The 519,453-nt window shown below is 40.7% G+C and overlaps 23 protein-coding genes, 1 long non-coding RNA gene, 1 other non-coding gene and 1 pseudogene across 59 annotated transcripts; 15 read left to right on the top strand and 11 right to left on the bottom strand.

Annotated features, from left to right (window-relative positions):
• The first annotated feature begins 2,726 nt into the window (after positions 1-2,726).
• Positions 2,727-17,097, top strand: LOC107079202 (butyrophilin subfamily 1 member A1-like). 3 transcript variants are annotated; one of them, XM_069197591.1, is made up of 11 exons: positions 2,727-2,799; positions 3,018-3,128; positions 3,812-3,886; positions 4,273-4,620; positions 6,336-6,605; positions 7,920-8,027; positions 8,189-8,215; positions 11,501-11,527; positions 13,538-13,570; positions 13,696-13,722; positions 15,598-17,097. In XM_069197591.1, exons 3-11 carry the CDS (start codon positions 3,814-3,816, stop codon positions 16,089-16,091), a joined length of 1,407 nt encoding a protein of 468 aa, XP_069053692.1. In that variant the 5' UTR covers positions 2,727-2,799; positions 3,018-3,128; positions 3,812-3,813; the 3' UTR covers positions 16,092-17,097. The 3 variants fall into 3 exon arrangements, with proteins under 3 accessions (XP_069053692.1, XP_069053691.1, XP_069053693.1); XM_069197590.1 differs by lacking the exon at positions 2,727-2,799 and having other exon boundaries at positions 3,012-3,128; XM_069197592.1 differs by lacking the exons at positions 2,727-2,799; positions 3,018-3,128 and adding an exon at positions 3,133-3,213.
• A 14,300-nt stretch (positions 17,098-31,397) lies between these two features.
• Positions 31,398-33,387, top strand: LOC102683060 (uncharacterized; annotated as a pseudogene).
• Positions 33,388-43,616: 10,229 nt separating this feature from the next.
• On the top strand, positions 43,617-49,374 carry LOC107075374 (uncharacterized). Its single transcript, XR_011191413.1, has 2 exons — positions 43,617-43,888; positions 47,927-49,374. It is a non-coding gene; the product is annotated as an uncharacterized lncRNA (long non-coding RNA).
• Positions 49,375-64,717: 15,343 nt separating this feature from the next.
• LOC107079203 (aminopyrimidine aminohydrolase-like) lies at positions 64,718-68,878 on the bottom strand. The gene is made up of 5 exons (XM_015361630.2): positions 68,773-68,878; positions 67,571-67,677; positions 67,129-67,178; positions 66,199-66,491; positions 64,718-65,295 (listed from the first exon to the last, which is right to left on the bottom strand). The coding sequence occupies exons 2-5, from the start codon at positions 67,606-67,608 to the stop codon at positions 64,978-64,980; spliced, it is 699 nt and encodes a 232-aa protein (XP_015217116.1). The 5' UTR covers positions 67,609-67,677; positions 68,773-68,878; the 3' UTR covers positions 64,718-64,977.
• A 9,248-nt stretch (positions 68,879-78,126) lies between these two features.
• LOC102682860 (tripartite motif-containing protein 16-like) lies at positions 78,127-89,078 on the bottom strand. The gene is made up of 6 exons (XM_006637992.3): positions 88,414-89,078; positions 85,729-85,824; positions 85,240-85,473; positions 84,929-85,088; positions 81,639-81,698; positions 78,127-79,729 (listed from the first exon to the last, which is right to left on the bottom strand). Exons 1-6 carry the CDS (start codon positions 89,002-89,004, stop codon positions 79,179-79,181), a joined length of 1,692 nt encoding a protein of 563 aa, XP_006638055.2. The 5' UTR covers positions 89,005-89,078; the 3' UTR covers positions 78,127-79,178.
• Positions 89,079-93,013: 3,935 nt separating this feature from the next.
• Positions 93,014-93,084, bottom strand: trnag-gcc (transfer RNA glycine (anticodon GCC)). The gene has a single exon. It is a non-coding gene; the product is annotated as a tRNA-Gly (tRNA).
• A 363-nt stretch (positions 93,085-93,447) lies between these two features.
• Positions 93,448-100,034, top strand: rnf168 (ring finger protein 168). 4 transcript variants are annotated; one of them, XM_015361467.2, is made up of 7 exons: positions 93,448-93,682; positions 94,545-94,888; positions 95,569-95,639; positions 96,127-96,297; positions 97,030-97,136; positions 97,385-97,469; positions 98,224-100,034. In XM_015361467.2, exons 2-7 carry the CDS (start codon positions 94,579-94,581, stop codon positions 99,142-99,144), a joined length of 1,665 nt encoding a protein of 554 aa, XP_015216953.2. In that variant the 5' UTR covers positions 93,448-93,682; positions 94,545-94,578; the 3' UTR covers positions 99,145-100,034. The 4 variants fall into 4 exon arrangements, with proteins under 4 accessions (XP_015216953.2, XP_015216954.2, XP_015216955.2 ...); XM_015361468.2 differs by having other exon boundaries at positions 94,288-94,888; XM_015361469.2 differs by having other exon boundaries at positions 93,448-93,809.
• Positions 100,035-100,720: 686 nt separating this feature from the next.
• On the bottom strand, positions 100,721-102,446 carry LOC138242252 (dynein heavy chain-like). The gene is made up of 2 exons (XM_069197739.1): positions 102,441-102,446; positions 100,721-101,848 (listed from the first exon to the last, which is right to left on the bottom strand). The coding sequence occupies exons 1-2, from the start codon at positions 102,444-102,446 to the stop codon at positions 100,721-100,723; spliced, it is 1,134 nt and encodes a 377-aa protein (XP_069053840.1).
• A 121-nt stretch (positions 102,447-102,567) lies between these two features.
• On the top strand, positions 102,568-117,267 carry ubxn7 (UBX domain protein 7). Its single transcript, XM_006637898.3, has 11 exons — positions 102,568-102,674; positions 106,071-106,227; positions 107,276-107,343; positions 108,034-108,099; positions 109,129-109,241; positions 110,290-110,436; positions 110,859-110,949; positions 111,160-111,287; positions 112,992-113,475; positions 114,456-114,535; positions 115,603-117,267. Exons 1-11 carry the CDS (start codon positions 102,569-102,571, stop codon positions 115,762-115,764), a joined length of 1,602 nt encoding a protein of 533 aa, XP_006637961.2. The 5' UTR covers position 102,568; the 3' UTR covers positions 115,765-117,267.
• Positions 117,268-125,965: 8,698 nt separating this feature from the next.
• Positions 125,966-132,718, top strand: LOC102682454 (transmembrane 4 L6 family member 1). The gene is made up of 6 exons (XM_006637990.3): positions 125,966-126,050; positions 126,763-126,972; positions 127,395-127,463; positions 128,168-128,337; positions 129,945-130,116; positions 130,854-132,718. The coding sequence occupies exons 2-6, from the start codon at positions 126,796-126,798 to the stop codon at positions 130,866-130,868; spliced, it is 603 nt and encodes a 200-aa protein (XP_006638053.2). The 5' UTR covers positions 125,966-126,050; positions 126,763-126,795; the 3' UTR covers positions 130,869-132,718.
• neu4 (sialidase 4) lies at positions 132,619-138,033 on the bottom strand. 2 transcript variants are annotated; one of them, XM_015361500.2, is made up of 4 exons: positions 137,805-138,033; positions 137,439-137,659; positions 135,488-135,743; positions 132,619-134,507 (listed from the first exon to the last, which is right to left on the bottom strand). In XM_015361500.2, exons 2-4 carry the CDS (start codon positions 137,637-137,639, stop codon positions 133,552-133,554), a joined length of 1,413 nt encoding a protein of 470 aa, XP_015216986.2. In that variant the 5' UTR covers positions 137,640-137,659; positions 137,805-138,033; the 3' UTR covers positions 132,619-133,551. The 2 variants fall into 2 exon arrangements, with proteins under 2 accessions (XP_015216986.2, XP_069053715.1); XM_069197614.1 differs by having other exon boundaries at positions 137,439-137,545.
• Positions 138,034-140,865: 2,832 nt separating this feature from the next.
• Positions 140,866-151,982, top strand: wdr53 (WD repeat domain 53). The gene is made up of 3 exons (XM_006637988.3): positions 140,866-140,932; positions 141,938-142,436; positions 147,705-151,982. The coding sequence occupies exons 2-3, from the start codon at positions 141,954-141,956 to the stop codon at positions 148,287-148,289; spliced, it is 1,068 nt and encodes a 355-aa protein (XP_006638051.2). The 5' UTR covers positions 140,866-140,932; positions 141,938-141,953; the 3' UTR covers positions 148,290-151,982.
• Positions 151,983-156,329: 4,347 nt separating this feature from the next.
• Positions 156,330-171,985, top strand: tfa (transferrin-a). The gene is made up of 17 exons (XM_015361587.2): positions 156,330-156,438; positions 156,959-157,110; positions 157,596-157,698; positions 158,558-158,749; positions 159,990-160,125; positions 160,780-160,835; positions 161,068-161,231; positions 163,168-163,321; positions 164,737-164,903; positions 165,479-165,575; positions 166,323-166,349; positions 167,439-167,594; positions 168,683-168,833; positions 169,334-169,401; positions 169,571-169,758; positions 170,192-170,375; positions 171,827-171,985. The coding sequence occupies exons 1-17, from the start codon at positions 156,399-156,401 to the stop codon at positions 171,868-171,870; spliced, it is 2,079 nt and encodes a 692-aa protein (XP_015217073.2). The 5' UTR covers positions 156,330-156,398; the 3' UTR covers positions 171,871-171,985.
• Positions 171,986-174,452: 2,467 nt separating this feature from the next.
• srprb (SRP receptor subunit beta) lies at positions 174,453-178,536 on the bottom strand. The gene is made up of 7 exons (XM_006637896.3): positions 178,179-178,536; positions 177,874-177,968; positions 177,516-177,593; positions 177,011-177,093; positions 176,756-176,892; positions 176,382-176,436; positions 174,453-175,254 (listed from the first exon to the last, which is right to left on the bottom strand). Exons 1-7 carry the CDS (start codon positions 178,291-178,293, stop codon positions 175,038-175,040), a joined length of 780 nt encoding a protein of 259 aa, XP_006637959.1. The 5' UTR covers positions 178,294-178,536; the 3' UTR covers positions 174,453-175,037.
• A 587-nt stretch (positions 178,537-179,123) lies between these two features.
• Positions 179,124-203,266, top strand: amer3 (APC membrane recruitment protein 3). Its single transcript, XM_015361585.2, has 4 exons — positions 179,124-180,733; positions 181,193-181,363; positions 183,746-186,670; positions 199,313-203,266. The coding sequence occupies exon 3, from the start codon at positions 183,768-183,770 to the stop codon at positions 186,657-186,659; it is 2,892 nt and encodes a 963-aa protein (XP_015217071.2). The 5' UTR covers positions 179,124-180,733; positions 181,193-181,363; positions 183,746-183,767; the 3' UTR covers positions 186,660-186,670; positions 199,313-203,266.
• A 106-nt stretch (positions 203,267-203,372) lies between these two features.
• On the top strand, positions 203,373-346,525 carry arhgef4 (Rho guanine nucleotide exchange factor (GEF) 4). Of its 16 annotated transcripts, none has more exons than XM_069197331.1 (17): positions 203,373-203,450; positions 216,524-216,553; positions 240,678-240,767; positions 276,736-281,115; positions 282,547-282,864; positions 283,448-283,577; positions 321,775-321,917; positions 328,577-328,756; positions 329,564-329,758; positions 330,209-330,388; positions 330,684-330,916; positions 332,369-332,498; positions 333,066-333,197; positions 336,017-336,260; positions 338,927-339,004; positions 339,412-339,668; positions 342,173-342,262. In XM_069197331.1, the coding sequence occupies exons 4-16, from the start codon at positions 279,553-279,555 to the stop codon at positions 339,660-339,662; spliced, it is 3,777 nt and encodes a 1,258-aa protein (XP_069053432.1). In that variant the 5' UTR covers positions 203,373-203,450; positions 216,524-216,553; positions 240,678-240,767; positions 276,736-279,552; the 3' UTR covers positions 339,663-339,668; positions 342,173-342,262. The 16 variants fall into 16 exon arrangements, with proteins under 16 accessions (XP_069053432.1, XP_069053431.1, XP_069053422.1 ...); XM_069197321.1 differs by lacking the exon at positions 203,373-203,450 and adding an exon at positions 205,810-206,344 and having other exon boundaries at positions 321,778-321,917; XM_069197320.1 differs by lacking the exon at positions 203,373-203,450 and adding an exon at positions 205,811-206,344.
• Positions 346,526-348,473: 1,948 nt separating this feature from the next.
• fam168b (family with sequence similarity 168 member B) lies at positions 348,474-373,378 on the bottom strand. Of its 2 annotated transcripts, none has more exons than XM_015361703.2 (7): positions 373,225-373,378; positions 362,345-362,427; positions 361,049-361,132; positions 360,110-360,246; positions 357,515-357,695; positions 356,974-357,099; positions 348,474-354,819 (listed from the first exon to the last, which is right to left on the bottom strand). In XM_015361703.2, exons 2-6 carry the CDS (start codon positions 362,412-362,414, stop codon positions 356,987-356,989), a joined length of 585 nt encoding a protein of 194 aa, XP_015217189.1. In that variant the 5' UTR covers positions 362,415-362,427; positions 373,225-373,378; the 3' UTR covers positions 348,474-354,819; positions 356,974-356,986. The 2 variants fall into 2 exon arrangements, with proteins under 2 accessions (XP_015217189.1, XP_006637957.1); XM_006637894.3 differs by having other exon boundaries at positions 357,515-357,692; positions 373,225-373,377.
• Positions 373,379-375,077: 1,699 nt separating this feature from the next.
• On the top strand, positions 375,078-383,636 carry fbxo45 (F-box protein 45). The gene is made up of 3 exons (XM_006637985.3): positions 375,078-375,660; positions 378,444-378,800; positions 381,284-383,636. Exons 1-3 carry the CDS (start codon positions 375,364-375,366, stop codon positions 381,467-381,469), a joined length of 840 nt encoding a protein of 279 aa, XP_006638048.1. The 5' UTR covers positions 375,078-375,363; the 3' UTR covers positions 381,470-383,636.
• Positions 383,637-390,882: 7,246 nt separating this feature from the next.
• On the top strand, positions 390,883-405,370 carry nrros (negative regulator of reactive oxygen species). Its single transcript, XM_006637984.3, has 3 exons — positions 390,883-391,142; positions 398,819-398,939; positions 403,355-405,370. The coding sequence occupies exons 2-3, from the start codon at positions 398,832-398,834 to the stop codon at positions 405,308-405,310; spliced, it is 2,064 nt and encodes a 687-aa protein (XP_006638047.2). The 5' UTR covers positions 390,883-391,142; positions 398,819-398,831; the 3' UTR covers positions 405,311-405,370.
• Positions 405,371-419,249: 13,879 nt separating this feature from the next.
• LOC102697963 (zinc finger protein 211-like) lies at positions 419,250-429,425 on the bottom strand. Of its 2 annotated transcripts, none has more exons than XR_011191418.1 (5): positions 429,287-429,384; positions 427,377-427,813; positions 425,166-425,381; positions 422,998-423,109; positions 419,250-421,169 (listed from the first exon to the last, which is right to left on the bottom strand). XR_011191418.1 is itself a non-coding variant. In XM_015361761.2 (5 exons), exons 1-5 carry the CDS (start codon positions 429,355-429,357, stop codon positions 420,688-420,690), a joined length of 1,266 nt encoding a protein of 421 aa, XP_015217247.2. In that variant the 5' UTR covers positions 429,358-429,425; the 3' UTR covers positions 419,250-420,687. The 2 variants fall into 2 exon arrangements, 1 of the variants encoding a protein (XP_015217247.2); XM_015361761.2 differs by having other exon boundaries at positions 425,166-425,329; positions 429,287-429,425.
• Positions 429,426-429,432: 7 nt separating this feature from the next.
• Positions 429,433-436,705, top strand: leng9 (leukocyte receptor cluster (LRC) member 9). Of its 3 annotated transcripts, none has more exons than XR_001480169.2 (5): positions 429,433-430,271; positions 431,070-431,210; positions 432,872-432,986; positions 435,045-435,642; positions 435,928-436,705. XR_001480169.2 is itself a non-coding variant. In XM_015361762.2 (5 exons), the coding sequence occupies exons 2-5, from the start codon at positions 431,072-431,074 to the stop codon at positions 436,128-436,130; spliced, it is 912 nt and encodes a 303-aa protein (XP_015217248.1). In that variant the 5' UTR covers positions 429,433-430,271; positions 431,070-431,071; the 3' UTR covers positions 436,131-436,705. The 3 variants fall into 3 exon arrangements, 2 of the variants coding, with proteins under 2 accessions (XP_015217248.1, XP_015217249.1); XM_015361762.2 differs by having other exon boundaries at positions 435,188-435,642; XM_015361763.2 differs by having other exon boundaries at positions 429,433-430,280; positions 435,188-435,642.
• Positions 436,706-439,324: 2,619 nt separating this feature from the next.
• On the top strand, positions 439,325-443,847 carry slc19a3a (solute carrier family 19 member 3a). The gene is made up of 5 exons (XM_006637982.3): positions 439,325-439,543; positions 440,308-441,109; positions 441,530-441,722; positions 442,550-442,691; positions 443,133-443,847. Exons 1-5 carry the CDS (start codon positions 439,397-439,399, stop codon positions 443,304-443,306), a joined length of 1,458 nt encoding a protein of 485 aa, XP_006638045.2. The 5' UTR covers positions 439,325-439,396; the 3' UTR covers positions 443,307-443,847.
• A 530-nt stretch (positions 443,848-444,377) lies between these two features.
• agfg1a (ArfGAP with FG repeats 1a) lies at positions 444,378-488,872 on the bottom strand. 10 transcript variants are annotated; one of them, XM_015361677.2, is made up of 15 exons: positions 488,473-488,872; positions 466,800-466,893; positions 459,889-460,004; positions 459,614-459,776; positions 458,142-458,310; positions 456,801-456,920; positions 454,596-454,667; positions 452,518-452,730; positions 449,744-449,909; positions 449,539-449,618; positions 449,059-449,163; positions 448,077-448,124; positions 445,773-445,928; positions 445,573-445,661; positions 444,378-445,129 (listed from the first exon to the last, which is right to left on the bottom strand). In XM_015361677.2, the coding sequence occupies exons 1-15, from the start codon at positions 488,637-488,639 to the stop codon at positions 445,070-445,072; spliced, it is 1,818 nt and encodes a 605-aa protein (XP_015217163.1). In that variant the 5' UTR covers positions 488,640-488,872; the 3' UTR covers positions 444,378-445,069. The 10 variants fall into 10 exon arrangements, with proteins under 10 accessions (XP_015217163.1, XP_015217162.1, XP_015217165.1 ...); XM_015361676.2 differs by having other exon boundaries at positions 445,573-445,667; positions 488,473-488,869; XM_015361679.2 differs by lacking the exon at positions 454,596-454,667 and having other exon boundaries at positions 445,573-445,667; positions 488,473-488,869.
• Positions 488,873-491,974: 3,102 nt separating this feature from the next.
• Positions 491,975-497,230, top strand: LOC102697570 (transmembrane 4 L6 family member 20). Its single transcript, XM_006637981.3, has 5 exons — positions 491,975-492,121; positions 492,394-492,679; positions 495,581-495,646; positions 495,898-496,049; positions 496,475-497,230. Exons 2-5 carry the CDS (start codon positions 492,497-492,499, stop codon positions 496,749-496,751), a joined length of 678 nt encoding a protein of 225 aa, XP_006638044.2. The 5' UTR covers positions 491,975-492,121; positions 492,394-492,496; the 3' UTR covers positions 496,752-497,230.
• mrpl44 (mitochondrial ribosomal protein L44) lies at positions 497,156-502,637 on the bottom strand. The gene is made up of 4 exons (XM_006637889.3): positions 502,421-502,637; positions 500,915-501,383; positions 498,588-498,766; positions 497,156-497,672 (listed from the first exon to the last, which is right to left on the bottom strand). Exons 1-4 carry the CDS (start codon positions 502,591-502,593, stop codon positions 497,501-497,503), a joined length of 993 nt encoding a protein of 330 aa, XP_006637952.2. The 5' UTR covers positions 502,594-502,637; the 3' UTR covers positions 497,156-497,500.
• Positions 502,638-504,177: 1,540 nt separating this feature from the next.
• mffa (mitochondrial fission factor a) lies at positions 504,178-514,886 on the bottom strand. Its single transcript, XM_069197535.1, has 7 exons — positions 514,657-514,886; positions 513,380-513,597; positions 511,715-511,887; positions 510,903-510,991; positions 509,514-509,678; positions 506,000-506,084; positions 504,178-505,141 (listed from the first exon to the last, which is right to left on the bottom strand). The coding sequence occupies exons 2-7, from the start codon at positions 513,591-513,593 to the stop codon at positions 505,010-505,012; spliced, it is 858 nt and encodes a 285-aa protein (XP_069053636.1). The 5' UTR covers positions 513,594-513,597; positions 514,657-514,886; the 3' UTR covers positions 504,178-505,009.
• Positions 514,887-519,453: the final 4,567 nt, after the last annotated feature.

Raw genomic sequence — 519,453 nt, 5'->3', positions numbered from 1 at the left:
GCGAGGGTCTTTGTGAACTTTGTACATACAGTACTTTTTCTGCTGCAGTATTCAATAAGGTGGACATACAGAACTGAACTGGTTTGAACTGGAATGGAAGAATGCTGGACACAAAGGCTACTATGTAATTCTATACGTTGTTATATAGGAACACCTTCTATGAAACTACATAACCAATTGTATTAAAATAAGTTATCTTTGGCAATTAGGGAACAGGAAGATGAGCATGATCCTGAAATTCTGCCAATCTGATAAGCACAGAGAAGTGTGATAAATATCAGAAAATATTCAGGAATGTTCTAATTTAATTGCTTTGAGAAAAATAAACCAAGCATCTCCGTGTGTTTTGTTCCCATGCACATGAAATAAATACTTATTTTAATTTCTGAGATGGTTTTGCTAATAAATGAAACTTACTTGCTAATTCTGCATGCCAATCACATTGGAAACTTTCTGCGGTGAAAGGTCTGTACTTCTTCGCCTGTACCTTACATTAGTCATTACATTAACTAGTGAGTAAGAAGGGCTGCATAACGTCACAATTCTCGTGAATTCGTGCTCTAATCTGTTGCAAGACCAGGGGTCTGCGACAACATAGACACTTGCGGTACTTTCACGAAGTTCACAATTCTGTGCATAATTTGGAATTTGTAAACATTTTCTACGCCCTCAAATAATTTATTTTTTTACCGATATTTAATAACCAGTCTGAGAAACATTTCTGAAATGTTAGTAAGGGGTTCCCATTAACAAAGAAATGTAGGCCAAGTTTGTCAATAAAAATGTACATGTTCCTCTCTTCTCCAATTTTATGTCTCTCGGCAATTAAAGCAGACCAAATATCCACAATCTCTCTGCCATTCAGATCACTCCTTATTGTTACTGTCCACATCACTCACTTAGAATGCATCTCTCCTCACTCTGTACAATTTAGATCAATCCACTATTTTAATTTCCACCTCAACCACAGAGCATCTCTCCTCACTCTTTCTCCTTTCCAGTTCACTCCCTCTTGCATCTTAGATCTGTCCACATCACTCAAATAGCATCTTCCCTCAGATTACTCAAGTGACTGTCCATATCTCTCACAGAGCATCTCTCCTCTGTCATAGAGTGACAAAAGTAATTGTAGAGCAGCAGGAAAAGAGGAAGGGACAATGGACCTTGTCAATTGCATGTAGTCAGTTCATTACTGTAATTATCCCCCACGTATCAGGTCTGCCTACCCCCTTGGCCAGAGGAGCTAAGGGCACCAAGGATTTGTGACACAGATTGCACTACTGGACACAGGAGAGGACTTATGGACCAGGGAGGGATTCTACAGAGCACAGCAGAGGAAGATATTGTCTTCCATTCTCTACCCTGTATTCGTTGTGGAGACATAGGGGAGAAGCATAATGGGGCACATTGCTTGGGACTGTCGGATCTGGAGTGAATGCTTCTGACCATGGAGGGACCACACAGAGTTTAACCTATTTCTTAAAGAACCAATTGCCTCCTTTTCTCACAATAAGTCACCTGGAACCGATGGGTATACAGCTGAGTTCTACCAGATACTGTACAGGTATTCTTCTTAAACTTCAGGCGGATGCTGTTTTTCCCAAGGTATTGTATAACCATACATATAGCCTGTAGACTCTCTGACACATAATTGTTGGGGTGGTAAAATCTTCCTGTGTAATTGTACAAGACTTTGTATCAGTTTTGAAAGACAACAAAAGTTTGTGAAGCACAAAAACAAAAAGGGGCATTTCTATGTTTTGCCAAGAGAGCCTTCCTGAATCAAAACCAGTCTTTATGTACAGCATATATCCAGAATGGTTTTTAATAACAAATTCTATGTATCTTGAAACAAAATGATGTATTAATTAAACAATGAGTAAGGTACAAGGTGATATGAAAAAGTACACAAATTCCTAGTTTCATGAGCTCAGTTAAGGGGAATATTTAGAATCAGCTGGATTTGGAAGGCTCCATCCTATAAGGATCGGAAACGTGAGTTTTGTGTTCATCATACAGCTGTGTGAAAAAAAAATCATACCACAATCTAAGGAAATCTCTGAGGATCTCAAAAAAGGTTATTCATGCTCACCAGTCTGAAAAATGTTGCAAAACCATTTGTTTTATCAGGTTAACATTCAAATATGTGAACATCCTAAGGGGTTAACAAACGTTTACTTGGTACTGTGTGAAAAATGATCAACTTACTTTACCACAGTAGTTTTTCATCGCATCTTTTTTTGGGCAGTAATTTAGTACTTTCCCTTTAACTTATTGTAGTAGTGAGAGACGTCAGGAGTGAATTTTGGGAAAGTGGGTGGTAACTAAAATGGTGTTTAGTGATCATGTGAATCAAGCACTGCTTAGTTACTGTTTTGAGAGACGGGGTATAGATTTTTAAGGAGTGAAAACGGCTTAAAGTTAATCCTAACCACTGAGTTGAAAGCTTAAAAAATTAAAGCACTACATCACAAAATGACTATATTAAGAATGAAATGCTTTCTAGATTTGTTTTTAATTTATTTTAAGATGGGGTGTTAGGAAATCGTATCAGAATGAAATAATTTTCTTCAGATCTCTCCATCTTACTGTTACTGGTCCCCACATACCCACTTCCTTATTAATAACTTATGCCCAGAGATTTGATTGTGATCTCTTTCTCATTACCTGGAATGAATAAAGGTGTCTTCATACTGTATGTAGTTTTAATGAGGACACAGACAATTCAAAAACAGTCATATTTCTTTCAGAGCAACAGTGAGTGGAGCTCAAACCAATAACACCTACATTATCCAGTCTGTAAGTATCCTGTCATTTTCTGACCAGTTCACAGCACAGGGTAATGCAGGGTTAGGGGCTGTATTATAGAGTCAGACAGAACGGTTATTCCACCTGTATTACCTTTTAATATGTATCTGAAGGGTCTGACATCAGAGTTATGTTTTTTTTTTTCAGCAGGCAAACAGTGAAATTACTAACTCCTCCTTCTTTCACTTTGTGTTTCCTGAATTTTAAAGGCGTTTCTCCTTCTCTCTGAACAACATCTCCAAATACAGGAAAGAAAAACATTTTTTTCTACAGTCTGGACTACATTTAATACTGTGAACATCCTGTCAGTATAAAACCAGGTAGTGTGACTCCGCTGTCAGTGTTATTTCATGGATATACTGTACAAGGAGACAGGAGACACTGTATACAGTACGTCTTAAACTTGTGGGTGTAATTCATTGTTACATACAGTACAGTATAGCGATGCTTCTTTCTTGTAGTATAGGGTTTACAGTCAGAGTAGTAATTGTTTTTACCTGCTATGTACTGGTGTGACAGTGAGATCAGGACATATACAGCAGCATGTGAGTAAACAGACTGATCACAACTGAAGCTGCTCTGTGTGGACTGTCAGTGAGATTAGGTCTGATACAGTAGTGTGTGAGACAACAGCCATTGCAGAATTGAAGCTGCTGTGTACTGGACTGACAGTGAAATCAGGTATGATAAAGCAGTGTGTGAGAGAACAGTCATGTTAGGACTGAAGCTGCAGTGTGCTGAAGAGACAGTGAGATCAGGTCAGAACCAGCCATGTAAGAGTGAAGAGCTCAGGTCAATATACCTGAGGCACTTTGGAACTGACAGCCTGTCTACAGAACAATGGCTCAGCAGGGGAGACAACCAAAGCATCTTGTTGCTTTGTCTTTGTATTGCATGGGTCTCTGTTGTGAGCCAATAGGCAATTTAAGACATTGTACTCAAGAAAATTCAAATGCAAAGAAGTATTCCTGGAATAATGACCAAGTGTGAATTTCTGTTTCAGAGATGAAGTCTGACCAATCAGACTGGCTCTCCACGATGCTTATATTTCTTCTCCAGTTGTCTGTCTCCAGATCAGGTACAGTGAGGATAGACTCCTAAATGTAATTAATAATTGAATCTGGTAATCTGGATGATAATCCCTGCATGGATATTGAACTTTTTCTTTGCATTCCATATATTGTCTGTATCTGTATCCATCTCAGAGTTGAGCTTTGAGCTTTGTCACTTTACAAATCATATATATTGGATGTACTGTAGGAATGACTACTCAAGTCTTTTGACCTAAAGAATTGTGCAACATTGTTCTATTTTCTTACCAAATAATTATAAAGAACAACGTTTTCTTTCGTTTAGTTACTGTCTGATGGACTTCTTTCCTTCTGCCTTACGGTTCAGCTTCTTTACTGCCTCTTTATACTCTCTGTGAAAACTCATGTCAGATGTATGTTCTTTCTCTTTTAGAGAAATTTAATGTTGTTGGTCCAACTGCTCCTGTTGTTGTATCTCCTGGTGAAGACACTGTTCTGCCCTGTTACCTCTCACCAAACATCAGTGCGGAGCTCCTTGAGATCAGGTGGTTTAGAGAGAATTATGATGCTCCTGTGTGTTTTTACCAAAACCACACATACAACCATGATGGACAGAGCCCACCCTACAAGGGCAGGGCTGAGCTGTTCCTGGATGAGCTCCCCAAAGGTAACGTGTCTCTAAAGCTGAGAGACGTGAGGCTCTCTGACAATGGGCAGTATAATTGTTTGGTGGAGTCCAAACAACATTATGAAGATGCTCTAATTGATCTGGCCATTAGAGGTAAGTGTTTTGTCACAAAGCAATTTCTTTATTTATACTGCTTTTCATAATTTTAGACAACATGCTAAGTGTGTTAATATCGATTTTCAGGTATTATGTATTGAAATGTTCTAAATGAAATTTATTGACCAAGATTGTGAATACACAGTTTTTAACTTTGGTTGTATATTGTTATATAGTTCATCAGGAGTTCCAAACTGGCCATGAGATTGCTAGCCAATAAAATACTGTGGCAAGCTGGTAGAAAAAGGGACTGCTAATTACAAAAGGCTTCTAATTACTGTAAATACCCACACTGTGTGTAATAATTGTGATTGTGATTAGTGATGAAGGCTGATTGGGCAAAACATTGGGGTTCAGTTAAGGTTTGTGTGGTATACAAAGAGTGGATGGGATTTTAAAAGCTTTTCTTTTGTAGTGAGATTCTAAAAAAAGATCTGAAATAAAACCTCCTTCTCTGCCCTGACCTTGACAGCCATTGTGTGTTTTTGTGTTCAGTGTCAGATGTGCCAGAAATATCTCTCCTGGGTTTATAAAGCACAGATGTCAGTTTAAACCTGTGTGCAATGTATACGGTATAATGATTGGTCGAATCAGAACTCAGTTTGTGACCAAGGAGCTGGAGCTCTGGGGCAATTACAAAAGCAGCAGAATCACAAATTTCACAAATTATATTGACATGTTTCTTTATCTTATATACATACAGTATAATCAACAGTTGTTTAACCTTAGACCAGTATTGTAAGAATGAGGACATCTGCATGCACTCCTTTAGCATGCCCATGTGTTAGAGAAAATGTAGATAGCTCCAGTCCTCAAGTGCTAGGTCCCTGCAGATATTTAAAAAAATTCAATCATCACTTGATTAAGACCATGTACAAGGCTCTGGTCCCTTGTTAGGGAATCTAGTCTGTGTCGATAGTTGAGTGTAGTCTATATCTCTTCCATGGAAGATGGAAGGTCAGCCTAGGGAAACTTTTTAAAAAGTAGAGTGTTTCTGAAGAAAAGCTGAAAAAAATATATTTTTTAAGACGTAATACTGAGCCTTAGTGTGAAGGAGAGATCCGGCAATAGTTTTAGTCGGCTCTTTTAGGGAGCGCAAAAAAAGAAAGTTCAGGTACTGTAGGCTGCAAAGGAACAGGAAATGTTTATTCCATGTTGAAAGGAAAAGAAACAATGAGACACAATGTTTCGGCTGTGGATCCTTCTTCTTTTCTTTTCCTTTCAGCATGGAAGAAACCTTTTCCAGTTTCTTTGTTGGTAATTGTATTGGGGGCAACATTCCCAGTAGGCTGTCAGAAGAATTACAGTAGGACAGAACATTATTTCTGGTCTTTGGGAGCCCCCAAGTGGCACTTTCTGGGAGGAAAAGAAGTCTGTTGTTCCACAACCAGGAACATGTCTGACTTATTTTCCACCTATTCAGTTAAGGAATTAATGTCTATGAAGTAATGAAATTCATGAACTAAAAATGAGGACATGGGATTGTTTACCTTCTGGTAGAAACCTTTATTTTCTTAACTCTGTGCGTCTCCAGTACCTAACCTAAAGATATAAGATAATAACTAAAGAGCTGTACAACTCTTATTGAAAGCCTTATAAAAATCATTGTTGCATAGTAGTTGTTTCTTTCTCTGTTTCAAACCCTCTGGATGAATGACAAGACTTTGTAACAAAATTGTAGAATTGTATCAATTTTTTATAATTATTGGCAGCGGTTTCAGTGTCCCTGTACCACACTGGAGGAGATCAGACCTGGTTGCTGTGCACATCAGAGGGGTGGTTTTCTGAACCTGCAGTGATCTGGATAGACAGGAATGGAAAAGAGACAACATCACTGTCCAACACCACAGTGGAGAGAAACAGTCAGGGGCTCTTCAATGTGAGCAGCTACATCCCAGTCAGTCAGGATTCCCAAATCCTCTCCTGTCTGGTTAGAAGTGTTTCACCTGAATTAGACTGGGGATCTCAGCTTCACATACCTAGTAAGTACTGACTATGCACTGGACAGTTTTCAAGGTTGAGTTCGTGTTAGCCGTTAATACCACCTGTTTTTATCATCTATACTGAGCAGCAAAAGAAATGTATCACTTCTAAAGGCAAATTCACAAAGATATCACAAAAATGTCTTTTTTTGCATCAGGTTTTTCTTTATATTAAATAGATATGACATAGTAAAATGCATTTATGCTGATGCACATTTGTGATCAACTACAGTAGGAGTGAAAGTCACAGGGTTACTACAGTATGTTTGCGGCTTCCATTGGAAGCAATACAGCCTATGCATCAGCAGCTTATGTTGCAGCTCAAGATGTTTCATATTGGTTCAGTTAAGGTTTGTTTTGTAAACAGAGTGGATGGGATTCAAATATAGTCTACCTGCCAAGCATGTACCTGTTCCCTGGTCTCCGATTCTATTCTATTGCTAAACATCATTCCAGACCCTTCCAAAATTTAGTGACATGTTGGAAGTACAGTATGTGGCTCAGAGATCAGGCGATGTCTGGGATGAGACCTATGCCATCAGGCATCCAGAAGCCTGGTGATAGGCAGGCCTCGTGACAACCAAAGCCTAATACTGAGCCCTGAGCACTGGAGGAACTGGGAATAAATAGAGGGAGGCAAAATGAGGCACACCTGGAGAACATAATCAGCAAAGACAGACCTAATGACAGGAGTAGTGGAGCGCCCTCTAGGGGAGGGATGTTGACCGTGACACCTAACCCAGTAACATAACTTGGAGAGTCTTTGCATTTTACCCCCCTTATTTAATGTGAGGAAACGCAGAATTGGGCTGCACTATCCTCTTTTATAAAGTTCTAGACAATTGCATCTTAATCAGATGTTAAACATTTAATCAGATGTACTAATGAGGAAATGATACAGCGTACTTCAAGTGGTTAAAAAAATACAACTGTGAAAACACTTGCCACTTTTGCCGGCATCAAAATAATTATTCTTCATTGTCTAACTTTACATGGGAATATATAGGGTGTTTGGAAACTTCTAGTAAATCTTTGTAGATGGTCAGTGGCTTTATCTGTGATAGTGATTGTTTTTGTGGCAAATGACAAAATCACCTCAGTTCGAATACAGTGGTACCTTAAGGGTAGGTGACACAATATATACTAATATGACAGTGTTCTCGCAAGTCTGTCCTGACTGTAGGGTGTTGAATCGGGGTACCCAAACAATAAAACTGTATGTATATTATGTTATAATTTGAACAGAAATTATATTTTACATTTAAAAGTAGTCTTTTAACCTCTGCATGTTACTATTCCCTGTCTGTTTTCCAGGAGACTTTTTACCTGAACCCTCTGGATGGATGGTGACTCTCTTCTTAACAGCAACTGTTATTGCAGCAGCATCAGCACTTTTGGTCTTCCAGTGGAGACGAATGGACAGTATGTAAAGCATCATTGTATACGTGTTAGAGCAGGAGCCTGTATTAGTGTTATTGAATCTATTGTCTGTTTCATATTGACACTGGAAATCTGAATACTATTATATTAGTGTGACTAAGCTGTATGAGTGTTACTGACTCAACTGTCTGTCTTTTTTACAGAGGAAGAGACACTGTGTATAATGAAAGGTAAGTAACTCAATAAAGATGGTGTTGAGAATTGTTTCTCTGGAGTAGTATCTCAGCTCATTTATATTACTTTAAACTTTTTTCACATGATATTAATGATTTTTTGTCTCTGAAAGATGCAGATATTTTTTTTTATGTTTTACAGCACTTAAGTAAATATATAAGGGATATGAGTTTATCTTTATATTAACAATTTTATAAAATATATTGTACTTTTTTAGGTAAATCACCCTTTTAATGTACTATGTTCCTAAAATGGTACAGTTTAACTATTAATCCAGTACTAATTATTAGAACTTATTATAACTTTAAAGTAGCAAATGATTCACTGAATCTGTAAGTAATGAATTGTTATTTAAGTGCCAAGCTCCAGATAAATAAAGAGTCAAACACACCATCAGCAAGCCAAAAACAATGACATTGTGAAGTTTGTGTGCCTGGATATATTGAGGGAACAATAATAAGAAATAAAGGTAATATAAAAGGAATGCAAAGCAAAACAAGAATTAACTCACCGGTAATAAGGACAAGCCTATACAAGTGCTAAAGAGCACAAATCTAAAAAAAAGTGAATGGTCTATTGCAACCATTTACTGTAACTGGGTGTGTCTATAATACTACAAAAGGAATTTGAGAACCTCTTCAAGAATGATAAGATGTTTTTTTCTTGTCTTTAACATGGCAAACAACAGTTTGTGCTAGAAAAGACAGACCAATCTTTTTGCGGTGTTATTATTAAAATATTTCCCAGATCAGCTCATGGTCCACAGCGGCAAAATTAAACCATGTTGTACCAAGCAGCACCAGTGTTTCAAGATGAATTTAAAAGCCAGGGACACATTAAGGGGAATAATATACTGTACTTTCAGAGACCCTTACTAAGGTGACAGCAATGATGCTGAACACCTCCAGAACATTTTACAGAGGCTTCAACAATGTGGGCTCAAGCTTCTTGGACCTGCACAGATATCACAATAAGATTCAAGCTGTCATGAAGACCCTCAGCCCATCTGATGCATCTCAGTTGGGATCTTTCCTGCAATATGTGAATTAGTACAACAGATTGTTTACAGATCTCATGACAAAACTTTTTTTATCTATGACATCTACTTCTGTTAAGGCTGAACGCCGTAGAATAAGCAGGACCCTATGTGGCGCGTGTTGTTTTTCTGGAAGGCAGACAAATCGGAAAAGTTCAGTCCAAAAGAGTGAAATCCAAAGGTCAAAGAACTTGGTCAAAAATCCGGAAGAGTTGTTCAGGAGAAATGCGTGGAAGGAGTTTGCCGACAGGCAACGAGCTCACAAGAGCAGCAGCCATATTACCAGCAGCCATATAACCCTGCAACTCACAACTGGCAACCCATTGAAGCTAAGCAGGTGTCAGCCTGCTCAGTACCTGGATGGGAGACCTCCTGGGAAAAAATAAGGTTGCTCCTGGAAGAGGTGTTAGTGGGGCCAGCAGGGGGCGCTCACCCTGCAGTCCATGTGGGTCCTAATGCCCCAGTATAGTGACGGGGACTCTATACTGTAAACAGGCGCCGTCCTTCAGATGAGATGTAAAACCGAGGTCCTGACTCTCTGTGGTCATCAAAAATCCCCCAGTGTCCTGGTCAAATTTCCCATTGGCCCTTGCCCATCATGGCCTCCTAATAATCCTCATGTATAAATTGGCTTCATTACTCTGCTCTCCTCCCCACTGAAAGCTGGTGTGTGGTGAGCGTTCTGGCGCACTATGGCTGCCGTCGCATCTTCCAGGTGGATGCTGCACATTGGTGGTGGTGGAGGGGAGTAAATCCCTTTGAGTGGAGTGTCCAGAAAAGCACTATATAATTATTATTAAGAGAGAGGGACTGCAATACCGAGTGTGGAAACATGGGACATGAGGGTTTAAATAGTGAAAGAGACAGGTGTGATAGTTTGACAAGGTGATGAGGTTAGTGGCAGGTGCATCGTAACAACTTCTACAAGATCCATCCATACTGGTCAAATTTGACTGTGATACCTAATCGAAGAACCTAAAATAAAAATTATGCTACACGCCGATAAGAATTGATAATGTGAGAAGGGTTTGAGCATTCACAATACAGCTCAAGAATGTTTCTGGTTGTTCTTTACTGAGCTGGTCACATGTGAGCTTTCTTGACTCATGAAATGGAGGATGGCATTGAAAAGCTTTTACATTTTTCATTGTTATCTCTCTCAGCAAAAAAAAAAGTCCAGAAGGAGAAGTCTTAAAATTAGTTTAGGGTGTAAAAATCTGTAATCAGAAGCGAATGAGTGTATTCAAAACAAGACCAGTAGGAGGCTACAGCTATGATATTAGTGCAAGCAAACTTTCAGGTATGTGAATGTAGATAGATTGTCTATCTAGACAGAGCCTTTTATTTAAATTGCTGTGGATGTTGATCTCTTTGACACCTTTTCACTCACCAAATGAAAATTCCTCCTGTAAGTGCTGGGATTATGCAAAAAATTAAATTCAGAGAGATATCAGCTCAACTGTATAGTGCCTCTCATTATTAGTACCAAAATCAACTTGCATAGAGGGCTGAGGTTTATTGTAGTTGCTAAACTATAATCAAAAGTGCTGGAAGAAATTCATATTGGACATCCAAATGAAGGCCTGTTAGATTATTTGGCACAGGATCCATGTCAGGTTTTTCATTCCTTCCAAAGGGACAACATTTTTGGTGATGCTTGATGCTTTTTCCAAATGTTTGAAGTGTTTGTCATGCATTTCACCAGCTCCCTCATACAGTACAATAAAAGTGCTACATGTTCCTTTTGCTTGTACTAGAGATTTGGAGATTCTGAACAGCCTATTACAGTATATTAAAGGACCACATTTTTCTCATCTGGCATGTTCACAACGCTTTGGCAGAAAAATAGCATTTGACACATAATATTTATACTACAGTATATTATCCTTCTACAAAGGAATTGTCTTAGTGGTTTGATAAACTCTTAAACATTCACTTCAGGTCTGGAATAATAGGGACTAATAGGTAATAATATGTGAGTAAATTAGTGAATCAGATGCTTTATAACTTTGCTTGCTTATTGCAATGCAAAATCATATACAACAAATTAGGCTCCTATAATTTTATGCCTTAGTCATATTTTATTATCCCAATTAGATTAGTTAATAAATCTTTGTTAGACATGGGACAGACTATCAGGAAACCTCTCAGAAGTGTAATTAGAAGTGGATTTATTAATATTGTTATACAGTATAAGAACTGGATTGCCTAAGACATGTTGTTATGATATAATCTTTAATTACAGCCATTTCTGTACTTCGGGGAGAATTGGGTAAGTGTCCTATTTTATTATGATGTCCTTCATTATAATGACTTACCTGTAGGAACTTCATTATGATGTTATTTCTTAGACTGAAGTTTAGTGAGTAACTATATTTACTATATTGGAATAGGTGGTGCTGTAGTATACTTTATTATATAACGGTGACCTGTACTAAACTGTCCTGTGTAAATTTCACTGTAATCAATCAAGTCATTAAACTACTGTATACCCTACTGTACTCTAGTCATAGTCCTGAACTGACATTATTTGCGTTGCTTTACTGCAATGCAATGCATTATTGTAACTTGAATGTCCTTCAGTGGACATTACTGTAGTATAATGTAATCCAGTGCTGTGTAAGTGTACTGTTAAGATAATCAACAGGCACAGCTGTAACAAATGTAGTACACAAGACACATATGAATATGCAGCATAATCATCTTTTATCATTCTACCACAGTGCAAACTCCAATGTATTATTAATTAATTAAGGTTAAGTCTAGTCTGTACTAGGATGGGAGATCTGTGAGGAACAGCACGTTACTGCTGAAAGTGTTGTTGATTGACCAGTTGCCATTACTGTTCTGGACAAGAATTTAAAAATCAATGCCATAGTATTTTGACTAGGAACATTGAATGTGCTTTAGGAGGTGCACCACTTAAGATCCTGACTACTTGATTATTAAAGATCCACTGGGACTCTCCTTCAGAGCAGGGCTGTTAAAACAAGCTTACCTGGATAACTTCTACTTTGGGCTTGTTCAATTTGGGCTTCCTAAATTTCCTGCTTAATTAAATGATGACTCAATCCCTCAACTGTGTATCTCTCTTTGGCCCCTATCTGTATGGGTATGTTCTTTCCTCCTGAATTCCCATAAAGTCACAATTGGTATTTGTAGTCTAAATCCATGTGTTTCAATTCATAATGCCATTTGATGTTTTCAGTTTTATAACGGGCACAGTCACAATAAGAAATACATAAATAATCACATCTGGAGTGACTGACTTAGTTATTGGTTAATTGGTGAAGGGCTGAGTGATTCACATTCTTATGTGCATATCATTTGACTTCTGTTTAGCATTTAAAGGGCTAATGGTACTTTCAGTTTGTTAATACAGTTGTAAGAACATGAAAAGGTCTGTAATAAACCCTTCTGGAATCATTTCTTCTTTTCACATTTTTCTATTTTGAGTTTTTGTGCATACACAGAAACCTCCCCAATTGAGGGTAGGATTTTTTCACAAATTGGTACTGAAAACTGGGAGCATCTTAGTTCTGAAAAATGCAAAACTGCTACTTTAATTTTTTTATTTTCTATAATTTTTAACTACATGATGGCCTTATCCTGATACTACATCTGATTTCAGTAGACCTGAGCTATCTCTATAAAAGATGTGGTGAGGTCCAAGCTTCTGAAATGGGCAGTAGGCCAAGAAGGACTGGCAGTGTCTCCAAAGTATAGGCTGGACAAAAAATGATTGCTACCCTTTACGTGATTAATTTTCTGCCTTTCTTAGGTCTCAAAGGGACAGGTTAACTTGGATATGTATAAAAAAGAAACAAAAGAAATTGTTTATCTGGTGTATTTGATACCTGCCCTTCATGTCATACGTTCTTTGAATATTTGCTTTGTTTGTTGGTTAATTTTTTTCTCAGTGGAGTTTGGATCAGGCTGCCATTCACTAAAAGCCTTGCACTTATGATCCCAAGTAAGGCGTAGTGAGGAGATGACATTCAAATAGAAACTTCTTCCTGGCAATGGGCTAATTCCAGAGTCTACCATCTCTTTCAAATCTGTTGTAATCTTTAAGAGAATTAATCTGTCTCCCCTCAATATTCCCCAAAAAATGTAGGCAAAATTAGCTTAGCAATGTTTCTTAGTATCAGTGAGAATAGGCTCTTATGTGGTAATCGCATAAGTATCATTGTTCCCTGATAATATGACAAAAGAGCTATATAGGGTATGTATAGTAACTTAATGCTTAAATTCCATCTAATGTCACATTTAATTTTTACAGATACTGTGATGTGTGCTCCTATCCCTAAATCAGGTACTGTATGTAAACTCTGTACCATATCTGAAGTCTTGTACTACAATTGTTACTAGACATTCTATGCCCATTGTGGAGTCCATTGTGTGGCTGTAATTAACAGTATCCGTATCTCTGTGTTCCAGAATGGGAGTACCTGCGCAGTGCTGCAGGTATGACTGTTTCATGATGAAGATAAAGACCCACTTAATACTGTTATTGTTTTGCACAGGAGCTGCTTTAAACCCATTTTCTGAGGTTAAAGATAAGAGTGAGAGTCTCTCTAGTATATGATTAAAATCAGTTTGTTACTCCTGGTGTGAAAAGTGCTCTAGCTGTAGGTCACTCCCATGATGCCCTAAAATCCCACACTGAAACTCCCTGGGAAGATCAATCATGGCTTTGAAGTTTCTGATTTCTGTGTTTTTTAATGGTTAGTAGGGAGTTCCCACCCAGAAGTGCAGACAGTTTTAACCAAAGAACATGTGCTATGACCTAACACCTTATTCAGGAACTATAGGCTGAATGTGACAGACTTAGGGTACCCGGATTTGGAAATAACTCTCAACTAACAGTAGGAATCAGGAGTGGAGCGTTTTTACCTGATGAGGTCTAAAGAGAGACTGAGGTGGGATAGACAGAATATTGTCTTAAAACTGGTTAAGACTTTTTACTTAATACTTTTTTTTTAATACACATTTATGGACATGCTGTACCAATGCTACCCAGTAGTGGAGAGTAAAAATATACACTGTATTTAAACAGATGTGTTTTTGACTTAATCACAACAGCAGTTTAGTAGAAATGCTTTTATTATAAAGCTAGATACTAATATTAACAAGAACAATAAACAGAATAAGACTTCTGCAAACTTCTGGGTAAACAATACTGTTTATTATTGTATAATAAGATTTGAACTATTGTATTTTAATTAGCCTATTGTAAACACAAGGAATGTGAAACAACAGAACACTATTTGAAGCCAAATAAACAACTGACCATAACAAAGTGCCAAAATTCCCAACTCATTGAACCAGTGGTTGAAGTCAAACCCATATACTATATATATACAGTACAATGACTAGTCTAATTATACAGTATAAAACAGAATGAAGGCTCCACAGCTGAAACCTTGTGTTTTCTTTCTTCTCTTTTCAGCATGGAATAAGCCTATTACGTGTTCCATATCTAGCATAAATTTATATGATTTAAAATCTTAAATAAACTTTCTCTTATAATAAAATTCTTATTAAGTATACTAGTGGCAATCTGTTACATATTCACTTTACGTTCACAATCTCTTAAACTCATAGCTAGTCAGTTATATCAATGATATCAATTATAGTTAAAATCAGACCATTGTTAATACTATGAAGTCAGTCAGTGTCTCAGTGGTTTGTTTTAATTTGAACAACTCAGATATGTCAAGGTCAGTTCCTCTTCATGGGGCAGGGGTAATAACTTTGGGGCCTTTGGGGTAACAACTCTGGCATCAGTCTCTTCAGCCCAATTAGTGTTCTCAAATGGTCCTGGACGTTAAGTGACACACGGGCGTGTTTAATTAAGAATGACATTGGCGTGTAAATATTATTTCATTCTTACTGCATGGTGAGTGTGACATAGGAGTTCTCTTTCTAGGACAATATACTGTATAGGGTATTTTGTGTTTCCACACTACTGATAATAACTAGAATAACTATAACAATAATAGATCCCTCTGTGGAATAAGTCAATGATTGATACAGTGTCCAGTTCTACAATGGACATGTGAGAAATATCAGTGGTTGTTAGCTTCAGGGAGTGTCCCTGATGACCCTGATGTCCCTAACTCAATAACTCAATAAATGTCCTCTGCTTCACCGACACCTTTACTTTTATATTACGCTAATAATTGAATTGGACTATATATTTATAGGTCTTATAGAAAAAAATAAGCATATTACAAAGGCAAAATTTGACTATTCTTTTCATATAATAAAATAATCCAGTTTGTTTTCAAGAAAGAGTGTTTCTCTGTCCTCCTGATATTTCTTGTTTTATTCCCACAGCTGATGTGACTCTGGACCCTGACACAGCTCACTATGAGCTCACCCTGTCTGAGGATAGGAAGAGAGTGAGATGGGAAGAGAAACAGGATGTCCCTGACAAAGCGAAGAGATTAGGTTCTGGACCATGTGTCCTGAGCAGGGAGGGCTTCACTTCAGGGAGACACTACTGGGAAGTGGAGGTGACTGACCTGTGGAGAATAGGGGTGACCAGAGAGTCTGCAGAGAGAAAAGGGAGATTCAGCTTCTCTCCCCAGTGTGGTTACTGGGTGCTGGAATGTAACTCTTCACATCTGAGAAATCAGCCAAGGATGGTGGGTGTGTGTGTGGATATTGATGAACGAAATGTCTCCTTTTACACAGTAGAGTCTAGGACACATATCTACAAATTCACTGACATGGTATTCAATCAGGGGGAGAAGATCTACCCAGTCTTCTGGACCTGGGATGAGAATAAAGAACTTGTGCTTCTGCCTCTTGTTAGCTGTGGATATTGAAAATTTGATCAGTTCATGAAGTTTTCTCATGACACTTTCAGTCTTAATATTAATGTTTTTTATTACTAACACAGTTTTTTATTGTTTCATTTAGTGTCTGTGTGGAGGAGACAGGATGGTCTCCAGACAGGATGGTGTCTTTCTTGTTTTAAAAACTATATTTCTCTGACTGCTCACTGTGGATTACTTATAATTTAATGTCTGGCTGTGACATGAGGTCATGTACTGCACATTTGGATCTGTTGTGTTTCCTTAACACTACACCAGCATGAGTGAATTGTTTTTCTGATGCTGGCAAGATGTGGTAATTTTGAGATTTGATTGGTCATTTTATAGAAGGATATTTGTTTAATCTCTAATCTTTACAACTTTGTTTCTATTGCTGCTTCTTCCTGCCAGCAGTGGGAGCATAGTTCTCTCTGGCCAGCTAGATCTGCCTTTGTTGTCCTTTTCCTGTGGATGGGCACTGTCTTCTCTGAGCAGCCAGGTCTGCCTGTTTCAGACATTGTCTTTTGCTGGGATGTTGTCATTGTACCCCTGTCCCCTTTTTTCAGCCAGATCTGCCTGTGTTAGCCAGTGTCTGTGGCCAGGCTGTGATCACCCTGTCCTTTCTGGCAACTAGTTCTGTCTGTGTTGCCCACTGTTTAAGGCCAAGTGATGGACATTGAACCTATCCTTTCTGGCCAGCCAGGTCCACCTGTCTTGCTCAGTGTCTTTGGACAGACTATAGTCAGACTGTAGTCACTGAGCTTCTACTGCTTTAAGGTCTGTTTATTCTTGTTGCTTTTCATGTTTGGCTTGTGTTGTGATTTGATTGATGCTAGATCTGCTGCTGGTCTGCAACTTTAAAGAACAGGATGAAAACCACCCAATCCTGAAACAAACCAACTGTTACATACTACATGAAGCCATGCTGTATCAAAGAGTAAGAAACCCCAACAATCGGTCCTGCTGAGCAAACCCAATGCTGTGTGTATTGAGCTCAATAAAGACTGAATTTGCACAATGGTTTTTCATGCTTTTCCTTTGAAGAATTTCCCACAACAATTTGGCATTACGAGCAGGGTATGTACATTTTTTCATGTTATAACCCAATTAAGGAGCAACAGAGGAAAGACCAGAGTCATAGGAAAAATAAAATAACTTCTTAAGCGAAAAAAGTGGAGACCAACACAAAATTCAATTCCTCTGAGCTTTGGTTTTGAACCAAGGACAACACAAGATTCTCTGAACTGGGGCAGATAATTAACCCAGGGTGCTTTTCCCCTGGGGTGAGTCAAAGTCCCTAAACAGAACAAGGCTAAGCAAGGGTAAAGTCCTAGTGAGATGCCCTGTGTATTAACAGTTTGAGAACCCGTGAATTCTGACCTGTTTATTAAGGGGGGGAATTGACGAATAAGTGTCACAAAAGTGATTGTCTGTTTCCTGCCTGTGATATTTATAATCTGTCTGCTACTTTACTGGCAGCATTGATAGATTGGGACACTGCATCTAGTCTGGATAAATCAGGGTCCACCAGCTGGACCGCATCATGGTGAAATATTGAAAGACAAAAGAAAAATGACGGAGGGAAAGTGGAAGCCAAAATCTTGTATTTGAAGACAATAAAGTAAAAAAGAAAAATAATTTTAATAAACTGTTTTGAGAAAATGGAAAAGGAAATTAAAAAAAAAACATAAAGAAGGAACAATGCCTAGGTGTGCAGGCGGTATTGAGCCTGGAACAATGAAAAAATAAATTGGATGCTTTAAAGCACAAAATATGAAGAAATATATATATATATATTGCATCACACTGCACATAAACAACTCTGGTTTATTCCCACGGTCCAAAGACTGTGTCACAATGACTGTTCGAAATGAAGCATTTAGAAAATGGATGGTTGATTGTAAAGCTGTGGTGGAATTGAGAGAAATGGTGTTTCAAACAGACACATGCTGAAATGGAAATGGAATGGAGATCTTGGAAGCAGGTCTTGAAGTGAAAAATAAAAAAATGTAGTGACATTATCCACTTGAGCTGTCTTAAAACCTTAATGTTGGAACTTGAGAGAAGGGCTCAAGGTCCTCTTTGGAACTTGAAATACAAATGTTATAGGAAACAGACTTAATTAAGGGTTATAAAAATAAAAATAGCAAATAGAGGAATAATGAGTACTGAGTAGGATAATCAATAATTAAAATAAATAATCATAACCTCCAAAATTGCTTTTTTCAAAATACACCTGAGCAGTTTCAGTCTCAGTCTACAGTTTCAGTAAGCGGCACTTGAGATCTTTATTCTCTGGCACAGCTACTGAAAAAAAAATGAGAGGCAAACTGAGATCAACAAATATTTAAATATTTTTTTAACGATGACAATCAAACTAAAGAACACACAACACAACATACACTACATACCATTCCAGCCTCACAGTGATGGAGTCCTGGATTTATTTCCATAGATGGGATGCTTTCTGTGTGAAGTTTGTATGTTTTCCCAGTGTTCCTTTTACAGTCCAAAAACACACCGGTAGATTATTTGGCTTCTAGGAAAATTAACCCTGGTGTGTGAGAGAGTAAGGTGTCGCAGCTATTTGGGTATCACAGATATAAGTTACAACTACAATATGCAGAAACCAGCCAACTATGCCATCTGGAGATTTTAAGGGTGCACGGGCCCTTCTCACCACAAAGTACCTTTCAGAGTCACAAATGCACTCTGCACAAGACAATAGTACAACATAATTTTATTAGTCTAGCAATTGCATGAAATCACTTCCTGATTCACTACTTCAATATCTACCTCATACACTGTAAAAAGTATCCATACTTGCAAGGCCACACATGCAAAAGCAAACATGAAATTCATGGTCCCAAATCAAAAGTCCCAAACAAATAAAATGTCCAACAGCACCACTGTGCAAAATAGGCCCTATCTAGTATCCTGGTGTGCCACCACACTTGCCGCAACAGCTCCCCCACAGCACGTCTTGTCTCCTCCCTGCGCTTGGCCCCCGCACTCCCGCCAGCGCCCACCCCGCCAACTGCCCCGAGACTCGTGGCCCTGGTCGGCCCCAGCGATGCCAGCTGCTGTCCCCTCCGCTTCCCACTCCAGTCAGCCCACGCGCCCCGGACACCCCCTACCCCACCCCACCCTCCACGAGACAAATCCCCACCAACTCCCGCTGGCCCAAGTCTAGGCAGCCACCCACCTGCTGCAACCAGTCCAACCCCAGGATACAGTCCTCATGGACTGGGGTGAGGTAAAAGGGGTGTTTCACCCTCTCGGCCCCAAACTGCATGGTCAGCGCCCGCTTGCCGAGGACCTGAGCGCACTCTCCCGTCACCATTCTCAGGCTCAGGCTGGTGGTCTCCCATCCTGGGGGCTGGGCTGTCGCAGGGTGATGGTTGAGCTGGTGTCAACCAGGGCCTGGCAGTGCCGCCCCTCGATGGGGCAGGGGAGGAAAAAACACCGGTCACGCTCAATCCTTCCCATGGTGGCAGGCAAGGTGTAGCATTCCTCTGGCCTCTCCAGAGCGGGAATAGTGTCATTCAAGACCACCCCACTCCCATTTCCCAGTGGCTTCTGGCGGCTTTGGGGCTCCGGCGCCCAGCACTCCCAGGCAAAGTGCCCCCTCTCCCCACATAGGTAGCAGGTGACCGGCCATTGCTGGTCTGCTGATGTCGCCGCACTGGTCATCTCCTGCTCCCCACCCGATTCCTCCGATGCGGCCTCTGCCTCCCAGCAGGGAGCGCCCTTCCGGCTGTGCCCGCTGGTCTCCTCAAACATGGCATAGGCCTGCTCAGCCAGAGTCAAAGCCCAGTCCAAGGAGACCAGTGCAGCGAGCATCATGTGGTGCTGCAGCTCCGTCGGTGCCAGGGGCCTGAGGAATGCCTATGTCCCGGTGGACCACCTCTGGGAGGGTGGGGCAGCCCTGGCAGGCTATGTAGGTCACATCTGCAGCAACCAGCCCCAGGGGCTCTCCCAGTAGGCGCCGGCGTTGGGCCAGCTTCACCCACAGCAATCCGGGCTCCTTCCCTCTTCTGCTGAAATGCCTCCAGAGGGCCGATGCCAATGCTGTGTAGCTGTAGCACTGGTCTCCGGGGACATCCAGGAAAGCGTGGCAAGCCTTTCCTTCCTAAGCTGCGGTGAAGTGGCCTGCCATCTCCATCTGGGACCAGCCATTTGCCCAGGCAGCCATCTGGAACTGGGCCTCATACTGTTGCCACGATACCTCCTCGTCAAAGTAGCTCGGCTGCACCTGCTGGTGCATGAATGGCCGTCCGGTCCCCACTGCTACGACGTCCCCCTCCCACCACTTCAGCTCAGGTGGTGCAGGAGACAGTCCCTCCTCCACCAGGCAGGCCACCACTGGGTAGCCCTGAGAAGGGCTGCAGCCACAAGTGGTGCCCAAGTGCCGATCTGGCTCTTGATAGCTGCTGCTTGCCCCCAGGAGGCGCTTAAGGGTTCGCTCATCTGCTGGGGGAACTGGCACTTCTCTGAATCTCATGGGAGTCCAGCTCAGCAGCAACCACACAAGAAATAAGACCCCACAAAACAGAGTACAACACACAAGGGTCATTTCGGGTACAGGTACGTGGGTATAGGGTGGTAAGTGGCACAGGTATAAAAGGGGTGCAAAGCTGGGGGTTAACTATTTACACTATCCGGGCAACCTCTCACCGTGTACAGCCGTTCCAGAGGCTCCCTAGTCCCCGCCTTGGCTGTCATTCCCATCCTGCCCTTCACCGCGCTCTCCAGCCACAACGCCAGGCGAGGGCGCCACAACATCAATGACTAATTTTTGTAACACATCCAATTTCTGGAGTTTTTCAGAAATTGAGGCAACTTTTTCAAGAAGAAAGTGCACATCATGTTCAGACACCATTTTGACTTCCTCAGCTTCACTTGAGTTAAGAATCTCTCGATATGATCGTTTATTTTCACGCTCAGATTTATTCATATTTGAATACTGTAACTCATACGGCCGACATCACAGGTTGTGCAAGCCGGCTTGCCAGCGCAGTGATGTCGCCGCCCTTCCCTGTGAATAACTTAAAACTTAAAACTTACCGAAGAAGGGTGATTTGCTATGGGCTGAGCATCTGAACATTGTACGTTTTAACATTGCACGTTTCACCACTTTTGATGGTGCAAAAAATAGGTTTTTGTCCCTGCTTAGAGTTAAAAAATTGATTGTATTATTATGTATTGAAGGATTTGATTTGATTACAAATATTATATACAGCCCCTTTAAAAGCTTGCATCGCAAAACGTTTTTCATTGAATAGAAAAAACAATCTAAGAAAAAATTATGGGAATAACAATTGACAACAGTATAAATGGAAGAAACGTACTGCAAAATTAATGAACATTTTGATTTACAATTCAAAAAAGTACCCTAAAAAATAGGCAGATTGTTCAAGGAATTACAAGTAACCATGAAGAAATAACAAAGCAGGTGTTTTATCTGCTTGTCACTTCGCTTAATGTTGCTATACCCCTCATATGCTACTGTAGTGATTGAAGGACTTTATTTTGATTAAAATTTGGCTATTTGCATACACTTCCTGATCATTCGCGTTGTTTAATGTCGCTAGCTAGACGCTCCTTTTTTACCTCTGGGAAATACCTGTAACGCTCTCGGGTTCACGTGTGCGCCCTCGCAGCTGCCTCCTCAGGTCGGCCCCCCACCATCAGGGACTCGAACCCAGACCTCCACCGTCACTCAACAGGGACCCAGCCACTTGAGCCAAAGGGAAATCTCCCGTCAGCCCGGCAGCTGCGGTCCCTGCTATTCACAGAGAAGGGTGGTGACGTCACCGCGCTGGTAAGCCAGCTCTCACAAGCAATGGAGGCCGTATGCATTACACTCTCCCCCGCTTAACTCGCCGTTCTCGGTGGAGGGCTATCCCATCCCGCTTCTGACACCAATGTAACGTTTTGAGGTTCACATGGGCACCCTTGCCACTGCCGCATCAGGTCGGACCCCCACCATCGGGGACTCAAACCCGGATCTCCGGCGTCACTAAGCAGGGAACCAGCCACTTGAGCCAAAGGGAAATCTCCCGTCAACCTGGTGGCTGCAGTCCTTGCTATTCACAGGGAAGGGTGGTGACGTATGCTGTATCTCCAGCGGAACTGTAGCTCAACACGGGTCGGTGAGCACAAGGCTGAAGTTGGCTTCTTAGTCACCAGTTTCTTATTCACAGTTTTCATTCCACCTTAAAAGAGAATATTATCATTTCTTCATTTATAAACACAGAATTTGCCTGTTCATATACCTCAGTGTTTGTACTATTTGCATTCATTAGAGTTGTAGATAACAGAATCAGTCCTGCATCCCCAAAGTTATTCTACTGTATCTGATATCCAGCACACTCAGACTACAGTTTTGACCAAAGACAAGAGGCCAGATCTTCACATCTAACATCTCTCTGTTAGTTCAGAGTACCTCACCCTGTTAATTACAGAAGATAATAAAGATATGGTCAACATGTTAATGAATATCTATCACAGGTTTCCACAATAGAAAGTGTCAGTAGCATGTGGTTAAAACTTAGTCAGTATTGGGTATTTGTATTGTGGCTAAACACCAATTAAATGGTATTTTTCCAATCTTAAATGACGAAATTAGGTACTTTAATTCCTAGCTACTAAAATACAGCTCTTACTTCAAATGGGTACAGTACAAGCAGTCTGGAGAATTGCTAGTGAAACACTTGTTCCTAAAAGGAGTCTACTGCTATTGGTAAAAATATAGAAAGTGAGCTGAATTAGGAAATACCTGTTTTAAAAGACAGCCAAATAGAACTACCTTGCTAGAATTCTAGCAAACTATACATAACTCAACAGATTAGCAATGACCAACAAATATACTTCTAGTGCCAGCTTCTTTCTGTCTTGCTAAATCAGCTGTGCTAGAGCCTGCCTCCCTTCTGAGGATAAGATGTTGTTTAAATGTTATTTACCCTGATGGTACGAATTTCATCTCTCACTGATACCAGCGATACCACTGATACTGATGCCATTGAGGTAACTCATGTTTTAAAACTTTCAGTTTTATGATGGTCTTGAAACACTTTTTAAACTTGCAGCTTATCTTTCACTCTGCTGACACACTTGTTCAATCTCTTTTAAGACTGCTGAAATCTCAGCAGTGTTGAAGTCTGTCCTTGTCTGTCTCTTTTCGAAGGGAATGATTACTTAGACACTGACTGCTACAGACTTACTGTAAATCCATTTGTTGTGTTCTTTGAAAAATCATGGAAAAAATTAACAAGACTGTTTTAGAAAACAGCTGTATAATGCAGTACTGCTTGCCAGAGCACAAGGGGGAGAACAGTTTGTGGCCGGGATGGTTGGGATCCTTAATGATGGATTGGGCTTTATTGTGACCGCAGATTATATAAATTTCACGGATTTATGGTAAATCACATCCTATAATCCTCTGTAGTGTGTCTTTGTCATGCATGGTAGTATTGCTGTACCACACAGTGATACCACTAGTGAGGACACTTCTACAGTATGTTGCTGCGGTAAAAGTTAATGAGTAGCTTCTTCCCCATACTGCATTTCTTTAAGCACTGCAGAAGGTGCAGAAAGTGGAGAGTCCCAGGGGCTGGTCAGGACATAAGACAGGCAGAGTGGCTGACAGGCTGAAGCTGAGTCCAGTGGGGGATGCCTGGGCAGAGAGCAGGCTGGCTGGACACAGTGCAGACTGGAGAGCAAGGGAAGGACCACCAGAGCTGGCAGCTGTGCAGTGCTCCCAGAGTGTGGGGCTGAGCTGCCAGGTACCTGTCCGGCCACAGCACCACATGAGGACTGTCAGCCCTCACAGTTTTTCTTTTAAAAAAAAAACATGGTGATGCTCATTTGGATGTAATTCAATTTCCTCGCTTAGAGTTCAACTGTTTTTTTAAGCAAGCATGTACTTAATATTTTAAATTAGGAAATAAAGAGGAATGAAGTTTATTAATTGGTCTTATGTGTTTTTTCCAGGCTTTTTACATTATTATTGATTACTGAAATGCAGTCTATTGGCATTACAGCACATAGTGTAGCAATCCAGGCATCAGATATACTGCAGTATTCACTCACAAACTGTACAACTGTACAAACTCCGAGCTTGTAGCAACCCAGGTCTGGAAGAGGCAGCTATGCTAACCATTGTCCCACCATACCCAACAGTTAATATAATAATTATAATATACAATTAATATATTTTTAACATCTAAAAAGTTTAGCGAAGCTGTTTCTAAAACAACATTGAATTAAACTCTCACAGGTTGCTTCCTGATTGGAGATGCTGTGCACACACATCATGAGTTATCTTAGCCATGAGACACTTCTGCATATGTGCAGAAGAAACAGATTTCTATTGGACACAGAATTGGACACAACCCTGCTTCTATGTTGTGAGTCTCTATAAAAGCACTGTCACGGACGTCCAAAGGGACTAACCGTGGGGAACAGGAGAGCGGAAAAAGACCCATATGCGTAGCGGCGAGACGGGAAAAAGGCCCGGGCTCATTAATGCAAAGAGTTCAGGAATGCCGTATAGAAACCTATGCCCTCAGGGAGCGGACGTGGGGCGCCCTGGTGCTAGGCGGGTCTCAGGACATCCGAACGTCAATGCTGAGCCAGGACAGAGTGCAAGACCCGGAAATATATAACCCAAGGGAAAGAGAGGGACAGGAAGGACAGAAGACCGGAAACTAGGGACAGGACAGAGAAGGAGTGCCCTCTGGCTGCAGAGGGAGTGACAAGCACGTCTTAACCTTGCTGGAATCAATCCTCTAGGTCGTCTGACTGTGGTATTCCATTTCAAAAGGTATGTTATTTTACTGTACTTCCTTTGCATGACAAAACGGACAAAAATAATTTTATGTGTTTAATAAAATTAATTGAAATGTTTTTAAATGACAACATTTTAAAATGTAAAGTAATTCTTAGATTTTTGGGTGTAATTATTTTACTTTCAGAAATGTTGTAAGGCTCTGTTTAAATCTTTATCAATATTAAATTAAAAAGGAAACAGGAGCTCATGCTTACTGTTTCTGGAGCAAGAATTTAAATTCTGCACTATTCATTGCTTATAAAATTCACTGCATCAGTATGATTTATATGCGCCAGTTCACATCTGTACAGTAAAATTATATTTCATGCTTTATCAGCAGAAATATCAAGCAGTAACTATTGTAATAACCTGCTCTCTGTAATTGTTTTATGGAACATGAAAGATGTGTCTTTGGAGAAATTTGTGCAAATAATCTCTTAAATACTGTACAGATTATTTGTACAGTAAATCAGTAATGACAGTTGAACTGGAACTCTGTGGAACATGAGAATAGTATATTCTTATGTTAAGTTTTGTGCCTTTAACTTTAAGGATTACTCTACTCTCATATCACAACTTTCTGACCTCTGATTTTCTCACACTGCTGACATTTAATCTCGTCCTCTGCTGATCACACACAGAAGTTCTCCTGACACAGTTTGCTTCCTGTCCCTCTCAGTCTCTGTCTCCTGGTATCTAAAAAAGTACATGTAAGCATGTACATGTAAGCAAAAGTATAAGATATCAAAGACACACCCAGATGTTACGGTATTTGTGTGTTTTGAACATGATCATATTACTAAATACTCTATAGTGTTTTTCACTATTATTATAACTTTAAACAGTTTCTGTAAAGCTTTGTTTCAGTGAAGATAAGACAAGCCTGTCAAGTAGCAATCTTTAATTGACAGTGATCCAGATCTTCAAATACATACAGTACAGTGCTTTGCCCCTAAATGGAATGCTCTCTAAACTGTGCTACAAGCAAAACTTTGAAAGAAACTGATTTAACTTTTCAAACTCTTGCAATGGACAATGAATGCACAGGCATATTAACAAATAAAGACACAATTTCATAGCTGTTTCTGACACTTACTGTAGGCCACTTTACCTGAACCCATACTCGTTCAGCACTCCATTCAACACAAAATTTGAAAGAATACCTGACAAAAAATAATTTTACCATTCATGATACATTCTCTTGGTTTTGGAATGGTTGTTTTGTATGTTCAGAATAATGTTTTGATTCAGAGACGCAAATTTTCCAATCAAATGAGTGGAAGATTGTGAGAAGGCATTGACAAATATCTAAACGCTAACCCTAACCTACCCCAACCCCTTGCTAGGGTTAAGGTAAGGATTCCCTTATAATGTTGTCTGTTTTTCATGGCATGGCTGTGTTTTAGGGCAGAAATGATACTTAAATAAAATAGTTATTTCAATGTTTTCTAGACATTTTTTTCTGACATATACAGTATGGCTATATGCAGTGCTTTTCCCCAAAATAGAATGGTATCTAAACTTGAAAATAACTGACTTAACTTTTCAAACTCTTGCAATGGGCAATGGATGCACAGGCATATTAACAAATAAAGACACAATTTCTTAGTTGTTTCTGACTCAGGCCACTTAAGCCTGAATTCATACTCATTCAGCACTACATTCAACACAAAATTTCCAATGATAGAATACCTGACAAAAATAAATTTTAACATTTATGATACTGTACATTCTCTTGGTTTTGGCAAGCTTGTTTTGTCTTTTCAGACTAAAGATTTGATTCAGAGAAGCACATTTCCCAATCAAATAAATTGCCAGAAATGTAGTTTATTATGAGGAACCAATTGGACAAAATGAAAAGAAATGGCTGCACATAAATATAAAAATATACAATATACAATTTTATTGTTCCAACAAAAAAAACAAGATTAATAATATACTGTTTTGGAATCAATATATATTAATCAATCTGTCTTGACACAAATAGTTCGTCATTCACTCTGGGATTACAATGATATGAAGAGCAGCAGGGTTGAAATACTTTGATAATAACTGTTTTATATCTATTCTCTTAAGTTAAATCAGTCTTTTTTAATTAAAAAAACATCCATATTCTCCAAGTCAAGTCTACTTAATTGCTATCCTGAATTAAATATTATTTACATAGACTGATTTGGATCCAATCGAGTAAAGGATGGGTTGAAATTTGGTTTGTTCCGGTGTATAACAGCTAATCCTGAATGGATTATTCAGATTGAAAGACATTCTACTATATCAAACTTCATTGATCAGGCAAAATTATCATTGACTTGCAAGTTACAGGGTTTTTCTTTGGTTGAAGTCCTTCTTACATACAGACTGGTTCTATCCCACCAGAATGGGATCCTTCCTGCATGATCCTTCATGGATTCCTTCCTGATCACCCATGGGGTCACTTCTGAGTGGTTTGTGTAAGGAAAACGTGTAAATGAAATCCCTTTGGGAATCTTTAGTCCAGTTTCCTGAAATTAGTAAGTTAGCTTCTCTTGATGCCGAGAAATATCAGCTCTACTCCAAGGCTGCAGGATCACTGAGCTCTTTATCCTGTCCTGTGAGGACATGTTGCCTGGAATCTAGCTCTCCTCATAGGGTGCACCCTGGAAAATAGGTCACCAGCAACAGGGATACCAGGACCAACCTTAGAGGAGTGGGTGGATGAAGTTGGTGGTAGCCAGTGGTCATCTGGTGGTTTACAAACATGAACTCTGCTATTGGGACTGTCCTTTTCTTTCAGGAAACAAGTACATTTTTGTCATGTATCTGCTTTGTTATACAAGATTCAGTATAACAAGGTAAGTTAAAATCTTATGATAAATAGTTATACAAGTAACTCCAATTGTATAGTATTCTGTCCGCATTGCCATCATGAACGATATTTGGTTATTAACATCTTTAAAAGTAATTGTTCTAGGACAGAATGAGACACACTTGACATGCTTTGTAGAAAACTAATGAATATTTATTCTGTACAAAGTTCTGCATCATTAAAAACAAAGCAGAATGCCACACCTATCCCATTTGTTTTATAATCAGAAAAACGTGGGGTTACCCTGCCCTACCAGTTCCTGATTGGCTGATCGAGGTGGAGGATGAGTAACAATGCTCTCTGACATTAGGGTTGTAAACAACCTAGGATGAGACTCTCCCAAGGAATCTCCCAGACAGTAAGGCGCCAGAGATGACCATTTATTAGGGTGGCTGGAGAATCTCAGCCTTGGGAGTTGTTCCTTATCAGGAAACTCTATCAGCTAGAAAAACACCTGAAAAGTGAACCAAATGGAATGGCCTCTCTGTATCCAGCACCACTGAGATGAGGGAGAGAGGGACTGGCAAGGGAGCAGCAAACGTAATTCCTGTATTTTTAATAAGCCTTGCCGCTACATGGTGCTGTCCCATACCATTCCTTTTTAATGTAATTTCAGCTAGAATATAATCTTTTTATATTAACCCCTATTGTATCTGTGTCAGTTTGGCATTAGGTATAGCAGATAGGGTTGGCAAATCAAAAACTTAAAAAACATTGGACACTAAGACTTACAAAGGAATTTGAATTTGCTGTGTGAAATGAAGGTGGTTGTGTATCTTACTCAGACTAGTTGACATACTGTTCATGTGATCGTGTTTTACATTGAGATGATGCAACCATTCAGAATGTTTGCTTGAGGTGTAATGCAGCACACATTCCATGGTACATTGAAAGATAACACCTAACACCTTTATATTATTTCAAATAATCTGATGCAGGACAACACTACTCTGTAAAACCACCAGGTGACACAGTAAATCCTTAATAAACCATTGTGTCTCACATATACTGTAGTTAATCTTATTTTAACAATTACATGTAAATCTGTAATCCATTAGTGCTTTCCTGTGCTAGTCACAGTACTGTGCAGTAACACTAAAATATTTTTATTAAATACAATCTATAGAATTCTTAGTAATTGTGTATAAACAGTAATTAGAAAACATGATTATTTTTGATCAAATATATTATACATAGTGGTTTTAAAACATATAATAGTCAGAAGCAAATAAACAAAAAAAAAACAGTTTAGTAGTTTTCAGTGACCGAAGGAATGACTTATGATTGTGTACCATAACCTCGTCACTGTGAGGTATTGGTGGTTTAGTACAAGAATTCTGGTCTTCCATCCCTGTGTTTGATTCCCAGCCAAGGCCAAGCAATTTGGGACTAATTTTTCTCCAATTACAACATTTTATTTTGTATACCATATTATTATTTAAATTTTTTATTTTAGTTTATTATGTTAATAATATGTTGATATTATTATGTTAAGTTTAGTATGTTAAACATACTGTGACGTATAAAATTAATATTAAAAATAAAAGTAGGGCTGTTTCACAAAGCAGAATTACTCAGTTGGATGTACTATATATAAACAGTTTATCATAGTCTGCTTGTTTTTTTTTTTCAGGTTTACATAGGCATTCAAATAATCTAATTCGTCTTAATACTAATTTAAGTAACCAGTAACTAGGAAAATTAGTTAGATTATAAGAAATACATTCAATACATACTGTATGGGCTTTAAAAACATACAATATAATACTGTATACACTGTATAGTATACAGTATAAAATATACTGTTTTTAAATTCACTGTTTTTTCTATCTAAGGAAAAAGCAAAAGAACAAAAAACTGCAATTTTCCTCACGGGATCAATAAAGTATCTATCTAAATACAGAATATATTTGTACAGTATATCATTAATTTATTTGTACTGTATGGTGCTGTTTGGTTATGTTAGGAACTGTTTCGATTCACATGGCTGCTGCTTTGAAACTACAGTATATGCTGTGAAGGAAATACCTCCTGTTCTGTTTAAAACAGACCATACCAAACATAAAAGGAGTTGGCCACCTTTAATCACACAAACAGTGTGCTGTAGAAAGTAGCACTTGGGCTGCTTTCATTCTTAATATAAAACTGTTATTCTGTGGTCCCTGAAGTTTCAGGACCATGGTGAATGGAAAATCATGCTCCAAGTGCAGTTTTACAGAGGAGTTTTGGAAGTCTTCAAAAAACCTGGTGGGAGGGAGGTTTTATTGAGAGGTGATGAAGTAATAATGCAGGCTGATTGAAAGTGGATCTGTATGATTAATATGAGCTGAAAATAAGGCAGCAGAGTGGCTGGAGTGAATGCAGATGTTAAAATAGGAAAGGCTGGTTGGTATAATTTGAATATAATTATAATATATGTTATATATATTGAATAAGTGTGGGGAAAGCCTTCAAAAGTCTGCTTTATTGACTGATTGAGATTGGGAGGGTCACCTGACTAAAAAATTAATTGCCTTTAAGAGATGAGTCCTGAGTGAGTTGCTTGGGTTGTGCTGGCAACATCAGGATGTGAGCTGCTCTCAGCCCGGGTGTAAAATAATGCCATTATTTCAGGCACATTCAGGCCCTTCCATGTGCCCGGCAGCAAGCCCCTATGAGCTTAAGAGACTCTGAAGGTATTTCTATGAGTTGCCAGCAGTGGGTTGCATCTTTCTTATGGTTCCCCACCTCCTCTCACCTATTATTAATGCAGAAAAATGAAATTACCTATAGATGCATCTCAAGTGTATTCAAAATGCATCAGGAGATGTTTAAGCTGCAGCTGTGGACTGCAGTCAGTTGTGTACCCACCTGGATGTGATGACCAATTCAGAGATGAATTCCAGGAGCTACTGTAGTTGCTTAACTGAATACAATCTGATCTTGCCTTATGAAACAAAAAATCCAGACCTTTACGATTTATATACTAAAGTTATCTGGCTGAGTTATCTGACTTTGTGAAACAGACTCCTGGTGCTCATTGAAAACCCTCAGTAATCTAAACGCAACACAAATGTGGTGAGAACAAGCCCGTCAAAATATTAACAAAATAACCACAAGTGACCAAGTTAAAGATTTTGGTGCAGATGTTTATGAAAAAAGTGGAATACCCTACCACAGCCAGCTAAATAAATATATTATATGTATACTAATAAATTAATATAATTTATGACATTCAGAAACTATTTATTTTCAGCTACAAAAATTTCCCTTTATTTACATGATTCCATATTAATATTCCATATTACATGGATTTAACAAAGTATAGTAGTGAAACAGATTGAATGAAAAAATTGTTTCACTAACATGTAATTACCCACAAGTGCCACCTATCAATTGTTTTGGCCAGTGAATCACACAGCCAAATCACACCACAGGACGGCACAGCACGGCGAAGCCAGTTTATCACAACAGTGAGGTTTTGCCGCACATCATGACTGGCTGAGTCTATAAAACATCCATTGGTGTCTAACACCTGGCAGCTTTGGCACCACTGCTGCCTTCTACCACTCTCATAGCTCTCATAGAGGTCAACTCACACACAGGTGCAGATGTGATTGTTATTGATGTTTTTTCTGTCTTCCTTTAAGAAAGAAGAACAATGGCACTATCCAAAACTATCAAGACAATCACCAGAGCACAAGATGTAAGAAATGACGCCAAGATGATAATGAAACCTTATGCCAACTGGGAAGAGTTTCTGATGCCAGTTCCAATTTCAATAGCCATTTTAGGAGAGCCAGTCTTTATCTCTTCCAAAACTGACTTCTCCATCAATAAAAACCCTCCAAAGGGTTTCAAGCCTGTCTCATGCAAGTGTGAAATGCTGGGTGGGGTGCATTCAATGAGGCCCACAAGAACATGGACCAGATTCATCTCCTCTCTGGCAACGTGCCAGAGTATGTGAAGATGGCCGTCAGACTGATTCTCCAAGATGACGACAAGCTCATCCAGCTCATGATTACTGACCAGCTGCAAAACATCAGCTCTATAGCCGAGGAGTGTAAAACACGGCCAGAGCTCACAGAGAAGAAGTTCATCTCTGTCACTTAGCTGATCCAAGAGCAGATGGAGGCCTGTGTGAATGCAAAAGCAGCCTGTGGTGAAGAAGCAGAACGAGTGAGAAGAAAAATAGAGGAATTCAATCTGAGGAAAATGGCTACAGAAGAAGGTAAACAGCAAGCCAAGGAGGTCTATGACAATATGGGGAGGCAGCTAAAAGAAGCTCAGCAAGAATTTAAAAATGCCATGTATTCTCTGCCTAATGGTTGGAATGTTATTGGTATGAATTTTGTGCAGGGTCTTACTAATGCAATTAATATGCGCCTTGGTTTGGGGAGTGTTCCTCTTATTTTGGATTTTTTTAAAAGCCACCAAGAAGAGAAGATAAATCTCACAAATCCCATTGCACTGGGCAATGTTTTTGCCGTATCAGAGATTCTCTTGAGCCATGTTGACCAAATTGCTGCTTTTTGCAACAGTGATGAAATAGATTGGGGCAGTCTTTATGATCAAAAGAAAGAATATGCAGTGTCTGAATGGGTGGTTAAAAGAGTTCAAGGCTTTATAAACAAACAGGAGGAATGCAGACCCAAATCACTAGCACTAGAAATATGAACAAAGGCACTTGAAAGCTGCTCTGATCTAACATGTATAGCACCACTAGGAAAGTGTGATGAAGACCAAAAACAAAAGCTCATTAATGATATCAAGAATCTTAGAAGACTGGCTTTGAAGTTTGATTCACAGAGCAAAGCTTGCACAGGTGCCTCTCCATTTACTGTAACCCCTCCACAGCTGGCTAAACATCAAGAGGAAAATGACACTGTTAAAAGTGCAGAAAAAATCGCAGTTGAAAATGTCAGATTCCGCATAGAGCAAAACTGTGCCCAGCTGGATCAAGCACAAAACATGTTCCAGAAAATCTTGGACAATCTGGGCAATTACCACAAGGATCTGAGTGAAATCCTCACCACAGACAGCAGCTTTGAGATGAAGGAGATTGACCTCAAGACCATGATTAAGATGCTGATGAAGGGACTGGATGCAATGGGTAAAGTGAAGGAGCAGTGGGAAAAATGGTGCACTTATTTCAAATGATTTCCAATATAATCAAGATATGCCTGAGCACCTGTCTGATGGATTTAATCAAAACAGCTGGAAAAGCAAGTTCTTCTGAGCTTAACTACTCATCCAGGTTGTTTCTCAAAGACATGCTGTACAACTATGCATTCCAAGCCTCAAACATTGCCAGTCTGGTCAACGTGATCTCTGGGTCCTACACAGAGATTTCCAACACATACCTGATGGATAGCATCAGCAGCCTGGGGAAACTCATGGTTTTAGATCGCAGTAATCCAGATTTTGACTCGGAACGGACAAATTTACAGAAAGGTTGTGAAGAAGCAGGAAAGGGCATAAAAATTCTTGTGCTGAAAAGTAAAGATGATTTTGACAAAATTGCAAAATCAAGAATGGAGAAAATTGAAAGTGCATTCAAAACAGTGCTGCCTCCCACCTCCGAGGAAGATATACAGGTAATTAGAAAGATCGTCGAATTGGATATAATGAATCCAATCCAATATGCTTAAGCATGTGTTCATTGTGTTCAGCTGTGTGTTCGGCATTTTAAAATATCTTTATGGCTCTTTCCCTGTTCATTAAGATGAAACCTCTTTATTTTATTTCTATTAATATGCATTTTTCTAATGCAGTCAAACAAAATTGTTCATGAACTTCCAACCTTTTGAAGATGACAGTTTATGTGGTTGAGAAAATCCAGCAGTGATTCAGCAGAACTGAAGGTATGCCTAAACAATAACAAGATGCTCCAGGCCTGGTAGGGGATGGATATCCAGGGTCGTACAATAAGCTGTTTCACAAATGTTCTTGCTTAATGCACAAATATGTTAATTGCTCCCTTGGGGGAGGGTGGTGGTGCTGCTTATCAGCAATCTCTTCATCTTCTGTATTTACTCTTGCATGAGGCTACTCTGTGGCTGTCATTCCTGTACACATACATAATAGACTCACTGAATCTTACTCACAGCGAATCTAATTAAGAGTGTTCATTTTCTACACTGGTGATGGAAGGGATGAGCTACCAAGCACAGAGCTGTGCAAAGTCCAGTGGACTTCCCAGGGTGGTAGGGTCTGGCATTTCAAGGCCAGGCAGGAAACAAAATGGGGAGGTCCGGTCAGATGGCTCCAAGAGACAGGCTGATTCAACGCACAAACCCTTAAGGAGAGTCTACTCTTAAGACCAGGCCAGACGTGCTCTTTTGGGGGGGCCTCCTAGCAAGAAGTCCTCTGGGGAAGAGCCTGTTTCCAGGGCTGAAATCAGTGAAATGTGAGAATTGACTGGAAGAAGCCCTTTTTCATCGTCATACAATATATTTAAGAGGTGATCTCACTGAGGTCTTTAAACAAATAAAAGGAGAGGGGAGCCCAGCCTGCAGTGTCACTTACCAACCAGAGTGCTGTACAGATGGACTTCAAGTTGCAGAATTTCATGGGATGACAGCAGTGGGTGTGAGGCAATCCCTTGGGGGCTGTGTTTTCTTTAATTTTGCAGATAATAGCCAGAGTTATTTTTAGGGATTTAATCTGTTTTGTGTGTCTGTTTCAATCTAGATTCCAAGACTTCCTAGAGCAAACAGTATGGCAGAAAATTTCCACTGATTGAATCATACTTCTACTGCTTAGATTTCCAAAACCCATCAATAACCAGACACAGGTGACACATTAAATACAGTATGTGGGGTTCCAAGGGGAATGAGACCAGACCTGGAACACACCCAGTGGGCAAAAGACGTATAATATACGTCTATTAAATGCATACTTTAGATGTCTAAATGTGGTCCACAATTCGTCTAGAATGAAATTCTAATATATGTCTATTGTTGTACGTCAATTATACGTCTATGATTAGATGTTCATTATACGTAAATGGTTGGAGTTCTATTATACGGATACATTTAGTGGACTATTATGCATATATGGTTGTAGTTCCGGATAACTTTAGAGGACTATTATACGTATATGGTTAGAGGTCTATTATACGGATAACTTTAGAGGTCTATTATATGTATATGGTTAGAGGTCTATTATATGGATAACTTTAGAGGACTATTATAAGTATATGAGTAGAGGTCTATTATACATCAAAGATAGGTTTTACAGGTGTAGAAACCAGTAAATCAAGCCAGTGATTTGGTTTAGAAATTTATTCTGAAAATACACATTCACACATGAAAAATATGTATTTCAAATTATACATTGTATACAATCAATCAACAATCAACATACAGATGCAGCCATTCAAAGTGCGCGGTACAGACACGTACCGGAGGTAATTGGCTATGGCGTCGCGCATCGTGACGCGCGATGACGCAAAATACTGCGGTACGTGATTGGTTGACCGACAGGGGCACTCGTGGTCTGTTGGTCGGTCGTAGAAAGATTTAAATGTCTTTACTGTGCCCATTTTAGCATTGAATATTTATATGGAATTTTACCACTGAAGGGAAATCTTAGCAGCTGAGCATAAAAAGAATAGGAGCATACTGTAACGCGTGTGAAGGCCATAAACGATATTAATTTTGGAACATAAACATACAGTATATGGCTGGTCTCGGTACTTTAAAGAAAAAATACACACCAGTATTCCATTTCTCCCTAAGCATTTTAAGCTTTGAAGTCTTTAACTAACGTTTAATTTTTTCCTTGGGTCAAATATTAAATAAAACCTCACTCGCACCAAACAAATTTATATTTCTAAATATCACAACATGATCAAATTTAAGTCATTTTAATAACAATGAATAGTCACCTAGGCGTTACACTATAAACATTTATATTGATTTAAATCATGTTTAAATCGCCTTTATTTAAAACCCATAAAGCTGATACTGTTTAGACTTTAAATTATTTAAAACTGTATTACAGCAGCACAATGCACAATGCAACGTAAATCGCTATCTTTGTCTTCTGCGTAATAATGTTCACCTCTCTGTCCAGCAAATTAACAATAGTAATAAAAATTAACTTTATTGTATATGGCGCCTTTAAAGCTGGCTCCTCAAAGCGCTTTACAGGATAAAAACAATAACAACAATACTGTTAGGCTGGGCAAACGATTTTTTTTAAAGAAATACAAAATGAGATCTAATGATGTGTTCCAGCTTAGACATTAACGAAGAGCATAACACGTGGGCGGCCAGCAGGAGTGCTGGCTGTGACGAATTAAACCGGTTTCACAGGTATTTTCAAAGTAGAAGGGGGAGAGATTTCCAGCGAAAGACACCCCCCCCCTCCAAAACCAAGGAAGTACAGTACTTACTAGTTAAGAAAGCTAGGCTCCTCAATGAAATCGCTTTAACATGCTAATGCGTTGGTGTAACAGTCCGGGCATGGGAAGCTTCTAATGTCAACTCGACTACGGCGAAAGGAACCCTTCTTTCATTGGAAGACAATGAACATATTCTAGCCCTAAATGAATTAATAGCAAACATGGTTTACATAAAAGACATTTTTCCAAGAAAGTTAAGCCTTTGTCACTAATGAAACCAATAAATAAAGACATAAATAAAGAAATCTTAAGATTTTTAAAATACATGACTTTGCTAAAATTTATTTAAAAATAAAAAAGATTACAAATGCCAGCGGAGAGAGAGAACGGGGGAGGGATGTTTGCATAAGAGGCAGGGCTATGGAAATTAGGTCTATTTGGGAATGTGGAGTTACATGTTCTGGCTGTTTGTGAATTATCGTTGTTGAGTATGGAGTGTTGAGGCAAAATGCAATTTAGCGCTTTCTGGCAAGAGGAGACCCCCAAATTAATAATGTAACATGCTATTGATTGTGCATGAACATAGTTACTGTATACTGTTATTTCTTTAGATATGCGATTCCATTTTATTTTTAAATCCTTGGCGGGAGTGGGAGTCCATAAGAATCGAGTAATAGGTTTCATCGCGCTTTGACAGATCGTCTTTAAATCAATTGTTGATTTAAAGGTTGACAGTAAATGTTTATATTGTAACGCATACTGTACAGCCTCTTTTTCTCTATAAAAATCTAAAAGATATTAGATATTAAGAGAGAGCGTCTGCATTTATAACTTAGTTTTTAAAATTAGTCAAGCAGTATGAAGCATCTTCTTTTACTTTTAAGTCCCTTAATTATCATTGAGCACAGCTTTCTCACCACTTAGATTAGAGCCATATATTGTAAGTTTAAGTTCCAAAATTAATATCGTTTATGGCCTTCACACACGTTACAGTATGCTCCTATTCTTTTTATGCTCAGGTACTAAGATTTCCCTTCAGTGGTAAAATTCCATATAAATATTCAATACTTAAATGGGCACAGTTAAGAAATTAAATATACATATACATACTGTATACAGTACAGTTTGCATACAGTAATATGTTTATTTCCTAAATCAATCTCTTTTATGAGCATGTGAAAGGCATGGTGAATCGATTCTCAAAAATTACTGTACTTTGCATGATTGGAAACAAATGCGTGATTGTGGAATGCTGTGGTGATACTTTTACAAAGACGGTCGATGAAAAAAAGAATGTGAACCAGGGCAATACTTTAAGTTTACAGCTTGTCCAAGGTCATTCATTATTAATACTATTAGTAATATCTTCGTTTAAGACTTTGATGGCGACAGCTCAAACATGAGAGGTTGAGCTTTATTAGCTCCACCTTGCGGAAATTCCGGATACTATTATTTTACTTGTGGTATTATAGGAGAATTGACAGTAACTCGTGGTAGACTGCGTAAAGCGCACCGCAAAATAATGCGGTATATAATTGGCTGCATCTGTATGGGCAATAATCATAAAAAACAGAACTAGTCTTAAGCTTCAGCTACAAATTCTGGTAACATGGCAATATACAGTATAGTAATGACAAACACAAACTAATTACATTAACACACTAACTCAAAACCACATTTTGATTCAAATATAAATTTTAAAATGTACAACTTCTATATTTCCAAGAAAAAAAATATTACAATGGAAGTTAAGACGATTTTTGTCCACTATTTCCAAACCCTGTCTAATTGTCCTAACAGTTAGAACCAGAAACCTATTATTTTCAGTGTCCAGATCTCCTGGCCCCCTGCCTTGCATATGCATTCTTCAAGTAACGCATTGCGTGCTCCTTTATTTCTTTTTCTGTTGATGTAGGGTGGGACTTCCGCAGCTAGGAGAAAATTATATAAAATTACTTCCCAAATAAATGATGATTAATATCTTCTTTAGTATAATCTAAAAAATGAACGGTTTACTAAGCTCAAAGCTGAAATAAATGTATAAAATTTGGCTTGCATCATAGCAGTTGAGCAATAAAGTCTGTCCTAATTAAAGAGTACCCAAAGTTTGAAAGTACAACATAGAATAAGAATAGAGAAACAGCAAAACGATCTTCCCCATTTACACTATTTTTTGTGCCATTTTTTGCTTATTCACGTACTATTTTAATCAAAATAATACTAAGAAAGATATGTATGTATTCAGATAGTATTATTATTATTCATACTTACTCATCAAAACAGGATTGCTGAGATATTTGCGGATAAATACTTCAATCTTCTGAAAAATGTGTCCAAAATGGTGACCAACGAATACTAGCAATGCATTGTGGTATATAACCGGAAAATATGCTGGGTTAGATAATTTCTCAACGTATTCGTTTATTAATGTTGTCGATATTATGGTTGAAATTTAACATTGATAATACATCGCGGCTATGTGCCCCCTGCTATGTGCTGATGTGCAATTTTAACGCATGCAGTTAGTAAGGATCGGTCACTGTTGTATGGTATTATATATAATGACATTATGGAATAGGATGGGGACAGGCCTGGCATCACGGGGGGAGGGAGGAGTGTCGCCCCTTCAGTTTTGGGCAAAAAGATTTACCTAACTTAATTTGCGCCCTATAAAAATAGTTGTACTTTGTCAATGGTAAGACAACACTAAATGACACTAACAGTCACTCGGACTGTTTGATGTGCAGGAGGGCTATCCGTCCAGGAACAGCACATATCAGTGTCGTTATTGAGTGTCAACATTACAATCCTATTTGCTCAGGTGGACCGATTCCTTGCAGTAGTTTATCATTATACTTAAAATCGTTATATAACTAGGACAAGTTATGGCAGTCTGTGCTTTCTGTTGGTTTTACAACAATTTTTTCTTAACGATTCAGAACCTCCATCGATGTAGCTGCAAAAATGAACGCTTGTGGTACTTTTTGCTCCAGGCAATACAAACCATGAGAGTGACTAAAAATGTGAAACTGAACTTCATCGCAAATACCAGATTGCTAGTCGTTATCTTCTATCATCAAGCACTAATCAATGGCATAGCTGCGAGATTTCATTTGGGTAGCTGCACCGTACAGCTCCGTTTCAACCGAAATATCACCCCCCCACCTCAGAATTTCAGACACCCCCCTACAGATTTTTCCCCAGGCACCGCGCACTGATGGGGGACGGGGTGTCCAGGAAATGGTATCAACTTTTCTCAAGAAAATACAAATAGAAACTCTATAGGCACTCAAACATTTTACTGTTTTTTTTCAGGCAGGTGGCAAGACCCCCTCCACAAAACCCTTGTATGCCAAGCTGTGGGCAGTGATTCGTCAAATATCCGTATATTCACAGCGAAGTAAATTATTCTCGCAGTAATTAATTTATTTATTATATTTATTACTATATTTATTATACACGTGTAAATAAATTAATTACTGTGAAAATAATTTACTTCGTACACTGTGCAGAGTGCCGTATACTCGTAGTTGCGGCACACACGATACATACAGTAAAAAGCCTCAGGCACTGTGTTAGATGTGTTTTCGACGTTATATATGCGTTTATTAATGTCATCGATTTTACGGTTGCAATTCGACGTTGATTATACGTCGCGGCGACGTATATATACGTATAGCCGTATTTTCGCCGTGAATATACGTATATTCGACGAATCACTGCCCACTGGGCAGAGGAAAGTCAAAACACAAAGGAACAAAAGACAGTGCATATTGATAGTCCAACTCAACTAACCTTTTAGGCTGAGGAGCAGCTTATATCAATTGTAAGCCCCTCCCCGTGGAATAAACCATTATCCTAATTATTTTTAATTTTCCACACAAAATGTTTCACAATTCATTCAGTCTGGTCATAATAATTTCCAAAACAAAAGAAGAAAGAAAAAAACAGATGTATCCAAAAATAACATTTACATCTTCATATTTTACCCTTTACCCAAGTAAAAGTAAAAATGGAATCATTCCATTGAAACCTGCATGAGGTTTTTCCTTTACACGCTATATATATGCCTTTAGAAGTAGGGGTTAGTTTTGGACCATTGTCGTCACCATAGGCTGACAACATGACAGGACCAGGAAGTCTCGAACAACAAACAAACAATAAGTACCACACAAATGGAGAGCGCTGTCCATTCACACGATCGCAACATAAAAAATGGTCTATACAATATGCATGCTTATATGGGTATGTATCTGGATGCCATTATGCCTCAAATTAACAACTGAAGTCTCCAGCCAAGCCCTGAGTGTGCCCCCTCAGGAGTTAGCTAGCAACTGGCCGGTGGAATGTATGTATTTATCACTCTGCAGCAGCCATATCACTCTGCAACTCACCACTGGCAACCCACTGAAGCTAAGCAGGTGTGACCCTGGTCAGATGGGAGACCTCCTGGGAAAAACTAAGGTTGCTGCTGGAAGAGGTGTTAGTGAGATCAGCAGGGGGCGCTCACCCTGCAGTCCATGTCGGTCCTAATGCCCCAGTATAGTGACGGGGACACTATACTGTAAACAGGCGCCGTCCTTCGGATGAGATGTAAAACCGAGGTCCTGACTCTCTGTGGTCATTAAAAATCCCAGGGCGTTTCTCGAAAAGAGTAGGGGTGTAACCCCGGCGTCCTAGCCAAATGTCCCATTGGCCCTTACCAATCATGGCCTCCTAATAATCCCCATCTATAAATTGGCTTCATTACTCTGCTCTCCTCCCCATAGCTGATGTGTGGTGAGTGTTCTGGCGCACTATGGCTGCTGTCGCATCATCCAGGTGGATGCTGCACATTGGCGGTGGTGGAGGGGAGTCCCCATTACCTGTAAAAGCGCTTTGAGTGGAGTGTCCAGAAAAGCGCTATATAAGTGTAAGCAATTATTATTATTATTTGTGTGATTTTCCTGTGCTACCCATGCCTAGTGACATCCCTCTGTCACACTTAGAGAATCCCTGAGAATCAGACTAACTAGCTTTAACAGAAAGCAAAGGGTTTTAACAAAAACCTCCTTGCTCTCCAAAATAAAAGAAATACAGTTTAAACTATCAGAATAAAATAAAGAATGGGACTGGGATACAATTTCACATTTACCATTATGATACAATGAGTCACTGATAGAAAAACAGAATTTGCATGAAATAAAGCATAGTTAATCTCCTGTCAAGCACTCCTGGAGTGGATGCACCTTTAAATAACTACAGTACAGACCTGTACAGGCAGCTAGATATAAAATATGCTTCAGGCACAAAGGAAACTCAATGTCAAAAGACTCCTAGAACAGATGTACCATTAAATAAGTATAATGCAGGCCTGTACAAGCAGCCAAAATAAAAGCAAAATGCTTCAAGCACAACATTTAACACTGTCCCCAGAGGAAACTGAAGGGCAACCCATGTAACCCTAACCTTCAGATTTTTTATGTGTCTTACTCAGTACAGACATTAGAAACAAATATCCAGGACAATGTGACTTCTACATTGGATAAATATTTGAGTAATTGAACAGATATAAACAATTCTGCATCATTTTTCATGAAGGCTGGACCTGGAACGATTTTCTCCGCATTCCAAGAAATGTCAAATAAATAACAGAAAATAATGAAAAGTATACATTATTCATTGTTTATTTCTATTGCTTATTGAGTCATCAATTATTTCTTCATTTATAATACCTAAGATCTGCAAGATATCTTGATCCTTTGATGCCTCATTGTCTTTAAATCAATCACTTTTTAGACTACCAAGATTAAGTATACAGTCTAAGCCAATCAACGGGCCAGTATGGTTTCAGGGAGGTGTTAGTAAGATGGAACACATAAGTGATAATCAAACATCTCTCCCAAGGAAAGAATTTTATAACTATGCGGTACTAATATCTTACAAAAACATTTTCTCAGCAATTCGATGATTACAGGAACAAATTATGACAGACAATTATTATATACAAGTGAAGGCTCTGACTTTTTACAATTTGCTCAATGCAAACTCAGACAGGTATTTAACAGTAGTGTGTCTCGCTGGGTTAGCTGATCTCTTTGTGGTGTCTGGCACAGTGCCAGTTATACAACAGAGTCATACACAATAAACTGCTTTTATATAAAAATTTGAATAGACTTTATTATACTCCCCAAAACCTGGCAAAAGGCACAGGAATATATGCAAAATTTAATGTTCATAAAGGATCATTGCTGCATTTACTGTAGATCTGTCAGAACATACAATCTTTCTGAACATTCACTGTGGAGAAAGACTTCAATCTCATTTATTCCTTTTATTTGCATCCTAGAACTATCAAAAGTACCAGTTCATAGAGATAAATTTCACAGCCTTTATATCATTGCTAAAACATAATCTTGGAAAAACAGGTGGATAGTACAGAACATTTTTACAAAACATCATTTAACAAGGTTGTAAGACAGATAAAAGAAAATATATCATATAGTCTACAGTGAAAAAAAATAATGAATGTAAGCATGTATGGAGCCCATTAGAAGTATTTTTGAAAAGTGCAGAATATTGATAATAATGTAGGAATTGTTTTGGTTTTTTTTGTCTTCCTCTCCTGATTTTTCTACACCTTGCATTTTCCCATTGGTAAGATATACAGTATTTTACACTATATAGAAAATGAACACTTTTAGTCAGGTTCTCTGTGAATAAGGTACAGTGAGTTTATTATGTATGTATAAAGGATTGGTGTAGCCACAAAGTAGCGGTGAAATTCAAAGTATGAGTCAGAGTGTGCTAATTTGTAAAATGGAAGTTTCTTATTTTGTATGGTTTGCTTGATGTTTTTTGGTTCTGTAATATTCTATGATTTTACTTATATTTTATTGTTTATGGTGTAGTGGTATGTCTTTTGTTTGCTTATGGTGTAGTGGTATGGCCATTTTATTATTTTTTCAGTAAAAAATGAGTCAGGGTGTCCCCGTTCATATATACACAAACTGTAAGACTAAGCACAGAAGATGAAGAGATTCCTGATAATTGGCACCACCACCCATCCCCTAAGGGAGCAATCAACATATCTGTGTATTAAGCAAGAACATTTGTGAAACAGACAGCTTATTTACAATCCACATGTCCACCCCCACCAGCCCTGGAGCATCTTGTTATTGTTAAGGTTTGGCATACTTTAGTTCCAGTTTTGCTGGATCACTGCCAGAGGGTGTACTCAACTAGGTTTACAACATCTCTTGTTTCTTACGCAGCCTATCCTGCCCAGCAACAATTAGGGGCTCCAAGAAGCTCTTAACCCTTTCCTTCAGCACCAATCATCTTACCAAATAATGAAAATAAATGAAAAGAAGGAAGGAAATATTGAGAAGTTGAAATGAATGTAAGAATTGTGGAAAGTTATTTGAGAAAGAGAAACTGGAGGGTGCTGGTAAGGGAAAAAAACACCCAGGGGGGGAAATTAAGACTTGCTGGAGCGTCTACTGTGTATCTGTCAGCTGGCAATTTATTGATAGAGACCCAGGGGGAAAATTAAGGCATTTATTGATAAGAGCCCAGGAGGAACTGGAACCTGGTGCTGGGAAACAATGTATGGCCTGGGAGGGATATGGGAAGCTCTGACACACCTCTCAGTGAACATTGTCTCCGGTCATTAAGTGCTCATTGGCTGGTACCACTTCTAGCAGGTGGGGATATTATTTCCCTTTACTGTATATATAGTGATGCCCCATTTTACATCAGCAACTACTTATAGGAGGAGAAGAAAATCAGAACTTCACTCTCTATCTTGCAGCACAATAACTGTAAGTAACTTTTTGTATTTTTTATTTCTGTCCTGTCTTGCATAACTGTATCTGCATGATACAATTCTGTTTAATCTGCATTTCACTTGACCTTTTGAAAGCATCTATCTGCATTAGTATTCAAGGATCTTATTCAAGTAATAATTATTTTTGTTTTAAAATAATGATTATTTGACAGAACTAGCTGTAAAGTGCAGGAAAATGTATACACTTTTATATATGTAATGTTAAATGTTTTATAAAATGTCACTACATTATGTTCTGCTCAGATGTAAGCATTTCTGAGCCCCAGTGTTATAAAAAGAACTTTAAATAAACTCAATGTCATAAAAAAGAGTAAGACTCCCGGATGAAATCAGTAAAGTCCCTTGAGTTTACAATTAAATTAAGTGATATACATTTTCAGGTGATATGTTACTCACATTTATGGGAAAACAAAACTTAAGCATACAAAAAAATATATAAACTACTAGTATTTTAATGCAAATGAATGAAGTCAATAGAAGATTTATAATATTGTCCATCCATGCATTTTCTAACCACTTTATTTAGAATGGGGCTAAAGGTGATGCCAGAGACTAATCCAGCAAGCAATGGACACAAGGCACACTCAACCACAACATACCAGAGACCAATTGTTTTTCCCCAGAAGTCCATTAACCCACTAGTATGTCTCTGGAGTCTGAGAGGAAAGCACAGCATCAGATCAGATAAATAACACAAATAGCATCCTGGATCCAAACTCAAACCTAGGGCCCCAGAGCTGCTAACCAATGCACCACAGTGCTGCCTTAATAAAATGTCTCCACTTACACTAATCTCAATTATAATTATCAGCTTTTAAGTATTCATGTTTTATTAGCTCATTTAATTATTATACTAAATTAAAATATTAAATGTATTAAAGTGTTCATCTTACACAAGTTCACTTGTCTTATAATTCACAGGAACAAAAAACTACCTTCATAAAAATATGTTTTAAGACAGTAGTTTAAAGTCACTTTTTCCAGTAAATAATACCCCAAATTTTCACTGTTTTAAAGTCCAAAGTGTTCACTCATTCTTTCTCTAATATGAAAACTGTTATTTATATTATTAAAAGTCACAAAATGCAAGATATTTTTGCTCTTAAGGACTGGATATGTATTTTTTTTCCATGAATACTAAACTATTTAAGATTTAAGAAGTGTGGCTTTACCTTACGTGTCAATAAAACATGGATACTGGTTCATTATCCTTTATTAACTGAACTTTTAACATAGAAGAATTGTTTTTTTCTCTTCTAGGTTAACTGTAATGAAATATATAGTACCCAATGATAAACAAAACATTATATAAGGAAAGATATGGGGCCTCCCTATTAACAGATATTTTTAAATTATTACTTGGTTTACAGAAATATTACCATTGGAGCTAAATTTCACATGATACAACAAGGAAAAATATTTCTTACACAATAACATTCTTTAATTAGGATCAACAAACTGAGTAACAACAACAATTGCTGAAATGCTATACTCTAAACTTGCAGCGAGTTGAGAACTCTTTGATGTTTTATCAAATAAAATGGACATGATAATTAAAAGAATAGACAAAGTGGAATGGAAATTAAAGAAGCTAGCTCACAGCTTAATAATGTATTGACATAAAAGCTGAAAATGATGTTTTATATACTATAATTATACCAGCTTATGGTGGTACAGTATACTGTGTATATTCTACCTATATTAAACCATTAGGACCAACCTAATATTAAACTATTCCACTGGAACCTCAAGGGCATCACATACCTTAGGATTCAGGTGATCAAGTAATCTTGCATCTGTACTCTGTAAATTCTTATTTTTTTGTTCCTCTCTTTATACAGAATATTATCTTCACTAGTAGGCAATGCTGACCTACCCTGAAATACCACCTAAAAAGGTGACAGATTACCACCTTACATTCAAATAGAAATTTACACTTTAAATTCAAATAGAATTTCTGACCTATTTGGAAGAGGGGAATTATTTGAGTGTCTCCAAGTACAATAAAATATAATAACAAGACACTAACAAGAGTACGATATACTGACAAGTATCTCCAGGTCACACATTATGTGGTCATCAAGAACAATGGTGTTGTTTTTTTCAATGGTGTTGAGTGGGAACTCAAAAAAGTTTTTATCCAGGTTTTACACTCTCTTGTGTAACTTGGATGAGGCAGTTTCCCTAAAATGCTTACATACAACTTGGATCTGACAACTGGGGTGCTGTATACTGATACTTGGAAAGCTATTCTTCTGTTGCCTTCAACAATCTCTGTCAGTAAACAATATAAAAAAATAGTTCAGGTGGGTAGCTGCGTCAGCATGCGTAGGCTGCAAAGGAACAAGTAATAGGTTTATTCCATGCTGAAAAAAAGAAGAAAGAGAACACAACGTTTCGGCCGTGGAGCCTTCTTCAGGTGTGAGAGAGACAGGGCAGTAGGCAAAGGTAAAGTAGCGGGAGAACAAAGGTTGAGAGGGAGGAGGAGTGAGAGGCGGGAGCAGGGGACAGAAAGAGAGGCCAATCAAGAGGTGTGAAGTCAGAATGGGTGCAGAGAGGTGTGAAATGAAACTTCCAATGAATGGAGAAAATTTAAAAGAACAGTAATCTGTCGTTAAGGGAAGGGAGAATGTGTGATCCTAGCTGCAGAATAATTTTAGTTTCGGTGGTCTTTCTGATGTATGAGTTCGGAAAACCGTCTTTGAGAACACAGACGGAGAGATTAGAGTGGTCGTGGCCGTCAGAGGTGAAATGAGAAACAATGGGCTTGGAGAGATCTTTAATCTTCACAGCCCTGACGTGTTCTCTGAAGCGGTCTCCGAGTCTCCTTCCTGTTTCCCCAATGTAGATGGCTGGGCATTTACTGCAAGAGATACAGTAAATAAGGTTGCTGGAGGTACAAGATGCTGTCTGGGTGATCCGGAATTGTCCTGAGGGGCCTTGAATGAGTGTGGTGGTGGCTGTGTACTTGCAGGTGATACAGCGAGCTCTTTTGCAAGGGAAAGTGCCTGGTGTGGATGGTTGCTGAGGGCGGTCAAGGGAGCTGTGGACAAGGAGGTTACGCAGATTAGGTGGTCGGCGATATGAGATGATAGGGCGATCAGAAAAGAGGGCCCCAATGGAGGGATCATCCTGTAGGATGGAAAAGTTGTGGTTAATGGTCCTGGGGATAGGAAGTGTGTTAGGGTGGTAAGGAAGCACCAAAGGAATGCGGTTGTTACGGCGGGAGTTCCTGATCGGGTTGATGGTCCGGGGGGTGTTTTTGGCTCGGGCAAGGGCCCTGTCAATCACACTGCTGGGGTATCCTCTGTTGATAAAAAATGAGTACATTTCGAGGGCTTGGTTTTCGAAGTCGATGTCGTCGCTGCATAATCGTCGTAACCTAAGGAACTGTGAAAAAGGAAGAGAGTTTTTAGTGTGGTTGGGGTGAAATGAGCTGTACAGGAGGTAGCTGTGTGAATCCGTGGGTTTGTAATAAACTGAAGTGGACAGTCGGGGGTAGTTGATAGACAAGTGGATGTCTAGAAACGGAAGAGTGGTGGAAGAAATGTTAACCGTATATTTGAGGGACAGGTGGAAGTTGGTGAAATGGTGCAGGAAGAATTCAAGCTGATCGTTGGAGCATGTGGCGGCACACTTGTGTAAAAGTATGAAAGGCAAAATGTCAGGACCTCGTGTCAATGAATTGATACTTGGAATAGTGAATGTTCAATCACTATCATGCCCATCATCCTATGGGCTATGATCCTGTGGGCTATGATTTAATGTTTTTGCAGATTTTCTTTTATAAACCCAAATGAAAAAACACTTGGTTTGGATATTCTGTGTTAATGATAGAATGATAATACTTAGGATAATTAGACAGCTCTGCATAAAGTGCTCTTTACGCTGTTGCAATAAAGAGTGACTAGACTTGACTTAACACTGTAAAAATGTAGCAAATGCTAACACAACCATGAAAATCCTGATGTTGTTTTAGGTGACTTAATCTTTCTGTTCATTCAATTTTCAGAAAAGAAGATGGAAGGCATCATTCCAAAGAGCAAAGCCAAAGGTGTTGATTTCTGTGGTGTGGATTCAAATTATTATATAGTACGCTCTGATCTTGGCTGTTACATGTGGTCAACAAATTTCCATCGGGGTAGCGACCTTAAAGTTTACAGCTTGCACCCCTCCTGTCAGGGTGGAGACCACTACCTTGCCTATGACGACAACACATTTTACATCATCAAGGGCAACGTTTATCGCCGTGTGTCCAATATGAGTGCTGACACTGATGCTGTGGTGTATGACCTCCACCCAAACTGTCGTGGAGGTGACCACTATCTGTCTGCTTATGGAAATTTCTATATTATCTTTAAGAGCAGAGGCGTGTACCGCCGAACTTCCAATATGAACAAAGATAGTGATGCAGTAGAATACACCCTGCATCCCAATTGCAAGGATGGCCTGTATTACTGGGGCACAAAGAGCTACACTTACTTTGTCAAGCCAAAAGATCAGTGGGGAATCCAGTACCACAAAACCGATAACCTTCACGAAGATACTAAGGCAGAGACATTCTCAATTCATCCTGATGTAGTCGACTTCCTGCCTGGAGGGCTGGGTGAGACTTATGGCCCAGCATTTGGGAAATGGGAGCTCATTAAGACCATTGCCAATGATTCTGAAACTCCCATAACCTGGGAAAAAAAGATAACCCGGAAAGTGGGCTACGTCAAGTCCAAGATGTCAAGTATAGAGCACAACTGGAAAGTGTCAATGAGCGCTACGTATCAGTCAGGGACTCTGACTGAAAGCATTGCCAAATTCCAATTCTCGTTGTCAGCAGAATATGGCGGGAAAAGTGTCAACACAGAAGGCGAAAACTGGGAAGAGGCAACTGAGGTAGCAGAGAGTGTGAACCTGACTCTGAAGCCCCACCAAAAAATATATGTGTGGCAGTACAAGCTTGGCTTTGGCAAGGAAGATGTCCTGTTTTGCCGTGACATGAGATTTGATGATGATCCTACACCACCTACTGACATTCCTCTCCCACCAGCCAGAAAGTAACATCTTGCTGATTCTCTGGATGTGTGAGGTGTTATCTTTCAGGGTTCTTCAGGGTTAGTCATACTGTAGCTTGCATTAGGGATGAGGCTTGAATCAATACCGGAAGTGGTTTATTAATAAGAAAGCTTTTTTTGTAAATTACTTGCTGAGAAATAGAATGATAGAAGTAATGTTTATCATTATCTAAGTTTTAGGAAGGAGAATAATACAAAGCAATATACTGTAGGATAAAGTGCTGGTGTGACAAGAATTATCTTAACCTACGTAACCAAAAGTACTAATCATTAAATCTGTTTACCATTGATTACATTTACATCTATAGATTCTTACATTTAAAAAAACAACTGTTTATAAAATTGTTATTCTGTGATTTCATTTATTTCTTAATAAATTGTGACATTGCATTGACCTTGTTAACACTCTGTTTAATCTTTTTTTTATATTAAATAACATTAAGATAACTTAATAAGTTAAAAAGTATGTAAAGGCTTCAGCTCCCCACTGCAGTCGTTAGAAATGAGATAGATAAATAATAATAATAATAATAATAATAATAATAATAATAATAATAATAATAATAATAATAATAATAATGTATTATTTAGGCCTCACTCAGAAACCTTCAGGGTATCATTTGAGGTAGTTGCCATAGGTAGGCTAAGAGGGAGGAAACACAGAACAGGCTAGATTTTGGTGTTTATTATTAATTCTGTTAATTAACTTCATAGTCAATAATTTAAACATTAAACTTTTAAATTGCAGTCACATCCGCCATCCTCAATCAATTACTTTTGAGAGGATAAAAACTGGTGAAAGGTGTCTTACATATTTTTTATGTTTCTTTAAGAGTTTTTACTTAGCTAACTTTTAAAAGTTTCCTCCTTATGAAGACTGCATCTTTTGGAATGTACCCAGACCACCCACACAACTAAATTGGATTTCCTTCTATAGTGTGTAGTAATAGCCTAAGAGCCTAATAGAGAGAGTGAATCTCCAGAGCCATATCAGATTCAGTGCCACAGGGCAATCCCTACATCCAGACCAGCAGCAGAGACAGACTCAAACCGGGAGAAAAACAGCATTACCTGAGCCTCATCTGCACACGGCTCATGAAACAAACCACTATCACGAATTAACATAATAATAAACCATTTTCTAAATATGAATATAATTTGCCTCATTCCAGAAAACATAAAATACAGTAATTGTATTACAGAATAAACCTGTTATAAGCATTAGCTTTAGGGCTAAAGTGCACAGATCCTGAGTTCAAAAATATAAAGGAGACAGACAACATAATACTTTAAGAGACATGGTATCAGGGAGACATGTCCGTCCAGTGTCCCCCAGGCTACAAGGAGATCATAGTGCCCTCTGTTAAAAACCCTCAATCCCTCAGGCAGAGATTGTGATGGAAATATTGGATGGAACAGAGCAGAGCTCAGTGTCTCCATATACCCTATAAAGAGAGGACAGTGTGGTGAATGCTGACCCTCAGGCCACTGACTATGGCCCTGAGCCAATCTGTCATCTGATTTTACATGTGTGGTTGGGTGGTCTGTCACTGGCATGCAAAACCCCTCTAGACTCCTATGATGTACTGGTGGTCACCTTTCAGAGAAACCTGCTCTCTTTGTAACTACGAAAATCAGATTGTCTCATAGAAGTATTAATTAGAAAAATCTCTTTGGTTCCTCTTCATTTTCTGTTCATCAGCTCTTCAAAAATCTAATTCAAAAAAGAATTAGACTAGATTAATTACAGTTGAAGACACCATTTCCTTTCTTTGTCTAAAAAAGTATAAATTCTTTTAGATTCTCTTTATATTCCAAACATTTGTAATAATTTCCATGTGAGAAGTGAATTTTTACCCTTCACCAATTAGTCAATTATAACTTAGCAGCAGTTAGATTCCTTTAGCAGCCTCTAGTGGAGTTTCACAACTTTTGAGGAAAATTATTGTCACGATTATAGTCCCCCCTCCTTAAGGGTGCTCCAGCCCTTTCACTAAAGACTTTATTCTGCGCACCTGTTTCCCATTCCCAGCCCACCTTAAAAGACAGGCGCTGATGCTCATCCGGGCTCTGCTCTGATTTCCATATCGTGCGAGTCCGGGACCAGGAAGCGCCTGGTCCCGTTAAGGTTTTAACCTCTGTTCCCGTTCCTGTTCCCCGTCCGCCGGTTCTGACCCGGTCTTCGTGGTTTTTAATTCTTTGTTCTGATGGATCTCCTGGTTTTGGGCTTACCCTTGTGTTTTGGATATTCCTAGGACTACTCTTTGGATTGTTCGCCTCGGCCACACCTCCCCCGTGCACCAGCGCACCTTGGACACGCCCCCTTGTCTTCAGCCCCGTTTTCCTGCATGACGTTTCGCTAGTGTTTCCCCACTCCGTCGGACTGTGTCGTCCGCATAGGGTCCGGAAAGAATTGTTCGTTACAATTATGCGATGCGATTGATGATTAAACCTCAAGATGTTTGAGAAGGTTGCATCTCACAGTTGCATCAGCATGCGTAGGCTGCAAAAGGAATCGGTTAAGGCTCAATCTGTTATAGGATTTGATTTAAATATAGAATTTGCTATAACATTTCATTTTGGAGTGACATTTGATCCAGGCTTGACGTTTCAGAATAGTGCAAATTATTGACAGAAATTCTTCAATCTCAGATATATTGAATGCGTCTCTGACTTGCTGATGTGAGGTTTAGGGGAAATGCAGGTGTGTCTGCCTGCCGCTCCTCTCGTCAGTTTTCAATTTTCTTGTTTTTATTTATTTAATACCGTAACGCTACGGGGTTCACGTGGGCACCCTCGCCTGCTGCTGCATCAGGTCAGCCCCGCACCGTTGGGGACTCAAACCCAGGCCTCTGGCGTCACTCAACAGGGACCCAGCCTGTTGAGCTAAAGAGAGATCTCCCCCCAGCCCAGCGGCTGCGGGCCCTGCTATTCACAGGGAAGGGCCGTGACGTCACCATTCTGGTAATCCGGCTCTCACAATCAATGGTGACCGTATGCGTTACATTGGTGTCAGGAGTGGGATTTAAACCCACGCCTCCAGGGAGACTGCGAGTTAAGTGGTGGAGAGCCAACGGTGGGGGCCGACCTGATGTGGCGGTGGAGAGGGCGCCCACGTGAACCCCATAGCATTACAATACGTTTTTTCCTCCTTTCCCATTGCTTTTACTACTTTAATAGGATTATGTTCCCCACCTACTGTAGCCATTTCTTTTTGCACATTTTATACTATTTGGAGTTCCAACATGATTCTGATCTATTGCCAGCTTTCCACATCTGTGCTGTTGAACTGAGTACTCTTCAAAACCACTTTATACTCTCCGGATCCAGGATTTCCTTCCTGGTTTTTGTGTCGTCATCCAAGATTCCACCAAAACGCTCATAAGATACTCCCCTATTTAATAGAATGATTTTCTGGTAAATCTACATATGAGTATTGTGTTATCAAGATCCTGCATCCAATGAGATATATCCATCGCAGCAGTAGTGGTTGCCTTTTTCTTCCTTCTCCACTTGTGGAGGTACTGTGTCTGCTTTCTGCACAAGGCTATTAGATTGTCCCACAGTGGTGCTGACCTCAGCAATCTAATCTCCCTTCAGTCCCTGGAATGCACTACTTTTTCCAACAGACCCCCTTGGTCTACTGAAACCAGCTAGATCAGCATTACTCAACACCTGATCCATGAACAACAGACTGTTCTGTTATGACTTCATCAAAGAGACAAATTCAATTTCCCATGTTTGACTTCAACCTGGCACAAACATAATGATGGGCTCTTGTTTAACAAGAGTGTTCTTCTGGGTTACAGTTTATTTCAACAGTCTTGACCTTCTGGCAGTGATGGGGACATCATTGATATTTACAGTATAATCCCCTTTTTCTGTTTAAGTCCTATCACTGTACCTCTATCTAACCTACTCTTTCTTTGGAACATGCTGTTACAATTAAGTTACTTGCAAGTAACATATCTGAACCCCAACTACACTGCACTGCAAATGTTTAGAGTAACTAACAATCTTATTATAGCTTCTGATTTTAATTCTCTTCCTGTTTTTTATTTTTCTTGACCTCAGTGATTTTTTTAACACTGTTAACCACAATCTCTTACTTTTTCATCTTCAGACTGTTTGGAGTTTCTGATATTGCTCTTAAATGGTACAAGTCTTACCTCACTGATTGACATCGCTTTGCCTATCTTGGTAATTTGAGTTCTGAAATTGGACTCACTGGGCCCCCAAGTCTTCAGCACTTACATGTTCCCACTTGATCAGTTATAAAGATCACATGGCCTAGATTATCATTTCTATGCTGATGACACTCAGTACTAAACCTTACACTAAACTGGCTGCCTCTGTTCTCACTAATTGCATCTCTGACATAAAACATGGATGACTCAAAACTTCCCTCATGTAAATCCAATCCAGTAACCCTATCTGTACTGTACAGAAGGTAATACTTGATCCAGGCTTGATTTTTGACCCTCATGTGCAACATATTACAAAAACATCTTTCTTTTGAAAAATAATCAGAAAATTCAGACTGTCCTATGTTGTTACTAACTGTTGATGAAAAGCTAGTCAACATTTTCTTTTTTTTCTCTCTCATTAATTACTGTAATGCCCTTCTCACCGGGGTATCTAAATACACATTAAACATACTAATGTACAGGTATGTCCAGAATTCGGCACCCAGAATCCTGACCAGGTCTTGTGTAATCTTCTGTGATCACATTACACCTATCCTGGAGTCCTTGCATTGGCTTTCTATCAGGTTTTGTGTCAAATTCAAAATTCTCACCTAGAAAGCTTTACATGACTGGGCACCTCAGTACCTGCCTGAGTTATTATCATTTTACTCCCCACCTCAAATCTTTCGTTCGTCTAATTCTGTCTCTACCCCAAGCCCTTTTACACTCTATGGCTGACAGGGCCTTCTCCTACTATGCTCCAAAGCTCTGAAATCTCCTTATGGGTATCAGAGAGTCACCTTCCCTGAGTTCCTTCAAATCTAGATGCAAAACCTTTTTCTTTACTTTAGAAGGGCTTTTATTTAACTGGTTCTCCATCTGCCCCTTTGTAATGCTGCTATCAGAGATAGTCATTTCGTTTGAGCTGAATAGTTTGAGTAAACTCTGTACACTCCAGGCAGATTGAATGAATATGTGCATTCCTACTACAGCTGCATATATGGAAAATCCAACATGAGGAATTCTTGTACTGGATTAATTTAAAGTCATTGCAGACATATTGATCTCCAGCAAAGATGATGGTGCAGCTTATGACATGACATGACCACATAAACAGGAGATAGTAGAGTTTAGGGTCTTTTGAGTTGCAAATACACTATAGCTTAAGATAAGAGAATGACAAAATATACTGCAACAACAGTCACAGTTATGGGCGGAGTGGTGGTGCTGTGGCTAAGGATCTGCGCTTGTAACTGGAAGGTTGCCGGTTCAAATTGCATGGCTGGCAGAGGAATCCTACTCCGTTGGGCCCCTGAGCAAGGTCCTTCACCCTAACTGCTCCAGGGGTGCTGTACAATGGCAGACCCTGTGCTCTGACCCCAAGCTTCTCTCTGTGTCTGTGTCTCCATGGAGAAAAGCTGGGGTATGTGAAAAGATGAATTCCTAATGCAAGAAATTATATAGGGCTGATAAAGAAACATTACATTACACATTTGGACTCATGCTTGGCATCAGCAACTTCCTGACCTCTGCTGATTTGGGCCCTGTGACACCTAGTGGCCTTGGGTTGCTATTGCAGGTAGTGACAGAACATTCATTATGCATCCTGTGCCCCAGAGGGGGTGTGGAGACGATTAAGAGTTAAAGTATATACATATTTTCCTTATGGTTGTTGGTTGTTTGTGGTGGTTGTTATATGGTTGTTTTTCCCCTGTGTAGTTGATCTCCCTATACAGACTTTTAACCTGCTCTTAACCTGCAGTGAAACCACCAGCCCGCAGTAGACTGGACTCCTTTGGTATATTGGGCAGGTCTGACAGTGAGTATCTGTGTGACGGAAAAAGTTGGGGGTGGGTCCTTTTGTTGCTGAGCCGTTGAGCAAAACATTATGTTTAAATATTAAAACTCTTTCAGGTTTTAAAAGGTCTTTTTGACCTATGAGATATATACTGTATGTTCGAGGCACAAACATATATAAGTATGTATATAATGAATATGGTATATATAAATAAGATATAATATATATTATATATAATATATTAAATATAATATACAGTATATAGTAAAACAAATGTATTGTATAAGCAAATACATGGCTGATTATGGTAAATGTACTGTATATTACATATTATAATATTTATGCATTATGTCTAAATATATTATGATACACTGAAAAGACCCCAAAAAGAGACTATAGAAATACACTAAAATACTTCTGTATACAAAAACGTATAAATTCACTTTCGTTTCCTACTCTGTTTCGCATCCTGTCATCATTTTGTGTTTGGTGAAGGACTGTGACCAAACTAGTTAGGCACTTTGATTTTCCTCTTTTTGCTTTTCAGCGTGGACTGAGACAGAGCTGTAATTACACCTAAAGTCACCAGAGGGCCTCAAAGCCCTCTTTAATAGTCAACAAGGGAAGGGCTCTCCAGGAATCATGAATTGGAAAAAGAGGACTTTCAATAACACACAGGTCTTCAGATGTACAAGACATCTTTTAGAACCAGTATCAGGAAGGAGAGTTTAGTCTGAATGCAGACTCAGAAAGAGTAGATAGTACCTACCAAAAAATTAAAAAGAATGAACCATAGTTTAGAAAGCAGAACTATGCAAAGTTCTCCCTTTCTCATGGAAAAAAATGTAAATGGCAACAAATTAATAGATTAAATAATTTATTTAAATAAATAACATCCTCCCATTTTCTTAACCTAATAATACTGTTTTACCTAGTTTAAACTCTTAATTCCCATATTATCGGTTAATTTCCTTTCTTTCTCATTGAGTCACAAACAAGCTAGTACCAATACTACAGAAACACAAACAGACAACATTGAGTGGCATATACATCTAGTTCTATGTAAGGAACACACCCCTACCACTCATAAATTAAAGCAGTACATACACAAGGTTCATTATTCTGCAAGTGCAGAGTATGACGTTACCTGTCTTGACAAACTCAACTGGAAACACATTTTGTGAAAATACAAAGTTAGGCATATACATTTTTTCATACTTAATTTATTAAAAACCTGAAGGCTCAGAATGAAGACTTCTAAGGATAACATAAAAGGCAGAACATATTAGTAAAAACCTAAAGAGAAAAACCTGAAATATGCTGATTACATAAGTATTCAGGCCCATCAGTATTTATGTAGGCACTTTTGTCAGACTCAGATCCCTGCTCAGTTTGAAGGACAGGCTGAATTACCCAGTTTGTGTGTACCTTATACTTCTTAATGATCTACTTCAAGCTAAGAGAGATAGTAAAGAGTCTCTGAAATATTCCCAGATCCTTTTTCTGATCTGTGTTTTTACAAAACTTTATCCTTAATTTGCTTTGAATCCAAGCTCCTTGAAAATCATGTCAGAATCTTTATTTCAATTTCACCACCTTTACAGAGGGGCTTTACAGAGATGTGTGTTTTTATTATGAAATCATGTGAACTGTTAGATAGGGCTGCTAGGGCAATAGGATCCCGTGCAGGACTCAAGACAAGAGAAAGACAAAGCAGATACGCTAGGCAAAAACGAAAACCAGGAGGCAGGTGAGTAGGTCGGAACACGGAGAGACAAGGAAGAAGCAACAATCCAAAAACACTAGGCGAAATCGAATCCAGGAAGCAGGCGAGTAGTTCAGAACACGGAAGAAAAAACGAGGAAGCAGCAATCCAAATCACAAGGCGAAACCGAAAACCAGAGAGAAGCAAGAGGTAAACGCGCACTAGGGAGCTCGAAGAGAATCCGCAGTAGTAAGCGGGGAAGTGAGGAAAAAGGAGAACTAAAATAGAGACGGGAGAGAAAGGTGATTGGCGTTTACTTGCGGCGTGAGCTTGTTTTACAGGGTGTGCGCGTGGGAATGCAAGAAGGAAGAGCGGCGCGAGTGGAATGCGTAACAGTGAACAACTAGTATTGAACACATTGAGAGGCAACTCAAAGATTTTGGATATTTATGCAGTCATGACATTTCCATTTTTTTTCTTACTAATGATCTATTTACTTCTTTATTTTTGTTTTTGCTTTGAATATGTGAAGCATATAATAAGTACTAATTCCTATTATGGTATAATACAAAGTGTCACGACTGGAAGCTTTAAAGGAACAAATGCAAAATAAAGCGATGCAAAGGTCTAAATACCGATGCCAGGCACTGTAGGGCACAACTGGGCAGCATGGTGGCACAGTAGTTGGCATTGCTGCCTCACAGGGCTGGGGCTCTGGGTTCAATTCCTAGGGTGCTGTCTGCATGCATTTTTACGTTCTCCTTGCATTCATGTGGGTTTCCTCTCGGTGCTTCACTTTCCTCCAGCAGTGCAAGGACATACAGTACTGATAGGTCAATTGGCATCTTGAAAATTGGCCCTGGTGTGAGTGTTTGTCTCTGCGTTTGTCCTGTGATGGACTGATGTCCCATCCAGGGTATGTCCTGCCTACCCCGTGTAGCTTGTCTGGATAGGCTTTGGCTCCCCTGAGACCCAGAATGCTTTAAGATGGTTAATAATTGCTAAGGAAAGCCTAATCACATTAATGTAGGTCTAGAAACTCAAATTGAAAACCTAACATATACAGTATGCTGCAGGCTCAAACAAAATTTAAAATCATTAATGATGCCTCAAAAAAGCACAGAAAGTATGGCTGCCAAATGACTAGCTACAATGGAGTTAGAGGAGCATATTGTTGCTACTTTGCTAAAGAATTATCACCACTTTGAAAAGCACGTATTGTGCCTAATGTTGACAGTTTGCTCAAGTTCAAAGGAATTGCACCATGAGTATTGACGAAAAGTGGTTCCTTTTCCTGATCAATCTGTGACATCTGAGCTTGCAGAAAGATGAAGCAACAGATTTACAGGATATTGACAGAGCAGATGGATTTTTGCTACAGTATGTCTGAACTTTCCAGACTTACATCAGAGATAAGTGTCCCCGTGACAATTCACATAACACAACTGTAAACTGTGAACCATATACACATAACACAATTCACATAACACAACATTCCACTTTTACAGTGTTAAGCAGTGGCATTGACTCACAATACAGTAATTGTGTCATGAAAACTTTGAAGACCCATTCTGGCACTTAGTGATAGATTATCACTGGGTATCCTAATTAATAACCGGCAGGAATCCAACAGTATTCCATGCTGATAATCTGTCCTGTTTTTAGTAAAGCACTTATCCAGACAAGGGTCATGGAAACCAGCTTTCTACAGCCCTGAACTGAGCTTCTGCTTGTTAATTCTTTCATAATATTATAAATGTAATCTGGACAAATGTTTAGTAAGCAGATAAAAATCACATAAAAATGCCAGTAGTTTTGACTGAGAAGACATGTAAGGTGATTTTTTTAAGTGCAAACTCAGTGACAAAGTTAAAAAGTTTCATGAAAAAACTACTGAAGTTACTTGTTGCCCACAGTTGGCTGTTTACACTAAAGAATAAGCACATTGCCCTGTTCAATACATGGCCTATAATATAAAACAAGGGAGTCACATATTACTCTGTTAAAGCTGAGACAAAAGGCCAGTTTCAATAGCACACAGAACTGGGGCTGCTGAATTTGTGGAGGAACTGAAAGGCTGTGAAAGTAAAATCAGGTGCACAGAATTTCTCCTGTGAAACTAGTTTTGGGATTCTAGGCTCTTGAAAATATGAAATTCACATCTTCAGTAATACAGTAACTTTCATCAAGTCATTTCCTTAAACTTTTATTATAAATGTACTTACTGCCTCATGGATCCAAAAACAAAACATTTTTTCATCCCTGTGATAGACAGGAAGAAAGGATTCCTAGAATTCCTTCATCGACTGCTTAAGTCAGCAAAAATTTCCTGTCAGCTGGTATCCGCTTTCATACGTCAGCTTGTATGAAACAGCGCATGTACACATATCCTCTTGCTGACTGAGGAACTACTCTTTACCTCATCAGGCTCCCAGTCTACAGCACAAAGCTCACAATACATTGTGTTTCAGTAGCTGTCCTACTGCAGACTGCACTTTCTAGTGTCAGATCCTAGGTCCCGTTTGCTTTCCATTCAGGTTTTATCACTTGTTTTTCCTCCAACACTCTTAAAAATGGGGTTATGGAGAAGGTAGAGTGTTAAACTATGTGGTATAAACCTACGACACCCCAGAAAAAGGAAGAAGGAGGACTGCGGGACCCAGACAAACAGCAAAACAGCAAAAAATAATTTCTAGGTGTCAAAATATTACTCAGAGTCAGTCAGAGGTTAGGTCAGACAAGCTGGAGGTTTACCCAAGGACCTAAATGAAGCAAGCACTGCATTTACAACACTTTTACAGTACATGCTGCATTGAAGAAATGTGTGAAATTACACAGAACAGCAGAAACAAAAAATTTGTGAAACACTACCCATGTGTGGGTGGCATGGTGGCACAGTGAATAGCTTGGCTTCCTCTCAGCACTGGGGTCCAAGGTTCAGGTCTGGGCTTGAGGTGCTATATGCATGGAGTTCGTTTGTTCTCCTTGTGTTTGTGTAGGTTTTCCTCCAAGTGCTCTGATTTCCTCCAACAGTCCAAAAACATGTGTGAGAGTCTGTGTTTGTGTCTGTGTCTGCCCAGTAATGGACTGGTGTCCTCTCTGTGGTGTACCCCCTGCCTTGTGCCTGCTGTTTGCTGAGATAGGCATCAGCTCTGAACTGGACCCTGAATTAGAAGAAGCAGCCCGACAATTATTAAAAAATGGATGGAATACCTTCTTGTGATATTCTACTTTTGTTTGACTGACAGACCCAGAAAAAAGACATTTCCCCAATAAGGCTACAGACCGACAGTGAGATAATTAAGACTGAGAATAGAATTCTGAGAGTCTGGAAGAAGCCTTCAGAATTTCAGGCAGCTTAATGACTCTGGAACTGTATCTAGAGGTTTATTGGACCATATCATGGATGGGGAATTGCATTTGTAATTTTGTTATTTTAAGCAAAGTAATTAATTTACTGTATATTTCTCCAGTAAATGTCCTGCTGTATTAATGCATCCTCTCCATATCATCCATGTATTTCAGAATTTGTGATAATTTATCTGTCCTGGTTAGGTAAAGGTTTATTAGCATATTGCAGGCAAAGGCAACTGACTATGCCTGATTGGAATATACTACAAAGATTTGTAATACCTGATTACATCTAAGAATTGGCACCCAACATCCATAAAATTATGTATATTTTGGATTCTGTCTTTGGTTCCTTGTCAAATGGTTAATTTTATTGAGATGGAAGAAAGCTGTTCAGGCCTTACCAGTATGATGTATTCAGGATGTTATGCAATTCAAGTTCAAGTTCAAGTTTCAAGTTCAAGTTTATTGTCATTATACTCATATACATGGTACAGTATATGGTAAAACAAAATGCTATTTAGCTAGCTCTCGGACATAAGTAGTACAAAGAAAAAAACAAAAACAACAATACAATTGTGTAACAAAAGAAAGACAGAGACAACAGGCAGTGTGCAAAAAACAACAACAGACGATGTGCAAAACAACAAAAAGGTAGCAGGTTATGTGCAAAAATATGCATCAACAGAATTAAATAAAGGGATAGAAATTATGGGGAGTGAGCCTTTGACATGTATGGTAGAAGTAGATTTTCAATGTGTGTTTGGGTTTTTGGTAAGAAAGAAAGAAAGAAGGCACTGTGAGGTTCAGATCATAGGTGAGAGGTGAGGTGAGAGTGAGAGAGGCTGGGAGTTTAACAGTTTAACAGTGCGGGGGTAAAAACTGTCTCTGAATCTGGTAGTCCGGGCCCGAATGCTCCGGTACCGTTTTCCAGATGGTAGCAGATCATAAAGTCTGTAGCTGGGGTGTGTGGGGTCTTTGATGATGCTTAGAGCTTTCCTCAAGCACCGTCTGTCATAAATTTCCTGGATAGATGGGAGGGTAACCCCAGTGATGGACTGGGCAGTTTTCACCACCCACTGTAGGGCTTTGCGGTCAGCAGCACTGTAGTTGCCATACCACACTGTGATGCAGCCTGTCAGTGTGCTCTCTGTAGTGCATCTGTAAAAGTTAGTGAGGATCTGGGGACATATCTTAGCCTTCTTCAACCGTCTTAGGAAGTACAGGCGCTGTTGCGCTTTCTTGATCAGACAGGTGGTGTTGAGAGACCATGTGAGGTCCTCGGTGATATGGACGCCAAGGAATTTAAAGTTTTATTTCTTTGCTAATTTCTGAAACTTAAAAATACATCTGGAACTTCAGGATAGACAGATACATAATCTTCAAGGTAGCAGTCATTTTTTACTTTTATGAAAATCTACAGTTCCCTTTGGGCCCTATTTTACTACAAGGCTCATCCCAAAGTCATAGCCTGCTTTTCTCCTTTGATGCTCTGTTGTAAACAGTCATTTTGTTATGGTTAATGATGGTTTTATTTTTGTCCTTTTTATTTCTTTGCTACTGATTGGTGGATCCACTACATAATTGTGTGAGACAGGTTCCCCATACACATTCCACGGTCAGGTGGTGAAGTCATGAATTGCCTAGGTACCAAGTGCAGAAACGGAATTGTCACTGAATTTATCTCACTTGGGGTGACACACTCGTTAGTATTGCGGGGTCCCTGGGTTGAGTTCTTGGGATGCTATCTGCATAGTGTTTGTATGTTTGCCCTGTATATACAGTACATGGGTTTCTTCCCACAGTCCAAAGAGGTTAAGTGGGTTCTTGGACAACTGGCCTAGGTGTGAGTGTGTCTGTGTTTACCTTACAATGTACTGGTATCCTGTCCAGGGTGTATCCCACTTTGCACCAGTTGCTTGCTAGGACAGACTCTGGATCACCCACAATACTCTATTAGATAAAGCAGTCAGAAAATGGATGGATGGATTTATCACACTTTACTTGAAGCAACCCAAGGAACTTGGGAAAGCTTGAGCAAATCCACCAAAAAGAAGAAGCAAAAGCTGCACCAAACCATTTTACAAATCTGGTAGAGACTTGCCCCAAAATACTGAGGCTGTTATTACCATAACACAAGCAATCAACATTCTGTACTTCAGTTCTTTCTCTTGACATTTACTGTTGCTTATCTTACCTTTTAAAGTCTTCATTTAGGTTTTGAATAAAATGTAATCATTTTTAAAATGTGTATGGTTCATTTTGTAATTTCACAAAATTATCACACTTCTGTCATGTTTTACTAATAAATGTCACACAGTTGTATGCTTTTTTACAGATTAAAGATTTAAAAGCAACTGCAGTGTAATAGAAATTATGACAGTTAGGTTCATTAACAAACTCGCTCTCATATTGAGGTGGAAAGCCTCCAGACTCACTGCTGGGTGCAAGGCCACTCCATGACACAAAAGACACTCTGCCCCCTGCTGATTCATCTTATTTCATCAGATTAAAGCAAGTAAGTTTCACTGTGCTGTGTAGTAAATGCAATTTACTAAATTATTATTAATTTATAACCTTATTAATATTTTATGGTAGCTGTTTTCTGTTTTCTGGTCTATATAGGATAAAGTGAGTTCTACAGTGTACAGGTAGCAACATTCTGGTGTCCCAGAGGCGTCTTCTACAATTATTCAAGCAAGGTAACCTTAATATAATATATACATCAATACAACTATACCGGTACTTCTTACGTAAGGAGTGAGAGTACTCACTAAACTAAAACAATGCTTCTAACTTTACTTGGTCTATTCAGCACAGCTACGAATTTTCACAATTAAGTGTTTCTGAATGTAGTAGTGGAGTTTCATAACACTTCCTTCTGTTCCTTCTGCAATTTTGAAAACAATATTGTGCCAGATGAATGGTAAGGTTTAGGGAGTGGTTAGCATTGCTGCCTTGAAGCACTGGAGTCCTGGGTTCCAATTCTGATCAGTGTTATGTGCATGGAGTAGGCTCTCCCTGTGTTTGTGTGGGTTTCCTTCAGGTGCTCCGGTTTCCCGGTTTTCCGCAGTCCAAAAACATCCTAGTAAATTAATTTACTTCTTGGAAAATAAGCTGTGATGTGTTTGTGTCTGTGTGTCTGCCCTGTGATGGACTGGAGCCCTGTCCAGGGTGTGTCAAGTTTAGAGTGACACATTTCCTGTGTACTCTCTGAAATCTTGGAAATTACAAATACACATCGACCCGATAATTTCAATTTTGTGGATGAGGTCATGCATAAAACTCCAGAAAAAAGCAGACTAAGTAGACACCATCTCTGTAGTAAAAAAAACTAGGGATACTTCTGAGTTTTGTGTGAGATAATAAAAATAATAGTAATTGTTTTGTGTTTAGCCTTAACAGCTTCAGGTATTTCTTTAATTGCTAAAGAGGGCTTGAATATATTGTTTTTATGAAAAATAAAAAATGCCTCAACTGACACAACATCTATAAATTCTCTTACTGCTTATTGAAGTTCAGAGACATGGGAGAGCCAGAGCATATACCAGCAAACAATAGGCTCAAAGCCTGACACATCCTGAATGGAATGCCCTCTTCTCATGTTTTAAAGTATAAATAACATTTTCTATGGACCAAGTTAGCTATTAGTATAAAACTTAAAATGTAGCACTGTAATGGTGCATCATGTATTTTACATGGCAGAAGCTTTTCTTATGGACAGAAGCACAGCTAGATAACATTTTGCTAGTGTAAAGGCTTTGATCCTATGAAAGTGTGGTTAGATACTTGTTTCATTGTTTTAATTAGGCCCTTCTTTCTCTTCCCATTTGTTTACTGTATCTTCATATTTTGTTTCATAATCAAAAAAACGTTTAATTAAAACATTTCTGTGTAAAAAGCATGTTGAAAAAGTTTGTAAAGTCAGTGGAAAAACACAATCTGTTTTACTTTAACCCATATTTAAATGTTACAATCATAATGAACGTAACTGTGCATAACAGTTTTTTAAACATATTACCAACAATAGATGCAGTTTTGGTTGTAGAAATACAAATATATCATAAATACACTTTTATTTGATTATTTATTAGGTACTAAAGGTTTCTGATCTGGGCTAAGGCTCATAGCTAACACTATCTTAGACCATGGATTATGCATGGTAGCCATTGGTAAGATGTGATAGGCTGTGGTGTATGTTTAGTCAGCATAATAACTATAGACATCTTTGACAGACCAATGATCTTGTAGATATGCAGTACACCATCATTATAATAGTATTTAATACAGTAACGCACTGTATGTTAATTTATGGTAACCTTAAGACTTTCACTTAGGGTAATAATGTTAAGCAATCCAAGATGAAACCATGGCATTATGGATATAAATTGGTGGTTTTTATAATAATCAAGACATTAATCATGTAGACTAAATTCAAACCATTGTTAATCATGTGATGCAGTAAACACAGGATTGTTTCATAAGGGAATCTGTAATATTATTGTTGCATAGTGCCTCTACATTCTAATAAAACTTTATATCTTTTATTCTTTTTATTGTATCTTAATTACCCCAAGTCAGAGTGGGAAATTATGATCCTGGTGGGCCAGTGTGTCTACATGTTTTATAGGCATCTCCAAAGCATTGGCTTTAATACTACAGTATTAGAATAAGGTAAAGCATAATCCAAACAGCATTTATTGATAGAAATCAGGGTTTTATTCATTAAAGGTTTTAACATAACATTTCAAGGTAAGAGATGTGGTATTTATTTCAATGATATGATAATCACCTTAAACATGTACTGTATCTAACACCTGGATTTTCTAATACAGAGAATGGCTCAAAGTCGGATAGAGTCAAAACGCATCTTGCAAAGTAGATTAATTTAACCCTGGCAGTCTCTAGGCAGTCAGGAATCAGGAATTAGATCATCTCAGAACAAAGTGACAGCTGTCATGATGTGCTGAAGAACTCTCTCTCGTGTGCCATTTGCAGTCGAAAGAGAGATTGAGCCTTTGACTCATCAATATTGCAACGATATTTCTCTAGGAGGTTCTCATAATGCTTCTTTGAATTATCTTCCACGTTATTCTTCTTGAAGGGGTAATATGGACTCTTTTTTGAGATCTTGAGGTTTTGGGCCACATAAGGCCAAAGTTTTGAACAGGGCAGAAGAGCAATCGCAAAGTACACATGGTCGTCCTCTGATATGGCCTTGTAAGATTGAATGTAGTTTGCAATTGTAGGAGAGGGAATAATGGCACTGGTATTCTATAGGCAAGACAAAAAGAAACATTTATTAGAACAAAAACAAACATGTGGCAAATGACATGATATAGACAATTGCAGAGTGTTACATGCAGGTAGGAAAAATAGATCCTATAAATAAACAACTGGATAAACAAATGAATAAACAACAACAACACTACACTTGAAGAAAGTATCTATGAGAAAGAATGAGGTGTTTAAATTGACACACCATTTAAATCTTCTGGACACTGTCAAGAGGTGTGCAAAATATAGGTAATGTTAGAATATATCATTTCTGGATAAAATTGAGGTTAGTTAAAATCACACGCCTTGACAAATCAAGGCACATCTCTAGAATCAACAATGAAACGTATACTTGAGATCAGAAAAGGGCTCCATTAGACAAACCCTGTTGTGAATGCTGACACCTTGACTTCTTGTAAGATGAAGATGGACTCCTTGTGTATAAGCTTGGCTACAGTATAAGCTCATCCTGCTTGTTTGCCACTTTAGTAATTAAATGAAAATGAAATTTCTTCCAGTCGTTTCATTATAGTGTTCAGTCTGGGACCAGGAAGCCTGTTCTAGTTCCTGAGTACTGTATATTTTCTAGATGAACGGAAGATCTATTCTCTGTCCCAAATTAAGCCTCATTTAGTTTCCAATTGTAATGTAATGTCCTTATTTCACTACTGAGTGTGAAAGAGTTTCGTATTGCTCTGTCTGCCTGAGGATCTCATACACTGTACTTGAGCCAAATCTCTTTAGGCTCCTTGTTCGCGGCTGAAACGATTTTGTTCTCATAATGTCTCATGAGAATCCATGAGACCAGAAATCGTTCTGGTTGCTGTCCTTTGAAGTCTTTTCTAGAAAATTAGAAAGAAAATAAAAGGACTGAGTAACGAAAAAGGAATCCAGTCTTACCTTCAGCTGGTACATTTGTAATGAATATTTTTCAAAGCTACTGTAACTGTTGTATCTGCCCATTATGAAAGATTTCAGATCTTCTCTCAGCTCATCTTCTTTGCTCAGTTTCTGTAGTAATTTTGTCACTTCCTCTAAGTAGTAGATGTCTTGCAGAGTGAAATTAATGTATCGTTCTGCTTCAAGCGTCCCAGCTTCCATCCTTTTCAAGAAGTCAGTTTTCATTGTATCTCTGGCAATGTCCATATTATTTTTCCAGAGCTTCTCATATAGGCTTACACCATGCCTATCACCTGTAGAAATGTTTTTATTTCATGTCATATGTTATTCACATACTGTATATTCTTTTTGTGAATAAAATGTAATCTACTGAAATTACTGAGAATGTTTGCCTTGTGACTTGAATCATGCCTTGAAAGCATGATTAGTAAAGAAAGACACCTGGTTCATGGTTTACTGGGTTTCGCAAGCAGCCGATAAGAACCACAATATTTAAACTGCCTGGTGAGAATCTCTATATTGCCTAAAGATCTTTACAAGCAACATTGCTAGCGGTCCCTGTGAGCATTTACAGTGTGGGGGTGCTGGACTTCACATCACAGCCCCAATCTGACAGTCGACTTGTTACCTAAACAGGCCTGGAGACTACGGCAGTGTTGAGTACCAAGACTTCACTGCCTGTTATACTGCCAGGAACAAAACATGCATTACTATTGGGCTATTTTGTCACCTTTCTTAAGGAAACATTCTCTGTAACAAGTTATAGTGTTACAAGAACAACTGCTCATTGGGTATTTGGATTATTTTATTTAACATAACAGCAAGCTAACATTTCCTGACAAAATATCGAGCACGATAATGTACAGTATACAATACAAATTTAGCTGAATATATCTTATGTTTAATCAGTATGCCCTATAAAATACTTACAATGTTTTGTATTCACCACATTTTCTTTTGGGTCTAAAGCAAAAACTGACCTTCAATGAAAAAGAAAAGAAAAAAATTAAAAAATGAAACATTACTTCCAAGAAATCTAAAGGACCTGACCTCATAACATAGCATAAAATAGTTTTTAATCAAAAGAGCTCCTTTGACCCAGCTGTGCCAATAAAATAACAAGATTGGCTTTTTGATCATACTCTAATGGAACCTCCTTGCACTATCGGACCAAAGTACGGTTTGATAAAACATAATTCCTACATACAAGAACTCATATTAAACAGCAAGTAGTAGGAAACCTGTTTTTCACACTTTAGTATTTAAATATGAAGTGCTTAGAGCATAAGATTCATGAATCTATTTCTAATACTGGTGATTTTTACTTTAATGTCCCTGGCTAGATTCTAATTAACCAACAGAAGTTACTTACCATGCACAGAAATAGCTAAGAACCATGAAAGATTTCATCTTTATGAATCAAGTTCTTCTACGTTTCTTCTTGGCTGTTCTCGCTGTATCTTTATTTCAGTTTTACACCTGTGTCAAAATAAAAAAAATGTTTTCTTTTGAGCGTTATTTACTGTACAGTATATAATATCAGTACCGATACAACACACTAAGGTTTCTAGTATGTTTTATTACCGCCTGCTTGTTTATTGTTTCATTTAATAACAAGTCTTATTTTCCATGTGTCTAATAAATTCACTGCTCTTCTTTCTCTATCTACAGTGTTATATAGAGTTTTGTCTATGGAGTTGTCATCAAACGTTTACAAACAGTAGTTGAAATTTAAAGTTCCTAAAATTCCTTAAAAACAGGCAAAAATCAAAAAAAAATTGAGGGACATTGAGAAAAAAGATCAGCACACTGCTTGTGGTGCAACTAAGCGTCACATTAGAAGATTCAGAGTAACAGAGGTTTTTTATGAAAGGCTAAGAGATCTTTCCAAGGGCTCCTTCAGAAGTATCCTAATTGTTTCAGACATTATTCATCATAATCATTAAATTGTCTTTTCCTGGTGAAGTTCTTAGTAACTGTGAAACCTGTCCTTGGGGCTTGTGGAGCAGGACAGAGTGATACTCTGGATGAGACATTAGGTCACTGCAGATGCCACACACACAAGCACACTGTTTCTTTGTTGGAGACACAAATTTAAACCAGCATAATTTTGGAAGGCAGGAGGAAACTGGGTCATCTACTGGACATGGAGAAAAATGCTAATTCCACACAGAACCGAGAATCTAAGAGCTGAGCCACCATAAATCATCGTCAGCAAGTTAATCATTTTGCCAAGCAATAGGGAATATTTTGGATTTTTTGGTGTAAATTGTCTTCGCTAAAGAAACTGCATCACAGACATTCATAGACTCCTTATTGTGTGTTCTGATGATGTATGGATCACAGCTGGCATTACCAATGTTTTGCCATCTAAAAGAGTGTCTACAAGAAAGAGTGTCTTCAGAAACATGTACTGTACAACATTGACAATGCAGCAGTATGCAATGCAGTACTGCTTTATGACAGTATTTGTGTGGTTTAGTGTCCAAATTGTTCAGAAAAGAGTCTAAAATTGTATCACACACAACATTCAGTTGTAATACCAAAAGAAGAATATTAATCAAGAATACTTACAAGAAAACAGAGAGTGGCAAGGGGAACCTTTCTTCACAAGACAGGTTCTTCCTCCAGATTGATGGACTCATGGAAAAATTACTGTCTTTATATACAGTAAAGCTATAGATGGGGCGGGGGGGGAGAAGGTTTGCCAAAACCAATTGGCATTTATTTTATTTGTTTCCAGTAGGTGATGTCTGGGGCTTACCCTGTGGTGTGAAGAAATTAAGCATCAAGGAAAAACTGTTGACATGATGTTACAACAAGGGTGAAAGACTTTTACTGAAAATCAATGAGAAATCAGTGCGGCAATCTGTTTGATTAAGAAACAATTAGGATAAAGCAGAAAGACACAAGTGAAGAAATACAGGCCAGAATTAACTCAAATGTTTCCAGCAATACAGGATCTCTTATTATCTCAACTTATATTGCACTGTTTTAGACCAATATTGCATTGATAGATGCTCTATTACATTGCAACCTTTTTTGTACGTGTGTTAAGTACAAACAACACATACGTTACATAGCATGCAATACTTACAATACATACCGTGTTAAGCTGCTGTTGCACTGCAATTTCCCTCACGGGATCAATAAAGTATCTATCTATCTATACTGTACAAACTCCATGAAGACTGCACACCAGGAATTGGGCTCAGCACACCAGCACTGAAAGGCAGCAGTCCTAACCACTGCGCCACCCTGCCATTCAATTCCTGCGCTCCTACCTGGTGTGGAGTTTGTACATTCTCCCTGTGTTCCTCAGGGCACTATGGTACCCACTATCCAAAGTGTTAGGTTATTTGACTTCTGGGAGGTGGCCCTAGTGTGAGTTTGTATGTGCGTCTGTTTGTGTCTGTGTGTCCCCTGGAATGGACAGCCAAAGTGTATTCTGCCTTTGGCCCGTTGTTTGCTGGCACAGGCTTCAGCTCCTCCATGATCCTGTACTGGATAAAGGGATTAGAAGACGGATGGATTATTATTGTTGTTATTATTTGCATTTATACAGCAGTTTTCACCAAGATAGATCATAGGCAGCCACTGTTAAAGTGCCAGTAGCGCACCAAACGGCGCAAAGGATGAGGTGGAGATGTGACAAAATCATCAAACTGAGATTGAAATTCGGGTAGAATTTGACCGGGACAATTCAGGATCTTAAATGACCACAGTTAAGCCAAGCCCTTGGTTTAATGCTGTACTGAGTGAGGCTAAAATTATTTTAAAGAGATATTAGAGTATAGGTTCTTTATCTAGGAAATCTTAAGCAAACATGAAGGAGGCTTAATTTAATTGTGGGTAGTAGTGGAAAACCCAATCAACGGGAATTTTGCTGTTAGCTTTGTGAAAGATTGCAATTATTTCTATGGAAGGCTTCACTCTGTTAATTTGAGAGATACATGTAATGGGATAATTGAGGAGATCATCTATACCACTGACCAAGACAGAGGTTGTTAAATGTCTCTTCCAGATCAAGCCAAGGGACCTGACCCAGGTGGTTTGTGGGAAAAGTTGCTAAACGTGTGTGGTAATCAATTTAGAGGAGTTCGCTCAGTTATTTCTCGCACTAATTTATTCTTATGTGGAAATATGTGGAATATGTGGGAAGTTTCAACTATTATACATGTACCTAAAATTATTAAGGTCAAAGCACTCATCCCAAATGCCACTCATTGAGGGGGTTATTTATGAACATGAAGATGTTATGAATATACCATTTCCCAGGGCTGTGTTTTCTTACCTTTACTATTTACTACCTTTACTGGTTTATGAACTAAATGGAAATGGAGGTGGTCGTCTGTCATTCTGTTAAAGTAAGCAGATGATATGGCCCATGTAGGATTGTTTACTGGGGGTGATAGAGAAGGGGGGGGGGAGAGACAAAAGATAAAGATATCTCTGAAAAAATAAAAAAACTGGAAAGGTGGTATCAATCAAGCATGCTTCATATTAATATTGATCAAACTAAAGAACTGGCTACTTGTGACATAATTACTTTTGATTTTCATCCTCTCTCTTATATTAATTGCAGTAGCTGGTGCAAGTTGCTCAGTGTTTTAAATACTTGTGAACATTAAGAGATGAACATCTAAACTTTACAGAAAATTCCAATTGCATTTTGAAGAAGGCTAGTCGGCATATATTTTTGATCAGGAAGCTGAAAGGGTTTGGAGTGAGTCAGATGTTTTAAAGAGGGTTTATAGAATGTTAGTAGAGAGCATCCTTACTTTTGCCATTAAGGTATGGTGTGATAGCCTGAGTATTACGGGAATTACGGGGAGTATAAGGGAAATTGGCCAAAAATGTTAATACTGCTAGTAAAATAATTGGCAGACCACAGAAACAGCTTAAAGAGCTGTATTATACCACAGTTCCAAAGAAAGCTGAGATTATTATTGGTGACTCCCCCTTCATTCCCATTTCCATCTGCTTCCTTCAGTGAGGTGATTTAGAATGTCTGTGGCCAAAAAATATACAGGGTCAGTCAAAATGTTGTCGACAAGTATAAACGTCAATTATCTTACTTAATGTTTGTTTTCTCTTCCACAGATGGTGCCACAGTCGCACAGCATCCACAATGGCGTCGCCTGTGGAGAAATCATTTTGCGTTCTCTGTTATCATGCAACCCATGTAATTAATTTGTAATGAACTGTCAAAGATGTCGACAGCATTTTTGACTAACCTGTCAATCAATATATTAATTAGTAATGCTAATGGAATATGTCCAAAGAGACACATTTGTATATTTCCTGTTGTATATCTATGAGTATTGTTTGTTTTTAATGTGAATTTATTTTATGCTGAGTTTATGCTGAGTTTTTTTGTCATTTTTTATGGCAAAGAGAAATTTCCACCCTTTTGGATGGACATCCAAAAACAATAAAGTTATATCTTATGGACTACATGCCTCCTGCACTCTGGCATCCTCTGTCTACACACTGATACACAGTGCCATCTGCTGGTCAATCAACACTTCTCATCTCTATCCTCAGGTTTCTTACCGTGTCAGGTTTCTTTTAGATCATACAGTGCCTTTGATTTGCTAAACTCAAATTTTGAAATGGATTGCAACACATTTTGCTTCCGATATTAGTGATTGAATGAAATTAGAATTTACAGATTAAATTATTTTTCTTTTCTTATTATCTTATATATTGTGCTTACTAGAAGGGAGAAGAGTGATTATGATCTCTTTTTTTATAGAAGACAGCTCTCTAAGAAAGAAAATAATAATAAGAGTTAAAAGGAAAGAAAAAGAAGAAAGTAAATAACTCACAATTGGGTCTTCTGGGGGGTTAAGTATTTGCCCTCCAGTTCAGGGAAAGAGGGGGAACTGACGTCTTGTCCTCACAGAAGTGTGAAACACACAGCGGACTGCACTACAGAGGTGCAGAGGTATGGAGAGTCACTTCAGACGAAACAAGGAAGAGATTTCTCTCTGGGAGAGAGGGATCCAGACCAAGTACAAGAATTTTTATTTATAGTGTAGGACAAAATAACCAAAACCTTCAAAAAACCTGTCAAAACTCGAACAAAAGTCAAGATTCGTTCTCTCTTGGTCTGTGATTGTTTTTTGCACATCATCTGTTGTTGTTTTTTGCACACTGCCTGTTGTCTCTGTCTTTCTTTTGCTACACAATTGTATTGTTATTGTTGTTGTTGTTTTTCTCTTTGTACTACTTTTGTCCGAGAGCTAGCTAAATAGCATTTCGTTAATCCATATGAGTGTAATGACAATAAACTTGAAACTTGAATAAGTTTTTTAAATGTTTCAAAAAGTATTATTTCACCTTTCACCTCAATGATTTGAGAGCTGGCTGTCAGTCACTTATTCCAGGAAAATCACTGCAAATATCAACTTGCATGGGTGCAAAATATTTTTTTTTAAATCCAAGTCAACAAGTCAGGTGGAATATGTGTCAGAACATTAAAGCATTGTGCTGAAGAACTGAGTGGAGTGTTTAAACACATATTACAGCTTTCTTTAGACACTGGCATTGTTCCAGATGCTTGGAAGAACTCTACAGTTCCTAATAATAATTGCTTACACTTATATAGCGCTTTTCTGGACACTCCACTCAAAGCACTTTTCAGGTAATGGACATCCACCTGGATGATGCGACAGCAACCATAGTGCGCCAGAACGCTCAGCACACACCGGCTATCAGTGGGGAGGAGAGCAGAGTAATGAAGCCAATTCATAAATGGGGATTATTAGGAGGCAATGATTGGTAAGGGCCAATGGCAAATTTGGCCAGGATGCCAGGGTTACACCCCTACTCTTTTAAACAGAGACCCTGGGATTTCTAATGACCACAGAGAGTCAGGACCTCAGTTTTTACATCTCATCCAAAGGACGGTGCCTGTTTACAGTATAGTGTTCCCGTCACTTTGCTGGGGCATTAGGACCCACATGGACCACAGGATGAGCACCCCCTGCTGGCCCCACTAACACCTCTTCCAGCAGGAACCTTAGTTTTTCCTGGGAGGTCTCCCATCCAGGTACTGACCAGGCTCACACCTGCTTAGCTTCAGTGGGTTGCCAGTTGTGAGTTGCAGGGTGATATGGCTGCTGGCTAAAGGTAACATCTCTATTACCAGATATAAGGAAATGTCCTACATATTGCTACATTGACTGCTAGCCATATCTAAGGAGAACATACCTAAAATGTTCATCTTATCTTACACTTCAAAGTCTTCAGTTTGAGGATTCAGGTTTTTCAATAAAATGTCAATTTAAGAGAATGTGTTTCCATCATTTTTGATTTTCACAAAATAAAATAAGATGGCAGGTGCTCTAAGTGATCTTTGATTATTTTGGGTTGTCTGTATGGGATAGTGTGAATTTTGTGAAGTTTCTAAGGGGGTCTCTGTGATATGGATTCTGTTACTACAGCTGCAGCCATCTAATCTAATAGTTTTGCCACCATAGACACCAAGGTGTACAGTGGTGACTTGCAACACTTCATTCTTATTTTTCCCTATTTGTCAAATGCAGGACTGCACTTCTCTGCCAGGTGGAACAGTAAAGACTTAATTTTCTCAATTCATGAATATACAGCACTTCATATTTTTATTTTAAGTTTGTTTTTATCTGAAGAGAAACATAATTAACATCAATCAGAGCTTCCCACAAAATTTAAAACTTCACCCCTTTGAAAACATCCCCCCTCTGAAACCACACCTCCTGCAAAACCCCACCCCCTGCAGCTCTGGGCTGCTTGAGGAGATACAGAGATTAGTTTCATTTCTGCTGAAACAGCTCTTCTTCCTGTTTGTCATGTATTTAAGACCAGTTCATCTGCTTTCATTGACAGGGCCATGGATATTCAATATAAGTTTTTTTTTCTGTTACCATTAACGTGCTTAAGACATGAACTGGTCTTTAAGGCCATGTTGTCATTGAGTAAATATCTTACAAACAGGAAGAAGAGCTGTTTCAGCAGAAATGAAACTTATCTCTCTTTGTAGCCTCCTGGAGCAGCCCAGAGCTGCAGGGGGTGGGGTTTTGCAGGAGGTGTGGTTTTGGAGGGGGGGGGGTGTTTTTAAAGGGGTGTACTACAAACAAACTGATCTTACTCTGTTAGTATCCCTACACATAACAAAGGACACCCCCTAGATTTAATCACTGCAAATGACTCCCACTGTTCTTCCCTTGATCTAGGCCTCTCTGACCACTTAGCTATTCTATTCAATCTATACTTACCTGTTTCATTTCCTACCTCCTCCCTCCTTATCCAACTTTTCTGGTTCCCTTCTGTCCAGCTTCTCTCTTCTTGACTCAGCATCCTTCAATAAACTAGTTACACACACAAAACCCACCACATCTATTTTAGATCCCATTCCCACCGCTTTATTTCAGTCCTGTTTCTCTTCTCTCTGTCCCATTGTCCTCAATATTATACATGAATCCACGAGCACTGGCATTGTACCAACGGTCCTCAAAACTGCTGCCATTACCCCCGTGCCAAAAAAGCCTAACATGGCTCTCGACAATCTTAATAATTTTCGCCCCATCTCCAACTTACCCTTTCTTGCTAAAATTCTAGAACGTGCTGTCACATTTCAGTTACATAACCACCTCATGACAAACAACCTTTTTGAACCCCTCCAATCTGGCGTCCGTCAACTTCACAGCACAGAAACTGCCCTGGTCAAAGTCACTAACGATCTTCTAATAGCTTCTGATTCTGGTTCTATTTCTATACTCATCCTTCTTGATCTTAGTGCTGCTTTTGACACTGTTAACCATGACATCTTACTTTCTCGTCTTGAGACTGTGTTTGGAGTTTCTGACACTGCTCTCAAATGGTTCAAGCCTTACCGCATTGATCACTGTCATTTTGTCTCTCTTAATGGGTATAGGTTTGAAATTGGTCTTGTTAAGTCTGGTGTTCCTCCGGGCTCAATACTGGGCCCGTTGCTCTTCAGCATTTACATGTTTCATCACATGGGCTCAGCTGTCATTTCTATGCTGATGGTACTCAAATAAACATCCATACCAAACCTGACACTGATGTGGCTGTCTCTATTCTATCTAATTGCATTTCTGACATAAAAACTTGGATGACTCAAAATTTTCTTCATCTTAACTGTGACAAGACTGAAGTCATGCTTATTGGCACCCCCATATTAAGTGGATTTAAAGAAGTAGGCTTCCAGTACATTAATGTTAAGTACTGTACTTTGAAGTACCATGCATAGTGGTCTAATGCAAAAGCTTTCAATCCGATGGATCCAGGCTCCATTAATTACATTAATTATTTTTAATTATTAATTAACAACAGAATTATTATACCAAGAAAAAAAAAGATTAAATGAAGCTACCATTTCATTTGTAGTCTCATGCAACACAAGTGCCACCTATCCATCTGTTTTGTGCAGTAAAGGGCTGAAAGTTGCACATGTTTTGATGGACGCGTCTGTTGGTTTCACATTCATATAGAATTCATATGGAATAACCAGTAGGTCAGAATAGAACTTTCTGTCTATAAAAATGTTCTAAAGAATTTCCAATTGATTTAGGAACAGACAGTGGGCAGAGGATAAAATAAAAAATAATACCTCAAAGAGATTTTTGCAGCCCAATTGTAGCAGTTACCTTTTGTTGAAATTACATGGACATTTAAAAATATTCTGAATATTAAAATTATAAACAGAATGCATGTTACAGTCGATCTAAAATGTAAGGAAATAAATTAGTTCAGGCCCATCCTACTAAATTAATTTAATCATTATTACTTTATTCATTAAATGTTTTCTCAATAGAATTAATTAGAGCTCAGATTTTTCCTCAAATATGAGTTGAGCAGCTTTTCTGTCTCCTGCAGCCCCTTTTTGCCAAAAGTGGGAAGAGACCACAGTAGAAATGTCCTGAGTGTCTGTATTTCTCAGCAGAATCAGCTGGAGGTCATACAGTCACACACTCAGACGAGACTCCAGGAGAGAGAGTTTATGGAGTCACTCAGAGTGGGTTTTGAGCAGAGGAGTGGGTAACACTTAGACCCATATGAACAGCTGGGCACTGGACAGGCCAATACACCTAGGAAATACAAAACATAGCACAATAGTATTAGAAACTATCAGTGTCAGGGTAATACCTAGGTAAAATCTGAAGCACGAGAAATGACAAGAGAGTTCTTTATGTTGTTACATGTGTCATTTGCTGGTCACATTTTGAAAGTTCACATCTCAGAAAACCGAAATCCTTTTGTTTTAATCAGAGTAAATCATTTGAAACCATTGTTTCAATCAATCATCAGGAACCCATTTGCGCATCTGTGTTTATTTGCCTCTCAGTTGTTCTGCAGCTTGACAAAATACACCAAATGTTTTAAGTTTTCTGAGTTAAAATAACAGTGCAAACAAGATGTGTACTGCAAACAACACACCCCTGGCTCATATCAATTTATTCTTATCTGTGATGCATTATACCAAGATACCAAGTTTTTTCTGGTATTAAAGTGACCAATAGACCAGTAAGAAAGCCCATCAGTTTCAATCTCTGCGATAATTCACTGTATGTCTCCTCACTCAGAGCTCTGCAAAGTCAGCAGTACAGGACACTGGCAGTATCTTTACTGAGCTGATCCACTCCTTTGTGCCAAGTCACTGCTGAACTCTTTATATTTTATCTCTAAGAAATCACTGCATTGGGGTTCACGGTTTCAGATGTCACTGTCTTCACTCACAGATTTGTACCTCAGAAAAAGACATAATGGGTGTGTTGAGCCTTCTGAAGATGCTCCCAAGCCATGGCTGAGTACTGCTCCTGGCACATGCTCAGCTACAGTCAATGACTGAAAGATTTACAGACTTATTTGGTTCTTCCCAGGTCTCCTGAAGCACATCTGCCTGTCCTGTCAGAGTCCTCCCATACAACAGCTTTAAGGGTCGAAGTCCTTTTATGAGGGCGTTTATTGAGATGCGTTCTGGGATCACACTGCAGCCAGCTGTCCCATTCATTGCCAGTATCCAACAGTATCCAACTTACTAAGCATCATCTTGAGGGCCTGATTGAGCTGCTCAACCAAGCTGTCTCTTTGAGGGTGGTAGGAGCTATACCACAGAGCCTTTACTTTCAATAACCAAAGAGGTAATTTATCTGAACACTTGAAGGGAAAGTGTCTTGACGGGTGATACATGAACTAAACTTTTTTGCCATGTCTCTGTAAATTCCTGACCAAGACACCTAGCAGCTATACATCACTTTTTCACTTGACCTACTGTATATGCTCTGGTAAAGGTATAGACTAATATAAAGTGTTTGTCTTGTCCCAGGAGTAACACATTCCTTCTTTCAGCTTGGTACTGGAGGATGCTTACAATACTCTCTAATTCTAAACAATAAATCCTCATCTATAATGAATTTGCATCCATTTATTTATGCTTTTCCTTTCTGTCTTATAAAATGGGAAATAAGCATATTGTATATCTAAACCAAAATGTAGGACTCTTTGAGCAACCTTCTCTATGTGGCCTAGATTGACGTGACTTAATGTTTAGTTTCTGTTCTTCTAGAGCAGTTTCATTTGCATGGATAGGTTGCCATTCTTCTAGTTGATTTGTGCACACACAAATCAGTTAGATTGACAAGAGTAGTTCAAGTAGGGAGCTGTGTCAGCATGTGTAGGCTGCAAAGGAGCAAGTAAAAGTTTATTCCATGCTGAAAAGAGAAGAAAAACACAATTTCTCAGCTGTAAAGCCTTCAGAGCTCCACACCCGAAGAAGGCCCCACAGCCGAAACGTGTTTCTTTTCTTCTCTTTTCAGCACGGAATAAGCCTTTACTTTTTAGATTGACAAGATGCAAATATTATACAGATGTAAACACATGTTTTGTAATCAAATTAGTCCCAAGAACTACATCATAGGGTTGATTCTGCACTGCTGCTATCTTTATTGAACACTGCTGGTTTAATACAGGTAAAATAACATCAACACAGAAATATTTACTTCTGTCACCAAGGATAGAGCAAATACTAGGATTTCCAAGTTTCAAATAGGCTCACTGTTATTTTCCAGGCAGTAGACATGGCAAAAAGTAGATTTGCTTTTGTCATAAGAAAACAAAAGCACCCCTGGAATTCTTCTTAGAATTCTCTTTAGAATAGTCTCTCCCCTACTCCAGGCTCTCTGTTGCCTGTTTTTACCTGGAGGAACTTCAGCTCGTTCATTGGCTGAAAGTTCCATGGGCATCAGAGACCCACATGGGTTACTCGGCCCTACCAGTCCCTGATTGGTTGATCAAGGTGAGATATGAGTCACTTACTCCTGACACTTAGGAATGCAGTTCAGATGTCCATCTGGCACTCCCTAGACAGATAGGCGCCAATGGATGACCATTGATCATGATAGCCAGGCTTAGCTTAGTGCCATTTGGGAGCTGTCCCTTATCTAAAGAAAACATCTTTAAATCAGCCTGCGTGAATAGCTTCTCTGTGGCTGCACCACAGAGATGAAAAGGGAGATGGGGCCTCATTTGGGAAAGAACAGTAACACTTAATTCTGTCTTATTAACAAGCATTGCCACTATAAGAGTATAGTACATGATACAGTAAAGTAATACAGATATAAATTAAACACTATCTCCTGTGTAATCAGAGTTCTAGAGTGTCCAATAGAGTAGAGGAATACAGATGTGATCAGAGCTACAGAGTATCCAGTACAGAAGAGGAGTACAACTGTAAATTATAAACTCTCTCCTATGTGATCAGAGTACCAGAGTGCCCAGTACAGTAGTGGAATACAGGTATAAATTAACCACTGTTGTACAGTATCTTTCTTCAATGATCCTCCAAATAGAAAGACCCTGTTCAACTACTGGTGTACATGAGTATGGTTTAAAGACATCCAATTTAATCTTTATTTGTATTTTCTTTCTATGTTTATATTTTATTTTGCTTCTTTTCCTCTCACTCTGGCTTTCTACTCCAACTGGCACAGAGCCACACTGGAGCTAATAAAGATAAGCCCATACCCAACCCCAAATCCAGGATACAGGGGCTCGCTGAATGAGGTCTGGACTCTATGCAGGAGGGCTACCGTGTCTCCAGAGACATTATAAAATGACAGAGTCCCAGCCACATGATCCACATACACTCCTATTCTGGAAGATGGAGGGACAGTAACTGCAGTGTTTTCTTTACTATGAAGAAAACAGCAACTGGAACCAGAGCAGAACAAACTCCAGGACTTGTCATTGTGTCCAAGTCGACAGTCGTCATCACCGTCTCCTTTCCTGCTGATTCCTTTATATGTGACACTTATATAAACCCCTATTCCACTCCACTGCACCTCCCAGTAAAAGCACATCCCAGACAGCCCCTCTCTGCAGAGCAATTGTCTCCAGCTGTCAAATCTCTCAGGGGAATCAGGATAATTCTGTTCCTCTTCACTCCAGCACACCTTCCTGTTCCCCTCAGATAGGCAGAGGTCTCTATGGGCTGTGTTGAGTTCCAGTGTGAGATGACAGAAATCTGAATGGAGAGAAGAGGGCAGTTAGAACACAGACAGGCGGAACAGACTTAGTGGTCCCAAAGCCCATTTGAAAATGTCGATTCCTCCTGTCAGTACCAAGGCTGATTATGGATCGTATTTCAGAATTTTTCCCACAGACCAACAGGAACATCTCTGGCTCACATGTCAGCTAGCCTGTTTCAGAGGTTCCTTTTGCACCCCGGTTCTCTCCCAATGACACATCCTGGTCTTTCTGTCTGTGGATCCATCAGTCTGTTTCTCATACATTGTATGTCATTGTACCGCACTGAGTGTCTGATGGCAGAATAGATCTGCAAGGCCTGATTCTCATGTGAAAATGCAGATTCTCTGAATGCTGACCGTTAGGGGTCTGTCGCCTCTCATTACCAGTGTGAGCACTCTGATAATCTTTACACTGCTCCCTTACACTACTCATGACTCATGGTTTCCCAAGTAATTGTGAAATTTTTGCTGAACCGGGTCTCGGGTTCATCCTCTGGTCCTGTTGTTTCACTGATGTGGAGATTCTACCCTGAAGTGTGCAAACTACAACCCAGAACGTGCTTACTCCGGGTCCCGAAACCCCACCTTTGGTGACACCCTGAGCTTCTCAGGATCCTAAAAGAAGTTGCCGTAACCATACTTATAACCCTATCCTGTAACATTATAATAATTACCCAACAACCAGATGTTAATCATACCATAATCCTTGCTGTGACCATGTGGTGTGAGCCATACAGATATATCTACATCAGAGCATGTTCTGTAAACCACCAGGGATTTCTCTATTTATTGAGCAGGGGCTTATGTTTAAAAAATAACCCACTCCAGGATTTTTGAGAAGTTCCTGTTGACAATGTTGTCACTAGGGATGTGTGAGAATAACTGGTTGGACCTTATGCGGTGCTGAGAGAGTAGTTTGAATGAGTTTGGCGTCCAAATCCCAGGAGCGAAAGGCAGAATATGAGGTCGAGGTAGGAAGGCTTGGTCTGGTTTCCGGAGTGTTAGGTAGAGAGTATCAAAATCGAAAAGACGCTAGACAGAGACAAAGTCGAGGCCAGAGACAGGACAGGGTCAGGTACCCAGAAGTCAGGTCAGAAAGGTACGCGCACTAGAGAAAGTCAAAAGTTGATCTCAACAGTGAGAGGAGTGAGAGGGTATACATAGGAAAAAGGTGTGAGAAGTGCTAATAGCTTAACTAGTGCGCAGGTGTTGACGGAGAGTGGTGCATGCGGGAATATGGTTCATGACACCTGTCCCCCCCATGTGTCCGGGATTATTAAGAACTACAGTATGTGAGAGTCACTCTCAGCAACCGGCCGAGGCCTGCACTCTTTTCTACATGTGACTGAGATCTCATCGCGGCCCCCTCAATGCATCCCAAGAGAACTAACCTCCTGCAGGATTCCCCTACACCCAAACCCCATGTGCAGACTCACGGAAAACCCTCGCAGCAGCCTCTTCACAAACAGTGGAATTAACGGTCTACCTTCCACAGACACCTCAGGGTCTGGATACCCCAAAAACTCGAATCCCTGCTAGGAATTTAAACCACAGCCTTTTAACCCTTTCACGGAACTGAAACAACAAACCCCCATGTCAGCTTGACCAATTTTATTCCTTCCTTCCTTCACCCCCTAGTTCTCCCCCTATGTCAAATCCTAGAATTTCTGTCTCTGTGTCGTCAAGGTGTGTTAATGTGTGTTGCATCCTTCTAGGGTGTTTGTATGTTATTGTACTGCTCTCTGTTGATTTTCAGAATTAAACTGTATCTCATCCTGTTGAATTTGTGTGTGTGTCAGTGTGTGAGTTTCAGGGTGTGTATCAGAATGTTTATTAGCGTGTCTCTGTTATGGGGTTGAGCTCCAGGTATCTTTCAGTGGAGAGTTTGGGTGGAAACAGACTCACAGTTTAAAAGCTCTGCTCTGGTCCTGGGCTCTGGGGCCTGCAAACTGTAAACATGACTCACTGGGAAAACACAGAAAGAAATGTCTGATTATTTATTTATTGTAGTGTTGATTCGATATTTATCAGCAAGAAATATAATAAATATTGTTACAAACAGGGGGTTACAAAATTGTGGATATCAGGAAATGACCAAGCATATTCATCAATAAGTCAATTAAATAATCATAAAATAACCCCCAGACTATAAAGAGTAATTTGCCAGAAATATACCAGAGCGGTTGGTATAATTAGAGGCACCTGAGTTCTTTGTTCTTTGATTCTTTGGTGAATTCAGTCACACTGGGTAAACAAACATTTATTAATAATGTTTCTATTTAGAACCTTACAAACAAGACATTCCTGAGGCCTACACCATAACCACTCAGAAAAACCCCAGACTGTTCTTATATAATGCCTATGAAGACCAAAATAAGAAAATGCTGTCTTCTAAACTAAGCAGAATACAACCTAAAGTTAAATCTGTCTCTTTTAAACAAAATGCACTCACTAACCAGGAGAGACTGTTTTTAACTGAAGGATTCCTTCTACAGGAAATCTGTTTCCTAAAACAACTGAATGGCAAGCTCTCTTAATTGGGTTTAAATACTAAACTCAAATCTGGTCTTTATGGATGATCTTAACCAGGCACACACTTTATTTTCTCCTGTCTCCTACTGCATGTGTGTTTCTGTCTTTCTGACTCTTACGTGCTTGTTTTTATGCCGAGTTCCTAGACTGTTGATGACACTCTTAATGATTTAAAAATAATTTAATTAACTAAGGTAAACCAAAGTAAATGTTAAGATTGCCTTGATCACTGAATCTTGTACTCCTACATCTTGGCGAACATGCCCTTGCTTTGTCCCTTATATCTGGACACTTCAATAGTCACAATAGCTGTAACAATATGTCTTTACTATATACTCTAATATGATGTGTATATACAGTGCCTTGCGAAAGTATTCGGCCCCCTTGAACTTTTCAACCTTTTGCCACATTTCAGGCTTCAAACATAAAGATATAAATTTTTTATTTTATGTGAAGAATCACCAACAAGTGGGACACAATTGTGAAGTGGAACGAAATCTATTGGATTTTTGAAACTTTTTTAACTAATAAAAAATGAAAAGTGGGGCGTGCAAAATTATTCGGCCCCTTTACTTTCAGTGCAGCAAACTCACTCCAGAAGTTCAGCGAGGATCTCTGAATGATCCAATGTTGTCCTAAATGACTGATGGTGATAAATAGAATCCACCTGTGTGTAATCAAGTCTCTGTATAAATGCACCTGCTCTGTGATAGTCTCAAGGTTCTGTTGAAAGCGCAGAGAGCATCATGAAGACCAAGGAACACACCAGGCAGGTCCGTAATACTGTTGTGGAGAAGTTTAAAGCCGGATTTGGATACAAAAAGATTTCCCAAGCTTCAAACATCCCAAGGAGCACTGTGCAAGCGATCATCTTGAAATGGAAGGAGTATCAGACCACTGCAAATCTACCAAGACCTGGCCGTCCCTCTAAACTTTCAGCTCAGACAAGGAGAAGACTGATCAGAGATGCAGCCAAGAGGCCCATGATCACTCTGGATGAACTACAGCTGAGGTGGGAGAGTCTGTCCATAGGACAACAATCAGTCTTACACTGCACAAATCTGGCCTTTATGGAAGAGTGGCAAGAAGAAAGCCATTTCTCAAAGATATCCATAAAAAGTCTCGTCTAAAGTTTGCCACAAGCCACCTGGGAGACACCCCAAACATGTGGAAGAAGGTGCTCTGGTCAGATGAAACCAAAATCGAACTTTTTGGCCACAATGCAAAACGATATGTTTGGCGTAAAAGCAACACAGCTCATCACCCTCAACACACCATCCCCACTGTCAAACATGGTGGTGGCAGCATCATGGTTTGGGCCTGCTTTTCTTCAGCAGGGACAGGGAAGATGGTTAAAATTGAGGGGAAGATGGATGCAGCCAAATACAGGACCATTCTTGATGAAAACCTGTTGGAGTCTGCAAAAGACCTGAAACTGGGACGGAGATTTATCTTCCAACAAGACAATGATCCCAAACATACAGCAAAATCTACAAAGGAATGGTTCACAAATAAACGTATCCAGGTGTTTGAATGGCCAAGTCAAAGTCCAGACCTGAATCCAATCGAGAATCTGTGGAAAGAGCTGAAAACTGCTGTTCACAAACGCTCTCCATCCAACCTCACTGAGCTCGAGCTGTTTTGCAAGGAAGAATGGGCAAGAATTTCAGTCTCTCGATGTGCAAAACTGATAGAGACATACCCCAAGCGACTTGCAGCTGTAATCGCAGCAAAAGGTGGCTCTACAAAGTATTAACGCAAGGGGGCCGAATAATTTTGCACGCCCCACTTTTCATTTTTTTATTAGTTAAAGTTTCAAAAATCCAATAGATTTCGTTCCACTTCACAATTGTGTCCCACTTGTTGGTGATTCTTCACATAAAATAAAAAAATTATATTTTTATGTTTGAAGCCTGAAATGTGGCAAAAGGTTGAAAAGTTCAAGGGGGCCGAATACTTTTGCAAGGCACTGTATATTACTCTAAGTTAATTGTACTGCACATACTGTAACAGGACTGTGGTTAGCATGGCTGCCTTGCAAATCTAGGGCCCCAGGTTCAAGTCCGGAGCTGCGTGTTTGTATATTCTCCCTGTGTTCACCTGGCTTCCCTCCAGTTCTCTGGTTAATTCACATAGTCCAAAAACATACTGGTAGGTTAATTGGGTTCTGGGACTTTGTCCCTGGTGTGAGTGTGTGCATGTCTGTGCCTGTGTGACTGGTGTGCTGTCCTCGGTGTGCCTTGTGCCTGTTGCTTGGGTAGGCTCTAGCTCCCCTATGACCCTGAATGGATGAAGCGGTTAGAAAATAGATGGATGTTGTACTGTACTTTGACTGTAGCTGTAGGGCTGTTATACTGTAGTGGTATACATTATCCTCCATTGTAACAAGACTGTTTTCATGCACTGGGACTGTGGCACCTATTTTAGCAGGACAACTCTACTGTACTGTGACTTAATTCTTATTTTAACAGAACTATAAAACCTTACTGTGACTGTAGCCCCTATTATAGCAGGACGGACTGTAGCCTCTGTTGTAATGAGATGACATGTATACTATTCTCCTGTTACTTTAGCTCCTGTTTTGTACAGAAAATCTAGTTACAAGGAAAACAGAAAATTCATTAGCATTTTAGAATGACTTCAGATTACGTTTCTCCACTAACCTGTCCTGGAGATCTTGTCAAATCCCCCTTTGCAGATGTCCTCCAGTTGCTCTTTCAGTCCTGACAAAGCTTCCTTCACAATCTCAGGAGAGAAGTATGGATTGACAGTTATGTGTGGTGAGTCTTCAGCTCCAGGAAAGACACAGAGAGACTGGACATTCTACAGCAAGGACGAGAGAGAGAGGTTTTCAGTCAAACACAATGGGCTCCAAAACACATTGCTGCATGGAGGCCAGGAACAGCTCCATTGGAGAGCTCTGTGTTGGAGACACCCTTCAGTACTGCAGATTGTCTTGGAGCAGTGATGTTACCTGGAGGAAATGGATGTGATCTTCTGTGTGTGAAAGCTGGTTCAGTTCATCATTTCTCCTCTTCAACTCAGTGATCTCCTGCTCCAGTTGCACTAAGAGTCCTTCAGCCTGATTCACTGCTTCCCTCTCTTGAGCTCTGATCAGGTGTCGAATGTCAGAACATTTTCCATCAATGAAGCGGATCAGAGCATGAAGGATCCTGACAGGGTCCTTTATGTTTGCCTGTGCAGAGCTCTGATTGAGGAGACACACAGCAGATTATTACAGAGGAAAACACTCACATTTAAACTGATGGGCTTTTCTTGGGCAAACTAGTGGTGAAGGCCTGCTCTTAAAACTAGAGAAAAAAGTCAGAGTTATTGTTAAACTATTCTTGGTATAATGTACTAAAAATATATTGCACATATTGTGTTTTCTAAGGATAGTAGTCTGTCCAGTGTCCAGGTATTAGAAATGTCAGTGTTATCCACTCCTTGGTGCTATACCCACACTGAGCGAATTCACAGCCTGTCTCAGCTCCTTCTTCTTCTTCATTTTATTCTGGAGTCTCTGCTGAGTTTGTGTCTGTGTCACCCCCAGCTGCTTCTGTGAAGAAATACAGACACTCAGGTTTCTCCCCACACTCCTGGAGTTTCTGCGTTTTAGAGTATCTGAAGGGAAGAATTTTTTTTTTTCATTGCTGAGGCAAGCTGGCCCAAGGAAGACCTGTAATAGTGACACTTAGAGGCCGCTGAAATTACCATTTCAAAGACTTACAGGATATTTTAGTCAGTTGCACACTCTTCACAGATTATTCATAAAAGGTAATGACTTTTATTCATGTAAATTCTCACATAAATTTTAGCAGTGGCTTGTCTCACGGTGATAGTGGTGGTAGGAGTCAGGGTATGAGTAGCCTGGTGCAGAGATAGTGATCCTTGAAATTGTTTTGTACTACTATTAGTTATTAAATTCTGGTTGTAGCCCATATGGAAAACAGTACAAAAGGCAAACAGAAAATGAGGATATATACTTAAAGTGTAGAATTTAAATTGAGAGATGTTCTTTTAAACTGAATGACCTAGGTTTAGAATACTGTATACTATTTTGGTCACCACATTATTGAAAAGATGTTGTTGCTCTGGACTGACAACAGATGTATTCCCAGGCTAAAAGTAGTGTCCTACACTCACAGGCTAAAAGAACCGCTTCTTTACCCTAGGTCATTTCGCTAACCATTTGCACTCAGAATTCCTCAAAGGGCTGGATGATTCAGCCAGGGCTCTCAGCAACACAGGGACCTTGCAACGTGCTGAACTTGAAGGTATGCACTGCATTTCTGAAGGGATTTGATGTCTTCAAAGACTGAGATTTCAGAGGTAGGCATTCCAGAGGAGGCTGTCTGGCCTAGATTTTCTCATACTCCTCTGTGTGTAGGAATCTCAGTTGCAAGCCCAGATTTGAAAAACACAGATCTGGTGATTCTATATTAGATGAGAATAATGTTTGCTGATTGAATAACTAATAATAGCTGATGATTCTAACATTGAGACGAAATAAATTAAAGGACTGAATTTGTCAGCCTTAAAAAGCAAAGATGACAAGATTATCCAATATAAAAATGCATATCTCTCAAAGGGAATTTTAATGTCAACTTATTGTATTTCTTCAGGACAAACAATGAAAGCATGAACTGGAGGACAGAATGAGAACCACATGACAGTCCATTTAACATCATTTCATGCAGAAGTTTTTGAATGCTGGAAGAGACTACCCATAATTGATTATGACTGGGATATTTAAATAGCCTCCATCCAGTTACAGTCCGATTGTTCTTGTTATATTCACTGTGGTAACATGTTAGTTTAGAAGAACCCACAATCTTTTCCCTTTGAACACATACTAGTTCCTCATGTTGGATTCCCAAGTGTCTGCTCTGAGCTAGTCAGCAGGGTCAGTCTGCAGATCTCAGCCCAGTGAGATACTAGCTGCCTGTGCTTCCAATGGTCCTTCTCAGTCTGGAAGAGTTATGACTAAAAGAGGCTCTGCCACTGGGTCAATAAAACCCATTTCCACCCATTTCCACCTCTTCTCATCCATCTCCTGAGAAGGAGAGGATGGGGACTTGGATTAACCTGGAAACTGGGAGCAGAAACTTGGCTCCCTCTTCAACAGCACTGACTGGCTTGCAACATCTGCAAAGCTGCTGCAGCCTCACTGATCCACAGGCTATCAAGACACAAAAGTGATCAAACTGCTCAATTTCACATATATGCACTTTAGAAATACAACTTGCTTTGAGCTGAAATATATTCCTCAAGAAAACAACTGTGTAGGAGGCATCTGCATTTGGAGCTGAGGGAATTAGAAGATCTGCAAATGTCGTGACAAAGACAAACAGCTGCAGTGGCACAGGGTTCAAGGCAGGACTGTGAGCTCACACGTCCCAGACAGGGATAAAAAGGAAAATTTAGAAAAGGCACTCAAGCCTTTCAGAGAAGGGAGGAAATATAGGTAGCCAGAAAACCTAATCAATTAAACACTTTCCCCAAAGCCTGCGGCCTGGAGCCAGGTTACAACCAAGGACTCTGCACTCCGCCACCATTCTTGAAATGTATTATTCTTGATCACTCTGTTGGTGAAGTGTACAGACATGTCAGTGTGTGATGAAATGAGTCCATGAATCAGTTGACTCAGCTCAGAGTTGGATTTTCATCATTACTAATGAATTAACATGAGTGAGGGGTGAGGACAAACCTTTCAATCCGGTCATGACAATGGCTATGAAAGGAGTTTTCTTTTAAGATATAATCATCCATTTCACTGCTCAAACTATACCTGTACTACGCTATTGAGCCCAGATAAGGATGTATGAACTGTCTGTAGCTATATGAATACATAGAGACAAAAAACTGAGTTATAAGCCTGTTTTGAAAGTTCTCCTTCCAGCCCAGTAGGAATTATTTTGATAATAGACAAATTCAACATTAAATATTCAGATATTCAGCCTTTTGGAAGCTTGAGAAAATCAGTCTCACTTCCGGCTGATGCTAATGTATACATTTTCAAAGGAAATAAAATATAAATGTGTAAGACAAAACCATCAATAAATTCACAGAACCTTGCGTACACTCTAACTAGCCCCTGTATCAGACAGATTAGATGTCACCTGATTTACAAACTCAAAGTCCTCACCTGTTTCTCAGTCCTCTCTTCTGCAGCTGAGACTGTATCATGGCCTCTGTGTTCATACATTTTGCACAAATAACAAATACATTTCTGATCAGTACGGCAATAAATCTCCAAGGGTTTCTCATGACTGGAACAGATCCTCTCCTGCAAAGGTCCTATAGTATCGACCAGCTTGTGTCTGTTTCCTGGGTTGAGCTCATAGTGAAGATCGAGGTGAGTGTGACAGTAAGAGGCCAGACACACCAGACAGGATTTCACAGCTCTCATCTGTCTCTCATTGCAGACATCACACGGCACATCTCCAGGACCAGCAGGGTTATCAGCTGGATAAGGACGCTTATCCCCCCTCCTCTTCAGTTTCTCCACCACTGCAGCCAGAGTGGTGTTTCTTCTTAGATCAGGTCTTGGGGTGAAGGTCTGTCTGCACTGGGGGCACTTGTAGACACGAGTATCTTCATTCCTATCCCAGTAGGTCTTAATACACTCCATACAGTAATTGTGTCCACAATGAAGCGTCACTGGACCCTTTAGCAAATCCAGACACACTGAACAGATGAACTCATCCTGTGAAACTGGAATCTTGCCTTCTGCCATTTTTCCTGGTTAGTAAAAACTGCAGAATGAGGAGTCGTAGAGACAGTGGTACTGTGAGGCTATTTCTAGTAAAATGAAACTAACTTTCTGAGTGAGACTTCCTGGTTCTCCACAGAGCTATACAGAGGTGCAGGGGGTGTGGTTTTCGGAAAAATGGGTGTGGTTTTCGATACTGACAGAGAGCAGAGAGAAGTTTTAATTCATGAAGTGTGTTTGATATCAGTGGTGACTCCTGTACAGGGATCATTTGACCCCAATGGGGGTAGGCCAGCAGTAATGATATTAGTTTTACTCATTTAAACTAGTTTTGCTGCCACAAGAGTCACACTCTCACTTGGGTTTCATTTAGCCTAGGTTTGGTTTTAAACCCTGGGAGGAGCCTGCTCCAGTCAAACTGTCGTGTGGGGCCACTTTTAACTGGGCCACTTATAACAGGGATTATAACCCATAATCGAACACCTGCAAAGCATAGGCCAAACGCCAGAGAACCAATAAACCATTAATGGTCATTTTAACTATAAACCATACATCTTTTAATTGTCATCTGTACTCATGATATAGTCATTAGCCCAAACTGTATAACCCAACATACATAACAACAACACCAGTCTCTGAAGCCCACTGGCACCAACCAACTTCAGGGCACAGGACACAACTAAAAAAAATTAATGAAAGTCAAACACAGAACAAGACAAATAACACTACCCTACCCACTGGGACACACACAAACACAACACATACTGGAATGCTGCACTACCCTAAACAGACAAGACACACTAGCTGAGTACATGACTACAGTAAGTAAATTAAATGCAGGTAATAACACTGTGGGATATTAACTCTTTTCTCGAGAACTAACTCACACCGGTTTGTGCACTCCTTACTCTGCACAACCTCCTCGCTTCTCTAGACCCAGCTATTAACCGTACTCTACTGCCCTCTAGTGGCACCAACAGTAAATCCAATCTTCTTCTTACCTTCCCCTTTAAGTCTGTTTTTTTTTTAAGTTGGCAAACATTTGGTTAGTTCAGGTGGGTAGCTGCGTCAGCATGCGTAGGCTGCAAAGGAACAAGTAATAGGTTTATTCCATGCTGAAAAAAAGAAGAAAGAGAACACAACGTTTCGGCCGTGGAGCCTTCTTCAGGTGTGAGCCTTCTTCACACCTGAAGAAGGCTCCACGGCCGAAACGTTGTGTTCTCTTTCTTCTTTTTTTCAGCATGGAATAAACCTATTACTTGTAAACATTTGGTTATACTCCTTTACACAACTACAGCTCAACTGAACTTTTAAACTTCCCAGAAAACAATGATTATATGTTTTTACAGTTCACAATCTTCAAAACTAACTTTGAAGTTTGTTAATTCTCCATGAGCGATGCAGCTTGTTGTCCACTCCTGAATTGTGGGGTTTCTCTGGGCAGGTTTTCTCCACTTGCTGTCCAGCTTCTATCACCTCCCTGTTTTCTTCCAGTGTTGCACCTGCATGGTGGTTTATGCTGCTATGGGCTCGTGAGAGAAAACACATTTCAGCTGTGAAGCCTTCTTTGAAGGCTTTTGTCTTTGAAGAAGGCTTCACAGCCGAAATGTTGTGTTTTCTCTCTTCTCTTTCCAGCATGGAATAAACCTATTACTTGTTCCTTTGCAGACTACGCATGCTGACGCAGCTACAGTACCCACCTGAACTGATGAAATTAGTTTAGAACTGCCTTCCACCCTCGTGGTGGGATAATTATTTGCGCCCCTCACAGAAAGCATCCGTCCTCACACCCAACTGAATTTGTCTAAATCTGTACAGTACAAAGCCACATTTTTGGGGTTGTTGTTTTCAAACTTTAAATACACAGTCTCTAAATAGGATAGGGTCTGTACCTGTCCTTGATCTGACTTGGCTGTCTTCCACCAGGCCAGTGTCTGCACTCTCAAAGAGCAACACTGGGCTCTGTGACGTCTCTGGAAGTGGAAGAAGACTAAAAGCATCAGCATTCCCCTCCTCCCCCCTGCCTTGTACACTGTGGAATATTCATAGACTTGTAGTGTCTCTGTCCATCTTTGGACTGGGTGACATTACTTGTGGCACACCTTTCACCTTGTTAAAATGTGATAGGAGAGGTTTGTGATCTGTTTAGATAGCAAACTTCCATCCATACAAATATTTATTAAAACCATGTATGCCGAACACCACGGCTAAACCCTTTTTGTCTCGTGAGAATAATTATTTTCAGAGAATGTCAAAATATGGGGCATACATCCAGTCTGCTTCATCCAGCAAGTTATGTGACAGTACAGTCCCCATTCCATGTGGAGATGCGTCACAAGAAAGTACACCTTTGCCACAAAAATAGTTTAGCACTTCACAGTACTCTTTGTTTTTAAGACTTATTTTAGTCCCTTAATAAATCTGTTACAGATTGTGAATCATGTAAGCAGGTTGTTTATGCATAGGTGATGCCCAGGTTGTGATGCTGTGCCAGACAGCATAGCCAGCTGTCCAAAGAGCTCAGGCTCAGTCACCACAGCCTGGACCTAGACACTGGACACAAGCAGACCTGGCTGTCCAGACAGGACAGACTCGGTGACCACAAAGACCACAAACTGGGTGACACAGAGAGACCATACTGCCAAGAGAGAATAAAAATGTGATTCTTATTGCATTGTGAGAAATACTTTGGGATTAGATAAACATTCTCTCTAAAATAACAAATCTAATCCCACAATTTCCACACCTGCTAGAATTAGAATGGCTCGTAAAGAGTAGGGGTGTAACCCCGGTGTCCTGGCCAAATTTCCCATTGGCCCTTACCAATCATGGCCTCCTAATAATCCCCATCTATGATTTGGCTACATTACTCTGCTCTCCTGCCCACTGATATCTGATGTGTGGTGAGCGTTCTGGCGCACTATGGCTGCCGTCACATCATCCAGGTAGATGCTGCACATTGGTGGTGGTGGAGGGGAGTCCCCATTACCTGTAAAGCGCTTTGAGTGGAGTGTCCAGAAAAGCGCTATATAAGTGTAAGCAATTAATATTATTATTATTATTATTATTATTATTATTATTATTATTATTATTATTATTACCTACAGGCTAAGGAGGGAGGAACTTAGCTGAGGTGCAGCCTAATACAGTATGTGATCTCCTGTCAGCCAGAGGAACACTGAGTGAGCCTGTCTCACAATAAGGTTTTATGTTTATATGTTTATGTAAATGTCCAATAATAAGTCTGTGAAGCAATTGTCCATAAATGTTATGTGTATTGCATCTGCATTGGCAGCACTGTAATTCATAGATCATTCCAATAAAGACTGAATTTGAAGGTGATTTTTTAAAAAACATTTTATTTGAACAACAAAAAAGATACAATATAAACAAGAGAACATTTAACATATCAATTACATCGTCAGGGGTACATATTACAATACAAATACACTTCATGAAAAAAGTTTAAACAGAGTAAATAAAGATAAATATTCTTGTTTTTACATTGTGAAATAGTCTGCAAATACGCCTTTACATCTATTTTGACTACATCAAGCACAGGACTCTTCCCAGACCATTTCACTTTATGTATATAGTAACGTGCAAGTATAATATTTAACTCAATTATGAAATATATTTCCATATTATTTTCAATGGGATTAAAGTTTAACATTACTTCTGTTTCTTTAAAAGTTATATCAACATTAGCCTGTTTTTGTGCAAATCAGTCCAGAAAGCTTTTGCAATAGGACCTAACCAAAATATATGTTGTATGGTTCCAGAGCTACTTTCACAAAAGACACAGTTATCATCTATAGTAATTTTTAATCTCTGCACAACATAACATCACTTTATTAGCCCTATACAATTTCTTGCATTAGGAAATCACCTTTTCACATACGCCAGCTTGCTCTCGGGGGCCCAATGGAGTTGGATTCCTCTGCCAGCCGCGGGATTTGAACCGACAACCGTCCAGCCACAGGTGCCGATCCGTAGCCACAGAACCACTGCTCCGCTCCAAAATGAATTACGATGCATTGGCCGGGAATCGAACCCGGGCCTCCCGCGTGGCAGGCGAGAATTCTACCACTGAACCACCAATGCGCTACGATACGATATGAACTTGACATCATGTTGTTTTCCCAAACAATCAATCAGTTTCCAGATAAAGGTATTCCAAAATACTTTAACTGACAGGATATTGTCAGCTTGCAATAGAAATCTTACAAATTTGTTATTACATCCATAACTTCCTTGTGGGATAATAATAACAATAATAATAATAATAATAATATAAGCTGTACAATCTTTCATAGTTTCTGATGAGATACTATTGCAATTCCTTGATTTGAAAGTGATTTCAGTTTGGAACTGAACGCTACAACTGAAAAAAAAAATGTTTGCAGCGCGTCTGCGTGAAATGAGCATGCGCGTTTCTCCAGGAGCGCTACAATGTGCGCAGGCGCAGTATCACTCCTCCAGCTCAGATTCCCGGGTTGGTTGATTTACATAGGGTGAAAAAAGCATTTATTTTTTACGTTGTGAATTAGGAAACGGGTTTGTTTTCTTTAGAATGTTATAATCTAACAGAATTATTTTTGTTGTGTTAATGTACTTTATGTGTGCGTTTTAAACATTTCTGACCTCCGCGGTCGTTGCCGCAGGCGCGGGCAGTGTAGGTTCCCATCTGAAGCGCCACAAGGTAAACATTTCGAAATCTTTGATCATTTTACCGCACTTCTCGGGGTCTCATGATGACTTTTCTGTATCAGAAGACAGGCCCCAATGTTCTTCCGGATCTCTTGGTTTCTCGGCATTGTCTCCTAAAGGTTATTAATATATAAAAATGTAGTTTTCCGGTGTTTGTGTCCCTGAATCACTTTCTTGTTAGTCCACCTATAGACAGAAAATAAAGGTCTGTGTATGAAAGGGCATATATTAATAAAATATTTACGCGTAGGGATATTAATTTCACTTATAAAACCATCGGACGTATCAGCGGACAACGGAATAAATAATTTGGGTTTAAATTGTTTCGGTAGTATTTTGTAATTTTTTAGATTTGTTAATGCAAGATCTGCAGCTTATTGCTTTCTAGGTTATATTGGGCTAAACGTAGTTTCGCGGGAAATGTTTACCTTATTTTTACCTTTTTTCTTCAGATCTACAGTCAGCTTTATTAGAGTTTATGAGACCGTATAACCGTATATAGTGTCTTTTTGTATATGGTCTCCGTACTTGTGCTCTGCTGTAGAAAGTTTTCAGAAACTTTTTCCTTTTAACCTTTTTCCTTACTGTGTTTTTCAGAGACCAAACAGGTGACACGGTTTTTAAATAGATTCCTGGTTTTACGGAGTTGTATCCGTCATTTGGTCAGGGACTTGGGATTGGGAGCTAAAATCCCAATAAAAAATAAAAAATGATACAGCAGAGGAGATATCACAATCTGTAGAAGAAAATAAGGATTTCTGTTACATGCTTTAAAGACAGGGATAGCTTTAAGTGACACTAAGAGATTCCTCTTGCAGCAGTCTCTGGACCTCACTCTTTTCCCCTTCCTCCAGTGGGATTCGGGAGAGGGGGGTGGGACAGGTAGAGATGCCCGAGGTGCCGAAGGAAGAGGAGCAGCTGTCCCACGCGGACTGTATCTGCTCCGTTTGCCTGGAGATCTTCCTGGAGCCGGTCACCCTACCCTGCGGCCACACCTTCTGCAAGACGTGTTTCCAGCAGACGGTTTACAAGGCCAGCATGTGCTGCCCGCTGTGCCGCAAGAGGGTGTCCACGTGGTGCCGTCTGCACAGCCGCAACAAGACGCTGGTGAACGCGGAGCTGTGGAGGAAAGTGCAGGCCGCCTTCCCCCTGCAGTGCCAGCGCAAGCTCAGCGGGCAGGACGCCGACGACAGCTGCAGTGAGTCTCGCCCCTTTGCCGCTCTTGCCCAGTCACCTGGGGACCTGGGGTGTTCTGGAGGAAAGAAGAGGGTTTAATAATAATAATAATAATAATTGCTTTCACTTATATAGCGCTTTTCTGGACACTCCACTCAAAGCGCTTTACAGGTAATGGGGACTCCCCTCCACCACCACCAATGTGCAGCATCCACCTGGATGATGCAAAGGCAGCCATAGTGCGCCAGAACGCTGCCCACACACCAGCAATCAGTGGGGAGGAGAGCAGAGTAATGAAGTCAATTCATAGAGGGGGATTATTAGGAGGCCATGATTGGTAAGGGCCAATGGGAAATTTGGCCAGGACGCCGGGGTTACACATCCGAAGGACGGTTTATCGCTGTCTTCAGTGATACAGGGTTGATGCCAAATAAAAATACCGTTGAATTGTTTAAGACCTTAAATTTGTACCCTGAAAAGAAGATTGAAGTTCACGATCCAGACCTCAGCTGTAACGAAAACCAGATCTGTGGTACAGGATCAGTGCTGGGTACCACCACTGTGTATAAACAGGGTTCCGAATGCAATGAAAATACCCTGTGTCCTTTTGGTACTACACTTCATAGCAGATCATCATATAATATTGAAATCTTTCATTTTGGTCTGGTATTGGTAAGGTACTGTTTTTTATGCCTTTGACAGCTCTGGTTCCCCTACGAACAATCAGCAAACCTGGTGAACTGCGGGAGGAATATGAGGCCCAGTTAAGTAAGGTAAATGCTCATCATTTACTGTTCTAAACAGAACCCTAGAAAATAATATAAAGATCTAAGCTTGCACACTAGATCTGCCGGTTAGATCTGAAAAGAAATGCAGTTGACACAAAACTGTTGAGTTGGTCATAGCAGACGGCGAAACATCGGAGGTGTGACGTTTTTGCTGAAATGGGACTTGATTGTATTGTGAATTACAAATTAACAAGTGGCGCATTTCCAACAGTGCATTCTTTAAATCCTTTGAGGAACCTCCTGAAACGTATTTTTATGCAGAAACCGTGTGGCAGACTAGTGCCGGAAATGACCCCATGTTCAGCATTTTTACATCCAAAATAAAAAGGGATTTGGTCAGCTTTTATGCATGCTTTGTACCAGTTTCCCTCTCTGATAATAGACTTGATTGTGTCACTGAGTGGATCTGTCTGTACTTCTGCCCATGGCCGTGTCCTCTCCTGCTCCCTTGCCTCCTCGCCTGCCCGCGCAGCTGGCGGAGGAGAAGAGGGCCCTGGAAGAGGCCGAGAGGCAGGCAAGCGAGGAGTACATCCGCAGGCTGCTGGCCGAGGAGGAGGAGCGGCAGGCAGAGGAGAGGAGGAGGGAGGAAGAGCAGCAGCTGGAGCACGACGAGATGCTGGCGCGCCTGCTGAGCCAGGAGCTGGTGAGTCCCAGGGAGCAGGGTGGGGACACAGTGAAAGTTTCCGGTTATCACATGTAGAATATCGATCAATCACTAATTTATTCTTCACGAGCACGGAAATCGCTTATAAAATAATCCGGGGCCAGGTATTTGTAGTTTTTTTCACGTATGGAAAATCTTTAGCATACTTTTTTTTGGGGTCTACAGTATGTAACGGGTAACTTGGAACTTTGTAAACAACTTTTATTAATATAATGCTTCAAAAACACCTGAATGAAAGTCACTAGTTTTGCTCTAACCTTGCTGCAAATATAACTGCAGAAGATAAGTGTAAAACTCCATGCAAACTGTATAGTAAAAATATGGGATTAATTTAGCAAAAGATGAGATGTTTGTAGCAATGGTTTTTGATAGAAAGTTTGCTGAAATGCTACTATTAAATGTTGAATATTTACTGAATAGTGTACCCTGCTTTGCTTTTTGTTGTAGTACTTTTGGAATGGAAATTGTTAAATTGAGACCTATTATATTGAGGTCAAGAACACAAAGTGATTCTTTACTCAGAGTGTTGTGGAACAGTTTGCCCAGGCTTGTTGCTAAAGTTCACTCCAACAGATCTTCAAGGAAAGATCTGAAAAAGATCCTCAGTTCCATTACCTAGAAGTGAGCAAGAATACCCTCCTCTCCTTTGGAACCTTTCTTAAGTCACTGATTTTTTTTTTAAAGCTAGAACATTTGTGTTTGCTTCTTCAGAACTCCAGCCAGGTTTTCCAACCCCAGGGAAACCGCACGCAGGTTGCATCACAAGTGCAGCACCCTTTGGTAAAAAAGAAGAGGAAAAGTGGTGGAGACATTGAGAAGTAAGAATAATTTATCATCGTCCAAAGGTTTTGTTACGGACCTGAAGTGAGTGTAAGAGAAAAGTACTAGTTTTCAGAACATAACTTTCTCATAAAACGGAAGTACTGTAGTTTTCAAGTCATACCTCTTTCATATAAGAGGATAATTTCACTCCAGAAAAGACGATAACAAAATTGAATAAAAAAGAATGCGCAGTAAACTGACAAATATGTGTTTTTTTGTTGTTGTGAAAACCTTTTGTTTTCAGGTACCTGTCTCCTATATCGCACCGATCTTCAACCTGTCATGTGCATCCTGAAACAGGCCAGAGCGCAGGCTTGTCTGCCAATAAGGTATGGGAATCACAGTGCACTTTACAAGACTCGCACTACTGAGCATTTTATAGTTTAGAACACTGAGAACACTTAAAACACATCTATATTGTGGAGAAGGTCTGATTTGTACTTAATACAATAATTAACTATTTAAATACATAGGAATCTCTGTGTTATTTAACTCCAGTAACCTGTTGAATGTTTTTTTTTTAATTTCCCATTTCTTTGTGGGAAAGTGGGAGTGAAGGGGCAAAAGAAACCTCTTTAGAGTAAGAGAGCAGACATGTGCTTGTTCAGTGGTCTTCACTATATGAACACCGGAGCTAGGTTCTGAGTGATACTAGCTCAATCAATTCAACTACTTGATTGGAAATAGAAAATTGATGTTTAGTATCAGCAGATTGATAGTGTTTCTTTTGTTCAAAGTTGATCAAGATAGGTCTATGACCTCCTCTGACCTACACCCAGTATGTGCCTTCTCATATTTCCAAGTGTACTTTCTCATTATGAAGGAAGAACCAACTGCACCGTATGGGAAACCATCCCTGCAAAGCTTATTGTCCAGGTTATAAGTGAACTGGTCTCCTATTTCATACTGCAGTGGTATAATGGACTGCATATCTGTTTTGTGTGGGAATGTAGAATTCTTTACTCAAGTTTTTGTAGTTGAAAAATATTAAAAGTATTGGTAATTTATAATGACATTTCATGAACATGTGTTTCATCATGGCACGGCAACATAAATGAACGTATCTGTATTTTTCCCCATAAGGAAAACATCAGTTTCAGTGGACCAGTTTTTAATGAACAAGGAATTCCAAAATTGAGCCCTCAAGCCAAATCCCGGTTCTCTGAGAGGACGTGTGGGGAACTGGTAGAAGAACCTTCCATGCCAGAACTGACTTTCTGTGGCAAGATGGACTGCTGCAGGGATCTTTCAGAGACACCGATAAAGTCCGAAGACATGCAGTGCAGAGACACAGAATGGGGCCCTGAGCAGAGTACATATGTCTTTAATAATGGTGGGTGCAGCACGGATTTGAGGAGCTCCTTCGAGAGCATGGGGACTGCAGAGAGAGATGGTGAATTGAGCGCTGACACCCGTCAGGGTCCCCACACCAAGACAGATGTCCGGAAGAGGAAAAGCAAGGAGTGCAGGCAAGAAATAGACAGTGAGTTGGCAAGTAAAAGGTTGAAAGCAGTGGCCATTGACTTCGAGTCTGGGGGGGTATCCGATTTCCCAGTCGATGTTTCGGGCATCCAGGAGCAGATGAAATTGGAGGAGCAGATGTTGAAGAGGCAGCAGCAGGAGGAGGAGGACCGACTGCTTGCCCTAAAGCTGCAGAAACAGCTCGACCAAGAGAGTAAAGCTGTGAACAGAAAGAAGGGATCTCCAGATGAGTACCCCTTCCGTGAGAAGTTGCGGCAGCCCCACGGTAGCGGCTCAGGTGACTCGGCCGCTGGGAGCAGTCAGGGGTTGAGCTCAGGGACTCGGAGGTCACGGTCTTGTCCCTCTGCACAACAGAAAGAAGCAGATACTGTAATGGAGAAGTCAAGGCATTCTGATTGTGATTCCTTGAGAGATGCAGCAGGCAAGACGAATTCGGCTATGACTGCTACACCGACGACTAGCTCAAAATATACCAGGAGGCAGATGACCCTCTTGAACATGTTCCAGAGCCAATCAAGATAACGCCTCTTCAGGAAGGGATATCAAAGAAAAGTGCTCCTTCACTAGAATGTCATTCCACTTGTCCCTTTGTCGTTCCAGTTTTATCAGTTTCCAAAATAAGATGATCGTCTTTCTTTCTGTTGGTATTTGAAGCATGTAAAACAGGATCAAGACACTGTTTGCTGTTTAAAATGAAACTTCATATCTTCTTCCAGAAGTTTGAGAAATCAAACTATAAAATTAATTGTAAAAAGTACTTCTCTGTTTTTTTTGCTGTCTTGAATAATTTTGTTAATAAAAGACTACATTTCAGGAAAGTGAAAGGAAATATTAGTTGCTTATTGAGATATTTAAATATCTTAATATTCATTCATAAGATTAATATGATAACTGTAGAGCAGATTCTAAATTTAGGGAAGGAACTTGTCTTTGGGGAAAGAAAGTTTAGAGAATCACTCTCTGTATCCTTTTCAATATTACAGGTTTTCCAATGACAAGTTCCTGAATTGCAAGGTGTTACATTTATGAGGTAATTATTGGGCTGCATTCAGGTTATCAATTTAAAAAAGACAGTGACTTCTGACAGTGGGTTAGTATTGTTAAGTATTTGCTTAAATGGGTTGAAAGCTGAACTAGTTTTGTTTTCCAGGGTTTAAGTAAACTCTAACCCTTTGTTATACAGTTACTACTGTTATAATATGCCACATTGAAATTATCTTGCCATCGAGAAAAAATTGTATAGTGCCATGTATTTTATTTCACATTTTTTTACTGTGTACATCCTTTGTACGCTGTTGATCAGTTTTACTCCGTGTTAACCAGTTATTGCTGAAAAATAGAACTATGAAAAATATATTCTTTTTTTTCCATATTCCAAAGATGTTTAGCAATAAAGGATGTAGTTTGAGAAACTTTCATTGTATTTCTTATATTTTATATTTTACATGGATATGAAGATAGACTTGGGTTTTAGATGGGGAAAATATAGCATTACATTAGAGAAGAATTGCCTCCAGGCAATAAGACTGCTATATAGCCAACCTGCAGTTCCCTAAGCAAATCACCCGTAATGGCTACATAGGTATACAGTTTTCACTGTATTCTGCAAAGTGCACTACTTGGACATAATATATTGCATACACCCTGGATACATAGCAGCTCTAAATTTATTTTTTGTCTGAGTTTTTTATTAAATTTCTATTACATTATTATCTATTATTATGTTATCTTATTTTGTAACCTTAATTTTGTGATTTTTATCATTGCCAGCAACTACTGCTGCATGCTGTATTGTGTATTTGATAAACGCTGAAGAAGTAGGTTTAAGACTGACATAGTAATGCCAAGTAATATGTTGTTGAATTTTGGGCATTTTTCTAAAACATTAGCTGCAGGGCATTCCAAAGTTACAGTTTCAGAATACTGTAATTGCTAACTAGTACAGAGATACTGTACTGTAAGACTACAAAAGAGAAGAGGGCATTTTGATCAATTGTACACCAGAACATATAATACAGCACCGCACAGGCAAAATAAAAATGGGAAAGCTCAGCAAAGGCACTTATTAAAATCATGAATTAAACTAAATGTAAGATTTTTAGTAAAAACTAAGGTATTGAGTTCCAAAGGTTTGGTGCTTTATGTGACAACGGCTCTGGTCCAGCCTGTGGAGCCTGGTCTTCAACACAGGGAGAAGGCTCTGGTCCAGCCTGTGGAGCCTGGTCTTCAACACAGGGAGAAGGCTCTGGTCCAGCCTGTGGAGCCTGGTCTTCAACACAGGGAGAAGGCTCTGGTCCACTGTGTGGAGCCTGGTCTTCAGCACAGACTGAAGGCTCTGGTCCGCAGTGTGGGTCTTCAGCACAGAGAAAAGGCTCTGGTCCACCGTGTGGAGCCTGGTCTTCAGCACAGGGAGAAGGCTCTGGTCCAGCCTGTGGAGCCTGGTCTTCAGCACAGAGAGAAGGGTCTGGTCCACCGTGTGGAGCCTGGTCTTCAGCACAGACTGAAGGCTCTGGTCCGCAGTGTGGGTCTTCAGCACAGAGAGAAGGCTCTGGTCCGCTGTGTGGAGCCTGGTCTTCAGCACAGGGAGAAGGCTCTGGTCCGCAGTGTGGAGCCTGGTCTGCAGCACAGATAGAAGGCTCTGGTCCACCGTGTGGAGCCTGGTCTTCAGCACAGACTGAAGGCTCTGGTCCGCAGTGTGGGTCTTCAGCACAGAGAGAAGGCTCTGGTCCGCTGTGTGGGTCTTCAGCACAGACTGAAGGCTCTGGTCCGCAGTGTGGGTCTTCAGCACAGAGAGAAGGCTCTGGTCCGCTGTGTGGAGCCTGGTCTTCGGCACAGAGAGAAGGGTCTTGTCCGCAGTGTGGAGCCTGGTCTTCGGCACAGAGAGAAGGGTCTTGTCCGCAGTGTGGAGCCTAGTCTTCAGCACAGAGAGAAGGCTCTGGTCCACAGCGTGGAGCCTAGTCTTCAGCACAGAGAGAAGGCTCTGGTCCGCTGTGTGGAGCCTGGTCTTCAGCACAGAGAGAAGGGTCTTGTCCGCAGTGTGGAGCCTGGTCTTCAGCACAGAGAGAAGGCTCTGGTCCACAGCGTGGAGCCTAGTCTTCAGCACAGAGAGAAGGCTCTGGTGCGCTGTGTGGAGCCTGGTCTTCAGCACAGAGAGAAGGCTCTGGTCCGCTGTGTGGAGCCTGGTCTTCAGCACAGAGAGAAGGCTCTGGTCCGCAGCGTGGAGCACCTAGTCTTCAGCACAGAGAGAAGGGTCTTGTCCGCAGTGTGGAGCCTGGTCTTCAGCACAGAGAGAAGGCTCTGGTCCGCAGCGTGGAGCGCCTAGTCTTCAGCACAGAGAGAAGGGTCTTGTCTGCAGTGTGGAGCCTAGTCTTCAGCACAGAGAGAAGGCTCTGGTCCGCTGTGTGGAGCCTGGTCTTCAGCACAGAGAGAAGTGGCAGTGGTGTTGGTGGTGTGTTAAGTAACCCCATTTATTTAACTCTGTTGCTTCGTGCTTCCTTAATGCCTTTGCAGTGGAGCATACGTGCAAATAAGGATTTCATTACACTTGAGCGTAAGACAAATAAACTGAACAGTATACCCTGGACCAGACGCTAGTCTTTCGCACAGTGCACACAAGCCAAACCGGAATCAAACCAAATCCAAACGCTCTGAAACCACACCTGTATGGCATAGTTCAGCTTGATGTTGAACTGGTTTCAAGATTTTTTCATTACGATGTATTTTGTTAGGCTTTTTATTATGTTCACTTAATGTATGAAATCCTACACAAATGGTGATTAACTTCTCATGCAGTACTGTTTCCCCAGGGTGCTTAGTACTGGCATATACGAGTATAAAAATTATCCACACCTTTGCTGCTTGTAAAGAACTCTACTACCCAGAATGCATTGGTAGATGTCACGTGTACAAGCGGCGGCAGAGGTCGCGTTCATAGCCCTTAGTGCGCATGTGTGACAGTGGTGTTGTTATCAGCGGCGGTAAGATGGCGGCGCTCGGGGATGCATCAACTCCGGGGCTGAATGGGTTAATACAACAATTTACAGCCATTACTGGTAAATATGATATATTTCAAAGGATTATATTGTGTTTTATTAACGGAATCAATAAAAAACAACAGGAGTGTGCAGCACGGTATATATGTAAAAAAAGTAAAGGGGCAATAGAAAGTACTGCCCCCTTGACATGCAGTGAAAATAGACCTGCTTATCTTAAAAAGAGGAGAGAGGTGAAAAATGGAAATTAATAGTGATTAGGTTAAAACACTTCATCACGCAACATAACGAGTCAAAGTTGAGAGTCCAGGTCTCAGCACGCATGCCCATGATTTCGGTTGTATCGTTTTTGTGATTAAAGAATGCTCGCTGTGTGGGCACGGTAACACAATTTTTAATGTAGAGGCTCCTCCTAACTGTAATGGTGGTTCAACGTGCAAGCTCACGTCAGATCCCTTAAGTGTTGTTTTAAAACTTAAGAGATCTGGGTCCTTTTGCAACTGGTCTCTTAAATGTTTGGATATGCTGATCAGCTAAACATCTGCAGGACTTTGCATGTGAAGTGAACATCGGCGACAGTGATAAAGTTTGGTGGCATTAGAGTTTGTTGATCAAGATGCTTTGTTATAACAACCTACAGAAAAAAAAGAAGTCTGGTGGGCTGACCGTTAGCAATACTTCTTTCATTTCTCAGACGGAGAGTCTCCTCTCTGCTGCTGTCCTGCGCGCCAGTTTCTGTGCCTAGACTAGCACAGTGACATGGATTCGCCTGCAACACCCTTAGAGCTCGTACAAGTGCACGCACAGAAAAGCAACAAATGTTCCCCCGAGAAGTCGCACTTGTTTTCTAAAGTGCTCGGCCGCCGTGCCATAAACCTGTCACGTGGAAAACAAAGAAGCAGAGTGAACTACAGTAGTGAAGGCAGCAGACCCCCACTCTGGGCTCAGGTCTGATCTCATTTCCTTTCAGACTTCACAAGGGAGCGTGAGATTCGGTTAACTGTTTAACTTTGGACACGGAAAAGGTCCTGTCGAAGGACTTTCTGTCTTGAGGTTGTTTTTGGAGCAGCAGCACTGCAGGTGATTTAGTCATATCTAGTATCTATAGTAATAATTACGGTATTTTCTAATAATATATAATAATAATTGCTTACACTTATATAGCGCTTTTCTGGACACTCCACTCAAAGCGCTTTACAGGTAATGGGGACTCCACCACCAATGTGCAGCATCCACTTGGATGATGCGACAGCAGCCATAGTGCGCCAGAACGCTCACCACACATCAGCTATCAGTGGGGAGGAGAGCAGAGTAATGAAGTCAATTCATATGTGGGGATCATTAGGAGGCCATGATTGGTGAGGGCCAATGGGAAATTTGTCCAGGAAACCGGGGTTACACCCCTACTCTTTTCGAGAAACACCCTGGGAGTTTTAATGACCACAGAGAGTGAGGACCCCGGTTTTACGTCTCATCTGAAGGACGGTGCCTGTTTACAGTATAGTGTCCCCGTTACTTTACTGGGGCATTAGGACTCACATGGACCACAGGGTGAGCGCCCCCTGCTGGCCCCACTAACACCACTTTCAGCAGCAACCTTAGTTTTTCCCAGGAGGTCTCTCATCCAGGTACTGACCAGGCTCACACCTGCTGAGCTTCAGTGGGCTTCCAGTTGTGAGTTGCAGAGTGATATGGCTTCTAGCTTATATATATATATTATATAAGTCATCCATATATTACTGTCGCTTTTGCTAAAAAAATTGGTTTTATGCACAGTTGAGAAAAGTCTGAAGTTGGATATTATATGTGGCATCCTCTGAATTCCTTATTTTTTCCCCCCAACCTCCCCAGATTGCCACAACTGCCCTCTTTTTGCATGTGAGAGAGAGAGAGGTTGTGTGTGTGTGTCTGTTCATCCATTTTTTAACTGCTTTATCCAGTTCAGGGTTGCGGGGAAACCAGGCCTATCCCTGCAAGCAGTGGGTACAAGGCAGGATATACTCTGGACAGGATGCCAGTCCATCATATTTGTGTGTAGGACACATAGGCACACACACCCTCACCAGAGGCAGTCTTCCCAAAAGCCAATTAACCTGCCAGTATGATTTGAGCTGTGGGAGGAAACCAGAGTACCCAGCAAAAGGCCAAGCGAACACGAAAAGCACATCCAAACTCCACGCAGATAGCACCCCAGCTCAGGGCCCCAGCGCTGTGAGGCAACAATGCTGACCACTCCACCACCATGCCACCCCCACACTCATCGCTAAAGTTGAGTTGTAGCTTGGTTGTTATGACATTGCTTACAGTGCAGGTAAATAGTGCAAGATAGCACCCCATGAATCAAGCCCAAGGCCCCAGCATGCTAACCATTGCACCACCGTGCTGTCCAGTTGTGCATGTGTCCTCCTGAAGTGGGGTTTTGTCAGGCTCTTGTGCTGCTGTCATGCAGCCTACAGAGACCTACTCAAGCCTTCTCCATCACCGCGCAGCACAGGCGATTCTGTGCAGCCACTGGGGTCATAGCTGTCTGACTAGGGTTCAGCAGGCATATCCTGTATCCATCCATCCATCCATCCATCCATCCATCCACCAGTTTCTCACCACTTCTTCCAATTCTGGGTCGCGGGGGGTGGGGGGGAGCCAGAGCCTGTCCTGGCAAGCAACGGGGGCAAGGCAGGATACACCCTGGATAGGACGCCAGTCCATCAGAGGGCACACAAAGACACGCACACACCAGTGCCAGTTTGCTCAAAATCCAATTAAACTACCAATATGTTTTTTGACCATGGAAGGAAAATGGATCACCCAGCAATTGGCCGAGCGAACACGAGGAGAACATCCAAACTCCACGCAGATAGCACCCCAGCTCAGGGCCCCAGTGCTGTGAGGCAGCAATGCTGACCACTGCACCACCATGCCACCCCCACACTGCATTCATCACTCAAGTTGAGCTGTAGCTTGGTTGATATTACGTGGCTCACACTGAAGGTAAATAGTGCTTAAATCCTGAGAAGCCCTGCAGTTATAGATAGTAAAATGATTGTAAGAAAAGAGGTATTGTGAAAGAAGTATATGTTTTTTTAAAGGAACAAGTAATAGGTTTATTCCATGCTGAAAAGAGAAGAAAGAAAACAGGTGTGAGGAACCTGAAGAAGGCTCCTTGGCTGTTTTCTTTCTTCTCGTTTCAGCATGGAATAAACCTATTGTTCCTTTGCAGCCTACGCATGCTGACGCAGCTCCCCACCTGAACTGCTTCATTTCTTTAGACCTTTTCTGTTATTGCTTCAGGTAGACATTAGCCTTTGATCACCATTATGCTCAGCGAAGTTCCAGGAAAGGCCCGATCCCCTCTCTGTCGAATGTCTAAAACCTGTGTGTCTTGTCTTGTGTGGAAATGAATAAGGGGACAGTGCAGTGGTGTTCAAATCGCTAATCAGGCAGCACATGTTTTCCCAGGTGCTACCGAGAGTGTTGGGAAGCACATGCTGGAGGCCTGTAACAATAACCTAGAGATGGCAGTGACCATGTTCCTGGATGGAGGGGGGATCGCGGAGGAGCCCAGCACCAGTTCCAGTGCCGCAGTGGCATCCAGCAGCAGAGCCCCCCCTGCAGAGTGAGTGCATGTGATGCCCTTAAAAAAGGGGGGGGTGGACGGTGTGTGCCAAGGGCTGTCACGCCAGCAGAGGGAGCCACTCCCTTCCTCAGAAAGCTGGCCTGCAGGCTCTGCTGGTTTGTTTTTGTTCCTGCTTATCCCCGAACTGAACTCATTTGCTTCACCAGACCAGTTGGACATCGTGTGTTTAGGTCAGTTGTAGGTAACAGAAATTGACTGATGAAACACGTGGGTCCTGAGAGTCCCATTTCTGCAAAGCTTGCTGAAAAGACTATGCAGCACAGCCACCACTGAATCTCCTGGTTAAATCACTGAGCACTGGAATTAGTGGTGCAGTAATTCACAGTGCTAAAGACGCCGAGGAGATGATTCACATGACAGAAATGGAAAAAAAACACTGGTCCAAAGGTTCAGCTGGCAGCTGAAGACAGGGAATAGATTAGGCAAACATAATTATCCTGTTGTGTCTACTGTACTTCTGTTTTTTGCTGACAGATTGTGCATGTTAATGCAGTGCATCCATCACAACCTACCAAGCTGCTGGTAGGCAAATGCCGGTGACTTTTGCAGCTCTGGACCAAATGAAATCACTTGCTTTTGTCCTATACAGTACTTGTACATGTGATTTTACAGGTATTGTATGGTAACTCTTAAATTATGGAATTAATGTCTGTACAGGATACTGTGGTTTGAGCTTTGTTTGTAAGCGCATGCCAGAGAGGAGATTACAAAGTGCTTTTATACAAGATGAGGGTACACACCCTTATAAGGAATGCTGACATCTTCTACCTCAGTACTGTCTCCACACCAAACCCATACGTGTCACCCTGCAAAACACACAGCAATGTGAAAATAATGTCAGTTTCAACAGTGTGCCGTGTATGAAGTGCCTTGTGGGGGGAAAAAAAATGATTAATTTGGCAGATTCTGTGTGATCAAGTAGGTTGTGGATGTGATATGTAGTTCCTTCGGACAGCAGCAACAAAATGTCAAAATTAACAGCAGTGTAAACTGGAGATAAACTGAGGTCATTTGGTCATCTTTGTAGGGATGAAGTGCGGGCACCAATTCCTCAGAAGCAGGAAATTTTGGTGGAACCTGAGCCACTGTTTGGAGGTAGGTAACAATTTGAGTATTTGAAACATGTAATAGGTTTATTCCATGCCGAAAAGAGAAGAAAGAAAACGCAACGTTTCGGCCATGGAGCCTTCTTCAGGTGTGAGCAGATTAGTATTTGAGTATTATGCATAGTTGTATTCTAATATCATACCTTCTTTGCAGACAGTGGGCTTTCTTCCTTCAGAGGGATGGGCAATAGCATTTTCCTATTGCTCTGTCTGCAGAAAAAATATAACTAATCTAATTTTCTGAAGGAAATTTGCTGTGAAGGAGCTGCCAGTTTCATATTCAGGACAAATAGATACTGACATGTCTAGAATCACTAGGAAATATTTTATTCATTCTGTGTAGGAGAACACCAACGTGATGTTATCACTGTAACACAAAACTAGTGTTTTAAGTATGGTGGTAATACCAAGGTGGTGTTCACAATGTGGATGATATCAGTTAATTTGTATTGCAAGGCTACGTGGCAGGAGACTTGTGATGTAGTGTTAGGCGTTTAGTATTAACATTTTAAAATAACAGGCTTTAGTTCTCTTTTTCTATTTTATTTAACTAAATATCATATTTTTATTATTTTAAAAAACATTGCAGAGTTAGGACTCTTCCTTTCTTCATTGACAGGATGGGATCTGATTGGATTATTCAATGATTCATTGATTATTGATTATTATTGATTTTTAGTTCCTAAAAGACGAAGACCTACAAGATCCATATTTGATGGCTTTCGGGATTTTCAGACAGAAACAAGTAAGGGGTTCGTTTTCTTCTGAAAAAGTTGAAAAACATCATCACTGAGCAGGAGCAGTTGAGGGCTCCTAGCACAGTCACACCACTCATATCAGGAAGCAGATTAGTCACCCAGAAGCACCTAATTGCAGGGCATCCCTGTGGCATGTGTGGTTAGGTACCAGGTACACCCTGAGTGTGGCTGTAACAGAGGGGATCAGATCCCTTGACATTTCCTTCTGCAAGACTGAAATGGATATCCAGAATTTTTGGAAAAAGAGAAACTGTTGTCCCAGACTGCAGGAAGACGTTGATAGGAAATGGATTATTGGTGATGTGAATTGTGTTATCCATAATCCAGAAGCATTTGCCACCTTGTAGCCTGATTTCTTAAGCTCTTGGAAGCTAAGCAGGTTTTTTGCTTACTTTCATGTATTTCATTAACTTTAATTTCCTTAAAGGTGAGCTCAGGAACGATGCTGGGCAAACACCATTGTAAATGATGGAAAAAATGTAGCAGCTATTTTATAATTTGGGAGAAGAAAAGGGATAAACCACGACACACAATCTGAAAACGGCGATATAAATCCTTGTTCTGCCAAATGTGTGAGAATAAGCACAAATCTTTTAGATGGCACGACCCTTGTTCTGTGGCCCCTCTGCAATGTGAAAATAAAATTAGTTGCTCCTAAGGGTCTGTTTGGCTTAGTGTCCATCTGTCCTGCACAAGTGCTCAAAGAAAGAAAAAAGAAAAAAACAACCCATGTTTTTTTTATATTCTGAGTGGAGAAATGGAGTGCCATTGTATAGCACCACAGAGCCCCTAGAACATGCAGTACAAAAAACCTGATGCACTTTGTATATACATACTGCCCATCGTGGTTTTAAAATATAATAAATACGTGATTGATTCCTTGTCTTAGTGTGCACTTTGCAAGTTTATTCTGCAGCTGACGACCAGTGTCTTAGGTTGCGTGTGTACGGAAAGGGCTCTGCAGATTTCACTTCAGCTGTGGCACGGTGTGGTTCATTCAACTCTTTTTTTTCTAGTCCGGCAGGAGCAGGAGCTACGGAATGGCAGTGCTGTTGACAAGAAGCTGAGCACGTTAGCAGACCTCTTCAGACCTCCAATAGACCTCATGCACAAAGGCAGTTTTGAAACGGTAAACCGGACTGAATGGGGATGATGCATTCAAACTTATTGGGCCTCACCTTTGGGCGTGCACCTTTTTTCTGAATTTTTACACAGGAGTTCCAAAAAGAAGCTATTTTACTTTTGTAGTTGAACTTTCTTTTTTTCCCTACTGTCAGGATTTATACTTGTAAATGTTCCGACTATAAGCAAACCATTTGGTACCAGCACGTTTAGGGATGCAAGAATTCAGATTGCAGTGCAGCGTAGTTTGGAATAATTTTATTGCAAAATGGCTTCTGGAGAATCGAGCAGAAAGACACCTACATTCTTGCAGTTCTAAAGTTTCCTATAAGAAAGAAAGGTTAGCAACAGCACGAGGCCAAACCTTAGACATGGCGATAAACTGCCTCCTGTGCAATCAGAATCAGGAAACTGACATGCTTGGTATGAATATATTTCAACCTTACCAGAATACGCAGATTTTACAAAATGAAAGTTAAGATGTCAAACATTCCTTTTAAAAATGAAGAACATGGGTCTAATTGAATGCAAAACACATATTTTAGGAGAATGTTATATTTTCTTTTAGGTATCACTGGTTTTTTTCTTTAGTCTTTTACACAACTTGCTATTTCAATTCACTCTGCACACTCTTCCTCATGTTCCAGCTGTTTCAGCTCACTCTCTCTGCATACTCTTCCTCACGTTCCTGTAGCACATTTCACCATTTTCTGCTCCACCTGTTCCCCTTTCTGTTGTTAAGACTACAAATGCCGTGGTCTCTCGAAAAGTTCCTCAACATAGGCATTGCTTTGCAATCAGTTTGTGTACAGTCTTAGTTTTCTGTTGGTCAAGAAATCTGTGCATGTGCATTATGCTATACAGGGAATCCTAGTCTCAGTCAGTTAGCGACATTTTCCAGGCTCAAACCGACAATGTCTGGATAATATATGTGGGATGTGCTCCATTTCCAGTTGAAACATTCGGGACATGAGCCTTTTTTACAGTGCTACTGTATCTAGTTTAACAGTTTTGTGGCTTTTTTCATCACTTCTACATCTTTTATTTTGAGCAAGGCAAAAGAATGTGGACAGCTGGAAAACAAGTGGCTTATGATAAACATCCAGAACGTGCAGGACTTCGCATGCCAGTGTCTAAACAGGGATGTATGGAGCAATGAAGCTGTCAAAACCATCATCCGTGAGCACTTCATCTTCTGGCAGGTATAGCACGTAGAACACACAGAACACTGTTCGCACAAGATCACCTTCACACACATGCATGTGTTCTCACGCATCAGAATATTTTATTTCCTGTGTTGTACGCTTAACAACTCGTTTTCGGCACTCACTAGGGCTATACTGGAACATTTGACAATCTGCGTGTTGCATCTAGCAGGTTGTGTGCTTTATAGATTGTAGGTGCTAACGTGCTGAACTAAAAGATAAAGCTTAATCTGGTGGGTCTGGTAGTGTGGTCAGTGATGCTGAGGTGGAAGGCACTGTGGATTACCCTGGGTGCTCATGTATATGCTCTGTCATTGACAAACACTCATGTGTCTGTCTGGTGTCTGTCTCAGCAGATGTGAGCATGGCAGTGGTGTACCTGTCCAACTCTGATTAACTGTTTCTTTGTATTCTTGCAGGTATATCATGACAGTGAGGAGGGACAGAGATATATTCAGTTCTACAAGCTAAATGATTTCCCATACATCTCTATTTTGGACCCCAGAACAGGTGCAACTTTGCAACTCTTATATTCTCACCCATGAATTATTACATTTTGTAATACTGTGCTCTAGGTATGTATCCTGTCCCGTGAGTTTAAAGTCTTCTAGACTGTTTTATCAGCTCTCCAGTCAAGAGAGAGACTCATAAACTTGCTTGTGCAGAAACCTTCCAGTCTGTGTGTGATCTTCCTGACCTTGATCCCTTACAACTCCTCAGGTCAGAAGCTGGTGGAATGGCACCAGCTGGATGTGACCTCCTTCCTGGAGCAAGTGACCAGCTTCCTGTCAGAGCATGGCCAGCTTGATGGCCTTTCCAGCCAGCCGCCCAAGAAACGTGTGCGCTCTGTAAGTGTTTTTACCTCTTGCAGCTCTCTGGCTCTTCGTCTTGTTGAATGCTACATGTACGCCCCAGTGTGTGGTGCATGTGTGTTTTGTTACTATGTTCCACACTTCCTGACCTTGATTGTTCTCCCTCCCCCATTGGTCCATCATTACATCATTGTTTCTGTGTGACGTCATCATCAATCAGCTTCTTAGTCAATCAGAGTGCAGCTTATTTAGTATATTAGTTGGAGGTTTTCTGAATGAAGGGGCCTTTCGTTTGACTTCGGTCCCGCTCGGCTCAGCTACGGTTTCACTTCGCTTTTGGTTTTTGCTTCGGCTTCGCTTCGTTCGTGTGTGTTTTCATATAGCTTTAGTTTTTGTTGGTTTGTGTTTGCCTCGTACTTTTGTTCGAGTGTTTATCCTTATTTAGCCATTACGTTGCCCTAATGTATTATATCGACCTTTGTGTTCTTTTGTACCCGGTTCTTGTTGTCTACTCTCGTTACCCCTTATTTGTATTCCTAGTTCACTTGTGTATTTGTGTGAACTTTTGTGTATAGGGTTAGTTTAAGTTGTCGGGTACGTTCTTCACACATAGTTGATCTCTGTATTAGTAACACTAGTTAGTACAGGTGAGTGCCGTTTGTCTTGTATGGTTTTGGGTAGTCAGGGGAGGTTAGCTAGGGTGTTTGAAGACACCGAAGACCATGTGTTTTGGGTTTTCTTTTTGTAGACAGATTAGGTTTCCCTCACTTTCTTAACCAGCTCCATTTTGTTTGTTATTTTCTTTTCTTTGTCACCACTCTAGTTCCCTTTCCCTGTGTGTTATTGTGTCCTGTTACATGCCAATCACTTATTCACCTTAAAATAATCACTTTTGCACCAACACTTGTTATCATGCTTCCTAAGTCCCTCACCAGAACCCACCTGCATCCAAAAACTATCCTAAAGGTTACACCCCTTTACCCCTAGACACTTGGGGTTGAACATTGACTCTACTATAAATCTCTATGTCTCTTAGACTGCTTGACTCGAAAAACTGACTGTGCCCAAGATTGTGGTGACACCAGTGCACAATTGCACATTTGTTGTTAGCTGTCTGGATCTCTTTTGTCTAGTTATCTTTTTTTACAATCCCAGTCAAAGTTTTGACAGTGCAAAAAACATGCTTTCAGTTTCACTTTACGTTGGCAATATCAATCAGCTGTTCGTTCAGTCTGAACCGCATCCTAGAAATTAACTTTGCTGCTGTGATTAAGAAATTTGCCTTTTAATGTGGACTTCTGTACTTAAAAAACTGAATAATGATAATTATTCCACAAAGCCAAACTAGAGCTGTACATCTCATGTTAAGAGTTTGAGCTTGAGCCGTTTTTACGTAAAAAGTTGTTTAACTTTAATTTGAAACTACCAGCTAGAATGTTGTAACAGCCTTCTTGGAGATCAACAGGCCACGCATCAATTCCAGCCTCATGCTGATTTTAATCCCGTGCTTTGTTGTATAAATACTTGGGCTTTGTGTTGTTGCTGCTCTGGGAAAGGCTGGACTGTAAAGGTAGGAATGGTTCTGCAAGTCACTTTTTTACATTTGCAATGGGAAACCTTTTGGATGCTGAGTTTATGTAAGAGTGTCCTTAAGTCAAGGCAAGCGCAGGTTCGGAGTGGTATAGTATTTGTCGAGCTGTATGTCTCTTATGTGTGATTCTCTCTCTGTCTCTTGCCCAGGAAAGCCTGATCGACGCCAGCGAGGACAGCCAGCTGGAAGCGGCCATTCGGGCTTCCCTTCGAGAGACTCACTACGAGTCCTGCCAGCCCCGGGCCGACTCGCGCTCCGAGGACGAGTCGGAGGCCGAGCCTTTCTCCGACAGCGAGGGGCTCATCTCCGTGGACGGCTCTGACGAAGAGGACGGCGGGACAGGGGGAACCGCGGACCAACCCGTGCCCCAGAGCCACCCCCGCTCCCCTGCCCAGTCCCAGCAGCCTTGTCCCAGTCCCCCCAGGGTCAGGAAGTCCCCCCACAAGGAGTCCAGCCACCGAAAGGAGGAGAGCAAAAAGAACCACCTGGAGCCCCCGGCCAAGTCAGAACCAGCTGCAGGAGAACCCGACATAGGGACGAACCACCGGACCGAGTCACCGCAGAGCTCGGGTTCGAGAGGAGTGGAAATGCACACGGGGGAGACAAGCTGCCCAGAGGTGCTGAATGATAACGGTAAGGCAATTGAGTCTTTCTCTCCATATTGACAGCAGGGACAGCATGGGGATGTAGCTGCACTTTTTCTAAAAAAATAAAGGCCAGACCTGTGTTGTTTTTACCAGTCTTGTACAATAATGTCAAATAATGTGTTCAGCTCAAAGGGGTTTTACAGCTCCCTACAAAAAGTGACAAACAGGTCATGAAAAATCCTGAGCATCAGAGACAGGTGTGTCAAACATATTTGCTATACCCAGACAGATTTTGACTTACATGTACTTCAAGCTGGCCTTGCATACCTGAAATTGGCAGCTGGGCACAACCACTACATAGTGTTATTTATTTGTAGTGTTTGGTGATTTGGTGTCAACAAAAGTCCTTCCTTTTATTTTAATTTTATTTTAAAGGCCATTAGCAGTCATTGTGTCTTCACTACCTCCTCATTAACCTCTGAGTATGGGGTGTTTTTTAGCATGATTAACTGTAATTAGTAAAACTCTTAATTGTGATTATTGTGCACTACATAAATATCTTCTGTTGAAAGAAAGATTGTCGGGATATCATGTGCAATAACTGGCAAAAATAAATGAACAGCTATACCATGGCTTCCTGTTCTAAAGCTCAAATTGTACAAAGTATTTGAATACAGCAAAGGTGCTTCACTCTTGGTAACATTTTAAAATTGATAAAGAAGGTTGAGAAAAACGTAAATAGTGATGGTGACTGCTGTCTTTGCCCCCTCTGGTCATTTTGGTAGAAGTCCTTCCATGTCTTGCTGTTGAAAGATGATACACCTCTGAGGGAAAAGGAAATACATTATTTTTCCAGATTAGTCTTACTCTACTGTGTCATCTGCATCATTTAACTTATCAGTGTTAATACCCATCTAAAGGTTAAAGGTTTGCCCACAAAACAGTTATATCCTTATCCAAGCTTTTTTATTTTAATGTAAATAAAAATATTCCATTTGAATGAAAATCACTTTTTGTCTTTTCCAGGGCCAAAGGCAAGGTTGATGCTGCGTTATCCAGATGGACAGAGAGAACAGATATCACTGCCTACTCAAGCCACACTTATGGTAAATGCCCATGTAGAAGAAGCAGAATTCTACTTATTCTTGTCGATATAGTAGAAGATCTAGTCAAGATACCTGCCCTGGGTTACAGACATTAGTTCACATAAGCTTGAGAAAAGGTAGTTAAGTCTAGGAATACCGAACAGTTTCAACATAGCAATTCTGCTGCAGCTAAGTTTTGACACTTGATTATTTGATTCTTGATTCGGTTAAAGAAAATGGTTTTAGGAAAGAATTTTAGATATAGTTAAGTGCTTTGTGAGGGCTGGTATTTGTCTGCCTCTGAGTCCTGTGGAAAGTCTTTTCACTTGGTTTTATGTAGCTGTATTACAAATGCAGATTAAAATGACTGAAACAACAGAAATAAAACAAAGTCTAATTAATAGTTAATATTATATATACCTGTGATATATGAGATTATTCATCTTTTACATTTTTCATTAACAGCTACAACATAAACATAATTTAGTATCTTTAAGTTTTCATTGCAGCAGTAAGAGAAGGTAAATACTGTGTACCCCCAATAAAATAAATAACAAAAATACTGCAGAAAACAGATCAGCGTGAAGGATTTATGTAAAAAAACATAAAAATGGCTTGTTCCATTTTTGTGAACTAATTTTGCATTGTTCTGGAATGTCATTTAGACAACTACTTCAAGAACGGCGATCGTGTTGCCCACTTCAGTGCAGACATTGATACTGAAAGTGAAAAATCAAACTGAAGTCAGCAGTGCCACAGAACGTGCTGGGGCACCGCCCCCTGATGTCATTCCGCAGTGTTGCAGAGTCGCTGTAAGAGAATGCTCTCCTCTGAGGTCAAACTACGGTGCCAGAATGACTCAAAGACATTGCAGTTTCCGTTTCCTTGAAGTAGTGACAGAATATGCAGTTGAGGTCGTGTAACAGGGATGGTGGAAATTTCACAAAGTCACTTTATTTACCTGTGTGAGCAAAAACGACTTTTTACAAGTTCTCGGTGCTCGTTGATGATTGCCAAAGAATGTTTCCTTCTCCTGGTGACTCGTTTTTTTTCCGTCTGTTGACTCTGTTTAACATCTGTCTTCGCAGGCGCTCGTGAGGCACGTACAGTCCAAGGGGTATCCAAACGAACGCTTTGAGCTTGTAACCAATTTTCCCAGACGGAAACTCTCTCACTTGGACTATGACATCACTCTGCAGGACGCAGGCCTTTGCCCCCAAGAAACTGTGTTTGTGCAGGAAAGGAATTAACAATGGACCTGTTTGAACCAGTGCAACTGCCCTCCCTGCCCGACTCTTCTGCCCAAACGTTCTGAAAGGCCACAGGATCCAGGGGGAGCATGGAGGAAGCACTCGTGTGCAGGAAGACGTTCCACTGCCCACAGCAGCCCAACATTCTCCTCCTTCCACACGCAGCTTTGTCGTTCTGGAAGAACAATAAAGAGAGCCCAAGGTTTGCAGCCCTGTTGCTAACTTGCATTCTTATCAGTGTGCAAGCATATGTTTTCTATTTTCTTTCCCCCAATATTTGTCCCCTCCTCACAGTGCTTTGAATTTCCGAGATTGACCGGCTAAATGTGTTGTTCTGCGCAACAGAAATGTGCACAGTGCAAATTTTGAATAGGCTGCTTAGAGGAAGGTTGGGGGTAAGCATTTTGTTCTTTTTGAACCCGTGTTTACAAAAATAAGCCTGGCAAGTAGAAATGTCAAATCAAAGGGAATTTTTATTACTGTATTAACTACCTATCGGAAATCTGTAGAATGAACTGTCGTTTATCTTGGTTGTATTGTATACTGTGCAGTATTACTTTGCATACAGAACCATTTACTTGTAACTTGTCCCATTGGAAATCATGGTAGTCCTATTATATTTAAAGTGTCAAAGCGATCTGATGAATAGGAGAATCAAGTAAAAGGTTGGTGCCTGCAACAGTCACTTGTTTTGATTGCATTGGAATTAATCAACTTCGACTTTATGATAATACCATAGCTTATTGCTATCAAGCAGAAACATCAGCTTGAATTTGACACAGAAACTGTTGAAATATGACTGAAAAAAAAATTGTTCAGACCAAAATCACGCATAACCCTGCTGATGACATCTGTGGCAGCCTATCTGCTGGTCCTCAATGTCCAGTTCCCTAAGTCAGTCTGTGTTGTCCTAGAATAATTTGTTTTCTGGAACATTTGTGGCATTTGTTTATATCTCAACCTCAGAGTACTTTTTAAATGAGTCAAGAGAGCAAAAGGAAGTGATAACATGAACAATTGTGTTGCCTGAATGAGCTGCGATTATGTTTGCTTGTTGAGGAAAGATTTTTTCAATTTGGTTATTTTTTGGTACTCTACCCAAGGATTATAACTCTAGCACTAGATTCTGCAAAGATACACAACACACTCCCTTCCAGTTTCTTACAGTAAGTACTGCCATGATACAATACAGACACATTTAAATGAAATGGTCTGCTGTCTACCAACATCAAGGAGTTTAAATAAACTCACAGTCCTGGTCTTTTCAAGCACTTTTTAAGAGCTTGGATTGATACAGCATTTTAATAGAGGGTGGTTCATGGAAATGTCTTGGAAATCTGTAATACAGCACAGCTCATGATTTCAAAATAATAAAAACAGCGCATTAAAAATTGGAATTAATTGATTTTCCGAGTCCTATACAACCTTGTCTAGGACTAAATAACCCCGAACTGTCACTGTTACAAGCCTTTTTTAATAAAAACATGTTCTTTCTTGACATTACTTCTAAATGAAAGAAATGTCTCTTTTTTTTTTTTTTTTTAGTTGTCATGTCGTATGTTTGAGATGAACAAGGACAGCTGCAGTCTATGTAAAATACACATTTCACTTGTAATGTTTTGCCAGAGACCCTAAGCTCCATATACAATCTCTGGTGTCAGTGGTAAAGCTTTGTGGTTCACCAATCTTTAAGTTTGCTGCTGGGGATGAGGTATGAGCTCCTGTGTATAACACACTCTTGATCACCAGATCTTTCCCACTTCCCCTTCAGTGTTGGACAGGAAGAATGATTCCTTATAAGGTCAGCCTTGGAGTCCAGCCACCCTGTTCCTGTCAGTCACAGTTGAGTCAGTGCAACAGTTCGCTCACTTGCCACACTCTCCACCTCAAACTCCTCCATTTCCAGTCCTGGGTGTGCTTGGTAAAATGCGAACACCTCGTCATTTTCCATACCAGTGAGGAGGCCCTAGCGAGCTGTAGCATCCTTTTCCCTCTCTTGAGCAGAACCGTAATCGGCACTTCATCAGATTTGAAGTTTAGGATTTTTGAGAGGTCTAAAAAAAGGGGCGTTAGGATTGTAGGCTAATAAGTCATTTTTGTTGCATGTAGCACAAGTCCTGGTTGTGACTGAGACAGTTTACTGCTTTGTTGACAAGTTAACCCTTTTCTGTGTTCTGTCTTTCCTCAAGGTGCTAATTAGTGAATACAATGCTGCAAATACTTTTGAGGCTGAAGTGCCACATTACCAGCCTGCACCAGCCACAGCTCCTGGTACTCTACACTTAGCTCTGTATCACACAGACTGGTACAGTGAGACCAAGTATAGCAATAAGGGCATATTTTACTGCTATAGCACTGCATGAACTGTATACCAAACCAGCAACGGCACTTAAAAGCCTTTTATGACAGGCATAGCACGGTGCCTGCACATTTGACTTTGGATTTATCTGCTCCGTGCCTCCAAAGCCAATGACATGTTCTGTGTCCTGTAGGGGTGCTCACCTGTATGAATGCCCACGAGGTATACCTGAGCTGCCGCACAATATAAAATGGAAGTACCTTTTTTTCATATCGAGCCAGTTTGCACTTATGTAATGGAAAACTCCCACTGCACATCACTGTGTCCACACCTGACGACTCCGTGGCGAATTGCTGTGTGGTCTGTTACTTGAGGGCTGGGATGCAGAGGTTAACAAAAAACATTGATGTTTTAAGTTTCCAATAAGGCTCCTTCAGCCTTCAGCATGATGTTCATGAGATCATGACACCAGTAAGGGCAAGGATGTAAGAACAAATATAACTATATTCTTTATATTATTTGTAATAATATGAGCTCTCTTGTGTATGTCTATATAGGCGTAAAACACATACACTGAAATGCACTATTCTTTGTGTGAGTGAGTGCAGAGACTAGAGACAAGCAACGTGACACCCAGGACCGAAAAAGCAGTAGTGGATCCTTGAACAGTGAATAGCACTGGTGAAATAAGCATGTGGTTCTTAGCATAGACAGAAGGCAGCAACAAGCCTACACACTGTGTTTGTGAGATCAGCAGTTATAGACCATAGCTTCAGTGCAGAAATTTCTTTCTAATAACGGAAGAGAGTAGGTGAAGTATATTTTCGGAATATCAAGTGATCGTTTCTTTGCCATTCTACATAAATCTCCTTGCAAAATGTATGTAGTCTGGTTTTCAATTTGACTCCAGTTGGTAATAATGAAATCACCAACAGAACCATACATATGGGGGCCTAAAGATTTTACTTGCATTTTTTTTATTTGGGGATTAGTTGCTTTTGAGATTACAGGGTATAAATAATTCATGTTAAACATGTACCAGTGCTTTTTCTTTTTTGTATAAATATTTTGAACTGTAATTATTGGCAAATGAAACAAGTGAAGACTCTGGTAAATGATTAACGGAACTTGTGTGGCCATTTTCTTACAGAAGGGAATACTACATTCTGTTGACAGTTTTCTTGCAATGTCATAATGTAATAGGAAGGTTATTTTAGAATCAAGGCGGCTGTTTGTGCCCTGTAATTTTTTTTATTCTTCTCCTTTTAATTTTTCCCTAGATGAATTAAGCCCAATTCTTACCTGTTACGGTGTTCTACCAAGGAAGAAAGCAGTGCTTACTGAAATGTCCTCTGGTAATTTCTGCCGGCTGCTTGTAGTAATGGCTTTTTTTGTACATAGCAAGACAATAGGGTTTTGAAGAGACCTGCCCGTGTGTTTGCGCGCATATGTGTGCATCTAGGGACCAAACGTAAATGGGCGTTCTCATCTGTACAACAGTTTTTATACAACTTGTCTTAATATTGTAATACTTTACCTAAAAAAATAAAAATAAAAGTGTTTTTCCAGCGCCTGTGTTTCATTCCATGTCTAGGGTATTGTGTAGTTGCTAATCAGCTTTATATGTAACACAGTGGTTGACACTGTTCTGTGCTGCAGGGACCGGATAGGGTTAAAAAAGCCATCTTACTGCCTCTTTAATCTTCCAAACCAGGCAGTCACTCGAGGATGGAGGCCAAAAAAAGAGTTTCAAAGATACAGCAACATCGACTTAAACTCCTGGGAGTTGAAGAACCAGCTGGAGTAAGAATATTTTGGAACAAAGAAGTAAAGAAGGTTGACGAGAGCTCCCAGTGTCCAGAATACACAGTCCACAGTCCGATATTTGATATCAACCTGATACGTTTTGGGTTCAGGGAAGACACTCACAGCATTGTGCTGAGGCGCTGGGTTCAACTCCCTGAGGTGCTATCTGGGTGGAGTTTGTATGGTCTCCCTACAATTGCATGGGTTTCCTCCAGGTGCTCCAGTTTCCTCCCTCCATCCTAAGACATGCTGATAGGTATATTGCCTACTGGGAAAATCAGCCCTAATATGAGTGTGTGTGTTTGTGTCTGTTGTGTGATGGACTGGCATCCCATCCAGAGCCTATCCACTGTGCCCAGTTCATCCTGGGATAGCCTCCAGGCCACCGTGACCCAGTTAAGTGGTTATGGAAAGTGATGATGTTTGACATTCAGTAAAGAAAATGGCAACAAGATGCCTGTCACATTTTTACAATCACTTAGCAAGACCGTGACATTTGAGTGCATGGCAGTCAGAATTACTTGGCTCACTCACCTTCCTGTACGTCTGTGGTGGGCAGCAGAGTCAAATGTTTCCATTCAAACAAAACCAACATTTATTGATTTCTTCATTAAACCAACTATTTGCTTAAATGCTTATGTCATGTGGATCATTGCTTCCAGGCCTTTGAAACTTGTAGCATAATCTACAATATGATAAGCACTTGATTTCACTTTAGGAATGCTGTTAAAGATGCTTGCCTACCTTGTCAAAATTCAGGTGTTTTGTTTACACGGCAGTAACTCTATCTTGACGATGAGAACTATTGGAATTCTGCTACTCCTATTCAATGACAATTAAAAGTGCATACCAATGACTAACACAGAAATTGGGTAATAAAAGTGCGGTTACAGAAAACAATTTTTGTTTTTTTTTGCACAAACATTCCTTTTATCACAGTGCCAGAATACTTACCACAAACTGGGGCATCATTTGTTTTAACAGAACTTTTTTTTCCTAACAATATACACTGATGGAAAAAAGAGACACAAACATTTTTTGGAATGAGAATACTATAGTTATAGCCTATGTACTTTCACAAAAAGTTGTCAGTTTTAAGCGCTCTGAACAGCTTTACAGCTTGTGCAGTGAGGCATTGCAACTTGCCAATAACACGAAAGTTTGTTAGGTGCACTTTTACCGATCAAGGTCCAGGTGACAGATCAGGTCACCTTTAAAAAGGCCTTAATTCAAAGCTTAGGTCACTGTAAGAAAAAGGCCACACTTAGTTTTCTGTGCATTCTATAATGCTGAAAATGTCACCAGAAGCAAAGGAGAGGGCATTGGCATGCTGTAGGCAGAAATGTCATGTTTCAGCATTGCCAGACACTATGGAGTAAGTTGTTCCACTGTGTCCCAACTGCAGAGGTTTCAGCAGACCGGCAGGACAGATGACCATCCAAGATCCGGTCTCCCTCGAGTGACCACACCAGAGCAGGACCGACACATCAGACAGGTCCATCTGAGAGATTTCGTTTCAGATCTGCCACCCGTACTGCTGCTGAAACTGCCTGCAGAAACAATGCCCGCAACAGTGACAAGACAGTGAGGCTCCATGCTGCTGGCCTTAGAGCAAGGCGACCTGTCACAGGCCCTCTGCTCACACCTCCTAGACGTCACACACAACTGGCTTGGGCCAGACAGAGGCTGTGATGGACTTGTCAGCAGTGGCATCAGGTCCTCTTCACGGATGAGTCACTCTTCAGCCTGTTCCACGCAGACGGAGTGTGGAGGAGGAGGTGTTGTGTTTCTTTTTTCCATCAGTATACAATGTTTTGGAAAATGAAATACACCCCCTTACAATTTTTTTTTAAATTTGATTTTGTAATTTAACATTTAGGTATATTTGACCTATATTTGACCTTCACCTAATGGCTAAAGCTGAACCAAAAGTGGAATACACAAAAGTGGAATACCTCATCAAGTCCTAAAAGTAACCTCATTCAACAAATAACACTAAAGAGTTAATCCGTCTCTCACATCACCTGGGAGGAATTTTGGCCCACTCTTCCTTAAAGAAGTGCCTTGACTGTGATGTTTGAGAGCTGTCTTGTTCTTGCACTGCCACAACACCTTTATGGGATAAATGTCTGGACTTTGACGTGGCCATTCCAAAATCCTAATTGTCTTCTTTTTGAGCCATTCTGTAGCAGATGTATGGTCTGTATCACTGTCCTGTTGTGTATTCCACTTTTGGTTCAGCTTTAGCCACTGGACAGATCCAGCTAGACATCCAGGTCCTGAGGCAGCAAAGCAAGCATAAAGCATCACCCCCACCACCACCGTGCTTGATGTATATTTACTTTTTCACCACACTGTAGAACTTCAGGAAAACAACAAAATATAACAGAATGTAGTTCTTCTGTGACATAGAAATGAAAAGTTTTTTTGTTTTTGTTTGTTGATTTTGTATAAGCTCTTTGAATTTGCTTAGAAAAGTGCAGGGCAGCATAGTGACTCCATGGTTAGCATTGCAGGCTTGAAGAGCATTGGATTCAATTTCTGGGATGCCATCTGCCACATCGGAGTTTGTGTTTTTTCCCTGTGTTCGTATGTTTCTTTGGAGTGCTCTGGTTTCCTTTCACAGTCCAAAGACATGCTGATCATTCATGGTATTATTATTATTTTTATTACAATTTTTATTATTATTATTATAAGCAACAGGTGCAAGATGGGGTACACCCTGTACAAACAGTAGTCTATTGCAGGGTAGACACACAGACATACACACTAGCACCAGCCAATATACCTACCAGTATGTCTTTGAACTGCGGGAGGAAACTGGAGAACCCCATGGGAACACGGGGAACATGTAAAAACTCCAAATCCCACCCCAGGTCCTTCATTTGAACCCAGGGCCCCAGAGCTGCAAGACCAGTGCTAACTATCATACCACCATGCTGCCCGTTCCTGATTATGGAAGTACCAAAAGTCTTTTTCTTTTTGTAGAATTTGGTTTTGTTATAACAAACTACCAAAACTTCCTGAAACAGAACCACAATCCAGGTTTCAAGCTAAATATAGCATAGTAAATAGCAGTACGTAGTACTGTAAGTCTATACACTTTAATTATGACTTGATTTGCTTGTTTGTGAAGACATTTTGGATGAGCAAGTTCGATATTGACAAATTGTGTGGATTGCACATTGCATTCAACCAAGGCATCCCTGCATAAATGGTCAATGCCCACTGTGTTTACCTTTGGTTCAAACCTGGGACATTTAATTATTCAATCTGCAAAGTCACTGCTTGACTGTTGCAAAGAACGGAAGTGTGCAGTGAGCTATCAATGCAATCCAGCCAATTAAATTTGGTAGAAATGCTTCCAAAAGGATGTCTTGTGCTAACACAGACCAGAGTGTGACCCACATGGTTTCTCCAGTGAACATGTGCTCTGGGATGGGACAGATGACCCAGTCCACTCTGTACTATTGTCCAAGTGACTCTTGTCCAACATGATGTGCAAAATTCAGGTTGAACTGGCTGAAGGAACTGGGAAGCAAACTGCAAGATACAGTTCAGTTTCCTCATCACATACTTCTATTTTGAGTTTGTCATTTACACTCAAAATGTATTTTAGTCAGATTTAAAAAAGGAGAAATGGAGGATAGAGCTAGCCCTTTCTGCTTAAATGCATTGAAGCTAATTTTGGAACACTACAAATGTTCATGCTGAGAGAGGGAGTTATTCAGATCAAATGTTTTCAGGTTTTTTTGTTGAGTCACTGTGCTTTTCCAGATCTTTTAAATTGGTCAAATTAATTTCGCAATTCTCTACTATTACAAGCAATAAATATATGTTTTTTTATTCTCTAGTAAACCAGGTTTACTAGTATGTTTTTGTAGGGATACATTCTCTCCCAGGATTCGAACCCATGTTCAGAACCCTTAACACTATTGCATGATGCTGACACAGAAATAATTGAATTCATTCCACAGTGATTAATCAGTGATGAGTTAATAAAGAACAATTGAAAAGTTGTAACAGCACAAATGCTTTCTATTAGCTTTGTAACAGCATGGCATTTATAACAAGGGCTCTAAATCATTTCAGTACAATTGATCAGCTAAACATGGTGAGCTGAACCATTTGTAGCTTTTCGTGCGTTCACGGATATTCATATTGCTGAACGTACAGTATAAACACGTTAAGCCGTGGAAAAAACAGTTTTCGTGGAAAGCACAGCTGAAGGGTTAATGGGGAGCTTGTGTTTCGGAATGTAATTCTATGCTATTTCGGTTTTCGGAAACGCGAAGTTCAGACTCACTGTGGTGAGAATGATTCATTACCGTGATAACCAGAACTTGTGAGAAGTGGTGCGTGGTATCAAATCTCTGTGAAATACATGCTGTACATGATTTCTGTAACGTGATTTTGTAACAACTATTTTATACGTATATTTTGAAAGAGACGGGTATATCTGTGTCAGGTGGCGCCCTTTGAGTTTGCATAAGAACTAAGTGGTTTTTACAAATGTTGCCTCCATTCTCCAACATAAAAGTGCAAATCAAGCACTGCTCTCAGAGTCGGATTCTTCTAAGAGAAAGGAAGATGTCCTAACATGGGCATTGTCTGTACTACAGTATCATCTCCAGGTTGAAGCTTGTGCATACCTGAGAGTGACACCTTTATGTGCTTAGATATCTACAACAATGTTGAGTGGAGGTACAAAGGACAAAGCATATAATAACAGATGAAGAAGGTGGAATGCAAATAATTAGGTTTAAACTTGCCTTTTTCTGTATTACCTTTTAACAAAATAGAGCAGCATAAAATGTATTGCCACACAGAAATATCTGGTGGAATTTGCTTTAGGTGCAGTGAGAGAACACTGATGAAGCAGAAATACAACACATACAATATTTTTAAAATATTGTATATAAATTGTAATAAATATTGAATACAAATTGAGAAAATGAACAAAAATACAGTGATGTAAACTTGAACCTTACACTTGGCAAACAGATATCTGTCCAATTATTATTATTATTTCTTACACTAGACTTTCCACTCAAAGTGCTTTACAGGTAATGGGAACTCTCCTGCACCACCACCAATGTGTAGCCCACACCTGGATGATGCAAGAGCACCAGTATATTCACCACACACCAATTACGAGTGGTGAGGAGTCCCTTCTGCCTCCCTCCTCAGTTTAATCAAAGTCCTGCATTGGGTAAGAAGAAGACAATGCCAGAACCTTCCTCCACTGCTCAATGTACAGTCCATGGTGACACAGTCCTCTGCTGGGTCCAATACTGCCTCCTGCATTCCCCCCAGTTTTTCTCTCAGATCCTCTGCTGGGTGCTCCTGGCTGGGGTTTATGTCTGGGGTGTTGGCAGAGCTAACAGTTGGGGTCTAATTAACAAACTGCATAAATGCAAAAGGCCAGGTGTAAGGATACATTGTCTGCAGTGGTTCAAGTGGGTAGCCGCGTTAGCATGCGTAGGCTGCAAAGGAACAAGTAAAGGTTTATTCTATGTTGAGAAAAAAACACAACACTTCGGCGGTGGAGCCTTTTTTGCATGTGACACCCGAAGAAGGCCCCACAGCCGAAACATTGTGTCTCTTTTCTTCTCTTTTCAGAAGAGAAGGCATGGTTAAAACGTGTCATTCGATTCATCCTCTCAACTCTGAGCTGTGTGTTGCCAGGTGACCTTTGACATGAGGTAAAGCTCAAAGAACAGGGTCAGAAACAGGACAGCCCTTACTGGAACATTGGCCATTTTTTGGAACATTGCAGTCAATATAGTCCCTGACACCAGCTGTCTCACACCAATTTTTTTCACTCTGTGACACACCTTTTGTATATTTTAAAGTAATGTGGGACCTTGTGCGCCTACAAAATTCGGATGTCAAAAGGGAGGCAGAGCGAGAAAAGAAACCGAGGACTTTGCCCAGCTCAAGCTTGCAAAGGCAGTTGGTCGTATAACCAGGAGCTGGATGAGTGATGCGGTAGTGAAGTGATAGAGGAAGTGCAGACTGTATTTAACTCGTGAAAAAGACGAGGGTTCCTCAGATCTCTCAACACACCACTGAGCTGTCCCAGCCCTCCCGGGTTTTGCGAAATCTGCTCACTCTAGATAACAGACACCAAAAGTTAGCTGGCATCGAACCCAAGTCAAGCATCTTTTTCTTCACTGAGGTGAGTCCAGACCCGATACGCGTTTACATTCTCACCCCTATTGATTTTGGATATCTCCCTGTCAAAACTATATTTGTAGCGTCACTTCAATGTTTAATTTCAGCGCAGGTGAGATTTGATTAAATCACCATTTAACAGAACAAGATTGCAAATCTTGATCTTTTAATGTTAGTTTTTAAGATTTTAAAAAGTTTTTTTTTGTTTTCAGGGTATAAATATTGCCTATACTGGTTTCCGAGAGCTGATGTTGTTACTGTGTATAAGCTGCTTTCATTCAAATGTCCAAAATCCTTGTTTGTTTAGAAATGTTATGAACGCTAATTGCAAATTATACTAAAAGGACACGAACTGCTGTAACGTTGCTCTGTTAGAGTGAACAGTAGAATAGTGCTGCGCTTTTGCTTGTTGGGCCAGAAATAATTGATTTGAGAGACTTCGTTGTCCAGAGAACACAAGCGAGAAGCACGTTGGAGCCCTTTACCTCCGGCGACTTAAAAGGCTTTGCAATAGTTAGCAGCAGGTTGCTCATGTTTGCCAGTTCATTCCTTTTCAATGTCTTCATACTTTTAAAAAGTAGGTTTTGAATATGTATTCTTTCTCCCGGTGAACGTTTTGCGTGCTGGGGAAAAGCGCTGCTGGTTTATGTGTGAAGTAATGTGCCTCTGTGCTTGTGCCTGTGTGCTCTAACTCGCCCGTGGTGTGTGTGTGGCAGTGCGGCGCAACAGATCGAGCAGTGGACTCGAAGATGTGTATTGCTCGCTGTGGCAAAGCTCTGGGGATTCTCCTCATCCCCCTGGCGCTGGTCTCCATGCTTGCCAACACGCTGCTGCTGTTCCCAAACCTGCAATCCCGTTACCTGAGGGAGGGGCACATTACCAAATACGCTACCTTGGGAACAGGACTGTGGGCGTCAGGACTGTTGGTGAGGGTCTGCAGACTGATGTTTATTAATTAACAACGTGAACGTATGAACTAAAAAAAGACGCTGGTGAATATTGTTAATACTATCGTCACTGTCATGATAACTTAAAGTTATGATTAAGCACAAAATAACAAATATAATCTACTATTGCTTATTTCGAGGTCTTAATTTGTTTTAAAGTTCCAGTTAATTACCTCTAAGAGAACGCCTTTTTTATTGTAGTGTTTTCTATACAAATTAAAGCCATTGCAAATACTGTTTCATCTCAGATTTGCCGATTATGATCAAATCTCAGTTCAGAGAACTGTGTCGGATCTTTCGGCGTGGGTCTGTGGTTTCTGCAGATCTCAAACCAGGACAGGTTCACAAGTCACGTCTCTACAGTAGGTTAGGTTAGTTACCTTTTCTTTCCATCTTTCCAGGTTCTCCCAGCTGCGAGGGTGTTCATAACAAGCAGTCACAAGAAAGGGAGGTGCGGCTTTAGGAGTGAAGTAAGGACTCGTTTGTGTTCATGACCGAAATTAGCATTCTGACACAAAAATAGTCCAATATAAACATCAGTAAACATATTTCAATTGTATTCCTGCTTCTGTGCGCGGCACAGCGATCCAGTGATTAGCAGTGCTACCTCGTAGCGCCAGGGCCCTGGAGTGATATCTGTGTGGAGTTTGTATGTGGGTTAGCGTGGGTTTACTCCACACAGTACATAGACAATACTTAATTAATTGGTTTCCGGGAAAATTCGCCCTGGTCTTAGTGTGTAAGTCTTAACGGATAGGCGTCCCGTCCAAGGTATAATTGTATCCGTTGATTGTCGGGATAGGCTCCGGTTCCCTCGAGACTCTGAACTGGATAAAGGGGTTAGAAAATGTATGGACTTTGCCATTGCAGCATACCTCACTGTAGGAAGTTAGATGAACATTTTTTTTTGTACAAGTTACTGTAATTTCTATAGCAGGCTGCGAAAGGCGAGTTTAATGCACTTTACTATGAAATCATCCGTGGTGGAAAGAAATACATTTTCTATTAAAGTGGAGTATGTTATTCAATTTAGACATCCGGAAAAGTAGCTTTTACCTTCATTCAAAATAATGTCATATACTACTGGCTCGTGTGATTGTGCGAAATGAAAACTGGGTGGGCGACTTGCTTCATCAGCACCCTGTGTCAGTGCCCGTTTGTTTGTGCCACGCAGATGCTGTGCTCGATTTTATATGCTGTTATAGCGATGGCAGGAGCTACGCTGTGTTTCGTAACGAGTGGGACTGCACTGGTTGAGGGACCCCTCTGCAAGTACAATGAGACCTATAGCAACGGCACACAGGAGCAGGTGTGGGGCACCCCGCTGGAGCACAAGACGCCCAGGTAAGGGTGGCTGTCACCGCGTCAATACAGCGCTAACAGAAAATCGACAGCTAGTTTTGAAATCTGTGCTTCTTTAAAGAAAAGTGTTGCAGCAACAACAACAACAACAACAAACACAGATTCTTAAATTAACTTAACCAGAACTTGCGAACAATCGTTTAGTGGAACAGAAATTTACACTTCACTTCCACACTTCACTCCAGGGAAAACATTGAAGTGGAAACACAAATGTGAAATTTTATCTACCAATTCACAAACACAAAACAATGAAACTAATAGATTTACTTTTCATTGAGTTGCTGATCAACAGTCAGAGTATGCACAGAATAACTGTTACTGTAATATACTGTACTGTACGCCCAGCTGTTCTTTAATTATTCCTGTTGGGTTTTGTTTTTCTGTTACTCCAACACTCTTTATAAACAACTTTACATTCTGCTGAGGACCTCTAGTTTTATATAATCGTCTGTAAGTATACACAAGTACACGCTGTAATTTGTCGGTAAAGAGCTTGTAAAATTAATACACATAAGCAAATACATAAAATACATATAACAACATGTACAATATATCCTGTAATATTTTAAATATCACAGTTTCTGTAAAATACATTTGTATTCATACATTAAATGTTATCCCTTGTGTATAAATGGCAAAGAAATAAATTACTTTTATGAAAATAAATGATTCGATTATAAGAACGTTAACATATGGAAACTTGTCAATTACTGTCTTGTTAAAGAAACCGCTTATACAGTGAATACGATATACAGCTTAAGATCATCTGTTCATAATGAGAACAACATCAGAGCCCTGGAGGACATTAGTAAAGGGAAGAAATATCTTGGTCAAAACTGAGTTTATTTTGATTGAGTGGGGGTTTCGATTTTCTAATAAAGATACTCTCAAGTTGGTGCACTTGCTTCATGATTCCTTAATGTCCCTGAATGATCTTGCATCTACCTCACAGAACAATTAAATGTCATTACTGATGCCTCTGTTACAGTATGGGCTGGTGTTGCTGTGGCTTTCTCAATCCTGGTCCTGGAGGTCCACATACTGTACTGTACCTGCTGGTTTTCTTTCTAGCTGAGCTTATTTACTTAAATCAAGTCTTAATTGAATTGATAAGCTGATTAAAAGTCTGAAAAGACTGAAAAGTCCCTTTTTGACTCAAGAGTTCGGGATTTGATTTTAATTAGGAAATGCAGTAGTTAAAAGGCTACCTCCAATAAGTTTAAAATCTGAAAACAGTCACACAGTTCAAATTGAGTCAATTACAAATTAAATGGTGTAGCTGACAACTTGGCTGGAACAGACACCAACTGCTGTGTGGGACTGCAGACTGGAAAACAATGATTTAGACATACAGTATGTGAATATTGTGGCTCACCACCACACTGTTCTGGTTGTCCAGGAAGTGGATTCACAGCCCACTGTATCATATCTCTTCTTCACTTTGTGCAGTTTCAAGGACATGGTACTGTGTGCTGGAAGGGGTTTTGGGATGCTTTATATGGCTGGATGAGCAAGGTGGGACACACAGATTCAAGAAAGAGATCTCAACTCCATTGACGCTTGTGCTGTTCTGTGTCCTGATTTCCCAGTCCCAGCAGCTGGGAGGAGGTGTGTTTGGAGCCGCAAGGCGTGGTACTCTGGAACGTGGTCCTGTTCTCCACCCTCCTGGCCAGCAGCGGGACACAGGCGCTGCTCTGCATCATCCAGGTCCTCAACGCCATCCTGGGCTTCTTGTGTGGGCCAGACATCAAGCACAACAAGGTAGGGAAAGGACTGGCAGAATTCCATTCTGTCAGGTCGCAAACACTGCTGGGCACCGTAGGTTAGAAACAAAACAGGAGAGACCACCCTCAGCTCATGTGATCTGTCTAACATCCTGACAGGCATAAACATAAGTGGCTGTCCTAGCTTGATAGTGCTTTAACAAATATCCTATTACTCATCAGCCTTCTACAATTTGAAGTTCTATAGAATGTTAAAACATCCTCAGATATTCAGCATCAAGGAGCCTACAGTAGGTTGGGGTTAGGTTAATTGTAGAGTTAGTGTGCATCTATAAATGCTTTACTATAATAACATACTACAAAACCTCAGCTGCAGGTACATTCATCATTAACAGAATATCTATTAACCCCTTCTTTATTCATCTTCAACCAATGTGTCACTTCTCACCACCTCTGTTGCGGGGTCTCTTGCATCTCCTGTTCAATGCCTTCAAAGCTGGCAAACATCTGCACACACACAATGCCACAGAGCCACTTTCACGAGCTTAGGCTTATCTGAATTTAAAAAAAATTACTAACTTGCTTATTGAGGAGTCAAATTAATTTGACTGCGGGATGTCGCCTGCTTGATTTTATTCTGAGACTTTGGCTTGAAAATTGCAAGGATACTTTGACTGATTGTCCACTGCAATGACAATTGTTGCTCATAATCTTATGGCCTAATGTCTGTATTAAGTACTGTATATGACGAATTGCAAACATTCTGTGTTGTAGGTCAGCCCAGTGTGAAGAAACAATCCATTCACAGAAGAGGAGGAAAAAGGCACTTTAAACCTTTGGAACAGTAGGAACTGACTGTCAGGTCTTTCTCTCAGTTTATTCAGTGAAACTGATTTTTTTCATAGGAGACTCGTTGAAAACTGCTGAAGAGAAAAGTATGGAAAACTGGTGCGGGTGCTGTTTGATTTTCGTTTCCCATGCTGTCGTCTGGCAATAGCATAGGACTCTGCACGGGGACAACATGCTTTCAGAACAGGATGAGGCCTGTGTCCAACACCACCTTTTCCTTAAGACTGTCCACAGAGAGCCTGCTCCACCACATCTCTGTGCCTGCTTAGTCATTCTGAAAAGATTTTGCTGGGGCTCACGTTCCACCATCAGTCTCTAAAAATAGTTCTGATTCTTGTTCTGTTTTTTTTTTTGCCTTGTGGTGGCTCTGTCAGTAAAGATGCATACTTAGAGTGTAGTGTGGCCTCAAGGGCTCATCCAGCTATTAAACAGGCTGGGGCGGGGGGCAACTGGCCCCTTCTTGTTTGAAAGTGCTCTTTCATTTTTATCAATGGTAAAACTCTGGCTAAAGTTATTATCCCACTATGACTGGGACTCTGCAGTCATAGTTTCACATCACCTTCAGTGTGGTGTTGAGCAAGGTATCCTTAACTTATCACTGTTTGCAGTGATGAATGTGCCAAATTGTTAGTAATAATTGTTAAATTTCTTCAGTTATCCATTAGTCTCCCTTAGGCACTATTCTGGAGTGTATGAAGCCAAATGGCTGGACATCAGGGATACTGGGCAAGAGCACAGACAGTTCTCATCCTTCCTTTGTCAGTGCAAGGAGCTGTAGCAGCTGGAAATGGGAGAGTATATATGAATGTGAAGTTCATGAGTATCTATCAAGGTGATTCAGAATGTCAAATACAAAACCTTTGAAAATGGTGCCTATATGTTACCATGCTTTACATGCAAGGGACTCCACAAAAGCTCAGGACAAACCAACTTTCCTGGTAAAAGTATGACTAGGAACCCTTCAAGTGTGAAATGAATGCATTTAAATTTACCAGCAGCATAATTTGTTCAATGTAAATCTTCCTCAATACCAGTAGACAGGAAACTGTAAAATTACTGATATGTGCATTTTTGGAAAGACCTATATGGAGTATTTATTAATGCTCACAATCTTTTTATGTATTAATTAATTTCATTATTAAAATATTATCATGAGTGATTTCAATATTTTAGCACCAGTTAAGTATTTGGATACTGGACGTCATGTAATATGCAGCGTTAAATTTGACAAATACATTAGGAAGAGCTGAATATACTGAGAGGCAATGGAAAAGCACTTCCATTAGTGAAATGTCTTAATGGCTCCAAGGAGCTTCATATGGACAATTCTTGCTTCAGCAGACTGAGGATCACAGCGATTATATCACACCATTAAAATGCCACACAGAAAACATGCTTGCATTCATCACTGCGTGTTACAAGTGAAGATTCCTCTTTGCGATCAGTAATCACAGCACCTTGCAGATGACTGGCGGAAGTCATTATAAGGTAGGGCCGGGTACTATACCCATGCATTATGATATCAACAGACTGAATGGCATTTTAGAAAATTACTGCACTGTTACATTCATTGCACACTTGTCAGCAATTCAATGGTAACAGCTGTTTCATCAGAAGTAATGCTGAAGAAACACTTATTTTACACCCACCAAAAAATCCCTAAGCATTTACTTTCAAACAGATTGACAACGATGGTGATATTACTGTATAATTTCCCAAAAATGGATAAATATTTCTTTTCGTTTCTGGTGTACATTGTTTGAATAAATGAGAATGTACTGTACCGATGATTTATTGATTGTTACAAAGTATTTTTTCTCAAATGCATGTCCTCTGTAATGGCCTCACACAGTAGTGCGCTGACATGAATGGAGCTGGAGTGAGATACCCTGCTCAGTGCAGAATCTCTGCTCTTAGGTTTCACAGTGAGATCTGGATTGATCTCACTCTCACCACAGACTTACAACAGGATGGGTTATGAAATAAGGCTATTGTGCAAAAGACAGGCCAATACTGGATGTGCTGGATGTTTACCAAGGGGCCAGCCTACGTCAGCAGACAGCCCTGGAGTGGAAAAACATTACAGACAGCATCATTAACCACACATCAGTGGATTATTCTTTATAGTTTGAAAAAGCGGTTCCTGCTTAAACCCAGACATTTTAAACCTTATTCTATCATGTAAATAGATTATCCAGCCCAATTATCCACCCCTTTAAGGGCCAACCTAAACAGTCGGCCTTTGCTTCTTTTTCACATCACAGCAATGGCAGAACTGAAGCATTAAAAGGAGCTCAAAGTTACCTGGGAAGACATAAACCCATTGCCTCATTGCAAGCTGAGGACACCTTTCCCAGCTGTGGACCCAACAGCCTGGGGCACTGTTTAACAAACCAGTTTTGGAGAAATCCCAGTCATATTTGACTAATGTCACAGCCCAGCTTGAACCAAAACTCCATGGACGACAGGACCAGATCTATTTACTGGAAGGGCGGTTTTAATGGGTGGGTTTTCCGAGTCTATAACCATGCTCTAAGATTCTGCAGCACAAGTGAACACATAGAGAATGGTGAAAAAGTGAAATCAGCCTCAGTTTTGGTGCAGGATGGAGGTGAGGACATCTCTAGGCAACACTGCAGTGATTCCATTTCCTGCTGCGCCTCATCTCAGGTTTCCCCCTGAAGCAACCTTCTCCCCTGGGGATGTTACGAATGAGATCATAGAATGTGAAGATGCTGAAGGAAATCTCTTCGTATGGGGTTTGGGTACCGTTCTCAAACAGGCATGCGAACGCTATGCCTGGGGGGCTGTCGAAGGAGTCCAGGGAAGGCAGCTCCAGGTAAGCCAGGTCTGAGTAGGCACTTGGACCCTCGTAGATGACCCAGGGCTCGGTCCAGCTGTCAGGGTCTCTGGGGAACAGGCTGAGGTAGATCCCCAGATCAAGACGGCTCGAAGGGAATGTGGGGTGGGAGTAGATCACCCAGGTAGGAGGAAGGAACTTTGCACTTTGACCTTTGTGGAGCTGACTCTTTTTGCCACAGTGTGAACTGGTGGGAAGAGCAACAGGGTTTCTGTCCAGCATGGTGCTGCGGGATCTTAGGAGTGTTTGGGATGCCTGCTCCTGCCATCCGGTGAGAGCTTTGTGGGTGGCGGACAAAGTCTGAGACTGGAAGTCAAAGGGTGCTGGGAAACCCACTGTACTTCCGTGACACCCATGAGGCGGCTCCACCAGCTTCTGGACCAGCTGCCCCTCCTGGAACACCGCCCCATCATCGAGACTCAGTGCCTGCACCCGGTATCCCAGCGGGGTGCGGGCATTGCAGTACAGGACATTTGTGCCGCTCTCTTCATCCACCGACACCATCTGGCACTCCACGGTCTTCAGGTTCGGTACGAACTCCCCAAAGCGCCAGGTGCGGCCGTGAGTGTCGCTGTGGAAGCAGAAGGAGTGCGGTGTGGTGAGGCACACCTTGCCGAAACACTCCCGGCAGTGGATGTAGTAGGCATATGCTGGGACGAGGAGTCGTCCAGATTTCAGCTGAATGCCATGGCCCGGCCCCAGAGCAAAGGTGGCCCAATCTACCAAGAGAAAAAATAAACACCAACGCACATATGAAGCAGGGAGCATGTGAGGTGTGTGTGCATGTATGTCCATCCCTCCATTTTCTTAGTCAGGGACTTCTAAGCCAATTCATCTAATACAGGGTCATGGGGCAGCCAAGGTGGGGTACACTCTGGACAGGAAGCCAGTCCACTACAGGGTAGACAGACACACACTGACAGAACCAGAACCAGTTCTCCCAGAAGCCAATTAACCTACCAGTATGCCTGTGGACTGTGAGAGGAAACCAGAGCACCCAGGCGACACCCACTCAAACACGAAGAGAAAGTGCAAAGTCCAAGCAGGTAGCACCCCAGGAAGTGAACTCAGGGACGCAGCACTGTAAGGCAGCAGTACTAACTACTGTGCCATCATGGCATCCTATGCATGTACGGGATTTTCTTTTTATTTGTACCCAACCCTGTTTCTGGTACTTGCACAGATGTCTTTAAAAATAATAATAATAATAATAATAATGAATGATAATGTGAGAATTTCACTGCCACACAATGGCTTCATTCACCATTCCGCTGAGGATCACAGGAGTGACACAGCAGGCACGAAATCATACAGGCTTGATTGGAAAACAAAACTATGTCTCTGCCCCTTCTCTCTCTCACATTCATCCTGTGCATCCCTCCTCCATCTGTACAGCTGCCCCTTGGTCACTCTTCACTCTGCAGGGGGTTTCAGCTTCATCTTCTTACTGGCAGGGAGCTGCCCCTCAGCCGAGCGGGTCGAGTCAAATTTACCGTGACTAAAACAATTAAGCATTTTCAGTGCACTGAACACCTGGGTGATGTTATTCCTGGCGAACAGTGTAGCAGAAGAAGAAGAGGGGGGTTACTCTCTGGAGAGAAAATAAGATTGAATAACAGGAAACAGTGTGGCAACACACTGTGCACCGGTGTGTTTAAGCGCTTGCAGGAGCCGAAGCCGAGGCGGGAAGACGACCCACCCTCGATGGTGTCTCCGATAGTGCACTGAGTGAGATCCGTGACCGAGCTCCAGCTCCGCCCTTGGTCCCCGCTGGAGACGTAGCACAGCCGCGTGACGTTCTTGCCGGTGATGAGCTGCTGGGACTCGGAGGTGTGTCCCAGCACGGCGATGAAGAACAGGAAGACGGTGCCGGTGAACTCATCGTAGACTGGGCAGGGATTCATCGACCGGTAGCCTCTCAGCTGCGCGGATTCCAGTGCTGTCATGTCCTCCCACTGCAGAGTGGACATTTTTAGTCAACTTTTTTTCTGGTGTTTTTAAATTCACAAATCATCCGCTGCTAGTGGAAGAATTGGATTCCACCCCCTCCAAAGTGATCAGCTAAATGGGCTTCACGGCTCCAGGCTCTTGGCTCTTGCATCTCTCCCAGTTAAAACTCGAGAAAGAAAGTGAAATGACTCGTTATATTGGACTGTATGCTGATTGCCTGCAATTTGCATACAAGGATGTAGGGGAGCAGAAGTTGATGAAATAGTCGCATTGTTAAACGTGGTCTATTAGTGTTATGTTCAAGCAAAATTGTTTGTTAGAATTCAGTTAAAAGAATTTCAAATGGAATGGCAACATGAATTAGTCAGGTTTTAGAATTTTTAACGAACAGCTCTCAACGTGAAAAGTAGTGGAATAGTTATCTGATGTTCGTTGCAGTTCTACCAAATTACCACTAGGTGGTGTCTTGTCCCTTTTATTGTACCCTACCGATCGTAAGAGCAAACAGATCCATATCATTAAGTCTGCTGAAGACAGCCCTGTGATCAAGTGCCCATCCTAAATTATATTATTGAATGGTGAGTTCTTTTTGGAGTTAAATTTTTTTTGGGGGGAAAAACGAACCCCTCATTGATTTTAGGAGCACTGCAATCTCACTCCAGCCGATTTAATAAATGGTCAGACTGCAGAATTCTTTGATGATTATATGTAACTGGAACAGGTCATAGATAAAAAAATTAAGAAGGTACAAATGCTGTGAGGCTATTTACATAAATGGTCAATGGAAACGTTTTCTAAGAATACAGCATTTTTAAGGTATACAAATGTACAATATATTAACACTCCTCTACAAAATGTTTATTGAAAGTCTCTTAATATACTGTTTTGCTTGTTGGGTTATTAACATCAGTGCTGTAAATTGTAATAAATTGTGAAAAATAATGAAGACAAGCAGCAAAATCGTTAGGACAAATCAGATCAACATACATCCCTTCTACAAACACACCTCAACCCTCCACTCTCAATCTATACTAATTAATTTTCCTATCTGGGGGACACTTCAATACTTCAATAGGTGTAACAGTAAGAGGCTTAGGAAACTGGTGTTCTCCCCTGCAGTTTTACTCTTATTGTAACATATTTGCTATCTCCTGAAAGTATGTTAAATACTGTATTGGAAAATGTTGTTTTTGTTGTACTGTTGTGCTGCAAAACAAATTGCCCTTAAGAAAAAATAAAGCTTGAATTGATTTGAATTGAAAGGGAGAGACCCCTGAGATTACCAGTTACCCCCACAATGTTTAGCAAAAGCTGCATCAAAAAGCACACAGTTCATCAAATCAATTATATTTCGTATTTAATAAGAGTCTGTTTTATTCTAATTTGGTTGAATATAGTGACCTCATTCACATAAAAAGCTTAAAAACAAAAGCTATAATTTAAATTGACCCTTTGGTATTGTTTTCTAGTGAGAAAACAACATGCTGAAATGTTGTTTTGTTGTTTTTTTTTCCGAGACAAACACAAAAAGAAGTTAGGTTTGTCCAGTTGGTTTCACAACACCGTGGGTTCGTGCAATACAAATCTTTCATCTCCTTTGGCAGAAATGTCTTCTGTTAGTAGGCAGCCCTTTTATGCCTGTGCTCATCCATCGGCCTGTGGGGTCTCGCGCTGTGCAGATGGGGGCAGGAGCGCCTCACCTCTACGTAGTTACGGTAGAAGACTCCTCTGCGCAAGGCCAGCAGGTTGGCCTGGGCGTCGTCGGGGCTGAACCGCTCTTCACAGAAAGCCAAGAAAGTCGTCGAGCCTGGCAGGTAGAGCAGGGCAGGGATTCTGTAAGTCACGCCACTGGCTTCCTTCCGAAACAGCACGGTCCGGGCTGGGAAATATGGCGAGCCCATTGCTGCCGAACACAGAGACACTAACACAGAGAACAAGGCATTTTTTGACACACGTGACCATTTTTGTAAGAACCTTCCTGTTATCAAACACTCGCACCTTAAAAAAAGCTTGTGTCGACAACATCAGAAGAATAAAAAAAAACACTGTTAAAGTGGAAAACTTACAGTTTGATCCCGGTCAGAGCACAGAAGAGCTCTGCTGAAGAGTCTGATGTGAGCGTGCAGATAGGAGTGAGGGCGAACAGCTATAGTCCTCCCTCTGCTGTCCAGTGTCAGTGCCCAGCACTGAGCCCCATTCACAGAGTGTGGGCAGGGTGCCTGCTGACCCAGAAATCAGCTCAGCTCATCATTACTACAGCTCCGCATGCATCAGCACACCAGGGCATTGTTGTGTGGCAAATATACTGGCTCCCCAAATGAAAGGAAGAAAAGAAGCTCATTAGGCTGGTCCAGTTAAAGAAAACGTACTCTATGTCTTTTGTTATTACATTGAAAAGGACCTCCAGCTGTAGCACAATTTGAATGCATTTCTTTTTCTGCTTTCTGTTTGGTCTCTCAAGCATTCTTTTAATGGCATTATCATTCCATCTTGTTTACTGACTGTGTGTTGCGTTAAACTTCGCAACATAGGAAGCCACTCGAGACTCTTGGAAAACCAGCAGATGTTAAAACAGCAGCTAATCTGCTTGCTGTTTTCTGACACAAGTCCAGACATGCTGTGTTGTCACAAGAGGCTCGGTTATCTGCTTTGACTGCGGGGCCGGGAAAGATGGTTGCCTCTTGTTTCTTTTCTAATGACAATGGAATTATGTGTTCAGGTACATAAATATGTTCTAGTGCAGTTCTCTCACAGAGGAACAGGACCCTCGGCTGTAAGTAGCTGAAGTTCTTACACTTGTTGTCTTAGCTGTTGTAAACACATCTTAAATACATAAATCTTGTACCCAGCTCACCCGGGTGAAAACTAAGATTGGTATCAGAGTGGGGGTCCAGGTGCCTTCACCTGTTGTATGTTTGGAGCCAATTTGTTTGTCTGGAGGGCGCCATGGTGGTACAATGGTTAGAACTGCTGTCTCAGACTGCTGGGGCACTGGGTTCAATTCTGCACCAGTGGTGCTGTCTGCGTGGAGATGTATGTTCTCCTCATGTTCACGGGAGTTTCCTCTGGATGCTCTGGTTTCCTCCCACAGTTCAAAGACATGCTAGTAAGATGATTGGCTTCTAGGAATAACTGGCCCTGATGTGAGTTTCTGGGTTTGTGTCTTGTGCACTGCAATGGACCGCTGTCCCAGCCAGGGTGTATCCTGTCTTGCACCCATGGCTTGTAGGACAGGCTGTGGCTCCCTCATGACCTTGTAGGATAAAGTGGTTAGAAAATAGGTGGGCAGATGTTTGGTTGGATGTCTTGCAGCTGTTATGGACTACTTGTAAGAGAGAGGTGATACTACAAGCAGTGTAATGACAAGCAGAGTGTCACTTGTTTCTGGAACCCTGAACAGCATGTACATGGTGACAGAGTGACTGGGTAAAATAACGAGGCTTGAAATTAACTAAAACAAAGACATGCTGTTTGACCAGCCAAACATCCGACTCCTCTGTTTCTCATACTGCATTAGTGCTAACTGTTGTGCATCCTACAGTGCTGCTCTTCAATGCAATGTAGTGCAAGACTTTAGCAAAAGCTGCAAATGACCTATATTTGGGAGAATTTCTCTTTTGAGAAGATGGTTCGTGAACAACCTCTCCAGAAAGATAAGTAAGCAATCAGTAGAGGGAGGCTGAGGCCTTGACTGCAGTTCAAACACTAGGTTATTGAACCTGAGGTCTCAGTTCTACAGTAGAACCGCAGGGTAGAGAACTGCCAAATGTAAGGCTGAGACGTAATGTGTTAATCCGCTTGTGCTGGGCTCAGAAAAAAATGAACCAACACACATTCTTAATTAAATAAATACAGTATATGCAACATCTCATAAACATCTCATGAGTAATGGCCATGCCCCAAAACACTCCTTGATATATTTGTATACATGCATATGCAGTAGAGTGAAAAAGAGAACTGAAGGACTATTGAAACATCCATAGACCAAGTAATTAAGCGCTTATTATTCCTAATATCAGGAGTATGAGGAACCAAAAACAAGTGATGGAAACTACTCTAGTAGCAGCAGATCATCATGTAACTGAAATCAGAGAAGCCATCAGGGGCATCAACAGCCAAAAGTGCAGAGATGGCAGTTTCTTATACAGCTTGACAGGATACCTACCACAGGGAGCACCTGTATTGATCCAATCTTTTCTGAGAAACCGTGACAGTGAAAGGAAAACAGGTGAGTGAACTGCTTGGGAACTAAGAGTGTAACATGGCGTGCTATGAAATTATGCTTTTAAAACTATAGGTAGAGTCCAAGATACGGGCTTGTAATTGTGAGAAAATGGAGTATAAAGGAATGCAACATTTTAAAGAGAAGTAAAATTGAGTAGGGCCGTAGGGGACATTCTACAGGGATTAAGAAAGGGAAGATCTTGGTTAGCAAACGTATTGTAGCTGTCCGGAAGTGGGCTGGCCCGGGATTCTGAGCACAGGACCTTGGACAGTCTATTTTGCAGACTCATTTCCCCTTTTCCCCTCCTCTGTAAATAGGGGTCCCCTTTGCCAAACCCCACTCTGAGCAGTTACCACTATTACACTTTCTCTCCACTTTGGTATCTTTCTCCCCTTTCCCTGAGTGACTAGCACATCCATGTACCTATAAAGGGCACTAAACTAGTGAGATGCAGTTCCAGTCTTCTGCCTCTCTTGTTACACCGCCGCCTGGGCAGAGGGAAATTAAGGGCTACAATATTAAGAGGTTTTTGAAAAATCCGCAGCAGGAATGGACAGAAACAGTATTTATAGTATACTGATTATAGATAAAGGGTGAATTCTCACTCTGGGAGATCAATCTAGGTTATGTAATTAGTGTTTCACGAAGAAGATAGATGAGATCCTCGGATCAATTAGTTACGACTCGGTAGTATGTTTTTCCATCTGGTGACATGGATAAAACCCAGTCATTGCACCTGTAACACAGTACTATTTCCGTTAAGCAAATATATAAAAACGCGATGTTTAAGTGATTCATCATGATAAATATTTAAGAAATAACCGGTGAAGTAGCTTTCAAGTGCGTTATTATTTAGGACTACATATACAATGATGATTTGCTGCAAATTGACATTCATGACCTTCGACGTCTGACGTCATTACAATGCGCCAGTGGCCCGGTTCTAAGGCAGAGCTGCACGTGATAAAGGTAAGTAACAACGTTAACAGTAAAGAAGTTTCTATTAACTTTTGATTAAAAATGGAATTATTCACGGATATCAAAAATCATGCTTAACTAATAGTGTTTACCAAGCAGTGAATAATGGCAGATTAGTTACACCTTTTTTTACTTTAGGCCACTAAAAATAAAAGCTTTTTCAGTAGTGACAATTTATTGGGTACGGCTAAACGCTGTCAGATAATTGCGTAGCTCTGTACTGTCTGGTAGAATTAAATCACTTTAACAAACTGCTTATTCTGCATTTTTCTGTACATTAAGAAGTGCATAATATTTAAACTTCTCAATACGTGAACAACGTATTGTTTTAGTGCATGTACTAACCGTACTTGTAGTACGGCACATTTTGTTATATAAACCTGAGAGTGCCTGTAATCCACTTAGTCCTCTTATGTCAGGAATGCAGTTATTGTTGAAGAAAGTGAAGCATAAGGGGATAAGCGAATTAGAGAGTAGTTTTATTTAACTGGAGCAAATAAGGAAACATTAACGAACTCATTCCCTGATAAATTCAGTCTGGCTGATTGTTAATATGTAATGGACAGAACGATTCTTGTATTTCTGTATGTGACGCATATTTCAATAGAAAGTTAAAGACTGGTCTCACAGTGGAATTGTATGCATGAGTTCACAGTCAGTAGTGTTTTCTTTCCGGGTTATAGGAATTTGGGTGGATTTCGTTAAACTGATCATTTTGTTTTTTTTCTATGTATATATATATGCTGAGATGTATTAAAACTATTTGAATTTGTTGCATTTTAATGCCTCTCTGTATAATATGAACAAGTAATTGTACAAAAGTGGCATCGATCCCTTTTTTTGGAGGGATGGATTGGCAATTCTGGAGGTTCTGGTCTGTGGTGTGATTTTTTTTTTCCCAGAGAAAAATATACTGACTCTTGATTAAGAAACCATTCACCCTGGCACTTGTTCTGTCATGGTTGTCTCAGGCGTTGCTCCTACTGTTGCTCGCAGGTGTACTCCTACGGGCATGGCGTGCAGATGGAGCGACGGGCACTCCTCACCGGTGCTGTGTGTGGCGGCGGCAGGCGATGAGGGGCTGGTGGTTTCAGGCGCCGAGGGTGGCGAGGTGACCCTTTGGAGCGAGGAAGGTGCCCCCCTGGCCCAGACCACACTGGAGGGGGGTGGCGACGTGACATGCGCCGTGTTTTCTCCGGCCTCGCCCAGGAAGCTGTTTGTGTCTCATGGGGAGGCCATCAGCATCCTGGACCCCAGGGCCCTGAAGCGGCCGACCGACGTGCTGCGCGTCGGGGATGACGAGATCAACGGCCTGTCGGTGAACGAGTCGGGCAGCCTGCTGGCCGCGGCCGACGACTCGGGGGCCGTGCGCATATTGGAGCTCGCGAGCGGGAAGGTGGTGCAGTCCCTGCGCAGACACACCAATATCTGCTCCTCTGTGGCTTTCCGGCCCCAGCGGCCCCAGAGTCTGGTTTCCTGTGGGCTGGACATGCAGGTAAAGTAGGAGCTTGAGTGAGACACGTCTGCAGCCTTTTCATTTCTGGGACAGGCTGTGAGCTGTTGTGTCTCAAGACTTGCCTAATGAAAGGCTGTGATAGCAGTATTTTCAGGAAGACGTATTAAATTTCCAGTCTATCACCATTCTACAATTTCTGATTCCTGCTGTATCTTCTTCCTCTAGACCAGGGGTTCTCAAACGTTTAGGACCAAGTACCATCCCTGATCAAACCAAAGCGTCCAAGTACCACCCACAAGTCATCTTCTCATAGGAACCACAGAAAATCTCAATGATCAACATGAGTGCGCGCACACAAGCACACACACATATATATTAAAAACAGCACTGAGCACTTAGATAATTTGGATTGTACCGCCTTGTAGCCGTTTTCCGACGCTTGCTAACACTAGCAGCGCTGTCTGTGTCAGGTTTAGCAGAAGAACTAGTGTCGGTGGTCAATAGGGTTACCATACATCTGGATTTTCCCGGACATGTTCTCTATTTTGATCCTTACATCTCCCTCCAGGGGAAATTTTCAAATATCCAAAAATGTCCAGGATTTCGACCACTTTATTTTCACCATGAGGAATAATTAACAAAAGTTTTAAAGATGGTAGATGAGGAGGTTAAAAGGAGCGAGATCATTTATTAACTTCTCTAGTTCGCTTTGCGACTTACTTTGTCGTTCAGTTTTTGCCTGTACGTGTATGATTATGTCACGAGAGAGCGAAATCAGGGATAAATATCAGTGTCTTTACTCAGTCTGTGCAGAGCAGAAGCATTCCCTCGAAAGGCTCTCTATTTTGTTTCTCGTTTTCCTACCCTCAAAACACAATGCCAAAGCGAAAGTGTAAATTCACAGTAAAATGAAAAAATAAATCTCTGTTTTTTTATTTTTTATTTTTCCGTGTGCCAGGTACACGTCTTAGGAACCTGAATGTTTGGTGTGTAAGCCTGTTACTTTTGTCTCTGTGGCAAATAAAGGTGTACTTGACTTGCAAGCTCATGTTGACTCAGACAAACACAAAAAGACAATTCGAGGAGAGAGTTCGTCAACCAAGTAAACAGATTCTTTTGTAAAATTTGGCAGCAAAACAGAGGATACTGTTATTGCAGCAGAGGGGGCTTATGCATTTCACACAATTCAACATCATTTCAGTTACTTTGCCAACATAAAAGGTGGGCTATTATGAAAATCCTCTCCATCCCGACCCCCTTCCCAGACAAGGCAATATGAAAGTTTCTCAGGGTGTCCTCTTTTTTTGATGTTCAAATATGGTAACTCTAGTGGCCAATCTATAATGCTCCTCGTTCTCAACGGGAGTGCATGATTTATCGGAGCTGGCGTCAGTGCTCTTGGTGTCTATTCCTTTCAGCCATGACGTAATTCTTGATTTTTGCGCGGTATTCATTTTCGATCACTTGTGATGTTGGCGAATGTAGCGCTAAGCTGTGTCTCCGAAAGCTCGAGAGTAGTATGAACTCTCAAATATTAGCTCGCGCTGTATCGACGTAGCTAGGAACATAGGCTGCATATTTGACACAAACACATTTTATTAAAATAGAAAATATGAAAACCCGTCTCAAGCTTTCTGAAACCGATTAAGTAAACCACAGATGAAAAATGTACATAATTTTTAATTATTCAGTTTTTAATTCCCAATTTTTCAGTGAACACAACAAATTTCCAGGGTCATCTGGCGTACCACCTGGGGGCCTTCCGCGTACCACAGTTTGAGAGCCACTGCTCTAGACGCATTGAAGTCTGTAATCAGTCGCCGTGAGATATGGTGTAGTCTTGCCCCCTGCTGGTGTTACCAGTTAACACAGGAAGGCACTTTCTTGAGAAAAACTACTAAATGAGTAAAATAAAGTGTTTCCCCAATGCAGTTAAGGTTGTGCTTACAAGCAGTTCAAAAATTTCTTATTACAATATGAAATCTAAACTGAGAAGCTAACAAGTCTAATTTAAAACCAGTCCCCAACAAGAGAAGGAGAACTAGACTGAGGAACTGCACTTCCTCTGTTCTTGTGTTATGTTCTAATTAGAATGGAATCTTCCCTTTGAAGAAATTAATTGGATAATAATTTAGTATAGTTTAACTGAAACCAATAAGGAGAAAACATATTTTTCTTTATATAGGCTACTTCACCATCTTTCATGGAATGCAGTTTAATGTTCGAATGTAAAGTGAATAAGCTCAAGTGAAATACAATACCTTAATATTTTTAAGGTCATGGGCAATGGCCAGTTCATATTTTTTATTTTAAATGATTGTTTTTGTTGAACTAATGTAGCACTGGAACCCTGGGTTTAATTCCTGGGATGCTATGTGTATGGAGCTTGCATGTTCTCCCCATGTTCATGTGGGTTTTCTACAGGTGCTCTGGTCTCCTCCCACCATCCAAAGGCATATTGGTAGGTTAATTGGCTTCTGGGAAAAGTGGCCCTGGTGTGAGTGTGTGCCCTGCGATGGACTGACTTCCTGTCCAGGATGTATCCTGCCATGCACCTGTTGCTCGCTGGGATAAGCTCCAGTCCATAAAACAGTTAGAAAATGGATGGTTGATGTTTGCATTTTGTTAAATTGTACTTTGAGAAACCTTAGAAATCATGGCATAATCAAGATATTATCGGCTCTCAGAAAACTACACCTTTGTCCATATAAAGCCATTTTCAAAGTGAGATGTTCACATTACATTGTACATATACTATGATAAAGCAATTTTGTACTGGGAGGGTTGTGTAGTTGTGGTTTAGTATAGTGCTGTGATCTTTGCACCTCTGCAAAGCACACAGTGCATGTACTTGTCATCCTTGTTTAAAGAATTGAAAGAACGTGAGTTGACTGAACTTTACTCTGCAAACAAGTTACACCTGCCCTTGGCAAAGAGGAGGTAAATTGGCCAGATCAGGCATTTTGTCTTTGTAGTCCAGTTTTTGTGCGTTTTAGATGTCCCAAAAGGTAGCAATTGTGAGAAAACTGTCTTGTTAGTCATAAGCAACCTGTTATATTTATAATAACGTCACTTTATCTTTTCGCATACCCAAGCTTGCTCTCCATGAGACACACAGACAGGGAGAGAGCCTGGGGTCAGAGCGCAGGGTCTGCCATTGTACGGCGCCCCTGGAGCAGTTGGGGTTAAGAGCCTTGCTCAGGAGCCCAACAGAGTAGGATTCCTCTGCCAGCTGCGGGATTTGAACCGGCAACCTTACAGCCACAGGTGCAGATCCTTAGCCACAGAGCCACTGCTCCGCCCCGAATATATTAATATATTGCAAATCCAAGAAGGTACAGAGATCAGAGGCCGATTTGTTAAATTAGGTTGATGAGGTAGAGGAGAGAAAGCTTAAAGCAAACAGAACATAGAAGTCCAGGGTTCTTTAAAGGAGCCTTTACTTGTTTGCTTTCATCTCCTGCATTGTCTGACTTCACATTTTGCCACAGGGTGTGAAATTAGTACTCCATTTCCCGTAATGGACAGTGTGTGTTTTTGCCAGGAGCTGAAATAAACACACAGCCCATCCATTACTTTTTAACACAGTTTGATTTCACAATTCTTTTTGTAATGTCTTTATCAGAAAAAAAGAACTGCACACAGTTGTAATAACGATCAAGTAAGTTATTATTTGTTTGCACATTTTAGTAATTGTTTGCTTTTAACAAATATTTTTCACCTATTATTTTATTAATTTATACTTTTATTAAAGGGGAAGGCTTCAGTTTGCAAAGGTATCTGCTGCTTGCTGTGCTGCATCAAGGCCCCTTTGACTTGACTGGCACCCGTGTTTTACAGCATTGCCATGGAGAGTTGTATCACCTCTTTAGTGGATCTTGTCTCTGCTGTAGGGCATTGTGGAGTGTTGGAGGAGACCACGCGTGGTCCTCACCTCTGCACTGTGCTGGCTCTGGGATCATTTTGTAGATCTGAATGAATGGGATATAAAAATGAGATTTATTGATTCTGAATTTTAAAAAGATAAAATTTAATCTGTGCATTAATTAATGTTTAAAAGCACATTGTTCTCTAAATGAAGGTAAGACAAGTAGGTTTAGGTAAAGCAATCCATTGGTTCTTTAAGGGAGCTGCTAAGGAACATTTCTACTGTGATTCAGGAATATTACTTGTTACAGAACATCAGAATCGTGACTGTGTCTTTTTTATTTCCTCTCCTTGTGGTGTGGGGAGGAGGAGTCCTGTGTTCTGAACCAGGGAGTGCATTTGTTCCTCTCCTATCTACAGTATATTGTGTAGATAAAGTCCACACTAGAGCCACTCAGTGGCATATCAGGCCAGAGCTCATCCTAGTTTCTGTAGTGTTAAGAGGATAGAGAGCACATGACTCCCTTCCAGGATGAGATGCTGGTCTATATATTATATCAGAATGTAAATCTGACACACCACTGCTTACATGTGCTCAGTGCCCAGTGCCCAGTTAAAATGACTTCTTCCTGTTCTCAACTTGTGCATACATTACATTGGATTCCTTTGGCTTTTACTTTGATTTCCGGAAACCAGAATTGATCTTAAAGGGGAGGTCTTAACTATTCTAGCATGTTAGTTAAGAGACCCCCTTTCAAAATCCAATATTATTCTGGTTTATTTGTATCGTTTCTGTAACTTAACTTAGTAACAGGACAGATTGGTTTATAGAAGCCAGGTTAAATTTTGTAACTTCAATTCATAAAAATGGGAAGATCTGCAATTATTAAATCTCTGGGTTCATCCTTAATGAGAGTTCATATATCATCTAGTTAAGTTAAGTCTAGTTAAGATTGTGAATCACGAATGATATCATAGCCCTATATCACGGGCCTGCATCCTTGGAGCTGCGGAGCCACAGTCCTATAGGTTTATTAAGCAGCCTTAATGGCCATTGAAGCTGTTCTGTGGTTAAGGAGCAGGGCTCAAATGAAACTGGAAAAATACCATCAAGCCCTTGTAAGCTATTCCAACATTAAACAGCTTTATCAGTGCATTTTTTTGTACTTTAGTGCTATACACTTCTGTTCATACAAATAAAAAACCCCAATAAATCCATTCAGGTTTTTAAGTTGTTTGACACAGTGTTACACAGGAAATGGGAAATGTAAGACTGGAATCAGCTGGGATCTTGAGCAGGTCAAGTGGAATTGAGGTTAGAGTCTTGACTAAAAATGGGTTCAAGCTGCTGGTTCTTCTGGTTTTCATTTCATTAGAGCTCCAGTAAATGTGTCTTTGTCCCTGAAGATTTTAAGCTAAGCATAAAGTCTTTCTGTGCAGGTGATGCTGTGGAACCTGCAGAAGTCCCGCCCTGTCTGGGTTCTCAACCTCCAGGAGCTGACGGAGGAAGAGGAGGACCAGCAGCAGCCTGCTGGACAGCTCTTTAACCCGCCCCTGGTGCACTGCGTTGCGGTGGCCGACTGTGGTAACAGATTTGCCTGTGCAGCTGAAGATGGCAGGGTGCACTTGCTCAGGGTGGGGGGCTCCAGGTTTGAGCGGCTGAAGGCCCTGAAAGCTCACAGCCAAGGGGTGTCACAGGTCCACTTCCTAAACTTCCTGCCCCACCCTGACTGGCTGGTGTCAGGGGGGAATGATGGGAAGGTCTTGCTGTGGGACATCAGCAAAGTGGGATCGATTTCTGAGGACAAAGGCAAGGCTAAATTCCCAAGGAAAAAGGCAAAGAACATGCACTCCCCCAAAAAGGACGAGGTCAGTGCCAAGCACGGCAGGGACATCCAACCAACACTCAGCATCAACCACGGAGAGAAGGTTAACTGGGTTTGTCCTGCTCGGCTGAAGGGAGAGGGCAGGATCATAGTGGCAGATCAGAGCAGCTCTTTATCGGTGTACCCTTTAGAGCTGTAGAGAAGATGTACAACTTTGTCTGCTTTCCCAGTTAGATCTTCAACACACTCGAGTCCAAGTACAAGGTGTAATTTGTATCTTCAGGAAAAAAATAATAAAACTATCTGAAGCAAGCCATTGGAGGCCTACATCTCATGACGCCACGTTATACCGTAAGAATTAGAAGAGTTAGAAGTGACAAATCACTAATGGCGTAAATGTAGAATGTGTTTTGCTACTGCAGCCTGGAAGCAAATTTGTTACATGCAAAAAAGAACAGTGCAGCCAGACTCCTCACAACAAAAAAAGGTGAAAGGTTTTTAGGTTTTTTTTTTCCCCTCCCAGGCTACCAAGTGAAATTGCTAAAGGAGAGACAAAGTGCAAACATAGTACAGAGTCAGCAGATAATTTTTACCACGACCTGTTTTTTTTATCAGTGAGATATTGGACAGTGTATTTTAAAAGATGGAATTCTTGCAACATAAGAAGAGGATTTTGCTTAACTGCTTCTGGGCCGCTGCAAAGAGGCTTTGGAGATCATAGCTTAGGCCATCCAGTCCATAGCAACAGTACCCCAAAATTAGGAATGCACTCGGCAAAAGAGAAACCTTCATTATGGTAGAGTGGAAGCCCAACAGGGCTTGTTTTATTAATGCATGATCTATGATTTATATTTGTTCTAATGGAAGTGACAGCATTAATGGCATTGTGTGTTGTGCATTTATGAAAGTACTTCACAACTAAAGCATTAACTTCTTTAAATGTTAACCTATCCTGTGAAATTTTGCTAAACACTAAATAGCAACAATGGACAACAGCAATGTTGAGGAAATGATGTATTATGTGTAAAGAAGATCATTTGACAAACTGAAAATTTGGGAATCCAAATTTGAATGAGTGTATAAGGATTGCAGGCTGGATAATGGCGTTTACAATGAAGATTCAGGAAGGATGACAGCAGTAAAGTTCACTCACATCTCGGTTGTTCTAGCTCATGATCTTTTACTGGTGCCATTTCCTAAATCTTAAAAAATCCTGTACAACAACCTTTTTTACTTTGCATTAGTCTTTTGCATCTTCCTCCACCCCATTTCTACCTGTGCTGCTGCTGCTTGGCCATTCCTGACTAAGCAAGGGGGTTCCAGCCTCCTCCTCCTGCTTCAAGGGAGCTGCCATCAGCCAAGCAGGTGGAGGCACATTTACTGTGACAAAACCAAACCAACTTTTCCAATTCACTTAATTCTTTGGTGTCCATCCTCAGTAATATGGAGAAAGCAGATTACAATCAGAGTGTCAAAGGATCTGTTTGGTCTCAATGCAAAGTGTGCTGGTTTCCTAATGAAAAGTTACATTTGCTTACAAATATATGTAAGCAAAAACACATCTAAAAACAACTTTAGAAAAAGTAAAAGTCATGTAAAAGACAAATGCACTGTTGAAGACTGGGCAGACACTTGTCAAATACAGTGTGATCAGCCCAAGGTGAAAGCATGGCCTGGAGGTACCAGTAATGTATAGTTGTCAGTGAGTGGCACTTCCTGCCTAAAGAAGCAATGGGTGCACATAATCCATTGATCTTTATTGTGTTTGTCAAAGGATTAAAAAGGGCCTGTGGAATTCTAGGACATGTATCAGGGTGGTGAAGAATTTTGAAACAGGGCTGGTAATATGATTAAACCAATTTAACCAACCAATGAGACCTTACTTAGCATGATGTTTACAGTTCTGGTTATCGTGTTTCAAAATAGGCATGGTTAAGTGGGAGGGAGTTCAGAAAAGAATCATTCCTGGTTTGAAATAAATGGTCTACCCAGTAAGATTAAAAGAATGAAGATGATTAAGTGAAAGCGGGTTCCATTTCCAACAACAGAGCAAGGTCTGAAGACACCAGTGGGAGTCAAGAGGAAGTACATACTGGATTGAAAATAGGATATGTGTCATCGTGCATTATGGAAATCTCATATACAGACTCCCACCCTGTAGTCTGATCTCATCACATCTCGTGAAGCTCAGCATAGACTCAGGCTTGGACAGTTCTGGGATGGTTGATCTCAATGGAAAACCACAGTGCAGCTGCATTTTGTGAGTGAACCAGAATTTCCAGAAACTAGGTTTTTGCATGTTGACCAGGGACATTATGCTGTAGGAGGTGCCATCCTTAGATGAGACATTAAACCGAAGTCCCGACTTCTTCGTCATTAAATTAGGGGTACTTGTAAGTGTTAATCTTGGTGTTCTGGCTAAATTCCACTCTGGGTTTGCACACTTTGGCCTCCCCAAATCCTCCCTTATTTCACCTGGCTATGTAATTTGTTAATCCACCTGATCTGTTATGTAGTGGGGCTGCTGACAAATAATGCCAGCTGTTTGTTACACAAGTGGGTGCTGCATTTCAGTGGTGAATGTGTGAATATGTGCGTATCCTTTGTAATGAAAAGCACATTAGAAAGGCATTTTATCATTGTAACCTAGAAATAGCTGAGTTACTTGGGCAATAAAATTAAGAACAAGAGACAAAGCTGAGCTGAATGACCTCCCCTTGTGTGTAACACATTGCTCTCTGGATAATATTAAGCTTTGTAGCTCTCCTAGGGCAGCAAGAGTTGTCTGAGACAGTTGCAGTTCCCAGAGAATTAGTTTTTTTTCCATTGTTCAGGCTGGCTGTATCTCATAGAACAGCAGGATACAAGCTGGGGACTCCTAGAGTTGATCTGTAAGGAAGAGATTTCACTCCAGTATTGGATCAGGACACTTACACGCCAGCTGAACTGTTATTTACGTAGTTAAACTCTTCATTGGTGTAAAAATAGCACTAATATGAACTCCTTGGGCAGCACAGTGGTTAGTATTGCTGCCTTGCACTATTGCCTTTCTTGGGGCCTGGGTTCAATTCATTGCGGTTATATCATTTATATGTTTTGTCCGTGTTCTCATGGGTTTCCTTGGGGTGCTCCAGTTGCCTCCCACAGTCCAAAGATACTGGCTTCTGGGGAAATTGGCCCTGGTCTGATAGTGTCTCTTATGATGGACCAGTGTCCTTTCCAGGGTGTATTTTGCCTCTGGTGAAGCCGAGTTGGATGAAGAAGAAGAATTTCAACAGGGGGGGACTCACTCCTTTCAACAAGGGCCTGAGTATGCATGTGAGGGTGTATAAAACAATGCTAACATAGTATAACTTCACCCAAAATAAAGGTCATTTCCAGTGGTAAAGGTAAGAGTTGTGATCACGGGAAAATAAGCATTAGACAATGAGATGTCATCAGACAGCCTTCAGTGCAGTCTGCTTTCATTCCAATCCATGCTAAAGTCTATGATGATTTCAAGACTTATTTTCAAAGTATGAGACAGTGACTGTTTACTTTTTAGGGAACAAAAGACAGTGCAATCACTAGCTAAGTGTAATCTCATCATCGAGCCGGTGATGGTGATGAGATTACACTCGTCACTCTGCTGATGAGATAGCTAGTGCCAACTGAGCAGCTAAGAATGGAATCTCTCTCCTTTCCTCTATCTCTGTGCAAACAGGCACTGGTGTTTGTCCAAAATCTGTAACTTGACAATGAAGAGGCAGTTTCTGACATCATTTGAATGTTTATCGTAAGCCACTGAAAAATGTGTCATGTCTTTAAAACGGGAACCAAATACTGTATTTACAGAAAACAAATTTCTCATCTGGGTCAATAAAGGAAGTAAGCAATGAGTTGAATGAGCCAATGGCCTCCTCTCTTTATAGTCTTCCTCATCTTATTTGTCTGATCTCAAATCTCCTCATTTTCATAGCAAGTCACCAGCCCCCACACACCATGAAACTCAGCTCTACTTGTAATCTCTGCAATGTTGAAAACAAATTTCCCTAGCTCTGTTGATCAATGAGGCAATGCTGGGAATATCAGGTGCTTTAATCAGGAGGTTGGACAGTGGTTGAGAAAGGTGCTCTTTGTTCAAGTGTGCTCTAAGTAGAACCCCCCCTTCAGTCTTTTGTTTGGGGGGAGTGGGGAATTTCCACAGCTGCCTTCTCGGAAGAACTTGGCTTGACTTCAATAGCTTGTTGTCCAACACATTAATTGAAAATTCCTGAATTTCTTTGGAGTTCATTCCAATACAGTCTGATATTTCTGGAGGTATTCAATTCCACCTCCTATTTTACTTTGAAGGCTTTGGTTTTACACTTTCATACACACACAAAAGTGTCATATTAAAATGACCACTCTCAAATATAATTGAATCAATTTGCATCCTGAATGAATATTATCCTATGTATGAAGCAGAATGCCTTTTTTATTGTTTACCTTATCACAGAACAGGACATTTCTGCATGATAACACTTAAATGGAATAGCTCTATTAATGCTAAAACTTGAAGTTCCTGGTGCAGGAAAAAAGCTATATGTGCATTTTGGAAATAGAATAGTTGAACATGCAACCTGCTTCTCACTGAGATTTTTACTGACTTCAGACTGGAAGGGTCCCAGTGCTAAAACAGAAACAGACGAACCAACTTTATTATACATTTAAAATGCTTCACATTTTTTCCCAAGAATGTTATGACATTTGGGAAGATAAACCTTTTGATGGAACATTGTATAGCCTTAGTTATCATTTTTTTCTCAGCATGAGCGAGTACAACATTACAACATGATTACCTTTAACAAGAACAATCTTTACACATATAAATACAATTTTTATTTTTATATCTGGGATTATGGCCTCAGCCAACACACTTACTATGTTCTAATAAGCAAGCCTTGCAGATCTCACTTAAACAAGCAAGGGATGTCTTGGAAGTAGTTGTGTTACTTGTTTATACTATTTTAAAACACTGATCTGTTTTAAAACGGATAGTTTTTAGAAGTCTTAAAGGCTGAAAGAAAAAGCAGGATTGTAATGGAATATAAAAAAAACATTTTTTTTTGTAAAATGAGTAAAAAACTGCCTGTGTAATGATAGAACGTGATCTTAGGATAGATTGTTTTTCGTGACTCTTCTCTATTTTGTTTACACTTTCCACAGGTAGACAAGCTAATTTCACAGGTCGCTAGACATCTCCTCCCCAACACAAATAGATCAACAGATCTGATAGCTCGCAGTGTGCTTTACTGGACACATCTAATTTGGCTGTGAGCTGGGCAGCCTTCCTGACTCCTTGTGTAAAGGGACAAAGACTCGCTGCACTGAGGACAGCAAATACATGTAGCTATTGCTAAGCAGGTGTGAGCCTGGTCAGTACCTGGATAGGAGACCTCCTGGAAAAAACCTAAGGTTGCTGCTGGAAGAGGTGTTAGTGGGGCCAGCAGGGGGCGCTCACCCTGCGGTCCATGTGGGTCCTAATGCCCCAGTATAGTGACGGGGACACTATACTGTAAACGGGTGCCGTCTTTCGGATGAGACTTAAAACGGAACTCCTGACTCTCTGTGGTCATTAAAAATCCCAGGGCGCTTCTTGAAAAGAGTAGGGATGTAACCCTATGTAGGGATGTAAAAGATGGCACCTGTTTACAATATTGTGTCCCCGTCACTATACTGGACACTAGGATTGACACAGACCACAGGGTGAGCGCCCCCTGCTGGCCCCTTTTCTTCCAATAGGAACCTTAGTTTTTCCCCACTATGGCTGCCGTCGCATCATCCAGGTGGGGCTGCACATTGGTGGTGGTGGAGGGGAGTCCCCATTACCTGTAAAGCGCTTTGAGTGGAGTGTCCAGAAAAGCGCTATATAAGTGTAAGCAATTATTATTATTATAATTATTGCATTTTCATTGTCAGTTGAGAAATACTCATTGCACACAAACTTGTGTGAGTCCTCCCCTTTTTGTAAGCCCAGTGTGTCTTGGGCCCAGTAACTCACAGGAGCAGGTGACAGAGATGAGGATTCCTCATCCCAAACTAGAAGCCTGGCTGCATTGCAATTTAATAGAAAAAACATTAAGCTACAAATATCAGTGTTCCAGAAAAAAATGTACTTCTTACATTTAAATTTATCATCTCTATTTCATTATAGCAGTTTCAGTCACTGCTTATCCAATTCATAGATGCCCATTTTTAATTTCTAATTTAAATAAGGAAGAGCTACAGTCTTAATGTTGACCCCCCTTAATTCCAGTAATTGAATCAAGCCAGCTTGAGTATTCACTCCTTATGTGTACTCTCTCTGATTTCCAGCCATTAACCAATTCTCAAGTCAATCCATTAATGCCTTCAAGCTTCAATTTCAGAAGATGATTAATTTAAATGGGGTGACACAGTGGCACAGTGGTTAGCATTGCTGCCTCGCAGTGCTGGGGCCTTAGGTTCAGTTTCTGGGGTGCTATCTGTCTCTGTGTGCCCTGTGATGGACTGGCATCCCATTCAAGGTGTATCCTGCCTTGTGCCTGTTGCTTGCTGGGATAGGGTCTGACTCCCCCACCACCCTGAATTGGGTAAAGGGGTTAGAAAATGAATGGATGTTATGTTAAAATTGAAGAATGCACTAGTAAGACATTTCTGGAATTGTGTGCTAAAATAGTGAACTTTGGTCACTGTGTTATAGAAAAGACATTGCTACTCTAGATTTTCAGAAAAGAACTCCAGTCCTGAGACGAGCAACTGGATACATATATACATACATATATATCTGTACATTCCCAGATATAAGGAAATGTCCTAGATTGACAGGTTAGAGGAACTGAATTTGATATTGGAAGGGTTGTGGGAGTCTGGAATAAGCTACCCAGCCATGTTATTGAACTTGATACCATGTTTTTTTTTTCAAGAAACATCTGGATGAGTTCCTGGAAACAATAACTGTCAAAAGAATTTGGTGGGTCTCCTCTCGTTTGTAACCTTTCTTAGGTTCTTTGTCATCTCACCACTCAAGACAGAATGACACTTCATTTAAATCCAGTTTATGCAGTGTGTGTGTGTGTGTGTGGGGGGGGTGGATAGAAAATTGGCAGGAATTAGTCTGCACTTTAGATTCAGTGTTGTGAAATATTGACCCTGCAAACACCAGTATTTTGTTCCCTGGTTAACCATTTGGTTGAATGACTGGGTAATCTGGTTTAACTCTTGTTCATAGTTAGGACAGAATTGGAACAGCAAGGGAAAACCAGAGGGGTTGGCTGGACCTAAAAATAGTTTGCCATATAATAGAATCAAGGTAACATCATTCTGTTCTTTTTTGCTGAACCAACAGCTAATGACACACAAAAAAGTATCAACATGTTTGCATTGCGTCAGCTAAACGACAAAGTGTACAAAAGAAAAAATAAACGGCATGGAAGCCATTTAGAAAACAGTTCTTATGCCCTCTCGACTTCTTCGACTAAAACTATGGCACCTTACTTTCCTGACACTGGTATGTCTTAAAGATAGGAAACCGTGCTGTAATTCTCTTCAGGTGCGGTCCTCCATTAACTCCCTCTTCAAATATTTTCCCATTAATTTGTATCCACTTCTGTCATAATATTGATAATCTTATCATTTAAACGATGATGTGACGCAAAAACAACTTTTTAAAAAGTGTCGGTTTGTGTTTAAAATCAAATTTGACACACACACACACACTATAAAATTAAACGTATTTTTTGTGTTCCGATTTTGCTAGCTTTGATGCTACTTTACCTTGGCATTTCTCGTGTATTTTACACAAAATAAAAGCACGTTGTTAGAATAGTGCATAATAATTAAACATGAATTCTAAAAAGCAGTAGCAGTATCACCGAATAATACAATAATTCGCCTCAATAAGTTTGTGTATAAATGTATTGAGTAATAAACGTTTGGTTTTGGTGGCGTTAGTTTTAGAGACGAGGAGTAACTGCGAGTCTCGTCCGACAATACAATTATATAAACCCAAGCAAAATCTGTATATGAGATTGTTCAAAAAAAATATTTGGTTGGTGCACATTACCCTGCTCTTGGTTAAGCGCACGGTAAAAATCATCGCGTTTTTTGAACAGCCATGAAAATATCACATGGGAATTTCCCCCGAAGGGGAAAGGGTTGTCTGCTTCACCCCCCTCTGTAGACACACAATGACCCCCTGAATGGCCATCCCACCGCCCGTGTGCATAAAAGCGCCCTGCAGCGCGAGCCTCTGCCTGCTCCAGCTGGACGCGCGAGGTTGCTGTATCCGTCGCCCTTGACCGTCACCATGAAACTTGTCCTCTGCTCCCTGGTGCTGGGGTGTCTCGGTAAAGCGCTCATTAACTTCATGAAATGATAATAAAAAAGGCTATTATCATAATATATATATATAATTAGGTGTTATATCGATTCTAATAAATTTAAGGTCTGAGCTCACCCAATTACCAATTGCCAATAATAGTAAATATTATTACTGCTGGGATATGCATTTTAAGACACAAATCAACTTTAAGTGTCAGTTCGGCAGATTGACTCATGTATTTTTGTATTTTACCGTTTCGTCTATTTCAAAAACTTTGGATTCTGCAATTAAGAAGAAGTCAGTATTGTATTTTAGCTTTCGGAAACAATGACATCCGAATTGGGGTGTATTAATACATGAATCAATAATTGTTTATTAATAAATAATTGCATTCTGAATTGGTTCACATTCCAGTGTTCCGCAGGCTGTTGTTCTCTACAGATTTGTTTTAGATTATGCAACATTTCGACCATTATGACATGTCCCTTTTTAATATTTATGCAAGATTTTTGTGAGTTTTATTCCTGAGTATTTTCGTGTTTTAGCTTCTGCGCTAGCGGCTCCTCAGTCCCAGCCAGTCCGCTGGTGTCTCAAGTCTGCGGCAGAGAAGAAGAAATGCGACGCACTTGTCAAGGCGTCCCCCCGCTTCTCCTGTGTGCAGAAGAGCTCCACGTTGGACTGCATTAAAGCAATTAAGGTATTTAAGCCCTTGGTGTCAATATCTTCGAGTGTGAGACATGACTCGTTTTTCTATTTTATTTTTTGTACATTGTTTCTCCATGGTTTCGTTGCGATACATTATGTAATTGGTTCTGTGGTATAACTGTTAATGGATGGATCAGTGTTTTTTAACATGAGTATGTTTGTCTTTCTATGTATTTTTCGTTGTAAAATGTTAAAACGGTCTAGCTGGATTCGTTGGGAACTAATTGAAACGGGGATCTCAACCACACGTTTCTTGAAAGAAGCCGGGGCAGCCGGTTAAATAACACTCCCACTCCTCTTTGTGTACTGTAAATAATCTGTTGAATATTGAAGATGTTATTTTTTATTCTTTGAAATTAAAGATGAGGAGTGTTTTGATTAATTTTACAGAAGGCGAGAAAATAGTGGTGAAATTTCTCTAAACCACAGAAATAGACCAAGTCCTGAGAGAACAGTACTGTTTTAATCTCTGTACAGGAAGCACACGCTGATGCTATTACCCTGGATGGTGGGGACGTTTATGAAGCTGGTCTCAAAAACTACAACCTTCATCCAGTCGTAGCAGAGGACCACGGTCCAGGTAGGTGAAGTGACATCAAGCCAGTTTCAGTTAAATATTGTTTTTTGCCAATTTCATTAAATGATGAACAAAACATATACCGTATGAAAGTATTAGTAAATAGTGAATTATTATTAGATCATAATAGTAAAAGCCCTTCAAAATCTCAGTGAATACGAGAAAGAAAAGGTAGAGAAAACTCAAAGAAATCTGAATGTGCTAAGCGAAAGCGCGATGGCGTATAGTTTGATATGATCAAAAAGTAATTCAGCTTGTAAAGAGCGGCTTCTGTAGCCGAATACCGTAAAGAGCGATTTAAGCGAATCCCCGCCTCTCTCCAGATGAACTAATAATTTAGGAATCGTGTTAGACTTTAATAACACCAGTAACTGTTATTTTTAAACCTTATTGTTGTAGTGTTTATATTGCAATAATTCGGTAATTATTCGAATGTCCCTTTTTTGTTCTTCAGCGTTAGTACTGCTTATGGTGTTTTGTTGGGTTAACTGGTGTGCAAAGGCTTTAGAGAGCAAGACAGTAGTTCTCCCACATGGAGGTAACCAGGTGAAGACCTAAATCTGCATCACAACCAGACTGTGCATGCAGTTTAGTTCCAGCTAATCACAGGGTGAGAGCCTAGTTAAGAAAGGTGTGTCATCAGCTCGAAAACGCATTTATTCTGATTGATATATAAGCAGTTGATTTGCATTTCAACCAGATTAGCAAAATCAGATGCATATAATATAATGCAAGCACAATCACCAGAGTGCTTGGAGTTTTCCAGGTCTGGATCTAGCAGATTCTGTCGGGATTTGTCTGGGAATGTTTTCTGTTAACTGCTTCCAGCGACTCTCTTCCCACAATCCATTGCTTCTCCCAGGTTCAGACACCTGTTACTATGCTGTTGCCGTGGTGAAGAAGGGCAGCGGGTTCGGCTTCAGTGACCTGAAAGGGAAGAAGTCATGTCACACAGGTCTGGGCAAGTCGGCGGGCTGGAACATCCCCATCGGTACCCTGGTGTCCATGGGCCTCACGGACTGGAAGGGAGCAGAGGATGAGCCCATTGAGAAGGGTAAGAGCCAGCTGACACAGCTACGTGTCAGGAGAGGGAGAAGTCCAGGCAGGTAGGGCAACAGAGCAGGAGCAAGTGTTAGGCCTCTGGACTCTGGACTGGAGGCTCATGGGAGCAGGTCCTGCCTGGGGCTCTGCTACCCTTGAGCAAAATATTTCACTCAGATATGTATACAGCAATGTGCAGCCCCACATGGATGATGTGACAGCAGCCATAGTGCGCCAGTATGCTCACCACACGTCAGCTATTAGTGGGGAGGAGAACAGAGTAATGAAGCCAATTCATAGATGGTGGATTCTTAGGAGGCCATGATTGGTAAGGGCCAATGGGAAATTTGGCCAGGACGCCGGGGTTACACCCCTACTCTTTTCGAGAAGCGCCCTGGGATTTTTAATGACCACAGAGAGTCAGGACTTCGGTTTTAAGTCTCATCCGAAAGATGGCACCTGTTTACAGTATAGTGTCCCCGTCACTATACTGGACACTAGGATTGACACAGACCACAGGGTGAGCGCCCCTTACTGGCCCCTCTTCTTCCAGTAGGAACTTTAGTTTTTCCCAGGAGGTCTCCCATTCAGGTACTGACCTGGCTCACACCCGCTGAGCTTCAGTAGGGTTGCCAGTTGTTAGTTGCAGGGTGATATGGCCGCTGGCTTTTTAAGCCACATTTACAAAGACAACAGAGGTTATTCAGTCAATATATCTACATAACCACATTAGAATGCTGCGAGTGCTTTTTTTAAATCTCATTCGTAACTGTCTAGCAAACAATAAGAGTCAATAAACAAATGAGCCTGAGTCCAGTGATGTAAATGTCCTGTAGAAGTGCGCTGTGGTAACCTCTTACACAGGGAGGCAAAGGATTCCACATCTCCCCATTTAAGAACTTACAGTACTCCAGTGAATATAAAGAAGAATCTCTAGATGGAAAAGTTCTTTTCTTCTTTATGACTACTTTTCAGTGTAGAATTAAGCTGTGCTTGTGCTTAATTTCAAGTTCCCTATTCAACATATAATGTTAGTGGCAGCTATATTGAGTGTAATTTATATGCCAGTAAAACTTGCCATCATATCATCTGGAACACTTTCAGCGTATACTAATGAGGCAAAAATACTTACCACAGTAAACCCCATGTCTCAGAAATAGCATGAGAAACTCGACAGGCAGTATGAATAGCTCCCAGTGTGTGTAGTTGTCTGCTTCAAGCCCAGTCTCACTCTGTTTTTGTGTCTTTTCCAGCTGTCTCCAGGTTCTTTTCGGGAAGCTGCGTCCCTGGAGCAGATAAATCTCTTTACCCTGGGTTATGCAGCCAGTGCAAAGGTGACTGCAGCCGCTCTCAGAAGGAGCCGTACTACGACTATAGTGGAGCTTTCCAGTAAGTCTCGCAGCACGTGTGATCTTTAGCCATTTTTATCATTATTGAATTGTTATACAATGGTTTAGATTGCAAAAGCAGAATCTTGTATGAAATCATATTTTATGATCTGATCTGTTTTATGATTTCTTTATCTTGTGTGTTCTCCCCAATATGATCTTATTATTACTTTTTTATGTGGTCGCACTTAATCACAGTAGGACTGGCGATTTTCAACTTTCGTGTTATTTCTTTTCACACTTGTGGTGTTTTGTGTCCGCTGTGGTGCCAACCCACTGGGGTGCTATCCACACGGAGTTTGGACAGTGGGTTCTCCCCTTGTTTGTGTGGGTGCCTTCCAGTTTCCTCTCACAGCCCACAGATATACTTGTTAGGTTAATGGGCTTCTGGGAAAACTGCCCCTGGTGTGAGTTAGTGCGATTTGACTGGTGTCCCATACAGAGTGTGTGTGGGTCTGTGTGAATGCTGTGATAAACTGGCATCCTGTCTAAGGTGTATCCTGACTTGCGCATGTTGCTTGCTGGGATAGGCTCCTTCTCCCCCGCGACTCTGAATTGGATGAAGCGGTTAGAAAATGGATGGATGAAAGTATTGTTGTGTCTTTAAGCGGTTTTTAATACTTAAGCTATTATCTCTTTTACTCTCTCTTTTTAGATGCCTGAAGGATGGAAAAGGAGATGTGGCATTCGTGAAGCACCTCACAGTCCCAGGTAATCACGCACTGCCTGACACACCTACCTTTTTGTGAAATTAAGTCATTTCAGACATAATCCACTATTGGAACAAGTAATAGGTTTATTCCATGCTGAAAAAAAGAAGAAAGAAAACACCACGTTTTGGCCGTGGAGCCTTCCTCAGGTGTCAGGTGTGAATAATAATCCATCATTGTTTTACACAACAATGTATTATTGCAATTAATCCATGGCCTTTCAATCATGTCAGATTCTGAAAAGCCCAATTATGAGCTGCTGTGCAAAGATGGCACCAGGAAGGCCATCAGTGAGTATGCGTCCTGCCACCTGGCACAAGTCCCAGCACATGCTGTTGTCAGCCGAAAGAGTCCAGCCTTGGCCAAAAGAATCTGGGAGAGTCTTGAGGATGCCAAGGTAAAGTACAGCTCATTTATACTATGTCACACGATGGATGAATGCTTTCTTACATGTTGAGACACTCAGTGACCATGATAGAGAACATGCAAACTCCACACAATATGAGCTCCAGTTCAGAATTTAACTCAGAATACAAGATTACCATTACGGATTACCAAACCGAATGTCACCAAGCTACCTGATATGAAAACAATCTAACTTTTAAATATATTAACTTGATTTTCACCAGACAAAAAAACTGTCTTTTGATAGTGTTGCAACTATTTTTTTTTTGTTCTCGGTTCTTGGAAAAAGTGAAGTTGAAGTGAAGTGTGTTTTATACTTAGGACTGCAGAAACAAATTAACAAATTAACCTGAAAGTCAAAATAAGCAAGCAGATTAATGTTCTCAATTAGCAATGAGTGAAAGTATTTTGAATTGAATTGAATTAAGATGCAGGTCTCATCTCAGCTCAGATCAGGACTGGGAACCATTGCATTAAAGTTACTTAATATTTTCTAAGTAATAGGCTCCTAAATGGAGATGAATGTAAATTCAGTTTGCACAACGCAAGGACACAGGTGGAAAGTTGTTTAGAAACTCATTTCACTCCATTACAAGACAACAGAATTTGGAGCTGGAGCTGCAGGAACCTTGAAAAGTCTGTTAACATGGGTGAGAGGTCACTGGCTGTCTAAGGAGTGAGGTGGAGAGAGGAGGAATATGGACCTCTCTGTCCATAGGGTGGGAAGGAGGAGAGGGAGGAGAAACAGAAGTACACGTTGGAAAAGTTAAAAGGCAGGTGAGGGAGAGGAAATGGGAATAAGATAGAGAGGGGAAAAAGCAATGGAGTCCCATTCAAAATTCAAGATTTCTTTATGTGCCAACAACAAGTGTACAGGAATGCTTACTCGTTCAGCTGTACCCAGTAACATTAGTTTAAAAAATAGGCACAAATGACAAACAGACATGGACAATAAATTTAGACAATAGACATTATAATACAGCCAAGACAGGACATAGTGCAAACAGTGCAGTACCTTAAAGTGCAGGAGCTAATTTGAGCTGATTAAGATGCGGACTGCTTGGGGGAAGAAACTGTTTTTGAATCTATTTGTCAGTGTTCTGATACTGCGATACCACATCGTGGCCAGGCTGAATTGGGTCACGAAGTATAGCTCGAGCCCAGTTGTGGCAGCGGTCGAGATATATCCGGTCGATGGAGGGTAGCTCGGTCCCAGTGATTTTCTGCGCGGAGCTTGCAACCCTCTGTTTGGCTTTTCTCCACCATCGCAGTGGAAGGGAGATGAAGCGGGGAGGTGGCATGGCGGTACAGTGGTTAAGATCGCAGCTTCACAGTGCTTTGAGTTCCGTGGGGTCCCTGGGTTCAATTCCTGGGTTGCCATCTGTGTGAAGTTTGTATGTTCTCTCCGTGTTTGTCTGGGTTTCCTCTCACAGTCCGAAAACATAGTGGTAGGTTGATTGGCTTCTGGAAGAAATGAACCTGGGTACCCTGCAGTGGACTGGTGTCCCATTCAGAGTGGATTCTGCTTTGCTCATGCTGCTTACTGGGATAGGATATGAGTCCCCTGCGACCCTGAATAGGAAATGTTTTTTTTTCTTGATTCATCATACACATGTTTAGTATTATTTTTTTCCTTGTGGTCAAACATTAGTTGTTACAATTATCCTGAGTGTCCTATTAGCGGCCTTGATTCCCTCGTAATTGTTAGATTATTACAAAATCTGTTCTTATAATAATTACAATTACATACCTATTATAATTCTAATTAGTGGTTAACTGCTGTTCGGAGTATCAGGTGTGATACTGATCTGCCATGCCATTAATTTGAATTGTGAACTGTGACGTTGTAGAGGAAAATGGTAGTCTGAATGGCAAGTCCTCAATCTGAAGTTTTCCAAAGTTCGTGTTATATTATTGTGTCCACACAGAGCAAATTTAGTCTCTTCAGGTCTGATGCATATGGAGGAAAAGACCTGGTGTTCAAAGACTCCACACAGAAGCTGGTTCACCTGCCTGAGACCATGGACTCCTTCTTGTACCTTGGAGCGGAATACATGAGTGTCATCCGGTCCCTGAAGGGAGGTAAGCAAGACCCCATAGAAACTCTGCGCATGGAGTTCTGTTGAAACATCCTCCGTGTGCAGAGAAAAACCCCTAACAGCATGTGCAGGGCCAAATTTGGCCAATACCCATTACTAACAAACACACAGAAGAGAATAGTAAAGTATTGGCTACACCTTAAAAGCAGCGACTGAAACGCCTAGCACCACAAGGCCCTGCTGAGCCAAGAGCTGAGCCAAACAAAAAGCCCTCTGAGCCAGCTGGTCCTGATGCCACACTGCTGCTACAGCACCACAAATCAGAATCAACCACTTCACAGCAAAGAAGACAAACATTCTTCCCCAAATTTACAAATCTAATCCCAGAATTCTCACACCTGCCAGAATCACAACAACTCCCAATCCTACTGGGAGAAGGGGGAGGGAACTCAGTTGAACTGGCAGTCCAGTATGTGATCTCCTGTCACAGTGAACAGTGAACGTGTCTCTCAATAATGCTCCATATGTTTGTATGTAAATGTATTACGATGTGTCTATATTGGAAATGTCTATAGATTTTATAGACATTTCCAATTGTATATATAGACATATATATATTTATATTATAGACATTTCTAATTGTATATACTTTGGCAACACTGATTTATTCATTGGTCATGCCAATAAACCTCTATGAATTGAATTGAGAGACAGAAGGAATTCCCTTTCCCTGAATCTTGTCTTTGTGTTATGAATCAGTCATACACCAGGTGGCAGCAGTCAAACACACAGCGTCACGGTACAGGAAGGCACAATATACTTAAACACACAAACTGTAATCCAGTACTTAATCCAGAATAGGACAGAATAAAATGATTCCGAAGTAATCAGGGTGCTTTCAGAAGGTTTGAGATATCTCTGTCTCATCTGTGTAAAATGGAATGTATGCTGGTGCTACAAACGAAAGGAAACCATTGAACCTATCCAGCCCGTTTGGTAACTAGTAGCTAACTGATCCATGGATCCGACTCAGCTGTTGGAAGAGACACGTTTTTAAAACATGCACCAGTGTCCTGATTGCAAGACACGCTGCCACTTTGTCTCAATATAACATTTGTTATGGTCAATTTTGTCCGCAACAAAATTTGCAGAGCTTAGAGGTCAGAGGTTAAGCACATCAGCATGGGAGGAGGGGTGATTAATTTATAAAGACAAGCAAATTGAATTCATTAAAATGAATAATTATTTCACTGATGCATTCACAAGTACAAAGAATACAACTGTGCCAGCTGTTGTGGAGGACATCCAAGTTCAAAGGCTTTCACTACATACAAAGCTCTCGGTGATCGCTGGTAGCTACTGTGTCTCTCAGAGCTGCACTGTATCGCCTGATGAGTTCTGATTGCTTCGTTTTTACTGTACGGAGGAGCAAACTGACACGCTGCTCTCGCCCTGTAGAGACAATCGGCAAGTCCCGCTCGGGGGCCGTGCAGTGGTGCACCACGGGTCACTTCGAGATGAACAAGTGTGACGACTGGGCCATCAACAGCGTGGCGGCCAAGAGCCGCACGAGAGTGGAGTGTGCGAGGGAGGCGACGGTGGAGGACTGCGTGAAGAAGATCATGGTGAGCTTCCTCCAGGGGGCGCTAGAGGGCCAGGTGTCTCTGGATTCCCGTGTCCTGTGCTAGAAGCCCTTGAAATTAGAAAGGAAACTTTTTTTTTCTCTCCATAATTTTGTGTAACAGAAAACCATCAAATAGATCCAGAGATAAAGATGATTTAATCTTGATGTGAATCATACCTACACAGACCAATTCATTCAGGCACCCTGTTCCTTGTTTTATGGGGAAGAGTAGTTGCTAAAAACACAGAACAAGTTGGGAGCTGCGTCAGCATGCGTAGGCTGCAAAGGAACAGGTAAAGGTTTTTTCCACAGTGAAAAGAAAAGAGACACAACATTTTGGCTGAAGAAGGCTGCACAGCCGAAATGTTGTGTTTTTCAGTGTGGAATAAACCTTTACCTGTTCCCAAAAATACCAAACTACTGGCAATCTCATCGGAGCCTTGGCCATCAACCTCTTCTTGGCCTTTTGCTGTATGGAAATACAGTAGTTTGTTTAAAAAAAATCTTAATTAAAAAAAATCTTAATTGTCACCTGCACTCCCTGTCTCACTAAATGACTTCCTGTTTCCTTCTCAGCGTGGAGATGCAGATGCCATTTCTTTGGATGGAGGGGAGATCTATTCTGCAGGGAAGTGTGGCCTGATACCCGCCATGGTAGAACAGTACGATGCAGGTAAGATGTGGGCATCCAGTTCATTGCATCTGTGTAGTTTCTCCGTATCATCTTTACAGCATGGGTTGTCATGGAGCATTCAGTGTAAATCAGGAACAACAATTCATGCTTTACAATGCAGGATATTAGCATTAAAACAGTGATCACTGTCAAACAACAAGAGGGTTGAAATGATCCAGGCTGTTAGCACATAATTAGCTAAGAGTGTTGAAAAAAATCATTCAGTAGTTCATGAGTTGAAACACATACAGTAGATAAGGCTTCATACATTACAGTCATGCATCAGATCCGAGTTCAGAATTTGTAGGCAGTGAAGGAGTTGATTAGAAAGGTAACTAAGGAAGTTAGGGGTTGCTATTTGTGTATTTAGATTTGTGCATGCAGGCTCCAGTCAGGGAAGAGATAAGTATGTGTAGTACTTGTGCTGTTTGATTGCTGGAGTTTTGTTGAAATTAATTGCTTGTGACATGCTTTTGGTTTTTCGGCTTTGGTTGCTAGCAACAGCTTTGCTATTAAAATTGTGGCGTACAGAAACCCTGCTGGAAGGAGAAAACTTTTAGTGCCAAAATAAACAAAATAAACAAAAGAATAACTACTATTTTGTGCTAATAGTTAATATTGTCCTATGAACAGTCTGAGAATCTTGAACACTTCAGGTTAAGTCAGCTTCAAGAGAGGATTATATTAAGTGTAGAATTTTCTTGGTACTCTTTCGAATACTGACTCCTTTTCTGTTTCTCTTTACAGATCAATGCAAAGTATCAGGAGCGACAGGTAACACTGTCAGTTTTCAAGTGATTGATTAAAATATGCAGTTTAAAAATGCAAATGATTAATTGATAACTGTGAACAACAGAGCACAAAGAATGTTTGCCTCAGTATAATTGAAAGCATTATGGTCAATTGAGCATTGAAGAATACTTCCCATCTTGTGCAGAGTGTGAATTTAAAACTTTAGAACTTTCAGGGCATGAGAGCTTTACATTGCAAAGAATCCAATTTACAGGGGCACTTCAATAGAGAAAGAAACAAAACTTCTCATGGCCAGGGGGACCTTTAAGGGGCCACAACCAAAAAAGACCCTCTCCTGAACACAGGCTGAGCTCTGTGATAACATGTTCGAACCTGGGTCATGTCACTAGCCAATCCTTACCATGTGACACACCAGGCAGTGGGATTAGTCTCCCAGGCCTTTCTTGGCTCTCAGGAACACAACGACTCCTATGGCCTTCTTGGCTATTGTTGGGCTGAGGTGCTGTTGGTAAGGGACACACTTCTGATCCTCCAGTAGGGGGCAGTGCTGTTGTAATTTGGTTAAAAAAAAAAGGTGTCACAGGGGCTATTCCACATCAAGTGGGTGTAGCCAAGATCACTGGACATTCAAATTGTAAATAAAAGTGGTTATAAATAAGTAGTACCGCTAATTTTGTTAACCGTTTTGTTATGAGCCTGCTCGGGCATGGCATCTGTTCATAGTAACACCTAGTATCATGGTTAGAGACAGCTGTGGTAATCGTCAAGTCATACAAACATACAGACATTTGTGCATTTTTGTACATTTCTTATTTTTTTATTTTTCATTCAGATTTCTGACAACAATGACCTGAAGATCAGTTTATTAACTGATTCCCCTTAAGGTGCCATAATTATTTTGTATTTCCTCTCGATATGGCATTGCTCAGTATCTTCCCAAACTGCATAATAAAAAAATGAAATGCCAAGCTGATTGCCAAAGGAATTGTCTCCTCTTCATCTAGAGAAAATTTTCAAACGTGGCTGTGATGGAGGTCTTTTTGTACATCTTATAAAGGTGTAGCCAAAGCTTCTGCATACTCACTCAGCTCTTTTTCTCTTTATTATCAGGCTCTTACTTTGCAGTGGCTGTGGTAAAGAAAGGCTCAGGGCTCACCTGGAAGACTCTGAAAGGAAAGAAATCATGCCACACTGGAATAGGACGCACTGCAGGATGGAATGTGCCCATGGGTCTAATTCATAAAGAGATCCGCAGTTGCAACTTCTGTAAGTGCCCATCTGTTTATATGTTTCACACAGATTCCCTGAGTGAAGCCTCCCATTTCCACTGTTTCATCTTAGCCCCTACGGTTTCTTTTCTTTGTCACAGCCTGTCTCTTTGTGAAACCCTCTCTCCCAGTATCAGATCATTTCCTGTTTTTAGGCTTATGTGGAGGCATTGTTGACTGGATTTCTGGGATTCAATGACCACCTCACATTTAAAAAAGCATTCAAGCACACTCTGGCCTTGACATTTCAAGGTTTAATAATAATAACATTACTTTATTAACCCTTTACAATTTCTTGCATTAGGAATTATCTTTTTGCATACCCCAGCTTGCTCTCCATGAGACACACAGATAGGGAGAGAGCCTGGGGTCAGAGCACAGGGTCTGCCATTGTACAGCACCCCTGGAGCAGTTGGGGTTAAGGGCCTTGCTCAGGAGCCCAACGGAGTAGGATTCCTCTGCTGGCTGTGGGATTTGAACCAGCAACCTTCCAGCCACAGGCGCAGATCCTTAGCCACAGAGCCGCCACCCCGCCCCCATTATAAGCGACCGGAGACAAGAACTCATGTTTGGAAAGCTAGCGTTCCAAACTTTAAGTGGTTAATGAAGCTTTAGGCCATACAAGCTTCTGTTTTAACATCATGAGACACATAAATACTAAGTGTGCAACAGCCTTCACTTCCTGATACCTGCTATCCAGTATGATGGAGTAATTCAGGAGATGAAGTGCAGAATCTAGTCCTGGTTGTTTGATCTCATTGACGTAGGAAGGTGTTTCTCTGCTGGTTAGATAGGCAGATTACATTGATACGCGTAGGATGACGTTGACTGCAAAATTGCTAACAGAGACGTTTGTGTTTCAGCAGCAATACAGAATGTCTGCTTCTGGTGCAGGGGAATCTAAATTTAAATCACGAGTAAATGAGAGATTTTCAGCCTAAATTACTGTAATACTTTCCAACACCTCACTCTCAAAAGGACGACTGAATTAGTCTACTGAGAAGCATAACTGAGTTTGGATCTGAACATTTGCCGTCACATGGGTCTGTGTGCATTTGCTAATAAGTTGGCATTTGTTTCTAACAGCGGACTACTTCAGTCAGAGCTGTGCTCCCGGGGCAAAGAAAGGCTCCAGCCTCTGTGCTCTGTGTGTTGGCAGCGGTAAGAAAGTTGGAGAGACAAACAAATGTGTCGCCAGCAGTGAAGAGAATTATTATGGATACACTGGAGCATTCAGGTAGGAACCAGCTGACTGCTTGAGCAAAATGCTTATTCAAGTTCTTTTTAAGCTGTAAAAAGAAGGTTAGCAAAGTCCTGGCCATTAAGCCAAAGTCCAGATCTTAATGTAATACTGTTTTCTAGGCTGTTATGCAGTAGTCAATAAGTCCTGTGTAAGCTTGTTAAAATCTGCTGTGTTTATGTGCACTTGCAGTCTCAAGCATACTCTTTTGTACAGCTGCTATCTTTTAACTGACTTGCTCCCTCTCTTATCCAAAATCCTGTTCATTTAACAGTTTGTCCGCCCCCATTGACTCTGAGATAAACAAGGTGATGCTGTACAAATTTAAGAACCTGGTGGTGCAATGAAACTGAAGAGGGGGAAATTTTGTTTTTCTCAGATACGTTGAAAATACTATACAGTTTAAAATGAATAAAGAGGTGGAACTGTAAGAATATGTGGGATCTGGTTGTTTTTTACTCCAGCCTTTCATTTTCTGTGGCTTTTCTCTGGTTCAGGTGTCTGGTGGAAGGCGGGGGAGATGTTGCCTTTGTGAAGCACACCACTGTGGAGGAGAACACTGCAGGTGATACCCTGCCCACGGCCCTTTCTAAACTTCAAAATCTCCCTTTAGAGTTATGCCTTGCTAAGTGTTTAAAGTGTTGCTGAAAGTGTTGCAGCTGCATTTCACATTTGAGAACTGAAATCGTATTTGCTTTTAGTAATATGCACTGCCTCCTCTTTATTTCCCTAAGGCCGTAATCCTGCTGACTGGGCCAAAAACCTGAAGGCATCTGACTTTGAGTTGCTGTGTCCCACTGGGCCTCCAGTCGCTGCTGTAAACCAGTATAAAACCTGCAACCTGGCGCAGGTGCCCTCCCACGGTGTCATGGTTCGCCCAGAAAGCAGAAGCAAAGTTATCGCTTTTCTGAATGAACAGCAGGTATGATTACCACAGACTATCTGAAACCTTTGATCATGAAAGCCAGTGCCTACAAAAAAAAAACCTATTATGAATGACTTATGTTAGTCTGTACATTACAAGTTGAAATGATGGGTTCCACAATTGATGTACACTGGAACTATATCAGAGTTTTAGTTGGCACCCCAGTAAAATGCTCAGGTTGAAGCCTGTAAGTAATCTGCAAAATTCCCTCAAAATTCCTTTAGAACCATGTTTCTTTAATTGATCAATGACTGACAAGTGTTGATTTAGGTGAGTTGTATGACATAAATGTAACTAATAGCTTTTGTGTCTGAAAACGCAAAGGATCTAGGACAGTTCTTACCACATAATAAACCTCCAGATTGTTCTCAGTTAGAGGAGAGACCCTGGCAGTTTTAAATCAAAATATTCTGTTTCTGTCTTTCCACAGGAACTCTTTGGACGGGGCAAAAAAGGAAATTTCACTTTATTTACATCAACTGAAGGCAAGAACCTTCTCTTTAAAGACACAACGCAGTGTCTCCAAGAAGTTCCCCTGGGACAAACCTCTAAGGAATTCCTTAAGCCAGATTATTATGATGCAGTGACAAAACTCAGCGAGTGCGAAACCTCAGGTGAGTAGAAGCCAGGGAAGCTTGTGGGTCAAAATACTTCATACTGTACATGCACAGTATGGTCAAGAATGAACTGCATGCACATTGTGAAACAGTCATTACTTATATTGCAAATAGGAATTGTGTGATTAAAATGCAATCCCTGGACAGCAATAAAATCATTGCCCCACTGCTTTAAATTTTTTTAGCCCTTCACATAAGAATTAGATATGCTCAGTGCTTTACCAATTTAAAATAAGTGTTACCCCAGAACAGCAGAACCACAAATTAATGTAAACAGTATATTGTTGCTTTAAGTACTGTAAGTAGATTTCCTTATTTCATTGTGAAACACACTGCAGTGTGATTGGCAAGCTCCTTGTCTGACACTCTGATCTTATTCTTCTGAACCATGATCCATAAGGTTACACAGACGTATGGGTCATGGTTCAGAACGACTACGTGACGTTTGTTCGCAACATGCAGTGTCATCACTCAGATATGATTCTCACACAAAATAGCTGTTCAGAACCACTTATGTTTTTTTTTGCGGGTGTCAAACATTGCAAATCTGACAGTCAGTCGAGTGTCTTCTTGATAAACTGAAGCCTCTACACGGGGATGAAAAGGAGAAAGCTAGTTACTTAGCGTGCACAAATAAAAAAAAACAGAGGGCCAAGCAGAACATGAGTCTCAGTACATAAACATAGTATCTTATTTTATGACATCACAATTCTTTCAGAGATTAATTTAGTGTTTTTATCCAAGCACACATGAAAGGCAAGTGAACACTGCAACTCTTGTAGTTGCCCATGCTGTCGTTGTCTGAAACAGGGTTCCAAGCCAAGAGGAAAGCACTCTGGGCTCTTTCAAGAAACTGCTGGAGGAAGTTTTAGTTTTGTTTCGCTGATAAACCTCTAACAAGCTAAATGGGCATTGCTGCCTCTCACTACTGGGGCCTTGATGGAATTGTAGACCTGGAGTGCTATCTGTGTTTGTATGTTCTCCCTGTGTTCTTGTAGGTTTCCTCCCACTATCGAAAGACATGCTTGTATGTTAACTGGCTTCTGGGAAAATTGGCCTTGGTGTGAGTGCGTCATGCATCTTTATCTATGTGTGCCCTGTGATGGACTGGGGTCCTGTCAGGGGTGTATCCTGTCTTGCACTTGTTGCTTGCCTGGATAGATTCTGGCTCCCCTGCAACCCTGAATTGGATAAAACAGTTTAGAGAACGGATGGATAACCAACAGCAGCAGGACCAACAAAGCAATTGCTGCTGTGCAAGTGAATATTACAGCAACTGGAGAGAAGCCATCCATGATAGAAATTAGTCGTTTGCGCTGCAACTCTTTGTTGCTGTGCTCAGGTTACACACTTTCTGTTTCTGACATTTTCTGTGGGGGGGTTGCAAGAAATGTTTTTGTATTTTTCTAGGGAACCTGGTCTTAAATTATTTTTCCTTTTCAATCCAGAACTCGTGAAAAGTTGCACCTTCCACACCTGTCAGAAGCATTGAAGTGGAGCTCTACCAACCCTGCAAGAAACCACTCCCATAAGCATCATGGAGTGGTTTGTTTTGCTGAAATTAGTTGTCCGGTAGAAAATAAAAACATAAAGCATTTTCCAACGCTTATCTGTTTATTTGTTGTACTCATTCTTTATGCATCAAAACAAAATTACTTTCTTTCACCAAGGTTAGTTTGTGCTCTATTAGAAGCAGAAGAAATGAATCCATTTAAAGGCATGCAATGTATGTTTTTTTGCTGTATATGGAACTAAACCTGCCTTGAATATCCTCCTCCAAAACACCCTGGAAGTCTGCATGCATCTACAAGTGCAGAGAATGGTAGTGCCCAATATTCTCACTCCTGCATCATGTTGGAGATGAATCTTGGAGGACAATTACACTTGGAATGTGCAACGTGCAATGTTCGCACATTGGCTGTTCAGTAAAGATACTGCACAAAGTCACGTTCATCCCCGTGGATAAAGCATTTTTTAAAAAATATTCCTGCAGCACTTGTGGAATAAAAACACCCCAAAAAGGGTTAGGTTATGTCATCTAATTTTGTAATCTAATCTTTGCTGTTGGGAAATTGAAGTCCCACCCATTCTTGCAATGCATTGTGTGAATAAATTAGATTGTGTGCAGTTTTTACTGCTTCGATGTGACTGCATTCCAACCAGTATGAGGAGGCGAGAGTTGGTAAAGAACATCAAATAAAGATAGGAGCCTGTAACAGTATTGAAGGTGCAATCCCGATGGGATCTACATTATGATTTGTAAAACCTGACCTCTAAATTTGCTCTTTGCAGAGATGGAAACCCATTGTATGTGACATTTTAGGAATAACTGAAAGGCAAGGAAAACTTTGTCAAAACCAGAACATGTACAGTACACATGCACAATGGCTAATGCGATGACCACATCTTAAAACTACACATTCATGGTAACAGTAGAAAGAGGACGGAGCTGTACTCAAAGGACAAAACCTTCCTGCAAATGCTGGACTTCAGAGCACCACAGGGAGGGACACACTTTATGCACATCTTTTTGGGTGCTCTCCAGAAAATGGTGTCTTTTGTAACAAATTGAAACTAATTTCAAACCTTCACTAAACTAATCTGTGACCTCTTACATCTTTTACATGTAAACAGAAATGAAAAAGAGTTTTGTTCATACTAATAAATATCTGAACTGGAGGCAGCTACAAAGTGCTTAAACAGCAGTCTGAGGGGACGAATGTTGTAAAATCCTCACAAAATGGAAGATAAACAACAGCGAATAAGAAACCAACCAGTGAGAGGTGCATGCATTCAGGTATGGCTGCTTTCTGTTTTAGCTTTGAACACAGTATTTTTGTTTCGATAAAGTACATTATTTTTAGAATCAATAGAGAGAGAAAGATGCTTTTTGTAGCACACCAGTGCATGGAAGATAAAACAAATGACATATTGTCAGGCAATTAGTTTTGGTTAAGAACCGAGCAGCTGAAACTTATCGTTGAATACACCAGTACACGCTGTTACAACATTATAAAATATAATGTTTATAAGTTTCTATTTCTACAGAATGCTAAATTTACAAATAAGCATTCCATTAAAGAGCACCATAAGTTTTGGGTTCTGGTGAAGCCATATGATCATCATATTTACACATGCATTTGACTCTGCACTGAAGGTGCCATATTTGTATACCTTTCCATTGCAACAGAACTGGCTTCCCACATCATCATAAAAAAAACAAAAACACAGCTTTTAGGTGGATTAATACTAAAACAGAATTAACTAAAGCAATGGGGGGGGAAATCAGCCTATAAAATAACTTAAGTTTCAAATAGAGTCAATCATTTCAAACATCAATTATTTTTACACACCCAGGAGAGGTCAGTGCAGATTTAGTTGACGGCTTCAAATTTTAAGTTTTCTTTTTCATTCAATGGAATGCCAGTGACCTGCATTGTCCAAAGAGTACAAATTAGATTGTTTCTGATAAGTAAATAATCATCTATTTTAAGTTCTGTGATGTCAGAGACAAGTGATGATTTTAGATAAGCTGCAAACGTCTCAAAAAGCAAGCGGACACACCTTCCAATGGACTTCAGACTTTCCTTTACCCAACTCTTTTTACACACTCTACTTTTCCAAGCAGACAAGCGCACAGCGTCAATATTGAAGGTTCTCTATGCCAGCTTATGTAGTGTCCTCAGTCAATACCCCGGAGAAGGCTCCACTGCCACTTGGCTAAAAGAGCAAAAGTCAAACGTGAGCCTTTCCCATTCCTTCAACACTGCGTAGTTTCATATCATGAACACCAGAGGGTGAACGTTGCCATCCAAATGTTGGTGCTTGTTAAGTGTTAATGAAACAATAATCCAGAAAACATCCTCAACACATACAGTACCAAGATATTAAAGAAATGGCTGAGGTAGATAAACCTGTTCAACACCACTCAGTACTGCAAGTCTCCTGCTTCTCTGTGTGTACACTTACTTAAGAGCACAATAAAACGCCAAAGTATAAAAAGTCTTACAGCATCGCCATCCCCCTACACAATAGACAATCGTTCCATTATTTATAAACTCACAAACGACATGCTTTAAACTCTGAAAACAATTTATTTCAAAGATTCAAAGAGAATGACCCTCTAGCCTGAGACTTGGCAAAAACCTAAGAGAAACATGAAAAAAATAAAGCCTTTACAAAAAAGGAATCAGATCAGCATAAGCAGGCGAAGACAACGAGAAAATGTCGCAATACCAGCCTCCTCTGACGAAAAGAATTGCAAATCAAATTTTACTTTTTGAACCTGCTTCGCTAACATGAGCTAAGGCTGTACAGATATTTGAAAGATGACAGTGATAAGGAAGCTAAAGCTAACCTTTTAAAAACAAAAACATTTTGGCGCTTCGGATAGTCCTACTGCAAGGCAGGTAGACAGTCAAGCTTTAAACCTATGAGTTTTAGGCAGCACTTTAAAATTAACAGCTCTTACCGACGTGGATTTCATAGCAACATTAATATGGTTTCTTAGACCCCTGACAGAAAAGGCATACAAACGAACAATGCTCCTTTTATTTTTCCAGGGAGGCTATTTGGTGAATCCAAAGCTGCCCAAGGTCAAGGGCACAGAGCTGGGCAGGGCACTTGGGCTCCAGGCATGGCTGCAGCAAGGCAGTCCTCTCAGGCCAGCTTGGCCAAGCATATCTCCAGTCTCTCGACATCCGCCTGCCCCTCCTCGCCCTTGCTCCCCCTGGCGCTGCACTCCACAAACTCCACCTTCATGGGCAGCTGGGAGAAGTCGAACTCCTTTCCCTTCCGGCCCAGCGGTACCGTGCCCCCCCCAGCAGACCCATCCTGGGAGCTCAGAGCTGCGGACCGTGTCACTCGCAGAGTGTTGCTAGGGAACAAGAAAACAAGGGCTCTTCTAGAAGCTGTTCGGTGTTCTAGAAGCCCCGCAACTGGCTAGAGAACAGCTGTTCACAACAGATCTTTTGTACAGAAGCCTGTGGTCCTCAGCTATGAATTATAAAGGCGTTCATAACATATCAAGCAGATCCACAGTAAATTACTCATTTCCAACCGTACATCAGGCACTTGATGAATGTAGCACTTTAAATTTATCCTCACGATTTTACTAGTAAACACTCCACTAACAATTTAGATGAGCTGTGTAAGTCAATTCTTACACTTTTCCTTTAAAAAAAATAATGCACAACACTCTCCTGCTTAAGATCAGACCTTTTCAGAGAATGCTGTGGATGCTGTATTCCGGGTTCTTTGCAAATGAATCAGTAGCTTTCAAATAATTGTAATTCTTCATTTAGAAAAGGAACTTCAAACAAGCATAACTTGTTTTATTATACAAACGAGTCTCCTCAGTCTCCTCACAGTAAGAATAAAAGAATCTTTTTAGTTTTCAAATCTACATTTTAATAAAAGAAGAAAGCCATCAGAACAGTGGGGAACAGCTATAAATGGTTTGTCTATAAGGAATTTAATGGTGTAGAATGCAAAATTTACTATTTACTGAGGTGTGAACAGAGCAATACAACCTACCAGAACAAAGCAATTAGCTACACTGACCCTTCCTCTGCCTGCACTGAAAGCTGTTTGATAAAGCTAGGCAAAATTGTACTGCCTCATGTTTTATACTCAAGATTTAAAGGTATTTTCTCATTTAGAGGGAATTGAACACAAATGAGATGTCTTCCAACCTTTCAAATGTGTTTATAAAAGGGAAAGTTCTAATACAAAAACAAAATATTTTGGCAAATTTAATATTTCAAACCAAATACGGACGATCTTGGTAATAGAAGAGATGCTGAAACAGAGCACTGACATTCTGAGGGACAACATTTTGCAAATGTTTGACAAGTTTCAAATCAAGTTAATCAGTTCATCTGAATTCAACACAACAAGTGATCTGCACACTACATTGGTGCCATGACAAAGACTTCTAACCACAATGTCCAGCCCACTTGTGAACGAGGGTAGAGAATTGAAACTGCACGCAATTATACTCACAGTTCCTTTTCCAGCTGCTGTTGAATGAGTTTCGCTGACTTTGCCATGGTAACATCTGGAGAGGAGACAAACATCTGTGATTTACAATTCCCAGGTCTATATCCATCACATCTCATTAGGTCTCACTGTTATTCGTCTCATAAACTGAACTCAAGATCTACTGATGTGTGTTAAGGTGCTATGGGCAGATGTGCTTGGAGGGTGCCATTTATTACTCGCCCTATGTTTTATATTTAGATTGACGTCATACAATTGTACGAGCTCACCAAACCAAACTCCACGCAACTGCTTGCAAGGGCAACAGTTTCCATGGACACGAAGGTTGAAATGATCTCCCCACTGTGGAAAACGAGAAAGGCGTCTCGTCCCAGTACCTTGCTTGTTGCAGGCAACCACCAGAGCTGGGGCGTTCTTTACAACGACGCTGTCAGTCAGCAGGGAGTAGAGGAACTCTGCCACGTCCCGCACCTCCTTCTGGAAAATGGCGCTGTCCACTACAAACACGATCACCCTGCGGCCAGAAGCGGTGATCAGAAGTCGGCCTCGCTCAGGTAAAAAAAAAAAACCCTCTCCGCTCCACCCCAACTCTGTCGTCTCTTACGTCACCATCAGTCAGTCCTTCTCCTCACCTGGCAGAAGACTTGAACTTCTCTATGTACTGAGGTCGCAAGCTCTCGTGGCCCGGGAGATCGATCAGAGTCATGCCAGCTCCCTGTGAGGAGAGACAAAACAGGGCTTCAGGTCTTATAGCAGACCATAAGACCAACACACCACCTCATGTGCTCAATAAAACCTCCAGTTGCAAAATGGATACAGTAGACCCACAGAGATACAAACACCGTGGTTACATACTGGCCATGAATACACTTCTCACTCAGTACTGGAAGTGTCCAGTTGTACAAAACTGCCAAATCAAAGCACAGGAAAAAGGATATTTAAATATAAAGGCAAAAATGACTGTCTACACCAAAACATTTTTATTTGGGTTTTACACAAGAAAAATAAAAAGACAAACAGGACTCAAACAAACAGCAGTTACAAATGACTGGGGAGAAGCTCTAAAGACTTCAAATATACAGTATAAATTAATTATGCCTATGTGTGAAATAATGTCGCTCATGAAGATACACCTACCCGGTCACTTTTAGTCCTGTATATTGCAGTGCTGTCTGTGATGGAGGTTTGAGTCTTCTTAAATTTCCCGGTCAGCAGCTGCAAAATTAACCAAATCAGTCATTGGTTTACCAGACTAAATACCGTTTAATTCATTAAACATGCCGCGTTTACAAAATGTTAGCTCATTAACGCTCCCCATAAAGTGCGTCTTGCCAGCCTACGGTGTGCAGAGCTTTTCTTGCTTGGATTCAATGAACAAACCCTAAGCGCCAGGGGTCAATAACGCACCGATCAGTCGTCTCGACACTTTCTAAAACAGCGCGAGTGAAAACACCGTGCGAGAGCCGCATCAGCAGACAGAGGCTGCAGCACTCACACGGCTGAAGAGCAGCGTCTTCCCCGAGTCGCAGAGCCCCGTCAGGAGAATTGCCCTTCGTGTGGACTTTCTACCCCACAGGATCTTCATAAACACTGGAATACACAAATAAAGACAACAGACGGCGTTAAGTTCTAAGCCGCCCCTGATCCGTTTTTTAGCCCATAACTAGGCTAGAGTGAGACTAGCGCCGGCAATATCTGCGCAAGACCCAATACAAGCGCTTCAAGACCGGGGTACGCTGTAACTCCGTCGCCGTGGGTGTATTTCGGGCCTGTTTCCACTACATTCCCTCTTCTACTTACCTATAGTGAGGACAACTAATAACAGGGCAACGATCACCCCGAGTACAGCAGGGTCTTGTGCATTTAGCTCCTTCCGAATATAGTCTAAGTAAAGCTGAAACGATGTTCCGTCCATGTCGGTAGCCACCCTCCTGTCGCTCGATCCCGCAGCTCTGCTCTTCTCAGTGAACTGAGCTGTCAGTGCTTGCGAGTAAGACACGTGGACTCCTCATCTGGAGCATGCGCCGCAGCGCTGGAATCCAAATACCGTGCTATCTGTCCAGATGGTAGGTTTAAAAGATGCGGACCGCACTACGGACGCCTTTCCCTATTATTATTGTAATTAAACAAAAGAAATAGGGAGATATAATATTATATCTGCATAATAATACAGTCTGTACAGCAATGTGCCACGAGTTCATGCATCATTACGTATCCTGGAAAGTTTGGGGGCGCGCGTGCGCATTTCTGAGCGGATTTTGGGGGTGACGCTGAAATGGATACGACACCGGCACCTGTACGGTCCAGACATGAGTGGATACCTTGAGGCAGAACGATAGTTTGAAATGGCGTTAGGATGGAAACTTGCAAGCTTCACTTGTGCTACATAGACCGCCAGATTCCTAGACGCGTCGGAAAATTAAATCAGTCAAGAATGTAAACACAGTTGTTACCATGCCACGTATCATTTAAGCCTTTTCATAATAGTGTCTATACATTACTAAGCAACACAGAATAAATGGCTAATAATAAATATTGGTTGAGCGAAAAAATAATGTAAAGATGCAATGTGGTTTCTGATGATTTTATGACACTTCAATCAATAAATATTCAGCCGAAAGCTTGCGCTCAGTTTATTCGTCTCTTTCAATCAGGGCGGCTTTAGAAGTGCATCAAAGACCACAGCAGGCGCAAAGGCAGCAGGGAACAGGCTTGGGGACCAGCGTGACTCCCCGGTCACAAGTGCTCCTCGTGATGGCGGCTGGCTCCGCTATCTGCTTTCCCGGAGCTCTTGTGAAGCGGCTAGGTGCACAGGCCCCGCTGATGACACAACAAAAGCTCCATTGTGACCTCCTGCCTTGCTGCCCTCTGCTCTCTGCTTTCCGTTTTCTGTTTTTTTCACCAACTATTAAGCACTTTCGAGATTGAACTTTTAAAGGTGCTATTTAAAATAAATTATTATTCACAACAACAACAACAACAACAACAACAACAACAATAATCCTGTGGGCACATCCTTTGGTGAAAATGTTTCTGCAGGTCAATGAACATTCTCATGCTGCACCCCAGTTCATCCCTCACCAGATGGGATCAAACCCAGGTCTCCGACATCGCTCAACAGGGGTAAAGAATACCTTTCTCAGCCTGGGCAGCCAACATCCCTGTTATGCGCAGGGGCGTATTCATTACGCTGTTCACCCCACCAGACAGTTTTCAATCTGGTGCAAAGAATGTGCTGCAGATCTATGAACTTGTATTGATTCCAGCAGTGACCACGTGCTAGCAGGCTAACACTCCACAGCAGGGATCAGATCTCCAGATCAACCTCATTCAGGACAAACATTAAACAGTTGAATTAAAAGGTCAAATGTCAGTCCGCCTGTTAAAATTGTAAGTAATTTCCCTGATCATTCTGGAATTTGTTACAGATATAAGTAATGAGAATTTCTGATGCTCAGTATATAAACATGACTCATTGACTCAATAAAAAGTGTGGATGTTATGGTTTATTTGGGAAGCTGGTTATAACCAATTTACAGGTTAAACTGTTTCTTTGGAAACCTACAAGCTACAGTACTTGTTCAGTTTGCAAACAAACCAATGTTCAAAATAACAGATATAAATGCAAATCTATCAATTATCCATCATACAACAAGTGGTATTAGTGTAGGTGAAACAGGAACTAATGTCTGGTAGACATGAAATGTGATGCAGCAAAATGTTTCGACATGCACTTGTCATTTTCTATTATTCGCGAAGTTGTTTGAAGGTACAATCCTTTTAAAATACTGTAATACCAATACAAAATTGAAAGAGTGCCTTTGTGTTTTCATTTGCAAAGTGCCACAAGCACAGGGCAAAAGGCAAGGCTACTTTCTGCTCTTGCGGTGAAGTGTGTGTGTGTAAATTATAGATGCCAATTGCAAGGTGGAAGGAAGTCAGGAAACCCAGACAACATATGCACTGAGACCGTGCAAACTCCACACACAAAGTTCGCACCCAGAACACAAGAGGTGCTATGCATTCGCGCTAACCGCCACGCGACCCGCCTCCCCCAGCATTATTTTTACGGAATACAAGTAAAATGCGCGCAGTCATGCTGGAAGAGCGGCAGGAGCAGAGCTGTGCACGCCACACTGAATCCCTACAAAACGAACGTGCGAACAGCCTTTCGATCCTGTTGCTGCTGTGAATTTGCCTCCCGCATTCCAGGACTAATGAACAGGTTGGCTGCGTTATTAGCATTCCGAGCCAGTGGTTGCTGGGATATCCATTCCCCTCGTATTGCGAGAGATGAGAGCGAGTGCATTCCAGTGGCAGGCACGGGATTCGGCTCTCACAAGATGCTGAAACAGGTACGGCTTGTTTTCTTACATTTTGTCCCCACTCCTTTTTCCTAGATTTTAAAGGAAAACTATTTTTATATTCATTTTTAAATTGGAACAGGTAAGGGGTGTTTTTTCCCTATATTTTATACGAAAATGTGCGTTAAACGATACGGTATTACCTGGTAGTTACATAGCTCGGATGTACAGTTCACGCACGGTATACAGTATATACCGTATGTATGAAATTGGTGAAACCTACTGTATGTCATCAGCATTGTAATGTAACCAAACCGCACTACGATGTTGTTTATTCTACAATACTATGTGCAATAGCGGATTGATCATTAAGCAGCGTTAACATAATATTATAAATGTATAGCTACATATAATATTATTGGTAGCCTTGTCAGTTTAAAAACAAAACCTTGGGTCTGCGTGGTTAAATGGCCCGCCTGACGTGTTGTTCTGAACCCTTTTTTCCCCCAGTGCAAGTTCGTCCTTGTTACTGGGAGACGTTAAGAAAGATGTTTCCTGCCATTGGAATGGTGCTCTAGCTTGTAAGTGCACCGTGCAGACTGAGAGAGAGAGGAGAACCATCTCTATAGTAACCAGTTCAGGTTTACAATGGTGCCCCAGAATCACATCCTTTAAAAACAGGTAAGCATACCCTAGGATATCGGCTTTTTTAACGGTTTGCTTGATTTATATTAGTGAGGTACCGTATCTCTGCTTGTTACTGCTGTTATATGCAGGCATCGTGTATTATTAATGATTTTGCGGGATATTCCTTACAGACAAACCCAGAGGGAAATCTTCTTGAAATGATAGGAAAAAATAAAGGGTGTTTTTCTCAATTATACCATCTGTTGTTTTGAAAGCGCTGGATTTGGGGAAAGCACTGTAACTGCGACAACGTCTTAAACCATTTTCCTTATCCAAAATTGTAATGGGTATACGTATGGCTTCAATAATTAATTTGTAATGGCATGCCACACAGTCTACGGTACAGTATGCCTGTTTGACAGTACCGCAATTTATGGGTAGCCGGTGTTTAAAACAATGTGTTGTTGCCTTGAGAATAATGTATTATTCATATATGACGTAGACCCCTTAAGTGTTAAGATTGTTTCTAATTATTCCTGACCTGTTTTTAGTAAGTAAAGAATGTATTTCTTTTTCATTTTCGCCATATTTATTGGTAACGAGAGTCGCCCTGAACGGTGCCTGTTCAGGGGCTGCAGAGATGTGCTCTGAATGCGAAAGTGTGAGAGCCGGAGGCGGGGGAACTGGCCGAAGTGCTGATTGTGGAATTCATACTCTTTTCATAATCTTTTCCAACACGAGAACAACATCACGTCGGGGAGTGTACCACGATGAGAAGCTGATCGTGATTTTAAATATTTTAAGCGAGTGTAAAATAGACGAAAATACTTTTTAAAAATAATCCAATTTATTCAATTAATTGTTTTGTACTCATTTTCCTGGGCGTTAACATATGCGTGACTAAATCAGCTAAGGCCAACAGACACATTTGAAAATTCTTTGAAAGAACAAATGACTCAAGACGTGTTGATATTTTGCAGCGACCTTTAGAATTACCAGTCAGCGCGTATTATAGGCTTTCTAACAAACCATTTCAACAATATACCGAAATACTGTACATTCCTCAATGTGTATTCTTTCCTGTAAGGTTCAGTGGGGTGCGCAACAGCTTTTGCTGAGATTTTACGTTTCAATGTTTGGAGTTTTTCTAATCTAAGTGGTTGAGATCTAGTCTGAATATATTTATTTATACTTTATGCTGTGTACAATGGAGTGCAACTCCGATATTGTTATATACAAAGAAATGTTAGCTTTACAAACACATAAAAAATAATAAGGTTCCAAATAATAAGATACCATTCAGCCGATCTAGCCTATTTGGCAGACAGTAACCAATTAGTACAAGCATCTCATCTACCTCTATGAAGTAGTTACTAAAATAGGATTGCATTCATGTGACTGTCATATTACCAAGCTGTGTTACTAAGAGTAAGAAAATAGATGTTCCTCTGAAGCAACAAATTTCACAAACCAGTGATGTAGGAGTTATTTACCCTAATAGTGGATGTGTGTCTATGCAAGTCATAATCAATATTGACTTGTGAATCAAAATTGATCATGTTGGAATTGGAAATTGATCCTGTTTTTTTTTTTAACAAAGTTATTAGGAAAAATAAAGTATTCAAAGAATTACATTTGCTTCTTTCCATTGTGGTAAATTACAAACAAAAGACAAAATATCGTTTTAGTTGACATTATATTCCTGATTTCAGTTGGGTGCTTCTCTTTACCGTAGACACACCATCACCGAAAAACTATTATATTAGTCCTTTTAATTCTTTATTAGGATTATCTCAATGGTTTTCCATCAAAACAAACTTTCATGTTACAAACCTGTGTACCTGAAGTTTAAGAAGCACTAATAATCAGAATGAGGAGTGTATAATATTATTAATGGAAATAAGCTGTTAAGAGCTAGCAGCCATATCACCCTGCAGCTCTCAACTGGCTACCCACTGAAGCTAAGCAGGGTTGAACCTGGGGGACCTCCTGGGAAGCTATGGTTGCTGCTGGATGTGGTGTTAGTGGGATCAGTGGGGAGTACCCACCCTGCGGGCTGTGTTGGTCCTAATGTCCCGGTATAGTGGCAGGGACATTATACTGTAGTGTGCGCCATCTTTCAGATGAGATGATAAACTGAGGTGCTGACTCTCAGTGGTCATTACAGATCCTGGTTATCCCGGTGTCCGGGCCAAATTCCCCCCCTCAGCCTTTACCGTGGCCTCCAAATTTACCCCATATATGATTGTCTTGCACTTGCCCTGCATGTCCACGGTGTACCCTGCCTTGCGCTTGTTGCTTGCCGGTAGGCTCAGCCTTTCCATGACACTGTATGATATAAAGCTGTTTGGTTAATGACATGACATAAGATGTTAAGTCATTATGATATGTGTAAAAGTGCACAAATACAGCAGCTGTGCTCTTTTTTCATTACAGAAATACCCATTGAGGTGCCACCATGGAGCTGAGAAAGAACCTTAGAAGAAGCAGCCTACCGGTTCCTGAGGGTCATATCAACACCATAGTGGACATCCAGTTGGGTGAGGATGACCATGGCTTGTTGTGCACCCCCTTGCCCAGCAGTGCAGCCAGCAGCAGGTCAGGACAAGACGCTTTCTCTGCAGATCCTCCTGAAGGATGCTCCCAGGACTGGGTCCAGGGAAGATCCGTGAAGAAAAGCAAGACCCATGACTGCGTGGCGGGAGTGGGACTGCAGGAAACACAAGAAGCAGGGAGCACTGAGGGAGGACTAACCCTCTCTGCTCAGGGGAGAGGAAGGCTGGTTAGCAGTGTCAGTTTCTCTGGGTTTGGAATCTCTGCTGAAGGTAGCAGGGAGCTGCAAGAAAACCGCAGCACTTCCAGTTGCGGACGGCAAATAATCGACTATAGGAACTTTGTGCCTCAAGTGCCCTTTGTGCCATCCATTGCCAAGTCCATTCCCAAGAAGAGGATCTCATTGAGGAAGCCAAGGAAAGCGTTCAGAGATCTATTTGGGATGAAGAGGAACAAGCACGAAAAAGCCAACTCTCCGGGTGCTTTGCCTCATGAGAGCAGCAGAGCAGAGGTCAACTCAAAAGGGTCAAGAAGACACCAAAAGCATAAGGAGTGTTCTTCTGGGTGCTCAGCTTCACAGGAGTACCCCAACAGTGACCCCCCATCAGACTCGTCTAATGAGTGCTGTAGTAATCTTTGTGAAGACGTGGCATCCCTAAAGAGCTTTGATTCCCAAACAGGCTGTGGGGAAATATTTGCTGATGATGAACAGAACGTCCCCCTGGAGATGGAACAGAGAAGGGACCCCGACAAAGACATCTGTGAACCAAGGAAGCCGAGCCCAGTGGGGGGGTCATTCCAGGGAGGCATCGAGCAGCTGGCATCTCCTGCCCAAACGGAGGTCATGGACTTCCTAGGACAGTGGGGCAGCATGGGCAACGCCTTCCTGTTGCACCAGAACCGTAGGATTGAAGGTAGGAAGCCGAACCCAATGAAATCCACTCCCACTAAATCAGCAAGTGAAAAACCAAATGTGTCGTCCCCTGCTAGCCTTCCTACTCCGTCTGAGCAGGAGCAGGTGGATATGAATGCTGATATGGCAACACCAAAGAGCGACAACCAGGAATCCATCTCCACGAGTGATGAAGGCTACTATGATTCACTCAGCCCAGGACAAGAGGATAATAGCAAGGGTTCTCTAACACCTTGCAGCTCCACCAGGTTTCCAAGAGATAGCTACAGTGGTGACGCACTGTATGAGCTGTTCTATGACCCCAATGAGTCAGGGATGACTCCAATCTTTGATGACAACATGAGCGTAACAGAAAGCATTTTAGGTCTTTCCAGTGAGCTTCCTCTGTCTATGCATAGCTTTCATGTCGGTGCAGAAGAAAACCTCGCTCCACCTCTGGCTTTGGATATTATCAGCCAGGAACTCCTACAGAGCAACTGGAAGGGTAAGGAATGCCTGCTAAAGCTTTGTGACACTGAAATTTCCTTGGCAATGGGGATTGTTAACTGGCTCAGACAGAAAGCAGAAAAGTTCAGCCCATCAGAAACAGTGTGTAGTGGGTCTGAGGTACGGGGAAGCAATGGGAGTCTGAATGTAAAGGCAATTTCTCCAGATACACAGAAAGTGCCAGAGAAGCAGGATTGGACAGATAACTGTGATTCGAGGAGGAATTCTGCCAAAGAAAGGCCTATCTGCTTGCAAAATTATACTCCCATTTCTGGAGTTGTCCCCCCCATGCTTAATAAAGATAAAACATCTGCTTTGTCTGAATGTAATATTACTAAAGGGCATGGAGAAAGCAAGTCTGAAACTCCCACTAATAGTAGGTGTTTCAAATGTTTCAGTGAGGATCAGTCTTACTTCCTTAATAAGGAGACAAAAATAGCTTCATCACCAGGCTCAGGTACAAATGCTATAATCCTGTTGGCTATTAAAAAGGAGTCTCTCTGTGAGTCCTGCAAAATTTCCCTGAAGCACAGCTCAAAGGATCTGCATTTGTGTGCCTCCTGTTTATCTTTCATAGAACAAGTCAAAACCACAGAAGTGCTCAACTGTGCAACTGATGGCTTCCACAAGTCAATATCTCTTGACATTAGAGGGACCTGTCCTTCACTGCCACTGGGATTTTTCGAACCCCCCAGCAGCCCATCCAGAAAAGGGGATGAGGTAAACCTCATGAACCTCCTGGAGAAATGTGTGGGCCAGATGTCTGCCCTGACGATTAGTGATTGTCAAGACAAGGAGCTTCAGGAAAATGAGCCCTTCTTTCTTCAATTTGTTGAATGCATAAGTAGCAAAGAAATGAAAGACTCAAGCTCAGAGAAGGACAATGAACAGAACCACAGGTTTCTAAAACCCAAGAAAAGCCTAGGTGCTTGCAATGCAAAGAAGGGAAAATCCCTTGACAGTCCATGTTACCACCATAGTATCAAAAATGGAGAGAATGATACAGCCACCATGCCACAGGATGATTGCAGTGTTCAAGAAGCACCTTTTCCATGGGACGCTGGTGAATTAGAAATAGGACTTGTCACAACTAACAGCTCCGATGAACTTGTTTTAGAAACTTACAGAAGTCCCTGTTCAGAGAAATCCAGATCCATCTTTCATAGTGAAATGAGCGCAGGTCAGCCACACAGACCCACATACCTTCCCATCTCCAAAAATGCCTATTCTGAGATCAGCAATGGCCAGCAGCACAGGACTGGGCAATTCGGAGAGGACAGTGCAAAGGGGCAGGTGGAGAAGTCTAGGAGACACCGCAGGTCTGTGGCAAATGTAGATGGACCTCATGGGTATGTTTTGCTGGAAGAGAAGAAGGAAGAGCAGAATAGAAGAATGTAGAACTGAAGCAGGTGAGTTGTACTTCAAAACATTGATTTTTTTGGTAACTGAACATCTGTTTTCCATGGTATGAGAAACGTGTGACAGTTTAGCCTCCTTCTAATCCAGCAAAATCATTTCACAACCGTAGCATATGATTCTCTCTCTGTACATGGAGATGCCAGAAGAATATATCCTGCATGTGGTTTGGACACAGAATTACACAATTTTAAATCTTTGGGTTACCACTGAACAACATTTTTGTATGTGAAATATTTTAACAACGTAGAATCACCAGTTATTTCGGTTATACTCACCGCTTATGGAGTAGCCAGTTGTGTTATTTACATCTTGACTCACAGCTACAAACTCCACAGCTGCACACAGGGAAGAATGAGGAAGTGCAAGTTGACTCTTCAGTCCGCCCATCTTTGAGCCATTCCTTTTAACACATCACAGGTAACTCCTCCCTGTACCAGAGGTTCAGCACTGATCGAAGCAGAGCTGCATACCTCACAGACAACACTTCCTGCAAGTGTCTAGGGGGCGAAGGCGGTCTCTGAGACTTGAGAGAACCAAGGACAACTAATGTCCATTACTAAAGAAAGCCTTTGGAGGTGTTTGTCCAATTGTATTCCACTAGTGGAGAATCCTGGTCACAGTCTTGTGACTTAGCCCAGGCTCAAAGGTAGCATTAAGTCCCTTTAGTAGTTAAATCACTTGTGATGCCGCTTGCTAATTATGTTTTTATGATATTGAAGTTTCATGTATACACTGTACAGTTTATGTCAGAATTCTACATTATGACATTAGCAAGGCCCTACATAGTCTCAGCAAACATAAAGCCTGTTCTTTCTTCTTTTGGTATTACAGAATTGAAACCATGTCTTTTTGTTTTAATAACGCTTTAATTAATAAGAGAGTGTTTAGAGAATTTCTAATTTACTTCCTGTGCTTCAAACCATCAGTCCCTGCTTTCAGACAATACACTGTCAGTAAAATGCTTGACTTGTACTATGCACTTGAGATATTAGGCAAAAATAACAATTTTTTTATTTTGCTCTGAGAGGAAATTTAACAATTAAGTTTATACTTAAAGTTTATATGATAGTTTCATATACAGGATGTTCTGGCTGTTTTGCTGCACATCATTTCTAATTGTGCTTACTCTATAGTCCTAAATTACGATGCACTGCCTGAGTGTTGACAGGTTTTCGAAGGCTAACCAGCTGGCGCCTGTCTTTAGTAGTGAGGTGTCCAGGGAAAAGCAGAAAATAATGTAAGCTGACATCAGCATATTGCAGAATATTTAACACTTCACCTCACTAGTCTTTTCCCAAATGCTGCTTACAAGTGTCTAAGGTACTTACATATAGTGTTACACTGGAACACCTTAGAGAAACAAACCTGCAGAAATGTAAAATTGAGAATATTATGTAATTTTAATAAATCCGTCTGACAGAATGTGAATAACTGCAGAAAAGTATATACTGTAATAAAAGTTTACTCTGTGAAAGAAGGTTATTATTTTCGTGCAGTTGTTTGTCGGCATTTTGTACATTCAGAACACTCTATTTTTAGATTAAAATACATAGGGTATATTTTATATTCTGTCCTGCTCGACTTTGGGAAAACATAAAATAGCCACATTTATTTGAGGTTGTTTTACTTTGTAATTGTTCACAGGAATGGAAGTGAGGAGGATTGAAATGTGAGGATATTGACATGTAGGACTGAGTGCAATGACAGCAGAAATCCTTTCTGCTCCTGTGTCTGAGAAGACTACTTCTAGTGGAAAGTAATCAGTGCAAGCCACTGATTCACTGTCTCTTTGGGCTTTCTGAAGTCATTGTATTGTATGTTTTATTGGAGTCATGACCTACGTTTTTCTACTTAATGTAATAAAAGATCAATTCGAACTTACAATCTTTCACCGTATTAGTAAATTAAGTGTTTTCATTGGAAATTAAAACTGTCATCTTCCACTCTCTCTTATTTGTGTTAAATGTTGAGCCTGTGCCATAAATAGAACACTTCTGCTCTCTGTGAGGATTGAAATCCAGTTTTAAAATAACTTTGACCCCATTAGGAAGAAGGAAAGCTGGTTATTTAAGTAATCAATTAGCATTGAAATTATTCCTGAAGAAATGAAGGAGAGATCCCTTTGGAATTTCTTTGCCCAAACCTGCCATCAATACCCTGGGTGTCTTGTCAGCTTGTCATGTCCCAGATTTGAATAGGCTGCACACATCTTGTATATTTCAGATGTGATTTTGACTCTGGTGGTTTGCAATTTGCTGTTCAGTGACTGGGTGCATTAGAATCAGAATGAATGAGCTGAATGGTTGTTTTCTGTAGAGGAGCACAGAGAGCAATCAAAACTTGGAATCCAGACATTGGCCTTGTGCACAGTGTTTATTACTTTGTGTTAGTAAATTCCAAACACTGTCTTGAAGAACATCAGTCTGGTCTGGTGGAGCGACAGAATTGTAATTCTGCAATAGCGAAGATCGAAATAGTGATGGAGCCAGGAATCTGGTACTGTAGATCCTCACCAGACACAAAACTTAGAAACACTGAATCAGTTCAGAGAAGAGCAATTAGATACATTCTGAGGCTTAAGGGACTGCCTTTTCCTGAAAAGGCGTAAATGTGACTACTTTGTGTGTTGAAGTACTTGGAGATATACTTTTATTTTTCAAATGGATCAGGTGATTTCCAATCAGAAGGTCATCGCAGCCTTTCATGCAATCCTTGTGTCTCAGACATTCAAATTTCGAACTCCTTTTATCCCTGAGTTGTTCTTCTTTCTCCTTAAATGTGGCCTAGACAGAGATTCTTTTGTGCTGCATTTATTGCAGTGTGGATCCACTCCATTTTCTTGGCCTGTCTTTTGTCTTCCATTGCTGTCATGTTCAGGTAATTCTACTGTGAGACAGATGGACCTTTAGCTGTCAGAGTCTGCCAGGACAGGCTTGTAAGTGCTTTCTATTAGATTGAAGCCAAGGTCCTAGGGGAAACTGCACTGCTTGTGTTCTTCTATTTTAAGTCCCTAATTGCACGAAAATGATTGATCTGTCACATACCATCAGACCACCTGCTGTTTTGATGACTTTTGCTTAATCCATTATGCTTTATATGGGGTTAATTTGATTTGTCCGCCATGGTAATCTTAAAGGGACAGATTTAAACATATCACTATTGACGTTTCAGACTCCACTTTTTACTTCGCCTTTTTTTTAAATAAGGGGTATCACCCAGTCTGATAAATATCTGCAGGCTTCAACTGTCAGGGAGTATTTTTCTCTCGAGGATGTTTTTTCTGAGCTCTGGTTTTCAGATTTTTATTTTCACAACACTTCCAAACCTGATCCTTTGCAAAAATACCTGACTCAACAGGAGAGGATAGTACAATTAACTTATCTTATTTCTCAAACAGACCTGGCAATGAAACAGAACCAACGTTAAGAGATCTTTTTATCCTGCTCCAAATGAATAGAGAAGACAGCAGCAGTGTGGGGTGGGGGGAGAGTTATGCACACCAGTATAAAGAGCAATTATAAAGAAATAAAGGAGATGAATCCAGGTTTGATTTTAAACCCCAAGGTGAGTCTGTTAGCTTCTCCCAGTCTGTATGAAAATGGCAGTCTGGCTTGATTTCTACTTCGTTTCACAGGGTATGCAATTGTCGGACATACAGTATGAGCCCTGAGACCTATTAAAAAACGCCAGTATGTTCCACTCCAGTGACACAAACAAGATTTACACAAGATTCTTCCTGTCAGCCTGTGTTGACTGGGCCTTGTAATAACTTCTAGTACATCTTCACCCACAGGGAAACTGCTGTCTGTGGTTATCGTACCTCATGCCAAGAGTTCTTTTTCTTTTCAAATAGTGCCCCTGGACCATTTTGCTGATGCTGTATTATCTGCTGGTTCACATTCAGTTTAGGAAGAACAGCATCAGCAAAGTCTTGATTATAATAAATCACTTCATACCCCTTTAATTCATTTTAAATTTCTGAGTAAGATAAAACGATGGAGTTAAAACAGTGGTATTCACAACCTTATTTTATGTGATTGGTGTAATGTCAAACTACCCAAGTGGGAGTTGGGGAGCCCACAGGCAGCACACAAGGAATGCCCAGAGCTGCGCATTACTGAGGCCGGAGGACACGGGGAACGTGCACTCTGGGGACTTGCAGCTTGCTGACTGGTGAGCCTAGTAACCACACCTGCAGACAGACATGATTCTGTGGCTAACTGGAGACTCCCTGACAGGAGAACTGAGAAAGCTCAGCTCACGGTGGTGCGGTGGTGTAGCAGGCAGAGATGGTTGTGAAGCCGGCTGGGCATATAGGTCTGTGGTCGAGCAAGTGGGAGTCAAAGTGGGTGGAGGAGACGTAAACAGTCCAGAGCACTAAGGGCAAATCCAGAAGAATGTGTCATAATCACAAGCAGGGTCAAAGCCAAATTAATACAGAGAGGGGGCAAGCCAAAGGATAATCTGGTGCAAAAACACGACAGAAGTCAGGAATTTAAACAAGGCCACACTATGGGAAATAGGAACCAGGAAAACCCAGGGATAACAGGACTCAAGGGGCTCAGTGCCTAAACTCGATGACAGAGCCCCGAGCTATGTCAGATCAAAGTATTTATTTTGAAGACCACCAGGTACGGCCGTGGATGTAAACAAAACCACACAGCATTTGGGCTGAAGATCAAGCCTTCCACAAGGGCTGTGTTGAATTATACTCAGGAAGTGACTGTAGCACAGAAGAAAAACAATCCAAATTTGTTGACAGCTGAGCGGTTTCCCAGTATAACAGGGAGGGTCCTTCTGTGTAGTCTTCCCTACCGTTTTAAGGAGCCTCATTTGCTGATGGCCTCAGAATAAATGGTTTCTTTTAGAGTGAAAGAGAAAATGAAGGCTGGTAAACTAGGCAGGAGATATGATCATTTTAAAGAATTTCAAGTGCAATCCTGAAAAGTTCTGACAAGTAAAAATGAAACCTTTTAAATGTTCTCAATTGAAAAATCTTACCCTGGGTGCAAATTTGAGCTTTGTAATTGATTCACTACAAATGCCTGTTACAAAGTTTGGCTTTAACTACTTCCTTTCCACAAGAGTGTTTTTAATGTACAGTATAAAGGCCAACGTGTATCAGCCAATATATATAACACACAATAATAATAATGTACTGTATGAAAAGAATAATAATTTGCAGGAAGGACTAAAGCTTAGCATTTGCAACTGGTAAAGCAATTCAGTTTGCAACAGAAAATACACTCTCTTTACTAACACTAAAAGATCTGTTTTCAACCATAATCATTTGTATGTAAATGGCACCCACATCACACCATCTTTGCTGGACTTGCCTCTGTAAAAGAGTGAAAACCAGTATGTTTATGAAGCAGAGACAGATTTATTGCTTGGAGAGATCTGTAATTAGGAAACCACATAGCCTGGAAAGAATAAGGACATCAGTGAATATAATTAGCCAGTCACACAGAAAGCTCCAGAAAGCAAATTTCATGAAAAAATGATAGTGCTGACAGGCAATTAGCTATGTAATCTGTGAAACTGTGTGTAGGGTAAAGGGATTTCAGCATTGTGTCAGACAGATTTGTTCCTTTCCCAGTATCTGCTGCTACAATATTAATCTACACCTCAGAGATCCTTGGGCCAGCTCTGTTTCCACGGAAACCAGCTCTCTTCCAACCCTTTGTGTATGGAGGAGTGTTAAACCGAACATGGGCTAAAGATTAAATGGCAGGCCCCGGTGCACTCAGTCACACTCTGTAGTTCAAGGTCACAGGCAAGGGCATTTTGTTTCATTTGCAGAGAGGCAGCCCAAACCATCTTCTCTTCTGGTCTCATAAACAGCTCCCTGTATTGATGGTCAAATGGCCACCTAGTTTAAAAATTTAAGGTTTGTGTCCATTGGATTTCGTACTCTCTTACTTTTACCTGTTTTGGGAGCTAGAATCATGCAGAATGCTATTGTATATTATACACGATTGGTGTCAAAAACACCAAATCCACTTTGTGTCAAGTCAATTCTGCTTTTGTGTAGTATTCACATGCTGACGTAGAACACCAAAACTGTTTCTGCGTATTTATAAATGTAGCATTTTTGTATTGAGCATTAATTGAACAAAAAGCATTAATTTGTTTGTATTGAGCAGAATGGTGGTTGTTTTCTGTTATCCTGTTACACATTGACCTGACTGAATTGTATATTTATAGCTATCTGTTCTAATATCTGAATTGCACAAGCTCTTGCTCTTGTAGACAGATATGAGGTACATTCAGACATAGACACATTGTAAGTAAAGGGACTCACTTCATACCAGTCACCTTTATGCATGAGGTGTAGAATGTACACCTCATGAAAACAGAAAACAGAAAGTTCCAATTAGGGACGAATGATCAACTTTTTGGAGTAGCTAGGATCTGTATTAAGAGTCCTGTCTTTTCTGATTTATAACATTTATAACAATGATAAAGAGGTTAATTAATGGGCGGTGTGGTGGGTCTGCGCCTGTGGCTGGAAGATTGCCGGTTCGTATCCCATGGCTGGCAGAGGAATTCTACTCCATTGGGCCCCTGAGCAAGGCCCTTAACCCCAACTGCTTCAGGGGTGCCATATAAATAGCTGACCCTGCTCTCTGACGCCAAGCTTCTCTCCCTGTCTGTGTGCCTCATGGAGAGCAAGTTTGGGTATGGAAAAAGACAAGCTCCTAATACAAGAAATTGTATATGGCTAATAATTCTCTTCTTTGTGTGTAGAAGTGCCTCCTATTCTCAGTTTAAGCACCTCCCCTTAGTTTCTGTTTGTGGATCATAAGATCGAAAACAAAAAGTTCATAGAAATTACCTGTAAGCACAGAGATGTTTATGTTGACTTCACTCCTGAATTGTCATGACATTGCAAAAAAAGCTTGCTGACAGATACTTTCCTGTCTTTGAAATGACAATCACTACACTGATGGGCTAAAAGCACTGAACCATTTTAGTCCTAAAAACTACAGTGATTTAAGGTTTGTCATTCAAAATGCTTTACACTAAGATTTGTCAGTGTATGGAACAAGCCATGCAGCCATGTTATCACAGCCAATAGACTGAGTTCTTTAATGAAATGGCTGAATGAGATCCCTGGCTGAATTACTGTAAGTACTAGCAGCCGAATAAACTTGTTTAATGATTTTAACAGATCTCACTGTGGTCACTATTGCAATTGGTGAAAACATAATACAAAACATAGCAATGTCTGTACTTGAGAAGGTGGCCGAACTGTTTATATCAGAGAGCTCATCAGAGACCTTATCTGGTGTCTCTTTTCACTTTCAGGGTATTTCACTCAAACAGCAACACAACTTCACTCTGAAATGCAAGGAAAGATTTAGAGTGAGCACATATAGGGCACTAGAGAACTGTTTGGCCCTGAGCTCACAGTGACAGAGCAGTGACAGGTGGTTTGCTGCAGGGTGGCCATGGGAGTTCAGAAAATCTGAAGCCAAAGTCTGTTCTTGCATTCTGAAATGTTACCTGCCTCAGGGTCTCTGCCTTAGCAACAATGGACCAAACACGCAAAACACAGGTGCAGAAAAGATTAACTTCCTGCTTTAGTTTTTCTGTAATTACTTTAATTCTTTTTCAAAATAGAATTTATTTTTTTTCAAACCAATCATTGTCTTAGATTTATGCATAATGTATACAGCTACAGAACAAGTAATGAAAGTAAAATTAGTACCATTCAGTGAGTGTGCTTTCTATAGATCTTGTCATTGATTAGGTATATTTTGTCATTGCATTTGCTTAAAATACTGATGTGCCCAATTGTCAGTTGTTTAGGTTTAAAGATCCTATCTCCTTCTTGATCTTTATTGATTCATACATATTTATCTTAGTCAATAAACACACAGTACCAGAAAGGGGTCTCTTTCTGCAAAGGTTAGGGTGTAGCCACTCTCATCATGGTAGTTATCGTTGCAGTCTGCCAGTCACAAAGCAGACAGTTTTGTTAAAAAAGCCTTTTGTTTCATTTCTGAATAAAATTCAACCTTTCTTCGAAGCACAATGATTTGAGCAATTGAGCTGAAAACATGAAGAAAATGCTCCCTCTATTGGATAGATTAATAAAGTGCACCCTATTGACTAAAGGCTTCCAGTCTTTGTCACACATCCTAGCTGACACAAATGTGTACCCACTCAAATTAACATTTTCAGAAAGGTCAACTGTATTGATGCTCATATAAAGTTTACAGTTTAAACTTTATCTAACATCAAACCCAAATAGATTTTGTTTGTAATGTGGCAAGTTAATCAAATAAATCCAAATATCTCATCCAGCACTTTCTTGAAAAAGCCAAGACATCACCTTGTCAACACGGCTGGTTAGCTCGTTCCATACTCTCATATCTATTTTGCTAAAGAAATGCCTCCTGTTCTCAGTTTTAAATGCACTCCATAGTTCCCTCCTGTGTCCTCTGGTTTGTGTTTTACTTTTGATTCTGAAGTCCATTCTGAGTCTACTGCGATGACTTTGAGAGTGGTAGTATTTGTATGAGGTCCCCTTGTATCCTCCTCTGTTCAAGACTTCAGATATTCTGCTTCTTCAGTCTGTGTAGGTTTTCCCTGAAGGCCTGGAATGCTCTTTGCTCTTTTTGGTTGCTCTTCTCTGGACAGATTCCAGAAAAAAAATTCAAACATTTTCATTTCTTTTAAATATTTTGGACAAAATATGCTGTTTTCTTTTAGGTTTTAGTGAGAAATTGGATTTAATCAGTTTCCAGTTCTTTCTCTGCATTCTCTCTGCACAGAACTGAACTTCAAGCATCTGCTGGGATTCACGCTGATTTCTCTTAAAGTTCAGTGAGATCCTACCTCAGACGATGATGTTATTGGATTGTGTTCTAGAATCTGTTCTTGGCTTTCTGTGAAACCCACCATAATAAAGATTTATTGCGCTTGTAATTCAGAACTATAATGTATTCAGGGCTGGTTGCTGTAGCTGTTGTAGCATGCAATAGACAGATATGGCAATAAATAACTTTTCTCATTGTTCTCAGATATTTCAGAGATGTCAACCATAATGGCTTTTATTTTATTACACTTGCAGCATGATAAAATTAATGAGATCAAAGCATTTTGGCAGTGTATCTTTGTCTAAAACCACCCAGTATTGTATTTCCACCACACATTTGATTGCTCTTCTCTTGGACTGATTCCAGAACAAAAAGGCATTTCAAACATTTCAGTTCTACAGAAAGTGAGTGGAGTTTTTTTGGAGACTGGAGAAGAGTTTGGATTCCACATAGAATTCCAACTTAAACTTTTCTGTTTTAGCTTTTCCTTTGATGTGACTAAACTTTTTTTCTGTGTGAATATACATTGACAGTGCCTTGTAAAAGTATTCAGATCCTTCCTATGTTTACCTATTTTCAGAAAATACTACTTGTTGCATGCAATGTTTTAATTGATATTGATGATTTAAAAAATATATTTAAATATATTGTTTTTATTTAATATTATATTCGTATATTGGTAATGTGCTCCTTCAAAATCAAACCTAATCAGGACAGTCAAATTAGAATAATTTGCACTTTCCTACGCAACTATAAAATTAAAAAATGACTTTTTGTACTACAGAGCACAGATCAGGGTTTAGCAATACCTGAAATGTCAGCACAGCGGTGCAGGTGCACAACTTCAGTCCCTGTGGCCCAGAATAAGAGATGAAGATCTTTGAAAAGTGTTAAATTGATCATTCTATATCAATAATAAGCTTAATTGTTAAGTTTTTTAGGGCTGAGAGTGGAAGCTTTCTGATTCTACAGCCCTGTAAGAATAGAGGGAATACTGCAATCAGTGAGCAATGACTGTGCTGGAAGTGCATCTTGGCAGTTGTCACCCTGAAGCAGTGTAATAGACTCTCCGAGTCTCAAGATGGCAGTATCTGCTTGTACTGTATGTCTTGGTGGTATTTGTCCAGACAAGACTGAACAAGGTCTCCTGCAATTCTTCATTTTTTCAAATTTCAGTCTAAAATTATATCTTTCTTTATTATTAATGCGGCAGCTTTCAGGGTGCAGTTCAATAATTCACCAAACATTATTTTAAATAGTCTAATAAGTCTAATCCATCCACTTCTTAAAAGAAGACAGGATATCAGCTTCAATAACATAACCAGATGGCTAGTTTACTGCTCCCACAACCCTATGTGTAAAGAAAAATCTCCCGTTTTCAATTTTAAGTGTGCTTCCCTATAGTTTCCACTGGTATCCTCTGGTTTGTGTTTCATTTTTGAGTTTGAAACACAAATTTGGGATGGATTTGTCAATTCCTTTGAGGACTTTGAATTCTTGGATCAGGTCTCCTCACAGTCTTATTTGATCAAAGTTCAAAGGTCTTATTTAAAAGGCAGTTATTAGCTTGTCAGTGTGGGACAGACATTTCTTTGAGCCAAGGACTGTATTTGTTTCGAGCCTCACAATATATTTTTATAATACATTGACCAAAACAGTAATTGACATTCTAAAGGAGATCATATTACTGTATTGTACAATTTTAACATAACATCTTTTTTATTTAAATTCTACACTTTTAAATATATATCCCAATATTGTTTGTTTTTTTGCTTCTCCTCAGTGTTTAGAAAATGAAGGTAAAGTGTCAGCATAAAAAACCTTGAAATTAAATATTTTTGTTTTTATACTTTCATTCTTCAAACTCAATGTGTCCCTTATAATATTCAGTACAGCTCCTGGTTTTGCTATCTGCATCGATTTTCTTTTAAAGCTTCTACAGTGTTTGCTAATCCTCATATTTTTGTATCTGTGTTTTGGATAAGATTTGAAGACTACTCTGTGCTATTCCACTAAGGAAATCTCAGTTTGACCATCCACTGCTGTACTGTTTGTTATCTATTCAAAAAACAGTTCTTAGTTTCAATGTCTGTATTTCCTTGAATTCCTATTGCCTGAAATTTGAGTATTCAGTAGTAAAGCCTACTGAAAGTTTTAAAATACAGCACATGAATTTATCTGTTTGTATCACATTTGGCTGTTACGTTTTTATGGATACTATCAAATTTGTTAAGAAAACTCTGCTTTTATTAATCCATAGTGACTATCTCCTAGAATCCTATTGCCATACAGATGACTCACTGGTTGAGTTCTAATTGTTGGTTCCATAGGATTGGACTATATTTACTTAATTCAGTTTTGTCTTGTTTTTTATGGATGGGCACTACATTAGCACTTGTCTAATAGTGGGTGTTATGTCTATGTTAAGTGGCTGTTGGGAGAGCTGTATTAATGACCTATCAATGTCTTCTCTTGTTTCTTAAAGTGCAAGTGGTAGAACACCATCTAGCCCTGGAATTTGGTTTATCTGAAGTGCTTCTAGTGGGTGCCATGGTGGCTAGCATTGCTGCCTTGCAGCGCTGTGGCATTCAAGGGTGTTATCTGCCTGGAGTTTGTAAATTCTCCCTGCGTTTGTGTGGGTTTCTTCCTGGTGCTCCAGTTTCCTCCCACAGTCCAAAGACACACTGGGAGGTTAATGGATTTCTGGGAAAATTGGCCCTGGTGTAAGTGCGTGTGTATAGTGAGCGATGACGTGGTGTCCCGTCCTTGCACCCGTTGCTTGCTGGGACAGGTTTCACAGGTTTGAAGTAGTTTAAAAATGGATGGATGAAATGCTTCTAGTACACGTAACACTCCTTCCTCCTTTGTGGTTTTGTTCATGTTGCTCATGTCAAGACATGTTGTTTTATTTCTTCTTTGATGAACTCCTGAGGTAAATATTTTTTGTGCCACTTCCTTTTCATCACCTGACGTTTCCTATTTTTATCTGAGAGAATTTTTTCTTCATCTTTTATGGCTTCTTTTGCTGTTGTGGTATTAGTGAAATAATAAAAAAACATTTAAAAAAATCAAGTATTTGTATTTTGGGGGTTTCTGAGAGCTAGAATCTTACACATGATAAGCCAATAATGAAAGAATGACTCAGCCATGCATAACATTTATTGCATATTGGAGGACACTGTGCCAGTATTGAGGGTGATTTCTTGTGTATATACTGTATACTGTATTCACTGAGTGACTCAAAAGGCACAGTGGAGAAAGGAAACATTCTCAATATCACCACAAGCTGAAATCCCTGCATTCAAAGTTTGTTTTTGTCAGCACTGGTTTGGAAGGAAGGGCAGTCTTTCAAGGCACAAAAGGCCAGCTGCAAACTTTAGCCTAAATGCTGGAGCAGATGAGAGACAGAGTAGTCTGAGAGCTCCTGTCAAAAATCAGTGCCTCATGACGCTCTGACTTGAGATCTCTGTAAAGGAGAGGGTGTTTTTATTTGGCAAAATCTGAATGATATAATGAAAGGAATGTGCTGTATATAAACAGAGCACCTTTTGTGAAGCTTATCTCCCTTTCAAACAGTTCTAGTATTTCGGAGGTATTATTTGTAGAGATCAACTTGAAATGAAAGGAACTGAAATATAGTGTTCTGAAGAAACAGGCGATCCTACACATCTTATTTAGAGGGGGGATTCCTATGAAAGATTCAGGAAACGACAAGTGTGATTATTGGATCTTTGCGATGAATAAATGCAAAATGATAACGGATTTCTCTGTTTTGTGTTTTTTGTCTTGTATTCATCTTTGCAGTGCTCCAGGGAAGTTGTGATATGGCAATGATATGCTTCTGCTGAAGGCAAGGTGGCCACCACAGTACATGTCAGGACTGTTCTGCCTCCCAGATCATTTTACTCCTTTTGCCTCTGCCTAAGATCTTTTCTTTTGTGGTCTTTCAAGCTTTTGAGACTTCAACAGTGCTGCCCCTCAGGTATGAAGTCCTGGTGTTTAGAGAAAAGGACCTATTTTTCAGCTTTCAAGACACTCATTTTGCCCAAACGAAACGTAATATTAAACTCCACAACATTGTCTTATAATATCTCCACTTCCATTCAACTCCTTTTTTTCCCCAATTATTTGTAAGGTGTATATGCTTTATCATTTTTTGTACTCTGTTACATTTTTTCAAGACCTTTCAAGCTCTTGATGTTTAAAATCTTTGACTCAGAGCTCCAAGGACACCATATTTGACTATTGATTTTTGTTTATGTGCAAAGAACACATGTGTAGATGCATGGATTTATGACTTACACTGGATGTGAATGTGTGCATACAGCAGCAGACATATAATACAAATCTGGAGCTTCTACAGATTAATTGTCCGAAGTCAGCAGCTCAGGATCAAATTCTTAACTTGTGATATTGCGTACATGGGTGCAAACATTCTGCATCTCAGCTCTGCCTCTTCAAACATCTGGAACCCCAAAACCACAGTAGTCACTTCCTGTGCAAAACACATTGTATTTGGGGTGTTGTGTGGCCTGTTTGTCCAGTTTAAAATATTTATAATATTGTCTTCAAATGTAAATGCTGTTAATAATGTACAAGCTGAATTTTCAAACTATTCTATGTCAGTGAAGATGCCAGTTTTTTTAAATTGAAAATCAAGAAGCCTTTTATCAAATGCTGAAGACTGTTTTCCAAGCGCATTTGTTCTCTAAAATGACTAATGTATTGATGAGGAAAGAACTAAGCTCCATTTTACAGCATGAATAATCTGATTTATCTTAACCAATGAGCTTCTATAAGTGGTTAATTGTTTCATGGTTTGCATGGGAATAAATTAAAAGATCAAATGAGTTTTTGTGTATATCATCTTAGCCTTAATTTGTATCATGGGGGAATTTACAGGCTCTGATACCAGTCATGAATACATACCCATTTTTGTTTTCGTATGATAAATTATGTTAATGGAAATGTTTATTAGAAGTCTCATTTTTAAAACATCCCAGAATGCAAAGCTTCTATTCATGTTTAATGGCAATTTTGTCACCTAATACTAGGCCCGCTGACGAAGAAAAGGCACTGTAGTTGCCCTGTTACAGCACTTCCTCAACATATCTCAGGCATTATTAATCACCTCAGCCCCTTTACTTAAAAAAATAAAATAAATAATAGAACTTGTAGAATGTCTGAATAATGCTGCAATTTGAATGAAATCTGTGATGATAACATTTAAATATGTGCACAAAAATAAGGTACAGTAGGTCCTTTTAAGTAACACGAAAGTTCTGAATAGAAAAAAAGTACCCTGTGTTCCTTTAAATGCAGGTAACTGAGGTAAAACCCCTAATCTTGTTCTCAGACACAAAACAGGGGATTTGAATTTGAAATGGAATGTAATGCTAAAAAAATAAAAATATAAAATAAAATATAAAATAAAAAAATAAAATCAATATATTGATTATATTGATTATTCTATAGATTTTAGAACTGTATTTTAAACTGTTCCTTTTTCAATGATATTTGTTATGTTGCATGTTTTTTTAACTTAACAACATTGCAAACCAGTGACTGAACAGAATACTCTAGTTAAGAAAAGATCCACATTTTCAGAACGTCTCATGTTACCATTGACTCTGTGTGTAAATGTTTTATTTTGTGGTAGTCAAGCCCATGAAAACTAAAGAATGCCATTGAATTCTTATTGTTTCCTCCAGAAGCAGCTAGTCTTTTTTATAGCTGATTGTAAAATGAATGTAGTGTGCCACCCTGAGTCTGCTCCGTTCACACAGTGCTCTTGGCTCAGCGACACTGATATGTCTACCAATGATCTACTTGCGCACCATATGGTGCTCCAAATTAATCTCTACAGTTGTCATGTCAGTACATTGGGCACGGAAGTTGCAGAATAGTACCGGGCAGCTTGGCAGCTCTGCTCAACTCAGGTAGTGCAAAGTGTTTTCTGTTTCTACAGGTCGGCTGAAAACCTTGTTTTCCTTTAGAAGCACAATATAAGGAGTTGTATTCCTTATAGGAGAACATTGGCTACCTTAAATATCTTTAACAGCAGAGAAAAAAATAGTCTTTTGCCAACGACAGGCAAGAAATGATCTCTTGGTTTTAGATTTCAGGTTTAGCCACGTCGTTCCAGCTCTCAGCAGTGAAACATACCACCAGACTTTGTTTACATTGCATTGCAGATTCTTATCCTACTTTAATGATCACTAGTGCTGCAGTATGAGTAGAAAAAACATTTGCACATATAAGGTATTTTAAGGCCCATCTTTTGCAATACAAACTTCAAAGGTTACTGAAACTTATGCGAACAAAGGGTCTAAGACTAACATTCCTCCTTTTATTATATTTGCATTATAATGTACTGTAGCATTAATTCTGTAATCCTAGTAGTCAGCTGAAGTGCTGGTGCTGCCTGAGATGAAAGGAATAGAGTACTCTATATTCAGAATGAGTGTTAGCCCCTTGAAAACATACAGTACCTCACAATCTATTACTGTTCTGCCCAGTCTCATAAAATATGAGAGAATATAATGTTTCCAAGCAACTTACCGTGTCCAAATTTAGTGGAAATGGCCCAGCACACTATAAATCCCATGATTCTTGGGGACTGTGAAATAATGGCAGACCATTTTCCTTAATGTGCTTTGCTATGGGCAAGAAGCCCAATGTAAACTATCTCACAAGAGCTGACATGACTGTTAACACACGTACCTCTAGGGTGTGCCTGAATGTAACATCAGACCTGGCTAACGTGTCCATTCAGACAAGGGCTACAGACAGTGATTGTGGATACAAAAAACGCCAAAAGGAAATGGAATTTAGTTAATTTTGCCAAGAAGCACTGAGTCAAAACAGCTGATGGTAGATTTCCCTTTTTATGAGAGGACTACTGAATGGTTATCTGTCTCTTTGTACATAAGTTGCTGATACTATTGCCTTTGTTAGTGGACCAACCTGTAATTAGGGGTTCTGGTAATGTGGTATACTGTATAACAGTAATAAGTATAAAATAGTTATTATTCATCAATCAGTGTTAATAGAGTATGGCAATTACTAAGACCATAGTCATGCTATGTTAAACTATTTAATACACATAGCATAAATCTACCTATAACATTGAAAGAATGTTTTTTACAGGTGAAAAAAAGACTATTCAAAAACTCCGGATGTGACATCATGGTAACTGACATACAGAATGAGCCAATTCCAAAGGTGTTATTTTTGTGGGATAACTTTAAAGGAAAATGAATTTGTAAAATTGTAATTTCTTTAAATAGCTTAAAAGGTACTTGTTGTGATTTTTAATTTTGGCAGGATTTTAAGTTTTGGTAGTGATTTTTAAAAAGTTCAGATACTGTATGTTGGGCAAGTTACAAACATTAACTCAGGACTTCATTTGTCAAATGAATAGTGAGTTATTTTCCATCCAATAAAACATGGATGTTTAGCATAACTAGTAGCCTTTGAACGCATCTCTTGGCAAGAAGGTGAAAATCTAATACATTTTTAAAAATATTTTTGTGAAAATGAAACTGTTGATGTTGCATGCATGACTTTTTTAAGTTAAATACAGTATGTCTTCTGCTATTGGTCAATTTGTACATTTTAGAATGAGTGAGGCGTTTTGTGATTTTTGTGCAATATTTATAAAAGAAAACACTTGACTCTTTTTTCTGTTTTATATCATTTTTGCAAGCTTCTTGTAAGTTACTTGTCTTGTGAAAAATTAAAATCTTTCTACTTCCATGGCTCTCTCTTCATTATACTTTCCTACCTCTGTTTATCTTGTACTCCAAGCATGGAAAGTATTGGAAAGAATGACCTCACATTTTTTCTGTTCTATTTTAATCAGCAGGCACAGAACAGGAAGAGAGTTCATCACAGGAGAAACCCAAAGAGGGTTAACACAGTACCCTGATCTTCAGCATCGGTAACACCTCTCTATTCATTTGAGAAGAGCTGTTAACTTAGAAGGTTGGAGCACAGTGCTAGCTCCAGGGCTGTAGGTTCAATTCCTGTAAGGTCCACTTAAACAAAGTGCTCTGTTTTCTCAAAAAATTCTGGATGGCATACAATAATGTGCCACTGCACTGCAGTATGAGAGACACTGCCTTCATGTGTAACAGGCCTCATCCACTGCACAACTTATAGAAGTGATACCACCCCCCCCCCCGAAATGTAGACAGTACTGTATAAAACTCTGCTGTGATAGAAGACCTGGTCTTGTGGTGCAGGGAATTTCTCAGTTCAAGTACCTCTAGGGTGTCCCTGAAGGCAACAGCAGACCTGGCTAATGTTTCAGTTAAGATACTGTAACTAGACGTTTCTAGAGTGGCGCTTTGTGGTTCTGGGCCAGCTAGTGACTGTGATTGAATCTTGGCAGGGGCAGAGCAGAGCCACACTTGTCACAGGTGCCATGCAGATTTCTCTCATGGTATAGGACCATTCCTTTTGGTGTGGCAGAGTTATCCACTGATCAGGGAGTGCTGCTGTGCATTCGCAGAGACAGCAGGCAACCAGGATTGAATCCCAACAGGGACAGGGAGAGCCACACAAGTAGATGTAAGCAGTATTTTCATTGCGTTTGTGTCTGTAAGCCACCTACATCTCTTTAAAGATATAACGTTCCTGAATGTACTGTATGTGAGTTTCTCCCCTTGCTGTTTCCTGTACTGTGCACAGTACTATAGGATAGGTGTTTGTGGCTTTACGAGACAGTTGCTCTGCTCAGCTCTCACTAGGATGATGTCAGGTCTATTACAGACGATGCAGTAATGAGTCTGCAATCAGTCTGGGAGCTCAGATTCTGTTGCTATATTTGTTTCATTGGTGGGAACTGGTATATTTTCATACCATTAATGACTGACTCCTCCATAACACAGCATGCAGAGACAGCATTCATTAAATACAGAGCAAGCAACAGAAGAACAACAACTGAAAACTGGATATGAATCACATCCTAAGTGGGTAGGTGAAACAAAACGTGCATTAAATATCAATGATCTGGTGGTCCAAAGAGATTCTGCTCAGTCCGGGGCAGGACAGCTGCAGAGAGACAAAGGAAACAATGAAGTGAGTTGTTTTCTCACAGCTGCCCTCGGTCAAATGAGTGGGCTAGAAGGGAGCTGTGTGCTGGCTGAGTCTTGTGCGGCACACTGGAGCAGTCATGTGTATAGGCTCCAAGCACCTGCAGCTCGTGTCCAAAGCAAAAGTACACACTCACTGTGAAAAAAAAACATTTGCAAGAGCTAAGACGTGAATAGAATCAAGATTTGGGTTGAATCCTGAAGATTAGAAACCCATTACTAGAGTTGTAGAAGCCAGAGATCTCCAGCACACATAAAATCACTATTAGTTTCTGGGTTTGTTTATGTGGGGCAGGAGAGGGAAAGTATTGATTTAAACCAGGTCTAATTCAAAACCTACACATACCGCATTTATCATAAGATGCTGATGATAGACAGCGATGACTATTGCCAGCAGGAACAGATTAAAAAGTATTTTGGGGAAGCTCAATGGAAGGCAGTGCGGTCTATCTCAGAGCCAGCAACTGACAAGAGACATTCTGAAATGCAGCATCTGTTAGATGACAAAGGAGGACAGGGTTTTTGCATGAAGTATCACTGAAGAGCTACATTCATGATGTACATAAGTCCCTTGAAAATAAGTTCCTAAGGTTTTAGGGGGAAAGTCGCAGTATCGTCATTCACTAATTCAGGGGTCCCAGTCCAGGTCCTGAGTGGTCAGACCACAGATTTGCCACATTTATTTAACACCAACAACTGAAGAGCTGAGAGGAGTTGTTAAACTGGTTCAGTTAAACCAATACTAGGCTTATTATGGTTGTTAAGAGAAATTCTAGACTGAAAACTTATAAACACACCAACCTTGCAGGACCTCTGGTCTAAGTGTTCATCACACTGATTTGCCAGTGTAATTTGTTTCTTGAAGCTCTAGAGATACTGTGATAATATTCATTGAAAAAATGGCAGAATTACAACCTCTCATTTGTAACCTTTTCCCATACTGTTCACTTAAAGGTCGCAAACAGTATATAAACTACCTACTTCAATAGAGCAGTTCTCTTAAAGCTAATTCAGTGATGGCATATGTTTTACACACAGCTGAGCTCATTACAGTATATCGTATATATTCAAGAAGGTCAGTTGTGCGCACAATTTGGTCCTCGGTCACAAATGTTAATCCATGAGGTAATCAAAAGCGTTTCTCCAGTGCGTCCCTGGCCTGATAGCCGCGTACATCTCCAGCGCCTCTTTCTCAGTATCAGCCGGAGAGGAATGACTATCGGCTTTTTTTTTTGGCAACGGCAGGCTGGAACCGCTCAGCTGGAGTGTGAAGCCAGGACTATATTTGTCTCTTGTGCTGTACACACACACGACAGCGTCTTTCAGGGAGCTATTTTAAAACCAAACGGCACTCAGAGCTTTTTAGTTTTAATGAAACAGGCGAGAAGTTTTGTTTATATGGCAGTATTTCGGGAGACACCATTCGGACGTTTTTAAAAGTCCGTGAACTAGCGAAATAACAGCTCAGTCATAACAGGACTGGCCGAAGATCAATGCGAAATTATGTAGTATTGAAAACTTTGTTGCGGGGGGGTGGGAAATGGATAACAACAACAACAACGCTTTCACCGCGTCACCTGCTGAAGAAAGCGGCTCAGGTGCGAGCGGGGAGGACCAAGGAGACCTGCGGCTGGACGAGGTGCAGATGCATCTCACCTGCTTACCCGAGCGCTACATGAAAGCGAAATTTACTTTGTCGGCGTACATCCTCTGCTGGACCGTGTTACAGCTCTGTCAGGTAGGAAATGAACAAAACTCTCTACGTTTCCTGAGAGGCTGAGGGTTGGTATGGCTTCACGTGTGCACCTTAACATTTCAGAGTGCAGTTTGGTTACGATGCAGACAGCAGTACTACACGGTCAGTATTTGTCTACTTACGGCGTTTGTAACTGTTTCGCTTGAGCTTGTACCGTGTTTGTACTGCGTTGCAGCCCCTTTGTGAAATCAAAGGACACCCGTTGCCTAGACAAAATATAACTTGATTTATAGTTGGTAAAACTTACCCTGCCAAACAGCCCTGGCAAATACACACAGTGCTGAAATGAACCACTTCTTAAGAGAGCCAGAAAGCTTGTTTTTCTTTGAAGAGCAGTTCAGCGTTAGTATTGAACAGGAGGTTTGCATCGGTTAGCTGGAAAGGCTGACAGCATCATTTAACCCTTTCGATACTGACAAGCCTAATGCACATATTTTGCAACGTTAAGTGTCGCTACACAACATATGCATTTAACTCTTTCTCAAGGCAGGAAGAAGTTTCTATAGAATTAATCCATAGGCATATCATTAACATTTTAATCAACACACTATATCACAAAATGGTGTTTCCTGTACAACAGAGACATAAAACCGATTTTCATTTTATTACTTTATAGCCTCTTATACTGCAGCTAAGTGTTTTTCTCTGAGCTAAATGTTTGGCTGGTCATTTGGCAGATTTGGTTACAAACTCTTCAGTTCCATGTTGCTTGGTACAAAGCAATGTACTGTATGTAATAGGGGTCTATAAAATTCTAGAAGAGCTTTTAACTAACAATGGGAAACTGAGTGAGCTGTTCTCAGTTACAGTAGTTTATGCTTGTGAATCCACTTCTCTTTTCCAAAGTGCTTGGTATTCAGAAGCATAAAAGGTTTCTATGGAAACTCCTTTGGCTTACATTCTAAGGCTGTGCATGAGTGATGTTATTATTTTATAGGTGCACAGGCAATTTGAGATTCTGCATGTGATCAGTGCACATTCCTGGTAGCTAACTACATGTGATAGCAACAAGTTGCCCCCTATGGATTATCTTTAAACAGGACGACCAGAATTATGTGACTGTTTTTATATTGAAAAGCGTTATTTTTAATGGACAATGCAATGCATGCTTAAACTCTGGACTATTACAATGGAATAAACCTTCAGTTAGCCATGATAATAATCAGATCATTTTGTACATTCCTTTACCAATGGTGACTTTCCATTTTAAGTTCATTTAGCGATCTCCCTATCATAAACTCTTCTTAAAGATACAAATAAACCCCCAAGCCACTAACACTTAGATTTTTAATATACAAGTCTGAATTTTGAATGAGTCTTTAAAATGTATTTTTTGGAAAAATTGTTTTAACAACAGAGTAAACTAAACATGTACAGAACTGAAGAAACAATTTGTAAGGTGTTTCTTTAAATGGGAACTCTTATATTGTGTCTGGAGTTTAACTCAATAAGCAAGCAAGAGTTATGACAGATGAGATGTTTAGGTCTGTATTATACAAACAATAGGTACGTTTACTCTGGTGAGCACAGGCCATAAACAGAATGCTATTATTGTTGTGTCATGCTGAAATCTCATTTCTTCCAAAATCCATGCTTCGTGAAAGGTATACAGATTGTTTAAAGACTCCTAAAATTTCAGCAGGACAAATCTAAACATACCATTTGGCTGAAACGAAGGAACACACAATTTAAAAAATGCAGGCTTCTTTCCATTTGAGTTTTTTCACAAGTCTGCTGTCCCAGTAGAGTTGAAGTCTGGCACAGCAGTGAGTCTTTCTGCAGTGCCATAAAAGTGACTTTATATGTGTGTGAGTAAATTATTTCACCTGATCTGTTTTATTCTGGTTCTGGAGTAAGTTGTATTACTCTGAAGTGAAGCGTGGTTAAATGCACTTGCATAAATCGTCAATAAATTGAGTGCGTGGTTGGTTGCATTTATTTAAGACTGCCCTTTTCGAAACCTCTTGTTGTTTCAGAGAGATTTCTCACTGGCCACCTCACCAGAGAACTTTTTATTTTACAATTAGTTCATTTTGTTTAGGGTCAAAAGCAGGAACATTTGTGAAATGTCTGTTTGCTCACAAGTGATGTAGCAAATGTCGCCTGTGAGTGTAAAGTGTAGATCAGAATGCTCTTTTTCCAAACAGACTATTTCATGTGAAGGCGTTGGAGTTGCACCAGCAGTCAGTGAGTTTAAACTTAGCCCAGAGGAATTCAGGAGTCAGTATGTGTCCAGGAGGGATCTGCAAAGTTCATTAGCCTTAGACTCTCCTGGCCTTCATACAGTACATCACTGTCGTGATCGTGGGCTGCATATACATGGTATTTCTAGAAACATAAGAGGGTTTGATGCAGGTGTCAAATTGTTTTAAATAGGGGAGGATTTGGTCCTGAGCACTCAAAGGCGACTCCTATAGATCTCTCTGGGTTTATGAGGTAGGTGTGTTAAATTTATTTTTAAAAACATCTTATAAGAAGATAATTATAGAGGTGATGAGATCGAGTTAGTGACTATCCTCACATCTTCTAATCGATCCTAAAAAGACACTTAGTGTTGCTGTTTCAGTCTAAAAGATTGGATGCAAAGGCAGCCTCTTGAATGATCTTATAAATAAAGCAAGACATGCCAGAGAGATTAAAAGCACAGCTAACAGTACCCTGCAAGTTCTCGAGTGCACATGCTAAAGGAGGAATTAAGGTTTTCTAAGCAATAGAATGAACAGTATCTGCCAAAAACATGATAAAGTTCACCATTACATGCATATCTTTAACATATTGCAATTTAGGAATCGTATACATATAAAGTGTCTTGAAAACATATTCTGACCTTTTTTATAGCTGTGCTTTGGAAAATAGACAAGGTGAATTTTTGTCTCAGTGTTGAGACTGAAGCATGTTTTTCTAGAAGATTTGCCAGTACTTTGCTGAATCTGCGTTCCCATTAGTGCTGGCAAGTGTTCCAGTCCTTAATGATGAGAAGCAGAACTAAAACTTAATGCTGCCACCACCATGCTTGACAGTAGGGATGGTGTTGACTGAATGATACTTTGTTAGATTTACGAATGATGTAACACTTTGCATTTAGATGAAAATATCCCAATTTTGTCTTGTCTAACCACAAAACCATTTGCAGTATCGCTTAAGTGATAACGTCAGGAGGATTTTTAGATGTATTTCCCAGTCTGCAATACATGTCAGCTTTGTGAAATGACTGAGATCTTATTGAATCTTGGACATTTTCTCCCTTTTCAGCTATTGAACTCTGTAGCTCTTCCAAATTTGCTCTTGGCCTCAAAGTGGCATCCCTAACCAGTTTCCTTCCTGTCTGTCTGCTCAATTTTGAGGGACAGCCTGTTCTAGGCGTGGTGTAGGTGTCTTAATGATCATCTTCCCCATTCTCCAAAAGATAATAAGGATCTTGGAAATGTTTTATATCCTTTTCCTGGTCTGTGCAATTATTCAGCTTTATCTATGAGTTGTTTTGAATGCTCCTTGATCTTCAGGGTTGAATCTTTGCTTTTAATGCACTACCTGAGTAAGGACCTTACAGTTATAGATGTAGTTTTTCTAACATCATGTGAACCACAATTATTACACACAGAAGCCACTCAACTAATTGTGTGGCTCATTGAAGTAATTTTGTACGTTCACATAGATTTTCCACAGCGAAGGTATTGATAACTAACTTTTCCATTTTTCTTTCATATCCATTTACTTTTCATTTGTGTTTTTTGCTTTGAACATGTTGTGCAGATTGTGTATACAACAAATATTAATTGCTTCTTTAAGGTGTCATGACTACAAGCTTTAAGGCCTCAAAATGTGAAAGCTGTGTAAGGTTCTGAATACTTTTGCAATGCATTGAAGAAATGTACAGTAAACTGTAATTTATCATACTCTGTAATCAACAGCATAGTTTTGTTCTTATAGCACCTGACTGCTAAGAATAAGATTTCTACACACTGATAATTTAGATGATCTTTGTGTATTGCTAGCTTTATTAGTAAGTAGTGCTGTGGTGACACTGCACTGTATTTCTGTATGAAGATGGCCTTGTGTTCTGTCCCAAATGCCTACTAGCTAAGAACAGTATTGAGTGAGGTTGCCAGTTACCATAGAGGCCAGCTTTAGAAAGCATCAGTGACAGAATCTCTACCCTGGAGAGATCCTAAATAGGGCTCCATGACCAAGTGGAATTATTGCTGATATTGAGCTGTCTGTACTGGAGAATGAGGAGAATGCAGACTGAATGGGTATGGGAGATGCATTAATTTGGAAAGTCTTAGCCAGACAATAGAGGTAGTAAACAATGTAAACATTTACATGTAAATATAGGTTTAACTATACCTTTTGTATAATAATAATAATTGCTTACACTTATATAGCGCTTTTCTGGACACTCCACTCAAAGCGCTTTACAGGTAATGGGGACTCCCCTCCACCACCACCAATGTGCAGCATCCACCTGGATGATGCGACGGCAGCCATAGTGCGCCAGAACGCTCACCACACATCAGCTATCAGTGGGGAGGAGAGCAGAGTAATGTAGCCAATTCATAGAGGGGGATTATTAGGAGGCCATGATGGGGTAAAGGCCAGGGGGGAAATTTGGCCAGGACACCGGGGTTACACCCCTACTCTTTTCGAGAAGCGCCCTGGGATTTTTAATGACCACAGAGAGTCAGGACCTCGGTTTTACGTCTCATCCGAAGGACGGCGCCTGTTTACAGTATAGTGTCCCCGTCACTATACTGGGGCATTAGGACCCACATGGACCACAGGGTGAGCGCCCCCCTGCTGGCCCCACTAACACCTCTTCCAGCAGCAACCTTAGTTTTTCCCCAGGAGGTCTCCCATCCAGGTACTGACCAGGCTCACACCTGCTTAGCTTCAGTGGGTTGCCAGTTGTGAGTTGCAGGGTGATAATGTATTTACCTTAAGATCTAGACCTAGATCTTAAATCAATTTCATAGTAGTAGTTAATATGAAAAATCGAAATACAGCCACAAACTTCTTTCCAGATCCAGCTTCAAATGCAACTTGGAACAAACTCTTTTCCTGTTTAATTTGGGAATTAATAATTAACTACATAGTCCAGCTTTTCCATTATTATGGTTCATTAGCATGACAGCCAACTAAGACCAGTGATACAGACATATTTATGTATCTTAGAATGTTGTTTGGGTGGGAATTAAGGGTAACTGTTGCAATGATTTTTGGGTATGAATATTAATTGGCTATTTCTCCAATCACAACATGCTAATAAGTCCTGATAAGGTTTACATGAAAATGAAAAGTCAGAAGAGTTTTGTTTTGTTGCATTGTGATTTGATGAAAAACTTTAGCATTTATTCATTTATCTAGCTATTTTTTCATTTAGAATTAAGTTAGTGTTCAGTGTCACCTTACTGTATTCCTGGGTTATACTGTATGTCCTCCCAATTTGGTCACTGACCTTTCATTTCAATGAGCATCTTCAGCATTTTCAAATCATGATGAGCATTCCCTGGATTGCTCATCTTGGCAGCTACACACTGACAGTATGCACAGTCCAGTACTCTGGCTCTCATTGACAACACTGGGTTATTTATATACCCCTTATCACCATGCTATTAATGTTCGTTTGAACAGTTCATAAATATACAATATAGGAATTTTATTCAGGGTATGGTCAGTATAAGGGTTTTGTTACTGACCTCCAATAAATCTACAGTACAGGTGTGTTACATGTATGTCATGCTATTAAAACTTGAACATTAAATTTCATTTATAAGTGTTTGCAACTCTTTGCTTAATCCAGAACTGAAAACTTACAGGTGGACAACAAATCCTAGGAAAACCTGATACGCAGCAAGCTGACAACATCCCATTGACTCAAACCCCTGATCTCCACAGCTTAGGGAATTCAAATGACATGTGGCTTGTGAAAGACATCAGACTCAAACCACTGCATCTATTCTGTAAGGCTCCAACCTGTGCTTATCTGTTGAGCCACTCATGCATTTTCCTTTCTCTTTAACTCTTAATGTATGCATTAGGATATCGGGGCTATAATTCTTACCTGTGTGTACATGTCTGGGGTGGAGCAGTGGCTCTGTGGCTAAGGATCTGTGCCTGTGACTGGAAGGTTGCTGGTTCAAATCCCACAGCCGGCAGAGGAATCCTAATCCGTTGGGCTCCTGAGCAAGGCCCTTAACCCCAACTGCTCCAGGGGTGCCGTACAATGGCAGACCCTGCGCTCTGACCCCAGGCTGTCTCCCTGTCTGTGTGTGTCATGGAGAGCAGGCTGGGGTATGCGAAAAGATAATTCCTAATGCAAGAACTTGTAAAGGGTTAATAAAGTGATGTTATGTCTGCCGTGAAGGCTGTGACCTTTAACCCTTTTCATTTTAAAGAGGTGAGCTGAAATGCATGCAGCACATTTCTGTTGCTCAGACAGTGTCATAATTTGAAGTTAAATAGGTGGATTAATGTATTGATGTACTGTATATCAGAAAACTTTAAAAATGCAATTTAGGCCCCTAAACATTAGTTATGTCACGACCGCCAGCCAGCAGAGACTCGTAAGCGAGCTAATCAGTACCAGCAGCGGGTTATTATTAACAAGCACCGCCGCACGAGTTAACACACCTGCAATTGCTCTACCGTGCGGCACGCCGGGTTATTTATACCATTCTTACCTGATTCCCATTGCTCGGTATTGAGTTCACTTCTCGTCAGCTCTACCTAGCGTTTCTGTACCTTTTTGCCTTCCTGGAATTTTGGACTTCACCTTTTTGCCTTCGGACTACAGATCTCGCCTTGCCCCTCGGATTGTTTGCTATCAGCGTCTATACCGGAATTACTACCGCTCTCTTTTCGACCTCGATTCTGTCTCACGTTTTGGATTGTTCACCACCAGTGTCTTTACCGGATTTCGACCTACCTTACTCCTTCTGACTACGATTCAGCTCCTAGTTTCGGTTTGTTCGCTTACTTACCTCCCTACAACTCCTGCATCTGCATTGGATCCTTTTCACCTCTTCAGAGCAGCGTTACAAGTTACGCCCCACAAACAAACTAATGTTCGAATGCGATATTATGAAAAGGTTGAAATATGACTAGATAAAGACTCCTGTTGTCTTGGGTTTCTCCATCCCCTCCTGATTAACGAAATGAAATGGATGGTGCATATTTGTAAGGTTGCACCTCCAGAGATGATGGTTGCGCATCTACATCCATGTGCCAGAGGTTCTGCGGTTTTAGTCTTGCTGCAGTGCTGATGGGTCCCAGTGAAAGACCCGGAAAGCATCTTTGGAATGCAGCTGGCAAGAGCTGGGGCATGGATAACAAGGACCTCTGATCAGACCTGAGCGTGGACCACTTGAGGGGACACGCCCGTGGAGCAACGACAGCTGTCAGAGGTGTGCTGCCCTTTGTGCTTATGTAAAAGACACGTGATGGCGTCCTTGACTGGCCTATGTGCAGTGCTTGGGGAAATCATGCCGCTGAGAGGATATTGTTCTCACTTGTGTTCGACACTGGCCGGGCATGCAAAGTCATGTTGCAGGTGTCTCCCTGAGGATTAGGTTCGCTGACACCTTTACTCCACTTCTCTGGAGACGGCCACCGCAAAGAAAATAACCTTCTTCCTGCTTGAAGATTGCTATCAGCATCCTGCAAGGCTGCAGGCATTGTTTTGGCTTCCAGGCCTGTACACAAGTGCATTGTAACTGACATGTGATAATTTCAAGCTTGTCTATGGAAGAGGTCCTCCACATTTGCATATACTGTACCAGTATCTTGCATTCTTTAATGGCTCCATCTATTAAAGCCATTTTCAACAAAATCAACTATTAGTTTAGACCCACCTGTAATTCAGTGATGCTGATTAGTCCAGAGCCATGCTTTCACCAATTATCGGACCTCATTGTCATCAGATTTTGATCTCCGAGAGCTTACTTCATTTAACCCCACAGAAAAGAACCATACTGGATCAGTATTGTGTGCAGACCACCCCTTCAAAATCCAGATCATCAGTGCACAGAACTGTAGCCCTCACCATTTGTACGTGTGTGTTGTCATGTTGAAGACTCACACTGCCCCTCACTGCTTTTGTGCTCAATGTAGTCACAGAAGTGATGAATGTTATATTAAAGATATTATAATTATGTTGAAGTGGGTACCCTTAATCACTTTCCCAAAACGTAGATATGACCTTTGGTTGATTGTAGGTGATTCTATTGCATGGATGATTATGTTCTTCCAATTCAGGGTCACTAGGGAACTGGAGCCTATCCCAGCAAGCAATGGGCACAAGGAAAAATACACAGTGGATGGAATGCCTGTCCATTGCAGGACATGCACACACACACTCACACCAGGGTAATTTTCCCAGAAGCCAATTAATGTACCAGCATGTTTTTGACTGTGGGAGGCAACCCACTCTACAATACAAACTCCATACAAATAACACCCCAAGTCCAGATCTCAACCCAGAGCCCTAGCACTGTGAGGCAGTAGTGCTAGCCACTGCACCACTGTGCCATCTGCTGATGTCCTCTTGGGTTCACAATGCTGAACAGACGCTAAGTGTTTTGTATCACTTTGGGAAGACGTGTGATTGTCAGTGAGTATTATTGTTATCTTGAAAAAAACAAGAGCCTGGTTACTCCAAACCAATCTGTAAATACACTCTTGTATAAAAGTCAGGTATTAAATGGTCAGCAAATGATATGCACTCACCACTGCAAGTGATAGTACAAATCACTTTATTGGCTTATCCGCAAAAGTCCCTCACAGGTGAAATAATATACAGTATAGAGTGTAGCAGGTTTTAGAAAAGCACCCTTTCGGGCTTATGGTGTGTGTTAGCCATGCACAAATAAGGCTGAAGCAGGAGTCTGTAGCTGCTAACTTTGAATTTAAATCCACAAAAGAGGAACTGGATGGTTCTTCTTATGTTTTCAGAAATAGCAACGGTCAATTAATATTCATTCCAATAACGGGTCCCTCAATCCATTTGTTATAGGGACATGTTACAGTATAGGGACGCAGGGGAGCCTATCCAGGAGTCTATCCTGGCAAGCAACGGGTGAGCACATACAGACGCACATACACTCACACCAGTGTGTGTACCCGGAGTACACTCGTGTGAACACGGGGCGGAAATACAAACGCCACGCAGGTCTGGTACTGAACCCAGGGCCCAAGCGCTCACGGCAGCAGTGCTAGATACTGCACATACATATGCTGTTAATTTACCTGAAAGAAAGACTTAAAGTTTCCCCTGCCCAAGCACTTTGGTAATACCGCAGTCAGGTCCAAGTGGTTAAAAAGCAAGCTTGAGCCGACGGTGGATCATATTTTACTGAGGCGACTCAATGGCGACTCTGCTGAGGTTAATACTGCCCTGAGGGTCTCTCATCTGAATCCCAGCTTCAGTCCTGCCTGAAACGCTCTCGCTGTGAAAGCCTAATCCTCCAGACTACCAGCTGCTGCTGGCTGAGGGGCTGTCGTGTTGCAACATCACTGAGTCGCCAGGGCTTTATTAGCCTGGTTGTATTAACCTGCCACCCTTCTGCGAGGTCATCTTCCAGAGCTGCTCAGCACGGAAGGCAGGTAGATCAAACGAATGTTTTACAAGCGAAAGGGAAATCGGTAGCGTTCAGGAAATCCTGCCTTCATTTACATGGAAGTTACAACAAAGTGATTTCTCTTCAATCCCTTTTACTTTTCTAACCTTTAACATTTCCCACCTGTGTTTCAAAACATTCCCAGAGCAGGGTAATAGAAAGGGGCTTTGAATCCTACAACTGTTTCACCATTTCTCCAATATTTCAAAAATCTAGCTGTAGTTTGTAATGAAAGACATAAGAAATAAAAGACAATAATGTATGTTGATTCATATATTTACATTTTATCCACTTTTGTAAAGCCTAGGTCTGTCTCTAACTGCCACAGAGAGGCGTTCTTATTCCGGTTAAGAGGCAGTAGCTCATCTGTGCTTAAGAGACCCAAACATGTCAGCTCTGTATTAACAGAGCTTTCCCTGTTGGTTTCCATTAAAAGAGGAAGCTTCCTTTGTCGACAAGGGGATTAGAGAGAAACTTCCATGCAAACGCACCTTGAAACAATTTCTTGCAATCTGTCTTCACTTTGGTCTTTGTTTCTTTTTGACAGAGATTAAGATGTTCCCCCAGTTGCAGAAAGGTAAGAATATTTTTTCTTTCCTCTTTTTTATATTTTCAAGCTGTCTGCGCTCTTGTGTGACTTGGGGATTTGTCACATCTTGTACGTAGCCTTATTTATCAGCAGTCTCTTCAGTAGAAGAGCTTTTCTGTGAAAAGGAAATAATTCAATACAAGGCACACGGGTGCTTTTCAGAGCATACTACCAATGATATTCTGTAGAAAATAATACATTATTTGTTGGATTCTTTCATCTAAATTAACTTAATTTTGCCTCCATTTATACAGCTGGTGTTTCCCTGGTACAATTCATGTGAAGTACTTTGTTGAAGGATGCAATAGGGGTGTCTCTCCTGGAATTTGAACATTCAGCCTTTCAGTTACTAGATGTTTTAACCTGAGCTGAAGAGATATATTTATATCGTAAATTATTTAAATACATTTCCCCTTAAGTTTGAATATAAAAAGGGTAACAAGATAAGCAACGTTGTTAACTCAGGCTCCTAGGGTGTGCAGGTAGGACTATATATAAAAAATCCGGAAACACAGATGCAAAAACATCAACAATTACCTGTTTTCAAAGTCAGCACATTAATTACAGGGTGTCTGAAAAAGGGAAATACCTGCTCTATTCAGTTCCCAGTCATTGTATTTTTGTGTCTCTTCCCAAAAAGTGAAGTTTCTATATGAGTACTCACTGCCCGACATTTCTGCTCCCTCTCACAGCCCACAGGTGCAGAAGGCCTCCAGGAAGAATGTATGTTCGGATTTAAAGTACTAGGAAAAACACGTCTCAAGGCTTCACGTCATTCAGACGTAATCAAAATGTCAACCGCCTGGCAGGATAGATGGCAAAAACATCACAATTTGTGTGGAGACAATGAACGGTTTTAAAAACACTAGATTAAAGTATCCTCAAAAATGTTTGCAAATTTCACATTTAAGAAAGTACAGCTTAAAAAAAAATCCTGGTAAATACAGTACATCATTAAATGTTTGCTAGGTGATGTGTGGTTTCCATTTAGGTTAAAAGTTGAGATGGGGGAAGAATGAAATCGAGATAATTATATGGATCTCAGGGAAACCTTAGGGGAAAAACAGATTTGTCACCTCTGCAGAAAAATCTGGACAAACCGGTGGCGTCAGTGCAGTGTAGTGTGCGATGCAGCATTCTGTTTGGGAATAGTTCCCCATTGCCTGTTGTTCGGAATTCTTTGTGGGATTAACTACATGTTCTAGCCTGTTTATTTACTGTAAATCACATGAGGACATTGCAGAGGCCTGAAATGCAGAACAATTATGAAGCCGGAAGAATTAGGTAACTTAATTGCAGAGAACATCTTTTTTGTTAGTCGACAAAGATTTTTTTTTTCACGTTAGCAGGTGCTATACCTGTAGCTCAGTTGCTTTTTGACAGGCAGTAAATGCAGCAAGTATTTGCCAATGTCTTCAAGCAGAAGACCAAGAATGATCTCCTTAGCATTGATTCCATCTATCAGATTAATTTATTGAATTGTTATTGTCACCACATGTTTGGTAAACCGCTGCAGGGTCTCTTATCTTAGCAAAGACCCTCTTGACTCTATTGCACCTGGCCTACCTGGCCTAAAGTCTTTTCCAAATAAAAAATGAAGTATTTATGTCTAGAGATACAACACGCTTTAGTCTCTTGCAAACTCTGGATAGATAAGATAAAGCAGCAGTACTTCACAGTAGTAATGGCTGAGGTCCGGTTCTGTACTGTACTAGTGTGCAGATGCATTTCTGGTAGCATTTCCTTCCATTGATGTCTTAATATTGGGCGGTGTGTCTAATAATTAGGCTCTTTGTGTGTCTACTGCTTGCATTCAAAGTCTCCTGCACCAAGCGGTGAATCTCCCTTTTTGTAATTATAAGAACAGTTACAGATAACGGGCCCGTTGGTCCACCTTGCTTCTCTGGTTGCCAGTAGTTTAATGATCCAAGACTTCTATCAAGCCATTTCTGGAAAGTATCCCACTAAATCAGCTTAAAAAGCTTCATTTCCATTAGACCAGAAAGATGATTAGTTGCTCTCCTTGTATCGCTGCTGGAGCAGCAATGTCTTTCTTCTAGTATGGTGTCCACAACTGAAGAAATGTTCTGCCATGGATCAAACTAATGAATTTAGTTTAACATGACTTCTTGACTTGCGTTCTACACTCTTAATGATATAGCCATGTATACTGTTGGTCTTTTTACCTCTTCACTTTCAGATCAAAGAAAGGCACCATAAACATCTAGATCTTTCTCGTGCATTGTTTTTTCTACAAATATGATATTTGATATTCTCGATCTTGCTTCCTGTATGCAGTACCTTGCCGTATTCACATTATATTTAAGTTGCCAGATGTTAGTCCAGTGCTGAATTTTGTCTCCACCCTGTTGTATCGCTTGTTCTTTTCATGATGTTTGCATCTCCATCTACAGTATATTGATACTGCACCTGCAAATCTAAAAAGCTTATGGACTATCCAGATTGTAGAAAATGGATGTAGATGAGGAAAAGTTGCCATCCTTGCAATTATTACATTGGGATCCCTCTAATGACTTCATTCTAGTCTAAGGTAACTCCCCCTTTCCATCGTCTGTTTTCTGCTCTATAACTGGGAGATGGGAGGAAAAAGGATGATGGAACTTGCTTCTAAAAGTCTTGGGGGAAGGCAAATGACCTCTCATCACATGAGCAGTCCAGTGAGAGTGGACTGTAAAAACCCTATGTGACTTTCTGTGAGATAGTGTGGTGCCAGGTCTCTCAAGAAGACAGGTCTTTTCTTTCTACTTTCTTTCCAGATTTCCTTGAACCCAATTGGGTACTTAGTTCCTTGCGTAGGGGTTGACTGTGGGCCCTGAGGTTTTGGTGTACCTATCTGAGAGCAAGTCTGAATAAACCCAAAGGCTTGTGGATGATCGTTAAAGCACTTCCACGTATTCTAATATGCCGTTTTCCAACTTTTTAATGACTTCTAATCTCAGACTGTTACTATGGACCATTGATGGGTTGCAGTAGGTTTTTTTACTTGACCGTAGTGTAGTGATAGCTGTTTTTGTGTGGAGATTCTGGAAGCAATTTCTTTGCATGGAACATTGTCAGGGAATACGTTTTTGAAGAAGCCATAAGCCTAAGTTTGAAAACATTGGTCAATGGAGGTTTTATTATGTTCCTCTGTTTCTTTTGCTGTTTTTTGTGCTTTGATAATTATTTGCTGGAATTCTATTCGATGAAAACCTTTTATAAATATGAGTTTCCAGTACAGTTATTAAAAGGCAGCTCAAATAGTTATTTGTTTTGTAATAGCTCAACAGCTTGAGCAAGAAGATGAAAAATAATCTAAGATTTCAACCATATTTATGAGATAATATTTTAAAAAAATCAAAACATGAATTGCAGTGGAGTTTTATAGCCTTGCTGTTTTAGCAGCTGTTTTACCAGCCTACTACAATTCTGGTCAACAAACGCCTCTTAGATGTCTGTGCTTAAATACTGCTTTTGTAAAATACTTGTTTTGAAAATAGTGTGGTCATGGGAGTGTACCCTGTATTGCAACATTTTTCATTTGATTTTAAAAGGTGAAGAATCTCAACATCATGGTTGTTTGCAGTTACTTATGAAGAGACAAGGAAGGAGACTGTGCCTGAAGGGGACAAGAAAAAAAGAGCTGTCAGATAATAATGAATTATAGTTCCGATTGTTAAACCAAGCTGATTGTCAAGGGAGTGTAACAGATGTAGCTGGACCAGAATGAGACAGACAATTATTGCCTGTCTACCTTTTTTGTTCTTAAAGGTTGGAGCACGTGAAGGATCCAGCTCTTGTTCAGCTAGTTTTAGAGTGATCATACCCTACTTTTAATGTAAGTGTAACAAGTGCAAGGATCTGATCGACATCTGAATGCAGAGCCACACATAGATGCTTCCCAGAAGCATCTGTGAAGACGTCTGCCGCAGAAGACAAGGGTTCCTGCCGCAGGGGGAACTCAGTGCTGTCTAGCTTGAGAAGGGGTGATGATCTGAAACAGTCCCAAAGTTCCTGTCTATCAATATATGAAACTGTATGGATATTCAAAAGTGGATTGCTGATGAAACAAAAACAATACATACTTTAGGATGACATATCTTATGAATAAAAAATATAGCCCTGAAAATGTCCGTATTTGGATGTGGTGATTGCAGTGCTGCCATATTTATTTGTCCAAGGCTATCTTCTTTCTTTTTTACACACATTTTCCTCACAGGTGTGCACTCCCTTGGCTTGAAACTCGATGCCTGCTTCTACCTGTAAGACTGCCCCTCCCTTCCCAGTCAACTGCATGTCCCAGCTTGTAGTGCTTCTTGACAAATCAGAGCCCCAGACATTCCCACTCCCAGCAGATGGGGGTACAGTAAGGATAGAGGGTAGACTGCAGGCGTTTGTCCTTCAGTACCATTGTGTCTAATGTAGCAGATTCATGTACAGTAGTTATCTGGGAGGTAAACCAAGGAAAACATCTTTCAAAAAGTTATTGAAAGCAAAGCATGTTAGATTTGCTCATGGGTGTAATATCCAGTGTATGAATCAACTGAATAGAGTTTTTTCTTTTTACAAAGTACAATGTTTTATTTTGGTTATTGCATCAACACTGCTTCAGCGTCAGACCTGAGGGAACCACCTGCAGTGCTTGTTTTTCATGTCTGTACAAAAGTTAGTGCTCCTGCCGCTCATAGCTCTTGGTCCACGGGCTCTGCTGTGGACTGGGGTGCCTGCCCTGGTCCCCTGGTCTGTGTGTGTTTTCTGTGAGTGCTCCGGTTTCTTCCCCCAGTCCTAACACATGCTGTCCAGGTAAACCAGCATCTCTGCAGTCTCTCATGTGAGTGAGTGAGTGCGTGCGTGTCTTGCAACGGGCCTGTGCCCCTCAGGGTGTGCTTCCATCTTGTAGTTGGCCAGCATTGGCCAACAGTCATATCACCCTGCAGCTCACAACTGCCAGCCCACTGAAGCTTAGCAGGTGTGAGCCTGGTCAGTACCTGGATGGGAGACCTCCTGGGAAAAACTAAGGTTGCTGCTGGAAGAGGTATTAGTGAGATCAGCAGGGGGCGCTCACCCTGAGGTCCATGTGGGTCCTAATGCCCCAGTATAGTGACAGGGACACTGTACTGTAAACAGGCGCCGTCCTTCGGATGAGACGTAAAACCGAGGTCCTGACTCTCTGTGGTCATTAAAAAATCCCAGGGCGTTTCTCGAAAAGAGTAGGGGTATAACCCCGGCATCCTGGCCAAATTCCCCATTGGCCCTTACCAATCATAGCCTCCTAATAATCCCCACCTATGAATTGGCTTCATTACTCTGCTCTCCTCCCCACTGATAGCTGATGTGTGGTGAGCGTTCTGGCGCACTATGGCTGCCGTCACATCATCCAGGTGGATGCTGCACATTGGTGGTGGTGGAGGGGAGTCCCCATTACCTGTAAAGTGCTTTGAGTGGAGTGGCCAGAAAAGCGCATATAAGTGTAAGCAATTATTATTATTATTATTATTATTATTATTATTATTATTATTATTATTATTATTATCTTGTGCACTGTACCCGCTGGTGAGACTCAGACTCCACACCACACTCTTAGCATGAAGCACTGACTGCTGCTGGATGGTTGCACAGGCTTTCCTTTTCCAGCAACACATTAACTATATGGTGTATATGTTACCATCAATTTGGCATAAACTCCATTGCCCTGTATCTTTTGCTGAAAGAAACAGTTGTGCTCTGAAAAGTGTGCTGCCCATGGGCAAAGTGCACTAGTTGCCTTGCTGCCTTATAGTGCTGCAGTCCTGGGTTCAATTACTAGTTTGCGTGTTCTCCATGTGTTTGCATGGGTTTCTTCCAGATCCTCCAGTTTCCTCCCACAGTCCAAAGGCTGGTTGGTTAATTGGCTTCTGGGAAAATTGGCCCAGTTGTAAATGTGTTTGTGTCTGTGTCCACCCTGTGAAGTACTGGTATCTGGTCCAGGTTGTATCCTGCCTTGTGCCTGTTGCTTGCTGGGCTGGGCTCCGGCATCCCCTGGGAATCTGTACTGGATAAGTTGGTTTAGAAAATGGATGAATGGTTTGTCCCTATTGCTCTTCTATTGCTGTGACTCATGCATGTATAAAATCAGAACTTCGACACACCCTTGAGTGACACATTTTGGATTTGCAGTTTGTTGGAGGGGGGAGCAGGTAGAAATTTAGATTTGATCCGTGCTTATGACAGCTGGTTTTGCTTTGATTGAGAAAGTGAAGAACCTGTAATGACATGAGCCATCGCCATTCTGGCTCTGGAGCTGTGTTCAGTCTTGTGTAAGCTGGTGTGAAAATCACCTCGGTGTGTTGGGTGTGTAAATGCCAAAGGAAATGTACTGACTGTGCACCGTAATGATCTTTTGTTTTGCTGTCCATTGAGCATTTTGTGCTTTTAAATGCATGAAGGCAGATCAGTGGGATAAAGCCCACTTTGTTAGGATTTTCGATTCACTTTAACTACTAGCAGGTGAATGAAGCGAGTGAGTTTGTGACCTCCCCTATGTTGCTAAACTGTTTTGTGCTAGTTGAGTCTATTTACACACCAGCCAAGTCCCTGTTGCATGTGCTGCCCGTAATTACAAAATGAGAAGGGGAAAAAATGGTACACAAGCGACTATTGTTTATTGTTTTGTTAAATAGCTGGAATCAAAACAGGTGAACCTGGCTTTTGGAATGCAGACAGGTGTCAAATTTAGGAAAATTTGGAGCACTCTTAACTAGACTGCACCACAACAGGCATTTTCTCTGGAGTCCTTGAAGGTTCCAGGGAAGCATGAGGATCTTTTGTTTGGATGCCTGTTTCCTAGCTCCGTCTGTCTCTCGCCGCACGGCGGAGTTATGTAAGCTCTTCCCAGCAGTGCAACTGTTCAGAGAGTACACAAAGGCTAGTTTTTACCCTTTTCTCTAGCTTGACAGCCTAGCAAGTTTTTTTTTACAGCAAGGCTCCAGGCAATAAGACTTTTTGTGTGGCATGAAAGAATTGTTTGGTCTCCACGTGCGTTTTACCACATTTAAGGCTGTGATCATAGCGCTCAGCTTGCTTGCATGATAAAAAAAAAAACGTTGAAAAATGAAAAGAAATTCTCTTCAGGTTCTGAAAAAAAGGCAATCAAGGCAAGTGTTGGAGGCCCTGGTTCTCCTCACCCCTGAGGTGCTCATAAGTAATTACAACAAAAACTTTGTTCTTTTTATAAAAGATTTGGCACGAATGTGAGGCATTGGTAGTTGCTTTAATTTATTAAAAAGAACAGAGGCTCTACAGCACTGTGTGATTAAGAATAAATATGCCTTCAAGTGAAATGAACTGAATTCATATTTAAAGGCAGAGTATTTATTTTTATTTATATTAATGGTTGTTAATGCAGTTCTTAATTGTTATGCTGTTATCTCTTAAAGACATTTGAATGCCAAATGTTTATGGTTGGATCCCTATGTTTAAATTGTTCAAAATCTAGAAAAAAAGACAAAGAGTAGAAATAAAGGAACATTTTTATTACTGTACAATGTCACAATATTGGCAAAACGAATGATCAAGAGAAAATAGAGAAATAAATGTCATTAGATGAAAGAGGATTAAAGATCAATGTTTGCTTTGACAGGCAATGGTCTCTTGTGTTTGAATGCACAAGACCTTGCGTGATTTCCACGCCGAGACAATGTGGCTTTTGAAAATGCAGCCATCCTGCCTATGTGAACCCCAGGCCAACCAAAGTCTGAAAATGTTTTCAGAGTAAACCAGCTGCAGCCTGTGCAGTGGGAGTCCTTATCCAAACAACAAGAGCAGTACAACAGTTAAACTCCACCATTCTTGTAAGGAATATTTCGAAACAATAAAACCAAAAAAGAACACACAAGCCCCATAAAGGATGGCACAAACCACTTCTTTGCTCATAATAATGGGATAACCATGGACAAAAGCTTGTGTACAATAAGCACTCGTGTGGCAAAAGACGAAATAGTATGAACTGAAGTGTCAGACAAAGGCAATATCTATCAGTAACTTGAGCCAGACAAACACAGTGGGTGTCAGTGAGTGCATGAGATTCAAATGCACTTACTTCACAGTGAGCAACTTCACTCATCTGTCCTCTCTAGAGCACTTTGAGTTGAAGAGCTTGGTTTGATTGATGGTATAAGTCATGTGCTTCCATGAATCCATAGCCATTTGGGTCTTTATAGCTGCATTATGATTCATTGATATAAGTGAAGGAAAGATGCCAAACAGTTGCCTGTTGCTGCAAATGCTTTGAGTTCTCTTGCAAAGAACAGCACTTGTGTGATCCCTGGGCTCCAGCTGCCTAGCATTCACTTGGCAAGCATGTCTGGGTTACAGAATAGATTTGGCAAAACTGAGCGTTTCCAACACAAGGTGCCAAATGTCAGACAACAAAGATGGGTCCGGATTTCATTTCTGATCTGTTGGCTTTTTTCCTGAAGTTCTTACATATAAAAACAGCTCTTTTCAGTTCAATTGTGCACAATTCTTTATGCCAAGCAGTTTCATCAAATGAAAAATGTTGGCTTCTGTACTTTAAAGAAGCATTTATATCCCCTACCAATTATTTAAGATGAGAAAAGTGTTTAACCTAATTAGGAAACATCTTTATCTAAGATTGATTGCCCTCCAACTCCAGCAATGCTAATCACTAATCCATTAAGTGTAATGCTGTTTGTTTAATTAGACAATTGCTAACGATCTCTCTCGTCTTGTTAAGGTCACACAAGGGTTATACATGTTTCTTTCTGAATTTATCTGTAAGTGATGTAGAAATATGTATTCAGACTATGTGTGTTATGTTCTCATATTAACACATAATTAGACACTGCCAAGGTACACTTCAGCCCAACCAAGGCTTAAAAACATTTTAAGAATAAACCATCTGCAGCCTGTGTAATTAATGGCTACGTAGGGAAGCAACACAGGTGTTGTAGGTCACTTTTAAATCCACAGTTTGTAAAGAATTGGAACGCATGGGTTTGAGTGATTTCGTCAGACTGAATTTTTACCCATGTTAATTGGCTCAGTGTGTGTGGCCATGTGCTGCTTGAGAGGAGCTGGATGCTATTTGCACTTTGAGAGATCTTTAAACTACTTAGTTAAATGAACCAGCTGCCTAAGTGGTCAAACTGAAATTCATCCAAATGCTTACAAATTGAAAAGTTGCCCATAACTCACCCTTGCTGGATTGTGGCTCTAGAGGAGCAGGTTGTGCCAACCCCAGAGAATTTAAGCAGTGTAGAATAAGTATCTTTAACTTTTAATATAAATAAATAACTGGATAGCGCTGCTTGTGATGGATGGTACCATCCATGGAACCGATACACATAGAGTGCCCTCCATAAGTAATGGGGAAGTGAAGTCAAAAATGACTATTTTTTCTGTACATTCAAGCAATTCAGATTTGAGATGAAAAGATGAATATGAAGTGAGTTTACGTTTTGGGACAGTTAGCTGCTAAGTGTTCCTTTCTGGTGAGGTATTTCCTGTTGCATTAATTGTTCACACATAAAAAAGCTGTGAAGGTGTAGTTTTGGATTTAGCCTTTGCTCTTCCCTTTTGTGTCTGACTTTGGAGTCAGTGGGCATAAAACCAACATGAAGACTATGAAGTCTATGAAAGAAAAGCAGGGAATTTGGAAGATGAAAGAAAAGAAGAATTCAGTGAGGATCATAGCACAGAAATGGGGCATAGCAAATGAACAATCTGGAATATTCTGGAAAAGAAAGAAATCTCTGGTGTGCTTAGCAGTTGGCAATGACCAGGTCAGCCAAAGGAAGACAACTGCAGTTGATGACAAAGCAATTATCAGAGCTGTGAAGACAAACTCGGTGAAGTGCAAGATGCAAACCTCTCCTCAGCACCAAAAAGAAAGGCCAGAATTCAATTTACTAAAAAGTACAGAGGCGAGTTAAATTAAGATAAGATCACTTTATTAGCCCTATACAATTTCTTGCATTAGGAATTGTCTTTTTGCATACCCCAGCTTGCTCTCCATGAGACACACAGAGAGGGAGAGAAGCTTGGGGTCAGAGCACAGGGTCAGCCATTTATACGGCACCCCTGGAGCAGTTGGGGTTAAGGGCCTACTGTAGCTCAGGGGCCCAACGGAATAGGATTCCTCTGCCATAGGATTTGAACCAGCAACCTTCCAGCCACAAGCGCGGATCCTTAGCCACAGAGCCACCGCTCCACCCCTAATTATAGACAGATAACACAAAGATAAACCTCCACCAAAGTGATGACAAGATTTTGAGAAATGAGCAAACTGCAGATGATCCAGAACAGTACCACTTCATCTGTGGAGGTAGTGTCATGGCTTAGGCATGCATGCATGGCTGCCTCTGAAACTGAAACATCTAGTCTGGCTGTCTATGTACAAGAAAGTCTCCAGACTCATTGGCCGTCGCTTCATCACGCAGCAAGACAATGACACAAAACACACTGCAAACACAAACATGGGGTTCATCAGGGGAAAAATATTGAAAGTCTTAGACTATCCAAGTCATTCTCTATTTGCACTTCACGTGCTGAAAAGGAGACTGACCAGAAAGCCCCCCAAAAAACAAACAGCAACTGAAAACGGCCGTAGCAGAGGTTTGGCAAAACATTTCTAAAGAACAAATCAAGAGTTTGGTGATGTCAATGGGTTGCAGGCTCTGCCTGCAAAGGATCTGCAACCAAATACTAAGTTTCATACTACTTTTACTTAAAGTTAAATTGTCCCAATACATACACTATACTCACCTAAAAGGGGTGGGGGGTGTGGAACACAAAAAGTGATATTATTTGAAAATGTTAAAGCATATATGCACAACAAAACCCCAAAATACAAAGACATCCTGTACTTTTGCCCCTTAGTCATCGTTTCGTCTCAAATCCAAATTTCTTGAGTATACAGAAAAAAACTGCAATTTTGTCTTCACTGCTCGAGTACTTGTTGAGAACACTGTATTTGCTGTCAGTCCTGCGCAGTTTGTTTTTTTTCTGTAGAATCCTAGGCTGTCTAAAGTTGACTCGTGTAGCCACCTTGCTCTACTCTGAATATCCACGCAAGCCTGCGTGGCAGATAGTCTGTCTTTGTAGTTTCTTGTAAATTATTCAAGTAGTCCTTTGCCTGTCATTTACCCTGAGGAGACAAACCTCTTGTGGACGCCTGACGCTGGTGTACTTTTCAGTGGCTCTACCTGTCAGATGAGACTGGCGGTAGGGGAAGGTGTGTTACCCAAGGGCTGTGCAGAAGCCTGATTGGCCTGCTCCCACTCGAAGCCTCCAGTGAGAAGGCAGCTCTGCCACATTATTTCTGGATAGACTTGCTTTTTTTCTTTTCTTTTTTTTCTCTCAGGGGATGGGCTTCCTTTGTGCTTTCATTTATATTTTTTCCCCTTTTTTTGTTTTAGTTCTTTGCCAATAGCAGTGTGTTTGCTTCAGTTTGGGGAGTGATGAACTGAAGTTTGGATCGCCGAGTCCTCTAGCTGGGAATTCCAATGTGGAGGAATAATACTGACCTCATGATATGTGTGTGTGTGTTAAGGATGCCTTGCAGAGTCTGTTGAAACTGAACCATGTCTCAGGTAAGCTCAGATGTTTCCGTCTGGATAAACAGATGAGTCCCAGGGCTGCTTGCTGTAAAGTTTTCATCTGTCATTTGAGAAGGACGCCAGGACTGTCTCTTACTAAGCCCGTAAAATGCTGTAAATGATATGTCGCTAAATCAAAGCTACTTTGAGGTATTTAGTCAATTGCTGTCACTCTGTGTACCGGGTGAACTGAGAAAGCACCATGGGCATTACAATGGACGGTGTGATTAAGCCAAGTGATTCAATTTAAAACACATGTCTGAGTACTGACTCGTTATCTTGAGGTTAAAATTCAAAATATTTTCATTTTGTAAGCAGGACGTTTCGACACCTCTGCTTTCTGAACCACTGAGGTATTGCTCTGGGCTTGTCTTGTTTATGAAGTGCAACACCAGCCAACCCTGCTGTTTTTGATAACTTCAGGACTTATCTTTTTTTTCCCTCCAAACAGTGTAGTTTTGCTGCTTCAGGTCTGGATTTGCAGCAGTGCTTCAGCTTTTCAACACTGTGCCTAAAAAGCAGTAAATCAGTTTTCTGAGGAGATCTTGCATTCCTTTCACGCAGGCCTCTCTTTTTTTGGTTAGTTTGTGGCTCATGCATGAGTTACATTTATAATACGAGTTTCAAATGAAGAAAATTGTGTTTAATGTTTGATGCAGTTTTTCCTGTACTGTATGTTGTTTTCAAAGCCGTATGTATTTGTCTGTACAGTATGTTTCTGCTGTTATGGTATGGGTGTAGGGCTCCTCATTCAGATCATTGCCACTCTTGTGTACAGTGGAGGCTCCTTTTTTGAATTCTTGTTCACCTAACATTGTGTGAAATGTTCTTTTTGAGTTGCATGGGTTTTTTTTTATTTGCCCTCCCCTAGTCTCAACACCTACACAATGTGCATGCTGTGTATCTACAGTAGGCAAAGTGGGGAATTGAGAGCCGTCTGTGACTGTGACTGTTACAAATCGTGTTGTAGTTTTGTCATCATTCTGTGACTTCATACCATCATTGGCAGAGATCAGAATGCTGCTCTGAACCTATCTGATGAGTGATATAGTAGCATTAAGCATCTACACTCTTTCTTTGAGTGATTATCTATGATCCAGGCAGCTGTAGGCTCTTTAACTGGTCAAAAGCAGATTTGCTGGATTGCTTTCTCTCACAAAACTGGCAGCTCCTTCTTAATATTTGCTGTTGCCTTGAAGCTACATTCCCTACAGCGAATGGAGTATAACATCACTGGTTTAATCTGGCTGGAACCATTTTCTCCAAACCTTTCAACATATAGCATTTACTGTATTTTAGCTCAACACTTTCCAGAACACCCTGGAGTTCTAGTAGTTATTTTCTGTATTGCTTGTTGCTTGTTGTTCTGCTTTGTGGTCCTTTTAACTGGAGTGCAGCCTTTTGTCTTCTATATAAGTTTCTTTTATACAAACCATAGCAATCGAGTGGGCGCCAATATTTGTTCCATATCAGGAAAAGAACCAAATACTCCATTTGCTCTGAGGTTTTTCTCTTAAGCAGAGAAACTATAACTCCAGTTCCCTTTGAAATAATGAATAACAAGCTCTGCCCTGTTTTTTGAATAAAATGTATTCAATTTAAAGCACAGTGTTTTACAATGAAAAGATTGTGCTTTTTTTGTATAAAACTAGTGGAGTTTAAAACACTTGCGTTCATGCCTGTTTGTTCATACCTGGTAAACATGTAGTTGCCCAGTTGCACAATGTGCTGAGCCACAGATTTTGGATAATAACAATAATAATAATAATTGCTTACACTTATATAGCGCTTTTCTGGAGACTCCACTCAAAGCGCTTTACAGGTAATGGGGACTCCCCTCCACCGCCATCAATGTGCAGCCCCACCTGGATGATGCGACGGTAGCCATAATGTGCCAGAACGCTCACCACACATCAGCTATCAGGGGGGAGGAGAGAAGAGAAATGAATTCAATTCATAGATGGGGATTATTAGGAGGCCATGGGAAATTTGGCCAGGACGCCGGGGTTACACCCCTACTCTTTTTGAGAAACGCCCTGCAATGTTTTATGACCACAGAGAGTCAGGACTTCGGTTTTACGTCTCATCCGAAGGACGGCACCTGTTTACAGTATAGTGTTCCCGTCACTATACTGGGGCATTAGGACCCACATGGACCACAGGGTGAGCACCCCCTGCTGGCCCCACTAACACCTCTTCCAGCAGCAGCCTCAGCTTTCCCAGGAGGTCTCCCATCCAGGTACTGACCAGGCTCATACATGCTTAGCTTCAGTGGGCTGTCAGTTGTGAACTGCAGAGTGATATGGCTGCTGGCAAAACAAATATCCAAACAAACAAAGAGGACATAAATAAGGGCAAACAGATCTTGGGTTTTCATGTCATGCACCAACAGCAGCAGATTAGGGAATGTCCTACATACCCATGTACTGTACTTGTGTATAGAAATATTCTTTCTGTGTATTAACAGTAACCAAGATCCTGTTTGCCCCAAGGATATTGTACATTATACATCCCTGCAGTTTGGTTTTCCTACTGTATATTAATACTACACGTTCCCATGTGTATTTGTCCATGTGCTCCCATAATCTTTATTATGCTTTACCTTATTTTTATAAAACTGATATTCTTTTGCCATTGTGCTTTTCTTGCATACAGTATGCCAAACCTGTATCAGGGTATACCACTAAACACTAAGAATTTAGATGGGCTGGTCTTGGGCTTAACCTGAACATGGTGGATTAGCAGTAATTAGGACAAAAGGAAGTTTTCAGAATCTAGCAACACTGTTGTACAAACCAGACAGGCACAAACAGGAACATCAGATGGTTACCAAGGTGATTGTTTTATTTTTCTAAAACCCATTGCAAATAACTGTTATACCACAATGCATAGGTGGGATTAATATCACATACATACCAGCATGAACCTTTTCAATACTGTGGTTTTCCTATATCTTACATTATAATTATGGTTGTGATAATCATACGTGCATTGCAGTTTTTACAGCTTCCATGCAGGCTCCATTGTATTATACTTATTATATATATATAAGTATATTATACTTATTATATAGTAAAGCAATATGGCAGTAAGATTATCATGGAATTCATGTTAAGGAAAGGTATATAAAAATATATCTTCACTAAGTGAAAAACAATATGTACAAACAAGTGACACTGTCATCCAATACGTCTAGGAAAAGTATGGTCCTTTGCTTTCTAGAGACTGAATGCCAGTAAGGCACAGTATACTGTTACTGGTTTGTACAGAACACATATAATTGATTCATTTGTACTTAAATTAAATTGTCCTTAGTCTCAGGAGTCAAAAATATTTTATTTTTTCCATGAGAATTTTTGTTTATAGCCAGGAACACTTACTGAACTCTAACAAAAACAAACTGCAGTATTTTACTGGCGTATAATTTTCATAGTACTTCCTGTAATTACACTTATTTTAGCCAAAGCAAAAAAACTATGATTTATAACTGGGACAGCAGCCCTGTGAAACTGGAGTTCAGAAGCCCCCTGGTCCACCACTAACGACATCATCTCAACAGCAGCTGAGAACTCTTGCTTGACCAGTGTTGGCCTGTGTGTCACCTTCAGGGGGCCGTGTCCTCGGTCACGAGGAGTTGGTGGCAGATTAAAATTCGCACCTGATCACCTTCACATGGTGGAGGTGGGATCCCTGAGGACACCACTCTCTCTCTCCTGCTCTGCACTTTGTCCCCAAGATCTCATCCCTACTACTACATCCACAAAAATTGACCTCAAGTTTCACTGCAGATTCTACCTCTCTATATTTTAATTGCTTCTCCACTGCGCTTGCAGGTGAAACCCCTCTTCATCCCAGATTTTTAAAGAATCTTGGACCGGTTGGACGAGGTATTCCATTTGAGGATCGGGGGCTGGCCGCCGTAGATCGATTACCTGGACTGCTTTAGTACAGTATGTAAGAAATGCAAATTGATACATACAAAGTGGTGCACTGAATTAAATCCCCAGGCCGTAGGCAGCCTTCATTCTGTTCCATTGCAGGACTTGGATGCAACCTTATTTTTCCCCATAATTAACTACTAATTACCTAATGGAACTTGCTGCTGGATATTATTTATAAAATTATGGATTAGGGGAGGAGTAAATAGTTGCAGGGGGATAGAAAAGTCTTTCACTTCTGGAGAGCACTGCTGCGGCAAAGCAGATTATGACCGGATGTATAAAAGGGGTGGCACTTTGGAAAGCCGGGGTGCTTGAGATGAATCAAACCCTGATGGGTGGGTACCGCATCCTCCAAACCATTCAGAATGGAAGGGGGTGTAAAAGAGAACAGAAATCTCAGTCCAACTTTGTGTCCCAAAACCAAGTTGAATATGAATCAGCTCTCTTCCAAATGGCACCGTCTTACCTCTGGGTTTCCAGCAGTATGGATGCTTGCTTGGCCAGTGGCCTTCCATCCTGCCAGACTGTTTTCTCCAGAGACACACAAACAGTGTGCTGCCAAAGTATCTGGGTTCCCGGAACATATTTATCACAGCACTAACTTCAGCAGAAAAATACTTCAGCAGAAAAATCAGGTTTGAGTGTCAATTACGTAACAGTTAACGCGCTTGGTCTTTCGTTCTAAACATAATATTGTTTGGATTAACATGCCTTTTCATTATCATATTGTTCTCTCATTCACAAAATGGAGGACAGTCTGACAGAAGACAAGTAATGTACATTATGCAGCGCCTGCTTCATTTTTTTGCATTGATGCTTCACTGTTAGGAGAGCTCCACTTTTTAAACAGTGCTTATGACAGTGGTTCCTAGGGCCAACTGTACTTTATTATATCATTTTAAAAAGCTTATAAACTTCCTGGTATGATGAGAAAACCAGAAAACGTTTTTGAAACGTGAAGTCAATTCTTTTGGATGTTTAATTGTAGAAAGAAACGGATGCGGTCTTCTGCTCTTGCTAAAGGTGCTGGCCTTAGATGAATAATGTGTGCTTTCTGGCAACAACTTTTCATTTATTTCACAAGTAGTTGCGAAAAACTGACTTCTCAAGTGTATCTGACTGGGATACAGTACAGCTTTGGAATAGTTAACCCAAAACGCAAAAGACAAGCTTCACTGCAGTCCTTTTGAAATTTCTATCAAAACACCTTTTCACTCTCTTTACTTCACATAAAGGTGGCTGGCTGGTGGAAAATCTCTTTTGTGTATCCTCATTTGCTACTTCATAGCATTTGCAGCTGCTGTAATCAGCAGTAGGACAGCTGTTGCACTGCATAAGCCAAGCCTTTTAAATAGAGAAGAACTAAATAATGCAAGGGTTTAAAATAGCGCACAGGCAGACTATTAGAATGTGATGAGTTGCTCAGTGTGCTCTGTTTGCATAGATATGAAAGTACAGTTTGGTATTATTAATGTTTCAGTTTTAAAGCCTAATTGCTGGTACAGATTTTTACTTATAAAACAAGTTCATGGTTTCAGTTACATTTTCCCACGTTACAGTTAAACTTTGTCATTTCACCAATGTAGTTGAAAGCAGTTTTAACTGCTTTAATTTCTGTATGTACTACAGTATGTTAGTTCTTTATCATCTTACTGTCCCTTCAGATGGGGAAATATACACACGTACGTATGTCTGCTTTAGTGTTCTGCCAGTGCAGTGTACTCTCTTCCTCTCTGTGCTTTCTGCCAGCTGCAAGCCTTTGGTCATTTGGTCAGTTGAGAATTTTTTCTGAGATGTTCCTCTGGGGCCAGTGTTTCTTAGTGATAGAATCCAATTCCCTTCCTAGAAAAATACAGGGAAGAACCCAATTGGGGTTGTTTTTGCCTGATCACGACAGACTGGCAATCCATGACTGCGTTCCTTAAAAAATGTTAAATGCTCCTCTCTCTGTAAATGATGGAAAGGCAACAAGGAGCATTACAGAATCTTTCATCTAGGTGAAATATCTTTTTTTCAATCACCAGCAAGCATGAGCTGTAAGCCCTGTAGGGTTGACAATTAAAACTGTTTTGAGTTGGTTGCTTCTAAAGGTACTGTGTAAAATAATTAACTCTTTCTATACAGGTTGTTATTGATGCAATCCTTTTGTCCATTTTCTCACTGCTTGATAAAATAGAGGGTTGCGGGTGACCCAGAGAGCAAAGGAGCAAGGCATGATGCTCCCTGGACAGGACACCAGTCCATCGCAGGGCACAAACTCTGGGCCCCAATGCTATGAGGCAGAAACACTAACCACTGAGCCACCCCACATGATACAATATGAAATCTCTAATTTTATTAAAAACACTGCTAGACCATTTACTGGCTTTGTCAGTGTTCCTTAGTGGTACCACCCCTGTAAATAATAAATTACCATTGGATAGTATACAGTATATCATCTATAATAATATACAGTATAATATATAATATTTGCAGTGGTGTTTGTTGTGTGAGCTTATGTAAATGGTAAACTAAGCTGTAGTTTTGGATTATTTTTCTTTTTTTTTCAGTCGCAGATGTCTGCCCACACGAGCAGGTGGCTCTGGAGTATATTACTCTTCTGTAGGTGGCAAAAGCAGCTGTGAAGTCCAGGGCAACGAGCAATGTCAGAAATCCATTATCACCCTCCACACAGCTGGCTCTTTGCTGACCTCTGGACATGCTGAGCTATAACTGGCCCTGGCTTGGCCCTAATCATGCTGGACTGCTTGCCATAGGGTGGGACAGCTGTACAGCCTCCCAGTTAAAAATGGAACGTCATATGGATGTCCAGACTTTAGAGAGAGGAACTGCAGGCCCAGGGGTTTTTGATATCTTTTTTCCTTTCATTCCCATCGTTTTTCCCTTCATCTCTCATTTTTTTGGATCAGTGCTTTCCTTGATGCAGTTAAAGGGTTGCAGAAGTCCAGCTATACATCACACCTGACAATTTACGGTTTGGTTGAAGTTGCTGTGTGTAATTTCCGACAGTGATATCATGTGGATCTTGAATCACGGAGGGGAACACTGGTAAACTCTTTGTGTATTAGTATGTATGGCAATTTCAGTGAAGCTCTGGATATCTCCTTAAATCAGTTATGGTTCCTCTGATCATTACGAAACTGATTTCAATAAGTTGGGAGAGTCTGGAGCTGATGCTTGGTAAAGGTAAAGGTTAAGCATGCCAAAGATTGGTTAGGCTAATGGGTTCTGAGTTCGAGTCCCCACCTCATACACTGCTGTTGTACCCTGGAGTAAGGTAGTGTGCGCCAGTTGCTCCAGTGCACCCAGCTGTATAAATGGAGTGCAAGCAGTCCTTTGATGGATGAATGCCCCATTCAAGAAGTTACACGGCTATCACACTGAACACTACGGGACAATGGGAAGAGCAATGACCTGAGTAAAAGAAGACTTTATGTGTCCTCAAACTGGAGCAGACAAATGAACCCACAATCTTCCAGTTACAAGTAATAATAATAATTCCTTACACTTCTAAAGTTTTTTCTGGACACTCCACTCAAAGCACTTTACTGGTAATGGAGACTCCCTACCACCACCAGCAATGTGCAGTATCCACCTGGATGCCAGCTATAGTGCGCCAGAGCACTCGCCACACATCAGATATCAGTGGGGAGGAGAGCAGAGTAACGAAGCCAATTCATAGATGGGGATTATTAGGAGGCCGTGATTGGTAAAGGCCAGAGTGAAATTTGGCCAGGACGCCAGGGTAACACCGGTATTCTTTTCGAGAAACATCCTGGGATTTTGAATGACCACAGAGAGTCAGGACCTCAGTTATATGTCTCATCCGAAGGACGGCGCCTGTTTACAGTATAGTGTCCCCGTTACTGTATTTGGAGCATTAGGACTCACACAGATCGCAGGGTGAGCACCCCCTACTGGCCCTACTAACACCACTTCGAGCTGCACCTTTAGCTTTCCCCAGGAGGTCTCCCATCCAGGTACTGACCAGGGTCACGCTTGCTTAGCTTCAGTGTGCTGTCAGTGGTGACATGGCTGCTGCCATGTGGCATGATTAGTCCAGAGCATGTGGCTGTGTGTGCTTCTCTCTACTGTTCCAGCTTTTCAGGCTGCAGCAGATGTAAAAGCCTGCAATTGTCTGTAAATCCTGTCTGCATTACGATGTGAATGTGCTGTGTTTCCTGTGCTCTACTGTATGTGGGCCTCCCGAAGGAGGTGCGAATGGGTTTTCTTTTCATCTTCTATTTCTCGCTTTGTCTTTGCGAAAGTGCAGCGTTCCTGAAAAATCAGAACAGACCTCATTAAACTGTCAAGTCAGTTCCTGCTTCTTTCAAGACTTTCTGCATCATGAGATAATATCTCTGCACCAGACTAGAAGATGTAGCAAATTAGAAGATGTAGAGTGTTTTTGCAGCCTCTGACTTGAACCGCCAGACAGATTCAAGTCTGGAGACACAGAGAATGTGCTGGTAATGGCTGTCCTACAGAGTGGGGGACACTGTCAGTGTATTAGGTATTATTATCTACAATGTCATCTTGTAAGGACTCAAGCTACAGTCTTGACTGTTCCTTCCTTCAGAGCTTCTTCATCACTCTTTCTGTCTGTGGTGTGAGCAGACGGGAAAACCATGCTCTTCCATTTTGGATGTTTCTCCTGCAAAGATGCAGATCTCTAACACCCAGCTCCCACTCTTCCTTTGCTTGCAGCAGTTGTTTGCTATGTACCAGCTGCTACCATCCACTGTTGATTTTATTTAAGAACAAAACCTGTTTGCTGTAGTGGTATGTGTCAGATGGACTAAGCTGACATTTGTTTTCCAATCTTTTACTTTAAGTTCTTTTGTATATCCACCAGATTTGAAGTCACTACGGCTGTGAAGTGTTGTGATACAGAACAGTGAACTGTTTTTGGCTTGTAGGTATTGGAAAGTCTATTTCAATCGTCCTAAACAAGACAGTCTAAAAATAGACTGGGAATTCAAAATCACATGTTATTCTCTGCCACTCAGTGTGATCTTTGTGTAATCGACTCCCTCTGGTGAAAGTGCTTCTAGGAAAATGATCCTTGAGTCTGTGCACTGTCACACAAACAGGAAAGGCTAACACTAATAAACCTATAGCACATGGTGAAAATAACAACAATGGACATTGGCCTTTCCTAATAGTTCAGGTGCTTGTATGAATGGGATGACTGTAATTGCATTAGTAATTATAGTTAAGGTGCTTATGGACCTTAAGCTATTGGCCACTTATACAGTGGCTTGCAAACATAATCAGACCTTTACAAAGTTTTCACATATTGTTGTTTTAAAGCTTGCAGTTATGACATCATGTAACAATTATTTTTTCGTTTATACACAAGCTACTCCACGCATTCAAAGCAAAAAAAAGAATTACGCAAATAGATAATATGAACAAAAAATAGGAAACTCATAATTGCACAAGTATTCAGACCCTCTGTTGAGGAAAATCTCTTTTAGATGCACAAAATTAGAATAACTCTAACAGACCACTTAAGTAGTTCAGTGTCCTCTGTGAGCAATAGCAGTGGTTTTCATGATTTAATAAGAAATGCACCTGTCTCTGTAAGGACGTTCAGTCAGGTAGTGAATTTCTAGGAAATATTCAACCATGAATACCAAGGTATTTTCACAACTTACTGATAAAGTTGTATAAAGTCACTGATCAGGAGAAGGGCTTAAAAATGGTTATAAGATACAGTAGTTATAAGAGAAAGGAGTATAAAATATGATAAGGGCGTAATATCTTTGAAGAAATTGAAGAGGAAGTTACCCAGACACTGCCTAGGTAAGGCAGGGCCTCCAAACTGAGCTGTCAGGAAAGGTAAAAACTGACAGAATGCCATGGTGAGAACTTTAATATAGTTACAGGCTGCATTGGCTGAGAGAGCAATGCACCCTGTAATTGTAAAATGTAATGTAATTGTATTGTAAAATGTAATGTAATTGTAAAATGTAATTTCACCCTGTAAAATGCACCCTGCTAGCCTTGTGGAGGTCAATGAAACTACACAAGTGGCAAAAACGATTTCTGTGGCCAGACATGGCAAAACTGAATTGATTAGCGTACAGGTTTACATTATATTAAGAAGGTTTAATTAATTTAATTAAGACATTCTTCAACTTAAAGACATTCTTTCTTTATACCCCGAGTGAATTAGTAAAGACAAAATCTTGATCTGCTCCTAAAGCACAGTGCCCAATTGGTCAGGCAGTGACAGGATATGATCTCCATGAACTAGCAAAAGGAATAGTAGGTTGAGTACAACAGTGCCCCTTGTGGCTTGTTGGGAATCCGCAATGACTAATGCTTTTTAGGACTGACCCGCGTTCCCTGTGGTGAGTGCATTTACTCATAGCGCCATCTGGGAGTCCCCTTTCTTATCGTTTTTAAATGTAAGATACTGATGGACACCAAGAAAGGGTGGACTAGGAACACCGTACTGTTCCGGACTGAGCTCCTACAGTAGCTATGCAGTGTTAGGTCATTTCTGGAGCTGTCCGTAGTGGCGACAGATTTCATGTTGTTCTTGGTGTGGGTGCAGTCCGGATCTGTTAAGGAGGGGCTCAGGAAAGGTAGCTCCCCCATACAGTTGTCAGATGTAGTCACCCTTTCGTCATGGTACTAAAACTGACAGAAATCAGGCCAATATGAGATGATACTGACTTGTATAAACATGCTTAGTTTGTTCTACAGGTTAATACAATTTATTGAAATCAGCTTTGCTTATTAATGCTTTCTTCAAGCAGTCTTTTCTTTATTTCTTTTTCAATTCTCCACAGCATTTGATTCTAATCTTTGGTTTTTCCATTTTTATAGTTTAATTCTTTCTCCTGCAATAATCAGGAATTAACAATATTCCTGAAACTTAGAAACATCCTAACAGCCTTCTAATTTGATGCCTTGGTTGTAATGTTGAAGAAGCTGTGGAGAGCTGTTTCCATATAACAAGTTTCAGGGCTACAGTGTGTTTTGAGAACAAGCAGTCAAATAGCATAGAATAAAGGTCTCTTAAGGCAATTTTGCTTTTCAGCCTTGTGGAAGAGTGAGAAGTAAATAATATTAAATCCCATGATTTTTTGTTCTTAAATCTCACGACAACTGTAATGTGTGAAACACGTATGAACAGCAACTGGGAACCGATGATTAGTGAAAAATTAGAAAGTTAGGTGCCCTTAGACCACCAAGCTGGTTGGCCTGCAGATCCATCTCTGTCCACCCATGTACTGTATACAGACTGCGTGCCAGCTACTGTACCACTGCACTGCCTCTCAATTCTGGAGCAAGCAAGAGGCATGAGGGGAAAAATAATATTTCAGCGATCACAGCGGCACCTTTTCCTTGATGTTCCTCAGCCTTGGCAGAGACAAGCCAAGGGTGTCTCCGCCAAAAAACTTTCTGGAAAGGTTTCCAGATGATATTTAGTAACATACAATGGATGAAAGGCAAGAAAACAGCGAGGGATGCCAATTACTGCAATGTGCTTTTTGTTCCCCAGAGGATCAAAAAAGAAACAGACTGATGTTCCTCTGCCTGAAACTTGTTCTTCTTGTACCTCAGAAAATGACACCCCGAAGGAAGTGTGGTCACGTTCCTCTGGAACTCCCCTATGGTAACAAAATGAAAAGACAAGTCACAGCAGAGCAATGAATGGAGCAGTTGCAGGGTGATCAAAACCTCTGTAGATGTTAATTGTTCGGGATTTGCCCCATTCCTGGAAAACACAGCACTACTTTGGCCAGTCTCCTCCACAAGGCAACCCTGCATTGGCACCACTCGTCTTGCTTCTCAAGTCACTGGAGGGGAAAACAATTAAAAAAATTGAGGTTTGAAGCTTGGCCCTCCAGTTCAGTTCCAAACACCCCAGATCTGGAAAAAAACATTGATTGTTTCCAGCCTGGGCTTGTAGATATTGTTGAATCAAGAAACAATTGCTTTGGGGTGGATCTGTTTTCTTGCTGTATTTGTTAGGAAAATAAAGCCATGGGAATTTCATGATTTTGGAAGATGACACCCTAGTATTGTTACAATATTAGCTCTGCTTTATTGGCTTTTCCCAGCATCCTCTTTTTCCATCCTATTGTGGTGCAGTTGACAACAGACTGGTACAGTATATGGTGATGTTGGGTAGGCAGCGTGGACAAATCTGTCTGGGACACAGATATGCAAGAATGCCACTAAATCCAGATTTCAGAGTTAAAAAAGGCTTTCATTGTTTTTATGAGATAATTCTGCAAAAAAAAAAACAATTCTAACTTTTATTGCCATGTAAGTCTCACAAATAATCATCGACACCCCTAGCTACCAAATAACTTTTTCCTTTGCTTTATTTTGTAAGACCGATATTTAAACAAAACAACCTCAAAGGTGTTTTACATAAACTGTCGTGCTCTGATGGTTTACGAGGACCAAACCTGGAGAGAGCTCAAGACCTCATTTGCAATGTAAATCAGGCAGCAGATGCCTAATTATTCCCTGTTTGAAGGGGTTACTGTGGAGACGCAAAAGCCTGAATCTTTCTGGACCTTAAAAAAGATTTCTCACACTTGGCAGGACGCTGTACTGGCCCCAGCACAGACACAGATCTCCCAGACACCTGACCCTATTGATGATGGGACAGCTTTTATTTCAAATGAGCTTGAGGTACGTGAATCTGCTGGAGATCCTGATCCTTTTCAGAACCATATCCGCTTCTTAGGGGACAAAAAAACTGCTTGGTGAATGCTGTATTTTATTTTTACAATAGAATACACATACAGACAAATTAAGAATAGATGACTAAATATGTATTAATTCTGGCTGTAGATCCCTAACTGGCTTGAGTTTTAGAAATTGTAATAACTTAAGCGTGAGAGAGATGCCACAAGTTGCCAGGTCTGTGTGTATCCTGTCCAGAGTGTGTTCAGATGACAAGCAAAACACACTGTAATCAGTTACTGTGATGACTGTTGTGTGGAGGAGAGTAGAGGCCTTGTTAAGCAGTTTGTATTAACACATTGCTAGCTAGATGAGGACACAAAAATCTATGTTTGTAGTTTGATAAATTTATAAATACTTTCATGGTTAATTGTACTAGCTGTTATTGTTTAGGAAACTTATGGTATTTACTGTATATACCACCTTTTACTCCAAAAATGCTTCATAGTTTAGGGGACCCACTTCACTGTACAGCACTCAGGTGGAGAAGTCAGAAATTGCTTTACCAGCAGAATTAAGGGAATCCTTTAGGTTTATAACTGCTAATAAATATTGTTTTTTCCCCCATTCAAATGTACTGCAATGAAAGTATTTAGTACCAAAAGGCTATGTTACAGCTGGAGTGTATTTCACACACAGAGGAAGAGTTATTCATTGAGTGTAACATGGCTTCAGTCAGAATCTCCATAGAGACTTCCCAGTCCCCAGTACAGGACATTTTTGGCCTGGAATCTCTGGCTTTTCCCAGGCTGACTCCCTGCACGTAAAAGCAAAAAAGAAATGTTGAGCTTTGGATTTAAAAATAATTCCAGTTGTTACTACCAGTTTTTTTTTTCTGTGCTTGTTGCTGCTGTGACCTGAGGAGAGCACACAGTCATCAGTGTGCTACAGCACAATCAGCATGGTTCAGCACAGAAGATAAAACTGCGCTACTGTAAAGAACAATAAAAGGATGCAGCAAAGAGTATAGACTGCAAAATAATATCACAAATGTTAAATGTTGATATAGTCAAATATTGGGCTTTGTATTTGTTATTTGTAAACCTGCTCATACTGACTGGACAGTGTGGCTTTTTCAGTACTCACTGGCTGAAAAATCTGTTTCGAGAATTCTCTCTCCCTATGAATTTTTCTTTCAAGAGAAACAGAAATCATGTTGACATTCATTATGCAACGTTAAAGTCAGGGGTTGAAAATAACAGACCCACCTGTGGTTTGCAAGGTTTGTTATCTAGAACAGTGGTACCCAGCCCTGGTCCTGGAGGATTGCTCTGCTTCACTCCAGCTGAGCTCTACATCCCCTCTGCTTGCCTTGACATGGGATGCCTTACTTGATTAGCTTGCTTGCTTAGACTTTTATTTAACTTTTCTCTTCTATCAGTCCAATGTGTCAAAAATCTTCTATTTCAGGGCTGCTATTTCCAACAACTTCAGCACGCAGGACTGTCCTCAACCTGTCCATATTCCTGACTAAACAGCTCTTATTACTTGATCAGTTGATGATACAGAGACACAAGTGGGAGTGAGAGTGTGTCAGACATGGCCTCAGTGGGAGTGATGCTGTCAAACATGCACACACAAGTGCTCAGAACAAGGGTTCTCAAACCCTGGTCTTATAGAATCCCAATCTAGTTACCAATAAGAGGACTTCACCAATCAATCATTTAAGCAAGTAATATGTCGATGAAGTGATCACTGGTCTTTGAGTTCTGAAAGACAATTTGATTTTTGTTCCAAATCATCTCAAACAGGTGCTGCGCTCAATTGATTTAAAGTGATCATGGTTAAATTGTTCCAGGCATTTAGAAATGGATGATGTAAAGGTCACTTATAAAATCTGCTGGACTGGGGCTCTCCAGGACCAAGGTTGGAGAACCTTACTCTAGACCCTGTAGTCCTAGGTTACAATCACCACTGTCCAATGTCAAGTTAAAGGACCAGTATACAGTATGTATAATGAGCTCAGAATACAAGCATTTCAAATATTGGAGCCTAGCGGCATTTAATTTGTACAAAGATCTAGACAAAATAAGACTGGACTGGGGTTATCAATACATAAAACCATTAAGATGCCTGTACAAGACAGCTTAGACCTCTGGACTGACACCTTGTGTTTTTTAATTAAATTAGTGTCTTTTGAACAATGCTATACCCAGTCAGCAATCAGCAATCAGCATCTAGTTTCACGAAATTGAACAAAAAGGAACCAATACAATTGATCTCCCAGCCCGAGCAATTCCCCATCCACCCACAAGATGATTAGTCCTTTCAGTTCTGTTCAAAAACTGTTCAATTGGTCAAATGAAGCAAGTAATGAGCTGATTTATCTTGGCAGGAACTGACTTGGAATGGAAGCCTACTGACACAATGGCCTTCCAAGTACCTTGATTAGAGGTGGTTAGAGACTCAAATGCTGTTTAAAGGTACTCCTCAAGCCTTAAAGGAAACAAGAGGGAGTTTCTCAGACAGTAAAGACAATTCGCCCTGCATTATTCCAATAGGCAAATGCCTCATGCACTCTGTCCCTAGTCTTTCAAGTGCATCAAAAGCATCAACACTGACTTTATTGATGACAATTTAAAATAGTTTTAATTCTCCTTGAAAACCCTTGTTATGTCTGTTATTGTCCTTATCTCCTGGAAACTAACTGAGCCTTTCAATTGTGTCTGGGAAAAGGCACCGTACCTCTTCAAAGATACTGTATCTACTGCAGTATTTTTCCAGGGCATAGTGGCACGTGATGAAATATTTTCCTTGTCACTGATCAGTTCTGTATCAAAATATTTAAATTAGTTTTTACTTTTTGTAAGAGCCAAGGCTGTATCAGAAACAGATTACTCCATTGACAGACATCATTCAGAACATCAGAACTGTGCTTTCCTCTCTGATAGCACAGTAGGGTGCATTATTATTAGTAGGGAACAATGTTACAGTATAGTGTCTAACATAATGGCTCTATTAGCAGTTTTCTCACGCTCCTCGTCCTACAGTAAGTCCATTCTCATGAGAGTGCTGCTCCATGCCAGGAGGTCGGCTACACATAACTACTGCGTTCTAAAAGACACAAACTGACTCTGATTTCATGGTGATTATTTGTCTTTGCAAAAATAATGACTTAATGGAAAAAAATTGACGGTAAAATATTTGTGGTTTTCAATAAAAAAAATACAACTTTTCACATGAAGAATGATGGTAAATTAAATGAAAATGTTCTCTTATTGTGTTGCCCTTTGGGATAATGAGGTGCACTATACAGCTGCAGACCTGTGAGATGTAAATACACTTTAATTTACCTTTAGTGGGGCACTGAGAATGGCTTATAGTATATTTTAAGATCAAAGCATACTGAGATTTTGACCTTTTTAACTTTTTGGGGTAATTTAGGGAATACATTGTTCTTCACTCCAAACAGTTAAGATAGGACTTCTTTCGTGTTGTATTAACAAATCACATTATGTCATATCTGTGTGTTTCCAGCTGGTTTTTGTTTCTGTCTTCTGCCAAAACAAGAACAGCCTTTCTGAGAAACCATCTTTAAAATCAGTAAACGTTGAAATGTCACAACTGTGCCGCAGGCTTTTTATTCAATTCTGATAATACCCTATATATCACCCCATATAACTATATTATGCTATGTTTTGACATATCAAATATCTCCCCCCATTTGGAAGTATATCACTTAATCTATCATTTTTTTCCCAAACCTATATTATCATCAGAGCTATAGTCCCAGCTCATCCATTCTTTGTCCTAAAAATAGCTGTCTAGATTTAGTTAAAGAAAAGAACTTTCCATGTAAGAGACAGTTTTTTGCCTCTCTTAAGGTATCAGTAATTGATCCTTAGTTTACAAAGGAATATCACAGCAGGAGTTTATATGCTGGTGTTATAGGACATGTGATATCTATAACCCTGAAGCATTAGTTGCTGGAAAGAGAACAAACTGAAAAAACTTCAGGTCTCCTGTGTTAACTTGTCACTTGGCCTTTCTCTCACTCAATGTGAATTAACTCATTTTTTCTCTTTTCCAATCAAGAAAGGGCTATCTACATTTTATCTTATTGACAAGTACCCGAGTGACTGAAATGACTTTGCTTTGATTGCATGTTAATTCTTGTGAAGTCTGTTGAAAGCAACTCCAGTGACTTGATTCCCACAAACAGCTCAGATATCCAGGTTCGCAACATCAGTCAAAAAAAAGGTGTTTCCCTTCCCTGCAGTTAAAATGACTTTGGTGATGAGCTGGAGATGCAGTTGTGTTTGCCATGGAGACAAAAATCAGACTGTGAATCACACCATTGTGTTTTATTTGTAACCTCTCACGAACGGTTGTTGTTATTCCCACATTCTTCAAAAAAAGGGAGGAATTGATTTCCTTCCTGTCCCTAATCACATGTGTTGCCAGGTATGTATGATGGGTGCACTTTGTGACATGGACTGGTTTGGCCCCAGAGAAAAGTTCAGGTTTAGTTTTCTCCTCAGTTTAATAAAAGGAGCACTGCACTGATCTTTTGAGTCAGAAATAACATTATTGCACAAACATAAGCAGTAGCTTAGGGCATAGTTTGCTTCTGTTCAGTCTTGAGGAGAAAAAAAATATCTGTGTATGCGCACAAGTTGTCATAGGGATTAAAAAGAGTTCCTCATGTCAGTGAAGCCAAGACATGACCTTGGATACAGGGTTACAGTCTAATTATGGCTTCTTCATTGATGTTCATGCCAGTGAATTCCTCTTTGTTTCTTCTGACAACACAATGTCAGTGTGAAAAGTGTCACAGTGTCATTAGTAACATAAAGCACAATGAAAAGAATTTGTTACAGGGTATTACAAGTCATTGTCCAGAATACTTCAGACATATACAGTAGGAAGTTTCCAAGTTGGTCTATGAATTAATAAATATATTAATAAATATTAGTTTTAACCATTTCAGTGTTAGGAAGCAGAATCGACTGAAGAGAAATCCTGTCTATATTAAACCGAGACAAATTGTTTAAGGTCTTTTGCTCATGTAAGGACATCTCAACATGATATATTGTATATATACAGTATATAGTATATGTTCCAGTCAAGTGGGCTTAATGTGTTGGTTATACACTTTTGGGAGTTTGTGTTCAAAATGTATTTGAGGAGTAATTAAGTCCTTTCAGAGGTTTTGCTTTCTAATGCTGGGAAAACAGTCAGACTAAGCCACTCATCAGATAACATTATAGCTTTCTGTACAATAGGGAGCATACTTCAGGTTTATGGTGTTGTTGAAGAGAGTATGCTGTGAATTATGAGTATGAATATTAATTAGATGTTGCCAAATCTCAGTGCTTGGGAAACCGAACCATTTTCTCATTCCACATTATGTGCCCTAATAAAGGCAAAACAGCTGTTGACGTTACAGCTGTTGGCTTTGTGTAATTCAAAGTGGAATGAGAAGTCAAAGAGGCAGCTCTGTCTCCCAAATGCTACTGTATGATTTGGCAACAGTTAATACTCCACATGCAGTACAGTATCTATCCAGGTGGAGAAATAAGTGAGTAAATAACCAAAAGAAACAATTAAAAAATAACAAAACAAGATCATTTAAATTAAAAAATATTGTTCTAAAGGTGGCATGCCATTGCCTTGGGCTCAACTCCTGGGGTGCTGTCTGCGTGGGGTTTTTATGTTCTCCCCATTTTTTTGTGGATTTTCTCCATGTGCTCCAGTTTTCTCCCTGAGTCCGAAGACATACAGCACTGGTAGGTTAACTGGTTTCAGGGAAAACAGGCCCTGGTGTGTGGTGCGTGCGTGCATGCGTGCGTGTGTCCTCTGATGGACTTGTATCCTATTCAGGGTGTATCCCCCTGTACGCCTGTTGCTTGTAGGGGTAGGCTCTGGCTTCCCACTGACGTTGTGCTGGATAAGAAAATAAATGGATGGGTAACTCTTAAAATTCTCAATTTTTGGTACCAGTTTATGGGTTATAAATATTATTAGTACAGATAAGCTGAATCTGTAGATTCATGTGAATTATAGCCTACAATCGTGACAGGCCTTGCCTGGCCATCTGCTGTGAATGTCTTGATGTCTGAATCCCCATGAGCCGTCAGTGGGCCACACAAGAGAAAGGGCTGACTGCACTTAAGACCAATAACTCTACAATAACACAAAATAATCGCTGGTCCTCAGTTTTATTTGAGTGCTGATCTGCTGCCAAATGGCATTAGTTGGCTTTGAATTACAACTGAATTCACATAATACATTGAAACTTTATATTGTTTCCTTGAAATGGTGGGGGGGAAGAATTCCAGTATCTTGATCCCCAAGTGAATTGCCCGTTGTTCTGTTCTGTAGGGGGTGGTTTCTGGTTTAGTTGTTAAAGAAGCCCTAAGAGTGAAGGACAGAGTACAGCAGACAGCACAAGCTCCTTCACAACTAGACGTGATTTAGAGATTTTTTTTATCTAGGCATTCAACGAGGAGAGATATCCTCCTGAGAACAAGAAGGGTTCTAGACCCTATTCAAATAAATTACAGTAATGTGTAAAGCTACACGGTCCTTTAGACTGTTCACCATTCCTTTTAGTGTTATCTTAAGCAAGAACTCACATGAATAGTTTCCAATCTACTGTAGCTTGCTCAGTAGTTAGTGTTTAAGGATCTCTTCTTCAAGGAAGCCAAAGTATAATCTACAACCACATCACTGGGTAGCTTGTTCTATACTCCTACAACCCTTTGGGTAAAGAAGTGTGTCCTGTTCTCTGCACTTCCACAAAGTTTCTGCTTGTGTCCTTTGGCTCCTGTTTCACTGTTCATTCTGAAGCAATTTCTCAGGTTTGACTTTGTAAGTGCCTTTTGAGAATTGTAAATATGTGTATTTGGCCCCCTAATAATCTTCTCTGTTCAAGACTAAAAAGGATCAGTTCCTTCAGTGTAGGACATTCCCTTCCCATTCCCTTGGGACATCCCCAAGCTCCAGAATGTACCTGCCTGCTCTTCGCTGGACTGACTCCAGACCAGCAATATCATTTTCTGTAATATGGTGACTGCAATTGTACACAATACTCTAAACGAATACTAGTTCTAGTGGGTAGCTGCATAAGCATGTGTAGGTTGCAAAGGAACAAGGTAAAGGTTTATTCCATGCTGTAAAGAGAAGAAAAGAACCTCAACGTTTCAGTTGTGCCTGAAGATGAGTCTTCTTCAGCCTTCTCACCTGAAGAAGGCTCCACAGCCAAAAAGTTGTGTTTCTTTTCTTCTCTTTTCAGCATGCAATAAACCTTTACTTGTGCAATTTTAACGTAACCACCCTTTAAATAGAAAAAATCTCTTATCTTCTGACATGCGGTTTCCTTTGTTGCTGTGAAGGTCTTGAGATTTGCATTGGTTTAGAAGAATATGGTTCTAAACCTCACGCACAGTGAGAGTGGATTACTTTGTCGATTTCTCCACCACCAACAGGCTTGTGTCCTATTAGACAGTATGCTCATCTCCTCACTCCCTCACAGAGGCTATGTACAGCTCAGTGCTTCATCCCCAAGGAGAAAGAAACAAATTGCAACAAAGAAAAACAACAGAGTTTAGAAATAAACCCTTTAGCGTTTCCTGGCATGGCATAGCATACCAGCCTCTTACCCCAGAGTAACTACTCTGCACTACTGGAACATTATTATCTTGTACTTATAAAGGAGACTAAATAAACTGATAGGCGATTAGAGTGGCACAGTCACTGACGGATGGGTTCAATCTGTCTGTACTTTTCATGGTTGCTAAAAAAATAATGTAAAAATCTTTCGTTTCTTAAGTGTTAAGTTTTTTTTTATATGAAGAAAGTCAATAAAGGCCAAGTTAAACAAATAGTAAAAAAAAATGAAAACTGAGATGACAGGTCTGACGGCAAGTCTGACAACTCCTCACTGGCTTACACTTTCACTTTTTTAAATCCGATTAAGGTAGTATGCTTGATATCTGATGAATTAAAATTTTCCATGAATTATTTTTGCATGTTTATTTTCTAATCTTGATAACTTGATAACTGTTTTGGTTAAAAATGGTTGTATTTGCTAGCAGACCAAAGGACAAAACCACACCAATTGAGAAGGGAGTGAGTGTTGTCAATCTGGTTGCTTAATAAGCACCTTTGTCATCTGATATTGCTTAGAACAGATGGAGAAATAAAAACTTGCAGAGTTAGTTTTACAGGGCACAGTCAGCTCTTGCACAGACCCATTTTGGTAGGTTTTTGTCTTTTAAAGTAAGATGGATCTGTCATCTGTTGTGTGGAGTCTGGTCTTCTGAAAAGTGAGGACATTCAAATCGGCAGATTTCAGATTAAGTGCTGGACTATCATCATGCAATAGATCATTAAGATAGGCTGTTCAGAACCTCACATGTACAGTAAGTAGGAAAACCTTAACCATTCTAAATTTTGCACTGTACCAACATACTTTGCACAAGAAACAAGCTGTATTGGTGATCTTCATTCCTAATCCTGGTGCTCCACATTCCATCAGGTTTTAGACGTAATTCACAATCCTCAATGAGTAAAGAACTGGAAGCAGTGGTAATACAAAGCAATTAAGTGATCATTTGATTCAATTAAAGACTCCAGTGTGGAATGAAACCCACAAGACACAGCAGCCCTCCAGCACCAGGAGTGAATAATCTGGCATAGTAGTTTTAGTTTAGTGAGCTGCACAATGGCCTGAGTGTCTGTTTTCTGCCTCTGGAGATACGCCAGTAAGAAAGCTAGTCAATTGTCTCATCTTGATGAAATAAAGGAAAGTAACATTTTTTATTTCCTAGCATCAGATAGACAGATCTAGGGACAAATGTAGAGTGCTTGGAAATAAAGACCCCCTTGTGACATTTCTTAATTACTAGTCATTAATGAATTACCCATATGTACTATACAACACAAGGAGAATTTGTGTAATAGCTGCAGGTGTTTTAGAGGGTATTCAGCCCACTCCATCCCGGATGGTGACCTGTTTACCCACCTTAACTGTTTGAAATGAATTGGAGACGTACCTTTTGTTCAGTTAAAAAAAAAGTAACGTGACCAAAAGCATAATTGGGCAATCGTGACTGTGATAATACAGAAAAACAAGACCTGTGCGCAGGAAACCACAAGAGGCTTTGCCACAACAACACACGCCAGTGACTTGGCAACAGGCACCTGAACAAGAGGCGACAGCTACCCGGAGGAGTTCCCGCGCAGGCTTGTGCGCTCGTGAGGTAACTGGGTGTGTCGTGTGCACGGGCCCAGAGAACACCGGCTGTTAACCCAACAAGAAATCAGAGCTGGGGCATTTACTGCACCCAGCATGCCTCTGGTCACGTTGTTTTTTTTTTGCTGAGTGACGGTTTAATTGCTATTGAACCGGGGGAGGGAATGGGCACGAAAACCACTGAAACAATCGGATCTTTTAAGAAACACTGCGTATGAAGGCATGCAAAGACACAGCCAGTACAGACAGCAGAAAACTGGGGTAAATGTCAAACCTGATATGGGAGGGAATCTTAACTCTTCCACTGTATAGCATTACTATTTTATGACTAGACTGACAATTCCTGTAAGTGCACTTGCTCACTGAAAACTCGGGATACTTGCCCACAGTGGGTTTTCAGTACTTCTCTCTGTCCAGGCAATGTATTATTATAATTCTTATCATTTTATGTTTTATGTTGCTGTTCCAGTTTGTGGTAACATATTGGCCATTTAATTAATTTATTGGTCCCCATATGACGGTTCCAAATACTTGTAAGTTCCTATATTGTCAAGTGTCCCAGGTAACATGTTTGTAAAACTAATGTTCTTTGAGTGCTCTGATCAGATTGAGGCTTGTGTTGCTAATACTTGCAACTTTTCATTGAGATTGAGTTACACTTTATTTTAAGGATTATGAGTAGATATTAAAAAAAGTCTGGCCTGTTCATAAAGTATAAACCATTCATACGTTAGAATTCCATAAACGTTTGTGAATCTGTGTTCTGTTACAGTGGGGCACTATTTCAATTCTGATTGACTGCTCTGTACTTAAGAAACCACAGGATGTCTGAAATGTGAAATTAAAGAGTGGGGTCAGTTGTGCACATGTGCTGTGTGGCATCCTGAAGATGCAGCTGAGAGATATCGGGTTCAATCAGAAACATGTCCTGCTTTAGCAGGTGTCTAGCACATACATGACTGTTGATCACATTGCCAGATCTAGGTGTGCTACAGACCTGTCCAAACAGAATTATGGCTGTTATTCAAGCAAAAAGTGCATATCCAAGTGGAAACTTATTAGGTTTTCACTTTAAATGTATTTTCAGTGTTTGAATATTTGTTTTTCACTCACAGGTTGTGTGTTTCAATGTCTAAATATAGGTTCAATAAATTCTGATTTAAAAGGTCTTGACCTCCAGTTGTTAGGCTGCAAAATGTGTTACTTTGGACACAGTGTGGGTAGACTTTCTATAGACACTGTAACTTCAGTACAACAGGTGTAAGATAGTACCAGACTTTTCTACAACTCTCGAGCTAGGATTTCCTAAGCTGACACTGGAGCCCTGACTTGCGAATTTTGGAAATGTGGTGTGTCACAGATTGATTGTGAGGGGAAAAGTCCATACAGCACAGCGCTGGAAAATTGAAAAAGGCTTTTCCTGACTGCCCTGTGAGAATTTCTTCATTATGTTTTTAAAATAAAGCCCAATAATCGAATACAGTATATAGGTCAGGGACAAGGCCTGTACATTTAGAGTGCAGCTGTGGGGTGAGTATCTTCAAGTTGGAATGGAAGGATCTCGTGTTGGTGGAACATCCAGCCTGCAGTGGGCCAACTGCTAGGACTGTGCCGAAGTACTGATCTTCAGGTGTTGTCATGGAGCCATGGATAAAAGTGCTGTGAATCTCATTTACTTTAAATCTTGAAACAGAACAGGCTTCCAAACATTCCTGTGTTAGGAAGTACGCTGTCCATTTCTTCTGGGTAGTCTCCAGGAGGTTTTACTGGCATGCTGGGGGGCTGCCTTGAAATTTTCTCTGAAAAGCTGCACTAGGAGGGTTCACACAAGTGTGCTCTTTGAAGGTAAACTGTAGTCTTCCATTTATGGTCTCAACATGAAGGAGTCACACGTCTTCAAGGCTGTGTATTCTGGACATTGATGGATCCAATTTCAGAATATAAAAGCTATATTTCATCACTTACATGGCTAATTTGATATGGCGTTGCTCAGTTCCAAGAATTCCTCAATCTAATTTAGAGTAGGCTTTGACATTATTTTAAATGCATGAATCGAGGCGAGTTATTAATAATAAATTACATATGTACCTAAAGAAGGCCTTTATCAGTGAAATGTTATTATCATGCTGACAATGTTTTGAAACATACCCTATGGTGCCAAGATAAAATCATCTATTAGAAATGTAATATATGGGCAGTGGGCAGCACTGTGACACAGTGGTTAGCAATGCTGCCTCACAGTGCTAAGATCAGAATGACAATACTTGTAAGTGTACTTACTCCCTATAAACATGGAATACTTGCCAACAGTGGGTTTAAGTGCTGGGTCCAATTCAATTCAATTGCCATGCGATGGACTTGCATCCTATCCGGAGTATATCTTGTCTTGCACCTAGTGCTTTGCAGGATAGGGTCCTGACCACAGTGACCCTGAATTGGATAAGCAGGTATTGAAAATGATCCGATCGGGGACGGATTTTGGTGTTCGTAAGCCCTTGGCACATCCACTCCAAAATTGGCAAAAAGAGGGGTAAACGCCAATTGAATTACGTTGATTTGACATGATGCACTTTAAACTATTCTAATGCTAAACCACGTGATTGATGGAGCGAGTCAAGCGACTATCGCTTAGATTCTTCTAGTTTCTAGAACAGACGCTAGACAGCGTATGATTATTGATTTGGAGCACTTAGAGTCGATCGCAAGCATGTTGTTTCAGCTCATTTTTCGTTAGTGTCTAGTGTTTCCCTCCTTCGTAGGCCCTACAAAGTTCGTAGGCCCTAGGCTCTGTGCTTACAGTGTCCGGCACTGAATACTATGATACACAGTATGGACAGCACAGTGGTATGAAGGTTAGCACTCATACAGTACCTCACACCTCTTGGGTCAAATTATATTTTCTTTCACGGTCTGGTGCTCATTCTGAGGGGTGTTTGCAGGTTCTCTCCAAGTTCACATGGTTCATTTTCATGTTTCCACCTCCTTCCATAGGTGTCCAGGTTAATTGGCATCTCTGAATTTGGGACGTCCTTCATGTGACAGACGGGCATCCTGCACAGGGTGTAGACCAACTCTGTGCCCAATTCTGCCCAGACGGGCAGTTATAACCTCACCTGGTATAAGAGCTTTTCACATGGTGGGTGATTTTAATTAGAATACACTTAATCCCCTTATTACTGTATCTCCTAGCACCGTATCCCAAAATTACAAGGCTGGCTGACATTGTCCTGATGGAAATCATTTAGGCCAGAGTCACTGGCTGAAAAAGAAGAGTAAAATGTTGTTTACAAAACACAGTAGTTGGAATTTATAGCATTTCACATAGGATTGTTGTAAAAAAGCAGTAAATGACTTGATGCTACCTTAAACCCTAAGCTTTAAGGAGTGTCAAGGTAGAGAAGCAACTATTTTCCACTCCTGGTCCGATTGCTTCAGAGCCAGCAGAGTTCAGCTAATGCTCTACTGCTTTTCCCCAGCAGGGGGCAGCAGATAGCAGAAATAATTTCACAGTGTCTGTATGCCAGATCTATATGCCAATTAAGTAATAAACTAAAACAATGACATATATTTACTATTTTAATAACACAACATATTAATTAGTTTTCACTAATAAATCTTACTTTCTATACATTACTTGCTGTGGTTTTCCAAATCACTTCAGGAGTTCTGGTTGTTGTTGAAAAAATGTTTTGACTGTCAGTATCTGGGATATGTCAGGAATTTGCTGTCAGTGTTCTGCTTTATCCGAGCAGCTGTGAATCCACAACTTGACAAGTCCTTCTGCTTTTAGATAAGCTGCATTACATTGTGCAAGGCAATTTTATGATCTGTGAATTCAGTGCCTGTTCTGTTTGAGAATGTAACAGAATGAATTATTTCCAGGTATACTTCACTCTGAAGATATTAATTAAGTTGTGTGAGTAGTCATTCTACATAAAAAATTAAAATATTTAAAAAATTGCTCTCACTCCTTTTATTAATAATACTCCTCGTAAAAATGGGTAAAGCTACATCACTTATCACACTACAAATGTAGTGTAGAAACACAAATGTAGTTGCATTTATCCTAAAATTCCCAGAACCAGTTAAAATCACTGAAAACACTCACACACTTTCTCTCACACACACACAAAGCAGGCACTTTGATTGAAGCCAGTTTTGAATGAGGGTTTAAAATGACCTCATCACCCCCCTCCCCCCCCCCCCCCCCTTCTTCCACTTCCATTTTAAACAAACTAAATTAGCATATTATGCAATTAAGGGAGAAATGAGGGGACACAATCTGTTAAAGAAGTAGCCCTCCACTTCTGGAAACCGTGCCTGAACCAACCTGTTTGTTTTTACAGTACAGAGCTGTACAGATAAGCCCTAATTGTTATGCAACTCTTCAGCATAAGCTCCTGGCGTTCTCACTGCCCGGCACTAAGACCGTCTAAAATAGCAACAAGTAAGCATGCAGGGACAGTGCAGGGCCTGGCTGCTGTAATGGGATGGGGACACAGTAGACGGCTCTCAAAATGCTGAGTGTAATGTACTTTCTTCGGAGTTTCTTCAAGGTAGGGGGCTTCAACTTTCCTTTTTAACTGTGTGTTTTTCTTGTCGGTCCTTCCTCTTTCCACCTCTCCCTCCCACCCCTTCTCCCTCCAACTCTTGCTTGTTAAGCTCTACAGGATGGCGAGAGAGTGAGTCAGTGCTGAAACAGTATGTTTACTGTACCTGCCGCCTGTCCTGTTTAAAAGAGAGATGCTGCAGTGTTTGGCAGTTGCCGTGCGTTCAGGTTTGCGAAGCCGATGATCTTACGTGAGATCAAAGTGAGCCTGCATTTTCATTCTCCCTCTCTGCTCCAGAGGATTGTTGTGTATGGTTCCCTTTGCTGTGTGTTTTTCTCCAGTTCAGATGGAGGTGTAGATAAAGAACGTCTAGATTTCTTATGCTCATGGGTGCAAATGTGTATTCTTTTCAAAGTTTCATACGCTTTTTTGTCAATCTGGTCTCAGTATCCCACAGCAGTTAGCTTGTAAATGTCACCAAATGCTTACCACTTTAAAGCACAGGGATTAGCTGTTTCTTAAAAGCAGTTTTTTGTTCTCACATATGTCTTTCATTATTCGGTAATACTGAAGAAATGGCTTGGATTTATTCCCACTAATGTGATATTACAGGAATTTGGTTTAATATGGGGGCTCCGTTCAGACCTAAAAGATTACAGCTCTGGGTACAAGTGGATGACCACTCTGCTAAGACAACTGTTTGCTCTTCTTCAAGATTTCATCCGCTCATGTGATGCTGGCAAAGCTCTTGAAGTTGCCATGGTTTCATGTAGGCTGTGCAAAACGTTTTTCAGTAGCTGGGCAAAGTTCTTGGTTTTCAATAAGCTTGCAGTGGGATTCAGGGATCGTTCTCAGAGACTGAGGAACATAAAGTATGAACACATCTATAACTTAGATCATGTACTGTATAATGAGCTTGTGTAAGCCGGGAATTGCAAGTACTAAATTAAACATTTGTGAAACTATTGTTACTAAGAATGTGAGGTGACATTTAAAGGAACAGATTAATTCTGAGCAGAGAAGTAAAAAATAGATCTTGGAGGAAAACCCAAACCAAATTTATATGCATTTTGAAAGTGTGGGTGAGTGCCACTTGTCTTATAATAAAGTAACGAAAAATGCTTAAGTTCTGCAGGAGACTAGGGAATCTTGGCAGTAAATGTAAAGTCTTAATATCGGAATGTTCCCTGCTCAAACCTTGGTCCTGCCACTTCCTCTGTTCTTCAGATGAGATGTGAAACCAAGGTCCTTCTGAACGTGTCTCTGCAGCTGCTGTTGATAGTGCACCTCTTGTCCCTGTAAGACACTTGAAAACAACACATCTGCTCAAACGTTAACTGTTGTTTTTGATTTCTACAATACCAGCGGAGATCTGCCCTCATAACTCTCAGTCCCTATGTTTAGCATCAGGGCTGTTGTGCACCTGGATATATGTCGAGACATTTCTGGAAATGGACTCTTTTCACTTCTGCAGCGAAAGAGAGATGACAAGACAGAGTTATAAAAGACATACACAAACCATCAGTGATGTGAGCAATATATTGGTCCGCTTATCCTTTGTTATGTTTGTTACAGTAAGTGAATCAGTATGTTCTTATTAAAAAAAAGTATTTAGATAACAATGAACACATTTTAAAATGGAGATGATGAATATATGCTCCATAGATGAATGAAGCAAATGTTGTTTAAAATCAATCCTAGTACAGTGCATATAAAAGAGATACTTGTATGCACTGTGAGAGTCTCTGGTAGTGTTCTGTTGTTCTAAACAAAAGTACAGTATGTGTTCCTTTCTTTGGAATTGATTTTTACTGATAGTCCTTAGCTGTAAAGGAAAGCAGTGCTTATGAAGCACTCTGACAACATCATTCAGCCCTGGCTACCTAGAATTGGAAAGAGTTATCTCTCCAGTTCCTGAATCCCTTTTCAAGGCCTTAACTTTATTTGCAAAGATCAGTAAATTGGGTTGGAGTGAGGACATGTGTACATTTCCTAATGCATATGCCTAAGATGATAATATGCTAGCCCTACCCCATCTAAGTCATCCGGAAGTTTCTACAGGAATGTGCTGAAGGTATTTGTACCAGGAACTCGCTGCTAAAATCACGAGACTCGGGAGATTTCCTCGTATTGTCTGTGAAAATGTGGGGAGCCGATCCCGTGCCAAGTTCCTGGAGAGATCTCAACACGAAGTTAAGATTGTTTTATTCACAGCTTCGTTTTGTGCTCAACTGAAATTAAGCACCCTTTGCCAATGCTGGACACGTGGGATGTCGACGGCAACCCTCAGGTATGCCACATGGATTCTGATATCATCATCAGATGAATTCCAGAGGCGTGAAGCAATTTTCCTTTCTCTGGTGGCAAAGCACCCACCTAGCTGTAAAACCACGGCCAGCTGAGCAGTGTTTAATTACCACTGCCCAGCTGAGAGCCCGGCAGGCGGGGCTGCGATTGGAGAGGGGCCTGAAGGCCATGTGTGGGAGCAGCTGACGTGCACTACACCAGCTTTCCTGGAGGAAATTCATCGCAACTGTGCGGCTCCCAGCCTCTGAGCAAAGTGGCCATTCCTGCTCCTGTACAGTTTTGCAACAGAAAACTGATTCACTGCTTCCTGCCCTGTTGCCCCTCTCCATTTTTACAAGAATGTAAAATATTAGGGCTGTAAAGAAGTAGCAGCTTTCTGGAGTGTGTGGCACACCTGCTCCACTGTGAATGTACACTCCTCCCATCTGGGAGATGCCTGTGTGTCCCAAGGTGCAACTCTTTTATCCCCTCTGCAGACAAATTCTGAAATAATGTAAAATAATTATTTAATCTCCTGAAACAGTGTTGTCCCGAGCTGTTGGTTTTGTTTTATTGTGCTGGATAGATTTCCCACAGGGGCTTGAACTGAATTATTCACAGTAAATACACTGAGACGCTGAGTTTTGACTTTGTCCAGCTCTCGGCACACTGCTTAGGCTGCACATGTGGGATGAATGCAAGCAAAGTGCAGAGCCTGCAGGCTGGGGAATCCAGGGCTGGAAATACAAAGACTGTAGCAAAGACTGTGTTGTGACCACATGCTGTCTGCACCAGGCAAGGAGAGACAACTTCTCTTTATAGAGAAGTGTAAAATTCTCAAAGGAATTGGTGAAAATGTGATCAGGTGGTTTAATTTTCCATGTGGAAATGTTTCTACATTTTCCAGTATTGCTTTATGAATCATTTGAGATGAAACACTGCTCTTACTTTTAACTCCGATAAGGAGTGATGAGCTCTGCTTGACAGCTCAGACTTTCCCTCCTGAAAAGAAAGAGCACTGGAGAACAAAGCTGAAGTCCCGGCAAGCACTGCAGGTTTCGTTCTTGGCCGGCTGATGTGGCTGCAGTGGTTCTGTCAGTACAATGTTGAATTCCAGTTCCAGACTTCTGCTTTTCACTTGCCAATGACTGAGAAAGAATTTGACAGCTACTGCGTATGCCACCGCTGTGATGCATGATCAAACCTCAAGGGGCTGCGAATCAACAGAACCAGCATTAGGAAAAGGTGTGTAATTGATGGTAAAGGCAAGAAACTGGAAAAAGCATGAAGAGCTCTAACAGATTCACAATCTCTGTGCACGGTCTGTTACATTGGCCTTAGTTCTGACAGAATTTATCAGTAAAAGGGAGAGAGGTGGCACAGAGACTGATGTCCTGCTGTTAACTGATAATGTTGCTAATGCTGGCAAAGTGCCTATCCTGCAATTGTCACTGTCAGTACAATGTACTGTCCTGATATAAGGACTTCACTTTCCAGTGGATTTATAACTTTAATTATTATTATTATTAATAATAATAATAATAATAATAATAATAATAATAATTGCTTACACTTATATAGTGCTTTTCTGGACACTCCACCCAAAGCGCTTTACAGGTAATAGGGACTCCCCTCCACCACAACCAATGTGCAGCATCCACCTGGATTGGAACAGAGCTACTATAAGTAAATATCATGCCATAGACAAGGTTAAATCAATAGCAGCAACAGGCACATTTTTGTTCAAGATTGTAGCAGTGAAGCCTCTCAATATTAGCTTCCAACAGCAGAGCTGTACAGCCGGACTAAAGACATTCCAAAGGGGAAAAGTGTATTCAATTGTGGTTTGCATTTGTTTTGTGGCTCCTGCCATGCACACATTGTTTTAGCTCTTCACACGTGCTGGGGTCAGGCAAGTCTGCATCGAAAACGTCAAAGAGACCTCGCTTGCCCTTTTGAACCAGTGATGACCTGCTTCGAAAAGATACACGTGAAAGACCCTTTTCAGTGGGGTGGGTACAAAACTCTGAAGTAGGCCAATTATGGGGTATAGAAATAAGGCAAAATACCTGAATTTGCAAGGGCAATTAGGAAAGTTTAAGATGCATGGTTCGGTAAATGTAAATATTATGCGAACAGAGTATTTGTATCTGCAACATCCTGGATGTTCATATTTCCTCATGCTCCCTAGTGGCAGAGGCCCTGAGACATGTGGTCATGAATCGTGAGTCTGAGATGAGCCAGAGTTCATCTCAGGTTATGAATATGCAGCCAGCACCAGCAATATCAGGGCTTCTTGTTTCAGATAGACACTGCAATAGGTGCCCTGGGTTAAATTAGCCAAGAAAACCCAGATGGTATCTGTCATACGGCACACTGAAGAACTTTATGATATGAGGTGCACAGAAGGCTCAAGGTATCAGTTTCTATACATAAAGGATGTTGTGTGTTCAGGTATAGGCCCACAGGCAGCAGCAAACAGCCTGCCTGCCTTGTGGCTTCAGCTTGGCATTTCTTTGCCAACCCTGTGGGTGGTATCTATTCAGGAGCTGGATTCCAGCTCATGTGCTGCAGCTACAAAACAAAAAGACTTCGACTGACCTTTTTGTAGAGCCAGTGTTGTCATTTTGTCCTTGAGTCCTTAAGTGTTATCTTTCATGTTCAGCAATGCCCTTGTACTTAACAAAAAAAAAAACATCATTCTCATTTATTCTTGAAAAACCAATTCATGGCCCCCTAGTTTGAAACAATGTGAAATTGTCCTCAAGGATTTTACAACATTTTCCCACATTTTTATGCATCGTCCTGGAGTAACCTCTCTTCTTCTGCTGCTAAGATACAGGACTTAGGGGAGGGGAGGAGTGGTGGTGGTTGGGGGGGCAGAGTTTATGGGAACTGTGCAGATCTTCTGAGAGAGCCAGGCTGGGTGTCTTAACCCATTATCATCACTCCAGGAAGGAAAACACTCAGAGCACAGCTAGGTTAGGCCAGGCTAGGTTAGGTGGCGCTGTAGCTCCAGAAGGCTTCACACCTGTGTCACAAGGCCTAAAAATGTAATGCTGCTCTTTAAGATTTGTTGACCCCAGAACAGTGTAATAGTGTCTAGTTGTCTCTTCGTTGGGATGGCTTGGCTGTCTCTCAGTGAATCTACTCTAGTTTTCTTTTGGTTTCCTTGTTTTCCTGTTGACCTTGCCTGTTACTGCCTTAAACTTGTCTGTGAGGCCTCAACTCTGTGTTCATCTCCACAAGGCAAATGCCTTTCTCTGTGTGCCATAGACTGAAATGTCTAACTTTCTCGGGGATTAAAGGATCACTCTTAGGTCTCATTCTAATTTTTCATCTGCTCTGCTCTCTGAGTGCCAGTTGTACCTTCACCCTGACTGCCTTTGCTCTCTCTAAAACTGTTGGCCAAGTACTTCTGCAGCTCTCCTTTGCTATTTTCTCTCTCTGTCTCAATCCTAAATACTTGTATTGATCATTGGTGTTTCCACATGCAGCACTGTCATAAGTAGTTTGATGAATCGCCTGGCCTTGTGTTTTTTTTCCAATTTACTATATCATTATGTCACATCAGCACTTATTGGAACAAAACCGTGAAATATGGAAACATATGCCACTTTTATATAGCTAATGATTGTGAGATTGTTGGTGTAATTTTAAAGCAAAAACAATTCCTTTTAATAGGGCAATTTTTGAAAGAGCAGCTGGCAACATTATTAAGGTGAAAGGAAGGCAAACCATCTGTTTTTCCCTGGGTTGTGGCTGACCCCCATGTGCAAATAAATGAGAAACTAACATGTATTTCCGTAGATTATGTAAGTGGCCTGCCAAGACCTCACTCTGATGTTGTCTATGCTGTCCTCAGATGCCTGATTTTAATAATCACAGGTGTGTCACTGAAGCATGAAATTCAGTAATGGCTTGCTACAGTACATCTAACTTGAATTTTTCAACACCCAGACACAAGGTTATTTATAAATGCAGAAGAGGAACAGTGTCTCTCTTTTTCTTTAAGTCAGATAGAGGACAACGTCAATTCACTGCCAACATGAGCAAGCTGAATTACAGAGAGAAGAGAGCCTCACCCACAGAAGGCTGCTGCTTTTAATTACAGAAGTAATTAGCTGTGGACTATATCCTGTATACAGTATCTCCTGTCATGGCTTTTGGTTCAGTTTCTGCTATTGAGGTTAATTTCCGAATAAAGCATGAGAGGGCATCAGTTGTGCAGGATTCTGCCACTTCTTGGTTTGTCATACAACACTCTGATTAGTGCTTGCAACCAGCCACAAAGATACAATAAAAAATCAGGCAAAGACCATTATCTCACGTTTGTTTTTGAAGTAAAAACAAGCATTTTGAAATGATGATTTCTGTCAGTCTTATTCCAGCAACCTTTCATGGCACAAGAACGCTGTTTAAAAAAACTCTTCATGCTTCACCATGCAGGATCCTGGCACAGCCTGCAGTCTCATCCCAGTGTGATGCTGCTGAGCTGTCTTTAATTGCATGGTGATCTTTAGCTTTTCTTGGTGCCCCTGAAACCACCAGGACAACAGGGCACCATCTTCCATGCGGATGGTGCTGGTGTTTTTGCCCTTGTCACAGAAATGTGATCCTCTACTGCCAACGCTGCCCCATATTGCTGCTGCCCAGTATGGGTTATTAGAGAACCTTGCGCCCGACGTGGGACACGAACCCACTACCCTGAGATTATGAGTCTCATGCTCTACCAACAGAGCCAGTCGGGGGCGCAGCCTATTTGGTACATACTGTAGTAGTTAATTGATCCAAGGATCTCATCAACCCAATTCTTTGAAGAAGCAAGGGTACTAGCCTCAGTCATAGAGCTGTGTAGCTTGTTCCATACACCCAAAACCCTTTGTGTAAAGAGTGTCTCCTGCTTTTGTTTTAAATGCACTTTCTTCCAGTGCCATATTTGCGCTGTTTTAAATTCCAAAACAATGTGGGAATAAGATATACTGTACTCTTATAAACTCACAGTCTGATTTTTGTTTCCCAATTGTATTGGGCTCCCTCTCAATTGGTATCTTCAATCTTTAGAATTGCCGTCACCAAGTGAGGAGCTTTTTGCTTGGGAGCAAAATTCAGTGATTTATCTTCTTGGCGAACAGAACTAGACCAGTAATTTCAGTACATTTTGACAGATTTCAGATCCATAGGTTTTAAACTGCTCTTTTCTGTGCTCCATTCATTTCCAAAACAAAATGCTATTTTAACATCTGGTATTATACTCTAGGTAGGCTGTAGCAATTCTTTGATTAAACTCACTGTACCTTTCACTTCAGCCTCTGGATAATATTTAAATACAGTAGCAGCACAGTGTGAGAATCTACTTCCATATAAGATTTTAAAAAGTCATCTCCCCATGTACTTTGCATCTTGTTTTAGCAGTAGTACCCTTTTATGGATATTGCAGTTAACGTTAAGTCCTTTATTATTTTGAGCAACGAAGGATGTTTATCCAAAACTACAGTAGTTTGTTTTCTACGACTAATCGTGGTTAAGGAAACATAAAACTATGTAGGTAATGGCTGAGGTTCTATCTTCATTAAATAAATGAACTTCTGCCAACGACGTAAAAGCCTTAATTGCGGAAAAGAATGTGTTCCAGCCAAGTTTACATTGCTTCTTGGTAGAAATGTCCCAGAAATGTGCTAATGGGTTGAGTTTATATGGTCCAAGATGAAAATCAGGTGTTTTTGTAAAGTTTAAGAATTTTGTGTTTGTTTCAGCACATATTTTCTAAGAGTTCTTGGCAATGTGGAGCGCGACTGAAAATGTACTGTCAAGTGAAGTTCCCCACACTGCTGACCAGATTGAAGTCTATAAAAGCTGAGAGTCCTGTTTCAAATGCCTCTTCTTTTTCTTCTGTTCAAAACACAGGAAAAATGATCTAGCAAAAAGAATGTGTCTAACAATATGAAACAAAATGCCACAGGTTGGCTAAGTATTGAATTTATGTTTTGTACAATAGCTATGAATTTGTAGACCTTACATAAATAATATGAAAAACATAACAGTGGCAATAAGATAATGAGGCCCAGTGGGATTCTTCTCGATGATTTCTTTTCCAAACAGATAGCTTTCTGTGTTCTAGTACCAACATTACCTCGTTAACGCTGTTCTGGATTGTTAATCCGGCTGTATCTTTGTCCCATCCTGTTGCCATGGGCACAGCAGAGCAAGAAAAATTATCTGTGCTGGCTTTTGGGAGGACTGGACTTCCAAGTCTGACGCAAAACTGGGGTCATACTGTAGTTAGACACTTAAGAGAAGTGTTAGGGTAAACTGGGAGCTTTGTTATTTATGAACATAAATCCCATTGAAAGTACAGCTCTGGGTTATGTCTATGTAACCCACATAAAAATGCTAAAGGCTTTGATCTTTGAGGATCTACAGCAACATCAGAATAGAATAGTGAAGAGTAGAAGAGTGAAGAATTGAAATTATTAAATATGCTGATAAAGATCATCCAAATGGACTTCTTCGGGATCAAGAGTGGATCACGAACCAGACAACTCAAGTAGAAATATTGGTACAAAAGGAGGCCTGTGAGGTTTTTGTGTGTATCTGGAATGAGCTACCCAGCAATATTTTTTTAAGCTGATAATCCATCTTCTTTTGTTGTGGTTACAGACCATTGTAGTCAGGGTCAAGCAGTACTGCCATTGTGCCTTTGAACAAGGTGCTTCACTCAGATGGGTCCAATAAATGCCCACCTGTCTAAATGTGCACAAATGTGGCCTCAGTTAAAAGCAATAGCCAAAAAACTGAATGCCTTTTGATAATTCTCCAATACTGCCTCCTAGAGAATTAGCTACAGTACCACAGAAGGAGGGATGCAGATGTTGCTCATACCACTTCCAGCTCTCCACAGGATTTGCAGTTGCAGGGCAAGATTAGGGTCTAACTCAAGCCCATCCAGCACTGGTCTTACCGGACCAGCTTGAACTGCTGCTTGTGGATGCTCGCCCGCTATCAGATATAGCCATCAGTCTGTGGCTGTCAGAGTCAATAACTGTTACAGACGCAGATGGGGGACTCCCTTTCAGAACCAGCCATCGTAGTCAGAGCTGACACATCATTGGGCTTCGATTCTCCTCAGCAGACCAGCCCTGTATGACAGGCAGTAATTTATTTGGTTACTCTCATGGGATACAGAACACAAAGTTCTCATGTGGAAAGGCTTTTAGAAAACCATTGGAGGTTACCAGTGCAGAATCATAGAGGGCTGTTGTGTACAGTCAAGCAAGTGGACGGTAATTTTTTCATGCAGTAACTCTGTTACCCACTCACAGGATTTTCCCCAGATGGTCTCTGAGTGTCAGCGTATGTACTGTATTATGGCAGCAGCTCCAGAAACAGGACCCATGTGACAGGGCAGGGCTGTGGACAGTCAGCCGAGCATGAATAAACCGGAAAAACTCAACTTTAGTTTTCCGTTTCTCAATCCCTTTTTACTAGAATTTTCTTTTTCTGGGAACACAGTAATGGCTGTTGAAAACCACTAGTATCAAAAGATGAAGTCCACCCTACATTTTTCACTAATGAGGTCATCTTAATTCAAGTAAAAAAAAAGGCCGTCTGCGCCTTTGAAAGTACCCCCCAAAACAACCAATTAGCCTGCAATTAAAACAAAGATCACATACAGTATCAAGGTTTGTGCATGTTCTAGTTAGAATGATATTTATTGTTAAATATAACAGGATGGAAGCTTCCCTGACAAAAACGCTACTGTACATACTGGCTGCCTTCCCAGAGCTGTGAATAAAAGAGGTTTTTTATCTGTGACTTTTTTTTTTTGTTTTCATTGGAATCTATGTGCGGAATAACAAATGAACTTGCATGAATGGAATGGTAAATGTTGACCTTTTCAGGGATTCCTCAACACATTACATTATACTGAAGTGTCGCTGGGCGCTCGCCCTCGGAAGGTCACTTGTCTGTGGGAAGGATTAACAGTAAAGCACTCAGCTTGCTGATTCATTCTGCTGTATGGCTGTGCTGGGGTGGGGAGTCCTTTTTTCCGGTGGCATTCAGTGGCTTTATGATGTTGGGCGTAACAGGAGGATAGAATTGCAGAGAAAAGACTTTAGTGTTTTCCACACTGGTTGCTAAGGCTGTGAGTTATGTCTCCAAAGCCAGTTTTTAACAATGAGAGTAATGGCAACATTCCAGGAGGAAGTAACAGATTGAGATCCACAGGTCTTGGAGTTAGTAAGAGTGACCTAAAGTAGATAGACATACAAATTTCTTACAAGGACCGTACCATCTTTCTTGGTTATAATATCTTTTAAGTTGCTATGAAAGACTATTAATTAGATCTGGGTATTTCATAATAGGTGGCAGAAATGTCTAAATAGATTTCTAAGTCTGCTTTTGTAATTTTTTGTATTTACTTAATAGATATGCAATATGTAATATACAGTATATAATGCATATGTGTATGCATAAAAAAGGTGATCTGTCATCCTGAAATAATACACGAGCACCAGATTTGTAGAACTGTTCCCTTTTATTGCAATTGCATAGACAGTATCAATTTTCTGTATGACTGTATGTCTGTATCAGGTCCTGGACCAGCACCAAGCCATACTAGGGAAATGGATCTGTTTGTGTCGCTCAGTTTTCTTTGGCTGTTATGTCGTTGTTAAGTGGGAAGAGACATAACCAGTTCATAGCATGATATCAGACGCTAAGCCTGGTTGGTATTGGGAGACTTCAGTACTCCAACAGACCTCCAAGGTGGCACTCCTCCCTCTGGACCATGATTTCCACTTATACAGTCTGGCAACAGAGCACAATGTAATGTAGGAAGTGTTGTGCTTTGGATGATAGACCAACATCACAATAACTCGGTCATTAAAGATCCCTGCCTGATCTGTCGTGCAGTGGGGCTGCTAATACACTGTACAATGGTCACTATCACTGTATGTCTCCCTGGTGGATGCTACAGCTCAGTGCTGGATGTAGTGAGTCTTGGGCTCCCTTCTATATAAATAATAATGCATGCATTTATAACACATTTTGCTATAGAAATGCAAGTATTATTATGTATTATTACTGTATGTCTGTCCATTATACATATACTGTATATAGGTATAGAGGTATAGTTTCATTCATTATTGTGCCTTTGATCACAGTCTTTTGACAAGTCAAATAGGGAGACTAAGAGAGGTAAATCACTCGACATCTCCTGTGTTTCAGGGTTCCTATTCTGTGTGAAAGGTCTGCTGTGTACACTGTTTTCCACACCTTCTAGGACTTTCTTCCAGTTATTTAATCCCTTCGGGCTGCGCCATAGATCAGGCTAATCCCATGTTCTGGAAATGCGTTAACAATGAAAATGCCTTGGTGTTGCCTGTTAATTTGGTGTTGCCTATTAATAACTTCCACACAGTCATTATCAAACCTGTTATACCTAAGCAGAAATCTTACAAACAAGCTGTTCTTAGATTACTTTTTCGACACAAGACCTAAAGAATGATTTCTTAGAGCAAATATGCATAGCAGTAGCATCAAACGCTGTCTGAAACATACATTCATCTCTTTTCAACTGCAGGTTTTTTGAAAGGAGAAAATTGACTTCATCACAGATCACAGAATGCCCCTTTTATCCTCTGTAGATTGCATTTAACCCCTCACAGAGCCACCAATCTGCATAATCTGAATGATCCATTTATAGGTAATTAGCCGAGATCATCTCAAACTGCCTGGAGCTTTTGCCAGTGACAGGACAGGGCCTTTGGAATTCTTTGCAATGTGAAACATGGTGGCGTCTTTGTACAGTGCAGCACGCTACAGTGAAAACTCAGTGAGGCATATTCTGCTGTTGAAAGCAGAGTAGAATAGGGTCTATGGAGTGGCTCAACTGGTAAAGGCACTTGCCTGGGTGCATGAAGACTGTTGTTTTTGGACTGTGGGAGGAAAGCAGACCTCCCGGAGGAAACCCACGCAAACACAGGGGGAACATACAAACTCTACGCAGCTAGCACCCCAGATCCAAAATTGATCTCGGGGGACCCCAGCACTGCAAGGCAGCAGAGCTAACCACTGCGCCGCCATGTTGCCCCTTTATGAAACCCACTTTTGAAATCGAAAAGCATGAATATGAGACGGGGGATCTGGTGATTTTTCGTGAGGCCCCAGCCCCCTCATGCTCGCCGCCACACACTAGAAAGCAGGGCTCAGGTTTCACTCAGCGGTCTGAGTCATTGGGAGAGAGAGAAACATGAATGACCTCAGTATGTGACTCCTGTCCCAGCCCAATGGCTACAGTAGATCTAAGGATGGAAACACACCAGGGTGAGCTGTGGTCTGGGTCTGGAATCCACCAGTACACACCTTAGGCACAAGAACATCACATTCTTTTATTCAGGTGAGATGAATGCTTTTCCATTGACATCTGTGCATTTTTATATTTATATAAATATCTTTATATAATGACACCCATATTAATTATTAATAGTCTGCCATCTGTCAACCTCTTTTTTGTAAAAAATAAAGATAGGTTTTGGTTAGTCATTTAGTATTTGTTGCTTTTTTATTCACAGTGACAAGGTACAGATTTGTTTTTTATGTAACCTGATGTGTACAGTTTATATTTTTGTGCATATTTTAACTCCAAATTCTGAAACATACGGATTAAATATGTTCGGACAAAGTATGGACAAATATCAGTATAGGAAATGAAATGGTTTTATGTTTTTGCCTTTTGCTTTCTCATTGTTAGAATCATTGGTGCTGCAGTCCACCATTCTGAACAGCACCTTTTAAATTGTTCTTTTATTATTGACAAGGTTGTTCATCTGTTCCCTTGTCACAATGAAATGTACTTCTTTGAAACATCTGCTGTTCATTCAGATTAGATCAAGTCTGAAGTTTAGTACAGGCTGTTTAATACAAGGGATAGACCTCACACCAAGATGTTTTGCTTTTTATATAAGCATACCTTTTTTGTAGTTAGAAGAGATAAGAAGCTTACAAATATATAAATCCCAAAACCTTAAGTTTTTTTAGAATGTGCCTTGCATGTAATGTGGTTTTAAGATGTCATTCTTGTTCTCTTTGAAGACTGGATTATCTGACAGCGTTATCTGATAGAACCCCAGATGTCACACCTCATTTCACTGCCCTCCTATTAAATATCTACACAGTGCCAAAACAAATTCAGCAAGCAATTCAGTGGTCCATTTTAAGCTGCAGGGATAGTCACCTGCCTATCTGGGGTGTGTATAAAAGCTTGTAAGAGAACTGCTGTATTGCCTAATTGCGGGCAGGTTATAGTGGTTTTATGTGAACACGCAGAATTAGGAGAACATTCTTGTGAGTTCAGTGAATCTGCTGCCATCCAGGCAATGTGTGTTTGAGAGAAAAGCTGGCAAAGCTGTCAAGGAGGCTGTGTGCTTTTATCAAGAGACAAGACTTGTGTTTGAGTATTCATTAGGTTTGCTTTAAAAAAAACAAAAAACAGCCACTGTGCTTCTCTCCTGAGTTGTCTTGTCAGATGCCTTACATATGTATTACAGCCAACCCTTTCTTCTGTTTGAGCTCCTGTAAATGATTCGCTCTAGATAGGCAAAGTTTAGATGTGCTTATTGTATGTCTAAAGAGATCTTGTGCCAAGTTCAAGCACATTCTGTTTTAGTTTTCCTGACAGCACTGATGTTATCATATATCCGAAGACCAACCAAAATCATCAAGGGCTGTTTACTGGGTTCATATTTCTTTCATTTTTGTTGTTGCTGAAACTGTTGGACCATCTTCACATCAGTGATCTGGATTTTGTGTCTCCTGAAATCTTGCCCATATGATTCTGGGAATATACTAGCATCCCTGTAATGTTGCACGTGCACACTAAGTGTTTTGCATCTTTATGTTTTTACAAAGGAGAAATAATGGAAGCTACTTCCCACATTTCTGTGCCCCTAGGAGCCCTTCCGAAGTTCAACACAGATATGTTCTGGAAATGTCTAATACTTCAGGAACAATCGATGCCCCTCCTCCTCCATGAGTCTTGGAAAAAAACCCATGACCATTGATCTCTGGTGTCTTTTGAAAGAAAGATGACAAAATCTCACCATGAGAGAGAGGAAGATTGCCCTGCACGCACGTGTTCTGCACTTGGGCCTCACCGTGCGCACACATACTGGGATACTGGGACCTTCGGATCCCACATGTGGGCTAGGCAGCTCTTCCGCTTCACAGATCCTGGCTTTGCAAAGGCTGCATGGCAAAAATATAAATCACCGCTGTGCTATTTAAGATAAGATCATAGCATCTTTGGGTTTTGAGTCTGCAGATAAATAATCCCTCTCTGGAACTGTATTTTGCCTTAGGTGCAAAGAAAACATGGGAAATCTATGCAGCTGAGGTCCAAAGATTACATATAGTTTTTTTATGGAAATATAGGCAGTGTGTGGAAGGAAAATCACTGTGCCTGCTGTAATACAGAATTGAGCTGTTTCTTCTTGTCTTCAAGGTGGTCAGCTTGAAACTTGAAATACAAGATCCTCTGTGATACATTTAACATGATTGAGCAAAGATTAATTTTCCAGGGGTTTCTGCAGATTATGTTTTAAATTACAGGTAGTTCACATTCATTCATCTACCTACTGTATTGTAGACACTATAGTAGCTCATTGAGAGTTTAATTCTGACACCACTCAGTTTTGCATAACTGCTTTTTAAATGATATTTTATTTATCTTTGTAATCAATACGTAATCAAAAATTAAAACAAAATAGCCCCTCCAATTAGCTTATTGGCATCAGCCATTGTTTTACTTAAATCCTTTGGTTTTTACATATATTTGTATTTGTTCTTTACCTCTTTCATTGTTGGAGTCGTGGGCTTTTTGATATTTCTTTTGAAATGTCTTTGTGTCTGGGTTGTCATTGTGTGTGCAGATGGGAGGGAGGGTGTCGCTGTTTGCTCTGAAGGCATTCATTTTTATTGTATTGTAACGCATTCGGCCGACATTAGAGGTTGTGCGAGCCGGCTTACCAGCACAGTGACGTCACCACCCTGCCCTATGAATAGCAGGGACCGCAGCTGCCGGGCTGAGGGGAGATTTCCCTTTAGCTCAAGTGGCTGGGTCCCTGTTGAGTGACGCCAGAGGCCCGGGTTCGAGTTCCCAGCGGTGGGGGGCTGACCTGAGGCGGCAGCGGCGAGGGCGCATATCCACGTGAACCCATGAACGCTGCAGTATTGTCTACCTAAAGAAAGAAAACCCAGGCAAATTATGGTTGAAATTGTTAACTGGATACCTTATTTGGTTTTGAAGAGTAAATTATTGTCCTCTGTTACCCCTGACCCTGTGCAGCTCTGTGGTGATTTGATCACGGCTGCTCGCAGGCAGCTCCAGACCCAGAGCTCCACAGTACCTCTCTCCACACGGCAGTGATCTAGACAGTCCAGCTTCCATAGAGGCATCGTCGCCGTCTTCTACAGTCTCAGCTCCGACGAGCCCTGTTATACAAGCCTGTGTCTTATTCCCATTTTAAAATAAAGGAGATGTGAGGCCTCCCCAGTGGTCAAAGCCTTCATGGACAACCGGTTGACTGTGATCTGTGATGTCTGAAAGCCTGTGATCCTCATGATCCCCAAGATCATGAACCTGGGTCACCTCACTAAGTAACTGTGCTCCCCAGCAAGGCCAATTGCAAGTGAAGACAACACAAGGGAAACAAAACTTGCTTCTATAAAAACAGTATATATGTAAGAACATCTGTAGCATGTCTAAAAAGTCTCAAAGATTTTGTGGCTGATACAAATCAGGTGTTATCTGCTTAACAAGGCCGTGTTTTTTAGGGGAGATGTCACTTGAGCCCTATAAATCTCAGAGCTGAGTTATTTCAGAAGCTGCTGCATATGAGGCCATTGCTGGTTGTCGGATTGAGAGGATATGAAACTGTGCTTATCGTGGCTGATTCGGCTTCAAATGCAACCGTAGTGGCTTCCTTAGCTACTTTGCTTCAGAACTTCAATCTATGTACACTCACGGGCCAAAATTAAGCAATGCATCTGTGAGCAGGAATAGCATCCTGGGTTGTTGTGTTGTGGTGTTGTTGTTGTTGAGGGTGTGGCTGGACATTGCAAAGGCCAGCAGCCCAATCCTAGTATCATTCCTCTAACAGGATCGGCTTATGTAAAGGTAAAGATGAGTGAGAACGAGCTGCCTGCTCTATTGAGATCTGGGGACTGCTTGGTCACGAAGCTGATGGAACTCTGTCTCATTGTTTTCACGACAACCAGCTCTCGATTCAGACCAAGGCTGGCCTGATCCTAACTCCACCCCCTCTAGACTTGGTAGTTCACAGCCCCAACACATCCTGGCCAGATGCCTCAGTGATAAAAATCATTAAGGGGTAATCCGTTAAGGAACTCTCATTTAAAACTCAGTCTTTCCTTGAGCCCCAGCACTTATTTTATTGCAAATTAAGCACTGAATCCAACAACAGACTACTTGTCACTGAGAGGCTCTTTCATCTGGAGTCCCTAGTATTTATTTGTTGGCATTTCTCCTTTTTTCTCTGTTAAAAAACCTTCAAAGCCAGTGAAGAGACTGATTTTATCTTCCTGAGTAAGATGTCAAGTTTAAATAATTCATTTAATGATTGCTGGCTTTATTAAATCTGATTTAATTGGCTTTGGAACAGTCTAATCATTACAAATAGCACTGCATAGTACAGAAAGACATAGTGAAGCCTACTTCCTAATTAACATTGTAAGCCACTTCAATGCTCTGTCTCTTCCCCGTGACTTCTGGGCTCCAGGATTATAGTTTTTGTAACTCAATGCATCAATAGCACTGAACACCTGCAGAGGCAGCAGCAGCACAAGGCAAGCCCACATGACTCTGCAGATACCATCTGCTGCCCTGTTTAGTTTGTTGAAAAGTATAGATTCACACCTTTGTACCTCTGTTCAAGCAGTGAATAATAATCTGATTGCCTACAATCACGGATGTAGGAAAACAGAGCCTGGCTGTGTTCTAATTCACTGTGTGATTCTATCGATCCGGACTTGGCTTCACATAGAGGATAATACCCTGTAGTTTGTGATTAATAGATCTGGTTAGCATGCAATGTCTGATCTGTTGAAACGTAATAACTTAACCATTGTATTATTTGCTGGATTTCACATTAAGGGCTTCTCATTTTGCTGAATCTGGGTTTTACTTCTTGATTGTGATTTTCAAAAATCTAGATCTGTTTTTTGTTCCTGTTTATAAAGGAAATCTTATTGACCCCAAATCACATTTCCCAGACGTGGCCCTCCATAGCTCTGTTTGGAAAACTAGTGCTGTAGCAGTTAGACTTATTTGATAAAAAGGCCAACTCCTCCATTCCTCATTGCTGGAGGGCTTGTTTTTCTTTGTGGGTTGTGGATTCTGCCATCCAAACCACAATAAATGAATCCTAATTTCCTCCTTTATGACTCAGATAAGCTGTACACATTATGCAGAAACATTTGCAAAATTAAGTTTAGGTTCAGTTTGCAAAAATGTGCAAAATAGGCCATTCTAAAAATTTAAGGACACAGAGGAGTTAAAAAAATACCAGGAGAAAATTTCTTGTGTATCTGTTTACTGCATAACCAGTTCAGAGTTCTGCCAAAGGAACTTACAAGCCTTCCCTGGAGTCATCATCATCATCATTACAATAATAATAATTCCTTATATAGCACTTTTCTGGACACTCCACTCAAAGCTTTTTACAGGTAATTGGGACTCCCCTCCACCACCACCAGTGTGTACTACCCATCTGGTTGATGCGACAGCAGCCATAGTGTGCCAGAAAGCTCACCACACATCAGCTATTAGTGGAGAGAGGAGCAGAGTAATGAAGCCAGATTCATAGATGAGGATTATTTAGAGGCCTGGCAAAGGCCGGGGTGGCGGGGGAATTTGGCCAGCACACCGAAGTAAAACCCCTACTCTTTTCGAGAAACGCCCTGGATTTGTAATGTCCACTGAGAGTTAGGGCTTCGGTTTTAGGTCTTATCCAAAGAATGGCACCTTTTTTTACAATGTACAGTTTTTTTACAGGTTTTTAGTTTCCTCATCATTATAGTGGGACATTAGGACCCACACAGACTTGCCCACTAACACCTCTTCCAACAGCAATCCTAGCTTTCCCAGGCGGTCTCTCATCCAGGTACTGACCAGGCTCACATCTGCTTAGTTTCAGAGGGTTGCCAGTTATAAGCTGCAGTGAAGCAGAAAGGGACCTGCAGCCTGATGAGGCTGTTTTTTTCAGCTCATTCACTGCCTCTGGATCAGGTAGATCCAGTTAGACCTAGACTTGTCCTGTAACTAAAGCACCCAGACAAAATCCACGTAAACTCAGGGAGAATATAAAAACTCAACACAGATAGCATCCCAGAAATTGAACCCAGGAATCCCCAGAGCTGCAAGATAGTGATGCTAACCACTGCACCTTGCCGCCACTTTTATAAAAATAGGATTAAATATTGTTAAAAATTGGGAAATGCACAGTTTAAATCATGGCAGTTTAAAAAGCATCAGCATCAGCAATGATGACTCATTACCACTTCAGAGTATAAACACATGGAAGTTAGTCCTGTTTTAGTAGTGCTCTTTAGTTCCCCAGTAAAAGTTCCCATATGCCGCCTCCACAAACCCATGTCTCCCACTCCCTTGTTGACCACTTGGTGGCCCAGATGAGAGTAGTGGCCCTCTAGAGTCTAGCGTCCTTGACATCAGAAGCTGATTCTAATGCTGTCCAGAGGTATATACGGTCGGTGTTACCCAGCAGTCCAGAGTATGTCTAGAGGCAAAGGGCTCATACAGACTCATTGAAAGCAGTTTCCTTCTTTATCTCCAAAAACACAGCTGCTAGATTGGAGTGCAGATTTTTCGTCCTGCTTGTCTGCCAGGAACTAAAAAACATTCCAGATCAAGTACTGATCCACATAGGGACAGCATGCTACTAAGAAAATGTGTTTAACTAAGCCTTCTTGCCCACACCACTCAGCCTATTTTTGGAAATGAAGGCAGGGTCCTGCAATGCCCTTGTCTTTTTAAATTCTCCTTGGCTCTTCCAAAGTGTTCCTATTTTGGTAGAATTTACCAAATGTACTACTTTACTAACTATGCCAGAGCTATCTGAATCATTCAATAAAATTTAGAAGAGCAGTATTCCTAATACAGATTTCTGTGGTACTTCAGTAATTGCATCCTCCAAAATATTGCCACTGTTATTTAGGTCTTTAATGAGACTTTGTATTAATCATTTGAATGCCAGATGACAGCAAATGTGCTCAAGTCATGAGCTGTGTCTGCATAGCTTAAGTTACATATGTTTTATTGCACTAGTGCTTCTATGCTATACTGTACTGTATGTTGCTATCAGAAAATTAAAAATCTCCTTATATTTAATACTGTCTAAAAATACTAGCTCTGCAATGCTTTTTGACTTTCATTTGCTGCAGATGTTCCTCCTCGGCAGTTCCTCAGCATGTTTGCATTCCCTAAAACTTTGGGAATCGAGGACACTAGCCCTCCCCAGATTTCTGCAGACCCCTCCAGGAGCTGCCCACAGCCCCCATTCCATTCATGGCTTCCATTACACTAATGAACAGTGAGGGCTCGCCTTCTCCCCCACGCCGCCTTTTTATAGCAATTAACAGGAAATTCCAAAACATTTCTGCATTTCCACCTCAGTTTGCCATGCGGAAAAGGTCTTGGTGTATGCACTACCATACTGTAGCAACTGCTATTGAAGCTAGACTTGTTTCCGCCCCCTAAGTTCACGGGTCTAAAACACGTTTCACACGAGGCAGCAAAGAAAGGCCCGAGGGCCTCGGCTTGCTGGCTGGAAGGCGTCTTGAGGACTGATAGGGTTTGAGCTGTCCCTGCTCTCCTCCTCAGTTCTGACAAGCTGTTGGAAAGGCACTGTTTGGGCAAGTTGCAGCAGGTATCGGAGACCCGACCGCTGGAATTCAAGGCTCTCTGCTTTATCAGGGCTGGAGCCGGTTAAGGAAATCAGGCAGTGGAAAATAAACAAACGGCCAGGGAAGGAGAGAGAAAGGGAAGACAAGCTACTGGCAATGTACTCGACCTCTGGACGGGGTGAAAACGGATTTTGCTGGCTGAACACAGAGGAGGTCCAGATTAGGTTATGTGCAGAGACATGGGAGCTGTGCTGAGCTGGGTAATTGTCTCTTTGAACTCCTGTTGTACAGTATATGCTGCTGTTTATATGGGTTGTTGGATCTTGAGTTATCTAAGGTGCCTTATTAATGTAAAATACAGTATTCTGTGCTAGAACCTTAGATATTAATGCCACAGTGGCTTAATATCATTTCTTTCTAGATGATGTGTGAATTACATCAGGTGCAGGTGAGAGTTAAGTACAAATATTAATGAAGATCCCCTCTGATTCTGTTGCTATTGTGATTATTCTCAGTAGGTCTGTTGTGATTACTTGTTGCCGAAGGCAATGAAAACTGAGCTACAGTAATTATTGCACCTTTACTTGCTTTAATGGATAAAAATGAATTTTCTGCCTTTGCTGTATTGTATCAGATAGCAAGAGCTTAAAAAAAGAGATCTATTAGAATGTAGAAAACAACTGTGTGGTGAATGTCAGGAAGATTTAATTGTTTAGAAATTGAGTAGTGATTTTGTGTGTTAAATGCTTGATTAGAGTACTATAAAATAACAACAGTAAAAATTGCTTCCCTTTGGAAAACTGAGTTTTAGATTTGTTGTTTCCCAGAGGTCAACTCTCAAATGTCATGCTGTGTAGGAATAAGCAATCTGAGCAGAACTCAGGTTTTCTGTACTCAGTCAGCAGTAACTAGCAGAGATTTCATAATGTACAAAATTGCATGGATTAAAATAATACATAAAAATGTATTACTGCTACATAACAGTAAAATACTGTTCACACCAAAATGCTGAGGAGGTGAAGTACCTTAGGGCATATTATAGGTGTACAGTATGTGACATTTTTGTCCCAGGTGCTGAAGCAATCCGTTAAACCTCTAATTTTGTAATTATCATACCACCACAGTTACACAAGCAGACATATGTTCCTTTTTATTCACCTATTAAAGATTGAAACCATTCCAGCACTGTGTTTCGACAAATGATGGGATTTTACTTTATAAAGTAAAATAGCCCTGAGGTAAGCGAGACAAAATGAAAAATCAGGCTATGGAAGCTAAATTAAACAGCAGTGTCCAGTGATAAAGATAAGGTGGTCGTCCGCTGTTGCAGTATTGTATTTTAATTAAGGTTTGATTAATATGCCTTAATTAAAATGTCTTAGAACACCAAAACAAACCAAAAAATGTTGTACTGAATTGATAATGTACCTTATTTTTTCATATTCATTTAGCAGAGAATATGATAATAAACCCTAGGTTAAACAGTAGTCATTATCAAGACATTTTCCATGTCAAAAACCAGTCATATGCACAAACGTGCAGTAAAAACAAATAGGCAGACACATACTGTATTGCTAGATTTACATTCAGGTCTTTAGATAAATGGGTAGAGATCCAAAAGTAGGATTCATGTCTCCTCTTGTAAAGACCAGTACTGCATTCATCTGGGCACTGATCACTGCTTCTCACAGGTAGATGAGGTGTAAAAAATGACGACATGATGAGAAAGCTGTGAGATGTGGGCGTGGGAAAACTGTATAAGAGAAGCCGCTTGTCATATCCAGAAGGATTGGGAATGACTAGTGTTCCAGGGAATAACATATTTCAGACATGACAACTCAGTGTCATTATATGGGCTTTAAAAAATCTGAAATAAGAGATGTCTGTAGTGATGGCAAACCGTTATCTTCTGTTTTTTATCGTCTTTTTTTCACAGGCTCCAGAAATAGTTGAGGACTCTGCAAATGGCTGTGACTGTGTAGAAGAAGGGGACTCTGGCCCTGAAGAATTACCAGACACTCGGGAATCAAGTGAGCCTGCGGTTGAGAACACAGAGGAGTACTTTGACACACGCTCATGGCACAGTGACACTTTCTCAGACATCAGCCCTGATAGCTGCGAAGACCCGGCTTTAACAGCGCCAGGGCCTGATGACACATGCACTGAGTGGCAACTGGAATCTACCTTTGAACCTAAAGCAGACCAGTGTGAAAACAGCTTGGAGTGCCAGCCAGCGTCTTTGAATCTTAATGGGGAAACACATAAAAAAATCTGTGACAGGCTCCAAAATGTAAATGAAGAGTTTTCTGACAATCTCCATTTAGAGTCGCAGTGTCCAAGTTGTGCAAGCAATGAGTGTCCCCTTTTGCCGGAATGGGGACAACAGCCAGATGCAGATCCTTCAGCGAGTACAACTGGGGACAAAACGTTATCTGAGGAAGCTGGACTTCCCCATGTTTCAAATCAAACTGTTCCTGAAATTGTTACGCTGCCTGCTGCTGGAATTTCAGAGAATGTGGAATCAAGCTTAACAAAATCACAGTCTAACTCCACTGAGGTATATACTGATGACACACCTCTAGAGTTTGAGGTTGGAACTGCATCCTCTTTCTGGCTTTCTGGCACAGAAGACACCACGCTGACAGAAGAGGATGGAAGGCAGCAGAAGAATCTTACTCAGAGCTTCTCGGGTTGCGGGGAGGACTTAGATGATGAGACGAGTTTAGAGACTCGAAAGCTTGTTGCAGACCTTCTGGAGTCATTCAGTCAGGACAAGGTGGAGCAAAATCGGGACGAGGACAAACCTGAAACGGAGTACAGTCAGGCTTGTGGGGAAAGGGAAGGATCCTCAGCTTCAAACTATCCAGAGGGAGACCTGCAAACAGCACAACCTGTCGATGTTCTGGTAGCACCCTCTGCTGGAGAGGCAGTGCAAGAATTCCTGGGTTTTCCAGATGTCGACTGTGACCTCATTTACTCCAGCAGCTCAGAAATTGCGGGTTCAACCAAGCAGGACCTGAACACCTCACTACATGAACACAGTGAACAGTTAATTCATACCTCATTAGAGAGCGAGGATGTTTGTTTTCTGCAAGGAAAATCTGTACAAGATGCAGACTCTAGCACAAGGACATTTAGAAGTTTAGATAATGTAGGATTATACAATTTAACAAATAAGGTGGAATTTGATTCATGCAGTCCCATTAACAGCACACCTGATAGTGCAGGTAATTTGCAGTTGAACAGTAAACAATCTGCAAATGCTAACTCTTATCCAATTTCTGAGTTAGTTGAGGTGACAAGAAAAAGATCTGTGGAAACTGAGCATGTTGGTAAACCTAATAGACTTGAGGAAACTGACTCTTTCCAGGAAGAAAATCTAAAAACAAGTTACACAGATCTGGATGATATTCCAGTGAGGAGGATAGAAAATACATTGGGCACAAATTCCTTAATTTGCAAACCAGTGAAATCAGAATTGAATCAGATAGAATGTAGTACTCCACCTGGGCAAACCCATTACACGGAATTTCTTGCCACCTCTGAAACACAGTCAGACACAAATAACAACACAGAGACAAATTTAGAGTCATGCACCACTGATCCACTTAAAACAACAGAGTTAGTTAAGACGCAAGAAGATGTCCCTACAGAGGAATTAATCCGAACAGCTGAGGAAGTAGTAGATTCACTCTTAGAAGAGATTAAGAATCATTCCGAGAATGACACTGTAAATTCCTCTTCTTTCTGTGAAGAAGTCTCTGACCACTGTATTCCCATTCATACAAGCATAGACAATGATACAACCTCTTCTAGCTGTTCAGAATGTGAAAATAACACTGCCGACATTGAAGACACTTTAAGCACCCTGGACTATGTACCAAACTGGAGCAGTGAAGAATCCATTTCAGGTCTAGAAGCAATTCAATTTGTCTGTGAACTTGATGTTTCTGTGGAGGAAGCGTTAGAAAGATTTCAGGAGAGCGATTTGTTGAGTGACTTCAACAATACAGATAGCATCAGCCAAGAGGGTGACTCACACAGCACAGTTCCCTCAGATACAGATACGAACACTGGACGAAATGTAGACGATGACCAAATAAATTTAAAGATCAACACACATACTGCAAGTTCTCAAGTACAAACACGCAATTCTGAGAACAGAAGAAGAAAATCCCTTTGTGAGGAAAAGACAGAAGATGTAGATTGCTGTGTAGATAAAGGACGGGGGTCACTAGCCAGCTACTTGGAAACTAGAGGAATATATTTGCAAACCATAGAAAATGAAGTGTACAATGAAGATATAGCTAAAGAATCAACAGTTACTATTGAGGCAAGAGCTTGTAAATTAACTGAAGAATGCAATGAATCATTTGACAACAATTCACAGTTAGAGCAATTGTCCCAAGACATTGAGGGAGTGCCAAACATAGATCTGGATATAAGCTCAGATGTGAAATTGGTCATAAATACAGACCCTGTTTTTGTGGAATCTGATAATAGTCAAGAAAAATCATCTTCTGTAACATATGAAGATGGTTTAGCTGCAAGTGAGGTAGATGATTCTGACATTTCTTCAGAGTCTGGTGTCTTATTGGGCACAGTAACCTCTGAGGAGGACCAGGGCATTAGCGGTGATAAACCTGCTTTTCAAGGTACAGCAGTTACAGTCCATAGCACAAAGGCAGATTCGGTCAACACAGGTACAGAACTACAGAAAAGAGTTTCCCCAGTGGAGCCTATCACTAGCAAGATGATGACGCCTCTCATCAATGGATACGCAACAAGTGAAGGTCCGCACAGTCCAATGATGGTGACCCAGGATGGCACCGGCACCAACAGCGAGGACAACATGCAAATGATTCTTGGGAACAATGCTAGTGTTCACAAAGCTGCGAAGAAACAAGGGTCAAAGAGTGGCTCTATGGGAAAGTCTTCCAAGTTTTCTGTGTTTTCTAAGATGCCTTCTTTTAGAAGGAGTAAAAATTATACCCGGGAGGGCAAGGACAAGGTGGAGAACTCTGCTAGGGACCAACAGGATAGCAGTGGAGAGAAAAGGGAAGGCAGCTCAGGCAAGAACAGTCCACCAGTTTACGTGGGTCACTCTTGTTATTACAAGGCACACCTGCCTATTAGCATGGAAACACTCCAGTCCTCCCTAAAGGAAGAGGAGCATCAGACAGATAATTCGGATGATGATGTGTTTGATAAGGACAGTGTTTTTAATCAAACAGTGAAAAAGGATTTTGCTGACAGTCTGTCTGAAGCAGATGAAAACAGTTTTTACCCCCTTACACCCAGAACCAAGCACATTACAAAACGTTTTAACCAGAACTCAAGCTCAGTGGACACTGATACAGTCAGCAACCCAGAGTGTGAAAATCTTAAGAGCTCACAAACAGGACATGGAGTGGCCTACAAGAGAAGCAAAAGTACAGACAACCTGAACTTGCGCATGAGGCTAGCCCTGGCTCACAAATCCTTATCCAGCTTCTTTGAGTCCAAAATTACAGATAAGGAAAGCGAGGAGCAACTGCCAAAGAGTGTAAGTGATGAGACCAGGTCAAAACAGGTGTCCTGGAGAAAGTTCAAAAGGACCAAGGAAGCAGAGATGTTGAAAAGAGCCATGTCGGTCCCAGACGCCCACAACACCAGGCCTAGGCGGCATATCCACAGTGACTATGCCTCCAAGACTACACAGGAAATGGCAGATTGCCATGGGACTCCTGCCAGCCAGAGAGGCAGCCATCTCATGGACTCCCTGAGCAAGAGCCAGGATGCTTTAGAGATGGCAACAGAGGAAGTCAAGCCAGGAGAGACCAGAAAGAAAAGAGGTGCACCTAACGGGCTGTCAATAGTGTGCTCAGATTCCAGCTTTCCAACATTGAATGCCTCGAGGACTGATTGTGAAGCTCTTCCTCCAGGGGACTCCAGCCCTTTGTCTCCTATAAGTCCCAGCAACCTGGCTGCTCCAGCTAATCAGCTGACACCCTCTTGGTCCAGGACTTCCCCACCCTCCGAAGGGATGGAAGTTCCCTTGAGGCCGATGAGCCCCAAACCTCAAAGCCCACGCCCTGGGACCAACAGGCGGAGTTTTCGGTACCCTTGCCGGGCCAGTGCCATATCCCTGATTTCCCTGGGCATCGGTGCCAGCGTGGAGGGACTGTCTGATCCACCCGAGCGCCCAAAAACATTGAAGCCTCGAGCCTCCCAGCTCCTGTCCCTCCACTCCCTGGACACGGACTTCCGGAAGGAAGAGGGGAGCGCGGGCAGCCTTGTTAACTCCACTTCAGTCAGCGACTTCATGAAAGATGAGGTAAGGTGGTACTGGGAAGGAGGTTGCTGGGAAGGAGTTTCCTGGTATTCACTAACATAAATATCGCTCGTACTTGTCTGCTCACCTGTTCCCCACACCTTCGTCCTCGTAGCAGGTTTAACAAAACTCTAAGAGACATAACTCATATCTCATGTCTCATGTCTTAGCCTTCACAAACATAGAGGAATGGAGCTTGTTTCTGTTTCCTCACTGTGCTGCTGGCTGAGGCTCCCCCAATCCACCTGTGAAGGCATTCCAACTTTGACAACTGTAATTGAGCTGAAAGAGACTTTATCTGATAGGCAACAGATTGCAAAACCTTCAGTATCCAATTGTTTCTTCATTTTCCATTTTAGTTATACAGTTATGTACAGTGTAGTTTATGTTAATAAAACCAAATTGTGGATAGCAGTGAATTGGGACAAATGATCAAAGCAGTTTTATATTCTGTTTTAACTGCATAATCCAGGAGGAAAATTGGGAAAGGTATTTTGAATGCATACATTTAGAAACAATCTTCTGTTTGTACTGATACTGTAAGTGTACCTAGTTCCACACTGTTAATCACACACTATGAAATCCTCTGTATCTCTAAAAAAGAAGTCTTTGTTGTTCACGTTGACCATCGTGGCAGACTTGAGAAACGTGCTCCTGTTGAGAGAGAGCCTGTCTTCTGTCAGAGCCTTGAAAGTGCTCACTCTTCTCTTTAATGCCCCTGTCCAGTCATGGATGAGCATGAATAGCTGGCTCTCGCACTCAATCCATCTTCCCTCTATACAGTACCTAGCTGTCTAGCAGCCCTGCCACTGTGTGCCCATATTTACTGGCTATGGCAATCTGTTCCCTTTTCAAACAATAAGCCCCTTCATCTTTCACTGTTCTTTCCTTTTCAAGATGGATAAGGAGGAATGAAATAAGTGGAGTCAGCTTTTTTGCTGCTGTCTCTCTCCCCAGAGTTTTGTGATCTGACAGAGCAAGCTCCTTAAGGAATTTATTTTGTGTGTGTTAGGCTTTAACTGCACTGCGCATGTGTATGGAGCGTTATAAATTGTAAATTGCCGGCGCTATCTAGTGGTGTACAAGTGTAAGTTCACACACACATAAAGCTAGAGAATGGAACTAAGGCGCATCCGTTAAGTGAAGTTATCCACTGAATGTACATGATCATTTCAAACCAGTGCCTGAAATACTTTAGCAGATGGAGGATGTGTTAAAAAAATGGTATTATGGGGAACAAATCACACAATTAAATGTACTTCAGGCAAATTTGTGAAAGGTTAAAGGTAATGATTAAATGAAATGTTTAAGATTAGAGATCTATTTGTGTTGAATGTCTGTGGTTACATTTTATTCCCATTCACATCCAGATGAAAATAATAAAAAATTTACAGATTCGTTTATGCTCACAGTTTCCACCTAATGCCTGTGCAGGACGTTAGTAAACCAGCAAGCCCAGCGACACCAGAAAAAAGGGTGCTTGATCAGGTGGCCATGCTGAGAACCAAGCGCCTCGCGCAGACCTCGCCTGTGCCGAGACCTCTCTCTGACCTGGGCAGCTGGACCCTGCCCTTGCACAGGCGGGGGGAGGTGCCGCTCGCTGCTGGGGAAGGCAGGAAGGCCAAGGGGAGGCGCTACTGCTCGGATGACCTGTGGATAGAGGAGGAGAAGAAACGCAAGAGGAAGAGGGCCAGGGAGGTGCAGAGCAGCATGGGCAGGCTGGCTGTGGAGCTGCCTGAGGAGCTGGAGAAAGTAAGATACCATCTCCAGACGCTGGCAGGGCTCCTGCAGCCCTCTTCCCCACCACCTGCGCTCTCGCTTCTTCAAGACCTTCTTCTGCTGTTGTTGTTTTTTCATACTCTGCCTTCACCTTTGCTTCTGATCTCCCTTGGCTCTTTGCCTCCTACTCTCTGTGACTTCCTGTGCTTTTTCCTCGGGCCCTGTCTGCTTGGCCAACCTTCTTGCAAGATCTTCTGTCTTTCTTGACTGAACTCCGAAGATGAGAAATTCCTTCAGCCTTCGCCGCGTGATTTTCTGAAGACTGTGACTAACTCTCCTCGCTAGCACAAAGAGTGGTCCAGCAACAGACTCCAACAGCTCCCTGCAGACGTCTGAGAAAACTGCTACAGGCGCTTCTCAGAGTTTGTTTCAAATTGCAGTTGTGCAGCTTCTTAAAAAACGGGAATCTGTATAACAGATTACATTTCCTTCCCTTTCATTAGAATGTAAAAAGGTACAATTTCTGCACAAGGCTTTTGCCTGGTGATTTTCTCAGTGTAAAAAATAAAAAGAGATCTCACTGGCATGTTTCTGTTTTTTTTCTTTTGCTTTTAAGGTCAGAGCACGCCTGTCCCTGACTCCCGCAGTGCCCTTTCCCACTCTGCCCCTGAAGGACCATTGCTTCTCCCAGAGTACCCCAATTGGCCTGGACTGCTTGGGCTGGCGGAGGCGAATCTCCTATCCAGGTGAGTACTGCTCTGGGTCTCTCTTTGCCCTCTCTACCTGCTGCACTGAAGAAGATGAGCAGAGAAGTACATTTCTTCATGTCCTGGTGCTTATGGCCTGAATACCTCTGTGAGCCTATTCCTTCCTCCTCAGGGTCACAGGATCTGAAGTACCATCTGTAGCATTGCATCTTATCAGGTAGCCATGCCTGACTGGCAGGTGTTCTCTCCTCCTGTACAGTTTGATACTGTTCTGTACTAGTGTCACTCAGGACAAAGTACGTTGTTCATTGTCTGTTGTGTTCATGTCATGTCAGAAGGCACATTCTGCAATTGTGGATGAGCTGCTTTTAGGTTTACTTTACCCTTGCAGTTAGAATTTAAAATGTCCTTTATGAAGTACACAACTGATAAGAAATGTGGAGTTTCTAAACACTTTCTCATAAGGATTTCTTTTATTGCTCTGGGTGTTAAGCTGCTGCTGTCTGTTACTGATTGAAAAACTCCTGCATTGATTCCAAGTCAGTGGAGCAGCCTGATGGTTAGTATGGCAGCCTCACAGCTCTTAGGTCACAGGTTTGATAGTAAGCCAGGGCTCTTTCGGTGTGGAGTTTGCTTTTTTGTCCCTGGGTCCGTATCCATTTTCTGCTTCCTCCTACCTCCCCAAAGACATACTAGCTAGGTTAATTATTCTTGGCTAATTGTTGTCTGTGTGGATAACCTTCAATGGACTGGCTTACTGAAAAAGACTCCTGATATCAGAGTCCTGATATCAGCTCTGTGCTTGCAGATAGGCAAAAGCAATGTTTAAAAACAATCTTGTCAAGCATGAGATTCTGTAAAATTCTGGACATTCAGGATTCATTGCCTTCATTATGTGGACTAATCTTCCCTGAGCTACTGTAATTGCGTTTAAGCTTTGAAAGTGTATTGCCCAAAAGTTGTTTTCAGTGTCCAGTAGGGGGACCTCTTAATTTTGGTTAAGAAACATGCCAGCAGCCATATCACCCTGCAACTCACAACTGGTAACCTACTAAAACTCAGCAGGTGTGAGCCTGTGTGAGTCAGTACCTGGATGGGAGACCTCCTGGGAAAAACTAAGGTTGCTGCTGGAAGAGGTGTTAGTGGGACCAGCAGGGGGCGCTCACCCTGTGGTCCATGTGGGTCCTAATGCCCCAGTATAGTGACAATATACTGTAAAAAGGCACCAACCTTCAGATGAGATATAAAACCGAGGTCCTAACTCTCTGTGGTCATTAAAAATCCCAGGGTGTTTCTCTACAAAAAAAGAGTAGGGGTGTAACCCCAGCGTCCTTGCCAAATTTCCTACTGGCCCTTACCAATCATGGCCTACTGATAATTCCCATCTATGAATTGGCTTCATCACTCTGTTCTTCTCTCCACTAATAGTTGATGTGTGGGCAGCGTTCTGGCGCACTATGGCTTCCGTCGCATCATCCAGGTGGGGCTGCACATTGGTGGTGGTGGAGGGGAGTCCCCATTACCTGTAAAGCGCTTTGAGTGGAGTGTCCAGAAAAGCGCTCTTAAAGTATAACCAATTATTATTATTATTATTATTATTATTATTATTATTATTATTATTACATTGAACAGTTACTGAAACAAAGCTTAAATGTGGTCGTAAGTTATCATAGTAAAGCCCTGAAACAAAGCAAATTAATGGTTAGGGGTCAGTATGTCAATTTATCTACTCCACTTCTACAGTATACACTACTTTAAAAATTAATCAGAATTTTTTATGCTTCTGTATTGGAATCACCCAATTGTTAATCATATGTGACCTCTGTGACCCTGTGACCTCTGCACCTCCAAGGCAGAGAAGATGGATTCTGAACACTCTCCTCCTGCCTATCCTTTGAAATATCACCAGCTACACAGAGCCGTACCGACCAGCAAGCATGAACTGAATGAGTGATAGTGCTGACAGCTTTGTAAGCTTGCTGGCACTTGGAGAGACCTAGGGTTTGCTATTTTGCAACAAAACTGAGGACACGTTGGCCACCTGAAGCCCAGTGGAACACTGTGGGACTTCTCCAGTTACAGTATGTGTTGTCATCTGGGGAATCCTCACCACTGGCTCCCCAAAACCCGCATCTGCATCTCCAATAAAGCAGACATAGCTTTAAAAAGGTAGAGGTCAAGACCAAAGACTGGACTCAGTGCCTTGATGAAATTTATTTAAAGATTCACTAAGCTACCAGCTGAGCAAGATGGTCAAGGCTTGTGGGCCTCCTCTCGTTTGCAACCATTTTTTGTTTTGTGTCCTGGAAACGTCTAGAAAAAATGTACTGTATAATATATGAGGTAACTTTTAACAAGCCTTTGTTGTGCAATATTAACAACATTCACAGGCATGTAGTCAGATGCAAACTTTTAAGCTTCTTTAGCACCTGGGAACTTTCCTTAGGTTTAAGGAAAAGAGACTTTAAAGCTTGCATTATCAAGAAATTAATAAAATCACAGGATGCATACCCTCAGGTTCACTGCATAATTATTACGTTTTAAACGTATGCAGCAGTATGGTCATGAATACTTCAGCTACACCCCCATGCACACACCACTGTCCCCAGCCCCCCTCTCTCCTCTCAATGTCAGAGATGATGAGGAAGGGGCAGCAACATTCCTTCGAGGTCTGGCAGACTCAGAAGCCTCTCAATCTGCTCCCCTGGGACATGGTGACCTTGTGTGACAGTAATTAAACATCTAATTTACAATGTTTCTCTTCCCTCTGAGACGTTTTCTTTCACTAGAGCCTGATAGCAGCCTATGACCCAGAGAGAATACAGAGCACATCTTTGTGTCTTATTAGCATGTAGTGTGGGAGGAGCGGGTTGCTCTCAATGTCCCCTAGACTGCTCTTTAATGTAATTCCCCTGCCTAGATTACACAACAGAGCCCCCCACAGTGCCCCGATTGCCGCATGGGTTGTGTTACAGTCGTGGGGCGATCGGTATTAAGATAGCTCTTGTCCTGACCTGCGACCCCAAAGACACGCCTACACACAGACACGGACACTACATCGTTCACAGTAACACACATTGTTGAAGTTCAATGAATATTAAGATTAATATGAGTCAAAAGGCGGTTCTACTCTGTCACTACAAGGAGCATGGTACTGGGTGACCTTAGTATTTATATTGAGAAACAGAGACAGCTTGCTTTCAGATTTTGAATTCAAGTGCTGCATTTTTTTAAGCATAGCCTGTCAGAATGTTGTTCTGTGCTTTTAGAAATTTAGAATTCCCAAATCTTTTTTTCTTTACTTCCACCCCCCAGTTTAAGAGCCATCTCTTCTTTATTCACTGAGCCTACCGTGTCTTCTGAAATCCCCCATAGTTAACATTGAAAACTCACTGTGAGACCTGGGGTATTGAGGGGAGTGCAGAGGCTGTTATTCCTTTTAACAAGCTCACACACAGAACCATAATAGAGACTCTCACTCTCAGGCAGCAAACGACAGCCTACATTCAACAGTGAGTTTAGAATGAAAGGATATCAGACTGAACCTTTTTCTACATTTATTTTTTTCAGCTCCATGGTTTTGTTTTCTGATTAGCTTTTTCAAGTTAGGGCAAATTCTTTCTATCTTGAAATCGTGAAATATCTGTTGATGAACAGATATCTGTTGATGAAATAAATGATGATGAAATTACAAGTTCAAGCATGCCAAGTGACACAAGAGTCCACAGTGGCCTCAGTCCTGTGGTTATTCTGGGGAAGGAATGGAAAGGGTTCAGACAGCAACCTGTTGGCGCTGGAAGGCAGTTATGATGACATCAGTGTCTAGGGTTTTATTCTATAAATGAATGAAAAGCAAAAGAAAAAAATTAACGGCTTTTGGAGCTGTAGGTTTTTTATACCCCTTTCATTTATTTCTCAACTAGTTTCAAACTTTGACTCTTGTTTTCAGTTGAGAACAATAAAAGAGATTTATCAAGTTGAAGGATGGCGATTTGGTGTCTCTGACAGCGTGAAAGCACGCACAATGTTTTTCCACTAGCCCCATAAAATAAGCTCTCCTGCCTGACACCAACAAACACTGTCCCATGGGCCATCGCAATCCTTATGCCCTGCACATTACAGCATGCATATTGCTACTGACCATCTAAAAAGTAGCTGTGTTTCATTCGCTCTTGTTATTAGACTTTTTTCTTCCATGCTGCCAAGCCAAAATGCTCAATGTTGTCTTTTGTGGTATTTACAGTCCAGAAACAGAACATTCCTTTCTTCTCCTTGATGAAGTGTAGCCCACGCGAGGTCGCAGCTCCCATGAATTAGTCATCTGGCTTGGCCCCAGCCTTCTTGTCACATATTTGTGCAGATACTGAGTCGAACACAAATAAGCTGACTTTTGCCTTTCCTCGCATGGTATTTTCACACACACTTCAAAGGCATTGTATCTCAGGTAAGAGCCACCTTTCTGCTCAGCTTTTGTAAAGACCTCTTGACAGGAGCCCTCGGAAATTGCAACATTTCAGTTTTCAGTGGAGGAGCACAGAAAGGATTGAGCAAGTGTTGCTGGCTTCAGTTCTATTAAGAGAAGTGTAAAAGTGTGGCGTCCTGCCTATGAAGGATGGCTTCTTTAATTTTCAAGATGATACATTGGAATAAATTCAGTTGGCACATTATTTTATTTATTTGCTTAAGCTTTAAAATATTTAATTTTCCTTTATTTCTGGATTGCCGTAGGAAATCAGCACCAAAGGCTGAGGTACATCTTCCACGTTCAGGTGCATGCTCCTGAAAGGAAACACTTTTCATTTCATGGGATTAATGTAATTTAAAGAGTTGTGTTTTATCTGGGCAAATCTCAGAAACACCTTTTATATATCAAGATAATTTAAAAAAAGGCTGCAAGCATTATTTATATTTTAGTGTTTTTCTGTTGCCTTTGGCGTTGTCTTTTGTCTTTGGAGTGTTATTGAGCTGAGCTGAGCTGGCTGTAGGTTTAGTTGTGAGCAACAAACATTTCAGGAATTTTGTGTGGAAGTTCATGGCACGTGGCTATCTTTCAGTTTTCAGACACAAAAGTGGGAGAACCGATGTGGGATTCTGTCTCCTTCCCAAATATAGATTCATTTTCTGTTTGATTTCTTTTTTTGCTTTTCTGTAACACTTTATATGAGTGTTTCTGCATAATGTTTCTACAATGTCTTCATAACTTCTACTCAATATATTCTCGCCACAAGTATAATGCTTAATAGGGCCCTGTACAACTGACATAACCTGTGCATAAGAAGTCAAGAGATTTGGTTTAAGCATAATTTATAGCACTTGATACAATGGAGATGCAGCTTTTGGTGTAAAGAGATAATTAAGCCACTTCGTAGTAACATTCAAATAAATTGTTTCAGCTTTTTCTAGTTAATTGCATGTGTGCCACATAAAGAGACAGTCCTCATGTTCATGTGGCCTTTGAAAAAGATGTGTTCACAGTTCATTTTGGAAATGGGATACATCACACCACATTGGTCCAACTTTATCCTTCAGTAGCTGTGGAGAGAGACAGCATTTTTTTAAAAGGATAGCTTACCGGAAACACACATCCTGCAACTGCGGTGGTCAGCAGTGTTTTCAAATGGGTGTGGTGGGTTTATGTGTTTGTAAAATTGAGAGCAGGTTGTTCAGAGGAGCAGAAAACTGATTTTAAGTGATCATCTGAAACCTTTCAACCACATTGTTTTGATCAGTTTCTAGCCTTTATGTTTATTGTGTTGTGTTTTTTATTAAACATTAGGTTTTGGGTCCTGTTGTTAGTAAAGAGCTGTGCTTTATGTTCTAATAGTTTTATTTTAATGGACAGGATGCAAATGCTTAAAGCCTGCCCCATAAAAACTTGATCCTTATGAAACTACTTGGAATTTAAAACCAGGATTTGGTTTGGTTTGTTCACATTAAGGCCAAAGAGCCCTTAACAAAACATTTAGGCCTGGTCTGGCATCACTCTCAGTCAATAAAAGACTTGGTACAATTACAGGGGAATTATTCAGCAGCAGGCTTTTGGAACAGCGTGAGTGTCATTTACTGCTAACTGTTTCTGAAGCTGTGTCTGGCCATTGGGTTAAATATCCAAGGCTCCTCCAAAGCTCTAACATTTCAACTTGTCTCACCAGGTGACCCTGCTTTTCTACCTGCTTCAATTCTTGAAAACAAGAATTGGACAGGGGGGTGGAGAAGGAGGCTGAGAGAGATGGAGGGTGGCTGTTTTCAGCGCCAGGCTGTAATCGGCTCTGTGCTAAATGAAGCATCTGCAGCGAATTCAGCAATGCCGATAAGACAGGCAGCGCCCGATTCCCCCCTCAGAGGGCCCCCAGTGATGTCAGAGTGTGTGTCTGAGTGAGTGAGTGCAGCGCAACCAGCAAGAGCCAGAGAGGCTAAACGCCCAGTGGCTCACAGACAGCTGTGCCAAGCAGCACTTGGGCGAGCTTGGCTGGGACGGTGAGGGAGAGCAAGCACAGCTGGCGAGAGCTTCTCTGCGGTCTCGGGCCACATGCGGACCCAGCAGAGTGCCGAAGGGAGCAGCGCGCTGCCAGGCGGGAGCTGCAGCAGCAGTGGCAGCTCCGGGCTCTCCCCGGGCTCGGATTCGGACAGCAGCCCTGGAGGGGGTCTGGGAGGCGGGGTGGGAGGCATCCGAGGTGTCCTGTCCAGGTACTGGAGTCTGGAGAGCCTGCACTCCACTACTGGTAAGATCTGTGGATACCCACCGGTGGGATGTCATCTGTGTCAGTTTGAATCAGCAGCTGTCTGCATTTGAGCTGCAACATTTTTTTCGTCTCTGTGAATTTTTTAAGATGTTTTTTTCTTTTTTAGGGTTTGTTTCTGGTATTTAGTTTCTAATGATCTTATAGAAACAGAACAGTAAATTACCTAAATACTGACCACAGCATGACACAGGGTAGCATCGCCTTGGAAAGTGTCAACGTTGCAAACGAGGGAGCGTTGGTACAGGGCAAAGGAAAAGAATTTGCTTCTCATTTTTCGAAAAGGAGAAAAATATATAGGACTGTTTTTTTTTGTAATAAAGCAGAACTTGATACCATACTAATCAAGGTATGTGACACTAACTAGCAGTTTCTGTTGAAATATTTTTGATACATTTAAACAGAAAAGAAAATTGGTTTGCATAGCTGAATAGAGCCTTTAAAAACAGGAGAAATAAATGTTTTTCCTTAGTACATATTTGCTTCCCGGTAATGTATTACAGTTTAATTAACTGATATTTTATGATTTATGTATGCTTATTGAAAAACATACTCTGTCGATCATTCAAAGAAATGTATAGCCTGGTTCATCTGTAAAATGATTTCAGCATCTTTTTGTTTATAGCAGTTAATAGTTAATTGCTACAGATAAGAGCAGAGAGGATAGATATATTGTTTATATTTGTGCTAGACTGGGGACTTGTTCGTGTGTACCTGTGTTTCTCTGCTCAACCTGTTTTCTTTCCAATGAACACCTAAAGAGAAAAATTTCACGCCTTTGGAGACCTGGTAGGCAGCTGTCCGCAACAACTTTGCTAAGGTGATCCATTAACTGAGAGCTTTCTAAAATAACATCTCCAAGGAGATTAGTAAAAACAAAATGGATAGGCTGCAAGCAGTTTTGTATGATTCCTTGGCAGTCCTGTGACATCCTGCTTGATAAAGGGATAATAGAGGAGCATCTGGTCCATTAGCTTGGATTTCAGCATCGTAAAGCCATTTTACCAATATCGTGTTGACTGAAAGAGCAATCTCTAAACAAAAAGCAAAACATTGGTCGTCATTTCAGAGAGAGTTATTCAATACCTTCCAACACCTCATTACTGGACCCCAATATGAAGACATCAGCATTGCAGCCTTTGCACCCCTTATTTCAGTTGGTAATGTCCCTTTGTCAATGGAGCTCCTAGGAACAAAGTGGGGTTCAGATCACAATTGGAGGCCAAAAATATTTCTGCGTCATGTATACAAATATATAACTGAGCCACTGCACATACTGTATACTGTGTCACACAGTCTCTATTGCTCTTTATTTATTTTACTTGTTTTAAGGAATTAGGCAAGTGCCTGTTTATGTTCTTAACATGATGGAGTTTACTCATCAGCACGCTGAATGTAAAGCTCTGAGCAAGACTGGGAGGCTGTCATGGAGAATTTGGATCTAAGTCATGCAGGAGTCACGGTCCATGTTCGGAATCGCTAAGAAAGATTGTCACGCCGATGAAAATGAAACTATTAAAAGTGTGTCGCACTTTGTAGAAGGGGGGTTTGCGTAACAATCTGAACTGAAACTTAAGAACGGATCACGCAACTAGCAAGACGTATCTCATGAGCCTGACAGTTTGATTTAGTGAGTAATTTACATCCAACAGTTGTTGAGCATTAAAAAAATATATAACTTTTCATTTATGTACAGAAAAGATGAGATGCTTCTATAGATAACAATATAGTATATTTATCAAAGGAGTCCTGTAGCATCACAAGCACATTGCCAAACAGACTGACTCGATTTTTGGCAGATGTAACTTGAAGCTGTGGCAACTGAACTCCATATAATGAACACTCTGTTGTAACTAATAAGTCAACTTCTGAAAACACAACACCAAAAATAGAACAACATTCCTGTTGGAAATACTGTAAAAAGTTCCGATACGACATCTCTTTCCTCTGTCGTGGTTTGTGCCCATTGATTGTCTTTTAATTGTTAATCTTTCCCTGCCTAAATGTGATCCTGAGCGCTGCTGTTAATCCTCCAACACAACATTTTTTTATGCTGTTTTCTCTGTTCTCTGCTTTGACATTGAGGTGTCTGTGCCATCAATTCCTAACACTTCCCCCTGCTATTTTTTTGGGTGTAATGCACGTGCACATTGCAAAAGATAGGGAATGATAGAAGTAGAGCTGAACAGTATGACTACAGTACTCCCAAAAGCACTGCACCTGTGAGGTGTGCCTAATGCTCATTCATGATGGATGATGATGGAAATGATGGAATGATGGAAAGCAGATGTAAATCCCTCTTTTAAAACGTTTCTGTATGGCTTCTGGTATTTTACCTCATCATAGACACCCTCCTTATGTGTGGGAAGGACAGTGTAGTGATTTATTTGAAATTAGCAAGTAGTACTAAGCAAAAGTAAGGGAAAATTGGGAGATGGTAAATTCAAAGAGTCACATATGGCCATCAATGGAATTAATTAATCAGAACAGTTAATCAGAATCAGAATACAATGTGCAATTGTATTCATAAGATATAATAGATATAATACTTAGGTCATTAACCTTGTAACAACTGACTCAGAACAAACATCAGTATTAATTAGGGCTCAAAAGACAAGTAAATATTCAGTTGTGTTAATCTACTAATCATTATTAAACATATTCTTATTTGGAATAAGCTTAATTAGTGAATGCAAACATGTGAACATTGACTGTTTGCAGTAAAACGTAATGGTGAATATGAAAGTGAAAATGCTTGACCAGAGGTGGGAAAAGGAAAAGATGGATCAGTGTCTGATCTTGTTTAATCTTCATCTCCTGCCTCTGTGGCAATTGGATGATCTTAAGAAGGCAGGGGAAAAGAATAGATCAGTGCTTAATGGTACATTGTAGTTAGGTCTTCCACTGGAACATGTAGAGAGTCATAGGACTTGGAAGCTTGGCTGCAAGATGATGCTTAGATATGGGAGAGTCTCATCGTCTGTATTTTGTAGCTATTACTCTTAATATTCATTGATATTCAATGTGTCGATTTTTCAAGTGTATTAGTTTTTGGTATTTGGACAAAATTACAATTGAGAACTCTACTAAACCTCTCTTGTTTCTGAGGAAGATGGGCAGAATTGCGGTTTGCTCATGGTCATTCACCAAGGTTCACACTATGGTGCTCACAGTCACGGGAGTATCTCACTGTCAAGTTGTTGTGATGTCAGAGACCAACTCAACCTCTTGCAGTAACATTTAAGTTGCATGATCAACTTGCAACTGGGTGGTGATGGGTTGTGACATCATCAGGTGTAGTGGTTATCCTTCACTATTCCTCATTTTACATCAGTGCTGCCATCCAAAAAGAATGGTCGTTTCCTGTCAGATTTTTTCCACTAAAAAAAGAGTGCATGAAAATAATCGCAAGCAAAGACTCAAATGAACATGGATACAGACTCCATTATATTTAGCTGTTTTGTCTGTAACCTTCCAATGTTTTTTCTCATTCTTTATGGTGATTACTGTTCCTTGCATCATGTATTTTGGGGAGTAGTGAAATTTTGATCATCTATTGATTTTGATCTGTGCATATGATCCTTAAAGGCGTTAGTTTAAGTATCATAACTTGAGTAGCAGGTCAAAAATGAACCGGACGGCAAAGCAAGACAATGTTTGGGTCTGACTCTTTGGAGAGGGGATCATATAGAAAATAGACCAGCAGCGGATCGGGGTGCGATTTAAATGGCAACGTGACACAACACCCCGTTGTAATTTTTAGTGTTACTCCAGTATACTGACATCACTGCTCTGCTTTCATACATGATGTGATGTCACTGTCCATGTTGCAGTGAGTGCTTTTGAGAGTAGATTTAGGAATGCAGTATATAAAACACATGTTCTGTACAACATTTAAGAACATATTTATAACATTTTTATATAAGACCCTGCTAATTGATACATTTGAATCCTTTATCGGCTTTGTTAAAATTAATTGGAGACCCCTATTTTCTCCACTAATGGTATATTTCAATGTTAGATTTTGCATTGCCATTCCAAAATATTTATTTTAAATTTATGCAAAACCAGGCTTGCCCATGTGTGCTGTCGAAGAATGCGTGACTCTTCTTTTGCTTCTGCAGACGAGGGAAGATAAAACATTGGGAATGATTCCACTAAACTTAAAGCAAACTAAAAAAAGGAGAGAGAATGAGAGGCGCATTAAATAGGTCGCATTTCTAAATCAAAATACCCCACAGCTACCCCCGCCTCCACTTTGTGAGACGGATTGAGCCAACTCGGCAAGGGAGATGAAATGAATCTGCAGAATGAAAGGGACCTTGCAGAGCATCCTTGAGATTTTCATCTTTGAGACTGAGGCTGCCTGGGCATTGATCACGGCCCTGATAAAGACTCTTTAGAAACATGTGGTATCAGTTACGATCATCCTGGATTCAGCAAAGGGATCCTCGCTGTATCTGATTTGACTAAGGCAACCTAATAAGGCACCTTTTTGTATCTTTAGTTTCTAGTTCCAGTGGCTGCGATTGCTGGCAGTTTAGTTTGTGCAAAATAAGCTGCAAACTCAAGGCTGTGCATTCAATAGGTTAGAAGTATTTTTTTCTTGTGGTCAGAAATCTAAGGGAAAAATCTGCAATGCAAAATCCATATACTGTTCATTTTCAGTAACGTGGCATTGTTAAGGTAGGCTTTCACCAAGCCTATAAATTTGTCACCAAAATATAAATTCATTGATGATTTTTTTTAAATTGGAAGTTAGAATCTCTAGTCCTTCTAGTATAGTGCACATGCCTGCTCCCAATCTGGTGGAAAGACTCCTCCAACCTGGCCCTCCTTTAAGGATTTGAGATGTCATCTTTTGACATCTTACAAGTTCCACGGTGACTCCCAGAAGGCTCGGCACCAAAAGGAGGAGAAGTGTGTCCCTCCATGAACTGGTGCCCAGGAAGTCACAGTAGGTTATGTTTTGCTAGAAGGTTTTAGGGCTCTTGCTGTCCAATCCCAGCCCTTCTCCCAGAGGAAGTCACACCTGGCTACTGGCATGACACAGGCTCGGACCCGTGACATCTGAATCGTAGAGGTCAATCCCCAATCTAGCTGTCTCACCTGTCCATTCTCACTTACTGTAGCTAAACAAAAATTAAATGAAAACACTAGAACATGCAATTCGAACATATATATGTATTACACCAAAGGCTATGCAGTAGAGGTATTTTTAAAATGAAATATGTTTGAAATGTATGGTTTGTGTATGGTGTAGCAGTAACACACTAAGGTGATTATGGTCAGAGAAGATGCACCTGTGCTGTGAGTGAGTCACCTGGAACAAACGCCTTTACTCATACCTTGTATCTCATATGATTTTGATAAATCCCTATTCACTTGAACTCCTGTTTAATATTCACCTAAAAGTGAGATAAAAAATATGCTCTGGTGCTTATAATTCTGAAAGTTTTTTCACTTTTTTAAGGAAAGAAGAATTTGTTTAAACTACTAATGCATCCCTCCATATTCTTAAGAGAAAGAGCAACAACAGATATATTTTGCAGTAATTTTACCATAAGAGGCTGCATTGAAATTCTGAGTCAATGTATACAATTTTAAGCTATAAATACTGGAGGACTGTTCCCATTTCTTCAGCAAATCTTGGTGTCCTTCATATTCTAGTGCTGGAACGTTATACAGTATATTGCATAGTCTAGCTGGTTTCCATCCAAACAGGGTATATTCATAATAGCAGTAGATTGCTTCAAGCTCTTATTGAAACATTTCAGTGTTTCAGTATTCAGGTCAAAGTAATGTACATGGCTACAAAGGCTATATTTGATTGCTGTTTGGGCCGACACTGTCTGGATCACATTTGTTTCTAGGCAACTCTTTTAACATCCTTTCTTCTAAGATGTGTCTCAAGAAGGTTGCAGTGTTTTGTGTGGTGCTTGTACAGTTTCTAGAGCAAGTTGAGCCAAACTACAGCTTCCAGCTATCCCAGGTGTGGCTCATGAGCTATGCCAGTTGAAGGGGTAAAAATGACAAACACATGCATAAGGATAAGTTATCAGCAATCCTGCTTGTTTAAGGTTTCCTCACTTTTCTCCCTCTTTTCCAATTCTTTCAATCTGTGTGTTTTGCACAAGGGCATTTGTGTCTGATCATGATGGTTGCCAACAGTCTGTAAACCCACAGACCATCTGTAAAAAAATACTTTCATCAAATGACAAAAACTGGTCATGATTTTTTACTGAAAATAAGGAAGGTTTTATTTTTATCCTGTAGCGGATGTGGACCTGCTGAGAGAAATGCTCACAGAGATATTCGAAGGTGACACGGTGTAATGAGGACTTCATCTTATCCCAAGATGTTTTCATCCAGGACAGAGTGATGTGTGTCTCCTGGGTGTATAGAGACTTTGCTCTTAAGGTTAGAAAGTGTGGCCACCCATGTTAAAGAGGTTTGATCTGCAGCTTTTATTATATACATTTTAATCCAGAAAGATTCCGCAATGGTTGTAAATGCTGCAATAATCCTTTACTGTTCAGCACTTTCCAAAACTAACAGACAAACCTTTTCACATCAGTCCATTAAAATATTTGTTCTTCATCTGTGTCGAAAGCTGTTTTGGGGAACATAGTAGTACAGTGTCTTGATGTAAAAGAATATTTAGGGACCACAGTCCCCCTGGAGTTAAATAACCAACAGCCATTTAACAAAGGTTACGTGTGCATGGGGGAAAAATTAAGTTATGCATTTTTAAATTCATACTGGAGAAACTAAATTCATAACTGGAGTCTTAGGAAAAGTGTCTCTGCTTGAGCTAACAAGACCTCACACTGCATTTCTTTTACTTCAAAACCAGCCAGAGATGGTCAAACAACATTAAAAAACTACAGTATATTGTGGTATGAATAGTATGTAGTGGAGACAATGGCATATGAATCATTGATTATAATACTATTATTCTGTAGACACAAACCATTCCTACATTGTAACTTTTGTACAAACTGAATCATAGCTCAAATGTAGGTTTAATTCGGCAAGTTAGTAAATCAGCCAGTCAGATGGAAAGGTGACTGTAAGATTAAAAGGCTCTTGTACTCTGTCTGCAGGTTGTAAGCCAAACTGCTTGTCAAAAACAATTATGATTCCAAATCTCCCCATTGAGTCAGAACTAAATGATTTTCTTTCGTCTGTCCTGTAGAAATCACTGTCTTATTACCCCGTTAAGTGCCTGAATTCTTTCGCCTTAAATAGGCATCTCGAAAGCCTTTCCCTAATCCCACTGCAGAACGGCTGGACCAGGAATGTGTCCCTGGGAGTTTTACAGAGCTGTGTGCTTGCAGCACACATGTGTGAAGCCTAGATCCTGTCCCTGGGAAAATTAATCACGTCTGACAGGCACTGCTTCTTCAGTCTCTGATCAGGAGGCAGGAAGAGTCACTGTGGGAATGCGGGCAAGCTTATTTACCGCAGGTTAAGTTTTCTTAAGCACTCAAGGGCTGGAAGTGGAGCTGCTTTCAGTTCTCAACAAGCTTGAAAAACAAATGATTTTTTTTTTCTTCATCTGGTGAAATTCACAAGCTATCTGTCTCTGTGCGGTCTTTTGTTGTCTGCAGTCCACTTCAGACTCTTAGGTTTAACCGTCTCTTTAAAGCTGTTTTGGATGCCAAGAGTTTGCTTCAATGGCATTGCACTCCTTCCGAGATCCTTCCGAGACTTCTTTAGTGCATTTGCCTTGAATGCATGTCCTTGAACTATAGTACAGGGTGTATACTTACAGGGTGGTATTGATTGCACAGTACTCCACAGAAAAAAGGGCTTCTCTGTTTCTGAAAGACACTCTTAGAGTAGAAAGATGTCCTCAGTGTCATCTATGGCCTGCTCCATGGTGCAGAGATGCTGTTTCCACAAGACCCAACTTGCACCTTTTGCAAAGCTGAGCCAAGCTGAACAGAGTTAAGAGGTACTTTGCATTGGAGAATATGAGTCAAATTCTGCAAGGACGCAAAAAATCACCTTTTTTATTAAAGATTAAAACCATTCCAATAAATCAAAAAAAGGCTCTCATTCTGAGACTCAAACTCAAACTCTATAGAGGATTTATGCATTATGTAGCTTCTTAGGCTCGGTTACGGTTTTGATGCTGAAAGACAGCTGAATCACTGTGAGTATTCAGCGGTGTATTTATTGTAAAACCTTATTTAACCACCTATTTAGGCATTTCATGTCAGAGCATAGTTGAATGAATTAGTCTGTAGTGCCTGCATTCTAGTTGAATGAACTTGTCTGCAGCGTTATCTTCAAGTGAACATGATGAACAATAGTTGGGCGGCAGTTGCCTTCACTCCTCAAACACGTCCATGACATTTCCCAGCAAACTTTGCTTCCATTGAGTGCACTATCCTTGTGTTTGTGTTCAAAAACTGCACAGTCCACACAGCACTTACTCCTTCATTTCTTTCAGAATAAAAAACAAATTCGTCCAGCACCTTCTCGAGGACAAAAGGTTTAGTGAATCCTGGTGATTCAAACCACTTCCACAGTGTCTTTTGATTAGTTCTTCAACTGGCAGCTTCCTCTATTCTTACAAGAACGGTTGGACTTCTATCAAAATGAGGCCAACTTCTACAGGTGCACTATTGAGAGATTCCTGGCTGGTTGCATCACTGCCTGGTATGGGAGTTGCTCCACCCGGGATCGCAAATACTGCAGAGGGTGGTGAAGTCAGAGCAGCTCATTACCGGCTGTGAGCTACCGAACATCCAGTATATCTACTCAGCTAGATGTCTTATGACTCAAGGACTCCAGTCATCCCAGTCACAAACTGTTTTCTCTCCTACCATCTGGTAAACGGTATCAAAGCATTCAGTCAAAGTCAGACAGATTACGGAACAGCTTCTACCTCCACTCAATAAGACTACTAAACAACCAACCTGCAGCTCCTTTAGCAAATCACCTGTAACGGCTACATGGACATACAGTTTTTATTGTATTCAGCATACTGCACTACTTGGACATAACATATTGCATACACCATGGACACATAGCAGCTCTATTCATATTAAGTTTTATTCATTTTCTATTACTTTATTATCTATTATTATGTAACCTTATTTTTGTAACCTTAATTTTGTGATTCTTGTGATTTTTGTGAGTGCGCAGAAAAGACATTTAATTGCCAGCAACTACTACTGCACGCTGTATTGTTGTGCATTTGATAAATAAACTTTGATTTGATTTGATTTGAACTCAAAGACAAAATCAAATCCTACTTGTGCAAAATGGTCTGAAAAACATAAATAGGCTGATAACTATGCTATCGACAGTAATCCAGACTCATTGTTTGTATGGTCTTGCTCTTTTTTTATATGCATATATATAACATATATGCATACTGTATATATGTCGATCCTCTTTCTGACCTGCACAGGAGACGATGCTCTCCCCTATGTGGTCTGAGCAGGTAGAAGTGCAGAGGTGGAGGGCAATGACTGGTGCTACTGTTTCTTTGTCCTTTTCATTGAATCATTTGTTGTACAAACTGTGGTATGTTCTTGCGCAGTCATCAGTCTGGTAGACTGGAAGGTTATTAGTACAAGTGCTCAGGAGGGTCAGTATAGGATACATGAAAAACACTGTATATATGTCGATCCTCTTTCTGACCTGCACAGGAGACGATGCTCTCCTTCCTGTCCGTTATCAACCTCACACATGTTTTGTTAGCTATGAATACATACTGTAGGATTTTGGCCCAGTGCTTCCACCTTAAATTGTTTAAGAAATAAGAGATTGTGGTACATCAGGAAGGATCATTAATATAGACACTGTTAATTGGTGTAATTGTTGCACATTGAGTGTGAAAGCTGTTCTCCTAACACGTCTGTAGAAGGGAGGGAGGTGTTAACAGTGGCACCGTGTGTCTGGATGTGTGATATTTAAACACACACGCCTGACACAGCAACCATCTCCAAGACAACTAACAGGGCTGACAGTCTTTGCCTTTGAAAAGAGACAATACTGAGGTTACCACAGGAAGAATGTGAAAGCTATTGAAGTGGCCTGGCATCTCTTTTTTTTTTCTTTTTTTTTTTACATTGTCAAATACAAAGTCTGCGATGTTAGAGTTGGCAGACATGCTTAAAATGGATATTAAATGAATTTGCTTACTGCACTAAATCACTAAAATAAATCATTTTTACATAGACTCACTAGTGTACATAGTTTTCAGATGACAATGAAAACATTTATATCCCAGTTTATTCCACAGATCCCAGAATGTTTTATCTAAAAAAAGTAATATTTGAATATTCAGTTGCATGAAAACTTATGTTCTTATTACAGGACAGTTTTTACCCTAAGAGTTCTGGGAGCATGGAACAAGCTGTTCAGCTATGTTCTTCCAGTCAATAACCTCGTTTCTTTCAAGAAATGACTGATTGGGATACTCTCATAAATTAGCTACCACAGCAACCCCACAAGCTAGTTAGGCTGAATGGCTTCCTCTCGTTTGTAACCTTTTTTCAATTCTTATGTTCTTGAAATAGAGCCTTAATCATGTGAGTTCTCTGTAACTTAAGCTTCATATCCTTGCGTGTACTGCCTGAGGTGGAATCAGCAGTTGTGAGTACAGAGCTTGATTAAAACTCTACTGCGAGGCTGACATTTAGCTCCCATAGCCAAACTGAAGAGAGAATCATCTGATCCTTCAGCTGAACAATTGATAACAGCCTGTAACATATCAAATCAAATGCCGTAACAGGATAGAATTTAATACAGCTGTGCTCATCATCAGATGTCACCCTCTTGTTGTTAATGTAAACACTTGCAACAATTATAATCCAAATTTCCTTTTACATCTCAATGACATTTCGTGCTGTGGTTCTAAAAAAGGTATCTGAAAATATGCAGTGCAGGGTTAAAAATACTAGAGAGGATACGCTGATTTGAGTGCCCATTAGGTATTTTTACATAACTAAAGCTATGAAATTGCTGGTTTCAGGTTTTATTTCTACCAGTCTTTAAAGGACCATTAGCTATATTGTTAAAAAAATATTATGCTTGTTATTTTTCATCTTATTGAAAATTAGAAACTTGTTTCTTCAGCATATCGGAGTTCATCATTATCCTACATGCTTTGTAATTCTATCAGAACATTCAGAAAAAACACAAATGTGTAAAGGCTTGCTCGAGCTCTTTTAATTCTGTTTCACTATTGTCCCATTGTAATGTTGTTCGTTGTGCTATGAACAAACCGCTGCACACATGAAACTGCCTTGTTGAAAGAAACAGAGAAATGGGCATAAACCCTAGAAAGAGGTTTAGAGTAGTCAGTCAAGCATAAACTACACATTTTTAGTGTGATGAAACTAGAGTCCCAGACGCAAGAGAAACATGCAAACTCAACCTGGAATCGAACCTATCGTGGGGCTGTGATGGAGCAGGGATGACACTCCTTCCTCTGTCTTCCTTTAGCCCTCCTTTTATACTTTAGTTCTGGAGATCTGGAGAAACACCACACACATCAGAAAATCCAACTACCCATCCATTCTCTATCCAATTCAGGGTCAAGGGGTAGCCTGAGGCTATCCCAGAAAGCAGTGGGCGCAAGGCAGGATACACCAAGGACAGGATGCCAGTCCATTGCAGGGCAAACACAGACGCTCACACCAGAGCCAATATTCTGAGAACCCAATTATGCTTCTAGTACAGTATGTCTTTGGACTGTGAAGGGAAACTGGAGCACCTGGGGGAAACCCAGGCAAATGTGGTGTAAAATGCAAATTCCCCACAGTTAGCAGCCTACAGTACATATTGAACCCAGGGCCCCTGCACTACAAGCCAGAAATGCTAACCACTGTGCCACTGTGCTCACATGAAAATCTAACACTGAAATGCTTTGCAGGGACTCATCCGCTCTGTTAATCCCATCAAGGCCTAGGTGACACCACTGTTTTCACAAAAGAACAAAAGGTTAAACTCCTGCCTTACACTGTGTTTTTTTTATTCAGTAAGTTCAGGTCAAATACAGATTAATGGAAATATCACCAGGGAAAAAAAAGAAGAAATGCCTGCATTTTTGTCATTTTGTTTATGAAGCCTGGCAAGTAGCCCTTTAAGAGCCTGTGCTTAAGAGGCAGCATGAAGAGATTACAATCAAGGCACGCAGGGGAATGACAGCAAATGAGCCATTAGTCATAGCGGATCTCTCTGGTGTCTCTTCCGATAATGCTCCTCATAGAGTTTAACAAGGTTTCTCTGGTGGGCTGGCTGAGCCCACCCCCATGTGGTCTGAGCAGGTAGAAGTGCAGAGGTGGAGGGCAATGACTGGTGCTACTGTTTCTTTGTCCTTTTCATTGAATCATTTTTTGTACAAACTGTGGTATGTTCTTGCGCAGTCATCAGTCTGGTAGACTGGAAGGTTATTAGTACAAGTGCTCAGGAGGGTCAGTATAGGATACATGAAAAACACTCCAGCAGATCTGTCCTACCATGCGGGTGACCTGCTCACATAATTCCTGGGCCCTGTGTTTGAATCCTTGTGTAAAATTTAAATTAAAAAGGTCCAGAAATTCACTAGTTGTAGATTCCTCAGCTATAGTAGCAGTGGGTAGCCTCCATTAAGTCCTCCATCATGGCCAACCAGTCCTGCTGGATAGTACTCTAGACCTACTCTAGCCCACTCCACATTTCGATCTGCACCAGACTCACCCATGCCTACACTCAGTCTTTCTTCACTGCATATGTTGTTGTTCTAAAGTGAATGACTTAATATCTTTAATCTTTCATTCTTTCAAGACACAGATGTTTGCTCACCTTTTCCTGGAAGGTGTGTGTCTTCCTTACAGATCCCGTGTTTTCAGAGCACATGAGAGCACACAGTGATGTATCAGACTCTGGTACGTACTGTGCTGTTGTTGCTCTGGCACTCTTGAGCGTTTGACTCTTGGGAACTTTCTGCAGGTGCAGATTATTTAAAGTATGTGTTCAATGAGATCGTTTTAGCAAGGGAGCACTATATTTAATTAGCTTTCTCATAATCATGTTAAGCAGGTCTTTGTCAGTTGCTGCATAAAAGGAATCTAAAATACAAGACTGCCAAAGGACTGTATAGATCTACCCTGAGCAGACGTGATCCTGCTAGAATTCAGCAGGTCTCTGTCCCATCTCCTTCCAGGTTCAGCCTGGTTAGGGTACTGGACCAGAGCAGGCCAGAGTTTAGACAAACCTAATGCTCTATGCTAATATAGAGGTCAAAAGCCTAACTGATTGTCTCCATTATTCCTAATAAAATCTAGAACCATGTTTTTTTCTCAAACCCAGGGCCTAGAGGATTCCAACCAGTTCCTGCCATAACTTTTATGAATGATTGCGGATCAAATTCTCATCTTGCTTGGGTTTGCCTTTTAACCTAGGTGGTCCTCAAATGAGTGGGTCCTTGGGGAGCTGGTCCCTGGTACAGAAGAGGTTGAGAAACAAAACATTGCGTCTCAGATTCCCGGAGACTGCTGCGTGTGGGGAGAGATTGGGGGAGCGTCTGATGAACAGAGATCTGGTGTTCATCACTTGTCTGCAGCTTATCTGTTCTCATTCCACATCCAGCTCCCTCCTGAATAAATCTGCTTGACTCCCACTCGCAGCAGTGCTAGGCACCAAGATCTGTTTGCAGAAGCATACAGAGCTGTTCATACTGGCAGAGGCATTAAGGCAGATAAAATAATCTTCTGTAGCGAATAATGAAATATTCGTCTGAAGTTCTGTTTTTATTTCCCCCTTCCATCTAATGATGCGTGCCATTTTCTGCATTCACCTCAGGCCTGGTCCCTCTAAAACATAATGCCATTCTCATGCAAATGAAAGAGGGTTTCAGGTAGTCTGAGGCTGATTAATAAGATGACACAACAGACTCCTGTCTTCTTTGCTTTTGATTAGAAGTCAGCACCTGTCAGACTGGTGTCACCTGTCCAGAACGTCTGAGACAGATGCCAGACGTTTTTGCTTTGAGAACCAGAGAGAGGGGAGGGGAGCGGCAGAGTGGTATCGAATGAGTGCCGAGCTCAGGACTCCTCTTTTCTATGACTCAAATGTCCAGCGTTTCTCCTAGGTGGGGGAGGGTGAAAGGAAGAGTGAGTCGTGTTTTACAAAGTAAGATTGCTGCAGAACAGAAGAGCAGGGGAAGGAGAAGGACAGACAGGAGAAGCCTTTGGCTCAGAGCATGTTTTTTTTTTAATAAATCAGAACCAAACAAGGAGATTTGACATTTGCCTCACTTCTATGTTTGGAAATGTGAACCCTGAAAATGGATTAGGGGATAACACACTGTCTGATGAGTTGATGCACTACTGTTATCAGTGTTGCTTCTTGCTACTTTCCACTAAGACAAGAATTGGAATTGAAGTATTAGACAAGGCAGACCATTGAAAAAAGTCTGCTGGAACACAGTGGAATCTTCTGATCTGTGCACAGCTGGAACTATCTCCTTTGAGAGACAGCTTTGTTATGTAGAAGGAGCCCTGCAGCACCCTGTGGGACTGGCTGTGTCTTTCTGTAAATGCAGAAAGAATATACACTTTGTCTGCCTTCCAAGAATAATTCAGCAGCTAGCTTCAGAATAGGAACCGAAAGCTCCGGTGTCAAGAGTTGTTTGTACCACCAAGATTTACGATCAGAATTAGTTTTACTAGTTTATGGGATAAAGAAAAACAAAACTCTCAGGAGGACATCTGTGGGCATCCATGAGTAAGAAAAAATATATACTTTCCCTATATTTTTAATAAATATTTGTCTTTGTGCAAATCCTCCGTGATTCAGACAGCAGTAATGTGGTCTATAGCTGTGCCTGGGACATTCACAGAAGCTTCATCTCTGCAGCAGAATTCACAGACAACACAAAACACTGCTAACAAAAACACTGCAAAACACAGCCTGCTCAGCCCCAGCCTGAGCCCCAATCAGGTGTCATCCTGGCTAGGTCTGCTGAAATAGAAAAAGGGCCAAAGCTAAATGCCCTTCATCTGCACTTAAATCTAGTTCCTTGCAGGCTTCTCTTTGACAAGGGAGTGATGGACTGTGTGTTAAATTCAACTTTCACAGCTCTTGGCATGTTTGCCCCTATGAAAATGACTTGCCTTGAGTTTCTTTGATGATGTATTAGATAAATGGCTTCTGCCTGCAAGTTTCGATAAGTAATGATTTGTTTTAATAAGTAATGACTCCTTGTCTTTTAAACGGTTTATTTAGAATATTTGGCATATATACTTTCAGATTTTGATATAAACATCTACCTCTTTCCTCCCGCTCAATCCAGATTTTCAGAGCATAATATCTGGAGCTTTATTTCTCTACTGTCTCCTCGTATTTCTCTGCTCGTTCCTGAAATCTCAACGAGACTGTGGCCTTTGACCTTCAGCTGTCTCAGTTGCATATTCTGTTGGCACAGCCTGCAGAGGGTAAAGGCCACATTCAGATCTGGTGTAGTGAAAGCCAAAAGAATGTGCACTGTCCAATCTGAGACGTGTGACCTGAAAATAAAAAAAGGAACCCAATTTTATTAACTACCAAAACAAGCATATCACTACATGTATGTATGTTGCTGGTAAATAAAGTTTTTGGATTTTACATATGGATTAACAATTTTAGTGTCAGATTGAGTATTCATGACTCAGACTTTATGCTCAAGCAATGCTGAATAGAGACTAAACCACCTCATTAGTGAGAGAATGGATTTCACCTGTTGAATGACGAGCCTGTTGAACATTGAGGAGTATCTATTCATGACAGAACTCCACTTGTAGACATCAAGGACATCATGACTGTATGGTGCTTTATGATCATGTCCCTGGACCTCATCTGCAGGCCACCCTGATGTGACAACATTCCAGACACTTTCTTGAGATAAGAGTGTGACACATACAGTACGCCTGGGATACCCTGCTCGCCACTCTTGATCCCCATTGGACCTTTGTGAGAGTGCTGGGGTGACATGAGGATTCTAAGGCTCACAGACCAGTCATCAGGCACATGTTTGTCTAGGCACTATGAGAAGAACAGGAAAGAATCCCTCAAGACAGTACAGTATCTGCAACCTGGTGCGAATTCTTTGACGCAGACCTACTGCTTGCATTCCTGCTGAAGGTGCCTGTGAGTTTTACAGCAGAGCCCTAGCTGATCAGCTCTAACCCTGACAAATGTTAATCAGCATAATGTGTTTAGCTAGGTCATGTCCGTTCAATAAAATGTCAGCGCACCTACTGCAAAAAAAGATTTTCCTTATGACAGCTTTACAATATGTGGTTTACAATAAATGATATATGTGGTTCCATTTACGCTCAGTATGATTATTTAGTTACAGTATATTTCCAGCAAAAGCTGTAACAAAAATACTTGTTAGTTGATATAATGATTCATTACAACATTTGTTTGTACAGCAGTAACATAAATACATTTGTGTGCTTGTGTAGTAATGTAACATTCAACCTATTCATTGATTTATTCTGAATTTATTTAGCTTATGCGTTAAAAGCACCATTTATCTAGGATCCTTCTTGAAACTTTAAATCAGATTTAAATTTTATGCCTTATTCTTAGAATCTCAGTTTCATGAGTAGGATGTTGACATCTGAAGGTCGCATATACCCCTATTATAAAGTTTAAGCACTGAAAGGGTCTTGCCCCAAAGTGCTTTTGACTTGCAGTGATTTAGCAGGTATTAAGAAAGGGTTTCATTAGAATGCACAGATGGCATGCCGGATCCAAAGGAGGTTCTATTCTTAAACAACCAGGCAATGAATCAATTTTTAAAGATCAATAACATAAAAGAAAACAGGATTTTATGGCTCTTCTGGCGGGCTATCCATCATCTCCTTATAAAATGTAACCTTTAAGTGTAAGTGTGATTATGCTGGGCTGCCACAGGATTTTGTGGTCAGGGTAGCCTTGTGGTTTTTAGACAGGGTATTTCTTAACTCCTGGGCGACATTTCTGTTATCCTCTGTCTCTCTTTTCTTCCCTTCCTCCCACTGTTCCTCAAGTTCCATTCCTTTGACTTGACTTGCTTTGCTCAGCTGCTGTGCCCTCGCCTGATCTCCAGGGAGCTGTTTGGTGATGGATGTCACAATTCAGCCTAGAATAGTCCATCACTGCCACTGTTTCTCCAACATTCCCTGCGGTTTAACACCCTGTTCGTCATTTTAAATCGAAAGCCTAACTAGGTGGATAATGCTCAGAATTCCTCCTGCATGCACAATGAGCAATGCGCTTGATTTCTGAGCTGTGTGTTATCTTAGAATAGTGGGCCCCACCAAGGGAAACCCTTTCAGTAGCCCCAAAATGTAATACTATGGCTTCCACAGGTGATGTAAAAAGGAGCATTTTTTATTGCAAAGTAAAAGCTTAATATCAATCAGACAAATCTCCTCAGTTGTGTATTTGGGTTTTTGGTTTGCAACCACAATTATCTGTTTGTCTGTTTTACTGATGGATTAAAAAATAGTGCTTGTACTGATGTTGGCCCAGAGAAATAAAATCTTTCTCCTGTTTGACAGTCGGGTGCCTTGTGCTGTCATTCTAGCCAGGCTCTGAGAAAGAGTGCAGTTTCTGAATGTTGACTGGCCTGTGATTCACCGAGTTTGACTCCAGTAACAAAATACTCATACTGCATCCTGACATGGTTCTGACAGATGTAGATTTGATTTTTTTTTTCAACAAACAGCCTACAAAACAATATATGTATTCATGAGAGTACACTCAACACTATAACACCAGATTATAACACCAGAAACCCCAACAAACTGTTCCAATAATATTAAAGGAATAATAGTAATAAAAATGAAATAATATGGCCTCAGGATGTCACTGTTTCAGATCACAGCACAGCTGAATTGCCAGTCTGGGACACATGCTGTAGTTTTTGGAAGACAGATTCTGGTATCTGTGGCTACATTTTATTTCTAGATTGTGCCTCTTGGCATGAAAGGTACAGTAGAATCTTCAGGATATGTTAATTGTGGCTCTTTAACACATCAGTGGTTTGTGCTCCATTCCTTACCCAATCTCTTAATCCCCTTGTGGGCATAATAATTTAACAGCCTTCCAGCTAAATGAGCTTTGAATTTTAGAATTATACCAGCTGCTTTTCAACACTGTGGGCCACATTCATAAGACATTCAATGTTGTTAATTTAACACCAGTTTTTTACAGAAAGTAATGTTACAAAATAGAACTAAAAGGAAATATTTAACTGTCTTTCTGCAACTCTTTTAAAATAGAATCTTAAAAGTTTGCCTGTACTTTTCAATTTGTGTTGTTTTTTCAAAACCAGGTGTTAATAGAGCATTACGGTGAAGTTTATGAATACTGTTCAGCCCTGTGTGTGTTTCTCTGGCTTTGGTTGAAACAAGAAAAAACCTCCCCTCCTGTTTTTATTATGACACAAGAGTCTCATTCTTTCTTTCTCATGGCTTGCTGGCTTATAAAGCTGTATTATTCCCACAACCAGGCAAAATAATGTCAGCCATACAGTCAGATAAAAGATCCTTGAGTGGCTTTTAAATAGAAATCTGGAATTTCAAATATTTTCAGTAATATCAGCAATATAACTTTGTTAATGTTACACATTGTGGTTTTATGGTATTTAGTCTTAATATGTTTTTCATTTGTATTAAAACAAATATCTTGATCACTTGTTCTGAGATAACAAAAGGAAATCATTGAACATGATTGTGCTTGTGGTACAAATAAAAAACAGTTCAGGAAAGAATTTTTCATTCATCCATGATTTTTTTTATCCACGGCCATAGATTGGGTGTTTGGATGTGGTCGAAGTCACATGTGAGAGACAATCGAAGTGCACTACACAGACCTGAGAGCCTATTGATCCACATTGATCCTTTGCTCCAGTCTCGAATACACAAAAACTCCGAGCAGTCATCATTTGAATTCCATTAAAATGGCAGTCACATCAACTGCAAAGAGACTAAATAAAACAACATTTCAGCTGTGTTGCTGTTATTTCTGTGAACCACAGTGCTAGAACTGATGAGTATGCCCAGCTGGTGGAGGAACTGCTAAAGTTGAATTCCATGCTGAAAGGAAAAGAAATGAGACACAATGCTGAACTTACAGCTGGAACTGCACGGGGAGGGGCTGAGGTATATTTTAGGCCCTTGAATGAAAGGTTCATCTTTGGAAGACAGGGATTGAATGATTCAAGTAAAAAAAAAAATTCCATCCATCCATTTTCTACACACATGGTCTTGAGGCAACAGGAGCCTATCCCGGCAAAAAACGGACAAAGCAGGACACACCCTGGATGGGACACCAGTCTATCACAGGGCACACATAGACACACACACTCACACCAAACACAATTTCCCAGAAGCCAGTTAACCTACCAGTATATCTGTGGACTGTGGGAGCAAACCGGAGCACCTGATGGAAACGCACATGAATTGTGTCAGATAGAATATGTAATTATACTTTAGTATGAAGTGAGTTAGAATATTTGATCCATCAGCTTTCCTAATCAGATCTAATCAGCTCAATCAACTTAACTGAGGATGTATTCCTCTCCTATAGAGACCTTAAGCTTTAAACATCTAGTTCTGTCAGGATTAGCTATTGTCTTCAAATGGCTGAAAATGTAGCAGGCAATCACCAAATAATTATTTCTGCATAAAGAAGGAAAAAAATGTATGCAGAACAATACAAATGATTAAGACTTTTCCACAGCATTATATATAATGTACAGTTGTCAAAATATACTTTAAAATTACTGTCATGTTGATTATATGGGGAATACTATGAAAGACATGTAATAATTTAGGTTCATCAGAAGCTGTGTAACTATCCTGAATTCTTGATATAATTTTGTCCTTTTCGTAATTTGAATGCATGTAACTAAGCCCATTGCTACCAGTTTAACATTTTCACTGGGCTTCTGAATAACTTTTCATATCTTTGAGAACAGTCAAGACATGGCCCACGACAAGCACATTGACTTAGTTTTAGCACGTGGGAGTGATTCTGAGACACTGAGTCCAGGAAGAATTTTCTGTTTGTTGAATATTTATGACAGCTTGTTCAGTTTGGTTTCTGACAACAAGCTGTTTTCACAGGTGATTTCAGTTTTATTAGCAATGCACCAAAATAGTTGTGCTATAACTGGCTTTTTAGCACATGACTTAAATACATATGTGTGTCTTTGTGTATAGAATAGCCTGTAAATATGGATTATTTGCACAGACATTCACAGGGACCTATTAATTATTATTATCTAACTCAGATTTTGCAGCTCAGAATGGTGCAAGCCTCGTGGACCTGGACTTCTCTTTGTCACTAATTATCTCTTTTTGCCCTAGGCAGCATGAATAACAACAGCCCATCTTCGCTTCTAGGCTGCCAATAGTGTCCCGTTCTGATTACGATTGTGTCCTTGAAACGCCACAAAGGACCAAAAAAACTCTTTATGAGTCAATGTGCCATTAATCAGTGTCAGCCAGGTAGGGTGATCAGCCAGTATATTACCACTGTGGAGTGACACACAAGTCTGAAGAGTATTTTTTCCTTCGATTTAACTTTATAATTTAGTTGAGGGAGGACGAGGAGAGACCCTACATGGCTCCATGCAGATTTATGGAGCCTCGCAGCTTTAGTGAAGGATGAGAGATTTTGGGAATCAGGTCATTGCTCATCCCCCCAGTGATTCGTTTCCTTAATTAACTGAGGAATTTGAAGTTCTGTTTGTGTACCTCCTACAGCAGAGGCAGAAATGTTGGGAGCTGTCGCCGGCAATAAGTCTGTTTTTTCATCGGTGGACAAGCAGCACAGCTACAGGGCAGCCTTTGGAACTGTCCCTCAGCTGCAGGCACACACTGCGCCTCTGGAGCAAGCTTCGTCTTTCTGGCCTCTTGCTCTGCAGTTCTGCTGTGGAGTTGGCTGGCTCCTCCACAGCATTCAGCTCTTGTGCCCACCTCTGCATAGCACCAGATCAATTAATGTAATTCAGCCACTCCTTCATGCTTCTATATACAGCTCTCCAAGTTCATATTCAGGCACCATTTATGGATTTGTTATCCAGGGGAGTTTATATGGAGAAAGGATTCTTCCAGCAAAACCAGTATTGACTGTGGGACCACATAAAACATAATTAAATAAGATGGGCCGAATCACCTGCTTTCATTTGTAACCTTTCTGATTATTCTGAACAAAACCATACGCAAAATGCAAGCTTTAGTACACATCTTGGCAAAGTGAATGAGAAACAGCAGGCTGCTAAGTTTAACATTTTTAAGTGTTACTTTCTGGCGCAGCACAAACAAAACCTCTTCAGGCGTGATATCAGCAGTTCATACTAATCTGGAATGTAGTGTAAACCATGGAATTTATCAAAGTGATGCAACAATAGATGCAGGATACAGCAGTCTGCAGGCTTGGGTTGCCACAAATGTTAGCAGACATTGTTGTGCTCTTGCTGAGCCACCTGTTGCCTGAAATCTCAAGACTGCGCTCCTCTTTCAGCACATTATCTCTTCTGCCAGTTAAAAGAGATGACAGGAGACAAGATCAGGGACTGGCAAATTATCCAAACAGGATCAATTTGTAGACATTTTGGTCCAGTTGCTGTCTGTGGAAAGAAAAAGTGACTGAAGTGTTTTTTTTCCTGATGCATTGCCTTTCTCTCCTCAAGAAAAGGAGCAAAAAAAAAGCACAGGGATTCTCCCCCACCTGCCCCCCAGAAAGCAGAAAGGTTGAGTACACCCAGAACCTTGGAGTCCTGCCAACCACTGAACGTGATCAGTTGCAAATCAGCTCAGTTGCTTCTATAACAACCACACTCTGCTCACCCGCTCTTCCAGATGAACTGCCCTGGATTACTGTCCAGACGGGGCTAAGCCTCCTATACACAAATGAGAACAGGGGGAGATTAAAGAAAGTGAAACTAAATTAATCCGAGAAATGATCTGATTTTCTAGGTTAAATGAGACAAAATATATTGGTGGTTTTCCAATTGGCATAATGTGTCTCTTTTTTTCCCTCTCTCATTTACAACTCAGATGCCAACTAAAGCTCAGTTAGGTCAAGTGACTCACTCAGAGGAGGACTGTAAAAGTTCATGCAGAGGATATCTCCAAGCCAGCCGTTTGTCACTCCACTCGTTTTTGGGAATGGTTTTGTCGGAGTCAGGATGTTAAATTCAACTCTTGCCTGCTGCCAACACCTAGCCCCTGGGCACAACCACAGGGCCTGGCAACCTTTTTTTATCTGTGCGTGTCACACCAGATTATGTCTCATTGTGCAGGCCCGGCACTGATAGGTTTGCTGACTCCCACTTTCTGTCACCTGCATAGCAAAAAAATGAAAACTGTTAATACTGCTAGACTTCAGCACAGAGTGGTGAAGAGACTACTGGATACATAGGAGGTGTGGATTTTAGACTAAGGTAACCTGTCAATATTATATGTCAGCGTTCTCTTTTTGGTTGCATAGAAAGCTGTGTTTCCTGTAAAAGGTGCTCACTCTGACCACAGGATGCTCTAGGCTGTGATGCTTTCAAGTCTGGGTCACATCATTAGTGCAAGAGGCCACACTGAGCTCAGCACTAACAGGGGAAGGGTGAGGAATTCTCAACCAGGCCTGTCTTGGCTTGTGGTCCAACAGTACACCCTGCAACTTCCCAGGCATCTGGGACATGTGGTGACTTCAGTGAGAGACACACATCTACTTGAAATGGAACTAACTGACCTGGAAGTCACTGTGGAGCTGTTGGTGTGTCAAACAGGGTCTGATGAGCCTGTCTGACCATCCTTGTGGGGATAGAGGAGTGGTTGCAATGAGCTGAGAATTTGGCAATTCCAAATCAAGTGTTAAAAATAATTGATAATTCTGTATACAAAAAGTTGTATTTAGTTTTTCCTTCTTATTTTTACTTTGTCAATAACATTAGTAAAACAGGAATTTCAGATGAGCTGTTGTGTGCCATTTCGAGTTATCAAAACCATTCTTTATCTCACAGCCCTGCAGAGGGTGAGAGGGTGATAGTTATATGGGTAGGCTAGGATTAGTAGCTACTTAAATGAGATGTAATTGTAGAAAAATGTGTTAAATATACTGTTATTTGTCAAAATTAGAGAAGAGTATTCTTCGGCTTTTGAGAAAAAATCTTCATATCCATCTCTTTTAAGATAACCACAAGAAAAAACAAGCTAAATAAAACAATTGTAATGTGTGCTAGCAATGGCTGCTAATGGAAAACTGGGTGAGACTGCCTGATGGCAGCAACAGGTGACAGGTGAAGCTTTCAGATGGTGATTCAGACTGTCGTCTTTTCAGAGCAGCTCTTTTGCTTTTGGGTGAAGAGCGTGACTTCATTCCATCACATTCAATAACATTGAACAGAGCAGTGCAGCACACGTGACCAAGGGCACAAGCCCTTCACAATGTGCAAAATCTTCATGCATAAATAACTCTTCACCATAACTAGGACGAGGACAGCCTTAACTTTCAGAAAATGAGAGAGCAGAGTTTAATGCCACAGTAATTGTTTTTGTGTGTAATTTCATTTAAAATGAGCAATTATTTTGTGTTATTCTCACCTGATTTGAAAAGACCCATTGTGTATTTTTCACATCCCGGCTCGCGGCTGTGAACCACGTGACCGCACACGGGAGAGAATGAAGAAGTGTGGACCATTTCTTCCATGCTGCTCCTCTTCAAGCCACTTGTGCTTATACCATATCCCAGAATGTACAGCCCCATGTTTAGACCTGATTGGAGGAGAGGGATGTCCGTCACTGACAGCACGCAGGCTAGCAGGTGTGACCCAGAAGCCTCAGGTGCGTCAACTTTCCTCAGTGGAGCTCAGCCAATTGTATGCCTCCTCTTGGTGAATACCGCTCTCAGTCAACTAGTGCCACGGCCCAGGCTTAAACCCATGGTCATATATCTCAACTCAAGCTCAGGCAAGCACCTTTATGGTCAGCATGGCCCATTTTCTTGGATGGTTTGCAAAGGATGCCACAAGTGGGAATAAGTACTACTGTTAGAGACAGTATATGTCAAGTTTACAAAAAGGAAGACTACAGTGCCAATGTGCCAGGAGAACCAACTGTGAAACCATGAGTACTAATGAGTACCATGAGATGTGAAACACCTGTACCAATGGCAGTACAGGAGACCTGCTGTCCCAAACGTCTAATATCAAGACCAACTCTTAATTTCAGGAGCCTGAAATCCCCACCATCTCATTGACTAAAACATCAATTAATTTTGTAAAGATAACAAAAAGTTCAATTTCACACTTTATTGCATGGAACTAAGGAAGACTGGGTCAGAAATATTTTTTTTACAATTATGTGTTAGACATGAATTTATAAATAGAGCTGTTAATCCGAAATGTAGTGCATGCATGTCACGTCATCGCTTTCCAAAGCCTCTGCTCTGGGTACTCTAGGCCAGGTTGCAATGCTGGTCAGATCACTCAGGGTGATCCTGCAGTGTAAGAGTGAGGTCAAGGAGCAGTGGAGAGTTTCTTGGAGGGAAAGAGGAGCAAAGCCTGTGTTGTGGGCTGAGAGCTTCTCCGGGATAGATGAAGAATGAAGAGAAAATCCTCGACCATCATTTGGTTTTGACTGTTCTGTTCTGTTACATCCTGTAGTAATTCCATTCATCCATTTTGTTACTGCTTTATCCCAGTGAACACACTTATACTCAAACCAGTACCAGAAGACATTTAACTTACTAGTACAGTATGTCTTTGAACTTTTGAAGGATTCCAGAGCACACGCAAACATGGAGGGAACATACAGAGAGTTATGTTATAACTGGATTTTTAACACATTAATTAAATACATACAGTGGTCTAAATATGTATTTAATTATAAGTATAAATATGGTCTATTTGCACAGACATTCATAGAGACCTATTCATTATTATCTACCTCAGATTTTGCACACTCCACACAGCTAGCACAACACATCTGGAATTGAACTCAGGGCCCGAGCACTGCAAGGCAGCAGTGCTAACCGCTAACCACTGTGCCACCATGCCACCTCACAGTGTTAACTGCCAGTTTTAAATCGGCCAAAAAGAAGAAAACTTTTTTTCTATGACCTAAACAGGGGTTGTGTCATTACGTGTGTGCGTGTAGAATCTGTGAAGATTTCAAGAGACTGACCTCAAGTGGATGTTAGAGAGGCTGCTGCTCTGCAGGGGACAGCATGATATAGGGTTTTTATTTCCCTCTGAACTGTTCAAAGTGCAATCAGCCAGTAAGGTTCTTTTCCCTGTCAGAGCCACTTGAAAATCTGTGTTGTAAGAGAAATCTGTCCCAGGCTGTGTATTACTCTGCCTTTGGAGTTTTTTTCTAAGGATGTGCTTAATAACCTTTCTTGTTATAGAACAGGGATTCCTAGTATTTCATTTCAGAACAAGTGTCTCTCTTTCTCCAACATTTTTGTTATTGTGATATGTTTCATTAATGTTTAGATGCATTAAAGATTAGTTCTCAAGAAAACATTCTTGTCCCTCATACATATTTTTATCTGTTTTTATCCTTTGTAAATCAGTTAAAATTAGGAGTTACTGTGTATCCTGCCCTGTTCCCAATACCTCAATGAGGTCAGACATGTGCATTCACACACTACTAAGCCCGAGGGTGTGGAGTTGCGTTTAATTGCACTGCCAGGCAGCCCTGGCCATCACACATTTTCTTTTGGTAATCAGAGCAGTGTCTGAGCCAGGCAGACCTGTGCAGAGACCCGCTCAGGCCCAGATGACACGTGCAGCGCTGTCCTGATCCACTGCTGGGTAATGAAAGGATAATCGGAGCGCTTGAATTCTCTGAAATGAGAGCGGGTATTGAGAGCTTGAACAATCAATCTGTAATCTCTAACAGCGGTCAACCTGTCTAGAAGCTCCATAGGATTACAGGCAGATCATGCAGAGCCTGTGGGATGGTTTTGTTATTATTGTTACAAGGATCATTTTATGCAGCTAGGATTTTGTTTTCCTAATATAAAATAGTGAGTTATTTACTTAATCCAGACTGTGTCTGGTGCTGAATACTGTAATGCTGAGTAAACTGCAAGGTGGCCAAAGAAGCCAGTATAAGACTGCTATAAACCTTTCACCAGCTGTGAATGGGACTCCTGCATTCTGTTTTAGCTTTACCTTCTACTAATTAACCTTTTGCCATAAAGATTAAGATCTCTTTCCCAAACTGACCAGGAGCCCCCTTAACCCTAGACAGGTCAGGGTTAATTACTTGTTTTTCAGAGCTGCTGTGACAGCTCTGCTCTGAAAAAGTGCATTGAAAACCTTAACTCCTCCCAAGGCCTCAGCCTAGCATTCCGTTTCGAAGGCAGCTTCCTCTGCAACACAGTGCCCCCTGTCACCACGCTGAGGTATTGTTCTGGCTGTTCTGCTCCAAACGGAAGAGCAGCTCTTTCTGGTTCCAGTTTGCACTCCCAGTGCTAACTACAGTAGGTCTAACATCCCTTAAATTGCAAGGTCTGATTTGATCTGGCTTCAGGGAGGTATAACTGAATGATGAACCTGACGATACAATAGGAAACTGTCTAGAAGTATATTTAAAACTGAGGACAGGGGGTACTTCATTACATGAGGCTTGTGGGAATATGGAACAAGACACCCAGCCATGATCTTGAAATAGATTCCTTGGCTTCTTTCAAGAAGTGGCTATGTTCCCAGCCAGGACTGAGGCACATTTTGTCTTCTGTCACCACATCATTTTCTTGTAGGTATGAACTTTTCATCACATCATTTAATCTGCAGCGCAGAAGTGTTTTGGCCTTGCATATTTTAACCAAATTCACCAGTGTGCGGAGCCAGCATGAAAACTTTAGTTGTAAGAGCAAGTTAAAGAGCATTACATTATTTCAGATGGTCCTGTTGGAAGAAAGCCTTTTTATTTCAAAATGCTTAGTGACTGAAACTAAAGTCTCTGGCATATGAATCTTTGCATTAGCAATGTAGCTGGGGCTGACTCAGGTCAATTCTAAGTAAATGCTTGTTCTTCTCCAGACTCTCCTAACATGTCAGAGAGTACAAGTCAAGCACTGACACTTCTCACCCAGCGCTGCAGTGGATGGGGATTTAGTCTTTATAAGGATAAAAAAAACACTGTCATGTAATCTATAGTGAGATTAAAGGACAGGTAGAGAAACCAAAGCAGACTTCATAAGCGTGAGAAGTTCTGATTCATTCCATCTCCTGCTAGGGATGCCACCTGGCACAGCACTTCCTGAGCGGTGTCAGACAGTCGTCTGTAATAAAACTGGAAACAACCATCATGCATTCAACAATGACGCAGACTGAAGAAAACATTTGGAATGCTTTGCTCTTTGGCAACACAGCTTTTAAGATTCTTTCCACAACCCAAGATCCACCCACTGATCCTCGCTTCGTAATTTGAAAGCTGTTGATATAACACATGGATAGCTGTGAAAGAAACGGCTTTCAATTAAAAATGTTCCAGGTTAACGTATGCTTTATATTTTTCTGAAAACATCTTTACTAAGAGCACTGCAAGACATCTGATCCATGTTGAAGCATACAAAAACAAAAGATACACTGTCCACAGCACTGTGCTATTACCTGCTCTTTCTGAATGATTCACTTGTAAAGGGTGACCTTTTGAAAGCACCCAGGGCAAGATTCCTTTTCAGATTAAAGACCTGCTGTTTCTGGAAATTAATCAAGTTTGGTGTTTTTCCATGATTCATATTTTCCTTGAGGGGCTCAATTCCTGAAAATTTCGGAAAGAAAGGGAAAAGTGGACAGAGGGGCGAGCAAGATTCAGCTGCATAGAACTGTCTTCTCTGCTAGAGTGCCATCTCTTTTTTTGTGTCACATGAGAATAATGCAGGGCTTGTACTGTATGGTGCATTAAGCACTAGGAGAGACACAATCACTGGCTTCTAAAAGGATTGTATTCCTGCGTGATGGATTTTTACAGTAATCTCCTAGAAACTTGCTTAGTGTTCCAGCAAGCAACAAGCTCAGTCTGTGCCAATTTAGTCAGGAAATTCACCCGTCGCAATGGGATCGATCAGGCAGACATGAATTGCTGAAAGCCAGGAACTATGATCAGGAACATCCAGAAATGTAATTGTGAATTTGATGCTGTATTGCTGTGTCTCTTGCTTTCTCCATGCATCTGTTTTTACATCAAATCTTGTTAATTAAGTACTATGAAGGGATCAGGTGATAGTCCCGCAGTGTGAAGAGTTGCATTGCGGACTTATGAGATGAAAGCCTACTTCACCCTGACTTTCCAGATAAACTCACTTATCCTTGATTACAGTTCAGCACAATCCAGCAGTATTTGACACACTGTAGCGGCTGTAATGTAAGGCTATCAGTTGGTGAGGTGGGAGGCAGCAGAATGGAACTGTACACAGAGTGCACATTGTTGGCTTTTGGTTACAGTAGCACTTTTGTTACTGTCATCTTTATTTGTTTAATGAATCCCAAAACTAAAGCTAAACAATAGCTTACGAGAGCCATTAATAACTGCCATCACTATGTATGAATTATAAATGAGGCAGGCTGAGCAACCGCTCTGGAAGCTAGACCGTTTTTCCCCGCTCACTAATAAATAAAGATCAGTCAATATCTGGGCAGGAGCCAGCTGTTACCACACACTGTGTCACTGGTATTCAGGGCTTCAGGAAAATGCTAATTACTCAAGAAATACTGATATTGGGACTTTAATAAAGTAAACTAAGGGCAGACAGAATTTCTAAAATGATGTGTTTCTTGCTGTGTGCAGTGTGTTTTTATTTCCAGGAATAAACCTGTTGTAACCAAGCAAACACCACTGGATATCTGTGTCAAAATAACCTATTATGTTGAAACTGATGGCGTCCATGCAAGCTTTCATAATCGGCATGTGTATGTGTGTGCTCCACAGTTACCTGATTAGGATAATAGACATACTGTATTATACATATTCATTCATAATATACATATTAACCTGCGTTTTCATTTATATTTATAGGAACTTGAATATACTTCACTCTTTATCACATATTCAACTGGTATGTTGTGACATTTAGTCAGAAAACAGATGAATTTATAGTTGTTAAAATGAAACCAAATAATCTCATTTAACACGATGTCTCCCAAGGCCTTAGATTATTAGGGAAGGTCTCTTTAAGGACTGCGGCAGTGGCGGCTGAGTCAAGAGGATTTTAAACAGAAGTTTAAACTTTACTCCAACTAAAAACATCAGCCTTGTAACTTAATAAAAACAAAATCATTTTAAAACTTTCTTTTTATGATGACCAAATAATATAAACAACAATGGTGGAATTCAGTATCATGTTTGCTGCTTTGTTCAAAAGTGACTGTATCTGTGGATGATATTAACAGGGCTGTGACTGTAACCACGGTGATATTATGAGGCTTCCGATTCTGGCTGGGTCAGTTTAATTTTATGATGTTAAGCAGAGCTTGAAATCAACAGGATTGATTACTACTGTATTTTTCATCCTAAACTATATTTTTTGTCAATGTTTGGAGATCAGATTTGTATCTGCTCCCAGTGTCTGTATTTCATTGCTGGAGGCACATTGCATGAATTTTCTAGTCAAATTATTTATTTAATGAATCTCCCTTCGATATCTGGTGCTGTCATGTTATCTTCTCCCTTTGTGTGCTGCATTTTCTGTCTCTGCAGTCATTTGTCATTCTACTTACCCAGATGTTGCAACAGTGGTTTGCGTGGTGTACTGTAGATAGTGTAGCATGGTTTGTCAAGCAGGGCAGACACTTCTTGCCAGTTGTTGTTTGTTGTGTGTGTGTTTGTGTGCCTCTCTGCATGGACGTAAATTTGCATGCTGCTGCATGTGTTTGTGTATCTGTGCAGAATGAGGACTGAGCTCTATTCTGTCTATAGACAAATGAGCCTATTGCCTGCAAGCAGAAAGAAACAGCAGTGTATTTTTATTGACTGCACTTTAATCTCTTGTCCTGACATCTCTGTAGAGCTCTCCTGCATGACCTAAATATTAACCTCGACCTAATTATTAACATCAGACACTATTTTGTGAAATCAGTTAACTTAAACAAAAAGACTTGTTGATTTGTTGATATCAGATGCTCACATTTCATATTGAAAGCAGGCTAAAGTTTTATTTCCGAGCACTGTAACATGGACTACAAGGAATGCAGCAGCTTTATTACATTCTGTGGTCTTTACCAATCAAAAGGTCATTCTACTGGTTAAATTATTTAATAAATGCAATGCAAGAAGCAAATACTGTTGATAAATATTGTTCTGCAGACATTCCTTTCCTTGGCAATAACTGTCTCCTTACTGTGCGTCCTTTTTTTTTGAATGACAGCTTCAGGTTTTCTCCAACATTTATTGAAGAGACGTCATGTTGTTGAAATAGCTGTGACTCAGACACAGTGGCAGATAGTTGAGAGCTCTGTGCCAAAAATAGGAAACCCAACCAAAAAGCTTTTAATGGACGTACTGCTGTTGTGGGCCTGGGGCCGGGCTGTGAGACGGAAAGGCAGTTCTGGATTAGTGCAAATCTGTCCCTGTGGGCTCTCTCGCTCTAATAAAAGAGCACCTGAACAAGACAAAATCTCAAAAGCAACTTCACATTCTCTCAGCTGTTCTGGGTTCAGTCTCATAAGTCGTATCAATTTCATTCTGTACAGGCTTTCACAGACTGAGCAAACAAATAAAAACAAATTCAGTTAGTTCATGTATTTTCTTCTATGGAGGCAAAATGGTAGCTCAGTGATTAAAAAGCTGCCTCACGTCACTGGAGCCCTATGTTACTGGGGTGCTATCTGTGTGCTGTTTGTATGTTCTCCTGGTGATCATGTGAGTTTCCTCCAGGTACTCCAGCTCCCTCACACAATCTAAAGGCATACTGGTAGGTTAAAGGCTTCTGGGAAAATTGGCCCCAGTCTGTGTCGGTCCTGTAATAGACTGGGATCCCATCCAGGGCGTATCCTGCCTTGTGCCTGTTGCTTTCCAGGTTAGGCTCTGGCTCCTCTGTGAGCCTATATTGGATAAACTGATTAGAAAGTGGAGGCATATTTGCATCTCTTGTTTGCCTGTGAGCAGCAGAAAACGCCACAGTGTGGAAACTGAGGGGGCTTTTCTTGACGTAGCAGATTGTGCCTCTGGAGCAGTCAGTGTGAACTGCAACCTAGTTTCTCTAAGATTACCTTAATCTCAGTCCTCAGGATAACATCTTCAGGTTTTTGACCTTTTCCAAGTTCCCAAAAATAATTTCAGCAAAAAGTGTTGTTTTCTGTTATATACTGTTGGGACACAATCAGCCTAGCTGATCTGGATCACAGACACATGGTGTTTCCCAAGAAATGACCAGCAATGAAAGTTTTGAACTAAGGGACGAGGTGCTGATGGACCACTTTTGGGTTCACAAGGATGGACAGAGAAGGACACTGTCTCAATGGTCCTGAGATCTGAAGCCCCTTTCCCCTTGTATCTCTCCAGCAGTAATCCCGGATGGAGCCTCTGACAGGACTGGGCTAGGCGATGATGTGGGCAGCGAGGAGGACCTGTACGAAGACTTCTGCAGCTCCAATCATCGTTTTGGACACCCAGGGGGGGGCGGCGAGCAGCTGGCGATAAATGAGGTATGGCAAAAGTCGACCCTGTGCCCCAGACTTCAGGCATTTCACCCTTGCATTCATCCCGGCTGGACAAACCAGAATCCGAAACAAACGCGTGGTTTGTCCAGCTCTCCAGCTCTCCAGGGTTAAGAAACATTCAGGGCTGTGCCTGCTGCATAATCACAGTAGCTCATCATTTAAAATAAAAATGGTTATTCAAGATATTTAAATGAGAGCTGGCTGAAACCAGCTGCAGACAAAACATCAGTGTTTTAAAACAAATGGAAAGCACAACTGGGCCTTTCAAGCAATTTGCTGCACCAAGCACCCCCTAAGAGTTCTCTTAGCCTGATGTTCATTTTAATCTCAGGAGCATTTTACAGTTTTTCTGAGAAAGAGCATGCAGTATATAACAGAACAGACTTAGAATTGCACATTGCAATTCAATATTCTCTCTAAAACTCAAAATTATGTGAGTATAAAATGCCAGTCATTTGCAGGAGAATGTTAAATTAGGGGCATGTTGGCACAACGGTTAGCATTAGTGCCTTGCAGCATTGGAGCCCTGGGTTCAATTCCTTGGGTGTTACCTGCATGGAGATTGCATGGCCTCCCTGTATTCATACAGGTTTCCTCAGGGTGATCTGATTTCTTCCCACAGGCCAAAAACATACTGGTAGGAAGATTGCACCTGTTGTTAGTTTGTGGCTGTGTCTGCCCTGCAATAAACTGGTATCCCTTCCATGGTGTATCCTGCTTTGTGCCAGGAATGCCTCTGGCTCCCCCACAACCCTGCATTGAATAAAGCGTTTAGAAAATGGATGGCTGTATGATCTTTGTTGTAATCTCAAGAACATATTGTAGTTTTTTTCTAAGACCGACCATGCAGTACATAACACAGCAGACATAGAATTGCATAGCCCATGCTTATCTTTCTGAAGCTCAAAATTAGGAGAGTAAAACAAGGCAAATTAATAGCAGAATAGCCTTAAATTTGTTTGTTGTTCTTTGTTGTTCTGTTGTCCTCCAAATGAAGATCCAGCCACAGTGGCTTTAGAGTCAGAAACGGCCCCGGGTCACAATTAGCTGCAGGAAGACCAAAACAGAAAAAAAAGCAAAACACACAAACAAATACAAAATTAGCTGCTGATACACTTCTGTGTCCCACCAGGGACCCACTCTCTCAATTAGCCTTTCTTCAGGGGTGATACAGTAGGTCTTCACTTGTCATGCTGTGTTGGAGGCAGGCTGACTGTATGTTTGTTGTTTTTGTTTGTTGTTGTGGCGCTGATCTGAGCAGGTGTGTGACAGCGGACGAACAGCGGAGGAGGGAGGGAAGTTGTGGGGGTGTGTGGGGGACATTAGTGGTCTCACGGCAAGTCAGACTGAAGTGGTTCACATGGTATCTACACAAGGAAATAGGCAATAACCCTTTACACAAAAAAGGTCCCTAAGGATAACAGTAATTACAGATACCGTCTCACACTAGGGATGACAATTTATCACAATCGGGATTTTCTAACTGCTTTTTCTGATACAGGGTTGAGGGCGAGCCAGTGCCTATCCCTGCTAGCAACGGGCACAAGGCAGGGTGCACCCTGGATGGGACACGAGCCCATCACAAGACACACACAGACATGTACACATTCACTCCAGGGCCAGTTTTTCCAGAAGCTAATTAACCTGCCAGTATATCTTTGGGTTGTGGGAGAAAATCAGGGCACCTGGAGGAAGCCCCTACAAACACGGGGAGAACATACAAGCTCCGCTCAGATAGCATCCCAGGAATCAGACACAGGGCCCCAGCACTGTGAGCTAGCAATATCAACCACTGCACCACCATACCATCTGGGACATTTCTTAATTGTTTTATTTTGAATTGCATTTATTTGGAATAAAGGAAATGGTTGAATTGTGTTTTTCATTGGATCATGCTTCTTGCACATAATTGCATGTAGGAAGGAGAGAAATGTGCAGCATATTTCATACATACAATATAGTTTCCATCAGAGGAAAGGAGTTGATGTCTGCCATTAAGCATCTACTGTAGAGCTCTGGGATTTCAGATCTCTGGAAGTTCAGACAACAGGTTTCTGGGATTTGTTTGTCATTAGTTCATCTTTCCCTTGTGCTGATTGGTGTGCGAAACAACCGAGCTGCATTTTGAAACAAGAGGAGCCTTAGTGTTCCTAACATCAGAAAGAATTAGTTTGCCTAGTCTGCGAAAGGCTCTCCTGGTGATAATGAGAAAATGGCTGAGCTGGAAAACCATTCAACAATGAGCTATTTGACAACAGTAAAATCTAAACTTTGACCCCACAATGAAAAAAATGTTATTATCAATATGAATTCTGTCCTCTGGATTTTCACTAGTAGTAGAAGGACACAGCATGGCATTTTGGGATGCAGTTAACACTTTTTCATTAACAAGGGAAGTGTATCTGTACAGCATCCAAACGGTGTTCCAGAAATGTCTTTTCATCTTTCACTACCTGATTGATTTTTCAACACTATAGCAAGCGCAATGAACTGAAGCTTCTCTTTGTTCATGGACTGTTAAGGGAACTGTGAAGTGACATCAATTTGTTACAACAGAGAGAATTAGCTGTTACAGAAAGAGAGATTAGCTGCAGTGAGTTCCTTAATACTCTTCTGTTAAGCATAGTGTAGGTTCTGGTATAAGAGAAACTGTTATTCACCACAAGTGAAATGTTTTTAAGTTAGTGAGAAAAAGATGTTATGTTTGCATGAGTGGCCTGGATTCTTGTGAGCATATGGTCACTTCTAATTTTAAGAGGTGTCTGTGTTCATGCAGTGCAAACCATCCATCCTGTCTACCTGCTAGTGCTATAAATTGGGTTGGCAGGGTTTATCTGGTTGGTTGAGTGATTCTAGCTGCTTTTGTTTCTGTGGAGAAGAGTGGGAAGCATCAAGACCTGCTGGGGTTTAATGTGACAGTATTAATCCTATTAACAGAATGGCATCTTAATACAGATTATTGTTGGAATAGGGAATGTGGGAAACTTCTGTGCCAGTTCTACAATTCCATTGACTGTGAAATATTAGTCAATAGAAGACATTCTGCCCTGTGTTTTTCTTTTTAATGTACTAGTCAGGAAGAAATAACACAAAGACGCACAAACGCCGCCAACAGTCAGTAGACATCGCTAATAAATAGCTATTGCTGGCACACAGACGGCTTTTAAGATCTATTATATACTGTCTCCTCCTCCTGAGCCCCCACCTCCCCCCCTCCTTCAGCCTCTCTTGTTGCTAAGGCCTGCCTGGCGACCTCGGTATCCAGGATACGGAGAAGAATACTGCTGGCTGATTGGTTGCTGCTGACGAGAAAAAGGAGTAAAAAAAAAAACAGAAAGCAATGCTGGGAGTTAGATGGATGGTTATGCTAGTGCAGCTTAAGCACCCACAGCCACCATTTTTTTCCTTAGTTAGTGCTTTAAAGGGAAAAGAGGGGGAAAAAAGCTGCTATGCATGTCAATTGGATCAGCAAGAATTAGCATCATCTTGTGTGTAAGGTGCTTAGGCAGCAGGAGGAGAGAGAGGCTAAGGGAGAAACAGGGAAACAGAAACAAAGAAGCAGTAAGAGAGCACTAATTCAGCGAGATGCCGAGGCAGATAGACCTTGTCTCCTGACAGCGGCAATAAGAGACAGAACGGGGAGAGAGAGCAGGGGCTGGCACACACACACTCTTCCAGAGGCGCGGCGTGTGGCGGACAGAGGCAAGAGCTGCAGTCGGGGGCAAGCGTTTCCCAGCCCGCGGGGGCCAGCGGCGGAAGGGATGGCTCGCAGCTCCCACAAGGCCCGGCAGCGCTTGGGCCTGGTGAACACTTTCCTGAGGTGCAACCTGAGCCCGGAGACTCAGAAGGTGGTGGTGTTTGTCATCATGATGCTGCTGGTCATCATCAACGTGGTCCTGATGTTCCTGCTGGCATTCCAGTAGGAGCCCAGTACAGAGACGGGGGGAGAGACGGAGAGGCTTAAAAGAAAGACCTCTCTTTGTCTAGATTTGTTTTCATGGATGGGCTTCCGAGATCTGGGAAGTGAAGAGCAGGTAAAGGAATTAGCTGAGCACTGGATCTTGTTTCTGGAAGAATTTTGTGGGTTGCATGCATCAGCTTTAATTTGGTGATTTGTGCTCCTTACCAATATTTCAGGTTGTTGGCTTATGCAGCATCCCGGATGGGTCTAGAACTCTGTAGAACATTGTAACCTTTGTGTGGGAGGCAGGGAAGGAGGTAGGTGGAGAAGCTATTTGGACTGCAGTTACTGTGACAATTCAAGGAGGGAGTGGGAGGTCGGTCCTGAGCCAGTGTAACTTGCATCTATGCTTAACTAATCAGAATGCACAGGATGCAGATGTAGCTTTGTTAAATCTGCAGTCCTCATACAGGAAAGGTGTTCGTACGAATGTGTGCATTATTTTCTCTTGCTTTGTCAAGCAGTTCTGTCTCTGGTTCCATGGTGCCCCTGAGTTAATGGAAAAGGGAATTCTGCAGAGCTGGGGGCACAGGGGTCTGGGGAGAGGAGAGCAGGGGAAATGAGGGGGGCTTGTGTGGCTGTGTCTGGCTGATTTTAGGGTTAGACTGTCACCTCCCCCCCCCCCCATCCCCTGGGACGTTTCACTGAAACACGTGACTCAGAGATGGAACACATGTGCGGCCCCATATCTGACTGCCTCAAGCCCACTCTGCCCGGTAGAGATGAAATAATCAGCATCTGCACAGGGCACAGCAGGACATAATGGCACTGACTCTGATTTTGGCATTGTTTCAAGAACATTCGATCAGATCCGGGATTTTTCTTTCTTTTTTGCGTTAGTGAGTGCCTAACACAGAATGATTCAATTATTTAAATAGTAAAGCAAATCTATTTGTAATGTAGTGTATTTGTAATTTGTACACATGCCATTATATTTATGTTTATGAAAGTGTTTTATGTGGTTTTAATAAAATTATTCATAATCACGTAACACCTAAAAGTGACTCATAAATACATAATAGTGCCATTGTGATAGGTAGTCTTTTGAAAGAAGTGTAAAGACCTGCACTAAATTTACTTTAGCTTTTTGAAACTGTGTGTACTTGAAGCTCATGTGCTGGGCGATTATTACATAATGCTCCTCCACGGGCTCTTGGTAGTGGTGGAGAGGGTCGGTTCTGTGGGTGTGTAGCTAAGCAACAGGCTCCAGTCCTCTTCTCTGCGGTGCAGATGATGGACCAAGGGGAGGTCGTTTCTATCTACACTGCGTTTTTAGGTCCGGGTGAAGAAAGTAAAGCAGGTTTTGGACTTCTGACTGGCCCACATGCCAGAACAGGTCCGAAAAGCCCAGCCTTGACACCCCAGCGGAGACAGGAACGCGTTGCTAATGGACCGTGAGTCTCCCCCAGTGTTGTGTGGTCAGTGTGCGAGGACTGGTTGAGAGTTTCTGGAAAGGTTGTTACACTGGCAGGTTGGGGAGGCTTTCTGCAGTGGCATGAGGGACAGCTTCTATCTTCTTCATGTTGAAATGCATACGTTATGTTTTTTATTCCTCAAGAACAGCCTTGGGCAAAACAAGAACAAAAATTTTGAGCTGAACATCCTTTGCGCATAGAACAAAAGAAACAATAGGTACAGTGTGGTCATTAGTGGCTTGCCAAAAAATTGCGTTCATTTGTATTTTTTGTTTAACTGAAACACGATGATGTGAAGGTTAACAACTGTTGGGCTGGCAAGAGAATCGTGTTTTTACAAAAAAGATTTAGTGGCATCAGAACAGCAGAGACAACAAGTAATGTGAGATCAGAGAAACCAACTGAAAGGGTCAGCATCTCTAAGAGACCTGTGGTGACTGTGGTGTCCGGTACAATCGCACTTACAGTATGGAGGCTGTTGAGTGGAGAGTCAGGTAGCTCTGATGATGTGAGACAAGGTTTATTTCTTTTCTGGTCCTAAGGGGATGGTTTAGCATAACATAACAGGTATTAGTTTCTAGAGCTGTGACACTGGTTATGACAGATACAAAAGTCAAATTAAAGAGGGAATGAGGGGATCTAATAATTTGTAGAATATAACATAGTGACTTAAGGAAGAATGTTGTACCATCACTAAGAAATATTACAATAGGTACTCTTGCTGTGTTAAAACAGGATAATACTGTAGCAAAACAAACCACAAGCACAAAAGAGACAAGAATATCTGTTTCTGGTAGCTTGGTTTTGAGCAACATGCAGTGCAGACTGTCTTACAGAAGGCTGATATTTAAAGCATGAATGCAGTAACGTAGGAAAAGTGAACAATTAAACTAATTTTAGAATGTGTGAAGTAGTGAGGAGGCAGCCATCTTGGATCAAGGCCACACCACAGGGCCAGGGTTTCAAGCTAAGATGATGGCTTCCTCACATTGCCACCTCTTACTACTCTTTGTAATTTGCTAATCTCTGTATGTTAGTATGTCTTACATGACCAGCATTCAGCTGGTCCATGTATTTTCTCTGAACCAACTCCTTCTCTCATGGTTCGACTTCCAGGATGTTACATAAAGGACTAAAAATAGCAAAAACATCTTCATACAGAGGGCTGTGAGTAGCTAGAATGAACGGGCCAGCCTTTAAATAAGGAAGAAGGGACTCAAAAGCCTCCGTGGTTTGTAACTCTTGCTCTCTTCTTTTGTCTGCCCTAGCTGATCAGTGATGGCAGCGTGGTCTATGCAGAGGCACTCTGGGACCACGTCACTATGGACGACCAGGAACTGGGCTTCAAGGCGGGTGATGTCATCGAAGTAGTAGATGCCACAAACAAGGAGTGGTGGTGGGGCAGGATCCTGGACAGCGAGGGCTGGTTTCCAGCAAGCTTCGTACGGGTAGGAACTTCCTCTTGTCCTCTGACTCCTGGGCTATCACTACTGCATCTGACACAGTACTGGAATCATGACAGTGCTGTGATGGAGACCACAGGTCTTACAAGCTTTTACCCTGAATGATTAATTTATAATTTTTAATTATACATTTGTACCAGTTCCAAGGGTTTTGAAATTGGTGGTTTAATGGTTAGAACCTGCTCTCCTAGTACCTCCTGTTCTGTAACAAATATCATCATGAAATCATGGGAATATTTTTTATTAGTTCAGCTCTTGAAAACGTACTGTAATACTCTGTTGTGCACACTTGTTATATGTTTGCCTTCAACATGAAATATTGCACAGTGCTGAGGCTTCCATCAATCAATTTTTATTACGTATTTTCCTGGTGAGCACTGCTAGTAGAGTAAAATTAATCAAGTTAAAGGAACAAATAATACAGTTCACTAGAACAGTTAAATGAAAAGTGGAAACTACCAACCAAATGGGCTTATCTCGTTTATAACCATTCTTATATTCAAATGATATAATTTACCAGATTCAAAATTATTTGATCAAACTTCAAAGCGTGTTATATTTCACATCACGTGTTATATTTCATATATGAAATTATGTTAAAAGAAACTAAAAAAATGAGACAAAGTAACAGTGGAAAAAGCCCTAAGAACTCATTGTTTTCTACACTTCTGTAAATGTGGAGGGGGCAGTTCCCTGAAGTGAGAAACAAGGGGGGTGCAAGGCCCTGAGGAGTGAGGGGTAGGCTGGTGAGCACGAGCGTGACAGTGCTGGCCGTTGGTTGCTGTACTGCAGCTCCGCGTGAACCAGGATGAGCCCATGGAGGAGTACTTAGCCAAGCTGGAGGACGGCTGTGAGGAGGAGACCGGCGGCGCAGGGAGGGGGCTGGGGCCGGGTCTGCCTAGCAAGGAGCAAATGAGATCCAACGTCATCAACGAGATCATGAGCACGGAGAGGGACTACATCAAGCACCTCAAGGACATCTGCGAGGTCAGGACGCAGGAGCTTCCAAAATAAAATACTAATGTTAATACGAGGGTTTTACTGCACACCACACCTGTGTTTCGTGCAGTAAGGATTCACGCAAAAGCAGAGTTACACCTTGTGAGTGTTGAATGCTAGTGGGTGCAGACAAAGATCTCAGTTGTTCTTATCTCAGTCATAAATGTGTCTCTTCCTGATGTTAATAAGACTATAACATTTATGCAACTGGTTTAAAAATAGGCAGCATTACTGCCAGATAGGCTACAGCTCCCCAGCTCCCATGAATTGGAAAAAGCTGTTAGAAAATGATAGATGGTATAAAAAATACTCTGTTTTGCCCTCTGATAACATGAAGAATACAGCACACAAGAAAAGTTTATCTTCCCTTGTAGGGTCTCGACCCTATAAACCGAGTTCCTCCCACTCTGAGGTCCTGATTCTATGTTTGTTTCTCAGGGCTACATCAAGCAATGCCGGAAGAGGACAGATATGTTCACCGAAGAGCAGCTCCGCACCATCTTTGGCAACATCGAAGAGATTTACAGATTCCAGAAGAGGTTCCTCAAAGGCCTAGAGAAGAAGTTCAACAAGGAGAATCCATACTTGAGTGAAATTGGATCCTGCTTCTTAGAGCATGTGAGCGCAGGGAAAATGTCTTCCATTCCTTTGAAAATACTGATACATGTCCTAATAAAAAGAAAACTGACAATAGCTTTTTTTCACATATTAACATGTTCCAAAACCCTGTCCAGTTAAGTATTGTGTCAACATTACTAGATGCAATAGCACATAGAAATCCATCACATGATGTAAATGCTTGAAAAAGAAAGATTAAATACACAATTTTCAACTTGTCCAGATGTTTCAAGACATAAAGTAATAATCCTTCTGCTGCAGTGCTTTTTCAAACTGCTTTCTCTGCATGTTCCAGCAAACAGATTTCCAGATCTACTCTGAATACTGCAACAACCACCCCAGCGCCTGCCTGCAGCTCTCCAAGCTCATGAAGGTCAACAAGTACGTGTTCTTCTTCGAGGCCTGCCGTCTGCTCCAGAAGATGATTGACATCTCCCTAGATGGCTTCCTCCTCACCCCGGTCCAGAAGATCTGCAAGTACCCCCTGCAGCTGGCTGAGCTGCTCAAGTACACCAACCCCCAGCACAGGTGAGCAGTCTGTCCATCCATTCATCAATCCATGCCTTCATTCATTCATTTCTCCCTTCATTTATTAATTCATTTATTCATCTATCCCTCCATTCATTCATGCATGCATCCCATCATTAATTCATTCCTCCCTCCCCTCGTTAATTCATTCATTTATCGATCCATCTTTCATCCATCCATCTACTGTATGTATCTACTCAGCCATACATTTATTCATACATTGAAATATTCATTCATGCCTGGCAAGGATCTGATACCAACCTGTTCCTGGACATGTGGTGCTCACATATGCAATGAATGAAAACCACATCTTCACTGTATTTCTATGAGCCACTAAAAGAACTAACTACTGGCCCTGCTCTGTGTGAAAAAATGTATTATCTAACCAGGACATTTCTTTTCAACTAAAATCTAATAATAATAATTCTTTACACTTATATAGTGCTTCTTTGGACCCTCCACTCAAAGTCTTTTACATTCAATGGGGACTCCCCTCCACCACCAGTGTGTACCCTCCACCTGGATGATGAGTCGGCAGCCAATGTGCGCCAGTATGCTCACCACACACCAGCTTTAAGTATATTGCAAGTGTCATTTGACAAACAAGTTTAGGATGTTACAATAATGAGTTCTATTTTGTAATAATAATAGCATATAGACAGTGCTTTTCATCTTAAAGTATTTTTACATGAAGAAGGGAACATACTTCATGTTCTCACTTCACACTTCACACTTCACGTGGGTGATGCACAGCAGCTATCATGTACTTGAAGCTCCACTTCTGAGCAAATCAGATGGAAAAGTGCGTATTTGCTTCCCTATCTGAGTTATGGGGGAACATAAACCAGTACACTGCAGTTAACACCCCTGCTCTTATGAACAGAGCCATAGGCAGAGCGCCACCATGTCGGAACTATTTTACCCAAAATCATTTCATCAGCTGAAAGCCTCCTACAGGCAAGAGCAAATGCACATCTTGTTTCTTGCGTTTCTGTAACTAGGTCTGCACAAGCTACCAGTGTGCCACACATCATGCTAGTGACTGCACAGTCCCACAGCACACACCTGGACATTCGGGCACTGAGCAGGACAGAGAAAGAGGAACCAAACAGCTTGATTTTAATAGTCTACTAGTCAGGACTTGCAGTGTCTCATGTAAAAGACAGCACAGTGTTTCTGGTCCCCAGACTTTGGCACTGGTTTGGAAGAGCGCCACCATGTCGGAACAATTTTACCTAAAATCATTTCATCAGCTGAAAGGCTCCTACAGGCAAGAGCAAATGCACATCTTGTTTCTTGCGTTTCTGTAACTAGGTCTGCACAAGCTACCAGCGTGCCACACATCATGCTAGTGACTGCACAGTCCCACAGCACACACCTGGACATTCGGGCACTGAGCAGGACAGAAAAATAGGAACCAAACAGCTTGATTTTCTTTCTGTTGGGCTGCAGGGACTACAAAGACGTGGAAGCTGCCTTAAACGCCATGAAAAATGTTGCCCGGCTGATAAACGAGAGGAAACGCCGCCTTGAAAACATCGACAAGATCGCACAGTGGCAGAGCTCCATAGAGGACTGGGAGGTACAGGCACCACGCCCTCTGGAACACCTCAGTTTACAGACCAGGGACTGGCAACTGCAGTCCTCAAAAGCTACACGGACTCACCCACCTCTGATCTTCAGTGCATAATTGAGCTAAAGACTTGTATAAAAAACATCTGTACAACTGTCGAGGTTTGTCCCTCAAGGACTGAAGTTGCCATTTCCTTTTGTAGAATATCTTCTTGACCTGATACTGGAGATGTAAGAAGATTCTTAAGAAAATGTTAGCCATCTTTCTCCATAGTTTCCTCATACACAATGAAAGTGTGAAAGGTTTTTCCTGGAAATGTATGTGCTTGTGTGGTCATGTGAGCCCCATGTGCATTCCATAAAAAAGGAAGAAGTGATCTTGTCTTTTCCCTGTATAAATTCAGTTGGTACTGATTGCTTTATTGACCATTAATTGCTCAATTGATCCTGTTGCTGAAGATGGTTTCCAGAATTAAGAGGCAGAAGGGCCAAGAAGCCAGCTTCTACTCTACAATGTCTATGCCCTTTCTCACTCCGCACCAGATCATTATATATTCCTGGTTCTCCTTCTCTCCAGGGTGAAGATGTTCTCAGCAGGAGCTCAGAGCTCATCTTCTCTGGGGAGATGACCAAAATTTCCCAGCCACAGGCCAAGAGCCAGCAGCGCATGTTCTTCCTGTTTGACCATCAGATGGTGTACTGCAAGAAGGTGAGGACGACAAGAGACAAATAACACCATCTTTCTGAGTTCTGCTTGTTTCAATCAAGTACAGCCACACAATCTTCAAAGGGGCTCTGCTGAACGATTGCTTGTACATGAAAGCAGTCTTGTGTGTAGTATACTTTATTGTCCATCCATCCATTTTCTAACCTCATTACAATACAGGGCCACAGGGGAGCCGATTCCTTCAAGTAAGGGGTGCAAGTGTAAGGAATACGCCCCTGCGTATAACAGGGATCTCAGCTGCCTGGGCTGAGGGAGTTCTCCTTTAGCTCAGCTGACAAGTTCCCTGTTGCGTGATGCCGGAGACCCGGCCAGGGTCTGCACCCAGGCAGTGAGGGGCAAATTGGCAGGGCAGGAGCTGCAAGGGAGGGTACACCCTGAACAGGACACCAGACACCGCTGGGCAGATAGACACAAACACACACAGTCTCAAAAGGGACAATTTTACATAAGCCAATTAACCTACAAGTGTGTCTCTGGACTGTGGAAAGCACCAAGAGAAAACCCAAGTGAACATGAGGAGAACGTACACACCTACAAATTGAACCCAGGCTCCCAGAATTGCAAGGCAACAGTGCTTTTGGAATCCTAAAGTCAACTTCAAATGAATAGTAAGTCCAATCTTACTTTTCCACTCTGCATTCATGCCACATTGTTCTATGGATCTGAAGAGAATACTGCTGAATACTGGACAGTAGACTATTGCCAATGCAGGCATGATTATCATTAATACACAAATACAGGAGACCTGGACATTTCTAAGATATTTAACATAGAATCTGTGTGTGTGAAAGGGTTATTCCAAATTTGTTGTTTCCAAGGAAACAGATGTCTGTCAAATGTGACATTTTGGAATAACTGAATGGCAGGGGTAACCAAAAACAGCCATTGTGCCATGTGTAGAAATCTTTGTATGAGTTTAAATGCATATGCAATGACACCTCCTAAACACCCATTTATGGTAACAGTAGAGACTGACCGGGTTGTACTCAGATTTTAAAAACCCTTTGAGAATTATTAAATGCTGAGCATTACAGGAAGATGTGCACTGTATGCATTCTTGTCTATTCTACAGAAAATGGCTGATTAAAACTCATTTCAAACCTTTGCTGAACTGTACTCTGACTTTTTGCAACCCCACATAAAAAAAACACTCTGTTGCATTTCCGTTACTTAAGAAAATGTTTTATTCCACTGAGTAAAAGAGACTTCAAGATGTTAAACTATCTTAAGAGCCAATGTTTCATTAAGGTATGCTACTAAGTATTATTTTATACTATTAATGCAGCATTTGACTCTCCTCCTACATAAACTCACTGAAAATTAAATATATTTAAAGTACAAAAGCAAAGCCAAGCAAAATGTTTGCTATAAACGAAAAAGGTATGCACTTTCTGAAGCTTAAAAAAGACATGTAGTAGCAGCGAAGTGTTTTAAAAAGTCTTGAGAAGGTTTCTTTTAAAAATACTCTAGGCATGAATTTTATTTTATGGGAAAATGTACTGTACATATGTACATCAGCTTTGTACATATCTGATGGTGTCAATATATTTGTTTAAAGCCACCTATTGGGGTGAAAATCAGACATACCTGTCTTAACTGATTAATTGGTATTCATTGTGAAGGAAAATCGCAGGTGGGAAAGAGAATGTGTGATTGGCTTGGTGTTTAATTCGCCACTTGGATTATGGATTATACACTAAATCTGGTGTACCGTATATATTAACAGCCCGGAGAATAAAGGCTGATATCTGAATCTTAGCTATTACAGGAGTGGAAGAGATTGAGAGCTCATTAATGTCGAGAGTCTAGATAGCACTAGTGTGGTCTTTTGGCTTTTGTGCTTCATCACCACAACATTGTTCCTTTTTTTAATTCTGAAAAAAGTAGGAGTTTGAGATCTGAGTTATAATTTAAGATTTTAAATGCATTTTGGGTCTGGCAACGGTTAACTGCTACAAAATGAGAATAGTGCTGGAGGTATCAACAGTATTATAAGATATTTTTGGAGATGTACGATAACACACTCCTCCTAAAGTACACTTCTGTTATTGCAGCTGCCACTGAGGTCTTCAACAAATCCTGTTTTGGCTTAGATTCCCATTTTCCTATTTAGTCCCATACTTTGCTCTTAAAGAAGAACAGGCCGTTTGCGCACAGATTTCACATCCTTGCAGACTCTTGTCTTGAGTACACAGTTAAACTGCCTGATTATATTGATTGCGTCAATGCCTTTGTGATACCCGGAAATGCAAGAGATGTATACTAGACGCTTTTTACACGGTAGTTAAATTCCTGACATAGCGCGTATATCCCAAATTGCATATAATCAGAATACCCCTCTCTTAAACAATTAAAATCAATCATAAGTTTATTAGTATCTGTATGTACGTAGTTTAAAGTATTATGATAACAGTAATACAGCAAATACAGTACTGTACAGTATACAAAATATATCAAATCAAATTTAATCATAATATAATACAGGGAACATTCACCATAATCTCCTAGTGATGATAAATATGAAAGGAATATACAGCCGATGTCGATGAACTTTGTTTTTGGTTTATGGGCCATATTGAGGGTGATGTTGCATGATAAAGAAAGCACCAGCGTGTTATAGGCTCTCTAACTAGTTCCTAAAGCGTAGTTCAGGTGCGTACTGCGCCAGATTTGAATTTGTGAAACTTCCTGCATTATTTTAGATTGAATTTTTTTCTTCACCATCCGAGTATACAAGAATGGCGTAAAAAGATTTCACATAAAACACAAGTCTACTACTGTATGTGTGTCCCCGGCCCTAGGACCTGCTGCGTCGCGACATGCTCTACTACAAGGGAAGGATCGACATGGACCACATGGAGGTGGTGGACCTGGAAGATGGGAAGGACAAGGACTTCAACGTCGGCGTGAAGAACGCCTTCAAGCTGCGCAGCCCCAGCGGCGAGGAGGTCCACCTGCTTTGTGCCAAGAAGCCCGAACAGAAGCAACGGTGGCTCCGCGCCTTCGCCGACGAGAGGCGGCAGGTGCAGCATGACCGCGAAACAGGTGAGAGGCTTCCCGCGAGCCAGCACTCCCTGCATCCCCCTGTGGTCCAGTTCTCCAGTCTGGGAAGATCCAGATGGAGACCTCTTTTCCGCTTGGCTACCATCTCCTCCTTTTCGTTCCACACCTGCACTGCAGGAAAAAGATTTACAATCCTTCCCCACCCCACCCTGGGAAAACTCTTGAGTCTGTGCAAGGACCTGGTGAGCACTGTGGAGTTTGGGTTTTGGTCACCAGTGATAGCTCTGTGAAAGCCCATGAGTGGAGGAGCCATGTGTCTCATCTAATGCTGAGACACATGGCTCCTCCACTCATCAGATCTCTGTAGTGTTAGCAGAGACAGACACATGACTCCTCCACTCATCAGATCTCTGTAGTGTTAGCAGACAGACACATGGCTCCTCCACTCATCAGATCTCTGTAGTGTTAGCAGAGACAGACACATGGCTCCTCCACTCATCAGATCTCCGTAGTGTTAGCAGAGACAGACACATGACTCCTCCACTCATCAGATCTCCGTAGTGTTAGCAGACAGACACATGGCTCCTCCACTCATCAGATCTCCGTAGTGTTAGCAGAGACAGACACATGGCTCCTCCACTCATCAGATCTCCGTAGTGTTAGCAGAGACAGACACATGGCTCCTCCACTCATCAGATCTCTGTAGTGTTAGCAGACAGACACATGGCTCCTCCACTCATCAGATCTCTGTAGTGTTAGCAGAGACAGACACATGGCTCCTCCACTCATCAGATCTCTGTAGTGTTAGCAGACAGACACATGGCTCCTTCACTCATCAGATCTCCGTAGTGTTAGCAGAGACAGACACATGGCTCCTCCACTCATCAGATATCTGTAGTGTTAGCAGACAGACACATGGCTCCTCCACTCATCAGATCTCTGTACTGTTAGCAGACAGACACATGGCTCCTCCACTCATCAGATCTCCGTAGTGTTAGCAGAGACAGACACATGGCTCCTCCACTCATCAGATCTCCCTAGTGTTAGCAGACAGACACATGGCTCCTCCACTCATCAGATCTCCGTAGTGTTAGCAGAGACAGACACATGGCTCCTCAACTCATCAGATCTCCGTAGTGTGACTGTGGACTGTTACAGTTTTCCCCCCTTCCCACACAGGCCAAAGGCTGTGAAAGCAGTTTGATTTGAATCGACAGGAAGTCCCAGTGTAGAACAGCTATGTCCCATGTCTCTCTATGCGCAAAGTGGACTTTAGCTTTGCTTTGCAAGGTAGAGGTCGTTGAAGACTACATACTGAATTCAAGAGAGACCCACACCGGATACAGGAGTCTATGAATCTAGAAAAGGACCAAACTTACATATCCTGAATTCAGTAAAACATACATCTTAAAAAGATCCCACTTACTTGCGTTATTTATTCATCATGAGGTTCTGTATCACCTCACTTCTAATACCAAGAACCTTGATCGCTATGTTTTATTGCCACCCCCTGACCTCCCTAAACATCTCCCTTAGAGCAGCTGGTGAATTTCTCCTCTTGTTCAGATGTGCTATAGAGCTGTTGGTGCAGAGTAGAGTCACCCAGGAACATCATGTGGGCCCTCCCATATATGTGAAGCCCATTAGATTCCAATGGGATGGAAAAGCCATAGAAATGCAATTATTATTGAAATAAATATTACGGAAATGAATTTTATTTGGAATGAATGAAAGCCTTGAAAGAGGGATGTTTATCCAGTGTTTAATTATTTGGTGTTGAGAGGCATTCAGCTTTTTCTTAAATAGAATTTTTCAGGTGGAAAAAATATATATCTTAGAACATACATTTGTCAACTTGTAAACTGTATATTTTTTAATTCAACCCAAAAAATAATTTAACTTAAGTGGTTAAATGCCTGAGTTGTATGATATATTTTCACAAAGAATATATACAATGTGTGTTGACAAATGGATTTATAAGATGATATTCAGGCAACTCAGAAAAATGTTCAAAGTTCTGTCTTGTGTAAAATTTAAAACCTGGTTTGCTGCCAGTACAAATTTTAAAATGAAACCACTTGTTTTTCTTATGGTTTAAAGGCTGTTGTTGAAGTCTTGTCTAAAACCATCTGTCTCTGAAAACTGCAGATTGCACATGCCGTGTACACACTGGCCTGAGTTTAACAGTCTGTCTGTCATGGTTATTCTGTTTTCTTAGGGCTATATCTGGATTAAATCTCTATCTATATTACACGGCTGAAGACTGGGTTCGTGGGAAGTGTTGACTGGTTACCAGTCTTTTCTGCAGAAGCTGCTGTCACATTAATTCTGACTAGATAAGCACTACGAGAATGCACTAATCCATTTATAAAACATAAACCTTTAAAGACAAGACACATTGCTGAGAATTGTAACTTATCACTACAACATTAAAATAGAACAGAAGCTTTTCCAACACAATAAAAGTGTCTGACATGCTGGTCACACATCTACGAGACTAAAAAGCCATACGGAGCAAAAATAAAGTAAAGACACGGTCTTTGTTCAAACTGCAGTTTTGCCTGTTTTGTCAAAGACAAATGTCTTGGAGCTTCGTCAAGAACTTTGCACATCTGATACTGCTTGAGCTTGATAAAATTGCAGGATAAATGGTACCTTTATCACCTGTATTAGCTAGTACTCAGAGGTTTTCTGCTGATGTCTTACAGGTTTTGCTATCACAGAGGTCCAGAAGAAACAAGCTATGCTGAATGCCTGTAAGAGCCACCCAGCTGGGAAGCCTAAAGGTACTAATACATTTTATTACTTACCGCTGCAGACTCAGATAATCACAGGGCATGAAGAACACAGGAACGCTCTGCAGCTGCTGAGCTAGTTTGGTTATTATCAGTTTCATGAAAGAAAAGCCATGAAATCCTGTAAACATATAATCTAGAAGCTCAGCAGGCCATATCTCAAAACCTGCTGTTTGAAAAGGGATTGATAAAAGCTTCTGCCCATTCCCCTCATAAACCAGAAGGCACAACCCAGGACAAGCAACATCTACCCTTGTGGTCACAGCAGGAGGGACAACCCAAATACTGTTAGCTTCTCTTCCAGGCGGGTGCTGTCCCTATTTTTTTTCATTTTTCCTTCCATCCATCCTCTCTTGCACGTCTGTCCTCTGTCCGTCTGTCTCTCCCACACATCACAGACATCCACCGCCTGCTGGCCAGCAGCCAGCCTTCTCCTCCTCCTCTTCCTCTCTCCCAGTCTTCCCTCTGTCTCCTGGAATCTTCTCCTCCCTCCCCGTCCCGCCCTCCCCCCACCCCAGCTGCCCTCCCCGAGACCCCCCGAATGACCCAGACGCGATTGCTGCTGCAGAGAGGAGTGGGCCTGACCCCAGGAGTCCTGCGCAGGGCCATGTCCTGGGTATCGTCCCAAAGTCGCGACCTCTTCCAGTAAAGCTGGGTAAAGCTGGCACCTTCGTCCAAGTCTGTGTCCCTGCTGTCCACACGGGCAGCTGATCCGTCCGCTTGAGAGACCAGTACCGGAATAGCCGTGGCTCCTGAGGTCCACACGCGCCACACGAGTCTTAGAATTTGAGTTAGCGTTAAGGCTAGGAATTCTGGGAAAAAATGTGAGGACATGTCCGGAGCCTCAGGTTTCAGGGTAAGCTCTTCAGTGGACGGATCAAGGCCATGTGCTAACCACACTGACCCACCCTCGCCAAACCTGCGTCTGTCATATCTGAGGTGTTTTTTATATATGAATCCCAGACATTTCTGCTGAATTCAGGGTTGATTAAGACAGAACATTTTATTAACACAGGATTACAAGTGGCTCTCTTTCAGATACCTTGTAGCACACTGAAAAATGATGCCAACACCTGGGGTTGGAATAATATTTACTGTACTGTGTGTGTGTGTAATTCAGGCCTGGATCTTAACTATCACATCTGTCTGGACAGTACAGTGCCTTGCGAAAGTATTCGGCCCCCTTGAACTTTTCAACCTTTTGCCACATTTCAGGCTTCAAACATAAAGATATCAATTTTTTATTTTATGTGAAGAATCACCAACAAGTGGGACACAATTGTGAAGTGGAACGAAATCTATTGGATTTTTGAAACTTTTTTAACTAATAAAAAAATGAAAAGTGGGGCGTGCAAAATTATTCGGCCCCTTTACTTTCAGTGCAGCAAACTCACTCCAGAAGTTCAGCGAGGATCTCTGAATGATCCAATGTTGTCCTAAATGACTGATGGTGATAAATAGAATCCACCTGTGTGTAATCAAGTCTCTGTATAAATGCACCTGCACTGTGATAGTCTCAAGGTTCTGTTGAAAGCGCAGAGAGCATCATGAAGACCAAGGAACACACCAGGCAGGTCCGTAATACTGTTGTGGAGAAGTTTAAAGGCGGATTTGGATACAAAAAGATTTCCCAAGCTTCAAACATCCCAAGGAGCACTGTGCAAGCGATCATCTTGAAATGGAAGGAGTATCAGACCAATGCAAATCTACCAAGACCTGGCCGTCCCTCTTAACTTTCAGCTCAGACAAGGAGAAGACTGATCAGAGATGCAGCCAAGAGGCCCATGATCACTCTGGATGAACTGCAGAGAACTACAGCTGAGGTGGGAGAGTCTGTCCATAGGACAACAATCAGACTTACACTGCACAAATCTGGCCTTTATGGAAGAGTGGCAAGAAGAAAGCCATTTCTCAAAGATATCCATAAAAAGTCTCGTCTAAAGTTTGCCACAAGCCACCTGGGAGACACCCCAAACATGTGGAAGAAGGTGCTCTGGTCAGATGAAACCAAAATCGAACTTTTTGGCCACAATGCAAAACGATATGTTTGGCGTAAAAGCAACACAGCTCATCACCCTCAACACACCATCCCCACTGTCAAACATGGTGGTGGCAGCATCATGGTTTGGGCCTGCTTTTCTTCAGCAGGGACAGGGAAGATGGTTAAAATTGAGGGGAAGATGGATGCAGCCAAATACAGGACCATTCTGGATGAAAACCTGTTGGAGTCTGCAAAAGACCTGAAACTGGGACGGAGATTTATCTTCCAACAAGACAATGATCCCAAACATACAGCAAAATCTACAAAGGAATGGTTCACAAATAAACGTATCCAGGTGTTTGAATGGCCAAGTCAAAGTCCAGACCTGAATCCAATCGAGAATCTGTGGAAAGAGCTGAAAACTGCTGTTCACAAACGCTCTCCATCCAACCTCACTGAGCTCGAGCTGTTTTGCAAGGAAGAATGGGCAAGAATTTCAGTCTCTCGATGTGCAAAACTGATAGAGACATACCCCAAGCGACTTGCAGCTGTAATCGCAGCAAAAGGTGGCTCTACAAAGTATTAACGCAAGGGGGCCGAATAATTTTGCACGCCCCACTTTTCATTTTTTTATTAGTTAAAAAAGTTTCAAAAATCCAATAGATTTCGTTCCACTTCACAATTGTGTCCCACTTGTTGGTGATTCTTCACATAAAATAAAAAATTGATATCTTTATGTTTGAAGCCTGAAATGTGGCAAAAGGTTGAAAAGTTCAAGGGGGCCGAATACTTTCGCAAGGCACTGTATATGATATACTTCTGAATGTATACACAAGCTGTGTAAGGAAAACAGTGCACCATAAAAATGTTCATATTATACACAGGGTATTATTGTCCTTTGTTTCTGTGCTGCTTTATTAAATACTGAACTGTTGTTTTCTGCTGTGTTTATTACATCTTGCATGAACAAGCTGCCAGTGTCCGTATAGGGTCCAGTGGCTACTAACACTCGTGTAAGTCCTTGTCAGGCATTCTTGTTGCTGGTAGGAAGTATTATCTGAGAAATAAGGGACTCTCCAGGCAAGTCCTCACCTGGACTTGTAGACGGTGCTAGAGAGGCCCGTGTGTTTTGCCGCTCGGGCCTGTTCCTCTGTGCTCACCTCCTCCTTGTTCCGCAGCCATGACCCGGCCTTATTACGACTTCCTGCTGAGACAGAAGCACCCCACCCTGCCAGCTGCCCTGCCCCAGCAGCAGGTCTTCCTGCTGGCCGAGCCCAAACGCAAGACCTCCAACTTCTGGCAGAACATCGGCAGACTGACGCCCTTTAAAAAGTGAGGAGGAAGAGCTTGTGCCTGAATGGAAATTCAAAGGACTTTTTATTCATTATTTTTAATTTCCTTACTGTTATTATTACTATGATTTTCTGTGAGAAAGCACTTTATAGGTTGGTTACAATCAGACTTTGAGCCTGTGCTCCCGGACTCTGTTTATAATTTGGGAGAAGGTCAGCATTACTGCTAAAACTTAGCACTTCAACTACAACTACTACTACAACTGCACCTACTACTACTCCTAATAACTCTTCGATAACATCTATTTATTTGATAGACCTTGACTGAAGAAAGGACTTTTCTCAGCGTTTGTTTTTTTTCATTGAATGCCAACTGTTCACAGTGCCAGATTTCTTTTTTTTTTGTGTGTAATTGTAATTTAAGGTCTATGAGCAGAGGAAAAGAAAAGGGTTCCATGTAGCACAGCATCGCATTTTGCTAAGTGATCCCCAAATTTGATGTCATTCTACTTGTTTTATTTTATTAAGGGATTTTGGGCAGCAGATTCCAGTGTCTGCACGTTTATGCAAAGATAAATCTTCTTTATTCTCTGTCTAGGTGACATTTCACCTGAAACACAACAGGGAAGGCTTGTCTGTTAAGTATATTATGTATATACAGGGCCTGATCCATTAATTTTCTGTTATGATAATTTATTTTTATTAATGAGCTTCTTTTGTGAAGTGCCATTTAAAAACTATATTTAGAAACCTTGCAGAAATTTAAGAATTGCTGCTGCTCAGCAATTATTGAGAACATTTTTAAATCCTCTGATAATCAAACGTTTGCACATTCATTCATTGTCCAATGAATAAAAGATTGAGCAAATGTTCTTTTACATTGCATTAAATCAAAGCGATTGAGACCCTGGAGCAGAAAGTATTTGTTTTTAAAAGTATGTTGAACAAGCATTGCCTCACAGCAAATTTAAATTTAGCCGGAAGAAACCTTGTCTAAAATTGTTTAAAATAACCACACAAAATAAATTACGTGCACAGAGAATGTGCAGTTACAACAATGTATTAAGGGCATTTTATGAACAACTTAGAAGTTTTTTAATCTAGCTCATTAGGTTCATACCTATACTTTGGTTTCCTTCTTGAACGGGAAAATGCTGAATTTGTGTTTGATTCATGTGAGGAAAAAGTTTACAACAACTTTAAAGTTATTGTGAACAGTTCTGGATCAGGCCTGTTACACAACAGCAGTGCCGCTCTCCAAACAATACTCCCAGGGACTGAACAGATTTGATAATAAGATGGTACTTAACATTAAATCTCAATAGTTTGTTTTGGAAAGCTGGCTGGCAACCAAATATTTAATAAAAACAATAATGGCAAAGGTACTGTATATTTTTAAGAGAATGCCATTAGGACAAAAATCTCTTAATTGTATTCCAGAACTGATATATTTTATGGTTTAAAAAATTTTACTTAAGCATGTAAGATTGCAAAATGTGCCTATACTGTATTTTAACAATACAGCAGTAATTGTATGTTGTTTTTAAATATTAAAATGCAATTTTTAAGAACAAGGCCAAACTAACTCACAGCATTCATCATCAGCTCATCTTTTCAAAAACCTGTTACCAGTATGATTCCAGACTGGACTCAGTAGTACTGGCAGTATGTGAATTTTTGCCGTTTGTGGGGAAGACTATCCAAAACCAAGGTCATTATGTGTGATAGCACCAGCAAACAACCCCAGCCCGTCTGTTTTGATTCCTCTGGGGGGTCCCTACTAGAACACATTCTTGAAACCTCCAAGTCTGTGAGCAGTGTTGTTTCCTTGTGTAAGGGATGACATTTAAGATCAATGAGGTGTTGTGGGAAATTGCTCTTAAGACATAAAGTATTTCTTTAGACACACTACAAAGATCACTTTAAGTGATGACTTTTTAATGTTTTTTTTTCCCTTCACTAGAAAAGTAATTCCTTACACAAATATTGGAATGGATTATGTTCTAAAAGTAACTTTCCCCAACACTGCTTGTGAGTTTCATGGATTAGGACTGGCTACCAGCATTTTCAACTGTACATGACTCTGATGCTGAACTATTTAAGAACAAATGACATGCAAAAAGTACTAAAAAGCATATAACTTATATAAAAAATGACAAATTAATGAACATCACATAAATCTGTAGGGGCCTAAACTAATCTGTTTTGATTTACTATTTGTATATGTAGAAAAGGTCCACGGTGTTCCAGATGTTGACTTGTATGTCATGGCAGTACCTCACAGAGAGGATTGGCACTTCATTAGATTTCTGTAATGTCAGCATCAGACACAGTTCAGTTTAATGGCGGCTTTTCTAAAGGCTGTATAGCATGCTGAGGTATTTTCTCGAAGAATCTACATTGCCCTATTTTTTCAGCATCTTTCAGACAGGGAGAAGCAGGAGCACAGTGATCTGACGAGATCAGCCCACTGTACGGAAAAAATTCTGTCAGCTTCACAGCAGTGAAGATGCTGGAGACAGTACAGTCGATGCAGCAGCGCTGCAAATTTTTTTCTGCTTGACAGAGCCACTGCTGACAGGATCTGCAATTGTTAGGCTGAGAAATTTCACAGCTCCGAAGGCCATTCTTTTAAAAATATCTTACTCTTTTCGTCGCTTGTGTCCCGTCAAGTTCACCTTTTGAACACCTTTCAGGCAAGTTTCTGTTGTCATCAGGGGTCAGAACCAGTGTGTCATCCGTGTAAAAGAGGCACTGAACAGATTGCAAGGAACAGAGCAGAAGTACTGCTGGAGAACTACAGTATGTGGCTTAATTAACAGTGTTAAAGAGGTTGTGATCGCAACTTAATGTTCTGTGTGAAAAGCAAAGTGGAAGGCAGAAGGCACAAAAGCCAAAGCATTATTTTAAAAGGGATCTTTTATTTATATTTGTAGGATAACCCCTCCCTGCTTTTACAGCACCTCAAGAGCTTAACCAGCTATTTCCTCAGCAAGACCTCCAGTTTCTCCTCAGCATGTGTAACATTTCATGCCCTCTTGTGGTAAATTTGTAGGTTTCCAACCAGTTTGCACAAGTGGATCGCCTGTTTAATTTGTATGTGATGTTCTGGACAGGTTTGTCTATTTTAAAAGGACTCTTTTCTTTCAGCTTGTCAACAGGATTCGAAAATGGAAGATGAGGATTATTTTGTGTACTTTCCCAAAAGACTGCATCCAGAATTCTGCACGTAGTTTTTCAGAACTCAAGCTTTGTATGTAAATCGGAAGCTCTTGTGCAAGCTTTAGCTCAAAAGCACTGCTCGATTTTAAAATTAGTCTGACCTGGTTTTTCAAAAAGAACAAAACAGCTCATACATTAGGTCACCTGATTCTATTATTATGCCAGTGTGAAACTGCATGCCAAACCGCTTGGAAAATGGTCTCAAACCAATTGGATTTTTTTAAATCTGGAGTTCTGTATTTCCTGATCCCAACAACTAAAATAATTGTTGTTGCAATAAATATGATATTATTGCACTGTTGCACCTGTTGCTAAATCAATTCTGTATGTGCTTTGGTAATCCAGCCCTTTCTTTAGTAATCAAAAAGATCAAATATATATGCTACCTTAATGCATTAATGACCTCTTTTCTATCAAACTGTAAGTCTGTGTGTACTGCTGCACAACAGAAGTTCTGTATTTCAAATAATCTGTTGCATTAAGGATAACACTGCATGTGAACAGGTGCTGTGCTGGGGTTATTACATATTACCTTGAAGAATAACATGATTCAGTGAAGCAGAAATATTGAGGGTTTTTTTATTGCTTTTACAGCTGATGAGAAATACAAAGAAACTCTTCAGTTGTAGAGTTGGAGTTATGCTAAAGCTCTGGAGGAAAAATGAGATTGCAATGGTTTATTTGATGTACAACTTTCAGTTCTGTCTGCTTTTCAGTACTTATTTAAAGCATTAAGGTCCAGAAAAAATGCAATATTTATGTACATATTTTGACAAACCTACTGAAAACAAAGTCCTGCTCTGACTTTGTGGGAGAATGCCAGTGATTATGCTTCCTGCAAATGTTTTATATTTCAGCGTGAGCTAGCCCCTTGTGAAATGTAAGTATAGTTTGTTTAAAAAAAGGAAAAAGAAAAAAAAATGACAGTGTTTGTATATTATCTTTGTATGTGTATGGTTGTTTACATATGCACTCCATTCAAACCATGGGAAATAAAATTGTTCAATGTGTCCTTCATTGGCTGAGCTGGTCTTGCTTATGAATGGATTTCATTTCATGCTACCTTTCCTACAGGATCTGATAAAGTTGAGTGTCCTTCATGAATTTATGGTATAGAGTTATATTCATACATACATCCATTTAGTAACTGCTTTACTTTATCCAGTACAGGGTCACTGGCTGGGGGGCTGGATGGAACTGGTCCCGGAGAGAAATGGGTAGAAGGGAGGATATACACAGGACGCCACAGACACACACCAGTGTACACCAGAGCCAGTTTTCCCAGAAACCAATTAATCTGACAGCATGGATTATGGGAGGAAACCCACACGAATCCCAGGAACTAAACTTGGAGCCCCAGCACTCCAAGGCACCATGTGCCACCATGCTGCCATGAGAGATCTTCAATGCCAATCTCCTGGGGCACAGGTCACACTTACATTTCCTTTTAATGAGCTCATTGAACTAAGTGGGTTAACTAATCTTGTTCCTCCGTTGAGAGCAACCAATTTGCAAAGCATTTTCTCGAACAGTCCTCCAGTGTCACTCCCTTCTGGTTCTGGTTCCAGCTGTTTGGATTTTACTTGGTTTAACTGAGGCCTCCATCTTCATTGAAGCATTTGTACATTTCCTGTACTTTGGATTTAGCCACTCCCTGCCTAAGCTGTATTAGCATCAAACGAAGCATCATTATTTATGGCATGTGTGATGATAGAAAAGTAGAGAGATTGTGGACAGTAGTTTTAGTTTCACTGCTCTAGGAATCATTAGTATTGATTATTCAAACCTGACTGATACACTCAAGTAACTTGCATGAGCACCAAATCCGTTTATTAGATTGAGCACAGATGAGGCATTCACCCTGCTGAATATCAAACCTGTGGAAATCAAGAAAGAAACAGAAGGGAAATTTTGGCCATGTTATCAAGAGACTAGTGCCTTTGTGCCATCAGTCTGTTGAAGGCTGGACTAAAATCTGCACTGTTGCTTGCTGTCACAGCCAAACATCCCTTACTGCCATTACTTGAGCAGCACAGGATAGTAAGATAAGATAGTAAGATCCTCAGAGAAAGGTGATGTGACACACATCTATGAGAGAGGAATGAGCAAGAATCACACATGGCAGCATCTGCAAACTGGTGCAAGTTGCACCAGCCTATATTGCTTCCAACACTGGCCTTACACAGTACTCAGCAGTGTGGAAATTACACATTCACAGTTATCCTGTTGTTGACAGTAAAATGTCATGTATGTATGACATCATAATAATGCCGGTGCAGCCTCTACAGAAAAAAAACTTTCCTGCGTCCTTGTAAATTACTTTTGGTTTGAAACTCCTTATATAATTACCAAGAAATATAGGACGTCTCAGTCCATCTTTGACTTGAATAAATAGCTGCTCCATGACACTTATCACCTTCTTATGAATTACTAAATAATCATGTACAGTTCTGGAGATACGCTGTAATAAATGCTGATGGTTTTGCAGCTATCCAACTAAATTTCAATGCAATAACACTGAGAGGGTGTAGTGATAAACAGTACTTTTTACTTGCTTCTTACTCATTGTTAGCTTTGTAAAAGGTACAAATATGTACAACATGGGCTACACAGAATACTGCTCAACTGGCACCTTCAGTTAGCCTTACACTGATCCCACTGGCAGTGGAAACCATGAAGACTCCAAACAGGAAGAATGAGACTTGGGAATCAACATACAAAGCAAATACAGTTCTGGAAGCAGAGGGATCTTTGTACAATTTAGCGGTGTCCACTTGTATAAGAACACATGCCCACATTATTTACCTGAACTAAAAAATCTTGCTTCCAGAACATGCATGTCAGTGTCAATGAAACTTGAATTTGAATCAAATCATTATTGCTATTAGTGTGAATGGGATGAACACCGACAGCCCTGTTCAGACGCAAAGAGACTCTTGGAGCATGCAGAAAAAGTACAACACAATTAAGCAACACAATTCAATCTTTATTGAAAATTTTAAGTATTAATACATTACTTTTGTTACATTAAACGTGCCTTAAAGAATTTAAACCTCTGAGCTCATCTACTCTTCAGATTGCTTTTACAATGAAAAACAAACAAAATGAATTTACACATAATTCAACTGGCTCAGAATGAAAACTGAAAATGGAAAAAAGAGAACTCAGCTGTGTTCCATACAATTATTGTCAGATGTCAAAACATTTGATGCTTTAAAAGTTTTCGTTTCTATTTTTGGAAGACAACACTAACCTTAAATAAAAAAGAAAATACCGAAAAGTTTGCTCGTTCAGCATAGTGTTTCATACATAATAAAAAGGTAAAAACAGTGCCATCAAACAGCAATGGATAAGACAATAGGTAGGGTTGTGTCAGAGAGGCTGCCATTTGTTTCCTATTGTGGACCAGTCTGATTTGGTCTTGAATTGAGTCCTATATAAAAGCAACACAGATCTGCAGTGTAATTTCTCAGTCTCCACTTGACGTCACCTATTTTACAGCTCTAGGCTCAGTGCGCCTCTGCACAGTTATCCAACATTGTAGTAAGTTGACATTTAGGGAAAAAAAAAACATACAAACACACTTATCTGAAAGCATAAAGATAAGAATCCCCCACCTTTGAAATGTAGCCAAGCGCATTTCTTTTTAAGAAACAAAACAAATACACCGCTTTGGAATTTTTAATATGTACCTAACAGGAATACAGTGTCATTCACCACGAGTGCACCAATCTGGACAAAAACAGCAGACTCTGGCGTCTCATCACACACACACACACACACACACACTATTCTGGGAGAGGTGATTGGACACAGCCTCGAATGTGCTTCACACAGAGAATCACTGCTACAGAAAACCACTCAGCATCAGGATCAATACAAGGACAAGGACTGTTATACTTTTAGCAGTACATTCCATTTCTTGTGCCACCTTTGTGCACTTTGGGTGCCATGAAATCACAAGACAGCTCTAATGACTGAAATATCAGGACATATCACACTATGAAGAGGCTCTCTCAATATCTTCACTCTACAATACAGCCAATACTTCAATACTATGGATCTCCACCGTGCAGGAACAACCCTCAAGGTAACAAAAAAGAGAAACTCAAATCCTGGCAAAATAATTAAATCAATTGGCTGATACCATTTGCTTAACAGGAGGGCAGTGAATTTCTGCAGACCAGCCTTGTAAGAAGCAAGAAAACATGTGTTGAAAAGCAAGAGGGGGGTCTTTTGGGGGGATGTCAGTTTTGTCATTTGACAACCCTTAAGAGATTGCGGTATGCTTAAAAATAAACAGTTATAATTACATGCTGTGGAACAGCCATTCTGAGTAAATGCTCTTTTGCAAACAAGCTCAATCTAAATGGTGGACAGCAGATTAGCTTCATTGCTAGTTACTTCATTTGATCGCTTCATATTACAAGACACAATGCCACCTAGTGGGTACCAAAAAAATCAAGATTGCCCACTGCACAAAAGCATTCTGCAATACTCTAACCTTACATGTGGAAGTATACAAGCTGGCCCATATCTGAAAACGTTTACCTGGATGCACTGGGTGGCGCAACACCCATCGTTGTTCCATTATGGATTTTAAGAAACCACTTATTACAGTATCAAACCTACAGAGAAACATGTTCATGACAGGCGTGGTCATCAATTCAGATCTCCCTGATGGAGTGCAATATAAAGCCACGCTGAAAATTGAAGCTGTTTCATGCTTAAGTTTGGGAAATAAAATTGACCCAGAGGATGAGATTATACATTATTTTTCTGGTTAATCTAATTTCTCAATCATTTCAAAATTTCAATTAAAAACAGTTTTTTGGGGGGCCATCGTGCTTTAAAGGTACTAATAACTCTCCTTCTCTTGCCAGGTATTGGTTTTTTTTCCTTTTTCCAACTGAAGAACCGATTTAGGGGAAGGGTGTGCGACATCCCCTGGTTTTCACTGCAGCGTGGTTCAGAATCACGCTGCAGATCAATCAATAGCTTAATTAGGACGCGTTAATAATCTTTCCAGATCACTGCTCACTGACCATGGGAGTTCAAACCCTGCAGCTTTCCAGGAACTCATCTAGATCAACCAATATACATTTTGGTAGATGTTCTTCCATTACAAATTTGTAACCATCTCAGTCAGCATCATTCTAAACACTTCCTGTGAACATTACCCAGATAGCTGAATAGAAGTTGTATGCAACTCTTCTACAGCACACAGTGTTTTTTGGTTATGAATCCTTGTACCCTGTTAACAACCATGAATAAAATCCTTACACCTTTACTACACTAACATATCGGTCAATAATACAGCCTTGCATCTGGAAAAATTAAAGAGCTAGACTGGAAAATCAAAAAGAACCTGATCACCTCGGTGTAGCTCAATCCTATAGTCCTAGCAACACGGTGCATACATTTTCTAATTATGTATTACTTGGTCTTTTGACACTAAGACTGCAGGAATACTTATAAACAGACATAAAGAAGAAATAATTCAGATGTGTGGACATGTGACTAAGTGCGAACATTTGTGCCTGAAATTGTGTCCATTTAGACTACAAAGCAAGGAAGGGATGGAAGTAATGTACTTTAAGTTAAATTATGTATAAGAAAGGCCTGGTCATGTGAGCAAAAAGACTGCACAGATGCAGCACACTAGAAATCACCTGAGCCTAGTTCTATAAGGATGGTATCACTGGACTTTGCTGAGGTACTTCAAAAGCTGGCAAACACGTTAAGGGAGAACATTGATTTGATCAAAGGTCTAGAAGAAACAGCTAAGCATCTTTAAGTAGTGTCTTTGAGTGTCGTCCTCAATCAAGTGTGCAACAGAAAGTAGAACAGAAGAATATAAGGAATTTTTAGAATAAAAAGTAAACTCCCCCCAAAAAACTACGTACCTCTGGCAAACAAAACATCACAGTACCTTGGATTATACAGACCTCAGCTGGCCTGGTCATTATAAGGAAAAACTATCTTCTCTCTTACATGCAGAAAGATCACAGGATACTTCAGAGTCGGGAAGAATAAAAATGCATCAATCTGGCCACTGTTCCTCTAATGTTATCCTTTCAATTGGAAACAAGCAATTGGTGTAACAAATTCAAAGCTTCTTTTGTCATAAATGTAATGAAACTAAACTGACAAGTAACCACAGCTTTACAGAGCAGCCTCTAGGAATGTATATGAGAAATTTAAGAACAAGACTGGATATTCTTTTTAAAAAAATGATAATCACAAGTGCAATTTAAAAGAGAAACACCTTGAAATGTTACTCAGTGCCCTTTTAAATAGTAAAAAAAAAAAAGACTTGCTAAAATTGCATTGCTTAAAGGAAATCTTAACATTTCTCTATGCAGTTTCTAAAAAAAATATAGTGAACATCACCACTAAGGAAGGAAAACTAATAACTACCACCAGAGCCATCTTTTCCACTGCTAGTGTGGATTGCGGTATTGAAATGTCATGAAAGGGAGGCACCAGGCAGTGTCATCTAAAATTCAGCTACCACTGGAAAGTTTGTTCACATTGCAGTGCCCAGTAGAAAACGCAAATGAAAAAGATCAGGATTGTAAGGTGGTGTTGAGGACATCTACATAAAAAATAAAAAATAGAGGGCAAGTAGGAAACAAGAGTTCACAGCTGAGATGTGTACCATCCCCCTGTTGCTACAAACACTGCAGATAAACACTAATATTGAAGAAACAGTGAAGACAATGAAGGAATTGTATGGAACCATTCTGAAAGTGGTTTATATACAATCATCGATGAATGCTGAAGAGCCTACAGGCCAGGAAAATCTGCAAATAGCCTACTTCATATTCTTCTATGCATGTTTGGAGATTGTTGCTGAATTGCTACTACTTAAACTTATATTTTGATTAAAATAGTTTTGATTCTTTAGGATCTGCAGATGAACTGAAACCTTCACCTAAATGTGACAGAGCACTGGATTGATTCTGACTTAAGCTTTAAGCTGCTTGATGGGTATATTTTAGTTTTTCTATAACCATGCCGTAAGACATTTCTCTTTATTATATAAACAGGCTGCTCAGAAGATAGGAGTACATATAGTGTAGTCTGTTTAAGGACTGATTCAAATACATATTGAATGATATCCATCTGTTTTACTTTGCAGAGAACAAAGTTGGAGGAGACTATTGGAACGTCACATGCCCTGGTCTAATACTTCTGCGTCTTAAATACAAGATACTCGTGCCACAGGTTGGAACAGCAATTGAAAATGACATGTGATTTGAAGCTTGGGTCACCTACAAAATCTACCCTCCAGAAAAATGTATCCATATCCATAGTATAAAGAGATACTGTCCATTCACTGTTTCATGTCCTTAACAGCTTTTTCAAACTGTTTAATCCTTAGGTTCAACCTCAGTGCAGAGACTGAAATGATGTCATAATGTGATCTTATCAGCTATGAGGCCTTCTGTCTAAAAACAACAAAGACAACTCTCTCTGAAACATATGCTGTAACTGATCCCTTGCAGGTTGAGAATAAACCAGTTTCTTCTGAGAAAATGAGGCTTCTTCTCATTTGGTGCTAAAACCAGATATCATCTTAAATATTACTGTGCTGCATATATTTATGCACACACACAAACCAAGGGGCATTAAAAATGCATTTATAAACAAAGCAATAGCATATTAGGGTTTTAATGCCTCTCAGTATAAATTTAGGGTCTCCAAAACAAACGTATTTAAATGTAAAATATCCAGTCACTGAAAAATCTATTAAAAAGGGAGGTAAAATTTTGAATTATCTTTAAGGTAAGCAGAAAGATTACGACTCTGAATTAATAGATGGGTTATGTCAATGGCTGAGTCTACTCATTACCTCCATCTTTGACGATATAATTTAAGATATCTTTTTCTACAGTTGTATTTGCCACTCTTGGTCAATGCTAAGCAAAATGAGACCTAGAACTCCTTATGGCAGTACAAAAGCATCAGAACTGACAAGACAACTCAAACTAGATAGCTGAATTACAGCTGTTCAGTTCTGACCTGGGAAGTGCTGAATCACAAAAAATAGACGTTAATTTCTTGACACAAAAAGGCAGGTCCGATGCAACCTATTTGTCAGTCAATTCAAGTCCTGCACCACTGTCACAGTTTCTTTGGGCCCTAATAGAAAAACGACCTCCTGCTACATAGGGCTCAGCTTTCTTTCACTGAAGATCTGCACACTGCAACTCCACCTAAAATCTTCCCATTGTGGTTTATTGAACTATAAACCTGTAGCTTTTGAAAGTAAAATGACTAGCGTGCATGCCTGCTAAAAACTGACAACTAGGCTGAGGTCCCCTTTCAAAACGGTTTCAGTCTTCAGGCTGTGCTCGTTTGTTTTTGGTGCTTTTTCCCCCTCCATGTGTCAGTATTAGCAGGGCTTAGCAGTTTTCTCATCAGGTGTCAAATGAGAAACAAAGCATAGAAATCAGAAGAACAGACCAATTGTGCAGAACTGTTCAAAGCTCCCCTAGACCTTACTGCACGCTTCTTTCAATACGTGCGCACTCGCTCCACCACGGACATGTGCTTCTTTGACAACACTACACGCAAGGACACAAAGGCAGCGGCTTCATGAACACACCACTCACAACCACCTCATTCACCTCAGATGCCATTCCTCACCAGCTAAATAGATGCAGCACTGCCAATGAAATGAGACCATCTCCTTTGGTCTGACCACTCAGGCAACACCAAACCAGAAAAGAATTCTGAACTGTAGTGCGTCAAACCAAACTGCACTGAGCTTTTTTTTTTATATATACAACAGGCTTACACTTTTTAAAGAAAAAGAACATTAAGACATTGCATTAGTGATACAGAGTTGCAGAGAATTGTTTTTCATGATCTTCTTTCACTTCCTTTGGATTTTTTTGCATACGACAGTCTTGCATCAGTCACTGCAGGTAGATTGAGCAAGCATTTTTTTTTGTATTTAAACATGCATTCAACCAGATATGGACCCAAATAAAATTATACTCCCTTTTTTAACATTTTTATAGCTATAAAATTGCAAGACAGTCCACAAAACACACGTTTGCATCAAGACCTTGTTACCAGATGTGAGATATGCAGTTGAGGCTGAGAGGGGTGCCCGGTAGTGTTTCAGCAAGGTGTTGGGAGCATGGGAAGATTCCCTATTCCGGTTCCGTTTTTGCGTTTTCGAACAGATTATTTTTTAGCATTTTGGAAGGAAGAAATCCTGGTTGGAGACATCGGGGCATCAGCACCAATTGAACAATACTGGACTGAATATGAATGCATATCTACCATCTTGAAACCTGTAAAGACCAAAAAAAGCATAGTTTTAGTAAATTAATATTAATTTTAAAATTGACATGTAAAAAGCTAAGCATGCATTTTGAACAGGGGGGGTATTGCACACAATGGCTCTTTTTTTCATTGTTTCTACATGCAAGATGCCACGTTACACCTGCTGGAACTTGTGCAGTGTTAACAATCCATCTCTATCCTGGAACACGCACGGTTTCACGTAAATCAGGATTTAACTGATAAGAGGCAATGCCAAACACTAACTGACAACTTGCAACTAAGCAACAACAAAAGTACATGATGGAAAATGTCCTTCTTGGCAATCCCATTATTGCGCAAGTGTTAGACTCGATATTAAGCAACATACACAGAATTAACAAAGAAATAATCGACAGACCAAAGTAATTTGCATTAAGGAAATACTACCTTACTAAAGACAAAGAAAAAAACAATCACAGGTTGTCGATATGTGGGAACTTCTTTCGGAGCAGCAGTACTTGTTTTCTCTATGCTGTGGCGATAACCTCAGTCTCATTTGCTCACTATATTACTGCCGGTTTGGTACTGATTTAGATGCAACCCCACGTCTGTCTCTGTGGATCTGGGTTGCAGACAGCAGGTGTCTCAGACATAAATCAGTAGGTCAGAGCTCTGTCACCATGTGCTCTCTGTTAAAAAAAAAAAGACTAAAATGCTTTGCTGCACTTGCTGTCTGCATTGTATTTCTGCTTCAGTGTATATTGGGCCACATGAGGTTCATGGCAAAATGTCACCTTTTTCAACCATTTTATTAGTTTGCCTCTAACTGCTTTATAACGGCTATATAGAATCTTATTTTGCAGTTTTCAAATCAGAGGAAGTAATGCAGAATAAAGGTTTATTATAAATCAGCTAAATAAATCAATGCTCATTTTCAAGAGTGTAACTTTGACCGAGGGGCACATTCCAAACATTTCAAAGTTAAGTCTCATACACTTTTGCTGCATACAGTGCACTACAACTTAGTAACTGGAAAGGAAGTAACAGTAAAGCACAGGACAAATACTGAAACACCACCTGACAAAAAAAAACCACAATGGAACTCCCAGGGTTTACTCAGTGGGATCAACACTCTCTCAGGTAAGAAATACAAAGCATCTGTGCACTTTATCCAGCTTGGACTGTAGGTGAAAACTTAAAGCAAACACTTCCACATATTAACATATTTCACATTATTAACAACGTTTATGCTATTAATAAGCAATGTTTGACTGAAGAGCTTTAATATGTAATCCATCGCATGTGCGACCTGTGACTTGGATATAGTGTTTCCAAAAACATGACTGATTTACCAATGGGAGCAGGAACAGTTGCCCTCTGGGTGGTCAATTTAGCACAGCCAATCAAACCTGCCCTGTTTGTCTCTAGATATGGTGGGAGGATACCAGAGCATACAGTAACACCGGAAGAAACACATGTAGAAACAACATGCTAATTCCGGGACATGCTAACTTCAGAACCAAAGCTAGAACCCACGACTTGTGAGACAACTGTACTACCTACCCTGCTTCCATAATCAGCAACAAATTTGCCAAATTCGTGTGGGAGTTCCTTTTCATTTTTAACACCTACTACTTAAAACAGGTATGAATCACACAAAGATTGAAATATTATATGCATTCCAGTGACACCATGCTTTCTAAAATCCAATTCACTGCAAAATACTGTTTTCCAGGTCGTGATTCTGAATAGTGGTGGATATCCATCTACAGTGCTGTTGGGAACGCAGCAGGCAAGAGCTTGACTCCTTGGGCATGTCAGCAGAACACTCTTCAATTATGCGGCCTTGCGCCGTCTCAGAGAGCAGTACTGCACTGCCCAACAAGGGCACTCGCTGACTGTGGCTGCAGAGAGCCCTGCTCAAGTTGAGAAGCAGTGCCCTGGCCGGCAGATGTGTTTGTGAACTGAACCAGTCAACAACTGATTCGGAGAATACAAAGAACGCCAAAGGCAAGATGGAACCTCAACTGTTCGTACAATAGGGGCTCAACATCTGCCAATTAAAAATTTGTGAATCCGCTTACTTGAATTTCAGTCTGGAATAAAGTGCGAACACACTACCGTTCTACTCGGGCGAAGACTGAGCCGCACAGAAGCACAGACACGAGCTACCAAACACTTACACTGTCGGACAGTTCACCACTGTGGGGGCACGTAGCTGTAGGTGGGCGTGCCAGGGGGCCGGTATGTGGGCATTGTGACAGGGTGAGGGGCTACTGGAGTTGGGGAATGAGTCGTCAACAAAGTCCCTGGGAAAAAGAAAAATATACACAGGTTTTAAACATCAGGAAGAAACAACAGCTTTGACCTCCTTTTGCAGCTAAAATCAACAACATTTAAGTGGACAATGCGAAAGACAGGAGAGTGAAGGTGGTATGAGCACAAGAGTTTGAGACCCTTTCCCACCTGCAATGTGAATAAAACCCCTGTGGACATAGCTGTCTAGGAAGTTCAACACTCAGAGTTAGTTACAACAGCCAGCGAACAGGCTCCCATTGTAAGACTGGAGCCATTGGTAAGGCTGGCAAATGCAGGGCAGAGTAAATAAAAAAAATAATGTTTTTAATCCCCAGACAGGCCTTTGGTACAAATATCTCTCTTTTCGAAACGTTTCACACCACCGAAATAATTGAAGAACCATGACAGGTGGCATTAAGCACTTACCAGCCGACATCGCCATAGTGGTCCCTGCTACCATCCCCATGGTGACACCATTGGCTCGAGGAGGAGGAATGGGAGGGGCATACATGGCAGCTGGCATGCCATTGGGCTGCACCACTGTGGTGTGGTGAATGACATGAGGGGGCGTGGCGTAGAGAGGCTGTGTGTAGTAAGTGCCCTGCTGCTGAGAAAGAAAGAGACAGTCACTTCATGAGACTGACATCAGATGCTCAAAACAGGTGGCAACTCTCTGATGCCAACACTTTCCTGAGCCCATCAAATAACAAAACACACTGTTAATTAGCAATGGACGATGAAGACATTTTCAGTTATTGCTTCTACTAAGTTATTGCTTGCATCTACTGTAATTTGACAGGATGATCACAGAATATAATAAGGCAAGGTCCTTAAGAGTCTATCAGATTGAAAGATGTCTACAATTGATAAGTTACACAAACAGGAGTAGGGAATAATGCATAACATTAAAATCATTATATGATACACAACATTTACAGCAGATACTCATTAGTATGACCTTTTAAAAAAATCTGTATGCAAGTGGTGACAAAGGAAAAAAACCTTGTAGAAAGTTTGAAAGGTAGGGCAATCACCATCACTACTGCTGCTGATTCTAGAACATAGTGCAGCCCAGAAAAAGAGAAAATGCAGAGTACAGCTGCAATTAAAGCAGGTTACTTGTTTTTCTTCACCTGATATCCAATTTGCTACAGTGCATTTATTTATAAGTGTCGGGGGAATTCATTTATTAACAGCGGGTGCACTGGTAAAACTGACCTCAGTGGCTCTCGATGCTGGCCCAGGGAACCACTGTGTTTGGCTTTCAGAACAACTGGGTCCTTAACCACCAATACTCATCGATGCATTTTACCGATATGCTTGCTTATTTAGACTGCGTTCTGCACTCAGGCCTTGTGTTTAGAAAAATGCCCTAAGGTAGAGTAAACCCTTGGTCTAGCACACTTCACTTTAATGGACATCTGCATAAGGGGAATTAAGTTTTTAAAATCAGAAATATCAGACATTCCCCACAATAACGATGAAATGCACAAAAATAAAATAAAAATAATACTACATAGGTTGGCCCTATAAGGGGTAGACCGATTGCTTACAATGGGTGTTGACAATTGTATGCTTTAGCAAATGTTATACTTTACATTTACCACACATGAGTTTGTATATTTATGGAATAAATTTCATTGACTGCATTGATTGCAATTGCTAAAAAATTGTCAAAAGATAGAGTAAGCATATATATATAATACATGTGCATGTATTTTTCTCATTCAATAGATTTGGTGATTTGGGCTGAAAAAAACATCACGACTGATTTAACACACTTTCTGCAGAAACAGACACCAATTTCCGAGTAACTTGTCGATTAAGAATTTGCTCACTTATTTCTGACAAAAAAGTTTTTAACAGGAGCTCAACTGAGGACGAACACAGAGGGAGAAGAACACTATTAAACACCTGCAGTGGCAATGACTGGCAAATACTCCCACAACGATTACATTTCAGTTCAGGGCAGCTCTGAAACAAGGAATTCACACAGGGCTGATACCAATTACAAACACTTTTTTATGAGTGGGGGAAAAAGAAAAGAAAAACAGGTCTAAATTAGAAACAGGAAATCAATTTCCCCGTGATTAAAGAACAAGCAGCAAAAAAATGAAGGCAGAGCATCTCCTTGATCCAGGTCCGAGAAACACTGTTTGACGCGATTGAAAAGAAAAATCTAAAAGACGTAACCCAGTAATAGTAAATCAAGGAAGACTAAGGATGGAAATTTTTGATAAAAAGTAGATTAACATTAGCAAGTAACGTTCAGAATTTAAAACCTAAACGTCTACAGTTGCCTTATCAGAGCAAGTGTGTAACTGATCCTTCATTCTACAAACAGTACTCTCTGCCCCTCTCTTCTCACAGGCCTGGCAGCAGTTTTACTTGGACTCCCTGGCAAATTGTCAGCTTCAACCCAACCCAAGTTATTAAGCAGCTAAACTAAGCAGAAATTGTAAATTTTCAGATGGTATGTTGCGTGCACAGCTGTTAAGTACATAATCAACATGCTGTCCTTTGAACATCCATCAGCGTTTCAGAGATCGCTGGTAAAGGGCCTCCAAGAATTAATTTTGACCGGCGTGCTTGCAGTTGCTAAGTGACAAGATGGTGTAAGTGGGAGGAGTCTGGGCTTTGTTGAGATAGGTGCTGTGCTAGGTAGTGAGAAAAGATAAAGTAAAAATAGCTGAACATTTGCGTCAAACAATAAGGTATTCACTTTGCAAAAGATGAAGGTCAGGAAATACAAAACACTGCTTTTCCCTGATGTTTCCGGATTCAACGCAAGATCCAGCCAAAGCCCTAAAAAGGACAATTTTGATGATTAAAATCACCACAAAAACTGTGATCTCCGTGAGAACAAATACCCACCCCTGCTCCTGGAGATCCCCAGACTTGCATGTTTTGTAGAGAACCTGGGATTTTCATAGACTAAGGCCTGGAAACAGTGTTCGCTTGTAATAAGTGGAACACTGCAATTAAGCCACTGAAAGAATGGAAGAGCCGATCTCGTGTTACCTGTGCGTAGGGGTTCTGCTGGGGGTAGGCACTTCTCACTGGGTAGACAGCAGCCTGATAGGGGTTTGGTGATGAGGAGTAAGGGGGAACCGCACCAGTGGTTGGGGATACTTTGTATGGCGTGCCTGGAGTGTACCCTGAAACGAAGCCCACAAAAACAAGCTGAATCTCACCTGGCACCTCAGAAACAGACATCACTTCATTCCAACAGTTGTAACAAGAAAGTTCAACGTCTCCCCCCTGCATATTTTTCTAATCATCTAACAAAATTCTAACATTTGACTACGAAAATCAGTATTTTGACTTTTCCTTTTTGACAGGGCAACTTAGAAATGCCTAAACGCGATACAGTAGACTCGAGACTGGCTGAACTGGAACTAGGCACTTGCTCCAGGTGCAGGTCAAGTCATATTGTCCAGATAATGTCAGGGCTAGGTTCTTGGCTGGACTGGACCAGGAGTCCCAGAGCACACAAGCCGTCTCGTGGACCCTCAGTGGACCAGCAGAGCTGGACGTATATCCTTGACTCGCTGAGCAAGAATCCCCAGGTACCACTATGAGGCGCACCATCTCTCCAGCTGGGGAGAAAACTCCTCAGTTAAAGCCTGTGAGGTTAGCTCTGTGTAAGAAGGCAATCCACTCAGACAAGTGCGTTCTCTTCAGAACTGTAAGCTCAAGAGCAGCAGGCAATTCCAGGCTATGATGGGGAAAAGAAGTGGCCCCATTTTGAAAAATGTTTGTTGCTTCAATGAAATGCAGATATGCACAGACAGCAACCAGAGCATTTATGCGCTATGGTAAACACTGTGGCTCATATTAGTGTGACAGTTTTGGCAGAAGAAGACTTAAGACATGACAGCATGGGAAGGCTCTGTGAAGCCCAGACAGCAGCTTGCGACTGGCACAAAGCCCTGCATCTGAGGGACCATGCACGCCTACCTGTCTGGAACGCTGTGCTGGCTCCTGGGTACATGTTGGGAGAGTATGCTGGAGCTGCTGCCGCATAGCCAACTGGAAAACCAGCTACAGACGAAACACAGCAGTGACAGATGCAGATCAGAAAATGAGACATCACAGACAGGAATATAGGCCATCATAACTAGGCCAGATCTCACTCTATCTACCCAACAGAGTACTGATAAAGATTAAAGAAATAAAGAGAGCTTTTTAAAATGAGTTCTGTCTGACAGCTGTTATTACAAGTTGGTAGAGGTGACAAGATTTGCAGCAGAATGACTACTTTGAAGTGGGATCTTCAATTCAGATTTCAGAAACTAAGCCAGGCTGAGGGACCTCCAAAGAAATCCAAACTGCCGCAGGTTGTGCTGGTTGACCAGTAGGTGGCACTATTTCCCTTGGACCATAATTTTGGAGCAGGTATATGGTTCCAAAGAGCAGGGGCGTTACTCAACATTTCTTGACTAAATTCGACTCTGAGCTTGTGCAGTCGGGTCTTAAAGTTCCACCTTATTTCAAGTGGTGAAGCAATTTCTCACATTTTGCTGCCACTCATCCCTTACAATGTCTGTATAGTGCTTTGGGATCCTCTGGGATGAAAAGTGCCAATCCCAATAAAGAAGAAACATAAATATAAGGAATTATGTTCATCGTGTTTGAAGAGGAGCATCAACTAAAGGAATCCAGCTGCCATCAATTCTGACCACAGGTATTTATCTTATATCCGACTGTCACAAAACGAAAATGCAAAATAGATAAGAGCAATTTAATTGTAATTCATTGGACAGTGCTGCTGTTCCATACTGCACACAGTTAAAGACTGCAGTTCTATACACATATCCCCATGCTTTTATTCATCCACCCAGTATCTAACTGTTTTTTTCCCCAATTCAGGAACGCTGGGGGAGCCAGAGCCTATTATGGCAGGCAACACCCTGGACGGGTAGCCAGTCCACCCCAGGGCAGACACAAACTCAACAAGCACACATTCACACCAGGGCCAATTTCCCAAAAGCCAATTAATCTACCAGTATGCCTGGGCTGTAGAACAAAACATGGGGAGAACATACAAAACTCCACACAGCGCAAGAACTGAACCCCAGGCCCCAGAGCTGCAAGGCAGCACCGATAACCACAAGTCCACTTTGCCACTCCCACTATGCTTTTATACTCTTGTCTGATTACAAAAGCTGTTTCACAGCATCTTGGTTACTTAACACTGCAAACCGTACAGGGAGCTGCGCACACTATGCTGTATCCCACACGTGCTCTTCTTACCTGGGTATCCGATTCCCTTTGAATTTGGATAGGGGACCCCTGTTGGTGCAGGGCTATAAACAGGGTTCATGCTGCAGAAGAACCTGAAAAGGAAACATTACAACATTAAAGGATGCTATCCTGGTCTACAGATGAACATGCATAACATTGGAGCAAAATGACATTTTTTACATCATATCACAGCAAAACTGACATATAAATTTATCATTTCTAGGAAGGCAAACAGAATAAACCGCTTCAGCAATCCAAGCACCTTATTAAAGATTCTATTATTGTACTGCATGCTGATTAAATTGCTGTACTTGAATCCTGTACCTTATTTACAGTGGTTGTCCATAACACATACTGACCCATATAGCAGTGCTGGTACTTTGAGACACGGTGGTCTGTTAGACAAATATAACTTGTTTAACTTAAATGACCCATTTTTACTGTGAGATATTACATGTCATTATGGTACTTTGCATGATACTTTCAATAACCGGAAATCAGCCTAGATTCAGTTTGTCAGTCAAAATGAATGGTATTAGCAGCCTAATATCGTGAGTGACTGCTTGTTCTAGGTGAAATTAACCTTGGTTTATTGCCTTAACTGATTTACCAATGGTCTATGGGTAGAAAGAGCCATGTACCTGTGTCCAGAAGTGACATTTAAAAAAAAAAGTGACATGTTCTCAGGTTTTATTTGTTGCTGCTGTTTTTAATTACACTAGGATTAACCCCAACAAATATGGACAGATGAACTCTCTGGCAATCACTCAATACTGTAATTTTGCAAGCCTCGACAAAAGCCTTTTGAGTATTCCTATAGAGAAATTAAAGGATGAGCAGGTTTTAGTTCAGAGAAGGTTTGACTCTGTACAAACCTGCCAAAACAAAAAAATAGAACAGAGGAAGGCAGTAGTATATAAGGAGGAAGGCAGTAGCATATAAGAGAGAGAGCACTTTATTAGCCATATACAATTTCTTACATTAGCAATTTCTTTTCGCAGCTTGCTCTCCATGAGACACACAGACGGGGAGAGAGGAGCTTGGGGTCAGAGCGCAGGGTCAGCTGTTTACAGGTACAGCACCCCTGCAGCAGTTGGGGTTAAGGGCCTTGCTCAGGGGCCCAACAGAGTAGGATTCCTCTGCCGGCCGCGGGATTTGAACCGGCAACCTTCCAGCCACAGGCGCAGATCCTTAGCCACAGAGCCACCTCTCCGCACATATATCAGGTGGGAGCATCCACTGACATGGTGACATCAACACCCCAGTTCCCTAACAGCAGGACCTCACGAATTTCCCCGATCTCTGCAGCAGCACACTAACACCAGGAGGTGCTGGTAAAACTGCAGGTGACGGCTCTTTCACACAAACCTGCTGAAGCATTTCCCCACACAGAGGGACTTCTCATCCCCCAAGCCACTTGATACACCAAAGTCAACACTGTTGGAGAATGCCTTCAATCAGCACTTGACTGCCTTCAAACTGCACTCAACCCCCCCGGCACCCTATCAGGAAAACCTCTCCTGAGGAAACAGCCCAAGGGTGCAATCAAAGACTGACACGATCATAACCTTGTCAGAAACATCCACGAGAGATAGCTTCCACCCAAGATAGAAGTAACAGCAAACACTGCCGAGTGAAAAACAGTCTGAAAATAGAATCAGGAGACAGGATTTTTAATTTGCTCAGATCTGCAGTTGGCAGCCAATTTATTTGAGACAATTGATTGTTTTTTTCTTTTGTCTTCTGTTGCAGACAAAAATGAAGGAGAATGCTTTCTTTCATCCATCCCGAACTGTAGATTTGTCTCGTGTTAATTGATGCATTGCAACTTCCACTTAATGTTTAACACTTCTCAAAAATGCAATACGAACCATCTTAAAGGGACGTGTTCCTTAACCCATTATATTTGAATTAACTTTTGCAAGGTGAAATACTTCTATGAAGTGTAGAGTGAAACCTTGATATAACAAACACCTCAACACAGAAGTATGGGGGGCGGTATTTGTTTTTTTTAGTATTTTTGTCTTGTGAATCTTACAGTTTGTTTAATACTAAATAGGTCAAAAGGAATCACTTAACATTAACAAATGTATTTCTTTCTGCTAGGCAAATAAAGCACAATTAAATGAAGGCATTATGAAAGTATCTGAATGCAGAGCAGTCACACCTCCAATAGCAGAGTACTGAGGTGCTCTGTGAGACTACAGTATTCAAGCCTCCTTACACCTCCCTTTACTCTCAGTTGCTGTGGCAACCCCCCAGAAGATGCGTTCAATTACTCACCTTCAGGATTGCTCATCAACACTATGTCTGGCACCCACATCTGTTTAATTACACCAACCTAATTAAGGAACTGACCGGTTAGTTCCACACAACCAGATACGGCAGAAAGTAAGGTGTTATAATGGCCGATTTCCAAATTCTCATTAGGAAAGAGGCTTTGAAAAACTTCTTTCGGAAAGGGCAGGGGGGAAGCAATAGGAAGATCTAAAGAAATACTGCACCCAGAAGACAATGTGATATTAGGTGGGAAAACAGATTTTTTTAGCACTAACAAGCAAATCAGTGCTAAATAAACAGCAGCCATATCACCCTGCAACTCACAACTGGCAGCCCCACTGAAGCTAAGCAGGTGTGAGCCTGGTCAGTACCTGGATGGGAGACCTCCTGGGAAAAACTAAGGTTGCTGCTGGAAGAGGTGTTAGTGGGGTCAGCAGGGGGTGCTCACCCTGCGGTCCATGTGGGTCCTAATGCCCCAGTATAGTGACGGGGACACTATACTGTAAAACAGGCGCCGTCCTTCGGATGAGACGTAAAACCGAGGTCCTGACTCTCTGTGGTCATTAAAAATCCCAGGGTGTTTTTCGAAAAGAGTAGGGGTGTAACCCCGGCGTCCTGGCCAAATTTCCCCATTGGTCTTTACCAATCATGGCCTCCTAATAATCCCCATCTATGAATTGGCTATATTGCTCTCCTCCCCACTGATATCTGATGTGTGGTGAGCGTTCTGGCACACTATGGCTGCCGTCGCATCATCCAGGTGGGGCTGCACATTGGTGGTGGAGGGGAGTCCCCATTACCTGTAAAGCGCTTTGAGTGGAGTGTCCAGAAAAGCGCTATATAAGTGTAAACAATTATTATTATAAATATGTTGAGAGGAAGAAATAGGGAAGTTCATGACTTAGCATACATCCATCTGGTTTCAGAAAACAACTTGGTCCCCGATAAGAGTAGCTGCAACGCAGAGACCATCCCAGAAGCACAGAGTGCCAAGAGCGACTACACCCTAAACAGGGCGCCAGAGCACTGCAGGGTGCACGCGCACAAGCAAACGGATAATTTAAAGACAGCAGATCATCAAGGCAGCGTGTCTTTGGGGCATGCAAACACCATATACAAAGTACCATGACTACATGTCTTAAAATGAGGAAGCTCCAATGGCTTATCTTCATTAGGCTATGAGACTCACTTTTCCCTAAATTGCTGAGGGCACAAGAAGTGCAACACTACCTGGTGTGATGTGAAGGACACTCCCAACCTACTTTGGGACAGATGGTAAATCTTTATTAATTGTAGCCAATGTAATGCAACAGCCTGATCTTTGAAAGTTCAGCATATATTTGAAGTGCTTAGAGCCAATGTAACATTTGGTCCATAGGTAGATTTCCACAGGAGAAAAAAAAAGAGCATGGTATATCACGTCTGATTTCCAGGCAATTAGGAAATATTTGCAATTAGCTAGAAGGAAGGGTCAAATTCTGGAAGAAAGCAATCCAGTTTCTCAGATTTCCCTAGGCTCTTTGAGAAACACCCGAAGAAGGCTCCACTGCCGGAACATTGTGTCTCTTCTTTTCAGCACGGAATAAACCTTAATCTGTTTCTTTGTGAATTATTCCTTCCTTCATCACATCCGTCATTCCTTACTGGAAAACTCCACACTGCCCTTGGCTTATCATTTAACACCAAGATGCTGCCAGATTTCCCTTTTGCAGAGAAGAAAAGAAACCAAAAGAAATGCTTTTTAAGTGCATGAATTCATGTCAAGCTGCACATCAGGTGTAACCAGAGCAAAGCTTGCACTGAACTGGCTTGACAGCTCCTGGGCATATGCATTACATTCTTCAATTACTTGCAATGATGGAGATGAAAAAATACGTTCTGATTTTTATTTTAAAAGGTTAGAACCTAAGTGCAACTCATATCATTAACATGCTTTTCATATCCATCATCAGTAGGGCTAGCATTTTCTAGAACTGAAAAATGAGACATGTAGAAATTTTAAAACCTAAATGTTATGAAACAGAGTTTACAGTATTTCAATGTTTGGAAGTACTATTGAAAGGAAATCATCTTAAAATGCCAAAAATATTTACTTTTGCACAAACCTTCAGCACACAGAAATTGAGGAAATTATATCAGACAATTATATTGTATTCTAACATGAAATGAGGAATGTGTGTAAAGGAAAAAGTGGTATTATGGGGCATTTTAATTTTTCTCATAGAGGAAATACAACAGAGAGATGAGTAGCTGGACATATAATGGCAGATCCAGCTACTGTCTGCTTTCTTATTATGCATGTCAGATCACCTACTTAGAGAGCATGTCTGCACTGATCTTATCATGACAGAGTAAAGAAAATGGGGGAAAGCAAACCAATTGGCAACTGTGATCACAGCATGGTGTGCTTCGAAGTTGACTTTGACAAGTTGACTTTGTAGTTAGAGAACAAGGCTCAGGGTTTGCCATTTCAGGAAGGCAGACTATGAAGGAATGGGACAGTTTAAAGGAAGTCGAAGGGGGACAGATTGTATATGGAACCAGAAAAGAAAAGGGTGTCATTCAAAAGACATTCTGCCTTAAGCACGGAACAGATTCGGCTCACACGTAATTCAAGTCAAGAAAGCAGTGTGTCAAACAGCTTAATGCATCTATTAATTGTAAATGTGTTACAAGCCCTGGAAACTCTTAAGTGTTAAGTGGTATTCTACCAATTGCACTTAAAAAAATGAGATGTTATCCAGAAGCCATTAACAGAACTCTTCCCTGAGCGGCTCAAGGCAGGGGTAATATGCATTGACTGGAAAATCGCTAATGTAGCAATTTGTTACAGAAACGAGTATTTGATTCATTGCATTTTGCTGGGACCCAAGGACCTATACCTTGTAAATTTCTGGTGTACTTGTGTCAAGAATGTGGTGATTTTGAAGAGCATTAACCTAACACCAATCTATAGAAAGAGTGACAAAACTGAACTCAATTCTTGTACATCAGTATGTCTGACTTCTATTACATGTAAGGTTATGGTAAAGGTAAGTATTAAGAGAGGATCATCTCTATGGCAATGGAATTCTAGTGGAAAGTCATAGTGGATTTAGAAAACATAGGTCTTAACTATTTTGTTAAGAGTTCTTAACATAACATAACATCACTTTATTAGCCCTATACAATTTCTTGCATTAGGAATTCATCTTTTCGCATACCCCAGCTTGCTCTCCATGAGACACACAGACAGGGAGAGAGCCTGGGGTCAGAGCGCAGAGTCTGCCATTGTACAGCACCCCTGGAGCAGTTGGCCTTGCTCAGGGGCCCAACGGAGTAGGATTCCTCTGTGGCTGCAGGATTTGAACCGGCTACCTTCCAGCCACAGGCACAGATCCATAGCCATAGTGCCACCACTCCGTCCGTGATGCGGATAGCAGAGGATGGTTTTGGGTTATGGGCTCAGCATGCTTCCGCTGCGCCACAAGAAACAACGGTAATGGATACAGAGAAAACATGGTGTACTGCATTTAGATTTTCAGATGGCTTTTGATAAAGTTGATATTTTCTGAGGTATTCTTAAACTGCCGGCAGTATGTACTCAAAGAAATACATATATTTAGAATGAAATAAAAACTGAATGCTCTGGTTCAGGTGATTAGTGAAGTAGCTCAAGAGTTTACACGAGGAGCACTGCTCTTCCTAATGTATATCAATGATCTAGATCCTGGATTATTGGCTATACTTGTCAAACTTGCAAATGAAACCAAAATAGCAAACACTGTAAAAAAAGGGTTCTCCTAAAGAGTTTTATAGCATGTTCAACCAGTTTTACACTGATCATTAAATCAATTTCTAAAAAAAAAAAAAACAATTGCACTATGATCAATTAAGCAGGTTATTAGTTAAATTAGGGAATAATTTAGATACAATTTGGGAATAAACGCAGAGTACCTGTGTAACATTTTGCTACTATGTAACAAAAAAGATTCTGCTGCTCTGGAGCTAATCCAGAAAAGGCCAACCAATCTGATAGATTTCTGTGTTTAAAAATGATCCTATGCTGACGGGCAAAAAGAACTGAATTATTCAAGTCTTGAACAGAGAAAAATATTCTGAATTCAAATACTCAACATTGTGGGATCAGAATCCCAGTGAATTAATTCTGATTCGTGATGCACAAACCAGGGGACACAAACGAAACCTCAGGGAAGCTATTTTTAACTGACAACAGCAGTCGCATCTTTACACAAAGGATTGTCGGAGTATGGAACAAGCTACCCACCCGGCTTCTCTCAAGAAACAGCTAGATGAGATGTTCAGATCTATTAGCCATAAGATACCAAACATGTCAGATGGGCCAAACTACATCCTCTTATTTGGAACCTTGCTAGTATTTTTATTAAATTAGATGTCCATTATTCAAGTAAAGTCTTTTTTTCTAAATAAAGTTTTGATAACAAAAGAGCAGCGCTCTTTAACATGTAAGATGCACAGTGGATGTACAATACAATAACAGCAACGCCGATTTTAAGAAATTTCCACATCCAGAATAACAAATCAGTCATCATGCAGCGGTTGCAAAACCACTTTGAGATCATAACTTACAAAAGCCATTTTGCACAAAAAACTCCCAGTATTAAAAAAACACAATTCCTTAACACATCAATGCTTATGAAATGGAACAATTAGACTCTCTTCCCCCTTCAGCGGGCTCCTTTGATATCTGTAACCGGTATGATTATCTCACTTACAGAGCAGATAATGTGGACTTTCTAAATTAGTTGTGCAGTTGCTCTTTGATTTAATCCCTTTTCATATGACTTAGAAGTGAATGGCTCCACAAGTAAGCACGAGAAATTCAGAAATAAGCAGGTAGCAACAATATTAACAATTTCTAATAAGCAATTTCTTTAATGACATGTTAGTTTTTGGAGAGGAGGGATTTCTCTATTTCTCTTTAAACACCGACCCCTGTTAGCAGTGATGGATAAAGCAAATATATTGTCTGCCCATAGAAAGAAGCAAAAAGAGGATTAATTCATTAAAGGTTTCAAGTTATATGTAATGGCATAGTAGGGTAGAAAATATCGAATATTTTGACAAAAAGGTGTAGATTCAAAGGACACGGTAAAACTCAAATCTTCTTTTACTTGCTGAGGTTACCTACAAAACACAATAAAGAAGTCCTGAAGAGTCATCAGGATGCACAAATGGGAATATGGAGACCATTCAGACCAACCACACTCACCTGGTAGGCAGGGGCTGACTGATCTGAGGATCTTATCCAGTGATTTTTAACTGATCCGAAGGAATAAGTGTTGACAACGTCTCTGAGCAGCTCGTTCTAGATATCTATGATACCCCACGATATTGAAGCATTTCAGAGAAAGCTACATGAGAAGCGCTTCGTTATAGATAACGCCCAACTGATCCGGAAACGGAGTCAAAACCCTCAGTTTCCCTCCCCAGGGCCATCAGCGGATAACGATTCGAAGACGCAATAAATCAGAAACTGCGAGGAAGGCCCGTGACCCTCTCCGACTTGAAAGCTGACAAAAAGCCTTTCACATTGTCCAATTAACGATATTATGAGTTCCAGTAAGTTAGCGATAGCTCAGGCGGAAAGTAAATCAAAACCTGCTGTCTGACATCCTGTGATGGAGACAGAAAAGGGGCATTTCTTCTTCGGCCGCGCTTCCTGTTTCCTTCCAGTCGTGCCTCACGCCGACTGCCCAGACTCCACGCCTCAGGGAAACCTCCCGGCTCCATGACCTCCGGGTGACTTCTGGCCTTATCCAATCTCAACATGCAGGCAGGGCTCCATATTCCGTCTGGAGATGCCAGCTTTCCCGACCTGCCTGAAGACTTCCTCCCCTCTGGAATCTAGAAATTCTAGATTTCTTTGCACAGTATTTTGCACTATTGCTGCTGTTGGTTTTGCAAAAGGTTTGTTTTGACGCCGGCATGGCAAACAAAGGCACGTAGCCAGAAACAGAACACACGCAACAGAATCGCACACATGCTGCGGAACGGGACGGAAAAGGCTCGGCACTGCTCGGCAGCTGATGCATTTTTAACTACGGCACACACGGCTATGCTTCCAGATGCAAGGCTTGTGCAACTGCAAAATCCCGTGGCATGCTTTAATATTTATGCATTGCTGCACACTCGCCTCTTCAATGAAGCAAGATGCGATGCAATGCCAGGCTCAAGGCCCAAGTTAAAACTGACTTGTCTTTATAATAATCAGCCACCTCACACTCTTTCCTCCTGCGCTGGCCACACAACACTTTTATAAAGCACAGACAAAAGCTCTATCCCAGGGGAGGTGGGAAATGGTTAGCCCACATGATACTTGTGCTTACCTGACCATATTTAAGCACAAGACACCATTAGCTATTCTTGGATGCTGTAAAAACCTCTCTCACACACACAACATCTCAGCACTGTCCGTGTCTGGCCAACAAATTTAGGTTAACAAATACATTATAATCTAAGCATGGGGCATAATGGTGATACCTCTAATAATGTAGCATGAATGTGAAGTATCCAGAGATTAAAGCAAACAGCTCTAAAACTTTCTTACGGGAAAAGAAAAATGCTGTTTGTTTCAGAACTGAAAAGGCAAAAGAATTTACAGCTGTTGTTCAAAAGTCCCTAACTTTCCGTCGACGTGCGCCACAGTGAACTGCGTGCTACATTTTGTGGAGACGTTAAAAGCAAATGTGAACCGAGACCATTAATCAGAAGAGCACACGGCAGAGCTCAGTGCCGAGGACTTGAAAAGCGGTGACTGGGCAGAGCCAGAACGATCATCACCTGATCGATTCCAGCAGCCTGCCGGTTGCCTACACTCTCGGGAGACACACGCATCTCGGATCACAGTTTCGTGTAAAACCTCGTTCTTCGCAGCACTGATGCAGGCTGCCAAAGCGGTAAAGAAAACCGGCTGAACCCGCTTGCCGGTAATTGAAACGCAAGGCTGGCAGCTGATGCAGGGAGTTCTGACTTTTCCCATCAAACAGGAGGGAGCTGAGCTGTCATCTAACAGGCAGAGAAATAAAATCTGCTTTCCTTGGATAAACAGACAGATGGCTTCTTCCTCAAATAAGGCACATGAGTAGTAGTATCTAAACTTCAGTAAATAAAAATACTGACACATTTGCCCTTTGCAGACACTACCGATGTATAGGTGTAATGAGTAATGGGCTTCAGACATGTTTCTCCATACTGTCAGCACACTCCAGTAATGAATACAGAATACATATTATTAACATTTAAATTGTGAAATGGACGGAAAGATGGATTTCTCAATAGCAAATCATGTCTAAAATAGTATGCATTTTACAGTAAAGCTTGGACTAAAGAGTAAAGAATTTAACTCCCAAGATCTTACTGATGAGCATGTCAGCAGTTAGTCATCATTCACATACCAAAAAATAACCGGACACCAGCTTGTGCTGAAGCTGAGATTGCTGTGAACTTGAAAGGCGACCTCATGATAACCCTGGAATTTAGGGGAGAGAGTTGTACTGCAATGTTGAAATCCGCAGCAAGAAAGACGCTTATTAATGTTATTTTCAGCAGTGTGCACATTAAAAAATAACATTTGGTAACCGCAAACAAAACATTGATTGAGCATTAAGTGTAAACAGACTGGCGCTGCTTCAGTATAAAATTCAACAGCACGTAAACCTACAACAGTCAAACAGCTCGGGACCTAGTCATACTGCCTTAAAAATCTCACGAGGTGAGTACAAAGGTAAGGACACAAAGCAAACCACCTCATCCGAGCACTAAAAACGCAGACATCTTTATCCAGCAAGCAGAATCTGTTCTCACCACAAACGTCTAAACTAGTGAGGACACCTGAGCTCTATTTGTGACCCTCGAAGTCGTGAAGTTCGTTTTCCTGATTTGCCTAACGCGCCTAAGGGAAGCCCAAACCTTCACTGCCGCCGATTTAATGCGGACTCGTTCAAATGTAAAATGTACACCTTGTCCAAAGCACCATTTTATTAGTTTATGTAGAAGTGAAACAACTGCGCCCATACACTCATCAATCCAATATTTACAAAGAACACAGGAAAGTGGCACTTTGCACTAAAAGGTTTTTTTTTTTAAGAGGGGGGGCTGGTTGCCCTCATCGGTAGCTAACAATATATTAAGCGCACTGCCTCCATCCCACGCATTATTCTCGGTGCGTGACCGTGGGTAACCTTATTAGTTGGATACTACTGGTGTCCAGATCGGCGATTTGTGTTGAAGTTTTTCGACAAGCCGACTGCGCGTCCAGGTCAGCTATCCGCTCCGATTCGGGTTCACATCGTGTCGAGCTCTTCCCTGCTTATCGGGACGGTGCGAAGCAAATTGCGGGAGGTTACACGCATTTTAAGCCAGGTACGGCGACAACCATGAGGCTCCATTGGTGCTGTAAGGCAATCGGACAGCACAGGCCGCAGGGAGGAATTGCAAAGCAGCCTCAGCATCTCGTATCCCTCGGTTATTCTGTATCCCATTCACCCTTCAACCCACCCTGCCTCGAAGTATCCAGCACTTGCAACAGGTACGACACAAAGACACGCATAGCACTGCTAGTATTTGCAACGAAGCATGATACTTACGTTTTTTAGGCTTGCTCAACCGATTTTCCTTTTCCTGTCTCTTCTTTCCCTCTGGTATTGTTATATATTTTTCTCGTCTCTTGTGTCTCCCCTTTCCTCTCTGTCTAGAACTGCTGCGCACCAACCAAACCTACATCAGCAAACGTCACTTCCGACTAGTGGCAACTGAAGCCGGACCTGGGTCATGTGACAGGTGTCTGGGATATTATTTGTTCTGGTTATGTGACAATAATCTGTGACTTTGTGGGTTCCGGTCCTAGAGAATTAGAAATGTCTTAATGCACAGGGAGAATTATTAACAAAAAATAAAAACTGTGCTTTGACTCTTGATTACGGTCGGAAATATTGCGACAGTGTCTGAAATAGAAATAAAAAATGAAATTATTGCCTTCAGGTGATTATGAGCTTTCCGAGCAGTAACACTCATAACATTCCTCCAGTGAAAAGATTGAAACATAGCATTTTGTACTTATTTAATGACAAGAGCAGCGTGTCTGAGCAGTGGATTCTACAGACATGTTACTGCACTCAGGAAATCCAAATCACCCTGTGTGTGGAGCATGCTTTTTGGTTGAACAAGACCCAAATTCCAAGTGGGAATAAATGTCTGCCTCAGTGATCCCTTGTATCCAGCAGGAGGTTGTAATTGTCAGTTTCATTTAAGTCCAGAAGGAGAACAAAAATACTAAACAAGTCTGAAGCCATCAGCCATTCATTAAATACCTTAACACAAGCTCTTTTCAATTCTTCGGGTAAACAAAAAGGAAACGTTCAAAGAGCTCATCACCTTTAACTGCCCACTCCATAATTTTTGCAAGAAGGGACACATTGTAAATAGGGTTGTGGTTGTTAGCTACTTGGAGTTCCAGACCTGGTTTGGCACAGGTGTGATAGCAGAACACTATCTGCAGATACAAGACCAGATTGCAGAAATTCTTTGAAAAGCTTAGTAAGAGGACAAAGAGCAGAGAAGCCATATCTGAGCAGGGGCCAGCAAATAGTTATTAATTAAATCATTTTTATGTGTTTAGTTGTGAAAGAACAGCTTGCCAAATAATAAGGCACAGGTAAAATTACAATAAAAGTGGGTTACTCATCTTATTTGGGTTGTTCAGTAGTTAGAAGCTAATTCATCAAAGGATCTAATTCAGCCATTAGATGAAAGAACCCAGGACACCATCTTCAATAATATAGCTGCCTAGCTTGTTCTAAACTCCCACAATCCTCTGTGTACAGACATTCCCCCAGTACTCAGTTTTATGGACCTTGTTATTTCCAGTTTATGTTCACTGGTTCATGGTTCACTGTATATTCAGGAAAAAGACCTTGTCAAAGGCTTTGACAATTTTGAAAACTTGAATTAGGTCCCCTCATAGCCTTTTCTGTTGAAGACAGAGAAACTCTTTAAACTTGTCATTACAGGACATGTTTCGGGCCAGGAATGTGTTTGGTTGCTCTGAACCACTGAAGCCCAGCATTCCACAGCAGTAAAATATGATTCTATAGTGGTGACCAAATTTATGCACAGTATTTTAAATTAGGTCTTACTAGTGCGTTGCGCAATTTTAATATAACATACCTGGATTGAATTTTTACACTTCTTAAAGTCTACATTCATTCCAAAGGGTTAATCTCATTTAAAACGAGCCAAGTCAAGCGGAGCACAGAGACGGAATTTTTTACTCTTGCTGTGCAGCAAATGAGACACTCCCACTTGTGTTTACGGTAGCTGACCAGGCGTCTTCATGGGGTCCTAACAGGGGTGTAAAAGGACAAATGATTATACCCTCAAGTGAAATACGAAGAACTTACTGATTGACTCGGAAAATGCAATTCCTTCAGTACTCATTTTATGGCACGATAATAAACGAGTCGATGCTGACGGCTTCTTCGCGCTCCTCCGGTTTTACGTCTGTATACTAGCGTCTTAACAGGACCCTTGGTTTTGTTGGTCTGTTTCCTCCCCGCTTTCAGTGTGCGTGTAAGTGACTGGATCTGTATTCTGCACCGGCTGTGTCCCGGTTCCGATCCGGTCTCGCACAGCCTGCGAGTTTGCATTTTGCATTTTGGAATTTTCTCCCTCCGACTCGCTGCCTTGGTGACCTGCCTGTCTCTGTGGGGTTTATTTTGTGCTATAGGATGTCGGGAGCGGCGGCCGGAGGGGCGTCTTTCTCCACAGGGACAGCTGCTCCGAGCGCTGGCACAGCCGCCGGGGCAGGGGTTGCAGGCAGGTTGCCTTGCCGGGTTTTGGAGCATGTGTTCTCCTACCTGGAGCTGCGGGACCTGCTCCGCTGCGCATTGGTGTGCAGACACTGGCACCGATGCCTCAGCGCCGACGAGAACAGCGAGGTCTATCGGAGCCTGTGCGTCCGCACGCTGGGGGAAGAGGCGCTGCGCTCGGATATTCTCTGCAACCTGCCCACCTACAAAGGAAAGGTAAACATTGGGTCTGACACTGTCATAGAGTATAGCCGCACTATTAACGCGATTTCATTCCAAGTAAAGTGTCTGGCTGTCGTTTTGTTTTTGACATCAGTGCGAAGGCGTACTCGGTACATCGGAGATTGTGTTTAAATCGTCCTTTTTGTCTCCCCTAGCGCATCTTTAAAACCCAGCTCTTGGCCTAACCAGTGTGCTTTTAATCGCGGAACAAATTCAGCATGCTAGCACCTGAAATGTAATGACTGGGGGCAGTTTAGTTCATCTAATAATGTCGCGTTTAGAGTACGGACAGTCGGACGTTTAAGTTTAAACACTTGGGCGTTACTGTTAGTTTCTTAGGCCCTTACAAAGGGACATTGGGTTACCCTGATACAGGCTGTCGGGTATATTATCTATTACAAGTTAATTTTAGAGACTGTTGAAATGTTTACATATAGTTCAAGTAGGGAGCTGCGTCAGCATGTGTAGGCTTAAAGTTAAAGGTTTATTCCTTGCTGAAAAGAGAAGAAAGGAAATGCAACGTTTCACTTGTGTAGCCTTCTTCACACCCGAAACAGCCGAAACGTTGTGTTTCCTTCCTTCTCTTTTCAGCATGGGATAGACATTTACATTTGTTTAATCCAAGCTGTGAAACGTAAAGATGGATCAGTAAACTGGAGGACGGCGGTGTTGTGCGTCTCACTAACTGCCCGTCTGGAACCCCTGGTGGTTTATCTGGTGTGAGAAGTTCTGTCTGATCTGGGTCAGGCTGTTCAATAGCCACAGTCAGGGTTTGGTAAAAGCAAATTTGGCAGATTAATACATTTGACGATAACTCACCAGTAGCCTGTTACAATCTGAAGTATGTGTTTGCTCGCAGTTATGTGAGTAAAATATATTTTTTACCATTTAGGACAATACTATTTTTTATTCACCACCTTGGATAAATTTACGTGGCATATTTTTAGTAAGCCTTACTGGTAAAATAAAGCAGTTTGGGGTGAAAAATAACATACAAAAAGCTGATGGGGAACATGCTCTTCTGAGCAGTAGTGCTTTGCTATCCATTCATTATCTAACCACTATATCCAGTACATGGCTGGACCCTTTCCCAGCAAGCAACAGGTGCAAGGCAGAACACACACTGAATGGGACACCAGTCCATCACAGGGCATACACAGACATACACTCACACCAGGGCCAGTTTTCCCAGAAGTCAGTTCACCTACCAGTATGTTTATGGACTGTTGGAAGAAAACCATACAAACCTGGGGAGAACATACAAACTCCTCACAGATAGCACCCCAGGAATTAAACCCCAACGCTGTGAGGCAGCAGTGCTGACCACTGCACCACTGTGTTGTCCTCTGGTCATTTTCCTTTCGTCTGTGTGACTCAAGCACGCCATTAAACCTTCACCTAAAATGTTTTCAGCCTCTTTGCTTCTACTACACGCATGTCCTGATAATGCAGAAATATTTCTCGTTTTTTTCCTCATATTGTTGTGAAGCTGGCTTCTATTTGGTTTCTAATTATGTCATTCCATCCTATTTGATGAACTTAAAATAATCCCTGGGATCTCTTTTATTAATACACCTTCAGTTTGGAGATATGTGGATAGACAACAAAGTGTCAAAATACATTACTGTGCAAAACTTGGGATTATTTATCATATTTTGCAGTTCAAAATGTGCTACTATTATAGTTATACATTTAAGAACTGAGGTGGAAACTAGCATGCTATAAATCTTGATTGGCCACCTAAAAATCTGATTGAGGCCATGTGGGATTTTTCCGGAGTCAGGAGAAAAAGAGGAGTTCAACAAACTCAGACAAGTGGAATGTTTTTCAAGGCATTTGATTTACAGTTCTCATTACAGTACTCCAGTTGGTTCAGTGGAAACATGACTAAAACACAAGGGGCCAAAAAAAGTGTGGAAAAATTAAGGGAAGGGGAAAATTCTTGACCTACTCTAATAACATTTTTGGCACCCAGAAATATTTTTTTTTCTCCCCTCTGCTGTTCATGTCTTAATCGGGTCAACTGGACCAAATCATCACGGTGGGTCGCTGTATTGAGACTAGTTGAAGCACACCAGCCCCCGGACGTCACTGATGCCTGTGACATCAGTTATACTGGTCCCAGAACTGGGACCTGCAGGGTGGAGAAACGTCACTTCCCATCAGTGGGGCTGTGGCTGTGTGGCACAGCATGTCGGCTCTTGGCTAGAGACATGTGTGACGGTCAGAAATAGTCTCCAGATAAACTGTGGAAATTACACACTATAAGATAACTGAGCAGCAGCTTGGTCTGGAAAAGCTGAACTGACATATCTTCCGGGTGATGTTTTGGATATCAAGGCATTCTAAACGGATTGCAAGACTGTCTTTTTTTATTCGTCTTAAGTTAAGTGAATAACTAACGTCTTCGAGTTAAGTGAATAATAACACGTTTTTAGAATTTGTTTCTGTGGACTCATTGTGACATTTTCCCTTTCTCTCCCATTTTAAATTTGTTGTTTAATGTTATCTTTTTCCGTCAGGTATTTACACTGTTAAATTTGTTTTCCTTTATTAACTTATGACAGTTGCAATAATAAAACGGGAGTTTATCTGAGTTTATTGCACATTACTCTGTATCCCTGGTCCAGCTACAGATATAATACAAGAACCTGCAGTTCATCAAACCTGAACTGAATCAGATTTTTATGCATTGAGAGTCTTAATTTATTTCCTGAATTAAAAGTTTGCTCTGTGTGTACCACAGAGCAGATTTCACACACTTTTCTTCTCTTCAGCTGAGAGCGTTCCAGCATGCCTTGAGTTCCCACGACTGCTCTCGCAATGTCTATGTGAAGAAGAACGGCTTCACTCTGCACCGCAACCCCATTGCCCAGAGCACAGATGGTGCCCGTGGCAAGATCGGCTTCTCCGAGGGTCGCCACGCATGGGAGATCTGGTGGGAGGGGCCGCTGGGCACGGTGGCCGTCATTGGCATCGCCACCAAGCGAGCGTCCATGCAGTGCCAAGGCTACGTGGCCCTCCTCGGCAGCGATGACCAGAGCTGGGGCTGGAACCTGGTGGACAACAATCTGCTACACAACGGAGAGGTCAACGGCAACTTCCCACAATGCAACAATGCACCCAAGTATCAGGTACGAGACGGTAGGCAGACGCATCTTCTGTCTCACAGTATAGCATCACCGAGAAGTAACTTGGGACAGGGAAGAGTCCCTGTTCTAGTCTGGTTTCTCTTCATATCGTATAAATCTTTTGCCTTTTACAGGGAACAGTCCCTGTCCCGAGCTACGCCTGTGAAGCCTTTGAGTATCCTGCTGCTGTTAACACAGCTAAAGAGCTGATTGTGTAACGTAAAGTGAATTCCAAAGATCCAGGATATAATTGTCTCCTATTCATTTTTTCCTACAGTGTTCTGGCTGTGCATTAACCTAATTTTTAGTTCCTTTGAGTAGAGAAGTTTCTTATAAGAGAACTTCACAATAACATAAAATGCTACAATAAGAAGGACATCAAGGGAACCATTTTAAAATGATGCAATTCCCCAGTTTCCCCAAAGGGCTTGGCTACCAGGTGAAAAAGTGCTTATTTAGGTTCCTGTGGTGCACACCTTTCCAACATGCATCTGGGCTGCACCATTATAGCCAGGGACTGCAATCCATGCTTCACAGATGCAACTGTTCGGGCTGCCTGAGTCAGTCTGGCCTGCTGTTCTGTCAGTCAAACCCTGCGCGTGTACTCAGTCCCTCAGTAGTGCAGAGGGGCTGGCAGGGCCAAAGGCAGAGGGTGGCTCTGAAAGGCCTCCTTCAGACAGCATGTGCAGAACCTGCATCCGTACACTGCTCCTATGAAGGCCATAGCAGAGAGTCACGGTGATTACACAGTAGGCAGGTATCACAATTGGACATGCTATTGGACGTAAACTACAAATACTTACGCTTCATGCTGGACACAAGACAGAGGCCTTCCTGAGACTCTTCTTACAGCTGTCAGTAGTCAGATATCCTCATCGGTGCAAACAGTTTGATTTCTTCCGTTGTCATTGCAAAGTTCGTCTTCAACCTTGTTTTGTGTCTTGTAGTATACATGTTCCCATGTTCCCTTCTTGTTGCTTTGAGTTCAGCCTGTTGCCATTTTGCCTAACCTTAAAATAATATCACACACAGGCAGAAATGCACCTCTTGAGTCTATAATATGGGAGACTGCAAAGTGCTCTTTTGAAAATAAGATCTTCACACAGTGGCTACAGAATGAACAGGCCACTGCTGAAACAAAATAGTGTTTTGAAATTTAAGCTTGAAGTAGGATATTTAAAAGGTATTATATTTAACAGTATTTTCATGTTTGATGTACAAATGTTTGGACCATTTGAATTATTTTCAGATAAAGTGTATCACTATATGGTCAGTTGGTGGTACTTTTTTAAGACGTAGTTACAGATTTCCATCATATTAATGAAGCTCAACGTATGTAGGGTATACAGGCCTCGTGTGGAGCCTCTGTGTAAATGTGTCTTTAGAAACTGAAACGGGTCCTTAAATTGTGGCATCCGTTGTTTAACATTTTCAACCTTCCCAGGTCGTGCATTTGGTAAAACCACGTAGTAGGTGAGAGATTTGTTAAAAAATAAAATCCAATGGAAGCATGCCATTAACAACATTGCTGATTTTGTTTGCTGAAAAAAGCAATACCTTTAGGTTACTGACTCTATGGAAAAAACATAAAACACCCGTATATTCTTGATCCTGGATGTAAATCTTATTTCACTTGTGATGCTGTGAGTTTTGTACACTGACATTTTTGAGGTTCAAGGATGCTGTATCATGAACACCACAGTATACTTTTATAGACGAGTAGAACAATTGTTAAAGAAAGTTCCAATTAATTGCCAATAAACACGCCGATAAATAGTAGGCTCCTTGTAAGAAGGTACAATTCTGCCAGCTGTCATAAATCTGTTTAAATATAGTTTTGACAGATGCTTGCAGTAGCTTTATAATTGGCCATTACAGCATCACCTAAATTCAATACCAACCAGACAGACAATGTTGTTAAGAAACAAATTGGGTTCCCCTGTTAAAAGATGTCAATTTATTTGCTTTTTATATTGCTTTATGTGTTTTTAAGTGCGCTGGGAAGGAACTGTTCTTGATTAACTGGATATATTCATAGTATCTATTAATGTAAATTCCTAAGCAGAGCTGCAAATGATTGGAGAGTACTGATCATTTTTGCAAGTGAATTGTTACAGAAGTTGTGATTAATTCCCTTTCCAGCTCATCCTGCCAAAGATGTAAGATGTAGATGTTTGTCTCTTGAGCCAAAACCCTTTTGGCTGTCCAGCAGTGTCTTCTCCTTGTGCGATATAGCCACAAACGTTCTTACACAATATACACCAAATGTGGTCCCATGTAACTATCCTGGACAGAATTTCACTAACGTTTGACTAGAGGGGGATGCTACTGGTTTTCAGCCTATCCAACCTGGGTCAGTTTCACACTTCTCAGATCCTAAAGAGATCTGTTAAAACCTTCTCTGTTCAAGAGGTGTGTATCTTTCTTGTTTGGATTTGAGCCCTGGTCTTTCTCTCATCAGTACGGAATTTACTGTTCTGTTCCAGATTGGAGAGCGGATACGGGTTATTCTAGACATGGAGGACAAGACCCTGGCCTTTGAGCGCGGATTTGAGTTCCTGGGGGTGGCCTTCCGAGGGCTGCCCAAGACCTGCCTGTACCCGGCAGTCTCAGCTGTGTATGGCAACACAGAAGTTACAATGGTGTACCTGGGAAAGCCTCTGGATGGCTGATGTCTGCTTCGGTGCTGAGCTGGCAGAGGAAGAGTGCCAAGAAGACATTGTTTCTGGGGACACAAAAGGTTTTCCTGCCATTCTGGGATGGAAGTGCAGGCCAACCCTTGTGCAGAACAGGGTCAGGGACAAGGGTATCTGAGACTGGGGGCATCGATCCATGCGTCTCAACTGTGGACATTTTAATTTGTCAGCTGCTGGACAATTTTAACTTAAAAGTGGAGACTTTTTTATCCTTAATGGATGTTTTATTTGAAGCAAAAGGCCAAATAGGAATTGTGACAAAAATGCACAATATCAGGAAAAAGAAAGGTTTACATATGCTGTGTAATATGAAACACTGATGAAGAATATGATGATTTACAAATGACTGCTTCTGCAATGTGACATGTGAAACTGCAAAAACAAGTGTCAGTGCCTGTAGAAAGTCTACACAAAGTAACACATTTTGTGGCCGAAAGGGCTGAAATCAAGACATGTTAAATCAGAATTTATTTTACCGTATTTATTTTACAATGTGTGTTTACACATTGTAACGCACAACGTCCAAGTGAAATATGAATGCACGGGCATTCTGAAAAGTAATTAAAAAATGAACACCTAGGAAAACAGGTTGGGTAAGTGTACACATCCCTTAAGTCAGTACTTGGTGAAAGCACTTTTTACTTGATTTTCAGACTTAATTCTGTTTGGATAGGTCTGTAGTAAACATACAACGCAGCACAATTAGACTGGGCAGTGTTTGCCCATTCCTCCCTACAGAACTGTTTAAGCTCAGTCAAATTGTGACCTAGGTGACCGATGATGGACTGCAACCTTCAAGTCGTTCCAGAGATTGACAGTTGGATCGAGGATCAGGGCTCTGCCTGGGCAACTCTGGGACGTTTACCTTTGTGGTCTTTAGCAGCTTCACTGTTGAATTAGTCTGTGTGCTTTGGGCCACTGGCACAATGAAAGGGTAACTTCCATCCCTGTTTCAGCTTCCTTGCAGGAGGCAGTAGGTTTTCCACAAGGACTCTTCTGTGCTTCATTTCCCCTTCCTTCCTCACAAATGCCTCTGTCCCTGTCGATATGGCAAACACGACAGTAACATGATGCTGCTACTGCCATTCTTCACAGTAGGGCTGGTTTTCTTTGGGTGACGTGCTATGTTGGGTTTTGTGCCAAACGTGTTACTTTGCATTTGGGCCAGAAAGTTCCATTTTAGTTTTGTCTAGCCACACAACATTTTGCCACATGTTTGAAATATGACTTTAATGCTTTGTTGCTGTTTTTGCCAGCAATGGCTTCGTTCTTGTGCTTCAGTGATACATGCCAGATCTGTGGACTGTTTGGTACATTGTTGTCACATACACGCTTTGACCACTCTTGGCCATAAAAGCCTGTAGCTCATTCAAAGTTGCCATTAGCCTCTTGGTAGGGTCTCTGATTACTCTCCCTCTTGTTTGGTCATTCAATTTGCTGGGATGGCCTGATCTAGGCAGGGTCTTAGTGGTGCCATACACCTTCTGTTTCTTAATAATCATCTTCTTTGTTCTCCTGGTATAGTTAAGGTCTTTGAATCTTTTTATATCCATTGCCTGATCTGTTCCTTTGCACCATCTTGGATTTATTTTGATAGCTCCTTGTTGTCCGTATTTGAGTCTGCTTTCTGCACTTCCCAGCGAAGGAGACCTACAGGAACAAAAATCATCAGCAAGCTGAAGGCTCAGTAGTTTGTTGTTATTTACAATTGCTGTTAGAAAGGGGTGTGTACACTTATCCAACCCATTTTTCTAGGTTTTCATTCGTACTTTTCGAAATGTTTGAGCATATGTTTTTCATTTTGAGGCTCTATGTTACAATGTCTTAAATAAAGGTAAAATACATTCTGATTTAATAGGTCTTAATTTCAGGCCAAAAAATGTTACTTTGGAAAGGATATGCAGACTTTCTACGGGCACTGTATGCCAATTTTCCAATAGACAGCTCTCAAGTTAAACCTCCACAAGGCTGAGCTCTAAAATCCAGTTTTCCAGGATCTCTTCCTGCGTGCGGGGTTTAATTTGGCCAGGAACAGGAAAACCTGTTCTCTTTGACTTTAATGCATCTTGAATTTTATTTATTAGGTTTTATTCCTACTGTCGGTGAACATATGAGCCTTTGAATAAAGTGTAAAAGGATCCAGTCTGTTGGATAATATTAGTCTGAGTCTGGGCTTCTCTCACAGAGCAGAAAGTAGAAATAATATAATAGAATCTGTTGAAATATACACCGTGCCACCCAATAACCACTTAACTCTACCTGACCAGAAAAAAAATGTTTCTGTAATCTTTACTCAGCTGCTGTTACCATTAGTTGCATCATCAATAAAGACAAGTGAATCAGGTAGAGAGCTGGCCGTGCACGGTCAAGCCAGGCCACATGATACAGATGAGGTGTCGTTTGCAGCATCTACAGGTACTTTGGCTTTGGTAAAGATTTATCTTGGTCTCCTTTGAGATTCCTCATCCACCTTTAATCTAAGCAATATCTAAAGTCGAGACTGGACCTTATCCGTCGAAACACTACAGCAGGTAATTGGAAGTTTCTGTGCTGTGCCACTTGGCATTGTATCGCCAGACTTTTTCTCCACTAGGAGGCGCTGTGGGGCTATCGGAAAATACACATTTGTATTTTCAGTTTTGTGAAGCTGCCTGTTTAAGAGACGAAGTATTTAATAAGGCTTGATAGCTGTCGGTCCTCACAAAACAGGTGTTAACAATGTTATTGTGCCGGCTTTGAATGGCTATCCTTATGATGGCTTCATTTTACCACCTCTTAATTATGTAGCTGTATTGACTAAATTATTATATTTAACAAGTTATATTTATTATTTATTGGATTATTCTGTCACATGTATGCTGCAGAAAGAATAAAATGTTATGTAAACTAGCAAAAATACTTAAACTCCATTTGCATTCAGTGGATATCACCACCTTAAACAGGTGACCTAGGTAGTTTAATCAATGCTAAGTGCTGTTATAAATTAAACCACCCATATGTAGAGTTGAAATTAATTTGCTCACATTCCTTTAAAGCAGGTGAGCAATCTTCAGGTTTCACACTGTATCTTTAGCTCAATATCTATTCACACATACTGCTTCGGTTGAGCCAACTGAATTTTTTTTGAAACCCCACTGTGTTGCAACTTCTTGGATTACAGTGGCATTGCTGTAATATGTAAGTTAACTCAGTGGTTGTTTAAAAAAGGAAATCTTGATTTCTACATAAAGGGGAAGTCTTTTTCTCTTTATGATTTTTAGTGCTGTTGGCCCTTCAATGTCTTCTCTCTCGTCCGTCTTCTTCCACACTGGTTGGACTTGATAAAGCTCTGCCAGGCAGGTCTTCAAGGAAAGCACAGGCACCAGTCTGTGGTAATGTACGTCAGGCTCCACGTGTGCCAGCTCAAAACAATGGATCTGTGTGCCCTTGAGGAACCACATTAAAGATCTGTGGGTGCCGGTGGTGTTCTGCATTCTTACCACGCTTTGACAAGAGCACCTTCGATGCAGGGTTTCTGATTGGCACAAAGAGGAGCCCAGATGTGTGGCGCTACAAGCCAGTGTACATGAACAAAAACATCAGCTAAAGGACTTTCACTTCCTCCCAGCAGGCACCGGGGCTTAGGATAGCTTCTTGCTGCCACACTTACACGGTGACCTGTAATTTCCCAAGAAGTTTCCAAAAAAAGTAGAATGGTAACACTCTTAGCCAAAAGTGGGTACAAACATTTGTTGAAAATGAAGTAGGTGTTGATGCATATTGTAAAAAAATTGAATGCTAAGAAGCTGTAAGTAAAGGTGAAAGGACTGAAAAAGAGAAACACTAGGCCATGAGTAGTACTGTGAAGGCACAGTAATGGCTGCAGTAAAACGTTTTCCAAAAAGCTTGTGGTCCTCTCACCTGCCTTTCTCCTTTCACTCCTTGGGTGAACTGAAGAATTTAAGAAGCTGCAGTTTGTGTTGTATGGGAAAATCACAACTTCTCACATGTATCTTAAACTGCTTGGCCAAAACATTGCAATCACTCCTGAGGGGAAATAGATTCTTTCTAAACGTTCTGGTATGTGAGTAAATAACAAGCTTTCTGTTATTACACTGCTGTGGTCTATTTTTGTTGACATCAGAGATGTATCTCATCTGTTAGCCAAAGTAATAAAGATAAAGATTAGAAGAATAAAGAATAAAGATCATCCTGTATTGGGGAAGAATGTTGCGTGTGCTGACATTCACGAATGCTGACACCACGCATTAGTTGTCTACAAACACAAAGGAGAGAAAGAAAACATGGGCAATGGGTTGTTCTGTGATGAAATCCTTCTAGATCAAGGTCCTGTGCACATCAAACTGTACCAAATCCTGAGAACTAATCAGGAACAAGTCCCATGCATTTCAACTTGAAAGGAAATAAATCAGAAATGGAAAGAAAAGTTTTATTCCTCTGCATTTGAAATAGAGCTTATTAGTCTTTATCATTATATTTCCTAGGTGTTTATAATTATTTGCTTGAGTGGACAATGGTAACCACTTTTGCCAGATTTTAAATGATGAGTGCTGTAAAAACAGAATTGCTGCGCTGCAGGGACATAGCATCAGAGTGGTGCACTACTTCTGCGCCAAACACCAACGCTACCTGAGGCCTCCCTGACCAATCTCACCCCTGCTAACCCAAGCACGGACAGTGGAGTTGTTACCATACTAAGTTTATATTCAATCCAGTGACCTTTGAGCTGTGAGACACAGCAGGCTCTCCAGTCAGAGCTTTGCAGAAGATGAGCAACCTCAGGAGGTGTTGTTTTTTTCTTTAAGCATCTGTGAGCTTTTAATGAATATGTGCTCTTTGCCTGGTGGGTTTTCTTCTGCCATGCTGTACTTTAAGTCATCTGTGGGTGCTTTTGCATTCCTCATGAGATACAAAAGGCAATCAGACTTCCTCCTGTAAGTGTCAGGACATAGGTGTTTGGACACGCACTGAATTAATCAGCTACCATTTCACCTTTTGAGTCTTTTGTTTGCCCGTAAAGTATAAGGGTAAGTATATGAATAAGTGTTTAGAATGCTTCCATCTATCAAAACAGATCCACAGTCTCCTTAGTCTCCTTTTGATTTATAAAAATGACCAGAAATAGATCTAGAAATGAAGCTGCCTGAACCTATTGATTAGGACTCTGGCCTTTCCATCAGAAGGACAAGGGTTAAACTCCCAGCTGGCAGGTACTGCTGCTACTGTATATCCTTGGAACCTCCCAGTGTCTTGATGTATTGTACATAAACCTTTTTTCTCAAGAGTAGCATATAGATAACTAACTACACACGTAGAATGCTTTCAAAAGTGAGAGGACACAAAAATTACAATTAGCCTGAAATCCCTGTAACCTAAACTACCATTTTCACATCAACACTCCTTAAACTGAACAGTTTTAAAACTAAACATTTGGCTGCACCACAAAACTAAGTGCACCAAAAAGCTCTGGTGTAACAAAAGTGAAGTTTACGTCACCAAGAACACCAGAGCAAGCCCTCCGTCTCACCCCAAACTATCTCCTGCGGTTTTTATAAGTTCACTGTGCTTGCTGTGGAGGAAAACACGTTTGCTGGCTTTTGAGCTTTTGTAACATGGGGAGGGGGGTCTGGACATGTGCAAGATAAACTGGGGAGCTCCAGAGACATGTTGGCAGAGAGCAGCCCTCCAAGTGCGGGTGCTACTGTGTGCTCCCACTGGCGGCAAGCTGCCTGTTCAGACGTCCAGTCAAAGTTTTACTTGTCGAACAATTTTGTCGCAGCCTTGAGAGCAATCGCTGTCAGGTGTTTTGTTTCAGCAAGAATTATTTTTTCCCTTGGCCGGCTGTGCCTCTGGCCTGCAGTCTTCTTCACAGTGGCTGGGCCGAGCGAAGAGGGGAAGCCTGCTGAGTTCCAGCACACAGCTGCTCTGTGTGCACGAGTTGCAGAAGTTGCCGATGTCACTGAAGGACAGGAAGCCTGTGCTCAGTAAATAGCTATGCTTTCCTATCTATTGCAGCCTTCCACTTCCTTCCTTTTTTCATTCCCAAGTATGACAAAAAGTTTCAAAACCTTGAAACTGAATATTGCTCAAGAACACAACGTCGGACATCCACTTGCAACAGCCCCAGCTCATGTCCTAGTATTCTGGGGCATGTTCCGTTCGACTGTTTTGTTTCGACTGTGCCCACATGGGTGTTTAACTAAGAAGTGAAAGATTTCACATTTCCATTTCTACTGTAAGCAAAGTTGTGTAACTCTTCGATCAACCCAGGATTTTAACCTGAGTCCTTAAGTGAATATGCAGATACGAATAGCAGTTACCAACCTAATTTTGCCCATTTGCTGTTTTGCCCATTTGTTGCTGTTATCTAAATGATACAAGAATCCCATCGAGCCATTTCCACTGAAATCTTTTTTTTTCCAACTTAACTTCAGCAACATGGCCAGAGTGTTCCTCCAGAGCATGTGATTCTGTGAGAAGATGGGTTAAATCTAGCAGACTGTAGTAAGGAGGATGTATGTTCTTGGTGCAGAGCTGTAGCGTTTAGGAGAGTGTGTATGTTCCAGATCTGTAGAACTACTGTATTTGTGCTCATTAATGATTGTCAGTGTGCTTACTGTGTGTATTCATCATATCTGTCTGTGTAAAGGATTATAGTATGTGTGTACTTATCACAGGCCTGTAATGTGTGTATATTTAATACAGTTTTGTAGTGTGTGTATTTATTACAGGCCTGTAGCATGTGTGTATTTATGATGGGTATGTAATGTGTATTTATGTGTTTCCATGTGTGTGTTTACAGTATGACAGGGCTGCAGTGTGTGCGTATTCATAACTGTGTGTCAGTGTGCATGCTTTTATGACAGGCCTGCAGTATGTGTGTATTTATGCCAGGGATGTAATTTGTCTTTATGACAGGTCTGCAGTGTGTGTGTTTATGACAGCGTGTCCGTGTGTGCATATTTCTGACAGTGCGTGAGTGTGCGTGTATTTATGACAGGGCTGCAGTGTGTGAGTGTCTTGTGTTTGATACAGAGCTGAGGTGAGCGTGGGTGGTGTGTATATGGCAGGGCTGGGGGAGCTGGTGTGGTTCTCATGGCTGAGCTCCGATCTGTGTGTCCTCTCTTTCCTCCAGTGCAGCTGAAGGAGGGATGTAGCAGAACTGCTCGAGTGTGCAGCAGGGCAGGAAGGGTGTGAGCACCCTGCGGTTTCCTCCCCAGTGGTATCTGCTAATCAAACCAAGCGGTGGAATGAGAGGTAAAGGGGTGTGTGAGCAAAAGAGGCTTTGCGGTCTGTAGCAACTTCTGCCTGTGCGAAAGCTAGCATACCATTTTTCTGGGGTAGCCATATTTTTTTATCAGAAGAACCATACCCTCGAACCAGAGCACTTGCATTTTTAGATGCAGTACGTGCATGTATATATATGGGTATAAATAGAGGTGGATATGTGAAGAAATGTAAATGCTTATAAACGGTTTTACTGTGCAATGATTGTTGCCATGGCTAATGTGTACAGGGGGGCCAACGTATTGAAAGGCACAAAAATGCAGTTTCTTTCGTGAATAGGAGAAAGGCAACGTTACCAGGTAAAAGAAAACAATCTTACAATTTTACTTCCATCTTGTCATCTTTTGATTAAGTAATCGATAATGCCACATAAGGAAAAGGCGATATTATACTTCACCAATATATCTTGAAATAGGACACTTTCGGCAAATAAGAGTCGCATACTGTATGAAGACGTATTGATTGTGTAACGGTACACAAGGATGTTTCAGCAGATTTAAAAAAAAATGAGCAGGAATTTGTCATTCGCACCTGCAGACTTCGTTTCTAGAAATCCTTCTCTTGCTCCTCAAGCCCAGCCATCCTCCACTTGTCCCACTGCAGGGCCCACAATGCCTTGCAGGAGAGCCAGCTTCAGCTTGGAAGAGTGGTGTTCGCAGTGAAGTCACAGTGCTTCTCAGTGCAGCTCTGAAGTAGGTTAATTAATTGCCATCCAGAGAACAAAACACTAGAAGGACATTTTATAATCCACGCACAGCCCAGGTCAATGTCTTGTGTTACTAGAAATGTTACATTTAATACGAGGGCACAAAGTACACCTGAAGAAGGCTCCACGGCCGAGACGTTGTGTTTTCTTTCTTCTTTTTTTTCAGCATGGAATAAACCTATTACTTTTTCCTTTGCAGCCTAAGCATGCTGACGCAGCTACCCACCTGAACTTTTTAGACACAGGCTTTTAAACACATAGACAAAATGTCCATTCTGACGTATAGCTGTTTGGCAATGTCACATACTCCTTCTAATCAGTTGCACCAGAACTGAATCAGAGTCCAACAACAGTTTCTTTCTTAACACAAAGTAACTGTGCCTGACTGAATTCCACATGTGCCTCTCTCCATCAGCCAAAGAATACCCAGGTAACACTGTTCCCTGCTAACACTGATTTCAGTCCTTGGGAATCCAGGATTCAGGATAAGAATGTAGCGCTGGCTCAAACCAGAGATGTGTGGACTCTTCACTGGCAGATCTGATTGGAAACCTCCAATTCCCTTGGTTTCTCACGGCTTTCCACTGCCCAGAGAAAGGTTAATTGGCCTGCTTGACATATCAGGACATATCAGAAGCAACCAGCTCAAAAAACCTTGCCTACAGGTTTCAGCGTTAGGCTAAAGGCCCTTTTTGGTAACAGAAATCGTAGCAGTATTGTTCATCTCTCTTGGTGTCACGAAGTACAGATGTTTAGAAAATAAACAGCTGTCCTAATAAGCATGCTGGACACCAATCTAATAGTCTTACTACTTTTGACTAGCTACTGGAGTTTATTCAAGTTGGACGGTATTGAACCGAGACAGTATTCTGAATGTGGTGTATCATCATATCCCTATTTCTGAAGAGAACGTTTTTTTATCTTCCTTATTTATCAAATACCAATTAGTTTATCCAAATAAAACCATAACTTTCATGTAAGGAAGTGGGGTTTATTCAGTTTTTACTTAATGTTTTTGCACTTTATAAAGAAAGACCCATTGTCCGTGGACAGACATTATTAACCTCTGCTGCACAGAGCAAAAATGCACTGGCTCAAGCTGCGACCAGCCTAGACCTGAAACAGGGCAACTAGCTACTGGTCACAGGAGCCGAGATAATCACATTTTGTTAGACATCTGTCTCATCCTTTGAAGAAAGTAAGCAATCGCAGTTAATGATCGATACATTTTTCTCTTTCAAAGGCAGGCTCGCCTGAGCTCCCCTAGCAGACAAAAACAGCCAACTATCGGTGAACAACGTTGAGCACGCTTCTAGTGGCGAGCTGGAAGCGCCTTTAAAATACGATGTGGTTTTTGGATAACTTGAGAGAAAGAACGAACAAACAACAGGAACGAAAACAGTGGTTTTCTTCTGACCCCGCTCTGCGAACCTTTCATGATCTTGGCAGTTCATGTGACTTGGTTTCCGCTGCCTGCCTGCTTCCGCAGATACTAATTTAATCCTTGCAGAAAAATCAAGCAGCCGTAGCCCAGCTTTGATAGTGAACTTATACTACGGCGGACAGAGGTGTGCAAGGAGCAGCTGAAGTCAGAGGCACCATGGTAGCGCGACGATCTGCCAGGGACATAAAAGGAGGTTAAAGCGATCCACCCACGTAAGTGCAAGCAATGAGTAGTAACGATAATGACAATTCCGAAGCTTTTGCTCTTCGCGGAGCGCGCTTGTTGCCTCGCGCTGCGGTGTTGACCGACTCAATTATTTGAGGAATTTGCATGTCAACTCACGAGCCGCGACCACTGAGCGAGTTTTGCAAGACCGCCTAGGGCCAAAGTCTCTTCGGTTCAATCGTAGAAATCGTAGCCTTAACAAGATCGGTTTTAATTAAGCAGGACCGGCTACGAGCTATCGTTTAGGTAGCGATTGCTTTTGCATGTGTTTTTCTTTTTATTTTAAATATTGTCATGAGAAAGATACTCATCGGTGTTATTCCAGAAATGAATGAACAAAGGATGGTTCGCTTCTGTGGAGCGCACACTTTGTAAGGAAACCTGGCCTGAGAGAAATGTGGTTATAACGGTTGTTTCTGTAGCTAGCAATACTAGCAGTGGAGGTAATCAGGGGTTTCTGTGTTCACAAAGCATGACTAATTCATAGAGTGCCCGACCTAACTGTTTCAAAGTAAAGCTTCAAAGGACGGGCCAGGGAAAAAAATTAAAATAATTTAACATCGTGGAGCCATTTAGAAAGTGCTTGCACTTTTAATATGATTAACAACTGCTTACAGCGTCTTTTCTTCTGTAAAAAACACTGCTCTTTCGACAGGCAGTCCCTCACACACAGGACGCTTACTTTTTCGATTCAATGGTGGAAACGTCTTTATCTTGATCAGTCATTTCTGCATAGCTTTTAATTGTGGTTGAAAAAAATGTGGAAGGTTAGCAGAAAAAATCACTTGCAAGAATACAAGAGAACCTTGCTTTGGCTGGCTGAAGGGAGGCTCTGTCAGAATGACATTATCAGGCACCGAGACTAAAGGCCATCATTTTAAAGACTAAGTCAAGACTAAAGGCCGTCCATTTAAAGACTAAGTCAAAACTAAAGGCCGTCCATTTAAAGACTAAAACAAGACTAAAGGCCATCAATTTAAAGACTAAGACAACACTAAAGCCAGTTGCAGCCAGTGAAACGTCAGATTCTCAAGCTGAATCGTTTTCTTCCACATGAAATCTGTTTTGAAAATTGTGAAACGGCATCTTCATTCTCTTGATTTTGTTACAGAAAGACAAAAATGTCCTTAGAATAAGTTATATGAGCTTGGCTAGTCAGCTGGGGGTCTGGAGTACAATAATTAACATTAATTGGCTCAGTTTGAAATATTTCAGATTTTCACAAGAGTATTTTATTTACCCAAATAAATAATTGACTCAACTACATTAGGTGCGTCTTCTGATTTTTTGCGATGTTGATTTCTTCTTTGTGCAGTTTGTTTTCTTGGCTTCATCAGTTGCGGGAGTTGTAATTTGCATCTCTTTCTGTATTGTAATTTGTGCTCTTTATAAGATGGAGACCTCTTTAAGATTGTCCAACAACCAAGCAGAAGAAAGACTAGTATTATTATTCTTTGGTTTCATCCTTGCAATTCTAGATAAAATCCCTGGAAAACATATTTGAACGATCCTTTTACTTTTTCAAGCAGTCGGGAAATCCCGAGCCAAGCTGAAACAAAGACTTGAAGCCTGACCTTTGCAGAACGTAAACTGTAATTCTGCGAAATAGTCAGTTCTTTCACAGGGGCTTACACATGTACCATACACCACCAGCAGGGGTCACTGGGGGCACCTGCAGCCTATGCCCCTTCAGCTGTGTGTGCATAAGATATCTTTGGGGTCCCGACAGCCTACAGTATAACTGAGATCCTCTACCAAATCACACCCTACTCCTCCCAGTGACTGGCTCCAGTGTACTCCAGTGACTAGCGTGCTACGGAACACCTCTTTCTACTCAGTCAGAAATACACAGTACCCCTGGTAAAAAAAGCCTTATGTTACATTCACTCCATGATGACAGTTTAACACAAATCAATCCAACAAAGTCTGTAACACATTTGTGTGCACTCCACTGCTGTAACCAATAAAAGAGTCACTCAAAGAGCAGATCCAGTGGACCAGACACAGTTTCCAGCTTGAGTTTTGTTGTTAGCTCGGTGTTCTAAAATGGTGCTCAGAGCAGGAGACTGCATGGGCTTTGATATCCTTGTTTTGCTGAGCAACAGCAACTCCTGGGAGCTGCCAGGCTCCGGCCTAATTTCAGCGCTGCCAGGTAGCGACATACCTCCCCTTCCATCAGTGCTCACTCTGGAGCAGCTGCGGTGTCACATGACGACTGGTTCTGGCACGTGGGCTGGAGACATGCCCACTGAGGTCCTTCTTCTTTCTTTGTAGAACAGGGGCTGTGATGTTCCATCAATCTGATCAACAATGGATGATCACAGACTGGGTGGGGGGATTGTAGTTGAGCGTTCAGAGACTTTTTAGAAGGTTGGGCCAAAGGACGATTCTGTTCATTAGCTTAATTATCTGATAATGCGAACTGATAATTAATGTCATAAAGCTGGAGCAGGAAAGCGATCTCCAAGCATTTGGGATTCCCAGTGTCAGCTCTTGTGCCCATTATCAGTAAGGACAAGATACATGGTGCTGCCATTAGGCTCCCTTACAGTCAGGAAGAAAGAAGGTGCTTTAAGAACAAGCTAATTGTAAGATATTTAAGGGCTGTGCTGAGACTGACAGCCAAAGACATTCAAAGTGAAATGACAGCAAGTTGGATCAGGGGGATCCCATTTCAATCACAGAGTGAGTATTGCATGTTAAAGATCTCAATGTTCATAGGCCAAGGAAAAAAGACATTCTTGGGAACACTTCAGAGTGACAGTCCTTTCAAGGCAGCAAAATGGCATCTAAGTGATGGATATGATGTCTTGTCAAATGGTTTGTCCAGTGATGCACCAAGGACGTTTAGGTCTCTTTTAAGCACCAGCACCTGAAAAGCGGGAAGAAGCAGTTAGGTTGGTACAAATAGCCTAGTATGAGTTGTTAACAAATTGCTTAAAGCTAATCTGGACTGAAAACCAATAGACACCAAATGCCCAACAGAGCCCTGATGCACATGGTTAGATGGGTACCATAGCATACATTGCCAAAAACACTGGTCCAGCATCTGAAACCATCTGTGGCAAAAGTTGGTTTAAAGCTCAACTAGATGTTTCAAACACATTCAAATCTACTTTTGAATGATTCAAGAACAATGATATTGAGTTTTTTTTAATCACCCAGTAAAAACAAATCTCAGTCTGAATCTGATTGCAAATTGCAGTTTTTGCACTAGAGAAGTTGCTCAAAATTTTAACAAAGTGTAACAACTTGGCACTGAAGAACTTTCAAAAACATCACTCCACAAGTTTGTTTATAAATATCCTAATTGTTGTAATGTTTTTAATATAGTATTAGGATCATCTTTGTTTTTTTTGTCAGGACAAAAACAATTTTTTTGTTTCCCTATTTACAAAGACTAAATACTTGCAAAAATTGTTTGTTTAAGTTTAAGACATTTATAAACCTTACACCGTATATATGCATTGGAGTATAAATTGAGCTATGTAAACCTCTCACCAAAACGTCTAGAAATATGTCTATAACTTTAATGTCACATCTGTTTCAAAACTTCCAAAACAGAGTACTGTGTTTTCAGCATGGTATTTACACCAGACAGGCTATAGAGTTATTCCACGGGGTTCTCCGTCTCAGAAAGAGTCAAATGGAAAAAACAAAGCTCAGCACTCAGTCAGGTAGAAAGAGGAACTGAGAAGTGGGACACCCATGTATTTTCAGCCCAGGCTAGATGGGTTAGAGTAGAGGTATGGCAGTAATGAATCTGCAATATTAAACACAAAAAGAACAAGCCCATATTTGGATATTTTTCAGCCTTTGCAGCTCCAGATTGTGTCAGATTTTGATTTTCCTGCAAAAAGGAATATTTGAGCCCATTAGCACAACACAAAAGTTCTTCAAGATAAATGTTGCCTTCGGCTGACAAGAGAAGAAGCACATTTCCAAAAGCTGTTTCTGCATTTTTGCTGGAATTGATTACATACATTATATATAAAGATGTAGCATTGTACTGTAATACATCATATATTTATGAATCAATACAGAGAAACAGAATTATATTATGATTCTTACTGTTTTTAATTTCAGTTTGAACTGGTGTCAGCAAGAATGTGACGTTTACAAAATACAGATAAATTGTACAGATAAATTACAATTTTACAGATAAATTAGCTTCATATGGCACTGCTGGTGTCTTTACAGAGATCTGAACCCAGTGTGGAAGAAGTGCTTCCATATAATTATTAAATTCATCACAGCACTATAGTTCTAGACGGCAGTTCAAAGTTACATTATTAAAATTAATGTTCCTCTCAGTGCGAAAAAAATAAATTTCTTGAGTGCACTCTGTTATATAGTATATAGAGCGTATTTTTAAAATGCAGCAAAATGAGCACTGAAAGATGTTTACATTAAATGTAATTTAAGAAAAATGCTGATTTTTTTTTTTTGTGTCAGCACATGAAAGATATTAAAAGCTTTTTTCTTCTGTCCAGCTTTGGTAGAAAAGGGAATGTGAGGTGTTTCAACGTACTTGAATAACTAAGATAAAAAATGAAAAATACAGGTGCAGACATGCAAATGAAAGTAGAAAATAGAAGTGTTTGATCAGATCCATTTTAAAATGTTTAGATTAAAATATTTTTTTTCTGTGCAATACAAAATTGTGTCATATATATATAATATATTTGTATTGTAATTAATATCCTGATAGTTATTAAAAACTGATTTTTTTTCCAAATTCCCAGACATGATTTGAATAGCAGTAGTCTTGAACAATAATGAATCGGATTTTCCATTGTGGGCACATTTCACAGTTTTCACATTTCACATTTAATTCTGATCCATCTGCTACTGTATGTGAAGGGCAGATAGCCCCCAGGGAAAGTTAGGTCCAGACTTGTATCGGGTTCTATATTTATGGCTGACAGGAAAGATTTTTAACTTTAAAAGTAATACTTAAATGTTAAACAAAAACCTTTATTGAAAAAAAAAACAATACAATTTAACAAACATTTTACCAATATCAGTTGCTCTTGTTTTATGCAGTCTATGGTGTACATTACAATCTGTTACTTTACTGAAAGTAATAAAATAGATTACTTTCAGTATTCCAGGTGGAATTTTAGTTTGGTAGAATTTTTACATTTTATTTTTTCTTGAATTTAGTTACATTTCTCAATGCAATATTTCTCAAGGGGATCAATTTTTCCTCTTAACATGTACTAAAGCTATAGAAATAAAAATGTGCAGTGCCTCAACTGTAATTGTTTACAGATTGTTTTGTTCAAGTATTATTCAGTTTCCACATAAGGAAATTTACATAAGGTATCTACTTAAGGAAATACTTTTAATCTTATCTGGGGTTGATAAGCTTATTTATATAGTTCCTTTTTATACAATCTTTTTTTTTCATAAAAGTGGATGATTCTAGTAAAGTTTTGTCACTCTGCTGTAGGTAACATTAAGGCTTTCCATATACTACGTACAGCCACATAGTGACAGAAGTATATTTGCAATTAAAATGCATAATGTACGGTGTTAGTGAAATGTTTGTACAGAATTAAAGAAAAATGTTTTCCTTCAAGCTGAATTTCTCATTACTTGGATGGTGTATATGTGCAGCTGATGAAAAAAAATTGCTCCCGGCCCCTGTGTTTTCCACTTAAACATGTTGAGTATCATAAAGTATTAAAAGCAAAACAATTTGGAAAAAGTAGTCTATTTTCATTCATTACGTGCTAAGTTTCACTTGACATATGCATGCATTTTTAAAGCAGCAAATAATACAGTAATTTTGGTAACGTTTGCCAAATTTACACCTTCATTTTAAAACTACAGGAATGCAGCATAGTTTTCATGCACGTAATGCTGTTACAGAAGACAATGAACAGCCCTGAGACCTATTTAGAGACACTGATCTTTATTATAACATGCAGACTCTGGTAGGCTACTTACTTCATTATGTAAAACTCTGTATTAGGCTAGCAAATAACTAGTTCAGGTGTGTAACTGCGTCAGCATGTGTAGGCTGCAAAGGAAAAAAAGAAAGAGATTTATTCCATGCTGAAAAGAGAAGAAAAAAAACACAACGTTTCGGCCGTGGAAGCTGACACGCCTCAGAAGCCCTCACACCTGAAGGCTCCATGGCCAAAATGTTGTGTTTTCTTTCTGCTCTTTTCAGCATGGAATAAACCTATTACTTTTTCCTTAGCAAATAACTAGGCAAACACTCATCCTTACATCACAGCACACTAAGCTAAATATTGCTGATACAGCATTCCTTTTTTATTTTGACAGCATCTCTATACCTGCATGTAAGGAGCAGCATTCTTCTGTAAGATAAATTATCTTTAACTTTAACTTTAGTTGCTTCTGATAAATTCTGTGTGCCTTGTTTTACAGTGAGGAGTTTATAGATCTTACTTAGTGATCATATTCTGTGAGTCAGCTAGCAGCCCTTTCATCCAAATGATTTTTAAAAAAATAAAAAATTATTGAGTGCCTCAGTGGATAGAAACGTTTTGTTAGTCAGGCATAAGTTATTCTGCATCAGTGGAATATGCTGTATAATGTGATGACTCATATATAGGAGTCTGAAAGTTTTCCATATTAACATTCCCCATATCTTCAGTTCATATTTTCCTGGATTCACATTTTGTTACCCTGCATAAAATATTTAATTCCAGTCACTTCAGTAAAGGCACTGCTGTATACATGGCTCTCCGTGTGAGTGTAATTTATTTTAAATTGAATTATCTGGTAAGATAAACAAATAAAAAAAATAACTTTACGACTTTCTATTGTAATTTTGTTAACACTTTGTTAGGACTTCATAAAGTGTTAATTCCTCTGTGTTACTGAACCTTTCCATAAAGTTTTTGCTTTTAATGTCAAACAAGGGCATAGACAGATGAGAACAACAGTAAGATTAGCTCGGTGCTGAGGAAGGACATTCTATTTAAGTAGTGCATTAGCAAAAAGAATCATCCTGAAGTGACTGGAATGCTGAGAAGAACTCAAAGTCCCATCACCCTGCCTACTAGATTTTTCTGTTGGTGTGGGTGCCTATGCACCAGTTCTTAACAGGCTTCCTCAGTTCCTTTTGTAGTGTTCTGGAGCGCAATCAGAAATCTCTCTCTGTGTCCTTCCTCAGATTTCTCTCCCTCTGCATCTTCACTCAGAGCTCTTTCTCTGTATGTCCTCACTCAGAGCTCTCTCTCAAATTCACAGAGCTTTATTGGCATGATGAGTAAATTACTAAGAAGGAGGAATTAACAGAAATCATATAAAACATAATGATGAGACTTTATTACTGTGCTCACTGTCTGCCCCCAAGGCTATGACAGGAGATCACATACTGGGCTGCCAGCTCTATTGGCAGCCCAGTATGTAATGTAGCCCTCTATGAATTGGCTACATTACTCTGCTCTCCTCCCCACTGATAGCTGATGTGTGGTGAGCGTTCTGGCGCACTATGGCTGCCGTCGCATCATCCAGGTGGATGCTGCACATTGGTGGTGGTGGAGGGGATCCCCATTACCTGTAAAGCGCTTTGAGTGGAGTGTCCAGAAAAGCGCTATATAAGTGTAAGCAATTATTATTATTATTATTGAATTACCAGCTTTCTGTGTCCTCACTCAGAGCTCTCTCTTTCTATCCACAGTGATGGTTCTAAGATGCCGGTTCTGCACTACATACTCTGCCTGCTGTGTCTCACTCTCGGTCAACACTGGAACATACTGACCTCAGCTTCCATTTATCCCCATCATGTCTGCTGCAAACTGGTATGTACCTAGCCACCTTCTCAGGAGGCACTAAGTTCTGGGTAAAGTATGATAGTGGCTGAAAAGTGATGGGTCAATCCTCAAATATATGTACTGAATTCAAGAGAAAGTTGCAGTGGGTTTGTATCTGTGATCAATGGGGTTTGTGTCTGTGATAGTGACTTCTGTTATTTCGAACAGAACAATGTAATGTAAAGTGTGGTGGCACAGTGGTTAGCATTCTTGCCTCACAACGGTGAGGTCCCTGGTGTGACTTTGCGTGTTTGGGTCTGTGTGTGCTCTGGTATCCTGTCCAGTTACTCGATAGGATAGGCTCTGGATCCCCTGCAACCCTATGCTGGATAAAGCAATTAGAAAAAGAATGGATGGATTTCATAATGTGTAGGATTACAATGCATATTAAGAAAAGCCAAGTTTATCACTCTAATTCGTAGGAGGGACATTTTTGGAATGTGTCCAGCAGCCATTTCACCCTGCAACTCACAACTGGCAACCCACTGAAGCTCAGCAGGTGTGAGCCTGGTCAGTACCTGGAAAACTAAGGTTGCTGCCGGAAGAGGTGTTAGTGGGGCCAGCAGGGGGCGCTCACCCTGCGGTCTGTGGGGGTCTGAATGCCCCAGTATAGTTACGGGGACACTATACTGTAAAAAAAGGCGCCATCCTTCGGATGAGACGTAAAACCGAGGTCCTGACTCTCTGTGGTCATTAAAAATCCCAGGGCATTTCTCGAAAACAGTAGGGGTGTAACCCCGGCATCCTGGCCCAAATTTCCAATTAGCCTTTACCAATCATGGCCTCCTAATAATCCCCATCTCTGAATTGGCTTCATTACTCTGCTCTCCTCCCCACTGATAGCTGATGTGTGGTGAGCGTACTGGCGAACTATGGCTGCCGTTGCATCATCCAAGTGGATACTGCACATTGGTGGTGGTGGAGGAGAGTCCCCATTACCTGTAAAGTGACTTTGAGTGGAGTGTCCAGAAAAGTGCTATATAAGTGTAAGCAATTATTAATTATTATTATTATTATTATTATTATTATTATTATTATTATTATTATTATTATTATTATTATTAAAGAACATCATTAGTGCTTCAACAAGGCTCATTCAGTAAATAACTTCCTCTCAGGAGACAGGAGATCCTTTTTAAGCTGATTTAATGTACTGTACTTTACAGGAATAGCTGGGACTGGATGAGAAGGTAGTACCAGCCGTGAAACCTTTGCTAAAATGGAAACCAGACTGGCTTGTGTTTTGCGCTGCAGTGTAATAAGAATTAGGTGGCTTGATGATGTGAATCCTAACCCTTTTGAGCTTGTACAGGTTTTGGAGTGGCATGTCAGGCGATATAATAACTGTCAGTTCCAAATTGGAGCCGAACATACAATTGACAATTGCAAATTTGAAAGAAAGAAGAAAACTAACTATACTCATTAAGGTCATTTCATTTTTTTCTGAAGTGTGACAAGCTCTACATTTATGCTGCAAGGTTTGTAGTGCCTCATTATATTATCAGTGGCAGTGGCACATTGCAAACTGTAGTGAGAAGTATAAAATGTTCAATTTCTTATGTTTTCTTTTTATTTACTTATTGGGTTTCTGAATATTGATTAATTAAACATGCTAGCAACAAAACTAGCCAAATGTCTTAAAGGGCAGCCAGGGGGAATTGTCTGAGGGGAACTGAATAAAAACTCTGAAGCCCACTGCTGAAGATTTGTGCATTGTACCTTGTGCAAAGTCAGGAATCTAACTGAAAACAAAATCAGAGAAGCTCGGAGGTCTCAGATGAGTGTAGGATGCCTCTAGAAAATGGAGAAATGTGAACAATGAAATGTTAACAAAAGAGATTCAAAGGCACTTCATGACAACAGGAGGAACAGAAAAGAAGAATGAAGTGGGGAAATGTCCTAAAGCAGTAGCCTCCTACACAGTCCTACACAGACTAAGGCTCGTTGCAGTTTGGCCTTTCTTTTAGTTTTGTAACTTTAGGAATAAATATGTAAGGAGAAATTAATTGATCATAAGATACAGGCAAATCCAATGTTTGAAGCTAGAGCATATTTTTAAACCAAGATCAGTTTCTGCCTTAACCAGATGAAAAAGTGTAGGAGTCTGCCTACGTGTTTTCGTGTGTGCAGTCACGGAGTTCCTATTTGCCAGACAAGAGGTAACAAAAATCACAAAATTGGCGTTTCCAAGGCGGGTGGGTATGACAAATAATAGGCAAACCTATTTTTTTTTGTTTAAACAATAATTGGCTTTATGAATCCAGTTGATAACGGCAGATAAAACTCACACTTTCCTGAAATACAAGATGCGTTTGTGACCCTCATATATGCAAATTAAAGATAAAATCCTGAGATTCTGACACCACTGGCCTTGTTTAATCCTTCAACTCTGGTCACGCACTGCCTCATGGGACACAGAGACAGATGTTCTATTCCTCGCTTTCAGAAAGTGAGTTAATGTGCTTTACCCACACCATCAACCAGCAACAGGTACTGTATGAACGGATAAATACACAATAGAAGCCAAAGAAGTGTACAGAGTGTGAAGACGTGAGACCCTAGCTATAGGTAATGAGATTAAAGCAGGCAAAGGCAGCTTCTACAGAGGTGTGAAACCAGAGAGGGGTGCTCTCCAGGCCAGGGCTCTCTTCTAAACGTAGAGTTGTGGTGTGAAAACTGCTCTAGGTGTTAGCATTTACCAGAACGTTGTCGCGTGATGTGTCTTAATAAACGGGAAGAGACACAGCTAACCACAGCAGCACCCTTGCAAATGTGAGAATAAATACACGCCTAAATTTAATTATAGAAAACTGTTAGAAAGTTTCAGCAGAGGTTATAAATGACAAATTATCACGACATTTTACTTTGTTGTTTTGCATCCTTGACAGTACACTACAAGTGGTTACAAATGTATTCATACCCCTGGTACAATGACAACACGGTAACTGGAAGTTTTGGTGTGAGAAAAAACGCAAATGTTGAGGGAACAAAACCTGATTAAAAAAATGACTGTATGCTGTAAAAACATATCTGATCACAATAATTGCCTTTGTTTTCCAAATACACAATGTTCCAAATTATTCACATATAATCAGTACCATGTTGATGCTCATTATTTTTGATAAAATAGGTGCTTTTCAGTGGTCTTTTAATAAGTTCTCAGTAGGGAGTGTTAACCATTTAGATCTGGTGGTTGTGACAACCAATCAAGAAGACAGATCTTATCCTCCCTTAACATTTAGGCTATAGGTTTGGAGGTGTGCTTCAGTAAATACTGAAAACATCAGTTCAGCTAAGCTTCAGCTTCTTAGCAGAGGGAACCAGGTGTTTGGATACAACCTGATACACTTTAGAATTCACAATCAATTCTGACAAGGTGGCCAGGACCAGATGGATGAAAAACAGGCCCATCTCCAAACTACAAAGAAATTACGTTTCTGTGTAAAACATACCACTGATGAATCTGTCCAAAAACTCAGTTGGTGCTTCATTGTTTCATCCAACGACGGCGAAATATTCCTCCCCATTTCACTTGGGAATAAAGTCTTCTCATCAGCAATATCCCCTTAACCTTAAACTTCTAGATGATGGGCCCACAGTTAAACGTGAGATGTCTTGTGGATTTCTGATAGTCGTCACTCAATCTTGTTTCTCAGATCTTTGGCCAGTTCTCTGACTTTCCCCAAGGTGACGCAATTATGAGTGTTTTGCTTCTGTATTCGGCCTCCTTTCATACCAATTGGCAATCAAGAGACTACCAGAAGCTTCTCTTAATGTTTTGAAGTTTTGTGAAACTTAAGTAACTCAAAATATATATTTTTAATTAGCCTTTTAAAAGGGCTGAATTTGCTGCATTTCTTTAGGAGAAATATGCATGTAAACACTTCAGGTTGTCTATCAAAAAAATGTAATTTTGCTAAAACCATCTTTTAGTTGCATTGCACAATCATGGACATAAAAAACTACACCAGCGTCCAAAGAATTAGCATGACTTAAGCACTATTATAGAACTTGTTGTAATAAACATAATTATAAACCTTAATTAGGATTATTGGGTTTGGGGAAATTAATACATTTCACTGGTCAATTGATTTGTATTTGCATGTGATATTGGTCATATCAGCTCTGTTAACATCACAAGATGTATTTTAGAAACTTTGAGTTTTCAAAAATTTCCCACTGTGAACATTTTTGCAGTTAGAGAGAACAATTTGGTTTACTTTCTTAGCTACAGTGTGATCATTTTTTCTGTGCCCGACTTTGTTGTGGTTTCTTGTGATACAGTTTACTATTGTATTACTCACCAAAGCAAATGAACTGACACAAGTGTTATTTTTCTAGTTTTGATAACTGTATTTTAATCTTGTAAGAAATGGCTCTGTAACCCTTCTGTCTCTGATCAGGTGCAGCGGACCGCGGTGTGCAGTGGCTGTCAGTCGTCAGGTGTACCCCTAGACCTTCCAGAGAACATCGAGGAGCTTCGGTTGAACGACAACCACATCAGTGTGCTGAGGAACAACACACTGACGCCTTATACTCACCTCAAGATCCTGAGCTGCGCCAGAAGCAGTTTGGAGGCTGTTGAGCCAGGAGTCTTCACCAGTGCTTCTCGCATAGAAAACCTCAACTTTGCCAAAAACAACCTTCGTTCAGGCTTCCAGCAGACAGGCCAAGCTCTCCGGCTCTTGTCTGGATTGAGAATCCTGGATCTTACTCAGAATGGTCTGACTGAAGACATGGCATCTTTCCTTCTACAAAATCTAACCTCACTTGAGTACCTGTCCCTCTCCAGAAACCTCCTTCTGAGGCTTGACCAGTCCATATTCAGCAGCCTTCATCAGCTGCGAGAGTTGAACCTGGAGAGGAACATGCTTTTTGAGATCGAGGACGGAGCCTTCCACAGCTTGCAGAAGCTGCAGAGGCTCAACATGGCCTTCAACCTCCTGCCTTGCATTGCCAACTTCGGGCTCACGCAGCTAGTGGTGCTGAATCTCAGCCACAATTCCATTGAGTGGTTCATTTCCATCCCAGACATGGATGAAATCTTCCAACTGGAGACTTTAGACCTTTCGGATAACAAGTTGTTTTTCTTCCCTTTTCTTCCAAACCGCAGTCGCCTTCGGAATTTGATGCTGTCCAACAATATGTTGAGTTTTTATGAACACCTCACAAACAATAACTCTCTAGACTGGCCCACCACTGTTCAGTTTTATAATTTGAACAGCAATGTCACTAATGTTACCACAGCCAAGCTGTGGGATGAAAGCTTTTATAGCGTAACCTCATCACTGGACTTGCTGGACTTGAGCCGAAACCAAGTGCGGTACCTGCCTCCCGGTTTCTTGAATAAAATGCCTTCTTTGTCAAGGCTTAGGCTAGGAAAGAACTGTTTGGAATCCTGGGATTTAACTTCTGAGGAGATCCCAGCTTCTCTTTATGAGCTGGACCTAAGCAACAACTTGTTGACAGAGCTCCGTGCCAACCAAAGTTTCCTGCATGTGCTGCCCAACCTGACACACCTCAACCTCAGCTCTAACCATTTACAAAGAATCCCTCCCAGGGTGTTTACTGGTCTGCGCAGCCTCACCACTGTGGACCTCAGTTATAATAAAGTTGGCATCTGCTCCATGGAGAAAGAGAGCACAGACTACTCCAACTGTGCTGTGTGGAGAAATCTCAGTTCGCTGCGCCATCTCTACTTGTTAGAGTGTGACTTGCAAAAGATCCCGCCATGGGCTTTTCAGAAGACGCCAATAACACATTTGGAGCTTTCAAACAACCCAGAATTCCTACTTGAACAGGATACTTTGTTAGAGCTCAGTACAACTGTGCAACATTTGGGCCTTGGAAACACCAAGATGAAACATCTTGACTTCACCCCATGCAGAAACCTAAGGTCCCTAGATATATCCAGAAATGTCCTGAATCACCTCCCAGACTCCATACTGAGACTCAGTCTTAAGTGGTTGAACTTGAGAGACAACAAGTTGTCCACAATCCCTGTTGACCAGGCAAGAACATTAAGCCACACAGTACAGACTCTTCTCCTTGGTGGGAACCCCTTCAACTGCTGCCATCTGGCCTGGTGGACTATATTTCAGGAAACAGGGGGCATAAACATTGAGGACAGGACAGAGGTGTCATGCCTTCATTCCACACCACAGATACACAAGGTGGAACACCTTGACCCTCACATGTGTGGAAATAACAGTGAAGAACCCACTTGGGTATACATCCTGCTTTTTCTCCCAGTGTGCCTCTCTCTCCTGGGCATCTGCACTGTCTTTTATCTCTCCTTCAAGCCCACATTGTTGCCCAAGGTGATCAAGGAGAGGTGCTGGAGACCCACGCCGTATTAGCATTAAATACCTGCCGCTGCTTATGAAAGAAATAAATAAAAGTTATAGTTCCGCATAAAACCTTTGCCTGCTTTGAGTGTGTCTTCCATAACAGTGCGCTCAATTGAGAGCTACACTGCAGTGCAGACTGCCAGGCTGTTAGTGCTAAGACAAGATTCTGCTGAATCATACTTGGCTTAGCAGGAGAGCACTTAAATCCTCATTGCTTTGGTAAACAATAGAAAAGATGAAAACAGGACAGAATCGGATATGTGACCACAGCAAAAACTGTACCTTTCTGCTGAAAACAGAAGCAGGAGTTAAAATGTGCAAATTCAAAAACAAAACCAATAAATGGATAACACATCATTAAAAAAAGTGAAAATAACTGACTACTCCTTTAACTTGCTATTAGGCACAAATATTCTACACAAAAAATCACCTTCTTCGGCATTCCTAATCCACATCCTTATATTAAACCAAACCCTTGAGCCTAATATGAACTCTTCACACTAATTCAAAAAATATTACATCAGTATTCTAAAATCTATTTAGGATTTTTTTGTCCTGTTTTACTGCTGTCCTTTAAAATAATATGCATGGCAGATTCCCCCAAATACATCGGCAGATTTATTTCTGCACTAGGGGGTGGTAACTGCTGTTGGTCATTGAAGTCTCAGAACACGGGTGTGCTTTCAATGCATTTCAAAGCAGCAGCGACTTTCAGATTGCTGATTCTGCTGTGGTTGGAACAGACCCCTGAGTTCATGGTGGTGTTGGGAGACACTGTGGGGAGATGAACTGTAGTTTCCAAACACAGTCACTGAAATAGAGGGCTGAAAGGAGAAGCCCAGCTCAGATCATGACCCCCCCCAACCTCCTGGCTGGCTGATCGGTCAGTGTGCGGTTTTGATCAGGGAGCTGAGTGTGAGCGCTTGGTGTTGTGTGCTTGTAGAATGTGGTGCAATATGTGTCTTAAAGCAGCAGAGGAAACTAGAAATTTCCTGTTTTGCTGCCTTCTATGGCAACTGGCGAATTTCTTGGTTGTTTTTTTTTTTTGTATCTCAGAAATGTGGTGAGATTTTCCTTGAAGTTAACTTTCCCCAGTGTTCTGATACACAGCTGCACCCCAAGTCTGAATCTTTACCATTAAAGTTACCTCTCTGACCACAACAAAGTTAATTTGTGAAGAGCTGCAGAGAAACTTTAAGCAGAGCTTTGAGTGGAACAATGACTTGGTCCCAATTTCCATTTTCACATTAAACCAGAGTGTACTAATCAGAGGCAGAGACCAATTTTGCCACCGAAATTTATTTTTTTTACACTTGTCATTACATAAGTGTTTTGTTCAAGGAGGTTGGGGTTTGTACTGTAGAGACCATTTTTAATTAAAAAATCTGAGTCTCCAACAAACAAAAAAATCGTTGCCTGATTTTAAAAATATATAGTAGAAAATTCCAATGGACAGTAACTCTTATCCACGAAAGTAGAGGTTTTAAGTGAAAGATTTTGAGATATTTTCTGGCTCTTTAAAATAAAGTGTTAAGGATGTGTTTGCTTTAACATTGAGGAAAATATCTCTTTACAAAAATAACCTTTTTGTGTTTTATTAAAAGGGTGTGAAGTTTTGTCTGAAATGGACCATCTGTGTAATAGAGCTTTTGTTGTATACTGTAAATTCAAAATTATTGTAAGCTGCAATATTCATGACTGGTAAAGTAATTTAAAGGACTTCAAGGGAAGTTAGAGGGACAAGATTTACAATGCACTCGTAAGACCTCATTTAGAATATTGTGATCAGTTTTAGTCATCATAATAGACTAAGACACTGAACGATTTCAAACAAGAGCATGCAACTGACATCCTGGTGTAAGGAGATGGTTATATACAGGCATATTAAGTGAGCTAAATCTCTTCAGTCTAGAAGAGAGGCAATCATATCCAAGTACATACTATCCTAATGGGTACAAGGTAAGGTTACCCCAGCAGACTATGTCATCCTCAGATGTGAAACAAGGGCACAGGATTACAATTTGAAAATAAAAGGAGATGTGTTTGTAATTATTTTTCCACTACGTTGTGTGCATCTGGAACAGGCTTTCCACTCAAGTGGTTGAAGCCCAAACTTCGGGATGTGCCACAAGACTGAAGAAAATTTCAGACGCATTCAGCTCCCAAATAATTAAGATTGGAGCCAAAAGCCAAGACCAGAAGGCTACCTCTCATTTGCATATTTCCCGATCCTCTCATGCACATAGCACCCTACTAAAGATTAGAATTTACACCTTACCAGAAGAGTGGTCAACCTTCAGCATCTACTATAGCTGTAAAATATGACCATTTCAATTACAAATCTAATTTCTTTTGATTTTCAGAGCTGTGGAGATGTGGCAAACCTCAGTGGTCTTAATCAGCCGGTTTGATTCGGTTCAATTTTTATGTATTAGCCTGGTCTGTTGTTCCCTCTCGTGATGCATCAAAGACTTGTCCACCAGAAATCAAGCTCCTTACGAGTTATCTACATCAGCCTTATTTCTTTTATCAAAGCACTAAAACGCAATCCTCAGGAAGCATGGAACATATCTGGTGCTGGAGCATTCATACTGCTTTGGACTCATTCCTATGAAGTTTGCTTTTCTTTAATAATTATTCAGTCGTTGCATTATGAATATAAGAGAACTAACTGCCATTGCTTTTTTCATCATCTATTAAAATGCTTTCTTACACTCAGTTCTACAATTCATGAAAGAGCTAAGGATATGCAAGGGGATGTTACTTTATACATTTATTGTTACTTTATATTTATTTACAGAATATTTTACATATTTACGCTCAAGATCTATAAGGAGAATAACCTGTATTGCTTAATTTTTTATGGAACAATGTTAATGATGTCATTGATACTGTTATAAATGATAAGATATATAAAACAGCTATGAAAAATAGAAGAATCCCAAGTACTGTACCTCACAACATCTGTTTCAGAGGAAGTAGATTCCTTTGAGAAATGGGATACCTGAAGGAAGCATTTCACCTCGTTTTTTATTGAAACTAGAGCTAATTTGAGTTCGTTAATTAAAAGTAACAAGACTCCATGCATTTGCACAAGAAATCACACCATGCAAAACAAAGATCTCCTATTAAATTTTTACTGCATTGGTATCAGTATCACATTCCTGTGAATCTAAGTGAAGTGCTGAGAGAGGGCATGGAAGCTATCTAAAGTAAGGCAAGAGAACAGAGTACTGAGCAGTGTTGGGGACTCTGGTATACCTCTTCTGCTCCTGCTCCTGCTCTGAATAATGGGCAGAAATGTGCCAGCATGGATGTGGCATCACTATAGGACACTATAGAAAGTTTAATTCATCACTGTCAAGACGGACTGTTTTTTCGAACAGCATAAAAAACCCTAAAACAGGTCGCTAGTGATGTTTAAAAAATTCACTGGCACATTTCCAATATTCCCAGAGGCAGTAGGAAAATCATGGGATGTTGTCGAGACTACAGTCGAGATCAAACAGCAAACGGCGATGCTGTGTAGTGTTGGATATTAAACACGGCCCATATCTTCCTGGAGGGCACAAGGTAGCAGGAGTGAATTTCTGTGTTCCTGAATCCACAGCTTTTTTTTTGTAATGACTAGAAAATCATACCCCTTGGATCCAGTAGTCCCACACTAAGATTCCTGCCCTCGTCTACTAAATACAATATATAAATACACTATATACAAGTGATCTCAGTAGTTTTGTAAAATCAGGCTGCTCAGTTTCCACCAAGAGCTCTAAAGGAAATTTTACCTAAAAGCGGGGCATTTTGCGATCGGCATAATGAGCACTAAACTAAAGCCGCAATCCGTCAGTTACCCGCCACATGACACAGTCCCATGTGGCCACCCTCATCATCCACAATGACCAGCGTGAGGCATACCTCACCTGCTGCACACAGCCCGGTTGTGCGGATGCACTGTCCTGAGACCCCCTGCTCATTTCGTAATGAAAAACAATGCATTCCACGTAGGCACCGGGGTGCTTCTTCCTCGCCTGTCTGCAGCGGGGTATCACCCGTGCGAGGGTAGGGGTGTGTGCGGGCAGGAGCAGCGATCGGAAGCAATGTCTGCCTGCAGATTACTCAACACGTCAGCAGGGAGTGTGCGCGCAAACCAGAACGTAACCAGAATACCGCTGTGGTGGTGCTCTGGGTCATGGCGGTTGGAACAGAGAAAAGAGAAACTGGATAACGTTTACAGAAGCCTGCCTTTGTAAGGACTTGTATACTGAAACCAAATTTCTACTGCTTGTTAAACGCCGTTACTTGCAAAGCAGCATCACTTTTTATCACTCAGTTTTGAGTCGACGTCAAACACAGGAAATAATATCTTTACAAACCATCGTTTTCGAGAGCTAACTTAAATAGCCACAAAGCTACCGGCTCACAAACACAGAGCAGCTGGTGTTCAAGTTTTCTCCACATTTGCACATCTGATTCGAAAATGGACACGCTATCAACAAACCTAACATTTACTTAACCCCTTTTTGTTTTATTTTTGCATAATGAACTGCTTTATGTAAAAAAAGGAATGCCAACACCAATAAGGGTGTAGTGAGAAAAAAAGCTGCCAGCGATGGTTTGGTCTGTAAGCTTTAAAGTAGACATACTGACAAAACACAACCTTAATTTAATACACCCATCTATGTATATCTCCCCTGTTCACACAACATTTAATACTAACGTTTTGGTCTCTCTGGCCAAAAAAGCACAAGTTTCATCACATCTCAGTAGTTAGCGGTGACTTTGGCTCAGTCTTACCATTTGCTAATAAAACCCACCATCCAATGGAACCAATCCATCTGTAGACTGAAAGCCATATACTGCTCATGTTCACTGGCTGAAGATACTGTAGGACAGATCGGGTCTTACTGTAATCAAATGCTACTCATACAAGAATGACCTGAAATGAGACTGAAATTAACAGAAATCAAAGAAATACTAGAGACCATAACTGTTCTAGCAAGGCCGTTTATGTGCATGTTGAGTGTGCATGAATAGAGCAATAGCATTTGGGAAGTTATTTGTATTATTCATAGCCATTCTGTTCCCGAAGAAACAGAGTTCAAGTTACCAGATGCTTCTTGTTATCCATCCAGTGGACACTATCGCAGGGTACACTCAGACACAAACACCCTCACACCAGGGCCAAGTTTCCCAGAAGCCAATTAACCTACCAGTATATATTTGGACTGTGGGAGAGAATGGAGCATGAAAATGTGGGAGAAAAATCGAACTCCAAGCAGAGAGCATCCCAGGTCTGGAACTGAACCAAGGGCCCCAGCACTGCAAAGCAACACTATCCTCCATGTAAAAAGACACAACACCGTGCCACCCTGCATCCTGATGTAATTTATCTTTCACCTGTAATTTTCTCTCGAAAAATTAGTTTATTTTCTTTTTTGGCTAGGTAAACGTCACTCTCTTCATTTGATAACACCTTTCTTTGCACTCTCTCTGTACAATGTGGATGAAACTTTCCACTTGCTAGTAATTTCTCAGAGAAGCAGGTTACACCATGAAGCCCAAAGAAAACGTTGTAATTATAAGCTGATATTGAAATCAGGATCTGCAGGATGAGTGGCGTAATGAGACCTGAAGACTTCACAGTAGAGACTGGATGATCCAGTGTGAATGGTTTAGTACCCAAGAAGGGAAAGCATAAGAACGGGAGAAAATTGACACAGAAAGGGGGAAACCTTAGCTTGTTTGGTAATCGATCTGAGGAGCTCAGACAGGCATTTCTTATGGTACCAGTTTTTGGAACAGCAGCAGTGTGGAGTAGTGGGTTCAGGACTTACAACTGAAAGGTTGTAGGTTCAAACCCCAGGTAAGATGCTGCTGTTTGGCTCTAGAGGAAGATACTTCTAAATGAGTGAATGAAACAACATGGCTGGGAGCCTTTTCTCATAATTTGTTTTTGTATAGAAAGTGCCTTCTGTTCTTGGTTTTAAATGCTCTTTCCTGTAATTTCCACCTGTGTGGAATAAACATTAAAGACGTTGTGAGATGAAAAACAGCAATGCTTATCTGCCCATCACACTGAGAGTTTAACTAGGTTATCAGCAGCAACTAGATAAGCCTATGACATCTGACTCAAAACGGGTGTTTTCAAAGTTCAGGTGAACCTGTAGCATATACAGGCCTGACATTGTTGTCAAGCCATCAGACTTTGATTTGCAGTTTCCATACTGAAACACTGAAGGTACTGAAAAGCCCTGAAAAGGACAAGTTGAAATCCTCTTGGGTGTGTGAGTGTCTTGCCAACTGAACACCCAAAAAGACGTCTGATCATAAAGAAGCAGATAAAGCTGAGGTAACAGCGATAGAGCAGAAAAAGGATTAAAAAAATGTTTTCTGCTGGACTATAACTGAAGACAGACAATGAAAAATGAATTTTCACTGGAGTGAAAGTTTTCAAAGTTATGCTGTTACTTTTTATGTGAATTTTATTTTTGTATCACAGCAATTTGTGCTGCACCATGCCTGAACTTTCTTTCTGTTAGCCCGCATGAAACGGGTTTCTAGGGTCCAGTCATTACGGGATGCCAGCTGAAGTTGAAAGCAAGGTCAAACTGCAAAAATAAACACTCTCAGTTCCTTGTGTGTAATTCCAATAAATTAGTCATTTTAGTATTCTATAGTAAGCACAGGTTGTATGTCAGGACCACACTCTAGATGGGACACTTATCTATCTCATACACATAGAGGGACAATCTAGAAAACTCTCACTCATAATCCATATTTTATTTAATCGAAAACTACCGTGGAATAATACCTCAGAAATATTAACAGACAAGATGAGCCTCAATGTGATATTCTAGTAACCCCCGCCCCAAATGGACTGCTCCAGTGACCTTTCGCCTTTCCACTTTCCCCTCATGTTCACTTTGTCACCCTATAAAAAGTGGGGACACGTCCCTGCTAATTTCTATCTTTTGCCTCATGTTCCTCTCAGGAAAGCACCTGTCCTTTCCTCTTACATTTCTCTTAAGATGAACTTTTTGGTCCTCTCTCTTGGCCTCAGCTACCTTCCATGATTAGCACACCCCCACTGTAAAATAAAAGGATGATAAAGCTTCCCTGTGAGCCTTCAAGACCACAGTTCCATCACAGCTTGCAGGAAAAGACTTGTGACTTTGGGACAGGTACTAAACACAACACTGTACGTACAGTTTAACTCTCCTAGTTTAAAAGCACATTTACACTATACTCAAAAACAGCTGGGAGTATCACTAGTGTTCTGCAAACAGTTAAGCCCTATTTTAAGTGTACCAGTGAATTATAATTTGGTTAGAGGGTTAATACAATAAACTACTGTCAAAAGGGTCTGTTTATTCTAATCACTATATTTTTGAAGGTCAAAAGGAACCGATTAGCAAAACCCTTGGTGTGCTGATAGGTCTAGATTAATCATACTTCTTTTTTTCCACCAGTTTCCTCTCGTACAAAATTTCACTTCTCCTCCAACCACTGTAGATTTTATTTTACATCTACAAAATGAAAAGATGATTATCAGAGCGAGGGCAGCGTGGTGGCACATTTGTGAGCATTGCTGCCTCTCTTTGCTGGGGTCCTGGGCTCAATACCTGGAGTGTTATCTGTGTGGAGCTTGTATGTTCTCCCCATGTTCACATGGGTTTCCTCTGTGTGCTTTGGTTTCTTCCTACAGTCCAAAGGCCTGCTGGTAGTTTAACTGGCCCTGGTGCGAGTGTGTGCCCTGAAATGCACTAGTCCAGGATGATAGTCTCTGGCTGCCCTAGAACCCCGTATTGGATAAAGTGGTTAGAAAATGAATGGATGGAGTCTTTAAATATTACTATTATTCTTCTTTTAGGTGAGGACTCCCTCAGAGAAGCAATTTTCTAGTCCGTTTGTTCAGGTCAGTCTATTCACGGCCCTCATGAACATAGTTTCAAACTGTTCAGTGTCTTCTCAAGGAAGGCTCTAAATAAAGGGAAGCAGGCTTTGATTTTTTAGATGATCTCCTTGTATATTTGAGCCAGTGAGTAATCAGCAATGAGTTGTCATTATTAAAGAGGGAGGAGGCAGTGGCAATAGGAGAAGAGCACAATTGTAAATATAGGCTTGGCAGTTGCACTGTGGGAGAAAGGAGAAGCAGGCAAGCCTCCTGGGGCGTTATCAGGCGGAAGCAGCGTGGGGGTCTGTGCGTCTCCTGCGCTCTAGTTTAGGGAAGAAGTGCAATGAGCCCCAGCATGTGAGGCTGAGTAACGGGCAACTGGCCGTCATCAGCAGGAAGTGCAGGGCTGTGCTTCCACTTAACCCTTTCCTCCTCAACACACTGTGTCCGTCAATCCCTCTTTGAAAGACTTAACCCTTTCCTCCTCAACACACTGTGTACGTCAGTCCCTCTCTGGAAGACTTGACCCTTTCCTCCTCAACACACTGTGTCCGTCAATCCCTCTCTGGAAGGCTTAACCCTTTCCTCCTCAACACACTGTGTCCGTCAATCCCTCTTTGGAAGACTTAACCCTTTCCTCCTCAACACACTGTGTCCGTCAATCCCTCTTTGGAAGACTTAACCCTTTCCTCCTCGACACACTGTGTCCGTCAATCCCTTTCTGGAAGACTTGACCCTTTCCTCCTCAACACACTGTGTAAGTCAATCCCTTTCGGGAAGACCTAACCCTTTCCTCCTCAACACACTGTGTACATCAAACCCTCTCTGGAAGACTTCACCCTTTCCTCCTCAACACACTGTGTAAGTCAATCCCTTTCGGGAAGACTTAACCCTTTCCTCCTCAACACACTGTGTACGTCAATCCCTTTCAGGAAGACTTGACCCTTTCCTCCTCAACACACTGTGTAAGTCAATCCCTTTCGGGAAGACCTAACCCTTTCCTCCTCAACACACTGTGTCCGTCAATCCCTCTCTGGAAGACCTAACCCTTTCCTCCTCAACACACTGTGTATGTCAATCCCTCACTGGAAGACTCAACCCTTTCCTCCTCGACACACTGTGTACGTCAATCCCTTTCTGGAAATTTAATCCTTTTTTCCTCAACACACTGTGTACATCAATCATTTTCTGGAAGTCTTTTTTCCTTAACCCATTGGCTATGGCAACTCCTTTCTGGAATTTAGATCTATAGCAGGGATAAGCAATCCTGATCCTGGATGGCCAGTGGGTCTCCAAGTTTTCTGTTGTCTCTTTAAAGCTGCAAAGATACAGTAGAAGAAGCAGTTAAGCTGGTAGAATAAAGCCAATAATGAGCTGAGTTAGAATGAAAACCTGCAGACATACCAGCTCTCCATGACCAGGAATGCTCATCCCTGATTTATAGGAAGTTGCTTCAAATAGCATAGTTCTCAACTCCGGATTTGTCTGGATTTTGTCCCAAATTAAGTTTTTGGTGCTTAAATGAAAAAAAAAATCCAGCTGACCTAATAGGTCACTTAAACATTTTTATTTTTTCAGCTCTTCAACAGTTCGGGATGAGGAAAGGTTCCTATCTTCCAGCCTAGATTGGGGGAAAGGACAATCCAGCACATTCTGGGTATCTTTCCTAAAACGCATCAAGGCTTCCACTTGTTCCATTAGGTCTTTTAAGTGACAAAGAGATCAGGTGAAAAAGAGTGGCTGCCTTTACAGTCAATGTAGCAATTCATGAAAGGCATAAAAGTTTTGAGAATTTTTTTTATTTTGAACTAAAAAGTTCTGAAACACATCAGCATCACACAAATGCTGTGTCGAAAAATGTTGAAAGTAGCACTGCTGTATAAAAATAGTTGAAGTTCATGTTACACATGAATCTATTTCTTTAATTTTTAATATTCATTAATGGGATATACAAACATATACATGCAGCAGGGAAACAGGAGAGCACCGGGTACTAATGAGAATTCCTCACAAGGTCTCCTCTTATCAGTAGGCCCTGAGTCTTTGTCACTTGGGGTAACTGTGCCTCATCCCCACCATTCCAAGGTCTCCAGCTCCTGTGACTCTCCAAGCTTCTCCAAGTTCAATGGGAAAATCTTGGCTCTGTTTCTCTAATTCCTTCTGAGATTACTCATCTCTGTATTTTCCCTTGTGGAGAATTTTTACAGGGAGTTTTCTTCCTGTTTGGTTCCTCCTGCTGCTACTTTCTCAGGGGTGCTTCCTTGCTACCATCTTTCTCTGCACTAAGTGGACTTGCACTTCAGAGACGTGTACTCCTTTCCACCTTCTGGCCTTGACACTTCAAACCCCCTTCAGAATTTGTGAATCGTTTAGTCCCCTTCTGGAGAGTGCAGTTTGAAATCAAAATTGGAATGGGAGTTAAAGGGAAGTAAGGGGGTGTAGCTGTGTTCTCCAGGGTTGACCGGATTCTCTTCATCAGCTCCTAAGACTCTTTTCAGTTCCTTAGAGCTCCACTACATTTACTGACGTGGGAATCCCTTATTCCTCCTTCTGGCAGTACACTGGTTCACTACCATCATTGTTACAATACTGGTACCTCCTGGTCCTAACACACCTTGATAAAGGGAGGTATGAGAGAATGCACTTGACTGCTCCTTGTTCTTAGGCAGCACCTCCCTCCATCAGTACTGCTTCAAAGTATATTTGTTTCATTACCCTGCGGAAGTCGGGAGCAGATTCTTCTTTTCCCTGTTCCCTCCTCCACATTAATGACACTCTTACATGACAAAATCCCAGTGCTGCCTTAGCATCCTGTTCCTTAGAAAGGTGTTGGCACCCCCTTGTGGTATCTTCTTGTAACTTCATGGCAAACATCAATCTACCATAAAACAGTGTACATAGGAATTTCTGTGCCAATGAAGACATGTTTATGGAATACTTCAACTTTCCCCACATACACTGGGAAAACCTATAGGATTGCGAGGACCAAAAGAAAACGGACATGGTAATGTTAAATAATTGCTTACATTTGCCAGCGGATGGAGCATCTTCAAGAGGAAGCACCATCTTCTACTGATCTTGTCTTCTCAAACAATGAAGTCAGAGCAAGGCAAGGAGAGAGATGAAAGAACCTGAACAGATCAAGTTCAAATGAAAAGTTTAGAAGAAATGGGACAGAACCTAAGAGAATTAAAATGGGACAGATTAGTGGAAAATGGATGGTAAAATTCTATTGTGCTTGAAGCACAGAAAACATATACCCCCAGAGTCAATAAATCAAAGATAAAAAATATGCATCCCAAAAAGTTTAACAAAACTATTAGGAAAAATATAGGGGAAAAACAAGTCATAAAATGAATTAAAAACATATCCAGTTGAAAAAAGTACAATGAATTTCAAGTACAAATACATGATTTTAGACAGGTGAGGTAAGAGATGGAAAACAATATTGCACTGGATACAAAATAAAATGTTCTTTCAGTACTACTACGGTAGAGGGACAATTAAGGAAATCTGTGCTAGCTCTGTCAGCCTCTCCCTAGAGATTGATCAATCCATTCATCCATTTTCTATCCACTTCTTCCAATTCAGGTTTACCTCCCAGAAAGCAAAGGGCACGGAGCAGTATACACCGTGGATGGGATGCCAGGCCATCGCAGGGTACACACAGACACAAGGGTCACACTCCAGGATCAATTTTCCTATAAGCCAATTAACCCACTAAGGAAACCCACACAAACCCGGCGAGAACATACAAACTCTGTGTAGATAGCACCCCAGGAACTGAACCCAGTGCCGCGAGGCAGCAAAGCTAAACACTGCAGCACAGTGCCTCCCCCTTGACATGGCTCATCTTGGATATGTTTTGATGAGCTGTAAGCACGAAATAGTCAGGAGAAGTCACAAGACAAACCTTTAGTTGACATACAGGTCTAGTATGTTTTCTCTGTGTATAATTTATTGTCTTATTTGGAAGAATTGTCTTATTTAAAAACATGGCTTGGGAGTGCATTCCATTATCCATTACTGAAGACTCGTGTCTTCAACCCAGTTCAAAAAGCCCTACAAGTGGAGAAACGTTACCAGTTGTGAAAATCCTTTACTCAGATTACAGCTCACTAGAGAGAGGAATAATCATTATTGATCTGGGGTTGCTACTGTTTCATACAAAAAACAGGTGTGCCCTTTGAGCTGCTTCTCTGCTGGGAATGTCGTTTGAGCCTCCAGTTTTTCTGCAAATTTCCCTCTATCCCTGAGGCTCGACAGAAAAGTTCTCATAACATATGTCTTGCTTTTCAGCATTTCAATAGAAACATCAGACCCAACAGTGTGAGGAGCAGCAGGGGCCAAGAGCACGGAACCTAGAGCAGGAGATACAAAAGACACCAGATAGGACATCAGCCACCAGGACACAGCAGAAATTAAATTTAGTGGCATAGTGGAAGGGGATATACCTGAGAACAGAGACTAGGGGGATTTAGGATTTGGAACAGTGGGGGAGGAGTGAACAGAACAAGAGAGCAGAATAAGAACATAGAGGAAGAAAGTAAGATGATCATACAAATGGGTAGAAAACATTACTCTTTCACTGCACAGCGAAAGCCTCGAGGATTGTAAGAATGCTTGCAAGTGTGTAAACCACACAGGAGATCTATATCTTTAGTATTTTTATAGCATTTCGAGAAGTGGTATCATGGAGGATTACAAGTTAGAACAGCAGAGATGAAGGGGAACTTTTTTCACTTTTTAGTGGTTCAGCAGTTTAATTCCATGGAGACTGAATAGAGTTAAAAGCCCATAGGGGAAGAAGTCTCCCCCTTAAATGTAAGAACCTGTGACTTATCCCAAGCAGGAATTTACAAGAATGTGGGTTTTCTCACATTTCAGTGCACAAACGGGATGTTTTTGATGTTCAGTGAGCTAGCACGACCATTAGGAGTCCTGTAAATCACGAGACATTCAGCAGAAGAGTACTGCAGAACAACAACAGAAACACCACTCCTTTCCATCTCACCTGTCTGAATCGGCAAACTGGGAATTGTTACTTCGTATTTGTTTTGTTTTCCTAGTCCTGCCTAAGAACCAGGACAACAACTCACTGGCGATTCCCGAATCTACCAATATAGATCACTTTTACAACATTAAATTCCTTTCATATTTTACAAAGTGGATAAAAACATGAATTCAAAAGTAATAAAGGCATAAAATAGAAAGTATTAAAAGGCCAAGGATGATTTCCCAGGACAACATAAAAAGAGACTAGCAGGTTTGCAACACCTTTCAAGCGACAGATTTTTAAGTCATTACAAGCAGTCCTTAATTTTTTAAAACCTTTTGAAAGTCAACTGATTGTTAAAGCCATTCTGATCTTTATACTGAACCCAACAGGATCGCACAGTGCACAGCACTGCCCATTTTCAGTTGCAACCACTTTGCGTACTCATCACAACTGGTAATAAAAGATACGTTCAACAAAGGTTGGAAGATAAATAAGGTTTTAAGCAAACTTTCAAGTCTCACGAACCTGATGAACAACTGGTTTTGCAGGCATAACAGAATCCGAAAAATGCCCAGACAACCAGCAATATTAAGTTGGAACTGGCATTCCCTGTGACCTGTTATTGGGGCAGGACTGGACCCCAGTTCTTAACAGCACTCATTACTGGGTATCAGACACCACTATCAGGCCAATATTCACCAAATTAGCAAATGTGAAGCAAGACACAGCTCAGTGTTGCTATCACATTCGTTCTCCCCCAATCAGCAACGCACAACCCAGTCAGTATACTCTTGACATAGTCAGCAACAGCAAAGTACAGTGTAACACAATATTCAACTATAGGAGGCGTCCTCATGTTCGTGCTCTCCAATGAAACAGCTGAAAACAATTCAATTTGTTTATTTAGAGTAACAGCTCTTCTGTAGTGGTCTTCTGCCACTTACTTTCACATTGTGTAATATACTAGCTTAAGTCTTGTATTTAAAGCCTCTGACAAATAAGGAAATAGTTAAGTGCTTGTTATATTCTTCCAAGTACAACATCTTACACCTGCAAGTTATTCACATGAATTTATTTGAAAACTGTATTTTGTAGTTCAATTATTTTAACAAATGTTCATTAAAATAAAGCCAAAATACACCACTGAGATTTACTAACTCACTATTCTACGGTATCCTCGCTGAAGCCCCATTGTAAACATGACAGTTGTGTCATGATAGTCCATGAAGTGTGAAAACTTGTTTACATTGCCTGCAACCACAAGATGTAGCTTCAGCAGTAAGAGGTGCTATTGCTTTTACTACATTAACTAACTTTTTCTAACCAATCAATCTCCAGAAGATGACCAAACCCTCCCTACCGGAGGTACAGTAAATGGTTAAAATTATTTTATGATTCACTTTAGTCTTACTGTGACATTGTTTTAGTGGATGAAGGCAAAGTTGACTTTTGCATTTAGTTAAATGGTTTCACAAAGAGACTTGCAATACATTTTAGTAATGACAATCATGTTAAATATGGTGTTACAATTTTTTATGGTTTCATTAATTCATAGTCTTAAACCACTCTACATCATCATACTGGTATACCATACCTACCCCAATATCTAATACGAAATCAAGAAGCAGCAGCCTTCCAAAACTCTGTACATAAAGTTGCCCTATAACGGACAAGATTTATTCAGAGCAGTTTCAGGCCTCATCATTATTTCAAGTTAGAGGAGTAGGTCTCACACACAAAGCACCACACAGAAGAGGACCTTATTCTCAAAACTGCAGCTGAAAAGGTTTGCATAATCCCAGAAAGAGGAAGCTCTCTGAACTTTTTGCTCCTTCCTGTGTCACTTTATCATGGTCCTTCCTGTGTCGATAATATTTGGAGGCTCAGATTGTAAAAGCCTAGCTATTAAAAGCCAATCAGGAATGTTTCAAAACACATGGGAGCCACACCTGTCAAAGATGGGTTAAAGATACTACTGTACTTCAACAGCGAAAACTGCTTAAGTATTGCAAATGCAACAGTCCTGAAAGGTGCAGCCTACACCTTACAAACATATTAGGTTTCTCAGAAGCAACCATCAAAACAAGTAAAAGACTGAACTGCTCACTGCACACACTGTTACATGCCTAGTACCTATTAACTACAACTGTTACTGCTGTTGTATAAACTGTACTTCCTGCAAATTTCCTGGGATCAAGGCAAGAGATACATTTTTTAATTGTACATAGATTATAAATTGATATTAATTACAATCTATGCCAAAATGTGAACTGGCTAAACAATCAATGTCTGTTGTATGTAACAGTAAGTCACATATTCGCAATTGTATTTAGTTGGGCAGTGAACGTTCTGCATTTGGAAGTTCACAAACTCAACAACAGGAAGTGTTTGTATTTACATTTGACTTCACGTCTGATGGCAAGATCCCACTCCTTCAGTGGCTGCCTGCGAGTCGAAAGGAAATCCTTCTCACCGAATGCAGCAGGTCAACATCTATCCAGTGTGAACTCGCAAGTGCGCCTTGAGGTTTACAAGCTGAATGAAGGTTTTTCCACACTGTATGCACCAATACGGTGCCTCTCCCGTGTGAAGTCGCTGGTGTCTTTTAAGGTTAGACAACTGGCTGAAACTTTTCTCACAGTAGTTGCAACAGTGTGGTTTCTCCCCCGTATGAATTCGCTGGTGGGTTTTAAGGTTCACTAAGTGATTGAAGCTCTTCCCACATTGGGCACAGGAGTGTGGTTTGTCTTGGTTGTGAATCTGTTGGTGCATTTTAAGATACCGCGATCGGGTGAATCTCTTCCCACACTGGGCACACTCATAGCAGCCCTGGTGGTTTGCAGCAGACTCTGCCACGTCCTCGTCTTCAACCTGCCCGGTCCTGTGCTGTTCACCAAGCTTTTCCCTGCCCCACTCCTGCTGCCCAACAGGAGACCTTGCTCCATCTTCACAAGCAGCACTGGCTTCTACAACCCCTTGGACAAAATGTGGAGAAAAAAAAATCCTATGAAAGGAGCATTAAAAATGACATTTACCGTAATATTTCTACAGTATGCCAGAAATAAGAGGGGGTCAAACTCATTTTTTATTGTGGGCCATATTGTATTTGATTTAAATGTACTTCAAGCAGGCCATACATACCATACATGATCAAAATACTTGGTGGAACTATTACATAACATTTCTTATTTGTAGTATGTTGTTATCCTCTCTTTATAATGCAATAGGCAGCCATTATGTCTAGAATAGAAGCTAATTTATCAATTGCTTTTTTCTTTCAACCTCACGAAGTAATTTTTTGCTGATAAACATACTTCTTATTTTTAACCCCACATCAGCAAAATATGCAGCGATCGATTCAAGTGCTACAAATGCAAAGAAAATGTCCCCTGGCTATAAAAGCCTAACAATAGATAAAGCACTGAAAATGCTGCTTTTTAAAAATTGAAATTTACATAAATTGCAGTGCTGATCAACAGTTCACATTGTTTACACATCTTAACTATGGCACTATGTTAAATAAGCTATTTATCATGAATATGCACAAGTAGTATTAATGAAAATTCAGTATTCTTAAGGTAAATTAGGAATTGTGGGGAATTTTAGACACCAGGAATTAGCAGCAAGTATTTAAATGTGTAGAAACGCTAATTTAATTATTTTATGAACATTCTCATTACTATCAATTTTGAGGAATGAATTTTCTTGGTAAAACCAAGGCTTGGGTCTATACAGTGGGTATAGAAAGAAAAAATGTTTGGAATGACTTGAAGGAGGCAGTCCATCAACAGTCACCACTCAACAGTTTGACTGAACGTGAACAATTCTGTAAGGAGGAATGGGCAAATATTCCTCCCTCTAGGTGTGCAAAGTTGGTAGAGATGTATCCAAACAAACTCAAGGCTGTAATTTAAGCAAAAGGTGCTTCCACTATGTATTAACTCAGGGGGGTGTTCTCTTATCCAACCCAGTTATTCAACTTTTTTATTTTTCAGAAATTGTGCTTTATTCACTTGGATGTTGCAAGGTACAATCTGTAAATATAACTGGAAAAAGTCTGATTTTGTCTTCTTTTTGGGCTTTAGGGCAATAAAAGGTGAACATTTTGAAAGGGGATGGTGACTTTCTATACCCACTGTATATATCCATCTGTAAATTACAGAATCGAAATGCAAATTTGATAAGATTTTAGCTTAGATCACCTAGAATCTATGCCCGAGTGTCAGATAAGACAGATAAGTGTGATAAGTGAACAACAGTTTGCCTTGTTTTATGATTGGTAGATCTTATAGATTTTTTAACTGGGAAACAAAACTGGCAAAAAGCAAGGTTAAAGGGACAGTGTGAAACAACAAACACACCACAAATGCTAAAGGAAATTAAAGCTGTTTTTTTGCACAAACTTTCAAACAAGGGTTCTGCAGTCTAAAGGTAGCTTCTTCTGTCATTAGCCAGTTGTGACAGGAATATGTAAGAGACAGGGCACAAATGGCTAATCTGTGCAAGGGTTAAGTGGATTCGGTCAGTCCGGGACTGTTTGGCATCCAGTATCAGTGACCCTGAGGTGAGAAGGTGCACCTGCGAGTTGGTGATGTCATATGTCTTCCCTCTGATTCCTGATCCCACTAATGTCCAGTGTTGTGTCTTTGTGTATACATAAACATTAACCTACTCTTATACTCTAAATACCCATATTACCCAATCTGACAGCAGTGTGTCTTAAGGTATGCACAATCTTTAATCTTGTATTAATCTTAAAAATTCTAGTAGCTGATTCTTCTAAAACATAATCTGTTAAATTACCTTTCCTACTGATTTTCAGTCCTCTCTGTAGGTGACTGTTGGTCAATTTGTCCTCTGCTTTTTCGTCTTCAGTAACTAGTAAGTCAGGTCTGTGCTCCCCCATCGTCGTAGACTGTAACAGAGGAGTGTGAGGGTTTACACTCAAAGGCTCCCCAATCCTATTTATCATTACATTTGTTTTAAAAAGAGTGCAATCTCATGCCATTGAAAGCAGAATACAAACAATCATAAAAAAAGAACTATGTGAAAATGATAAAGAAAAAAATATACTGATGGAAAAAAGAAACACAACATTTTCTGGAATGGGAATACTATAGTTACAGCAGCTTATGTACTTTCACAAAAAGTTGTCAATTGGTTTTATGCCCTCTGACCAGCAATACAGCAATGTACAGTGAGGCATTGCAACTTGCCAATCACACAAAAGCTCGTTAGGTGCACTTTTACCCAGTGAGGTCCAGGTGGAAAAATGCCTGATCAGGTCACTTTTAAAAAGGTCTTAATTCAAAGCTGCAACAGAAAGGCCACACTTAGTCAGTTTTCTGTGCATTCCATAATGCCTCAAATGTCACCAGAAGCAAGGGAGAAGGCCATTGGCGAGCTGCAGGCAGGCATGACATGTGCCAGTATTGCCAGACACTATGGAGTAAGTTGTTCCACTTTGTCCCAGCTGCAGGGAAGTTTTCAGCAGACTGGCAGGACAGATGACCATCCAAGATCCAGTCACCCTCGAGTGACCACACCAGAACAGGACAGGCACATCAGACTGGTCCGAGAGATTGTTTCAGATCTGTCACCCCTACTGCTGCAGAAACTATCGGCAGACAATGCCCGCATCAGTGACAGGACAGTGAGGCTCCATGCTGCTGGCCTTAGAGCAAGGCGGCCTTTCAGAGGCCCTCTGCTCACACCTCCTAGAAGTCACACCCGACTGGCTTGGGCCAGACAGAGGCTGCGATGGACTCGTCAGCAGTGCCATCAGGTCCTCTTCACGGATGAGTCACTCTTCAGCCTGTTCCACACAGACGGTAGGGCCAGAGTGTGGAGGTGGAAGTGTTGCGTTTCTTTTTTTCCATTAGCATACTTTCTGCTAAAGAAGCTGCTAAAAAGGTCATCATAAACATATTCCTGTGTTGAGACTTTCACAGCAAAAAGTCTACAGTAGTAACTTTAAAATTCCTTATCTACCAATAAATAAATATTTGCTAATCTAAGATCTGTGGACAATAATCTAATGTAATTGAAATTTAAATGAAATTGAAAGCACATAGTTCCATCATCAAAGCCTGACAAATTGTAACAAATGATTTTTAATTTACTGGGGAATTTGAAATAAAATTAAACGATCTATAGATATTTTACATCCACGGAAATGTATCCATATGCATGTTTTTTTAGAAATATGAAGCAAATTGAATTTGGATCTTTATTAAATGATTTGGCTTAATTTTGATTGCCCTTTCGGACCACAAAACACTCAAGTGACTTTGCTGCATAAGCATTAAATCACCTCTTTACTGAGATAATTTATGGGGCACAGGTGGTGAGGTGATTTGAATCTGTTTAAAGTTTAGCAAGTAAATATGGAAAAGTTCCAATATATCTTGCTCATCAAGAGAACACCACCTTTGTGACATCAGCATATTTGAGGATGGATAACAGCACACTGTCACTTTGCCATCTGTTCCTAGCTTGGCACAACATTACAACAATCCATCAATGACAGGCCATGATCACAGGACACGCCACCTCTCCAGAATCAATGGGGAGTCCAAGTGTGATGGTCTGCTACAGACTTCAACTTGTAGTGATCGATGGACTGCATAGTGCTGCACAGATCAAGAACCTCCCCCAATGCTCTTCTTGCAAGCTCATACTGACATGACAAAGCACCTGCTGCAGTGAAAGGCTTTTCTTTTAAATGACAGAATGGAAATCTCTGCTACTCCATCTGTCCGGTGCTGAATTTTTATAACACCATTCCACAAACGAATCGGGGCATGTCAGCTGCCTCTACCCATTTATTTACCTTGCCAGGGGACTGGTTACTTGAAGAGGAGTCACCATGTTTGTGTGGGACAGTACAGAAATGCTATCGGTCATCCAGACAAGAACAAACGAATAGGAATTTCCCCTGTAATGAGGAGCATTTCCTCCAGACTGCTCACCTCCTCCTTAATGAAGGCAGGTTCCGCCTCTGTCAAGAAAGCAGGATCCAGCTCAGAGTCGTCAGTCGCAGCCCCAGCAGCGTCCTTCCCTTTCCACTCTGCGGTGCTACGCAATTGTCTGTCAGAGACGTTCGGCACAACAGAACAAGCGTCTCCCTTCCTCCCTGCAGAGAGACACCGAACTCTGTCCTGAGCCACAGACTGAGCAGCTTAGGTCTTGGGAAAAAAAAAAACCACACACCACTGCAACTGCTAATTCTGTGACAGACCGCATTTAATCGGGAAGGGTTTTTCTTCAACTTTACAACCGTCTGTGCAAGTCAGGTGACAGAGCAGCAGGTAGAAATATCTTGTCAAGAACGAGTAACAAAACTCTGGGAAACGGACAAGGAAAAAAAAAGTCCCACTTGCTCTCCGACATCTCCTGTCACTTTTTCTTGTGCGAAGCCCTTTAGAATCTGCCCCTTCCTTACCAACTGTTCTAGGCAGCTCCTAGTCAGTCCAGACACAAATACTCTGCTGCGTGGACTATAGTGCCTCGCCCTCGCCTGGCCTCCTTGCCAACACTATCCACCCACTCCAGAAGCTCACCTTGTCTTTCGCAGCCTGCCTGCTGGCTCCCTACTGCCAGCAGCAATTCAAACCACTCGTCCTCCCTACCTGCTGTCTCAGCCTCTCTGCCCCTTCCTATTCTCGGGCTCTCACCTCTCACTACACCACCCTCCTCACCAAATGCCAAAGTTTCTGCTGTATTGGTTTAAGTTGCTAGTAAATAGAAACAATATAGAATATAGTTTGAACATCTACCTCAGAAAATAGTCTGAATGGCAATTAAAAATTACAATTGTATGAAAGTGATCTTAACCGTTAGCCTTGGGATACAGAAGCTACTTTTGCAGGTTAAAAGGCAATCATCAATCCATTTTTGACTAAATTGTTTAGGACCAGATCAAATGCCTTGATTAGCACAGACCAGCTGTTTATTCTAAATTCATTCCCTCTCAGTTCAACAAGCTATACGGATTGCATCTTAGCGACAAGAGCAAAAGTCAATTTGTTATGCATATCACCTGAAAATTCAATTCTGCCCATCACAAGAATCATATTTTTAAAGATTCTTTTATAAAGGTTGATATTTTCAGAACCAGGAAAGATTCAAAAATGACATTTCATCTGGTTTAGAAATCTTAATTAAATCCTTTGTCAAATTATATTACCCATCTGACACAACTAAAACCAATGGGCTTATTTTTAGCAATGGAAATCGTACTACGATATGCTAATTGCGTTAATGAACGCCCAAGCCAGTTGTGTGTGACGTCTAGGAGGTGTGAGCAGTAGGCCTCTGACAGGTCGCCTTGCTCTAAGGCCAGCAGCATGGAGCCTCACTGTCTTGTCACTGTTGCGGGCATTGTGTCTACCGGCAGTTTCAGCAGCAGTAGGGGTGGCAGATCTGAAACAATCTCTCAGATGGACCAGTCTGATGTGTCTGTCCTGCTCTGGTGTGGTCACTCGAGGGCGACTGGATCTTGGAAGGTCATCTGTCCTACTGGTCTGCTGAAACCTTCTCTGCATCTGGGGCACAGTGGAGTGGCTTATTCCATAGTGTCTGCCAAAACTGGCACATGACATGCCTGCCTGCAGCAAGCCAAGGCCCTCTCCCTTGCTTCTGGTGACATTCGAGGCATTATGGAATGCACAGAAAACTGACTAAGTGTGGCCTTTTTCTTGCAGTTTTGAATTAAGACCTTTTTAAAGGTGACCTGATCAGGCAATTTTCCACCTGGACCTCACTGGGTAAAAGTGCACCTAATGAGCTTTTGTGTGATTGGCAAGTTGCAATGCCTCACTGTACAAGCTGTATTGCTGGTCAGAGGGCTTAAAACAAATTGACAAGGTTATAAGCTATAACTATAGTATTCCCATTCCAGAAAATGTTGCATTTCTTTTTTCCATCAGTATAGTTCTAACGTTATTTAATCAAAACGGTGGAGCTCCTAACAAAGGTATATTACATTAACTGAATAATTTTATTTACAATTAGGTTTCTCTGTAGCAGTACAGAAACTAGAATAGAGAGATTAAATACAGTAAAAACCTGAAAAAACTAATCCTCTCTCTCCCTGTCAATTCTAATACCATAAGTATAGTAACAAAAGAGTGATCCCTGTAGCCAATCCCAGCAATCCCATGACATCCACCCTGACTTACCTGCTAGCGTTCCTCTGACTTCTCTACATTTTCCCTCTTCCGGATCCTGAACTCCAACACTGCGGCTCCTCACACACCATGCATTCTTTCCCACTGGGATTATCCCGTACTCTTGGTGTGCTCTCAACTCCTTCTCCAGTATCCGCAACCTCATTTTCAGAGCTTCGTTCTCTCTCTTACTCTGGGCTATTTTGACGTGAAAATCGGTAAAGCTGCCTTTGACGAGTTTGGTAATTTCGCAGACGGCTGCTTTTACCAGGACCTCCATAACGGCTGTGAGCTGGGTTTGGAAAGCTGTCACAGAGTCCGCCATTGTGTGGGATCCAGAGACAGCTCTTTCAGGTGTCCTCAAGAGTTCTCTCACTTCAACCACTGGGGACTGTTCTCTCGGGTGTGGCGGCTTAGAAGAGCCCTTCCTGTTTTTTTCTTTCCAGGAACTTTTGAAAGAAATGTTATTTTATTGCAAAGCTCGCAAGCGAATAGATCAATTAGTGTCACAACAAAACAACACACAAAGCTAACCAAGATTCAACATTGTCAAACAGACAAATAGGCAAATTCACACAACACTCTGTCATAAAACTTGGTTTTACATTCCTTAAAAATAATCAAAATGCTACATATAAAACAGAATAATACAAAAATATTAGTCATAACCCAAAGTCATGCAGCACAATGTCTAAATGATATGACTTATTGCATGCAAATACATTAATTCAGAACATAACCGTTTCTTAAGAATCATCAGAAAACCTCTGACAAAGCTTAGGTCTGACAGACTAAACATGCAGACCACACTATATACATGAAGACAGTACAACTTCTGCAGTGTTGGGAAGCTATGTCTTGGATTTTCCACCTGATCATGGCTAGAAATTAAAAGATTGACTTCCCAACATTATAGACATAGCAATCACTTGCAATGAAAATACAAATCCACACCACATGGATATTAAAAAATCTCAGCGTTTTTTTTTACATGACTAACATGCTTTGTTATTGAGAATCCCAATTTCTTGGAAGAGAAGTGGAAATTGTTTAGTTCACAAATAGGGTGATGGCAATAAGGTCATTTAAGCATAGTGAACTTCGAATAAATGTCCTTATCAAAAAAGCGATTAAATTCTGGGCTGCCTAGTTCGGACTTTTCTAGTGGTTTCAACATCAGGCATATTTTCCATTCAACGAGACAGATGATTACTGTGCGTTACACGGTCCTAGATTTCTAATGTGGGACTGTTCTCCGGTTTGACCCTAACCACTGTACGTAACTGATTTACAGCATGGTTTGAACTACAGATGCACCTGACAAAATCAAGGTCTGTCAAACGAAAAATGTTACAGTAATTTAAGTACAGTCATACGTAGCGCCAGGTGCTGAACGAACACAAGACCACTCATACATATGTGCTGCACACGGGATCTCTTGAAATCAGCCCCTCCCCCTTATCTCTTTTGTATTGAATGGTACGATAGATACCGGACAGATTGCACAGCTGGTTTGAGTTTAAGCGCATTAAACCACGCTAAAGCTTTTGCTGCTCTAAATCGAGTGTCAGGATGTCTAAAAATACAAAATGCTTAACTACTAGCCAAGTCATAGTTAACCAAACGTGCGTTTAACTATCACATCTAAGCAAATAAAAGCTGATCTTATTTATGGATCTAGAACAGTATCCACAAACTTCACATTAACGTGACTACAAGAGCTATCCGGAAGGCTTGAAATGGGTTTTAGCGAGTGCTCCGCTGAATACCATAGTTTAAATTTCAGACTCAGGTTTTTGTTGATTGAATATTTAATTACCAGTAAACGATCATGCAAAAGCCTTTAGAAAATATTTTAGAGATTCTGGAGTGAAGCAAACCGCAACAGTAAATAAGAAACAAATGTTGCACAAAGAACTCACCGACAACAAACGAACAGGGCCACGGCGCGCAGACGGGCACGAGCACCGAACCGGAGCCTGAGTGACCGCATGACTTACGGAAGCCTCCCAGACACAAACACAGCGAACTCCTAGCGCTCCAATGGAGGACAGGGATTGCTGAAGGTTTTCTGGCACTCCTAGTCTTCTCCATTCCTCGTCGTTTTCGTTTATCGCATCGTTATCGTTTCAATTGCAATATTTTCTTACTTAGCAAAAATGAGATTGAATTACTTTTAAATTGGTAGCGAGTATGGCGTTGCATAGCTGTTTAACCAAGAAAATCAATTGAGAGCAAATAACGACAACCTGTAGATTCACTTGTGCAGCAGGGCATGTACTGGCGTAGAATCGCAGAATTTAATCCCTTAAAATGTTGGGGTCTCATTGCCATTTCCATTCAGGGACAGTAAATTTTAATGGATTTACCTATTTTATGGAACACACAGACGGAGAATAAACGGTTTTCTGGGAATAGACGCATCTAGATCATCTGTACCCTGAAATGTGACTCTACCGATGTGCTGACACATAATCGCATCATTGTATATGATACAATCGGTCATCAAAGCTGACAAGTGCAGAAGGTCCTGTGTCTAGCAGCGCTAAGCGCAGGACGATTTAGCCCTGGAGCTAACGATCACACTCTGTTCAGTCCTCCTCCTTCAGAAGGGGATCGTGGAAAATGAGAAAATCATTTGTCGGCATCAGTGGATCCGTACTAAAGCCAGTGCAAGTAACAACAGCCAGGTAATAGTTTTTATTATTAAGAGACGAAAGAACAATACAAACATGCTAAAAAGCTTGTCGCCGAGCGGACTAACCCTTTTGCGCTGCAAAACTACAAATCACACAATCCGCCTCGCTCAGCCTCGCCCGGTACTCTGACTCTCCGACTCATTGATCACCACGGCTGCGGGATCAAAGACAGGAAAACACGGAAGTTGCCTCTAGCTGAAGTACTGAAGTAAGCCTGGTAAAATATTTTTTCGTTGTTTGAAACAATAATTATATTCAACTGATTGTGTGTTTGTTTTTATCAATAGGACAATAGAATCGTATTTCCTTTATTTCTTCTCTGTATACAATGTTATTGTCTTGTGATTTGGTCAGTGAAAAACTCAAAAAGTTTATTGCAGTTTTATTCTGTACAGTATTATAACCTTTACCAGTGTGTTTAACCCTGGTTCTAGAGGAACACTGTGTCTGCTAGTATTCACCCAAGCTTACTTGACAATTTCAATGCTAATAGTGACTTATTCGTTTACTTACTTATTTTTAGTCTTATTTAATTTTTTCTACGGTTAGTCCTACGTGATCAAGATATCTAACTTCAAGAACAAAGGTTCCATGTAGTATGGACATGCAGAACTATAAACAGCCTCTGCTCAACTTGTGGGCTTTTGATTCTAACTGAACAGCTCCCACCTGTTGATCAGTGAGGATGTAACTATCAGACACACAACATGAGCATTTTGTCCTTCTGCAGAGATACAGTTGGTTATGTTTCAGGCAGCACACCTGAATGAGGGCAGTTCTGAAACTCAGAAACTGGAACAGGCTTGATACCAATGACACATCCCATTCCTGACATTTGAACTGAAGGCAAATTTCAGTTTACTATTTGGGGCATATTTGTAAATCAGTGATTAAGATCAGTGATCAGTGGTTAAGAGCTTGGCTGCTGTAAGTGATCTTTTGATGGTGAGTGTATTTCCTTCTTTGGGAGAGGTGGGTGTGGAAAATCCTGCTCTGTGTTTTCCAGCGATGGCGGCAGACGGACAGTCCTTACCTTCTGCAGAGTCCAGTACGGAGCCAGAGCCCAACAACTCTGACTGCCAGCGTGTGGGAACAGGGACAGGAAATGAGGGAAACAAACGGGAAATGTCACCAAGTGACAAGAAAGGTAAACCTGTATCACAGGAACAGGTTCTGAAGAGACCTTCCTCTGTCTTTCTATGTGCTGAGAGAGTTACAGAAATCTTGTCTCCCCCTTCTAAAATAAGATAAAATCACTTTATTGGCCATATGCGGTTTCTTGCATTGGGAATGTGTCTTTTCACATACCCCAACTTGCTCTCCATGAGACACACAGACAGGGAGAGAGAGAAGCTTGGGGTCAGAGTGCAGGGTCAGCCAATTATATGGCACCCCTGGAGCAGTTGGAGTTAAGGGCCTTGCTCAGGTGTCCAACAGAGTAGGATTCATCTGCCGTCCTCGGGATTTGAACCGGCAACCTTCCAGCCACAGGTGCAGATCCTTAGCCACAGAACCACTGCTCCACCACTGTCTAAAATCTAGACAGTGTGATAAAACTGTGCTGCAGAGCAGGAGCTGATCTTTTGGTTAGTTGGAGTATTTAACTGGGGAGGGAGTGGCGCTGTTTACAGTCAGTCCTCATGAGCAAAAGGGATGAAATCCTGAAAGGGAGAGGGAGAACTGCATTCACATTAGTGCTGTGATTCAGATTCCCCAAGTATCCCATCACTCAGGCTGCCAAGGAAGAGAAGGAGACATTTTGAACTAGCAGCAGAGGACGGCCTTTGGCACAAAGTTGCTTGATACAGGCTTAAAGCTGGAAGACAATCCACCAGAGAGTCAGCCACAGGCACAACATGGGGCGCAGGGTCTGGCTCATGCGGGAGGCTTGTACTTGTGCCACTAGAGTACAAAAACTTGGTTCATCTTGGTTGTAGGGAAGATCTTTTCCTTCTCATTGCTCATACTGTTAAATTCTAGATATAACTTTTTATCTTATCATTGTCATTTCTGTCTCGGGCGACATGCCTTTTGTATACATATATATTTGTGCACGTCTCTTCATAAAACAAGGTCCTGGAGAGCCCCAGCCCCTCAGGGTTTATAGGTACCGTCCCACAGAGAATGAAGCATTTCCCACTTCAGAATATCATCAGTTTAACGCAGTAGACACCCTCACATATGAAATCACCATTCCTTATTTTGCTTGAACAGTATACTTATTAAATACTCCAAAGCATTTTTGTTAAAAAAAATAATATTTGTTTATTGTGTTCTAAAAACAATTCTGAACTTCTGCAACTCTTTCTTGGGATTAGTTAAAACCTACCCCCATATGTTTGTTATATTTATACGTCTATATACGTATAAAAGGAAATCCAGGTCCCAGAAGTGGGAGAGACTTTCGTGACGAGGTACTTGCTGATACCCGTCCAGTGTCAGGCAAGTCTCCCAGCTTTCAGGACCATGAATCAGAATCTCTTTTCCTGTGCAGCGGAGGTCTGTGATAATTAAACTGTTCATTTTGTTCAGGAGTGCTTGATTTCTGTTTGAAATCTCCAGAGTGTTTTAAGTCGCCTCTAAAACAAATCCATGAAGAACTTTCGAAAGCTCAGTTTTTTTTTTAAGGATTGAAAAGGGTGAATAATTCCAGCAGAGCACAGCATTCATTTCGCTAGGGCAGAGTTCACCTGTAATGGAAACGTGAAGGAGGGCAAGGTTGACTGTAGATACAGCCGAGCTCACGGGCATGTCAATATACAGAGAGGCGCAGCAATGCAGGTCTCAGCAGTGGATGTTTTACTGCAGTTGCAGGAAGTGATGACAGGAGGGAGGATGTCAACACAGCAGAGAAGGAAGGACTCTGCCAGTTCTTCCTGAAGGGGAAGTGTCACTTTGGGAATCGCTGCTGGAGGTCACACAGGTCAGACCAACAAACAGACACATTCATTGATTAATTCAGCTACTGACAGTTATTGATTGACACATGTATGTAACTGATTTCCTTTTGAAGCAATTTAAAATTTCCTTCAGTTAAATTGCGATAAGACTGAAGTTATGCTTATAGGCACCTCCCATCATCTATGTAAAGCCAATGCAGTAACTATCTGTGGATGGAACTGTACTTGAATTTCAGTCTAAATAGAAAAACTTGAGGGGATATTTTGTCCAGGAATGACGTTTGTCCCTCATGTGCAACGTATTGGAAAAAACATCATTCTTCCACCTCAGAAATATCGCCAGACTACATCCTATGTTGTTGCTAAATGTTGTTGAAAAGCTAGTTAACACTTTTATCTTCTCTCAAATCAATTCCTGTAATGCCCTACTTGTTGGGGTATCAAAATCCACACTGAACAAACTTCAGTATGTCCAGAATTCAGCAGCCTGACAAGGTCTAGTGCAAGTGATCACATTACTCCTATCCTGGAGTCCTTGCACTGGCTTCCTATCAGGTTTTGTGTTAACTTCAAAACCCTCATGCCTCAGCTATGAGGCTCTACATGGCTGGGCATCTTTGGTATCTGTCTGACTTACTATCATTGTACTCCCCATCTTGCAAACTTTGTTCTTCCAATTCTGTCTGTCATATAGTCATATGACAATCTCCTGTCTGTCCCATGTAGATACTATGGGCATCAGGGCCTTCTCCTGCAATGAACCAAAACTCTGGAATTATATCCCAAAATATATCAGAGAGTCACCTTTCCTGAGCCCTCAAGACTTCAAATCAAGACTTCTTCTTTAGAAGGGCTTGTATTTAACCAGTTCTGCATCTGCCCCATTGCTTTCCAACTGTATTCCAGACCCTTTTTGTAACTGTCGTCCTGCTGTCTCCTCTCATCGTGTATTTTTTCTTTCTATAAAACGCTTTGAGAAGACACTTCTAAGGGCATTATATAAAATTAAGATGATTTTTATTACTACTATGACTGACTACACACTATATGACTGGCACATTGGCTGACTGACATCTTCTTGGGATGCTATTCATGATTTAACCCCCCTTTGCAGCCACCCTCAATTTGAAAACTTGTAACTTGAAAAAACATCTGTGAGTAACAGACTTACCAAACAGAAAAATAAGAGGTTGTAAAGGGCATTGGTTGACATTTTTTCTGAAAAATGCTCCCTGAGAGGAGTAAAACAGAGTGTGGGGAACAAATAGAAAAGGTTAATAGCACTGATACACCTAATGGACCCAGGGCATGAAAAATGAAAAGGAAATATTAACATTTTGTTTTCCTCAAAACTCATTTGAACCACTGGAATTGTTGTGGAAGTATGTGGGGCTTGAGGGTGGGAGGCAGAGTGACTCTGTCAGACGCTTTTGAGAAAGTTCTACAGAAAGGATTCAGGGAATGTTTGTGTTTGGATTGGGAACATATGGATAAAGAATATAGAATACAGATACAGTAAGAAGAGAATGCTCCAATTTGGATGATACAATTTAATTACCACAGGGTTTTGTACCAGAACTGCTCTTCCAAATTTATATAATTGATTTAGATGCCGATGTGAAATAGTAAACTACTGCAATGGACTGACGTCCCATCCATCCTGCCTTGCACCCTTTGCTTGCTGGGATAGAGTCCAGCTCTCCCATGACCCTGTACGAGATAAAGCAGTTAGAAGATGGGTGGACGTAATCAGTAAACTAGTCACATTTGCAGACAGTATCAACATAAGTGGATCAGTACAGATGGTGAAAGCAGCAAAAAAAATGTTATGTGAAAATTGTGTCCCCACATTACAGAAAAGATATAGCTGCTCTGGAATCAGTCCATTCAGATCCATTCACTGACTGTTCATTGACAGGATAAAAGAGCTGAAACATTTCAGTCTTTAACACGGGACCAAGCTGTATAAATGGGTGCAAATGTTAGTCTCTTTGGATAAAAGTGTCAGCCAAATGCATTCATTTTAGCATTAACATAAGCAGACAGTAATGTATTCAGTTGTCTCCTTTTTCTTTTCCAAGGTCGTTCTTTCACCTTTTCACCAATCCTAGAGGAAAGCTGGATAAGAACGAGCCCGGGGCAGAGCGGGTCTCTGGGGTTCTGTCTTTCCTTCGGCTGGAGTGCATGTGTTGATTGAACAGCTCCTCCCACTCCCTCTCCACAGCATCCCGTCCGCACCGCCCGAGGGTCCGAGGGGCAGCGCGGGTGGAGAAGAAGACGAGCCCCTCCCGAAGGGCAGGACGGGGAAAGGCGGGGGCGGGGGGAGAGGGCAGCAGAGAGAGCCGGAGAGCGGTGGGGCACAAGGAAAGAAACCCTCCATGAGAACGGCCGACGATGTCATTAGCCGTATTTTATGGGACCCCTGCGTTGATCCCTCCCAGTTCGGGGTCGGCTACCTCGACCGCTTCCTTGGGGTCCTTGAACGCCCCTTCTCTGACTTTTCATGGGATGCAGATCTGTGCAGCTCAGACTGCGCGGAGGAGTTAGCCCTTCCCAGGCACAGGATACAGTATTTCACCTACAGGGGGGCTCGTGTGTGGGACAGGAGGAGCAGACTGGACGGGGTGTTTGGGTCAACTGGGGGTCCCCTCTGCCCCCCGTTTGGGAATGAAGCTACAGGTGAGCAGTGGGCAGAAAGTGAAATGGGCTTCGTTTTGGGTGTTTTTGTAATATGCGCATCTTTCTCTTAACCTCTCTCTTGCCTGCCGCTGTACATTTTACTTTCTTTCTGCATGTCCCAGAAGAAGAAAAGAAGAAGGAAGAATTTGAGTGCATGGGCCCCTGTGTCTGTGTCGGTGTACCCCTGACCAAATATGTCTCCTTGGCTCGCTGTGCTCCATTCATCTCTTGTCACTTCTTGGTCAGTTGAGGCTGTGATTTAAGCATCTCAATATACCTCCACAGAGGCTGGCCAACCACAAGCAGGAAGTAGCCACCCAGCCACGGCATGTGACCAGGATGAAGCAGGGAATGACCCACAGGAAGCAGGGAATGATGGTCAGCCGAGGCCTAGCCAGCAGCATGAAGTGGGAGATTTCCCACAAAGTGCTCAAGGAACAGAAGAACAAGTACAAACAAGAGGTCCTTCTAGCCCATCTGGTACTTAGTACTCAATTGATTTCAGGATGGCCTGGGTATCTGCTTCAACGGCATGGTTGAGTATCTTTTTTCTAGATTCCCATAACCCACAAAGGGGAAATAAGAAGCAAGATACTGTAGCATCCCTGATCTCTTTAGTTAAAATCATTTAGAAGCACCTCCCCTATTCCTCTGCTCAGAAACTTATATAAACTATTCTGTTTCTTTCACTAAAGCAAGCTGTTCTGTAAAAGGAATAATTCATTTCATGGTGTGAAGGTTCATAGTTCTCGTGGAAGCTTCAGTGAGATGTCTGTCCTCTTGGGTCCTCTTTGCAAGGATATAACCTACACTACAGTCCAAATGTTTACACTAAGTTGAAGAACACTATATATATGTCACCCTTTGAGCAATATAAAGAAGAGCATGTATGCACTAAATTTAGAATCATCCTTAAGAAATCAGCTTCATTTATATAAAGGAAATATTTCTAGATTTTCATTTCAAAATGACTTGTATCATTGGGAGTATATGTGTGAATGGTTTATTTAAAATGGCAAATACTGTATGAATTTATATCAAAATTAAAATTTTAAATATTTTAGTTTATTGTGTTTCTTAAAATAATTGCATTATAGCTGACAGATATGGTATCTATGCGTGGGGGTTTTACATAAGAACCATTTTTTTTGTCAAACGTATACACAGGTTACAGAAGTAAAAAACAAGAACCACAGAATGCCTGTGTAAATAAATCTCAAAAAGATCCCTTCAGCCATTTTCTCTCTGGCATATATCGGTAGTAATGAAAAGAATTTCTAGCATATATGATTCATTCATGACTGGATGAGCAGATAGAGAAGGGTTAATACAGACATTGTGGGGCTTTTCCCCTTAATCCATTCTAACTAGGGTAAGGACTCTTGTTCTTTTGACAGTTTTCACATCATGGTTTCATATGTTGATTTCATTATGGTATAAATAATTCCTCTTTGATAATTCCTCCTACAACTGTTTACTTATGGTATTCCTTCAACTCAGTCATTTCTGAACTGGTTTATCCAGTACAGGGTTGTGGGGGAGCCAGAGCATATCCCAGCAAGCAATGGGTCTAAAACAGAACTGCACCCTAGGCAGGAGGCCAGTCCATCACAGGCAGACGCAGCCATAAAAACATACACACTCACACAAGGGCCAATTTCCCCTGAAGCCAAATCACCTACCAGTGTCTGTGAGGGAGGAGTCCTGGGAACAGCTTCCAGTCTTGTCTGTCTGTTTACAGGCCCTGAATTGGACCAAACATATCTGCATGAAATGAAATGTTAATCCAGAAACACTAAACAGGGATGGGGATGTAATGCACTGAGAAATGCTTCTGAACTGTGAGAAACATTTCTAGAGCAAAGGTCTGGATATAGTATTTTTACTATTATACTATTTTGACTATATTATTACCTAAATAAGATGGGCTCCATTTGGCTTGGATCTACAGACCCTTTCAAAAACTAGAATGGAAGAGGAATAAAAGGCAGATATAGAGGGAACGGAGTCAAAAACAGAACCCAGGGTAAAGACAAAATGTCAAAGGGCCAGGTTATTAAACCAAAATGCCAGACGTATTACATTACTACATTAGCATTACAACATTCAGCATTAGCTGAACATTTGAGACAATCATCTTAGATGATTCAAAGGCCTCAATAACTTCATAGGTTAGGCTTTCAATAAACCAATCCAAGGGCTCAGTGTTAGAAGTTTGCTATGAGCCACCAAATTCAGCCATCAATTACAGTGCAGGCTTATATCATGAAATCAGGGACATGTTTATAAAGAAAGAAGCGCTCATTATAGGAGATTTTTACTTTCCGTAGATTGGATAAAACCATTGGGACAGCATCTGAAATTGAGGAAGACATCCATGAAATAAAATTCCATTTATGTTGGAATGTCATTTTACATTAAGTACATAGCTTAAATAATGGGTTACGGTACATTTCACATTAAGATTTCATTTAGAACTTTGTGTATAAGTTTGGTCATCACAATGCAAAAACCATATGCATATTCTGCTTTGGAATAATTCCTGAGAAGAGCGACCAGATACATTTTCAAGAGTAAAGGAATGACAGACTAAGGTGAATCTTTTTAGCCCCGAACAAAAACTATGAAAGGATCAGATTCAAGCCTTTCAAAATCCTCACAGTCAAAACCAGTATACAGAATCAACAGTGAAACGTGAACACCAGGACACAAATATAAAGTAAAGGGAAATACACATAAAACTTAAGTGGAGCATAACTTTATACAGGGTTGGAATATGGACCAATCCAAGCAGCCATGTAATGGAAGCCAATACCGTTTCTGGAATCTTGCAAGAAACAGCAGGATGTGATCCTATAATCAATTAACTACTAGCAACCTAATGAGCAAGATGGATGGAATGGCTTTCTTCTGTTTTTTGTTCTTTTTTGTTCTAGAACTATTGAGGGCATGGGATTTTGGGGGTAAGGTCCTTTCCCCTGTATTTTGTTTGTGGTTCCATGGGATTGTAGATGAACCTGAACACACTGAGGGTCTGGAAGGGAGTCCATCTACCACTAGGTGGAGCTTTTACAGTTAGACCCAGCGGTGAGCATACAGTACATTCCTGGCTCCTTGTCATTCTGAACTTACACAAGCACATACTGTGCAAGAGCTACAGTATGGAAATTCATAAACCCTTGTAAACAGGGCTGTATTTCAAAGGTTTAGGTGGGGAAGGTTGTTAAAGTGAAGTCATGTAAACACCTTTATCTTCTGATAAAGTAATTCACTAGAATGTGTTGACTCAATTGTTTAGAAAACTCTGTTCCATCTGGGTTACACAGTAATCACCACATCTTGGAAGAAAATGATTTTCAAAAGGAATTCATGTAAACATACGTGCTTATTTTACTAAAAAGACCTATAAAGTAGATTAGGGTTTATACAGCTAATCTTCCTTAACTCAAGAACCTACAGTATGTGTTCCTCAATCATTTTCTTAAAATCATGTTTGTCTATGTTCCCCCAACACCCACAAATATTTATGGAGAGATGACGTATACATCCATATATTTTCATGAGAATATACAGGAAATCTGTACGACAATAATTAAAGATAAGAAAAATGTCCATGATTCCCTGCTGCACTTTGACCAGATTGCTCATTAACAGTTTGCACTTATATTAACAAGAAGCCAGAGGAGCCTTAGTACTAGTTATTTCACACAGTATTAATAGTGCGAGGTCAATTCAAAGGAAGTCTGAAGCCACCATGGAGACATTGAAGAGGTTACAGTCAGGCTGGTGTTTTTCTACTGTGGTCCTATGTGTATATGGATTCTTCACCACAGTGAAACCAATAGAGCCATTTCTGACTCCATATCTCACAGGACCAGATAAAAACCTAACAACAGAAGAGGTACAGTAAGCTTGTGTGAGTTTTCTACTGAAAAGTGTATAAGGTATTTGTAAGCTTTATGTATGTACAGTTCTCATTTAAAAAAAACAGCTTTGTGAAACAAAGTTTACATTTTTATGATATAAGTACAATTAAAGCTAAGTTGCAACAGATCATTAGACTTCTAAAACTTCATATGTTTTAGGTGTTAATTTTGAGGTGGTCTCCTGTAATATCCTTGGTCAAGCAAAAGAAAAAAGTGAAGAAGTTAAAAGATTCAAACCCTGGGATGAAATCTCTTTTATGTGAAAGATTTGCTATACTATTTCTAGATGTTTTAGAGCTTTTTTCAACAGGCAGGGGTAAATTAAATTGAGTGCAGGCGTAAGTCCTTTTAAAAGAATGAGGGGAACAAGTCGTGTGTGGTGTTTTAGGACTGACTGATAAAAGTTCAGTATCTGTTCTATTCATGTGTCTGGATTGCTGTTGCATGCAGAACTGTAAACTACATGTTATACCAACTTTAGAAAGTTGGTATGGACTTTGCTATAGACTTTAGTAACTTCTTCTGCCTACTGTTTATCGACCGTGAATATCCTGCAGAAGAAAGATGGGCATTCAATAAACCCATCTGATCATGCCTATCAATGCAGGTGACAGGATGACTTAGTGGAAGGACTGAGACTGTCATGTCATATTTCAGTCTGCTTAGGACCGCAATAGCTTTGGTCTTAGTTGAGGAAATACTAAAAAAAAAACATTCTAATTCACAATGTCTGTTTCAGGTAACAAATAAAGTTCTTCCAGTGTGGACATACTCCTATTTGATTGTCCTGATCCCAGCGTTCCTGGCAACTGACTATCTACGATATAAACCAGTTATCATTTTACAAGGGCTCAACTTGATTATTACAACGTTAATGCTCTTGTGGGCTGAAGGAGTGCTGGCTATGCAGTTTATGGAGTTCTTCTACGGAATGGTAACTGCCATGGATGTGGCATACTTCTCCTACATCTACAGTGTCGTAGAATTGGAGCACTACCAGAAGGTGACCAGCTACTGCAGGAGCGTACAGCTTGTTGGTTACACTGTAGGCTCAGTGCTGGGTCAGGTCTTGGTTACTTTCAGTCTCATGTCTTATTTTTACATCCTCGTCATGACACTAGTCTTCATATGCATCGCTCTCCTTTCCTCCTGTTTCCTGCCCATGCCAAAGAGAAGCATGTTCTTCCACAGGAAGGAGACTCTTCAGGATGGAGGACAGACTCAGGCACCTTCACCCCAGCTCAGTGACCCAGACACTCCCGAGGGGGCTTGTCAAACCGACGTGGGTGGGACAGTACTCTCCAACGGCAAACACAAGGAAAATAAACACGGTTTTGTCAGCATCCTTGCACAGCTGTGGTTCGACTTCCTTCAGTGCTATTCTACAAAGCAGCTGGTTTACTGGTCACTGTGGTGGGCCTTGGCTACATGTGGATACAATCAAACAGTGAACTATGTACAGGTGCTGTGGGAACATATAGAACCCTCTCAGAATTTCACAGCATACAATGGAGGTGTGGAAGCAGTTTCAAGTCTCTTCGGTATGAATTTTATAATTGTATTACATGTTCAAAACAAACAAAACAGAATACATATGGGTAACCTCATAGCTCATATTTTCCACCCTCAGACATTCATCCAATCACATTAGGACCAATGAATGAAATTCCCATTGATTACAACAATGGCTAAAAGAAATCATTAATGTTAAACAGCCTTATATTAATTTACTAAGTCTTCTGAATAATTTTGGAGGCTAACGATATTGGCCCTACGTGTAAATAAATGTTTAGGACACTGAATGCTGTATTACATATTAGGTGATCACTACTGGTTTGTAGGGGCTTGCATGAAATGTGATTTGATTCTGTTTCTTCGGAAAATTTACCTGGGGTTTTTAGTAAACTACGTTTCAAAGACGGCATCAATGGATTCTTAATTGCCTTGTTTTCTATCTGCAGGAGCAGCTTCAGCCTATGCCATTGGCTTCACAGAAGTAGATTGGACCGTGTGGGGGGAACTGGCCTTAGGCTTATTCTCTGCCCTCAGTGCTGCTGCCCTGTACCTCATGACATTCACCGACATCATATGGGTTTGCTACACAGGCTACACCGTGTTTAAGGCCTTGTACATGCTGCTCATAACCATAGCCATGTAAGGGTGTGGAATATCAACTCTTTCAACACAATACAAAATAAGAACAAAGATTAAAAGGGTGGCCTAGTGGTTAGCATTGCTGCCTTGCAGCACTGGGGCCGTTCCTGGGGTACTGTCTGCATGGAGTTTGTATGTTTGCCCTGCATTTCTGTGCATTACCTCTAGGTGCTTAAACTAATTCCCACAGCCCAAAGACATGCTGGTACAGTAGGTTAATTTGTTTCTGGTAAAACCTGGCTTGGTGTGGGTGTGGGTGTGAACCCCGCGATGGACTGGCATCCCATCCAGGGTGTATCCTGCCTTGTGTCTGTTGCTTGCTGGGATAGGCTCTAGGCCTCCATGAGCCTGAAGTGGATGAGCAGTTATTGAAAATAACATGAGGGTGATGAAGTAAAGAAAGTTTTCACAGGAGAGGAAATAATTCTGCCCTTCTGACGTTCGGAACTAATTGAGGAACTCAATCAGTTTCTAGCTGTCTGTAGAAGAAGCCAGGATATTAGCTTTAACAACACGGCTGGGGACCCCCCAGAGCTCCCCATGATCAAAATCAGTCCCCTGTACTTTGTTTTAAATGCACTTCTGTGTAGCCTCTGAAAACAAAATCACATTTCTCAGTGCCTCTGTGAATTTTACTGGGATTACATATACTGGGATTAAATATAAAAAGGTAAAAAAATCCTATTAACCCAAAAATTAATGGCAAAACTGAATAAATATAATGAACTGTTTGGTGAAAGCTGTGCTAATCAGAATTGAAAATGAATCTTAATGTTGTTTTAAACGAGCTTACCCTTTAACACGCATATGAATCCTTACCTTCTTAGGTTTCAGATTGCTGCTCACCTATCCATGGAACGATACGCTTTAATCTTTGGAGCAAACAACTTTGGCGCTTTAGTTCTTCAGACCATTGTAACGGTCATTGTTGTGGATTCCAGAGGTCTGGGTTTGGACATTATTCCACAGGTATTTATTTCCATTTCATATTCAGCTCACAGTTAATACAATGACCAAGTTCTTCAGTTAAGCTCATGTTCATTAACTGCACTAAAGCACAGAAAAGGAAAAGCAGGAGCACAAAAGCTCTATGATTTTCTCTGTATTTAATTTTGACAGGACTATTAAAAGTAATTCATTGCAAAAGGTAGAAATTATATATAATTATTCATGCAATACAGCACATAACATGTAGCGTAGCATATCTAAAAACTATTAACATTTAAAGAAGACCAATTAATAGATATGTAATGGTTATATAAATTAAAAAATCTTTCCAAAAAGCGTTAGCAAAGAAAATTCAAAGACACAGATTTGACTTGGAGATGAGCTGCTGGGTGTTTCTTAATGTTTTCAAAAATTAATCTAGGTTATTTAACACTGAAAGTCCCTAATTGTTTTACCTTTCAGTTTATCATTTACGGAAGCTATTTTGCAGCTATTGCTGCCCTGTTTCTCTTGAGAGGGATATACACTCTGGTTCACGAAAGAAGAAAACGCAAAATGGAGGAGGTGCCCAAACCCAACCAAGGACGGGATGCTGAAGACCTCGATGGGGACAACATTCTGGCACAGAGATTCTGATGCACGGGGTGTGGAACGTTGTCTATACTGCTATAACTGATGCATAGAAAGAACTTTCCTCTTAAAACAGGAAAGGGCAGGTTTTTTAAATGCTCAGTTGTGTTCTGATCTGGTGACTGAGAAGACCATGACATATGGATGATAGCGTCACCTTCATCAAGCTGTGTTTTGTCCTCATGAATACCATTCCTCCTGGCAGAAATGAAATGTTGCAACATCTGGTGAAGATACCTCAGTATGAATGCGTATTCACCCACTGTAGCCCCTTGCTGATCATTTCAGTTGCTCTGAGTTCCATATGGACATCGCCTTAGACACGTTCTTGTGAAACATCAGCAATTTTGAAATGTTTTGCATAACTAAAGCCCCACAACAATCACCCTTCTTTCAGAGTCACTGAGGTCTCCTCCTAAAGCCATGCTGGCCATAATTACTGGTGACCACTCCTGTCCAGCATTTTGATACAAGACCGTAAATATGCTGGATTATTTGCTTAATAAATACATTTGCCACACATCTGTGTGGAACCCCTTGCTTTCAATATCAATTTCTATTTTGTGGCCAATACCTGGATTAAGACTACATGCACTGTTTTAGTACCCTCAACATAGGGAATAAGGGAATTTATATTATGTTTGTTTCAAGTCTTACTCACATTTAATACTAACCACTACTAATTAGGAAATCAAGAAATACATTAACCAATTGGATTAGATGGAGACTGGCTTGCTAAATAACAAATGGATTCAAATAAGTGAAAAGATTTGTTTTAACTTTATTTTTCTTAAAAGTAAAAACTAAAAGTACAAGGCAGATGAAAAGTGCTATTACAATAAAACTAGTTAAATGTTTTAATATTTGAAATGTCACCAGGCAATCATTACTTGCTCCTATGGAGGGAAATGGGATTTAAATTCTGAAATTGAAAGCAGTGCTGTGCAGCACAGCCAAAACGTAAGTATTGCAAGAGTGCAAGATCTTTAAATTTATGGGCATTTACAAAAAAAAAAATTCACAAAACGCTTCAACACAAGAAAATGAATTGTACAGAAATACAAAAAAATTGAACGGTTTAGTTAAAATCCATTTTAATATATATACACATTAACTTAATCTTTGTAACACCCAACATATGTGGTCTTCATGTCACCACCTGAGAGACTAGATCAGAATCAAGCGCTTCAGGTTCTCCCCCTTTACCTGCGAGATGTCACCATACAATGCACAGGGTATTTCATGGAAGAAAAAACTTTTTTTTACTTGGGAACTGAATACAATCTTTATCTTTTTTTAAATATATGTCTACTAATCCAAACTTATCTTACTGATTTTGGTTATTCATTTAATTGATACAGTAACGTTCAGTAGCCCATTACTTTTCCCAGTAACATTTCTGACTTAACATACATGTGTTAAAGATACAAATACTGATATGCACAAATAGCTAAATTTCTAAGAAAAATATGTACAGTACTGCAGCATAATGAATGTGGTTTGCAATAACTTAGTATTAGCCAGTTTCAATTTACATGATGCGGCTATGAGATTCATTTGCCAGTTCACAGGTTAAATAAAGGATGTCGAGGAGAAATGCCCCCACTTCTGCACATATCTTGTTTTGTTTTGTTGTTGTTGTTGTTTTTATATTTTCATACAAAATACAAGTTTTAGAAACTTTTGTGTTTAAAGCTAACTGTGAAACAAAACAGTGCAAGAGGTGCAAAGATGCTGAGTGACCACATCCTAGCTGTTGTGTGTGCGGGCTATAAGAAGGGATTGGTAGAAGAACTTCCTGCTGGGAACTGGCCTGCAGGTGCTCCTGCCTAAGAGGAAAGAGAAAAGAGTCTTGAGAACCAGGAGATGCACGTGCACAAGATGCTTTCGATATTTACAAACTACCTGTATTTCAACCCTCAGCATTGATTTTTCTTGCAAAACAGACCAGAGACATTAAAGAAACAATGCAGAGCCATGCATAAATCAGCACCAATATTTCTATTAAGAACCTGAGATGGGTTTGCACAGCAATGTCAGGAATGGCCAAAGGACCAAAGGTTTGACATTTTGAATTTACAAACACACTATATAGATGTTATTTTTGCTTGTGACCTACTATCTGCTGTGACTATTGCCTACTGTTAAATCTATTGTATGTTAATGCATCATTGTCAGATATTTTTATATTTTGTGTAAAGAATTTCAACACAGTCAAGCTAATGCAGGTCATTAGCGTGTAACCATTAGTCCCCAGGTATATATAACGTACCATGAAAGGATTACTAGAAACTCCTGGGGCTGCCATGGATGGCCCAAATGAGGTCACCACTGGCTTTGCTTGGCCGAAGGCTCCAAACCCTGCACCTTACAAATCAGAAAGTAGAAATCATTAACCGTAATCAACAGATGGCCGCTAGGCAGGCCTGTGCTACTGCGGCTCTTGTCCAGCATGGACAGCTAGTTTCTTACCGTTGGGCTGCTGTTGGTAGGCGGCCTGCGGCGGAAACGCTGCCTGGCCAGGGAACGGTGGCTGTTGAAATGTCCCACTGAAACTGGTTGGAAGATTGTAGGTAGTTGTTGCTCCAAACCCCGCGGGCATGCTCATGGAGCCAGTGCCAAAACTAGCTGAAAAACAGTACAAAAAAGTTAACACTTCCAATTATGTTTTCTTACAGAATATACATTTACCCTGCTGTATACCAAACATGTAAGGATCAAGTGGAATAACAAAAAATTCAAATATATATATATATTGGTCACAGTCATGTTCAGTTTAAAAAGACTTTTTATTCATTATTAGTATCAATTGACTAGGACTTATCTGCTTTACTTATTTTAAAACTTTTTTTTTTACACATGGACTTTACCATGAGAACAACAGGTTGTTGAAGTCCTGTTATCTTATGGTATAGGATGATGTATTCTGAGCAACAAAAATGTATCAAAGTGTGTGTATAGCTTTACAGAAGTATACAGATTTTGGATCTTGATTAAATATTTCTGCATCATTTGATTTATTGATTATTCCGTGAAGTCTGACCATAGCAAGTGAAGAAAAGCATTGAAAAGTTAATGCTGTCAATGAAACACTCAAGTGACTGCGGCATAAGTACTAAATTAGAGCTGACTGGATACAGGACATGCTCACATCCAGCAAATTCTAACCTGGCAAGATGCTGCATCCTAACAGCCTACAAATGATGGGCTACAATCTTGGAGAACACAAATTACAACCCCCCCTCCCAAGATCATTGGGGAGATCCAAATCCAGTGGTTTGGGCAAGAGTGTCTAGTCACTACTGAACTTCATTGGTACTGGTCGACAGCATCTCACTGCATTGTTACATGGATCAAGTTATCACTCGTTGCCCCTCCTGCAGGCTCATCCTAAAGAGGTGACAGTGCATGTTCTCAAGGTGCTTATGTAACAGCTGCAGTATTGTTGCACGAGCATCGGACAGTTAAATCATAGATGCCTTATGTGACAGACTTAAGCCCTAGGCATCTAGGACTCAGGGACCCATGAACAAGTGCTCTTCCAGGCTCTATGAAAGGAACAGGACAAAATCACACCAGACAGCTTCTTCAACCTGGTGCAAAGCATGAGTCAGATGTACAGCTTTTATTGCTTCAAATGTCAGACATAACGAACTTCTACCCACTTACTTTTGTAGAGCCTGGTTTTCTTACATGTTTAGACATTGTGTGCCTCAGTCTCAAAGAAATCTGTGAAGTGGGATTATGAGGGATGTGTGGGCAGTTTGCGGTTTCTGCAGGTCAGAAATGTTTTCTGTGCTAGAGTTTAAATATACATTCCTTCCAAATACATACATTTTCAATGTAGACCCTCTGTTGGTGACAAATGGTGGTCTACATAATGACTTTTTACTGTGGTAATTACAAACGTACTGGAAACTCATCTAAGCTTACAACTGGAGAATTACCTTAGTCTGTACATACCGTATATGTGCCAACTGCTACAATATAATGTCTGATCAATAACATCTCAGTGCCTATGCTACAAAAAGATGCTCAAATCATTTTCCTGATGACTTTCAATTTTGTAGTTATATGTGGTGTTCCTTTTGATGCTCAGAATACGGAAAAGTCCATTTGAAAAAGTGACTAAAAATGCTCTTAGACCAACTTTCATAAGATAAACCCTTTCTGTATTAAAAATATTGCTCTGAAACAAACTGGTACTTGTTTACTAGAGAATAATAAATACGAATAAATTCAATCATTAGATTTGAACAAACAAAATGAAGGACAAATGCTGCAGATGAAATGCCAACTGCATACTAAAGAAAAAAACAAGTGTATCAGTAAAAAATGAGTCAAGTTTCTGACAAAGTGTCTACCTTGTCAACCTTTTGCACAAATAACCTACATCACGAAACACACAATCTTATCAAAGTTTAAACACTTGAAACCAAAGAAATGGGAAAGGGCACTCAAGCTACAAGTACAAAGTCAACCCACACTAGCAGTATCTGCACACTAACATTTACATGTGATCATGGATGTGTTGGAGGAAATCATACGATAGTGAAATTCTGGCCTGCTAATATCCTTTTAAGATATTAAACAAATTGGAAGATATATTAAGCTATGAATAAAGTGCTTATACATCAGATGACACATCCATGCCCACAGAGGTCAACTAGGATCAGATCAGACTTCACATGCAGAATCCAGGAAAATCTGAAATGTTTCTAAGCGGTTGGACAACAAGCCACACTGATTCAGGGAATAGGAAATGTGGCCACCTACCAAAGTGAACTTGTGGAAAGGCTTGACTGTGCAGTGCTCCTAAAAGGCCTTTTTTGAAAGCCACAAAGTCACAAAAAAACAACCAAACACAGCAGTAAGTCACACAAACACATGTACAAATGATCTTTATTTTGCATTTAAAGTCAAAGGAGCAGTGTTACAGATGACTGAGATCACAAAACCATCCAGCCTTCTGTGGTTTAGAGGTGATTTTCCAGTTTTGGCGTCTTCTACAGTTACTTTACTTTTCAAAGTTAGTTAATTCAGCATGGTGCAAATGTAATGCATTAATTTTCTTCCAGTAGACTGTTACCTAGCAAAAGTATTAATTATAATTAAAAAAGTATTCCAAAGGTTGTCAGTCAACCACTGTGTTTAAATACCACAGCACATGATTTATTAGCAAGAAGTGCATAAGCCTTATTTGTTGGCCAAGTCTTTTGGAAAAAAAATCATCTTAGAATCCAATTGATTTATAAAATCAGGCTCATATCACTAGCTAGTTTGTGTTTAATTTTATTCTAGTGAAAGTTTAGACAAAGCCTTCTATTTGGAATATCTGATAAATGTCACTTTAAGTAAATAGAAGACTGTTGTGTCAGTGAACCCGTTTATGTCAGAACACCTTGGACAAAAATCGATAAGCTCTATGAACGGCCTATACAAACTTGAGATTAACATACTGGATATGATCACTTTTTCAAGGCAACATCAAATGTTCCATTCTTTAAGCACTATAAAAACTGAAAGTGGCACGAGATTCAAGCGTTGCTTCTTAAATGAACAATTACAATATATTGAGCTACAATATTTATGCCCATTTCGGAGTGGGAGGGAGTGGCACTATTTGATCAATTTGCAAGCTATCGACTTGCTAAGTGCAAGGTGATGTTTGCAAATTTAAGTGTGAAAAATGAACCAAAAAACCAAGAGGCCTGCCAGAGACTTTGCTCATCCCCAGGTGGAAACCCGCTGTCCTTACCTGCTGCTGCTGCCACGGCAGCTCTCCCGTTGGTCTGGAAGGGGTTGGTCGGAGGAGCTGCTGGGGCGACAGCTGCTGCTACAAAAGGATTGGTTGATGGAGCAGCTTTAAAAAAGTAAAACCAAGAAATAATTAACCACTGCAAGCAACTGGCACAAGCCAAGAAGAGAACTGAAGTTGTCAAATTAGGTATATTATTCTGTGCACAATGAGGGTGCACGTTATAAAATTGCCTAAATATGATGCATTTTGCTACTTTGTATCACGGGTAAGAATAGCAAAGAAACGTCTAATCAGTCTCTTGTAAAAGCTGTCCTGGAAGTTCACGGTTCGAAAAACACAGTACAACAGAAAAATGGAATCTAATATTCCAAGTCAGCACTTGGGGAAAGTAATTTAATCTTATGCGGCAGAATCTCTGGGTAGCACAACAAGTAAAATTCAATCTTTTTTTTTTAAAAGATTAACTGCTCAACGTACCTCCAAATCCTGCCGGGATACTGGATATCACTTGCTGGGGCTGTGCTTGTGTAGGGCCCGTTACTGACCCGAAGACACTGCTGTTGTAGAGCGTGCATATCCAGAAAAGAAAAGCAGCTCAAATCATGTGTTTCAAACAAAGTATGCCAAATGGCACAAAGAAGTAAAAAAAAGCCTTTCAAATAGTATTAAATGCACGTCTTACCTGCTAACGGTAGAGCTATAGACGTTGCTTGTAGGCATGGAGGAGCAGAAGACACTATCTAGCTCAGCCAGTGCTGCGTATCGATCGCCCCCAGCTGCCAGGGGCTGGTTAGGAGCTGGAACTGCAGCAGGAGCAGAGCTGACACTGCTTACCTGAGCAGCAGCACCTTGAACACAAACGCCAGGGAGAACAGCGGTCAGCACATCTGCCCACATACCTTACACAATAACCAAGACAAACATTTGTTTTCCTCAGAGTATCCTGTGAGGATAAAATCCTTTAACTTATATAAAGACTACCACAGAGGCAACATTGACAAGCACCTGTAATTAATGTTTTCTGATCCCTCATATTAAAGGAAATATGATTCACTATCAGACTTTGGTCACAATGTCTCAAATAAAATACAAAAAAATTCAACGATAATTTTTTTTAAATGTTTCGAAATCAAGTTAATCCTGAAGTAAAGAAAGCAGAAAGAGGCAACCAACTGTTTCTTCTGCCAGGTTTAGGCAAGTTTAACACAGATTTTAAGCATCTGACTTTTTCCATTGTTTTATTCAAAATGATGAACTTCTAACAGTTAAAATATTACAAATCTGTACACACCAATATTAGGTAAAGTACATAATGTCTTGAAAATATTTTCAGAAACAACCCAGGAAGAAAATGAAAATTTATCCTGCAGAGATAGTGGCCCAAAATGTCTTTTTAAAAATACAGATTTTCACAAATTGTAAACATTGAAAAAATTAGTTGCAGAAGGAAGACAAACACCTGATCTAGGCAGCAGGAGAATGTACAGCCCATGCACACACTACATTTCATACTGCTGTTTGAACTGATTTTTCATGGCAGAGGATAAATACTCTTTAGAGGATTCCACTCAGAGCCCTGGCCTTTCATGTTTTGTCGTCAACGGTTACCACGATTCAAAGTTTTTCAATCTCCACTTCTGAGGCAAAGGATTTAGAAACTTTATAAAGAAAATAAGAGACAATTAAATTCCAATACTGTACAATTTGATGATTCCTAAACCTATGTAGGTCCCTTGGAACAGAATCTTTCAAGATGACTGACCTGAATTTTCACGCCTAGATTTCAAAATGTTTATAGTCCTAAAACTAGTTTTAATTATCCCTACAACAACAATCACACAAATAAAAAAAACGTAAATTTATAATATTAAAGTTAAATGGATGAACAAACATCAGCCTATTAGAAAGGATAAATATCAATGAATTCTAAAAACATTTAACTTCACAAGACCTTTTACATTTTTAGGGCTACAACAAATATTGTGAATATTTGACACCATGCAGGCAGATTTGTTTTTGTTACGACAGTGGTTAAGACTTTAAAAGAGAAAAAGCCCTATCTCAGTTATGACTGAATGAACAGTTGCACTTTACAGTTCTAAGAAAAACACAAAATAAAATCTGCAAATCCAAAAATACAATAAATTCATACGTCTTTCAAATTTTGACAATAATCTATATAGTCCATGCTTGAACTGCATGGAATACGCATGAGGTATCTTGAAGCAACCATGTTAATGCAGTCAATAACCACTAAGGAGCTGATTAAACATTAAACAGTTTTATACATCTGGCAAAATAACATACTTTCACAACTTGGGTGGTAATCACAATATTTTATAAGTTAATATTACACCATCAAATAAAATTGCAGCTCAAGTAAAGAAGAGTGAGAGTTTATTTTACTGAATGTAAACTACAATATAATCTTTCTTGGTTGCATCAGTACACATATATATATATAACAAAAAAGCTTTGATATGTTAAGATATTATAGACAGTTGGAGTAAATTACCCACCTTTCCAATAATAAGCAAAATAGATTTAGAAGTGACGGTTAGAACAGAAATCTGAGTGCTTTACAAGGAGCAAAGTAATTAAAACAGAAATACTGAAATCAGAAGTGAAAATATATACACTTAGGCATCCACATAGAAACATAGCATCTTCTGTATTTATTGCAACAATGACCTATCAGAAGACAAAAAGGGGCGGACATAACAGACAGCCTCCATCTGTCCATTGTGAATAACAATGTTATTCACTGTTAAGAGCAGCAAATATGGCTTGCTTAACTGAACTTATTTAACAACAATCCTTCTTTTAAGTTCACTAAACAGTCACTCATGCTAGAAAATAGTAAGATGCCATTAAGACTGTGTGTGAACTCTTATTTCTACAGTTCCATTGATTGAAAGCTGAAGAGCTGAAGTATTCACACATTTTAATCAATTCACTACAAAATATCACCTATCACTAAAGAGGATGTGTCAGTGCTTAATAACGTTAGAAAATATAATAAAATCGGTTTAAGCACAGTTTAACCAACAATTTATTATACACATCTTGAATCAGAGGAGACAGAGGGTGGCTGCCAATACTTATGTCACCGTAATGGGGGCTAATAAAACTCTGCCCCATAAGTGCAAACGGATGAGTCAAACGGGAAAAGCAGTTGAATCTGGGAATCTCGCACATATCTGCAAGGCTTTCCAACGCCGCTGCCAAAACACATAGCTACTCTAAGAACCTTGTCCGTATAGGACATCTCGTATTTAAAATGAAACATCTTCTGCGATGCCTTTTATCTTCAGTGGAAAAATTCAGTAGGAATTTGCTGCTTTTGGCATGACTGTAATCAACTCCATAATCACTTTTCTGCACATCTAGATCTACAGCAGTTCTTTCATGTACATCTTTAATTCTGCAAAACAAAAACTGCTGCAGGAAATTTACCTTGCTCAGGTTTGGCAGAGCTAAAGATGTTATCCAGGTCAGCGAGAGCTGCGTATTTATCTGCAGTGGGGACGCTAGGTTTGTTTACTGCAGCTTTGGGGACTCCTGTTGAGTTACTCTGGGAGGAACTGAAGGCTCCAAAGTCAGCACTAGAGGATTTGGGGAAGTTGTCAAAATTTGCAAAATTGGCATTAGCTAATCCAGAGCTGCTACCTGTATAAAAAAGAAAAATTACAAAAATCATCATGAGTGGGCTGTAGCTATAGCAGTTCCCCTTCTCTAGCTAGTGTTACTGTGTTGTGCATGCTCTTTGCATACAAAAAGTACAGTGAAGTATATCGAAACACAGAGTACCTGTGCCACAAACCTGGAGTTAACAACCAAAGGCTTGATAAACAGAATTCCAATGCAAAAAAAACAAACGGAGCGATCTTATTTTCATCTTAGAAGCTAGTACTTCTAGAAAAGCGGTCACCTGAAACAAACGGTATCTACTTTTCCTTCATCAGCCAACAGACCTAAAGGAAAATACAGTTCTGTATGTGTGAGTATACAGAACAGGAAGGTCGCAGCCAAAATCCAGGCTCTGCCAGAATGCTAAATAGGTCAATCACTGGTCCCCAGTGCAGCTTTTTTCATTTGGGGAAATTCGAATAATTCTACTGACAAGTCAACCTTACCGATAAGACAGTAATGAAAACAATCTCATGGTGTCACATGTAAACTCAGGGGCCAGCACTTTGATGCGATTTAGAAAGTGAGTGTCAAAGGAAATAAAATGGAGGGAGCTCTTCACTCTATCAGATTAGAAAGTACTCATTATCTAGGACACATTTAAACCGAGCTGAATAAACTGGGCTGAGGACTAATGAGGCTTAACTCTTGGCAAGTTCCACCAAAAAAGCATCTTCACTACAGAGTTGACCATTCCTGATCAAAGATGCGGGCAGTGGACTAAAACTTGTAGGATCTGATCCACATGGTCCTAAATGCTTCTTTAGCACGGAAACATACTCATTGGCTAAAATCTGTCAACCCCACACCCTAAGAAATTCTTCATTTGCCTGTGATACAAGTATTGAAAACAACTGCCGAAAGATGGATCTTTTTTAAATCAAATTTCTGACATTTTCACATGTAGTTTCTCTTACTCTTAAAAGGAAGAGGAAATGTTTTCTGTAGATACAAGCAATAAATGAAAGAAAAATAATGCTCTTTACAGAATGAATGACTTCTGTTCCTCTAGCAGATCATTTTTTTTAAAATGGTTTAATATTGTACAATAAAAAAGCACCACTGACAAAAGATCCCATAATGCTTTCCAAAACAAGGACTCGTCACACTTTTACAATGTGTACCACTAGATGGTGTTGAAGTGTACTCTGATGTTACTCAACCTAGAGAGAACAGAAGGAAAGATATGGTTTCCACTTATTTTTTTCCCCACTTTCCATTGGTACAGAACTAATGAACATTCGCCAACCCTTGGAAGAGATTTTTATTTGTAAAAAAACGAAGTACTCATTCCAAAAAAGATTTATACTGCAGTTTTAACATTCACAGTATTCCACATTGTTTTAACTGTTCTGTTACAATACTGTTTCAAAATCTTTCAATTATGCAACAATACTACAGGCTCAGGTTTAAAACATGATCTTCAGCATACTAAGGAATGCTTTTACAGACTTCTGCTGTACTACTTTCAATCATACTAATGATTTTTTTTAAAATCACATGGATATTTTAACAGGGTTATGCTACTAATGACACTGGCATTCTGATCCTAAAAATGATAGTTATAAACATTTGTACAAGTTTTTATTTTATTGACAGCGAACCAGCAACAGTCTGTGAAATAAAAAACACACCCAGCCACTGCATAACCACACCTGTGGTAAACCTTAGAGACTTTAGCTATCATTTTCCAGTAGTTAGCATAAATTTGCAGGATTAAAGGAAAGAAGACAACATGCAATACAGTCAAGCACAATGACAAAACCAAAGACAATATAAAGACATTACAAATGTCACAGGATGGAACACAGAAGTGAATTTGCCCACTGTGAAGTGGAACTTACTGTGTGCAGCCTGAAGAGGGAAAGCTGAGGTAAATTCACCAAAACTGCAGCTGGATGAAAGCGTTCTGAACGCTGGACAGCCAGAAAATTTCAGGAAGGGGTAAAAAAATAATAGTAGGACAAAAAGAAAAACACAAATGTAAAGTAAAGTTATCAAAGACAAAGATTGAATGGAAAGAAAACTCAGGCCAAGCTGTTTCACAGACAAAGCAAATGTGAAGATACATTCACACCAAACACAGAGCTGTTTTCTCACCTAGGTGGGATAGGCAGTAGATGCTCAGAAAGAGGAGCAGACAGGTGGGGGTAGTGGTAACTAAAGAGGGTTAATTTGTCATGGTTGTAGATGTTGACACGGAATATTCTTATTTTCATTATTCTACAAAAATGAACCTAAAACTCACATATGGTATATATTTACATATGTAATGAAAATATACAGTGCCAACAAAGTCTACCCATCCATTCCAAAGGAACACATTTTGTGGACTAACAGCCAGAAGCATTAAATTATAAACTCATGATTCTGATGAGTTCTGAATTATAGCAGCTGTTCCTGTAGGTCTCCTGTGCTTAGGAGTGCATCTCAAAGTAAGAAGTCAACTACAGGAAAGAAAGTGCTATTCAAAGACCTCTATAAACCTATGGAAAGGCACAGAACATTAGGTGGACAAGAAAAGATTTCAAAGGCTTGAAACATGCCTTGGAAAAGTCAAGACCTTCAATACAAAGTGGAAGGTGACTTTAAAAACCTTGGGAAGATTAGGTCATACATTCAGAAAGGAAGACCAAGCAAGGAGGAGACTGAATCGGAGATACCACCAAGTATCCAATGGAAACTCTAAAGGACTGGCAGGCATTAAGAATTTGTCAAGGAGTGGTAAGTGTGTACATATAAATGATATATCACGCTCCCCACATGTCTGGCCCGTTTTCATTTCTAATTACTTTTCAGAACTTTTGAGCATTTGTCTTCCACCTGGAGGTTGGGTTATTACGTGACAGTAAAGGTCAAATAAATTCCAATTCTATGCGTCTTGATTTCAGGCTGTCCAGCAACAAAATGTTCTATTAAAAAAGGGTGTGCAGATCTTCTATAGGTACTGTATATACTTTGAATGAACTGTGCACAAATTCTAAATGTACAAGTTAATATTAAGAGTAATTAGGTACAGTATTAAACCTAAGACTACATTATGGATTGATATTAAACGGTGTTCTTGACACTCTTATGAATGCAGAGGCTTTCAGATTACCAGTGCAGTGATCAAGTTAGCACTAGTTCTGCATTCTATAGTCTGAGCACTACTTTTAAAACCTGCCTCTTTAGTGCATTTAATGTGAATGTCCCTTTGTATTTATTGCAAAGGAAAACATGAAAACACAAAGTGAAAACCACTGCAGTTTCTGACCAACTCATTAGGTACAATAAGCCAGACTCTTGGAGCATCTCTAAACAGATAACCCGTCTTTTACGCACACAACTTCTAAGTTTGTCTGCTGCCAAAAAAGAAAAAGTGTAAATCATACCCTGGACAAAACTCAAGTGTCCTAGTCAATAGCAGTTAATAAATGTTAAAAATGAAAGTGAGAATACTAAGGATATTACAAGACACAAGAATCTAAAACTAAGGTTTTACCACTATACTGTGCATATCTGTAAAGGTTTGGGTGTTTTTAGGTCCAAACAGGCAGCTGTTCTGAATGGTTACCCCACACTGTGCAATGCAGCATCATTCTGTGAAATATACCACATGGCTGACTAACAAACCCATCTTAACAGTGTAACAGTGAAAAAACACTTTTCAACCTCAATGCTCAATCAGGCACTCTATTGATACGGTGGAATCACTTCAAATAAATTCCTAACATTCATCACTTATCAATATTACTCAAATCCCATTCTTGATATTAAAATGTTAAATTGTGTCAGGTTTCCTTTTAATTTTTAAAACTGCTTTGTAACACGACAGAGCTAGGCAAGAAACTGCAGGTTACATGAGTTGGGCATGAGGAAACAAAAAAAATTAGCGAGATAGAAACAGATCACCATACAGCTTTAGGTTTCCCCAGAGCTATCAGAAATGCTTGATTATGCGAGTACTGGCGGGAAGCTGGAGCTACAGATCAATCACAGGTCAGCAGTCAGAAAGACACCATTCACTTCTCTTTACCAAGGCAAAAGAACCAGAACGCACTCTCTACCTGTGTTTGGGGGCTGGAAAGGTGGCTGACTTGCTGTGGGGAAACCTCCAAAATTACCCGATGCACTATTATTTCCAAATGCATCAAAGTTTGCAAAGTCTGCATTTGCATTATTCTGAGCTGTAAGAATCACAGGGGGACAAAAACAAAATAAAACAAAAACATTAATGGTTACAAAAGCACAAAATGAGAAATTAAACACAGAAAAATCAGCTTTCTCTGTAAAAGATGGATGCACTGATAAAATGCATGTAATCATGCAATGAGGCTAGATTTCCTCTTCCCATTTATGTTGATTCTGTCATGTAAAAACTACTGGAATAGTCATAAAAAAGGCATGTATCTCAACAAAAGACGTTTGCCCACATCTTAAAAAGGAAGACTAAATCCTTTGTTGATTTTATTGTGCTGTTATGCCATTTTGATTAGACAGTTTCATAACAAAGCTGAGTTAAATTAATCCAGGAAACAAGCATGTTTTTCTTGTAAAGTTTACCAGCTAAAATCACAAGATCGGCACATTGAAAACACTAAACAAAGAATGAAAGGAAAGGTTTTTTTTTAATAAGCTATAACGTGCTCTTTTTATGAATTGTTTATTTGCATGTAATGGTTTTAAACAAGAGCATCTGAAAAGCATAAGAAAACCATGAGGTTATTCTAGCAGCTACCATAAAGAAAAATAGAAAATGGAAATAAATACACAAATTCAACCATTCCACCATGAGATGCAGTATTGTAGATGCACCTCCTTTGAAGTTCTAACATCTAGCAGATAAAAAAGAAACTACAAAGATAATCCCACGCTTGCCTTTACCTTATTTCAAAAAGAACATTATATGCATCAAAAATACTCAGGTTGCCTGGGCATATTAAGTGCTATTTATTGAATTTATTATATAAAATGTTTTGAGAACCTGAGACAATATACTGAAGTCCAACAGCTAACTTAAAAAATTCAGTAAAAAAAATATTTTCCTAGCCCTATGTTACAAAAATTAAAACCTAACTAATCCACTGAACAAAGACATTTGGGAGCATTAGCAGGCTCCTTTGAAATTAAAGATTTACAAGGCAGGTGAGGAAAAAGTGCTGTACAAAAAAGAAAGACAAGAACGACAACTAAGATGCAAATATTGTTTGGTTATCTCTACATTCTGAAATCCCCAGGCCCTTCTTCATTCAAATAATCTTAGCACTAAGAAATCAAGTGGTCTACAATTCCTGTGTGCACTATTACATTCTATGCATCACAGGGTCTCATTGACAAAAGCCTAAAAAGCATCCTAATGCAAGCCAAATCTACTGAACTCCAAACAAAGCACCTTTTCTACAGCTTACCTGTGTGACTGTTGAAATGTGCAAAGTTTGCAAAGTTTGCGGTGCCTGTGGCCTGTGACGGCGGAGCTGCGAAGATGTCTCCTCCCAGGTCACTCAGGAGGTCAAACTGTTTCTTCTCCTGCAGGGGCATCTGCTGAGGCTGTGCTTGTGCACGACTCACTACTGGGGACTGAAGGACAATCACAAGTCCATACAGACCATGTCAAGGCTGCCCTGCTCTGACAGGGGAAGGCACTGAACCTTTTGACTCGGGAACAGAGAAGGCTACAAGGGCATCTGAGAAGTCAGCCCAGCGGTTTAACTTCTGAATGACTAGTGAAGTGTGAACCAGAGGGCACAAGTGGAAACTGCATACTAGTGCATTTAAAACCGAGAATAGGAGGTACTTCTTCACAAAAAAAAAAGGGTGGTGGGAGTATGTAATAAGCTAACCACACATTCTGCTGAAGCCAATACCCAGGTTTCGATCAATTAACAACAGGATGGGATCCTGGGATAAATGAATGACAAGATGGGCTGAACTGCCTCCTCTCGCTTGTTTTTTTTTCTTATAATTTAATGTTATGTTCTTAAACACTCAAGGTAGGCAAAAAAAATCATTAAATGGTTGCTTTTTTAAATATCAAAGGATAAGATCTAATTTTCTTCAATGCACGTTTGAAAACTACACTGCAGGACACTTACAGGCATGCACTTCAACTAAAAACACATTAAAGGGGAACTGCAGTCCCAATTTCTCAGACCAGTTATTAAATCTCGGTAACAAAATAAATTCATTGACAGTATAGAAAAATTTGACAAATTATGAGAAGTTGCAAAAGTACTGCAAGTCCTCTGGTCTTGCAGTGGGCGAGAGCAAGAATTTCCAGGAATTGTGACATGATGTGGCCCTTCCTGCTCCCTAGACACAGCAATGACTCAAGTAATGTGATGAACAAGCAAATAACTACAGTGTGCATCAGACATTTCACTGCAGAAATGTTCCAATGTGACCTGCATGCAGAGTTAACAAGTAAGTTCCATTATGGCAAAACTGTCTTGAAGTTAACAGCTGTGTTTCTATGGATTAAAAGAGATGTATTCACAAGTCTGCTTGTTTACAGTCTAATAGGGCCACTTCACCTCACCAGACATTTTGTTTCGTTCTTAATCACTGGATATGGTGCCGTGCATACCTGGAATTGTTTTCTATTTTGTGATATAAATAGAAAAAGTTACTATTATTGTGGATTGTAATGCACTCATGAAATTTCCGAGTCTTTCTAACCCCGTAATATAAAATTAACATTGCAGTTCCCCTTTAAACACAATTGGTGTTATACTTCTGCTATAAATACAAGGCTTATTTTCTGGGGACTAGTTTGAATATTTATATAGCTATAAAACAATGGAGGGGGGGCATCTAAACCACAGACCTTCCTTTCAGGTGCTTAGTGTAGTGGAGTTACAGCTAGATCTAAAACCTTACTTACCTGGCTGGGCGTGCTTTTGTTCAAGTGCAGCGTAGGTGCCGACTCCCCCAGCAGTGACTTCAGCGGCCTGACCTCGGGGGTACTGCTGGTGCTGCTGGCAGAGGACCCCGAGATTGAAGCATGAACGGAAGCCACAACCTTTGCTTGTTCTGGAGGGACGTACCTGAAAGGCAGCATTTGAAAACAGATTCCTGATGGGGTGGGACGGGGGAAAAGAAATAACATCCCATTAAAATGGGCCTCATGAGGCTGCTCCTACTGTAAAAAGCCCTTACCATCTTTTCTTTTCATACTTTTCCTGAAGGAACTCTTTCACTTTCTGTGGCTCACGGAAGTCTGGAATTGCAGAGGATCTCTCATCATACAGTCCCAACCATATCTGTTTGCATACCTATAAAAATGTGATCAAGGCATAATTAATACAATTGACTTCATACATCATATATCCTGTATTTTTTCCATTCAATTCCTCTACAGAGATCAGAACACTAAAGGAAATGTTAGACTTTTACATTTACAATCTCTTGTACTTCTTTAGTCATTCAGTATCTAGAGCTGTTCAGAAACTCAGTGGGCCACACTAGTATTTTAAAAACAGACATGCATTGCCTAAACATGTTCTTATCCAGAAGCACTGGCACACTTTTTTGGGTGCTTGTTCATGGCCTAAAACAGAATACCAGATCTTCCAACCTGCTTGCTTCTTGAGATTTTACTCTGGCCTCTTTTGAGCAGATACTCTGCAACAGGTATAGTGGAGCTATGTAAGAACCAGCCACAAAAAAAGGTTTATTGTCCTGTAAGGGGACATTACTGATCTGCTGTCCACTGAAAGAACAGTACGTGAGGCAACTTCGGCCGTCAATCACCGGAAAGTGCTGAGGCACGGATTACACAACACCCAGAGGAAATGGTGAAATGCACATGGAAGCCATTTGAATGCAGCAGTCAAAGGACTGTTCCAGATTTCAGCAAATTCCCTAGCTCAAGAGGGAGACTCTCCTCGGGCAAGGATTGGCCCTGTATACCTTGAGGGAGAACCAGGAAATTCCCAGTTTTCTAAACAGAGTATATCAACTCTGTATATCAACCTAAAATTATTTTTTAATGCTGCAGTTAATTTTTTCCCCCACAGTTAAAATCAATTTGAAATAATCACAGCCTACAGCAATATCTTACAACAAGAGGGTAAAGTCCATTTTACACTGCTGGAAAATGAAATGTGGGTGAGATGCTTATCAGGGTAAGAAACTGTATGCACTGCCAAAATAAACCACTTCCTTACTTGTACACAACCAAAGTCTGACAGGCAAAGAGTTCACTGTGCAAAAGCCTGTTTCAAAGTACTCACTCAATGTGGTTTTCAACACGCTGACAAGCACGCAACTAATCATTTTAAAGCAAAGATCAGTAATTAGAAGCTTATCAAAGTAACCAGCCTATGCACATATTAAACAATTGAAATTTTACACATATTAGCACCAACACACTGGCAGTACAAAAACAGAGCTCTTGATTCATCAGCAGAGCTGTGGAGAAACCAAAGACATTTGGGATGATAGTAAAGATCAGACATTTGGGATGAAAGGTATAGAAAACAGTTGCAAAGACTCTCACATATGCTCCATGATACTTGGAGGTTATCTGTAATAAATATTAAAGCAGATATTAAACCAAAGTGCCCAGGAACTATGTAAGGAAAGTTTCTAGATATCATACATAAGCTGTATAGATTACTAAACTAATACTGAGTGGATGGGACCAGAAGTAGCAACGTTTTGGGGCTGCAACACTACAGGCAGACGAGAAAAGAATATTTTAAAAACTTATACTTTACCAGTGTATGTACACTTCAACCAAATTATTTCTCCTAACAAATCAAGAATTGGAAAGCTAACTATTACCAAATAAAGTCCTGTCTTTTCCTTTGTTTAAAAAGTACTTCAAACACTCTTTAGGACATCAAGGAGGCTGTGTTCATTGTTTTGGCACATGTAATGACTTCACCACAGTCGCATAACAAAATGCAATGAAATAAAACCGTGGAAGACCTTGCTTCTCTTATCCCAAAATAATCTTCTTCCATTTAGAGGAATTTTAAATCTGAATCTTAAAAGAACTGAACTGAACATTAAGGCTATTATTGCTACCAGAGTCTTAACAAGAACCAAATGTGAATGCATTCCTTTGGTGACACACCTGCGCTGTCTTCTTGTTCAATATTCATCCCACTTCTCACAGACATACAAGGCTCTACACAGAATGAAAATCCACTCAGAACCCCAAGGATGCAGATTCTGGTGGCAAATTAGGTGGCACTGGGTCTGCCTTTAAAAACCATGAATTGTGGAATGATTTGCAGGGCAGTTTCCCTCTTCAGCATTTTTTAAAGATTCAATTTTTTGTATGATCTAGCAATCAGAAGTTTGTAAAAGTCCGTCATATAACATTTTCATTGAGTAGCAAATTTAGTCAATCTCACAGCAAGAATCAGGAGACACTGCAGTTCATTTTACCAAAGTTAAGAACCTTTGCTGGACAGAAATGCAGTAATTTGTTTGTAACCAACAGCCCTCAAATGGGGAAAAGCTCAAGCAAGTCAGTTCTTCATCTAGCTGGATGTGTAATACTAATAAGAGTTTATCGTTCACATTTTGAACACTAAAGCAAAGTATATTAAAAAAAATGGAAAACTCACCAAACGATTGCAGATCAATTATTTTGTGATCACTTCATGCAGCATCTGGGCCATTACTATTGAGTAACTCTGTGCCAAATATAATCTGAAAGTAGATGCCCAGCATTTCAGACATTGGGCTAATCCATTTTCATGTGTCCACCCCCTTCTTCCTATCCGGCATACAGTACCTTTATGACAAAACTATCAACACTTATCTGTCTGCACCAAGTACACATGCCAAAAACTTAGAATCACAAAGCGCAATTTTGTTGCATTCATGTCTGAAATGTATTCAAGCCTGGTGGAGTCACAAGCTACAGAAGGCATTGTGTCAAGAGTCAGCAAGGAATACTACCCACCATTCCCCAGCAGAATTCTGCCAGTTGTGTGCCACCCCAGGAGGAACCCCAGCTCCAGGCAGCTTGTTACATGGTCCAGGCTCCAATTTACAACACCTGAGCATCTTTGCTGACTGAACCCCTGGGGAGCCCTGCTGATAATTCTTTTATAACACTAGATGCACATAATCCACACTTCATCACCACCACTGCACCATACATTCAAGAATTATGTATAAGGTTTTGTGTGCAAAACATTGAACAGAAACAGCTTTATATAATGAACTAAAATTTAAATGAAGACAACACTACTGTGTGAATTCATTTTTTGCAACTAAACAATTTCCCAGTGGCATCATCCTTCACATAGTCTAGCAAAGATACCAAGATAATCTAACCTTGGTGTCATAACCTTGTTAAAAGCACAAAGCTACAGGGAGTAAGGCTCTAAACTAGGCAAATGTTCAGATAAACCAAGATGCAGTACAAAGCATGAGAAGCATGAGTATACTGAAAAAGCAAACAAGTTAAAGATTATGGTGCTTTTACATATCTGAACTAAAGACACCTCCTCCACTGTTCTAGTTACTCAGTCTTGTGATCATGTTGAGCACATAGCAAGCCAGCTTTTAACTCATCTCAACAAACATAAACTTAGTTATATGTGAATCTTCACATGCAAATGTCAGTTTAAGTTAAAAAAGCATACCACAATATACTCACTTATAGCAGTAAATAAAAATCACATATTGATTATGACTGGCTATGTGAGGTGTTATGAAATTAAATTTACCAGTATGGAGTTATGTGCTTTAGACTATATAATTCACAATAAGAAAATTAATATGAAGAACTATAACACAGTATGCAACAGGAAATGCAACCCAATAACAGTATGCATTGTCTTATTACTCAGAATATTATTAAATTGCGTTTTTGTTTTTCATAGCTGAAGGATAGCTCTGCTAGATTCAGTGACTCAGGGTGTGTCCTGTGCAGACATGACTCATTTTGTACTCCTGCCCCAGAAGGCATTCAACGCAAGCCTCACTCCCTACAGAGTAATCAATCAGAGACACATCCAGCTCCAACAATCTATGCACTTACTGGGCTGGGCAGCCATCATTGGGTCTATTATTAAAGTAGACTAGCTAAGATTTCTAAAGCATTCTTGTTATTTTTAAAAGTATTAGAACTGATCAGATCTGCTTACGTATTTACATACTTTTGACCATCTATAACAGCATTATTTTAGAAATGATAGATTTTTATCAATTCAATCTGTCCAATAGAATTGAATTGCTGGTTTCTTTTAAGTCTTGACCTACAAGAGGTACAAATTCTAGCCAGATAAGAGATGCATACAGAAATGCAAATAAAATCAATTTTAGACAATATATACAAAAACTCAGTTCCAGCGATGCTGTGAAGCTCCTGGTACTGAAGCCAGGATTCACAGTGAATCTGTTCCAAAACAGCTTATTCCTTTGAAACCTCTAGCATACAGGACATGTGCAACAGGGGGTCTTAACAGTAAAAAAAGCTACAAAGCACATATGGATCTGACTTGACTTTTAACGTTGGCCTTTTATACATTTGTTTAAACACTACACAGATAAAATACCAGCAGTCAAAGACCAATCTGTGCCAAAACCTGAATGGGATATACTATTTTATCAAATACAAAACTTAGTTTACTAAATTTACAATTAAAACCAATAATTTAATTTTCAAAATCAAGCATTTAAATTATGGGAAAATACATTTTAACAACTTTTAAAAATCTGAACTTCAAAAATTAGATACTTTTGTATCAGTTCAAATGTTTATTTACAGGAAAGTTTCTTTACTATACAGCCATATTAAGTGTTCAGCACTTGCAATGAGCAAACAACAATAACACTAGTTTAATTCAAGATAAAACAGAAACCATGGTCACTTTCTGAATTCTTGACAAATAGCCCTAGAAACAGCAGTGTCATTTTTTCCTCTCCAAGACCTCCAGTCCTACTGCTAATTCACAATGTCAGCAATCTTAGTCTGCATAAATTATACTTTGATTTTAAAATCATATCACCCAGAAAATGTATCAAAGCTATTACATTTGACAACGAATCTGCTCCATTTTCTGTATTTTCAGTATAAAGTAGTGCACAATAAAAAGGTGCACCTTCCACTCCTTCATGAAATAGACCTGCAAATCACCTCAAAAGGCTATATATCAAAGCACTGTAAGCTTATGATATATAATGGATTCATGTATGAAAACTGCGCAATAGGCTCACATACTTATTTGCAAGTTAACAGCCTATCAACATGACTCATTTCCCTCCATTCCCAAGTGTTGAAAACACAGGCAATTAACATGCACTGTATTTCCTCGCTTCATTAGTACTGTGGCTCTCTTGTGTACCAACAACCAAACACCATACCCTTTCAAAACAGCACCAAGAAGCATTCCAGACATATTTCACTTCCAGTTAACTTTACCGCAGAGAAAAGCTGAACAAGATAACCTCTGAAGGTCTACGTTTCTATTTCTACTCCGCTGTGAGGAATTCTGTGGCATGTCAATGCTTATCCCATCAGAATGACCTAGAAGTGAAAACGAAATCTATAGTGCCAAGATTATTTTAGAGAACATCCAATGCTACATCCATCACTGCATTCCCAGGAGAGGTAATGGTTCAGGCTCCTGCAATAACAGATAAATATAACCGTAGGATTCTAAATGCAATTAAGGGAACAAAGAACTGTGCTGTAGGAAACACAAAGCTTGTATGTAACAGATGCATGCAATTTTCCCATAATTTTATTACCAAAAATAAGATTAATAGATTCCACAATGAACTAATCCTTTCGCAATCCATTTCTAGCTTGACGGACATGTACTTATCTGGCAAACAAGCATGTATGCTTAGAAATATTTTTGATAGAGTGATTACACTTCTGACAATCCTTTTGAATCCTGAAGGGGTCTGAAGAAAATGTGTAATACCTCCCTTCGCCCTAAAGAATACCCCTGTTCCATAACTATCTGCAAAATGTGCAGCAGACCTATTGGAATCAGTGTTCATCCTTGCAAATCTCAGTTACTTCTCTCTCCACACAAAACTGGCCAAAGCATGTGCAAGAAATAACTATATAAAATGTTTTGCTCAAAGTCTCTAAAATAGTATTTAGAGATGGCATAATGTGAGCAGTGAATCCAAATTCCTTCTGCAGCAGGCTCAGTTATTGCCCCATGTAGGAATTAAAATGTGCAGTACAATGCTGCATAGTTTGTGAAGAAAATGACCCAGCAGAAGTTTTTCTTTCTCATTGTTCCCAGTGGCTTGTGGGACACTGAACAATCTTTTTGAACCAGATGGCTTGACCACAACATGACTAATCAAACTATCATGTAAAGAAGAATAAAATGATCAACAAGAGTGAATCTGCTGTGCTGTCTAACAGTGGATAACCATAATGTGTGCACAATCCAAGCAAGCTTGCAGATTATGGTCAATTTAAGAACCTCTCTGAGGCATGGTAGGTATAGTTCTTTGCCTGACAATACAGGTCAGTACCAGGGAGAAGGATGTGCTCTCTTTTAGAAGCTTCCTCCACATCACTTCTGTCTAAACAGGCTGTCACCTTGACATCTGCTCAGGCTACATTCCATAGTTCCCTTAAGGCTCAAAGAAAACAAAATAAACAGCCACAGCCTCACTGTGAGAAGGTCCTGTCCTGAGGGTTATTATTTCAGCTTGTTATAAGGTCAAAATCCCAGATGCTCATTTTTTTGTCCGTCTTTGATATAAATGCCTGAAACGTACACATCCCCACTAAGTGAAATAACCAACACCGATGGGACATCTGGGAGCTATAAAGAATGTAACATGTTATTTATTGGTAATCATTATCAGGTGTTTTGAATGCAAGCTAATCCAACGGGATCAAATGTTGTACAGATTTGTTTTTAAACTATTCGATCAACTCGAAAACTGTGATAGTCTTCAGAAGTGTAAAAGCCAACACAAAGTTCAAATGAAACCTTATCTTGCAGAAAACAATAGCGGCCCCGAAGAAGCAGCTGTGCAGGAGTGAGTGGAGAGGAGAACAATGGCAGGTCTTCACAGCGCAGGCTGTCCAGTACATCTGGAAGCCAGGGACTCACGGTACATACCTCATTGCCATGTTTCTGCAGAAACTCGATTTCCTGCTGTGTGAAGGTAGTCATGGAGATAGACTTAACTCTGTGGGGTGGATTCAGGCCCCGTCTGAGGGAAAAGAAGAAATAGGTTTATTATTTTATGTCACAATTGTTCCACATAATTTACATATGCAGCCCTCAGTTCTCAGAACTCAGACTAGAAAGTTCCCTTCCTATCACAAGCTGGCAGTGTTAGAAAACATGTCGAGGTGTTTGCTTACTAGTCTAAAGTGTTTATGAGAAAATTTGGAGCGAGAGCACAAACAGGCCTATGTGAGAAAAGTTACTATGCAAATCTGCACATCTGCATAACAGGAAATGCAAGCCTGTATAATTCTGATCAATGGCCTGCTCTTAGCCTGTCCTCTCAGTAAGATCAACAGCCAAAAAAAAACTATCATACTTCTCCAAAATACTGTTCTGCAGCTCTTGCGGTAATTGCATTCTAATAAACACGCTCTGGGTCTCCTTCAATCTGCTTCACTATTTCTTCACAGTCAGAATATTGCTAATCATTTGGTGCTAGTGACTTAATTAGCCAAGTGTAATCACAGTCTTCCATCCGCAATTAAAAGTGTCAAAACTGTTCAAATAAAAAAAAATGTTGCATTTATGTAAAAATAAATATTCTCCATAAACGTAGCAAAATGCAAAACACTTCTGCCACCCTACTAAATTCCCCCGAATCTGATGTCACACCCCCAGCAGATTTTCTTACCCAGGACCCACAAAAACTCAAGAGAAGCGCCTTGCAACACGGCCTTGACTGCAGCACTGCAAGTCTCCACCACCCCACCCCCCCAGCGACACCACGGGTGTTATAAATGAGATCAAGACAGGCCGGACGCAGAGATGCCAGGGGAGAGAAAGTACAGAGACTCCCAGTGCAGCAGCAGCAGCATCTTTTTAGCGGCGCTCAGACTGGCCTGCCAAGATCACGTCCACCACTGCAACAGTCCTAGATACAAGTCGACCTCTAGTAAGAGCAGCAGGCTAAAACAATCTCTGTCGAGTTAAGTGGTCAAAGCAGAAGGTTTCTGTTTTCAGTCCACCCCTGGACACTCTCAAAACAAAGTTCCTCCTGGACAGAGTGCTCAAGTGGACGGCAAAAACTAGTTTTATATTGCCCGAGAGGAGTCAAACATTCAGTGTAAAGAAAGTTCAATAGACTCACTCGTCGATGGAACCTTAGTGGTAGGATTTGTATTATTCGAGACATTTGAGACTGGAAATGGCTTCATCTGCAGCACTCAAGCCCCTGTTGCAGATAGGGAACGGTGTTTAGGGTTGATAAGAAGCCTGCAATAAGCCAGAGGAAGCCAAGCCAAGCGCCCTGAAGCCACATTCTGGGTGTGCAGACAGCCTGCCAATCACTGGACCCTGCAGACAGGCGCTGCTGAACGAGCACGGAAGTACAAAAGGTAAGAAGACCCTGGAAGCTCTACTACGATTACAAGGCCTGGAACGAAAGCAGATCATCCTCATTAAAACGGTTTGCAAGAATATGAGACCCTCTGGCACTCCACTGTGAAGAAAAAAAAAGTCAAAAGGCTGTAAAAAGGTTGCGATTGTGAAAAACAGTAGGATGGGCAGAAAAGGTCTTCTGCGATTGTGTAACTTGTACTGAAGGCCCGATCTGGTCTTATTGCTTAATTGCAGGTATCCGATGCATTCTTCCAATTCATGACCTTACAGTCATGCAATCTCATGCTAAAAAATAGTCAAGAAAAATACAGTTAATAACGGTCCCAACCAAGTCAAGGTTTTTACTAAGATACAATGTTGATATACTGTATATGGATTTGGTTGAAATGCTCAGAAATTTGTGGTTGTACATGACATCATGAAAACGGAAAATGAACAAAGCCACTAACATCAGAAAAGGCGTGATTCCTTCAAAAGGAAACCAGTGATTCAGCATGAAATGCTCTAGTTTTCCTCAGGGAAAAAACACACACAAACACGTTGCGCTGCAAGTTTTATATCTATTTTATCCATGTGTATTGGTACATATTCGTGTGTCTCAATCTGTTTGGGTCCTTATTTTCTCCTTAGGTAGCAGCAAAAACCTTCATGAACAACCTGGGTACTACAATAGACCCCTGCACCACAACTAACATTTCTAAGAAGTCAAGGACGAATACACTTGTGGAGAGAAAGGGAGCATAGTATGAAGTACAATCAAAACATGTATGCTGTCACTAAACTATAAACAATTCCTTCTGCTTTTGAAGCAAAACGAACTACGGGCCTCTCTCTCTCCCTGACACTGATTAACAAGCAAGTGCCAAAAGGTTCCTTGTGATTCATCCAGACTGCTGTCTACAGAAGTAGGACAACCCTGTTCCAAAGCACACAGACATGAAAAAAAATGTTAATTCACGTCTAGCGTATGACAAAACGTTTGAACAAAATACACAGAACCACTTCCAGGAACCATCCAGACAATTCCTTAATTACAACTAGGATATACATTAAGGTCATCAAAAAAGTTCTTATACTCTAGGCAATAAGTGTACTATTGTTATTTTGTTTACTTGATTTATATAACTTTTAAATTACTGTATAATAAAAGTATTTTTAATTTTATCGTTGGCTTAAATGAGTCTGGTGCAAGTAGTTAGTGGAAACATTAAATGAACCAAGCCACTAACATCAGGAAATGTGTGATAACTATCACCTTTAGTGTTTGAGTGAAAATAATACAACCTATAAATTATAATTATATAAATATAATTGTAGTAATTATAATTGTAACTTTAAAACGGTTATTTTCACATGTATAATCCTACAATGAATTACAAATCATAGTTAGTATCCAGGAACCACTGGACAAAGGCCTAATGTACAGACTGTCTGTGTAGACCAAGATTCAAAGATTCAAAAATAGAGTATGTACAGAGCAACAGCAGGATATCTAAATAATTTTGAGAACAGACAAAAATTGCACAGCAATTTTCCATTAAAACAGTAAGAACTGTCAAAGAGTAAATAGAGTTTTCTATTGAATTCAAATACAGATAATCCTATGCTACTGAACTGTATTCGTTTGACTACTGAAAACATAACTCTTCCAACAAGACAGGAAGTATTCAGATATAGATAAGGGGTTAATGCTCAGACTAGGGTGATGGAATTAGTCAAGTTCCAGGGGGATCAGTATGAGGACTATTGCTCTTCCCAATTCATAGCAATGATTTAGATTCTGTTTTAGTTTTTCAACTAGTCAAATTTGCATAAGATACCAGAACATTACCACCAAAATACTGCAGAAGTAGCAAATGAAATTCAAAATATTTAGATAAAAATCAAAACCAGCGAATCACCCAACAGATGCTGTTTAATGTAAACAAGTAGTTTGTATTCAGGTCGTAAACCATAAATATGGGAAAGGAAAATGTGAAACACTAAGTTAGAAAAAGAGTAGGTGTTTGTCACATTTACATCTTCAAGGCAATGTTAGGAAGCAATAAAAAAGTTAAACAAAATGTTACTATAGTTAAAAGCACAGAACGTATATCAAGAAATGCTATATTAAATAGTATAATGTACTAGCAAGGCCTTATTGAGAATACTGTGCACATTTTTTGGCATCGCATTGTAGAAATGTTAACGTTAACTAGGAACTAGTCCAAAGAAGAGCTACAAAATACATTCTTGAACTTCAAGAACTACACTGACAGACTGAATGAACTAAAACATTTAGTCTTGAAAAGAGAAGATTATGACAGGACCTGGTACAAGTTTTAAACATGCCAAAAGACTGATAAAGTCAACAAAGTGGACTGCTTTAGAATCAACAGTACAACCCAAACCAAACGGCAAGTCGAAACTATGCAGAAGGGCACAATAACAGGAGGCACGTCTTAGGGTTGTAAGGGGGTGGAACGAGTTTACCAGGCCTCCTTGAAGAAAGAGGGGGATCCTTGGATTAATAACCACACAGGCAGGTCGGGCCAAATGGCTTTCTCTCATTTGTAATGGTTATTCATGTTCTTAGAAAAGGAGATTAATAATAGAACATAACAAAGGCGCAGCAAACGTGCTAAATTAATACTTCACATAGATTTGTACAATGCATCGATAACACGCCCCAAATAACAGAACGAGAAAAATGATTCTGTAGCATCACAATGCACTAGAAGACCTCAATTAGAATACTGTGTCCCCATAATGCAAGAACAAAATTCTACTTCCAGGTCCTACAACCTGCTGCTGTTGCTCACTTATTTAGTGCCCCTCGATGCTTTTATCCTATTTCTCTGTGTATACAGTAAAGTGCATTGTATTACTGCATTGTTTCCAGCACTAGATAACTGCACAGTACTACATAAATTAATAATTAATCATACATTAACTTTTCTTTCCCCCATATATTTTTAGTGGTTCATACTATAAACTTTGAAGATGCTTGGGGTTGTAACATTGGAAAAACAGAGTGAGTTTCAAAAACTCAGATTATTAAAAGCAAATCTGGAATAAACAACTTCCACTATTTTTTGAGAGTTCCACGTGCTTCAAGCTGAGTGAACATGGAAAGAGAATTGTAACAGCACAGGCAAAAGAGATTTCCAAGAATGAGACACCCTGACGATGCATGGCTCACACCAGCTCTCTCCCATGATCTACACCAAGCGTGGCAGTCTGCGATAATCCAAGGATTCAAAGCTGCAGGCGTGACTGCTTTATCATCTCGGCACAAAAGGCACTCTTCTTTTTCTGATCCACAGCAAAACCCAGCAAACACCAATCAATAGACTTGTATATCTCAGAATTGTTATCCATTGCAGACAACACCCAACTTCCCACCATTAACTGGAAAGTTACTAAGTCTTTAGAGGAGAATTTAAAAAGACCTACATCTTCCCTCTAGATGAAATGGTTTGGAAAAACTCTCTCTGTACAGTCACCTGAAACCTTATTAGATGTTAATGAACAAATTCAGCTTCACTGCTAGAGTGAGAGACACAGTACTCTAATATTAATACAGTATTGTAGTTGCACCTTGCTCAAGTGACTGTGCCATATTTCAGACTACCTGTTGACTTTCTCCTCCCATCAAATGAGATTCTGCAGGAATAAGCCACTATCGACACTAATTTGGCTTTTACAGGCTAAAGGGAAAAAAGTATGTCCTTTGCAGACGCAGGACACCACGGGTTTCAGGTGGAAAAACTAGAACATACTGGTAAATAATTCACATTCCTTGCTCCACTGCTAGTCACATTGCTATTTACAGACCACTGCAATCTGTACAATCAGATAGCCACTTCAGTGCCGTCATTTGCAATTCTTCAATTAAAAAAAAAGATACTATGCACCAATGATGTAGGTCACACAGCTTTGATCAAAAGTAGGGATATGCTCTCTACACTGTTAAGGGTGCATCGCTCAACAATGAAAGTGCCATTACCTGTGCGGTCTTAAAACACCTATAGAGAAAATCAGCCAGTACATGGAATGGGTCACAGAATCAAGAGCTGGGCTGGTGGGTCATGTCATCCAACAGCATTCCATGTGCACCTATCGCCCTGCGCCTTGCACTGAGCTCCACTCTAATGCTAAACACTAAGGTAATGCTACTCGCATTTCCAGATCACTCCACCACTGCGCAGCAAAAACGTACAACTCTGACATTTCACAAAAAAAATGACAATGTTTCTTTAGATAAGATAAGGTCACTTTAATAGCCATATACTGTACAATTTCTTGCATTAGGAATTCATCTTTTCGCATACCCCAGTTTGCTCTCCGTGAGACAGAGAGACACAGACAGGGAGAGAAGCTTGGGGTCAGAGCACAGGGTCTGCCATTGTACAGCACCCCTGGAGCAGTTGGGGTTCAGGGCCTTGCTCAGGGGCCCAACGTAGAGTAGGATTCCTCTGCCAGCTGCAGGGTTTGAACCGGCAACCTTCCAGTCACAGGCGCAGATCCTTAGCCACAGAGCCACTGCCCCCTAAGTTTCCTAAGTGTTTAGGAAAACAGCATAATATTTTTGTCTGTAAACAGTCGGTCAATATTAAATAAACTGAAACTGGAGATGAACGTCCCCAGTTTTTTGGTTTTGAATGGGCAAATAATTTTATCTGTGATGGTCTTTGGTGTCTGGCAACAACATATCTGTAGTTAGATATCGCCTGACCATTTACTGCACAGGAACTCCCACTGGACATTTTTATTGATCTGTCTTTGACGGTGTTTAGGTCCTATAACCCCTATGTGTTTGGGAAGGGAAAGCGAGGAGAACTCATAGGTGTATAGGCTACTTCGTTAAAAAGGCTGTGCAGGCTATTGCTCTGTTTTTCTGGCTGTTGTTGAGTTCCTGATTATCCAATAAATTGACTTTCATTAGAGCTGGCTTGTTTTTTAAATGTTTTAAATATGCTGTATTGTTATACATTAATCAATTATTGATTAATCTATACATGAGTGATTCACATAATGTATGTGAATAATCTAATGTTTAGAGCTTTTAAAACTAAGCCAAATCAAATGATTACAATACCTTGACATACACAATTTAAATGCAGTCACACCACAAACTGCCCTTTTTCCTACTGTATTTGTGCCAATAAATTAATTTTTAAAACATTCACTAACTCCACAAAAAGTGTTTTTCCTGCGTAACCTAACATTGACCAAAATATCTGAGAGTTGCAGAAAGACCTTCTGTAATTTGAATGGCTTTACAGCATTGATAAAAGGTCAATTTACAAGGATCAAAAGGCAATATTGCAACTGTTAATTTGAATACAAAGAAAGTCTGAAATGAAATGCCTGAAAGTCTGAAATGCCACTTAGAAGTGCAATATAAAAGAGATTTTGGCCAGTTAACCCCCAACAAGACAGATGATACGAGTGCAATCTACTTTATCCCTACAACATTGGTGCACATTGGTGGTGGTGGAGGGGAGTCCCCATTACCTGTAAAGTGCTTTGAGTGGAGTGTCCAGAAAAAGCGCTATATAAGTGCAAGCAGTTATTATTATTATTATTAATCACAACCACAATGTACACAGTTCATTTCACATTAATCATTTGAAATGTCTAACAAAATAGCCTGGTGTATAGAAAATAACTTTTGACTACAAATAGTTGATATTAGCAAATTTACTCATTAATATATGCTAAATTATAATATGTTCCCTAACTTATTATTAAACAGCATACATTGACAGGTTAGATGATTTAGGAGAAATCTGCACAACAAAACAGGTTGGATTCAGTTTTTAGGGAAAACTGTGGAATACAAGTGACAAGGCAGACAAATGAAAGTAATAAACTAAGCAAGAATGATTTGTGCAGACATGCAGCAACTGAGCATTACTGAAGGCCAATGGTTTAAGAGCCTTGGGAGAACAAGTCATATTACTCCAGACTTTTAATAATAATAATTCTCCATGGAGACACAGACACATAGACAGGGGAGAGAAGCTTGGGGTCAGAGCGCAGGGTCAGCCATTGTACGGTGCCACTGGAGCAGTTGGGGTTAAGGGCCTTGCTCAGGGGCCCAACGGAGTAGGATTCCTCTGCCGGCCGCGGGATTTCAACCGGCAACCTTCCAGCCACAGGCGCTGATCCTTAGCCACAGAGCCACCGCTCCGCCCATTGGGCCCATTCATAATATGGGTATGAAAGTACAAAAGCTCAAATTAAGAATAAGAACCTGGACTGCCGGTCCCCAGCACTCACAGTTGATCACTAGACATCATCTGCAAGTGATGCATACATGGCTACCACTGGACACTTTCTCTTCAGCAGTTTCTTGGTGCATAACTACAGCCTCAATGCAAAGTTCAAAACCAAAAACCAGACTGGGGTCAACACAAAAAGTGAAATAAAAAGCTGTTTGAGCAGCTGGATAGGTGACCGTAAGAAACCGACCATTCCCATTTGGCAGTAGCAAAGCTGCCAATGTTAAAGCAGTGCTTAGGCAAAAAATGTTAAAATTTGTTAACACTAAATAAGATGGGTTAAGAAAATGTTCTTCCTTGTTAACAGCATTGGTATTCCTATCAGCTAAAAAAAATTCAACCAAAAACCTTTTTTTTGTATAAAACCGAGTGGATACTGAACCTAAAATGTAAAATGTAAATGTAAAAAACGGCACATTGCTATTGTAAACACTCATTTTAAAGATGCTCAGTTTAGCTGGACTGACTATTCAAACAATTATCAATAAGCTAAGCAGACCATACATATTCAAAGTAGTATAGTTAATAACTAAACTGCAGCAAAAAGCGTGACTTACAACATCGGATAAAAGTTTTGTTAAAAATTCTGAAACTTCCTGTGACCGAACCTATGGGTTTACAACACAGTGGCTTCCTGTCATAAAGAACGGTCACATGCTCAGAAAGGACAGCACTAGAGAGGACGAACACATCAGAGCCACCATGGAAATATTACTTCCTTAAGCTCCAGTCTGAGAGATGGAAAAATTCTTGTAGGCCTTCACGTTCGCCGTAATAACTGTGGAGAGACATCCTGTCTTTGACTAAAATGCAGACTCACCTTCCTCTTTCCCCATTACTGAAGTGAGGTGGTTAAAACGCTTGCAGACTGTGCTAGGAAAGCCTGGTAGTTGTAACACCGCTCTCCTCTTTCTTCAGTAAAAATTGTTCCTGGATTTAGACATGGGCCAGCACACATACAGTAGACTAGCATCTTAGGCAAAAGATTTGATGTAAATATGTGGGGACACGGCTGGCAACGGAAAAAATAAAATATGTGACAAACCAAATATTAGAGAAATGTCATAAATCTAAATCTGGCGCCTGAGCTACGCTTTGGGACTAGTTACAGAGCCGGTGCTTTCTTTATTGTGCGGCTGCAATATGACTTGTAAACTGAAAACAAGTATAAAGGGAAAAGAAACAAGTATGAAGGGCACAGGCAAGTCAAGAAAACAGCCTGATTTGGAGTTCACAAAACCGACATCTTGAACAATTAGTGGAACGGCGGGTTTTCAGACTGGCACGTCAGTATGGCAAGAACGAATCTTCGATTCGTGCAATTGGAGGTGGGGAGAAGGCTATTCACAAGAGCTACTATATGCATCTGCTGCGTTCCCGGCATTTAATTTCTAAGGGGGTGTTCTGATTTACGAGATGGTGGGTATACACGCTATGTCGGGAACCTAACTACCACTTAACATGCGAGTCTACTCTACTTTATATAGCTAATTAGAAACTTGGAACATAGCTGAGCTTCACTTAATCTATTTTACAAAGCTTTGTTTATTTTGCAAGTCTCAACTATGTTACAAACTGTTTCTGTATGTAAAGGTAATAAATTCTAGAAAAAAAAAGATCAATCAATTCCACACAGCCATTATTGGGTCTACCTTCTTTCAAAAAAGGGTATTTTGTGTAAAATTACAAGTACTCATACTACTTGAAAGATGTGCATTTTAAGATGGAGACTGTATGAAAAGAGAAGTACATTAAGAAATATCCTAATGTACCAAGTGATATTCATCGATTCTTTGAAATTTTCAAAATTCACCTTTCTCCATTTTAAGGTCCATTCGTGCTTCAGAGAACTGTGCTGCGTAATTTAAAAATGAAAACACACAAAATTGATTTCTGGAAAAGGGGAAAGTCATCCACACTGATCATTACCACGGTATTTGGAAGATCATGGAAACTCGACTCCCTTTAATCCATTTCAAGGCAAAACTGCAGCAGCAGCTTCTCCGAATCTCTGGCACCTTCTCTAAGGAAGCACACTGAAGAATAGCTTTTATCCCTGAAAACGGTTACAAACTTCTCCTCGACTAAACCATCTGAGCTCTCCTTCGTCTTTTTCCTTACATTCTCCACATTCCTGGCAGACTCACACCATGTGCCAGGCAATCTGTGACCCACGTGCTTAGATTCGCTCAACAACTGCGTCCACGCTTGTTCAAGTGAACAAAGATCTACTGAGTGGAATCGATGTTTGATTCAGAGCTCAAGATTAATGCTATCTTACATGTGTATACATAAAATAATTTGACCTTGCAAACATATAAACTTTTTGATCTGAACTTCCAGAATGTAAATAACATGAATACCCTTTAATTTCTAAAGACACTCTGGCTTGGAAGCCACCAAGACTACTATGAGCTACCCTGTTTCTCTTCAACTGGACACTGGAGATGCTGTAAGCAGCTTCATTAGCAGCAGCACAACACAAAGAAACATGATTTCCTTAAGTTCTTGCTAATGAAGCCTGCACTGACGGCAAGAAATGCTTTACTTTTATGTTAAGGTAAGAGGGGAGCAGAGAAATACTTTGTCAATGTAAATACATTTAAAAATGTGAATTGCCACACATTGAAAGAAATAGATAAAACCACTCGACTGCAGATGAAACTTTCTATTCTTACCTCCAGACTGTTTTCCATGCAATGTATATATATCAATAAGAATACCAGTCATCCTGGAGGATTTCACTCCCATCAGGATAGAAATGCTTCACCACAGGATTAACATGATCACTGAGGTATGCTTTGTATTTACTGCCATTTACCTTGTCCTCTAAGGGGCTTTCACCATGGGAAACAAGCACTTGAGCCCATAGGCTTCTTTTGGCATACACTACACATGTATCATTCGCACGTTGAGAACATGGTGAAGAATGACTCATCTGACCATATGACTTATTTTCAATTCTCAGCAGACCACTGCCAGCTTACAGGGGGAAAAAAAAGCACTTTTAGTTGGAATAATTAGGCACTGCATCCCAACTCTAGCATCCCTTGTTGTGAATTTCTCGACGGACTGTAGTTGACGAAACTGCCCGTTTCGCGCCTTAGATTGACAGTTGTAGTTGTCTGATTCCGAGTTGCTCATCTGCTTTGACTTGCATCTCAAACCACTGCACAGACCAATGGTGCCACATGTTCAGCGAGTATGACTTTCATTCATGTGCCTGTCAGTCTTTCCTTCAGGCGTCCACATCAATATCGCCACTGTTCCTTGTGAAACATCAGCAAGTTGAGCAGTCTTTGTTACTGATGCTCCTGCCAAACGTGCCCCAACAATCTCCCCTCTCTCAAAGTCACTTGACATCTCTTCTTGCAGCCTTGGTAACCAAAATAACAGGTAACTGGGCCTGCCCAGCATTTTTATACATGACCCCCAGCATGATAGGATGTTATCTACTCAATTAACTCAGGAACCTGCTTCCAATTTCCTCATATTTACTTAAGTGTTTCCTTTTTTTTTTGCAGTTATGTGTACATTCTATGCATAAGGAACAAAGTAATTCGTTTATTCCATGCTGAAAAGAGAAGAAAGAAAACGCAATGTTTCAGCTGTGGAGCTCCACGGCCTAAACATTGCGTTTTCTTCCTTCTCTTTTTAGTATAGATTAAACCTATTACTTGTTCCCTTGCAGCCTACGCATGCCGACGCAGCCACCCACCCATTCTATGCATAATATGTTTTACTTCTAACCAAGGATGTAAACGCAAAGACCTGGTGGTTTTTCCTCCAAAACATCCAGCATCAACATGTAGGGCTGGGTGGTAGGATACCCTCTGTACTGCTGATGAGAATCAGATGACGGTCACCAAGGGTCTCCTGATTGGCGCAGGCTGAGCTCTCCGATTGCGGGTTTGAGTCTGCATCACATCACTGACCAGAACAGGACCGGGATCCTCCAGGTGGTGGAGAACAACAGGCTGAGCCCCACCAAGGGGAGGGTGGGATTAGTCGAGCACAGTTAACACAGCTCTCTAGACCCAGCCATCCCTGCTTTCTCTCTGGTACTGTCTGTGAGGAGCGCAACCCTCCTTCAGTCACACACAACCTCTACCACAGGGCTGCTCTGCCTGTGACAAGATCTGATTGTTTCACAAAAAAAACATTTCTAAAATAACAGCAGGATCTTTTTATACTGATCCTCATACGTGATTCTCGCCATAGTTGATTAGTGCAGCTTTCCTTTTACTTTGGACATTCCAGTTTTTGCCTGTATTTAAACCTTAGACATTTTCAGATTCCTGAAATGCATTTAGTAAATGCAAAGATTTCAATAAACTTTATGATACTGGATTGCATCATTTGTGATCTTTTATGGTTACAATAATGAATTACCAACTGCTCAAAATTCTAAAGTTGTATCACTGCAGTGGAGTTAAAAATATTACAAATGATAAAAGCCATCTTTAAAAACATGCCTTTCAAACCGTAAAGATTTTATCAAATTTACTGTGAAAATGAATAAATTGATAGAGAGGGTTTAGGCATGAAAATACATCGCTGGCTGCAATATTGAAATTATATCACATAACCATAAACAGATGCCCAGTTTTCTCAAAGCCAGTTCACACTAGCTTGTTGTCTCAGCTCCAGAATCTGAAGAACACTATTTTATTTAAACTCTTGCCTTAAGGCTTCTGATCTGATGGAAGTCGCTTTTGTTTTCTTGGTATCACGTCAGGTCTTTAGACAGAAACTCTAGATGAGACTGCTTGCCTACTGACGTTAAATTCCAGGCAAGAAGAACACAGTGGAACACACGAGACAGACAATGAGAAAAAATGAGAATTATATAATAAATCCAGTTTGCTTGATACTTCTTTCCTTATCTGCCAATTAATGGAATTTATGCTGATAGCTAAGATAAAGCAAACTAAACTGTGGTTCTAACAATCCAACATCCATACATAATGTAACCGAGGAAATGGCCCTCTTCCAACGTATATGATGAAGATTTATGCTAGGATAAACAGGAACATACACTGACAGCTTGCTATATTGGTCAATGGTGTTCCCCCCCCCAAACAAGGAAACACCCAATGTGTTTTGTGCAAAATGAATAAAAACAGATTATCTAGCTCTGTGGCCAATTGCACAAACCATCCACATATTCAGACAGCCTCTTAAAACCTTATTATACACACAAATGTTTAACTTGAATTCAATAATCACACCATTTCTAATGTAATTTGCCAGAATTCTACTTTGCACTACAGAACAAAGACTTGTAGCCCCACCAAAATAATGCAAATTTCTTGATTTGTGCCACATGTAAAAACCACCTTGGAATATGGCATCTACACTCAACACTGGAAAGAGCCTAATGATTTTATCTACTGAGCAAAAGAAGATTAAATTTTGTAAGAGAGCTGTAACAACTGTAGGAGAATAATGCCACAAGACAACATGAAAAAGAATAATGCAGTTTATTTTCAAAAGTGAAATAAGATTAAGAGTGCAAGTGTGAATAAGAGATTGCTTTCCAGCTCTTGTAAACGAAGTTGGATAGGCTGCTAAAAGCTTGTGTAGTATGTTTCAGTTTGAGCTTTGATTAGAATGAATCTTGATCTGGAAAATTTAAAGGGGTTTACAAGAGTGGCACACAATGAAAACACTGCTTCTCAATGAGTAAAAAGGTTTCATGCCAGAAACCTCCTACTCTAATTTCACAAAAGTGAGAATAGTCATGTTGCTGAGCTGCGTGTTCCAGCTGTCACTTCTTACAAGCCAGCCTTTTTGGATGAAAGGGGAGGCATATTATTCACCATCATCTCAATCTTCCTAAGACCTACCAGAGTTTGAACCAGAAATGATCCCAAAATTTCAGGTGGGCATCAAATGTGTTGACAGTTCTTTCAAGACGACGCATTGATGTGTGCCTATGCTCAGAAGAATAAAAATATCTATTGTTAAAGCCTGGCAAGAGAAAAGAATTTAATATTCCTTCATTTCCCCAGACATCTGCCCTTTAATTTGCTCACCTTAAGCCCCACTTATGTTCAACATAATTCATATAACACTAATAAGAAAAACATTATTTTTCACTGAATGCGGCTTCCTTAATTAAAACTGTGGAATAGAATACTAACCACTAACTTCCATTTATCAGTCATGTGAACGTAACAGGTTTCAAAGTCATGTGGGGGAACAGTTCAGGCTCAGTCTTGCCAATGTTTTCAGAATGCTCTTTTTTGCATTCTACTACTACAGGGAGATTGTACATTATAAAGTTAAAAAGTATGAGCAAATACCTGTACTGTCTTTTTTTCTCTGATGGAAGCAACTCAGATGAACCTGAACACAAAGATTTTCTTCAATAATTTAAATATTCATCTATGACTTGGCTGAGTAAACAACATGAGCCCAGGCTCTGAAACAGTAGACCTTGCCTTACATGAATAAAGCTCTGAAGAAAATGAAACCTAATGTAATGTACCTGACTTACCAAGACCAGACTGATAAATGAATTACTAAACTGTAGACAATGAACTTTCCACCCCCCTCAGCCATGACCTCTAATCACATTTAGACCAGGGCAGTTTATTGTCATATGCACAAATGCAATGAAATGCTTATACTTATACTTACTATAAGACTAAACACAAAATTAGGATTTGTATGAATTCCCAAGCTCCACTTTAAAAAAAAAATGTTAGTCTATACCAATGGTTCAAATAATTCAGTTAGAGGGCTCCCAAGCTATTCTGAATAGACCCATTCAGAGTTCAGCAGAGGAGGCCAATTTGAATCAGGGCTACACTAGTGGATCGCGAGAAGACACTCTAAGGGAGGGTGAATACCTCATTGAGCACTGCCAAGGTTGGGCGAGTTCAGATGTCCTAGTTTCCACAGCTTTCAATGCAAAAGGGACCCCATAGTCGGCCACCTGTATGTTGGCAGCTGCCTTAATTTGCTCCTGTGCATCACGGAGCATGTTTCACAGGACGCACGTTGCAGGCACCACTCCCCTTCCTGTACTGTACAGTACGTTGAAGCAGCCTATCCTGATTTTAAACTGAAGGGGGCAGGGCACAGGATACATTTGTTTAAAAATGTATAAAGTCAGAAGCTCAAATTGAGCCAACAATGTTGAAGATCAGCCTTTAATGAGTGTTTCCTCACAGATGATAACCACTTGCAAAGGTTGCAATGAAGCAAATTGCTAGTTTAAATGAAGCAGGAGTTCAGCTGCAAAAAGAAATCAACAAGCGCGTGGGTTCCAACAATGGGGGATGGAATCCTTGCTATACAGGACAAGTTTGGTATACAAAATACTCCACAGTCTTTTAATAACTTAGTCTTTCTCCGATTGACACAGGCAGTTCACCTAAGTTTACCTACGGTGAAATCATACAGGCAAAAGGTACATTAAGACAATGTTTTCAACTAATATTCTAGAAGCCGCCCTGCTGAGTCCCAGGAGGAATGAGCTAACCAGGGTGATCAGGCTACATGGTCTGGCCAGGTGCCAGATAAACAGGCCTGGCGCTCAGAGGGGGAAACAACTGTACCCACTGCAGCTACCACAACAGTCCTACAGGAACTGAGATGTAGCCTTAAATGGTGTCACGCCCTTATAAAGCATATTAACGCATGTCAAGTTACTGATCCAATGAAGTTATTAAGAGCTTGGGGGAGGGAGTGTGAAAAATCAGACACTATGATTACAAGACCAGGACCATAAATCCCTGACCTAAACCAAAGAATCATAGATTCAGATTTCTCACAGGTCCCTTGTCAAAACCAAGGAATGGCACTAGGATTCAAACTGATGTTCCAATTACAACACACAACACAGATCTGAAACGGTCCAATTAAATCAAACTAAATATTTTCACACGACATGATAAGAACAGGTCAAGCTCCTCAATAATTTTATGGGGACTAATTCTTCCCTCTAAGTTCAAGACAAGATTCTTCATTACATGTTGGGTTGCTAGAAAAAGGGAGGTGGGTATATACAGTTCTGTATCCTGAACTTTACATTGGGATACCAGCAGGATGCATTAGAAGCAGAACAGGTTATTGTAGTGGTAAGCAATTTTCCATCATTTGAAAGTGGTTTTCCGACCTTATTTTCTGTAAGTAGCAATACAAAACATAGACTGTCATCATTATTTGTACTATGACATAAAAGTCAAATATTTGTTGCCAAACAGAATTCATTTGGCACTCGCACATGCCTTAGCTTAGTATGGTTGTAATTCTCTATTAACCGAACACATCTCATATCTTTTTCACATCAAAGTTGAAGCATATGTATTTCAGATTTCAATTCCTAACATTTCACTGCACTATTTATCATACTGTATATCAAACCAAAAACAAGTCAATGAAATCATCTACATCACCATGATATGATCTGAGGTTGGCCTGCATTTCTTTGCCCCTCTTTATTTATACAAGACTTCAGTTAAATATATATTAATCTCTATCTGACAAGGACCTTTTTAAGGGAAAACAAAGGTTTACTGAAGTCATCATAGTTTGTAAAGAAGTAAACTTGAATCTTAAAGGTCAATGTGGGGAAAAACATGTTCAACATTTACCTGTAAGTTTACTTTTTCATGTTTACTTCCACGTCCTGTTTTGTGTTTGTGTTCCACATGGCAGTGACAGATTTAAGATTTTGCCTCCTCCCTTCAAATCCCAAATAAGCCCATGGCTACTTTATACTTCAGATTCGGGAAGATTTGCACTTTAAAACCATCCTTTGAAAAAAAAATCTTAAGGTAAGCACATCGATGGTAAAGTAAGATGAGAAATCTCATCACTGTGATGGGAGGTGTACACTTGGGGAATGCCCATTCCAGGAACCGGCCTGCGCTGTCTCTGAAGTTCCCCATAGGCACATTCTGTCAGCAAGAGCAGTAGTGAACCACACCCTTTTACTAACATCTTAGAGTAGCAACAGATACGATGAGAGTCTTCTCCAAATGCATTCAGGATGTGTCCTTCAGAACTGACAATCAGAAAACAGTACTTTCCAAAAGCAGTTTGTCACTTTAAAGGCAAAGTGAATATATTGTTTTTAAAAGCTTCAAGAGCAGGTAGAATCTACAGGCAGCTACGCTTTAAAACTACATTACCGATATAACAGATATAAAAAATAGTGTTGCTTTTATATTTCAGGATTAGAAAGAATCAGCTTTGATGAGTGCATTTCAAACGAAAGTAAAATTTACACAGCAACTTGTAAAATCTCCAATTTACATTACACAACAGACCATTTCCAGGTATGCGCAGGCCATATTCAGCGATTCAAAATGAGGCAACAAAACCTCCCGTGACGTGAAGCGGCCCTATTAGATTGTAAACAAGCAGGCTTGTGAACACATCTATTTCAATCCAACAGAAAGATCGCTGTCGATTTCAAGATGGTGTTGCCGACAAATGGAACTTGCGTGTTAACCTTGCTTGGAGATCATGTTGGAAACTTCCTGCAGTGAAATATCAACTGCAAAACCTGTACTTAATTCGCTCACACATCGCACTACATTAATCATTACAGCGAGCAAGAAGGGCTACCTCATGTCACACTTCATGGGATCTTTCGCTCTTATCCATAGTGAAACCAGGGGTTTGCAACAATATACTTAAAGTACTTTCACAGAGATCGTGATTTTGTGCTTAATTCAAAGTTTGTAAAAGTTCTTTTCTCTTCTGTCGATGAATGTATTTTATTACTGAAACGTATTAACCAGTCTGAGAAACTGGGACTTGAGTTCCCCCTTAACTGGCTGTTAACTCTACTGACGAAATCCATACGCATCAGAGTGGGTGACCCAGTGTTGTACCTGCTTCTAAGAAACAGTTTTTAAATCACCATATGTAATAAAGATGTAAACATATACTGAGTGGTATCTTAGCTGCAAGTAGTACCCTGGTGCAAATTCAACCATATGGCATTAAACACATTGTCCCGGCTGTAGAAAGTTCTGGGGACCTTTTTAAGTTTTGCTTTTTACTAAATAATTTTCCCAGTAAACACTCAATTCTGTTTAGTGCTGGATAGAAACTCGCCCATATCTAACAGTCATATTCATTACAAACTCCTAAACATCTTGGATGATTATTTGTCTGTTTTTTAAATTAGCCTATACAACTTCAATTTCAAGAAAATCAGTCTGGTATTAACAAAGATGATAAATATTTTTCATTTATTGTGTACTAAATGTCTTTGCAATTGTTATAAACTAAAACTCTCACTTGATAGTCCCACTTTACAGAGTAGAGAAGACAGGATTTCGCAACATATGCTTCTAAAACACTACAAGTTAAATACATCATTCGTCCTTCAGGGCACAGATCTAGTCTAACAGCACAGAAACTTGATGTCAGCAGAATTTCTGAATGCAAATATAAAAAAAATATCAAATGAAACATTTAGCTGGAAAATACCACCTACAATGGATAAATAATCCAGCTCGTAGCAGAAAACTGTGCAGTACAGTGTAATGTTTGTCTTTGGTGTGTGTAAATTAAGTAGGATGTTCAGCAGGTTCATTGCATAACCACAACTCAGTCCAATCACAGCTTACACAGTAACTTCATAGTTTCCAAGAAATGCTTCATGTGGTTTGGACTGTGAGCAAAATCTGTCCACTGGTTTTAGCTGGCAAAGACTCTTAAGAGCCATTATCCGTCTTAATAAAGTGTGTAAAAAAAAAGTCACATTTTAGGATCAGAAAATCTTATTTAAAAGGAACACCCACAATTGCATTAAGCTATGGATAAGTACAACGTATCCCATATTAAAGGTATGACTATTGACTGTTCACCTGGAATCTTTACTACGACTCAGCAGGTAGAATTTGTGTGCGGTAAACGTCATAAAGATTTACTTGATAGATTGCTAAACAAAACTGGACATTTGTGAATCATTTCATTTCTTCTTTGTAATTATCTGTATACAGTACATCTACATACTCAACACCTACTGCTAGTGGACAAAAATGGAAACACCTGGTGAACAAAAGACAGCAAAGACATGGAAAGCCAGCGATCCTATGCAACCTTTCTACGTGGCTCATGTATTAAGCAAATCACAAAACACTGAGGGTCCTGTATAAAACTGCTGAACAGGACTGACTGCCTATACTTATGGCCAGCATGGCTGCAAGAGGAGACCTAGGTGACTTGGAAAGTGGGGTGATTGTTGAGGTGTGTTTGACAGGCGCTTCAACGACCAAGACAGCTCAGCTCGGTGATGCATCGCAAGCAACAGTGTCTAAGGCGACGTGAGCAGGGAATTCTGAGAAAAAGCATCGTCTGCAAAGGCCAACTGTGGGCGGAAGCGCATCTGCCAGGATTATGATATCTGTGCATCAATTCAAGGTGCAGGGCAAAACAGGCAAGCGAGCGCAGATCGCCTGACTGCAACTTTCGACCTGAGGCACGGGCAGACAGTTTCACCAAAAACTGCTCTGCCAAGAACCCCACAGAGCAGGGTACCACAGTCAGGCTGCAGTGCACAAACTGCTCATCAGCTGACGGCGCACTTTTGCAAGTCCAGTGGTGCAAAGAGCACAGGCAATGGACTACTGAGCAGCAGAGAAATGTGATCTGGTCAGATGAATCATCCTTCACCATTGTTCTCCACAAACAAATGAGCACATGTGTGGCAGCAATCTTAAAGAATTCTGCAGCCCTGAGTGCTTGGTTTCAACAGTGCAGGGTTCGAGTGGTTCTGTAATGTTACGAAGCACATTTTAATGGCGGGGTTTGCGGACATACATTGCCATAGAAGACAAGGTCAATGCTAATTGACACTTAATAGAACTGAGGGATCAATTTCACCCCATGGTACAGCTGGGAGGGGCGATTTCCAGGATGACAATGCCTCCATCTACAAAGCACAAGTGGTCTGATGTGCATGACACTGATGTTATCCATATGTTATGACCTTCTCAGTCACCACATCTGATCTGATCCAAACTGAGCACTTATGGAATATTCAGGGACAATGCTTGAGACAGCATTTTCTATTTCTGACCACGTGTGAGTTCATTGACTCTCTCATGGAAGAATAGGGCTGAATCCCTCCTGTGCAAATCCATACACTGGTAAACTTAATGCAATGGCATGTATAGACTGTCAGCACACTGTGGCAAAGTGACTTTATATTGGTGTTCCATTTTTGTCCACTTCCTGCACCTATACAACATGTCTAAGGTCTGATTTTATTTTTACCTTTATGAGGGTACACAGCCTACTGTGGCTTTCCATGCATAATCAATGTAGTTGGCTCACTGCGTGTCACATCTGGAAGCAAAGATTCATCAAGTAGGTATGCAACTGACACAGCAGTATCTCTAAATTACAGATATGAAATTAAATGTATTAAGAGAAAATCGGCAGACGTTTCTGTAGCTATAATTTAAGATTTTCTAGATTTGTAACATTGGCTTTTGAGCTCTTTTACAAGGGTCAGATGAGCAGAAAGCATACAAATTGTAATTACTATTTTTGAACATTTTTTAGTATTTAGCTTTTTGTTGTCAATGTGGACTTTAAAAATGATGAGCTACACAACCTACACTTTTTCTACATGCAAAGGCTTGTCTCTGTGCTCTTTAGGGAGGTAAAAATACCTCAAATTGAAAAACTTTTGTACATTTACCCTTTTCTAAAAAGATTAAAGTTAAACCTTTTCTTGCTTGTCTATTTACTCTGCACTGATATCAGTGCTTATGGTCGTTAAATACACAGGAATATGAATTCTGGCCTACCAATTTTTTCTCAAACCAATTTAAATGACAAAGAGGGTAATAAACATTAAGAACATAAAGGATCACATCTACAAGAAGCAATTGCACTCAACGAAATTCTCTGGTCGCTAATAGTTGACTGGAATGAGATTCTCAGTGAACCATCTCTTGAAGGATTTCGGGTTATCAACAGCATGGCAAGGTACCTTGTTACACACACCTACCACCCTTTATCTAAACAAAGTGATTCGCGCTCAGTGTTAGATGCACTTTTCCACCCGAGTCTTCCTATCTGTGCTTCACTGTAGAAGCCCACTTGGTGGACTGCGTAAAATTTCGAGATAACATAACAGAGAGTGTCTACACCCAGAAAAGTGCATTTTCCCCTGACTCTTTTAGCGCTGCTGCCGCATTGTCTAGATAGAAGATGAATGCCATATCAATTTACACACGGAAACGGAATGCGATTTTTATTAGAATGGCAAATTGGCTGGTAACTTTCATGCTATTTCGCTACAAGCAAGTTGGCAAAAAAATTTTACCCTGCCTTCTCAGACAAACGCTTTGCACTTCCAGAATTTCTAGGGTGTTGCGCTAAGAGGCCTTATTTCACTTGGGTCGGACAGCATTAATCCTAAATCATCGGGCAGACCCAAGAGTACATCACAGTTAAGGACTGGTTTCCTTTAATGTATCACCTAACATACATGTTTATACAACATACTTGCATGGGACAAAACATGCAGCGCCTTCAATTCGCAATCCCGCTGAAACGTTCTTTCGGAAACTAAAAGCGGGTGTAACGGCGTATTCCGCAGTACAGCCTTCTCTTCGAAATCAACACCACTGCACAACTTCCCTACGTATCAGGTCAGCTTGCGGTGCGACTGGCTTTCTTCTATACAGTATTGCGAAAACGGTTGAACGGGATCAAAGTCACCGGGCAGAAGAGTAGCGGACATCCACACCACCACCCACTGACACCAAGCGTCCTAGTAAACACCTGAAGACCAGCCACACCGTTAATCCTGCTCCCGATGCACTGCTAGCCCAATGATCTGACAAAAACTGTAACCCCACTTGCAAACAACGTCGACGTAAAACTAAACCTAACCCACAGGAGACTCGGGAGGGGCCTGTCAATATTTGAAAGGTCATCTGACGGTGTTTTATTTTTGTACTTACAGAATGCCCGAGCAGGAGGTGCAGACGAAGGAGCCCACCGTCATGTTGGCGTAGGTCGGGCCGCGCTGGTCGCAGTCAAAGCACTTTCTGTTGGGCGGCAGGCTCGTCATTTCCCTGAGCATCTTCAGGTGCTTCTCCTCCTGCTTTCGTTTAGCACTCGCCGCCATGGCCGGGGGGGGGACGTTTCTGGGGAGGGGAAGGTGAGACGCGAAAACAAAAACAAAAAATCTAGGCAGGGGACGGGATTTTTTTTAGTTTCCAGAAAGTGGACGCAGGGCTGAACGACGGTCTTCGGCAGAGCCCCAGAGAAAAGAGACGGAGCTGCAGGGCGGCTGAATGAAGAGTCGAACCGGAAGTCACAACGGCCTCCCGTTTCCGTGAACAACGAGACTGGGCGCCGTAGTCAAGAGGAGGCTCGCGCGTCCGCCTGCTGGCGGCGTCCACGTGCGCTCGCTAGCGCCACCCAGTAACCTGGCATTGCGGCGATAGGCACGTGCGCTCGGAGTGAGCGTTGGAGGAATTGATCGTGGTCCTGTAATCGACGGTGAAAAGTTCAGTACTGTTTTCTCTAAGTCTGCAAGCTTCTTGTTCCACATAGGTTGCCTTCATTGGTAGTGATGTACTAGAGCCTCTCCACCCAGAAAGATCGGAAAATTCCAGCTCTCCTATTTAAATGGTGCCCTTATTAAATGGTGCTGTCAGCTTTGTGATAGTTATCAAAGCACTGACCGTTTAAATGAAATGATTTTAAATCCTGCCGTACTGAATACTGAAAAGACGTAATAGAAATTTCTACCTTTCATGTTTTTTTTTAAGTTTGTCAGATCGTGGTGTTAATTTGCCTGTATGTGTGATCTGCATTATGACATACTTGTTATCTGTCCATTATACATATTAATTGGTTATAAAATGTAAGAACTGCACGTTTTCAAATGAAGTTCAGCACTGACGTGGTGATGATCAGTTAATCCAAAAGTAATCTCATAATTTACTGTAACTTGCATTCAAAAATGAAGTGAGAAGGAGGAACTGAGAGCTGTTATGCTGATGTGGTATTTCTCTCTACGCCATTGTGAAACATCTGAGATCCGGCTGTGAAGACACGAGTCTTCACTCTGAATCAGGATGCTACTGGTGCTTTTTGCATCCACCTCGGAAGCACAGGTGTTTAAGACCCTTTGAGAATCTGTCGTTATCATTTCATTTAGTTTCAATCTGTAATATTCATGGTGAAAGAATTGGGTTTTACGTGACTGCATGAAACTCAGAATAACCGGATGCTTAGTTTTTCAAGACCAGGATCTCTGCAGGGCCTTGAGTCTTCGAGTTTTTGTTATACAAACGTTCTCAGTAATATCGTTGGTTTAATTATTTAAATTGACTGTATAATGTAATTTCTCTAAGCAGACTCTGAGCCAAGGCGAAGTAAGGCAACTGTATCTTTAATAAAGGGAATGTCTTACTACAGCAGGTTCTAAAGCAAATCTCAAGATTTTTATAACGTTACACGTGTCAATAATTTATAGTTGTCATCGTGCAACAACTGAGTGAACCTGGTTGTAAACACCATAAAAAGTTTTATTTGTACTTTCACCAGAAAGACATAAAATAATGCATGTTGAGACCAAGAAGGAAATATAATTTCCACATGCTACAAATAAGGAAATGTTATCATATTCAAGAAACTGAGTCATTTTTCTTCTTCAATAGTGATGAGGAACTCTTTCTAAGAACTGATTCGTTTCTTCATATTATGTTGTATCACCACAGATGCTATATTCACTCTTGTTCGAGATTTCAAAATATAAATCTAGTTCCACCCATAGTTTCAACATTGATGATTGATGATTTGCTGATCACTGATTGCAGTGTTAGGCTGTCCTATGTGATAATGGGTATTTTTTATGACATATATGATGATATTGACAAAGCAACACAGATAGTGTTTCATACCACCCATTTAGCTCTGTCAACCCAGTTAAGCATTTTGATGTGGTACATGCACCAGTCCTGACGTCAGCTCATGTGAGGTTGTTAATGATTGCACAACCAGTGCAATCAGTCCTATCACCCTATTCCATAAAATTTAAAAATGAACATCACTTTCCTTCCTCATGACTGGCAATCTTTAGATATGGGCAATTCCACAAACCAATACTGTAAATGCAATAAAGCTGCACATATCAGAGGACAAGGAAAGCCTGACAGGTGTGAGCCTGGTTAGTATCTGGATAGGAGACCTCCTGGGAAAAACTAAGGCTGCTGCTGGAAGAGGTGTTAGTGGGGCCAGCAGGGGGTGCTCACCCTGCGGTCCATGTGGGTCCTCATGCCCCAGTATAGTGACGGGGACACTACACTGTAAACAGGCGCCATCCTTCGGATGAGACGTAAAACCGAGGTCCTGACTCTCTGTGGTTTTTAAAAATCCCAGGGCGTTTCTTGAAAAGAGTAAGGGTGTAACCCCGGCGTCCTGGCCAAAGTTCCCATTGGCCCTTACCAATCATGGCCTCCTAATAATCCCCATCTATGAATTGGCTTAATTTCTCTGCTCTCCTCCTCACTGATAGCTGACGTGTGGTGAGCGTTCTGGCGCACTATGGCTGCCGTCACATCATTCAGGAGGATGCTGCACATTGGTGGTGGTGGAGGGGAGTCCCCATTACCTGTAAAACACTATATAAGTGTAAGCAATTATTATTATTATTATTATTATTATTATTATTATTATTATTATTATTATTATTATTGTTATTTCACAGCATAATTTGTGCTATGGGTATTCATAATTTCTGAATTTTTGTTTCTTTTCACTTGCTTGGTGTCATTGTTCACCATCTGAAAATGCAGACATTTTATTTTGGTGGGGGCGTTTAAATGGATTGCAAAAAAAAATCAAAAACTTTAAAAGCATCATCAAAGACCCCACACACCCCAGCTACAGACTGTTTGACCCTCTACCATCTGGAAAATGGCACCGGAGCATTCAAGCCTGGACTACCAGACTCAGAGACAGTTTTTACCCCGCACTATCAGACTATTAAACTCCCAGCCTCTCTCTCCTACAGTCTGAACCTCACAGTGTCTTCTTTCTTACCAAAAACTCAAACACACCTTGAAATCTACCTCACATGTCAAAAAGCTCACTCCCCATAATTTTCTATCCTTTATTTAATTCTGTCGATGTATGATTTTGCACATCTGATGTTGTTTTGCACATTACCTGTTACCTTTTGTTGTTCTGTACATTGCCTGTTGTTATTTTGCACACTGCCTGATGTCTGTCTTTCTTTTATTATACAATTGTATTGTTGTTTTTTTGTACTTCTTATCGTCTGAGAGCTAGCTAAATAGCATTTCGTTAGACCATATAACTGTATTTGAGTATAATGACAATAAACTTGAACTTGAACCCTGCAACGGACACCCTGATTGGGCAGGGAACATACACTCTATGTGGGACAGCTTAGAGATGCCAATTGACCTTAAGAACATGTCTTCGGAACGCAGGCTGGAAGCCAGGGCACTTTTGAAAAAACCCTCTCAGCTCAGGGGAAATGTACTCAGACGGTATCCCAGACTGGAATTGAATTCTGGACACAAAGGCAATGAAATGGCTGCGCTGATGTCCCTCTCCTTATCCCAATAGCAGGTTTGTGAAATGTTTGTGATCTGGAAAGATGTTCCTTCTGATGCCCACTATGTAAAAATAAAAAAATAATCTAAAAAATGCTTTACAAAAGTGTCTTTTGAATGTTGTACAATCAAATGTCATCTGGTAAGGAGGGCGTTATGTAAGCTCGCAAATGGTTGTTTCAAGTCACTCACACATTACACGTATGAACAAAGCATTTTCTTAAAGAATTTCTTTCTTCTTAAATGGAGTCTTGACTGGGCACCTTAGAGGAAGTGTTTGTTTTCTAGATAATGATTAACCAGGAAGAGTTTATAATAAGAAGACGTGAAGCATTTGTATGCTTCTGAGGAATCTGAAGATTTGTCAGCTGCTGTCTCCTGGGGCTTCAACATGACTTGCTGTGAAGGGTTTACCTCCTGCAATGGATTCTTCCTCATTTCTCTCTGCATCCTCGCCATTGGATTCAACCTGCTCCCGCTGTTTGCGGATTACTCCATGGATGGACGCTTGTTCCAGAAGCCTGTCTCCTGCTTTGAGTGGTGGCTCCCAGGAGTCTTGGGAGGTGGTATCCTTGTAAGTATCAGAGGAGATTTGTGTTAAGAGTTTACTTCATTCATCGATCCCTTATCACGAAGCCCTGCTAAGGGTTATGGCAACATGGAGCCCATTCTTGAAGCCCAGCTGGGGTGAGCTGGGATTACACCCGGGACAGGACAGCAGTCCACACATAAAGGGAGAATGAAGAGATATTAGTTAAGAAACCTAACATTCCTTACAGACGTTGCTCAAAGTCAGAATCAAATCCAGGACCAAAGAACTGTGAGGCAACAGCACTGATCACCACAGATGCATGCAACAGAGTCTGTGAAATTCATGATGAAAAGCATTAAGTTGCAAGTCTAATCTAGAAAGAATGATCTGTGATAAACTGCTGTGGTGTAACTGACCAGAGATCAACGAGACTGCTGTAGAATTTCTGATCTCATAGATGACAGGGTCTCCAACTTCATGGCATGTTTATTATTATTAATAATAATAATAATAATAATAACATCACTTAATTAACCCTTTACAATTTCTCACATTAGGAATTATCTTTTCACATACCCCTGGGGTCAGAGCACAGGGTCTGCCATTGTACAGCACTCCTGGAGCAGTTGGGGTTCAGGGCCTTGCTCAGGGGCCCAACAGAGTAGGATTCCTCTGCCAGCTGTGGGATTTGAACCGGCAGCCTTCCAGCCACAGGCACAGATCCTTAGCCACAGAGCCACCGCTCCTCCCTTCATTTCCTCATCTCCTCAAAATGCAGCTGTCAGAGGACTTTCTCACACCAGACATTCTCAACATATTACATCCGTCAGTTTTCTTACCACTTTATTGAACTCAGTGTCACAGCCTCACAGGGACATCGGAGCCTATCCTGGCAAGCAACGAGTGCAAGGCAGGATACATCCTGGACAGGACTCCAGTCCATCACAGGACACAGACAGACACAAACACACACACGCACGCACAAACATGCACGCTAGGGCCAGTTTTCCCAGAAACGTTTTCATCTACCAGCATGTCTTTGGACTGCGTGAGGAAACCCCACACAAACATGGGGAGAACATTCAAACTCTCCAATGCTGACCGCTGCACCACCATGTCGCCTCATATTACAGCAATTTTAAACTGAAAGAAAGAAATCAGTATCATGATCACCATCCATTAAATAAAATTGTTCCTAACCTTGTTTCTGGGGGAGCCATGTTCATTCTGATTTTGCTCCAGAGTTAATAATCAAACGGTAGCTGACTTCAGTTTCAGTTGAAATTGATTTGGGGGGCATGTTTTTAAAATGTCTTAAAAATAAAGATCACTTTATTGGCCATATACAATTTCTCTATTAGTCTTTTTCACATACCTGCCTGAAATGCAACCAACTAGACCTCTGCAGCAGGACAAAAAGCTCATTGTGGGCATGCTTGATATATTGTCACTCCCACCTTTGTCAGTTCGTTGAATCTTGATAATCTGTTAATAGATGTTTAGTCATAGTAAATGTAAGCAATTTATGAAAAGAGCGCTAAAAAACTGTTTATGATTAAATACACTACACTACGCTTGAAGTGTGACGGGGAGAGTATGCACCACAGTGCCATGAGGCAGTAATGGTAACCACTGCACCAGTGTGCCACCCATTCTTAATTGCTTAACTGGTCGTACTATTTAACAGTTAATACTTCTAATCGGGTGTTAAGGTGTTTTATAGCTAACTATACTTTTATTGAAGTCTATTCTTTCAGTAATCAACTGTGAAAGATGTTAAGAAAAAGCTTTTGAAAGTCTAATTAAGAATAATAATGAGGTTAATTATTTAATTGACTTCCTATGTTGGACCAAAACCCGAAGACTCTTAGCCCATCTGGGAAGTAAGTTAGAACTAGAGTTTTTCATTGTCGTGCTGCTCACCTGTAGAACTCTGTTCCTCTTAATTACAGACAAGCTGAACATACGAGTTTCTTTATTTCATGTATTTCAAAAAGACATGATCTTTATATAAAATGTAGGACACAGTTACCCCACTCCATGTCCATTAGCATTATACTGGAAAGCCAACTTTATTGCTGTGTGCCCCTGCGTAGAATGAATATGCTGAAAGTGCATTTGAAACTGAGAACAGGAGGCACTTCTTTAGCCAAAGAGTTGTGGGAGTGTGGAACAAGCTACCCAGCCATGACGTTGAAGCTGATACCTCAGCATCTTTCAAATAAATATCCGGATGAGCTGCTCCAATCAGGACAGGAGGCACTTCTTTACACAAAGGGTTGTGGGAGTAGGGTGTGGAACAAGCTACCCAGCCATGTTGTTAAAGCTGACACAATGGCTTCTTTCACATAAACATCTGGATGAGATCCTGGGATCAAACAGGCCAGATGGGCCAAAAGGCCTCCTCTCGTTTGTAACTGTTCTTCTGTTCTGAAGCGTAGTCTGGCTTCATAGCAACAGCCAGACTGCATCACCAAGCCCACGTTTCTGACACATCCGAAAGAACTTGTTGCCATTTGCATCATTTTCTTTGCACATGATCTGTCTCAGAGCTCCTTGAGTCAGATGTACACAACAGGCTAAGCACTGATGAAGACGGCCGACTGAATTCCTTCAAAACAGCCGACAGGATCGTGTTGCATTGCAGGAGCCGGATTCATCAGGCCTGGTCTCCCGGCTCTGTGGAGAGCCGAACAATCCCTGTCAACAGTGACACAAGATCTGGGCTGGAAATATCTCGCATGCAAAACTCCAGTCCTGCATGCTTTGTGGCTCACACAAACCAGGAAACAATATCAAAGGCTGATGGAACTGGATATGTTTTTGTAAAACAGATAAAGCAGAAAATAAAATCAGACAGAGACAATCATAAAACACACCCAACAAAAGCATTAATCCGCAGAAAAGCAACAATTCAAATTCTGTTTTTTTCCCTTTTGATAGGTTCTGCCTGCAGTAGCAATGACTTTTGCTGCAAAAAAGAGGGGAAGCTGTAACTCCCGAACTGGGGTAAGGTGTCCGTTTCTTCACGAGGATAATTATAGGACCGTGTCGCCACATGATTAAAAGGTGAACTTTAAGTTTCTATTTGGAGACCAATTAGCTGATGACTCACTCGCTTCTACAGTAACTTGTACTCAAGTGCTGTAAATGATCTACACAAGTTTCGTGTGACAGGAGTCCCTAATCCCGAAATTCAGGCGATTCCTTCTAGTACCACACCTCTGGATGATGAAGACCACTTTTGTTTTTTTTCCCAGATGCTTCTGTCAGCCTTCTTCTGTATAATCAGCATCGTCGGTGCCATTTACTGTGTGCTGATATCGCTGATCGCCCTTGCAAGTGGTCCTCTCATTTGCCAGGATCCCGATGCTGGATTATCTTCTTGCACTTTCAGTTTAGGTAACATCAGGTAAGGATTATCTACAATTAAAATGATCCGGCACAAATTGCAACATTTCTAAATTTCGGTTGATATATTAGCGGGTTAGGTGGTAATGAAGCCACCAATATTTATTGCATTCATTGGAAAACAGCAGCTGATCTGAGTTGGTTGAGTTCATTCCAATCTGCTCCGATCCAGATTTACAATACAACCAGCACTATAGTTAACTACGTTGACTCTGTTGATGGTCACTTAATAAGGTAAGAAAGGTTACAAATTTGGCCCATCTAGGCTGTGACTGCAGGATGCCCCAGAATACTTTTGACTGGATAGACACAAGTAAATAAGGAGCTCTTTGTAAAAGTCTGGACTGGAAGGGCCACATGTTGAGCCTTACAAAGTTTTGATTCCGTTCATTGTTGTCTAAGAACTGTCTGGGGCCTGTTTTCCAGCTCTTTGTCCACGTTGAATTTTGACATTGGATGGTATCTGCAGTTCGACGGCTGTCATAACAGCACTGGAGGAGAGGGAAACGGGACCTGGGTTCCTCTAGGGCACTCTTTCACGAACCTGGACGAGAGCCAGATTGTAAATCTGCACCTTATCACCTTTTCCGGATTGAGTGTTGTGGCCCTGCTGGAAATCATTTTTAGTCTTTTGCAGATAGTGGCAGGAATCTGTGGATGCTTGTGCGGCACCTCAAAGAGGAGGAGAGGCCGTGAAGTTTAATCACACAACTACACAATTTAATTAGGATCTTCATTGATCATTAGAATTCAGAAAAACAGTCTGTTAAAGAAATCACTCCATTGACAGTAACATCCATCTAGCCAAAACCCAAGAAAAGAAGACTTTCTCCCTAAATTAAAATATTTTGTTACAACAGTTTTCAAAACTAAAAGACTTTGAGAGGTATATCCACTTAAAAGGCCTTTTCAAACAAAGTCTCACCTGTGTCATCCCCAGTCTCTTATTTTCAGCAAGGCGACGATTTTTCAGTACCATGATTGGTAAAATCCCATTGAGACCTATCTCTCCGCTTCTTGTCTGAAATCCTAATCATACAGCAGTGTTTGCCTACTGGTTTCTTACCCCTGGAATTATTTTTGCACTATTTAAAAAAAAAATCAGTATTCACTTTTGTTGTTCTATTTAATGTTTTACAGAATGGGAATATCTGTGACAATAAAACTGAAGTACACTTGGAACACACTGCCTTCCAGTTAATATACACCCACCATCTGCTCATGATCATTTTGAAGTGTATTTTTTTAAAAATCTGAACGCTCTCACAAATATCAATGAACAATCAAGAAATTCACAAGATCGGTATTAATCCTTTGAAAAAAACTGGAGACTTAACAGACAATAGATTTGTGTCCATTTACAAATAACGTAGACCTGAGCACGTTCACCCTCTCCACATGGAACAGATGATTATTATACAGCCCAAGTACAGCTGCAGCACTGTCGGCTGTCTAACTGCTGCCGATGGCTTGGGCTGCTGTTGTCTCCTCTCTTGGTGTGGAAAAGTCCCAGGGGCGCCTGTTCTCTGTGTAGCCATAGATCTTGCGGAGTGCAACTCTTGCTGCTTCTTCCTCTGCAGCAAGAATGGTCTCACCGGGTCCCTCGGCGATCAGCTTCTTATCACTGCAAATACGACAGGGACCAGATCACGATACACGAAGCCGAAACAGCCCACACTGTTCCCTGCGAGACAACCCCGCCTTCTGTGGAGATCGGACGTCGATTAGAGCCGGGGTTCGCAATACTGGTCATGGAGGTCCACACGCCTGCCAGTTTTCATTCCAGCCAATCAACTAATTACCTAATTGAAACCGTAATGGAACTTGCAGGGGTTGACTGGAATAATTCCTTTTCTACGCAAACGCTTGCGATTTTACTTATGCAATGAAATAGATAAGAAGGCAACCTCCAGCCTGTTTTTAAGAGCTGAAAACGGTCAAAGAGTTGTAATCCTAGTAGGAAGTCAATCAAAGTTTCAATTCCGTATCAAAGCTTTGTAGGAACAAGTCCCAGCAGGTGTGTGGGCCTCCAGGAAGCCTTTCAGCAATGTGCTTAAAGAGATTAAGGGGTACAGGCATCAACATCTTTCTGCCGTGGAACTCTTACAGTATGACCTCAATCTGACATCTCTTCCAGGGGACAGAACACAAGGAAGTTAAGAAAGTGGCACGGGGTTACACACACGTGTGTTGGTGGCAGAGTCAGGAATTAAAGTTCAAAGCAGGAAGCTCAAAGCACCAACCTTGTTCCTTAACCTCAGGATTACTCCCCAGATGGCAATTTAAGAAGGTACAGGAAGTAAAAAGAGATGATTGTTGTTTTTTTAATACAATGCAAGTATACCGCACAAGCTAACCCGTGCTGCCAAAGGAAAGTCGTTTCTTATCTGTAAGATACTGCTAAATGTAATACAGGAAGGTTCAGAAATGCGCATGAGGAAGCTGGCCTCCAAACACCAGTGTTTGCAGGACGGAAGCACCGAAGGGTCTTTTGTTTTAAACTGAACTGAAATTCAACCTGAATTATTTTCATACAGACCTGTACAGCCCAACGAAGTAGAGAGGAAGCACAGTACTGACTCCGGCCTGTCTTGTTATCCTGGGCTCTGGGAGAGAGATCTCCCTGCGGGTCAGTTCCTCCACCAGTAGACCCATTGGGTTAAAGACCCTCCAGAGCTCAAACAGATCTTTGCCAATCAGCTGGGTTACTAAGAAATCCTGCGGAGAACAAGGCAATGCTTTCATACGCTGTGGGTATTTTCTTTTAAAAAGAGCACACACAGAGACAAACACACACACTAGGGCCAATTTTACAGAAGGCAATTGACCTACCAGCATGTTTTTGGACTTGTGGGAGGAAACTACAGCACCTAGAGGAATCCCACAAGAAGATAGGGAGAACATGCAAACTCCATGCAGATAGCACTCCAGGAATTTAACCCAGGGCCCTAGAGACATGAGGCACCAATAGCAACCACTGCACCACCGTGCCACCAAACAAAACATTATCACTGATAACTGCAACAAATTTACAAGGTGATTGTCAAGAAAATGACAATCCTTTTGTAACAGGTGCACTGGTGTTTTATAAATCAGACACGGCATGGGCGAATTCATTATACGGACTGACCACAGTTAGAAACAATACAAGCTGCACATCTGTGACAGGTGCTTTGCACCAAGTTCCAGACAGATGCTATCTTGTGGGCTCCTGTCCTTTTTATCTCAATGAGCCTCGTCACACATGTTCCTGCTCATGGCTTCCTAAGCCCTAGATGTTGTCCTTACATATCCTACAAATGCCAAAGGGGGCTCACGCCTGGCGAGCAGGGCATCCGATACATAGCTGTCACATCCTCCTCCTGCAAGAAGGCCGCTGGGACATGGGCAGCATCAGGACATGTGCCATCTCGCCAGACTGACCCAGCAGAATGGGGTGTCCCGGGATTTGATCAGTGTGTAGCTCCAAGAGATCATGTGGCTATTAAACACTACAAGCAGAGATCTGTAGCGACTAGACACTCCTGCCCGGACCATCACACTTCATCCTGCGTCTCAATGAGCGTTTCGTTCTACATGTCTGTACTACACTCTATCTGTACACATCACTAGCCAGCAGCCATATCACCCTGCAACTCACAACTGGCAGCCCACTGAAGCTCAGCAGGTGTGAGCCTGGTCAGTACCTGGATGGGAGACTTCCTGGGAAAAACTAAGGTTGCTGCTGGAAGAGGTGTTAGTGGGGCCAGTAGGGGGTGCACACCCTGTAGTCTGTGTGGGTCCTAATGCCCCCAGTATAGTGATAGGGACACAATGCTGTAAAAAAATAATATACTGCAGTCCTTCTCTGTGGTCATTAAAAATCCATTCTTGAAAAGAGCAGGGGTATAACCCCGGCGTCCTGGCCAAAGTTCCCATTGGCCCTTACCAATTATGGCCTCCTAATAATGCCTTCATTACTATGTTCTCCTCCCCACTGATAGCTGATGTGTGGTGAGCGTTCTGGCGCACTATGGCTGCCTCCGCATCATCCAGGTGAATGCTGCACATTGGTGGTGGTGGTGGAGGGGAGTCCCCACTACTTGCAGAGCGCTTTCAGTGGAGTGTCCAGAAAAGTGCTACATAAGTGTAAGCAATTATTAATCACTAAACATGACTCAGATCCACTGCTGGCAAGTCCACCAGAGGCAAGCACGTCCAGTCTCCGAGGTCACAAAGGCCATGGTGTGTTGGTAAGTGGTCCATACTGGTTCCCATTAATATGTAACAGTCTAAGTCACCTCATCATCAGCACTCTTACTAATGAGCCTATTTAGCACTTACACACACAAACCCTTCATGTAGCTCACAGCTAGCCACGAATAATAAAAAATCAAATCAATATTCAAAGTCCAAAATACCTTTAAACTTGACTTTGCTCAGAGTTTCTGTTAATAGTCTGTGTGTATATACATACAGTACAACCACAATAATTGACAGTTGCACATTTGCGATTTGTGACCACTTCATCTGCGACTGCACACCAAAATCGCCTATTCACAGGCTGTGCAGTGAGAGAGTTGATGCAGACACCCCCTTTATCTTTATATCGCAAGTCTGCTTCACAGGACCGACATCGGCCTCTGCAGTACAGCTTGGCTAACAAAGAGTTGACATATTCCTGTAGAAGCGTGGGTTATGCTTTAGTCATTCATTTTCACAGCAGTATATCAGTAGACCATTTGCTTCAAAAGGGACCATAATAAAATGCTTTAAAGAATGCATCAGGAAGATCTGAATATTGATAAAGAGTACTTTCTAGTGCATAAGCACAGCTCAGACTTTTCTGAAGTAAAGATGAGTATTGTTTTTAAATAAAAAACGTACCCGGCTAAAATACCCAGCTTTCTGTGGCCCACTGCTCTGAAGCAGTGCTCCTACCACAGCAAAAAAGGTCTTGTGCAGCACATCATCTGGCACAGGGAACTGGGCACTCAGTGTGAGGTCCTCCACAGCCAGATTTCTTGCCACATGGCACACGGTGTCCGGCTCACACAAATACTTCACAATGGCGCCCACGCCCTCTGCTGGCAAGCTTGGGTAGGTGCCTCTGCACCAGTCAGCAAGGTAACTTTGAGTGAACTGCAGGCCCTGGCTGCTGAGCTCTTCGTTGCTTTTCAGATTGAGAGCGACGGCCTCCTTATCCAGACCCAGCTCCTTACGGTTCAGCTCTTCAGACCGGATGTAGCAAGGGTTAACAAAGGCAGTCTTGAGGAGATCGAGGGAAACATTCTCGTGGAGCCTAGCGTTGAAGGCTTGAATTTCTGCATGATAGTCCCAGTTCGGCTGGTGAGAGCTGACAAAAACATGAAATAGTTATTGCAAGCAGGTGACACAGATTTATGCTTTACACTGATGAGAGGAGATATTCTGTTTCCTTTCCAGTTTCTGCAGAAACTGTAGACGACACAAAAATACATATTTGTTACCTAAATTCAATTTTCGCATACATATGCGGTTTCAGGAGAAAAGGGGATAATAAACACCACTGAAATAAGTACTTTTAACTTTCACAGCAATATAAAATGCGAAAGCTTGGCAGAAAATGCATTAACAGTATACTATGACCATGAAATAACTACCTGCAAAACGGTCTTTAATAGGTGAGCGGCAGCAAAGATTGCATCCGTGAAGCACTGTAACTGTGCCACTAAGTCTCCAGTTACTTATGTTAAATAAGTAAGGTGATTTAGTTTTCATCTGACAGTTCCACGCTTCGGAACCGTAATATTGTTAAGTTAGGAGGACAAATTTACATTATCTACTGTGGAAGCAAACTACCTCAAGAAACCCATGCGACCAAGCGCAAATACTGTCGAAAATACTGGGAGATGGGATACCGCGCAAACTTTTATAGTTTAAAATATGTGATGTAATGACACGATTCTTCCTTTTAATCTGATACTCATGACAATGGATGGATCACAAACTATAACTATAAACATCTCTGCTGTTACATGAAAGATCGAGTTCTGAGGTAACCCAAATGATACTGAAGTTTTAATGGTAAGAACTGCACAAGCAGTTTATTCTGTTTCACCTGACATTTGGTGTATTATGGAATTTAACCACAGTATGCTTCTGAAATTAAAACTACACACCTTACAGATAGCAGTCTGGAAAACACTAACAACATCAGAAGTCACGACTGTCCCAAATATACCATTTGAATAAAGTTAATAAATGTGACCACTTTATTTAAACTGTGTTTATTATTTAAGCACAACGAAAAACTTTATAGGGAATGTAAAACATTTGTACACCATTGTAACATCAGAGACGGCAGTGGCCTTGACGCGATCTCTATACCACGGGAAACACAGTGTGCCTTACCGGGGAGTTGGTGGCGGTGGTCCTTCAAGTTTTCTTTTTCTTTCCATCAAAAACATATACGATTTCATCCATCGCTTCTTATCTCGCGTTTGCATGAAGAGAACACTCCGACACACATTGTGGAAGTGGACTCCTAAAGGAGATAGTATACGACCCGCTTGTAAAACAGACATCACGTCTCAGTAACAGCGTGCACCACCAATACAATTCCCTACCACATTCAAGAACATAAGAAGTTTAGTTCCGGCTACGTCTAATCCGGTTTTCGTTATGTGGTATTGAAAAAAAAGAAAATTTTAAGTTGTGACGTTACAAAACAATTAACTTATATGTACTCCAACATTACCGATTACCTATAATGTATATATTCCTGAGTATTTGTGGTTTGGAGCGGAATTTCATGATGGATACAATTGGCACTCACACAAGAAATGAAAATGGGACATTTACTCACATGGTTAGTATTAATTAATTAATAAATAAATAAATAATAATAATAATAATAATAATAATAATAATAATAAAAATAATAATAATAATAATAGCTTACCCTTATATAGCGCTTTTCTGGACATTCCACTCAAAGCGCTTTACAGGTAATGGGGACTCCCCTCCACCGCCACCAATGTGCAGCATCACCCTGGATTAAGGTTAAAGCTAGCTGAAACAGACGTTCACAGGAAAGAGAAGGAATCTTACATTTACCCAATTGTATTATAAGTATTTTATCATCAAATATCAGAATGTTTTTAAAATAATTTAATCAGAGAAGAGCTCTTAAAATGTGGTCCTCAAGGTCTAAATTGATCTTTCAATTTTCCCTACACCACAGCTATTACTGTAGTTAATTGGACAATCATTTTATTTAACTAATGAAACTGCTTAAGAGAAGCCCTCTTAAACATTGCTTTTTTTTTGCACACTGACCCATGGGATATAAAGAAGCATTGGACCTTAAACCTATTCCCTTGGTTAAAAAGAAGACAATTAGTCAATTATCAGACATCTTGAAAAAAATAATTAAATATCTGATTTACCCTCCTCTTGAGTTTATTTCCAAAACTGTTGTGGGTTGCTCCATTTCTTTAGTTCTGGAGCAGTTCAGATCAGAATGTACTGCCTGACTGGGAGACTCTAATGTAAAACACTCACGGTAGACATTGTGGCATAGTAATTAGAACTGTTGCCTTACAACTCTTCTGGCTTGGGATTTAGTCCAGCATAGGAGAATATGTATATCAAGGATTGGCAATCCTGTTCTTAAGAGGGTTATTGTATCTGCAGATTTAAATACCAATTCAACTCAACCTAAATCAGCTTGATATTGACTTAACGGTAAAATTTAGTAACTGCTCCCAGCTCTTCAGGGGCTGCTCCTGCTTAGAAGAGACTGAAGAATCCTGCTTGCACACCAGCCTGCCCACTCCAGATCTGTCTTCTCCCCATGTCTGCAAGAGATCTCTCCAGGTGCTGCAATATCATCTCACATCCCAAACCCCAGGGGCCAAGCCTGGCCAGGTTAACTGGTACACTATTGTCCTGCTTATGTGCCTTGTGATGGACTGGCATTTCAGCCAGGGTGTAGTCGTACTCTGAGCCCTAGAGAAGCTCTCAGATGCAGAGATCCTTTGGAGAAGTAAGTGTCTTTCTGACAGCAAATGGACAAATGGGCTCCCACGCACCCACCCATAAGACTGAAATAGTGTAACGGACTGTCTAGCAAAAAGGTTTTACGAAAACAGCCAAAGAAACCTACATGCATGAGCTATTGCCACCATTTATTTACATAAAATGTTTACTTCATTGCTGTTGTCTCATAATACATAGAGTTGCAATTGAGCAAAACCGCCAGAAAACAAGAGTATGAATTAAGGTGAATACAAATACAATAAACATCTAAAGGCATGGGCACTTCCTAATTGCTGCTGGGGAAAAAATCACGCTAGTGTTTTCAATATGCTGTACAGGAACATTTGATTTCAGTCAACTAATATGCAATACAGTGCTTTTATTTTCAACATGTGAAAGCAATCAAACATTGTTTAAAGTGTAATAATGAAACAGGTGCAGAGAGACAAACAATGGATCTGCAGTCAGCTGAACGTTCTACACAATAAGAGTATTACGGTCACAAATTTATATATGGCATACTTCAGACATTCAAGTTCCTCTGCTGTTTTTTACACATCAGTTTCCTTTGCCTGTGTGAATATAATGATTGCTACTTTGATTTCTATCCCACCTCTGTCCCTCTTGGACAAGCAGATATTGTGGAAAAAACATTTACCACTAAAAGCTTATGCAAAGAAAATTCCTGAATATTTACATCTGAAACATGCTTATTTTGTAAATGCACACTGGACATCTCTTAAAACAAGAAACATTAAAAATAAAAAAAAAAACATAATACAGGTATAGCCATTTTAAAACAAAACAAACATCCCTTTGCCTTACAGTTCTTTTTTTCTTACTAGGAGATGTCTTTCCAGTGCTGGGACTAGGTGCTGAGAGTAGATTTGCCAATCCATCTTTAACACTTTACAATAAGAAAATAGATTCCTTGCAGAAGCTGCCTGATCAGTGGTGCCCTTAGCGTCTGAACCAGATCCAGCTGTTGACCAGCCAGAAAGCCACAGTGATGGAGTACATGATCATTTCTCTTTTGGTACGCTCTTTATTTTCTTCTTCAAGAAGCTGAAGGCGCCGGTTCAGTTTTATGATCTACAAGATGAAGAAAAAAATCTTACATCAGTAAAGTGCCAAATTTCTTTACTTCAAAACCGAGGTAAAGTTCCTTACTTCATTTGTTTCTATAATGGCAATATTAGATCCTCCAAATATTAGAGCATCAAGCCTGTTTATTACCTAGGCATTGTGCAGTTGTTCTGGTCTTCAAAGTGTGTAACCGACCAATAACACATGACGTCATGTATAAATATCCTCATTTGTTCTAATGTAATACTAATTTGGGTTATTAAAGAATTCACATATATTCCTATACAGCAGGGTTTTACAGATCAAATGGCTATTTTAAAGAGGAAATACAACTGATCTTAATTGCCTGTTTGACTTATCTCTGTATTTGGAGAAGAAGTTGAATTGTATTTTTATCCCTTGGTTTTTCAGCAGCATTGAAGGAATATTTTAAGTTCAAATAGTGCACCTCTGTATGGAAAATTGCAAAGACAGCCACTATTCACTACAGTATTCATCAGTGAGTGAATGCCCTAATGAAGCAGTCATAGACAACGCAACCCATGCCAGAGACATGCACAGGCTCGTAATGATAATGCTTGGTTGTTCCACAGTTCTCAGTGCATAAAGATTATCGTAATTCCTTTAACATACACTTTAAGGAATGTAAACTGACATGAAGATGTCACTTAAAGGTTTTCGGAAAGCAGGCACCTGACCTTTTACAGCACATTAAACAAAGTTTCTTTTTTCTTAGAGTTTGTTAGTGTCTTTTGATGGAACCCCATGATTCTGACAACAAACTAATCTTTCTCACACTGCTTGGGCAACTGAAGGGGTTCTTATTTAAAAGGGAAATTACAACAACAACAACAACAACAGAACCTGTCTTCTCAAGGATGCAGCGTCCACAACAGTCATGTCGTCAGGAGTCCCTTCCAATGTCGAATCCAAAGTTGACAAACCGAACCTTTCAAGGAGGAAAAAATGTCTATTTATTGCTTGTCAAACTCTCAACAGCCAGACCTGAGTTTTTACTCAGAACTGATTTATTATCTGATACAGCTCCCAAAATAGTTCTTTTTTTTTTTACACATGATTAAGAACTTCCAAACTTAAAAATATCTACAGAGGCCGAGAATGTATGCCTGCATACAGAAGAAGGCCGAAGTACTGGCATCCCTCTCTTGAAACAATATTCATGTAGTTTCAGAAATATTGCTTAGTAGATTAATCTAATTGAATTACAGCTAATTAATTCAAAGTTAATTGAACGCTGAATTCATCATAGCAATATTCAAAGGTGATTCTGGGATTCAGATAAGTAATTCCATCAAACTCCTATTATTTACAACAAATATCTGTAAATATCTGAAATTCACTAAGCACTCAGGTTGTTCTCCTTCAATTAAAAAGTTGTAAATTAAAGCATAGTTTAAACATAGACTAAATAACTGTTTAAAATCAAGGATGGCAACGGCTGCCTGCTACAGAACATCTGAATGTATTTGAGATGCCACTATCTTTTAAAGTATGTACAGTAAAAACTATCTATAAATACAGAACAACTTTTCAGAAGAACACAGAAATTCAAGACAGTTTTTCAGAAGCACACACACGAATCAGATTGCGTACCCCGACAAAACGGTTAATTTAAAAAAAAGCTAGAAACAAACAAAAAAAAAAACAACCTAATGGGGCACTGGGGAACTTTTCGAACGGGCTGTGCTGGGACCCGCAGGAAGAGTTTACCTGGAGTCGTGGAGAGGGTTAGAGGAAGATGCAGAAGCAGACCCTCCACGCAACACTGGTCTGCTGAGGAGTTCACATAAGACACAAGGACAGAAAAGAGGGAATGGAAAAGAAACAGCAAGACAGTCAAGAGAGACAGAACGAGAGTGAAAACTTCTTAAAGAATTATATTGCATGAGCAATATAATTTGTTGTACTCTTTCTACAGAGAACAACAACCATATACCCCCATCTGGCCTTAATCACATGACCCAGAATAAAGAATAATATTGAATAAAGAAATCATGTTTATCAATAAGGAATGTTGTTCAACTTGAGACCCTCTAGAGATCTGGGTTCAAACTCCTGTTATGTGGTCTACCCAATTCCCTGGGGGACAGTACCAAAGCACCACACAATCAAGCTAAATACAGTAATACCTAGCAGTCCTATGTGTAGCTCAGAGGTGAATTCTATGCCACTGGCTGCCAAACTTGTCCTGGAGGAACACTGTTTGCTGGTCTTCATACCACCTGTGCCCTACATCTGCAGTGCTAATTGAGAGGCTTGATTGGGGTGACCTTTATTTATCTTGTTTCTTCTATCGGCCCACAGATTAAAAAAATGCTAGGTATGCACCGATATGGAATTTCTGGGCTGATAACAATAACCGATAATTAACAGCTTGACGTGGCCGATACAGATACCGATAATTTTACTTTTTTGCATTTTAAAACAAGTTCCCACTTATAATCCACAGTTGATGTGTAAAGAGGGTACGAAAGATAAAACTCTGTAAAGCTTAGCATACTCATCAGACTAACGTCAGAAGTCCCTATGTCTGTTGTGAAGCTAATGTCTCGGACGTTAGCAGCGACTACATCATACAGAGCCGGCAAGGCAACATCAGAAAAGCAGTGGCAGCTTGGGAGAGAATAACGGAGCTCCAGATGCTTACTTAGTTGTCAGAATCCTCGATCCTTCACAATCGAAAAAGGTTTTTCTGTAAACTTTTCTGTCATTTTCAAATGCCTGTTGGATAGGCATCGCTGCACTTGCTACCGTTTTTGTTTTCTTGCTAATGCTAGCTGCCTCATATTCTTTAAATAAATAATTGGAATGACGAGTTTTCAAATGACTAATTAGATTAGTGGTATTGAAACTCTTTTCTTTGTTTCCTCCTTGCTGTACCTCGGCTGAACAGTTGTTGCAAATTGCAATTCCGTTGTCCTCTGCTGAAATGGTGAAAAAGTCTGCATTGGTGAATGGTGAATCAATGCGTGCAGATAAAAAAAAAAAAACTAGTTGCGCAAACAAAAATAGGACGCCGCATTATCAATTGTAATCATTGTCTGGAATTCCAGTATCGGAACAATAATAATTCAATTTTCCTATTTATCGGAGAATAATATATCGGCCTCCAATACATAGTGCACCCCAAAAAATACTCTACTTGAGGGACACAGTTTCAAGCAACTTCTGCTCGCAGAACAAGACGTAACCTCTCCTCAACTGGCTTACCCTTATTTTTGACTAAAAAGCTCTTATTAGTTTCTTGATTGATGATGAACGGACACAGGTGGTGATGACATTGTATCAGACAATTTTGCTTTTGCAGAGGTCCAAATGGTTACATTTCAGCAACACACCTGAATCAAGGCAGGTTTGAAACTCAGAAACTGGTACAGGTGCTGATACCAGTTATAAAGAGCTTATTCAATTTACAAATATGCCTCACAAACTGAAACCAATTAGCAAACACCAAAAGAGACAATGTTTCTCCAGGACCAGGGTTCAGAACCACTGTTCTTGGCTATTTGGGTCAAAATTCTGTGCATTAAATAAGTGTTAAGTTTTCTACAATGATTTAGTACTAGAACAGTACAAGTCCTAGTCCTTCAACATTGAAAATAGACTGATGAAAAATCACCCAAGAGTCAAACCAGGGCTTTCAAAACAATCCATTTAACTATCTCAAAATTAGTCTCTGACATAAGAAGTCCTTCTTTGAAATAATATTATTTGAAGCTGGTTAACATAACGAACTGTTAAAATGCAAAAACTTAATTTAGGATGAAATTACTTCATCTTATGCTGCATCAGAAATATTGTTCAATGTTCCCATATAAGATCTGTAAGAGCCATGCTATAAAAATCATATTCAACTACAAAGTTAAAAAAAAGAGGTTAAACTTTTATATAATTAAATGCATGAAGTACAGTAAAAGCTTATTACTGCTAAAACCTTTGCCATGAGTACATGTACATTAGCACTTACATTTGTTGTCTTAATTTAGTATGGTAGCTATACAAACGCACACAAAGCAAGCTAAACACAGCACAATGGAAGCTCTGATGTATAAGATTAGAAATGTGAATTTCTGAACCTGTAAAGCCACAAAACCAGTAAATGTAGAGCCAGCCTGTGCAGAAATTACTTTTTTTAAAAGCTCATTTTAATGTTAACGTATTTACTTATTATTAAATATTATTAATATTACTGTGAAATATGGAAGACTGAAATTGTGAGTAACTGAGAACTAACTCATTCTACGTAGAATACAGGTCGAATACGTAGAGGCAAGTGGAAATTAATCTATGAAACATCAAAAACACCACCTCGACACAACATGACACTACAGATGGGGAGCCTCTAGGAGCTAGTCACCTTCTGTGGTTTTCATCCAGCACGTCCATGACCTGCTGGTAAGCCCTGCGGGTCGTGGACTGGATTAGAGACAAAACGCCGCGAGCGGTGTATAGGTTTCGTCCATCTTCCGGCGAGGTAAGAGGAGGACAGACACGGGCCTGAGCTGAGGGGGATGGAGTCACACTGCCCAACAATGTGCAGCCAAGCAAGAGGAGAAAGACCCAAGTCAGAGAGAGACAAGAAACCAGTGCACTTCACCCACGCATGTGCACACAAGAGAGAGTCTGAAACTGCGTTACAAACGTTTAACAGGCATACTTACCCTGAAAACATAAGATGACTACTTTCACAGTAATCTTTAATATTCCTCTTTTACAATTAATAAGTAAACTAATAAAGAGAAAATGATTGCTTCCTTCAGACTGACTGCTAAACAATGTGAAATGTACTCGCTGAAGTCACTCTCCATAATAAAACCTTTGGACGGCATTACTAAATCTGGGAAACTAAAAAAGGAAACAAGATCACTTCTTGTAAGGCCCTGGAAGGATCTCCTGAAAACACTAGATCGCCCTTGTGGCTGCGGCAAAAAACAAACAGCAAGCTTGTCAACGAATATTTGACAGAATCCAGACAACTTTCTAGAGTCATGACTCTAGGTCAATGTTGCGAAACATTGAATTTGACAGAATTCAGACCAGGAAAATTTTGAAAAATAATATCCATACCAATACTGCTTTGGGTAATAAGAGAAGCACAGTCTGCTCCTTTGCTTCATGTAAAGCTGCGCATTGCCTTATTAAGTACAGATCAAGACTTGACTCCTGCACCACATTGTAATGCTGAGTCAGATGGAGCACCTTGTGTCAACTAGTCCCCCCAGAGGCTTCATTTCAGACTTGTACTACACTCGTATTTCTTCCACAAGGTGCAACCGAAGTCACTTTAACATGATCATCTTCGCAAGTGGAAATAAGACATTGTTAAACAGTGAAAACAAAAAAAAAACTGATTCTGCACTTTTTTTCATAAGAAGTGTGTTAACATTGTTTTTTTTTTTCCACAAATATGTATGTTAACGTTAGGGCTTTTTTTCTAGATTAAGAAAAACATTACTTATTAAGCATTTTGCACTTTTTATTCATTTAGCAAAACAATGTTTACTGAGCAAAGCTGTCAGTCAGCATCACTTGCCACAACAAAGCGTGTTTCTAGCAAAAATCTACAATGGATGAAGCAAACACAAGCCATGAGGAACACACGAAGAAGTTGCAAAGAAGAAACTCACCCCCCCCAAGGCTGTGAATGGAAGGAATACACAATGTATAGATGGAGGAAAAGCAGAAGGAGAAGTGAACAGACATTATGAGGTTGAAAGGTGGAGAGGAACGCTTACTCTTTACTCACATGGAGTCATTTCTCACGAGCTGTCCATTCTGCCGGACAGCGTTTTCACTCATTGAGCGCTCCCTGCGTGATCGGCCCTGTGATCGCACCTGTGAGAAAACACAGCCAGTAAACATTGAGAATGGCTGTAAACTGCACTCTGATCCAGCACTGGCTATGGGATAGCTTCCAGATTAACCAAAGGGAGACCAAGCATCATCTGCTACAGAGCAGGCAAACTGCCGCATGAAGGAAATAGAGACCAATTTGGCTCTGCAAAGTAACGTCATACTAGTTGGGAAGATATTTCATTCCTGACTTGATTTCCACTGCAGTTGAGTTTCAGTGGAAGACAACTTTGATAAAAGTTGTAAGTCAAATAAATAATGCTGCTAACGAGAAATGACAAAACATAGTTGCCCCACAATTTCACACTGGGAACATTCAATGTTCAATTTCTCATGAAAAGAAGGTCTCAAATTTTACATTAACTGGCATATTCATGTTCTGTTTAATTCCCAGTGTTGGCAAATCAGTACCCAGCACATGCATTACACAGTCTTTTGGCAATGTTTTCACTTTTAATTCATACCATACATAAATTAGCAAACATAGAATAGCAAACTAAGACTACTGTTATGTATGTTTCTTTAAATATAAGTGTAGCGAACAAAAATATCAATGGATAATATTGATGACCGAGGATGCTAACATTTCCACAGGCAGCCGAGTATGCTCAGTGTATAACTAAGCATTCACTGGCACTGTGTCTGTTACTACAGATCATGCAGAACTGCTGTATGGAAGATAACCCAGTGCCGCTATATACTTGCCTCCTCATTGTGATGTGCTGAACCTACTGATCGATCCAGCTCCAGGAAATCCAGTGGTCTTTCATTTAGGGTCAGGACTCGAGGTGGTGTTTTAAGCGCCAGTGATTCTAATGGAGTCGACTGAATGAGATCGAGGTCTCTTGGACGGGAATATTGCAGATCGTCGCCATCACCTATTAGAACAGAAGAGTGAAGTAAAATGTCCTTGAGAAACACAAACAAACTTAAAAAAAGACAGATGTAAATGCATTGCTTTGTTAGTAAAACCACTAATCAAAGACTAATAGGTTGGCATTAAAAAACAAAATCTGTAGTGTTAAAAACATTCAAAAACATTAACTTCATGGAGACCATGCCTGTACATTTCTGACCACTATATAGATATGGTTAGCACAGAGCAAGATGCAGAAGTACAGTAGATTGTAGATTTCTTCCACGCAAATACCGCCAACAACGCCCCCCCCATACTGCTGCTGCCCAATATGGGTTATTAGGGAACCTTACGCCCGATATGGGACATGAACCCACAACCCTGAGATTATGAGTTTCATGCTATACCAACAGAGCTAGTTGGGGGGCATATATTATATATAATATGCTATATTATTATTAACATCAGAAGGGTCCTACCTTTTATACTTATTTATCAGTTGTAGAGACAAATTAAATGCATCCAATCCTCAAGCTGTTCTAAAATCAGCTCTTTATTAAACAGTTTTATTTCATTTTGTACTACAGATCTCCACATCCTCACTGCCTGTGTGAATACCGGATTCACACTGGGACTGAGGGAGACATTTCAGTCAAAGAATAACTGGCCTCATCCAGAGACCTCAGCTTGTTTAGATGTTTAACTGAATTAAACTCCACATGTAGCCAGATGTAAATCTTGCATATCTTAAACTTTGAATCTGGATGTCACGGTGTTGAAAGGCTTCCGAAAGAGTCAATACTAACACCCCTCTTAATTCTTTTGAGGGAATTCACGCACTTGGGGCAATTAGAATCAATCTTTATTAAAACAGGCAAAATAAAAGAAGAACCTACCCAGCCATGTTGTTGAAGCCAACTCCTTGACTTCTATCAAGAAAGGCTGCATGAGATCAGCTACTAACTTCCCAACAGGGGAGATCGGTTGAATGGCCTCCTCTAGTTTGTAGCAGTTCTTATGTAAAACTTAAACCCAACACTATCAATAGTTATACCAACAACAAAGAAGCAGACATGTCCTAAATGAGCAATATTCATACATTTTTAAATGTGACTAGATCTCAACACTGAAATCACACGACATACAACTAATATCTTTATCATCATTCCCATCCTCATAAATAAACAAGATCTCACAAATAAATAAGAAGCCTGAATAGTGAGAAACTACACTACTACATGTCTTGACTGATGCACATCATTTCAATGTAGTCCGAACTGAGGATGAAGACATGCCAACCCACGAGGCTGCGATTTGGAAATATTGGGACTGTTTTGAATACTAGACATGGAAAGAGAAAGTCCTCTTTTGGAATAACGATTTAACTCTCTTTTGGGGGCACAACAGGCTACTACATCACAAGTTGTTGTTTTTTTTTTAAAGCTGGTGCTGTAAACAGGACACAGTAGCTGTGCGTACACATTCTTGTTGGCATCACTGTCCGGCTACAGTACCTGCTACCACGATTCTCTCAGGCACGTGCATCATGGCACTGTGGTGGGTCTCCCTCAATCCTTCCTCTTGCTCCTCGGAATTCGAAGGGGCCACTTTCAGTTTCTCCGGGATTCTCATACGCTGGCTGATGCCCTCCGTGTATTCAATTTCATACTGGATGCGGTTAATTTCTGCCATTTCTGCAGTGGGAGAAGGGAATGCTGCTCCGTTCATTGAGCTAAAATGGAAATGGCATTTCACAAGTATGTTATGCACAAACACTCTCAGACAGACGCATAAACGGAGCACACGTCTTTCAGTAGCAGGAGCATGATAACCACCCAATTAATATATTTTAAAAAGCTATCCATAAATCAGTGATTTAAGCAAGGAAAAATACTGCAGATATTGTTTTCGGAAAAATACAGGCAACTCATACTGTCACTACTCAACCTAACTCTTCTACTCTATGCTAAACCCCACTCTTAGTAAGAGGTCTCTGAATTTCTTCCAATTTTAATATAAATAGATAAAAATACCACACAATGAAGGTCTAAAAGCAGCCCTCAAACGCGTGTTGCATTTCAATGCTACTTATACAATTTCTGTTTAAAATGAAGAAGCTTACAACAGAATTAGGACACTCCTCGGGCTGTCAATATCATGTGATTTAAGTCGGTTACAATTGGCCATATGACATACAGGAAAATATTTTGGGTGACAACAATGCAATTATGCCTTGCGAGGGTGTTGTTTCCATTTTTATTTCGTTTTCTCTTGTATAAATCTGAAACTATTGAGCTTAGCTTCTCAAAAATCGCGCAGTGCAATAAACAAGTGAACTATTCTGTCACCCGTCTTGTTAAAATACATGAAGTCGTTTTTCGAAAATATACTCCCCAAGGAATACAGAACGTAACTCAGTCATCAATGCTGCTGTGCCCCATGAGGATGGGACTAAGTGTTTTCTCCAAGAAATGCAGCAAAGAGCAAACTGAAAATATATCAGCTTCTATGCCCGACCTATAAAAAAAAACAACATTTTTCCCCTTTACTGGGAAATCAATAACAAAATAAACACACAGAGCGAGCTATCTGCGTGACGCAATTGAAAACAAACAAAATCAGCCATTTAAACAAAAATTCCGTGAGGGCGACGTCTGCCATCCGCCGAGATACAAATGTTATAAATTACCCAAATATGCCTTCAAACCCGGTTTGAATGGGTACAGAAATCCAGTTTCCCAGGCCCGCGTTTCTCCACGAACCACTCTGAATATGGGATTGCCACACTTACCCTATTTACCTTTCGTATTATCCTCTTGCTTCTTTCGTATTTATAGAGATTTCACGGAAAAAAACGTTTTCTGCATTAAAGACACCTCAGCATCCCGGTTTGTATATGTGTCGGAGGAGAAGAAAACCCCAATTATTCCAGTGCTCAGTAAGAGCTGCACTTGGCGGTGAGGCACGGTGAAATATGATGAACAACGCCAGCAAAGGAAGTCACCCTTGCCGTGCAGATGCAGTTTAAACCTCCAAGGCTTCCGTAGTCCCATCATCCTTCAAACTCATAAAGAAAAAACCTCTGTTCACAGTCGGGCATCATGGGATTTACTGTATTCCGAAAAGCGGGAGTTTTCAACGTCTCCAAGCTATCGGACCCCTTCTTAGGACACCTCCATTTAAGCACCAAAAATCTAACTCTGTAATTACTGGCTATAAAGTGTTACTTACTGTTATATCAAAAATAGGATATCTGAAGCACAACTGGTTAACATCAGATTAAATTTATATTGAACAGGTGTTGACTTAATTTATTCTAGCACCCCATAAAATTGCTAGGTGGTGTATTTGGCTACAGTTTCTTCATGTGGTGGTCACTATATATCTGCGACACTTCCACGCAACGTACTTATGAGACACCGTTTTGTTCTTGGAGTAGTCAACAGGACCCCCTACACTCACCAGTTGCAGTTTGGGACCAGCAAGGGGGTTAGAAGAAGGGGGCAGGAGAGACAGAACGGGAGCCATGCCTCTAGTAATTGTGATGTGGGCATGGTTTCTGGGGGTACTGTAGACCACATACTGTAGTTTGAGCAGAAGGGACCAGGGACACCCGAGAACATGCTATAACAAACTGGCTCAGGGACCCTGTGTAACTCCTAGAGCAGACTGGATCAGAGACTCTGAGGAACTGCTGGAGCAGACAAGATCGGGGCTCCCTCCACTGTGGCAAGGACAGATAGGCCAGAATGTGTTGCTGCCAGAATCCAGTAGACCTCCAGGTACCGAAGGAAGTTAGTTAAGGGAGTTTTCGGACTAGAAACACAGACAGGTGGATGCTGATGGCTACCTGCGCAGATGGTCCACTAGGGCGGTGGTTCTCAAACTGTGGTACGTGGCGTGCCGCCAAGTGGTATGCCAAATGACCCTGGAACTGTGTTGTGTGCGCTGAAAAAATCGGGACGGGTTTTCATGTTTTGTGTTTTTATACGTGTCGAATAGCCTATGCACAGTGCGCTCTTATACTTCAGTGGACACAAGAGATACTCTGTAATTCTACACCACTCTATAGGAATGCGTGCTACGGACGAAAGTGACCAATTGTATTTAAAAAAGCTACTGTATCTCCAGCAAATAGGGAGAAAGGAGAATGTGCGTGATTTTGGAACAATGCCAACGTTGTAAACACAGGAATGCATAGAAATGCAAGCTACGAACGCTAGCAATCTTGTGAGCACAGGAAAGCGTGAAAAATAACAGAAAAATATTTAAGAACTGTTCTAAGTTAATTTGAGAAAAATACACCGAGCGTCTCTGTGTTTCTCTCCCATGTGCATGAAATAAATACTTAAAATAAACACTGAAATTAAAACGGAAACGTGGAAAAATGCACGCTTGCGGATTGCTAAAGCAGGTAAGCCCCACACTATTATGTGTGGAGAAAAAGCTGCTGAACAGATCGACCTGCTGCCCCCCCCGAAAAACACAGTCATTCATAGAATTATTGAAATGAAATATTATATCAAAAGTACGCTGACAGAGCGCGTTAAGATGAGCAGATGTTTTTCACTGCAATTAGACGAGTCTGTAGTCGATTTGGCCAATTTGCTCGTTTACGTTAGATACGAGTTTGAGGGTACGTCCCGTGAGGACTTTCTGTTCTGTAAGCCGCTACCAACAGGAACTACAGGAGAGCACATATTTCAGCTTCTGAATGAATTTATCGGAGAGAATGGCATCGACTAGATAAAATGCGTCTGAGTTTGTACAGACGGTGCTAGAGCAATAACAAGCCGACACAGCGGTGTAGTTGCACGAATTAGATAGGTTGCTCCAGAAAATTAATGGTTTCATTGCAACATCAACCGCGAGACCTTTGCCGTCAAGAAAATGCCTGACGATTTAAAATCTGTTAGACTGTTGTGAATTGTATCAAGGCTCGAAAAATTAATTCACATCTGCCTTGCTCAACTAAACAGGCTTACCCCTCTCACTGAAGTGGTGCTTTTTTATTTTTATGTGTTGTATTTTTTTCTGTAAAACACTTTGAGAAGCCACATTTTAATATATCAAACAAAGTTTATTATTATGATATTTATTATATGTATGTGTGAGTGTGTGTGCACATGCGCTCATGTTGGACATTGAGAATTTCTGGGGTTCCTATGAGAAGATGACTTGTAGGTGGTACTTGGATGCTTTGGTTGGATTAGGGGTGGTACTTGGTCCAAAAAGTTTGAGAACCAGTGATGTAGACCATTAACTTAATATGTTTGCTTTTGTGTGTGTCATTATAGATTGTACTGGTTACTGGTTACATCTATAGTGATGTGGTCTTGTACTGCTCTGTATCTGCACTGTTGGTTACAAAGTATCTGTTCTTTGAGCACAAGGGTCCCAGCACCCTTCAAATTGTTAGGTGGCATAGTGGGCTACAGGTCCTGCATATTGGGGTTATTATGTGACTCTATCACTACTGAAGTGTTGGACAGCTAGAAACGATGTGGTATTAATTTGAATATTTAGCATGCTACCCTCATTACACAGGCACAGTAATATTTGATATAACAGTAAGAATGGTAATCCATCTGCAAAGAGAATAAAACTAATTCTGAGTCTGACTTCAGACTGCTATATGTCCCTCAGGTCCCACTGAATGAGGTTAGGTAACCTTTATAACCTAATACAAAGGGAAGAGTCTCACTGTGGACAAAGCATTTCTTTAGATTCATGTCTATTTATGTTGAATCAGTGGTGGTGTTTTAAAAATCAATGATGCGAGTGACTTTAGATTTGCAAGGTGCTATTAAATGTCCTATACTGTTATTTTGTGAGTAGAGATTTTAGGAATTCTGTTCTAAGTTTTTTTTTTCAGTTGGCTAAAGCATTCTATGTCTGAAACTCTTGATTTTACTATAAGAATGACTTCTTTTGGAAAACCACACAGTCACACATTTCCTCACATTTGCTAGTCTTCTATTTGCTATTTCTTCAGAAGATTTTGTACTTTTCTAGATATAATGTTACTGTTTATTTATTCTCATACCACACTACAGATTGACCTGATTTATACTGGACTGTAATATATCATATTATCTCAACTAGAATGAGCATATACCCAGAAGCCTCTTGTAATTCTGTTTTCTTCAGGGATGGGACTACACAGATGTGGTTGCTGGGGTTACTGAGTGAAACCTAGGCCTAGTCTTCCCTCTGCTGGTGGGCAGTATGAATTGCAGTTATGCTTGTCTTCTGTGTTGTGTTTATCGACTTCATTGTGCCCACAGCATCATGCGTGGAGAGTAAAAACCTCTTCGGCTCCTCTCCTGTTCCCCCTGTCCACAGGATCCCTCACCTGGGCTCTATTTCTTTGTCATTCTTATTTTCACTTATTTCTGCTGTCCTGCCCCTTCACCTCTCTACTGTTCCTCCCCTGCATGGTCTGTTTCTCGACACATCTCCCTGGTTCCTTTAACTCTTTCCATTTCCATTCTCCTTCCGCCTCACCCTTCAGTTCGGTAGTTTTTTTTTCCTTCCATATTCTTCCACTGTTTCAGCCTGTCCTAACGAGACCCTACTCATCTCACTCTGGTCTCACTCCTACTGCGGTCTTATCCTGCTGTCACTTCTTTTCTCAGCCCTGTTGTTATGGCTTTCTCCTACCTCTTCACCCTTTCTCACCGCCGGTGTGTTGTCCTGACTCAACCCCAGCACCTCACAGCTTCTGTAAAGATGCGGACTGCGGTCTCTTCCACGTTGACTGAAGAAATGAGATCTGAAGACTGGCAGCGCTCTGTCAGTTGAAAATTAAAGGGGAACTGCAGACTGGTTATTACATCGCAGTAACAAAATTAATTCATTGACGATATAGAAAAAATTTACACATTTGGAATTAAGCCCAAAATCATGAACTTTGTAAAAGTCGCCATGTTGTCTCAAACCCTGGTCTCGCCACAGGTGAAAACCCCCACGATGATGTGGCCCTTCCTGCTCGCTAGTGTCACGGACGTCCAAAGGGACTAACCGTGGGGAGCAGGAGAGCGGAAAAAGACCCATATGCGTAGCGGCGAGACGGGAAAAAGGCCCGGGCTCATAGTGCAAAGAGTTCAAGAATGCCGTATAGAAACCTATGCCCTCAGGGAGCGGACGAGGGGCGCCCTGGTGCTAGGCGGGTCTCAGGACATCCGAACGTCAATGCTGAGCGAGGACAGAGTGCAAGACCCGGAAATATATAGCCCAAGGGAAAGAGAGGGACAGGAAGGACAGAAGACCGGAAACTAGGGACAGGACAGAGAAGGAGCGCCCTCTGGCTGCAGAGGGCGTGACAGCTAGCCACTTTAATGACTAATGTTATGCGATGTACGGGCGAAAAAGTACAGGTTGTGCAACAGACATTACACCCCTGAAAGTTTGCAACGTGATCTGCATGCAGAGTTAACAAGCAAGTTCCAGTTATCAATAAAACCGTCTCAAAGTCAAGAGCAGTATTTCTACTGGATTTAAAGAGACGTATTCACAAGCCTGCTTGTTGACAGTGTAATAGGGCCACTTCACACTACTGGATGTTTTGTTGCCTCTTTCTAAATCA

This window comes from Lepisosteus oculatus, chromosome 13, assembly GCF_040954835.1.
Source record: "Lepisosteus oculatus isolate fLepOcu1 chromosome 13, fLepOcu1.hap2, whole genome shotgun sequence".
NCBI lineage: Eukaryota > Metazoa > Chordata > Actinopteri > Semionotiformes > Lepisosteidae > Lepisosteus > Lepisosteus oculatus.
The sequence above is the reverse complement of the archived record's forward strand: the minus strand, read 5'-3'. Positions and strand labels throughout refer to the sequence as shown.

Bases quoted from the DNA above. Each gene is read 5' to 3' on its own strand.
- LOC107079202 (XM_069197591.1), top strand. From the start codon at position 3,814: ATGAAGTCTGACCAATCAGACTGGCTCTCCACGATGCTTATATTTCTT. The intron at 6,606-7,919 runs GTAAGTACTGAC...TCTGTTTTCCAG, and splicing joins ATCTCAGCTTCACATACCTA to GAGACTTTTTACCTGAACCC. The intron at 13,571-13,695 runs GTACTGTATGTA...TCTGTGTTCCAG, and splicing joins TGCTCCTATCCCTAAATCAG to AATGGGAGTACCTGCGCAGT.
- LOC107079203 (XM_015361630.2), bottom strand. From the start codon at position 67,608: ATGAAATCTTTCATGGTTCTTAGCTATTTCTGTGCATG. The intron at 66,492-67,128 runs GTAAGTATTTTA...ACATTTCTACAG, and splicing joins TGTGGTGAATACAAAACATT to GTGATAGGCATGGTGTAAGC. The intron at 65,296-66,198 runs GTAAGACTGGAT...TCTTGCCTATAG, and splicing joins TACAAATGTACCAGCTGAAG to AATACCAGTGCCATTATTCC.
- LOC102682860 (XM_006637992.3), bottom strand. From the start codon at position 89,004: ATGGCAGAAGGCAAGATTCCAGTTTCACAGGATGAGTTCATCTGTTCA. The intron at 85,825-88,413 runs GTGAGGACTTTG...ATTTCTTCACAG, and splicing joins AAGAGAGGACTGAGAAACAG to AAGCAGCTGGGGGTGACACA. The intron at 85,474-85,728 runs GTGGGTATAGCA...CTCCTCAATCAG, and splicing joins AGGCTGTGAATTCGCTCAGT to AGCTCTGCACAGGCAAACAT.
- rnf168 (XM_015361467.2), top strand. From the start codon at position 94,579: ATGCCCGAGGTGCCGAAGGAAGAGGAGCAGCTGTCCCACGCGGACTGT. The intron at 95,640-96,126 runs GTAAATGCTCAT...CTGCCCGCGCAG, and splicing joins ATGAGGCCCAGTTAAGTAAG to CTGGCGGAGGAGAAGAGGGC. The intron at 96,298-97,029 runs GTGAGTCCCAGG...TTGCTTCTTCAG, and splicing joins GCCTGCTGAGCCAGGAGCTG to AACTCCAGCCAGGTTTTCCA.
- ubxn7 (XM_006637898.3), top strand. From the start codon at position 102,569: ATGTGTGACAGTGGTGTTGTTATCAGCGGCGGTAAGATGGCGGCGCTC. The intron at 102,675-106,070 runs GTAAATATGATA...ATGTTTTCCCAG, and splicing joins ACAATTTACAGCCATTACTG to GTGCTACCGAGAGTGTTGGG. The intron at 114,536-115,602 runs GTAAATGCCCAT...CTGTCTTCGCAG, and splicing joins CTACTCAAGCCACACTTATG to GCGCTCGTGAGGCACGTACA.
- LOC102682454 (XM_006637990.3), top strand. From the start codon at position 126,796: ATGTGTATTGCTCGCTGTGGCAAAGCTCTGGGGATTCTCCTCATCCCC. The intron at 126,973-127,394 runs GTGAGGGTCTGC...CCATCTTTCCAG, and splicing joins TGTGGGCGTCAGGACTGTTG to GTTCTCCCAGCTGCGAGGGT. The intron at 127,464-128,167 runs GTAAGGACTCGT...TGTGCCACGCAG, and splicing joins GGTGCGGCTTTAGGAGTGAA to ATGCTGTGCTCGATTTTATA.
- neu4 (XM_015361500.2), bottom strand. From the start codon at position 137,639: ATGGGCTCGCCATATTTCCCAGCCCGGACCGTGCTGTTTCGGAAGGAA. The intron at 135,744-137,438 runs GTGAGGCGCTCC...TCCACTCTGCAG, and splicing joins TCTACCGTAACTACGTAGAG to TGGGAGGACATGACAGCACT. The intron at 134,508-135,487 runs GTGGGTCGTCTT...TTCTCTTGGTAG, and splicing joins TATCGGAGACACCATCGAGG to ATTGGGCCACCTTTGCTCTG.
- wdr53 (XM_006637988.3), top strand. From the start codon at position 141,954: ATGGCGTGCAGATGGAGCGACGGGCACTCCTCACCGGTGCTGTGTGTG. The intron at 142,437-147,704 runs GTAAAGTAGGAG...CTTTCTGTGCAG, and splicing joins CCTGTGGGCTGGACATGCAG to GTGATGCTGTGGAACCTGCA.
- tfa (XM_015361587.2), top strand. From the start codon at position 156,399: ATGAAACTTGTCCTCTGCTCCCTGGTGCTGGGGTGTCTCG. The intron at 158,750-159,989 runs GTAAGAGCCAGC...TGTCTTTTCCAG, and splicing joins GGATGAGCCCATTGAGAAGG to CTGTCTCCAGGTTCTTTTCG. The intron at 163,322-164,736 runs GTAAGCAAGACC...CTCGCCCTGTAG, and splicing joins CATCCGGTCCCTGAAGGGAG to AGACAATCGGCAAGTCCCGC.
- srprb (XM_006637896.3), bottom strand. From the start codon at position 178,293: ATGGACGGAACATCGTTTCAGCTTTACTTAGACTATATTCGGAAGGAG. The intron at 176,893-177,010 runs GTGAGGAGAAGG...TTCTGGCCGCAG, and splicing joins AAGTTCAAGTCTTCTGCCAG to GGTGATCGTGTTTGTAGTGG. The intron at 176,437-176,755 runs GTACTGGGACGA...TCTCCTCTCCAG, and splicing joins GGTTGCCTGCAACAAGCAAG to ATGTTACCATGGCAAAGTCA.
- amer3 (XM_015361585.2), top strand. From the start codon at position 183,768: ATGGAGCTGAGAAAGAACCTTAGAAGAAGCAGCCTACCGGTTCCTGAG.
- arhgef4 (XM_069197320.1), top strand. From the start codon at position 206,147: ATGGATAACAACAACAACAACGCTTTCACCGCGTCACCTGCTGAAGAA. The intron at 281,116-282,546 runs GTAAGGTGGTAC...ATGCCTGTGCAG, and splicing joins GCGACTTCATGAAAGATGAG to GACGTTAGTAAACCAGCAAG. The intron at 321,918-328,576 runs GTATGGCAAAAG...TGTCTGCCCTAG, and splicing joins AGCAGCTGGCGATAAATGAG to CTGATCAGTGATGGCAGCGT.
- fam168b (XM_015361703.2), bottom strand. From the start codon at position 362,414: ATGAACCCTGTTTATAGCCCTGCACCAACAGGGGTCCCCTATCCAAAT. The intron at 361,133-362,344 runs GTAAGAAGAGCA...TTTCGTCTGTAG, and splicing joins AAAGGGAATCGGATACCCAG to CTGGTTTTCCAGTTGGCTAT. The intron at 360,247-361,048 runs GTAGGCGTGCAT...GCTTCGTTTCAG, and splicing joins CAGCACAGCGTTCCAGACAG to GGTACACTCCAGGCACGCCA.
- fbxo45 (XM_006637985.3), top strand. From the start codon at position 375,364: ATGTCGGGAGCGGCGGCCGGAGGGGCGTCTTTCTCCACAGGGACAGCT. The intron at 375,661-378,443 runs GTAAACATTGGG...TCTTCTCTTCAG, and splicing joins TGCCCACCTACAAAGGAAAG to CTGAGAGCGTTCCAGCATGC. The intron at 378,801-381,283 runs GTACGAGACGGT...GTTCTGTTCCAG, and splicing joins ACAATGCACCCAAGTATCAG to ATTGGAGAGCGGATACGGGT.
- nrros (XM_006637984.3), top strand. From the start codon at position 398,832: ATGCCGGTTCTGCACTACATACTCTGCCTGCTGTGTCTCACTCTCGGT. The intron at 398,940-403,354 runs GTATGTACCTAG...GTCTCTGATCAG, and splicing joins ATCATGTCTGCTGCAAACTG to GTGCAGCGGACCGCGGTGTG.
- LOC102697963 (XM_015361761.2), bottom strand. From the start codon at position 429,357: ATGCGGTCACTCAGGCTCCGGTTCGGTGCTCGTGCCCGTCTGCGCGCC. The intron at 425,330-427,376 runs GTAAGTCAGGGT...GTCTCTCTGCAG, and splicing joins AGTCAGAGGAACGCTAGCAG to GGAGGAAGGGAGACGCTTGT. The intron at 423,110-425,165 runs GTGAGCAGTCTG...CCTCTGTTACAG, and splicing joins CTGCCTTCATTAAGGAGGAG to TCTACGACGATGGGGGAGCA.
- leng9 (XM_015361762.2), top strand. From the start codon at position 431,072: ATGGCGGCAGACGGACAGTCCTTACCTTCTGCAGAGTCCAGTACGGAG. The intron at 431,211-432,871 runs GTAAACCTGTAT...GTTTTACTGCAG, and splicing joins GTCACCAAGTGACAAGAAAG to TTGCAGGAAGTGATGACAGG. The intron at 435,643-435,927 runs GTGAGCAGTGGG...ATACCTCCACAG, and splicing joins GTTTGGGAATGAAGCTACAG to AGGCTGGCCAACCACAAGCA.
- slc19a3a (XM_006637982.3), top strand. From the start codon at position 439,397: ATGGAGACATTGAAGAGGTTACAGTCAGGCTGGTGTTTTTCTACTGTG. The intron at 439,544-440,307 runs GTACAGTAAGCT...TGTCTGTTTCAG, and splicing joins AAAACCTAACAACAGAAGAG to GTAACAAATAAAGTTCTTCC. The intron at 441,110-441,529 runs GTATGAATTTTA...TTCTATCTGCAG, and splicing joins AGCAGTTTCAAGTCTCTTCG to GAGCAGCTTCAGCCTATGCC.
- agfg1a (XM_015361676.2), bottom strand. From the start codon at position 488,639: ATGGCGGCGAGTGCTAAACGAAAGCAGGAGGAGAAGCACCTGAAGATG. The intron at 452,731-454,595 runs GTAAGTTCCACT...TTTTTTATACAG, and splicing joins CCCTCTTCAGGCTGCACACA to GTAGCAGCTCTGGATTAGCT. The intron at 449,619-449,743 runs GTAAGACGTGCA...GCTCTACAACAG, and splicing joins TATAGCTCTACCGTTAGCAG to CAGTGTCTTCGGGTCAGTAA.
- LOC102697570 (XM_006637981.3), top strand. From the start codon at position 492,497: ATGACTTGCTGTGAAGGGTTTACCTCCTGCAATGGATTCTTCCTCATT. The intron at 492,680-495,580 runs GTAAGTATCAGA...CCCTTTTGATAG, and splicing joins TCTTGGGAGGTGGTATCCTT to GTTCTGCCTGCAGTAGCAAT. The intron at 496,050-496,474 runs GTAAGGATTATC...CCTGTTTTCCAG, and splicing joins TTCAGTTTAGGTAACATCAG to CTCTTTGTCCACGTTGAATT.
- mrpl44 (XM_006637889.3), bottom strand. From the start codon at position 502,593: ATGTCTGTTTTACAAGCGGGTCGTATACTATCTCCTTTAGGAGTCCAC. The intron at 501,384-502,420 runs GTAAGGCACACT...TGTTTTTGTCAG, and splicing joins CCACCGCCACCAACTCCCCG to CTCTCACCAGCCGAACTGGG. The intron at 498,767-500,914 runs GTACGTTTTTTA...TGTTCTCCGCAG, and splicing joins AAGCTGGGTATTTTAGCCGG to GATTTCTTAGTAACCCAGCT.
- mffa (XM_069197535.1), bottom strand. From the start codon at position 513,593: ATGAACGGAGCAGCATTCCCTTCTCCCACTGCAGAAATGGCAGAAATT. The intron at 511,888-513,379 runs GTACTGTAGCCG...CTGTTCTAATAG, and splicing joins TGAGAGAATCGTGGTAGCAG to GTGATGGCGACGATCTGCAA. The intron at 505,142-505,999 runs GTTCTGTTGTTG...TTCATCTTGTAG, and splicing joins CTGCATCCTTGAGAAGACAG to ATCATAAAACTGAACCGGCG.